Raw genomic sequence first — 498,258 nt, forward strand, 5'->3', positions numbered from 1 at the left:
TGCCAAAGAACCACAGGTGGAACTCTGAATTCAATCAAACTATAGCAGGCTCATTTTGAAGCTTGTCATTTTGATGTTGGAAATATTCACATGGTCCCTGGCAGGACAAAGGTTCTCACCCCCTGAAGGAAATACCCTCACCTCTGCTACCTGCTTGGTCAGGTAAGGCAGAGGCAGGAAGTAATTTACCTACAAAAGTAACTACATCAGAAGATCCCTAGCTTAAAAACAGGAAGTAAAACAGTGAACTCTTCTGCCAAGAGCTATGAAAAGACTGTTTCCCCAGATGGTGCTGATGGGGGTGGGTTCTGTGAGACCTGTACTTGTGAAAAGTTCTCAGACTTTCTGCATCTCTTGAACTTGGTTGGAGTCTGAAAGAGGGAGACCATCCTATGGTACCAGCTGTCCATGCTTCTATTTAACCAGGAAAACCACCTTCAGAACAAACCACACCCATGCTGGGATGGAATAGGACGTCCTAAGCGCAAGTTCTAACTTGGTGTGTCGGTCTTCAGTCCTCCAGTCCTGCTGAGTCAATAGGAAGGATCTATTTTCAGTTCTCAACTTGTCCTGAGATACTCCAAGTCTCTTTCCAAATTGAATCAGCTTAGCACCTGTGGCTACTGATGAAGCACTCTCCTGGGAAGACAGCCGCAGAGAGCGCCTGGATACAAGCATTCGGAAGTGAAGATCCTGGGCTCACCATCTCGTCCTGAACCAACCATTTGTTCCCAGGAGGAAAAGGACCTGCCTTGGTCGGCCCTACTCCCGAGAGTGCCAAGCTCGACGTGGCTTGGTCTGAGAACTGAGCTCTCCTTGTAGCTTCTTTACCTGGGTGCTTGACCTCTGGGGTCCAGACCTCTTTCGACCCGATCACCTCTTTGCTCACTGGGTGTCTGATCGCCTGCCGGGCTTTTCCCATGCATTCATTCCATCGGGATTTCTGGCGCCCTTGGCTGCTGCCCTTGGCTGCTCCCTGCAAGCCCCGTTTCTGGCACACTCCCAGTGGCTTGTCTTTGGCAACTGGATCAGGGATTGTTGCTATCCTTTGGTTCTTGTGTGCTTTTGACTCCTGTTTTCCCATTCTTGCTGGCCCGCTGTCTTACTGACACCCTACTTCCAGTTTCCTTCACCTATTTGTTTTTTTCTGAACCCATTTTTCAAAGCACCACCATTGTTCACAATCCCAGAGACAATATATATATTTAGAACTGGAGGTGGAGCAACAGAGAGGAAATGCCTTTTTGGAAAGAGGAAATGCAGGATTAGCGTGGAGGTGGAGATTAGCCTTTTTAAAACTGAATCCTAGGAAGGCAAAAATGCAGAACAGAGTGAACAACATCTGAATTTGAAGATGAGGTAGAAAAGCCTTTTACTGTTGGTAAATTGGTAATGATAGTAATTTTGTTTAAGGAGAATTTGAATTAAGAACCCTGGTAGATCACTGATTTTTTTTTTTTTTTTTTTTTTTTTTTTTTTTGCTGGAAAACAGGCAGAGTTAGACAGTGAAAGAGAGAGAGAGAGACAGAGAGAGAGAGACAGAGAGAGAGTTATAGACAGTGAGAGAGAGACAGAAAGGTTTTCCTTCCATTGGTTCACTCCCCTAATGGCCGCTATGGCCAGTGCTGCGCCGATCCGAAGCCAGGAGCTGGGCATTTCCTCCCGGTCTCCCATGCAGGTGCAGGGCCCAAGCGCTTGGGCCATCCTCCACTGCACTCCTGGGCCATAGCAGAGAGCTGGACTGGAAGAGGAGCAACGCGGACAGAATCTGGCACCCCAACCGGGACTAGAAACCAGGGTGCCGGCGCCACAGGCGGAGGATTAGCCAAGTGAGCCATGGCACCGGCAAGATCACTGGTTCTTAATAATATTATATTTTTCATATCATGAAAGTTTGGTTTCTTTGAACTTTTAGTTTATATCAAAATTTGAATCTATAGATTTTGATTTTTAAAGCGGTTAAAATAACATTCACAGATTCCGAAGAGAATTTATTTTTAGTGTCTCAAATATGAAACTCATGTTTTATTTTAAATCTAATTGAATTATACTATTTTTATAGGGATACAGTGGCTTCCATTAGAAAGTTTAAGTTTAGGCTGTAGGGGTTTAAGAGAGTTATTTCTTAAGGTAGACATATAACAAGAAGTTCCATACGAACAACATGTTTTCCTTATAAATAATTATGTAACTCTCTCTTGTTCGTCAAACATTTTGAATTATGTGACTCTAGAATTGTACAGCTGGAATTTCCCTTGGAATCAGAAAAACAGATCCAACTATTCCTATATTCGCCAGAAGAGCCTAACATTTGTTTTACTTTAAGTGAATGGAGCAAAGTAGCCGAAATATGTAGGGAGTCAGACAGCCTGTGACAGAATTCTGGCTGTGCGCTTGCACAACGTGACCTTGTGCGAATTACTCAGCCTCTTGCCCTCTGAGAAAGATTTTTAACCAACTCCAGTCCCACAGCCTGTGACCTAGGGTCAAGTCATTCTGCCACTGGTTTCACCTTAATGAGATACTAAACTTTAGTTCTCTTTATGACTCTCTTCCCTATTCTTTTTTTTTTTTTTTTTTTTGGACAGGCAGAGTGGACAGTGAGAGAGAGAGACAGAGAGAAAGGTCTTCCTTTTTCCGTTGGTTCACCCCACAATGGCCACTGTGGCCGGCGCGCTGCGGCTGGCGCGCTGCGGCTGGCGCACTGCGCTGATCTGAAGCCAGGAGCCAGGTGCTTCTCCTGGTCTCCCATGGGGTGCAGGGCCCAAGGACTTGGGCCATCCTCCACTGCACTCCCAGGCCACAGCAGAGAGCTGGACAGGAAGAGGAGCAACCGGGACAGAATCCGGCGCCCTGACCAGGACTAGAACCCGGTGTGCCGGCGTCGTAGGCGGAGGATTAGCCTAGTGAGCTGCGGTGCTGGCCATCTCTTCCCTGTTCTTATAACCATACTATTGTCTTGGTCCTAATTCCAAAACTGAACTTCAGTAGAGTCGATCTCTGCCCTTCACACAGGTGGTGGATATATACACCGGCAATCTTAGAACAGACCTCAAAGTTGCCATCTGCAACATGCTGGTCTGAATTCCAGGGCAGTATCTCCCTCTAAACTGATTCTATGTCAACTTGATTCTATCTAGCTGCTGCCTGTTCCACACACTGACAACTGCTTCCATGAACTATACAGCGTGACGCTCTGAAATATTTTAAATACTTGTTGGCATGTCCCATCTTAGGAGATGTGTTCAGAACTGGTTTTTTCCTCTCTGGTATTGGTAGGCCATACTCAGACTATTCCCGAGGTGCCAGATACATTTCTGCAGTGTATATTACGTTGTGTCCCTTACAATCTGTTTAATAAGACAGGGGCCAGGTGACACAGTTCAAAAAGATCTCTATTAATATAATTACAGTCAAAAGTTTTGCAAGAGTTGGTGCCTAAAGGGTCTAGGTTTTTTTGTTTATTTTTGTTTTTGCTATGGAAATTAATACTGGCATGGGCTTAGTGTTGCAGTGGATTAAACTGATGCTTTGGATGCTTACATCCTACGTTTGAGTGCCTGGTTCAAGTCCTGGCTACCCTGCTTCTAACCCAGCTTCCTGCTAATGTGCCAGGGAGGCAGCAGATGATGGTCAAGTACTTGAGTCCCGGCCACCCATGTGGGAGATGTGCGTGGAGTTCCTGGCTGCTGGCTTCCACCTGGCACAAGCCAGGCTATTGTAGGCATTTGGGGACTGACTCAGCCAAAGCAGGATTGATTCTCTCTCCCTCTCTCTCAAATAAATTAAAAAAAAAATTTTTTTAAGGAAAACTAATATTTTTTCACAATGAGTTTATTTCCAGAAGACAGATGTCATGAAAACCATGGCTAGATGAAGCCTAAAGTGGAAACAAGACTCCAATCAACATAATTGTCAGTGGACTCACACAGACAAGTCCACCACTACTGGCCACGTGGTGGGAGTGACAAAAGAGCCGCTGAAAAAGCTGAGAGGGGGACTGCAGACACGGGAAAGGGATCCATCAAGCATGCTTGGGTCTTGGATAAACTAAAAGCCAAACATGAGCGTGATAGCACTATTGACATCTCCCCATGGAAATGTGAGACTAGCAAGTATTATGGGACTATTATTAACACCCCAGGAGACTTTATCAAAATCATGATTATAGTCACATCTCAGCCTGACTGCTGTCCTGACTGTTGCTTTTGGTACTCGCAAATTTGAACCTGATATCTCCAAGAATGGGCAGACTCGTGAGCACAGTGATTATGAAGCAACTAATTGTCAGCGTTAACAAAATGGATTACAGCAAGCCACATTCAGCAACAAGTCGTTAGGGAAATCAGCACCTACGTTAAGGAAATTGGTCACAATCCCAACACAGTAGCATTTGTGCTAATTTCTGATTGGAATGGTGACACCATACCGAAGCCAAGTGCTAAGATGCCTTGGCTCAAGGGATGGAAAGACCATACAGATGCCAGTGCCAGTGGAATCACGCTATCTGGAGCTCTGGATTGGGTCATGCCACCATTTCATCCAAGCCACAAGCTTGTGTCTGCCCCTCCAGAGGGCTACAAGATGGGTGGTATTGGTACTGTTCCTGTGGGCTGAGTGGACACTGGGGTGTTCCCCCAACCCAGAACTGTGGTCATCTTTGTTCCAGTCAACATCAAAATCTGTTGAAATGCACCATGTAACTCTGAGTGAAGCTCTTCCTGGAGATGGTGTGAGAATGTGTCCATGTGAGAACGTGTCCATCAATGATGTTTATCATGGCAACATCAGAGATGATAGCAAAAATGACCTGCCCATGGGGCTGGCGCTGTGGTGCAGTGGGTAAAAGCTCTGGCCTGAAGCGCCGGCATCCCATTTGGGCGCCGGTTCTAGTCCCGTCTGCTCCTCTTCTGATCCAGCTCTCTGCTATGGCCTGGGAAAGCAGTAGAAGATGGCCCAAGTCTTTGGGCCCCTGCACCTGCGTGGGAGACCCGGAAGAAGCTCCTGGCTCCTGGCTTCGGATTGGTGCAGCTCCGGCCATTGCAGCCGTCTGGGGAGTGAACCAGTGGATGGAAGACCTCTCTCTTTCTGTCTCTACCTCTCGCTGTAACGCTGTCTTTCAAATAAATAAAATAAATCTTTACAAAAATGAAACAAATGCCCTGCCCACAGAGCAGGTGGCCTCACTGCTCCGGTGATTACCCTGGACTGTCCAGGCTGCGCAGTGCAGGCTGCACCCCTATTCTGGACTGTCACACAGCTCACATTGCTTGCAAGGTTGCTGAGCCAAAGGAGAATATCGATTGCTGTTCTGGTAAGAAGCTGGAAGATGGCCCTACATTTCTGAAATCTGGTGATGCTGCCGTTGTTGATATGGTTCCTGGCAAGTCCGTGTGTGTTGAGAGCTTCTCTGACTATCCTCCTCTGGCTCCTGTTGCTGTTCATGATAGGAGACACACAGATGCTGTGGATGTCATCAAAGTAGTGGCCTGCTGAGGCTGGCAAGATCACCACGTCTGTCCAGAAATCTCAGATCCTAATGAACACATTCCTTAACCTCAGTCACCTCGGTCTTAGTCAAATAATTTGTCTCAAATGGCCATTAAAGTTTAATAGTAAAGACGGGTTAATAGCAGCATAACATAAAGCCTTCAGGAAGAAAAAATGTTTTGAGGACCATTGTTTGTTGTTGTTGGTGGTGGTGGTGGTGTGTGTGAGTGGCATCTTTTAATTATTAGTTTATAAAATCAGTACTTTTCCAATGGAAACACCTTGACCAAAAATCTGTCACAGAATTTTGAAATAAATTTAATGAGGAAAAAAATAAAAATAATTAATCTCTGTGGAAAAGGTCATTTCCCTATAACTAAAAATTGTTTTCACCTCAAACTGCCATTTTTCTCTAAAGCTTTTTGGGGAGTTTTGTTGAAGAAACTGGTTTTCTGTGAATTTCTTCCATAACAATATTAATCATCCACAGTATGATATTTTATAATTTTATTGAAAGATTTATTTATTTATTTGAAAGTCAGAGTTACACAGAGAGAGGAGAGGCAGAGAGAGAGAGGTCTTCCATGCACTGATTCATTCCCCAGTTGACTGCAATGGTCGGAGCTGAGCTGATCCAAAGCCAGGAGCCAGGAGCCTCTGAGTCTCCCATGTGGGTGCAGGGGCCCAAGGACTTGGGCCACCTTCTACTGCCTTTCCAGACCATAGCAGAGAGCTGGATGGGAAGTGGAGCAGCAGGGACTCGAACCAACACCCACATGGATGCCAGCACTGCAGGCAGAGGCTTTACCCACCACACCACAGCGCTGGCCCCCGCAGTATGACATTTTAGATGCCTGTTTGCGTCAGGCCCTCTATGCGTGTGCAGTGCCTGCTCTATGCTAAGCAGATGTTAAGCACTTTATAACACATAACCTCATTTAATCTTCACACAGGTTAATCACCCATTGACCGAAGATGAAACTGAGACAATAGAGATTTTAAGTAACTTGCCTGTGGTCGCACAGCTAGAAGGTGGTAGAATTAGACTGAGCCAATCTGTCTCCAGTGGTTCATATAGAGTTCCTTAATCATTACATAGGAAACTCAGGAAAAGCTAAGGAATATGCTCCACAAGGACTGTGGATGCTGGGGGGTATTGTCTGAAGTGCTTGGCTCTCAGTGGATTTTATTGAGGGTCATCAGCAAGGAAACATCCGGGTCCTCGAGGCTCTGAGTGCCTTTGGAAGGGCCCAGGTGCTTCCTGGGTGTGGATGGTCATTCCTGTGCTCAAGAGAACTAGGAGTGTTAGGGCTGGTCATCAGAGGGAAGAGAACACCACAAGTCACCCAGCAAACAGTGCTGGGGCAGCACTCCCAGGCCACTTTGCATTGCATGATGCCTCTGTTTCCTCTTCTGCAGAGAACATGACATGTCCTTAGACACCAAATTAAGACAGCAGTGAAACCATATTGTGAAAGATATGAGTGGTGAAATCATATTATGCCATCGACAGTTAATGCACACAAAGTCCCTGAGACCATTGCTGGAAGCTTCACATAGTCTCAGTCTCAGGATCGCTTCACATCCTTCTGCAGATCATAGCCCACTGCGATAATGCAGTCCTGTTGCAGCAGGACCCCCCCAAACTAGTTGGAGGCATTGCTATAGACGCCCCCAAACTGGGTCTGCTTGCCCAATATACAGAAAGCCAGTCACTGACATAGGGTGAGGGAAGAAAGTAGGTGTTTACTGCAAAGCAGAGCAAGCAGCCGGGCAGCTATTACTGAATTCCCCGGGCTCCTCAAGGAGGTGGAGGTGAAGGTTCTTGCAGATTGAAATCAGGGCTGAGAGGTGCATGATCAGCTGGAGTCCAATTCCTGGTTGGTCGATGGTATTTGTGGCCTTCCTTTGATTGTTCATGATGCTGTGGTCTTCGGGGAATTTATGATGGCCAGGTGGGCTTCAGTTGGTCTGGGCAGGGGTAGGGGGGAGTGTGGATAGTTACCTTCTGCCCCAGACCTGGAATTTCCCTGTCTAGATCTGGAATTCCCCTAAACAAGCCCCTATAGACAATACTAGCCAACAGTGTTTTATGTATTATAGAAGCAAATTACTTCTTAAAAAAAGAGAGAGATCTATCTATCTATCTATCTATTTTTTTTTTAATTTTTAAATTTTTTTTAATTTTTTTTTTTTTTTTTTTTTTTGACAGGCAGAGTGGACAGTGAGAGAGACAGACAGAGAGAAAGGTCTTCCTTTGCCGTTGGTTCACCCTCCAATGGCCGCCGCGGCCGGCGCACCGCGCTGATCCGATGGCAGGAGCCAGGAGCCAGGTGCTTTTCCTGGTCTCCCATGGGGTGCAGGGCCCAAGCACCTGGGCCATCCTCCACTGCACTCCCTGGCCACAGCAGAGGGCTGGCCTGGAAGAAGGGCAACCGGGACAGAATCCGGCGCCCCGACCGGGACTAGAACCCGGTGTGCCGGCGCCGCTAGGCGGAGGATTAGCCTAGTGAGCCGCGGCGCCGGCCCTATCTATCTATTTAAAAGGCAGAGTTCCAGAGATAGAGGGAGAAACAGAGATAGAGAGAGCAAGGAAGCGGGGGGTGGGGAGAGAGCCTTCCATCTGCTGGTTCACTCCCTAGATGGCTGCAACGGCCAGTGCTGGGTCAGGCTGAAGCCAGGAGCCAGGAGCTTCTCAGGGTCTCCCATGTGGGTGCAGTGGCCCACACACTTGAGCTACCTTCCACTGCTTTCCCAGACACATTAGCAAGGAGCTGGATTGGATTGGAAGTGGAGCAGTCAGGACTCAAGCAACTCCCGTATGGAATGCTGGTACTACAGGCAGTGGCTTTACCCGCTATGCCACAATGCTGGCACCACAAATGACTTTTTGAGTCTGGTGATTAGAATCTTGTTGGGCCAGATGTATCACTCCCTCAATCAGTGAATTTCTTTTGATAAAGGACAGGCAAGGACACCTTGGGCTTAGGGAGACAGATGAGAGGCTGGGTCTTGCCTTTATATTATAGGGGTTTGGTCTCAATTTCTTTAACAACTTCCCTGTGATAGTTTTCATATGCTTATTTCTGACAATGTGTCTTTTTAAAAAATTATTCATTTATATGAAAGAGTTACAGAGAGAGAGAGAAAGAGAGGCAGAGAGAGAGAGAGAGAGAAGTCTTTATATGCTGGTTCTCTCTCTAATTGACCACAACAGCCGGAGCTGCGCCGATCCAAAGCCAGGAGCCAGGAGCTTCTTCCAGGTCTTCCACAGTGGGGACAGGGGCCCAAGGACTTGGGCCATCTTCTACTGCTTTCAGGCCATAGCAGAAAGCTGGATTGGAAGTGGAGCAGCTGGGACTCGAACTGGCACCCATATGGGAATGCTGGCACCGCAGGTGGTGGCTTTACCCGTTATGCCACAGCACTCCACAGCACTGGCCCCACAATGTGTCTTTTATTTATTTATTTATTTTTTTTGAAAGGTAGAGTTATAGACAATGAGAGAGAGAGAGAGACAGAGAAAAAGGTCTTCCTTCCGTTGGTTCACTCCCCAAATGGCTGCTATGGCTGGCGCTGCACCAATCCAAAGCCAGGAGCCAGGTGCTTCTTCCTGGTCTCCCATGCAGGTGCAGGCACCCAAGCACTTGGGCCATCCTCTACTGCCTTCCCGGGCCACAGCAGAGAGCTGGACTGGAAGAGGAGCAACTGGGACTAGAACCTGGTGCCCATATGAGATGCCAGTGCCGCAAGCAGAGGATTAACCAAGTGGGGTGTGCCGGCTCCCCCCCACAATGTGTCTTTTAGTTCAACATTTTTATTAGGGAGAATTTCAGTTTCTAGAATTATAGTGTTAAGCCTCAAGCCAGACAGAATCCTAGCACCAAATTATTATAGGCTGATCATTCTTTGTTTGCTTTTTTAATTGACACACAATAATTGCGCATATTTCAGCTGTTTATTTTCTTGAAGGATTATTCCAAACAACAGCATTTCTTCAGGGAATATACCAATAAGAATAACAAAATAAATTATCATTCATGACGATCATAATCACATTCATGATTCTGTTTCAGTTTTTGAATATCGCTTTCAAACTAAACACTTTTTTTTTGGCTTGCTGCCACAGACTTCATTGACAGCACTTGAAAGGTATAGCTCCCTAAACCCTCCCTTCTTCAGATGATCTGAGATGAGCACTGCAAGACGCAAGAGTCTCAGGGTTGGGGGCCTGAGTGGGGACAGGGACTCCCCAGTGGCTGAGCCCTCTCTCTGCTGATGATCTTGCTGGGGTTGGCAATCGAGGGGACTCTTACTCCTTGGAGGCCATGTGGAACACAAGGTCTACCACTCTGTTTGCTGTAGCCAAATTCATTTTTATGAAAGGCAACGAGGGTCTGGCATTGTGGCATAGCAGGTAAAGCCGCCGCCTGCAGCGCCAGCATCCCATATGGGCAGTTTCAAGTCTCGGCTGCTCCACTTCTGATCCAGCTCTCTGCTATAGCTTTGGAAAGCAGTAGAAGATGGCCCAAGTCCTTGGGCCCTTGCAACAGTGTGGGAGACTCGGAAAAAGCTCCTGGCTCCTGACTTCAGATCAGCTCAGCTCTGGCCGGTTGCAGCCAACTGGGGAGTGAACCAGTGGATGAAAGACCTCTCTTTCTCTGCCTCTCTGTAACTCTGCCTTTCAAATTAATAAATAAATCTAAAAAAAAAAAATAGAGGAAGGAAGGAAGGAAGGCAGGGAGGAAGGAAGGAAGGAAGGAGAGAGACAACCTGGTTTGCAGTGTAATCAAGATCCCTTTAGGGGACCTGCCAGTGTCTGGTTCACCACCTTCTTCTTCTTCTTTTTTTTTTTTTTTTTTTTTTTTTTTGACAGGCAGAGTGGACAGTGAGAGAGAGAGACAGAGAGAAAGGTCCTCCTTATGGCAGGAGCCAGGTACTTCTCCTGGTCTCCCATGGGGTGCAGGGCCCAAGGACTTGGGCCACCCTCCACTGCACTCCCTGGCCACAGCAGATAGCTGGCCTGGAAGAGGGGCAACCGGGACAGAATCCGGTGCCCCGACTGGGACTAGAACCCGGTGTGCCAGTGCCGCAAGGCAGAGGATTAGCCTAGTGAGCCGCGGTGCCGGCCCACCTTCTTTTTAAATATTTTAAAAATCAATTGATTTTATTTATTTGAAGGGTGGGGGAGGGGGGAGAGAGGGAGAGAGAGTGAGATCTACTGGTTCACTTCCTAAAATGCCTGTAACAGCCAGGGTTGGGCCAGACCAAAGCCAGGAACCAGGAACTCAATCCCAGTCTTCTAGGCAGATGGTATGGACCCAACTACTTGAGCCATTACCTGCAGCTTCCAAGGGTACACATTAGCAGGAAGCTGAATTGGGAGCAGAGCCAGGGCTTGAACCCAGGGACTCCAATATGAGATGAGGGTGTCCCAAATGGCATCTTAACCACTATGGCAAAAGCCTGCCACATCCTTGCTGTCATTATATTTGGCAGCTTTCCCCAGATTGTAGGTCAGATCCACAACTGGCTTGTTGAGGGTGGGCACACGGAAAGTCACTCCAGTGAGTTTCCCATTCTGCTCAGAGATGACATTGCCCACACCCTTGGCAGGGCCAATAAATTCAGGGGTGATGTTCTGGGCAGCCCCATGGCCACCAAGACACATTTGCAAAGATGAGCCACCTGGAGCACTCTGAGTGGCAGTGATGGCATGGGCTGATGTTACCAATGATGCCGAAGTTGTCACGGATGACTTGGTTAGGAGTCTAAGCAGTTTGTGATGCAGAAAGCACTGCTGAAGATCTTGTGGGAGTTGCCATACTTCTCAAGGTTTACACGCATCACAAACATGGGGGCATCAGTAAAGGGGGCAGAGATGATAAACCCTTTGGCTCCACCCTTCAAGTAAGCTCCAGGCTTCTCAATAACGGAGAAGATACCAGTGGACTCCACAACATGTCATCAGCAGCAACACCACATTTGGTGTTGGTGGAGAAATGGATGGCCTATTGACAGAAAGCTTCCTGTTCTTGGCTTTGACTGTGCTACTGAACATGCCATGGGGGGAATTTTACTGGGACATGTAGACCATGTACTTGAGGTCAGTAAAGGAGTCACTGATGGCAACAACATCTACTTTGCCAGAGTTAAAAAGCAGTCCTGGTGATCAGGTGTCCAATATGGTCAAATACGTTTACTTTGACCTCTACCATCTCAGTACTACATGTGAACATGCAGCTGTCTGTCAAATGGGGAGGAGCAGAGAGCCAAAACACCTTTGAGACCTATGCTAGGGGGCCGGCTCAGTGAGACCCAGATGAAGCTCCTGGCTTCAACCTGGCCTAGTCATTGCAGCCATTTAGGGCATCAACCAGCAGAAGGAAGATCCTTCTTTCTCTTCCCTCTTTGTAACTCTGCCTTTTAAATAAATTTTCTAAAAAAGTTTTTAGGGGCTGGTGCTGTGGCATAGCAGGTAAAGCAGCTGCCTATAGTGCTGGCATCCCATATGGGTACCAGTTTGAGTCCTGGCTGCTCCACTTCCCATCCAGCTCTCTGCTATGGCCTGAGAAAGCAGTAGAAGATGGCCCAAGTCCTTGGGCCCTGCACCTGCATGGGAGACCCAGAAGAAGCTCCTGGCTCCTGGCTTTGGATCAGCTCAGCTCCAGCCATTGCAGCTAATTGGGGAGTGAACCAGCGGATGGAAGACTCTGTCTCTCTGTCTCTCTCTCTCTCTCTCTCTCTCTCTCCCCCTCTGCTCTCTCTGTATAACTCTGACTTTCAAATAAATAAATGAATCTTAAAAAAAATAAAACCTATTCTGGGGTAAGTGTTTGACTTAGCAGTTAAGATGTCAGGTTAGTGGAGTGTCTGGGGAGCCCTAACTCCCTCCTTATTCCAGCTTCCTGCCGATGGACACCTTGGGCAATGGCAAGTGATGGCTCAAGTAGTTGGGGCACTGCCACCCATGTGGGAGACCCTGGTGGAGTTCCTAGCTCGCAATTTCAGTCTAGCCCAGCCTCAGCTGTTGCAGGCATTTGGAGGAGTGAATCAGCAGGAGGCACTGTGCTCTCTCTGACTATAGCTCTGTCTCTCTTCTTGCTTCTCAAATAAGTAAGTAAGTAAACAAATAAATAAATAACAATCTATAAAACACTATTCTATTCTTATACTTTGTATCATCCTGGCAGCCTCATTCATGCATTCATTCTTCCAACAAATATTTATGGATTACCTTCTGTAAGTCAAGTGCTGTGCTAGGTCTTGGGGACATACAATGAGTTAGGATCTCCCTCCAAGTTCTAATCATCTTTTTTTAAAGCATTGCATTCCAAATAAAAACCAAGTACACAAACACCTGCCCTACTTCATAAGAAGTTTCTTGTGTTCCATACTGAACAACATTTATTTTTTTGAAAGATTTTATTTATTTATTTGAGAGACAGAGTTACAGACAGTGAGAAGGACAGACAGAGGGACAGGTCTTCCATTTACTGGTTCACTGCCCAAAAAGGCCGCAACAGCCAGAGCTGTGCAGATCTGAAGCCAGGAGCCAGGAGCTTCCTCTAGTCTCTCACGCAGATGCAGGGGCCCAAGCTTCTGGGCCATCCTCCACTGCTTTCCCAGGCCACAGCAGAGAGCTGGATCGGAAGAGGAGCAACCGGGACTAGAACCAGAGCCCATATGGGATGCTGGCATCACAGGCAGAGGATTAACCTACTGAGCCACAGCTCCTTTATAACACTTTAGATACAATATGTTCTTTTTTTTAAAAGATTTATTTATTTATTTGAAGGTCAGAGTTATACAGAGAGAGAGAGAGGAGAGAGGGAGAGAGAAGTCTTCCATCTGCTGGTTCACTCTGCAATTGGCCACAGTTGGCTGCAATGGCTGGAGCTGTGCCAATCTGAAGCCAGGAGCCAGGAGCTTCTTCTGGGTCTCCCACGCAGGTGCAGGGGCCCAAGGACTTGGGCCATCTTCTACTGCTTTCCCAGGCCGTGGCAGAGAGCTAGATAGGAAGTGGAGCAGCCGGGACTTTAAACTGTGCCCATATGGGATGCCAGCACTGCAGGCAGCAGCTTTACAGGCTATGCCACAGTGTCAGCCCGTACAATATGTTCTTAATATTTGGTGGCGGTGAGTGAAAATTTGAGAATCATTTTTAATTCTAATATCCAATGTGCCTTTTTGTGGAAGATAAAAAAAAAAGAGCCCTGCCTCTCATTTCAGTCTGGATTGTCATAACATTTATTTTTCAAGGGGTACAAATTCAGTCACCATCTTACCTGTACCACCTAGAGCCCTACAAAGGTGAATGTAGGCTACATTATATGTAAGAAAACTCACTTGTCTGTTATCTGAGAAATTTCAGGTAAAGCATGGGTTGTTAGAATCACTAATTCAGAAATTAACCTCCTCCCTGTATCCTTTTCCTGGGCGCCTCTTGCTTCGCATTCCAAAGCTTCCCAGCGTCTTCTCTCCTGAGTCACTTGCTCTGACTTCACTTCAGAGTCACGAGGTCAGATGTCTCCAGGGGCCAGATGGAAAAGCTGGTAAATGCTGAGGGCTGGAGAAGGAAAACAAGAGAATGAGAGGGACTATGGCCGACTTCAGGGTACAGGCTCCACACAGAGGGGGCCACACCAGCCTAGCTGATGTGTGAATGAAAGGCGGGGTTGTCTGGTCTTCTAATTTTCAAAAGGGCCAGAAATCTGAATGTTTATATAAAAATGCCCCAATTTGTAAATGTTGGACTAGTCAAATGAAACATAGAAGGTATAGTTCCAAAGTTCATGGAAAATGGAATTAAAAGATAAGTCTGTTATGGTGCAAAAGATTTTTGGAAATCCATGCATAGTTTTTTCAAAATGTGCATTTTTTATGAATCTTTTGAAGACCTCTTGTATGCATAGATTTCAGTTTTCTTTTGCACCAAAGTAAACCTATTTTAAAATTCTATTTTCCATGATCTTTTTGAAGTACCCTTGTATCTGCCTAGGGCTGCCCATAGCAGCAACCTGTGCTTGCCTCAGTATTGAATTCAAAGCCCTTTAAGCGTCATAGATTTCTGACATGACTTTGAAGAATCTGAGTTGAGTTCTGTGATCTAACCCAACTATCAAGGCAAAAGGGAACAGAATTCTTATCGAGCCTGTGATTTGATATTGGTCTCTTAGGATTTTTTTCATTAGTCTGATAGATTTTCATTCTGCAGTTTTAAAAACATAAGTGATTTATAAAAATAATTTTCTCTTTATTTTTGTTTAAAAGGTAGGAAGACAGAGAGATCTTCTATTTGCTGGCTTACTCCTCAAATGCCTGCAATGGCAGGGGCTGGGTCAAGGGGAGCCAGGAAGTCAATCCAGGACTTCCACACTGGGTGGCAGGGACCTAAGTATTTGAGCCAACACCTGCTGTCTCCCAGGGAATATATTAGTGGGAAGCTGGAATTGGAAGCAGAGCCAGAAGTTGAACCCAGGCACTCCAATATGGGATGTGGGTGTCCCAACCAGTGTCTTAACACTGAGCCAAAAGCCCTCCCTAGTAATTCACTTTTTACTAAGAAAGAGAGAATGAAATACATATTCAACTTAATACTACATACTCAATTTTTTTTAATAGAGAGAAAGAATAGCACAGAAAGGGTACATTTAAAATTTAATGAGCATTCTTGGTGGGGAAGGGTAGAGTAAAGAGGAAAAGCACGGACTGTATGAATAGGACTTCTCAACATATACTTTCAATTTAGTTTTTTTTTTTTTTTAATTTATTTGATAGAGTTAGGCAGTGGCAGTGAGAGAGACAGAGAGAAAGGTCTTCCTTCTGTTGGTTTACCCCCAAATAGCCACTATGGCCAGAGCTACACTGATCTGAAGCCAGGAGCCAGGTGCTTCCTCCTGGTCTCTCATGTGTGTGCAGGGCCCAAGCATTTGGGCCATCCTCCACTGCCTTCCTGGGCCACAGTAGAGAGCTGGACTGGAAGAGGAGCCACCAGGACTAGAACCCAGCACCCATATGGGATGCCAACACTGCAGGTGGAGGATTAACCAAGTGAACCACGGTGCTGGCCCCTCAATTTAGTTTTAATTTTTGAAGCTGGTGAGAGTATTGTGTATTTAAAAATTAAAACAGGGCACAGGAATTTAGTCTAGCAGTCAAGAGATGTGCATCTTACATTGGAGAACCTGGGTTAGATACTTAGCTCTGGTTCCTGATTCCAGCTTCCTGCTAACACAAATCCAGGGAGGCAACCGTAATAGCTCAAGTACTTGAGTTGCTGCCACCCATGTGGGAGACCCTGATTGGTTCCTGGCTCCTGTCTTTGTCCTGGCCCAGCCCTGGACATCGTGGACATTTGGAGAGTGAACCAGTGGATGAAAGCTCACTCTGTCTCTGAGTTACTCTGTCGCTCTTCCTCTCAAATAAATAAATAAAAGTTTTAAAAATACTAAAATAAATAATGTTGGGCCTATGTTGTAGTCCAGTGGGTTAAGCCACTGTTTGTGAGACCAGCATCTCATATTGGAGTGCCAGCTGGAATCCCAGAGGCTCTGCTTTCAATCCAGCTCCCTGTTAATGAACCAGGGAAGGTAGCAGAAGATGGTCCAAGTACTTGAGTGCCTGCTACCCACATGGGAGGCCAGGTTAAAGTTCCTAGCACCTGGCTTCAGCCTAGCCCAGCCCTAGTTGATGTGGTCATTTGAAGAGTAAACCAGTGGATGGAAGATCTTGTGCTCTCTCTAACACTCTGCCTTTCAAATAAATAAATGTATCATTTAAAAAATTAAAAATTAACCAGTGCCGTGGTGCAGCGGGTTAACGCCCTGGCCTGAAGCACTGGCATCCCATATGGGCACCGGTTTGAGACCCAGCTGCTCCACTTCCAATCCAGCTCTCTGCTATGGCCTGGGAAAGCAGTAGAGGATGGCCCAAGCCCTTGGGCCCCTGTACCTGCGTGGGAGACTCAGAGGAAGCTCCTGGCTCCTGGCTTTGGATCAGCGCAGCTCCAGCCATTGCGGCCATTTAGAAAGTGAATCAACGGAAGGAAGACCTCTCTCTCTCTCTCTCTCTGCCTCTCCTCTCTCTGTAACTCTGACTTTCAAGTAAATGAATAAATCAAAAAAATTAAAAAATTAAAGAGTCGCTTATTTATTTGAAAGGCAGAATAGAGAGACAGAGAGACAGAGGGACACAGAGAGCCACTGAATGAGAGAGTGTTCCGTACACTGATTCACTCCCCAAAGGCCTGCAACAGCTAGGAGTCAAAGCCAGGAGTCAGGAATTCCATGTAGGTCTCCTACATGGGTGGCAGGAACCCCAGTATTTGGGCCATTATCTGTTGCCTCCTAGGTGCATTAACAGGAAGTTGAATCAGAAATGGAGGAGCCAGGATTTGAACCAGTCACTCTAATATGGAGCAGCAGCTTAACTGACGGCACCACAATGCCTGCCCTCACAGTTTTGTTTTTAAATGCCAATATTTACACATAAAACTGGAAATTACTTGCTTTACAACTGTTAAATTTATTATACAAATTTTGGATGTTGATATAAAACATTAGGAAAGGGATGCAAGCATTTTTCAAAGTTGTTTTGGGTATATGCAAATTAAAACGTTCAAAGACGGTGCTGGCATTGTTGTGCGCTGGGTTAAGTCACCGCACGCGTGCCTGCAATGCCAGCATCCCATATGAATGCTGGGTTGAGTCCCAGCAGCTCCACTTCTGATACAGCTCTAGCTCCCTGCTAATGCACCTAGGAAAAGCAGTAGAAGATGGTCCAATTGCTTAGGGCCCTGCCACTCACAAGGGAGACCAGGATGGAGTTCCTGGCTCCTGGCTTTGTACCTGGCCCAGTCCCAGTAGTTATGGTCATTTGGGAAGTGAACCAGTGGCTGGAAGATCTCTGTCTCTCTGTTTCTTTCTCTGTAATTCTGCCTTTCAAATAAATAATTTTTTAAGTTCAAAGGCCACTGATTTTTATTCTCCTATATATAAAACCACTGGAGTCGTTCTTTTGTCTCTGAAAAGCCAAAGTTACATTATACCTGATGACCAAGAGGACCCAAATTAGCACCTCCACATATAGATGTCTCTGAGTTAGCTGGCTGTTACTTAGAAGAACAGAAACTTTTGAGTTCTACAAGGATGAGCACTAGAACAGGTGGCTTTAGATGTCAGTAAAGTAAGTCCCTTAAATGACGTGAAGAATGGCAGGGCCTCTGTAGTCCCCAGTTTGCCACAGGCCAACCTGCTTGGACCCACCTTTGGACTACCAAGTGCATTTAAAGACAAAATGCAAGTCTAGTAGTACAAGGTTCCCAGCATAGACCCTGGGGTCTGCAGTAGCCCCAGGTGTCTCCCTCAGGGTCCTGAGGCATGTGATGATAAGGGAATAAATCGAAGTTTGAAATGGAAATTATCTAAACTACTTTTCCCCTTTCAAATAAAATATGAATGACATTCAGTCTGTGTTGACTGTAAACAGAAAGTGAATACTACTTCTTCCCACTTCCAGCAGTCTTTGTCCTTGTTATCCTTGCTTACATGAGTTACCAGAGAAACTCCAGAGTTCAGGTCACCCCTAGTCTCCTGTGTGCTAACCCACCCAAAGCTCTTCACAGCACTTATTCTGAACTCTTTTTTCCTACTCCCCAATTTCCAAGGCTTTCCCACTGTGAAGAAAAACCTCAGGCCACCACCAGCAAAAACCCTCTATGCCCTTGTTAGGTAGGAAGTCAGATATGAGCTTATGTGTGTGTGACAGGCCTAAAGACAAGACATCTATGTCCAGCATCTGCATCTGCAGCCCAGTGTCCTTCCTCTAAATTTAGGATGGCGACAGCTAGGCTTCCTCCTGTCTGATACCTTCAGGGGAAAACTCAGATAGGAGCTTCTTAATATTTACATCCATAAAATCCTTTGTTTCAGGAGGAGATGTATGAAGACAAAGACCCATCTCCTTAACCCCCCAGCCTCAACAGGACTGCACGCTCAGCCCTCCTCCTCTCTGGTGAGCCGCTCACCTGGCCTTCCCAGGTGTAATCTCTCCACTCAACCATGTAACCTCGCTCCTCCCCCAAGTCCGAGCTACTGGGCACTCTTTCTCAGGTCCTGTCTGGAGAGGTGCCCATCCGTTCTTATGGATGTCCCTTCCCTAATAAACTTTGTTACTTTACTTTCCACTACTCTGTCTCACGCCTGAATTCTTTCTTGCCCAAAGACAAGAACCCTGCCATTCTCCAGTAACACCCTCAATATCTTTTTTTTTTTTTTTTTTTTTTGACAGGCAGAGTGGACAGTGAGAGAGAGAGACAGAGAGAAAGGTCTTCCTTTGCCGTTGGTTCACCCTCCAATGGCCGCCGCGGCCGGCGCGCTGCAGCTGGCGCACCGCGCTGATCCGATGGCAGGAGCCAGGAGCCAGGTGCTTTTCCTGGTCTCCCATGGGGTGCAGGGCCCAAGCTCTTGGGCCATCCTCCACTGCACTCCCAGGCCACAGCAGATAGCTGGCCTGGAAGAGGGGCAACCGGGACAGAATCCGGCGCCCCGACCAGGACTAGAACCCGGTGTGCCGGCACCGCAAGGCGGAGGATTAGCCTAGTGAGCCGCAGCGCCAGCTCCCTTTACTCTTACAATCCCTCAACCCCACAATTCACCAACACTACCATCTTTTTGTAACCATAACAGATACCATCTTCCTTTCTTTTCACATTCAAACAAAAATTGACTACTACACTTGTAACTTACCTGTGGTCAGTCTTGGGTCTCACGCTGATTGTCTAAAAATTTAAGGGCCTACTGTCTTCCCTGAGCCTCCACAGGTACCCTTTCTCCTTGAAAAGTCACCCTACTAGTTTCAAAGTGGGGAAGAGCACATTTGGGACCCCAGAGTCTGCCTTGCTCTGGTGGCCACTCTGATAACCTTACTGGCTCCCTGCATCAATTTCTCATCTCTTGTGTAGTCACTGCCGAGCATCCAGGAGACCAGGTCTAACTCTGAAACAGTCCTGTTTTCCCTGTTTTTAATGTCTCCATATCTACTCTTCCCTTTTCACTTATTTCCAATCCATGGTGAATCCTATCACTCCCTTGCTTGTATTCTCAACTTCCTCGCTTTCCTCTCCTTGCTTATTCCCTTGGTAAAATCTGACTAAATAGAATTCTCAGCCTACTCTCTGAGGCTGCATCCCAGCAGTTGATTATCGCTGAGAAAAAAAGCACAGTCACACTGACTTGTCCCACTTGAATTCATGACCGTGAACTCAAGTGGCCTCTTAATGATAGTCGGCAGTGCACAATTTTTTTCTAGCCTACTCATCTTCCCATTCTCCAAGATGACTATTTCACACTTTCTCGTTGCTCATTAAACCTCCATTAATCTTTCCCACCTCCTCTCAGCTGGTAAGTACTTCCTACATTTCTAACAAAAGGAAAACAACCAGAAAAGAACTTCTGATCCCTGCCCACCTGCCTGCCTGTTGCATGGATGGACAGTCTGTGCTCTGGTCTACATAATGATTCTTCCTCTTCTCTGCTAGATTCCAAACATTTTCCCCTCGGAAGAACACCACTCCTGCAATTCAGCCTTCTTGCTCCTACATTAATTTCATTGATTTTTCCTTCCTTTCTGGATCATTCCCATCAGAAATGAACATTACTTCCTCATTTAAAAAAAAATTTACTTTTGACTCCACTTTCCCACCAGCTACTGTCCCATTGAGGACTGCTCACTGCAGGAGAGCATTAGCCATTTCTTAAACCCACTGCAGTTCCTCCACTGAAGTGTTAAGAATGGCCATGTCAAAAAAATGACCTAAATGAAAGATCTCTGTGAGTGAGACCCCAGCAGAAAGAACGGGCCATCAAAGAAGGAGGTCCCTTTCTCTGAAGGGAGGAGAGAACTTCCACTCTGACTATGGCCTTGTCTAAATAAGGTCAGTTTGTGAACTCAAGAGGCTTCCATAGCCTTGGCAGCTCATGACAAGAGCCTCGGGTGATTACTAACATCATAAATAAGCGTGTCAATTGTTAAATCAACAACGGGAGTCACTGTGCACCTACTCCCCCATAGGAGCTGTCCTTAATGTGTTGTACTATGCGAATTAATGGTAAAACTAGTATTCAAACAGTACGTTATACTTTGTATGTCTTTGTGGGTACAGTCTGTTGAAATCTTTACCTAGAATATGCTACATTGATCTTCTGTATATACAGATAATTGAAAATGAATCTTAATGAAGAATGGGATGGGAGAGGGAGGAGATGGGATGGTTTGCGGGTGGGAGGGTAGGTATTGGTGGGGGGGAACCGCTATAATCCAAAAGTTGTACTTTCGAAATTTATATTTATTAAATAAAAAACTGGCCACGTGTCACTAAATCCAGTGGTGAATTCTCAAGCCTCACTCACGCACAAGTACTTCACCTGCCTGTCAGGGCAGACTCACTGCTGCCGTTCAGACTCATTTGCTGACTCACTCACTTCACTCCCCTTACAGTCACATTTTAGGGCTTCATCCTAGGTTTTCTTCTACTTACATTCACTCACTTGGTGATCTTCTCCAGTCTCATGGCTTTAAATCCTATCTAAATGCTGACATCTTTCCTGTATCCCCCAACTTGGCCCACTCTGCTTAATCCCAGACTCTAGTACACAACCGCCTGCTCAAGCTCTGCACTTGGATTTTTAACGGATAATTCAAATGCAACACGTCCTGACCTTTCCCCTCAAACCTCCTCTACCTGTAGCCTTCTTGCCATTGCCATAACCCTTAGCAGCTCTCTTACTCTATTCGATTTCCTTATTGATTGCATTTATTATTTATTGCCTCCCTCTCTCCCACCCGAAAAACGTAATGTCACCAGGGCAGGGATTTTTGTTTTGTTCACAGATATAACTCAACTTGAAATGTGGGTACTCCACACATGCAAAGTCAATGACTGAATGAATGAACACAGTAGGATCCATCCTTAGCTTACCCAGAAATTACTGAAGTCTCTTAACCCAAACAAAAAATCAATGAAAACTGTTTATCTGCAAGCAATAAAACACCCTCAAAGTTAAAAACCTGTGCGTGTGCGTGGGTGGGAGGAAGGTAGCCCTTCAGAGAGGAACAGCACCAGCAGGCTTCTGTAAAACCCATGGTGTGAGTGGGTCAAGCTTTGCTTCTGGGGAACCCACCCCTCACAGCAGGCCTTCTAAACGGCCACCTCAGCTATGCAGAGGTGCCTCCGGCAGAGTGGGCACGCGGGGTGCGACGCAGCGACACCCGCACTGAAGCCGCCCGGATCAACAGCTGCTCTCCACTACGATGACTTTTTCTTTCCCTTATTTGGACCTCACAGTCAAGAGAGCCACCACACCCTGCCGCCTTCAGTGGCCCTGGTGCCACGTCCGAGGTCTCTCGCCTTCAGGACTGACTGAATTCAATCATTTTCTTCCCCTTTGAATCAAGGTTCCTGGGTGGGGCCAGGAAAACCCCGAAGCTCTCTTGAAACAACATAAACCCAAAAAAGCCGGAATTTTTTTTTTTTACGAAAGTACACACACACACACACACACACACACACACAGAAGTTAAAGGTCATTTAGAGGCGAACAGGACGGGGTGCGGGGCAAGGCGAGGTCAGCAAGAGCGGACGCCCTGGCCGCAGTGCCTGTCGCCAGCCGCTGCGCGCCGGGTAAGTCCCCGGTCTCCGGGGAAGCAGCCGGCGCTTCCCTTGAATTTCGACGCTGCCCGCCCAGACAGGTCCGGACCCAGGAGCGAGAGTCCGGCGGCGGGGCGGGGGCGGGGACGGGACGCGCGGCCGGGCGCGACGCGGGCAGCTCGAGCAGGCAGCTCGAGCAGGGGGCGAAGCCGGGACGCTCCGAGGGTGGGCGCCCCGGGCCGCCGCCGCCGCCCGCCCCTCAGCCTGCCCCTCGCGCGACACCGCTGCTTCCGCGGCGCCCCCTCCCTCCTCCGCGCTCCTCCCCTTTAAGCGCGAGGCGCCGCTGGATTTGTGTCGGCGGAAGCGAGGTGCGACTCCCCTTTATGGCGGAGTCGGCTGCGGCAGCTCTCTCAGCGGCGGCGGCCCGGCAGGCAAAGCCGGAGACCGCGCCTCGGGCCCCCAGCCGCCGCCGCCGCCGTCCCCGCAGCGAGGCCGGGCGGGAGCGCGCAGCTCGGCGCGGCGGGGGCGGGGGCGGAGGAGTGGGCGGGCCCGGCCGGGCAGGGGGCGGAGAGGCGGGAGGGGGCGGGGAGCGCGGCCGGCGGCGCTCGGGTCCGCCTCTGACTGCGGCGCGGCGGGGCGATGTGTGATTACCATGGCGAGGAGTCTCTGTCCGGGGGCCTGGCTAAGGAAACCCTATTACCTCCAGGTAGGCCGGCGGCGGCCCCGCCACCCGCCGCGCGCCCTCCCGCGCCGCGCCGGACTCTCCGCCCTGTCCTCTCCGCGGGCCGGCGCCCGCCCCGAAGCCCGCTGCCCCCTGCCGTCCGGCACCTGGCGGCGCCCTCTCCGCGCCCGCCCCGGCGCCGCAGCCCCCGGGCGGAGCTGCCCGCGCTCCCACCGCGGCCCCGGCCTCCCGCGCCTCGGCCGGCGGGGCCGGGCGCCCAGGTGGTTCCGCCCGGGCTCGCCCTCGCAGCCCGGGAGCCCGAGACGTGACCCGGGTGCGATCCCGCGCCCCGGCGCTGCCCCCGCCCGTGCCCCTGTCCGGTCGCAGCCTGGGACGTGCGGCCGTCGTCCTCGCCCGGCTCCCGCGGTGCTCCCCTCCCCCGAGGGCCCCGCAGCGCGGCTGTTCCGGACTCAGCGTCTCGGGTCTCCGGTCCCGGGGTGGGGAGGGTGGTGGGTCATCCATCCATGTTTTAGGAAACGTGACAGTTTGTCACATCGGCCGCCGCACGCCCCCGGGAAGCGGAGTGAGCGGAGCCCCTCGGTTTGGTCTTCCCATCGCATCGGTGATTTAAATGGGAGGTGGGGATGGGAAACCCGAGCCCGGAGGATGGGTGTTTGCTTTTGAGGAGGAGAGGGGGCAGTGGCTGGTGTTGAGGGTTGCACGTACCCCAGCCACACGAATGCAGGTCTCGGTCGTGTCGTGTGAACCGATCGCGTGTTGATGTTTCCCGAATCCCGTTCCATCTTCTGTTCCGCCGCCAGCCTGCGCCCTCGAACCCTGCTGCTGGCTTCAGGTACTGTTTGGTCACCAGGGGGACCTCGCAGACGGCGTGAGCAGCCGAGCGCCGCTCCCTCGCCGCGCTGCGAAAACAACTACAAATCCATGCGGGGTGTCTGCCTTGAGGGGCCCGGGGATCCTGCACCGCCTACACGGAGAGACTGCGTTAGTTTATTTGTGGGTCGCCTGGTGCTCTTATAAATGCTGAAAAAAGTGGTGAGGGGGCCTCCTGGGGCAGTGAATCTTGATGTCCTTTTGAAAAGCGCGTGTGTGATTCATTACCCTGCGGTGAGTGATGTGCTGCGAATTGGAAACACGGTTTGACAGCCCGTGGTCATCAGGGTGCGGAAAGGAAACTTCCCATCCACAGTCTTTGCAAGCAGCGCCACCACTAGTAATTGAGCCTGGAGTAACAGTATCATCGAGCTAGAATTCCTCTCAGGCCAGGGACCTCTTTCCTGACCCCCCCCCCCCAAATTAATTTCGTGGAATATATAATTTTTCCTAAAATTACCTGACTATGCTTGGTTTTGGAAAATTTGGTCATAGACCTTATTTTAGACTTTGATTTTTTGGGGGGCTATAAATAGTCTCCAGAAATGAGGCTGGAACTTTTTTTTTTTTTTTTTTTTGGATACTGTAGCACCAGAGCTTTCAGGTCGGATGAGTTAAGATTAATTTTACAAATAGTTGTACTTCCACCAACGGCAAACATTCGGCAGTTCTTTGTGATTTTGCACATTACTATTACCCAGTGAAGGTAAACTCGGATTTTTCAGCATTTCAAAAGCATTTGGGGCATAGTGATATTTTACTGGGTCATTTCTGTATAAAATAATTATCAAATAGAAACGCCATAGGTTATAGTGTATTTGAGAGGAAAAAAAAAAAGATCCCAAACCTGGGAACTAGAATCCTAGGGGACTGGTATTTTAAACATCATCTTGATATCAAGGTGAATTCTCTTTGTGAATTTTCTTTCTAGCTGTCCCTCACCATGCTGTTTCAAGTTAACCAATTTTTTTTTAAAGTGGCTTCAAGTTACTGTTGTCACACCTTCCATTCCCTATTGCCTAAATATCTCACCTGCTTTTTACATTTCCTCTACCACTAGAGGAACTTCAGACTTCAACTTCAAAAACAAAAATATTTCAACTGAGACTACTATTCAGCTAGTTTCTCAGCCACAGAGGTTTGAATTAATAAAGCACTCCTTTTCTTTTCTGATTTTTCTTGAGATAAAATCATGTTTCTTTGGAAATAGCATGAGGAGTGAGAGTAGTTCTGAATTCTGCTCACATTTGGGCATCTGATTCATTATGACCTTAAACAATTAATTACTTTTTGGTTTTAGATTTTCCATATCATTAAATGGTGATTTTAATTCTTAGCTAAGTGCACAGCATGAATGTACTCCTGGATAAGCTAGATGGAGTTAAATAAATCTATTTTGTGACAATTTTGGTACCTTTTATTTTTATTTTTTGCTATTTTATTCATTAATGTATTTTCATTTTACTTGAGAGAGAGAAAATCTTCTATCTGGTGTTTATTCCCCAAATGCCTGCAACAGCCAGGGCAGGACCAAGCTGAAGCCAGGTGCTTAGAACTCCTTTGAGTCTCCCATATGAGCTGCAGGGACCCAGATACTTGAGCCATCGTCTGCTGCCTCCCAGGATGTGTGTTAGCTGGAAGCTGGATCAGAAGGGGTGGAGTGGGACCTGGAACCAGGCACTCTGATATGGGATGTAGGTCTCTGACACAGAGATGGAAGCGTAGCACCAAGTAGCTGCCCCTTTCAGTGCATTTTTTTTTAATTTTTAAAATTTTTTTATTTTTTTGACAGGCAGAGTGGACAGTGAGAGAGAGAGAGAGAGAGAGAAAGGTCTTCCTTTGCCGTTGGTTCACCCTCCAATGGCCGCCACAGCCGGCGCGCTGCGGCCGGTGCACCGCGCTGATCCGATGGCAGGAGCCAGGAGCCAGGTGCTTTTCCTGGTCTCCCATGGGGTGCAGGGCCCAAGCACCTGGGCCATCCTCCACTGCACTCCCTGGCCACAGCAGAGAGCTGGCCTGGAAGAGGGGCAACCGGGACAGAATCCGGCGCCCCAACCGGGACTAGAACCCGGTGTGCCGGCGCCGCTAGGCAGAGGATTAGCCTAGTGAGCCGTGGCGCCGGCCTTTCAGTGCATTTTTAATAGAAAAGCATGTGATGTCAATGGTAAGTCAATGCAGGCAAATACATTGAATCCTTTCCATCCCACCTCTATTATTTCTTGAGCATTTATTGATTAGGTGCTTGTGATTACTTATTTTGTTGACTCATCCATTTACTTAGTATATATTTGTCAGATGGCTGTCACATGCTCTAGACTGTGTGAGGTGGGGATGGGGATTCTCTTCAAGTTAAGCAGACACCTTAGTGATCCTTAAGGAACTTAAGGGTCTAGTTGGAGAAAGAGACAGTAATCGGATAATCTCAGGAATGTGTAGTAACAACAGTAAGTGCTGTGAAGTAAAGAGAATGAGCAAAAGACTGCCTGAGAAGAGAGAAGAGTTGCTCTCTTTTAAAAATATTTTACTATGGAAATGTTTACACATGCATAAAATGAAGGAATAAAGAGCTCTCATGTACCCATCACATGTCCTTGGTAATTATCAGGGGTGGGTGTTTGGTATAGTGGCTAAGTTGCTACTCTGGATGCCTGTCTCATATGGAATGCCTGGGTTTGAGTCCCAGCTCTGCTGTCTGTTCCAGCTTCCTGCTAATGTGCACCCTGGGGGCAGCAGGTGATGACTCAGGCACTTGGATCCTTGCCACCCACATGGAGATCTGGATTGAGTTCCTGGCTCCTGGCTTCAGCCTGGCAGTCCTGGCTATTGTAGGCATTTGAAGAGGTCTCTGTCTTTCTTTCAAATAAAATAAATATTTTAAAACCTGTTAAAAGTATTTTGTTTGATTTCCCTTCTCTAACACCCACTTCCAACCAGAGTATTTTAAAGCAAACCTCAGACATTGTTTCATCCAAGGACCTCAGTGTGTGTTTCTAAAAGATGAGTACATTTTTAGATATGATCACAAGACCATATCACACCTAGCAAAATCAATAACAATTTCTTATGTTGTCCCCACTCTCCTGGACATGCATCACCCTGAAAGTGGTGGCTAAATCAGTTCGCCATGGAAAGGTTTTACTGTGATACAAAAAGTTCTCCTGGCAAAACAAAAAAACCTCCCCCTTCCCAGCTTGCTCAGTGCCCAGAAATTCTTCACAGGAGGTACACTTATTTTCTGTTTCAGGTTCATATCTTAGAACACACATGGCTGATTTAAGTAACATTTTCAAACAAGTGTGTTCTTTTAATTTAGGGGGAGGCTGTAATGATTCAACAGGTGTGAGAGAGATTGTTTTAGCGTAGATGAAGGAAGAGTTCAGGAAGCATTTGGCTTTGTTTCAAAGATCAGGGAAGAGATGAAGGGCCTTGCAGGAGGGGAGGGGGTTGCAGAGGCAGGTTTGTTGCTTGCAGTTTTTCTGTTTGTCCCCAGAGCGCAGTGAGTTTGTCCGCAGTCCTGAGGTGATCAGTCCCGAGGGTTTGCAAGTTCCTTTTTTCTTGCAACTTACAGGAAAAATTTTAAGCAGTTGACTTAACTATAAAAGAGGCATCTATCAGTAGCCATCCCTGTAATAGTTGATGATCCTTCTGCAACACTGTAGCATTGTGCAATTAATGATCTATTTTCAGCTGTAATAGGCATGTATGAGCACCTAATCACTGTGTTCAGCTTTGTTCATGTAGCAACTGAGATTCTCTTGCTTGTAAAGAAAAGAACTCATAAGATTTGCCAGTACAGTAGGATGTTATTCAGCAATAAAGCAAAATGGAGAACTGATCCATACCACTGTGTGGATGAACCGTGAAGGCATGAAACAAATGAAAGAAGCCGATCACAGAACATTACACACCATATGATTCCATTTACATGAAGGGTCCAGCATGGGCAAATCTGTAAATATAGAAAATAGACTGGTGCTTGCCATGGGCTGGGGAGATGGGGAGTGATGTTCACCAGTAGGAGGTTTTTGGGGGAGGAAGGGGATGGAGATGTTCTAAAATGGATAGTGGTTATGGTCGCACAGCTCAGAGGATTCTGAAAGCCACTGGATGGGCCACTTTGAGTGAGCAGATTGCATGGTAGGTGAATTTCATTCTAGCTGTGGAAGAGTTCTTTCCATGGCCGTGTCATCCTCCTGTCTGCCCTTTGCAGCAGTCCGCCCCGATGCCAGCTTTTTGGTACAGGGGAGTGGTGCATGGGCCTTGTCTGTGCAGCCTCTGTGTGGGCCAGGAGGGCTCAGGGCCTGTCTGAAACACAGAGCCAGCGTTTACCTGGCCAGCCAGCTTTTCAGAACAGGCCAATTTCCAATTGTTGTTTTGTTTTTTGAAAACTTAGCTGGCAAATAGCACTTCTGAGATGAGCCAACTATTGCAGTGCGTTGAACACAGTAGAATCCTGCCTCTGATCTCATTGGATATATATATATCCTGTGGATATATTAGCCTGATTCAATCATAATTAGTTATGATTTATTTATTTATTTGAAATGTGGAGTTACAGAGATGGAGAGGCAGAGGAAGACAGATGGAAGACTTCCATCTCTGGGTTCACTTCCCAAATGGCCGCATGGCCAGGGCTGGGCCAGACCAAAGCAAGGAGTGAGGAGCTTCTTCTAGGTCTCCCTCCGCTGCTTTCCTAGGCACATTAGCAGGGAACTGGATGGGAGGTGAAGCCCATGTGGGATGAGAGCGTCGCAGGCAGTGGCTTTCCCCAGTGTACCACTGTGCTGGCCCCTGAGGTGGTATTTTTATTCCATGCCCCTTATGATGTGTACTACTTATGACCTGGATATGGTCAAAATAACACCTGCATTTGTCTGTTTTTAGCAGTTTGTTTTCTACAAATTAAGATCTACTTTGTTTAGGATTTACTCGCGGTTTTGAATGAGGCTGATAACACAGCAGCCCTGTAATTTGTTGGTTTTAGTTTTGAATACCTTATTCTGTCTCACTATCATTAAGTCCTGGAAGAATGAAAGTTTAAGACAATTTAGGGTAATTCTCTAAACTTGGATTATACACATTTTCCATTCTAGTCATCCCGCCTACGTGCCCTGTTGCCTACGAGAAGTTGGTGCAGTTCTTACGGGTTTTGAAGTCTGAGATACTTAGAGCTTTTGAAGATTTTCAGGCCCTTTAGACTGCAAAAGTTTTAAATTTCTTGAGGTGTTCTCTAAAAAAATATTCAGTTATCTTTAATGAGTGATAGATGGTGTGTTCTAATTGGGGTGTTGGTGTTTGTTCAACTTTTTTTTAAGATTTAATTTTATTTATTGAAAGGCAAAGTGACAAAATCTCCCATCTACTGGTTTACTCCGTAAATGCTCCCAACAGCCAGGGCTGGGCAAGACTGCAATGTACAGCTAGGAACTCCATTTGGGTCTCCCATGTGAGTGACAAGAACCCAAGTACTTGGACCATCATCTGTTGCCTCCTGGATGTGTTAACAGTTAACTGGATCAGAAGTGTGGAGCAGCAGGGACTTGAACCAGGAACTTCAGTAGGGGATGCAGGCATCTCTAGCAAGAGTTTAACCTACTGTACCACAGTGCCTGCCTCTTGTTTAACATTTCTGATACCTTATTCTTTACATTCATGGGTTTCAAAATTTTTCTTACACCACAGTGCCCTTACTGGGGTGGATAATTTGGCCATGCAGTTAAGACACCAGTTAAGATGCCTGTGTTCCATATCATAGTACTCGGGGTCAACACTTAGCTCTGGCTGCTAACTCCAGTTTCCTGCTAATGCAGACCCCGGGAGGCAGTGGCGATGGCTCAAGAGTCTGAGTCCCTGCTACCCAAGTGGGAGACTTGGATTGTGTTCCCAGCTTCCAACTGCAGCCCAGTCCTGGCCGTTTCAAGTATTTGGGGAGTGAACCAGCCAATAGGAGCTGTCTGTCTCTCTAGAAAACAATGAAGCAAAAAAAACCCCACAAAGTTATGGGTTTAGAAAATCAGGATATTCTAACATGAATATATTTAAATAACTTAAAGTATTAGTAGATGAATTTTCTTTTGAAATAAATAGTTCCTTTTTTTTTTTTTTTGTCAACTGGGTATTTATTTAGATGTGATCATGGTATTATGTCTTTTTTTTCTGTGTATGTGTGGCCTAAAACACATAAAATCACCATCTTAACCATTTTTAAGTGTGCTGTACAGGAGCTTTTGCTATGAGCACCTTGTTGTGCAGCCAATCTCTGGAACTCTTTCCTATTGCAAAGTTGAAACCCTACCCATTGAATAACGGCTCCCCATTTCCTCTTCCGCCAGCCCTTGAGAACCACATTCTGCTTTCTGTTAGTTTTAGATCCGTCATAAAAGTGAAGTCATGCTGTGTTTGTCTTTTTTGTGACTGCCTTATTTCACTTAGCATGGTGTCTCAGTGTTCATTCATGATGTAGAGTATGACAGGATTGCCTTCTTTTTTTAAGGTTGAATAATATCCCATCGTATGCATATAGCACATTTTCTGAATCTGTTCATCAGTCAGTGGACTGATCCCATCTTTTGGCTATTGGGAATAATGCTGTAATGAACATGGGAGTGCAAATATTTCTTTGTAATCTTGCTTCGAATTCTTTTGTATACCCAGAATGGGATTCCTGGATCAACTGGTAATTCTATTTTTAAGTTTTTGATGAACCTTCATTCTATTTTCCATAGTGGTTGTATTTTTTTATTTTTATTTTTTATTTTTTTTACATTCCCAACAATGTTACAGGAGTTCCAGCGTTCCAGTTTTTTCACATCCTTGCCAGCGCGTGTTATCTTTCTGATTTGTTGAGAGTGGCCATTTTAACAGATGTGAGGTGATATTGTAGTTTTGATTTCATTTCCCTGATGATTAGTGATGTTGTACATATTTTCATGTACTCTTGGCTATTTGTATATCTTCTTTGGAGAAAGCTCCTTCTTATTGTTTCAGATTGTTATTTATTGAATAGGATTATGGGCTGTTGTAAGTGGAGTTCCCCTTTCTTTCCCAAGAACAGAGTAATCATATTTTAGGACTTTTTTTTAAAGATTTTAATTTTTTAAAAAATTTATTTGAGAGGTAGAGTTACAGACAATGAGAGGGAGAGACAGAAAGGTCTTCCTTCTGTTGGTTCACTTCCAAAATGGCTGCCATGGCCAGAGCTGCACTGATCCAAAGCCAGGAACCAGGTGCTTCTTCCTGGTCTCCCATATGGGTTCAGGGGCCCAAGCACCTGGGCCATTTTCCACTGCTTTCCCAGGCCATAGTAGAGAGCCAGATTGGAAGAGGAGCAGCTGGGACTAGAACCAGAGCCCATATGGGATGCCAGCGCTGCAGGCGGAGGATTAACCTACTGCGCCACAGCGCTGGCCCCTAGGATTTTTTTTTTTTTTTTTTTTTTTTTTTTTTGACAGGCAGAGTAGACAGTGAGAGAGACAGAGAGAAAGGTCTTCCTTTGCCGTTGGTTCACCCTCCAATGGCCGCCGCAGCCAGCGCGCTGCGGCCGGCGCACCGCGCTGATCCGATGGCAGGAGCCAGGTGCTTCTCCTGGTCTCCCATGGGGTGCAGGGCCCAAGCACTTGGACCATCCTCCACTGCACTCCCTGGCCACAGCAGAGAGCTGGCCTGGAAGAGGGGCAACCGGGACAGAATCCGGCACCCAGACCAGCACTAGAACCTGGTGTGCCGGCGCTGCAAGGCAGAGGATTAGCCTAGTGAGCCACGGCGCCGGCCAGGACTTTTTTTAAAACAAGATTTATTTACTTATTTGAAAGGCAGAGCAACAGAGAGAATGGGAGAGACAGAGAAAGAGAGACTTTCCAAATGGCTGCAACAGTCAGGTCAGGGTTGGGCTGAAGCCAGGAGCCAGAACTCCATTGTCGTCTCCCACATGGGTGGCTGAACCTGAACTTCCAGTATGGGATGCCCATGTCACAAGTGGTGGCCTAACCTGCTGTGCCCACAACACTGGCCTCCAGACTTCTTGCAAGAGATTTTTTAGTGTACTAATAACCTTCTGAACTAATAATTAGTACATCTATTTTAGATATAAGTAGTATCAGAATCTTGGACTGTTAGATTTTTAGAGCTGGCACCACAAGCTTTACTCCCTGTCCTCCATTGCTTGAATATTAGTACTTCATATCTACTTTAAATTTTTTAAAGATTTATTTATTTATTTGAGAGTCAGAGTTGCACAGAGAGAGGAGAGGCGGAGAAAGAGAGAGAGAGAGGTCTTCCACCCGCTGGTTCACTCCCCAATCGGCTGGAGCTGAGCTGATCCGAAGCCAGGAGCCAGGAGCTTCTTCTGGGTCTCCCACGTGGGTGCAGGGGCCCAAGGACTTGGGCTTTCTTCTACTGCTTTCCCAGGCCATAGCAGAGAGCTGGATTGGAAGTGGAGCAGCTAGGTCTCGAACCGGCGCCCATATGGGATACCGGCGCTTCAGGCCAGGGTGTTAACCCACTGCGCCACAGCGCTGGTCCCTATTTACTTTAATTTTAAAAGATTGATCAATATGCCAAGTTACATATCCTATATATGTATGTGTATATATTATTGGATCCTATATATTTGTATATATATATATTTATAATTTACTTGAGAGGTAGAGTTACAGAGAGAGGGAAAAACAGAAAGAAAGGTCTTCCATCTGCTGATTCACTTCCCAATTGGCCGCAATGGCTGGAGCTGAGCCCATCCGAAGCCAGGAGCCAGGAGCTTCTTCCGGGTCTCCCACATGGGTGCAGGGGCCCGAGCACTTGGACCATCTTTTACTGCTTTTCCAGACCATTAACGGAGAGCTGGATTGGAAGAGGAGCAGATGGGACAAGAGCCAGTGCTCAAATTGGGTACTGGCACCACAGGTGGAGACTCAGTGTACTTCACCACAGCGCCAGCCCTGGATCCTTTGTATTTTTAAACAGGCATAAATGATTTTTTTAAGATAATGGGGAAATTTGAAAATGAACTGTGTGTCATATAGTACTATTATATCATTGTAAAATTGTGCTATTTGATATAAAGTGCTTGTTTTTAGGAGATATAAACTGAACTTGAACTCTGTAGGAAGAGGCTTAGTCTACTATGCCACAGCACCAACCTCGCATTCTCCCTCTACTGCTACCTGCACCACCATCGTATTGTCTTAGTCACCATCACCTTGATTGAGGCCCTTGCCACCCTTATTTTTTCCTCTGTCAGCCCCTCCTGGCTTCCTTGCTTTCCCCATTCACATGGCTCCCAGGATACCTCATTTCAGCTCCTCCCTGTTGCTCACCTGCCACCTCCTTGCATTTCTCTCCTTCCTTCGTTGCTACTCAGATACCCCCCCCCCCACACACACACTTTCTTCCACCTGTCCCTCCTCCTCTATTCCTGCTTTTCCCAGGGCTCCAACCTTCTCCTACTTCTCGTCTTGTATAGTCTCGGGGTCGTTCTATCTCTTCGCTTGTCTTCTATTCCAATCCAAATAGAAGTGAGCTTCAACCCTGTGTTACCAGCCCGTGCCTCTCCATCTGCTCATTCACTCCCCAAATGGCTGCAGCAGTCAGGGCTGGGCCAGGCTAAAGCCAAGAGCCAGGAGATTCATCCTGGTCTCCAGGATGAACTTGGGCCATCTTCTGCTGCGTTCACAGGCGCATTAGCAGGGTGCTGGATTGGAAGTGGAGCAGCTAGGACTTGAACCAGCATCCATATTGAATGCTCGTGTCACTACCGCCAATGCTGGCCCCTCAAAATTATCAACATATTTTCATTTAGGTTCAAGTTTTGTGTAAATTACCTTGTATATACAACAGATTAGTATAGTCATACATTTTTTTTAAATTATTTTTTATTTTTTGACAGGCAGAGTGGACAGTGAGAGAGAGAGACAGAGAGAAAGGTCTTCCTTTGCCATTGGTTCACCCTCCAATGGCCGCCACGGCTGGCGCGCTGCGGCCGGCACACCGCGCTGATCCGATGGCAGGAGCCAGGAGCCAGGTGCTTTTCCTGGTCTCCCATGGGGTGCAGGGCCCAAGCACCTGGGCCATCCTCCACTGCACTCCCTGGCCACAGCAGAGAGCTGGCCTGGAAGAGGGGCAACCGGGACAGAATCCGGCGCCCCGACCGGGACTAGAACCCGGTGTGCCGGCACCGCAAGGCGGAGGATTAGCCTAGTGAGCCGCGGCGCCGGCCTTATAGTCATACATTTTTTAAAAATTTCATAGTGTATTTCTTTTTTTTTTTTTTTTTAAGATTTATTTATTTATTTGAAAGGCAGAGTTACACAGAGTGAGAAGGAGAGAGAGAGAGAGAGAGAGGTCTTCCATCTGCTGGTTCACTCCCCAATTGGCCGCAACAGCCAGAGCTGCGCCGATCTGAAGCCAGGAGCCAGGAGCTTCTTCTAGGTCTGCCATGTGGGTGCAGGGCCCCAAGGACTTGGGCCATCTTCTACTGCTTTCCCAGGCCATAGTAGAGAGCTGGATTGGAAGTGGAGCAGCTGGGTCTCGAACTGGCGCCCATATGGGATGCCGGTGCTTTAGGCCAGGGTGTTAACCCACTGCACCACAGCGCCAGCCCCTAGTCATACATTTATTTAGGATATAAATAAGCAAAATGCTTAAGTTAGGAATTTATGCTTGGAAATATTTTCCTGATAGAGTTGTGCCATCAAAACATTTGGGGAGTGAGCCTGTGGTACAGATGGTTGAGCTGCCTTTTGGGATGCCCACATCCCATATCAGAGTTGGCTGCTTCAGTCGCAATCCAGCTCCCTGCAAAGACACCTTTAAGGCAGCAATTGATGGTCCAGGTACTTGGACCCCTGCCCCTCCCCTCAGAGACCCAGCTGCAGTTCCTGGTTCCTGGCTTTGTCCTGGCGCAGCCCTGGCTATTGGGGTCATCTGGGGAATGAACCAATGGATGTTCTTGTCTCTCCCCCTCTCTCTGTTATTCTGCCTTTCAAATAAATATTTTTAAATGTTTAGAGACCATGCTCTAATGCTTTCCCAGTATTTCTCATTAAAAATGAGTATTTTCTCTCACTACAGTCATCTCATCTCTCTTCCAGAGTTTGATAGCTGTATTTTTGATTTTGCTTCCTCTGTTGCTGACCTTGGTAGCTTCAGAAAATAATGATTCTCTGTTACTTCACCAGCTTTGGTGGGTCTGTCTTGGCTCCCCCTGTGTAAGGAGGCACGTTGGAACACGTGCTCCTTTTCCACCTGCTTGTCGGGCTCTCTTACTTCCCACTTCCGTCAGCTATGCTTTTACATTGTCAAAGTTGATAACATCCACACTTTGTCCTGTTACCACATCCAAGTCTCCAAATAAGTTGAATCTAAAGGATGAAAACTATAAATAGGATCCTGTCATTACTGCTTGTTAGCTCTGCCGTAAAGAAAAATCTCCCTTATGAACCTGAGACCCCTGATGGCAGCTTGTAGCTTTTCCCCTCTGTCATAGGAAGCAAGTAGAATTAAGAGAGCTCAACAATTGCCTCTTGTTATTAAGCACATTACTGCAAGGATTTGTCCTTCCCAGAAGCTAAACTGTGTTTCTGCCAGTAGGGAAAAAAACACGTGATGTTTGCAAATTCCCTATAAAAAGTCCCTTTCTATTAAGAAATCATGCTGCTTTGCTTTCTGGTACTTCTGATAAAGTATAGTAATATCAAACCTAGCATTTGGGATCCTCATTGAAATATCTAACTTATGTTTTAAGGTCATGCTGGGCCACAACTTCTCCCTTGAGCTGTCATTACAGTTGGCCCTCCTTCCTATGGGTTCCACATTCACACATTCAACCAACCACAGACTGAAAATACTCAGAAAAAATATTTCACGTGTGCTGAACATGTACAGACTTTTTTCTTGTCATTATTTCCTAAACAAATAGTATAACAACCATTTACATAGCTTTTGCATTGTGTTGTGTATTTATTTATTTATTTATTTATTTGACAGGCAGAGTAGACAGTGAGAGAGAGACAGAGAGAAAAGTCTTCCTTTTCCATTGGTTCACCCCACAATGGCTGCTGCGACTGGCTCACGGCGCTGATCCGAAGCCAGGAGCCAGGTGCTTCTCCTGGTCTCCCATGCGGGTGCAGGGCTCAAAGACTTGGGCCATCCTCCACTGCACTCCCGGGCCACAGCAGAGAGCTGGCCTGGAAGAGGGGCAACTGGGACAGAATCCGTTGCCCCGACCGGGACTAGAACCCGGTGTGCCAGTGCCGCAGGCAGAGGATTAGCCTATTGAGCCACAGCGCCAGCTGTGTTGGGTATTATAAGTAATCTAGAGATGATTTGAAGTATATGGAAGGATGTGTGTAGCTTATGTGCAAATACTATGTTACTGTATGCTTGAATAAGGGACTTGAGTATTTGCAGATTACAGTGTCATTGGATCTGGAAACAAATCCCCTGTGTGTGCCAAGGGATGGCATACTTGGTATGGTTAAGCAGTTATACTCAACTGCAGGAAGCATCCATTCCTCTGTTATCCACCCCTAAATGCGAGTGAGCCTAGCTAGTTCTTGTGCCTGGGTCCGTTTGAATAATGAAAGGGACTCAAACGTTCAGAGAGAGCATTGCAGATAGGAACTAGGACTCATTGGTGCCATGTGTACAGAAAATGAAGAAAAAACACTTTGAGCCAATCTTTCTCTTAAGACTCTGAAATTTATGTCTTGAGACCAAACATATCAAAGTTGACTCTGGCCTAAGATGAAGGACATCTCTAATTTTAGTACCCTGTAAAATCTGATTCTATAAATATTATTTAGTTCAGAGCCAGTTTGTATGCTAGGATTACATTTTCTTCTCTCTAGGGCCAGGGTAATAACCCCTGGGCTCTCAGGATTCCGGCATTAATAGCAACTGGATCCTCTTTTCTCACACTCCATCAGTTCCTTATAATCGGGTACTTACAAGCTTGCTTCGTGTTTGGGATGTAGCTTTTTTGCTGCCTTCCTTCCTTCACTCCTTCTTTCCCTCTGTCTCTTTCCCTCTGTCTCTCTCTCTCATTTTCTCTTGAAAATATTTTCAGGGTTTCTAATTGCTTTTCATCTTTGTCTTGCATAATACGCCTTTATATAGTCTCATTTTTCTGTACTCTCAGTTATATTTTATATTCTTTGGAAACCCCCTCTGTCCTTTTTTTTCCCCCTTCCCTTTTTTTTTTTCCCCTAAACCTTGCTTTTCCATTCTGTAGTTTTCATATGACCAGATGCTTTTTCTAGGCCTACTACACATCTGCCTTCCTAAGCTTTCCCCCTTCTCTTCTCTCGGACTGGAGTCACTGTTCTTAGAATACTGTCTTTATCCTGCTGTATTTTCTCATTTTACTAGAGTATACCCTGAAATAGTTTCATTAGAAAGGATGCGTGGGTAGTAGATCTTGGGATTTCTTTGGTGTCTAAAAACATCTTAATTATACTCTAGTACTTATTTTTTTTTTTCTTTAAAGATTATTTATTTTAGATGCAGAGTGATGAAGAGGGGGAGATAGAAAAAAATCTTCCATCTGTTGGTTCACTCTACAGATGGCTACAACAGCCAGGTCTGGGCCAGGCTGAATCTAGGAGCCAGGAATTCTGTCCTGGTCTCCCACATGGGTAGCAGGGGCCCACGTACTTGTGCCATCGTCTGCTCCCTTCCTAGGTACATAGCAAGGAGTTGAATTCAAAGCAGAGCAGCTGGGACTCAGACTGGCACTCCCATAATAAGCTGTGGCTGAACTTGCTGTGCCACAATGCTGCCCCCCCCCCCCACTTTTGTTTGTTTTTGAAAGGCAAAGAAGTAGAGATAGACAGACGGAGGTCTCCCTTCCACTGGTTTACTCCTCAGATACCCCACTATAACCAGAGCTGGCCAGGCTAAAGGCAGAAGCCAGGAATTTAGTCTAGGTCTCCCACATGGATGGCAAGGGCTTTAGACTTGAGCCATCGCCTGCTGCTTCCCAGGGTGTTCATTGGCAGGGAGCTGGAATCAGAAGTGAAGCCAGGATCCAAACCTAGGCACTTCTATATGAGATGTGGACATCTCAAGCTACATCTTAAAAATAAATTTTTTAAATTTATTTGAAAGAGTTAGAGAGAAACAGAGAAAGAGAGAGAGAGAGAGACAGAGAGAGAGAGGCCTTCCATCTTCTGGTTCACTTCCCAAATGGCCACAATAGCTGGGGCTGGGCCAGGAGAAGACAGGAGCCAGGAGCTTCATCCGGATTTCCCACTTGGGTCCACACCACATCTGCACTAAATGCCTGCCGCACCTAGTACTTCTTTGTAGATAGACTGGGTGTAGAATTCTGAGTTGAAAGTAATTCTCTTTAGAAAATTTGAAAACGTGACTCCATTGTCTTCCAGCACCCCTGATGCAGACGAGAAGCTGGTTTAATTGTCAGTCCTCCGTGGGTGAACTGTTTTCCCATGCAGAATCATCTCTTTTTTATTCTTGTTTTGAAATTCCATGAGGAACTGTGTAGATGTGGATCTTTAGCCATACACATGGGCCCTTGCTGAACCTTTTGAATCTGACTTGGGTCTTCCGTACCTCAGTTCCAGGGTATTCTGCTGGTTGTTAAATAGATTTTCCTTTCTGTTTGTTCCTTCTTTCTGGGATTCTTTGTTAGTCAAATGGTGTAGCTGTTAGGTTGGCTCTTTATAATGGATAGATTTCTCTATTACTTTCATTTTTATCCATATGCTGTTCTCCTGAGTCTTTCAATTTTATTTTGCAGATCATTTGCTGATTTATTTATTATTTTTTTTTCTTTTTTTTTGACAGGCAGAGTGGACAGTGAGAGAGAGAGACAGAGAGAAAGGTCTTCCTTTGCCGTTGGTTCACCCTCCAATGGCCGCCGCGGCCGGCGCGCTGCGGCCAGCGCACCGCGCTGATCCGATGGCAGGAGCCAGGAGCCAGGTGCTTTTCCTGGTCTCCCATGGGGTGCAGGGCCCAAGCACCTGGGCCATCCTCCACTGCACTCCCTGGCCACAGCAGAGAGCTGGCCTGGAAGAGGGGCAACCGGGACAGAATCCGGCGCCCCAACCGGGACTAGAACCTGGTATGCCGGCGCCGCTAGGCGGAGGATTAGCCTAGTGAGCCGCGGCGCCGGCCTTTTTTTTATTATTATTATTTTTGACAGGCAGAGTGGACAGTGAGAGAGAGACAGAGAAAAAGGTCTTCCTTTGCCGTTGGTTCACCCTCCAATGGCTGCCGCGGCCGGCGCACTGCAGCCAGCGCACCGCGCTGATCCGATGGCAGGAGCCAGGAGCCAGGTGCTTCTCCTGGTCTCCCATGGGGTGCAGGGCCCAAGTTCTTGGGCCATCCTCCACTGCACCTCCGGGCCACAGCAAAGAGCTGGCCTGGAAGAGGGGCAACCGGGACAGAATCTGGCGCCCGGACCGTGACTAGAACCCGGTGTGCCGGCGCCGCAAGGTAGAGGATTAGCCTATTGAGCCGCGGCGCCGGCCCCATTTGCTGATTTCTAATCTCTTTAAACTCCAGTGATTTTGAATTTATTTTAAAAGTGTTCTTCCCAGTTCTTTGTTGCTTGTTCATGGTTCCTGTTCCTTTTTTACATATTTTGTTTTCTGTTCCTTCTCTTTAATATTTTGATTATGGTATTTTTTAAAAAAGATTTATTTATTTATTTGAAAGGCAGAGTTACAGAGAGGCAGAGGCAAGGAGAGTGAGAGAGAACTCCATCCGATGGTGCACTCTCCAGATGGCCGCAGCAGCCAGAGCTGGGCCGATCCGAAGCCAGGAGCTTCTTCCAGGTCTCCCACCTGGATGCAGGGGCCCAAGGACTTGGGCCATCTTCTACTGCTTTCCCAGGCCATAGCAGAGAGCTGGATCGGATGTGGAGCAGCCAGGACTCAAACTGGCACCCGCATGGGATGCCGGCACTGCAGGCAGCACTTTACCCCCTATGCCGCTTTACCCCCTACGCCGCAGCACCTGCCCCTGATTATGGTATTTTTTAAAAAAATTTTTTTGTGTCCTTTAATTACCTTCATTGTCATCAGGAATATTTTTTTTTTCTCCTGTGTATGTTTTTCCTGGCTCTTGTCTTTCATGCTGCTGGGTTTCCTCATGTGCCTGGTGTACCCTAGCTGTCTATGCATGCTTTAGAAGGAAGGACTGGGTAACTGAAAAGTTGGTCTGTTCTGCGTTAGGACTGACAGCTGAGTGGATGGCCAGCTGAGCCCTGCACTGGGGAGGGATGCACTGGTTGGCCTGTTTGCTCTAGCATGAGCCTGTGCTCATCCCCAGAAGCCTTTGTGCCATTGGAATACTTTGCTCGGGTCAGATCATACCCACACTGGAAGCTTTGGCCTTCCCCAAGTTGTTTGTTCCTTCAGCTATCTGGTTTTTTGACTGAGACTTGGTGCCAGGCTCCTGTGATCTGTGTGCAGTGGGGTAAGCAGATGGGGTTGCCAACTAGTGCATTTCCAAGTACAGATCTTCAATTATCCCTGCTGTCTTTAGCCTCAGTTCCTACTCCTGCCCTCCCTTGTACCTGTTGGCACAGAGCCTAGAGCCATCAGGTGTTCCAAGGGACAGATTGGCTCTCTGGATTCTTCATAGCATTCCAACAAACACTGTGGCTTCCAGCTTCTGTTAGGTTGCCTGATGAAGTATTCTGGGCCATGGCTGTCTCTGCCTGCCTCGTCCATCAACACAATTTGTTGGCTCTTTTATCCACTAGTGAATCCCCAACTTTTCTTTCTTTCCTGATGTTGGAGGTTTATTACCACTTTTGCCTCTCTCCTCCTCCTCCTCCTCCTCTTCTTCTTCTCCTTCTTCTTCTTCTTCTTCTTCTTCTTCTTCTTCTTCTTCTTTTTAAGATTTATTTATTTATTTGAAAGGCAGATTTAGAGAGAGAGAGACTGAGTCTTCCATCTGCTAGTTCACTCACTCCCCAAATGGCTGCAAGGGCTGGAGCTGTGCTGATCCAGGAGCCAGGAGCTTCTTCTGGGTCTCCCACGTGGGTGCAGAGGCTCAAGGACTTGGGCCATCTTCTACTGCTTTCCCAGGCCATAGCAGAGAGCTGGATTGGAAATGGAGCAGCTGGGACTCGAACCGGCAACCCATATGTGATGCCAGCACTGCAGGCGGCGGCTTTACCCACTACGCCACAGCGCCGGTCCCAATTGCATCTCTCTTCTGAGTGTGGTTTTGCAAGCCATAAATAGCAAACCTGTATCTTCAGTATACCACCTTGAACTGAAAATCCTGATGGGAATTTTGAACTATTTACCAACTCTGTCTTCATGGCTGCAGTCTGGTTAGCATTGCATACCTAATAAATTATTTCAATAAAATAAGGCAAGAGAACTAGAGTAAATAACTTCAGATGAATAAAGATATGATTGCATGGTTTTTCCTCCCCAGAAAGTCCTGTATAATGACAACAGTTTTTTTGAGTAAAGCCTGAAATAAACTTTTCAAAATTTAGGATCTTAAAATTAGCATCAAGTTGTGCCTGATTTCTACAGGATATATTCAGTCTCCTTTCCACTTTACTCATAGTGCTATCTACACTTTGGTTCTGATCATACGTTGGTCCTATAAAAGATCTTTATATTAATGTAATGAATTGCTTAAACATTTCATCAGCTTTTAAGTAGCACTTGGGTGAAATAGAAAGACTCATGGGATAATTTATTCCCCTAGGACAAAGAAGGGATAAACAAACCTTTTTAGTCTGTGATAGCAGAATGGTTTGCTGAATTTAAAAGCCTTAATTATTATGCTTTAAGCAACAACTTAGTTTGCTTCAGTCTGATTCCTAGCTTTCAAGTGGAGTTCTTCCTTTGATACATCGTGTTGCTATTTTGGTGCTTGTCATTTTGCTGTTGCACTTTCCCTCATCAAAAAACATTTACTGCTCCCTTTCGTATATTCTGTGTGCTGGTGTTGATATATGGGCTGCAGATACACCCAGGCTTTTGTCTTTTAACTCGGCTGCGCTTTTCCGAGTGTGGAGCATGGATAGTGTAAGGGAGTTGAGGTCTAGGTGTTTGATTTCTCCATGTACTTTTTTCCTGGCTTTGCTCTGCCTGAGCCTGAGCCTGAGCCTGTGGTGGAGGTACAGGCTCTACTTTCCCAGCTGCTCTTGCGCAGTTGCCCTTCTCCCACTTTTGTACAAGAACGGCATACTGCTTATCCAGCGCTGATCTTTCAGAGTCTGTGGCCCTGGATGTAAAAATGGCCAGGGCACCAAACAAAGGACAATCGAAAATACTGATGTTTGCGTTAAGATAGTGAATATCTAAGTAATACTATCTCAGTGAATGACTGGATAACAGTTGATTTTGCAGTTCAGGCTTCCAAGGGCAGGGCTTTGGTCTGCCTGGGACACTGTCATCCGTCAGGAGTGCCTAAGCTGGTTCAGCCATGGCTGCTGCAGGCATCTGGGGAGTGAACAGTGAATGGGAGCTCTGTCTCTCTGTCTCTCTGTTTCTCTCTCTCTCTCTCTGTTGCTGAAATAATACATACATAAATAAAAAGTCCTTGGGGCTGGCATGGTGGTGTGGCATGTAAAGCCTCTACCTGCAGTACCAGCATCCCATAGGGGTGCCAGTTCGAGTCCCGGCTGCTCCTCTGCAGATCCAGCTCTCTGGTCTGGCCTGGGAAAGCAGTAGAAGATGGCCCAAGTCCTTGGGCCCCTTTACCCTCATAGGAGACACAGAAGATGCTCCTGGCTCCTGGCTTCGGATTGGCACAGCTCTGGCCATTGTGGCCAATTGGAGAGTGAACCAGTGGATGGAAGACCTATCTCTCTCTACCTCTAATTTTCAAATAAAAAAATAAATCTTAAAAAAAAAATCCTGCAGTCCTGATACAGTAATCCCCAAGACCAAGCTGGCTAGCACCAAGCAACTGCTTTTTTAAAAAAATGGTTTCTGTTATTTTGATCTCCACAAAACTGAATGAAGACCTAATTGAATTGTCTAAGTAACTAATAGATCTTTAAGTATATTTTTGATGTCAGGTTACTATTTGCCATGTAACCCAAAATATTTCAGCAGATTGAGAGAAAGTTGTTATATCAAGACTTCCATTCTCATCTTTTCATTTCTGGAAAAAAGATTTTCACTACTTAGTTATAAAAACAAAAAAATAAGGATAGAATTAAATTTTAATCCTATTTAATTTTGGCCATAAATAATGGCCATGGCATGGAAATATGAACTAATGGAGGAAGAAACTTTTCACTCATTTCTTCTTAAAAATATTTATTTATTTATTTGAGAGGCAGAAACAGAATTCCCATCTGTTGGTTCACTCCCCAAATGCCTACAATGGCCAGGGTTAGGCTGACCAAAACTATGAGCCAGGGGGCTGGCGCCATGGCTCACTTGGCTGATCCTCCACCTGCGTCTCCGGCATCCCATATGGGCGCCGGGTTCTAGTCCCGGTTGCTCCTCTTCCAGTCCAGCTCTCTGCTGTGGCCCGGGAAGGCAGTGGAAGATGGCCCAAGTGCTTGGGCGCCTGCACCCGTGTGGGAGACCGGGAAGAAGCACCTGGCTCCTGGCTTCGGATCAGCGCAGCGCCGGCAGTAGCGGCCATTTGGGGAGTAAACCAATGGAACGAAGACCTTTCTCTCTGTCTCTCTCTCTCTCACTGTCTATAACTGTCAAAAAACAAAACTATGATCCAGGAACTCTATCCAGGTCTGACAGCAACTCACTCACTTGTGCCATCACTGCCACCCCCAGGGTCTGCATTAGCAAATGCCCATATCCCACATCAGTGTGCATAGGTTTGAGTGTTGGCTCTGGTTCCTGACTCCAGCTTCCTGCTAATGCAGACCCAGGTACTTCGATGTGGGACACACACATCTTAACTGTTAGGCTAACCTGCTGCCCCAGGATAGCCTTCTTAATAAATGGTACTGGGGGCTGGTGCTGTGGCGTAGTGGGTAAAGTCGCCGCCTGTGACACGGGTATCACGCGTGGGTGCTGGTTTGTGTCCTGGCTGCTCCACTTCCAGTCCGGCTCCCTGCTAATGTGCCTGGTTAAGCAGGGGAAGATGGCTCAAGTGCCTGGGCCCCTGCACTCACTTAGGAGACCCAAAGAAGCTCCCGGCTCCTGGCTTTGGCCTGGCCCAGCCCTGACCATTGTGACCATTTGAGTAGTGAATCAGCAGGTGAAAGATTTCTCTCTCTCTTTCTCTATAACTCTGCCTTTTAAAATAAATAAATATTAAAAAACAAAAACAAAAACAAAAAAACGTTGCTGGAGAAATTAGATATCCATGTTGGTGGCCGGGAAGGGGGTCGGGTTTGTGTGGGGAAGGAGCAGCCTGACATATCTTAAGTAAGTTAAGTAAGCCACAATGGTTCATAGCCATAAAGGAAAACTTGAAACTTCCAGACAAAAAAAAAAAAAAAAAAAAAGGAAAAAATATTTGGGGCCCAGGACTATGCAAAAAAAAAAAAAAAAAGTATTGGATTTGAATTAACTCAAAGTACATTTAAATGGAAAGATTGAAACTATTCTAGATCAAAAAAGGAAAACATGTTTGGGGTCTGTGACTAGGCAAAAAGTTCTTAGATCTGACACCAAAAGCTTGATCCATTAAAGGAAAAAGCAGTTTTTAAAAATATTTATTTATTTATTTGAAAAGCAAAGTTGGAGAGGGAGAAACAGGGAGAGAGATCCCATCTGCTGGTTCACCCCCCAGATGGCAGCAACAGGGTTGCAGGTTGGGCTGGGCTGAAGCCAGGCGCCTGGAACTTCCATTCTGGTCTCCCATGTGGGTGGCAAGGGCGCAAGCACTGTGCCATCTGCTGCTTTACTAGGTGGATTTAGCAGGGAGCTGAATTGGAAGTGGAACACCTGGGACTCAAACCTGCAGTCATATGGGATGCTGGCATCACAGGCGGTAGTTTAACCTGCTGGGCCACAGTGCCGGCTCCAAAGGAAAAAACTGATAAATTAGATAACATCAACATTAAAATCTTGTGCTCACAAAAGACCCTGTTAAAAATATGAAAAGATAGGCCAGCGCCGTGGCTCACTAGGCTAATCCTCCGCCTGCGGCGCCAGCACTTCAGGTTCTAGTCCCTGTCGGGGCGCTGGATTCTGTCCCGGTTGCCCCTCTTCCAGGCCAGCTCTCTGCTGTGGCCCGGGAGTACAGTGGAGGATGGCCCAAGTGCTTGGGCCCTGCACCCCATGGGAGACCAGGAGAAGTACCTGGCTCCTGGCTTTGGATCAGCGCGGTGCGCCAGCCGCAGTGCGCCGGCCGCGGCGGCCATTGGAGGGTGAACCAACGGCAAAAAAAGGAAGACCTTTCTCCCTTTCTCTCTGTCTCTCTCTCTCACTGTCCACTCTGCCTGTCAAAAAATAATAAAAAAAAATATGAAAAGATAGAAGCTATAGGCTTGCAAACATCCTATCTAGAATATATGAAAAACTCTCAAAACTCAAATTTTAAAAAACAATCCAATTAGAAAATGGGAAGAACATGCACAGACGTTTAACCAAAAGTGTTCTATAAATGACAGACAAATAAGCATGGATGAGAAGACATTCAGGGCCGGCGCCACGGCTCACTAGGCTAATCCTCCGCCTAGCGGCGCCGGCACACCGGGTTCTAGTCCCAGGTCGGGGCGCCGGATTCTGTCCCGGTTGCCCCTCTTCCAGGCCAGCCCTCTGCTGTGGCCAGGGAGTGCAGTGGAGGATGGCCCAGGTGCTTGGGCCCTGCACCCCATGGGAGACCAGGAAAAGCACCTGGCTCCTGGCTCCGGCCATCGGATTAGCGCGGTGTGCCGGCCGCAGCGCGCTGGCCGCGGCGGCCATTGGAGGGTGAACCAACGGCAAAGGAAGACCTTTCTCTCTGTCTCTCTCTCTCACTGTCCACTCTGCCTGTCAAAAAAAAAAAAAAAAAAAAAAAAAAAAAAAAAAGACATTCAGGCTCATTAGCTGTTAGGGAGTTGCAGATTAAAAACCAAGATGAGGGGCTGGCATTGTACAGTAGGTTAAGAACTGGGACACCAGCACCCAATACTGAAGTGCCTGGGATTGAGTTCTAGCTTCTCTGATTCTGATCCAGCTTCCTGCTAATGCCACTCAGTGGGCGATGGCTCAAGTATTTGTGTTGCCGCCACCTACTTGAAAGCGGGATGGAATTCCTGGCTCCTGACTTGGGCCTCGCCCAGCCCTGGCAATTGCAAGTATTCTGCTTTTCCCTCTGTCTGTCACTGTACCTGTCAGGTAGGTAAATGAATCTTAAAACAACAGCAGCGGCAAGATGAGAGGGCAGGAGTTTGCCTAGCGGTTACGACATCCGTGTCTCATGCTGGTGCACCTGCTCCAGCTCCTGACTCCAGCCAGTTTGCTGGTGCAGACTCTGGGAGGCAGCAGTGATGGCTCAAGTGATTGGGTCCCTGCAGCCATGTGGGAGACCTAGATTGAGTTCCCAGGTCCCAGCTTTGGCCTTCCTCGGCCCTGGCTGATGCAGGCTTTTGGAGAGTGAACCAGCACGTGGGAGCCTTCTCTGTTTCTTGAATAAATAAAAAATTTTTAAAAACATGATGAGATATCATCAGAGTAGCTGAAGTCAAGAATGCTGGCAAGGACTCAGAGAAACTGGATCATTCATACATTAATGTAAAATGATAATAGCTAGGGAAAACAGTTTGGCAGTTTCTTAAAAACTGAACAGTACAACCACCATATGACTCAGCAGTTAAACTCGTGGAAATTTATCCCAGAGAAATGAAAACTTAGTGCTATTGGCTGACTTACGTTCTCCCCAGTTCATATGATGAAGCCCAAATCCCAACATGATGATATTTGGATGTGAAGCCTTTGGAAGATAATTAGGTTTAGATGAGATCATGAAGGAGGGGCCGCGTGGTGGGATCAGTGCCGTTGTAAGAAGAGACACTAGAGAGCTTGCTCTCTCCTTCCTTCTCTTCCTCTCTGTGTTTCTTTCTCTTTGCCTACCATGGAAGGACACAGAAAGACAGCAGTATGCAAGCCAGGAAGATAACTCTCCACAGAGCCCTCTGGCACCCTGACCTCACGCTTCCAGCCTCCAGAAGTGTGAAATAATTCATGATTTCAGGCTTCCTATTTGTACCTCCCCAGAAGAAAATCTCTCTGTATGCTTGATGATGGCTCAGTCGTCTTATGTAGGAGATTAAGCCTTTCCTGTCACCATTAGTTGGCTTAATATACAAGTCCTTTTGGGGTTACTTATGTTGTTTATGTATAAATGAATTTTAGCTATTTGATGAATGTAAATTATGTCTGATGCAATTTTTTCTAGTTGATAGAGAAGAACGTAGAGGAAAGATATAGGTTAGAAGGGGGCATTTGGGAAGGTAAGGAAACGGAGAGTTAAGCTTTAAAGGCTACAAATAGAAGCAGAATATGAAGTATTTTGTTCGTGTCTATAAACACAATTTATGAATGTTTTGGTAAATTTTAAGAAGTACTACTGACTGCCTTACTGAGGAATTTGTTATGTCTGAAGGTTAGTTAACCTGAAATAGATCCCATTAATTCAGATCAATATATGGAACTGACATTTAGCCTATTGGTAAAAATGCCTGCATCCCCCATCAGAGCTCTGGGGTTTGATTCCCAGGTCCAGTTCCTGACTCCAGCTTCCTGCTGATACAGACCTTGGGAGGCAGCAGGTGATGGCTCAAGCAATGAGACTTGGTAGCTGTCTCCACAGCTGTTGTGGGGTTCTCTTGTCTCTTTCCATCACTTTTTTTTAATCTCAATTAAAAAAAAAAAGATTAATGGGAAAATGGCCCATAGCTTTGATCTACCAAGTGACTGTAAAAAGTCACTATATTATGTAGATTTCTCTCTCCAAAGATGAAAGAAATTGAGTATACAAAATGGTAGTATTGGGTTACAAATGTCTTATGGGGCAAATATTTTAATATGAATAATCTTTTTTAAAAAAGATTTATTATATTTACTTGAAAGTTACAGAGAGAGATAGAGAAGAGAGAGGTCTTCCAACTGCTAGTTAACTCCCCAAATGGCTGCAACGGCTGGAGCTGAGCCAATCCAAAGTCAGGAGCCAGGAGCTTCTTCTGGGTCTCCCACGTGGGTGCAGGGGCCCAAGGATTTGGGCCATCCTCTGCTGCTTTCCCAAATGCATTAGCAGGGAGCCGGATTGGAAGTGGTGCAGCTGGGACTCAAACCAGTGCCCATATGAGATGTTGTTGTTTCAGGCCAGGGCTTTAACCCGCTGTGCCACAGCGCTGGCCCCAAATAATTTTGAATTTAAAGAAAAGCAGAAACAATTCTGTGGGGAGCAACCCGGACTAGACTAAGTTACTGGAATTAAGACTTATTCTATGCATCTGCTCTCCCACAATATGGCGCTGAGAAGGGAGAAACAGCTTCTACTCAGCTGCCTCCAGTTCAACCAATAAACTGTAGGAGCTGCTCCTGATTGGAGGAGAGCAGCGTACTCGGCTTGTGGGTAGCAGAGTTGGGATTGGTGGAAGAGGACTATAAAGGAGGAGAGAGACAACATGCAGGAGGAACATCTAAGGGGAACATTTATCTGAAGGAACACCTGTGCAACCCCCGAGAGAGCCGGCCGGCGGTGTGCCGCTCCCCCGCGGAAGTGGGGAATGTGGCAGGGGGAACCGCCCTTCCACGGAGGTGGAAGGGACGGTAGCCAACCCGGGAAGAACCAGCAGCAAACCCGGGGAGGGCCGAGCAGACGAAAGAACAGCGCAGGGTCCTGTGTCGTTCCTCCACGAAGACGGGGAGCGACAAATTCTAATGTTGTGTGATTTTTAGATGAGTAATCAACTTGACCATGAGATTTCAAATATGTGATTTGACTTGTATCAAGCTCCCTTGCCTTTCTTGGCCTTATTTTTGCATTTACTTGTGAGACAATGACTGATGGGACATTGTTTTCTTACCTCCCTAATAACAATTCTGAGAGAACTAAATGACTATTGAAAGGAATCTTGGGGCTGGCATGGTGGCATAGCAGGTAAGGCTGCTGCCTGCAGCACTGACATCCCAAATGGGTGCCAGTTCAAGTCCCAGCTGCGCCACTTCCGATCCAGCTGCGCCACTTCCGATCCAGCTGCCTGCTAATGCTCCTGAGAAAACAGGGGAAGATGGCCCAAGTACTTGGGCCCCTGAACCCCACGTGGGAGACCTGGATGAAACTTCTGGCTCTTTGCTTTGGTCTGGCTCAGCCCTGGCTGTTGTGGCCATTTGGGGAGTAAACCGGCAGACGGAAGATTTCTGTCTCTCTGCCTCTGCCTCTCTGCAACTTTGCTTTTCAAATAAATAAATCTAAAAAAAAAAAAAAAAAAAAAAAAGAGGGATATTAGTTTCCTTATAAAATGGTATGATGTCCAAAAATTAAAAATTTTTGAATGTCTTTCAAAATACACATTATACTTTTCTATGTTGGACTCTTGCCTATTTTAAGAAGTTTTTGTGATCAGATTAGTGAAATGGCAAATTTCTCCTTTCAAATCAATTGTCTATTTATTATTGGCATATGCTTATGAGTTACCTTGGAGTAATCAATATACTTTTTTCTTAGTGAGAGCTGTTTATAAACCTATTACACAAAGATTTTAAAAATATACTAGCTCTATTTAAATTTTGTCATATTGAATTTAGAAAATTTCACTTTGTATATAATAAGCAGATACTGGACAAAGTATAAAGTTACCCATTCTTCTTCCCTTCAGTAAGAGGCATGCAGTAGAGTCATAGTCACATTATCCAATGTGAAAAAGGCTCCTCTGACATTTTCGTAGGCGTCTGCATAAGCAGTCCCTTCACTGTGCACCTGAAGGAGGGACCCCAGGAGAGCAGCACAGTGGAGCTGGGAGTGGCTGCTTGTGGATGTGCTCAAGAGGGCCACCTGTGACTTTCCCCACTGCGTCCTTAGCAACTGTGGGTCTACATGGGATGTCCTTCCTCTGAGCCTCACGGCAGGTGATGGCCAGCCTAGATTCAGCATCAGGCCTCTTCCACTAGGCAGCTAAGATTGGGACACCCCCTGTGGAAGCTGCCTCGTCTATAAGTGTCAGGAGGGGTGGAAGTGGGAAGGATCCCTAGTTCTTAATTTAAGATTCTGACTTTGTGTTAAAAAAAAAAGTTAACATACTCATTAAGTATTGCATTCTATAATAATGATAAATACATTTTTCTTGTTATAAAGAATGACATTTAAATTTTAAATGGCTTTGATGTTGAGTGGTTCAAAAATAAACTTTCAACTTCCTTACATGAAAGATGATAGAACTATACTGAGGCAAAGATCTAGTTTTTAACTCTAAAATTGAACTTTGGCACACATTTTTTGGTTTTGTTCTTTTTGAAAGTTTATTTATTCGAGAGAGAGGCAGACAAACAGGCATAGGCATGCACAGAATTCTCAGCCACAGTTTCTCCCCCCAAACGCCCACCGTTATCTGGGATCAGATTGGGGCCGAAGATGGGAGCCAGGCAGTCCAGGTCACCTGTAGGTGGCAGGAGCCCAGTTATTTGAGCCATGACCTTTTCCTTCCCAGGTTCTGTCTCAGTAGTCAAGAACTGGAGCTGGGAGTCAAACTCAAGCACTCCAGTGTGGGATATGAGCATCTTAACTGCTCGGCAAAATAATCGCTTCCAGTATCCCAAACTTTTTAAGTTTAAAAAAAAAAACTGTTTAAACTTTTTAAGTTTGGGATATTCCAAAGTGCTTATTTTCTCTCAGGCACCATATCTGCAACTTGGGAAAGTATCTAGTAGCCTAGTAAATGGAGAAGTATCCGATTAATCATCCAGTCAATCATATTTTTCTTCTAACAAACTAAACTGTATTAAAGCTTTAATAGCACCCATTTTAAATAATCAGTACTTGTCAGAATAACTTTTTGTTTTTTAAAGATTTATTGATTTATTTGAAAGGCAGAGTTACAGAGAAGCAGAGGCAGAGAGAGAGATTGATTGAGGTCTTCCTTCCGCTGGTTCACTCCCCAATTGGCTGCAATGGCTGGAGCTGCACCGATCAAAAGCCAGGAGCCTCCTTCAGATCTCCCACGTGGGTGCAGGGGCCCAAGGACTTGGGGCATCTTCTACTGCTTTCCCAAGCCACAGCAGAGAGCTGGATTGGAAGTGGGGCAGCTGGGACTCAAAACTGGCATCCATATGGGATGCCGGCACTGCAAGCCACTGTTCTACCTGCTACTCCACAGTGCTGGCCCCTCCGCATAACTTTTGAAAAAACTAATATGCTGTAAGAAAGCTTCAGAGACACACAGATGTCTGTGTGCACAATCAAGAACCTTCTCATTAATCTTCATTTTTGACAAAATTGCTTAGTGAGTCCTGGTTCCTCCATTTGGCCTAAGTAAAACACGCACTCTGAATTGTTGGCATTTTTGAGAATGATCTGCTTAGACCTCTATGGAATTTCCTACTCAGCCAGGTGTTAAAAGCTGTCAGAGATTTTTATTGCAGACCTGCCTGTGGCATGGGCTCTCTGTCCTGGCTTGTCAATATCTGCCTTTCACTCCTTAAAAGTCTAGGCCTTCCATAGGTTCTTACTTAAAAAGTGGGCGGACGGGGATGCTTTGGCCTTCTAAAGTGACTGGACAAAAGCCGAAGCGTATTATCACCCTGTGCTGCAAAGCCCTCAGTATGACAGTGAGACAGTGTAAGATATTGAGGAATATGAACTTGGGAGTCAGACAAACCAGGATTCAAACCCTGGCTTTACCTCATTTGTGCTATGTATTTTTAGACAAGGGACTCAACCTGTATCTCATAAAATTATCTCACGGATTTATGAAGATTAGATGAAATAATGTATATAATACACTTTGCTCTTTATGTAGCTTGTAATAAAAGCAATAATAATGGTGGGTAGGATCAAGTCTTTCTAGTGTGCTTTTGACTTTTTAAATATTTATTTATTTTTAATCAGAAAAGAGGAAGTTCCTTCTGCCAGACTGCTGCTAGGTTCCTCATTGTGTGAAGCTGTGTGAGCCTGGGTAAAAGTTAATCTGCAATTGGCTTAAAATCAGCTTCATTTCTTGCATTGGTAGTCGACTTTGGAGTTTCTCCAAGGGGAGGCTGGCTTCCTCTGTGAAAAGCCAGACCTGTAACATGAAGTAGCAAGAAAAAGCAGTCCTCTTCACCTTTTACGGAAGTGCAGCATGTGTGGAAAAGCACAAGTGTGCTTGAGAAACAACCTCGCCAGCGTTCCGGAGGCTCCCTCCTGTCACTCTCACTTGTCCTGCTCCTGTCACTACTACCCCTGACAGGCAGAGTTAGACAGTGAGAGAGACAGAGAGAAAGGTCTTCCTTTTTATGTTGGTTCACCCCCCAATTGGTCGCTACGGCCGGTGCGTTGCGCCGATCGAAGCCAGGAGCCAGGTGCTTCTCCTGGTCTCCCATGGGGTGCAGGGCCCAAGGACTTGGGCCATCCTCCACTGCCCTCCCGGGCCACAGCCCGGGACTGGAAGAGGAGCAACCGGGACAGAATCCGGCACCCCGACCGGGAATAGAACCTGGTGTGCCGGCGCCGCAGGCAGAGGATTAGCCAAGTGAGCCGTGGCACCTATCCTTTTTCTTTTTTAAAGATTTGTTTGTTTATTTGAAAGGCGGAGTTACAGAATTAGAGGCGGGTTTGGGGGGTGTCTTCCATCTGCTGGTTCACTCCCCCAGATGGCTGCAACCCCTGGAGCTGCACCAATCTGAAAACAGGGGCCAGGAGCTTATTCCAGGTCTCCCAACCAGGTGCAGGGCCCAAGGATTTGGGCCATCTTCTGCTTTCCAGAGAACTGGAAGAAAAGTGGAGTACCCGGGACTCCAACCAGCACCCATATGGGATGCCAGCACTGTAGACAGCGGCTTTACCTGCTATGCCACAGCATTGGCCCCACCACCCCTGACTTCTGATACAAGTCTGGTTTGGCCTATTTTCTGTTTTACATAAATAGACTCCTATCTTTCAAATCTGGCTTCATCTGCTCAGTGTTGGTTTCTGAGACTCATCCTGTTTTGTCACATGTACTTATACATCATTCATGCTCATTACTATGTAGTATTGCATTGAATGAACACACCCCAACTCATTCATTCTACTGTTCATGGGTATATTTTAGCCATTAAAGCTATGGATATTCTAGTACCTGTCTTTTGGTAAACATATGTAAGCATTTCTATTGGAACAGAATGACTGGGCCATAGATACTCTTATGTTCAGTTTTCTTGTATTTTTAAAAATTTATTTTTAATTGAAAAATAAAAATTGTATATATGTATGGTACACAACTGATGTTTTAAAATATGCATACATTGTGGAATGGCTAAATTCAGCTAATAAACATGTTTTGCCTCATATACTTATTTTTTTGTGATGAGAGCACTTAAAATTATTTTCTTAGCAGTTTTCAAGTTTAGAATAAACTGTTATTGTAGTCCTCATGTTATACAATAGATCTCCACACCTTATTCCTCCTAATTGAAGTTTTGTATCCTTTGACCAACATCTTCCCCATGTTCAATTGTAATAAATAATTGCAATCAGTTTTCCAAATGATTCTACCAGTTTGCTTATTTATGGCCAAACTCTTGGCAATTTTATTAGCAGTGTGAACAGGGTGATGAGAGGAGGCCCTTCCTCAAAATAGAGGCACAGGAGGCAGCCACAAAGGGTACCCCCTTAGTGGTCCCAGAGGGCCTGGGGCCGAGGCCATCCCGGAGAGCAGATGGGGGCTGAGGACTGATTTAGGAGGAGCCACACCGCATTCAGAGTCCAGCAGTTGCTGTGGTGAGGTTCCATGGGCCTTTCTACAAGGCCCACAAATGCCAGCAGTGTCTTAGTCCACTTGTACTGCTATAGCAGAATATCTGAGGCTGGGAAATTATAAACAGCAGAACTTACTTCTCGTAGTTTTGGACACCAGGAATTTCAAAAATCAATATTCCACAGGTTAGGTGCCTGGTGAGGTCCTGCTCTATTGATGCCCTATTCATTGTGACATTCTCATCTGGTGGTAGGCAGAATGGCGATAAAGGGTGGATCACTATGTGAAGCTTTTTTAATATAGGCGTTAAGAAGGTTTATTTATTTTGAAGGTTTATTTATTTATTTGAAATTCAGAGTTACACAGAGAAAGGAGAGAGAGAGAGAGAGAGAGAGGTCTTCCATCTGCTGGTTCACTCCCCAGTTGGCCGTAACGGCCCCAGCTGCGCTGATCTGAAGCCAGGAGCCAGGAGTTTCTTCCGGGTCCTCCACGTGGGTGCAGGGGCCCAAGGACTTGGGCCATCTTCTACTGCTTTCCCAGGCCATAGCAGAGAGTTGGATCAGAAGTGGAGTAGCCGGGATTAGAACTGGTGCCTGTATGGGATGCTGGTGCTGCCAGTTAACCCGCTTAGCTACAGTGCCAGCCCCTATTTATTTATTTGAAAGTCAAAGTTAGAGAGAGGCAGAGACAGAGACAGAGAGAGGTCTTCCGTTTGATGGTTCACTTCCCAAGTAGCAGCAATGACGAGGGTTGACCCAGGCTGAGACCAGTAGCCGTGAGCTTCATCTGGGTCTCCCATGTGGGTGGCGGTGTCCTGAGCACTTGAACCATTGCTCACTGCATTTTTCAGGCCATTACCAGGGAGCTGGATTGGAAGTGGAGCATCTGGAACACAAACCAGCACCCATATGGGATGCCAGCATCACAGGTGGTGGCTTTACCCACTACACCACAATACCAACCCCCGATATTTTTGTGGAGTGACAGACAGGGAGAAAGAGAGAGGGAGAGAGTGAGGGAGAATATCATTTCTGCTGGTTCATTCCCCCAGATGGTCACAACAGCTGGACTTGGGCCAGGCCAAAGCCAGGAACCAAGAACTCAGTCCAGATCTCCCACATGGGTGACATGAACCCAAGTGCCTGATGCCTCCCAGATGCATTAGCTGGAAACTGAATTGGAAATGCAAATGAGACTTCTCAATCCCAGGCACACTGATAGGGGATGCAGGCATCCCAAATGGAGACCCAGTCTGCTGTGCCACAATGCTTGCCCCAATACTTGGTATTTTCCATCATCATCATTTTAGAAGCTCTGATGACTGGCTGCCTGCATGTACTGCGCTTTCTCCACTCGATCTCCACACCTCCACCCTCCGCTGCTGCTGATCTTGGACTTGACTCCAAAACTGAGCACTGCTCTGTTGGATCACTTGTGGGTCTGGTTAAAATGAAGATGCTGATCTTCGAGCAGTGGGCTGAGCTGAGGATCTGGAGCCCAAACACCTGGACCCAGTGATGAGCAGCGGGTCTGAGGACCCAGCTCTCTGCTATGGCTCTGGGAAAGCAGTGGAAGATGCCCCAAGTCCTTGGGCCCCTGCACCCACGTGGGAGACCTGGAGGAGGCTCCTGGCTCCTGACTTCGGATCAGCGCAATTCCGGCTGTTGCGGCCATTTGTGGAGTGAACTAGCGGATGGAAGGCCTCTCTCTCTGTCTATAACTCTGTCTTTCAAATAAATCTTAAAAAAAAAAAAAAAGTTCTGATGATTGTAGAGAGATGTCACATTGTAGTTTCAATTTGTATTTCCTTGATGACTAATGAAGTTGGGCATCTTTTCAGATTTATTTGCCATTTAAGAAGTCATACAGGTTCACATCTTCTGTTCCTAATTCTCTTGGGTGATCTATGTATTTTTCTTATTGATTCATGGAAATTCTCTACATAATCTATGTGGTCCTTTGTCATATTTGTTATTGTCGTATCTTCTTCTGTTTTTATTGGTTATCTATTGGTAAATTCTAAATATAATCTAATTTATCATTTTTTCCCTTTTAAATTCAGAGTTATTGTGTCCTGTTTAAGAGAATATGAATACTTTAAATACTCTAAAGTCACTAAGCTATCCTATGGTTTTTCTCTCAGATTTTATTGTCTCATCTTTCACATTTAGATCTGCAGTCTAGGCATGAGCATTTGGTGCAGCAGTGAAAACACCCACGTCTCAGAGTGCCTGGGTTTGCATCCTGGCTCCACTCCCAATTCCAGTTTCCTTCCGATGTGCTCCAAGGGAAGCAGCAGGTGATGGCTCAAGTAGTTGGGTCCCTGCCACCCATTTGGGAGACTGGGGTTGAGTTCCAGGATCCTGGTTTTGGCCTGTCCTCCTACTGTTTTGGGCAGTTGAGAAGTGAACCAGTAGATGGGGGATTTCTCTCTCTCTCTCTCTCTCTCTCTCTCTCTGCATGTCAAATAAATAAAATATTTTTTAAAAAACTGCAGGGCCAGAGTTGTAGCATATTGGGTAAAGCTGCTGCCTTCCGTGCCAGCATTCCATATGGGTACCAGTTCAAGACCTGGCTGCTACACTTCCAATCCAGCTCCCTGCTGATGTACCTGGGAAAGCAGCAGAGGATGGCCCAAGTGCTTGGTGCCCTGCACCCATGTGAGACCTGGATAAAGCTTCTAGCTTCTGGCTTTGACCTGACCCAGCCCTGGCCATTGCAACCATTTGGGGAGTGAACTACTGGAAGGAAGATCTCTCTCTCTCTGACTCTGTCTCTGTCTTTGTCTCTGTCTCTCTCTCTGTCTCTATCTCTATCACTTCCTCTCTCTGTGTAACTCTTAAAAAAAAAATAAATGCAGCCCATCCAGAACTGATTTTTGTATATAGGTAATTAGAGTTTTAGATATATATCTCCCATTTGGGTATTCACGTGATCTGGTGCTAAGATATTTTGAAAAGCAGCATGAATACTTTGGCAGTAGTTGGGTCATTCACTACTAGAATGAGTTCCAATCTTTGCCCAAGAGGTGGTTGAAAGATTGTTTCAAGGCCTCTTTTCTTTCTTGATTCACCATCAAGACTCTACCAAATAAATCAGGTGTGGATTTCTGTTGAAGCCCCAACAAGCTGAAAGTCGTCTGCTCCAGGTAGATAGAAGTACTGGCATGCAGTTACCTTGAACACTTGCAAATTATTTATGATGGATCTGTCACCAATTAATGTGCCAGGTGGAGGCTGAAGTGATTGGAGAAAGGTACAAAACTGATGATATCCAGTTTTGGACTTTATGTGACAGTTTTTTAAAAAAACTGGTTAATACTAATCTTATATGTATAGAACTACTTACAATTATGGGGGGGGGGAAGCCATTGTAATCCATAAGCTGTACTTTGGAAATTTATATTCATTAAATAAAAGTTAAAAAAAAAGGAACTACTGACAAAGTAGCTTCACTTATACTATTTTATTGTAATCCTTGTACTAACTAGCATTGTAAGGTTTTTGAGACTGGTATTATTATCACAGTTTAGCAGGAGTTTTATAAATAATTTGGAAAAAAGGATAACTCAGTAGTCTTATTGCCCTGACCCAACCATCTTTATCAACTGGTTGTAGGCAAACTGATCTAGACAGAGAGCTTCATAATTTGATTTATCCTGTGGAAAATAAATAAAATTCAATGTTTCATTAAAGTAAAATATTTTAAGTTTGACCAATGAGCTGGAGGTTGGAAGGGTTTCAGCTCATAGAGCTCAATAATCTTATAGTCCCTTGTTGTCTTCCTTTTATGACTATCAGTTGGATTAACTCTTTCTGATACTTTAATCCTTTTTTCTAGTACCTTACAAATGAACTTTTCTGTTTTATGTCTATTAGCTAAGGGATAGAGGGCCTAAATGCAATTAAATTGGGACATAAAAACTAGTAACTCAGAGGTGTCACATTCACATGATCCTGGTCAGTGGTGAACAGCAGCAGGTGCGTACAGGGGCTGGGTTTCTCCTGCAGGTTGTCCCTAGAGAAGCTGACACTGCATTGCATGTAGTGGACATCTGGAGTCTCTGTGGACTAACAGTAATCTCAGGAAGTACAAAAGTGAATATGAAAGTTCTTAACTAGTGGTAGGTTTTCCCCTCCCCTCCTCAAAGATCTATCATTAAACAAGCTCAAACTTAAATCATCCTGGGCCCTGTATACTCAACAAAGCAATAGATAAAGGTTCCTGATATCTGGTATATGCTTGTTATGGTGGTTCTGGCAGAGCTGGACTAAAACAGGTCTCCTTCTCTACTCCTCCTTCAGGAAAACTGTTCTGAAGTTTTCAAAACCAGTCATCACCTGCTGCTTCCCTGGGTGTGCTGTTAAATGACTGTGGAAACGTGATCCACAGCTCCGTAACTTCAGTTGAGTGCTGTATTTTCCTGACAATATTGTTTTCTTGTTTGACTATGTGCAGAGCCAAATCTACAGCTTATTTTTTAAAAGATGGATTTACTTATTTCCAAGAGTTACAGAGAGGTAGAGACAGAGAGAGAGACCTTCCATCCACTGGTTCACTCCCCAGATGGCTGCAATGGCTGGAGCTGGGTCAGTCCAAAGCCAGGAGCTTTATCTGAGTCTCCCACGTGGGTGCAGGGGCCCAAGCACTTGGGCCATCCTCTGCTGCTTTCCCAGGTAATTTAGTAAGGACTTGGATTGGAAGTAGAGCAGCCAGGACTCAAACTGGTGCCCGTATGGGATGCCAGCATCACAACTGGCAGTTTTACCCACTATGCCACAATGCCAGCCCCATACAGCTTTTTTATAGTAGAGGTAATATTTCCTGTTTTAACTTCTTTTGCTAATCAGGTATGGAACAGTATGTTTGTTTTGCTCTATTATTTGAGTAGGTCATAAGATAGAAAGGGTAAGACAAAGCTCTTATCCTTGAGTTATCTGGAATCATATTTTATGTGATAGAATTAATTTTAGTGAGCCTGATCCAGTCTGCTCATCTTATAGAAAAGGAAGGAACAGGCTCTTGGCACACAGCAGGTCTGTAGCAGAGCTAGGTCTTAAAACCTGGTCTCCTGACCTTGATTTTGCTGCCCCCTCCTCTTAAACATATTGGGACTACGCTGTTAAAGGAATCTACCCACGTTTAAATATTTAGAATTTCTGAATTGTGTTTGAATCATTTTTCAGCCAGTTCTAGTCTCATTTTTATATTGGTGACTGTGGGACTTTGAATACAGAGTCCTTTTAAAAACTATAAAGTGTAGCATCTCATAAAATACAATAGCTGTTTCTGCCAAAACACTGTATGGGAAAGAGCCTTTGATGGCATAGATAAAAAGAGTTCGAGTCATACACGCATGTTCTCTTTAATTTAGCAGGTAGTATGGTTCAATAGGGAGGTTGAAAGGTTGTTGAATCGAGAGTCTCAAGACTTAGATTTTGTCCTGTCACCAGCTGCCTGTGTGATCTGGGGCAAACAGCCTACTTTCTCTGGGCTTCCGTCTGCTTGCCTGTACCGTAAAGGAATGGGGTGAGAATTAGGACCGTCTCCTCATTAAATAACTCTCGTCATTGCTGGATGTGTGCGCGCTTGTTGTCAAAAGCCTATGGACGTGAAATGATCTGTGCCCGCTGTTCTTCATCTTGACACTACGAAGTAACCACAGACCAGCCAGCCAGCAATCAGTCTCCATCTGCAGAGCAGTCACTGTGTCCATGTATAGCAGTTTGGAGAAGGGCCAGATTTTATTTTTGCCAGAAGCACTCTTGGCAAATCCTCATCCCTGGAGACGTCTGTTTAATTTTGTGGTGCCGTGCACAGTTTAGTGAAAAAAGAAGAGGAATGCTGAGCTATTTGATTCTGAATGCTCTCAGAGATAGCTAATGTTCATTTGTTTCCATACTATCTGTGTTTCCAAGATGTTTGAGGATGGAGATGAGCCAAAATGAAATGAAAAGAGGTGAAAAGTTCTGGAACATGTGTATAATATTAAATATCTTACCAGATCTGTCATTTTAGACTGTCTTGCCTAAATTTTTATATTTTCAACTAATCTCCTAGTTTTAAACTGTTAAAAATAATTTTTTATTTTATGAAAAATTGACATGTTGAACTAAATATTTCAAAACTATCCTGTTGTTTTACCTCCTGGAAATAAAAGTATTTGAGTTTGAATAAATTCCTCCCTGTTTTTTATTCATGTGCGGAGTAAAGATCCCAATTAACATCTGGATTTAAAATTCATTTGTTCAACAAAGTTTGCCTGGGCACTGAAAGTTATATGCTGAAAATTAAATACCCGGATTTCTTAAACTACAGAAATAAATCTAGTTGAGGTTACATTTGGTTAAAATGTCATTGTGTGAAGCTGGTGCTGTGGCTTAGTAGGCTAAGCCTTTGCCTGTGGCACTGGCATCCCATAAGGGTGCCAGTTTGTGTCCCAGCTGCTCCTCTTCTGATCCAGCTCCCTGGTACGGTTTGGGAAAGCAGTGGAGGATGGCCCAAGTGCTGGGGTCCCTGCACCCGTGCAGGAGACCCAAAAGAAGCTCTTGGCTCCTGGCTTTGGAGTGAATCGGCGAATGGAAGCCCTTTCTCTCTGTCTGTGACTCTACCTCTCAAATAAATAACTAAAATCTTAAACAACAAAAAAAAAGTCGTATGGGGCTTGCTTTGTGGCATAACTGGGTAAGCTGCTGCTTGCAGTGCTGGCATCCCATATGGGTGCCGGTTTGAGTCTCAGCGCTTCCACTTCTGATCCACCTCGCTGCTAATGCACCTGGGAAGGCAGCAGAAGATGGCTCAAGTTCTTGGGCCCCTGCACCCATGTGAGAGACTCAGAGGAAGCTCCTGGCACCTGGCTTTGGCCCCCTGGCTGTTGCAGCTATTTGGGGAGTAAACCAGTGGATGCAAGATCTCTCTCTCTCTCTCTCTCTCTCTCTGTAACTCTGCCTTACAAATAAAAAAAAAAGTTGTGTGCTTCCACTGATCTTCAATCTTAAGTATCAGTTTTTTTAGTCTTTCAAGTACCTTTAACATCATTTTCTTCTAACTTGCGTATCTATTTACTGACAAGTGCTAGCGATTTTACTTTCATGTCTCTCCCATTTCCCCCTGCGTCCTTGCTGCAGTTGGCCTCTCCGAATCACTCATGGCCTCCATTGCTGCCACAACTTCCTAACTGCTCTCCCTGCCCTCAGTATTCCCTTTCAAAACTACTGAGCTGACATCCAAACTGAATCTTTAAACATCAAATTTAACAGACTAAATATGTCTGTTTAGAAATCTTGGAACTTCTGCGTTCAAGTCTCAGTACTGTCAAGCATTGAATGCTTTCTGTATGTGGTCTCTTCATTTCTATCCAGCTGACTTAATTCAGCACACACTGTTGTGAGCATCCACGTGGGAGACATTGTGCAAAGGTAAAAAGAAATAAAACCTAGCTTCTTACAGATATATATCGGTGTTAATGTTAACTTCCAGGGTTCTTGTTTCCATTTAGAAACTTGTTCTGCTTCATTCCATTGCACTGAAGCCATTCTAGCTAAGGTTATCAGTGATCTTACTGCCGGTTTCTCCAGGCGACTTCCAAGCCTAATGGCACCTTACTTTGTTCTGGCATTGTTTTACTATTGACCTTGCCTGCCTCCTTGACACTTTCTCCTTCCCTTGTGAGTTTTTGTTTGTTTGTTTAAGATTTATTGATTTATTTTGAAAGTCAGTGTTACAGAGAGAGATTGATTTTCTATCTGCTGATTCACTTCCCAGATGGCTGCAACAGCCAGGGCTAGACCAAGACAAAGGCAGGAGCCAGGAACTTCAACCTGGACTCCCACATAGGTGCAGGGGCCCAAGCACTTGAGCCATTTTCTGCTGCTTTTCCCAGGCCATTAGTGTGCCGGCCTGCGGCACAATGAACTGGGTCTTCCTGAAACAGAGAGTGGGAATGCGGGGACAAGGACGCAAAGAATGGAGCCAAGACAAGTCCTGATCAAGGCTCGTTTATTGAATAAATGCAGTAGTATTTAAACATGACCAGTTGTTTACAAGGAGGAGCACAAAAGATTTACATATCAAAACGGCTCTTAAGGTTACAATAAAAACACTTAGGTGATAAATGAAGGTTACAGGTGTGACTGATTATTTGTATCATCTCTTGTGAAAGGTTTAGGTTCCTCCTGCCTCTTCCCGGAATCTCCCCTAGCCTAATTGTCTGTGCCGGGAAGTCTCCATTCATATGTTTAAGTGTAAACAAAGGGAGTGACTACCTGTGGCTGCCCACATTTCCCCCTTTTTTATTTTTTGAGGCACTGTTCCTGTCTTAGGTTGCCCATGTCTCTTCTTGTCCTTACCCGTCATTGGACACCCCAGACATTCTCTGAGGCTCCTGTCTTAGGTTGGTACAAGGAGACTGAGTCTTACCCGTCATTGGAATTCAATGCCATCCTTTTTGGCTCAGGGGTGAAGCTGTGAATGCAACTTTTAAAATCTCAGACCAAACGGTACCAAATGGCACAGAGAGGCCTTGGAATATACAGGGGAGGCACTGACAAAAAGGCAGGAGCAGCAATAAAGGACCCAGCAACATCAAAAGCCAGTGGGTCCTTTGAGATCCACCAAAAGAAAAGACATTAGTTAGAAACATATGCTGAAGTTCACCTTTTAGCTGCTGTACCAGATATTTTATGTAAGGAACATTATTTGAGATAATAATCAAGTCACAGCTTATAAGATCTTTCAGTAGTAAGTAGTTAATGGCAGCTAAATGTAGCCAGAAATTGCTACTTTCAACAGAGAAGGAGGAATTGACCATAAGAGTTACTTTAACAGTTTTGACCAATACATCAACCAGGCTTCTTTTCTAGAATTGACAAAGGTAAAAAGTCTGTCAATGTGACCAGTTTTGATATGCTAAAATCAGTATTTTCCCTTTTCGATTGATCAGTCACATTAAGCCATTGGTTTTCAACTATAACCCTCCCAGTACGGAACAAGGTTTGATTGTTCCTTACCCATTGTACAAATTCTGCTGTTTTAATTCCATTATCATAAGTGCATGAACAATTTTGAACTACTGGTGCGCACCAACAGAGTCCATGGCCTAGGCTTAGTTTGATGTGAGCCGGCAAGCTTCATTCATCTTCAGGGGGATCCCGATCAGCAATGTTATCATAATGAAGATCAAGGGGTTGCTTCGTGACATTGTCTGTTTGCCGCACAAGTTGCTCAGGTAACCATCGTACTCCATTGTCTTTTTGCGAGAGTATAGAAACATGTCCACATCACCATATTAAAACAGGGTCAGGTCCATACCATTGAGCAGTTAGAGGGTCTTTCCACTTCACGTAGACTTGTTGTCTTTCGGTTTCAGGATGCCAGTGACGATCAGCTGCAGATTTCCCTTGATTATCCAGTATTAAAAAAATTTAAAATGAAAAGAGTATGTGATAGCCATTTTTGTGGGGAATATGCCATGGTCCCGTATTCCCCCTTTTTTATTTTTTATAAATAATTTTTAATGTGGCATGTGCTCGTTCCACAATACCTTGTCCCTGGGGATTATAAGGAATCCCGGTGATGAGAGATGTGGAAGTTAGTACAGAAGTGCTTAAAAGAGTTGGAAGTATATGCTGGGCCATTATCAGTTTTTATCTGTATAGGGGTTCCTAGAACAGCAAAGGCCTGAAGGTAATGAGATGTTTGGCAGCCTCGCCGCATTGCGGGGTGGCAAAAACAAAACCTGAACATGTATCTAAAGAGACATGTATGTATTTTAGTTTACCAAATTCAGGGATATGGGTAACATTCATCTGCCAAAGCTGATTAGGCATAAAACCTCTAGGATTTACACCATAATGAGGGACTGGGAGAAATGTGACACAGGAAGGGCAGGATTTTACAATTTGCCTTGCCTGTTCCCGGGTGATTCCCTATCTTACTGGTAAGGTCTGGGCATTGAGGTGATGCAAATCATGACCACGGGACGCTTTTTAGACTTTGTCAGTCCCTCGTTATAGGATCTGGCTACTGAGCCAGAGACTGGAGCAGCTAGAAAGAAACACGTTTATAGCTGAAGTTTAGCATCATTTCACATCTTGGCACCACTTTTAATCTAAACACCCCAATTGGTTATTATCTCTGCAAGATGAGAGATATATCTTTTGACATCTCCAGGGGCCCTCTGGAGGTATCAAAAGTCCAGAAAATTTAAAACTTTGATTTTCAGAAAGTCTGTTAAAGGTGCCAAGAGAATTTAGAGTATCTGGTCAAAATAGAATTCCTTAACATTTAGTCAGGGCAATTTTAACACTTAGATTACATCTGATCATAATGTTATTTAACATAACTTTTTAAGACTTAATGCTTTTTATCAATCATAACTTAACAGACAATAGAGTACACAGATTACTTTGGCAGAATATGGATTCTATGTTTCTTGTTGAATAAACCGGAAATAAAAACCTTGGATGTAGGAATTAGCACACGAAATTATCACATAACTCAGAACTATTTAACAGAGTTAAAAAGAGCTTACACAACCTAACTTTAGAAATGGCAGAGTAACTGATTAAGCAGACACTGTTAAAAAGAGACGTTACAGTTTTTGCAACAACAGATTTTAAGATTTACAATTGAGACCATTTCCAGATAATTACTAACATTAGTACACATTTTAAAAAATCCCATTGTTATAACAGAAGATCATACTTCAACTTTAGGTTAGTGTAATTTTGGCATTAACATTTAACTTATAGAAAACTCTGTAAACAATGTTTTAAAATCGTAAACTTTTTACAACTTTTCATGACTTGCTCACACCTTCTGAAACTTTATACCTGTAGTTAGTTTTACAGTCTTGAATTGTCATGTGTGGACAACCTATGAGAATACATGCTGACAAACTTAAACAGTCTCTCTTATCAAATTTAAGATGTTAAAAGTACACATAATACATTTTTCATGTTTTACTTAGCACCGATGCCTAGATAACTTAAGACACTGAGTTATTAATGAATACCACACCAATATCTGAATTAAAAGTCAAAATTACATTTCCATGCTTTTAAGTAACAAAAGGATAACACCACTTGAGCAGCAAACACAGTCACTAGTGCATATTTACAACTTTGAAAAGATCTTCATCCTTAAGAGAAACAAGTTTAAAGCATATCAAAGACATGTAAAACTGAGTAAGCAAACCAAAGGGCGTTTGCATTAGCCCAATTTTCTGAACCAATCTGTATTGGCTTACTTTAGTTAACAACATAAAGGCTTATATACAAAGATTTTACTCTCATTTTTATAAGACTACTCTAGCTGAAAAGCAAAAACATGAATACAATATAGATATGACATCATTTACTATTTACTACATTTTAATACACTTTGTATAATTTGAATTGACTCAAACAGCTGTTACTTTAACAAAGAGTCTCATCCTTTGAGAGTTCCAGGGATCCGACTGGAAGCCCCAAAGTTGAAAGACTCAGTTTAGAATTTTAACTATCAGTGAGTCAAACCATTTTAGTCAAAAATTAGTACGTTTAACCAAGGCTGTGGGCTAGATCTGATCAGTGTTAGGTAATCACTCAAACATTAAAGACAGGCAAATAACGTAAACAGCTTCGTATTGTAGTTTTTCCAATCAAGACTCATACTGTCAACAGAAAAATGCGAAACCTTCAAGACACATGAAAACTCTCATTAGATAAGTTAGCTACAGCAGCACAGAAAAGAATTGATTACCAGCGTATGAGTCCATTGCTTAAGTTTTTATTAACTGTAAAGAGAAAAACCCATCAAGTTGGAAAGGGTTAATGGATTAAGGTTCTTGCTCCCTTAGGTAAGACCAACAGTAGCCAGAGGCACTTCCCCTGCCCCCCTCCTAGTGAGGAGGTTATTGAATTGGAAATGGAGACTAAAAAAGCCGCCCTGAGGAGCCCTTTCCCAAGAGATGTCTGGCTAAGCCTGCATGGGTGCGGTAGGCCACTTTGGCTGGAATAGAGTGTAGAGAAAGGCTGTGGTCCCTCATTTACAGGGAAGACTGCACATGCCGGGGCCTAGCAGGGCTGGCCATGGGGTTGGGTAGGTGCGCCGTTTCACCAAGAGTGCTGGGAACCTCCATAGCGCCTAGTCTAATTAAAACAGCCACCAAGTTGAGATCTTAAACCAGAGCCAGATCCAATCAGGGCTACTGCAACCACTCAATTAAAACAGATAAGTAATAGCGTACAAAAGCTTTTCAAAAAACCGGAACTACCAAAGATGGAAAAACATTTATCAGGTTGGAAAGGGTTATTGAATCAAGACTTTTCTCTAGGTCAAGATACCTGTGGAATTTTTCCTCTCTCTTTCTCCTGGCCATAGGTATAGGGAGCAGTGGGCTCATATGCATCACAAGCAGATTTTCAATCTTTTAACATTTTAAAAGGGACTGGATGGTGACTGGCATTTCTTGGCCATCTTCTGTATATACTTTCACTGGAAAAGCATCAAAAGATTTTGGCTTCCTCCTGGCCTTGCTGTGCTGCTTTTCTCAGGGTTTGAGTGACATTCTTTTTAAGATATTTGGCAAACATTCCCCTTCTTGACAAAGGGATAATTTTTTATCATTATTTTTTATAAGTAATTAAAAGGGAGGGGCGGAGGGAGTAACTTTTTCCATAGAACTAGAGGATCGGCAGGATCGATTATCCTCGCCATCACAGCTTCTGGCTTCCTCAATTTTCTCATGTCCTCCCGATGCATCTCATCTACAAGGCCTTCTTCAATAAACCAAGGACATGAAATTTCTATGGTTTCTATAAATTGCTCTATTACTTTCTTTTTTTTTAACCCTATTCCTTGCGTCTGCAATAATGCCTTCACTGCCTTTACTACTGGGGGATTTTTCCCGATGCTTGTCCCATAATGCCTGCTCAAAATAAATCTCCACAATTTTGGTGTCGGGTACTCACCACAAATTGTATACCTCTATAGTCGCGACTCCGTGAATCCAGGTTCCTCACTGCTTCTCTAATTCTCAGGTCCCACGTTCGGGCGCCATTTGTGCCGGCCTGCGGCACAATGAACTGGGTCTTCCTGAAACAGAGAGTGGGAATGCGGGGACAAGGACGCAAAGAATGGAGCCAAGACAAGTCCTGATCAAGGCTCGTTTATTGAATAAATGCAGTAGTATTTAAACATGACCAGTTGTTTACAAGGAGGAGCACAAAAGATTTACATATCAAAACGGCTCTTAAGGTTACAATAAAAACACTTAGGTGATAAATGAAGGTTACAGGTGTGACTGATTATTTGTATCATCTCTTGTGAAAGGTTTAGGTTCCTCCTGCCTCTTCCCAGAATCTCCCCTAGCCTAATTGTCTGTGCCGGGAAGTCTCCATTCATATGTTTAAGTGTAAACAAAGGGAGTGACTACCTGTGGCTGCCCACAATTAGCAGGGAGCTGCATCAGAAGTGGAGTAGCCTGGGTACAAACCAGCACCCATATGGGATGCCGGCACTGCAGGCAGCAGCTTTACCTGCTGTGCCACAGTGTCAGCCCTTGTTTTTAGGTATAGAAATTATTCTCGTCTATTTCCTCCAGGAATTTTTTTAAAGGAATGAAGTTTTGGTTTGGTTGATCTTTAGGTTATTTACTATTTCATTATTTTTTATTTTTTATTTTTTTATTTTTAATTTTTGACAGGCAGAGTGGACAGTGAGAGAGAGACAGAGAAAAAGGTCTTCCTTTGCCGTTGGTTCACCCTCCAATGGCCGCCGCGGCCGGCACGCTGCGGCCGGTGTACCATGCTGATCCGATGGCAGGAGCCAGGTACTTCTCCTGGTCTCCCATTGGGTACAGGGCCCAAGCACTTGGGCCATCCTCCACTGCACTCCCGGGCCACAGCAGAGAGCTGGCCTGGAAGAGGGGCAACTGGGACAGAATCCAGTGCCCCGACCGAGACTAGAACCCGTGTGCCGGCGCCACAAGGCAGAGGATTAGCCTACTGAGCCGCGGCGCCGGCCTTCATTAGTTTTTATCTCTATTATTCCCTCCTTTCTGCTTCTTTGGGTTTTTGTTCTGCTGTTCCTTTTTTTTTTTTTTTTAACTTCTTGAAATGTATATTTAGCTCTTTCATTTTTTCAAAAATAGACTTTACTTTTTATAGCTGTTTAAGATTGATGGTCCCTATTAGAATTTGCTCTTGGTGTTGCACATTCTGTGAGTTCTGACAAAGGTATAATGACAGGTAACCATCAGTATGGTATCCTACAGAACACTTTCACTGCTCCCAAAACCCTCCATGCTCTACCTGTTTGTCTCTCCCTCCCTCTAACCTCTGGCAACCACTGATATTTCTTACTGTCTCTATAGTTTTGCCATTTTTTGAATGTTACATAATTGGAATCTTACGGTATATAACCTTTTCAGATTAATTTCTTTAACTTAAAAATATGCATTTAAGATTCCTTCATGCCTTTTCATGGTTTGACAGTTTCTTCCTTTCTTTCCTTCCTTCCTTCCTTCCTTCCTTCCTTCCTTCTTTCTTTCTTTTTTTTTATTAAAGATTTATTTATTTTAAAGGCAGAGTTACAGCGAGATAGAGGCAGAGAGAGAGAGATCGAAATCTTCCATCTGCTGATTCACTCCCCAAATGTCCACAATGGCCAAGGCTGCGTCAGGTCGAAGCGTGGAGCCAGGAGCTTCTTCTGGGTCCTGAATGTGGGAGCAGGGGCCCAAGCACTTGGGTCATCCTCTACTGCTTTCCAAGATGCATTAGCAGGGAGCTAGATTGGAAGTGGAACAGCCTGGTTTCAAACTGGCACCCATATGGGATGCCGGTGCTGCAGGTGGCAGCTTTACCCACTATGCCACAGTGCCTGTCCCAGTTCATTTTTATTTTATTTTATTTATTTATTTATTTATTTATTTTGACAGGCAGAGTGGACAGTGAGAGAGAGAGAGACAGAGAGAAAGGTCTTCTTTTGCCGTTGGTTCCCCCTCCAATGGCCGCCGCTGCTGGCGTGCTGTGGCCGGCGCACCGCGCTGATCCGATGCCAGGAGCCAGGTGCTTTTCCTGGTCTCCCATGGGGTGCAGGGCCCAAGCACTTGGGCCATCCTCCACTGCACTCCGGGGCCACAGCAGAGAGCTGGCCTGGAAGAGGGGCAACCGGGACAGAATCCGGCGCCCCGACTGGGACTAGAACCCGGTGTGCCAGTGCCGCACCAGTTCATTTCTTTTAACACTTTCTGGATGTACTGAAGTTTATGGAAGGACATCTTAGTCGCTTCCAGGTTTTGGCAGCTGTATGAGGACTCTTGAACTTATGCTCAATTTTCCTGTAAACCTAAAATTGGTCTAAAAGTAAATTATTAATTTTTTTTTAAAAAAAAGTATGTTTTTTTGGCTGGTGCTGCTGCTCAATAGGCTAATCCTCCACCTGTGGCGCTGGCACACCGGGTTCTAGTCCCAGTTGGGGCACCAGATTCTGTCCCGGTTGCCCCTCTTCCAAGAGGCCCGGGAGTGCAGTGGAGGATGGCCCAAGAGCTTGGGCCCTGCACCCCATGGGAGACCAGGAGAAGCACCTGGCTCCTGGCTTTGGATTAGCGTGGTGCGCCGGCCGCAGTGGCCATTAGGGGGTGAACCAGTGGAAAAGGAAGACCTTTCTCTCTGTCTCTCTCTCTCACTGTCCACTCTGCCTGTCAAAAAACTCTGTCCTAACTGCCTGTCAAAAAAAAAAAAAAAAAAAAAAAGGTATGTTTTTCAATCTATCGATTCAGTAGACACTTGTGAAATATAAGCTGTGTGGCAAGGAAAGAATGAAGTGGGAGAAGCAATACATTGCAGTAGTCTCTCCTTATCCTCAGGGGATTTGTTCCAAGATGCCCAGTGGATGTCTGAAATTGTGGGTAGCTCTGGAATACCACGACAGCACCTCCGATAGCCAAGATGGCCACTCAGTGCCTAAATGGGTGGGTGGCACTTGTAGTATGGATGTATGGGACAAAGGGATGACTCACATTCTGAGCAGAATGGTGTGGGACAGAGCAAGATTTCATCACACTGCTCAGAAGAGTGTGCAATTTAAAACTTATGAATTCTTTATCTCTGGGATCTTCCATTTAATATTTTGAGACGGTAGTTGAATGAGAGTATTAGAAACCATGGAAAACATAACTATAGATAAACAGTTGTATAAGATTTATTTTTCTCCAAAAGTGTATAATTCAGTAGGGAAGGTAAATCCACAGTGGGAGTGATAGTGGCTAGGGCAGGAGTGGGTATAGCATGTTAGAGGGCTGTGGGAAGGAACTGCTTAGTTTGAGTTGAAATAGGGGAAGGAGCGACTGAAGAGGCATCTGCAGGTCATGCTTGGTTAGAGGTTTTTAGAGTGAGTGGCAGCTGCCTTCATGAACGTTTGAGTGTGAGGAAGTGGGTACCTGGAGGAGACGGCATTCCCTACTGACAGTATTTGAAAGCGCACAGAGGTGAGAGGGCAGGACGTGAACGAGGAATTACACAGTTTTCCGTTAGCAGAGGCAGCTGCTGCATTTGGGGATAGCTGTTCCTGAGACTAAGGAGGGCGACGACATCATAAAGGGCACCGTGTACGAAGTGAATTAGAGTCTGTGCCGTTTCAGGGTTCGAGTGTCTCCTGAAGGATTAGGAAAGCTACTGAGGTGGGTTCAGCTGACATGAGAAGATCCCTCTTACTTTCTTCTTCAAGTCCCTAGAAATGCTAATAAGATGTAAGCTCTCTTTCCCAGTTATTTCTTGCTCCCTGTGTAACTGAGCTGGAAAGCAAGAAAAGGAGACTAGAAATGAAGAGGAAACTAAAACCCAGATAGGAAAGGGAGCTAAATAAGGCTGGTGTGGACAGTGAGGAGTGGGCGCTGTGGTTCTCAGGCCTAAGGAAGTGAGGATAAAAGGCTTCAGACCTGTGGAGTCAGAATTGGAACTGATCTCTGTCTTCAAAGTTGCAAGCCACCAAAAGCTGTACCTTCCACAAGGAGGGGTATACGACCACCTCACTTCTTTGGCCTAAGAGAGCACCAAGGAGCTTGAAACTTGAGGCCTCTGGGGAAATAAGGAACGAGGCTAGAGGTGGGAGATGGCCAGGGATTCAAGCCTAAGCCATTCAGTTCATGGCATTGTAGTGGCCACTAGATGCCTGCCTTTGGATCTGCAGAGCTCCGGCTGTTGCAGCCATCTGGGAGAGAACTAGCAGATGGAAGACCTGTCTCTCTCTCTCTCTCTTTCTCTCTCTCTGTCTCTGTAATTCTGCCTTTCAAATAAATAAAATAAATCTTTAAAAAATAAATAAGTGAATAAAAATGTTAAAAAGGAAGAAAAAAGAGGCAGAGAGACAGAAAGCTTCTACCTGCTGGTTCACTCCCCAAATGCCCACAATGACTAAGGCTAGGCTGGGGCCGATGCCAGGAGCTGGAAATTCAGTCCAGATCTCCCCCTTGGGTGTCAGAAACCCAATTAGGTGAGCCATCATTGCTGCCTCCCAGGAAACGAGTCAGGAGCTGGAACCTGGTATTCAACCCAGGCACTCTTGTATATAGGATGTGGGCATCTTAACCAGTATCTTTACTGCTAGGCTAAATGCCTGCCCCTGGTAAAAATGTTTTGAACTTAATAATAATGAAAAACAAACATGTCAGCATTTGTGGGGTACAACAAAAGCATTGCTGAAAGAGAAATCTATAGCTTTAATTGTTTATTTAGAAAGGGAGAAGGGTTAAAATGTGACATTTAGGTTTCCAGAAGCTAGAAAAAGATTAAAACCAAGAGAAAGAAAATGGTAGATATCAGTTATATAGAAAATTAATAAAGCCAAAATGGGTTCTTCCAAAAGATAAATGACACTAAAAGATTCCTGGGAAAAACAAAAGTTACCAATATTAGGAATGGAAGAGGAGCATTGTTACAGATCTATATGTGTCCAAAGGTTAGTAAGAGAAAAAAATTCAATAAATTTGATAACTTAGATGATGTGAATCAAGTCCTAGAAAAATGCAACTTTTTAAAATTGATACAAAATGAAATTTAAAGTAGGAATAGTTGTATATGTAAAAACATTGAATTTGTAATAAAAAAAAAAAACTCATATAGAAAACTCCAGGCCCAGAGATGATCATTAGTGAATTCTATCAAATATTTAGGAAAGAAATTATAACAGTCTAACAAACTGTTTTAGAAAACAGAAGAAGAAGAACCACATCTCAATTTTGTAAGGTTGGTATGATCCTGGTACTAAAACCTAGTAAAGACATCATGAAAAATTAAAATAAAAAAATCCCTTATGGACATGTACATAGAGCCCTTTAACAGAATGTCAGCAAATTGAAGCCAGCTATAAATAAAAGGATTAAGACAGCATGACCAAGTGGATTTTATCCCAGGAATGTACAATTGGTTTTAAATTTGAAAATAAATCAAAGTAATCCACCATATTAACAGAATAAAGAGGAAAAATGTGGCTATTGCAATAGATGCAGAAAGGCATTTGACAAAATTAGCATTTATGTTTGGTTTAAATAAAATGCAGCCTACTGGAATTAGAAGGTAACTTACTCATTCTACAAAATGCCTTCATGTGACATCTTTCTTAGTAGTCAACCATTGAGCAGTTTCATTAAGATCAGGAACAAGACAGGATGCCTACTCACTATTTCTTTTATTATATTAAAAAAAGATTTATTTATTTCAAAGGCAAAGTGACAGAGTGGGAGACAGACACACACACGTATATATATATAGAGAGAGAGAATGAGAGACAGAGAGATTTTCCATCCACTGGTTCACTTCCCCAAATGCCCATAGGCCAGGGCGAAGCCAGGAGCCAGGAACTCCATCCAGATCTCCCACGTTGGTGGCAGGAGGCCAAGAACTTGAACCATCATTTGCTGCCTGCCACACACATTAGAAGGAAGCTTGATGGGAAGCAGGGGTGGACCCAATCCTAGGCACATTACACTACACATAAAAATTCATGCAAGATGAATCAGAGACCTAAGCATAAAAATTAAAACTATAGAGCTTTTAGAAGAAAATAAGAGACTATCCCTTGGGGCCTAACCACATCCAGCAATAGGTGTAGCCAGATGTTTAAATTACTCAGTTAAGATTTGTGCTTTTCAATTTACATATATGTTAACCAAAAACATCTGTTAAAAAAATTAGTCAAGAAGGAGGAAGGCGAGAGTGTAGGCATAGATGATACAGGGATGGCTGAATCTTAATGAGTGGTTAAAGCTGGGTGATGAGTGTGTAAGGGTTTATTGTACTGTTCTGTGTACTTTGTGCAGGTTTGAAGTTTTCCATAATGAAAAGTAAAAAAGCGGCAGCAGCCCCCTGAGTAGTACAGAACTTCCCAGGCATTTGAGCCCACGTGCCCCATCGCAGTTGAAGCCAGGTAGTTAGGATTTTTTGTTAACTCCTCATCGAGAGTGTCTTAGGTAGTAATACACAGAAGGCAGTAGGTTTTCTGCTTTGGTTGTGGTTTTTAATATTCCATTTCTGCGCCGCAGTAAGCCTGAGACTTGGATCTTCGTCCAGCAGATATGCGCCAGACGGGAGGCAGGCAGGCACCGGGAGCTGGATTAGAAGCTGCGCTCAGCGCGGGGCTGCCAGTGCCTGGCTTGACAGCATGGGGCCAGGGGCAGTCCGCGGGCCTTGTCAAGTCCCAGGGCTTGGATGTTCTTCTCATCCTCCAGTGAGTTATCACGTAACAAGATGGGACTTAGAGAACCTGCAGGGGCGGGCGCTGTGGCATAGCTGCCGCCTGCAGTGCCGGCATCCCATATGGCCTCTGGTTCAAGACCTGGCTGCTCCACTTCCCATCCAGCGCTCTGCTATGGCCTGGGAAAGCCGTGGAAGACGGCCCTGGTCCTTGGGCCCCTGCACCCACATGGGATGCCTGGAGGAGGCTTCTGGCTCCTGGCTCCGGATCATCGCAGCTCCAGATGGAGGATCTCTCTCTCTCTCTCTCTCTCTCTCTCTCTCTCTGCCTCTTCTTCTCTCTCTGTGTAACTCTGACTTTGAAATAAATAAATCTTTTTTTTTTTTTAAAGAAAAAAGATTTTGCAAAACAGGGAAAAGGGGAACATCGTTATGAACATTCAGAAGAAAGAACTGGTAGAAACTTTAAGAGCTTTTTGGGCATGCTCAGTGGATTCAGGGAGACACAGGCCCTGGGACTGAAGCACGCTAGAGGGGGGACACAGAGGCCAGATGCAAGGGGGCGGTGGCGTGTGTGGCAGGACGTGCGGTGGCACTGTTCCAGCACTCCTGCAAGGCCGTGGAAAGCAGGACTTGCTCCGAGCTGTCCTGAGCTCACCGAACTCAAACACACGTCGGAGACTTGCTTTCCTTGGGTTGCTGAGGAAAAGCGTACAAGAGATGCAGACCTGGGGAGAGACGGTAGCTGTGGGTGGCAGGCGTTTCTGAAACACCAGTGTCTGAGTGAGCCAGAGTTTTCCAGGGAAAGGATTGTGCCTGGGGAGGGTTGGCCCTTCCCGCTACGCCTCATTCCTGAAGGTAACTGACCGTTCACTTGCCAGCCGCGGAACCTGCTCAGAGGGAAAAGACCAGACCAGCTTTGGGTTGACTGAAAGGCAAATCAGAACGGCATCGAGAATGCAACGTGCCTTTCGGAAAGCCCTGTGGGCTTCTGAGGGCCTGCCCCCCAGCACCAGGCCATCCCTTGTCGCCAGCAGAGTCTGCTCCTCAGCCAGCCGCGTAGCCGGGCGCAGCCGTGAGTCCGCAAAAGGGTATCTATCGCCTTGGCATGGGGTGAAACTTAAAAGCAAACAGTTTCCTCATGAGTTGTTCCTCCCCCGGGACAAAATTGTGTAATTGGTCACAAACAATTCATCTGGAAAATCTTCTCCCTCCGGCATTGTTTACCACAAAAGTCAGAAGTTCAATTAAATAAGATTACAAAAATGGCATGAAAAATTTCTGGATGAAGTACTTAAGATGTTAAAGAAATTTAATTATTACTAAGATGTGATTTTTTAAAAAGATCTTCTGTACCTAGCATTTTTCAACTTTTGAAAAGAGCTTTTTTAAATGAAAAATTATAAATAAAAGGACATTGATGAAGATGGTATTGTTTACTTTAATGGAAAGAAGGCTACAAAAGAGTAGAAGAAGAGAAATCCAAAACAATTAAGATTTTACTAAACAGTTAAATTCGAAAACACAAATATTATTCAGAAGATTGTATTAGCTAAACCAACATAAAAGTAAACATTGGATACATTGACCTTTCTAGATTTAAAATTCTCAACTTCTCAAAACAAATGATAAAGCACACATGAACTCTCCATACCTTTGCGCTCTGACCGCCAAGCTGAGGCAATGATCAGACCACGTTCTGATGACCTGCAGGCCTGACAGCTCCCCAGGTCGCTGTTCCCGGGTAGAGAGTCAAGGGCTGCAGGACTGAAGTCCAGCTCTGGCGCCTGTACCTTTTCTACGTGACCTGTGTGTACTTCTTAGTGACCGCTCTGGTTTGTTTGATATCTGAAAATAGAGATGGCATCAAACGTTCACCCACATCAGCCCCTCCTCTAGCAATTAGTAGCCCACCCAGTCACCTAGTCTGCTTAGAGAGCTGAAGAGAAGCAGACACTGACATGTTTTGCAGGCCCTGAGTACTTGCACACATGCGCGTATGCTCACTGCCTGCCTGCCCGCCACCACTGGCGACACAGAGATGCTCCAGTTAAAGGGCCTGCTTCGGAGCTCCTGGCTAAGCCAGGGCCCTTCATCATTCACCTCAGGTTCAGAATTCCCTGGAGAGTTCTTTGTGCTACTTCTGACTCAAATCCTTCCAAATTCCCTCTCCCAAATTCACTTGTCCGTCAGAATCTTCTAGACACTTCTCTGTGGATGCAGTTCTTACCTCCCACCCAGCCCTGAGGAGTTTTGGTCTTTCTGTAGATGGGGTTTTCATTCTTTTTTAAAAAAATTTATTTGAAAGGCACAGCTACACAGAGAGATATCTTCTATCTGCTGTAACCGCCAGTGCTGAGCCAGGCTGAAGCCAGGAACCAGGAGCTTCTCCCAGGTCTCCCACATGGGTGCAGGGGTCCCTTGTGGGTGCACTTGGGCCATCTTCTGCTGCTTTTCTAGGCACATCAGTAGGGAGCATGATGGGAAATGGAGCAGCTGGGACTCTAACCAGCACCCATATGGGATACTAGCATCAAAGTTAGTGGCTCTACCCGCTACGCCACAGCATGGCCCTGGGTTTTCATGCCCCCACAGCCTCTCTGCACTGAGTCTCAGATCCTACTCTAAATGCTATATCCTCTGAGGGGCAGGGGGTATGCATTGTCTTCCTTTTTTTTGCACCCTACCACCAAAAACTCACCTCTCTAATTAGTAAACCTATGTCTGCCACCTGTTTCTACTTCAGTGTTGTGTATGTGTGTGTGTGTGTGTGTGTGTTTAAACTCATTGCATTTTCCAGGTATCTTTTGGATTTGGTCTGACATTCTCACCTACTCCCATTCTTTCTTGTTCTGGGAAGGCTCACAGTTTGTCCATCCTGAGTGTGTTTCTATAGCACTTAAAACCTAAAGCACACAGTGGCTTCCCCCACCCCAATCAATACAAAGTTATTTATTTTTAAATTAGCAATAAAGTAATCATTTACATTTTTATAAATTATAAACAAACAAAAAGCTTCCACATGCTATATCCCAATCTGAGCGTGAGGCCTCACTCTCAGTGGTCAGTAAAGGCCTGTGATTAAAGTTTTTTCCCCTGTTGCTGGAGTCAGTCCACTATTTGACATCATAACCATGGGCAAAGGGGCAATCCGTTGGTTCTGATTGCTGGGTGATGACTAGGAGTAATTAGCCTTTGTAAAGCAGCACCTGGATAAGGGTGCACACCTTACCCTGGAAAGGTTTAATGTCAAAGATGAAATATAGCTGGTACCCCAAATCAGGGAGACTGGCCAAGACCAGCAGAGAATCTGAGGCACTTGCCATTGAGTTAATACAGACACTTAGAAGATATCCTAACTGTTGCTTCCTGCATAATAAGAATTAGGGGACAGAAGCAGTCTAGTTCATTAACCCAACAGGAAGATCTACTCTGTAGTCGTTGGTCTCTCCCAACTGACTCAGCCCTGGAGACGCAATATCCCATAGGTCATGTGATAATATCAGATTGCTATGGGATGTTCTCAGGATGAGCCTATCACAAGCAGCAGGTAGGGAGAGATGTCAAAACACTACACTGGGCCGGCGCCACGGCTCAATAGGCTAATCCTCCGCCTTGCGGCGCTGGCACACCGGGTTCTAGTCCCGGTTGGGGCAACGGATTCTTTCCAGTTGCTCCTCTTCCAGGCCAGCTCTCTGCTGTGGCCCAGGAAGGCAGTGGAGGATGGCCCAAGTGCTTGGGCCCTGCACCGCATGGGAGACCAGGAGAAGCACCTGGCTCCTGCCTTCAGATCAGCACGGTGTGCCGGCCGCAGCGCACCAGCCGTGGCAGCCATTGGAGGGTGAACCAACGGCAAAAGGAAGACCTTTCTCTCTGTCTCTCTCTCTCACTGTCCACTCTGCCTGTCAAAAACAAACAAACAAACAAAAAAAACAAAAACAAAAAAACACTACACTGCTCTGCTGTCCAAACTGAGTAGGGGTTAACTAGATCTTCACTCCAAAAGTCTCATTTGATCATTTGATCCTGCCATTCCTCATCTAGAAAACAAGTTTCTTGATGACATGGGAAGATCATATACAATGGCTTTCTCTACACAATTGTAAACCCTGGATGCCTGGAAAAGTGTCTCATACTTTTCTTATGCAACCTAGTAGGACAAAGCAACTGGGGATTTAAAAAAATAATAAATGATGAAGTGTCAGCAACAGCAGCAAGTAACATTTCTCTGGCTGTGCATTAGCCTCCCAACTGGGGAAACCCTGGCTTCCTCCAAACGCTTCCCCCAACTAATTCAGGAAGTCCCCAGGGACAGCTCAAACGTGCTTTCGAAGATAGATCCCTGGACAGTTCTGCGGTGGCTGTTGCCTTCAGCCTGTGTTCCATGGCTGGTTTTCTCTTGGCTGCTGTGTCCCTTACCTCTTCCCTTCCTCTTCCACCCTGGCTCCTATGTAATGTGTTCTGCCACACCCATGCCTTGATAGACAATGTTCTTTGAGATGCAATTATTTAGCTGGTCTCAGGATTGTCTTGTCTCTCCAACACCAGCCCACTGTGTTTAGCCTGGTTTATGTGCTAGGATTCACTGTCCCTTTCAATACATTTTCTCCCAGGAGTGTAAGAAGTCTGCTTAATGGACTACCCCACTTACCATGTTAAAAATGCTTTGATCATAGAAGGTTCAGTTCAGGGACAGTCTCCTCCAGGAAGTCTTTCCTGAATTCCCCCAACTGCCTTGCCTCCAGCTACATTGTATGCATCTCTTTCTTTTACCATGGTATTCTGAACATGTCCTAGATTTGGTTTTCTTCATTTCGTATGGTAATCATCTTTTTGCAAATCTGATTCCTCACCTAAACTATCAGCTTTTTGAGAGGAAGAGAACCCTATCTTGTGCATCTTTGAATTCTGTGTCTGGATTTGTTCTTGGTAATTAGTGGTTATATAGTCTCAGCTGGGCCCATGATGAGCTCATGTGTACTGCAATAGATTTGGCTCTAATGATACATCATTTTGAATACTGGCAGTTTTCCCTTTGATAAGAATTTCATGTAGTGGTGTTTCATTTTTTTTTCCCGTTTAAGATTTAAGTCAGGGTGGGCATTTGGCACAGCTGTTGAGTTACCCCTTGGGACACGTGCAACCCAGATTAGAATACCTGGTTTGAGTCTAGCTGATTCCAATCTAGCTTCTAGCTCACAAGCATCCTGGGGGGTGGTGGCAGGTGATGGCTCAAGTACTCCAATCCCTGCCACCCTTGTGGGAGACCAGGATGGAGCCCCTGGCAAGAATCTGGGGAATGAACTAGCAGATGGAAGATGTCTCCCTCTCTCTCTCTCTCTCTCTCCCTCCCTCCCTCCTCCTCTCCCCCCTGTTTCTCTGCCTTTGAAATAAAAATAAAGAAAATCAATAAAAAGTAAATTAAATAAAGTTTAAAAGCATAAACCAAAAATGATTTATGCCAAATATATTTATCACATATGTGACGAGCAGCTGTGTGTCCTAAATACTGCCCTCCCGCCGGGTACATGAAGATGAATAAGGCATAGGTCCTGCCCCAGAGCAAGTGCCTGAAACTTCTTGGGGCTCCCTCCCTTCATTTCTACATCCTTTCCTCCCATTCTTCCTTGTCTGGATAAAGTGCTAATGAATCTTGTCTTAGTCCATTTTCTGTTGCTGTAACAATATATCCCAGGCCAGGTAATTTATAAAGAGTAGAAGTTTTTTGGCTCATGATTCTGGAGGACGGGAAGTCTTGAGAACTTGGTGCAGTACCTGCTCAGCATCTGGTGAGGGCTTTCTTGCTGCATTATCACATGGCAGAGGGCATCACATGGCAAGACAGAGCCCTGCCTGCTGGTTCAGGTCTTTCTTCTCGATAAGCCACTATTGCCCATCGTGGAGGCCTGACTCTTATGACCTCATCTACTTCTCATTATGTTCCAAAAGCCTCATCTCCAAATACTCTTAGCATATGGTTTTGTGGATTGAGTTTTCAACACATGAATTTTGGGGGGCCACATTAAAACTACAACTCACCTGGAATCAGACCTAATCGAATAAGGAAGAGTAAAGAAATCAGTTCCTCTCCAGGACATTCAGTGGACAGAAGTTTCTGCCAGGTACAGAGTTAGCAAAGAGGAAAGCATGATTGACTTCTTAGGGTAGGCGTTGGGAATCCTGGACAGGGCAACTTCTGAGTGAGTTTTAAAGGATGAAAAGACACTGCAGAAGCTTAAGGTACTCTGAGAGAAGAAACTACCTGTGCAACAGGCCTACAGGAGAAATAGGGCCGTGTGTTCCAGAAACAATAAATAGTTGGGTTATTTCTGCAGTACAAAGTTCAGTAGAATGAAGGTGGTGGTAGTGGTGAGAGATGGAGCTGGGTAATAGGCGATGTTTTCAGTGCTACGATCTCTTGTGTTCGGGCAGCTTTCCAACTAAGAGAATGGTAGAGTCTGTAATATTGTTGGTGAAGTTACTAACCCAGACTTGAAGCCATGTGTTGCAATTTTCCATCACCTTTTTTTCATAGAATTCTGCAAGGTTCCGTTGTCATCCGGCAACATTGTAGTGTTTCTTGTATGAGTAGTTGTAGGAATGAAAATGAAGGTGCTCCCTGAAGCCTGCAGTGTCGCTGGGGACACAGAATATACCCACATATGTAGATTAGAGCACTTGCCAAGCAATCTACAGGTTAGCGCCAACTACAATTGTGAAGACGGAATCTAAGTGCAATCTCGACACAGGGTTATGTGAATGATTCAGAATGTGTGGGGTTAACAAGAAACCACCAGATGTTTGTCTTAAGAAAAACAGCTTCCATCAGAGATAGCTGAGTATGGAAAATGCAAAATTGAGAGATACTTGTAAACTGAAGATTTGTTAGTGTTTTAGAGTCTGTTGTTAAGAAATGCCCTGGGGTGGGCACTGTGGCGCAGCAGGTTAACACCCTGGCCTGAAGCGCTGGCATCCCATATGGGTGCCGGTTCGAGACCTGGCTGCTCCACTTCCGATCCAGCTCAATGCTATGGCCTGGGAAAGCAGTTGAAGATGGCCCAAGTGATTCGGACCCTGCACCCACATGGGAGACCCAGAAGAAGCTCCTGGCTCCTGGCTCCTGGCTCCTGGCTCCTGGCTTCGGATTGGCTCAGCTCTGGCTGTTGCGGCCATATAGGGAGTGAACCAGCAGATGGAAGACCGCTCTCTCTCTGCCTTTACCTTTCTGTAATTCTGCCTTTCAAATAAATAAATCTTTTTTTTTTTTTTTTTGTGACAGGCAGAGTGGACAGTGAGAGAGAGAGACAGAGAGAAAGGTCTTCCTTTGCCGTTGGTTCACCCTCCAATGGCCGCCGCGGAGGCGCGCTGCGGCCGGCGCACCGCGCTGATCCGATGGCAGGAGCCAGGAGCCAGGTGCTTTTCCTGGTCTCCCATGGGGTGCAGGGCCCAAGCACCTGGGCCATCCTCCACTGCACTCCCTGGCCACAGCAGAGAGCTGGCCTGGAAGAGGGGCAACCGGGACAGAATCCGGCGCCCCGACCGGGACTAGAACCCGGTGTGCCGGCGCCGCTAGGCAGAGGATTAGCCTAGTGAGCCGCGGCGCCGGCCAATAAATCTTTTTTTTTAAAAAAAGAAAAATACCCTCCAGGGCTGGTGCAGTGCCAACATCCCATATGGGTCCCGGCTGCTCCACTTCTGATCCAGCTTTCTGCTATGGCCTGGGAAAGCAGTAGAAGTAGAAGATGGTGCAAGTCCTTGGGCCCCTGCACCCAAGGGTTAGTGCTGATCACTGAGCATGTTTCACACTTTGATGAACTCAAATGTATGTGATGCCTTTGAATCATGCTTCAAAGGAAGAGTGAGGAAACCTTTCACTTTCTGAGCATGTGCTTTGTACATTGTTTGCCCAGACGCATTTGCTAAAGTAGAGATGGCTCTGTTTTGAAAAATGAAGTTTGGTAAGAGGGGCTTTAGTACCATTTCAGTTCTATTAAGTTAATTTAGTAGATGTATGTCTATGTCTGTGTACACACACCCCTAACTACCACCAGCAGGACGAAATAGTGTTGAAAAACTCAAAATGGTTCGGAAAGCAGGGGCCATCAAAACATTCATATTGAATGACTTGGAAACTGTGCTTTCTCAATTATTTTGAAATAATTCAAAAGAAGGAAAAGTCTAAAAGTCCATTATTGGCTTGTCTACATACAGAAAAATTGGGGAAAGGAAACTTGAAAGTCAACATAGGGGAAAAGTTAGGTAAATAATGATGCATCATCCAAATGGAATATTATTGCAACACTGAAAATGACTGTTATTAAAACTATGTTCAACAGAATGTTTACAGTAGAAAGAAACAATGAATACAAAATTATATGTACACTGATTGCAGCTGTGTATAAGATGAATTGCATGTGGACAACTAGAAAGGAAAATGAATAATGAAAACAGCTGTTGTTCTGGTGTAGTGGAATTATGGGCAAATTTCTAAACTTTATTGAGAGTTTTTTTCTTCAATAAGTAAAATTAGGAAAATTTAAAGAGTTTCAGATTGCCAGCAAATTAAAACTATTATCCTAGAAGTTTTGCAGCAAAGAGAAGGAAAGACTGTGGAATCCGAGCTCTTCTCTGTGTTTTCTCATTGGCCAAAATAATTGCACCCAGGGAAAGAAGAAAACTTGTGCTTCCTTAGTAAGATAAAAAATGAACGTTCTGCGCACATGATACCGAATGGCCTCCTGGGGAAGTCAGCAATGGTTAAGAAAATCCACGTTCCCCTCCACCCTCCCCCTCCTCTGCCAACAACTGATCCACTTTCCGTCTCTGTGGATTTGCCTATTGTAAACATTTCATAGAAATCAAATCATAAAATATGTGGCCATTTTGACTGGCTTTTTTCCTTTTGCATAATGTTTTCAAGATTCATCCATGCTGTAGCATGAATCAGTAGTTTGTTCCTTCTTATGGTCAGATGACATTCCATTGTGTGGTATAACACATTGTAACTTTCTCTACTCATCAGTTGGTAGAGGTTTGGATCCGATTGTTTCCTTTTTTTTTTTTTTTTGGTTGTCGTAATTAGTGCTGCAGTGAGCATTTGGATCATGTCCAGATTTTTGTGTGGACATATGTTTTCAGTTCTTAGGGAGAATATACCTAGGAATGGAATTGCTGGGTCATCTGGTAAGTCTGTGTTTAACTTTTTGAAGAATTGCCAAACTCTATCCAGAGCGGCTGCACCATTGTGTATCCCCACTAGCAGAGGATGAGGGCTCCCTGGTGATGTTTTAACATCCCTTCCAGTTCTTAATGCAGTGTTTGTTATGCAGTAAACATTGACTAGGTGCTAACTGTTCTGACTGATATCTTCCTTATTATTGTTAGGGATTAAAAATGGTTATTTATAAAGCGCTAGGACAAACAGAGCTACTGTCAGCTGGAGGGGACTAACCTGGGGTTGAGACAATCAATATCTTAAAAAGAAAAAAGATTTATTTACTTGAAAGGGAGTGTGGCAGAGAGGCAGAGAGAGAGAGAGAGAGAGAGAGAGAGAGAGAGAATGAATGAACGCACGCGAGCTTCTGGTTTACTCCCCAAATGACCACAATAGCCAAGACTGGGCCAGGCCAAAGCCAAGAGCCAGGAACTCTGTCCAGGTCTCCCATGTGGGTGGTAGGGGCCCAAGTACTTAGGCCATATGCCACTGCTTCCCAGGTGCTTAAAAAGAAACTAGATTGGAAGTGGAACAGCTTGGACTGAAACTGGCAGTCCCATAGGAGTGCAAGCAGTGGCTTAAACCCCTGAGCCCTAGTGCAGCCCCTGCTCAGTGTCTTGACCCACTTTTAACCTTTTCTCACACACCAATTGGTGAACTCTGGAATAAATTGTGTAAATTTTAATTTTATTGTGAGTCGGTATTGAATTTTGTGCATAGTAAGAAAATCAACATGTTTTGGCATTAGCAAAGTGGCTAGAAATAATGGCCTAATTAACTCTGTGGCTTCCTCTACACATGTAAACATGATGTTGTGGCTGATAACGTAATGCATTGGGTATAGCTACATCAGAGGAAAAAATAGTGCATATTTTGGATTATTCAACTGGCCTCTGAATTCTAGCTTCTTGTGGTCACTTGGACTTTAGAGAGAATTTGAGTGATGGTGTTGGACTGTAAGCTCTAGATCTTTGGATTCATCAGACCTTGGAGAAGGGAGCCCGTGGGGATTGGAAGTCCACGTAAGTGAGGCTTTTGTGGAAGTATCTGATATTCTGCAGTATTTTGAAAGTTACATCTTTGGGCTGGCACTGTGGCATAGCGGGTAAAGTTGCCGCCTGCAGTGGCACTGCATATGGGCACTGGTTCGAGTCCCGGCTGCTCCACTTCTGATCCAGCTCTCTGCTATGGCCTGGGAAAGCAGTAGAAGATGGCCTAAGTGCTTGGGATTCTGCATCCATGTGGGAGACCTGGAGGAAGCTCCTAGCAGCTGGCTTCAGATTGGAGCAGCTCCAGCCTTTGCAGCCAATTGGGGAGTGAACCAGCAGATGGAAGACGTCTCTCTCTCTGCCTCTCCTCTCTGTGTGTAATTCTGATTTTCAATTAAATAAATACATCTTTAAAAAAAAACCCAACCTTTAAAAAAAAAAAGGTTATGTCTTTGTTTTCATGTAATGCATTTGTTCTCTGCCTTTTCCTTTTAGGTCTGAGGGACTTTAGAATTTTATGATGAGAGGTGTACTGTTTTCTTTTTAAAATTCCATTAATGGCACATAAATATATTTATATTATATCATAGTAAGTTAGAAATCATAATAATAATAAAAAACTAACACCAATGAACCTATCACAACTTAAGAATTTTAAGTTACAGTTTGTCTGTGTTAGCAAGTGCTGGAAATGGGGCAGAAACCTAAACATTCTCATCCTAAGCCCAGTGCTCTTCATCGTAAATACATGATTCCTCAATTGATAAATAATTAGAATGTGGATTGTTGTGCATCAAATTGAAGTCATTGGTGACAGCAGATGTTGGTGAGGGTGCGGAGAAACTGGATCAGTCCCGCATTGCTGGTGGGAATGTAAAATGGTATAACTGGGGCTGGCACTGTGGCGTAGCAGGAAAAACCTCTGCCTGTGATGCCAGCATCCCATGTATGCACTGGTTCGAGTTCCAGCTGCTCTGCGTCTGATCTAGCTCCCTACTAATGCTCCTGGGAAAGCCGCAGAAGATGGCCCAAGTCCTTGGGCCCCTGCACAGTTCTAGGCTCCTGGCTTCGAACTGGTCCAGCCCTGGCTGTTGCAGCCATTTGGGGAATGAGCCACGGGATAGAAGATCTATCTCCCTACCCCTGCCGCCCCCATAACTGTGCGTTTCAAATAAATAAATCCAATCTTTTAAAAAAAATGGTATAACCACTCTGCGAAACAGCCTGGCAGATTCTTTAAAAACTAAACATGTAATTATCATATGACCTAGCAATTGTACTTCTAGGTGTTTATTCCAGAGAAATGAAAACTTCTTTTTATGTAAAACCATGTACACAATAAATGTTTTCAGCAGCTTTGTTTGAATATCCCAAAACTAGAATCAATCCAGATGTCCTTTGTCCTTCAGCAGGTGAATGGTTAAACAAACTGTGGCACATGCATACTGTGTACTACTCAGCAATAAAATGGAAAGAACTACTGATCTGTACAACATCTTTGTCCTTTTGGGCTGCTATAATAAATGCCATCAAGCGAGTGGCTTATACACCACTGAAATTTATTTCTCAGTCTTGGGAGGCCAAGAAGTCCAAGATCAAGGTACTTAGATATTCAGTGTCTGGTAAAGGCTCACTTTCTGGTTCATAGAACAGTGCCTTCTAGCTATGTTCCCAGGAGGTGGGAAGGACAGGCATTAATGCATTAATCTCATTAATGATGGCTTTGCCCTAATGACCTAGGCACCTCCCCAGCCTCCACCTCCTGATGCCATCACATTGGGCACTAGGTTTCCAGGTGAGTTTTGGTAGGAACACAAATATTCAGACCACAGAATACAGTAACCTGGGTGGATCTCCAGGGAGTTATGCTGAGTGAAAAAAAAAAAAAAAAGCCAACTTCAAAAGTTTACATGCTGTATGAATCATTTAAATGCCTTTCTTGAAATTGTAGAGCTAGGGAACTGATTCATGGTTGCCAGGGAATAGGAAAGGAGGTAGAGGTGGATGTGGTTATTAAAGAAAAACATGAGGGATTCTTGTAGTGATGGAAATGGTTGTGTACACAACCCTACAGACAAGAGTTTAGAGAACTGAATGTATCCACCCACTCACAAAATGAGAACAAGTAAAACTGGAATTCTGAATAAAATCAATGGATTGTATCAGTGTCAGTGTCATAATTGAGATATTAGAATTTTTCAAAATGTTAACTTTGGAGAAAACTCAGCAAAAGGATTTCTAAAGATTTCTTTATTTGAAAGGCAGAGCACAGAGAGAGAGAGAAAGATAGAGAGAGATAGGGAGGGAGAGAGTAAGAGAGAGAGAAAGAAAATCTTCCATCTGCTGATTTAATTCCTAGATGGCCACAATAGCCAAGTCTGGGCCAGGCCAAATCCAGGAACCAAGAAATCTATATAGGTGTCCAATATGGGTAGCAGGGGCCCACATACATGGGTCATCTTCTGCTGCCTTCCCAGGAACATTAGTAGGGAGCTGCATCAGAAGCAAAATATCCAGGACTTGACCAGCATTCCCATTGGCATGTCAGCCTTACAAGTGGAAGCTTAACCCACCATCCCCCAGCAAAAGGATTTCTGTATTATATGATTCTAAAAATATCCTCAATTTTTTATTTAATATATTTTTTAAAATATTTATTTATTTGAAAGAGTTACACAGAGAGAGGGAGAGATCTTCCATCTGCTGGTTCACTCCCCAGATGGCTATAACAGCTAGCTCTGGGCTAGGCCAAAGTCAGCAGTCAGGAGTTTCATCCAGGTCTCCCACATGGGTGCAGGGCCCCAAGCACTTGGGCCATCTTTTACTGCTTTTCCCAGGCCAATAGCAGAAAGCCACATCTGAAGTGGAATAAGAACCAGCACCCATATGGGATGCTGGTGTTGTAGGCAGCTATGCTACAACATCGACCCTTAACCCAATTTTTTAAAAAGATTTATTTTATTTATTTGAAAGACAGAGTTAGAGAGGTAGAGACTGGGGGAGGGGGAGAAGTGGGGGTCTTCCAATTGCTGGTTCACTCTCCAGATGGCCTCAATGGCCAGAGCTGAGAATGATCTGAAGCCAGGAGCCAGGAGCATCTTCTGGTGTCCCACATGTGTGCAGGGGCCCAAGGACGTGGGCCATCCTCCACTGCTTTCCCAGGCACACTAGCAGGGAGCTAGATCAGGAGTGGAGTGGCTGGGACTCAAACCAGCACCCATATGGGATGCTGGTGCTGCTGGCCCCCAAAATTTTTTAAAAAACCAATTTTAAATAATATTTTGATTCAAATTTCAAGAAGTATTCTTTTTATTATCTGATGACTACTTAGGATTAATAAGTCATTTATTATTAAATGAACTATTGGAATGGAAGGGGCTTTGAATGATTTACTCTAGTCCTGGCACCCTTACCAGTAAAGTAGTTGTTCAATATAATCTCATTTTAGTTACAGCTAGACAGGGGATTCCTGAAAAGTTTTCACTATTAGCTTTTTATCTTTTCCCCTATATTTAATATGGATAACTTAGATAGTTTTTTTTAATGTTTATTAATTTTTATTTGTTCCAAAGGCAGAGTGACAGAGAGAGGCAGATAAGAGATGCTCCATCCTCTGGCTCACTCCCCGCATGCCTACAACAGTCACAGCTGGACCAGGCCAAAGTCAGGAGCCAGGAACTCAGTCTGGGTCTCTGATGTGGGTGGCAAGAACTCAAGTGCTTGAGCCATCATTCGCTGACTCCTGGGCACATCAGCAGGAAGCTGAGTTCAGAAACCAGGGCAGGGTTTGATCCCAGGCACATCAGTGGGAATCCCAAGTAGTAGCTCTAACCCAGTGTGCCACAATGTCTGCCCCTGGCCCTAGGCTTCTCTGGGTTCAGTCAACCTACAAATAATTGTATCAGGTGATTCTGATTCAAGAGGTCAACAATTATGAAGAATGAATCATATGATATGTAAGTAAGAGCCCTTTAAATTCCTTTGGATCTGTGATTAAGCGAGAATCTTGAGAGCAAAGTACTGATAAAATTTTTCAAACATCCACATGTTGAAAAAGAATGTTTGACCAAACTGAGAGTAAGTACTTGTTCTGACTCAGAAAGGAGCTTGCCTTTGGTTTTATTCATGTTGAAGGAGCCCCTGCCCTATCCCCTAACTTTGGTCGGCTTGACCACATGATTTATTTGGTGAAAAGAAGGTAAAGACTCTTGCACTGGTGACACAGGTAGGGGAAGCCTGCTAGGATGAGGAATGTCAAAGCATTAGATAAACTCTGAAAATATCGTATTCATTTAATCCATTTTTTTGTAAATGAAGTTCAACAAAGTAACTGGTCCATCTTTCCCCAACCTCAAACAGTATGAGTCAGGTCATTTAAATGATTGTTGATGTTGAAAAACAGATGCAAATAAATTGTATTCTACCTTTTGGGGTGCTTAGGTTGTAGCTTGAGCAATCTGGGTGACTCTCTCTCTGCTCTGCCACCTTGAGCAAATCACTGGAGACTTCCCTTAGGGTTCTTTGGACTTGAATTAGATTCTAATCCAACCTGTTCCCAGACTGCTGGACATGTGCCCAGAGCGAGTGAGCTGTCCTGTGGAAGCCCTCACTCTAGCCTGTCTTTTCAGGTCGTCATGGTCAAACATTGCACCTGCTTGCTCTTTTCGAACCCTGCACCTGACCCAAGTGTATTTACTGTGTATCAGGCACAGCTTTCATTGTATCTTTGTACCTCAGAGTACAAAACATATGGTACTGTGTGTTACCTAACTCAATACTTGATGTAGTAAAAGTACAGATTACTCATGGTAATGATACAGACGCATCAATTTCCAAACAATGATTTCCTCTGAGGACAAAAGGAGAGATGAGAAATGGAAGGTGAAAGGACTTAGGTCTGGCGCTAACATTTTATTTATTCTTAGAAAATTCAAATGGCAAACTTTGTGGTGTTTGTTTACAAACATGTGGGTACAGAGCTGCCTGTTGTAATACTTCCTCTCATTTTCTGAACAGACTTATTTTTTCCCTGTACTTTGAAACATTTCTCTCCCCTTTGATTCTCAAGCAGAGAGAAAATAGAAGTCTCCTGGTAGGGACTCTCCTGCCTCCCACCCCAGCCACACATACGTGCCCCCTTGGCCTTCCTCCAGCTACCCCTGAGCCCAAGCCCAGCCCCTTGGTCTCCTGTCTGCACCCCTTCCCTCTAACCACTCAGGAACCTTGTTCTGTCCTCTGTCAACATCTCCTTGTATCCAGCCTCTTCCTGTCAGCATTTAAATGTCTTTTACAAACCTCCGCCTCAAGCCCGCTAATGTCACACTCCCCACTTGCTAGTGCAGCTTATCATTACAGGCAGCTGCCTGGTGGTCTTCCTTTTCACACTTCCTACTCCTCAGACCATTCCCGTCTGGCTTTTCCACGACGTTGACCTTCAGCACTGACTTCTGGGTCACTAGTGCTAACGGATGCTTCTTTATTTTTTCGGTTCGTCATCCTGACCACTCTGCTTCTCGAAACCCTTCCCGTGATACCCATGTTGCACCATTCTGGTTTTCTCCCATCCTGTCTGCTTCTCCCTGCTCTCCTATCAGCTCTGCTTTTCCTACCGAACCAGTAAATGGTGACAGTTCTTGGGCTTCAGTCCTAAACTCTTTTCTCACTATAGATTTTTTTTTTTTTCTCAACAGTGATGGCAGTTATTCCCATGGTTTCTGTTACTTTCTCTGTAACCACCAAAGCTCTCCCTGCAGCCCTGACTCTGGTCTCAGTCATAGACCTGGACATCCAGTTGGCCCCCATTTGCCATTGAGTGACTGGGAGACACATCCATTTCAATATGAACAAAACTGAACTTAAGGGAGATTACCCCCCTCCCCCAGCATTTCTGTCCTCCAGCAGCCCCTGTTTTTAGACTGACACCACACAGGGAGGGAGGGCATTGAGGTGCAGAGAATTAAACCACCACTTGGGATCCCACATTTCATATTGGAGTGCCGGTTCAAGTCCCAGCTACTGCATTTCTGATCCAGCTCCCTGCAAAGGTGCCTGGGAGGCAGCAGAGGATGGCTCAAGTATGTGCGTCCATTTTGTCCATGTGAAGACCCAGATGGAGCCCCAGGCTCTTGACTTTGGCCTGGCCCAGCCCTGGCTGTTTCGGGCATTTAGAGAGTGAACCAGCAGATAAAAGATCTCTCTCTCTTCCTCCCCAACACCCCCATGTGTGTACATACCACTTTAGCTTGCAAATAAATAAAAATCTTTTTTTAAAAAATCCCAGAAGACTTCTGTTTTCTCTCTGGGAATAAAGGAAGAGAGCGACTCAGAGCCTCAGAAAAGTTGCTGTACTCCCATATGGAATGGAATGTGAGTGTCTTTTTTTTTTTTATTTTTTTTTTATTTTTTTATTTTTGACAGGCAGAGTGGACAGTGAGAGAGAGACAGAGAGAAAGGTCTTCCTTTGCCGTTGGTTCACCCTCCAATGGCCGCCGCTGCAGCCGGCGCACCGCGTTGATCCGATGGCAGGAGCCAGGAGCCAGGTGCTTTTCCTGGTCTCCCATGGGGTGCAGGGCCCAAGCACCTGGGCCATCCTCCACTGCACTCCCTGGCCATAGCAGAGAGCTGGCCTGGAAGAGGGGCAACCGGGACAGAATCCGGCGCCCCGACCGGGACTAGAACCCGGTGTGCCGGCGCCGCAAGGTGGAGGATTAGCCTATTGAGCCACGTCGCCGGCGGAATGTGAGTGTCTTAACCACATTAACTTAGAAAAAATGCTTACCCCCTATTATGTATTTTATGAAAAGCTGGGAGGGAGGAGTTTAGAATCTCTAAACACAAAGAAATGTTAAATGTATAAGGTGATAGAAATACTAATTACCCTACTTTGTTCATTATACATTGAATATATGTATAGGAGTAGCACACTGTACCCCATAAATATGTATAATTATTATATATCAATTAAAATTTAAAATAGGGGCCAGTGTTGTGGCATAGAAGCTAATGCTGCCACACCTCAGCGTCAGCATCCCATATGAATACCGGTTCAAGTCTCTCTCCTCTGCTCCACTTCTGATCCAGTTCCCCGCTAATGGCCTGGAAAACAGCATAAGATGGCTTGAGTGTTTGGGTCCCTGTACCCACTTGGGAGACCTGGAATAAGCTCCTGGCTCCTGGCTTCGGTGTGACCCAGCCCTGGCCATTGTGGCCATTTGAGGAGTGAACCAGCAGATGGAAGATCTCTCTCTCTCTCTTTTTTTTTTTTTTTAAGAAACGTTTATTGATTTGAAAGAAAGAGTTACAGTAAAGCAGAGGCAGAGAGAGAGAGAGAAAGAGACAGATCTTCCTTCCATCTGCTGGTTTTCTCCCCAAATGGCTTCAATGGCTGGGCTGGGCCAGGAAGAAGCCAGGAGCCAGGATCTTCATTCTGGATCCCACAGGGGTGCAGGGGCCCAAGCACTGGGCCATGGTCGGCTGCTGCTGATTTGCCAGGTGCATTAGCAGGGAGCCAAATCAGAATTTGAGTAGCTAGGACTTGAACCAGCACCCATATAGCATGCTGGCACTGCAGACGGCAGCTGAACCGCTATGCCGTAGCGCCAGCCCCCAAAATAACTTTCTCCATCTCTCTCTCTTTCTGTATCTTTCTCTGTGTAACTCTTTCAAATAAATAAAATATTTTTTAAAATAATGATTTTATTAATAAACAATATAATTTGGTAGCAAAAAAGTTTTTTATTTTCTATTTAAGTTTACCCATTAAATATATAGAAATTTTTGGATTAAACTCTTAACTCATAATTCAACACTATTCTAATTCTCCCTTATATTGCACACTCACACATTCTGTTACCCTTTAGGAATACTTAGAACAGTGGAGATGGGGGAAGTAAGTCCACAAAATAAATCAATTTATATACAAAACTATATATCTTTGTGTCTATAAAGCAATGTAAGTACAAATAATTGTTACTTTAGTTAAAAAAGAGCTCTCATTTTTATTTAGGTAATATATCTAAAAGAACAGCAAAATCTCTCTAAAACCTTAAAGAATTTTTAATCTTAGCATTTATGGACTGCTGTATGCCAATGTCTTTCCATTTCTCTATTTTCTCAGTTAATTTGTCCAAGTCACACCCTAAAGTTCCCATCAATTAAAAATATAAATCTTAAGTTATTCTGTTATTCCCATGAATAGCAAACATTTAAGGATTCTAACTGAGCTCAGACACTGACTTAGGATTATTCCCAGGATAGGATCGGTTGGGATGGTAAGCTCACACATACTGATCCAGATTGAATTGCATTCTAATTCAGAGACCCTCTTTAATGATCAGAGGTAACTTAGGCTCCTTTCTCCAAGGAGCTCAGCCCCTTTGCATTCATAGCCAGACGGTTGGGTCCCTAGATTTGATGGAGACCCCAGAGTGTCATGAGAAGAGCAGGATGCTGGATCTGTTGCTAACTGAGCAGAAACACTCCCTGCCAGGTCCCACGTGCCGGGCCTTATCCCGCTGCTCTCCACTTTTTTCATCATGCATCTCCATTGGGAGGTTTTTTTTGAGCATATGCCACTCAGTATCTGAGCCACTATATTAATGCGGTGTATATTATCTTACTACCATGAGTAGGAATTTTCAAATATATGTAATATTTTGCCCAAGACACTAAGTTAAAGCTCAGGGAAAATTAGTAACTCACTCAACATCATGTAACTTAGTAATTGAGAGGTATTTGACAAATCCCAAGACATTTGAGACCTCAGTTATAAATTAAAGACTCTGTGGAGTCCTTTTATATGCGATCATGTTCAAAGCCTCTTCTAGTTCTTTTTTTTTTTTTTTTTTTTTTGATAGGCAGTTTTAGAGAGAGAGACGGAGAGAAAGGTCTTCCTTCCGTTGGTTCACTCCCCAAATGGCCAGTGCGGCCAGCGCAATGCGCTGATCCGAAGCCAGGAGCCAGGTGATTCCTCCTGGTCTCCCATGTGGATGCAGGGCCCAAGCACTTGGGCCATCCTCCACTGCCCTCCCAGGTCACAGCAGAGAGCTGGAAGAGGAGCAACTGGGACAGAATCTGGCGCCCCGACCAGGACTAGAACCCAGGGTGCTGGCACCGTAGGTGGAGGATTAGCCAAGTGACCCGTTGTGCTGGCCAGATTCCTGCCACCTTCGAGGAGACCTTTGTTGACTTCCTGACTTCCAGCTTCAGCTTGGCCTAGCCCAAGCCATTGTGAGCATTTGGGGAGTGAAACAATGGTTGGGAGCTCTCTGCCTCTCTCTCTCTCTCACAATTAATTCACTAACACAGTGTTAAATTTTCATGATCTTGGGGCTGGCGCTGTGGCACAGTGGGTTAACGCCCTGTCCTGAAGTGCTGGCATCCCATATGGTTGCCGGTTCAAGACCTGGCAGCTCCATTTCCGATCCAGCTCTCTGCTGTGGCCTGGGAAAGCAGTACAAGATGGCCCAAGTACTTGGGCCCCTGCACCTACATGGGAGACCCAGAAGAAGCTCCTAGCTCCTGGCTCCTGGCTCCTGGCTTTGGATCGGTGCAGCTCCAGCCATTGCGGCCAATTGGGGAGTGAACCAGCGGATGGAAGACCTCCCTCCCTCCCTCTCTCTCTCTCTCTCTGTTTCTCTCTCTCTCTGCTTCTCCTCTCTCTCTGTGTAACTCTAACTGTCAAATAAATAAATCTTAAAAAAAAAGTTTTCCTGATCTTTGTTATCATTTAAAACTCCATCAGTATCTTGTATATTAGATATGTGCTGTGTATTCAAGAGATTCATAGCAGCAGTCTCTACAAACATCATTTACAAAGTACCTGCTACCTTAAGCACCATAAAGTCATGTCTATCTGTATATTTTCATGAGAACTTTTCAGTAATTATTTTTCATCATTTTCCCATATGGAAGGATGAATCCTATTATTTTTCTGAGTATTTGTGTTGTGGTAAATAACTGTGAGTGTAGAGGGCGCCTCAGCTCTCTGAGATGCCATGGCAAGAACGTTGTCGTTTAGAAATAGTCTCTGCATTTTCTTTGGGAATCAGCTCCTCTCCTTCTAAGTAAAAATTGCTACGATCAAAACAGCTGTCATTTGTCTGTGAAGCATTTTCTACAGGTTTTGTTTTTAGCTTTCTTTTGAATTTTGAGAGAAATGAGAGCACGAATTTGTATTAACACCTGTCTGAGAAGTGACAGAGTTAGGTGGCCATCTGGTTTGCATGGCTTGTCATATTTTCAAAATAGATTCTGCCATTCCGCACAGATTGTTGGGCTATTCTAAAGCTGCGGCGACCGTCAGCAGTTTACTATCAAACTGAAAGGTAAGTGCTGGTGGTGTTCACCCAGAAAGGAGCCTCTGTGTTCCCTGCAAGACTGCAGAGGGACAGGTTAAGGCCATAATTCTCATCCCCTGGGCCCATGTGACCTGAAGGCGCATCTTAGAGTCTTCTGTGTTTTCATTATTCTAGGTCAGGCCCCAGGAATTCACCCTCAGGAGCTTTTTTTTTTTTTTCTCCTGACAGGCAGAGTTAGACAGTGAGAGAGAGAGAGACAGAGAGAAAGGTCTTCCTTTTCCATTGGTTCACCCGCAAATGACCGCTACGGTCATTCTTTAAAATTTTAAAAAAATTTTTAAAAAAATTTTTAAAAAATTTTTAAAAATTCCTGTAGATGCGTTTTTATTTTTTCTTATTTATTTGAAAGGCAGAGTTACACTGAGAGAGGAGAGGCAGAGAGAGAGAGAGAGAGAGAGAGGTCTTCCATCCCATGGTTCACTCCCCAGATGGCCACAACGGTCAGAGCTGTGCTGATCTGAAGCCAGGAGCTTCTTCCCAATCTCCCATGTAGGTGCAGGGGCCCAAGGACTTGGGCCATCTTCTACTGCTTTCCCAGGCCATAGCAGAGAGCTGGCTCGGAAGTGGAGCAGCAGGGACTTGAACCAGTGCCCATATGGGATGCTGGCACTGCAGGCAGCAGCTTTAACCTGCTGTGCCACAGTGCCGGCCCCAACATTCAATGATTCTTACAAATGCACTTCTTCTACCTTGCCCAGTCCTATAGGTGATTTTTGTCTTGGCTTTTAAAAAATATGCCCTCTGACTCTTTAGCATTCCATATGGCAAAGGTCCAGGCAGGCTTAGGTCTGTGGGGCATTGAGTACAGCTGGTGAATGACCACCTCCAGAATGCCACAGTACGGAACTGCAGGAATGTACCTAGGAAAATTTATTTCAAAGTGATTCCAGGAAGCAAGAGAGCTAGTCAAATTTTAAAGCACCTGCAGGACAGAGATAACATAGTCAAATGCAAGTATCTTAAGAGCTCCTAAGGCTGGCCAGCACCGCGGCTCACTAGGCTAATCCTCCGCCTGTGGCGCCAGCATCCCGGGTTCTAGTCCCGGTCGGGGCGCCGGATTCTTTCCCGGTTGCCCCTCTTCCAGGCCAGCTCTCTGCTGTGGCCAGGGAGTGCAGTGGAGGATGGCCCAAGTGCTTGGGCCCTGCATCCGCATAGGAGACCAGGAGACGCACCTGGCTCCTGGCTTCAGATCAGCGCGGTGCGCCGGCCGCAGCGTGCCAGCCGTGGCGGCCATTGGAGGGTGAACCAACGGCAAAGGAAGACCTTTCTCTCTGTCTCTCTCTTTCACTGTCCATTCTGCCTGTCAAAAAAAACAAAAACAAAAACATTTATTTAATAAATAGAAATTGGATTATAGGGGTAGAAGCTTGCTTTGAAAGCAATGAAACTGCATGTATCAAAAATATTTTTCTAAAAGATTTATTACTTATTTGAAAGGCAGAGTGACAGAAAGAGAGAGGGAGAGACAAAAGATCTTCCATCCACTGGCTCACCCGCTCAAATGGCTACAACAGCCCAGGCTGGGCCAGTCTGAAGCCAGGAGCCTGGAATTTCATCTGGACCTCCCGCATGGGTGGCAGAGGCCTAAGCACTTGGACCATCTTCTACTGCTTCCCAGGGGCATTAGCAGGGAGCTTAGTCAGAAATGAAACAGCCAGGCCTCAGGGGATGCTGGAGTCACAGGCAGGAGCTTAACCCACTGCACCACAACGCCAGCCCCTCTTATAAATCCTGAAAACTGCATAATAACCTTTGACCTAGAAATTTTACTTTCTGAAATCTCTTCTGAAGAAATAACCAGGGAGCCGGTGCCGCTGCTCACTAGGCTAATCCTCCACCTAGCGGCGCTGGCACCCCAGATTCTAGTCCCGGTTGGGGCGCCGGATTCTGTCCCAGTTGCTCCTCTTCCAGTCCATCTCTCTGCTGTGGCCAGGGAGTGCAGTGGAGGATGGCCCAAGTCCTTGGGCCCTGCACCCCATGGGAGACCAGGAGAAGCACCTGGCTCCTGGCTTCAGATCAGCGCGATGCGCTGCCCGTGGCAGCCATTGGAGGGTGAACCAACGGCAAAAGGAAGACCTTTCTCTCTGTCTCTCTCTCTCACTGTCCACTCTGCCTGTCAAAAAAAAAAAAAAAAAAAAAAAAAAAAGAAAAAAGAAAAGAAAAGAAAAGAAAAGAAATAACCAGGGCCAGCGCTGTGGCGCAGTGGGTTAATGCCCTGGCCTGAAGTGCTGGCATCCATATGGGCGCTGGTTCAAGACCCAGCTGCTCCACTTCCAATCCAGCTCTCTGCTATAGCCTGGGAAAGCAGTAGAAGATGGCCCAAGTCCTTGGGCACCTGCACCCACGTGGGAGATCTGAAGGAGGCTCCTAGCTCCTGGCTTTTGATCGGTGCAGCTCCAGCCATTGCGGCCAATTGGGGAGTGAACTAGCAGATGGAAGACCTCTCTATCTATCTCTCTCTCTCTCTGCCTCTCCTTCTCTCTCTGTGTAACTCTGACTTTCAAAAAAAAAAATAAATCTTTAAAAAAAAAAAAGGAAATAACCAAACACTCAGGCAACTATGTCTATATTTAATACAAGAGCAGTAGAGTGAGCATAGGCTCTGAAGCCAGGTTGTCTCATTTCAAATCCTGGTCCTCCTATTTAGGACTAATACAGTCTTGGTTATCCACTGTGTGTTTCCCAGTTTCTCTGTCCATCAAATGAGGCACAGTCCCCACTCAGGAGTTATTGTTAGGGATAGTAGTCCTTCCAGTGTCACGGCATTGCCACAGCAGTGCTGTGTAACAAATTTCCCCCAAACTTGGTGGCAAACAGAAAGCACTTATGTCCCACTCGTACATCGGCATGGCAGCTGGAGTCCCACTGGGCTGTAGACAGTGGTGTGGTTCAGGGGGCTTACAGTGTCACTTATAACTTGGGCATCAGTAGACTACCAGGGACCTACCTGCAGTAGGTCTACCTGCAGTGTCTGAAGTGGAAGACGACTAGTGCAGTGCACACTCTGCTTTGTGTCCCCTCCACCAGCAGATATACTGACCAAAGCGAGTCACAAGGCTGGGCCCCATGTCAGTAAGGCAGAGAGGATGACACAGAGGGAGAGTGTGAGAATTTTCTAGGCAATTCGGGAGTCAGCAGATGATTTCAGTAAAGAGCCAGGTAGTAAATATTTTGGGTTTTGTGGACTGCGTCATTTCGGTTGCAGCCATTCCACTCTGATTATAGAAAGAGAGCAGCTCTTGATAGCATTATCACTGAATGAGGTGACTGTGTGCCAAAACAACTATTACAAAGCCAGGTGGAGCAGGCTGGATTGGGTTCATGGGCCACAGTTTTCCAACCCGACTAATTTACCATACTAGCTCCTAGAGTTCTTATAAAGATTAAATAAATTGAGAAAGTACATACAACAGTTCCAGGTGCAAAGTGATACTGATAAATACTGGTTCTCATTAATGGTGTCATCTTTTATGATTATGTGAGTGTTGTTATAGCACAATATTGGAAGTAACAAAAATGTTCAACAATAGAGATAGGGTGAAGGAAATTATTGCACACTGATACTGTGAAATGGTGTAGTGAATCTGTTTAATTATACTTTTTAAGAAAGATTTATTTATTTATTTGAAAGGCAGAGGCAGACAGAAGGAGAGGTCTTCTTCACGCTGGTGCACTCCCCAGATGGTCGCAACGGCTGTAGCTGGGCCAGTCTTATACCAGCAGCCAGAAGCTTCTTCCAGATCTCATAAATGGGTGCAGGGGCCCAAGGATTTGGGCCGTTCTCTACTGCTTTCCCAGGCCATAGCAAGGAGCTGGATCAGAAAGTGAAGCAGCTGGGACTCAAACCAGCGTCAATATGGGATGCCGGCACTGCAGGTGGTGGCTTTACCTGCTATGCTACAGTGCTGGCTCCTTAATTATACTTTTTTAAAAATATCAACTCTGATGGCAAAGGCACATGTTTATGTTAAGTGAAAAAAGATAAATTATATTTCTCATGTGACTCCAGTTTTTCTTTTTATTTATTTATTGTCAGGCAGAGTGGACAGAGAGAGAGAGACAGAGAGAAAGGTCTTCCTTTTGCCGTTGGTTCACCCTCCAATGGCCGCCGTGGCCAGTGCATTGCACTGATCCGAAGCCAGGAGCCAGGTGCTTCTCCTGGTCTCCCATGGGGTGCAGGGCCCAAGCACTTGGGCCATCCTCCACTGCACTCCCTGGCCACAGCAGAGAGCTGGACTGGAAGAGGAGCAACCAAGATAGAATCCGCTGCCCCGACCCGGACTAGAACCCGGCGTGGCAGTGCCACAGGCGGAGGATTAGCCTAGTGAGCCGCGGAGCCGGCTCCAATTTTATTTTTCTTAAAAGATAATGCATTCCATACATGCACATACATGGACAACAACCTGTCCATTTTTTCTTCCCTAGTCATTTACTGTTACCTGGTGTTGAAGTATTTTGATTCAAAGTTCACTGAGGATACTTGTAGCTCTGATGTAGTTACCATTTATATGCTACTTATGTTTTCATTGCTTAACAGATGAAAAGTTTTACCTTGGAGAAGGCTCATTAGAATGGACTAGATGGACACTTTCCAACTTGTTGCCTTTTTCTTTTTTTCTTTTTCCCCTTCAAAACAAAGTTGTTGCCTTCTCAGCCCGTGGCAGCCCATGACAGGGTAGCAACCTGTGGGAGTAGCATGGCCTCCAGGGCCCTCGGGCCAGATGCCTGCCAGCTCTTTTGGGCTCCCATTCCCCCGGCAGCCTGCATCCTTCAGTGATCCAGAGTCAGAGCGCTGATGCTCAGAGCTGCGCAGCCACCTCCACCCCTTCCTGGCCACCTTGTGTTTGGGCACACACTTGTGCTTTTCTTATGTAGCAAAAGCAAATCAGGGACCCGTCCAGTGGCATAGCAGGTAAAGCCACCGCCTGCAGTGCCGGCATCCTATATGGGCGCCAGTTCAAGTCCCGGCTGCTCCACTTCTGAACCAGCTCTCTGCTATCGCCTGGGATAGCAGTGGGGGATGGCCCAAGTCCTTGGGCACCTGCACCCATGTGGGAGACCCAGAAGAAGCTCCTGGCTCCTGGCTTCGGATGAGTGCAGCTCCAGCTGTTGCTGCCAATTGGAAAGTGAACCAGCAGATGGAAGACCGACCTCTCTTTCTCTGCCTCTCTCTCTCTCTGCCTCTCGTTCTCTTACTGTGTAACTCTGACTTTCAAATAAATCAATCAATCTTTTTTTTTAAAAGACATATCTCAAGGAGTTCTTGAACTTGGGACTTTATGTACATAAGCAAAAGATTTGTTCATAGTCATTGAGCCCATTATATGGAATGAGAACTATATTGTCAACTTGAGCATAAATATATACACCCACGAATATTCTTAATGGACTATAATAGCAGAAGGAAGAACCCGTAGTCAGTATGTAAGTCAGGTTTTTGTTACTGTTGTGGAATTCCTAAAGCAACTAACTTAATAAGGAGTAAGACTGCACTCACGCAGGTTTTGGAGGCTGCACGTGCTAGCGGCATGATGCAGGTGTCAGCGAGTGCCACAGGGCAGGTGCTGGAGTACGGGTAGAAGAAGGATGGTGGACCAGAAAGCAGAGAGAGGGAGAGAGAGAGACAGAGAGAGATAGGCTACAGTCAGCTCAAGCTTTTATAATAATCTCATGAGAACTACCTAACTATGGCACACCCCCAGCAACCTGAGGACCTTCCACCAGGCCTCACTTCGTAAACATAATTGGATTTAAGTTTCCACTCTCAGTACCATTAACTTATGACTTTGGGATTTTATTTGAGAGAGAGAGAGAGAGAGAGAGATCTTCCTGTTGGTTCACTCCCCAGTGCCCTCAACAGCTCCTGGCTCCTGGCTTCAGATCGGTGCAGCTCCGACCGTTGCGGCCATTTGGAGAGTGAATCAACGGAGGGAAGACCTCTCTCTCCATCTCTCCCTCTCACTGTCTGTAACTCTACCTCTCAAATAAGTAAAATAATTCTTTTTTTAAAAAAGAGAGAGACATTTGGATCCTAAGGATGTATTTTAAAATATGTATGTTAAATGCACCCATGCAAAATTATATTTTTTCTGATTACAAAATAATACATGTTATTATAGAAAAAAGTGTATGATAGAGAAGAAAAATAAAAATCATCCATAATTCCATGCTTCTGACATTTTGGAATAACCACCTTTGACATTTTGGTTTATTTCCTGGTAGTTTCTACAGTGTGTTAGAGGCTTTCTCTTTTTAAAAGCAAAGTTGGGAACATATCGTGCATGTTGTTTTGAAAGCTGATTTTTTCACTTCATATATCATGAGCATTTTCCCCATACTTTGACACTAATTTGGAATAGTATTTTACTGTCGCGCCTAGCCACAGAATTGAGAATTACCCCCATGCAGCTCATTCCCAGGTGCTTTTGCATTTTTTATGCTGTCAACCTCAAGCATAAGAAATATGAACCAGTATTCAGAGAAAATGTCAACATTATCTGCTCCTTGGCTCCTTGTTGAAGTCTTATTTCTAGAGTTCTTGTGCAATGGAGACAGAGAATATGCTCATGCAAATAAAATCTTTAGATGCTAGTTCAGAGGAGAACTAAAATTCTTTCCATAAACGTAAACATTTATCTTTTGGAAAGATTAAGAATGCTAAAACCCTGGCTGGTGGACTAGTGGCCTTTGACAAGGAATTCCTGTTCAAAGTTTTGTCATAAAACATTTTTCATGCTCAAAAGAACTGGAGAGCATGGGCATTTTAAATAGTCAAAAAATAACATTTTTCTTGTTTGAAATGACAAAAGTACTTTTTAAATTTTTCTTTGCATATCCTAGCTGACTTTTGATGTTTGTGAAAATTATCACTTGGGCAGTTTAAATTGGAAACATGTGGGTCTTCTGAATGATTTTTCCAGCAGCCCTCTGACTGGCAGTGAGGTGCCTTTTATAAGAGTACAAGATCCATTCCAAATAAAATTTGTTTGGATGTGTTGTGATATACAGAAAATATTTTCCCTATATCTTTCTTCATATCTTTGGTTTTACAATGAGCATGTTTTTCAAAAGTATTATTCTTACAAATTTCTAGAGTCTATAAGGAAATGATAAAAGTTTTATTTGGGGATATGGTTAAATAATCTTGTCTGATTTTTCTTCAGCAAGACTACCCCTAAAGATGCTGTGAAAGACAGCTAGCTACAGTGTTGTAAATATAACTAGAAGAAAAAAATTTTTTTCAAGATTGTTTCAGAATGATTGGTGATGACAAAACTAAAAAGAGCAAATGTATTTCCAAGCTTTTACTATGAAATGGTAAATGATGGGATGATTATATTTGAGCTTTTGCAAGTGATATATTTATTAATTTATTATATTTTCTGAGTGTTCAAATCCATTAAATATGTTAAGGAAAATATTTGTGGGCAAAAGTGAAGCTGTATATTTCTTCCCCAGTTCTCAAAATCAAGAACATTTGTGTAGGAAGCACTTAAGAGTAAAGTAAGTGGGACTTTGTGCTTTAGATGTTTAGGTAAGACATTAAATATAAACGATTGATGAGTGATAGTGATTATTTCATTTATTTTATAAGCCTAATTGTGTTCATTTTTAAAATATTTGTTTATGTTATTTATTTGAAAGGTAGGGAGACAGAGAGAGAGATTTCATTCCTGGTCCATTCCCCAAATGCCTGCAATAGCTGGGACAGGGCCAGGCAGAAACCAAGCGCCAGGAGCCCATCTGGCTCTTCCATATGGATGGCAGGGACCCAAATACCTGGGCCATCACCTGCTGCCTGCCTGGGTGCACATTAGCAGGAAGCTGAAATCAGAGCACTCTGGGTGGCCTTCAGCACTGAGCCAAACATCCACCCCTAGAGGTAGTTTTAATTGGCTAAATTTTTGTGTGTTGCCTCTTTCTGCCTATTTTTTTTATAACAATGTAAAAAGGTTTTCAGATTTGTTTTAAAAGAAGTTATCACAATGAGAACAAGTTTATATATATAAATGGGGGGGGTGGAGGAAGTCCTGAGTTGTGTATTGAGTTAAGCCTCTGCCTGTGGCACTGGCATCCCATATAGGCACTGGTTCAAGTCCTAGCTACTCCACTTCCAATTTAGCTCCTTGCTAATGTACCAGGGAAAGCAGCGGGACCCTGCACCCATGTGAGAGACCTAGAAGAAGCTCCTGGCTCCTGGGTTCCGGCTGGCCCAGCCCTGACTGTTGCCAATATCTGGGGGTGAACCAGCGGATGGAAGATCTCTCTCTCCCTCTCCCTCTGTTACTCTGTCTTTCAAAGAAATAAATCTTTTTTTAAAAAAAAGATTTATTTATTTTTTTGAAAGAGTTACAGAGAGAGAGCTCTTCCATCCACTGGTTCACTCCCCAGTTGGCCGCAATGGGGAGTGAACTACGCCGATCCGAAGCCAGGAGCCAGGAGCTTCTTCCGGGTCTCCCACATGGAAGTAGGGCACCCATATGGGATGCCAGCACTGTAGGCGGCGGCTTTACCTGTTAGGCCACAGCACCGGCCCCAGAAATAAATCTTTTTTTTTTTTTTTTTTTTGACAGGCAGAGTGGACAGTGAGAGAGAGAGACAGAGAGAAAGGTCTTCCTTTGCCGTTGGTTCACCCTCCAATGGCCGCCGCGGCCGGCACGCTGCGGCCGGTGCACCGCACTGATCCGATGGCAGGAGCCAGGAGCCAGGTGCTTTTCCTGGTCTCCCATGGGGTGCAGGGCCCAAGCACCTGGGCCATCCTCCACTGCACTCCCTGGCCACAGCAGAGGGCTGGCCTGGAAGAGGGGCAACCGGGACAGAATCCGGCGCCCCGACCGGGACTAGAACCTGGTGTGCCGGCGCCGCTAGGCGGAGGATTAGCCTAGTGAGCCGTGGCGCCGGCCCAGAAATAAATCTTTTTAAAAAGAGAATAAAGAAAAATTTTCACTGTTCTTTAGAGTGGAATCATAGAGAAAGTTTGTTTCATCATGTGCATGTTTTCTATATCCAGTGATTTTTCTTTAATTAGTAATAGTTTATACATGAAAGGCTAATTTACTAACAAAGACAGTACTATACAATTTTTTAAAATTTATTTTATTTGAAAGAGTTATGGTGGCGGGGGGAGGTCTTCCATCCACTGCTTCACTCCCTGAATGGCCGAAGCCAGGAGCTTCTTCTGGGTCTCCAGCATGGGTGCAGAGGCCCAAGAACTTGGACCGTTTCTTCTGCTTTCCCAGGAGTATTAGCAGAGAGTTGGATCAGAAATGGAGCAGCTGGGGCACAAACTAATGCCCAAATGGGGTGCCGGCACTGTAGACAGCTTAACCTGCTGTGCCACAACGCTGGCCCCACAAATTTTATTCTTAAAACTCCGTAATTTTTGCTTTCCTTTTTTTGCATAAACACAATACAGAGTTTCTCAAACACTGCACTATGGACATTTGGGACTGGATGCTGCTTTGTCGTGGAGGCTGCTCTGCACGGTGCAGGATGTTAACAGCATGTCTGGCCCCTCCCCACAAAATCCTGCTACTGATCCCCCGTCCTGAAACCAAAAATGTCTCCAGACATTGCAGTGTGTTCCTTGGGGAACAAAACTGACTCCAACTGAGAAGCCCTGCCTTGGTATATATACCAAAATTCTTACTCATGTTTTTCATGAGCATAATTTAGAATAAAGCAATGTACTATTCGTTAGGTAGGCACAAAATCAGCAGAGCGGAAAAGGTGCTAGACAGTAGTTTTGCACAGTTCAGCATAAACAAAAATGTCAGACTACATTCCTTAATCAAGGACTGGATGATCTAGGTAATTGGTACAGAAGAGCCCACTAGGAACACTTTAGTGAATGCCATACGGGGCAATAAAATTAGTTAATAGCTGCTGATGTAATTTATGGCCCATTCCTTCTTTAATCATTATTTTAAAATGTAAGGCCGGAAGGAAAAAAAAATGTAAAGCCACAGCATCTGCACATATTAAAGGACACATGAAGGCCTTTTTATTTTGTGGTACTCCCAAGCCACAGCAGTTTTTCACGACATACTGGAATAAAAACATGCTTCACTTTCTTGTCACTTTGTCCACAACAGGGGATGCCAGAGCCCTGCTGGGGACATCTGACTTCCTTTCCCAGGGCAAGCCAGTGCCCGTGTGTGCTTCACCTGACACATAAGCCAGGGGAGGCAGAGGAACGTAGCAGCTCCTTGAGAGACAAGGCAAATATTTCAATAGCACCACAAAAACACAATCACATCTAAAAATGAAAATCCTCCACATCACCTAATACTCCTGTCATTCTTCATATTTTCTCTTGTCTCATTTTATCATTTTTTATAATCTCCTTTGAATCAGGACTCAGGCAAGACGCATGTGCTTTAAGTATTTGATATGTTTCTTAGTGTTTTTAAATTTCCCCTGCTCTCTGTTCCGCCACATAATTTCTTTGTTGAAGAAGGTGGGTGGTTGTTTGCCTCGCAGCCTGGAGCTTGCTGGTTGTGTCCTCCCATAATGTCGCCTACTGAAGTGTCACTTCTGTCCCTCTGCCTCCTGTGTTTCCTGTAAACAGGGAGCTGCAGGTAAAGGCTTGATCAGATCCAGATTCAGTTTCCTTTTCGGCAAGTCCGAAAAGCAGGTGCTAGCCAATGGCAGCCTGGCTGCGTCTTGCAGATGAGTTGGTTACAGTGTGCCCAGCGCTGTGCTCACGCCCTAAAGGCACTGCACTGTTTCATCTCAGGTAAGCCTCACTGAACTGGTCCATCTCCTGAGTGATGACTAGGTCTTTCATTAGGGGAAGAGTGATCTCCAGCGTATTCCAGACACCTTGGTACCTACCCCACTGGCATTATGTGGTTTCATTTGGAGTTGTGTCTGAATTTCTTTTAGTGAATTCATTTAGAGCTATATAAAAATATTTTACATTAAAAGCATTTTTAATTAAAAGCTAACATTTAAAATATTTTAATTAAAAATTTCAATTAAAATTAATTTTAAAATATTGATAATAGAACTCAGAGACCTGTCATTTAGCTGTGAATTCATTGTACTCAAGCTTTTTGGTAGGGGATTTACCATCTGTTCACCTCACAAAGACGGATAGCTAAATGCAAACAGGGCCAACGGAATTCAGTGTTTCCTGAGCCTCTCTTTCCTGTGCACTCATTGTCTTCTGCAGGTGCATTTAAGTCTCTTTCATCTCTCTCGCTGCCTTCCTTGCATGCTCACAGGGCTCACAATATCCCACTGTTTCCCAGTGTGAGAAACTGGCTCGTGATTATACAAGCAAAACTAGCTTCTCATTGTCTGTTTACATATCTTTAATTTATTCTGCGCAATTCTCTCCCTGGTTCCCAGTTCTACCGTTTGCAAAGTCACATTGGAGCTCCAGACCCCAAAAATAAATGCCAAATTATGTCGACCGACTTCACTTTTGAAGTCCAAACTGTTTGATACGTGGTTGGTGGAGAAAAGGCACCAGCGGACCCAGGTTGCAGTCAGCTACCAGAGGCTCAGAGCAAAACAATGCAGAAAGGCTGCTATTGTGGGGTCTGACCAGTTGACATGCAAGGAGTCGTTTGTTCCGGATGCCTCTTAACCCTTCCTCTCCAGTCGTTTCTCCTTTAATACTTGCAACGTTCTCTTCAGTTTCTAGAACATCCATCAGGTCGAGCATTTGGTTGGTTGAATGGAAGGGACAGAAAGCCCTTTTGAACACCACGAGGAAATGGGAGTGACTGAAAAGTTTAATTTTTCATTCTGATCATCACTGTGAGACATTAGATAAATAATCAGATTCTTGGTTCTTATTTCTTTTGAAAATGAAATCATTCTTTATTAGCATGATTATCCATAAGACCTTTGAGATTCATATCCGCAACTGTCATTTGTAAGCTGGGAAACAGGATTGCATCTCTGTTCACCTGATCGCAGGCGCACAGGGTGGCAGGGGAGTACATGCTGGTGCTTATTAATAAGTAGCTCTTGCTGATGCTGGTATTTGCAAGCTTATGTATTTTAAATTGTATTTTGTTCCCTTCCTCTTTGGCAGAACCAAGGAGCTTCCTTTTCTAAGATCGGTGCTGTTTGGCCTCGGTGAAAGTGCACTTTGTTCTAGAATCGCCACGTGAAAGCCTAGAATATATACTGGGTTATTTCAGGAAAGGGGGCAGACTCGTGTTCTAGGACGGTGAATGCTGACTCGGGGCTGAGTGACTGATCCTTGTGTGCTCTCTCACTAACAGGCTCGCTTCTCGTACGTGCGGATGAAATATCTCTTCTTCTCCTGGTTGGCGGTTTTTGTTGGCAGCTGGATTCTGTATGTGCAGTATTCCGCCTACACAGAGCTATGCAGAGGGAAGGACTGTAAGAAAATCATAGTAAGTAGTGTTAATTTCCTGGCTCATTGAAAAGCTTAATAACACATTGTGTTTATTACTTATGTCCTTGCCCATAGTTATTTTCAAAATAAAAGTTAACTTGATCTTGGAGTTGTGATGAGCGTCTTAACTTTATGAATATAACAAGTTGGGAGTGTTCTCCACTTTGAAAACTCCAGTATTCAGAAATCTAAATATTAACATAAGTAAGTTAGTGTGGGGGCATCCTCATTACAAAGAGGGATTTTTGTTTTTTGAATATTTATACATCTGAGGTTTAGTTTATTCTAATAAGGAGGGTTTTTCAATGTGTAGAGTGTGAAAGTGTTATTTATGGGAAGTATTTCTGGAGCACATCTTTTGGTTAAGTAAAGTCATTCTCAATACCAAAATTTGCCTAAAAACCATATAAATATATCTATTTAATTCTATACTAATGATTAGATACATCTTAGGAAAATCACTATCAGTCTGTGATTGCTAGTAGTCACTGTTGGCTCTATAGCACTTATTTTTTAAATGTTTGAGGATTTTGGAGCTGGCTTTGTGGTATAGCAGGTAAAACCACTGCTTGTGCTGCCAGCATCTTGTATGGATGCTGGTTCGAGTCCTGACTGCTCCACTTCCTATCCAGCTCCCTGCTAATGGTCTAGAAAAAGCAGTGGAGGATGGCCCAAATGCTTGGGCCCCTGCCACCTACATGGGAGACCTCCAGGAGGCTCCTGGCTCCTGGCTTTGGCCGATCCCAGCCCTGATCATTGCAGCCTTTTAGGGAGTGAACCAGAGGATGGATGATCTCTCTCTCTCTCTCTCTATTCCTCTCTCTATATATAAACTCTGCCTTTCAAATAGTAAATCTTAAAAAATGAAAACAAAAAAACAAAAAACAAGATGCTGGTTAAGACAACCGCACCCCACATCAGAGCACCCGGGTTCATTTCCTGGTTCCTACCTCCGACTCTGGCATTGCTGCTAATGCAGATCTTGGAAGACAGCAGTGAAGCTCAAGTATTTGGGTTTCTGCTGCCCACATGGGAGACCCAGGTTGAGTTCCTTTGGCTACTGACTTTGGTCCCCTGGCCATTATAGGCATTTGAGAAGTAAACAAGTGGATGAGAATGAGTTCTAGCTCACTCTTTTTCTCTGCTTCTCAAATAAAACAAAAAAATTTTTAGGACTAAGGTCAGTATTATAAAGCTAAAATAGTAGTAATATTACATAGGAGCCATGGGGTTAGTACTAAAAAGGAAGCAGAAAAAAATTTTTAAGTATATATATGTAGGGGGCCGGGGTTGTGATACAGCAGGCTAAGCTGCCACTTAGGTTGCTGGTATCCCATATCTAAGTCCAGCTGCTCTGCTTCTGATTCAGCTCCCTGGTAGTATACCTGGGAAAGCAGTAGAAGATGACCCAAGTGCTTGGGACTCTGCCACCCACATGGGAGACCAAGATGGAATTCTGGGCTCCCGACTTAGGCCTGGACCAGCTATGGCTGCTGTGGCCATTGAGAAGTGAACCAGGATGGAAGACACCCATGTCTGTCTCTCCTTCTCTATTTCTCTGTCTCCCCCTCCCACTCCCTTCCTCCCTCTAACTCTCCCCCTCCCTCCCTCTCCCCTTCTTCCCCTTTCAAATAAATAGATAGATTTTTTAAAAAGTATATTTAAAAGCTTCCAAAAGGTAACAAGATAATGCAGGATTGCTTGATTGTGATCTGGGAAAGGATAGGATTTGAAAGAGGTGAGTCTGGTGTTTGTGTCTGCTTGTCCTGGAGACGTTTGCCCTGAAATCCAGTCTTACGGGGCTGGGAAACAAGACGGTGGTCCAAGTTCAACCAAGCGCAGGGACCTTGGTGTACCATGCTTTGGGCGGACACCAGAAGGGCTGAAGCCGGGAGTGAGGATCAGCTGACTTTCCTGGCCTCTGACCCCGGGGGCATTTTCTGGCATCTGTTACCATAGCGGAATTTGCTGGTTCTGGGCCTGACAGGGGCTTGAGAACAGAACTTTGTATATGCTGGCAGGGAGCCGCTGCTGGGGACAAGAAGCCAGCAGAGGCTGCCTCGAAAACTCGCCTCACCTCCCCCCGCCCATGTCCGCCAGTTGTCCCATTGGGATATTGGCCAGTTCCTGGGGCTCTGCAGAAACGAAGGCGAAAACCCTCCCTGCAAAGCCTTTGAGAAGCAGAACAGACGTTTTGGCAGCCTCACGCGATACAGATGAGAGTTACGAACCCGCCAGAGGGATAAGCCCCAGTGAATGCCACGCTGTCTGTTGAAAACATCAAAGGACTCTGCCCTTGGACTAGGGATGAGCTGAAGTTGGAGTGAGTTCTACCAGAGCTGCCACTCAGCCTCAGCACAGCAGAGCCACTGACTGGGTGAAGGTGGTCGGCGACTGTGACACCTGCCTGCTGGAGGAAAGGGAAACCCAGCCTTAAAGGCGCTATGTGAAAAAATCCCAGGGGTGCCAGAAGACCAGACAACATGACCAAAACCTAAGAGATCAGCACAGACACTAGAAGCAGATCCACAGATGATCTGGATTTTGGCATCCTCTAAAAAAGGTTTTAAAATAACGTATGTTTCTGTTCATGTTCAATTAAGTAGGGGAAATGGGAGAATAATTATATAAAACAATGGATAATTTCAATACAGAATTGCAACATATAAAAATTAATCTGGAGGCCGGCGCTGTGGCTCACTTGGCTAATCCTCCATCTGTGGTGCCAGCACCCCGGGTTCTAGTCCCATATAGGCACCAGGTACTAGTCCTGGTTGCTCCTCTTCCAGTCTAGCTCTCTGCTGTGACCTGGGAGGGCAGCGGAGGATGGCCCAAGTGCTTGGGTCCCTGCACCAGCATGGGAGACCGGGAGGAAGCTCCTGGCTTCAGATCAGCGCAGCGCAACGGCCGTAGCGGCCGTTAGGGGAGTGAACCAATGGAAGGAAGACCTTTCTCTCTGTCTCTCTCTCACTGTCTGTAACTCTCTCTCTGTCACTCTCTCTCACTGTCTAACTCTGCCTGGCAAAAAAAAAGAATCTGGAAGATAGTATGGAATCTCTCTAAAATTTAAACATTGAAATGCCATATGATCCAACAATTTCACTTTCAGATATATACCAAGAGTCGAAAGCAGGGGGCCAGCATTTTGGTGTAGCAGGTTAATCTGCCGCTGGCATCCCATACGGGTGCTGATTCTCTCTGCTGCTGATCCAGCTCCCTTCTAATGCACTTGGGAAGGCAGCAGAAGATGGCTTAAGTGGTTGGCCCCCTGCACCAATGTGGGAGACCTGGAAGAAGCTCTGGGCTCCTGACTTCAGCTTGGCCGAGCCCAGCCATTGCTGGCCATTTAGGGAGTGAACCAAAAGATGGAAGATCTCTCCACCCCCCCCCTCTCTGTAACTCTGATTTTCAAATAAATAGAAAACTATTTATTTATTTATTTATTTATTTTTGACAGGCAGAGTGGACAGTGAGAGAGAGAGACAGAGAGAAAGGTCTTCATTTGCCGTTGGTTCACCCTCCAGTGGCCCGGCGCACCGTGCTGATCCGAAGGCAGGAGCCAGGTGCTTCTCCTGGTCTCCCATGGGGTGCAGGGCCCAAGGACTTGGGCCATCCTCCACTGCACTCCCTGGCCACAGCAGAGAGCTGTCCTGGAAGAGGGGCAACCAGAACAGAATCCTGCACCCTGACGGGGACTAGAACCTGTTGTGCCAGCGCCGCAGGCAGAGGATTAGCCTATTGAGTTGCGGCGCCGGCCAGAAAATTCTTTAAAAAAAAAAAAAAGAATTAGGCCAGCGCTGTGGCTCACTAGGTTAATCCTCCGCCTTGTGGCGCCAGTACACCCGGTTCTAGTTCCGATCGGGGTGCAGGATTCTGTCCCGGTTGCCCCTCTTCCAGGCCAGCCCTCTGCTGTGGCCAGGGAGTGCAGTGGAGGATGGCCCAGGTGCTTGGGCCCTGCACCCCATGGGAGACCAGGAAAAGCACCTGGCTCCTGGCTCCTGCCATCGGATCAGCGCGGTGCGCCGACCGCAGCGCGCCGGCCGCGGCGGCCATTGGAGGGTGAACCAACGGCAAAGGAAGACCTTTCTCTCTGTCTCTCTCTCTCACTGTCCACTCTGCCTGTCAAAAAAAAAAAAAAGAAAAAAGAAAAAAAAGAAATGGTATTTTCTATGTATTTTCGAGTGTGTTTGTGTTAATATACTATATAGCCTTCTATTTTATTTATTTGGTAAAGAGAGAAAGACAGATGTGAACAAAGAAAAGACTCCCATCTACTAGTTCACTTCCCAAATGCCCGAAATTCCAGGGGAAGGCCAAGGCCAAAGCCTGGAGCCAGGAACTCAATCTGGGTCTCCCACGTGAGTGGCAAGAACTCAGTTACTTGAACCAGCACCTCTCTTCCCAGGATCTGCATTAGCAGGAAGCTGGAGTCAGAAGCTGGAGTACGAAATCAAACCCAGGCACGAGGGCATCTGAATGGTTTCTTAATCACCAGATTAAACACCTTCTGCACACCTCTTTTTTAAAATCGGAATCAGTCTTTACTTGGCTTGAGAAGTAATATATTTTAGATTTGTTTCTCTCTTGTTCCAATTTTGCAATATCTGCATAAGTAATTGCCTGGCCTTTTCATAAAGTATGATAATAAAGCCACACATAATTCTGGTCCTGGCCACTCTTGTTTTGAGATATGAAGTCTAAACCAGTGGTCTCTCTCCCTCTCTTTCAATTACTGCATAGATAATTCTTTTATTTAAATAGACTGGATGGAACCACAGCATATACGATTGGTCGTTTTAAAATTTGGGCATAAATATAAAACCGCAGTATGTCACAACCACATTTAGCAAAAGCATGCTTGGCACAGGATTACAGTGTCCTGTGCATAAGCTTAGGATGGATTTCCATCCAATCCTCAGTCCATTTCATCTTTGTGAATAAAGAAGATTATAAAGAGACACAGAAGATCCAAAAGAGGGTCTATAAATATTTGCTGAAGTTTAAAAGCATGGGTTCTTCTCTTCCCTTTGGTATTTGATGTTGCTGATTTCAAATTTCCTCTTGCTCTTTTTCTCCTATGTTTAATAATTTATATGCATTTTCATGGTAGCTACTATCTTCTAACAATCATATAAACAGAATAACCTGTTTTAAAAGCCGCATCAGTCAACAAGTGTTTGTGGAGCACCTGCTGCATCCTGTGATAAGCAGGATCCCCAGCTCCGTTTAGGAGCTGACGTGCTAACAGTGGAAGGTGTACAATAAAAACAAAAGCTATTAACTCAGGTGCTGCCGAGCACAGCGATAAATGGTATAATTGTAATAATTATTAGAGAATGAGTAAGCTAAGGGAGCGTGCAAATGCCAGAAGGGTGTGAGTTGAGGAAATGGCCATATGAGCATGAAGTGGAACTGAACCAGATAACCTGGCCGTGTGCTGCCGAGTGATGCACGGACGCCTCTGCGGAGCACGGAGAAGCTTCCCGAGCCCTTCCACCTGGGACAGGAACTAATAGTTGTTGTTGCCGAAACCATAACATTGTGATTCAGAAATTTCTTCTCACGTGTGGCTTATGGACTTTTTTTATTTTTTATTTTTTGGACAGGCAGAGTGGACAGTGAGAGAGAGAGACAGAGAGAAAGGTCTTCCTTTGCCGTTGGTTCACCCTCCAATGGCCACCACGGCCGGGGCGCTGCAGCCGGCGCACCGCGCTGATCCGATGGCAGGAGCCAGGTGCTTCTCCTGGTCTCCCATGGGGTGCAGGGCCCAAGGACTTGGGCCATCCTCTACTGCACTCCCTGGCCACAGCAGAGAGCTGGCCTGGAAGAGGGGCAACCGGGACAGAATCTGGCGCCCCGCCCGGGATTAGAACCTGGTGTGCCGGCGCCACTAAGTGGAGGATTAGCCTAGTGAGCCATGGCACTGGCCGGCTTATGAACATTTTTAAACGTTGCCTATGAAAGGTGCAACCCACCAAGTCTGAAGGACTTATTTACTACCTGTAATAACCTGATTGATCTGTTAGAAAAAATACCTGGTTGGACTCCAAGCAGCCGCCTTCCCCTCTCTTGCAGTGGAGTGTGTTACTTTCAGTGGCGTGTGTCACTTCATGGCTTGCGTGAGGAAAACATCTCTGTCACTCATGCAGCGGAAGGGAGCCAGCTGACCTGGATGTCTCGCTGGGTGATGCTCGGAGAGATGCCTGGAGCACAGAGGAGTTTCCTGAGGCCTTACCTGCCTGCCTTTAGTGCTCTGGTGGTTGTCATGCTGACCCTGTAACGTTACCACTCAGAACTGTCCCTAGGAGCTGGCTGTAGCCAACCCACTAAAGCACTGCCCCAAGCTGAGATGATCTTTGAGGAGGTGGGCGGGTTATAGCAGGGTTATCACCGAGGTCTCTCTGGCGTACACAGCTTTCTTCCCCTCTGTGTGTTCTGTCTTTCCATTTGTGTGGGAGGGCTCAATTCTGCTCAAGTGGCTTCAAGCATAAGCACCGGAATAAAAGAGCTCTGGTGAGTTCCAGCTTCGTCATCTCTGAGCCCTGTAAGCTTGGGCAGTTACTTAGCCTTTGTATGAAAACAAGGATTAATAATACTTGCACATCAGGTGGTTGTGAGGGCAGAACGAGTTCATGTATTGATGGCTTAACACCGTGCCTGATGCACAGGAGTTGCTCGATAAAGTAGTATTACCATCATTTTATATTGTCAGGTCCCGGCCCTTGAGTCTGTCTGGCAAGATAAGATACACATCCAGACACACACAATGTTGACACGATCAAGTGTATCAGAGTTCAACCAGAGAAGCAAAAGCAATATAGGGAGATTTATTACAAGGCATTGGCTTGCGTGGTTGTGGAGGCTGGCTGGGCAGATCCCCAGGGCAGGCCGTCGGGAGGGGCTGGCTGGAGCTCTCGGCATGGGCTGAAGCTGCTGTCTACACAGTATCTGCTCCCCGTCCTGACGAGTCTCCTTTTGATTGGGAAGCCTCTGCGGGGCCGTGCAGGTCCTTGAGCAGACCAGACCAGGCCCGCCCAAACTACCTTGCATCAGCTGCATGGATTGTCATCCCTAGAGTACAGCAGCACCTCCGCTGTGGACGTCCGTAAACGGGGGCCGTAGCCCGGCTAAGCTGACACAGCCAGCTAAGATGATTGTGGCATAAATAGTTGTAGTACAAAAATTGAAAGAAAGAAGCCTTCAATAAATAAAGAAGTCAATGCAATTAGAACAGTAGAGAAAGGCTTTGTAGAAGAAATAGGACTTCCACAGGACCTTAGAATTTGGAAAGGCACTAAGGAGGGTCCCCTCAGGAGCTACCGCTGCGACACCCATCTCCCATATCAGAGCGCCAGGTTGAGTCCCTTTTGCTCTACTTCCCATCCAGATTCTTGATAATGCACCTGGGAAGTCAGTGGAAGATGGCCCAAATAGTTGGACCCCTGCCACCTGTGTGGGAGACTTGGATGGAGTTCTTGGCTCATGGTTTCCGCCTGGCCCAGACCTGGCTTTTGCAGCCATCTGGGGAGTGAACCAGCAGATGGAAGATCTATTTCTGTCCCTCTTCCTCTCGCTCTGTCAGTCTGCCTTTCAAATAAGTAAATCTTTTTAAAAAAAGAGAATAAAGCAAAGAAAAAGGCGAGAGCCCTCCTAACTATAAGCCAACCCTGCCTTTCCACTTTTATCCCACAGAGCAAGATACTGATTAATGTTAGGCCAGAGAATTCCCAGAACTACCTTGGTTGGGGCTTCTGGCTGACTGTAAACTAATGTATTCTCTTTTTTTTTTTTAATAGCAAATTTTAAAACAAACTCAGAATGTCAAGCAAATTAGATATGTATTTCATATAAATTATGTACTGGGTGATAAGTCTAATTACATAATCCAAGTGTATTACCATTTCAGCATCAGCAGTCACTGGGATATTGGTATTATTTCCCTGAGATTTTTTCTGCAACCAATGGATAATTTTTATTAAAAAGAGGAGAATCATCTAAAGTTAATAGGATTCTTAAATTTTCTCAGCTTCTAGGAAGCCAGGAGCCAAAACTGAGTTTAATTTTGCACACTTGTACACTGATTTGCAACTAGAATTCAAGTTTCTTGTTTTTATATTTCTTATTTTAATTAATGCATGAAACTTCCCAGTGTCACATCCATTCCCTAGGGCTTGACTCTGGTGTAGCGGATAACAGGTCTGTAAAACTCAGAGGGAAATGCAGCAGAGGCTGCAGCACCCGAAAAAGCCAAGGGAACTCAGGGAAGTTGCGGGGAGAGGGCCTGTGTTTCGCTCTTCTTTGTGTAGGGACCTCTTTCTCCAAATGAAAGCAACCTTGAACCCTACTTTGATGTGCTTGGTAGGGTCCAGGGTTTTCCCCAGTTGTGCTTTTTCCACCAAGCTGATTACATAATATGATGTGTCATTCAATGTACATTTTCTCTGATTATAGAAATCACCAATTCATTCGTTGTTCCAGGGAAATCTGTTTGGTGCCTAATGATAAAGAAGTGTGGCACTGTCTGTGTAGGTGAGATTCCCTTGACACAGCATGTCTGAAGGCTTATTTACTTATGTTTCTTTATTTGAAAAGCAGAAAGAGAGAGAGGCTATCTTCCATTCACAGGTTCATTCCCCAAATGCTGTACCAGCCAAGGCTGAGCCAGGTGGAAGACAGGACCCAGGAACTCCATCCAGGTCTGCCAAATATCTGGGCCACCACCTGCTGCCTTCCAAGCGCATTACTGGGGAGCCGGATGGGAAGCAAAGGTGGGACTCAATCCTAGGCACCCCAGTGGCTGAATGTACTACAGCAACGCCCACCCCGACAGCATCTTATGTGTGCTCGATTCTGGAAGAAAAAAACAGAAGAAGCGGCAGGGAGGACTGTTTCCCCTCTGCACGTCTCTCGGGACAACACCACTTAATGCTGATGTCTCTGACATGCTGCCCTGTGACCGAGAGTCGCAAGGCTCCACCTGGATAATAATGAGGACTCGCTCACTGCACCCCAGCGGGCCTTTGTCGCGGTGACATGAGCACACCCTTTATAAAGGAACCATTAAAAGATGAAAGAGCCTCCAAATTTTATTACAGTCTCTTCTGTGATTCAATTTCTAGGGATAATGGTTTATTGGGTAAAACAACTAGCATAAGATATACTGAATCTGAGATGTTTAGAACCATGTGTTCAATTAGATAGTAATATATAATGATATTTCATGTAGCTCGGCCTTGGCCTAGCATCAACTCTGATTTGACTTGACAAGTTCATTTGGTGTCATTATTCTGTATTTTTAAATGTCCTGAACCAGTTCTACTTGGAGCACACTGTTGTGTTCTGGTTTTTGTGTTTTTTTTCAAAAAGGTTTATTTCTTTGAAAAGCAGAGTGACAGAGAAAAAGGAAGAAAGAGAAAGAGACCCCCCCATGTGCTGGCTCACTGGAAATACCTGCAATAGCCAGGGCCGAAGCCAGGAGCTGGGAAGGCTGCAGGACAACCCCCAAACCAGTTGGAGGTGTTGCTCCAGAACCCCCAACCTGGGTCCCCTCGCCACGTGCACAGAAAGCCAGTCACTCACATCGGGGAGGAAGAAAGTGGGTATTTAATGCAAAGCACAGAGCCAGGAGCCCGGCAGCCATTGCTTCATCCATGGAGTTAGGACCGAAGGTTCTTTCAGGCTGAGACGGGGACTGAGAGGTGCGCGTTCACTCGTCTCCAGGTTCCTGGTTCATCGATGGTGCTTGTGGCCTTCCTGTGATCGGCGATGCTCTGTAGGGAATGTTTATGGTGGCTAGGTGGCTTCAGCTGGCCTGGGGAGTTACATACCTTCTGCCCCAGACCTGGAAGTTCCCTGTCTGGATGGACCCGGCCTAAACCAACCGCTCTGGACAGTACTGGCCATCAAGGTGTTATCTACGGGAGATGACTCCTTAAGGCCAGTGATTAGCATCTCACAGGGCCAGCTGTACTGGCCACTCCCTCAATTCCCTAGCCCAGGGGAAAGGCAAGGAGATCTTGGGCTAAGGGCCGGAGGCCGGGCAGGTGTTACCTTGCCTGTGCTTTTAGGGACTGGTGTCAGGAACGCCATCCCAGTCTCCCACATGGGTGGCAGGGACCCAGAACGTGGACCATCATCTGTTGCCTTCCTAGGCACATTAGCAGGAAGCTAGATCAGAAGCAGAGGAGCTGAAACTCGAACCAAGCACTCTGACGTGAGATGCTGGAGTCCCAAGTGGTGACTTAACCTGCTGCACCACAGTGTTCACCCTGGAACATGGTACAGGCTGAATTTTTTTCCCTTCTAACAAAAATATAGCCCCTTTTCTCTTTATGCCAGCATGGGTTCATTTCCTGATCTCTTCTCTGTATGTGCTGCCAGCACCATGGCTAGAGCCTGCGGAGGAGACAGACACGCGTGTCCCTGCCCTGAGATGCCCACAGGCCTATAGGGGTGCAGACTGAGGGGCCCATAACTGAAGCGTGAGGGCGGAGTTTCCTGCAGGGCAGCCGGCAAGGACAGATGCCGCAGGAGGGCCTGCTCCAGCCGAGCCGAGCCCCTCAGCGCCCCTCGCTGGAAGTGGTCATGAGCATTTGCAGAGGGTGTGGGGCTGAGCTGCCGCAGGAGCAGTGAGTGCTCCCCTCCCCACCCCTGAACACGGGCTCCGTCTACCAACTGCTGGGAAATGGGTTTGTTCTTTTAAGACCCTGGTAAAATACGCCTGATGTGACACTCACCACCTCACCCAGCCACGCTGGAGCCGGCTCGTGCTGTGCATTTTCATTCTGGAAACTGAAAGCTCTGCACTCACTAGGCCACTTCCGGCTCCTCACCCCTCAGCCCCTGGCAGCTGCTCTGCCACTTTCTGTTTCTGTCGCTTGAACTACTCCAGAACCTTCGCGTAAATGGAATCGCGCAGTATTGGTGGTGTGCCTGGCTCGTCTCACTTAGCACAGCGTCCCCAAGCGTCTTCCTTGGTTGTAGCAGGTGTCAGAACCGCTCCCCTTCCAAGGTGGAATAATATCCCACAGTGTGTATCTGCCACGTTTTGTGTATCTGCTCATCCGCTGAGGAACATTTAGGTTGCTTTCATTTTTATTTTTTATTTGTTGGAAAGGCTGAGGATCAGAAACAGGGATAGAGAAATCTTCCATCCACTACTTCACACTCCAATGTCCACAACAGCCACAGGTGCACTAGGCCGGAGCCAGGAGCTCCCGTGAGAGACGGGGTGGTATGGACCCACGTAGCTGAGCCATCACCTTCTCCCTCAGGGTGTGTATTAACAGGAAGCTGGATCTGAAGGGAGGCAGGACTCAGTCCCAGGCATGGTGATGGAGGACACAGGTGTTCCAAGTAGTGGCTTAACTCCCTGTGCCACAACACCACACCTGCTCTGCTCTCTCCTGTTGTCTGGGAAACTATCTAACATTGACCCAATCTAGTTTACTCAATTGTACTCCTTAGATTCTGTTTGAAAAATAGTGGGTCATGGGGCTGGCGCTGTGGCATAGCGGGTAAAGCCACCACCTGCAGTGCCAACATCTCATATGGGAACCAGTTCAAGTCCCTGCTGCTCCACTTCCAATCCAGCTCTCTGTTATGGCCTGGGAAAGCATTAGAAGGTGTCCCAAGTCCTTGGGCCCCTGTACCCATGTGGGAGACCTGGAGAAAGCTCTTGGCTCCTGGCTTCAGATGGGCACAACTCTGGCTATTGCAGCCATTTGGGGAGTGAACCAGCGGATGGAACACCTCTCTCCCTCTGTCTCTGCATCTGCCTCTCTGTATCTCTGCCTTTCAAATAAATAAATAAATCTTGGGGGGGGGGGAAAGTGGGTCCTGACAAAGTGGGATTTATTCTTGCAATGCAAGACTGGTGGAACATTTGAAACTCTACCACCATCTTAAAGGAATAGAAGAGAAATACTATATTATATAAATACATGCATTTGGGGCCGGTGCCATGGCTCACTTGGTTAATCCTCCACTTGCAGCACTAGCATCCCATATGGGCACCGGGTTCTAGTCCCGGTTGCTCCTCTTCCAGTCCAGCTCTCTGCTGTGGCCCGGGAGGGCAGTGGAGGATGGCCCAGATGGTTGGGCCCCTGCACCTGCATGGGAGACCAGGAAGAGGCACCTGGCTTCTGGCTTTGGATCAGCGTAGTTCCAGCCATAGTGGCCATTTGGGGGGGTGAACCAATGGAAGGAAGACCTTTCTCTCTGTCTCTCTCTCTCACTGTCTAACTCTCTCAAATAAAAAATAAATAAATAAATAAATAAATAAAATACGTGCATTTGACAAAATTCAGTAAATTCTTAGCAAAGTAAGAGCAGAAGGGAGCTTTCTCAGTATGATAAAGGCATATACAAGAAACCACAGCCACCATTGTAAAAAATGATGAGAGCTGGAATGTATAACCTCTAAGGTTATAGACCGTACTTTTCAGGGATCCATTTCTATAGTTCTTTATAATCTCTGAGCCTAGGATCAAGGCAAGGATGTATGACTGCCTCACTTCTAGTCCACATCTCACCAAATATTCTAGCTGCTATAATTAAGCAAGAAAAAGAAATAAAAGACACAGAGAGAAGAAAGAAACGGAAGCCACTGAAAGTCCTTGATATAGATGAGGCTTAACTAATGCCACACAATCTCATTACCATTTTATAAAGAAAACAGTTTCTGCTACACGAAGGGGCATCTATTCAGTCATAAAACAGCTATTGGACGCTGTAACTCAGTCCTCTGGGGTGCTCTGTCATCTTGCACGAACGACTTAACGGGAGGCAGAAGCAGCGATACCCCAGAGACAGGCTTCTGCTCCCTTAAAATGAACATGAGGCGACCGTGAGTTCTGAACCAGGGACTCTCGAGTATTCTCTGAGACCAGCAGCCTCAGCATCACCTGGGGACCTGCTGTAATCGCAAAATGTCAGCCCCACCCAAGACTCCGAGAGTGGGGTCCAGAATCTTCCCAGCAAGGCCTGCAGGTGACCCGAAGCTCCCTAAAGTCCCAGGACCCCCACTGGAAACCTCTAAAGACAAAAGCACAGGGCCCCAGCTGGTCCTAATTCCTCCTTGTGGAAAGGGACGGAATATCTCACATTCTAGCCAGTCTACCTAGCAGAGGCACCTTGCATTTCACCAGTGAGAGTCCCTTTCTAACGGGCGCCACACTGTATAACGAATCACAGGTTTTACCGATTAAAATCCTCCGTTTCTAATCAAAAGCTCAGAAATGGATCGGTTGCGGTGAAGGTCAGGGATATATTGGTAGAAGCACTTCACCAGCTTCCGAGAACTGCCGCCGAGGGCTCCGGCCGAAGCCGCGGTCCCCGCCCGGGACCTGTCACTGAGAGCGCAGAGGACCGCCGAGCCAGGAGTGGGCGCGGTGTCAGCGGCCCACGGCATGAAGAATCCAATCCTGCTACTTTTTTTTTCTTAGTAAGGAGAAATCGATGCTTTTGTCTGAAACACATTCTTAAAACCCGGATCTTAGAAAATTATTTAAAATCTGGCGCTATCCGTCAGTTGATTGTTATTTCCCCCTCGTGCTACAGTTCCCCCAGTACCAAAATTACTCTTTCGCCGCCGGTGGGCTTTGGAAAATAAAGCTAAAGAGTGCCCTCTGCCGGTCCTGTGAGGTATGTGCAAGCAAGGAGGTAGTGAGGACTTGGGGAAAACCTTTTTCAATTTCAATGCCAGTTGAACATGCTTTATCATTTCTGTTTTGTATTCAGATGATCATATTACTGATACTGATGACTGTTTGTATAGCTGTGCCTGAGAAATGAAATGAAACCGTTAAGTGGCCAGCCATCCTTTCCACACAGGCATGTGGGAAATTGGCTTTTGGTGTGGGGTGGAAGCCACAGGCTGAAGAGCCTGTTCTTTGTGGCTCCCTCTTTGAGGCAGGGTTGGCTTGAGGCCTTTGTGCAACACCAGAATCTGATTCCTACAGCTGAATGCCAGACTTTCTTCCCTACTCGCTAGTCGGCTAATAAGCTGCCTGGTTCGTACTTTTATTAAAAAAAAAGTTTTAGAATTATGGGAAAATATTCACTTTATCCTCAGTGTAATTTGAAAACCAAAACCACAGGTTCTTTATGTTGGTTGTTTAATAGCTGCTGAAATACCTAACTGTGCTATGTGCTGGGGCGGGCCAGGGTTGAGCCTCTGCCTCCAAGCCATCTTGCTTTTCAGCAGGAAAGAAAACATGAACAAAAACGATGTTAGAATTTGGAATACAGAGGCTGGCATAGCAGGTAAAGCTGTTGCCTGCAGTCCCAGCATCCCATATGGACACCAGTTCCTGTCCCGGCTGCTCCACTTCCAATCCAACTTCCTACTAATGTGCCTGGGAAAGCAGCAGAAAATGGCCCAGCTACTTGGGCTTCTGCACCCACGTGGGAGACCTGGAAGAAGCTCCTGGCTCCTGACTTCAGCCTGGTTCAGCTCCAGCCTTTGCAGCTATTTGGGGAGTGAACCAGTGGATAGAAGATATCTCTCTCTCTCTCTCTCTCTCTCTCCCTGCCTGTCAAATAAATGAATAAATGTAAGAAAAAAAGAATTTGGAACACAAGGAAAAAAGAGAGCGAGAATATGGGAGAATATGGACTCACACGAGAGACACACAACCTGAGTTCTTCGTAGGAAGATTTGGTGGTGTAGGGAGGCCCACATTTCAATCTTGACCTTGATCAGAGAGTTGGGGACACAAGGCTGCAAGGTGCTCGGGATCAGGCTGTCCTTGTCGCGGTGCCCTCCTTCTGGAGAAAAGCTCAGCATGCACCTCGTCCATCCACTCACCGGCAAGTGCTTTTCATGTGCATTGGATTATGCGGCAGGTGCCCTGCACAGTCCCAAGGAAACACGGAGGAACGTCTCGGCGCTCTTTGCAAATGCTTGTGTGGAGGGGATGGGTGTGACCAGAGACCGTTAGCGGGATCTCTGGGGAGAGGCATTCGGCCCTGCCCCGTGAAAGCTGCCCGAGTGGTCATCTCTGACACGGGGCCCCCGCTTGAGTGAAAGCACAGGCTCCCCAGGCAAACTGCGCAGACTGCAATTCCAACTTTGCCTTTAATCAGCTCTGTGCCTTTCTTTCTTTTTTCCATCGTATTTGAAAGGCAGAGATATGGAGACAGAGAGAGAGAGAGAGAGAGAGAGCGTGCACTTCCATCTGCTGGTTTACTCCCCAAATCCCCCCAACAACTGGGGAAGTCAGTCTGGATCACCCTCCCGAGACCTGAGTACTTGAACCATCCTCTGCCTCCCGGGAAGCTGGATTGGAAATGGAGTGGGAACTCAAACCAGGCACCGCAGTGCGACCCGCAGGTGTTCAGAGCTGCAACTTCACCCCCCTGAGTGCCTGCCCCGCTGCAAGCACGGTGATATCTACTCTGCAGGGAGACTGTGAGGACTGGAGATTACGTGCCATCTAAGAGATGGGCATGTAAAAGCAGGAGGACAGACACCTGTGTACTTACTGCCATCTAACAAATCTTAACCTTTTGCCGTATTTGCTTCATTTTAATTTTACTTAATGTTTTATTTGAGAGGGAGAGAGAAAAACAGCTCCCGTTCACCTGCTCACTTCTCAAATCCCTGTGGTGGCTGAGCTGAAGCTGGGAGTTAGGATCCGAATCCAGGTCTCTCACACAGGTGGCCGTAACCCAGTTACCTGAGCCATCACCGCTGCCTCCCAGCTCTGCATTAACACGAAGCTGGAGTCAGGAATCCAAGCCAGGCACTCCGTGACGGGCCATGGGCATCTTAACCACGAGGCTAAATGCCCGCCCTGGCTTCACTTTTTAAAAACTAAGTAAAACATTACAGGAGCTGCAGAAGCTCCCTTTCTCTTTCCTCAAGTTCTACTTTCTCTGTCCTGAGTCACCACTATCCTACCACTATTGGTAGGAACTTTTGCCATCATGTTTTATGCTTTTGCCATGTGCTTATGGGTACATAAGTAATAGAGAGTATTGCTTTGCGTGTTTCTAAATTTTAGTAACTGGTGCTGATCTGCATAAATCATTCTGCGAGTTTCTCCACTTTAACATTAGGTTTTAGTATTTTCCCCTGTTGATATATGAGGGTCTAGTTCTTCCACTGCATTTCTGTACGGGCTCGTCCTCCGAGGCCCGCACTGTCGGGATGGTTGGGCGTCACGTTCTTTGACAAACTCTGGAGACAAGTTTTGGTGAACATGTTTGTTTATTAACAATCAAGCAGAAGCTTTGAAAGGGCAGGCAGAGGAGGCGTAGCTAGTTCAGGGCGACACTGATTCTGTAGGATAAAGCCAATATTGGTGCCGCTTTGTTTCTCCAATCAGCTTGAAGGTCACCTAGCCTACGTAGCCTTCCATGTGATCCAGACAGGCCTGGGCCACACCCGGGAGCCCTTTACCTGATTGGCAACTACAAGTCCCTTCAGCAGGAAGCCCGGGTGGGGGAAATGTGCCTTGGGCTCCTGCCACCTGCCAGCAGTCGGTCACAGGTATTGTTGGATGTTTTAAGTTGAGTGCTTGCTTCTTTATATTCAGTCTCTTGGTTTTTTTTTTTTTTTTTTTTTCCTTTCGTCATTGCGTCATTGCGTTCAAAGCTGAGATTTCCCTCTAAGCACTGTTCCAGCTGCTGCCTCCCACAAGGTTGGGATTCCAGTGCCCTTGTTACTGCTCGGTGCTGACTAGTCTTTATTTCCATAGCCATTTCTGCTGTAACCCACACGTCATTTAGGGGTGTGCTTTGTAGTTGCCATATATATCTGTGTCCCTTTTCACTTTATCTTTTTTTTTTTTTTTTTTTTGCCTTTAATGTTTTTCATTCATTTTACTTTCTGTTTTCCAGTGAGCCATGTTGGAGCTATGGGTAGAACTGAAACCTAACTTTTTTTCCTTCCAATAAAAAAAAAAAAATTGTGGTCTCTGTGGCTTAAATTCCTTGGGAGCTGTAGGAGCTTTCTCTCAGGCTCCCGAGTAAGACCTCAGGGCCCCAGGACCTTTGCAACCATGGAGAAATGTGCCAGTGAGATTGCTGGCCACCTGGTCCTGCGCAGAGGGGCCAAGCAGGTGATTCTGCCTTTCCTAAAATTCCCCTGTGGTCGACCAGATCGAGGGAAGGCACTGAGCATGTCTCCACATGGGCCCCACACTCGGGCCTGGGAACTGAACGTGGCTCCTGCTCTCTATGGAAACTCCTGTTCTTGCTTAGAGCCAGGATTAGACAGAGAATGCAGACCATGGTCCGGAACTCCTCCGGCTCAGCTCCTGCCTGCTGACACTTAGTGCTTCGCTTGGCCAGCGCCCCTGATCCCAGTCAGGGCTGTGTTTTTGGGAGGAGGACCCAGTGGGCATGTCTGAGGGGCCTGCGCTGTTCTGAGCAGTTCACAGTCATGGTTCAGCAGATGGGCTGTGGAGCCTGCCTGGAGTGGACACGTGGCTTTTTCCTTTTGTAGCAGCGAACAAGTCACTTAACAGATACTTCTGCTTCCTTGTCTTCACAATGGGTATAGCAATTGCTCTTCTTTCCCAGGGTTTTTGTCATATTAAAAGTAGGGCCTGATCCTTCACACATGAAGTGCATGAAGTGGCCACTTTAAATGCTGGCATCCCATGTCAGAGTGCTGTTGGCATCCTGGCTGCTCCACTTCTGATCCAGCTGCCTTCCGCTGCTCTTGGGAGGCAGTGGAAGATGGCCCAAGTGCTTGGGCCCCTGCACCCGCATGGGAAACCTGGCTAGAGGCTCCTGGCTGTTGTAGCCTTTGGAGAGTGAACCAGTGGATGGAAGATTCTCTCTCTCTCTCTCTCTGACTCTCAACTGCCTTTCAAATAAATAAGTAAATATTTTTTAAAAAATATAGAGCACTGACAGGGCTGGTATTGTGGCATAGGAGGAAAAGCTGCCCCCTGCAACACCAGCATCCTATTCGGGAACTGGTTCATGTCCCTGCTGCTCCACTTCCTATCCAGTTCCCTGCTCATGGCCTGGGAAAGCAGCAGAAGATGGTCCAAATAGTTGAATCCCTGCCACCCACATGGGAGACCCAGAAGAAGCTCCTGGCTTCAGGCTGGCCCAGCTCTAGTCATTGAGGCCATGTGGGGAGTGAACCAGCAGATGGAAGATCTCTCTGTGTGTAATTCTGATTTTCAAATAAATTTTTTAAAATGTAGAGCACTAGGAATAGTACCTGATGTGTGGTAAGCAAATAGTAACTGCCAGGCATTTCATTAACAATTCTCATTAATTCAACACCCAGGGCTGCATTTTATCTGGCTTCCATGTTCGGTTTCCCCATTCATCTCATGTCTTGGTTGGCTGAAATTCTCTTGTAATTTCTTCAAGAGATACTAATAATGCAAATTATATTTTCTGAACCTTGCACGTTCAAAAACATTTGATGTCTTTTACTAGAATGAACAGTTTGGCTATGTAAAATAATAATAGCTATTATTGAACACTTAGTGAAGTCACAAGTGAGCTATACTTATTATATCCTTTAATCATCGTAAGAGTGCCATACTATTTTTTTTTCAAGCTTTAGCTTTGTTTTTTAATTTTTACTTTATTTATTTGAGAGGAAGAGAGAGTGCACTCTCATCTACTAGTTCACTCCCCAAATGCCCACAAAGTGGAGAACCAAGCGAGGCAGAGAGCAGGTGCCCAGAACTCAACCCAGGTCTCCCACGTGATCTCCCCAGAAGCCGAGATCAGGAGTGGAGCTGGAACTGGAACCCAAGTAGTCCAGTGGGGGATGCCAGCGTTCCCAATGGCATCTTTTTTTTTTTTTTTTTTTTTTTTTTTGGACAGGCAGAGTGGACAGTGAGAGAGAGAGACAGAGAGAAAGGTCTTCCTTTTCCATTGGTTCACCCCTCAATGGCCGCTGCGGCCAGCACACTGCACTGATCCGAAGCCAGGAGCCAGGTGCGTCTCCTGGTCTCCCATGCGGGTACAGGGCCCAAGCACCTGGGCCATCCTCCACTGCACTCCCGGGCCACAGCCGAGAGCTGGCCTGCAAGAGGGGCAACCAGGACAGAATCCGGCGCCCCGACCGGGACTAGAACCCGGTGTGCCGGCGCCGCAGGCGGAGGATTAGCCTATTGAGCCGCGGCGCCGGCCCCAATGGCATCTTAACCACCAGGCCAACTGCCTGCCCCGCTGCCATACTGTGAACATCACCTTTTGCAGATGAGAAAGTTTAGATGCAGGAAGTCACACTGCCTTGCCCAGAGGCGTTGCGCTCTTCTCCAGCACTGAAATCTGATGGCAGTCTGGTTTGTTTCCCCTTAAGGATGCCTTGATCTTTCTACCCAGATGCTTAAAGGATGGTTTATTTCTGAAGTCCAGTAATCATCTCTGGGATGTGTTCCAGCGATTACTCATACCCGTTTTTATTGGGACACTATATGTCCTTTTGGTCTATAAATTAAAATGTTCCTTCATTTGTGTGAACTTTCCTTGAGTTGTGCTTGGATTTTTTTTTTTCCTTTTCTACTTTATTCCTGTTTCCTTCACATGGACATACTGGATGTCTTCTGACATCTGAGTTTGTCAGTTTGTCCAGGATCCCTTTTGATTCTTCGCATTCCCATGTCGCTTCGTGCCTGTTCCCCAGTGTTGTCCTGCTGAGTCTCTCTGGGTCTTTATCTTTCTTCATCTGTCTTCCCTCTCCCCATTTCTAATGTAGCTTTTATTTCTGGGACTTTTCTTTCTTTTTCTTCCTTTCTGAGTTCTGTTAGCTCGCTTTTTTCTGTTGAGCATCATTTCTTCTTTTTTAAAATATTATTTAAAAAATTTTATGTATTTGAAAGGCAGAGTGACAGAGAAAGAGAGGAGAGAGAGAACACTGCCACCCACTGGTTCACTTCCCAAATGCTGGAAGAGCCGGGGCTGGGCCAGGACAAAGCCAGGAGCCTGGAACTCCAGCTGGGTCTCCCACATGGGTGGCAGGGGCCCAGGCACTTGGGCCATCTTCTGTCTTCCCAGGGAGCTGGATTGGAAGTGGAGCAGCTGAGACTCCAACCAGCGCTCTGATAAAGGGATGCGGGTGTTGCAGGTAGCAGCTGAGCCCACTGTGCCACATCGGCCCCTGAGTTCTTACTTTAAACCATTTCATGAAGTCTCTTTAAATCATGGCAATACATTTGGTCTGCCTTGTGGCAGCATTTTTCGGGGGACAATTTCTGATGTTTCCTTTTCCTATTCCTTTTTTCCTAATTCTTGTGGATTTGCTGTATAGATTGTTTGTTTTCTTTTGATTATTACTCAGTTTGAGGGAAGTGAGTTCTTCCTCAGCTAGCCATTTGCAGGAAGCAGCTGGCAATGAACTGAGCTAAAAGAGAAGCTGCGTGGGGCGGGCGCTGTTGCATGGCGGGGAAAGCTGTCTCCTGCAATGCCAGCGTCCTGTGCGGGTGCCAGTTTGAGTCTCGACTGCTCTGCTTCTGGTCCAGCTCGGGAAAGCTGCAGAAGGTAGGCCTAGAGCCCTTGGGCGCCTGCACCCACATAGGAGACCTACACAGAAGCTCCTGGCTCCTGGCTGCTTCTGATCAGCCCAGCTCCAGCCATTGCAGCCTTCGAGGAGTGAATCAGCAGATGGAAGATCTCTCTCCATCTCCCACTCTCTCTCTCTCTCTCTCTCTCTCTAACTCTGCCTTTCAAATAAATAGATCTTTTAAAGAGAGAGAGAAGTTGCTTGTGGCTGCAGGTGCAGGTGCGTGTGCAGGTGGTGTGGTGTGGTGTGAGAAAGAAAAGAAAAGAAAGGTGAGACTGGAAGACCCACACAGTTGCACTTACCCTACGCCCTCCCCGGAAGCTGCAGGGCTGCTCCCAGCTGGGGCTGCCCCAGCCCTAGCTCATGCTAGCAACCATTGTCAAGGGCTCTGTCATTCAGCCCTGCCTTGCCCCACTACTTGCACAAGCCTGATAAAGTCCGAGGAAGCCCCCGCAGCTTGCGCCCCTTAAGCTTTCATTGCAGAGCAGGGGGTGCCCCTGCCCAGTCCGCCGGGTCCGAGGGCCGGGCCGCCTCAGGCTCCTGCTCTTGTGCACTCCTGGCTCCGCTTTCCTCTTCCCGGGCCTCAGCAGCCCCGCCCAGGCCTTCTTTTGGCACAGGCTGAGTTCCTGCTTCCTTTTCCTTTCCTTCTTTGGTGTGGTCTCGGGATGACGAAATCGAAGAAGTAAATTAATGTTATTTTCATATTTTAAACTTCTGAAGTTTATTTTAAAGCTAATGCCCCTTTTTTAAGATTTTATTTATTTGAGAGGCAGAGTTACAGAGAGAGAGAGAGAGAAAGAGAGATCTTCCAGCCTCTGGTTCACTCCCCAAATGGCCGCAACGGCCAGTGCTGTGCCAATCCGAAGCCAGGAAACCAGGAGCTTCCTCCGGGTCTCCCACGCGGGTGCGGGGCCCAAGGACTTGGGCCACCTTCCACTGCATTCTCGGGCCAGAAGCAGGGAGCTGGATGGAGGAGAAGCAGCTGGAATGAGAATCGGCTCCCATATGGGATGCCGGTGCCTCAGACTGAGGCTTATTCTACTAGGCTCCAGCAAACCAGCCCCAAAACCACAGCCATTTTTAAAGAGAGAGTGCTCTGTTCCTGGAGGAGCAGGTGCCGCACTGCCTCAGGGCACAAGAGGGGAAACTAGTTTGGAACTCAGTGTTCGGGGCAGGAGCAGCAAGCTCCCTCGTGGTCGTGGAGGCGGTAACAGAGGCTGGGCTCAAATCCAGCTCTGACTGATCTGAGGCTGAGATCCTCCCATCACAGGACTTTGTCTTAAGGATGTAGATATCTCTTTGTGGGATCTTTCCGAGGTTCCTTCTTGTGAGCATTTTTCTTTCTGTTAACTGCTGTTTTATTTCCTGGTTTTCAGTGTGACAAGTACAAGACTGGAGTCATTGATGGGCCTGCTTGTAACAGCCTTTGTGTAACAGAAACGCTTTACTTTGGAAAATGCTTATCCACCAAGCCCAACAATCAGGTATGCACAGAATGATCGTATACTCTGATTTTAATGGTAGCTAAAGGCATTATTAAAAGAATTTTTTAAAACATTTATTTGTTTATTTGAGAGGCAGAGTTACAGAGAAAGGGAGAGACAGAGAAATCTTCCATCTGCTGATTCACTCTCCAAATGGCCACAGTGCCTGGAGCTGGGCCAGGCTTCTGGAACTAGGAGCTTCCTCTGGGTCTCCCATGTAGGTGCAGGGGCCCAAGCACTTGGGCCATCTTCCATGGCCTTCCCAGGCACATTAGCAGGAGCTGGATTGGATGTGGAGCAGCCAGGACTCGAACTGGCACCCATATGGGATGCCGGTGTTGCAGGCGGTAGCTTAACCCCCTGCACCACAATGCCATGCCCTAAAATGATTTTTAAATTAACAAGCATATTTAAGAGGATTTCTGAAACAAAGGCCAACATTTGAATGTCAGCTGCCCGCCAGGCACTGTGTGAGGCACTGGGAGAGACCACGGAGAGCAAGACAGACAAGCCTCTGGCCTCGTGTGCTTACGCTCTAGCATGGAAGAAGACGCTATGAAATGAGTCAACAAATAAGGAAGACCATTTCAGACAGTGCCGTGGCTAGCAGGGGTGGGTTAGAGGCCATCTGGGATAGAAGAGGAACCTACTGGAGGAAGGGGCGGGGGAGACCCGTCCAAGGAGCCGCACGTCTGAGCCGACACTTGAATGGTGTGCAGGAACCAGCCACGTGGAGATCTGGGAGCGTGCATCCCAGGCAGAAGCAGTGCAGGTGACGCACGTTGTGAAGCAGGAACGAGCAGGTGCAAAGAACAGAAGGGCCAGTGTAGCTGGGGCGGGGAGAATCAGGGAGGAAGGGGGACAAGATCAGGCCGGGGAAGTAGGTCAAGCCAGCTCAGATGGAGCCAGCAGACAGTGGGAAGGACTTCGGACATTATGCTAATTGATTTAGGAATTTAATGGAGGATTTGAAGCAGGGAGATGATATAATCTGCTTTGTTTGGATTAGTATTATTATTATTATTAATTCATATGATCCTATTTGTTTCTTTATATAGAGTAAGACAGCGTACCCTGGTAGATAAGACCCTAAGCTCAGGGCAGGCATTTAGCCTAGTCATTAAGATGCTGGTTAAAGACACCTGTGTCCCACGCCGCAGTGCCTGGGTTCGTTCAATACCTGGCTGTGGCTACTGATTCCAGCTTCCTGCTAACGCAGACCCTGGAAGGCAGCAGGTGACGGCTCATGGAGTTGGGTTCCTGTCACTCACATGGGAGGTCCAGTCAGTTCCTGCCCAATCCTGGCTGTTGCAATCATCTGGAGAGTGAACCAGTGAATGGGAGCTCTCTCTTTATGTATCCATCTGTCTCTCTCTGTCGCTCAAATAAAAGTTCTTAAAGGAAAAAGAAAGAAAAATGGACCATGAGCTCTTAGTCTTGACCTCTGGGTCCAAGTGCCAGTTTTGCACTTCTGTGTTAACCTCGGCGAGCCACTTCCCCTGACTGCTTGATTTTCTTCTCAGTGAAGGGAAGGTAACAATAGTACCTACCTCACTGGGTTGGGATAGAAGCATTCAGACAACAATAAAATAAGTTAGGACATGTTGAACACACTGTAATGTTAATTTGGTATATACTTTGACATTATTTATAATAGCAAAAAAGTCCATATATGAGGGAATCTCATTAACTTGTTGGACTTCTGTATGGTTTGACATTAAAACTGATACCAAAAAAAGGTAAGACAAAATTAGTGTACTCTGGGGCCAGCACCATGGCTCACTTGGCTAATCCTCCACCTGCGGAGCCGGCATCCCATATGGGCGCCGGGTTCTGGTCCCGGTTGCTCCTCTTCCAGTCCAGCTCTCTGCTGTGGCCCAGGAGTGCAGTGGAGGATGGCCCAAGTGCTTGGGCCCCTGCACCCACATGGAAGACCAGAAGGAAGCACCTGGCTCCTGGCTTTGGATCGGTGTAGCACGCCGGCCGTAGTGGCCATTTGGGGCGTAAACCAACAGAGGGAAGACCTTTCTCTCTGTCTCTCTCTCTCGCTGTCTAACTCTGTCTGTCAAATAAAAATAAAATAAAATAAATTAATGTACTCTGAAAATTTTATTTTTAATTTAAAGAAATACTCATATAATGTAGAAATATATAAAAATGAAAATGATTACAGTGTTAACTATTTTTCTCTTTTTTATTCCTCTTTTCACTCAACATCTTTCATTTGGCCATGTAACATGCATTTCAGACTAATTTATCTCAGAGAACCTTAACATGGAAAACTTTTTTAACCTCCATTATTGGAACACTATAGATAGATAGAACATAAAAATTCTGTTTAAAGAAAAAAATGTGATTAGTTCTGGGGAGAGGAATTAGGGAAATGGAATGTGGAGGAACTTTGCTTTATGTCTTACATCCTACTAATTTGATCATTAAAATATGTTTAGGTATACATTACTTTATAATTAAAAATATTAGCTTAAGCAAAAAATTCTTTGAACTGTTTCAAATATGGATTTCGAAAATATTTGCACCGTGACTTAAGCTGGTGTATGTAGCACAGTGAGTTAAACTGCTACTTGTGTTGCCAGCATTCCATATCAGAGTGAGGTCAAGTCCAGGCTACTCTGCTTTCAATTTAGCTCCCTGCTAATGCACTGGGAGGTAGCAGAAGATGGCCCAAGGACTTGGGTCCCCACTATCCCTGAGGGAGACCCAGAGGAGTTCCTGCTCCTGGTTTCTGCCCAGCCAGCCCTGGCTGTTGTGGGCATTTGGGAAGGAAACCAGTGGATGGAAGATATTTTTCTCTCTTATTCTGCCTTTCAAATAAATAAATATGGGCCAGCATTGTGGTGTATTGGGTAAAGCTGCCACCTGCAATGCTGGCATCTCATATGGGCACTGGTTCATGTCCTGGCTGCTGCACTTCTGATCCAGCTCCCTGCTGTTAACCTGGGAAAGCCTCAGAAAATGGCCCAAGTACTTGGGCCCCTGCCAGCCACATAGGAGACCAAGATGAAGCTCCTGGCTTCCGCCTGGCTCAGTGCTACCATTGCAGCCATCTGGGGAATGAACCAGCAAATGGACAATCTTTATCTTTGTCTCTCTCTCCCTCTCTATAACTCTTTCAAAATAAATGAATAAATCTTTAAAGAAATAACTAAAAGTAGATAAATAAACAAGCAGACAGTCATAGCTCAATCTCAGAATTGTGATGCTGGCTTGTGTAATTTTTTTTTTTAAAGAGGAGCTGAACCGTAAAAATACTGTGCTATATTTTTGTAGTTTTCTACTCAGCGTAATGCATAATGTCATTCTTCTTCATGTAGATGTATTTAGGGGTTTGGGATAATCTACCAGGTGTTGTGAAATGTCAAATGGAACAAGCGCTTCATGTTGATTTTGGAACTGAACTGGAACCTAGAAAAGAAATAGTGCTATTTGACAAGCCAACAAGGGGAACCACGGTGCAGAAATTCAAAGAAATGGTCTACAGTCTCTTTAAGGTAAGGATATCTCTTCACATGTTGCTAGTGGGACGCACACTCTTCCTAAGGCACTGGCGGGACCTCATGCTAAAACACTGAAAAGCTGATATGCTTTGACCTCTATCAGGGTCTCCATCATTGGGGCAATAATTTAAAAAAATACACATATTGGAAGATGTTTACTTTAACATTAATAGCAAAAAAAAATGTCCAGGTATAAGAGGGTTTCCTTAAATACCCAGACTGTAGAGTTTGACGTTACAACTGATACAAAAAAGGGTGAGATACAGGGGTTGGCCTTTGCGGCGCAGCCTGTATCAGAATGCCAGCTCGTGTCTGGCTGCTCTGTTTCCTATCCAACTTCCTGCTAATGTGCCTGGGAAAGCCGCCCATGATGGCTCAAGTGCCGTCAACAGAGCCATGGCCATGGGCCCAGGGAAACTGCATTCAGGTCTCCCATGTGGGTGGCAGGTACTTAAGTACTTGAGCCAATACCTCTGTATCCCAAGGTGCATATTAGCCAGAAGCTGCATTGGAAGTGGAGTCAGGACTCAGTCCCAGGTACTCCGATATAGAATGCAGGCATCCCAAGCGGCATCTTAACTGCTGTGCCAAATGCCCTTCCCTACAACATGGTTCTAATTTGCTTATGAAACATCGTAAGTATTTGGAGATATAACCTGTTAAATTTAACAAGATTATTGCCAGGATGGGACAGGTGTGTGGTATAGTGGTTATTAACTTGCCACTTGGGATGCCCAAACCCCATATTGGAGTGCTTTGAATCCAGCTTTCTACTAATGTGCACCCTGGGAGACAGCAGATTCACTCAACTACTTAGGTCCCTGCCACCCATGTGGAAGACCTAGCTGGAGTTCTGGGCCCCTGGCTTTGGCCTGACCCAACCCTGGCCGTTGGCACACATCTAGGGAGTGAACCAGCAGGTGGAGCACCCCTGTCCTTCACAGGAAAGGTTACTAGCATGACCATAATGCTCACATAGGAAGTTCAGTGATGGGGAATTAGTTTTTTATTCCTTCTGTATAATTCTTGACAGGCAAAGTTGGGTGACCAAGGAAACCTCTCCGAACTGGTTAACCTCATCCTGACAGTGGCTGATGGAGACAAAGATGGCCAGGTTTCCCTGGGAGAAGCAAAGTCAGCGTGGGCTCTTCTTCAGCTCAATGAATTTCTTCTCATGGTGATCCTGCAAGACAAAGAACACACCCCCAAGCTAATGGGGTTCTGTGGTGACCTCTATGTGATGGAAAGTGTTGAATACACCTCTCTTTATGGAATAAGTCTTCCCTGGGTCGTTGAGCTTTTTATTCCATCTGGGTTCAGGAGAAGTATGGACCAGTTGTTCACACCATCATGGCCTAGAAAGGCTAAAATAGCCATAGGACTTCTAGAATTTGTGGAAGATGTTTTCCATGGCCCCTATGGAAACTTCCTCATGTGCGATACTAGTGCCAAAAACCTAGGATATAATGAGAAGTATGATTTGAAAATGGTAGATATGAGAAAAATCGTGCCAGAGACAAACCTGAAGGAACTGATTAAGGATCGTCACTGTGAGTCTGATTTGGACTGTGTCTACGGCACAGATTGCAGAACTAGCTGTGATCAGAGTACAATGAAGTGTACTTCCGAAGTAATACAGCCAAACCTAGCAAAAGCCTGTCAGTTGCTCAAAGACTACCTACTGCGTGGTGCTCCCAGCGAAATCCGAGAAGAATTAGAAAAACAGCTTTATTCTTGTATTGCTCTCAAAGTCACAGCAAATCAGATGGAAATGGAACATTCTTTGATACTAAATAACCTAAAAACATTATTATGGAAGAAAATTTCCTACACAAATGACTCTTAGTTCATTTGGACACTGTTGCCATTGTAGGAACACCACTTCTGAACAATTTTGAGCGTTTAAAAAATAATGGCTTCTAATTCAGAGATCACTTCCCCCAGGCTTAAGTGTCATCTTAAATACATGCAATTACTGAAGGGCAGGTGTAGGACCAACAGGTCCAGATTGCATTCCTACCCCATTTAGAAGCCCTGTTACATTTCCCAAATACATTCACTGTGTTAACTATTGACTAATGACTGAAATAATGCTGTGAAAAGCCTCATTCCATAAACATCAAGTGTTTTGTAGACTATTAGCCAAATTACCATTGCTGGAAATATTTGCATTGAAGCTGCTGTTTTAAAAAGATTTATACATAAATGTACTAATGTCTTAGCATGGTAAAATTTGCACATTAACTGAAGTTTAAAACTGCGAAGCAGGTAAATTAAAATTACTCCTTTACAAACAGATGTTGGGTTAATAGCATGGTTTATTGTAGAATTACATTTTTAACCTCAGACATCCAATGTTTTGTGTAAGCTTCAGATTGTTTCCATGACTTTTAGCTCAAGATTTCTGTGGCTGAAATGCATACTTCTAATTATCCTGTTTGAAGGCTCTGTCCTATTATCAACCAGCTGACTGAGCCCTTAAAAACTAACCTCATATGATCAGCCCAGTTCAGATCCACATGTTCTGAATCTGAGCTAGGGTATTTGTAACTCTAGGGACAAGACTGAAATCCCAGGAGATTCTATCTCCCAACAGCATTTCCTGTGGGCCAAAGGGCTATTTCTTAAATTGGCATATAAATTTACTTATCAAACATTACCACCAGTGATAAGTTTAATACTTGTTCCTCTCATGTCATTTTCCCATGTAAATTCAGGCCCTGGCATGTACCTTTCAACATCTTCACAAAATACAACCCCTCCTTTTGGAGAGGTCTCACCGGGTTCAATATAATGTGTTAAATCTATGTGACCTTCATCAATTTTCTCAAAATATAAAGCCATGGATTACCACCAGTTTTGTATGCTTTAGGTTTGTATACTTTGAGGGTACTTTTTCTTCCCACTAACCATCTGGTTGTAATAAATGGATGGAAGTAACATTTCCAAATGATCGATCGCTGGTCTGTTGCTTGCCAGATTCTAGCAAGAGCTGCACTTCAAAAAACCTGAGGCGGTAACTCCTGTCAGGGAGAATAGAAGCCCAAGAAACGGGTGTCAACTTTACTGGAGCCAACATGCCAATTTTTTTTTCTAGAAAAACCTGTACTTGTTTCCTGGAGCAAACTGTCAACTCCTCTGCTTTTAAATGCACTTCAGGGTGTCTCCTACAGTTTCATAACAAGAGCTCAACACAAAATAGCTGCTTTCAATAAGTTTATTGTCTTTATCAGAAAAATCTTCATAGAAAGTTGTTTGGTTTAGCTCTCAGCAGCCCGCTCCTGAGCTCTGAGGAAGCTTGCTTTCTTTTGAGCTACCCGATCTTTCTTCTGGGCAAGGGACATTTTGGGACGGTTCCACCTAAAAAACAAAGAATTAAGAAAAAGTTAAGTATATATATTTTAAATCTATGGCTAAAAAGGACACAATATTTAATTTCAACTGAAAATGAAAAATTTCATTATCAGATGAAAGCTGAATAATCCAAGTTCTAATATTTATCTTTGTTTATGATCTTTAACTTTCTGAAACCCCAGCCTATTAACACATGGCCAAATAAGACTTGTTAGTATAGTGCTCAGATGTTCGTTAAGTATCATATTTTATTCCATCCAAAAACCAAAACAGGAAAGATCAACAAAAGGTAACTATTTTCTTTAGGTAGCCCCTAAAAAATGCAGTAGCACTGTACTGGGATAGAATGGGCCACCTCAGCAGCTTCTGAGGCTAAAACATTTCTATCACCACAGTTACTTTTGCAAACCTGGTTCCCTTTGCTACTGCCACATCATGCAGAGCCAGTGATCGAGTTTGCACAATACTGAGAATTTGACCCACAAGATGAAGTAAGGCAGGAACCACTCTCAAACTCACTCTCTTGAAAACATGACAATAAGACACATACCTCTTCTTTTTAACTTCTCTCTTGGGCTTCTTCTCGTACACTGGATTCTCTCGTATAGCCGCGTGGGCTTTCTTGTACATCTCCTCCATCTGAAACAAAGGAAAGCAAACAGTACTTGGTTTCTTCATATGCCCTACATTAATGTACAGTATTCTATTACATGTTCTATTTTGTCCTTCCCTAAGCCGGATTCCCAATTTTTACCTTATGCAATGTAAATTATCTTATTCAAGAAAAATCTATATGCATATTTTTGAGGAACTCAACTATTCAAGTCACTCTAAAGGAAACTTATTTCTGCAAAAACACATACTGAGCTCCTAATACAGAATAACAAAAACTTTTTAAATTCTTTTACTTGGTGCCGGTGCTGTGGCGCAGCGGGTTAACGCCCTAGCCTGAAGCGCTGGCATCCCCTATGGGCATCCCATATGGGAAGTGGAGCAGTCCTAGCACTGTAGTATAGCAGGTAAAGCCACTGCCTGCAGCACCAGCATCCCATACGAACGCTGGTTTGAGTCCCGGCTGATAATTGAGTTGAGTCCCACTTATAATCCAGCTCCCTGCTAATGGGCTTGCGAAAGCAACAGAGGATGGCCTAAGATCTTGGGCCCCTATATCCAAGTGGGAGACCCAGAAACCAAGCCTGACTGTTAAGGCCATTTAGGGAATAAGCCAGCAGATGGAAGATATCTCCCTGCAACTCTTTCAAATAAAATAATCTTAAAAAAAGCTTAGCAAAGGTAAACAATGTAAAAATGTCACTGCATTTATGACTTTACATACATTTCCTTTAAAAGTTAACCTCTCTCTTTTAGCACTCTATCATAACTACCCACTGCATTTAATAAACCATGACTTCAAGTAGTCATTTACATATCTAAGTAATCGGGTTCTTCCCTCCAAGGGGTAAGTAGGAAACACAACTATGTATGCAGGTGATCCAGTCAATCTAGGTAAAGACAACTTCAGATGACTGCAGAGGATGTTAACAGGTACACAGGAAGAAACAGGCCATGGCAGATAGTATCCAGTGAGAAACTACAGTAGCCAAAGAGCATTCTACCTTTCCTATAGCCTAAGGGAGGCATTGAGAAATAAACTAAGGGGCTGGAAAGCGGGCAAAGCCTCTGCCTGTAATGCTGGCATCCCATATGGGTGCCAGTTCAAATCTCAGCTGCTCCACTTCTGATCCAACTCTGTTATGGCCTGGGAAAGCAATAGAAGATGGCTCAAGTGCTGGGCCCCTGCACCTGTGTGGAAGACCTGGAAGAAGCTCCTAGCTTTGGATTGGCCCAGCTCTAGCAGTTGTGGCCATTTGGGGGTGAACCAGTGGATGAAAGACCTCTCTCCCTCTCCCCCTCTGTAACTTTGCCTTTCAAATAAATAAATAAATCTTAAAAAAAAAATCTAAAAGCACAAATTGGGAGTCTGAAACATTACTGATGGCATAGCAGGTAAAGCCGCCTGCAGTGCCAGCACCCTATACAGGTGCTAGTTTTGTATCCCAGCTGCTCCACTTCCCATCCAGTTCTCTGCTATGCTATGGCCTGGGAAAGCAGCAGCAGATGGCCCAGGTACTTGGGCCCCTGCACCTGCGTGGGAGACCTGGATGAAGCTCCTGTCTTTGGTTCAGCCCAGCTCCAGCCTTTACAGCCATTATCTGGGGAGTGAACCAGCAGATAGAAGACCTCTCTCCCTCTGTAACCCAACCTTGCAAATAAAATAAAATACTAAAACCAAAGTCAAACTATGTGTTTATTCAGACTGCATTCAACAAATACAAATAAAGTGATCTCTTCCCATTTATGACTCTTTAAACCTCTGGTTAGCCAAAGCTATGCCAAACAGAAACCACTATATACCAACAGAAAAGAACCTAGCAAAACAATTACTTAACACATCATCTACTTATATTTATGAAAGATTTATAATAATGTGATTTGTGTTCTACATTCTCACTGTAATTTCAAAACAATACCATCACCTTCAGTTACTCTGTTCTCAACAGAGGTGGCCCTGAGGGTTAGATTTAGTCCTGGTAAACATCCAGTGTAAACATTCAAGAAACCATGGCGCCCTCCGTGCATGTGAGATCAGAGTGCTGGAATCTGTAGCTCCCTTTCCGTGTGCATGTCAGAGCTATTTAGAAAGCCACAACATAGTACCTGTTTGCTATAAAGAACTTTCCGGCCGGTGCCGCGGCTCACTAGGCTAATCCTCCACCTTGCGGCGCCGGCACACCAGGTTCTAGTCCCGGTCGGGGCGCCGGATTCTGTCCCGGTTGCCCCTCTTCCAGGCCAGCTCTCTGCTGTGGCCAGGGAGTGCAGTGGAGGATGGCCCAGGTGCTTGGGCCCTGCACCCGCATGGGAGACCAGGAGAAGCACCTGGCTCCTGCCTTCGGATCAGTGTGATGCACCGGCCGCTGCGGCCATTGGAGGGTGAACCAATGGAAAAGGAAGACCTTTCTCTGTCTCTCTGTCCACTCTGCCTGTCAAAAAACAAACAAACAAACAAACAAAAACAAAACAAAAACAACTTTCCTCCCCTTTAGCCTCAAAACTAGTGCAATTTAGTTCTAATCTAGCATTTGAAATCAAGCAAAGCAGAACACATCTGACGCCAGGAATGACTTCTATAGAGAGAACAGCCAAAGTATCAAAGGTGGCACCGGGAGCTGGAAACAAGCTTCCTGAAACAAGTCACTTCCAGCACATTACCTACACTGTCTTATCCGACTTGTTAATCCACTCTAACTACATTTTAAACCAAGGGCAGCTCACATGACTACCTATGAGCCCACCTAACAATGTAAGCAGTAAACCTGTTCCTATAAATAAACCAAAAAAGCCATTTTTAGGTAAATTTTTTACCATGTCTGGAGTCACATTGTTCTTTATGTACTGAGAGAATTGCTTCTTGTAAGCATCTTCATCTTCTTCCATTAGGTAACGCATGTAATCTGCAACATTCTGCCCCATAATGTGCTTCCGATGTACTTCTGCATTAAATTCCTTGCTTTCAGAATCGTAACCAGGGAATCGTTTGGTACTAAAATAAAGTTTTTCACATTTTAGTATACATTGATTAGAGCTAGTTCATTGCAGGAATTCATATCAGCAGCTGCCATCAGTCCCGTCTTGAAACAACTGTTGCATCATATGCAACCAAAGGACCAACTACTGACTGCTCAGTGAGTGGGATATCATCATTCAGCAGCTCATCTCCGAATTCCAGTTAGAAAAGAAATTCACAGCACAAACATCTTTAAAATCCGCTGCAATGGCTTTCTATCACTGCGAGGCAAGGTCTCCTGAACAGCATCATAAAGCGTCCCTAAACTCAGCCCATTTCTCAGTGGTACCTCAAGGTATGTGGCCTAAGTGATTTGTCTGTCCAAGACCACAGGTAACAAACTGGTAACAAAATGGTCAAGTGAGTGTTCTTAGGACATTTAAGACCTGCCTACCTTATTTCTAACAGCAGGAATTTACAGTGTAGGCTGATTTTGACCATTATAGAAAGTAAATGAGAAAACACGCAAAAACATTTACTGAGTACCCTGCAAGAGATTTAACAAGGTCTCAAAAAGAACCCCCATTTCGGCCGGCGCCGCGGCTCACTAGGCTAATCCTCCGCCTAGCGGCGCCGGCACACCGGGTTCTAGTCCCGGTCGGGGCGCCGGGTTCTGTCCCGGTTGCCCCTCTTCCAGGCCAGCCCTCTGCTGTGGCCCGGGAGTGCAGTGGAGGATGGCCCAGGTGCTTGGGCCCTGCACCCCATGGGAGACCAGGAAAAGCACCTGGCTCCTGGCTCCTGCCATCGGATCAGCGCGGTGCGCCGGCCGCAGCGGCCATTGGAGGGTGAACCAACGGCAAAGGAAGACCTTTCTCTCTGTCTCTCTCTCTCACTGTCCACTCTGCCTGTCAAAAAAAAATTAAAAAAAAAAAAAAAAAAAAAAAAAAAAAAGAACCCCCATTTCATACATTGTAAAACTAAAATTCTAACTAGGTTACATTTCAGGCTTACTACAAATAAATATTGTTTAAAACCATTTTTGATTGTTACATAATCACCTATAAAAGCATCCTAAAGAAGTGAATAATCCAGCTTCCTGCTAATATGCACCCTGGGAGGAAACAGAGGATGGCTCAAGTGCTTCAGCACTTGCCACCCTTGTGGGAGACCTGGATGGAGTTCCAGGCTCCTGGCTTCAGCCTAGGCCAGCTCAGCTGCTGCAGGCATTTGGAGAGTAAACCAGTGGATGGAGGATCTCACTCTGCCTTTCAAACAAACAAATAAATCTTTTTAAAAAAAGTTAATAATTTAAGATACATCTAATCAACAAAAAAATCATTAATTCAAACCAGACGAACTACAAATTAAATAACCTCAACTTCCAAGAATGGCCTGCAATCTTATTTCAGTCCTAAGCTTAGAAATTTTTCATAAGCTTTCTTAAAATTTTTTATTCTAGGACCCACACTCTTCTGTAGTAAATTATTCTGAATGAGAAAATGTACAAAGCTCCAGGAGGATGGAGCTGCTCATTTTTAATAAAAATTAAGTCAAATGCAAAAAGTAGTGGTCTTGGGACTGGCACTGTGGCATAGTGGGCTAAGCCTCTGCCTTTGGTACTGGCATCCCACATGGGTGCCAGTTCGAGTCCTGACTGCTCCTCTTCTGATCCAGCTCTCTGCTATGGCCTGGAAAAGCAACAGAAGATGGCCCAAGTGCTTAGGTCCTTGTGCCCGCGTGGGAGACCCAGAAGAAGCTCCCAGCCCTTGGGTTTGGATCAGCCCAGCTCTAGCCATTTCGGCTATTTGGGGAGTGAAATAGCAGCTGGAAGATCTTTCTGTCTCTCGTTCTCTCAGTCTGTAACTCTACCTCTCAAGTAAATAACATCTTAAAAAAAAAAAAAAGTAGGTCTCTACTCTGCCCTAGCTCCTCTTATTAGCTCCAAAACGTGGGACAAATCACTCTTTCTTGCGAGTCTCAGTCTATTTATAAAATGAGTTACAATTCTGTCCTCCTGCCAGGCTCCTTTTGCAGAGTCCCTAGCCTCAAGCAGACATTCAGTGACAGCTACAGATAGGGAACTGCTGGAGTCGGGGCAGTGAGGTCTTGAATTCTAACGTTACCTGTGAGGGATGGACAAGCCTCCATCCACAGCTCCCTTCAGGGCTCCAAAAACTTTATTGCCAGTAGTAGTTCTGGCAAGGCCTGCATCTAAATAGCAGGTGAAGGCACCAGGTTGACCATCAATGCTTTCCACATTGTATTCATCTCCAGTCACCTCCACTTGGCCTTCATAGATCTTGTCCATGCCAAACCTATTGAGAAGCTATTAACAAAGAAGCCAATGTAAATACCTATTTGAATACATTCAAATCACTCTAAAATATTGAATTTGAATACATTCAAACCACTCTAAAATATTTCATGTTGTCACTATTTCAATGCCCAATCTGATCTTTCATACTTCATTTACTCAGGTAACCTCACATTTCTTCAGTCATACTTGACTCTAATAATTCAACTACTAACTACCAAAGATCACATGAAGATTTATTTAACTTAATCTGAAAGAAGTTTTTTGGGTGGGAGAGGATCCTGGGCTGAAGGGGACATCTACTGTGGTTCTGCTCTTTGAATGCACTGTTACTCAGGGACACTCCTTTGCTGGTACAGTCACCTCGTGATGGTTGATCGTTTTACCAGATAGTGCCTTTGCACCAAGCTGCTCTCACACACAATGACAACATCCCCTCCCCCCTATCTATCATCAATGAAGATATAGGTCCTCAACACTGATACATATTCTTTACAACTGCAAAAACAAAGCAAAATCACATTTTTATGCCACACCTGCAATATGAAATGTTGCCAACTCAATGGAAAAGGATTAAAACAAAAGATCCTCCCATCAATGCCACAACACCCCCCACCCCATCCAAAGACACTGCTTCTCAACCATCACTATGCATATAATCACTGTGACAGCCTATCAAAATAGATCCTGAGGGTGTGGAGTACATCCCCCTAAGTCTGCTTAAATTCATGCACGCTGAACCAGCACTGTGATGTGGTGGGTAAAGCTGCAACCTGCAGAGCCGGAATCCCATATGGACCCTGAGTCCTGGCTGCTCCACTTCCAATTCAGCTCCCAACTAATGCGCCTGGGAAAGCAGTGGAGGATGGCCCGGCTCCAGATGTTGCGGCCAGTTGGGGGTTGCGAACCAGCAGATGGAAGATCTCTCTGGCACTCTGTAACTCTGCCTTTCAAATAAATAAATCTTTAAAATCCAAACAAACAAAAAGTTCATGTACGCTGACAGCCAGAGGAAATACACCTCTAATTAAGTAGCCATCAATGTCTTTACAAATTCGTTAAAAAATTCCTTGTTAGCTCAAGCCACATTTCAAGAATTCAGCAGTGGCTAGTGGGTATCCCAGCTAGACGGCAAATTACAGATTCCATCAAGGCAGAAAATTCTATTGGACAGAGTTGATCTAGAAAACACCCACCAAAAGGAAGAAAATAGGAAGAGACAGCTGCTCCCCCAGATTATTGGAAAACACTGTATCAGCTGACTATGTATTTATAAAATCATGCCTGCTGATGTCCTTGGAAGCCACAACTGAAGGTATCTTATCACACATGTGCAAACATCTTAACATCAAACCACCCCACACAATGAGCTAACCCAAGACCTGTATCATCTTGTACATACCCTGCGAGCCAGCAGCAGGCCAGTACAATATGCTGCAGCATAATTGGTCAGGCCAACTTTCACACCGTATTTTGGCAGTTCGTGTGCATAAGCTGCACAGACTATCATATCCCCTTCTATACGGGCATACGCAATCTACAGGAAGAGAAAAATCGATTCAGTCATCTGTTGCTTTCACTGTTTCATTACTTAAGTGCCTTCTTTTCCCAAGGATTAACAAAAGAAACAATTGGATGAACACAGCTCTGTATCACTTAATATTTGTCTCTGTGCAACCTACTGTAACTCATGACCTGGTCACTTAGACAGCAGTTAAATGTGAGGCAGTTTGCAAGGCTAAAGCTACCAACCAGATTTTGCATACCAGAATGTATTTGGAACTCATTATGTGGTTCCTAACTTCTAACTGTAGAAGACTCTTAGCTGAATTAGCTAACGAATATAAAAGGCACTTTAAAAAGTCAGAGGAATACCCAACCATTTCAAACACCTTTTGAAAAGCTTAAAGTTCCAGGTGCCTCCTGTTTAGTTAACTGAATCTGAGTATGAAGGTAGACATCGCGATCAACAAATTAATCTGCTCAGAGAATGGGTGTGCCTGCAAAGCTTCAGCCAACCTCAGGTAGAATTTTCCCCACAAAAGTCCAGAACTCTAGATAACTGCCACTGTCTGAGTCTTTCACATGGGAGACACCTCTGCACATTTTAGTAAGAACTTCAAACAAGCCTAAGTAAGAGCAATCCCATTTAACCCTCGTTACTACCTACCTCTTCAATAGTAAGTGGTATGTAACGCCATATAGCAAGCATTAGGACTTAATCCATGACATGCAATTATTCTACTGGAATTGGGATGGGCAGGAACCTTCTACCTGTCTCAAATTCTTCCCACCCACACACACATATAGAGGTTTCCTTCTCTTTCCTCCAAATTAGGAAATGAATAGAATTCAGTTGGCTCAGCATTTCCCAGCACGATCTTTAAAATACCCATTTTCCAAGCTCCAACTCCAGAGCTACCACTACTAACTCAAAGGAGGCACGCACAGTTCTTCTAATCCTTACAGCACACGCTCTGCTCTCCCAACACAACTTCATGAGTAAAGGGGGAGGGTTTGCCATCCACTTGTCTAGAATACAATTTACCTGACAAATGATATCTCTATTAGTTACACGAACTATCATCCTGTACTTGGGTGTGTTGTACTTATTTTTATCCTGGATCACCAAGCGTTTCCGAGCATAGTAATCAGTTTTACCCTCTGAAAAGAGAAAAAATATAGTTTAGGAAAAATTTCTCACTGCAGATCATTCTAATACTGTACATATGACAGTATTCTTACCTCGCCGTCTTCGAAACTTCACTTGGTATCTCTTAAAGTAGGCCTTGTTCTTGACAACTTTAACAAACCCCTTAAAGGAAAAAAAGGTAAATGTTTTAGCTGGTGATACTTTTGATTTAAGTAAACAGCGCAACAAAGTATCACTTGAGCTTCCAGAGCCAGTCCAGACCCTCTGTCAACTTTAGTAGGCTCCCACCTTCAAACGAGCTTTTTCTTCAACTGTTCATCTGTCACGGAGTTGATAGTTTTAACACATATAAGGTGCAGGTGCCAATTTGTCAGACTCATTATATAAGAGCACTCCCTCGTTGCTTTTCAGGGTTTTTAAATGTCTACTCAAAATTTCTGCACTGGTGTCCTTGCTAAAAAGCACTTTTCTAGGCAGTAGTCAATGGCACCAAACCTCAAGCTGAATTCTCCAAGTCCCACTTCGAACACCTAACTCTAGAAAACTGCCTATTTCTCTCCCTTCCCACGGTTTTTCAAGAATTTAATTCACCTCCCGTAACGCTCATTTAGACAACAGCACATTCAGCAATTTTCCCCCTTAAATGCAGCATTCCATCCCATCTTAAAACTCCACCCCAACATTCATTAACAGCTGGAGCCAGAGACGGACCAAGCAGACAGCAGAACCTACGGCAAACCAGGTTCCCTTCCGGAACCCAGGAACGCCAGAGTATCCAAGCTCCACTGACAGTTTCGGCTTAAAAGCCACTTCCTCGGCCCACGGGGACAGGTCTTCCGAAAAACTAGCCGGCAAGGACCCTTCCTCGGAAAACTCCCGAAGCAGGGGGTCGAGCCCGACCAGAGGATCCGGCAGCCCGCGCTTACTCCGCATCCCCCGGGTAGTCTACGGCCAATTCCACGCAACCCTCCCCGCCCAGCTTGCTGCCGGCACCCCCTCGGACGAGCCAGCCCTACCCCCGCATGCTTACCCCTTTCCGGGATTCAGTACCCCAGCTCCCGGCTCCCCATCTTCGCCAACCCCTCCCCCCAAGCTCAGCTCAGCACTGGGCGGCAGCCATTAAGGCCACGCTGGGAGCCACAGGCAGGACCGGAGCAGAGCGGGTAATCTACCGCCATCCGACCCCTACGCCGCGCAGAATGGTCTCTAAACTAGGGTTCGGGGAAAGAGAAGAAGCCCCCGTGCATCCGGAGCCTCAAGATCAAGATGCCCACTTACCATCCTGCGGAACAGAGACCCGCAACCGCGGCTCGACACAGACCTGCAGGCCCAGCAGCGCTACAGGGGGGGAAAAGGCCGTAGCTCGTGCGCAGGCGCAGTATGTAGCACTGACGATTACGCGAGCGACGTACGGAAGAGGGAGGCTGCTGGCTGCTACGCGTGCGTCGTTTCTCCCCCTGCTGGCTGGAGGCTGAATACAGGCCTTAGTCTGGTCGCGACGACGCCTCTACGGCGCTGGGTCCCGTCGCACCTAGTAGAGGAGCCACCGAGGGTGGACCGTGAGCAGGAACACGGCGGATTTCAAGAGTCTTTCACTTTGTTGGTTAGAACCTTTTTTTTCATAGCATGTTAATTTTGTAAACAGGACCAAAAAAAGTTAAACAAAATGAATTTGCTCTGAAGCACTATTTAGGACTATATAAAATCCTGGACCACCTATCCCAGTCCAGAGGATACAGGTGCCACTGGGTCCGGGAAGCTCTGCTGAGAGTCCCAAGTCTGGGATCGGGGCCAGCGCCCTCCTTTCCCACGCACCTTCGCACGTGCTTCAGCCCACTACAGACTGTAAACTCGGCGGCTGGGCCCCGCCGTCTGGTGCACCTGTGGCTCTCCAGCACCTGGCGCAGTGTGGACCCTGAGCAAGCGCTCGGTACTTGCTACACAGTAAGAGAACGACTGCTCTCTCCCGGGTCTCCCTTTCCCTCCATCGGCTGCCCTGATTCCTATCACCTGCATTCCTCTTCTCTTCTTCCACCATTCTGAACTGGTATGCTTGAAGTTTTAAGTCCTTATTATGTTAAAACTAGTTGTAACTGGGAGAATGAGTCGTTTCCTTTCCCCATTCTCCACGTGGAGACTGAAGAGAACGATCCAAGTAAACAAACAGAAAAGGACCTCAAGCGAGAATGTGTCTCACCTAACAGAGTTGCACAGGTGCTCTTGGGTATTAATGAAAATTGGGGGTCGGCGCCGCGGCTCACTTGGTTAATTCTCTGCCTGCGGCGCCGGCATCCCATATGGGCGCCGGGTTCTAGTCCCGGCTCCAGTCCAGCTCTCTGCTGTGGCCCAGGAGGGCAGTGGAGGATGGCCCAAGTGCTTGGGCCCTGCACCCCATGGGAGACCAGGAGAAGTACTTGCCATCGGATCAGCGCGGTGTGCCGGCCGCAGCCTGCCGGCCGCGGCAGCCATTGAAGGATGAACCAACGGCAAAAGAAGACCTTTCTCTCTGTCTCACTGTCCACTCTGCCTGTCAAAAAAAAAAAAAAAAAAAAAGTGATGAGATTGTGAAAGATAAAGTAAAGAAGTATTCCGAGTTGAAGGAGCAAAGTGACGGGACAACCGTATGCAATGTATGATGTCAGATTGCGTACTGGACAAGAAAGAAGAAAGGAGGAGAGAAGGCTTTTTAGTTATTTCGTTCAAAGGACATTGTCAGAGCAATCAGTGAAATTTGAATGGAGTTTGTGGATTAAATGCCACTAATGAATCAGTGTTGATTTCAGATGTGATAGACACATCATAATTATGAGTGTGAGTTCTTGTTTTTAAGGAAACACATGCTGAAATATTTTGGAGAAATGACCATTATTTCTGCAACTTTCAACAAATGGCTTAGGAAACAATCGAGACAGGTTAAGGGGCAGTTTGGCACAGTGGTGAAGACACTGCTTGGGAGACCAGCATCCCATATCATTGTGCCACTTCATATCAGAGTCCCAGCTACCTTGCCTCTGGTACAGCTTCCTGCTAATGCACCTGGGAAGGCAGCAGCTGATGGCCCAAGTGCTTGGGCTCCTGCCACCCATGTGGGAGATGACGATGGAGCTCTTGGTTCCTGGCTTCAGCCTGTCCCTGCAACCATTTGGGGAGAGAACCAGCAGATGGAAGATAGCACGCGCCAGCTCACGTATTCTCTCTCTCTTTCATTCTGCCTTTCAAATAAATAAATAAATCTTAACAAAAAAGACACTGCTTGGTACATCATATCCCATATCATAGTAGCCTGGTTCAAGTGCTTGCTCCACTTCCAATCCTAGCTTTCTGCCTACGTGCACCTGGGAGGTAGCAGTGATGCCTGCAGTACTTGGGTCCCTGAATCCATGTGGAAAACTGGGATTGAGTCCCAGGCCCCTGGCTTCCTTGTAGGCATTTGAGAAGTAAACCAGCAATGGAAGATCTTTCTCTCCCTCCATCCCTCGCTCTCTATCTTTCAAATAATTAAAAATTAGAGAGAGAGATTTGGGGGAGCATAGCTTTTATTATTTAAAATGAAAGTGAATTCAGTGCCATCAAACCTATCAAACATCTGTTACAAGTGGAAAATACATCAGCAGCTCTCTCTGCTCGCCACCATTTGAGGGTACAGCGGAAGTCGGCAGCCTGCAACCCGGCAGAGAGCCCGTGGCAACACCCGCCTTGCTGGCACCGCGTTCTCACACTGCCTGCTCCCGGAACCACTGTGAGAAGGCAGTTTCTGCTGTCTGTGACTCAGAGAGAGAGAGAAGGAAGTCGGCAGTCAGCAATGTTTACCTCTGGTGGTGATGGTTTGATGATGTAACACCAATATGTGGAACAATTTTGAAGATGTTACCCATGTATTGTGATTTGAGGTGCATGCTGCCCTAATCAGCTGGTTCTGGACTGAAACCACCAACACTCATAATCATGATATAAAAAGTCACAATACGAAATTTCAGTCAGACCGAGGAATGGGGCGGAGCGATCTATTGCACAACATGGTGTCTGAAGTTATAACAATGGTTTATATTCTCGAAAATTGCTGAGAGTAGATTTTAAGCATTGTTACTGCAAGAAAATGACAAATAGGTGAAATGGTGCATATGTGAATTAACTCAATTTAATCATCCTATAATTTGTATGTATTTCCAAATATGCTGTATATAATATATATAATACTTATCAACATTTATAAAGTATCATGTTACTTTCAAATGTTTTTCTTTGTGATCAGTTTTTGCTTTGCGTGAGTTTGTAGTTTTACACTAAAGGGCAGCAAATAGAGTGAACTGCTTTACAGTTGGATCTACTTTATAGATGTATCCACTGGAGAAAATTCTTTCATACTTCAAGCCTGTATTTTTAATCTAGGGAAAAAATACCCAAAGAAAGAATAAACTTTGTTTATTTCTAAAAATACATCTAAAGCAAAAAAAATACATCTAAAGCTATGATTTTTTTTTTTTTATTTGAGAGGTAGAGAAAAGAGGAGTGGAGCAGAGAGCAGGCTCCCATCCATCCACTGGTTCGCTCCCCAAATGCCCAAAATGCCCAGAACAAAGGGGAGCTGAAACTGGGAAGCAGGCCGGCACCGCGGCTCACTAGGCTAATCCTCCGCCTAGCGGCGCCGGCACACCGGGTTCTAGTCCCGGTCGGGGCGCCGGATTCTGTCCCGGTTGCCCCTCTTCCAGGCCAGCTCTCTGCTGTGGCCAGGGAGTGCAGTGGAGGATGGCCCAGGTGCTTGGGCCCTGCACCCCATGGGAGACCAGGAAAAGCACCTGGCTCCTGGCTCCTGCCATCGGATCAGCGCGGTGCGCCGGCCGCAGCGCGCCGGCCGCGGCGGCCATTGGAGGGTGAACCAACGGCAAAGGAAGACCTTTCTCTCTGTCTCTCTCTCTCACTGTCCACTCTGCCTGTCAAAAAAAAAAAAAAAAAAAGAAAAGAAAAAAAGAAACTGGGAAGCAGAAATTCAATCCAGCCTTCCCATTAGGGTTACAGAACTCAATCACTTGGCCCATCAGGCTGCCTCCCCGGGTCTACCTTAGCTGAAAGCTAGAGTCAGGGGCCAGAGCTGGGAATCAAACCCAAATACTCTAAAGTGGTACACGGATATTGTAACCATTGTCTTGATCACTAAGCTAACTCCTTCCCGTAAAACTACAGCTTTTAGTGGGACTGAAAGTCACCAAAAATATAAAAGGCAATTATAATTGAGCATGCCAGGTTGTTCTGTTGATAGGTTAGTGATGTTTGTGTGATTGACAAGATAAAGACAGGGGCCGTAGCTGTGGTGTAGCTGGTGATGCTGCTGCCTGTGTTTTTCCTCTAACAGAAAGAAAAATTCCATTACTCAGATCCTTGTGTGCGCCAAAGCGGTGTCCATTTCAAATGTCAACAGCAGCACAAACCCTAAAACTCTTCATGGCATTCAGACACAATTGCCTTTTGTCTTGAGGACCCAGCACAAGAAAGGCAGAGTGGCCTTTGCCTGGGGCCTGGAGGGTTTTGATTACCAGGGCTGGTGCTTAGAGTTTCTAGTGAGAGCTGAGGGCCAAGTCCTCAGTGAAAGGAGCGTCTGTGGTCATAACACTGTTTCTGTTTTGAATGCATTCTTTAATGCAGTGACTTTTCTGTGTGTTTGTGATATGCAGGGTTTCATAAAAGTCCAAGGCCAGAGCAAGCTTCCCTTTTGCCTGGCTTAAAGGGAGTACTTCTGGCAACTCCACATTCCCCAGAGACAACAGTCCCCGAAATGCCTGCCCTGCTTCCAGCTCCACTGCTGTGCTGGACTTGCCCCTGCTTCCGCTGATCTGTGGTTGATCCCAATGACTTGGGCTCGACTGCGGGGAGAAGTTGTGTGCAGAAAACAAAGGGAGCTTTGGGCTTCTATATATTAAAAATAACAAGCATTTACTGAGAACTTGGTATGTGCCAGGGTCGATGCTAAGCATTTATTACATTATCTCATTTAATCCTTTAAACTAGTCTAGAAGATAATATCATTTTCCTCGTTGTACAGTTGAAGAAATGCACGCCACAGCCTATCACAGTGGGACACAGGCAGTATTCAGCATAGTTTCCAGTTCTGAGACTGCCTTAAAACTGTGCTAAAAGAAGGAACTGGTACTCTGAAAATTTTCAAATGTGTGTATTTGACTTTGAACATGTTTTTGTTTGACTGAATTGTGAACATTCTTTGGCTTGACCAGTTACAACTAGCTTTGTTTAAAAATGAAGAAAGGGTGAGCATTTAGCTTGTGTTTAAGATGCCCAGGTGCCACCTTGGAGTACCTGGGCTTGATCCCCAGCTCTGGCTCCTGACTCCAGCTTCCTGCTAGTGTGGACCCTGGGGAACAACAACGATGGCTCAAGTAGCTGGGTTCCCACCACGTGGCCCAGCACAGCCCTTGTCCTAACCTGGTCCAGCCCTACCCATTGCTGGTATTTGGAGATATTCATTCTTTGTCTCTTTCTCTTTTACATTAATTACTTCATTTTAAAAATGAAGAAGAAACTACAACTAGTAAACGGTTATTTTCTAGATCATCATGTGTCGCTGCCCCTCTTCGTGGGGGGACGACACTAAACCCTGCCTAGGTTTTATATCCGAGTCACGGCACCATTATGTCGCTCCCCGTCTTCGTGGAGGAACGACACAGGACCCTGCGCTGTTCTTTCGTCTGCTCGGCCCTTCCCGGGTTTGCTGCTGGTTCTTCCCGGGTTGGCTACTGTCCCTTCCACCTCCGTGGAAGGGCAGTTCCCCCTGGCCGCATTCCCCACTTCCGCAGGGGAGCGGCACACCGCCGGCCGGCTCTCTCGGGGGCTGCATAGGTGTTCCCCTTAGATGTTCCTCTTAGATGTTCCTCGTGCATGTTCTCTCTCTCCTCCTTTATAGTCCTCCTCCGCCAATCCCAACTCTGCTACCCACACGCCGAGTACGCTGCTCTCCTCCAATCAGGAGCAGGTCCCACAGTTTATTGGTTGAACTGGAGGCAGCTGTGTAGAAGCTGTTTTCTCCTCTCCCAGCGCCATATTGTGGGAGAGCAGATGCATAGAATAAGTCTTAATTCCAGTAACTTAGTCTAGTCCGAGTTGCTCCCCACAATCATGCTGAGCCTGAAGCATTATAATCCTTCAGAAAATGAAGATGTACAAAACTCTGTTCACTCAAAGCCCATATTACTAGAAATAGGAGGAGTTCACAAGGCAGTTCTTAGGACAAATCTGGACAGTTAAACACCAATCTATCATATGGTTACTTAAAACTGTATGTGAAAGCTAAAACATTTAAATGATTTTGTAATACTTAGATGGTTCCCTAGAGGCCAGGTTTAGCAAGTCATTAAGAAAAGTCTGAGGTTTGCTATACTTTAGAGGCTAATGTTGCTTTAAGGATGGTTGTCATCACACTACTTGCCTGAAAAACCTCTTATCGCCACTAGATTGAGAAAGGGCAGAAATAAGGAGAAAGAAGCAGCTGGGCAGGAATGTGTTCCATGATGGGAATCCTACTGGGAAGTAAATTTCTGTGTCTACATTTTTCCTGTAATTATCCAAAGTAGCTACAGCCTTTTTTTTTATTATTATTTGATTAGTTTTTAACAAATTCAATGCACTTTGCAGGTACAATTCTAGAAATATAATGATATTCCCTTCTTCCCTTCCTCCCCGCCCCTCCCTTCCTGCTCTATTTTTGCCAATTCTTTCAGGCTTAAAACATGGCTGGGGTGGGCATTGTGGCACAGTGAATTAAGCCTCCTCTTGGGACACCTGCATTCCATAACAGTGAGCCAGTTCTAGTCCCACATTCTACTCTGTGCTTAGAATCTGGATTCCTGCTAATGTACTTGGAAGGCAGTGGATGATGGCTCACCTTGGAGTCCTACCACCCACATGGGAGATGCAGATGGAGTTCCTAGCTCCAGTCTGCTGTTGTGGGCATTTGACAAATGAATCAGCAGATGGAAGATCTCTCTCTCTCTCTCTCTCACTCTCTCTCTCTCTCTCTTTTTCTCTAGCTCTGACTTTCAAATAAATAAATAAATATTTAAAAATAATCCATCACTATTATATTCCCAGCATGCAGAACAGAGTTTGGTGTGAAATGACTATTACGGCAAGCACACTATCTCTGATCATTTATTCTGCATATTCCATTTATCAATTTGTAACAATCTACCCCCAAATACAGAGGCTTTTAGAATGAAAATGTATTCATTTATTTTGCACAGGAATCAGCAACTTGGCAGGACTCGCTTTGCAAGTGTACCTCTCCCCCATTCAGTGTCAGCTGAAGCAGCTCAGCTGGGTCAACAGGCCCCACATTCAAGATGGCTCATTCCCATGGCTGGCAAGTGGGAGCTTGCTCTTGGTTAGGAGCATGGTTCCTTCTGCATAGGCCTGCCTATGATTTCCAGGCTTCCTAAAAGAATGAATGGCTAGGTTCCAAGATGGAGTTTCTCAGAGAACAATGTAGAAGTGCCTGGCATACAATGACTTCCACAGTACTGTGTTGGTTCAGGTCATCAAAAAGACCCACTCAAGAGAGGACAGACAAGGATTTTACTTCCCAATGGGAGCAGTTGGATGGTTCTAGAAGGGCAGGCAGAATGGGTTTATTGTAGCCCTCTTTGAGAAATATAATCTGCTGAGCTAATTAATTATTGACAAACTGTAAAATAATGTTAATAAAATACATCAGTATGTATGCAACTATGTTACCTAATAAATTAGGCTCATGTTAGAAGGTTGTGCTTAAAGAGCAGGTGGCTAGCCTAGTGGCTAACATGCTTGCCCCACATCACAGTGTTTGATTTTGATTCCCAGCTCTAGCCCCTGATTTCAGCGTCCTGCCGGTGAAGACCCCTGGAGGCAGCAGGTGATGAGTCAGATAGTCGGGTTTCTGTCACCCACATGACGGACCTGGGTTGAGTTACTGGCCATAGCCCTCACCCAGCCCCAGCCATTGTGGGCATTTTAGGAGTGAACCAGCAGGTGGCAGCGCTCTCTCTCTCTCTCTCTCTCTCGCTCTCACTCTTTGTCTCTCTCTCTCCTTCAAATAGATTAAAAAAATTTTTTTTAAGTTATGCCTACGGGATCTCAGGGGAAAAAATCCAGTTTCTCTCTGTACTTTACTTCTGTTACTGGTTCCTTTGGTTCTTCTCCAGCATCTGTAAAAACTGCTTCAAAAGAGATGTCAGGCATTTGGTAAAGCACATAGGACACCTGTATCCCATACAGGAGTGTTCACTTCCTGACCGTACATAACATTTCAGCTTCCTGCTAATGTGCATCCCGTGAGGCAGCAGGTGATGGCTCAAGCACTTGGATCCCTGCCACCCACGTGAGAGGCCTGGACTGAGTTTCAGGCTCTTGGCTTGAGCCTGGCTCAACCCTGGCTCTAGTGGGTACTTAGGGAGTGAACCAGCAGATCGAAGATCTTTCTTTGTCTCTCCATTTATCTCTCTCCCTTTTAAGTAAGTAAAAATAAATTTTTGTAAGAAAGAACTTCAACCAGGACAGAATTTTTTTCTTTCCTTTACTGTTCAACAACTATAGGGGCCAGTGCTGTGGCATAGCAGGTAAAGCCGCTGCCTGTAGTGCTGGCATCCCATATAGGCGCTGGTTCAAGTCCCAGCTGCTGCTCTTCTGATCCAGCTCTCTGCTATGGCCTGGGAAAGCAGTAGAAGATGGCCCAAGTCCTTGGGCCCCAGCTCCTGTGTGGGAGACCTGGAAGAAGCTCCTGGCTCCTGGCTCCAGTTCGGCCCAGATCCAGCGGTTGCAGCCATTTGGGGAGTGAACAAGCAAACGAAGACCTCTCTCTCTCTCTGCCTCTGCCTCTCTGTAACTTTGCCTTTCAAACCAATATGTAAATCTTAAAACAATTATGTTAAATAAAATTGAAAATATCAATAAAAGTATTCTGGTCACATATCCCAAATATTCTAATTCTTTTGCAAATATTTCTCTTTCTCTAAAGTTAGATAAACATAGGTTAAACTCCTGACCTTGGCAAATACTACTTGACTAACTTTTGTAAATTACTGTTTATACTTATCAGTTTTTATTGGCTTGTTGGTCTTTTCCTCGATTGATTTGTAAGTGTTCTTTATGTATCGGGAGCACTAATATTTCTCCTGAGCTGTTGCTGCTCACCTTCTCACTGATTTTTTTTAAATATATTTCTTTCTTTCTTTCTTTCTTTCTTTCTTTCTTTCTTTCTTTCTTTCTTTCTTTCTTTCTTTTTTTGACAGGCAGAGTGGACAGTGAGAGAGAGAGAGAGACAGAGAGAGAAAGGTCTTCCTTTTCCGTTGATTCACCCTCCAATGGCCGCTGCGGCCGGCACACTGCGCTGATCCGATGGCAGGAGCCAGGTGCTTCCTCCTGGTCTCCCATGGGGTACAGGGCCCAAGCACTTGGGCCATCCTCCACTGCACTCCCTGGCCACAGCAGAGAGCTGGCCTGGAAGAGGGGCAACCGGGACAGAATCCGGCGCCCCGACCAGCACTAGAACCTTGGGTGCTGGCGCCGCAGGCGGAGGATTGGCCTATTGAGCTGCGGCGCCAGCCTAAATATATTTTAATATAAATATTTTTAATTTATTTGAAAGAGTTACACAAAGAGAGGAGAGGCCTCTCACTCCCCAGTTGGCGGCAATGGCCGGAGCTGCGCTGATCCAAAGCCAGGAGCCAGGAGCTTCTTCCGGGTCTCCCACGTGGGTGCAGGGCCCAAGCACTTGGGCCATTCTCCACTGCTTTCCTAGGCCATAGCAGAGAGCTGGATCGGAAGTGGAGCAGCCAAATCTAAAACCGGTGCCCATATTGGATGCTGGCGCTTCAGGGCAGGGCGTTAACCCGCTGCGCCACAGCACCAGCCCCCTCACTTGTATTTGAAGTATTCCCACAAATACAAGTTTACAGTTGATGCTGGGTAGTTCGGCTTTATTTGCAGTACCACTACACACCAGAAGGAGGCGTGCTGCCAGAAAGCTGTCCTAAGATGACACTGTATTTCTTTTCAAGATTTATTTATTTATTTGTTTGAAAGGCAGAGTTACAGAGAGGCAGAGGCAGAGAGAGGTCTTCCATCCGCTGGTTCACTCCCCAAATGGCCGCAACAGCCAGAGCTGGGCCAATCCTAAGCCAAGAGCCTGGACCTTCTTCCAGGTCTCCCATGCAGGTGCAGGGGCCCAAGCAGTTGGGCCATCTTCTACTGCTTTTCCCAGGCCAGAGTAGAGAGCTGGATCGGAAGTGGAGCAGCTGGGACTCGAGTTGGCACCCATATGGGATGCCAGCACTGCAGGTGGTGGCTTTACCTGCTATGCCACAGTGCCAGCCCCAATGGCACCGTATTTCTAGAGACCAAAGGAAAACAGAGAAATGAACAGATGACCTACTCCTCTCCAACTACATACTCCTGAAGAAGGTGCAACTACTGGCTACTGGCTCGGAAATTGGGAAGGGGAGGAAGATACAGGTGAAAATCTGAGAGAAGCTTGCTGAGCTTCCTCTGTTTATTTCCAAATAAGTAAAAATGTGTGTGTGTGCACAGGTGTGTCTTTTAAGTGCTTTGGCGGGCACAGGGCATGCTCAGGAAGTGAAGGTGGTTGGTGACAGAGTCAGCAGATGTCAGTAAGTGATTTCACATGTCAAAGTATTGTCCTAAAGCCAGGGAGTAAACACAGGACTTTATGGATTTTGCATAAATCATATTCATGTATGCTTCTGAGTTTGGCCCAAAAATATAGAACACTTGATGTGGGTATCACAGTAGTTTCTGCCATTTTATCTTCTATAAAGGATAGCACAAGGGCAGGCGCTGTGGTCATTGTGGTGAAATGGGGAGTGAACCAGTGGATAGAAGACCTCTCTTTCTCTTTCTCTCTCTCTCTCTCTCTCTCTCTCTCTCTCTCTCTCTGCCTCTTTGCCTCTCTCTGTGTAACTCTGACTTTCAACTAAATAAATAAATCTTAAAAAAAAAGCACAAAGGGATGCTCTCCCTTCAGCTATGAATTGATTGCACCTATTAGCCCTACTGCCTCCTCATTTTCGTCCCTCTGTTTGACCTCATAAAACCTGCTGCCAGTCCTTGAATTGAGGCAAAGGTCAGCTCAGAGTGAGAACTGGTTTTCAAGATGTCTAAGGTTATTTATTGCAGTGAATTTGTATATTCCGATGACCGCATAAACCAGCAAGCCAGAAAGACTCCAGGCCATTTCAGAGCCCAGGGCCAGGAGCCCAAGGGGAGGATGGGCTTTGGTCTCCACATGATCTGCAGCATATCCCCCAGTCACTGCTACAGACGACTGGTAGCTTTTCAGTTTCTGGAAAGTGCTATGCACATGCACTACAAGACCTGTCCCCTCATCCACCTCCCCACCTAGAAGGCTGCCCTATGCCCCTGCTCTGTAGAAATCCTAAAGTCATCACCGTTGGTTATCTGCAGTGACCTACATTTGGCTTCCTGGGTTGATGGTGACAGCCTTATCTTTAGTTTTTGAGGAGGTGCATTTAAAATCCTTTGACCTTTGCCCAACAAGTCTCACATAACCAGTATAGCTGCAATATTGACACTGGAATAACAGATTATGATCAGTATTAGTGTGGGTGTAAGTGGTATAGCTTTAACTTCTCTACTAAACCGGAATGTTTGCCTTTACCATGTGTACTTTCTTTGGTCATTTATCATGGAAATAATTATTAAAATATTGGGTCATTCTTATCACAGATGAAGTAAAGGCACAGGCAAGAAAATTTCTAGAATGGCAGATTGCTTTAAAAATACCCAATTTAGAATAGATTTTTCAACCACCAGAAGTATAAAATTAACATGACTTCCAAGATAAGATTTTAGTGATGGTGACACATTTATCAAAGAATCATAAAACAAGCCCTTTTCGCAAGAACAAAGTGAATTTTTTCCTCTGTAGTAGTTAGATTTTAAAAAATTATTTTATGTAGTTGAAAGGCAGAGTTACAGAGAGAAAGAGAGATCTTCTATGTACTGGTTCACTCCCCAAATGGCCACAATGGCCAGGGCTATGCCAGGCCAAAGCCAGGAGCTTGGAACTCCATCCAGATCTCCCAAGTGAGAGGCAGGGGTCAAAGCAATTGGGCCATCTTCTGCAGCTTTCTCAGGCACATTAGCAAGGAGCTGGATCAGAAGTGGAGCAGCTGGGACTGGAATTGGTGCTCATGTGGGAATGCTGGCACCTCAGGCAACAGCTTAATCTGCTGTGCCACAAGGCCAGCCCCACATTTTTCCCCACACAGGAGAGCACAGGACAGTGTGTGTGGAGGAAAAACTGGGAGAAAGGGATACTGTGGAGGATGAGACCTTGAGAACAAGCATACAAATTGGTGACTGCACAGAACAAGCCAGGTGAAGACCTCACTTTGATGAAGAAAAGCAGTAGAATGGGTGGAACAGAGGGAAAAGAAGAGAAACGAGGGTAAAGCCACTGTGGGGGCTTTTTTGTGAGCTAACCCCTCTCCATGACCCCACATATCTTTAATGAAGTCTTCTAAAATTCTCAAAATGTTGCTGGAAGTGAATTTCTTGTGAAAGTTCATCAAGGACTTAATTCTGGCCAGTGTTAATGAATGAGGAACAAAGCAGCAAGCTCCAACATATGAACCAAAGAGAGACATGGAGACATGTCCTCCATCCACTGACTCACTCTGCAAATGCCCATAACAACTGGGGCTGAACCAGGCTGAAGTCGGGAGCTGGAAACAACATCACGGTCTTTCCTGGTGGCTTAGACTCAGTACTTGGGCCATTATCTGCTGCTTCCCAGCTGCATTAGTGGGAAGTTGAATCAGAAGTGGAGATGGACTTAGGTTTGAATCTTGGCTCAATGGCTCACTCATTGTGTGGTTCTAAGCTTAACTGCTCCAAGCCTTGTTTTTCCCACCTGCACAATGGTATTAAATGATACTATTTGGGTCCAGTGTTGTGATGTAGCAGGTAAAGCCACTGGCAGTGACACTGGCATCCCATATGACACCAGTTCAAATCCCAGCTGCTCCACTTCTGATCCAGCTCGCTGCTAATGTCCTGGGGAAGGCAGCAGAAGATATCCCAAATGCTTTGGCCCCTCCCCACGTGGGAAATCCAAAAGAAGCTCTAGGCCGGTTCCACGGCTCACTAGGCTAATCCTCCACCTGCGGCGCCGGCACTCCGAGTTCTAGTCCCGATTAGGGGACTGCATTCTGTCCCGGTTGCTCCTCTTCCAGCTCTCAGCTATGGCCTGGGAGTGCAATGGAGGATGGCCCAAGTGCTTGGGCCCTGCACCCGCAAGGGATACCAGGAGAAACACCTGGCTCCTGGCTTCGGATCAGCGTGGTACACCGGCCGCAGCGCACCAGCCGCAGTGGCCATTGGGGGTGAACCAATGGAAAAAGGAAGACCTTTCTCTCTCTCTCTCTCTCACTGTCCTCTCTGCCTGTCAAAAAAATAAAAAAAGATTAAAAAAAAAAAAAGAAAGAAAGAAAGAAGCTCTGACTCTTGGCTTCAGTCTGGCCCAGCCCCAGCTGTTGTGGCCATTTGGGGAGTGAACCAGATGGAAACTCTCTTTTCTCTCTCCCACTGTCTTTCTGTGTAACTGTGCCTTTCAAATAAATAAAAAAAAAACTTTAATAAATAAATAAGTAAATAAAAAAGATACTACTTACTCCTTGAAATTGTCATATTAAATAATGTAGTTCATATGAAGTATTTAGCCTTATTGTTGGCATATAGTAAATGTTGAATAAAATGTAGTTTTTTTAAAAAAAGACTTGTTTATTTGTTTGAAAGGCAGAGATACATGGGGCCAGTGCTGTGGGACCCTGTACCTGCATGGGAGACCTGGAAGAAGCTCTTGGCTCCTGACTTCATATAGGCAGAGCTCTAGCCGTTGCGGGCATTTGGGGAGTGAACCAGTGGATGGAAGACCTCTCTCTGCCTCTGCTTCCCTTTCAAACTTTCAAATAAATAAATAAATCTTAAAAAAAAAAAAAGAAAGGCAAAGATACAGACAGAGGTGAGAAAGAGAGAGAGAGAGATTGATCTTCCATCTGCTGATTCACTCTCCAAATGGCTGAAACAGCTGGGGTTGGACCAGATGGAATCCAGGACCCAGGAGCTTCTTCCTGGTCTCCCATAAGGGTCAGGGGCCCAAGCACTTGGGCCATCTTCTGTTGCTTTTCCTAGGCACATTAGCAGGGAGCTGGATCAGAAGTAGAGCAGCCAGAACTGAAACCGGCCTCTATATGGGATGCTGGCAATGCAGGCAGAGGCTTAACACTCTATCCACAGTGCTAGCCCCAATATAGCTATTTTTGTAGTTTTGTTTTTATGTGGTAGTGTCTTGGTTAATCTTATGAGTTAACTGGGTTAGCCTATAGTACAAAGTTATTTAATTAAATATTAATGTAGGTGGTTCTGTGAAGGTATTTTGTTGATGTGGTTAACATCTATCATCAGTTGACTTTAAGTGAAGGAGATTACCCTTGATAATGTGAGTGGGCCCCATCTAATCAGTTGAAAACCTAAAGAGCAAACAAGGAGATTTCCTGGAGAAGAAACAATATAAAGCCCAAGTCTCTAGCCAACCAGCCTGCCCTGCAAATTTCAGACTCAAGACTGGAACATCCACTCCCACCTGAGTTTCCAGTCTGTCTGTCTGGCTACATATTTCAGATGGGCCAACCTCCATAGCCACATGAGCCAATTTCTTAAAAGAAATTGTGTAATTGAGTTTGTGCGTGTGTGTGTCCTCTACTGGTTCTGTTTCTCTGATATATATGGAATTTATTTTGGGCATCCAGTAGAGACCATAGAAAGAAGGAGAGATTTGAGAGAGGTTCTAAGAAAAATAGGATCTTGGGGCTGGCATTGTGGCATAGCAAGTAAAGCTTCCCTCTGCATTATCAGAATCCCATATGGGCGCTGATTTCGTGTCTCAGCTGTTCCACTTCTGATCCAACTCCCTGCTAATGATCTAGGAAAAGCAGTGGAAGATGGCCCAAGTGTTTGGGCCTCTGCCCCAACATGAGAGATCTGGAGGAAGTTCCTGGCTCCTGGCTTTGCCTTGGCCCAGTCCCAGCCATTGGGGCCATCTGGGGAGTGAACCAGCAGATGGAAGATTCTCTCTGTTGTCTCTCCCTCTCACTCTGTATCTCTGAATTTCAAATAAATAAATAAATAAGTCTTTAAGCAAAAAGAAGAAGAAAAAGAAGGAGAAGCAGCAGCAGCAGCAGCTCCTGGCTCCTGGCTTCAGACTGGCTCAGCTGTGGTCATTGAGGCCATTCGGGGAGTGAACTGGCGGATGGAAGATCTCTGTCTCTGACCCTCTTTCTTTAGTTCTGCCTTTCAAATAAATAAATACATTTTTTATTTTATTTTTCCCAAAGAAACCTTTTAAATAAATACATCTTAAAAAAAAAAACTCAGTAGATGTGCACTGAGATTTCATTATGCTTTACAAAAAAAAAAAAAAAAGAAAAAGAAAAGAAAAGAAAGAAAGAAAAAAGAAAAATAGGATCTTCTAAGTAGTTCCCTAGACCAAATTAGAACTTCCACAGGAAGTAGTTCTTCAACCAGTGCCCAACAGCAAGTGACACACACAACTAGGCCTGGTCCCTCCCAGGAACTCTCTCTTCTACCAGGGGCTGCTTTCTCTCCCACGTTCCTCGTTGGCCCTGGCATTCACAGGGAGGAGCTGTCAGAGGCACCTCTTTCCTCGTGGTTCAGAGACTGCAGTGTCAGACTGAGGACGCGCTGCACGGAATCACCACAGGGAGACTGGCCCTCCCAGCCTCCTATTCGCCAATGACTCTGAACAAGAGGTAAATGGCAACAAAATACGTGGGAAAGGAAAACGTCCTCCAACCCCTAAGGATCCCGAGCCGGGGACTGTCTTCTGATTTGTCGCATATTGCTATCATGCTTCCAGATCACTGCAGATAGAGGACTCATGAGGTCATAGTTGGATGTCAGAAATTGCTATTTTTGAGTCCCAAAGAGCCCCCAGCCATTGATGAAAACTCAGATAAACTAATTGCCGCGTCTGGGCAAGAAGCAAGATTTGTTTAGACAATGCTTGCATTAAGGATTCAGATTTTTAGAGAAGTCTGCTCATCAGAAACTATTCACTTCATACTCTGTTGACAATTACTTGAAAAACAGGGCATTGCTAGGAAGACCACCGAGCACAGGGAACCCTACTAGACACAGCTCCAGTGTGGATTGTCTCAGTGAGAAGCGGTTGTTTGCATTATAATTATTAAGTGTCTATCTGATAATTTTGTATTATAATCATTAAGTGTCTATCTGATAAACTTGGTAAATTGGACACACTCTTTTTTTGGCACAAATTACTCGCAGTATGGTTGACTTCCCAACCTATCATCATGCTTGCCTCCATCTATTCTTCATACTTCCATAAGTTTTGCACTCCTGAAATTCTACTTTAATCATATCATGATTAATAATAACCTTCCTCCAACATAAATCCAATCACATAAAACAGTAATTAATTATTTATATATATTCTAGGGGCTGGCTCTGTGGCATGGTAGGTTAAGCCTCTACTTGCAGCACCAGCATCCCTTATGGGCACCGATTTGAGTCCCTGCTGTTCCACTTCCAATCCAGCTCCCTGCTAATGCACCTGGGAAGGCAGTAGAAGATGGCCCAAATCCTTGGGTCCCTGCACCCACGTGGGAGACTCACAGGAAGCTCTTGGCTCCTGGCTTCAGATAGGCCCAGCTCGTCGTTGTGTCCATTTGAGTAGTGAACTAGCAGAGGGAAGACCTCTCTCTCTTTCTCTCTCTCTGTTACTATTTATATATCCTAAAAAAAACTTGATTGAATTTTCATCCTGTAGGAAAAGCATTTCCAAAGATGGAGCATGAAGACGGTTGGACAAAGTAGTTCTGAAATCTGAATGACAAATGTCCCATCAGATGCCCTACTCGGGGAGGGAAAGAGGAGTTTTGGACAAGATTAAGTGGGGAAAGATGTGACCTTTAGTGTAATCAGGCGTTTATCGAGCCAACAAACCCAAAAGGAGGTGGGGACGGGCATTTGGCATTGGAGTCTACTTGGGATGCCCACATCCCACATCAGAGTGCCTGGGTTGGAGTCTTGGCTTTGCTTCTGAGTTCTGGACTCCTGGCTTTGGCCTGCTGCTGCAGCTCTCTGTCTCTTTCTGTCTCACATAATTTTTTTAAAAAATTTAAAAATAAAAGAGAGGAGAAATGCAGCTGTGCATGAAAAGTATTGCTAAAGCTTGCAGGACTAGCAGACATCATTCTGAGAGGGCAGGAAGGAATTAGGCAGACAGGTTGAAGCCACGGGACAGAGACTACAATGACAAGGGGAAGAATGCATAGATATGGGTGACATTTTTTGTTTTGGTTGAAATGTTTCATTCTATTTTCTACTAAACAAATAATTTGGGGAATAATGTAAAGTCACAGAAAAATATTATTCATTTGATCAAAATCTGAATTTTGATCTCATTTGTATCTCTGCCTCCTCTGTGTCTGTACCCAGGAGGCCCAGTGTGAAGGAAGTAAAACAGCAATGCTGGCTGCTCCTATGTTGAGATCACGTCACCATGGCTGGTGACAGCTGGTAATCTCAGGTGTCCTAGTCCACTCAGACTTTTGTAACAAAATACTGTAAATTGGATAACTTATAAATAGTACAAATTTAGCTCTGAAAGCTGGGAGGTCTGAGCTTCAGCTGCCAACAGATTTGGTGTCTGGTGAGACTCAGTTTCTTGACCATAGATGGTAATGTCTAGCTGTGTCCTCATGGTGGAAAGGACAAGCTAGCTCTCTGTGATCTCTTTTGGTTATTTGGTTTAATTTTTTAAAATTATTTATTTATTTATTTTAAAGGCAGAGTTACCGAGAGAGGGAGAGAGATCTTCCATCTGCTAGTTCATTCTCCAAATGGCTACAACTGCAAGGTTTGGACCAGGCCAAAGCCAGGAGTCAGAAACTCCATCTAGGTCTCCCACGTAAGTGCAGGGGCCCAACCACTTGGGCCATCTTCTGCTGCTTTCTCAGGTGCATTAGCAGGGAGCTGGATCAGAAGTGGAGGAGCCAGAACTTGAACTGGCACTCTGATGGGGTTCCAGCATTGCAGATGTCAGCTTAAGCTTTTGTGCCAAAGACAGTGTGACCTCTCTTATAAGGGCACTAATCCCACCCATGAGGACTCCATCTTCATGATCTAATCACCCTTCAAAGGTGCCCACCTCCTAATATCATCATATTTGTGAGTAGGTTTTCAATGTATGACTTTTTGGGTGACACAAACATTGGAATTATAGGACCTAGGCAAAAAGTTCATACTTATTCTTTGATCCTCAAACTGTCAATCTTTTTCCTACCCTCACTCCCTGATGATAACCTTTCTTCAAATTTCACTGAGAAATTATAAACACAATCAGAAAAGTCTACAGATTTCCAGGCTACCCACCTATCTGCATGCTGTTGTGGACATACACCTTTCCCTCTTGTATTTGAGAGTCAGAGTTGCAGACAGAGACGGAGAAACACACACACACACACACACACACACACAGAGCCCCCATCTGCTGGTTTACTCCCCAAATGACTGAACAGCCAGGTCTGGGCCAGGCTGAAACTGGGAGCCTGAATCTTCTTCCAGGTTTCCCATGTGTGCGACAGGGGTGATCTTGGGGCTGACCACCTGCCTCTCACGGAGGCGTCTTCTGTGAACTTGCCTACCCTTGCTTTGTGTAACACAGACTCTCCTCTGCACCATGGCACATTGCCATCCCATGAAGCAGCAAGGGAGCCCACTCAGTGGTCTCGTGTGGTGGGTGCTGGCCTGGGAGGTTCTAGGCATGCGTAATACCATCTCCCCAACACCCATGGGAGGTCATGCCCAGTCGCTGCTTATACAGAGATCCCAAAGAGACTGAGTAAGAAGAGCAGGCCGCTGCGAGAGCAAGGGGGAATTTCAGGCTGAAGGGAGGGCCCCAGCTCCTGAGTTGGCTGCTGCTCACCCTGAGGCTGAGGACTGGCCTGCAGGTGACCTCTGTGCCTACTCACCAGTTCCCCCTGAGGCCTGGAGCGCTCAGCCCGACCCTGAAGACTGGGCTGCAGCTCCCACTGCTCGGGCCACTGCATGGGTGGGAACAACCTCTGGGTGGTCTCAAGCTGCTCTGCACAGTCTCTGAAGCAAAAACGGAAATGAGGTTGACGGAAAATAAACACCACTTTCTAAGTATATATATGTAAATATATATATATATCTATCTGAGTGCAGCAGAGCAGTCGGATAGAATGAGCAGAGTCAGATTTATTTCACATGCTGCAAGGGAACAGTGGGCAGGCAGGACAGCCAGAGGCTGACTGCTGCAGATTCAGGATTCTTTTCTCTTTTCGTTTCTTTTTAAGGATTTATTTATGTATTTGAAAGGGAGAGAGAGCTAGAGAGAGAGAGAGAGATCTTCCATCCACTGGTTCACTCTCCAAATGGCCACAGTAACCAGGTCTGGGTTAGGCCGGAGCCAGGAGTCTCCATCCAGGTCTCCACATATGTGGCAGGGATCCGGGCACTTGGACTGTTTTCCACTGCCTTCCCAGGTGTGTTAGCCAGAAGCTGGATCAGAAGTGGGACAGCCAAGACTCAAATCAGCACTGCACTATGGAATGCCAGCATCACAAGTGGAGTCTTAACCCACCATGCCACAATTTCAGCCCCAATTTCATGACCTTAAATACATTAAGAAATATGATCCCATCTTTTGTTTTCACAAACAAATGAACTATGTATTCATATACTTAGAAATGAGACAGAAAGGAAATAGACTGCATATCTGTGGTGATTATCGTTTGATGATGAGATTACAAGTGATTTTAATCTTTGTGTTTTTCTGTAATGACATTTTATGCAATTAATATGTAATGCTTCTGTAATCAAATTAAAGAGAAAAAGAAAGGATGCATGGCAGGAAGGGTGCAGAGAAATTTCCCAATAAACTTGAAAACATTCCCTTCCCACCCTGGGAACCAGAACACTGTGGAAATGAATGAGAAACATGCAGAGCTGGACCAGTTCCTTAGGGGTGGGAGAGAAAAAGCCTTGGTTAACAAAAACTATGCCAACTTGCCTGCATTGTCCAGGATGGGCTCTATTTATATTTCCCAGGCTCTAAGTAACTGAGGGTCAGGGGCATTCCCTTCAGACAAAACAGTGCGAAGGGGCTCAGTGAACCCAGCTCTTAAATCTCTGGGATTTTCTTTGAAGTGGAATGAAAATTTCACTGGATGTTTTTGTTACCTAAACTTGGGATGTTAACAGTGTTGCTGCTAGTTCACTGTATCAGAGCTTTCCTTTTGATTTATTTTTTTAGTAGGTAGTATTTGCCCAAAGAAGAATATCTGTGTATAATCAAACTTAATGCATAAAACAAATGGCTTTGAGTCCAGAACTCCACCTGATCACTAAATATTACCAATAACATTACACCTATTTGGGCCACTCTCTTTTCATTTTATGTTTTGTCTCTCTCTGCAGAGGGAAAGCACTAATCTGAACATTATCATCATTCTCTTATCTCTTTTGAATATTTTTTGGGAGATACTTATGTTTCTAATAAAATGCACTATTTAATATCATGTTTTTTTTTTCCTCCACTTGTATTTACCTACTTGAGAGGTAAACACACACACAGAGACAATTGACAGAAAACCCCTGCCTGTGTTGTCACTCCTGAAATGCCTCAATGGCCAGGGCCAGGGCAGCCCAGAGGGGGATCCAGGAATGCAATCCAGGTCTCTCACATGGGTGGCAGGAACTCATTTACTTGAGCCATCACCACTGCCTCCCAGGGTTTGCATTACCTGAAGTCAGCAGCCAGAGGTGCCCTCAAATCCAGGTGTTCTGAGCTGGTACTGTGGCATAGTAGGCTAAACCTCTGCCTGCAGTGCTGGCATCCATAGGGGATGTCCATATGGATGGAGTCCCGCTGCTCCACTCCTGGTCCAGCTCTCTGCTATGGCCCGGGAAAGCAGTGGAAGATGGCCCAAGTGCTTGGGCCCCTGCATCCATGTGGGAGACCCAGAAGAAGCTCCTGGCTCCTGGCTCCTGGCTTTGGATCAGCCCAGCTCTGGCCATTGCAACCATTTAGGGAGTGAACCAGTGGATGGAAGACCTTTCTGTCCGTCTGTGTGTCTGTCTGTGTAACTCTGCCACTCAAATAAATAAATCTTAAGGGAAAAAAAAATCCAGGTGCTCCAGTGTGAGATGCAGGCAGCTTACCCACCAGTTCAAACTGCCCATAGTCTCATATCTTCAGATGTTTTCTGCTTGTTGCTTCTGCAACTCAGTACTACTTTTCTAAGATTCATCTATATTGTTGATTGGAGCAGTAGTCCATTGATTTTCACTGATATATAATATCCTGTTGTGTAAATATACTGCATTCATTCTTTGGGTTGTTTGTAGGTTTTTAAAACATTACTAACGAGGCTAATGTGAACCCAGTTGGACCTGTCTCCTAATACATGTGTGTAAGAATTTTTTAGAGCAATAGAGACTGCCTATCTGTTGTTTCACTTTGCCAGTGTTTTTAACATTTGGGGCTGGGCCAGGAGTCAGGAACTCTATCTGGGTATCCTATGTGGGTGGCAGGGACTGAAGTATTTGAGCCATTACCTACAGCCTCCCAGGATGTGTTTTAACAGGAAGCTGGATAAGGAGCAGAGCCAGGACCTGACTCAGGGATTCTGAAATGGGATGCGGGCATCTCATGTGGTGGTTTAACTGCTATGAAAATTACCTGTTCCTCATACTAAGTTTTAAAAACAAAAACTTATTTTGTTTCTGGGTGAATTGATAAGTTTTCACTATGCAGTGACTGTATCCCTGATAATATAATGTGTCTAGTATTAATAGCTACTGTAGCTATCTTTTGTCTAGTTCACCTTTCATTAGTTGAATTTTTATTGAGATAATTATACATTCACATGTAGTTGTAAGAAATACTACAGATGGGGTTGACATTGTGGTATAGTGGGTAAAGCCACCACCTTCAACACAGGAATCCCATATGGGTGCTGGTTGGAGTCCTGGCTGCTTTACTTTTGATCCAGCTCCCTGCTAACACGCCTGGGAAAAGCAGTGGAAGATGGCCCAAGTGCTTGAGCCCCTGCTACCCACGTGGGAGACCTGGAAAAAACTCCTGGCTCTCTCTGCCTGACCCAGCCCTGACCATTGCAGCCATCTGGGGAGTGAACCAGCAGATGGAGGATCTCTTTCTCTTTCTCTTTCTCTTTCTCTTTCTCTTTCTCTTTCTCTTTCTCTTTCTCTTTCTCTTTCTCTTTCTCTTTCTCTTTCTCTTTCTCTTTCTCTTTCTCTTTCTCTCTCCCCCTCCCTCTGTAACTCTGACTTTAAAATAAATAAATAAATACATAAATAAATAAATCTTTAAAAAAGAGAAATACTATAGAGAAATCTCTTGTATGTTTTGGTTTCTCCCAATGGCAGCATTTTTGCAAAACCATGGTGTACAGTTTACATCTTGACTTAGACATACATATACATACACATAGAATATTTTAATGTATAAGAAACAAGCAAAAATTGCATTAGATTATATATCCTACTTTGGTATTTTCTGCTATCTCTCTTTCTTTTTTAAATATTTATTTATTTTTTTTAAAGATTTATTTATTTGAAAGTCAGAGTTACAGGCTGGCGCCGCGGCTCACTAGGCTAATCCTCCGCCTTGCGGTGCTGGCACACTGGGTTCTCGTCTCGGTCGGGGCACCGGATTCTGTCCCAGTTGCCCCTCTTCCAGGCCAGCTCTCTGCTGTGGCCAGGGAGTGCAGTGGAGGATGGCCCAAGCAGTTGGGCCCTGTACCCCATGGGAGACCAGGAGAAGCACCTGGCTCCTGCCATCGGATCAGCGTGGTGCGCCGGCCCCAGCGTGCCAGCCGCGGCGGCCATTGGAGGGTGAACCAGCGGCAAAGGAAGACCTTTCTCTCTGTCTCTCTCTCTCACTGTCCACTCTGCCTGTCAAAAAAAAAAAAAAAAAAAGTCAGAGTCAGAGTTACACAGAGAGGAGAGGCAGAGAGATAGGTCTTCCATCCAATGGTTCACTCCCCAATTGGCTGCAACAGCTGGAGCTGCGGGAGCCAGGAGCTTCTTCCGGGTCTCCCATGCGGGTGCAGGGGCTCAAGGACTTGGGCCATCTTCTTACTGCTTTCCTAGGCCATAACAGAGAGCTGGATTGGAAGTGGAGCAGCTGGGTCTCGAACCAGCACCCATATGAGATGCCAGTGCTGCAGGCCGGGGCATTAACCCGCTGTGCCACAGTGCCAACCACATTAAATATTTATTTTATTTATTTGAAAGACAGAGTTACAGAGAGAGATAGAGACAGAGTGAATGAGAGAGGTCTTCTATCAGCTGTTCACTCTGCAAATAGCCACAGTGGCCAGAGCTGGGCCGGACTGAAACCAGGAGCCCGGAGCTTCTTCCAGGTCTGCCACATAGCCCAAGTGCCTGGGTCCTTGAGCTATCCTCCGCTGCTTTCCCAGGGACATTAGTAAGGAGTTGGATGGGAAGTGGAGCAGCTGGGATTGTACCAGCGCCCATATGGGATGCTGGCATTCATTGCAGGCTGCGGCTTTAGTCCACTGTGCCACAGCACTGGCCCCTGTCTCACTGTTTTTTTTTTTTTTTGTTTGTTTGTTTGTTTGTTTTTAAAGGTGATTTCTACTTTGTCTTTCCAAGGGGTGGTTTCCTTCAGTCCTTAAGGACTCAGGTCTTTACATAGCCTGGCTGGAGGTCGTGGGCAGCAGCAGCCTGTCTAAACTGGGGTGCAGATGCTCCGTGCTTCCGGGATCATGATGTTGATTCCTGATGGCCTTGCAGTGAATGGCACAACTCACACAGAAATGCAGCTTCACATACTCCTACAGCCTGGGAAGCCCAAAGATGTCCGAGACACTTGCTTCAGAAATATCCCTGAAGATGTTTTTTTTTTAAATAAAAATTTACTTTATTTATTTGAAAAGTAGAGATTTATATATATATATATAGATTTATATATATAAATCTCCACCTTTAAATATATTTATATAATGTATATTTATATTTTATCTTATATATTATATATATTTATATAATATATATTTATATTTCTATATATACAGAGAGAGAGAGAGAAGGGAAAAATAGAGATAGAGAGATTTTCCATCTGCTGGTTCACTCCTCAAATGGACACAAAGCCAGGGCTGGGCTAGACCAAAGCAAAGAGCCAGGAGCTTCATCTGTATCTCCCATGTAGGTTCAGGAATCTAAGCACTTGGGCCGTCCTCCACTGCTTTTTCAGGTGATTAGCAGGGAGCGGGATTGGAAAAGGAGCAGCTGGGATTCAAGTTGGTACCCATATGGGATGCTGGCGTTATAGGCAGTGGTTTTTAACCTATTATACCACAATGCCAGCTCCGGAATGAAACTTTTTTTTTTTTTTTTTTTTTTGACAGGCAGAGTGGACAGTGAGAGAGAGAGACAGAGAGAAAGGTCTTCCTTTTGCCGTTGGTTCACCCTCCAATGGCCGCCGCGGCCGGCGCGCTGCAGCGGGCGCACCGCGCTGATCTGAAGGCAGGAGCCAGGTGCTTCTCCTGGTCTCCCATGGGGCGCAGGGCCCAAGCACCTGGGCCATCCTCCACTGCACTCCCTGGCCACAGCAGAGGGCTGGCCTGGAAGAGGGGCAACCGGGACAGAATCCGGTGCCCCGACCGGGACTAGAACCCGGTGTGCCGGCGCCGCTAGGTGGAGGATTAGCCTAGTGAGCCGCGGCGCCCGCCCGGAATGAAACTTCTTAATGGCTTTGTCCTTGGTCATGTATTGAGTGCAGTTTTTTAAGTCTTTGGTCCATTTTGAGTTAATTTTTATATATGGTATAAGATAAAGATCCAACTTCATTTGTATAAGGATATCCCATTTTCTTACCATATTTTTAAATGTACAATGTATATTTGTTTATTGCCTCTTTCCTCCCACTAGGATTTTTTAATTAATTTATTTATTTGAAGAGTCACAGGAGAGGGATAGACACACAGAGCGAGAGATTTCTTTTCTTTTCTTTTTTTTTTTAATAATTTTATTTATTTGAAAGACAAAGTTACAGAAATAGGTAGGGAGAAAGAGAGAGAGCGAGAGAGTGAGAGAGAAAGAGAGAGGTCTTCCATACACTGGTTCACTCCCCAAATGGCCGGAATGGCCAAGGCTAAGCCTGGCTGAAGGCAGGAGCCAGGAGCTTCTTCCTGGTCTCCCATGTGGGTGGCAGGGACAAAAGTACCTGGGCCATCATCTGTTGCTTTTCCAGGCCATTATCGGAACTGGATTGGAAGTGGAGCAGCCAGGATTCAAACTGGCACCCATGTGGGATATGGCATGCTGGCACTGATGACTGGGGCTTTAACCCACTGCGCTAGAGTGCCAGCTCTAGAGATTTTCCATCTGCTCGTTCATTCCCCAGATTGCCAGGACTGAGCCAGACCAAAACCAGGAGCCAGGAGCTACTTCTGGGTCTCCCACATGGGTACAGGGGCCCAAGCACTTGGGTCATCCTCTATTGCTTTCCCAGGCACATCAACAGGGAGCTAGATAGGAGTGGAACAGCTGGGACTCGAACCCATGCCCATATGGGATGCAGTTGTCACAGGCAGCACCTTTACCCAGTACGCCACCACGCAGAGCCTTCACACCAGGATTTTATGCTTAGTCAAGACAGAGGTTATATTTTTTTTTTTGTCATTGATACGTTATATGGGTTATCTATAGCTATTCATTAGTATTTGGGGCAGCAGATCACTCTGAGATTTAGTGCCTTGAAGCAAAAATAAACATTGATTATATTTTATGGTTTTTGTGTATCAGGAACTTGTTAGCAGCATTCTGGCTGGTTCTGGCTTGGAATGCTTGTCAGATTCAGTGAGATGTGGGCCAGGATCAAAGCCATCTGATAGCTTGACTGGGGCTGAAAGAATTGCTTTCAAGGTGGCTCTGCACATTGATGGGTTTTACCCTTCCCAGAGCTTCCCTGACACAGATGATCTAAGAGAACAGAGTAAAAGGTACAAAGGCCTGTCTGTTCTCAGAGGTATACCCTATCACTTCTGCTGTGCTTTACTGGTCACACAGAGAAGTCCTTATTCTAGGTGGGAGGTCCCATGCTTGGGAATGAGTAACAGGCAGCCAGGATCCTTTGGGGCCATGTTAGAGTATGACTTCTGCAGGTATCTACCTCCAGTGCCTACAACAGTGCCCAGTGTAACTTGTTAAAAATAGGGATGAGTTAATGAGTCACTAGAAGATTATTGGGGAGATCATTGCATTAAAGAAAGATCTGGGGCCTGACATGGTGGCACAGCAGGTTAAGCTGCTGCTTGCAGGGCTGGCATCCTCTGTCAGAGCACTGGCTCTTGTCCTGGCTGCTCCACTTTCAATCCAGCTTCCTGCTAATGTGCCTAGGAAGGCAGTGGAAGAAGGCCTAGGTAGTTGGGTTCCTGACACCCATGTGGGAGACCAGGTTGGAGTTCCAGGCTCCTGGCTTCTAATTGGCAGGTTTAGCTCTGGCTGTTGCAGGTGTTTGGGGAGTGAACCAGTGAATGAAAGATCTCTCTCTCTCTTTTTTTTTTTTTTACAGGTGGAGTTAGTGAGAGAGAGACACAGAGGAAAGTTCTTCTTTCTGTTGGTTCACCCCCCAAATGGCTGCTACGGCTGGAGCTGTGCCGATCTGAAGCCAGGAGCCAGGCACTTCCTCCTGGTCTCCCACGCGGGAGCACTTGGGCCATCCTCCACTGCCCTCCCAGGCCACAGCAGAGAGCTGGACTTGAAGAGGAGCAACAGGGACTAGAACCTGGCACCCATATGGGATGTTGGGGCCGCAGGCAGAGGATTAACCAAGTGAGCCACGGCGCCAGCCCCATGAATGGAAGACCTTTGTCTCTCCCTCTCTCTCTCTGTCCCTCTGCTTTTCAAATAAATAAATCTTTCTTTTTAAAAAATCAGAACAATAAAGTCTTAGGAAAGTGAGAATTGACCAGAACCAGGAATTCGAATACCCTTAGACTGCTTTCCATTTCATTTTGCTGCCTTGAGTACAGCCAGGATTGCTGAGTTCACATCCTCAGAGCTTCATCATCTGGCTTGAAAAATTCCAGGATAGACTCTTGCAAGCCTACCCCCTTGAACCAATTAGCACAGCCAGGCAGTTAAGTTAATGTGACTGGTTTAGCTTGAAAAAAGTGATTATACATGTTTATAGGGAAAGATGGAAGGGGGAATAGGCAGATAACACTAGCACAGCTCTCTCTGCCAGGAGAGTTATTCCCACCACATTCTATCTTTTTTTTTTTTTTTTTTTTTGACAGGCAGAGTGGACAGTGAGAGAGAGAGACAGAGAGAAAGGTCTTCCTTTGCCGTTGGTTCACCCTCCAATGGCCGCCGCGGCCGGCGCGCTGGGGCCGGCGCACCGCGCTGATCCGATGGTAGGAGCCAGGTACTTCTCCTGGTCTCCCATGTGGGTGCAGGGCCCAAGCATTTGGACCATCCTCCACTGCACTCCCTGGCCACAGCAGAGAGCTGGCCTGGAAGAAGGGCAAAGGGACAGAATCCGGCGCCCCGACCGGGACTAGAACCCGGTGTACCGGCGCCGCAAGGCAGAGGATTAGCCTATTGAGCCGCAGCGCCAGCCAACATTCTATCTTCATATCACAGAACACACCATGCTCTTGTCCATTTATTTGTTCATATATATGTCTTCTACATCAGACTACACATTCTTACACTAGAGTGTGAGCACAACTGCTGCGATATTTTGACTCCAAATGACACAAGAAAGACATGCAACGTTCTTGCTTTTCCTTTTATTAACAATGTGACTGACTCTGGACTAGCTATAGCTTCCTCATCTTTTATTTATTTATTTTGACAGGCAGAGTTAGACAGTGAGAGACAGAGAGAAATGTCTTCCTTCTGTTGGTTCATTCCCCAAATGGCCGCCACGGCCAGCGCTGCACCAATCTGAAGCCAGGAGCCAGGTGCTTCCTCCTGGTTTCCCATGCGGGTGCAGGGCCCAAGCACTTGGGTCATCTTCCACTGTACTCCCGGACCACAGCAGAGAGCTGGCCTGGAAGAGGAGCAACTGGGACAGAACTGGCACCCCAACCGGGCCTAGATCCCGGAGTGCCGGCGCCGCAAGACGGAGGATTAGCCTAGTGAGCCGTGGAGCCAGCCGCTTCCTCATCTTTTAAATGAGCCTAATAATGGCCATCTTATGTGGCCTATGACATTATTGCTGATCGGTTGTAGTTATTGTTCTTCTCAGGAAAGTGTCTGACACACTTGAATGTTTGTGAGTACATGAGCGAGTAAATAAATGAAGCATTCTTCATGACTTCCTTGGGGTTTACTTGTAAACAAGGTTGACAATAGGATTATGGTGCAGATTAAAGTGAGATAATAGACTGGGAGTACTTCCACAGGACCCAGATCTTAGAGATACTTTAAAAACATAAGCCATTATTAGAGAGGCAATCCTTTGAAACCAATATAGTACACCAGACCTTTTTTAGGAGAGTGGAAGAAGTGGCTTACTCTCTTTTAGAGACCTCTTAAAGGCATATGCCTTGCTTCTGCATTGCACAATAAACTCCCAATTGTTCCTGATTAATGCGACTATAATATCCAGTAATAGAACACAATAGCTGGCAAATCTCAGCTACAGAGAAAAAATAGCCAAAAAGGAAAATTCTACCAAATTAATAATTTTATCTAGGGTCAAGTTCCACGAACTGAAACCATCTAATTATATAAGCCTGTAGCCAATGCCTCAGACTGGGCACCTAAAACACAGTAAGAGAAGGTCATGCTAAGACAAACTAAGTCACAGAAGGAGGAAACGACGGACGGAAGGAAGCAAGGAAGAAAAGAAGGAAGGAAGGGAGAGAAGAAATAAGGAAGAAAATAAAAATTTGTTAGAGCTCATAAAATTTCCAAAAGCTTTGCTTTCAGTATTCCTAGTCCTCTACATTTCTAGCTTTCCTTACAGGTACTACCTAACAAGTGTGCAGTATGGAACTGAAAGGGTGTGAGATGGGCAGATCCCAGTGCCAGTGTTGCTGTAAACACTCCCTATGAGTCAGCTATAAATTCAATTCAAATCCCTAGTCTCTCTGTCTTTGCTTATCATGGTTACCACCAAAATGACTGCTGCCTTTAGAAACCCCAAAGGGAAACGGGTAAATGTCTACAACGACATTTAATTGCATATAAAAACTTACAATAGCGCAACTGCTACAGCAGGAAATTTTTTTTATTGAGTTAGCATTTGTATACTTAGCTTAATCTTCAAAACGCAGAAACAGCTTGTTAACATTTCTTCAGTTTTATTTTAAGAATGTTACCTCATTGCATTGTGGCTATTCAAGTGATGAACAAGAATTTATGAAGCCTTAGGCTGAATTCCACACCTGCAGGAAAGAAAGGTAACTTAATAATTGACTTTTCGTAATTCAACACTGTTTCTTTCCTTGTGTAACTGGCCTCTGGTTGTCTTTTTTGTTAATGTCCCTACACAGAGGAGGCCTGGTGTGTCTCTATGGGCTTCAGATTAGCCAAGGAAAATGACTTCATTACCATAGTATTCGTTTACAAATTCTATTTAGTGGTACTGGTGGTGGCAGCATGGCCTGTCAGGCATGCTGCTTCCCAGTCACATTTAGAAGCACAGTTCATAACAAAAGCTAAATTAACGTTACTAAAAAGCAACACTTCCGTGTGTTTCCTGATCCTTTTTCCCCACAAGGGGAGATGAGGGTGCAGTGCTAATTAGCCTTATCTAAAGTTTGTACACGGCTTGTTTTTTTCCCCCCTTTTGGTTGTTCAACCATTTCCATGAAATAAAAACATATCTCACAGTATTTCTTTCATTGGGGACTCTTATCTTTATTTGCCTGGTAAAGAAACCGAAGGGGGGGGCAGTGTTGTGGTGCAGCAGGTTAAGCCTTCTGCAATGCTGGCATTCCTTATTGGTGCCAGTTTGAGTTCCCACTGCTCTACTTCCAATCCAGCTCCCTGCTAAATGCACCTGGGAAAGCAGTGGAAGATGGTCTGAGTCCTTGGGTCCCTGTACCCATGTGGGAGACCTGGCTGAAGCTCCTCATTCCTGGCTTCAGCCTTGCCCAGCCTCTGCTATTGGGAGCACCTGGGAATGCTGGACTGGAAATGGAGTGGCTGGGACTTGAACTAGAAACCATATGGGATGTTAGCATTGCAGGCAGCGGCTTTATCCGCTACACCACAACACTGAACCCTCCATGGACTTTTTGAAGTACCCTCATATACTTTAAATTTTAGGTCACAGTGTAATCATTTTCATTAGTTTACAAGTTGCTAGTTCCCAGCTATTTTTTTAAAAAAGATTTAATTTATTTATTTGAGAGGTAGAGTTACAGACAGTGAGAGGGAGAGACAGAAAGGTCTTCCTTCCATTGGTTCACTTCCCAAATGGCCATAACGGCCAGAGCTGCACTGATCCGAAGCCAGGCACTTCTTCTGGGTCTCCCATGTGGGTGCAGGGGCCTAAGGACTTGGGCCATCTTCTACTGTTTTCCAAGGCCACAGCAGAGAGCTGGATTGGAAGAGCAGCAGCCGGGACTAGTACCGGCACCCATATGGGTTGCCAGTGCTGCAGGTGGAAGATTAATCTAACTGTGCTATGGCGTTGGTCCCATTCTCAGCTATTTTGATAGTTTAAGTGCTCTTTTTGCATTAAATTTTATATTGCTTTTATTTATTTATTTATTTATTGACAGGCAGAGTGGACAGTGAGAGAGAGAGACAGAGAGAAAGGTCTTCCTTTTGCCGTTGGTTCACCCTCCAATGGCCGCCGCGGCCAGCGCGCTGTGGCAGGTGCACCGCGCTGATCCGATGGCAGGAGCCAGGTACTTCTCCTGGTCTCCCATGGGGTACAGGGCCCAACTGCTTGGGCCATCCTCCACTGCACTCCCTGGCCACAGCAGAGGGCTGGCCTGGAAGAGGGGCAACCGGGACAGAATCTGGCGCCCTGACCGGGACTAGAACCCGGTGTGCCAGTGCTGCAAGGCAGAGGATTAGCCTAGTGAGCCGCGATGCCGGCCGGCACAATTTCAAAAGCTGTTGTTTGGGTTGCTGTTTCATATGTGTGTTAGCACATATGAAAATGACATCTACACTCTAGAACCGGAGAGCTTGTTCTTTATCACAACGATGACAGATACAGAATCTACCTGTGCACAAGTGGCAAGAGATGGGAACAGAATTACATGCTTCTTAACAATGTTCTTTCCTAAGATGCAGCCAGTGTCATGCAAACAATGGATTTATTTTATTTTTATTTACTTGAAAGCAGGGCAGTTACAGAGATAGATAGACAAAGAGAGACCGATAGAGATCTTCTATCTACTGCTTTACCGTCCAGATGGCCACATGGCATGAGGCTGGACCAGGCTGATTCCAGGAGCCCAGAACTCCATCCCGGTCCTCCCATGCAGGTGCCTGGGACCTACGTGATTGGGTCATCATGTGTTGTTTTCCCAGGCACATTAGCAGGGAGCTGGATCAGCAGTAGAGCAGCTGGGACATGATCTTGCCCCTGTGTGGGATGCTGGCATTGCAGTGTGCAGCGTAACACACAGTGCTACAACGCATGCTGCCAATAGAGCTTTCTGATGGATAAAGATGTCCTATATCTGTACTGTGCAGACAACATCCACTAGCCACATGTGCTATCATTGAGCACCTGAAATATGGGAATGTGATTGAGAAAATTTTTTTTAATTTGTGAGAGAGGAGACAGACAGAGAGCTCCCATCTGCTGATTCACTCCCCAAATGCCTGCAAAGGCTTGAGACCAGGCTGGCCTGAAGACAGAAACTGGCAATTCAATCCAGGTCTCCATGTGGGCGGCAGGGACTCAACTACCTGAGCCATCACTCGCTGCCTCCAAGGGTCTACATTGGCAGGAAGCTGGAATCTGGTGCCAGAGGTGGGAATTGAATCCAGGTTTTCCCATGTGGATTGTGGGTGTCTTAACTGCTAGGCCAAATGCCTGCCCCTAAAATTTTAAGTTTGAATGTCAGTAGTTCTATGTGGCTAGTGGTTCTGCAAGCCCCAAATGCCAGCTGCCCAGGAAAAGCATGGTGTGTTGTTCATTGATGGGTTTGACCTCACTGGTGAGTTCTGCCTTTGCACTTCAGTTGTTTTTGACTCTCAGGGGAGGCCTCTCCCTTGCTTTGCTTTTCTGTGAGCAAGGGGTCTCACATGACTTAAACATGTTTTGCAGTTAAACGTGTTTGGCAGATAAGAATCCTGCTATTCTGGGATTTAACCCTTGCCAGATTTGGAGGGATTTTCCTTCCAAATGAATGCTAAGAGTGTGCAGTATCACAACACAGGAAACTTGAAGTGCTAGCTGAATCTACTGCTATCTCTGAGGGGGTGCTCGGTGCTTCCCCCATCATCTATCCACGGGTGAGGCTCTGGAGTGTGAGGACAGAATGGCAGGAGCTGGAGCCAGGTGGTGTTGGTGTGGAATTCACACAATGGAATTTCACTTACGCAAGTGCTCAAGCACTCATGAGAGGTTGGAATTAGCTCTTTCTCTGGTTAGAATGAGCTATTTCAGTGAGCTGTTAAAGTGTAAGCTCTTCCAACCCAATAAATTGATGTGCTCAGGCTGAGTGAAAGAAAAGGGTAAATAGGCATAGTGCTGGGGGCTCAGCACTCATGATGCAAGCTTCTGTTCTCAGGTGAGAAAACAGCCCACCATGTAGCAGAGCTGTGCCAAGTTGGTATAAATTATACATACACATATATAAGTATAGCTAAATGTTAATGTTATTTAGAAAATACAACACACACACATATAAATACAACTAAAGGTGTATTATGTAGAAAATACCAGAATATATAATTTGTCCTAATAAAATCAATACCAGGCTTTTTTAATCATTCATTCAAAATATATTTAAGAGCTACTATGTAAAGTGCTGGGGCTACTAAGAAGCTTAAGACCAAATATGGTTTCAGTTGTTGTTGAAGCTCTTGATCTAGTAGCCCAGATGAGTGAAAACATAAACCAAAAAATACATAAACCACCACTAGGCTGGCTGCATTCAAAGCTCTACCACCATTTTCCGGTGACATAAATCAAGGCAAATTACTTGGTATATGCTAAATAATAATTTCCTCATATGCAATGGGGTTATGATAATAATACCTATTCTCATGGAGATAGTATGAGGATGAGAATAAACAGTGGTATATTATAGCCCTGTGCACAGTGAGTGCCCAACTATGTGTCAGCTAGTATTGTTTTTAAAAATTTCATTAATTTTTTATATTTTAAGGTAAAGTTTGTATTCACTCAAATGTTGATAACATTACAACATTTATTTGAAAGTCAGAGAAACTGGGGTGGGAGGTAGGGGGTGTCCCATTTGGTGGTTCACTACCAAAATGCCTGCAGCAGCAGGTGGCAGAGCAGAGGGTGGGGAGGTGCTGGCCAGGTAGGCGGCAGGAACTCAGTTATCTGAGCCACCACCGGACTGGTGCCTCCCAGGGTCTGCATTAGCAGGAAGCTGGAATCAAGAGCTGAAGCTGGGAGTTGAACCTAGGCACTCAGTTGTGGAATGTGGGCATCCTAATTGGTGTCTTTACTGCTAGGTCAAATATCCACCCCTGTACATTTTTGTTTTTTTTTTTTTGATAGGCAGAATGGACAGTGTGAGAGAGAGAGAGAGAGACAGAGAGAAAGGTCTTCCTTTGCCGTTGGTTCACCCTCCAATGGCCGCCGCGGCCGGCGCGCTGCAGCTGGTGCACCATGCTGATCCGAAGCCAGGAGCCAGGTGCTTATCCTGGTCTCCCATGTGGGTTCAGGGCCCAAGCACTTGGGCCATCCTCCACTGCACTCCTGGGCCACAGCAGAGAGCTGGACTGGAAGAGGAGCAACTGGGACAGAATCCGGCACCCCGACCGGGACTAGAACCCGGTGTGCCGGTGCCGCAAGGCGGAGGATTAGCCTATTGAGCCGCGGTGCCGGCCCCCTGTACATTTTTTGGTAAGTGAGTAGACTGGTATAACTCAGACCTCTATCAAGAGACATCCATTTTTACTACCCATAAAGTTCTCCACATACCTCCCCATTCAGCCGTCTGTCAGAGGCAACTACTGTTAATGAATTTTTCCATCACAGATTAGCTTTGCCTTTTCTGGAATTTCAAATAACTGAAATCATACAATAGGCACTCTGTGTCACTTATTTATTTTCAAATAGGTAATATATTCATGTGCTTTAAAATAGACAAGGTAGATTTTTAAACTTTTTGAGCAAGCAGTAAAATGTTTTCCCTTTATCCTTGACCTCTGGTCACCCAGTCTTCATCTCCAATGTTATTGGTTTCATGTGGGCCTATCCCATAGCTATATTACTAATTGAGGGGTTTATACAAGGCGCTTTGAGAACTCAGTTTTAAAGGTTACCCAGAAAATCTTGTGACAGCCTAGCTAAAACACTATATCATCAGTTTTAAAATATTTTTTTTAGACTCTAATTCCAAATGTCAAATTGTGACATTTTCACCTTTTTGTGATTTAGGTAACCTTTAAGACACATCTAGCTCAAGTTCTAGCATCTGTGAGTCTCATTTATTGAAGAAATACAAAAATATAACTGTGAACCAGACAAAACCAAGCTTCTGGCTTGATGGTGTTAATAGTTTGGTGGAGGAAACAAGAAGTGAGAACCGGGGCAGGGAGGTGAGAGGGTGCTTCTCAGCGTGGCGACTACACTGACGTTGGAAGGATGAGGGTTGGAGGGACATCCCAGGCCCAGAACAAAGCTCCCAAAAAGTGTGTGCGGAGAGGGAGCTGCCAAATAGGAGGGAACGCAGCCACAAGGGCAGGATGGAGTGCGGGTTGAGCCCTGAGATGTGGAGAGGTAGGCAAGGTGCCTGACCATGTAGGCCTTAGGAGATTTTGTCTGAGACAACAGAGCGCTATTGAAGGGGTTTATGCTAGGAAGTGACAAGGTCACATTATATTTTCACAAAGTCACTTGTTCTGTTAAAAGAATACAGTAAACCAATTAAAAGTCAGTTGTCCCTCCACTCCCATCCAGCAGGCGAAGATGGTGATGGAGAAGACAGGAAAGGTCAGATTCGGGGAAAACCTGGCAGATAAAAACCGGCAAGATTTGCTGATAGATTGAATATGGGACAGACAGGTAGATTATCAAGAATGCCTTAGTTTTCTTAGACAAGATGGATTTGGTTGCAAAGAAATTGTTCATTGAAACTTACTTTGAATAATGGCACGACCTGAAGTTATACAGAAATTTGCCTCAGATAAATTTCAAGTTTTCAAAGTTCTCAGCTGGATGCCTTAAGGATATGGCTTTACTTCCTATTTTTTTTGTATTTCCTAATTTTGTTGAAAAAATTGGGGAGTTTCTCTGAAATGCTTATTACAGCGGAACTCCTTCTGGATGCCATGTCTTACACATTTAAATTGGAAAATGACGGGAGACCTCTAGTTTCTAGTCAACAGTTTTGGAGTGTTTCGTGCTGATCATTTATCATCAATTTCTGGGTCGCTTCTGAATGTATAACGAGAGTAACTTTTCTCGCCTACTTTCTTGGGATACGACTGGAATTAATAGGCTGTTACTGCCCTACACTGAGTATTTTCCTTCTAAGAATTTCTTCGTTGATGTTGGCTGGCTGCCCGGCTGGACTTCACGTATTTGAGCCCAGGTTCCGCCCCCTGCCGGACTCCGCACTAGCCCCGTGCGTCCAGACAAGGCGCTTGCAGGGAGAGTGCTTTACCAACGCAAGTGCCATTTACACGTTGATTAATGTTTCCGAGGGTGACCTCAGGATACCTCCCAGGGGAGCTCGGGGACGCTTTCGAAGCCTGCGCGTCTGCACCGCGTGCCCGCAGCCCAGAAGCCAGGCGCGTGGGCGGCGCGGCCGCGCGAGGCCCGCAGCCCCGGGCGCCGCGGGGTCGCTTCTGGCTCCCGAGGGGGTGTGTCTTCTGCAGCTCTAACAGGGAAAGGGGCGGTCCAAGCGACTGGGGAAGTCAGCAATCTGCAGGGCCGAGGGCTGCTGCTTTGAAAGAGAGGCGGAGGAGCGCGCGATTTCCCCGCCCCCGCTCCAGTCGGCCCAATCCCTTCGGCTTCTGCTTTCCTCGGCCAGCCCGCCCGGCCCCTAACCTGCTCGAACCCATTATGCGGTAGAGGCGGCTGGGTCCCTTTAAGGCCCTGCCGCGCCTGCGCCTTGGGCTTTCCTGACGCGGCCGGGCCGGACCCTGGAAGAACCGGCGGGCGGCGGGCGAGGGGCTCGGCGGTGGCTGAGACGGCAACGGTGCCCGGAGGACTGGGTGAAGATCGGGAGGCGGCCCTGAGCCCCCGAGCCAGCGCGGTGCGCCTGAGGACGCGGGAGAGGACGGCCCGCGGAGCCGAGAGCGGGGCCGAGGCTCTGGGACGCGGCGGCGCGGCTGCCGGCTGCATGGGAAGTTAATGTTTACAGCGAAGTCCACCCAGCGTTTCCAAGGTGAGGGGGCGCTGCGCCAGGCCGGGGCGGGCGGCGAGCCCGGGGTTCTGAGGGGCGCGCAGCTGGGCCGAGGCGCGGCGGGCGGGGGCCGCCGCCAAAGTTGCGGAGCGGGCGCTCGCGGCCCCGCCGGGGCCTAAGTTCCCTGCGGTCGCCGGCTCGTCTGCAGCCGTCGCCCGCGACCCCGCTCCTGGGGGCGCCAGGGAGGAAACCCGCCGGCGGGTCTTCCTGCGAAGTTGCGGGGAGGCGGGGAGGCGGAGCGGCTTCGGGGGGCACTTCCTCGGGAGTCCCGGGGAAGCTGACCCCCCACCCCCCACCCTCGAGGCCACAGGTCCGTTCCCTCCGGGTGACCTGAGGTGGGGTGAGACCGCCTGCGTGCGCCCTTTACTTGCGAAGTTGGCGTCTGTGTGTGGCCTCGGGGATGCCGGCGCGGCCGCGTCTCCGGGCAGGTGATGGACAAGCCAGGTGTGCCAGGCGACTCCCAGGGATGCGCTTGAGGAGCGTTTGTAGCCATCACTGAATCACCTTATGACTAGCGGGGCAAGCCTCAAATTAACCACAGGATTTCCGGTAGGTTGGATTGTGGTGCCGGTGTTGGTGTTACGGTTGCTGTGATTTTTCGCTCTTTTTTCATTCTGTCTGTCTTTGGGCGTCTTAGATCATCTCAGTCGGTACTGTTTCAGTGACGAGTTAACCCGAACTTTTGGAATGGCTCCCTCGCTTTTCTCCTGTCTAGGCTGTCAGGGTCGTTTCAAAAAAGCACCAGCATTTCTTGCAAAGATATCTTTTCTTTGGGTCGCAGTGTGGGATAATAAACTCCTTTCTTTGCTGAGAGAATGAAGCCCAGTGCTTCATGAACTTGGAGAAAAATGATCTCTTGGTAGTCGTTATCTTTGTTTCTCGGCTGGTATGTGTTAGCAGCTTTCTTTTTGCTTTGGAATTTCACTAGTAAAATTTTGTCTTTGTCCCAGAAACTCTCTTTCTGTTCTGAAAGGCTAACCTTGAGCTCTCTGAGAACTTTGTGTCAAAGAAATATTAGAAAACTTGTGACAGTACAATATACACACAAAGTTCCCAATGCTGAGTGTGCAGGTAATGAATTTTTACTAAGTGAACCACCAGAGATTAGAAAATAGAACATGACTAGGAGGGGTGTATCTGGGAGAATAGTTAGCTTTTGAGGTGAGTGGATGTTAAACTTTAGTATTGGATATTGTTGAACAATCTTGAGGAATGCTATTCCAGTTGCCCCACGTTTGTGCTGATGCTTGTGGCTTCAGAAAATTGTTGCCATTCTGGTAGAGGTGCAGTTTTATAGCAGTGTGGTTTTATTTTGCATTTTCCTGGTGATTGAGGTTGAGTATCTTTTATTGGCCATTCCGGTGTCATCTTGTGAAATGCCTAGTCTTTTAGCTTAGTTTTCATCGGTATGATTAATATCAATTGATTTATAATTCCTTATTCTAGATATGAGTCTCTTCTGGTTTATATAATGCATTTGTATCTTGTCTCTCTCTCTTTTTTTTTTAAAGATTTATTTATTTATTTGAAAGTCAGAGTTACACAGAGAAGAGGCAGAGAGAGAGAGAGAGAGAAAGGTCTTCCATCTGTTGGTTTACTCCCCAATTGGCTGCAATGGCTGAAGGTGTGCGGATCCAAAGCCAGGAGCCAGGAGCTTCTTCCAGGTCTCCCATGTGGGTGCAGGGGTCCAAGGGCATGGGCCATCTTCTACTGCTTTCCTAGGCCATAGCAGAGAGCTGGATCAGAAGTGGGGCAACTGGGTCTCAAACCGCTGCCCATATGGGATGCCGGCACTGCAGGTGGCGGCTTTACCCACTATGCCACAGCGCCGGTCCCTTGCCTCTTCATTCTTCTAATGATTTTTTTTTTAATGTTGAAATTCCTAGTTTTTTTTTTTTTTTTTTTTTTAAGATTATTTATTTATTTATTTATTTGACAGAGTTCCAGACAGTGAGAGGGAGAGACAGAGAGAAAGGTCTTCCTTCAGTTGGTTCACCCCCTATATGGCCAGGAGCCAGGTGCTTCTTCCTGGTCTCCCACGTGGGTGCAGGCGCCCAAGCACTTGAGCCATCCTCCACTGCCTTCCTGGGCCACAGCAGAGAGCTGGACCAGAAGAGGAACAACTGGGACTAGAACCTGGCACCCATATGGGATTCCGGCGCCGCATGCGGAGGATCAGCCAAGTGAGCCACGGTGCTGATCTGAAATTCCTAGTTTTAATGAAATAATATTTTACAAGTCTGCCTTTCTTTCTTTCTTTCTTTCTTTCTTTCTTTCTTTCTTTCTTTCTTTCTTTCTTTCTTGTTCGTTCATTCGTTTGTTCGTTCGTTCGTTCGACAGGTAGAGTTAAAGACAGTGAGAGAGACAGACAGACAGAAAGGTCTTCTTCCATTGGTTCACTCCCCAAATGGCTGCTACGGCTGTTGCTGCGCCGATCTGAAGCCAGGAGCCAAGTGTTTCTTCCTGGCCTCCCATGCGGGTGCAGGGCCCAAGCACTTGGACCATCCTCTACTGCTCTCCCAGGCCACAGCAGAGAGCTGGACTGGAAGAGGAGCAGCCAGGACTAGAACCCGGCGCCCATATGGGATGCCAGCGCTGCAGGTGGAGGATTAACCAAGTGAGCCACGGTGCTGGCCCCATTACCAGACTTTTTCTTTATGGCTGCTGCTTTTTGTGTGCTAGCCTAAGGATATGAAGATATTTTTCTGTGTTCCCTTGTAGAAATTTTACTTTTTGCATTTAAGGCATACAGTTTACATTTAATTCTAGATGGATTGTAAGAATTGTCTTTGCCCACTTGAAAGGATAAACTGCATGATTCACTCTTTATGATGTGGATATCTGTTTGACCCAGTGCCACTGATTATTATTACAACAATTTTGTTTACTTCCATGTTATTTGAAAGAGAGAAATCTTTCTGCTCCTTTATTCCCCAGATGCCCCCAAATAGCCAGGGCTGGGTGGGGGTGAAAACCAGGAATCTGGGACTCCATCCGGGCTTCCACATGTGTGGCTAGGACCCAGAGTACTTGAGCCATCATCTGATGCCTCCCCGGTGGGCATTAGCAGGAAGCTGGATTGGAAGCAGAGTACCTTGGACTCGAACCAGGCATTCTAATACCAGTTGCTGGCCAAATCCCTGCCCCCTAGAACCATTTATTGAAAATACCATCCTTACCTTCTGTACAGTGATACTTTTTTCATGATCAGATGAATCTGTATGAGTAAGTATGAGTCTGTCTCTGAACACTCTGATTTGTCACTTTATTATCCTTGTACTGATACCGCTGTATTAAAGTAACTTTATAATAAGCCTTGATATGTGACTTTGATCCTTATAACTGGGCTATTCTTGGCTTTCTACACATCCATATAAGTTTCAGAATCTGCTTGTCAATTTCTACAAATTTTGGAATTGGAATTGAATCTGTACATTACTTTGGGGAGAATTGACTTTTTTTTTTAAGGTTTATTTATTTATTTGAAAGGCACAGTTAAAGAGAGGCAGAGAGAGAGAGGTCTTCCTTCTGTTGGTTCACTCCCCAGATGGCCACAATGGTTGGAGCTGTGCAAATCCAAAACCAGAAGCATGTGCTTCCTCCTGGTCTCCCACATGGGAGGGACTCAAGGACTTGGGCCATCCTCTACTGCTTTCCCAGGCCGTAGCAGAGAGCGGGATCGGAGGTGGAGCAGCCAGGACTCAAACTGGGGCCCACATGGGATGCTGGCACTGCAGGCAGCAGCTTTACCTGCTATGCCATAGTGCTGGCTCCATTTTTTGTTTTTAAGATTATTTTATTTACTTGAAAGGCAGAGTTACAGAGACAGAAGAGATCGAGAGATCTTCCATCAGCTGGTTTACTCCCCAAATGGCTGCAATGGCCAGGACTAGGCCAGTCCGAAGCCAGGAACTTTTTCTGGGTTTTCCATGTGGGTGCTATGGCCCAGGTGCTTTAGCAGGGAGCTGGATCAGAAGCAGAGCAGCCAGGACTCAAACTAGTAGCTGTATGGGATGCTGGCATTGTAGGTGGTAGCTTACTTAACCTGTTAAGCCACAATGCTGGCCCCGAGAATTGACATCTTAACAATGTTAAGTCTTTGAATTTATGAATGTGGTATAGCTGTCTACTTTTTTATTAATCTCTTAAAATTTCTCAAGGTAGTGTTTCATAGTGTTCTGTGTAGAAGTTTTGCACATCTTTTGTTATTTATTCTTAAGTATTTGATGTTTTTCATGTTATTACAAATGATAATTTTAAAACATTTGTGACCATCATATAGATCTAAAATTGAAACTTTTCAGTGTCTCTGGGATGATTTTAAATTAATTCTAGATGCGATTCTTTATCAAATTCTAAATCTTTGTTTTTTATTCATGACTCAGTCCAAATTATACTTAGTGTGCTGTGATATTGCAGGTAGTTTTGCATGGTATTTGTTTTTGTACAGTGTCTCCTGTGGCAAGTCGTTGTGTTAGGCTCTGGGGATACAAAGCTGCATCAGATGCTGCTCTTGTCCTTAAGGAGCTTATAGTCTAGAGGGTGCAGTAGAAGTGAAAGACATTGTTCTTCAGTAGGACGCATACCAGGATGGAAATTGGTTTGACAGCATGCAAAACAGGGCACCTAAATCAAGTAGGGGCATGGAGAGGAATGGGGTAAAGTGGTTCCTTCTTATCTGCAGTTTCACTTTCACAGTTTCAGTTGCATATGCTCAAGCAAGATCTGAAAATATTACCTGGAAAATTCCAGAAATAAACAGTTCAAAAAAATTTTGAGTTGTATGCCGTTATGCATGTTGAAACCTCACTGCCCTGTCTGGGAAGTGAATCCTCCCTTTGTCCAGCATATCCACACTGTATACACCACTGTAACCTAGTAGCCACTTTTAGTAGCCATCTTGGTCATCAGATGGACTGTCTTTGGTATTGCAGTGCTTGTGTTCAAGTAACCCTTATTTTGCTGAACAGTGGCCCCAAAGGACAAGAGTAGTGTTGCTGATAATTTGGATATTCCAGTGAGTAGCTGTAAAGCACTTCCTTTAAGTGAAAAGGTGAAAGTTCTTGACTTACTAAGGAAAGAAAAAAAAAATGTGTGCAGAGCTACCTAAGATCTGTGTTAGGGACAAATTTTCTGTCTATAAAATTATGAAGGAAAGAGAAATTTGTGCTGGTTTTGCTGTTGCAAGGCAGACTGCCAAAGTTATGGTCACAACGTGTGGTAGGTCCTTAGTTCACACGGAAGAGGCACTGTATGAGATTTCAGACTTCCACACCACTCGGGGTCTTGGAATGTGTTCCCCAGAATAAGGAGGGGAGCTGCTGTGTATGCTTGGTCCTGAGATCTGGGCAAAGGAAGTAGACTGTGGGTCAGGGCTGCCGTTTGCTAAACGTGCTTTTGCTTAATCTCTTGGCTTTTGGTCTTGATCCTCACTCTATTATTTTTTTGAGTCTAGAATCTTTACTTTCCAGGGTTTCTGGAGGAAAAATTTTTGAGAAGCTCGGGATAGTGGTATAAAAAGGAACCTATACCTTATACTGATTTAAAGCCACTATGCTTCTCGTGAGCCCATGCCCTTCCACCACTGAACTGGACAGTGCTGGACCTGAGTGAACCAGATTGTCTTGCTTCATGACCCTGCTGCAGGCTGGCAGATTCTGCTTCCTCTTCTCTCTTCAATCACTTATTCCTCTGTCTCTTTTCTTGTTTCATAAATGCCATATCTTTTTTTAAAAAAATTTATTTACTTGAAAGTCAGAGTTACACAGCGAGAGAAGGAGGGGCAGAGAGAGAGAGAGAGAGAGAGAGAATGTCTTCCATCCACTGGTTTACTTCCCAATTGGCCACAACGGCCGGAGCTGCACCTATCTGAAGCCAGGAGCCAGGAGATTCCTCCAGGTCTCCCACGTGGATGCAGGGGCCCAAGGACTTTTGCCATCTTCTACTGCTTTCCCAGACCATAGCAGAGAGCTGGATGGGAAGTGGAGCAGCCGGGACTTGAACCGGCGCCCATTTGGGATGCTGATGCTGCAGACCGGGGCTTTGACCCACTGCGCCACAGCGCCGGCCCCAGATGCCATATCTTTTCTTACCTGGGGATGTCAAAGATAGTTCTTTTACGTTTTCTTTTTCTCACACAGTTTGCTTCCTCCCAATTACTTTTTGTTTGTTTGTTTGTTTGGTATAGTCTCAACAGTAGAAACTCCCCTTATAGGTCTGGTAATCCTCGGTTGCCTGTTCATGATTAAGATTTGGTAGCTAGAAGCTGATCAGAAGCCCTGAGCTTGTAAGTATGGCTTTTTTTTTTTTTTTTTTAACTTCTGGTTTTACCCTATAATCTAGAATCTGAAGCAGTGATTCTTAACTTTGGCTGCACATTAAACACATTAAAATCACATGGAAAGCTTTAAAAAAGCTAGACTCAATACATCAGAATCTCCAGGGGTAGGGTTCAGGTAGCAGTATTTTTGAAAAATTCAGATGCGGCTACATATAATAAAATGCATGCAATTTAAGTTTACATTTTGATGATTTTTGCTGTGTAGCCAGTATAAGATTCAAGAGCAAGGTGAAAATCTGAGAAAATTCCTTCATGTACCATTCTTTTATGTCCCCATTTCTTGCTCAAAGCTGACCACTGTTCTGATTTCTATCTCCATAGATTAGCATCCTTATTTTTTTTAAGCTGCCCAAATGATTCCAGTGTGTGGCCAAGACTGAAAGCCATTGTTCTGGAGGACTAGCGAGCCTGTCTCCAGTGTGTGTCTTTCCTTTGGGCCTGATTTTCCAGAGTATTTTCCAGTTTTCTGCTTGGAAGATTGAGGTCTGGTTGCCAGTGTTCTGGCATTGCAGTCAGTGAGGACTGGGTAATGCGCAATAGAGCGTTTCGTAGGGAGGGTCATATAATTTATCTCTTTTGGTTAGTATACCTACTAACGGTTAGTGTGTCTTCCACCATGTGGGATTTACCCTGCTGAGTTGATAAATCTCCAGTCATCTACCGTGATGAGGGTAGGACTGTTCAGCAGCTCAGAGGAGATCTAGTTTTCCACCTGTTCAGCGTTTCCCTAGTTCATTCTTATTTTAGTCTCCTTTCCCCTCTCTGTTCTGGCAGTTCTTGAGCCTTTTGAGGATTTTGTGATGTAAACTGGGTTTGTTTTTGGTCTTCAGAACTGGTAGTTTATAATTTAACTGATCTGGGGCCTGTGCTATGGTGTAGTGGGTTAGGCCACCATCTGTGGTGCCAGCATCCTAAGTGAGTCTTGGCTGTTCCACTTCCAGTCCAGTTCCCTACTGGTACTCCTGGGAAGGCAGAGGAGGATGGCTTGAGTGCTTGGACCCCTTCACTCACGTGAGAGACCTAGAAGAAGTTCCTGGCACCTGGTTTTGGATCAGCTCAGCTGCAGCCATTTGGGGAGTGAACCAGGGGATGGAAGACATCTGTCCTTCTGTCTCTCCCTCTCTCTGTAACTCTCCCTCTCAAAATAATAATAAAAAAATTAACATCTTTGGGCTAAGTAATTATCCAACTTCTTTCTAGCTTCTAAAATTTTGTTACTCTTGTCTCTTTTTCCATTCTTCATGTGCTTATGGTTTATGTCCTAAAAATAGCATAAAATAGCAATAACGAAATCTTTATTCTTGTTTAGTAGAGTTTTGGGAGAAAGCAAAATTAGATGTTTGTGTTCAGTCTGCTGTCTTACCCTGGAAGTGTACTTTCCGTTTTATAAAAGTGTTGCTGTTTGTCCTCCATTGTTGTCTCCTCTTGATGGGGTTGCACTTTGAAATACTTGTGTAAGTGTCTACATAGTGTCAGGAGAAAGACACTATTGGGTCAAGTGGCTGTTTCTTTAGAAGTCCCAAAAATTTTTTAGAAGTACTCATTATCTCAGAATCTTATTATCTCAAGATTGGAAATGATTTTAAAGAAATCCAGCCTTGTGAGCTATTTGATACTTTCTGTAAAGTCATGTCAAGCCTAAAATGAGGGAAACTCATGTTGGGAGGAAATGAGTGACTGGAAAAATGGATTGGACTGTGGATCTCTGTGATCCCTCAAGGCAACTTTTTGGGATAGACTTTGACTCTGAAGTTCATGATTAAGTGAAATTATCCTCAATATAATAGGTTTTCTTTTGGGCTAAGTTTTGTAATTTAAAGTATTCACCTTTAAGTTTTATCCATCCTTTCCTGTATTAAAATGTTCTCATGATGCAAGGGGATGTGTTTTTTTCTTTTAAAATTTATTTATTTATTGGGGTCAGCGCTGTGGCGCAGTGGGTTAATGCACTGAGCTGAAGCGCCCGCATCCCATATGGGCGCTGGTTCTAATCCCAGCTGCTGCTCTTCTGATCCAGCTCTCTGCTATGGCCTGGGAAAACAGTAGAAGATGGCCCAAGTCCTTGGGTCCCTGTGCCTGCGTGGGAGACCCGGAAGAGGCTCCTGGCTCCTGGCTTCGGATCAGCGCAGCTCCAGCCGTTGCGGCCATCTGGGGAGTGAACCAGCGGATGGAAGACCTTTCTCTCTATCTCCACCTCTCTCTGTAACTCTTTTGAATAAATAAAATAAATCTTTTAAAAAAATTATTTATTTATTTATTTATTCAAAGGCAGAGGGACAGGGAGAGAGAGAGAGAACACGATCATGATCTTCCATTTGCAGGCTCATTCCTCAAATGACCACAACAGCCAGGTCTGGGCCAGGCCAGAGCCAGCAGCCAGGAACTCCATTCTGGTCTCCCTCATGTCTGTCAGGGTCCTGAATACTTGGCCATCTTCTGTTGTCTTCCCAGGAGCATTAGCAGGGAGCTGGATCAGAAGCTGAGCAGATGGGACTTGAACCAGTACTCTGGTTTGGGATGCAAGCCTTGTAAGCTGTGGCTTAACCTGCAGTGTCATAAAGCCCATTCCAAGTATGGATGGGTTTTTGTTTATTTTTTGGTAAAGTTGTAGCAGAATAAAAAGCTGTCAACACCAAATTGCTCTTCAAATTGATTTTAACAAGTTTTATACAAAAATCTGCTTCTGTACAAAATGCTCACTGCTCCTTTTACTTTACCACAAATGAATTGTTTTACATTTGTGTTTGCATATAAAATTCAAGATATCAACGAGGGATGACTCTGGCAGTTACTACTATGTTGTAGTATGCTAGTCCTTCTTCATTGGAAATATGTAAGTTAGCTAATTTGCATTTTGTAGATAGATAGAACCTGTTGACTGTGCCTTCATAAGCTTGCATTTCTCATTATTGCAACTTGCCTTGTGTGGTTTTTTAAAATTTATTTATTTATTATTTTTTTGACAGAGTTAGAGACAGAGAGAAAAGTCTTCCTTTTTCTGTTGGTTCACCCCCCAAATGGCTGCTAAGGCCGGCATGCTACGCTGATCCGAAGCCAGGAGCCAGGTGCTTCCTCCTGGTCTCCCACATGGGTGCGGGGCCCAAGCACTTGGGCCATCCTCCATTGCACTCCCGGGCCACTCCCGGGCCACAACAGAGAGCTGGCCTGGAAGAGGGGCAACCAACTGGGCGCCCCGACCGGGACTAGAACCCATAGTGCTGGCGCCGCAGGTGGAGGATTACCCAAGTGAGCCGCGGCGCCAGCCTTGCCTTGTGTGTTTATTTCTTGAATTTCTGTTTATTACTTACTGTATCTGTACCTCAAGAGAGCTTTCCTTGCCTGTGCTGTTTGCAGTAAACTTTTTTTTTTTTTTTTTTTTTTTTAAACAGGCAGAGTGGACAGTGAGAGAGAGAGACAGAGAGAAAGGTCTTCCTTTGCCACTGGTTCACCCTCCAATGGCCGCCGCAGCCGGTGCACTGCGCTGATCCAATGGCAGGAGCCAGGTACTTATCCTGGTCTCCCAAGGACTTGGGCCATCCTCCACTGCACTCCCTGGCCACATTAGAGAGCTGGCCTGGAAGAGGGGCAACCGGGACAGAATCCGGTGCCCCGACCGGGACTAGAACCCGGGGTGACGGCGCCGCTAGGTAGAGGATTAGCCTATTGAGCCACGGCACCGGCCGGCAGTAAACTTTTAAGTGAACAAAGACAATGTGGGCTTAGTAGTTGTTAATTGTTCTTTGTACTCATCCAGTCCTTACAGCTGTACTCTGAAAAATGTTCCCTAAAGCTGGTCAAACTGGCTCTTGTCTGAGTTTCATTGTTGGTTTTGCTATTCAGTGTCCTGTAAGTTCATTACTAGGACTCTCTCCATAGGAAACTGCTAGCCCTTATGTTCTTGGAACGGACTTTGCTGAGAGATAGGAACAGAACTGGCTTTGTGATGGATCATTGTGTTTTTGTTTGTTTGTTTGTTTTGTTTTCAGTTTGTTCATAGGAAGGTGTGAGGATGAGAATTTTGTCTTTCAGTTGGTACGCAGATGATTAGTTATTGTCTTGTTTGGCCTTGTATGGATCTTTAGCTATTCCAAAAATGAATCCATTGTTTTCATAAATGATGCTTGTAAGTTTACTGAAACATTGTTAACAGATATTAGATAAAATTGTAGCTTTAAGAAAGAAATAATTATGTAACATGATATTTGAATAGAATACATGATAAAGAAGAAAAAGTATTATGTTCAGGTATACCAGATACCAGGGTTGAGAAGACTGCTGAGAAGACTGATGATAAGATAGACATTGATGTATGTTGAGAATGAACTTCAATAAGTTCAGGGAATAAACCCCTGAAAAAGATAGTTCTTTGAATGCTTATTTGGAATGCATGTAGAAACTTTTTGAGAATATGGAAAAGCATCTGTTCTGTTGAAGGAGCGAGGTTATATTTGAGGAGGCCATCAAACATGGTACATTTATGTTTAACATTCAAGATCAGAAAAATTAGCAAATGACCTAGAAGTTTATATAAACATCAGAGGTCACACATTTAGAATCCCCTGTATGTCAAGCAGAATGATAGATATAGAAGAGATAATGCAGACTTATATTCTGTGTAGACAAAAGCCCTTGCTCAGAATTTGCAAATCAAAAGAAGACCCAGTTAATATATTCTTGTTTCTGAGGTGATAATTTTTTTAAAAGATAACGTAGCAATAGCTTAATTTTTCTTAAATTTTGAGACTTTAAAAATTACTTAATTTATTTGAAAGGTAGAGACGAAGAGGGATAGAGAGAGAGAAACAGACTAACAGAGACAGAGGTCTCACTTCTACTGGTTCACTCCCTAAATGCCTGCAACTGCAAAGGCTGTGCTATACTGAAAGTAGCAGCTTGGAACTCAGTCTGAGTCTCTCTTGTGAGTGGCAGGAACCCAACTATATCAACTACTGCCCCATTAGCAGGAAGCTGGAATTGGGAACAGGAATGGAGCTGGGACTTGAACACAGAAACTCTCATATGGGATGCAGGCTGCATCAAATGCCCACCCTTTGAGGCTTTTTATAATTAGTTAAGGAAAAATGCAAATATGTTTTAAATCTTAATGTTTTCTTAAAAATTTTGTGAGATAAAATATAGGTAGTAAAATACACAGTTCTTGAGTATACAGATTAATGAGTTTTTTTTTCAAAGATTTTATTTATTTGAAAGTCAGAGTTACACAGAGAGGCAGAGGCAGAGAGAGAGAGAAAGGCCTTCCTTCCGCTGGTTCACTCCCCATTTAGCTGCAAAGGCTGGAGCTGCACCTTTCTGAAGCCAGGAGCTTCTTCCGCGTCTCCCATGCAGGTGCAGGGACCCAAGGACTTGGGCCATCTTCTGCTGCTTTCCCAGGCCATAGCAGAGAGCTGGATCAGAAGTGGAGCAGCCAGGACTTGAAGCAGCACCCATAGAGGATGCCTGCACTGCAGGTGGCAACTTTACCTGCTATGCCACAGTGTCGGCCCCTAATGAGTTTTGATAAATGTGTACAGCTGTGTGACAGCTCCTCCATCTCGTGGTTCCTTTAGTTAATTCCCAGTTGTGATTTCTTTTACCACAGATTAGTTTTTCTTATGGATGAACATCACATAAATAGAATTGTACCATCTGTATTTCTGTCTGGCTTCTTTTGGTCAACAGGTTTTTGAAATTCATCCATGTTGTTACATATTTGGTAGCTCCCTTTTTTTTTTTTTTTTTAAAGCTTCATTTATTTACTTGAAAGAGTTACAAAGGCAGAAGCAGAATTACCAGTCTTCCACCCACTGGTTCACTCCCCAAATGGCTGCAGCTGCTGGAGCTGGGATGATCTGAAGCCAGTAGCCAGAAGCTCCTTCCAGGTCTCCCGTGTGGGTGTAGGGGCCCAAAAACTTGGAGCCATCTTCACTGCTTTCCCAGGCCACAGCAGAGAGCTGGATTGGACATGGAGCAGCTGGGACCTGAACTGGTGCCCATATGGTATCCACTATGCCACAGCATCAGTCCCAGTAGTTCCTTTTTAAAAAATGTTTATTTATTAGAGATATATATATATGTATACACACACATATCTTTATGTATATATGTATATACTCACATATATATATATATATCTTCCATCTGCTGGTTTATTTCCCAGATGGCTGCAATAGTTAGACTGGTGGGCAAGTCTAAAGCCAGGAACCTGGAACTCCATCTGTATCTCCCATATGGGTGGCAGGGGCCCAGGCACTTGAGCCGTCATCCACTGCCTTCCCAGGTGCACTAGCAGGAAGCTGGATTGGAAGCAGTGAGCTGAGACTCCAGCTGGCATTCCCTTATGGAACGCCATTGTCACAAGTGGCACCTTAACCTGCTGTGTCACCACACTGGCAGTTTGTTTATTCTCTCATTTGGCTATTGTGAATAAAATTGGTATAAACATTTGGCTCTGAGTCATTTTGTAAACATACAGTTTTAATTTTTGGATAAACAGGGTGGAATTACTGGGTCGTAGACCAGAGGTATGTTTAACCTGAGAAGATGCTGATAAGCAAATTTTTCCAAATGGTTATACCGTTTTACATTCCAACCAGTAATGTATGAGAGGGCTAGTTAAGTGACAAATTAGAGTTGAGTTTCACAAAGGTTATTCTGGTGTGCTAGAGGTGTAAGACTTGAGATAGGAAAACCATATAGTAAACTGATACAGTTGAAAACTGATGTATTCATGGGGCTGGCACTGTGGTGCAGCTGGTTAACGCCTGGCCTGATGGCGCTGGCATCCATATGGGCGCTGGTTCTAGTCCTGGCTTCTCCACTTCCCATCTAGCTCTCTGCTATGGCCTGGGAAAGCAGTAGAAGATGGCCCAAGTCCTTGGGCCCCTGCCCCTGCGTGGGAGACTCGGAATAAGCTCCTGGCATCGGATCGGTGCAGCTGTGGCTGTTGTGGCCAATTGGGGAGTGAACCATCAGATGGAAGACCTCTCGCTCTGCCTCTCCTTCTCTCTCTGTAACTCTGACTTTCAAATAAATAAATAAATCTTTAAAAAGAAAAGAAAACTGATTTATTCCTGTCCCAAGAAATTGGTTGGGAGGGGGAGAAGATTATGGATTCTAGAGCAATAAGAACATGGAATTCTTAGATTTGGTATGTGAGATAAGAGTAAGAGCGGGACCAAGTGACCCTGGATATTGGTATGCCAATCAGTGATAGAGTGAACACAACAGAGGATTGGATTTGGAGAGAAGAGGGCCACAGATTTTGTTTTGTTTGTGAGTAATATTTGGGATAAAAGGAAGTGGATTTGATAGCATTGGGAATTTGTGTGGTGAAGAAACCATCCAGGATAGAATTAAAGCTTGGGAACCACTTATATTCAGGAAGTGAACTGAGGCAGGTGTTTGACTTTGTAATTAAGATGCTGTTTGGGATGCCTGCATTCCATATGAGAGTGCCTGGGTTTGAGTCCTGGCCCCACTCTTGATTCTAATTTCCTGCTAATGCACAACCTGGAAGACAGCAGGTAACAGCTCAATTAGTTGGGCCCTTACCACTATTATGGGAGACCTGGATTGAGTTTCAGGCTCTTGGCTTCAGACTGGCGCAGCCCTGGTTATTATGGATATTACAAGAGTGAACCAATGGATGAGAGAGCTCTGTCTTTGTCTCTCTCTTTCTGCCTTTCAAATAAATACATTAATTTTTTTTAAATGAGCTGATGGTGAAATGTCTGCAAAGGAATGGAAGAGCAGCCACTACACTGAAAGAAACCCAGGAAAATAATTTAACAGAAGTTAAAAGAATAGAACTTTGAGGAGCAGGTTTTGTAGTGTGATGTGTTAAGCCACTGCTTTTTGCCTGCATCACAGATTGGAATGTTGGTTTGAATCCAGGCTACACTGCTTTCAATCCAGCCTGGAAAGGCAACAGATGATAGCCCATGAAGTTGAGTTCCTGCCTTTCACATGGGAGACCCAAATGCAGTTCTTGGCTCCCAGCTACCACCTGTTGCAACCCTGGCTGTTTTGGGCAGTGGACAGAAGATTTTCTCTCTCTCTCTCCTCTCTCTCTCTCTCTCTCTCTCTCTCTCTCTCTCTCTCTCTCTGCCATTCTTTCATAAATAAGTAAACCTTTTAAAAATATACCTTTGAAGCTGACAAGAGGGAGGTCCTTGAGTGTTGTTAATGTGAATAAAATTAGTACAGCCTTTTTGGAGATTTTAAAAATATTACAGCATATCATTTGATCCGGTAGTTGTACTTCATGGCTTGAATCCTAGTGAAACATTTGGGGATATTTTGTAAAGTGTGTGTAACAATGCAGTTAAATAATTAGTTTAATTTGGTGCAAAAATTTTTTGAATTCTGGGCATAGTTTTTTGGTAATGCACATTTCTGTGAATGTTTTTAAGTACCCGTGTGCAAATGTGGAAAGATATATTTAGAGACATTCATGGCTTCTAGTATGTGACCATAAAAAATTGACAGCAACCAAATTAACCATCAATAGAGGATTGGTTGAATAGAACATGGTGCATTCTTGTGATACAAAGTGCTTTACAGTTGATAGAATATGGTGTACATACACTGTATTAGTTTCCCATGCTGCTGTAACACATTAGCACACACTTAATGGACAAAACAGCACAACCTTAGTCTTATAGTTCTGAAGACCAGAGTCAGGATTGTTTCACTGGGCTGGGGTCAAGGTGTTAGCAAGAATTAGTTTCTTCTGGAGGCTGGAGGGCAGAATCTGCTTCCTGGCCTTTTCTAGCTTCTAGAGCAGCAGTCCTTGTATTCATCCTTGCATTGCATTCCTTGATCCCTTCCTCCACTGTCAAAGCCAGCACTGTAGTATCTTCAAATCGCCCTCTGTTTATACCTTTATATCACCTTTACTCTCTCTCACCTGTGACTGGGATAATTTAGGATGACCCTCTCTTCACGAGATCCTAACTTAATCAAATCTACAAAGCCACCTTTGCCATAAAAGGCAACATACTTGTAGATTCCTGGCATTAGGATGTGGCTCTCCTTTGGGGTTGGGTGGGGGGGTGGTTTTTATTAATCAGCATATCACAAATACCATCAAGGACAGAAGACCAGGGTACATTAAGTAAAACAAGTATTCAAGATGTATGTATAGGACAATCTAATTTTTGTAAAATTAAAAAAGTACATATATACTCAAGTATCAGAATGTATATGAGTATTATACAATAAATCTTGAATATGTACCATACTGCTAACAGTGACTGTCTTTCAGAGTGGTATTACAGATTATTTAGACTTCCATTTTTGTCTGTGATGTTTGGATTCCTGAACATGTATTTTCTAATCAGGAAAATTGAAATACATAAAAAAGCATATTGTACTGGGTCAGATGTTGCAGAGATGGGAGTAAGATAGGACTGTAATAGGTTTACTGGAGTTAGCAACAAAGAGGCTCTTGATGAGCAACCTTGATGAGTGTGGTTTTAGTAAAATGATAGAGTAGAAACCAGTTTGAAATGAAAAAGTGGGAGATGAGGAAGGAAAGAGTGAAAAAGCTCAACATGATTTCAGTTGCTTAGCTATGGTGGCAGGGCAGATGGTGAGGGATCTGTGGGACAGGGTAGTGAGGGACTTGTAAGATTCAGGGAGGTTTTTTTTATTTTAAATATTTTATTTTATTTATTTGAAAGAGTTAAGGAGAGAGGTAGAGCCAGAGAGAGAGAAAAAGAGAGAGGTTTTCTGCCAGTTCACTCCCCAAATGACCACAGCGGCCAGAGCTGAGCTGATTCGAATCCAGGAGCCAGGTGCTTCTCCTGGTCTCCCAAGCGGTTACAGGGGCCCAAGCACTTGGGCCATTTTCCATTGCTTTCCCAGGCCATAGCAGAGAGCTGGATTGGAAGTGGAGAGCTGGGACTCACACTGTCGTCCATATGGGAGGCTGGTGCTGCAGGCTGGGGCTTTAACCTGCTGCCCCACAGCACTGGCCCCCTCAGGAAGATTTTTAAAACATGGCAGAGCAGTACATTTAATGGTTGAGAGCAGAATCTGGAAAGAAGGGGGAGTTTGAACCCCAGGAAGGTTTAAAGAGCATCACGGCTGAGCTCTGCTTCCTTCCTTCCTCCCTTCCTCCCTTATTCCTTTCCTTTCATTTTATTTGAAAGGCAGAGAGATCGAGTCTTTTTCTGGTTCAGTCCCCAGAAACCTGCAACAGCTGGGGCTGGGCTATGCTGAAGCCAGATGCTGGAACTTGGTGTGGATCTCTGACATGGGTGTCAGGACCCAAGTAGTCAAGCATTACCTGATGCCTCCCGGAATGCACATAGCAGAAAACTGGAATCTGGAGTGGATTCAGGACTTTATCCAGGCCTTCCAGTATGGTCCCTGTAGCAAACACTGTCCCCTCTTGTGACTTTAGGTAGAAATCCCACTTGGTCATGACAGGTGAAAACTAGAGAGGAATGAATATCAGCAGTATTGAAGTTCGTAATGTTTTAGTTGTTAGAAGTGATGTGATGGAGTTCTCCAATCCTGGCTTCTGCTGGGGTGGGTCAGGGCTTTGTGACCATTTGGAGAGTGAACCAACAGGTGGAAGATGTTTCCTTCTTTGTCTCTCTCTCTTTCTCTGTCACTCTACTTTGCAAATAAACAAAAAGTAAATCTTAAAAAAGAGATTTATTTATTTACTTGAAGGGCAGAACAGCACTTTGATAGGGGATACTGGTGTCAACAAGTAGCAGATTATACTGCACCCCACAGCAGTGGCTCCAGACCTTGGTTTTATAATGTAACGTTTTCCCCTGTCTTTGAAACTAACCACCTCATTAGAGATATGCTTATTTAAGTTTGTATCAATTTTCTTCTGACTCTAGAATGTTACCACAGGAAAACATTAGAGATCTAATCATTCATTTCAAGGAAACCGGGGTTCAAAAGAATTTAATTTGTCAAGGCCATGCATCTTATTAATAGAACATGGTACTTAACCTTGCTGAAATAAATGCTGAGGACCTTTTAAAAAGTTAATATTTCATTGATAGTTACTATATCTTTGCTTAGATTTCCTGATTTTCATTTGTATATTTCTGTCTAGTTTTTATTGATAAAACATGTTTTGTTTCCCTCATAATTTATTTTTTATTTTTTAAAGATTTTTTTTTTTTAATTTGTCAGGTAGAGATATAGACAGTGAGAGAGACAGAGAGAAAGGTCTTCCTTCCACTGGTTCACTCCTCAAATGGCTGCTACGGCCAGTGCTGTGCCGATCCGAAGCCAGGAGCCAAGTGCTTCTTCCTGGTCTCCCATGCGGGTGCAGGAGCCCAAGCACTTGGGCCATCCTTCACTGCCCTCCTGGGCCACAGCAGAGAGCTGGACTGGAAGAGGAGCAACTGGGACTAGAACCTGGCGCCCATATGGGATGCCGGCGCTGCAGGTGGAGGATTAACCAAGTGAGCCATGGCGCCGGTCCTGAAGACTTGTTTATTGACTTGAAAGGCAGAGTTACACACACACACAGAGGCAGAGACCGAGAGAGAGAGAGAGAGAGAGAGAGAGAGAGAGAGAGAGAGAGATCTTCCATCTACTGATTTACTCCACAGATGGCTGCAACCACAGGAGCTGGGCCAATCCAAAGTCAGGAGGTAGGAGCTGCTTCTGGGTCTCCCACATGGTTGCAGAGGCCCAACCAGTTGGGCCATCTTCTGCTGCTTTCCCAGGTGTATTAGCAGGGACCTGGATGGGAAGTGGAGCAGCTGGGGCTTGAACCGGCACCCATATGGGATGCCAGAACTGCAGGAGGGGGTTTTACCAGATATACCACAGTGCCGGCTCCTCCCCCTCATAATTTATTTTTCTTCCTTTTACCAGTAGCAATGCAATCAAAATGAATTTTAATAGAATTTCTAGTACTTTGTCATAATCTATACAGTTTACTGATTGGGAGAATTATATTGAAGATCCTTATTGTTGCCATCTTAGGATTTTTCTTTTTTAAAGACTTATTTGTTTGAAAGGCAGAGTGACAGAGATAGAGGAAGAGAGGAGGGAGATAGAGATAGAGATAAAGGTAGATATATCTTACATCCAGTGGTTTACTTACCAGATGCCTGCAATAGCCATGGCTGCATAATACCAATGGCAGGGATCAGGATCTTTATCTGTTTTTCCCATTTGGCTGGAAGGGGTCCAACTGCTTGGGCCATCATCTGCTGCCATCCTGGATATATTAGCAGACAGCTGGATCTGAAGTGAGCAGCTGGGACTTGAACAGGTGTTCCAATAAGGGGTTGCTGGCATTCCAAGTAGTGGCTTAACCCGCTGCAGCTTAACCTGATGTGCCACCATGCCAGTCCTCTTTAGGATTTTTCAGAACAATGATAATTCATTCTTACTTCACATTGGGTATGAAGTGGTAGTTCTTTAGCACACTTGACTCAGTGCTTGATAGATTGTGTATACTGTTTAAAAATTCACACAGTGTATAAACTATTTTAAGAGACACTTGTGAATTTATATGTTTTAAGCCTAGCTTGAGACATAAGGAAACAGATATTTTAATATTCTTGCTACTGCCAGGAGAAAATTGTGTATGTGGATATGCCTCTTTTTTTAAAAATATAATTTTGGGTTTGCAATATTGGAAGGATGAGGTTAGGAGAGTTTTCATTGTTAAATTGCTTCTAAGTCATGAGCTTGGACACCTCAGCTATAGCAACTTAAATGATTAAATTTTAGTTTTTCATTGCTTTTATTTAACATATTTTAGATGGCATTCTCTCCTGCCAGTTTTAATATAAAAGTGCTCGAGGGGAAATTACGTCACTCATTTGTTAATACAATACGGTATTTCATGTAATGATAATTCCTACTTTATGAATGAAAATAATGCTAGATTTTGTTGGGGAATTCACTAAAACTGTGTTGCAAAGAATTTGGTTATAAGAAGAATTGACAGCTTAGTAAAAAGGTGGCATAGTATAGTAGAAAGAGCAAAAACTTATTTTTTGTCCTTGTTTAACTTTTCAAAATCTGTTTCTTTATCAGAAAAATGTGCTTCAATATTTATTGTGTTATGGGGAGTAGAAATAATACATAAAAAGTACCTAGACTAGTACTTAGCTTGTATTTGATAGTATAAATAGCAACAATTATGATTTGGTGATCATTAAAGGAAGAATAAAAATGCAGAAAATTCAAATGGAATTGAAGATAAATGTATCTATAGATAGGTATCTATCTATGTATAAGGAGGATCTGAGAGCAGGATTGGTTTCAGTTTTATTGAATTACCAATTACCAGAATGATTAAGTAAATTACCAAACTGGCTATAAGATAGTTTTCTCATATATTAATATGAGGAATTATACTGTCTACCTCATAAAGTTGTCTGAGGCATTGTATGTAAATAAAAATGCTAATGATCGTATTCTTTGTGTAATTTAGATTAGCCTAGTGGCATGGGAGCTTTTGGGTTTGTATGATTCCTTTATAGCTTGAGTATACAGAAGTGTATAGCGTTAAATAAGATATTTTTTATTAAGAATAAAACTTAGATCAATTGTTCATGGAAACTTTTTATTTGATGAAGATGGTTTAGAGGATCACTGCTTCTTCCAAAGAAATAAGTGTAATCTAGCAATAGATATACTGATACTACTGTATATACTACAGTTTTAGGTATCTTAGAATATATCTGGTAATCATTAGCACCAAGTAGTAACTTAGGTTTTATTGAACTTAAGAGTATGGCTGGGGACTGGTGCTGTGGTGTATTAGGTTAAGCCTCTGCCTGTGGCGCCAGCATCCCAAATGGAACCCTGTTTGAGCCCTGGCTGCTTCATTTCCGATTCAGCTCTTTGCTAATGGTCTGGGAAAGCAGTGGAAGATGGCCTAATTGCTTGGGCTCCTGCATCTCTGTGGGAGACCTGGAAGAAGCCCGTGGCTTCTAGATTTGCATTGGCCCAGCTCCTGCCCTTGTGGCCACTGGGGGAGAGAACCAGTGGTTGGAGGACCTCTCTCTTTCTCTCTCTGTCTTTCCCTAACTCTGCCTCTCAAATAAATCAATAAGTCTTAAAAAATAAGAGTATGACTGGTATTATTCCTTATGTTAGTTGTTCTAGGGAGAAGTTTGTTTTTCTGAGTACACACAAAACTTGGAAGACTTCTTGCCACATCTCTGCTCCATTATAAATTTTTTAACTTCTTTTTTTTTTTTTTTTTTTTTAAGATTTATTTATTTGAAGGAGAGGCAGAGAGAGAGAGAGAGATCTTCCACCTGCTGGTTTACTCCCTAGTCAGCTGCAATGGCTGGAGCTGTGCTGATCTGAAGCTGGGAGCCAGGAGCCAGGAGCCAGGAGCCAGGAGCCAGGAGCCAGGAGCCTCGAGCCTCCCATGCTTACAGGGGCCCAAGGACTTGGGCCATCTTCCACTGCTTTCCCAGGCCATAGCAGAGAGCTGGATCAGAAGTGGAGCAGCTGGGACTCCAACCACCGCCCGAATGGGATGCCGGCACTGCAGGTGGCGCTTATTGTCACAGCGCCAGCTCTGCTCCATTATAATTTTAAAGATTCTAGGATTAACAGACATTTAAAATGCTAAAACTGAGTGGTACATCATTTATTCAAATGAAATGTTTCAATCAGATAACATAAATATCAGCAATGCTCGGATGTTTTAATCAGTTGGAAAAATGTGTGCCTGTGACAACATTGTACATAGCCTAAGGTGTTTCTGAACTGTGGCAGTCCTGTGGACTTAAGGGGATTTTGTTATCTGGAGAGCAGTGCATGTGGTACTGTTTAGTAAAGTTTTTTAACGTGAATATAAATACAGATTTACATCCATAAAACCATAAACTCACACCACTTGAAGTACTAAATATAGAAAAGTTACAACAAAACTGATAATTTATATTTAGAATATTTTTATTTTTATTTAAAATTTTAATTTATTTTCATTTTATTTGAAGGGCAGAGAGAGAGAGAGAGAGCCTTCATCTACTGGTTCACTGCCCAAATGCCTATAATAGCAAGAGGTCAGGCTGAACCAGGAGCCTGGGACTCCATCTAGGTCTTTGACATGGATGCCAAGGACCTCTGTACTTGAGTGGTCATTTGTTGCCTCCCAGGGTGCTTGCCAGGAGGAAGCTGGATGGGAGCAGAGGAGCTGGGACTTGAACCAGCCATTCCAGTGTGGAATGAGGGCTGTGCAAAACACCTTTCCCTAGAAGATTTTTAAAAATTTAAGTGTTGTAACCAAGTTAGATTAGTTGGAATTGAATGTTTCTGTTAGCTTTGGGTAAAAACTCCATTTACCTTCATAGAGGCATGCAGTAGTGATGCAGTGGCCATTGGTGGTTTTTCTCTATTAACTTCTTTTTCCCCTTCTCTTTTCTTTTTTTTCCCTCTCTTTTTATTTAGAAGCTATTGTGGTTTATAAAGTGGAAAGATTCCCTTTATTGTAGTGTGTTGATTTTGAAGTCAGGAAAATGTCAAATGTTTATCTAGATCTGTTCTAGGTTTTAAATTTAGCGTAAAACATTTAAAAGAGGTTTTTTGATATTCTTGAGACTTTTAAAATATGCTATTATTATTACATTGATCTGGAAGAAAAAGATTAAGTACAGTCTATAGTTGGCTATTTTCAGAGAAGCCAGGAATTTTCATGTGCTGTTGAAAGTTTTGCTTTCTTCTTTTTTTAAAAAATATTCATTTTATTTTGTTTATTTCAAAGCAGAGTTACAGAGAGAGAGGGAGGGGGAGAGAAGAGGGAGAGGGAGAGGGAGAGAGAGATGATAGAGAGATCTTCCATGCACTGGTTCACTCCCCAAGTGACCAAAATGGCCAGGGCGGGGCCAGGCCAAAGCCAGGAGCCAGGAGCTTCATCCTGGTCTTCTGCATTGGGTGCAAATATCCAAGTACTTGGACCATCTGCTGCTTTCCTAGGCACATTAACAAAGATTTGGTTTGTAAGTGAGCAGCTGGGACTTGAACTGGCAACCTGTTATGCCATAATGCTGGCCCCAACAATTTCATTTTCAAATATAATTTCCATCTCAGTATTTTACTTTATTGAATTTCTTAAGTAATCAAGTTAGTTTTAAGCAAGCCTTGTTTGTGAATAAAATCCTCAGGGCTATGATATAGTCTGATGTGCTGTGTTTTTGCTTTATTTTCTGCTTTATAGTTAGCTCTAGCTAACCTTATTAATGATTTACAGTTTTCAAGGTTTTTTTTTGGGAGGAAGAGGGCGGCATTGTGGCATAACAAGTGGAGCCTTCACCTGCCATGCTGGCATCCCATATGAGTGCTGGTTCGTTTCAATCCAGTTTCCTGCTAATACACCTGGGAAAGCAGCGACCCAAGTCTTTGAGCCCTCACACCCATGTGGGAGACCCAGTTGAAGCTCCTGGCTCCTGGTTTCAGCCAGGCTCAGCCCTGGCTGTTACAGTCCTTTTGGAAGGGAATCAGTGGATGAAAAGTCTTTCTCTGTGACTCTACCTTTTAAATAAATAAAATCTTTAAAAAAAAAAAAAAACAGACTTTTTTTTAAGGGCTGAATGTTTAGTATCCTGGCCCCATCATTTATTGCTAAGGGACCCTGGCCAAGTAGTTTAACTTCCAAGAGCTTTTCAGTAAAAATTCCATATCAGAGTTATTGTGAGGATTAAATAAGATAATGAATGTAGAATCTTATCACAGTGCCTACTGTATATACATAGCCAATCTTGTAGTAGATGATGGTAGCAGCAGCAATGGTATATTTTTGTGTACAGCTTTTGCTTTTCTGAAACCTAGCTTTCAAGTTAGGAACGGTCAGAGAGGAAAATAACTTTGCATGCCTGTAGAAAACACATTAACTTGGAGAAACTTGTCATTAGACATCAAAGGAAAGAGAATTAGCAGCAGCCTTGTCATTATTTCCTGTTTTCCCCTGTTTCTGTAATTCTTGCTCCTTTGTTTGTCAAGATGCGAGTTAATCTGCAGTGCCACAACACCCACCCCTCTTCTGGTTATTGACTTTGTTAATCCATTACTTCTTTTATCTTTGCATCTTCTGTCTCTGACAACCATTAGCTTAAATAAATGAAAGCCATTCATAGATTGAAGTTCCTCTTTGTGGATATTTTATACTATGTTTTAAACGTGCATTCTGTATTTATTAATAATACTTAATATGCAAGACATTGCTGTTTATTTGTATATATTTATATAATGATACTTATTCTCATTTGCAGAGTTGGAATAATAATTCTTCTAACATGGCAAAAGACTAAAGATATTATAATTGTATCAACCTTAAATCCTATTGAAACAGATTAAATATAGATAATTTTTAAAACTTTCCCCATGTTTATTCAGTTGTATATCCAGGTTTTTATGGGCTCAGAGTTTCCAACACCTTGAAGACCTGTACCTATATGTACAGGTACATTTATTAATGACTTTTATATTTATATTGACTTAGACCATTTTGAAATTTGACCAAACATTCTAGAATATATATTTTTTAAAAAATATTATAATTTATTTATTTGAGAGGTAGAGTTACAGACAGTGAGGGGGGAGACAGAGAGAAAGGTCTTCCATCTGCTGGTTCACTCCCCAAATGGCCGCAACTGCTGGAGCTAGGCCAATCCTACGCCAGGATCTAGGAGCTTCTTCCAGGTCTCCCACATAGGTGCAGGGGCCCAAGTGCTTGAGCCATCTTCTAATTTCCCAAGCCATACCAGAGAGCTGGATCAGAAGAGGAACATCCAGGACTAGAACTGGTGCCCATATGGGGTGACAGCAACACAGGCAAAGGGTTAACCTACTGTACCACAGCGCCAGCTGCTTGTATATTTCTGACTTTTATATATTGTGGTTTATTTTGGAAGCAAATAAGAAGATACCTTTCTGGACCCACTTGGTGTTACAAATACTTAGATACCCACTAAAAAATATTGTGCTATGTCAGTGAGCTTTGTTATTTGCAATTTTTATTTTAAATATTTATTTATTTGAAGGAGTGATAGACAAGGAGAGACAGAGAAACAGATCTTCCATTTGCTGTTTCACTACCTAGGTGACTGCAGTGGTGGCAGGGGTTGGGCCAGGCTGAAGCCAGGAGCCAAGAACTCCATCCCTATTTTCCATGTGGGTAGCAGGGACCCAAGCACTTGGGCCATATTCTGCTGCTTTCCCAGAAGCATAAGCTTGGAGCCGGATCCAAAGCAGAGCAGCTGGGAGTGGAACCAGAGCTCTCATATGGGATTCTTGTGTTGCAGGAAGTGGCTTAATGCACTCAGCTACAAAGCTGGCCCCTGTGATTTATAATCTTGTTTAAATGGTCAAAGTTACAATTTAAATAATGATGCCTAAAATATAATTTCTAGTCTCTGAGGTACCTGCCAATTTCCTCCTAAGTTTATGGGTCCTATTAAACTTACTATGAAACTTTGAGATGCTTATAATAGTCAATTTTAGACTATAAGTATAAATAATTTAAAAAGTATGAAGAAGTGGTAGAGATTAGAGGTGTATAGAGTTATCTTTGCATTTTTTTTTTTTTTTGACAGGCAGAGAGTTAGACAGTGAGAGAGAGTGAGAGACAGAGAGAAAGGTCTTCCTTCTGTTGGTTCACTCCCCAAATGGCGGCTGCCAGGAGCCAGGTGCTTTCTCTTGGTCTCCCATATGGGTGCAGGGCCCAAGCACTTGGGCCATCCTCTACTGCCTTCCCAGGTCACAGCAGAGAGCTGGACTGGAAGAGGAACAACTGGGACAGAATCTAGCGCCCCAACCGGGACTAGAACCCAGGGTGCCAGCACCGCAGGCGGAGGATTAGCCTAGTGAGCCACGGCGCCGGCCCATCCATTCTTTCTTTCATCCAGCTTTTATTGTTGAGTGTATTATGTATTCCAGGTACTGTGCAGGGACTCATGGAGGGCAAAGTAGCACCTTCTTCTTCCTCAGGGCAGAAAAAACAAGATGCTTTCGGGGGTTGCAGCTCTGCTCCCTTCTCAGTAGTGCTGCTGACCTGCAGTCCTGACCATAACGTCTTACCTTCAACACTGTCTGGCTCTCCTCTTATTTCCTTACTGTATATTTTTTTCAGATTAGCACGTTTATCCTTAAATGATGGAGGATTCTACAAAAATAATGATTTCTGTTCATGCAAATAAGACATAATTGTCTAAGAAAACTTGGGAAAATCAAAACTATAAATAATATGAAAACCATGAAGGTGATACCTTACATTTTATTGAATTCCGTTGTGGTAATTGCTTTTGGCAGTAAAGGTGAGACTTGATTCCATGAACTCTGGCATAGGGTCCTGTGCCACAAACGCCTGTCTTACTATTTTCTTTAAAAATAGTTTTCTGGCCGGCGCCGCAGCTCACTAGGCTAATCCTCCGCCTAGCGGTGCCGGCACACCGGGTTCTAGTCCCGGTCGGGGCGCCGGATTCTGTCCCGGTTGCCCCTCTTCCAGGCCAGCCCTCTGCTGTGGCCAGGGAGTGCAGTGGAGGATGGTCCAGGTGCTTGGGCCCTGCACCCTATGGGAGACCAGGAAAAGCACCTGGCTTCTGGCTCCTGCCATCGGATCAGTGCGGTGGGCCGGCCGCAGTGCACTGGCCGCGGCGGCCATTGGAGGGTGAACCAACAGCAAAGGAAGACCTTTGTCTCTGTCTGTCTCTCTCACTGTCCACTCTGCCTGTCAAAAAAAAAAAAAAGTTTTCTTTTAAAAGTTAGTTTGGAACTTTTTTTTTTTTTTAAGATTTATTTATTTATTTGAGAAGCAGAGTTAGAAACAGAGAGAGAGAGAAACAGAGAGAAAGGTCTTCCATCTGCTGGTTTACTCCCCAAGTGGCACAATGGCTGGAGCTGGGCTGATCTGAAGCCAGGAGCCAGTATTTTCTATGGATCTCCCACGCGAGTGCAGGGGCTCAAGCAGTTGGGCCATCTTCCACTGCTTTCCCAGGCCATAGCAGGGAGCTGCATCAGAAGTGGGGCTTCCAGATCTTGAACTTGCACCCATATGGGATGCCGGCATTGCTGGTGGTGGCTTTACCTGCACGCTGGCCCCCTAATGACTTTTTGAAAAGATTTATTTATGTATTTGAAAGAGAGAGAGAGAGAGAGAGACAGACAGACAGACACAGACAAACACACACGAGAGAGAGAGAGACAGACAGACACAGACAAACACACACATACATATAGAGAGACAGAGAGATAGATCTTCCATCTACTGGTTTACTTCCCACATGACCTCAACAGCCAAGGCTGAAGCCAGGAGCCAGGAACTTCATCCAGATATCCTGACTGGGACCCAAGGACTTGGGCCATCTTTTACTGCTTTTTTCCAGACCATTAGTGGGGAACTGGATCAGACATGGAGCAGCCGGGACTTGAACCGGCACCTATGTTGATGTTGGCATCACATATTGGCTATACCTGCTACACCACAATGCCAGCTCCAAGAATTACCTTTAAAAATTTATTAGATTTTAGTTTTAAGAAAATTTTCTTTCTTTAAAAAAAAAAAAGATTTATTTATTTATTTATTTGAAAAAGAGACAGAGATCTTCCATCTACTTGTTCACTCCTTGGATTGCCACAATGACCTAGGCTGGGCCAGGCTGAAGCCAAGAGCCTTATCCTGGTCTGCCACATGGGTAGCAGGAGTCTAAACACTGGGCCGTTTTCCACTACTTTTCCCAGGTTGTTAGCAGGAAGCTGGATTGGAAGTGGAGCTTTTTATGCCACAGTGCCAGCCCCTGTTTATATCTTTGAAAGGCAGAGTGACAGGGAGAAAAGGGGAGAGAGAGGAAGGAGTGGGAGGGAGAGAGAGAAGTATCTTCCATCTCCTGGTTTACTCTCCAGATGTCCACAATAGTTGGTGCTGGGCCAGGCCAAAGCCAAACACCAGGAGTTTCATCTGGGTCTCCCATGAGGGTGGCAGGAACCCAAGTGCTTGAGTACTTGAACACCTGGCTGCCAGGTGCATTAGCAGGAGGCCAGATCTGAAGTGGAGACAAGTCTCCATCCCAGGCATTGTGATATCAGATGCAGGTACTCCAAGTGGTGGCATCACTTGCTGTGCCACAGTACCTGATCCAGGAATTAGTTACTTTAAAACAAAATCATGGCACTGTGGCATAGCGGGTTGAAGCCCTGGCCTGAAGCACCAGCATCCCATATGGGCACCAGTTCAAGTCCCAGTTTCTCCACTTCTGATCCAGCTCTCTGCTATGCCCTGGGATAGCAGTAGAAGATAGCCCAAGTCCTTGGGTCCCTGCACCCACGTGGAAGACCCAGAGGAAGCTCCTGGCCCCTGGCTTCTGATCAGCGCAGCTGCAGCCAATGTGGCCATCTGGGAAGTGAACCAGCGGATGGAAGACCTCTCTTTCTCTCTGTTTCTACCTCTCTATGTAACTCTTTTCAAATAAATGAAATAAATCTTAAAAAAAATCATATTTTCTTTATCTTGTGTTTTTCTTTCTCTATTCTCTCTTCTTGACAATCTCTCACCTACATTGTTTTGATGTGCTGTCTGATCCCTTAATTATACAGTTTTTATGTAACCACATTGAAAATAATTGGAAAAAGAAAGAAAAAGACTATCTGCTCTTCAATTCACTGCTCTAACCTGGCTTTTTTCTTAATTTTGGTGTATTTTCTTACATCTTCTTCTTCTTTGCCTCTATATCTTTGTTCTAATCAGTGTGTGTGAGAGTATAATTTGAGTTGTTGCTTTCTTTTGTTGCATTAATATTTTGTGTGTGGTCTGCCATGTCTTCTAAACCATCTTTTGAAAGCAAAATTAGAAAAGTTCTATTTGATACTAGAAAATTTTAAATATAGAAGTCTCCAAAGTAGAAGAGGAAAGTTTTTTCTTGCTACATTTATTTCCTTTGCCAAATTCTCCGTCTGTTGAAGAAGCTTTTAATAGTTGCATATATGCCCTGTCAAAAAAACATTATAATGTATATCCTGTACTTTACCAATTACGTGATTGGTTCCATCATATTGGGAATTACATTAAAAAAAAAAGGCTCCATTGCATTCTCTTGTATTAGAGGTGTTGTAATTTTTTTGATCATTCTGTTTTTTTTTTTTTTTTAATTTTATATATTTGAGAGGTAGAGTTACAGACAGTGAGAGGAAGAGACAGAAAGGTCTTCCTTCCGTTGGTTCACTCCCCAAATGGCCACAATGGTCAGAACTGGGCTGATCCGAAGCCAGGAACCAGGAGCCAGGAGCTAGGAGCTTCCTCTGCTTTACCAGGCCACAGCAGAGAGTTGGATTGGAAGAATAGCAGCCAGGACTAGAACTGGTGCCCATATGGGATGCCGACACCACAGGCAGGGGATTAACCTACTGCACCTCGGCCCCGGCCCTTCTCTAATTATTTTTTTTTTTTTTTTTTTTTTTTTTGACAGGCAGAGTGGACAGTGAGAGAGAGAGACAGAGGGAAAGGTCTTCCTTTGCCGTTGGTTCACCCTCCAGTGGCTGCCGTGGCCGGCGCGCTGTGGCTGGTGCTCCGCGCTGATCTGATGGCAGGAGCCAGGTACCTATCCTGGTCTCCCATGGGGTGCAGGGCCCAAGTACTTGGGCCATCCTCCACTGCACTTCCCTGGCCACAGCAGAGAGCTGGCCTGGAAGAGGGGTAACCGGCACAGAATCTGGCGCCCTGACCGGGACTAGAACCTGGTGTGCTGGCGCCGCAAGGCGGAGGATTAGCCTAGTGAGCCGCAGCGCCGGCCGAGTTTAAGCTTTTTTATTAAAGATTTATTTATTTACTTGAAAGGTGGAAAGAGTGAGAGAGAGGGAGAGAGGTATCACTCCCCAAATGGCTGCAGTAGTGAAGTTTGGATCAGGCCAAAGTCCATCTGGGTCTCCCACATGGCTGGCAAGGGCCTGAGTACTTAGACCAACTTCTACTGCCTTCCCAGGTCCATTAGCAGAGAGCTGGATTGGAAACAGCAGAGCTAGGACTTGAACCAGTGTTCTAATATGGGACGCTGGTGTTATAGGCGGTGGCTTAACCCACCATGCCACAATGCTGGCGTCTGTTTAAAATTTGAAGGAGCTTAGGAAATAAAGAGGGAAGCAGAGTCAGTAATAATGGCAAACTTTTAAAAAATATTTATTTATTATCATTTACTTGAAAGGCAGTGGGAAAGAGAGAGACCAACCTTCCATATGCTGATTCACTTCCTAAATGCCCACAATAGCCAGGTCTGGGCTTTCCTGAAGCTGGGAGCCCAGGACACCATCTGGGTCCCCCATGTGGGTGGTGGGGACTCAAGCACTTGAGCTTTCCACAGCGCCAGCTCCCATTTCTTTCTCTTTTTTTTTTTTTATAGGCCTCATATAATTGGCAAAAATTATAACAGAGAAAGGAGGAAATGAAGTAGACATTATAGTCAGGTGGAAGTAAAAAATTCTATTGTTGGATCTGTGGATGATGTGAACTTTTAGAAATTGCAGTTCTGGGGCCAGTGCTGTGGCTAAGCCTCCGCCTCCAGCGCCAGCATCCCATATGGGTACTGGTTTGAGTCCCAGCTGCTCCTCTTCCGATCCAGCTCTCTTGCTATGGCCCGGGAAAGCAGCAGAAGATGGCCCACGTGCTTGGACCGCTGGACCCATGTGGGAGATCCAGAAGAAGCTCCTGGCCCCTGGCTTTGGATTGGCAAAACTCCAGTTGTTGCAGTCATTTTAGGAGTGAACCAGTAGAGGGAAGACCTCTCTCTGTAACTCTACCTTTCAAGTAAATAAATAAATATTAAAAAAAAAGAAATTGCAGATCCAAAAATATGTGCATATAGTCATTTGTCCTAATATATGATAATATTTTATTTGAAAAGAAAATTTTCAAATTAATCATCTTCTGCATTACTTAAGAAAACAAGAATGTATCTTCAAAAATATAGCCTACTCATTACACAAATTGTTTACTTGAAGAGGCTGGCATTTTAGAGTAGCAGGTTAACCCGCCACTTGTGATGCCAGTATCCAGAGTGCCAGTTTGAGTACTGGCTACTCTACTTCTGATCCAGATTCCTACTGACATGCCTGGAAGGCGGCAAAAGAGGACTCAAGTACTTGGTCCTGGCCATCTACATGGGAAACCCAGATGGAGTTCCTGGCCCCTAGATTCGGCTTAGCCCAGCTTTGGTTTTATGGCCATTTGGGGAGTGAACCAGCAGATGGCAACTCTCTCTGTCTGTCCCTCTATCTTTGTCACTCTGCCTTTCAAATAAATACATTAAAAAAAAGTTTACTTGAAGATCTTAATTAATGGGAGTACTTTAATGTGTACCTTAGAGTGCCATTTTAATATCAGTGAAAGATAATGATGTGGTTTAGCTTTGTATTTGGAGATTATATACAACTTGACTCTGAGTCACTAATCAGCATTTTCCTTACTTAATCAAATGCTGTTCTCAGAAGCAAGCATTACAGCACAGCATGTTAAGCCACTGCTTGGGATGCCCACATCCTTTATGGGAGTTGCAGTTCATGTCCTGGTTATTCTGCTTTCTATTTAGCTCCGTTCTAATGCATCTGGGAAGTAGTGAATAAATGATGGTTTAAGTATTTGTGTTCCTGCCATCCACATGGGAGGCCCAGATGGCGTTCCTGGCTCCTAACTTTGGCCTCACCCAGCCCCAGCTGTTAGGATCTTTTGGGGAATGTACCAGTAGATGGAAGATCTTGAGTGCTCGCTCACTCTCTCTTTCCCTCCCTTTCAAATAAACAAACAAACAATTTTTAAAATGTTATTTTCATATCTCCAGAGCATTCATGTAATTTTCACATTCTACCATTTTCTCAGTGTTGTTGTCCTTGTACCTGCTCGTAACATACCACAAATAAAAAGGTGTTTTTTCTCATCTGTGTATTTGAATTCTCTACTCCCTCAAAAACAAAGCCAAGTTCATTATGGTGTCTTCACTAACACCCTAACTTTTGATTTCTTGGTTTTGTTTTAAATATTGTTAAGTATTTAATTTTATTTTGTGAGATAGTATGATTTTCCTGCAGTACTATAGTTGTGTAACAAACCTCCATAAAATTTAGTGGCTTCAAATCATCATTTTAGTGTGTGTATGGATTTGGTGTTTCTGGAATTTATACTGGCTGCCACAAGAAAGGCTTATGTTTGTCTCATGATATCTGTGGTCTCAGCTGAGAAGAGAGAGACCAGAGCCTGGAATCATTTGAAAGTTCATTCACATTCTTTTTGTTTGTTTGTTTGTTTTTTGTTTTTTGACAGGCAGAGTGGACAGTGAGAGAGAGAGACAGAGAAAGGTCTTCCTTTGCCGTTGGTTCACCCTCCAATGGCTGCCGCGGCCGGCGCGCTGTGGCTGGCGCACCGCGCTGATCCGATGGCAGGAGCCAGGTGCTTCTCCTGGTCTCCCATGGGGTGCAGGGCCCAAGTACTTGGGCCATCCTCCATTGCGCTCCTGGGCCATAGCAGAGAGCTGGCCTGGAAGAGGGGCAACTGGGACAGAATCTGGCGCCCCAACTGGGACTAGAACCCGGTGTGCCGGCGCCGCAAGGCGGAGGATTAGCCTAGTGGGCTGTGCTGGCCCAATCATTCTTTTAAATGTAAATTACATTTCCATGAATATAAGGGAATTGCCGTGTGCCAAAAATAGAGCCAAAAGCTGGTAGCTTCAAACCTGTGTGTGTGTGTGTGTTTTATTTTTAATTTGGCTTTTGGAATAATCAATAGCAGTTTCAAATAGCTACATTAATTTCAGGCAAAGCAGACTTTAGAAGGAAAATTACCAGGGATAAAGACAGACATTACATAATGACTAAGGGGTCATTTCTTCAAGAAGAAATCAGTTTGTGAATCCTGAACTACAAGAAGAAATAGACAAATTTAGTATTATAGTTGGAGACTTCAGTACCTTTCAGTGATTTATAGATGCAGCAAACAGAAAATCGGTAAGGCTGTCTCTGAATAGCAGCATCTATCAACTGGATTTAGTTAATGTTTATAGAATACTTCCAACAACAGCAAAATACACATTCTTCTCAAGCTCACACGGATCATTCACCAAGACAGAAGACTACAATCTGGGGAATAAACGTAACTGTGCTCTCAGACTATAGTGGAGTTAAGTTGGAAATCAATAACTTAATGATTTATGCAACTTGTATGGTATAGTTAGAGAGATGGAAAATTTAAAGATGCTTGGAGATTAGATGCTTATAATTATAACGTGGGTTAAGAAAATCTTGAGAAAATAAAAATACTTTGAAAAAAAAGGAAATGAAAATCAGTGAAAGCAAATCTTAGAGGTTAATTAATTGCACTTGAATGCATGTGATAAAAGAAATTTGAAAAATCAGCAATCTAAGCTTCTGCTTTAGGAAACTAGAGAAAGAAGCACAATGTAAGCCTAAAGCAAGAAGAAAAGAAATAAAACTTAGGGAAAAGGGACCAGGCCGGTGGCCTAGTGGCTTGGGTTTGATACCTGGCCCAGCTCCCGATTCCAGCCTCCTGCTAATGTGGACTTTGGAAGGTGGTAGTGATGTAGGAAGCAGTTAGGTTCTTGGCACTGAGGTGGGAGACAGGGATTAAGTCCTGGGCTCCTGCTTTCAGTCCTGGCTCAACCCAGCCTTTGTGGGCATTTGGGAACTGATATAGAGGCTGGGAGTTCTCTCTTAATAAAAATAAAATAAAAAATTAGAGTGAAATTGAAAACACGACAAAAAAAGGAAACTAAAAACTGATGCTTAACAAATAAATTTAACAAAACAGGCAGAACTCTAGTTAGAATAACCAAGAACATAGGTAAGATGATATGTTATTAATAATTTCAGGAATGAAGGAGTTAAGATTTCTTGTTTGTTTTGGTTTTCAGATTTTATTCTGGTAAAATGTGTATAACATAAAATTTAACTGTTTTAACTTTTTAAGTGTACAATTCAGCGACACATATTAAGTACATTTGCATTTTTGTGCAACTGTAATTAGCATCCATCTTCAGAATTTTTTTCATTTTCCAAACTGAACTCTGTACTCATTAAACAATAGCTTCCAATTCCTCCCCCAGCAACCACCATTTTTATTTGAATTTCTTAAATGAAATTTTCTTTATTTTGTTTGAAGATTTATTTTATTTATTTGAAAGAGAGAGGTAGAGACAGAGAGGTGTTCTATCCGTTGGTTCACTCCCCAGATGGTTGCAATGGCCAGAGCTGTGCTATCTGAATCCAGGAGCCAGGAGCTTCTTATGGGGCTCTCACATGGATCCAGGAGCCCAAGGACTTAGGCCATCCTCCACTGCTTTCCCAGGCCATAGCAGAGAGCTGGATTGGAAGAGGAGCAGTGAGGACTCGGATTGGTGCCCATATGGGATGCTGGCACAGCAGGCCAGGCCTTTTAACCCACTGCACCACAGTGTCGACCTATGTATTTGAATTTAACTATTATAGAAATCTCACGTAAGTACAGTCACATTATTTGTCTTTTGTGTCTTTCTTACTTCACTAATCATAATATCCTCAAGGTGCATTATGTAGCATAAGTCAGAGGTTCTTCCTTTTTGAGGTTGAATTATTCTTTTTTTGGGTTCCATGTAATTTACTTAATCAGATTTGTAGAGGGTTCCAAAAACTTGCATTTTTAACAAGGACTCCATGGAATTCTAGGCTTTGATTAGAAGTATGGTTTGAGAAAGCATTGTATGTCGAACTATATCTACAATAAAATGAAATTTTAAGTGATGTAATTGAACTAAATATTTCTTTATATTAATAGGTACCTAAATACAATACAGTTTAAAAAATGAGGGCCGGGGCTGTGGCACAGTGGGTTAATGCCCTGGTCTGAAGTGCTGGCATCCCATATGGGTGCCAATTCGAGACCCGGCTGCTCAACTTCTGATCCAGCTCTCTGCTATGGCCTGGGAAAGCAGTAGAAGATGGCCCATGTCCTTGAGCCCCTGCACCCACATGGGAGCCCTAGAAGAAGCTCCTGGCTCCTGGCTCCTGGCTTCGGATTGGCACAGCTCTGGCCATTGCAGACAATTGGGGAGTGAACCATCGGATGGAAGACCTCTCTCTCTCTGCCTCTCCCCTCTTTGTATAACTCTGACTTTCAAATAAATAAATCTTAAAAAAAAAAAGAAAATGAAACTATATGTCTACAATTGTGTTCATAAAGATAAGTATGCCAAACCAAAAGCTATGCAACAATGAGAAACATTAACAGCAAACCCAAGTACAAATGAAGATACTCTGGTGAATTTTAATGTTTCATCGAGTATTGAAAAATACCAATTTTTCAGCCTCTTTGTTTCTTTCATTCTTTTTTTTTTTAATTAATTTATTTTTTTGAAAGAGTTACTGGGGCAGAGTTGGGCAAGGAAGGGAGGGACAGAGAGGTATATTCCATCTGCTGGTTCAGATGGCTGGCTGCAACAGCCAGGGCTGAGCCAGGCGAAACCCAGGAGCTTCATCCAGGTCTCCCACATGGGTACAGGGGCCCATCTTTTGATGCTTTTCCCAGGTGCGTTAGCAAGGAGCTGGATTGGAAGAAAAGCAGCAGGGACACAAACCGGCGCCTATATGGGATGCCAGTGTTGCAGGTGGTGGCTTTCCACAACGCTGGCCCCTCAGCCCTTTTCTTGTACGTTATTCTGTATCTACGTTCTCTGCATCTGATTGCGTCCCTGGATTCTGTATCATTTTCTGTGTGATATTCTCCACAAATGTGTATCACTGGCTGCTGCTTTGGGGGCTGAACATCATTCTGGGTGTCTGTTAGACTACTTGGGTATCACCTGCTGCCTCCCAGCATGTGCATTAGCAGAAAGCTAGAATTGGAAGCAGAGCCAGGACTCAAACTCGGACCCCCCAGTGTGGGATGTTGGCATCCTAAGTGGTATCTTAACTGCTGGGGCAGAAGCCCACCTCTGAGTGATGTTATCTTAAACTTCTTACCTCTCAGATGGAGAGATTACCTGTTTTACAGTGTCATGAATGAACCCTAAATGAGTTGTGCTGTGAAGAATTCTAAAGTAAAATGCTGAGTTGTTGAATTAGCCTTGATATAAAACAAGTTGACAAAAAGTTGTCACAAAACAGTGACAAAGAAATAACCTAGTAGCTAGTTATCTAAATTGTATCAGTTTTGTTTTCTTTTTAAAAGAAAATCAAATGGGGATGGGCATTTGGCACAACAGTTAAGATACTGCTTGAGGTGTCCATATCCTGTATTGGAGTGCCTGGTTCAAGTTGTGGCTCTGCTTCCAATCCATCTTCCTGCTAATGCCCACCTTCAGCAGCAGGCATAATGGCTGAGGTACTTGAGCCCCTGCCACCCACATGGGAGACTTGGACTGAGTTCTGACTCCTGGCTTCAGCTTAGCTCAGCCCTGGCTGTTCAGGGCATTTAGGGAGTGAATCCCCCGTTGGAAGAACTCTCTCTCTGTCTCTCTGTAAATAAAATATAAACAAACAAACAAATAACCCATTGGCTTAAAGTCATTTTTGGAAACTAAGATTTATTGTGTAGTAAAATTATGACCAACATTCTGCAATCTGTAGCCTTCAGCAATCAGTCTGAATCAAGACTTGAAAATAAAGATCATTGTGGTGAGAAGGAGAATATTTTGTGGCTACTGATTTTTCATCTTTTAGAAACTCCTTAACCTTCTGTAATTTGTTTTCTGCCTTCTCATGGCAAAATGGACCACTTCCATTGCCAACTTTTTGTTTTGTCCACTCATGATAGTGGTCAGAAGCAAAGAGTTATAACCAGTTTGACTACATCTGGCTTTTCTTTTTTTTCTTTATTCAAGAAAAAAGGCCTGAAAACATTCAAACTAACCAAAGTGGTACCACTGTGATTTTTTATAAAACATAAATGATTCATATAAAATTTTAAAATATCACAGACCCAATTAGCTAACCCGTTAGCAAATGCAATGGCTATGTGACAGAATGTAAGGTGACAATAAAATATCAAAGAACTTGTACACTTAGTGAAAACATCAGTAGCAGCAGACAGAACACAAATCTGTTTTTATACTTTTCATATTTTTAACTTTGTAAATAAAGCCACTAGTAATTGAGGCTTCTTTCAAGTATTAGACTTTTGACATTAAAATTACATTTTATAAGTGTTTTTATAAAGAAATAAAAAAGCCACAAACTGCATTGTTTGGCATAAATCTATATACCCAAAAGTAAAACATAATTCAACTGAATTTATCCAACTTTCCTTCTTCACCAACAACTTGAGGTATGTTTTCATGTACTTTATAAATTTAAAAATTTTTTTATTTGTTTGAGAGGCAGAGTGAAAGAGAGTGTGTATGTGAGAACTCCAATCCAGTGGTTCACTCCCCAGTTTCCCACAACAGCCAGGGGCTGAAGCTGGGGCCTGGGAACTCAATCATGTTGGTCTACATGGGAGGCAGAAACCCAATTATTTGAGCCATCACTGCTACCTCCTAGGGCTTACATTAGTGGGAAGCTAGAGTCAGGAGCTGGAGCTGGGAATTGAGCCCAGGTGCTCTGATATTGGACATGGGCATCTTAACTAGATTACATGCCTGCCCTGGCCTTCTCTGTTGAGTATAATATGCTATACAGATACATATGTGGATATTTCAAAGAGTTCATGAAAATAGAATTAAAATAAATTTATTTTGGTCCAAAAATTTGATATCTATGCAGTTTTTTTTCTTTTTTTTTTTTTTAACTTTTATTTAATATAAACTTCCAAAGTACAGCTTTTGGATTACAGTGGCTTCCCCCCAGCCATAACTTCCCTCCCACCCGCAACCCTCCCATCTCCCGCTCTCTCTCCCATTCCATTCACATCAAGATTCATTTTCAATTATCTTTATATACAGAAGATCAATTTAGTATATATTAAGTAAAGATTTCCACAGTTTGCACCCACACAGAAACACAAAATGTAAAGTACTGTTTGAGTACTAGTTATAGCATTAATTCACATTGTACAATACATTAAGGACAGAGATCCTACATGAGGAGTAAGTGCACGGTGGTTCCTGTCATTGACTTAACAAATTGACACTCTTGTTTATGGCGTCAGTAATCACCCTAGGCTCTTGTCATGAGTTGCCAAGGCTATGGAAGCCTTTTGAGTTTGCCAACTCCAATCTTATTTAGACAAGGCCATAGTCAAAGTGGAAGTTCTCTCCTCCCTTCAGAGAAAGGTACCTCCTTCTTTGATGGCCCTGTTCTTTCCATTGGGATCTCACTCGCAGAGATCTTTCATTTAGGTTTTTTTTTTTTTTTTGCCAGAGTGTCTTGGCTTTCCATGCCTAAAATACTCTCATGGGCTTTTCAGTCAGATCCGAATGCCTTAAGGGCTGATTCTGAGGCCAGAGTGCTGTTTAGGACATCTGCCATTCTATGAGTCTGCTCTGTGTATCTCACTTCCCATGTTGTATTCTATCAGTTAGTATTAGCAGAGACTAGTCTTGTTTATGTGATCCTTTTGACTCTTAATCCTATCATTATGATCAATTGTGAACTGAAATTGATCGCTTGGACTAGTGAGATGGCATTGGTACATACCACCTTGATGGGATTGAATTGGAATCCCCTGGCACGTTTCTAACGCCACCATTTGGGGCAAGTCTGATTGAGTATGTCCCAAATTGTACATCTCCTCCCTCTCTTATTCCCACTCTTATATTTAACAGGGATCACTTTTCAGTTAAATTTAAACACTTAAGAATAATTGTGTGTTAATTACAGAGTTCAACCAATAATATTAAGTAGAACAAAAAAAATACTAAAAGGGATAAAGTATTAAGTTGTTCATCGACAGGACAGGGGCTGATCAAGTCACTGTTTTTCATAGTGTCCATTTCATTTCAACAGGTTTCCTTTTTGGTGCTCAGTTAGTTGTCACCGATCAGGGAGAACATATGCTATTTGTCCCTTTGGGGCTGGCTTATTTCACTCAGCATGATGTTTTCCAGATTCCTCCATTTTGTTGCAAATGGCTGGATTTCATTGTTTTTTACTGCTGTATAGTATTCTATAGAGCATATGTCCCATAATTTCTTTATCCAGTCTACTGTTGATGGGCATTTAGGTTGATTCCAGGTCTTAGCTATTGTGAATTGAGCTGCAATAAACATTAAGGTGCAGACAGCTCTTTTATTTGCCAGTTTCATTTCCTTTGGGTAAATTCCAAGGAATGGGATGGCTGGGTTGTATGGTAGGGTTATATTCAGGTTTCTGAGGAATCTCCAGACTGACTTCCATAGTGGCTTAACCAGTTTGCATTCCCACCAACAGTGGGTTAGTGTCCCTTTTTCCCCACATCCTCGCCAGCATCTGTTGTTGGTAGATTTCTGTATGTAAGCCATTCTAATCGGGGTGAGGTAGAACCTCATTGTGGTTTTGATTTGCATTTGCCTGATTGCTAGTGATCTTGAACATTTTTTCATGTGTCTGTTGGCCTTTTGGATTTCCTCTTTTGAAAAATGTTTGTTGAGGTCCTTGGCCCATCTCTTAAGTGAATTGTTTGTTTTGATGTTGTGGAGTTTCTTGATCTCTTTGTAGATTCTGGTTATTAACCCTTTATCTATTACATAGTTTGCAAATATTTTTTCCCATTCTATCGGTTGCCTCTTCACTCTCCTGACTGTTTCTTTTGCAGTACAGAAACTTCTCAATTTGATGCAATCCCAATAGTTGATTTTGGCTTTGACTGCCTGTGCCTCCAGAGTCTTTTCCAAGAAGTCTTTGCCGGTGCCTATATCTCGCAGGGTTTCTCCAATGTTCTCTAATAATTTGATGGTGTCGGGTCATAGATTTAGATCTTTAATCCATGTTGAGTGGATTTTTGTGTAAGGTGTAAGGTAGGGGTCTTGCTTCATGCTTCTGCATGTGGAAATCCAGTTTTCCCAGCACTATTTATTGAATAGACATCTCCACTTGCAACAATGGCCCTATTGTAATAACTGCCAGTGGTTACATCAGCTGGAAAATTATTGCTTGTTCAGGGAAGTTGACTGAGGGGATGCTCTGGTGCTTGGGCTGTGGTGGAAGCCCCACACCAGTTGGCCTTCGCAGTTGTAATGCAGGCGCCTCATGAACTATTAGCTTTTGACTTCAGGTTACAGTCAGGTCTGAGAATCCCACGCAGTCATGATGGAGGTAGTGCCTGGACCCCTGGGCCAGCTGAGGGACATGAGTGGGTACTCAGCCAGCAGGGTGGGTGTACCTCAGGCCTGGTGGCACAGATGACTCACCGTGGCGGGTCTGTCACGCCATTGACCCAACAAAAACTGCCCAGGCTCTACCTTCCTATGTTTGACTTGTTAGCTTTGTGATTTTATATAAGTTGTATATGATCTTGTGTCATCATTTCCATGTGAAATGGGAAAAGTGGTAACACCTACTCTATAGGGTTTTGACAGTTAAATGATCTAATACATTCAGTGTGCTTAGAACAGTACCTGGCACAACTTAAATGTCAGGTTGTTTGCTGAAGCCTTTCTGTCTCTTCTATGAAATTTTATTTCCTGAACCTCTGCCACCATACAGTTGGAGTTGCATGGAATTCGGAGATAAGGTAGCACAGGAGGTTGATCTTAAGTTTCTAAAAGCCATACATGTGGAAATTGTTATTCTAGTTGTAAATACCATGTCCAAGACTGCCATACAATTAAATATACTAAAGGGACTGAGAGGGAAGCTATTTTTAGATACTTTTCCATAAGACTGTATGAAATACAGGAAAAATGACAGGGTGAGGACTGCCTTTAATTATGATAATCTGTGCTTTACGGAGTGACTTACACAGAGCAAACAGTAAGTATTATTTAATTTTATATAATTGTATGCACATACATAGACACCTGATACATAAATGAGCTTGCATAAATACAAAGGGTCTTTAATGATTCATAGAAAATACAATTTTAAAATTTGGTTTGAAAATTAAAATACATACATATTAAGAGTCTTCAGAAGGTTCATGGATGGTTAAGTGTTTAGCCTAGTGGTTAAGATGCTTACATCCCACATTGAGGTTTGATTCCTGATTCTAGCTTCCTTCTATTGAAGACCATGGGAGACAGTGGTGATAGATCAAGTAACTGGGTCCTGTCACCCACTTGTGTTCTGGACTCCTGGCCTTGGCCCCAGCCAGAGGCTGTTGGGACATTTGTGTAGTAAAGCAGTGCACGGGAGCTCTTAGCCTCTTGAATCAATGAATAAATCATATCCATGACAGCCAGGTGGTGCTCATAAAAAAAGAGTTCATGGAAAATTTGTATATGAAAAAAATACTTGGGGCCAGTGCTGTGGAATAGTGGGTAAAGTCACTGCCTGCAGTGTTGGCAATGCCCTATGGGCACCAGCTGCTCCATTTCTTTCTTTCTTTCTTTCTTTCTTTCCTTCCTTCCTTCCTTCCTTCCTTCCTTCCTTCCTTCCTTCCTTCCTTCCATCCATTTATTTATTTATTTATTTATTTGAAAGAGTTACACAGAGAAGGAGAGGCAGAGAGAGAGAAGGAGGTCTTCCATCCGCTGGTTCACTCCCCAATTGACCGCAATGGCTGGAGCTGCACAGATCTGAAACCAGGAGCCAGGAGCTTCTTCTGGGTCTCCCACGTGGGTTCAGGGGCCCAAGGATTTGGGCCATCTTCCACTGCTTTCCCAGGCCACAGCAGAGAGCTGGATCGGAAGTAGAGCAGCTGGGTCTCGAACCGGTGTCCGTATGGGATGCATGTGCTTTAGGCCAGGGTGTTAACTTGCTGTGCCACAGTGCTGGCCCCTGCTCCACTTCTAATCCAGCTCCCTGCTGATGTACCCGGGTAGATGGCAGAGGATGACCCAAGTCCTCTCTGTTCCCACTTGGGAGACCTGGATGAAACTCCTGGCTTCTGACTTCGGCCTGGCCCAGCCTTGGCCATTGTGGCCATCTGGGGAGTAAAACAGAGGATAGAAGATCGGTAGATCTGTCTGTCTCTCTGTAACTCTCTCAGATAAATAAATAAATAAATAAATGTCTTTTTTTTTTTTTTTTTTTTTTTTTGACAGGCAGAGTGGACAGTGAGAAAGAGAGAGACAGAGAGAAAGGTCTTCCTTTGCCGTTGGTTCACCCTGCAATGGCCACTGCGGCCGGCGCGCTGCGGCCAGCACACCACGCTGATCCAAAGCCAGAAGCCAGGTGCTTCTCCTGGTCTCCCATGCGGGTGCAGGGTCCAAGGACTTGGGCCATCCTCCACTGCCTTCCTGGGCCACAGCAGAGAACTGGCCTGAAAGAGGAGCAACTGGGACAGAATCTGGCGCCCCAATCGGGACTAGAACTCGGAGTGTCGGCGCTGCAGGCAGAGGATTAGCCTAGTGAGCCGCGGCGCCGACCAAGTCTTTTTTTTTTAAATAAATAATTAGGGATAGTTAAGAATAGCCTTATAATGTCCTAATATAAAGAGATATAAGAAGAGTGACTCTTTCTTATGGGAGAAACATAAACCTTTAAGAACTTGCTATAATTCACATACCACTCCTTTAAACTGTACAGTTCACTGGTATTTACTGTATTTACAGGTTTTGTGGCCATCGCCAGTAACCAGTCCCAGAATATTTTCATTATTCTTGAAAGAAACCCCTGTGACCATCAACAGTCATTCCTCCCTCCTGCCCCTGGGTACTACTAATCCATGTTCTTTCTCTGGATTTGGGTGTTCTAGACATTTTATATAAATGGGATCATATAACATGCAACCTTTTTTGTGTGATTACTAAGCCTTTTGAATGATGGTTTTGGTGTTTTTGAAATATGTTCACTTTTAAATATTAATATAAATACATAACACCTCTGTGAGGTAGACAGGAAGGTTGTGACATATCACATTGTCAAATTTATTTTGTGTTTGTGACCTGAAGTTACCATAGGGAGAGGGAAAGAGATTCAGAGACAGCTGGGTGGAAGTTTGGAGAAGTAGAGTTAAAGGCAAAATAGGACATGATGATATATGAGAAATGATTCAGTTCTGTGGGATTTCTAGAACCATGAGTATTAAACTCTACTAAACTATAACTGCCATTAAATACTCCAGCTATATTTCAAAAATTGAAATCTGAAGATGAGTTGTTGAGTCTTCAGGAGTTACAAGGCGAATCTCATTTCATGAAGACTGAAAGGATGTCAGAAATGTGCTCTTGTTTATTCCATACTCTTTAGATGGATGCCTGTCGCTGCAGAGTGCAGAAGGGGTATGATTAATTTATTTGCTTTAATCAGTTAGGGCAGATAATCACTTGAATAAGGGCCTTCTGTGTAATAGAAATATAAAACATTAATTCTTGGAGGTTGTAAGTATATTTGACATTAATGGTTGGTCTTGGTAAAGTGTGCCAATCTCATATTTATGTAGTAGGTTTTCTGGTTTAAAAAATACTGTCCTTTGGGGATGCAAATTATTGCCATTTTATAAATGAATTTTAATTATAGCTGTAGGTAAGACCACAAGGATAATAAATACCCTATTATTATTCCTTACACTGTACACTCATTATGAATGTTTTGTTTTGCCTTGGTATTTGAACACAGTATTCACATTGGTGTTCATTACTAAAGTGATCACTTCTGTTTGAGTATTGTTTATTACCATTTTATCTTTTGGTTGAATTTGTTGTTTTTATATCTACTTAAGAGATTGGCATGGTTTATGATGAATATGTGGACATATGTATAATTCATGAACTCCTAGAGAGGAATCTTAAAGATTAATCTAGTCTTGGTTGCCCACCTAAAATTCAAACTCCTCTTTAATCAATTCTTTGTGACATTTGGCTCCTGTAAGTAATTGCTGCTGTAATGTAGCTATTGCTAGGGACTGTACTATGCTTTCTGGGCATCCCATCTTATTTTTGAATAGTTCCATGTATTTGAAAATTCTATCTTGAAGCTCTTTCATCTGTTAATAATTTATTGTAATTTTGTTCCTATGGAGGTAGCCCCCCTTCTACAAAAAATACTCTTTAATAGTTTGAAGACAGATTGGTCACAGGTTTCATTATATCTTATTTATGCTAAGCGTTTCCTTTTTGTTGAATTGTTTGAAATATTACAGGATTTCCCTATCCTGTCACTTGATGATTTCTGTTAATTCCTTGGCATGCAATGTTTTTTTTTTTTGTTTGTTTGTTTGTTTTTAAAGATTTACTTATTTATTTGAAAAGGAAGACACATAGAGGTGGAGAAAGATAGAGATCTTTAATCTGAGTGCACTCCTCAAATGGCTACAATAGCCAAGTGTGGGACAGACCAATGCTGGGAGCCAGGAATTCCATCCTGGTCTCCTACATGGGTGTCAGGACCTAAGTTCTTGGGCCATCTCCCACTGCCTTCTCAGGCACATTAGACAGAAGGTAGATCTGAAATAGGAGGCTGGCTGGCACTGTAGCATAGTAGGTTACATGCTTCTGCTTGCAGTGCTGGCATCCCTTACAGTTAACCAGTTCAAGTTCTGCTGCTCCTTTTCCAATCCAGCTCCCTACTAATGTGCCTAGTAACGCAGTAGAGGATGGCCTAAGTGGTTGAGCTCCTGTACCCACGTGATAGACCTGGAAGAAGCTCCTGGCTCTTGGATTTGGATCAGCCCGGCTCCAGCCGTTGCATCCATTTGGGGAGTGAACCGGTAATTGGAAGATATCCTCCCTCCCTTTCTGTAACTCTGCCTCTTAAATAAATCAAATAAGTCTTTTTTTAAAAAAATCTAAAGCAGAGGATTTGAACATGCACTCCAGTATGGAATGTTGGCATCTCAAGTGGTGACTTAACCATTCACTGCAGCATTTGCCCCTCAAATGTTTTTGACTAAGACTTCAATAAAGAATATATTTCACATCCTGACTCAGTCCACCCACACATACACGTATGCATAGAACATTTTAATATATATGTTACTGGGGCCAGCATTGTGGCATAGCCTGCAGTGCCAGCATTCCATATGGATACTGGTTTGAGTCCTGGCTGCTGCTCCACTTCCGATCCAGCTCTCTGCTATGGCCTGGGAAAGCAGTAGAGGATGGCCCAGTCCTTGGGCCCCTGCACCTGTGTGGGAGACCCGGAAGAAGCTCCAGGCTCCTGGCTTTGGATTGGTGCAGCTCCAGCCATGTGGCCAACTGGGGAGTGAACCAGCAGATGGAAGACCTCTCTCTCTCTCTCTCTCGCTCTCGCTCTCGCTCTCTGCCTCTCCTTCTCTCTGTGTGTAACTCTGACTTTGAAATAAATAAATAAATCTTTAAAAAATATATATATGTTATCAAAGCAAAAATTTCATTATATGGTATATCCTTTAATATTTTCTGCCTTTTTTCCTCTTAAAGTATAATTTCTACTGTATTTTTCTGGAGAGCAGTGTTCTTCAGTCTTAAAGACTCAGTTCCTTACCTGGGCTTTGGTGGAAGTCATGGGGCAGCACCCACAGGTCTAAATCAGATTGGAGGTGTTCTATCCTTCCGGACTTCACAAATCGATTTTTGATTCCCTTGTTGTGAATGGCACAACTCACGCATAATGTATCTTCACACACAGCTTGGAAAGCACGTTGGTGCCAGAGATACTCTTGTTGGAAATGTTCCTGGTGGCTGTGGCCTCCATTATGTTTCAGTTGATGTCCTTCTTAATGGCCTTGTCCTTGGGCGTAGGTAGAGCTCAGTTCATGCAGCAAACAGGCTGCATGTGGCCACTGCTCTTTTTGTTGCAACTGTTGTTTCTTTTCTTTGCCATCATGGAAGGGAGGACTTGACCTGATCCGCTGTTTCTTTTTTCATTTTTAAAGTGTTCTGGTCTTACCTATCAGAATTATTAGTGGATTTCAGTTTGTAGTTTGGGAAGTATAGTTCTGGTCTGTTTACATTGCAGGACTGAAGTAAATAGTTTTCAAAAGCTGGGTGTTAGAGTAATGGCTACTAAAACAGTGTTTACTTTTGTCAACTCAAAGAATATTCTGACTTAAAACTTAACAGGATTATCAAGTTCTTGGTAATGAATGCCATGAGATCCATATATACAGCTTTCATTTTTGTTCTTAGGTGGCGACAGACAAGGTTGCAGAAAAGCTGAGTTCTACTCTCTCATGGGTGAAGAACACAGTGTCGCATACAGTCAGTCAGATGGCCAGTCAGGTGGCAAGTCCATCGGCTTCATTACACACTACATCCTCGTCTACCACACTGTCAACACCAGCCCTTTCACCATCGTCGCCATCACAACTGAGTCCAGACGATTTGGAACTCCTGGCTAAGCTGGAGGAACAAAACAGGTGAGTGAAGTTGTTTGACTCTTTTCCTCTCTAATTATCATACAATTCCAACCATATATATATATATATATATATATATATATCTCACAAATAGATGCATGCATATACATATATATGTGTATATGCCACAGTCTGAATTTTAAATATTTAACAATGAAATGTATTACTTTTTAGTTTTTGGCTCTTTATTAAAATTACTATTTAAAGATTTATTTATTTAATTTTAAAGGCAAAGTGACAGAGAGAGACCAGAAAGAAATTTTGTATTTGCTGGTTCATTCCTCAAATGACTGCAACACCTAACACTGGGCCAGGCTGAATCTAGGAACTAGGAACTCCATCCTGGTCCTTTTTTTTTTTTTTTTAACTTAATTAAAGATTTTTTTTATTTGAAAGTCAAGAGTTACAGATGAGAGGCAGAGAAGAGAGAAGAGAGAGATCGGTCTTGTGTCCGTTGGTTCACTCTCCAAATGGCTGCAATGGTCAGGGCGGGCCAGGCCAAAGCCAGGAGCCAGTAGCTTCATCTGGCTTTCCCACATGGGTGCAGGGGCCCGAGGAAAAAAGGAAAAAAGCATCTTCCATTGCTTTTCCTGGTGCATTAGTGGGGAGCTGGATTAGAAGTAGAGTGCCCAGGACTTGGACCAGTGCCCATATGGGATGTCGGCGCTGCAGATGGCGGCTTTACCCACGCTGACCCCCATCTTGGTCTTTTACATGGATGTCAGGGACCGAAGCACTTGGGCCATCTTCTGATGCCTTTCCAGGTGCATTAGCAGGAAGTGGTATCAGAAACAGAGTAACCAGGACTCAAACTGACAGCACGAGCAGCGTCTTAACTTGCTGCACCACAGTGCCAACTACTCAGGTCTTACATTGGGGAAGTTGATCTTAAAACAGACTAAAATTTTCTTTTGGATTAAATAGCTTTAGATTTATTTTGACAAGTTAGAAAATTGCCTAAATCCTTCTTGAATTTTACCAATTTTTGCCTTTTTTTTTTAAAGTTTATTTATTTATTCGCAAGACAAAGTTACTGAGAGAGAGGAGTGCTCAGAGAGAGATCTTCCGTCTGCTGGTTCATTCCTCTAATGGTTGCAATAACCAGGGCTTGTCTGGGCCAAAGCCAAGAGCCAAGAGCTTCATCTGGGTCTCCAATATGGGTGCAGAGTTCCAGAGCCATCATCTGGTACTTTCCCAGGCACATTAGTAGGGAGCTAGATATGAAGAGGAGAAGCCAGAACTCAAACTGGTGTCCATTTGGGATGCTGGTGCTGCAGGTCTCAGCTTAACCCGATGCGCTACAGCACCTACCCTGCATTTTATCAATATTTGAAGGCAAACAAAACTACCATTTTTATTTTAAATTCTCTAACTAGTTCCCTTTAATTAAATCATAAAATAATTTAATATGGATTTCTGATTTGTGGTTTAAAGTAGAAAATCTTCATATGTTTATCCATACAAGATAAAATGCTGTTTTTTCATGGTGGGCAGGGAATACAGTGGTCGTGTACCATGCTGGGAACGGGTACTCTGGACCTTGTGTGCTTCTTCACTGTTTTCTTGTGAGAGCTTTTTAAGGCGTCATCCACACAGGACTATAAGGAAGAGTAATCTTTTGTGTTTAGACTTTAAGAAAAATAGCAAACATAACTTTTTAAAAGTTTTTCTGATATATGTAGTTGACATAATTAACTACACATACTTAAAATGTACAGTTTCAATATGTGAGATTGTCACCAAAATCAAGAAAATGAAGACCTCCATTTCCCTCTTCCCTACCCCAGGTAGCCATTATAGGCGAATTTGCATTTTCTGTTTTTTTATTTTTTTTTTAAATATAGAAATTGAATCACTCAGTATATGCTCTTTTTGTATGGAGTACTTCATTTGGCATAATGATTTTGGCAGTCATCATGTTGTAGCACATTTTAGTAACATATACCAATGTCCATTCCTTTTCATTTGCTAATAATATTCCATTGTATGGGTGTATCACAGGTGGTGTGGAATCAATAAATATTTGTATGGCTGTGTGCTTTCAGTTCACTTGAGCAAATATGTAGGAATAGAATGGCTGAATCCTTCTCCTATGGTACATGTAGGTTTAACTACCATGCTGTTTTCCAAAGGGCCTGTACTTTTTCACATTCCCACCAGCAGTGTATGGAATTTTTAGTTTGTTTGTTTGTTTCTTTTTTTTTTTTTTTTGATTTATTTATTGATTTGAAAGGCAGAGTCACAGAGAGGCAGAAAGAGAGAAAGAAGTCTTCCATCTGATGGTTCACTCCCCAAATGGCTGCAATGGCTGGAGCTACACCGATCCAAAGCCAGGATCCAGGAGCTTCTTTTGGATTTCCCACGTAGGTGCGGGGGTCCAAGGACTCGGACCATCTTCCACTGCTTTATCAAGCTATAGCAGAGAGCTGGATTGGAAGAGGAGCAGCTGATTCTTGAACTGGCACCCATAAGGAATACCTGCATTGGAGGTTGTCGCTTTACCCACTGTGCCACAGCGGTGGCCCCTTTTAGTTTCTTTATATGCTTGCCAACACTTGGAATGATCAGTGTTTTTAAAAAATTTATTTGAGGGGCTGGTGCTGTGGCGTGGTGGGTGATGCTGGCATCCTGTATGTATGCTGATTTGGGTCTTGGCTGCTGTATTTCTGATCTAGCTCCCCAATGGTGCACCTGAGAAAGCAGCAAAGGATGGACCACATGCTTGGGCTCCTGCACCTACGTGGGAGACTCAGAGGAGGCTCCTGGCTCCTGCCTTGCATCAGCCCAGCTCTTGACTGTTGCAGCCATTTGGGGAGTGAACCAGCAGATGGAAGAGCTCTTTGTCTCTCTCAGCAATTCTGCCTTTCAAATAAATAAATCCTTAAAATTTTTTTTGAGAGGCAGGGAGACTGAGAGTGAAGGAGAGAAAGACAGGGAGAACTTACATCATCTGGTTCATTTCTCAAATGCCCACAAGAGCTGGGACTGGGGTGAGCCAAAGATGGGAGCCAGGAAATCAATCCAGGTTTCCCATGTGGGTGGCAGGAACTCAGTTACTTGAGCCATCATTGCTGCTTCCTGGACTGCACAATAGCAGGAAGGAGTCAGAAGCCAGAACTGAGTAGCTAATCCAGGTACTCCAATGTGGGATGTGGGTATCTTAAAAGGCATCTTAGTTGGCACCGCGGCTCAGCAGGCTAATCCTCTGCCTAGCGGCACCGGCACACTGGGTTCTAGTCCCAGTCGGGGCACCGGATTCTGTCCCGGTTGCTTCTCTTCCAGGCCAGCTCTCTGCTGTGGCCCGGGAGTGCAGTGGAGGATGGCCCAAGTCCTTGGGCCCTGCACCCCATGGGAGACCAGGATAAGCACCTGGCTCCTGGCTTTGGATCAGCACGGTGCGCCGGCCGCAGCGCGTCGGCCGTGGCGGCTATTGGAGGGTGAACCGGTGAACCAACGGCAAAAGGAAGACCTTTCTCTCTCTCTCTCTCTCTCTCTCTCTCTCTCTCTCTCACTGTCCACTCTGTCTGTCCAAAAAAAAAAAAAGGCATCTTAACCTTTCGGCTAAATGCCCACCTGTAATCAGTCTTTTTATTGTCAGTTTTTGTTTTTTTTTTTCATTTTCGATTTTCTTTATATGCAGAAGATCAGTTTAGCATACATTAAGTAAAGATTTCAACAGTTTGCTCAAACACAGAAACATAAAGTGAAAAATACTGTTTGAGTACTAGTTATAGCATTAAATCTCAATGTACAGCACACTAAGAACAAAGATCCTACATGAGGAGTAAGTGCACAGTGACTCCTGTTGTTGACTTAACAAATTGGCACTCTTGTTTATGGCATCAGTAATCACCCTAGGCTCTTGTCATGAGCTGCCAAGGTTATGGAAGCCCCCTGAGTTCACCGACTCTGATCATATTTAGACAAGGCCATGGTCAAAGTGGAAGTTCTCTCCTCACTTCAGAGTATTGTTAGCTATTTTAATAGGTATTGGTTATTGTTGTCTTTTTAACTATTTTTTTGAGAGGCAAAGTCAGAGAGTGAGTGTGTGAGACCAGAGCATGCTCCCCCATCCTCTCATATGCCTGCAGTGACCAGAACTGAAGTCAGGAGCTGGGAAACTAAATCCACAACCACTTGGATGGCAGGAACTCAGTTATTTGAACCATTACTGCCGCCTCATGAGATTTATATTAGTAGGAAGCTGGTATAAAACTCAAATACTCCCATATGGATGGTGGGTGACCTAACTGGCATCTGAATCACTTGGCTCAGTGCCCTTCTTGTGTGTGTGTGTGTGTGTGTGTGTGGGTGTGTGCATGTGTGTGTGTGTTTTTTCCATCCAGGAGCCAGGAATTCCATCCAGGTCTCCCATATAGGTGTGAGGGGCCCAAGCTCTTGGGCCTTCTTCTCCTGGTTCCCCAGGCATATTGGCAGGGAGCTGGATCAGAAGTAGAGCAGCCAGGACTTGAACTGGAGCTTATATGGGGTGTGGAGGCTTAACCTGCTATACCACAATGCCAGCTCCCCTCATGTGTTTTTATTTTGCATTTCTTTGATGGTGTTGAACATCTTTTTTATTTGTTGCCATCTATATATCTTCTGTGATTTTAAAAAGTTAAATTATTTGCTTTCTTTTTGAGAATTCTTTTTATTTTTTTTTTTTTATTTTTTATTTTTTTTTTTTTGACAGGCAGAGTGGACAGTGAGAGAGAGAGACAGAGAGAAAGGTCTTCCTTTGCCTTTGGTTCACCCTCCAATGGCCACCGTGGCCGGCGCACTGCACTGATCCGATGGCAGGAGCCAGGTGCTTATCCTGGTCTCCCATGGGGTGCAGGGCCCAAGTACTTTGGCCATCCTATACTGCACTCCCTGGCCACAGCAGAGAATTGGCCTGGAAGAGGGGCAACCGGGACAGAATCCGGTGCCCCGACCGGGACTAGAACCCGGTGTGTTGGCGCCGCAAGGCGGAGGATTAGCCTAGTGAGCCGTGGCGCCGGCCTTGAGAATTCTTTACATAGTTGATATATAGGTCCTTTATTTAGTACATAATTTCTAAGTATTTTTTCCTCTCTGTGACTTATTCTTTTAAAAATTTCTCCCAAAGAACAGATTTTTTTTTTTAAGAGTTTTTATTTATTTATTTGAGAGGTAGAGCCTACGCGGATGCAGAGGCCCAAGGACTTGGGCCATCTTCTACTGCTTTCCTAGTCCATATCAGAGAGTTGGATTGGAAGTGGAGTAGCCGGGTCTTGAACCAGTATCCATATGGGATGCTGGCGCTTCAGGCCAGGGCATTAACCCACTGCGCCATAGTGCCGGTCCCACAGGGTCCTAAGTTTAATTTTCAATTTTTCATTGCCAGCTTATAGAAATACAGTTGTTTTTTCTTGTTTTGATCATGTCTCCTATGACCTTGCCAAATTCACTTAGTGTTCTGACAGATTGAAAAGAAATCCATTAGATTTTCTGTATAGATGTGAGCATATTGTCTGTGAATAGGAGCACTTTTACTTTTATCTCTTGTCTTCTGGTTATTGCAGTGGATTAGAATGTTCTACTTCAGTATAAATTTGAATAGAGGTGGTAAACAGACATCCTTGTTGTTTTCCTCATCTTAAGAGGAAATCATGAAGTATATGATATGAATAATAGGTTTTAGCAGGTGCTTCTTATCATAAGGTTCAGGAGGTTCCTTTCTATTCTATTTTACCAAGTGTTTATATGAAACATATTTTGTATTTTGTCAGATGCTTTTTATGATGCGTGTATTGAAATGATCATATGATTGTCCTCTTTTTAGTCTGAAATATGGAAACAACTTTGGTTTTTGAATGTTAAGCCAACTTTGCATTTCTGATGGAATATACCCCATTTGGTCATGATATATTGTCTTTATAAAATATTATTGGATTTGGTTTACAAAAATTTTATTTGGAATTTTTGTATTTGTGTTTATGAGAGAAATTAGTCTATAGTTGTCTTAAAATGGTTTTGATCTTCAGCTATAATGTCTTGTGACCTGGTAATGTCTCTGTAATCTTCCTTTTCTAATAATGTTTTTTGCTAGCAACATCCTTCTAAATTTATGGTGACTCGTTTTATGGCCCTGAATATGGTCTGTTTTGGTGAACGTTGTATGTGTGTTTGAGAAGAATGTGTGTTCAGCTGTTGTTTGGTGAAGTATTCTGTAAATGTCAGTTTGTTCAAGGTGGTTGACAGTGTTTTTCAAGTCTACTATATCTTTGCTGGTTATCTTCTTACTTGTTATGTCAGGTACTGAGAGAGGAATATTGGATCTTTCAGTTACTTACATAATTGTGAATTTGTCTCTTTAAATTCTGTCATTGTTTTTTGTAATTGAGGTTCTGTTATCAGTTATATAAACATTTAGGATTGTTAGGTCTTCTTGTGAAATGACCTTTATCTCTGGTGATACCGTTTGCTTTGAAATGTCCTCTGTATTTTATTGGTATAGTCATGCAGCTGTCTTTGGAATAGTGTTAATATTTTATTTATCTTTCCACCCTTTTACTTTTATTCTGTTTTTTTTTCTTTTTCTTTTAAGTTTGTTAGGCAGCCTATAGATGGATCTCATTTTTTAAAAATACATCTATTAATCTACAATAATAATCTTTGCCTTTTAATTGGGGGTATATAGACCATTTGCTTTTTTTTAGTTAAGAAAGTTTCATTTCTTGCTCATATTCATATTCCTATTAATCTGTGAGTTAGATACATCTTTGTTCTCCACTTCTTCACTTCAGGACTTGTACCTAGCCTGTATTCAGGATAAACTGTACTTATGGCAGATGGAAAAGAGATACAGTTGAGATACATTAAAATATTTGCTAGAGTGGTTCATATTATTTCTATTTAACATTTTATTGGCCAAAGTAAATTAGATGGCTAAACATTTTATGAGTGAGGAAGGAAGTATAATCTTGCAGGGGTAGATTAAAGAAAACTTTTTTTATTATTTCGGTTTCTTTATTGGTATTTTCATTTTGAATTTAGTCATATGCCATAAAATTCATTCCTTTAAAGGGTACAACTTAATATGTTTTAGCATATTCATAGAATTGTGCAATTTCAGAATATTTTAATAACCCAAAAAGAAACTTGGTGCCCATTACTTTCCCATTTCACCCTTCTTGCATACACTTGTAACCACTAATCTACTTTCTGTCTCTATGTATTTGCTTGTTGTATGTTTTATTAAGGCTTTACAATGGGGCGGGGGCATTATAGCATGCTGGTTCCAGACTCAGCTGCTCCACTTCTTATCTAGCTCCCTGTTAATGTGCCTGGGAAAGCAGTGAAGATGGCCCAGTTGTTTGGGCCCCTGCACCCACGTGGGAGATCTGGAAGAAACTCCTGGCTCCTGGCTTTCTTTGGCTTGACCCATCCCTAGCCATTAGGGCCATTTGGGGAGTGCATCAGTGAATGGAAGATCTCTCTGTTCTCTGTCTCTTCCTTTTTCTCTGTAACTTTGACTTTCAAATAAATAAATGTCTTAAAAAAAAATAAAGCTCATGCTGGTTCACTGTCAGAAACCCACAACAGCCAGGACTGGATTGGGCCAACGCCAGGAACTGGCAACTCAATCTGTGAGAACAGAGGCTGAATTTCTTGAGCCACCATCCATTGCCTCCTGGCGTATACATTGGTAGAAAGCTGAAATTGGGAGCTGGGACTGGGATTTGAACCCAGGCCCTCCAGTATGGGATGTTGATGTCCTAACTGTTATCTTAACTAGGCCAAAAATCCACCCCAATGCTGTCATTTAGTGATTACATTAAAGTTCATGATATTTGTGTTGAACTTGTCACAGAGTGCTTTTGGGGGATGTCATACCATTACACATGTAGTATCAGCACCTTAAAACAGTACACTTGTATTTCTTCCCTTCAGTCTTTCGAGCAGATTTTGTCATACATTTTACTTTTGTTTATGTTGTTGGTGCTCTTCTTTCCTTTATTTAGATCTGGGGTTCCATTTGATCATTTTCTTTCTTCTGAAAGGCTTCCTTATTTAGCTTTTGTATGTTTGAGAAAGTCTTCATTTTGCCTTTGATTTATTTTTATTTTTTATTTATTTATTTATTTATTTATTTATTTTTTTGACAGGCAGAGTGGACAGTGAGAGAGAGAGACAGAGAGAAAGGTCTTCCTTTGCCGTTGGTTCACCCTCCAATGGCCGCCGCGGCCAGCGCGATGTGGCCGGCGCACCGCGCTGATCCGATGGCAGGAGCCAGGAGCCAGGTGCTTTTCCTGGTCTCCCATGGGGTGCAGGGCCCAAGCACCTGGGCCATCCTCCACTGCACTCCCGGGCCACAGCAGAGGGCTGGCCTGGAAGAGGGGCAACCGGGACAGAATCCGGCGCCCCAACCGGGACTAGAACCCGGTGTGCCGGCGCCGCAAGGCGGAGGATTAGCCTAGTGAGCCGCGGCGCCGGCCTATTTATTTATTATTTTTTTGACAGGCAGAGTGGACAGTGAGAGAGAGAGAGAGAGAGAGGTCTTCCTTTGTCGTTGGTTCACCCTCCAATGGCTGCCCCGGCCAGCACGCTGCAGCAGGCGCACTGTGCTGATCCAAAGCCAGGAGCCAGGTGCTTCTCCTGGTCTCCCATGGGGTGCAGGGCCCAAGCACTTGGGCCATCCTCCACTGCACACCCGGGCCACAGCAGAGAGCTGGCCTGGAAGAGAGGCAACTGGGACAGAATCCGGCGCCCCGACCAGGACTAGAACCCTGTGTTGTGCCGGCGCCGCAAGGCGGAGGATTAGCCTATTGAGCCACGGCGCCGGCTTTTTGCCTTTGATTTTTAAAGATCCTTCTTTTCTGACTATAGAACTCTAAGTTGTCAGTGTTCTCCTCATGAATGATGTTATTTCATTGATGGCTTCTCTTGCACGGTTTTCACTGAGAAATCCAGTGCGTTTCTTGTTTCTCTTTTCAATGCCTTTTTTTTTCCTCTGCTTTGTCAATGATTTTAGGCAACTTGCTTCTGAGGTGTCTTGCTATAACTTTGTTTCTTATATTTGATGTTTGTTGGACTTCTTGTAGATTTGCAGTTTTCTTCAAATTTGGACACTTTTGGGCCATTTTCCTTCAAATTTTTTTCTATTTCTCTCCTCTTCATAGATTGTAATTACACACAAATCAGGCCAGTTAAGTCATTCCACAGTTTACCAGTGCTGTGTTCATTTTTTTTAAAAGTTCTTGTGTATTTAAATTGACTAATACTGTCTTTTGCCAGATCTATTTTGCTGTTAATCCCATCCAGTATATTTTTCATCTCTCACATTGTAGTTTTTATCTCTAGAAGTAAAGTTGAGTGTTTTTTTTTTTTTATCTCTCTACTAAATGTTTTAACATATGGAATACAGTAACATTAACTTTTAGTGGCCTTGTCTTATAATTCTACCATTTGAGTCAATATTGGTTGGTTGGTTTGTTTAATTCAGTTTCTGCTTGTTTCTGGGTATGCCTTCCTCCTTCTATGCATGCCTGATAATATTTTTTTTAAGGGAATGACCCATCTTTTATTTTTTTATTTTTATTTTATTTTCCCAGATACCTTTTATTTAAGGAATATAAATTTCATGCATTTCATAAGTAGAAGTTTAGGAATAGTGATTCTTCCCACTGTACCTGCCCTCCCACCCACACTCTTAGCCCTCCTCCTCTTCCCTCTCCTATTTCCACTCTTATTTTTTACTAAGATCTATTTTCAGTTAACTTTATACACATGTGACTAACTCTGTACTAAAGAGTTCAACAAATAGTATGCAGAAGAAGAAAAAAAACTATTCCTTAACAGTTGAGACAAGGACTGTTCAAAGTCATTGCATCTCCTAGTGTCAATTTCACTTCTATAGATTACTTTTTAGGTGCTGTATTAGTTATCACAGATCAGGTAGAATGTATGATATTTGTCCTTTGGGGACTGGCTTATATTACTAAGTATGATGTTTTCTAGTTTCATCCATTTTGTTGCAAATAATAGGATTTTTTTTTCTTTTTTTCTTTTTTACCACTGTATAGTTTTAACTAGTTGATGCTATCAGGTAATAGATTTAGGTCTTTAATGCATTTTGAGTGATTTTTTGTGTAAGGTGTAAGGTAGGGGTCTTGCTTCATGCTTCTGCATGTGGAAATCCTGTTTTCCCAGCACCATTTGTTGGAGACTGTCCTTGCTCCAGGGATTTATTTTAGCTCCTTTGTCACAGGTAAGTTGGTTGTAGATGCGTGTGTTGATTTCTGGCATTTCTGTTCAGTTCCATTGGTCAATCCATCTGTTTTTGTGCCAGTACCATGCTGTTTTGATTATAACTGCCCTGTAGGATGTCTTGAAATCTGGTATTGTGATGCCTCCAACTTTGTTTTTGTTGTATAAGATTACTTTAGCTATTTGGTGTCTCCTGTATTTCCATATGAATTTCATCATCATTTTTTCTGTATCTGAGAAGAATGTCCTTGGTATTTTGATTGGCATTGCATTGAATCTGTAAATTGCTTTCGGTAGAATGGACATTTTGATGATATTCTAACAATTCATAAACATGGAAGATTTTTCCTTTTTTTAGTTGTCTTCTGTTTCTTTGTTTATGTTTTGTAATTATCATCATAGAGGTCTTTGGCATCCTTGGTTAAATTTATTCTAAGGCATTTAATTTTTTTTGTAGCTGTTGTGAATGGATTGGTCTTAGAAGTTCTTTCTCAGCGTGGCATTGTCTGTGTATACAAAGGCTATTGATTTTTGTGTGTTGATTTTATATCCTGCCACTTTACCAAACTCTTCTTTGAGTTCCAATAGTCTCTTGCTGAAGTCTTTTGGATCCACTATATATAGAATCATGTAATCTGTAAATTGGGATAGCTTGACTTCCTCCTTCCCAATTTGTATCCCTTTGTTATTTTTTTTTTCTTGCCTAATGGCTCTGGCTAAAGATTCCCAGACTATATTTAATAGCAGTGGTGAAAGTAGGCATCTTTGGTTCTGGATCTCAGTGGAAATGCTTCCAGCTTTTCCCCACTCAATAGGATGCTGGCCATGGGTTTGTCATAGTTTGCCTTGATTCTGTTGGAGAATGTTTCTTCTATACCCAATTTGCTTAAGAGTTTTTATCATGAAAGGGTGTTGTATTTTATCAAAAGATTTCTTGGAGCCGGCGCCGCGGCTCACTAGGCTAATCCTCCGCCTTGCGGCGCCGGCACACTGGGTTCTAGCCCCAGTCAGGGCGCCGGATTCTGTCCCGGTTGCCCCTCTTCCAGGCCAGCTCTCTGCTGTGGCCAGGGAGTGCAGTGGAGGATGGCCCAAGTGCTTAGTCCCTGCACCCCATGGGAGACCAGGAAAAGCACCTGGCTCCTGCCATCGGATCAGCGCAGTGCGCCGGCCGCAGCGCACCAGCCGCGGTGGCCATTGGAGGGTGAACCAACGGCAAAAAGGAAGACCTTTCTCTCTGTCTCTCTCTCTCACTGTCCACTCTGCCTGTCCAAAAAAAAAAAAAAAAAAAAAAAAAGATTTCTCTGCATCTATTGAGATAATCATATGGTTTCTGTTCTTCAGTTTGTTAATGTGATGTATCATATTGATTGATTTGCAAATGTTGAACCATCCTTGCATACCAGGAATAAATCCCTTTTGGTCTGAGTGAATGATCTTTCTGATGTGTTGTTGAATTCAATTGGCTAGTATTTTGTTGAGGATTTTTATGTCTATGTTCATCAGGGAAATTGGTCTGTAGTTCTCTTTCTCTGTTGTATCTTTTTCAAGTTTAGAAATTAAGGAGATGCTGGCTTCATAAAAGAAGTTTGGGAGGATTCCCTCCCTTTCAATTGTTTTAAATAGTTTGAGAAGAATTAGAGTTAGTTCTTCTTTAAGTGTCTGGAAGAATTCAGCTGTGGAGCCATCTGGTCCTGAACTTTTCTTTGTTGGAGAGTCTTTATAGTGAGTGATTCACTTTCTGCCTTTTTTATGGGTCTGTTTAGGTTTTCTATTACTTTATGCCTCAATTTAGGTAGGTAGTATATGTCCAGGAATCTATCCATTTCTTCTAGGTTTCCTGGTTTGTTGGTGTACAGCTCTTTGTAGTAATTTCTGATGATTCTTTTTATTTCTGTGGTGTCTCTTGTTACATTTCCTTTTTCATCTCTAACTTTATTGATTTGGGTCTTCTCCCTCTTTTTTTGGTTAGTGGGGCCAGTGGTGTATCAATTTTGTTTATTTTTTCAGAAAATCAGCTCTTGGTTTCACTGATCTTTTCACTGAACTCTGCTTTTGCTGTATCACATAGGTTTTGACATGTTATATTGTCATCTTCATTTGTTTCCAGAAATTTTGCTCAATAGTTGTGTACAGTCCAGGTCTATTACTCTCTCTCTCTGCTAAGGCTAGACCGTTTGGTGTACTCTACCCAATGTGCCTTTAATTGTGTGATTTTTCCTGTCTCTCTGGTGGGGACAGGTGCTATTCCCAGCCCTGTGTGAATGTTGACCGTGGTGTAGGTAACTTGAGGTGGTTTTTTTCTCTGGTATTGAGTAATTTTCTTTGTGATTGAGCTGGTGGGTTCCCAGCTGGATATTTGATGGGGATTCTTTACCAGTCTCTGCAGGTCTCTGCTTCTGTAGTTTCCTCTCTGGTGCTCTGTCCTGTGCACTCTTGCCATCTTAATCTAACTGTAGCTGACTAAAGACGTAGCTTGTCTGACTTGCCTTAGCTCCATCTCCTCAGTTCAGGCAGGATCCTTCTCTGTTGAATTTTCCCTTCCGTGTCAGGCTCTGGAAACTCTCACGATGAGTAAGGTGAAAATCATATGGTTTATGTAACTTATCTCAAGAATTATTATCTACTGTCCAGACCGTTGAAAACCATTGTTTTTCACATATAATTTCATATATTTTTTCCGTTTTTTTTTTTGGTTGTTTTAAGGAAGAGGGTAAATATAGTCTCTGTTACTCTATTACGGCAAGAATGACAATTTTTAGTTAAATTTTACATTTCCCTTTGGCATGATGAAAAAGTATGAATTAGATTAGAAAAATTGATTTGTTATTTGATAATCCAGTTTAGAAGTTACATATATTATAAGTGTTACATCTTCTCAGCTTTAGAAATAATTTACTGCTGAGTTTTATTACTGAAAATTTTGCTTTTTATGCTGAGGCATGGTTCCTTTGAAATGGAAAATGGAGGCAAGAAATAAATTCCTGAGGAACAGAATTTAGGCTTTATGGATTTTGAGCCTGATTTAATTAAGCCACATGAAAGAGGTCCTGCTGTCTGCCCATTCAGAAGAAAGCCAGGAGCTTCTTCCAGATCTCCTACTCAGGTGCAGGGGCGCAAGGTCTTGGACCATCTTCCACTGCTTTCCCAGGCCACAGAAGAGAGCTGGATCGGAAGTGGAGCAGCCCGGACTAGAACACGCACCCATATGGGATGCCGACACTTCAGGCCAGGGCATTAACCCACTACACCACGACGCTGGCCCCATATCTTTTTTAAAAAAATATTGCTAAAACAAGAATCCAGGAGAAGGATATCTGTGTGGAGGATCAGGTGCATGTAGCAACATCTTGTTTTGCCTTAGGAGAACAATTCTAGTTGAAAATTACTTCTCTCTAACTTTAATAAAAAATAAAATGGCAAATACCAAGATCTAGCTCTCTTCCCTCTCTTCTGCCCTGCCACTCTAAGAACATAATGAGTCTGGGGGAAAATTTAAGATGTATGGTTTCTTTCCCCAATTATACATGAATTACCGATTGTATTATTTTACTCTCCTTGATTCAAAAGATATAAAAATGACAGTATTTTAGAAAATTAAGATTTAAAAAACACAAATACCAAATTCTATAAGAAAACCCTTTCCTTCGTGTAGTTTTACTGTAGCTATTCCTTTTTAAAAATAAGTACATGTGGCAACTTTAGAAAGACATGAAGGATTTAGTGCAGTGTCAAAGATCTGTTTGATAATAGTTAATCATTAATTGTCTTAAAGTTAAAACAGGACTGCATTTTACCCCATGTGTTAAACGTGCAGTTTCTTTTTCATTTTAAACATACAAAAGCTTTGGAAGAGATGAATTTAAAGAGGTGAGTTTCAAGTGTAATAGCAGTACATTGTAATTAAGAAGGAATGTTATTAATTTAGATGTTAAACAGCCATTATTTATAGGCATTTAAAATTTGGTTTATTTGCTTTATTGTTAGTTGGGATCAGATATTTCTAGCATATTTTTGGGGTGACATGAGAATAAAGAAATGGGAAGTGCTTTTAATATATATATGTGTGTGTGTGTGTATATATATATATTTAAAAATATGGTAAGCAGGAATCTTTGAGACCTTAATGTATACTTGATTGTATCTTACTAATATCTGAACCTGCACTGTTCAGTATGGTAATCACTGTGGCATTTGTAACACTGATATGCAATGATATACCATAAGAGTAAAATGTATACTAGATTTTAAAACTTGACTAGAAAAAAAGATCTCATTAGTTAAAAAATTTTTTATTACATGTTGAAGTGACACTTTGAATATATTTGATAAAATTATTGAAATTAACTTCACCTAGTCTTCTAGAGCATTTAAAATTACATTAAATGGCTTGCATTATGTTTCTGTTGGACAGGCTGAACAAGCTGTTCTAGCATCTGTCTAATGTTTGTTGTTTTACTGCCACAGCATTATCTCAGTTTTGCTGGAGATAGCCTCCAAAATCATCCAAGCAAAAAAGAAATTCCTAAGTCTCCGTTAAAACTTCATGCATTTTTTAATTATAAAAAACTGTCTAAATATGTATCCAAACTCTGTCTTTCTTTTCATTGAGGGTTGTTTGAAATTTCTTTTTAGCTATTCTCTCATTTCCTAAAGAATTTAATGACATGGGATTTTCTAGAAGTTCATTGAAAATGTGTATTATTAAAAACCTATAGACTTCAAGAAGTTTTGTGTCAGAATAAATTTCTAGTTTAACTTTTCCAGTTTTTGAAGTACCCTTGTAATTAATTTAAGTAATTGTACAATTTGTTCCATTGTAATTATCTTAGCTTCAGACAGTCTGTTTTGAAATTAAGATGTTTAAGAAGTGAAACTTTTTTTCCTTTTTTTTTTTTTTTTTTTTAAGATTTATTTGAAAGCGTTACAGAGAGAGAGAGAGAAGGAGAGGCAGAGACAGAGAGAAAGAGGTCTTCCATCCACTGGTTCATTCCCCAGATGGCAGACAGCCAGAGCTGTGCCGATCCGAAGTCAGGAGCCAGGAACTTCTTCCAGGTCTTCCATGTGGGTACAGGGCCCCAAGGACTTCGGCCATCTTCTGCTGCTATTCCAGGCTATAGCAGAGAGCTGGATCGGAAGAGGAGCAGCTGGGAATAGAAACAGCGCCCATATGGGATGCCGGCGCTTCAGGCCAGGGCTTTAACCTGCTATGGCACAGCATGGGCATCAGAAGTGAAATCATTATCTTTTTTTTTTTTTTTTTTTTTTTTGACAGGCTGAGTTAGACAGTGAGTCAGAGAGAGACAGAAAGGTCTTCCTTTTCTGTTGGTTAACCCACCAAATGGCCTCTGCAGCCGTTGCGCTGTGCCGATCCGAAGCCAGGAGCCAGGTGCTTCCTCCTGGTCTCCCATGTGGGTGCAGGGCCCAAGTACTTGGGCCATCCTCCACTGCCCTCTCGGGCCACAGCAGAGAGCTGGACTGGAAGAGGAGCAACCGGGACAGAATCCGGCGCCCCAACCGGGTCTAGAACCTTGGGTGCTGACGCCGCAAGTGGCAGATTAGCCAAGTGAGTTGCGGCGCCAGCCAGAAGTGAAATGTTAACAGGCTGTCTGGAATATTCTTATGAAGCCAAATCATCATTTTCTGATCCAGATTTTACAAGGAAGCTCTGACTCTTGTATTTACCTTCTCTGGGCTTTTATCTTAAATAAAACAAAAGAAAAATCTGTCATTATAGGTACCTCCTTTTTACACGGGCAACAACTAAGTTGTTTCTTGTGCTAATTCCTTGTGTTTTCTCTTAATTCTCCTTCATCTCTCTGAGATAGAGATTTGTGCTTGATGTTGTTCATATGAAAGGGTGTGACCCTGCTCTGAGTTATGTGTGTCATTTTGTTACTGTCTAAATCTTGATAGCCTTCCCAAATCTGTGTATTGAAGTCTAATCCTAATGTGAGAGAGTAAGAAGTGGGGCCTTTGAGAAGTTCCATCCTGATGAATGGGATCGGTGTGTTCATAAAAGGCTTGAGAGAGGTACCACCTGGGAGAAACGGGCCCCTACCAGACACTCAGTCTGCTGTGCCTTTCCTTGGACTTCCTGGCCTTCAGAACTGTGAGCAGTAGTAGGTTTTTGTGGTTTATAGATTACCCAGTCTAAGGTGTTTTGTTAAAGCAGCCCAAATGGACTCAAGCAAGTTTGGTGTTACTCATTTGCTTGCTGATCTTTTAGTTGGCAGGTTGCCCTTCCTTTCCCAGCATGTTCACATCCTACTTTTTAAAATTTTTTTTTATTTTTTATTTTTTAAGGTTTATTTATTTATTTGAAAGGCAGAGTTAGAGAGGCAGAGGCAGAGAGGGAGAAGTCTTCCATCTGCTGGTTCACTCCCTAATTGGCTGCAATAGCCAGAGCCAGGCTGATCTGAAGCCAGGAGCTAGGAGCTTCTTCTAGGTCTCCCATGTGGGTGCAGGGGCCCAAGGCTTAGGCCATCTTCTGCCGCTTTCCCAGGACACAACAGAGAGCTGGATTGGAAGTAGGGCAGCCAGGACTTGAACTGTTGCCCACATGGGATGCCGGCACTGCAGGCTGTGGCTTTATCCGCTATTCCACAGCACAGGCCACAATATCCTGTTTCTTTGGCATGAACATTATAAGAGATGATTGAAAAGTTAGAAAAGGAGCTTTCCACATCTAAGTGTAATGTATTTAGCTTTCCAAATGTTTTTCTCATTGAATTTTTCTTTTTTAACTTCATTAGATCCTTATAAAATATGTTATAGGCTTGCAGATTACCAACTGGCATGTTGACCAATTGCTGTTGTATCTTTCCAGCTTAGTTCTGGTATCCACACGAAAACATTTTGCTTAGTACAGTAGGATTCTCAAAAAGTTTAATATGAACTTTTTGCTTATGGTTGCCAAATTTCTGTTTATAGTCTTCCCCTCTCTTGTGAGATTCAGACTTGTCTTTTCAGCTGCTGTAATTTTAACGTGGATGTCCCCAAGTGCTGTACACTCCAAATACTCCAAAGATACCCTGTTCTTTTTCCTCTTCTCCTTTTTATTTTTCAGTCTATACTGTACTATATAAAGAAGTGAACTAAATACACTATACATAGTAAACAGACTATGTATGCTAAACATGCTATACTATATAAATAAATATCTATAATACATGTACTGTAGATGGGGTTTTTTTGGGGGGTCACATGCATGCTGCCAACACATGAGCTGCTACTCTTTTTTTCTGATCTGCCCATCATCAAGGACACATACTGCCAGTTTCCTTTGATATGTGGCACCTTGGTGAGTTCTGAGAAGGTTCAATTCTCAGAACTAAAGATTTGGGGATGGTTATCTAAGATAATGGAGTGTTCTCTTGTTCTCAGCTTGTTTCCTAATCCTACCCATTAGGAAAATCAAAAAATGTTTTCTCTATATCAAGTCTCCTGTGCTTCTGGAAGCCATGAGTCCTGGACTTTTTCACCTTTGATACTATTTGAAAAGTCCAGCTTGGCCTCTGCACCCCCAACTCAGCTAATATGTACTATAGCCATTTTGAATGATTGCCCTTAGATTTGGAGCTACTCTAAGAGAAACTTGGAGTTTCCCAGTTAGGAGACTGAGAATTGAATGTCCTCCGGGTAGCAGAATCCAACTTCTGGGATGGGCATTTGGTATGGTGGTTAAGGTACTACTTGGAATGCTAGCAGGGTTCTGGCTCTGCTTCCCATTCTAGCCTCCTGCTAAAACATACTCTGGGAGGCATTGGGTGATGACTCCAGTGGGTGAATCCCTGCCAACTGTATGGGAGACTTGAGACTTGGCCTGAGTTATAGTTCCTGGCTTCAGCCTGGCCCAGCCCTGGCCATTGCCAGCATATGGGGAGTGAACTAGCAGATGGAAGATCTCTGTGTGTCTATCTCTGTCTTTTTGCTTTTTGAATAAAATGAAAATAATAAGTAGAATGTAAAAAATAAATTAGAAATCCAACCTCTAATGCTCAGTCTGGAAGTATTCTTGAAGGATGAGCAGACCTGGGACTGTGTGTAATTGTATGGTAGTGGTAGGTAAGCAATGATCTGGAGGCCACACAAACCTGTGGGGAGTGTCTTTGAATACAGTGTACAGTACTTCTACTTGTGTATTATTCTTTTCCTTTCATCTGATGAATTTCTTCTTGTATTAGTCAGAGGGAAATTATGGATAGCTTTTTTCCTCCCCTAATAAATCCATGCAGTGTGGGAGGAGGAAAATCACCAAGTTGTGGATAGACTTCTCATTAGCCCACAAACCCATGAGTAATGCTTCATTACCATTTCCCCAGTTGCCAGGCTCCAGTCTGTGATTGTTGACTTTCAGGTAATTTGCCCGTCCACCACCATGTCCGAATATTTTAACTATAATGAAACCAGGTGGCAGCCTGCTTAGGAATCTCCCTGAGTTATTTTATGACCTCTTTTAGCAATAAAGAATAAAATTAGTTAATTCTAACTGCATATCCTTAAAGCATGTGTAAATTCTTTCTGTATGCCATGGCTAAATATAGCCATGTGTCACTTGATGACAGAGATGTTCTAAAAATGTTTCATTAGATGATTTAGTCACTGCGCTAACATGAGAAAGTGTATGTACTCAAACTTAGATGTATAGCCTACTACACACCTGGGCTGTGTGGTGTAGCCTATTTATTGCTCCTAGACTGACACTTGTACAGCATCTCACTGGGCTGTAGACAGTTACAGCATAATAGAAAGTGTCTGTGTATCTAAACATAGAAAAAGCACAATGATATATGTTGTAAAATATAAAAAATTATCTGGCTGTATAGCGTATTAGCCATGACAAGGCCTGAAGTCCTGGAAGTTGCTCTGGATGAGTCAGCGAGTGGTGGTCATGAATGTGAAGATCTTAGGACATTACCATACACTGCTGTGGGCCTTATGACACCAAACACTTAGGCTACACCAAATATTTAGAAAATTTTTTTTTCTGAGGCCTTCGTTGTAGCACCATGGGTTGCTTAAACTGCGGGCTATAATACCAGCATCCAATATGAGCATGCTAGTTCAATTCTTGACTGTTCTATTTCTGATCCAGTTCCCTGCTAAAGTGCCTGGGAAAGTAGCAGGAGATGGTCTAGGTCCTTGGTTCCCTGCCACCCACGTGGAAGCCCAGATCAAGCTCTAGGCTCCTGGGCTCATCCTGTTGTGGCCATTTTGGGAGTTATCCAGCAGATGGAACTGCTTTTCAGATAAATAAGTAAATAAATATTTTAAAAATATATTTTTTTATAATAAATTAACCTTAGTTTACTATAGAGTTTTTACTCAATGTTTTATTTTATTTTATTGTGAGAAAAGAAAAATAAAAGGGACCAAAAAAGAAATTGAAAGACAGTAACTAAAAGAGAAAGAAAATGTAAAAGGCAGGAAAAAGAAGAAATGGAAATTTAGAAAGAAAAAATGTGAAAAGACATGAGAAAAAGAGGAAAGACATGAGGGAAGGTGGGAGACAGGCAAAGAAAATGAAACCAAAATGAGGAAGAGAGAAGAACACATGAAGATTTAAAAATAGAAGAGTAGGAAAGGGAAAGAAAAGGTGATGAAAAAAAGCAAAAGGGAGAAAAAATAAGAAAAGACAAAGAATATTATTAAGTCAAGGTGGGGGAAGAGAAACAAAATTGTAAAATAGAGAAAGAAACTAGAAGGAAAGCAAGAAGAAAGACAAGCAGAAAACAGCAAAACAGAAAGAACACAAGAGCAAGACACTAAAAAAGAAAGAGAAGGAAGAGACAAGAGATGGTAGAAAAATAAACGAGAAAGAGAACATAAAAGGAGAGGAGAGACAAAAGGAGTCAATAAACTTTTTTTGAGATTTTATTTATTTACTTAAAAGAGTTACAGAGAGGCAGAGGCAGAGAGAGAGAAAGAGAGAGAGAGAGAGAGAGAGAGAGAGAGAGAGAGAGAGAAGTCTTCTGTCTGCTGGTTCACTCCCCAGATGGCCTCAACGGCTGGAGCTGTGCCTATCCGAAACCAGGAGTCAGGAGCTTCTTCTGGGTCTCCCACATTGGTGCAGGGGCCCAAGGACTTGGGTCATCTCCTACTGTTTTCCCAGGCCACAGCAGAGAGCTGGATCAAAAGTGGAGCAGCTGGTACTCGAACCGACACCTATATAGGATGTTGGCACTGCAGGCAACGGTTTTACCTGCTACACCACAGAACCGACCCTAAGTAATAAGCTTTTTTATTTTATTTTTTTTATTTTTCATTTTATTTTTTTGACAGGCAGAGTGGACAGTGAGAGAGAGAGACAGAGAGAAAGGTCTTCCTTTTGCCGTTGGTTCACCCTCCAATGGCTGCTGCGGCCGGCGCACCGTGCTGATCCGATGGCAGGAACCAGGTACTTATCCTGGTCTCCCATGGGGTGCAGGGCCCAAGTGCTTGGGCCATCCTCCACTGCACTCCCTGGCCACAGCAGACAGCTGGCCTGGAATAGGGGCAACTGGGACAGAATCTGGCGCCCTGACCGGGACTAGAACCTGGTATGCCGGCGCCGCAAGGCGGATGATTAGCCTAGTGAGCCGTGACACCGGCATGAGTAACAAGCTTTAAAAAAATATTTTAAACTTTCTGATTGTTTTATAGTTACACCTAGCATATTGTGGATCTGTACAAAAATGTTTTATTTCTTTATATGCTTATTCTGTGACCTTTTTTCTATTTAAAATTAAATGTTTTAAAAACTTTTTTGTATGCAAGTTGAGAGATGAGACACAAATACACACATAGCACTACACAGGGCATAGTCAATGTCTTATTTATTTTCATTTACTTGAAAGGCAGAGAGACAGAAAAGGAGAGAGAGAAGAAGAGGGAAAAGGGGAGAGGGAGATAATCAATAATCAATGTCACTGTCTTCACCTCCCTGACCCAAAGGGCAGCAACATGCAGGAAGTTGGTCTCTCCATACCTTTTTCTGGACAACTCCTGAAGAGCCTGCTTGAGATGTTTTTACAATTAACTTTTTAAAATATAAATAGGAGTACACTTATAAGTTTAGTAAATATGTAAACTAGTAACATTGTGTATTATCATTAGCAAGTATTAATGCAGTGTGTATATAGTTGTGTGTGCTATATATTTTTTTAAAGATTTTTTATTTATTTGAAAGAGTTACACAGAGAGAGGAGAGGCAGAGAGAGAGGTCTTCCATCTGCTGGTTCGTTCCCCAACTAACTGCAATAGTCTGTGCTGCTCTGATTTGAAGCCAGGAGCCAGGAGCCTCCTCCAGGTCTCCAAAGTGGATGCAGGGGCCCACGCTCTTGGGCCATCTCCTACTGCTTTCCCAGGCCATAGCAGAGAGCTGGATCAGAAGTGGAGCAACCAGGTCTCAAACCAGCACCCATATGGGATGCCATCACTGCAGGTGGCGGCTTTACCTGCTGTGCCACAGCGCCGACCCTGTGTGCTGCATTTTTATACCACTGGCACCGTAGGTTTGTTTACATCAGCATCACCTCACACACGTGAGTCATGCATTGCACTACAGAATCATGACAGCCAAGTTTTTGGTTGGGTGATAAGTTTTTCAATTCCATTATAATATATATTTTTAAGATTTATTTATGTATTTGGAAGAGTTATATACATTGGGAGGGGGACTGAGAAGAAGAGAGAGAGGGAGAGGGAGAGAGAGAGAGAGAGAGAGAGAAAGAGATATCTTTCATCTATGGCTTGGTCCCTAGAGATGGCTGCAATGGCCAGGGCTGGGGCCAAGCTGAAGCCAGGAGCCAGTAGCTTCATCCTGATCTCCCTTGTGGTGACAGGGGCCCAAGCATTTGGGACATCTTCCACTGCTTTCCCAGGCCATTAACAGAGAGCTGGATCAGAAGTGGAGCAATTAGGACACTAATCGGCACCCATATAGGATGCTCGCGTCACAGGCAATGGCTTTATCCACTATGTCACAGTGCTGGCCCCCTCATTTTAATCTTACAGGGCCACCATCATATATGCAGTCCATCATGCAGCTTGTGGCTTGTAGTTCAAGTTCACTGGGGAAGAACTTGATCTTATCAATTCAAGTATTTCTTCTAACCTTCTAAAATGTTTTAACTTTCTTGGGAATTTTTTTTTTTATTATAGAAATTCTTAAGTTTTTCTTCATTCTAAAATTGACTGGGGGAGCAGGTGTCCTGGTATAGGTGTCCTGATTAAACCCCCACTTGGGACACCCAAATCCCATATTGGAGTGCCTGGGATTAAGTACTGCCTCTGCTTCTGATCCAGCTTCCTGCTAATGTGCAACCTGGGAGGCACCAGATGGTAGCTGAGGTTATTTGGGTCCCTGTCACACAAGTGAGACATCAGAATGGAGTTCCTGGGATTTGCCTTTGGCCTGGCTCAGCCTTGGCTGTTGCAAGCATTTGGGGAGTAAACCAGATGGAAGATTTTCTCCCTCTTTCCCTTCTTCCCTCTTTTTTTCCCCTCTCGCTCTCTGTTGCTCTGCCTTTCAAGTAAATGAAAATAAATAAGTGAAACATAAAATTTGCTGGAATGACCAAGAAATTTGAAAAGGTAGAAATGAAGTATTTTTTATTAAGATTTTATTTATTTATTTGAGAGGTAGAGTTACAGACAGAGGGAGAGGTTTTTCTTCCACTAGTTCATTCCCCAAATGGCCGCAACGGCCGAAGTGTTGCCATTCTGAAGCCAGGAGCCAGGTGCTTCTTCCTGGTCTCCCATGTGGGTGCAGGGGCCCAAGGACCTGGGCCATCTACTGCTTCCCCAGGCCACAGCAGAGAGCTGGATGGGAAGAGGAGCAGCCGGGACTAGAACCGGCACCCACATGGATGCTGGCGCTGAATGTGGAGGATTAACCTGCTGTGCCACACTGCAGGCCTGAAGTGAAATATTTATAGTTTCGTTTTGTTACAAAAATATACCAAAAGTAATCTTTTAAAAGTATTAGTAATGGTTTCTATAAAGTTCTAAGGACTTACAATGATAAAAGGCGGTAGTTTTTCACTTAATTTTCACTCCCCCTAGTGCCATTAAACAGAATATTTTAAACAAATACTTTTTTTGTTTTTTTAAGATCTATTTATTTATTTGAAAGTCAGAGTTACACAGAGAGAGGAGAGGCAGAAAGAGAGAGGTCTTCCATCCTCTGGTTCACTCCTCAGATGGCTGCAATGGCCAGAGCTGCACCGACCCGAAGCCAGGAGCCAGGAGCCTCTTCTGGGTCTCCCCTGCAGGTGCAGGGTCCCAAGGACTTGGGCCGTCTTCTGCTGCTTTCCCAGACTATAGGAGAGAGCTGGGTTGGAAGAGGAGCAGCCGGAACTCAAACTGGCGCCCATATGGGATGCCGGAGCTTCAGGCCAGGGTGTTAATCCGCTGCGCCACAGCGCTGGTCCCCAAACAAATACTTTTTAAAAAATATTTATTTACTTATTTTTAAAGAATTACAAAGGCAGAGAGAGAGAGAGAGCGAGAGCGAGCGAGCGCGCACACATGCAATGGCCAGAGCTGGGCCAATTTGAAGCCAGGAGCCTGGAGCTTCTTTCAGGTTTCCCATGTAGGTACAGGGACCCAAGCACTTGAGCCATCTTATTATTTTTTTTAAGGATTTATTTATTTATTCATTTGAAAGAGTTACACACAGAGAGAAGGCGAGTCAGAGAAAGAGAGAGAGAGAAAGAGAGGGAGAGGTCTTCCATCCTCTGGTTCACTCCCCAGTTGGCTGCAATGGCCAGAGCTGCGCCAGTCTGAAGCTAGGAGCCAGGAGCTTCTTCTGGGTCTTCCCACATGGGTGCAGGGGCCCAAGGATTTGAGCCATCTTCTTCTGCTTTCCCAGCCCATAGCAGAGAGCTGGATTGGAAGTGGAGCAGCTGGAATTCAAACCAGTGTCCATATGGGATGCTGGCACTGCAGGCAGCAAGTTTACCCGCCAGGCCACAGCACTGGCCCCAAAATAAGTCTTTTTTAAAAATTGATGAGCAGTTTGCATAGACATATATAGTTTATAAATGTACAGTTTGTTTTGACAAATGTCTCTACTTGTGTATACTTTACATTCCTGTTTAGACTTAGAAACTTATCATCTTAAAAAATGTGCACCATCCCAGAATATTGCTTTGTATCCTTTATAGCAAACCCAACACTTCGAAACTTTTTTCTGATTTTTATTGCTAGTCATATGTTTTACCTTTTTATTCCTATTTAACAACTTTATGGAGATATTCATATACCATACAACTAATCCACTTTAAATGTTTAGCGCAGTTGTTAGTATTGTAGTCACAGAATTGTACAACTGTCAATGCAGTCAATTTTTGAACTTTTTCATCACCCCAGAGAGAAGCCAAACACCATTAGTAAGCACTGCCCATCCCAGCACACCTCCTCACCTCCTAGTCCTCACTGTAACTAATCTATTTCTGTCTTCTAGACATTTCATGTATATGTAATCATACAGTATTTGTCTTTTTGTGATTAGTTTCTTCACTTGATCTTAGCCAAAAGGCCGAGAAGCGATGTGATTAGTTTCTTTAACTTAGCAAGATGTTGCAAAGTTTATCTGTGTTGTAGCATGTAGCTGAACTTCGTTCCTTCTCATGGCTGCACAATATTACACGTTTCATTTCTTTTGGATATGTATCTAGGAGTAGCGGGTGGTGGTAATTCTCTGTTTAACCATTTGAGGAACTTGTTTTCCAAAGTTTTACACCATATTATATTTCTACCACCAGTATATGACAAAGTTCCATTGGCTCCTTGTTCTCACAAACACTTATTATTTATCTTTCTGATATAACCATCCTAGTGGTTGTGAAGTTGCATCTCATTGTACTTTTGATTTGTACTTTCCTGGTGATTCGTGCTGTCAAATATATTTTCATGTTTCTGTTGACCATTTGCATATCTTCTCTGGAGAAATGTCTACTTAGATCTTTTTTTTTAAAATGATTTATTTATTTATTTGAAAGGCAGAGTTACAGAGAGGGATGGAGGGATAGAGAGAGATCTTCTGTCTTCTGATTCACTCTCTAAATGGCTGCAGTGGTTGGAGCTGGGCTGGTTGGAAGCCAAGAGCCTGTAGCTTCTTCCGAGTCTCGGGGTGCAGAGGCCCATGTACTGGGACTGTCCTCCTCTGCTCTCCCAGGTCATTAGTAGGGAGCTGCTACTAGTACTTGAACCAGCGCCCATATGGGATGCAGGTAGTGGCTTTATCCGCTATACCACAAAGTTGGTGCCTTTTGTACATTTTTAAATGTGATTATCTTTTTTTATTCATTTCCAAGAGTTATTTATACACACATATATGTGTATATAAATAAATGTAGATGTGGGATGCTGGTGCTGTGGCGCAGTGGGTTAACACCCTGGCCTGAAGTGCCGGCATCCCATATGGGCACTGGTTCTATTCCCGGCTGCTCCTCTTCCAACCCAGCTCTCTGCTATGGCCTGGGAAAGCAGTAGAAGATGGCCCAAGTCGTTGGGCCTCTGCACCCACGTGGGGGACCCAGAAGAAGCTTCTCGCTCCTGGCTTTGGATTGGCGCAGCGCTGGCCGTTGCAGCCATCTGGAGAGTGAACCATCGGACGGAAGACCTCTCTCTCTCTGCCTCTCCTCTGTGTAACTCTGACTTTCAAATAAATAAGTAAATCTTTTAAAAAAATGTAGATGTGAGTTTCTTGTGATTCACAATATTTTTCCCATTCTGTGGGTGGTCTTTTCACTTCCTTGATGGTAACTAGTGAAATACAAAATGTTGTTAATTTGATGAATTCTGATTTTTTTTGATCACATGTGCTTTTGGTTTTTCCTATATTTTCTTCTGCTATGTTTATATTTCATATAAATTGAGTCATATAGTATATACTCTTGATTTTGGCCTTTTTCATTGAACTTAACTTCTATCGGACTCAATCTAAGTTGATACTTTCATCAGCAGTTTGGTTTTTTAATGCTGAGTAGTATTGTGATGAATGAATAATACCACAATGTTAACATTTAAGTTTCTGGATATTTGGGTGGTTTTGTTTTCTGGGTTTTGGGTGTTATGGATGAAACCTCTCTGAACTTTGAACTGTAAGCATTTTATGGATACGTGTTTTCTTTCATTTCCTTTTAACTTTGTAAGGGATTGCCTAATAGTTCTTGAGAGGGGTCGTACCATTTTCACTTTCTGGCATTGATTTATGAGAGCTGCAGTTGTTCCCGTCCCGGCAGACATCTGGTGTGGTCAGTCTTTAGAATTTCCGCTGTTCTAATGTGTACATAGTATGGTTTTAACTGGCACTTCCCTGGTGACTAACGATGACGAACATTTTTTAGGTGCTTATTGCCATTTGTCTTGTTTTGGAAAGATCATTTTAAGTTAGTTATTCATTTAAAAAATGTAGTGCTTGGCTTCTTAATGATTGGTTTTAAGAGTTCATGTATTTTGGATACCAGCCTTTTGTCAGATACATGCATTGGAAATATTTTTTTCTCAGTCTAAAAGTCTAAAACTTTTCTAGTGTTTATTGAATTCTGTTTGTTTGCATTTGTTGAATGTTATTCAGTATGATCTATCTGGAATTTGGTAGTTTTTTCTTAAATATGGAATTAAGATTTTATTTCAATTCAGTAAATATTTAATATACTTTACACTGAGCTGAATGTCCTAAGGGAGATAAAGATGAGTAAATTATAAATTTGACTCCCCAAAAGGGTAGTTCTATAATTTGCTAAATTGTATTTGGTTCATATATTTCTCTTCTTTCTCAGATTTTCAATCTAATAAAATATTATTGGGAGTATTTATTGTACTCTAAGCAGGTGACTGTTTCTGAAGAAGTTACTGGAAATGAGTAGTAGGCATGTTAAATACACATATAGACACTTTGGGACACTTATTATTTGAATGACACATAATCTGTATCTTTATAGTGATAGAGCCACATTTTCCAACTTTCCTTTGTAGCCTGTGCATATAGAAGAAAGGACTTAAATGCTGTTATGAGTCATGGCATGAATCTTCGCAGTTATCTTTGCAGATAAAGGAAGAGGCCTGAAACAGGATTGCAAGCTCAAGTCTTGGGAGTGAAGAGGTCCCAGGATAACAAAACAAGCCCAGTCATAAACAGCAGCTGTAGATGGGCGAGCTGTGGGAATGCAGCAGAGACTGTAGAGACTGGGAGGGTTAAAGTCCACCCTCATCTAAAAGAAGACACTTCTACTCAGCCATCCTTTGTTTTTCTGTGCAGCAACATGAGCCTTATTTTTGCCCTTTTTATTTTTCAACAGAATCTGGAGTGATAAATAAAATGTAGATGTATGTAAACAAATGCATGAAATCTTCCAGTTTTATTATCAGTAACAGTGCTTTGTTTGTTTGTTTGTTTGTTTTTGATAGGCAGAGTTAGACAGTGAGAGAGAGACAGAAAGGTCTTCCTTTTACCATTGGTTCACCCCGTAAATGGCTGCTACAGCCGGCGCACTGCACCGATCCAAAGCCAGGAGCCAGGTGCTTCCTCTAGGTCTCCCATGTACGTGCAGGGCCCAAGGACCTGAGCCATCCTCCATTGCCTTCCCGGGCCACAGTAGAGAGCTGGACTGGAAGAGGAGCAACCGGGACAGAATCTGGCGCCCCAACTGGGGTGCTGGTGCCATAGGCGGAGGATTAGCCAAGTGAGCCGTGGCACCGGCCAATGTTGTTGTTTTTTTTTAACCCAAAAACTACATAGGCCAAACAAAACACTTTATTTGTGAAGATTAGTTATGTTATGCATGTGTGAAAGAAGTGGGAAAAGAAAAGAGATTTGGTTAACTTCTGTGTCTGCATTACTTTTTAAGCCCCTTTGTAAATATGACAGAATTAATAGTTCCACAGAATTTATTGTTCCTTTTCAAGTGATATGTTATCTTTTTTCTCAAGCCTGCCCAAACACTTTTTTTTTTAACCCAGTATTTCCTATTTTGACTTTTTAATGGAGACTAAGGGAAATTTTACTAGAGCTAAGATAGTCCTCATAATTTTCTGATTGAAATATGGGAACTGCTATATTATAGGTGCAAAATACAGCAGTTATTTTATTGATGCCAGCCAGAAATGATCAAAATTGTGCATGTTATAAAAGCCATAACTGAAAGCAAGGGCTAAATTGTGTTACTACTTTTCTCTGAAGGGAGGAGAGAACTTCTGCTTTGCTTATGGCCGTGTTCAAGTGGTCACAAAAGGTTTCCATAGCCTTGGAAGCCCATGGCAAGTGCCTCGGGTGATCACTGACATCATAAATAAGAATGTTAATTGTTAAAGGAACAAAACAAGTCACTGTGCACTTACTCCCCACATAGGACCTCTGTCCTGAACGAGTTGTACTATGAGAATTAACTGCAAAACTTGTTCTTACACTGTACTTTATATGTTTGTGTGTGTATGTGTGTGTGTGGAAATTGTTGAACTCTGTACTTTACATAGAGTTGGTCCTCTGTAAAATTAAACTAAAAATGAACCATCATGAAGAAGGGGATGGGAGAGGGAGTAGGAGGTGGAATGGGATTTGGGTTGGGAGGGTGAGTATGGGAGAAAGAATCACTATATTCCTGAAGTCATACCTATGAAAAATGTATTCATTAAACAAAAGCTTTAAAAATAAATAAAAAATTGTGATACTAAAGCTCTAGATGTCATCGCTACTTCTAGCATAACTGTGAGGTGAGACCTTGAACTTTTTAATTATATTTTAGATTGTTAGAGACGGACAGTAAGTCTTTAAGATCTGTAAATGGGTCAAGAAGAAACAGTGGCTCCTCTCTTGTGTCAAGTTCATCAGCCTCTAGCAACCTCAGCCACCTTGAGGAAGACTCCTGGATTCTTTGGGGAAGAATTGTTAATGAATGGGAAGATGTGCGCAAAAAGAAGGAAAAGCAAGTTAAGGTATGCATGTTCTCTGTTGAAGTTTTTCCCCTTTTCTCAAAGTACATCAGGCATAGATTAATAGAGCATTAAGGGAAAAAGGCCAACAGATTCTAGTAATTTCCATAATATATAGTAAGGATATCTGCTTTATATATTTTATTTGTGCTCAGGGATTTTGATTTCTACTTATCATTTGTTATAGAGCTTCTGAAAATATAGAAATATTTAGCTGAAAATTAATAAATTGTCTACATCTTATATCAATATTTTTCTTTTTTGCCTTTAGTAAGCCCTTTTGAAGTGTCCTGTGCCATTAACCACAGCTCCACAGGTTTTCAAGTCCCTGATACCTTCAGAGGCATACTCTGAAATGACCAGAATTTACCCATGGCATTGCACTCCCCACCCCACCCCTGCGACACACGTACATGGAATACACCCAACATACACCCAGATCTTAGTCTGGCTTAAAAGACTGCCTAGTCTTAGCTATAAATAGTATTAAACTAGTTTTGTGAGTCATAAATTTGATAATTCTCACTCTCCACTCCAACCCCCCAGGAAGTAGTCTTTGGCTTGCAAGGTAAGAAACTTAAATAATTCATTTTTAAAATTTTATTTTATTTTATTTTTTACTTTTAGGAACTTGTTCGTAAAGGAATACCCCACCACTTTAGAGCAATAGTTTGGCAACTTTTATGCAGTGCACAAAGTATGCCGATTAAGGATCAGTATTCAGAACTCCTGAAAATGACCTCACCTTGTGAAAAATTGATCCGAAGGGATATTGCTAGAACATATCCTGAACACAATTTTTTTAAGGAAAAAGATAGCCTTGGGCAGGAGGTTTTATTTAATGTAATGAAGGTAAGTTCTGTTCATTCATTTTTAAAAAATGAAATGAATTCTTATAAGACTGAAATTACACACTTCCCATGGTGATACATGAAGTCCCACCACAGTAATTAGTTACTTTGGCAATAAAATTGATTTTAGCATAATTTCTGTGTTAATTCTGATGCTGTGTTACTGTCCAGTTTGGAGAACTTATTAGAAAATTTATCACCTTATTCAGCATTAGCTGTTGGAAATGAAAGAATGTATGGGTCATGTGCATAGGGAGATCCTTGATGGAGATGGATGATTCAGCTTCTGAGAGGCTCCCTTCTGGGCTGTGGGTTTCTCCTGTCATGGCTGCATGCATTTGGCCAGCAGTTTTCCTGCTTGCATTAAGAGTCCCAGCCTTTAAAAGGTATAATGTAATTTTTTTCTTTAGTATTGCCTTGTCCCTTTTCATAATTTCTTTCTCTTCTAGCTAACTTTATGAAATACCAATTTCTTTTTAAACCATTTCAGTTTTTCCAGTGGTTTACCTTAACCTAATTTTATCTTTATCAGTTACACAGATGACTTGATTTTAAAGCTCCATTACCTTTGTGAATATAGATCCCTTGATGTTTTTTCCCTCTTTTTTGTCCTCAGGAGCTGCTAATTCCTTCCTTCCTTCCTCCCTCCCTCCCTCCATCCCTCCCTCCCTCCCTCCCTCCCTCTCTCCCTCTCTCCCTCCCTCCCTCCCTTCCTTCCTTCCTTTTTTTTTTTAAGATTTATTTATTATTTGAAAGTCAGAGTTACACAGAGAGAGAAAGAGAGGCAGAGAGAGAGAGGTCTTCCATCTGCTGATTCACTCCCCAGTGGGCACAAAGGCCAGAGCTGCACCGATCCAAAGCCAGGAGCCTGGAGCTTCTTCCGGGTCTCCCACGCAGGTGCAGGGGCCCAAGGGCTTGGGCCATCTTCCACTGCTTTCCCAGGCCACAGCAGAGAGCTGGATCGGGAGTGGAGCAACTGGGTCTCGAATTGGCGCCCACAGGGATGCTTGGATCTGCAGGCAGCAGCTTTTACCTGCTACACCACAGTGCTGGCCCCAAGGAGCTGCTTATTTCTAATTCGGAAATTATCAAAAGAAGATTTTATGTAATAAAAAAAACTGTTGCTTTTAGGGTATTTATAGGAAAATACCTAAATAAGCAAAGAAGAGCTTTTCTAAAAGACAAATGATCTTTTAATTTACCTGTCTCAACAATTTTAGGTTTTTTGAAGAAGGAAGTCTAATATATCATGCTGAAGTATTATGAACAGTATTTTTTCACATTTTAGGCATATTCTTTAGTGGATCGTGAAGTTGGTTACTGTCAAGGAAGTGCTTTTATAGTTGGATTGTTGCTTATGCAGGTAAGTCAAGTTAAATGTCCAATTAAGTTCTTTTTCAAAGCTGCATTGGAGAATTTAAAAGTTATCTTTGTTTTGTTAAGTATAAATGTTTACTTATATTTGAGCATTTTTCTATAGACATAGTTTGAATCCTGATATTTAGTTTGCACTTTAAGAGATTAAAGTGTTAAAATAATATAAAATAATATTATTTTGCTGTTGTACCTGAGGGAGTGCAAACAAAGGCACTCCACACATTGATAAAATTTGATGGTCCTTTATTGCCAGCGGTGGAGAGTGGGCTCATGCCCTAAAGAACTCTCGACCCTGCAGCCCAAAGCAACAGGGTTTATAAAGGCAAAAACCGCAAAATCGGGAGGGGAATTCATGGTTGCTAGGAACAGGGGGAATACATGGTTACCGGGGTCAAGCTGACCTAAAACCTATGTGAAACTAGTATCAATTATAATCTTGACAATACCAGTTACAATCTTAACAATTCCAATTATAATCGACGTTAATCCAGGTGTGGCCTATCCACTTCCAAGCTTGAGCGATCATGCTAGGGGGTTTCTGTGCTCTGCCAAGTGTGATGTTCAACTGTTTTAGATCATAGTTTCAGACCAGAGTCTCACGGTGTGGGGGGGCACCTTCCCAGAATGGAGTCTCAAGTGCTCCAAAATGGAGTCCCTACTGTCAAGGTGTTACTTCATTGCCACCAAATGAAATTTGAACTTCTTGGTATATACATTTGTACCATAATATTCTGCTAAAGGCTATATCTACTTTTAAAACTTAACTTACTAGTCAGCATTTAATTAGAACTAATCTTTTCTCAGCCCAGCAGGCCATGGTGAAAGTATTAGTATGTAAATCTTATTTTTGTTCTGTAACATTTAAAAAAGTACAGGAATTTGATTTGCCATTTTATTTGTTACACATATCTTGCTGTATGCTTTTAAATAGTGTCTCTCAAGCTACTTTTCTGCCCAGGGAGATAACATTTGCAGTGATTTATTTTTGAGTAGGTTTCAGAATTCAGGGGGAAGAGAGTTACAGCTTTGAAGGGAAATAATATGCAATATTATCTCTTTAGTCTCATTCAAACTTTTTTAAAAGTCCACTTTACTCTTAATCCAGTGTCAGAATTTGTGTCCTGAAAGGAACCGTGGGGACAAGTTGATTTGAGTCATACAGACTGGGTTTTATATCTCAGTTGTGCACTAGCTCTGTGAACTTAGGCTAGATTGTTTACCTCTCTTTGAGGTCTCCTAAGATGGTATGATTTACTTTCAGACTCATTTCGAGAGTCACATGAGCTTTGTAGGAGTCTGGCATGGTGTTTAGCACCCAGGAGATACCCAATAGAAATTCAGTGACTTGCTCAAGATCACATATTTTGGTGGATAAAAGCAGAGTAGGGGCCGGCGCCGCGGCTCACTAGGCTAATCCTCCGCCTAGCGGCGCCGGCACACCGGGTTCTAGTCCCGGTTGGGGCGCCGGATTCTGTCCCGGTTGCCCCTCTTCCAGGCCAGCTCTCTGCTGTGGCCAGGGAGTGCAGTGGAAGATGGCCCAGGTGCTTGGGCCCTGCACCCCATGGGAGACCAGGAAAAGCACCTGGCTCCTGGCTCCTGCCATCGGATCAGCGTGGTGCGCCGGCCGCGGCCATTGGAGGGTGAACCAACGGCAAAGGAAGACCTTTCTCTCTGTCTCTCTCTCTCACTGTCCACTCTGCCTGTCAAAGAAAAAAAAAAAAAAAAGGCAGAGTAGGCATCAGAAACTCGTGTTTCCTGATGCTTTACTTTAATTTCCCTGCTGTTCCGCCTGAATTTCAAAACTCTGTAGCTGTCAAGAATATTTACATTGCATTTGTGAGTAGCATAAACCTGATGTCAGAGATGGCTTGTTTATGATAAAAATGACCAATTTTTACTCTGTGCTATAAAAGCTATTTTCAGTGGTTGTTGCAGGATATTTTTCCATTTGTAAATGAACTTAGGTTATAAATAATACAATATAAAACTAATTGCGAATGTTAATACTATAAGGTAGAAAATGTGAGGGAACCAGATTCACTAAGCTCCTCACTTTGTTTCTAAACTTTATTCTTTTATACCCCATGCCGTGATGTCTCCCACAACTTTGGCTTAGAAATGTTAACTCAGAGTCTAATAAAATTTTGAGTTAGTAAATGTTTTGTTAACATGGTTAAAAGTGCTATGAGTGTGTGTGTGTTTTGTGTATTTTAACTTCCCTATAAAATTAGGTATATTGTTCCCATTAAACATTTGAGTCATGCAGACTGCATTTTCTATCTCGGTTCTGCACTGGCTCTGTGAACTTAGGCTAGATTGTTTAACCTATCTTTGAGCTCTCCTTAGATAAATACAATTTACTTTCAGATTCATTTCAAGGGTGACATGAGGTATGTAGAAGCTTGGCATGGATTCTTATCAGCTCAGTGTCACAGAGAACATGTTTAGCAGCATGCTGCTCTCTGACACAAGTGTCTTGAATTTTTTTATAATAGAAATGATTATTAGCCGGCGCCGTGGCTCAATAGGCTAATCCTCCACCTTGCGGCGCCGGCACACCGGGTTCTAGTCCCGGTCGGGGCGCCGGATTCTGTCCCGGTTGCCCCTCTTCCAGGCCAGCTCTCTGCTATGGCCAGGGAGTGCAGTGGAGGATGGCCCAGGTGCTTGGGCCCTGCACCCCATGGGAGACCAGGAAAAAGCACCTGGATCCTGGCTCCTGCCATCGGATCAGCGCGCTGCGCCGGCTGCAGCGGCGGCCATTGGAGGGTGAACCAACGGCAAGGGAAGACCTGTCTCTCTCTCTCACTGTCCACTCTGCCTATCAAAAAAAAAAAAAAAAAAAAAAAAGAAATGATTATTAAACAACTGTGATCTTCATATTTATATGTATCAATGTTTTTTTTTTTAAAGATTTATTTATTTGAGAGGTAGAGTTACAGACAGTGAGAGAGGTCTTCTTTCTGTTAGTTCACTCCCCAAATGGCCACAACAGCTGGAGTGGTGCCAATCTGAAGCCAGGAGCCAGGTGCTTCTTCCTGATCTCCCATGCGGGTGCAGGGGCCCAAGGACTTGGGCCATCTTCTACTGCTTTCCCAGGCCATAGCAGAGAGCTGGATTGGAAGAGGAGCATCCAGGACTAGAACTGGCTTCCTTATGGGATGCTGGCACTGCACTTCCTTATGGGATGCTGGTGGAGGATTAACCTACTGCACCATGGAGCTGGCCCCCTATGTGTATCACTCTTGATATGACACTTTTTCATTTTGTCACCGTTATTTCTGTCTTTTTGAGAAGGACCTAGTGATAATATTTTTTTTCTATTTCCTTTTGTCCTTTTATCCAATCCCTCAACTTATTTTTAAAAATATTACCATTTAGAAAAAAAAAATCTCCTCCAGTTCTCATATCAATGCTATTGCAAAGGGAAAAGGGACATGAATCTTTTATACACCTAGAAAAGATAACTTAAAAAAAAGATTTTGCTTATTTATTTGAGAGGCAAAGTTAGAGAGAGAGAGAGAGAGAGACAAGAGAGAGACAAAAGAGAAAGGTCTTCCATCCATTGGTTCACTCCTCAAATGGTGCAATGGCTGAGGCTGGACTGATCTGAAGCCAGGAGCCAGGAGCTTTCTCTGGGTCTCCCACATGGATGCAAGGGCCCAAGCACCTGGTCCATTTTCCACTGCTTTCCCAGGCCAGAAACAGGGAGCTGGATCAGAAGAGGAGCAGCCCAGATAAGAACTTGCACCCCTGTGGGATACCAGCTCCCACAGGCTGAGGCTTAGGCTACTAAGCCACAGCACCAGTCCTCTGCAGGCTCATTTTTAAGTTGATAATTTTATATGGCCCAGGAATAATGTTAAAAGTATCCAAATGGCCCTTGGTAGAGACAATGATGGATCATTTCACTCCACTGCTCAAAGTACTCTATTGCCTTCCCCTATCTCCAATAAAAGCCAAAATTATTTTTAAAAGCTTTTATGTAATAAATATAAATTTCATAGATAGAACTTTTGGAATATAGCAGTTATTCCCCCATACCCGCCCTCCTACACCCAAACTGTCCCACCTCCTACTCATTCTCCCATCTCATTCTTCATTAAGATTCATTTTTAATTATCTTTTTTTAGACTTTTATTTTTTTAGAAAACTTTTATTTAATAAATATAAATTTTGAAAGTACAATTTTTTGGATTATAGTGGTTTTTCCCCCTATAACCTCCCTCCTACCTGCAAAACATCCCATCTCCTACTCCCTACTCCCTCTTCCAGATGAGTAGCCCTGAATTCAGAATGAGACCAGCCAGCATGGTTAGTGTTTTATTTTTATTTTTCTCCAGCTGCCTAAATATAGATGTAGGCTTGGATTTATCCAAGGGTGGAGTTTTGCCAGTTAGAATTGGAGAGAAAAACCAAAGTAATTGTGGATTTAAGCTAGTGAATAAATAAAACAGGACAAGCAGCAAAGTGAGCATGGAAGTGTTGAAACAGAAAACATTGTGTTGGCCTGGCAAGGTATAAGTGAATTTCAGGCCTGACAAGTTTAGATAATTGTGACTACTTCATTGCTGCCCTGTGGAATAGATACTGTTGTTTTACCCACTGGGGATAGGTGATGAAGGTGAGCAACAGAGATGTTAAATAATTTGTCCAAGGTCACAGATTTATTAAGTGGAGAAACGGGGATTTCAGCTTTTGATGTGGCTCTAGAGCCTGAGCTAGTAACTGCCTACCAGGCACTTGGAGGAAAGGAAATGAGAGATATTTGCCAGGCCAGAGAGTGACTTGAGTGTTTATGGAAGCTACAAAAATGAGGAGTAAATGGGTAGTATCTGCTGGCATGTGTTTCAGACAGAAGGGGAAGTTAAGCTGTGGAAGTGGCTAAGAGGTTCAAGGAGGGACATATACCTCGCTAAGCCCTGGCCCTTTCAGCGCTATGGGAGAGAAAACAGCCACCTTAGGGGGAGAGCCAGATTTCAGCTAAAGAAAGACCAGAACATCTGGAAAAGACATTAAAATACAGGTGAAGACTGTAAATAGGGCCAGATTAGGGAAACAATGGAACATTATAGGGCTCAGAGTTCTGGGGTATTAGGCTTCTTGTGGTGATTGAAATAACTAAATGGGGCTGTAGGGCTTGATAGGATGAAAAGGGATGGTCTGCAAGGCAGAATGTCGCTGTGTGTATTGGGAAGAGGGAAGTGCAGGTTTCTCCCAGAGTGTCAAGGTCATGTTACCTGCAACAGTCTTTAGTAAGAGGAAGGCCTAGACATCCTTTGGGATGTTCTCTTTTTAAACACACTGGGTTATTGTTAATGAATGAGAACTACCAAATTTTATTATTTTGAGAAAACTGACTTACCAGTTTGGTTAATGTTATTTGCCTAAATAATCTGAATGTCTTTGTAGCTCTTTATAAAGATTTCACACTCATTCTCTTATTTGATATATCTTCCTAGTGATTTATACATAAAATATATCACTGGTACATTGAAACTCCAATTACAAATAATTTGAAAACTCAGAAATTCTTTTAATGTTTACCCATATCATGGACATCTCTTCTGCTCAGAATTCTCAAAAAAGTTTCCCATCACTGAGGTAAAATCAGCCCAAGGCATCCTGCTTCCCTGTCGTTTGTCCTCTGTAACCTCCCCTCCCCTCGTAACGTCACTTCTGATTAGTAATCCCCTATTTACTGTTCCTTGCGTGTGCCAGGTGTGATTCCATCTTAGGAGCCTGTGACTGTTCTGTCCTCTGGGAATATTCTTTCCTCACAGAGAAAATCCTGTCCTTCAAGATTTTGCTGAATTGTTACCTAATCTAAGGACCATCCCTGACCTACATAAATGTCAGTGTATCGCCTCAGCATTTCCTGTTACCCAACTTTTTTTTCCATAACACTCATCACTATCTGACTTATCAGTTATCTGATTTGTTCCACTTATTGTCTGTGTCCCCCTACTAGAAAGTTCAAGCTCCTTTAGAATGAAGGTCATGTTTATTTTATTCACTAGTGTATACCGAGAGAGAGAGAGAAAAAAATCTAGCCCAACATGAGTGTGTGTTGGTTGGGTAACTGAGTTAGGTAAGTTGAGGCAGTCACAGAGAGGTGTAGGGTTGGTCTAACTTCTCATCTTTGCTCATAGAATGGGAGACTGGAATCTTCTGATTGTTAGTCCATTGCTCTTAACATTGCATCACATGGCCACTCCAAGTGGTACATGTGGTTGGATGAGTACTTGATTTAAATATAATTTGGCTTATTTGTATATCACAGAACATTAACCTGTGTTACTTTTATTCTCCTAATGTAGATGCCAGAAGAAGAAGCTTTCTGTGTATTTGTTAAATTAATGCAAGACTATAGACTTCGTGAACTTTTTAAACCAAGTATGGCAGAATTGGGCCTTTGTATGTACCAGTTTGAATGCATGATACAGGTAAAAGTAAAGTTTAACAAACAGGCATATTGCATGTCTATATTTTGTCCTCTTAGTCTGAGTGAAAACTAAACAAATGTGGTGTTAAAACCTTACAACAGTTGAAAAAAAAAGTCAGTGTTTTAATTATATGATCATTTGTGGATTAGTTAACATAAAAGTAGACCTGCTTCCAAATTTGCTCTATCTACAGGTAGATCAGTCTGCAGCTTGACTGCAGCTTTTACATTCAGACCTTAAGCATTTGTTCCAAAGGTACTATAAACCTGTAACCTAAATATGTGTTTCTTTGTTTTGTAGCATTATGTAGTATTATTAGAAATATAGTCTGAGTTCTCTTACAGGATACTCAACGATACCGTGACACTGATGTCACTTCATTGTTTCTTCCCAGATAGTAGTTACTACATCTTAGCTTTTCTGTTTAGCTTTTCCATATGGTGCTTGATTTTGTCCATGTGTTTGGAATGGCCTAGCCTAGTGCAAATACAGTGATTTGATTTAAAGTACTCAGTTTTATTGTGTTTTAACTCATCGTCTCTTCCTTTCTAGGAGCATCTTCCCGAGCTCTTCGTACATTTTCAGTCTCAGAGTTTTCATACCTCAATGTATGCATCATCCTGGTTTCTGACTATCTTTCTTACCACTTTTCCACTACCAATTGCAACAAGGATATTTGATATCTTTATGTCTGAGGTAAGCTAATGAACAGACTTGGAATAGGAACTGAGCAAAGGGATCGTTGAATTAATTAGAGCAGGACGGTGAGGCAAGCAGTAAAGGAGGCCCACATGTGGCATGCTATCTCATTTAAACCTTGTAACACCCCTGTCAGGTAGATGCTGTCATTTACTCGATGACAGATAAGGAAGCTGAGACTTAAAGGAAGGACAAGTAGTTTGTCTATGGACACAGAGTATGTAAGTAAATAGGATTCAGACGAAGACAGTTAAAATATGGAGCCCACGCTATTTGTGGTTTTTTAAAGATTTATTTATTTTACTTAGTTGAAAGGCACACTTACAGAGAAAGAGGGAAAGACAAGAGACCTTCCAACCACTGGTTCACTCCTCAAATGGCTACAAGCAGCTGGGGCTTGAACAGGCTGAAGCCAGGGGCCAAGAACTCCTTTCTGGGTCTCCCCCATGTGTGGCAGGGACCCAAGCACTTGAACACTTCCAGTGTTTTCTCAGGTGCATTAGCAGGGATTAGAAGTGGAACGGCTGGGGCCGGCACTGTGGCGTAGCTGGTAAAGCCGCCACCTGTGGTGCTGGCATCCCATATGGGTGCTGGTTCGAGTCCTGGCTGCTCTACTTTCAATCCAGCTCTCTGCTATGGCCTGGAAAAGCAGTAGAAGATGGTCCAAGCATATGGGCCCCTGCACCCACGTGGGAGACTCAGAGGAAACTCCTGGCTTCGGATCAGTGCAGCTCCGGCGTTGCAGCCAACTGGGGAGTGAACCAGCAGATGGAAGACCTCTCTTTCTCTCTCTGCCTCTCCTCCTCTTTCTGTGTAACTTTCAAATAAATAAATAAATCTTAAAAAAAAAAAAAAAGGGAAAGTGGAATAGTTGGGACTTGAAACTGCTTATATATGATGCTTGTGTGGCAGGCAGTGGCTTAACCTGCTATGCCACAACACTGGCCCCTGGTACCCAGCTCTTAAGCCTCTTTATCACCTGATGCAATGAGAGTAGAGGTAGAATTTGTTACAATGTGTCCGTTGTCCAAACAGTAAGAAAAACTTGCAATTAGTATAATTAAACTTTTTCTATTCTGTGAACACATTGCAGGTTGTCGTTTTGTCAGTGACATGTAGTAGTGATCCTTTATCTTCTATTCTCTGAACCCAGTGTTCATTGTTATTAATTACTTTGAATTACCTAAATAATACATTTAAGTTGGAATTGGCAAACTGTAATTCATTTACTGATCTCTCCTGGTGTTCATGCCAAATCTATCCTTCCATCTGTGTTTGTGAATGAAGTTGTCTTGGAACACAGCCTTTCCCGTTTGTTTCTGTGTTGTCTGTGTCTGCTCTTGGGCTATCTTGGGCGAATTGACTACTGGTGACAGAACCACCACGCCTAAAATATTTGATGCCTGGCTCTTTACTGAAAATGTTTGCCATATTTTGGTTTAGAGCCTTAAATGTTTACGTTAGTAGTATTTTGAATGATTATTTTTTGGTTATGAGAGAGTAAGATGAATTTGACTTTGTTTCCTCAGGGTTTAGAAATAGTCTTCCGAGTAGGATTAGCGCTTCTTCAAATGAATCAGGCAGAACTAATGCAACTTGACATGGAAGGTATGTTACAGGTAAGTCAGTTCATGATTTCTTAAATGTCTTTAGATTTTGCTACTGGTTAGTTAATAACAAATGGCACTGAGTAGTTCTTGTGTTTCTCTTAGCACTTTCAGAAGGTCATTCCACATCAGTTTGATGGTGGTCCAGACAAACTCATCCAAGCAGCTTACCAAGTCAAATACAACTCAAAAAAAATGAAAAAGTAAGGACTTTTTGTTTTCATTTTTAGCAATGGAGATTTGTTAAAGTATAAGGGAAATTCATGGAAGTAGAAAAAATATTCTGGTGATAAGTGGTTTTTTCTTCCTTCAACTTTAGAACTATATTATTTTGTGATATGGTTTCAGGATAACATGAAGTTGATGTTAGAGTGTCATACTAGTTTTCATTTTTTTTTTTTAAGATTTATTTTTATTTTTTACTTGAGAGTCAGAGTTACACAGAGAGAGGAGAGGCACAGAAAGAGAGAGAGAGGTCTTCCATCCGCTGGGTCACTCCCCAGTTGGCCACAACAGCTGGAGCTGCGCCGATCTGAAGCCAGGAGCCAGGAGCCAGGAGCTTCCTCTGGGTCTCCCATGTGGGTGCACGGGCCCAAGCACTTGGGCCATCCTCCACTGCTTTCCCAGGCCATAGCTGAGAGCTGCATCGGAAGTAGAGCAGCCGGGACTAGAACCGGCACCCATATGGGATGCTGGTGCCTTAGGCCAGGGCGTTAACCCACTGCGCCACAGCGCCGGCCCCATCATACTAGTTGTAGTAGTGGTACATAGGACTACTGTGTACTCCCTTTCTTTTTCTTTCTTTCTTTTTTTTTAAGTTTATTTATTTTTTATTTTATTTATTTATTTATTTATTTATTTTGACAGGCAGAGTGGACAGTGAGAGAGAGAAACAGAGAGAAAGGTCTTCCCTTGCCGTTGGTTCATCCTCCAATGTCCGCCGTGGCTGGCGCGCTGCGGCCGGCACACCACGCTGATCCGAAGGCAGGAGCCAGGTGCTTCTCCTGGTCTCCCATGGGGTGCAGGGCCCAAGCATTTGGGCCATCCTCCACCGCACCCCCGGGCCACAGCAGAGAGCTGTCCTGGAAGAGGGGCAACCGGGACAGAATCCGGCGCCCCGACCGGGACTAGAACCCGGTGTGCCGGCGCCGCAAGGCGGAGGATTAGCCTAGTGAGCTGCAGCGCCGGTCCCTTTATTTTTTTTTTCAACTTTTATTTAATAAATATAAATTTCCAAAGTACAACTTTTGGATTATAGCGGCTTTCCCCACCATAACCTCCCTCCCACCTGCAACCATCCCATCTCACTCCCTCTCCCATCCCATTCTTCAGCAAGACTCATTTTTTTTTTAATTTATTTATTTGAGAGGTTGAGTTACAGTCAGTGAGGGTAAGAGACAGAAAGAAAGGTCTTCCTTTTTTTTTTTTTTTTTGGTCAGGCAGAGTGGACAGTGAGAGAGAGAGAGACAGAGAGAAAGGTCTTCCTTTTTTCTGTTGGTTCACGCTCCAATGGCTGCCGCGGCCGGTGCACCACGCTGATCCAATGGCAGGAGTCAGGTACTTCTCCTGGTCTCCCATGGAGTGCAGGGACTAAGCACTTGGGCCATCCTCCACTGCACTCCCTGGCCACAGCAGAGAGCTGGCCTGGAAGAGGGGCAACCGGGACAGAATCCGGCACCCCGACCGGGACTAGAACCCGGTGTGCCGGCGCCGCAAGGCGGAGGATTAGCCTAGTGAGCCGCGGCACCGGCCAAGACTCATTTTTAATTATTTTTATATACAGAAGATCAACTTAGTATATACTAAGTAAAGATTTCAACAGACTGCACCCACACAGACACACAAAGTATAGAGTACTGTTTGAGTAGTAGTTTTACCGTTAATTCACATAGTACAACACATTAAAGACAGAGATCCTACATGGTGAGTAAGTACACAGTGACTCCCGTTATTGATTTAACAATTGACACTAAATGACGTCAGTAATCACCTGAGGTTCTTGTCATGAGCTGCCAAGGCTATGGAAGCCTCTTGAGTTCATAAACTCCAATCTTACTTAGACAAGGCTATAGTCAAAGTGGAAGTTCTCTCCTCCCTTCAGAGAAAGGTAATGTGTACTCCCTTTAAAATTCCCCTTTTAGTTTCCACACTGACTGGAGTTAGGAGCCTGGTATAGGTATAGGTGCTATTATTTTAAGAGCCACTTTTATGATGTAGTCCTGTTCATTGCATTCATTACCTCCTGAGTATCGTTTAACTTCAAGATGAGATTTGCATAACCAATAAGATAATGAGGTATGGATTGAGAACTTAAAGCTTTTGTTTATTGTGTGTTACTGTCCACTGAAGCTTTTCTCAGTTTGTATTTTATAACGTTCAAGATAAACTGTTGTGGCTCATTAGTTTTACTTTTAAATAGGATAAGTATATTTATGAAGTATGATAGCTATTCTTTTTTTTTTAAGATTTATTTTATTTGAAAGAGTTACAGAGAGAGGTAGAGACAGAAAGAGAGAGGTCTCCTATCTGCTGGTTCACTCCCCAAATGGTTGCAATGGCAGAGCTGAGCTGATCTGAAGCCAAGAGCCAGAAGCTTTTTCCTGGTTTTCCATGTAGGCCCAGGAAGCCCAAGCACTCCCATTCCCATATTGCACCCAACACCATGACACAAGATTTCCAAAAAAACTGGGTGCAGTCTGTTGAAATCTTTACTTAGTATATACTAAGTTGATCTTCTGTATATAAAGATAATTGAAAATGAATCTTAATCAAGAATGGAGTGGGAGAGGGAGTGGGGGATGTGATGGTTGCGGATGACTGTTTTCCCAAGCCACTAACAGGGAGTTGGATCGGAAGTGGAGCAACCGGGACTCGAACTGCTGCCCATATGGAATGCTGGTACTGCAAGTCAGGGCTTTAACCCACTGTGCCGTAGTACCGGCCCCATCTATTATTCTTTAGCATTCAGTACTTAGTAGTTCTGAAACTTGTGGGTTGGTCCCTGTCTAGGCTTGTTGCTCCTAGTTCTTGTCTCTACATGAGAAGGAATTCAAGAAATAAACATAGATAAAGCTGAGCAGAAAAGCAAGATTTAATTACATGCAAAGCAAAAGTACACATTCAGGAAGGAGTGAGGGCAAACTCCGGAGAGAGAAGTGTAATCAATAAGGTTCAGGGGCATCCTTTTATGCCAACTGGAGGCATAGGGGATGGTTCTGTTGCAGCTGGAGTAATGCATTGGTTCTTGTCCCATGCTGAAAAGGAATTTTCCATGCAGACACAAGAGTGAGCAGAAGTGAAGGCCTCCAAGGCAGGAGCTACTCCTGCTGCTTTCAAGTGCGGGCTTGTCACACAGAAAGTCACCCAGGGAAGAAAGGGTTATGGGAATACACACTTTTGATTGGTCTTTGTAGGTAGGGGTTAATAGCCACTCAAGGAGATACTCAGGGAGCCCAGGGTAGAAATTATTGTCCAATCAGGCAGCACTGGTCTCATTGCTTGTTATCAGGGTCAGGGAGGCATCAGCAAATACCCAGGTTTTATGATGAAGCTGTGTGTGGCTAAAGGCCGTTCCCAGGAGGGAAGCAGCGTTTTTTTGTTTGTTTGTTTTCATTTTGAAGGGACCTTGTCCACCTTTTCCATTCTAACAGGGCCCTTACCTAACTGCCTCTCAGCCCGTCTAACTCCTCATAGTTCTGGGGCAGGACCTAATCAGATATTCAAAAGGAATGGAATTGTAGGGCAAGGCTTGAGGACTACTCATTTCCTTGGTCGTTTTTTAGGAGATTTTGTGACATGGTGTTGGGTGCATGATGGGAATGGGAGTGTTGGCTATGGTAAGTTTATTATAACAACCTAAAAGTCATTGTAGGGACACAGCCTGCAGCCATATTGAATATTTCTAGCTGGCACTGGCTCTAAGTTGCAACATTATAGATAGAACCTGTTTCACTATACAAACAGGCGGGGAAGACTGGGTGCTACACAGAAGAGGGGTTTGGGCAGTACATGGGAAAAAAAAAAAACCTGCTCTGTTCTGTAATAGATAAAAACCTCAAGGAATCATGCCAATTTTTGCATCTTTGTAAAACTACATTTAAATCATACTAGCCAAAAAGAGAATTTATTGCACTTTAAAAATGTGATAGAGAATTAGTTTCCTTAACCTTGATAACTGATTTTGTTTTATACCTTATCAGTACAATCTAGTTCTGAATTTTCACTTATTTCTTTATCAAACTCCTGACCCTCTAGTTATTTCACTCCCTTACTCATACTGTCCCTGTTCTGCTTTATCAAAATCGCTGGTCTGATGTCTAATGGCCTTCCTATGGTCTAAGTAAGTAAGCCTCCCCTGCCCTTTTGTGTCCTGCACTCATATGGCCAAGTGTTTCTGCATAGTAAGATTGATAACAGTAAGTTACTTTTCCAGTGTCCTTCCATGTGTATTTATGCTGGGTTTGATTAATTCTCTTGTACTCTACAATGATTATTTCGAACTATAGCATTCTTCCCAAGCTCCTTGTCCTCTCTCTGCCACACCTAACTCTTAGATGATTACCTTATTCTTAACTCATCATCCATCATTTTCAAACTTCCTGAACTTTCTATTTTCTAGCATATGAGCTTAGTCATATTTCTTTTCTTCCCTTTTCAGAGTATAGTATTTTATTCCATTATAAGTAGCCAATTCAGAATACAGGATGTTATTCATTCCCATCTCTTCTAGATCCTTGCTCCATCAATTTCCCTTCTGTTCTTTATTTCCAACCCCTCTCTTTGCCTTATTTTACTTTTTCTTTTTCCTTTTTAAAAAAGACTTTATTTATTTGAAAGAGTTATAAAGAGAGAGGGAACAGCAGAGAGAGAGAGAGAGAGATCTTCCACCTGCTAGTTCACTCCCAAAATGGCTGCAAAGGCCAGTACTTGGCCAGGCCGAAGGCAGGAGTTTCCTCTAGGTTTCACATGTGGGTGTAGAGGCCCAACCACTTGGGCCATCTTCCACTGCTTTCCCAGGCATGTTAGCAGAGAGCTGGATCGGAAGTGGAACAGTTGGGGCTCAAACTGGCCAGTACCCAAATGGGGTGCCAGCGCTGCAGGTGATGGCTTAACCCGTTGTACTGCCATGCATGCTCCTGTTTTATTTTTTTTCAATCTAAGAAAGTAGTTTTGAGTTCTGACTTACAAGCAACAAAACGAAGCCTTCCTTGTTGTACCCTTCCATTTTCTTTTTATGCTGCTTAACCATGAAGGAAAGAATAGTTTATATTCCTTAGCTTCACATCATATTTTTTTAAATATTTATTTATTTATTTGAAAGAGTTACAGAGAGAGAGGGAGAGACAGAGAAAGATAAATCTTCCATCTGGTGGTTCACTCCCCAAATGGCTGCAATGGCTGGAGCTGGACCAATAGGAAGTCAGGAGCCAGGAGCTTCCTCTGAGCACTTGGCACTTGGGCCTCTTCCACCACCCTCCCAGGCCATCAGCAGAGAGCTGGATCGGAAGTGGAGCAACCAGGACTCAGAACCAGTATTCATTTGGGATGCCGGTGCTGTAGAAAGTGGCTTAACATGCTATCCATGGCATCTTATTTCTTTGCCTTTTTTTCTTCCTTTTTAAAAAGTATTTATTTGTTTGTTTATTTATTTGAAAGAGAGAGAGGGAGAAACAGAGAGAGAGAGATCTGTTTGCTGGTTCACTTCCCAATTGCCCACAACTGGGGCTGGGCCAGGCCAAAACCAGAGGCTGGAAACCCAGACCAGATCTCCCACGTGGGTGGCAGGAACTCAGTGATTTAAGTCATCACTGCTGCCTCCCAGGGTGCTCATCAGCAGGAAGCTGGAATTGGGAGCAGAGTTGAGACTCAAACCCATGCACTTGGAAGAGGGTGTGGGCGTCCCAAGCAGAATCTCTGCCACTGTGCCAAACATCCACTCCTTGCCTTTCTTTTTATATTAGGAAACTTTTCTAACATACAGGAAAACATAATAGAGTAATAAATATCCATATGCTTATCATCTAGATTTAAGTTAATAGTTTGCCATGTTTTATTTAGGTATTTCCAAATAATGTATAGAAGTCATATTTTGTTTCTTAATATGTTAGTGTTCCTCTTTAAAATAAAGGCATTTGGCCGGCGCTGCGGCTCACTAGGCTAATCCTCCGCCTTGCGGTGCCGGCACACCGGGTTCTAGTCCCAGTCGGGGTGCCGGATTCTGTCCCGGTTGCCCCTCTTCCAGGCCAGCTCTCTGCTGTGGCCAGGGAATGCAGTGGAAGATGGCCCAAGTGCTTGGGCCCTGCACCCCATGGGAGACCAGGATAAGTACCTGGCTCCTGCCATTGGATCAGCGCGTTGCGCAGTGCGCCGGCCGCGGCGGCCATTGGAGGGTGAACCAACGGCAAAAGGAAGACCTTTCTCTCTGTCTGTCTCTCTCTCTCTCACTGTCCACTCTGCCTGTAAAAAAATAAAAATAAAAATAAAGGCATGTGTCTCTCCTGTCATATTGTTTTAACCACTTAAAAGTAATTCTGTAATATTACCTGCCAGCTAGTTTATGTTTAGATTTCCTGAATTGCAACAAAAATGTCTTTTGCCATTGGTTTACATTGTGTTCTCTTATTCTGTCACTTAAATTTCTGTTAATGTATATCATCATTGCCCACTCCACATCCTCTTTTAAATATGTGGGTACTTCAAAAATTCATGGAGAGTGAAATTGACAGATAAGTTTATTTTGGTGTAGAAAATTTTTGAAATCCCTACATATGAGGAATATTCATAAACTTTATGAAAAATACATGTTATGATAAAATTACACATGGATTTGAAAATTTTTTATGCCTGAATAAACTTATAATTCTATTTTGCCATGGACCTTTTGAAGTACCCTCATGTGTTGACCTGTTGAAGAGGACAAGTTGCCTGTATAGAATCTATACAGTCTCTGAAGGATTTATCATCTGTTTGTCTTTGTGATCTCATTTAACTTTTCTTCTCTTGTGGGATTTTTTTTCTTGGTAAACTGAAAGCTAATTGTAAAGGCTTAGTTATATTAAGAGTGAACAGTTTTAACAAAACATACTGAATAGGAGATATCGTGTACTATATTCACTTATTTAAAAAGATTTATGTATTTATTTGAGAGGTAGAGTAACAGAGGGAGGGAGAGACAGAAAGTTCTTCCATCAGCTGGTTCACTCCCCCAAAGGACTACAAAGGCTGGAGCTGGACCAGTTTGGAGCCAGGAGCTTCTTCCGGGTCTCCCATGCAGGTGCAGGGGCCCAAGGCCTTGGGCCATCTTCTACTGCTTTCCCAAGCTATAGCAGAGAGCTGGGTCAGAAGTGCAGCAGCAAGAACCCGAACCAGTGCCCACATGGGATGCCAGCACTGCAGGTGGCAGCTTTACCCACTCAGCCAGAGCACTGGCACCCTTATATTCATGTTAAGAGATACATAACCTCTGTCTCACTGTTATTAGTGATGCCAGATGATTGATGACTAAATTAAGGTAATGACAGGTTTTTTTAAGTCTTTCAATATAGAGTTGAGGGGCCAGCACTATGGTACAGCGAGTTAAAGCCCTGGCCTGAGGTGCCACATCTCATATGGGCACCGGTTCTAGTTCCAGCTGCTCCTCTTCCAAACCAGCTCTCTGCTATGGACTAAGATAGCAATAGAAGATGGCCTAAGTGCTTGGGCCCCTGCACCCATGTGTGAGACCCAGAAGAAGCTCCTGGCTCCTGGCATCGGATCCACACAGCTCCGGCTGTTGTGGCCATCTGGGGAGTGAACCAGCAGATGGAAGACCTCTCTCTCTGTCTTTCAAATTAAAAAAAAAAAATCTTTAAAAAAATATAAAGTGAAAAATAAGATCATACTTCATATGCTAATTATTTTAATCTACGTGTTGAATATTTGATACAGATTTGTGGCTTATTAGAAGTAGTTTAGACATGACTTATTGAAAAATAAAATTTTTAACTTATTTTTACCATTGGGATAATCTTTTTCAGGTCAATATCTTATAAACTAATTTATGCTAATAGTGTGAAGAAAATAATAAGCTAAGAACATTTCTTTTTAAAAAATTATTTATTTATTTGAAAGTCAGAGTTACACAGAGAGAGAGAGAGGCCTTCCATCCACAGGTTTACTCCACAGCTGGCTGCAACGGCCTTAGCTGTGCCGATCTGAAACCAGAAGTCAGGAGCTTCTTACAGGTTTCCCACGTGGGTGCAGGGGCTCAAGGATTTGGGCCATCTTTTACTGCTTTCCCAGGCCATAGCAGAGAGCTGGACCAGATGTGGAGCAGCCAGGACTTGAACTGCCATCCATATGGAATGCCGGCACTGCAGACAGTCGCTTTACCCACTATGCTACAGCGCTGGCCTTGATAAATTTCCTTATAATAAAATTGTTTTCTGTCATGCAACAAGTGAGTACTCTGTAAAATAATATTTTAGCACCATGGGAATATATAGTTCACCAAGACTTTTTGACCAATATTGCTCATCGATATGTCATCGATGATACTTTTAATTCTGATATTGTTTCATTTATGACAACAAAATTAAGACTTTTTAAAAAAGATTTATTTATCACTTTTTTTTTTTGACAGAGTTAGACAGTGAGAGAGAGACAGAGAGAAAGGTCTTCCTTTCCGTTGGTTTACCCCCTCCCAATGGCCGCTATGCTGATCCAAAGCCAGGAGCCAGGTGCTTCTTCCTGGTTTCCCCTGCGGGTGCAGGGCCCAAGCACTTGGGCCATCCTCCACTGCCTTCCCGGGCCACAGCATAGAGCTGGACTGGAAGAGGAGCAACCGGGACAGAATCCAGCGCCCTGACCGGGAGCAGAACCCGGTAGCCTACTGAGCTGTGGCGCCAGCCTGTTTATTAATTTGAAAGGCATAGATACAAGGAGAGAAGGTGAGAGAGAGAGAGAGAGAGAGAGAGAGAGAGAGAGAAAGAAAGAAAGAAATCTTCCATCCACTGGTTCACTCCCCAAATGGCCCAACAGCCAGATCTGTGCCGATCCGAAGCCAGGAAACTGAAACTCCATCCTGGTCTTCTTAAGTGGCAGGGACCCAAGTACTTGAACTATCATTTATTGTCTCCCGGGATAACAGGGTGCCAAACTGGGAAGTGGAGTACCTGAGACTCGAACTGGCACTTGGATATGGATGTGGGCTTAACCTGCTTTGCCACACCACCTACCCCAATCAGGATTTTCTCGATCTGTCATTCTTCTTACTTTTATTAATTAGCCTTTTAATGAGTCTTTTCCTAATTAACTAGTACTAATGTCACCTTACTCCAGAGAAAGGAATTAGTGGGAATGATGTTCTATTCAATCATTCTTTTTTTAGTGTGGGATGTTATTAAGGATTTATAATCAGTATGCTTTAGTGTAGTATAATTCTTTTTAAATTTTTTTCTTAATTTGTTTAAAAATTATTTAACATGAAATGCTGTACTTTTTTTATGGGGCGTGGTATAATATTTCAACATATATACAGAGCAAAAACCAATCATACCGCATAACTAGCCTGTATATTTTCTTTTTATTTTTTTTTTAAAGATTTATTTGTTTATGTGAAAGAGTTACAGAGAGGCAGAGAGAGAGAGAAAGGCCTTCCATCCTCTGGTTCACTCCCTAGATTGCTGCAAAGGCTGGAGCTGTGCTGATCCAAAGCCAGGAGCCAGGACCTTCTTCCAGGTCTCCCACGGGGGTACAAGGGCCCAAGGACTTGGGCCATCTTCTACTGCCTTCCCAGGCCATAGCAGAGAGCTGGATTTGAAGTGGAGCACCTGGGACTCGAACTGGCACCTATATGGCACTGCAGACTGGGACTTTAATTTGCTGCACCTCCATGCTGGCCCTTGTATATTTTCTTATCTCTTCTTTTTATTTGGATCCTGCTGTGTTTTCCATTTTTTTTTACACAGTGCTTAAATCATTACTCTAATCTCTGGTTTCCCCTCTGTGCTATAGAGCAGTAGAAATTGTTACTTCTATCTGATGGTTTTTAAACTCATTATTCACTCTCCCTCTGTCTCGTCTTCCTCTTTCTGTCTTTCCTGGTATCTAGCAATCACTAGATTAAGTTATTAATATCTAATTTCAGATCAACTTTGTTTTGTTAACTCCTTTATGAAAGAGAATGTAACAGTATCTGCCTTTCTGTGCCTGGCTTACTTCATTTTACATATTGTTCTTCCTTTCCATCCATTCTGCTGCAAATGTAAGGGTTTCTTTAATTTTTAAAATTTATTTGAAAGGTAGAGTTAAGAGAGAGGGAAGGGGAAAGGGAGGGAAGAGTGAGAGTGAGAGAGAGAGAGAGAGAGAGAGAGAGAGATATGGATGGAGAAGGAGAGGGAGAGGGAGATATCTTCCATCTACTTGTTCACTCCCCAAATAGCTTCAAAGGCTGGGCCAGGCTGAAGCCAGGAGCCTGTATGGGTCTTCCACGTGAGTGCATTGTCCCAAGGACTTGTACCATCTTCCACTGTTTTCCCAGGCACATTAGTAGGCAGCTGGATCAAAAGTGGAGCAGCCAGAACAGGAACCAGCACCCATGTGGGATGCTGGCATCATAGGCAATGGTTTAACTACAACACTGGTCCCTGCAAGTATAAAGGTTTCATTCTTTGCTATGGCTGAATAATATTCTAATTATTTTGTTTTTATTTACTTATTTTCATTTTATGTGAAAGGCAGAAAGACAAGAGATCTTTCATGCTCTTGTTGACTTCCCAAATGCCTGCAGCAGCCAGGGCTGGGCCAGGTTGAAGCCAGGAGCCCAGAACACTGTCTTATGTGGGTGTCAGGGACCCAAGTACTGAGCCAGCATGTGCTTCCTCCCATGGTGTGCATTATCAGGAACCCAAACTGGAAGCGGAGGCAGGACTCAAACCCAGGCACTGGGATATGAAATGGAGGCACTCCCAGCAGCATCTTAACCACTATGCCAAACACCTGCCCTATCTAATCATTATTTTAATACTCAGGTACTCTCAATTTTGGCTGGCTGGAGCCCTGTTAAGATGGCATCTCTGTCCTTTCAAACTTCCTTTTAATCTCTAAATACTCACTTGTTTTCAGATAGAAGAGATGTTCTAGCCTCATGTACATTATAGTTTCTAATATATATATTAGAAACTAAAGGCTGAGTGTAAAGGACCATTCTTATGTAGGATATCATAGTTTTTAGGAACTTTCAATGGATAAATTGGAAAATAAGCATGACATCATAGAGTGTCTCAGCCATTTTCTCAATCTCATGTAGTTTGGAATCTGCCCTTACTCTGTATTATGACATTTTGCATTAGTATGATGAAGTGACTAAGGCTGGATAGCTTTATGAAGAAAACAGATTAATTTAGCTTATAGTTGTGGAGTTCCAGGTTCTGCATGTGGCGATCTCTTGCTGGCACAGTCCCAAACCAGTACAGTGCCTCACATGGCAATAGATGGGGAGAGTATATGTTTGTCCCTTCTGGTCTCTCTTGCTCCTCCTATGAAGCCACCAGTATTCAATGATGCGGGCACCACTCTGATGACCTATCCCATTCTTATTACCTCCTAGAGGCCATACATCTAAACACCATATTTAGATTAGCTTTTCTCTCTCTTTTTAAAGATTTAACTTACTCATTTTTACATTATTGGAAAGGGAAAGAGACAGACAGGGATCTTCCATCTGCTGATTGACTCCCCAAAATGTACATAATTGCCAGCACTGGGCCAGGCCTAAGACAGGAGCCTGGAACTCCATCTGGTTTCCCCTGTGTGGTAGGCACCCAAGTACTTGAACCACCATCTGCCACCACCCAGGATGCTTAACCAGGATGCTTGGTCAGAAGTGCAGGAGCTGGGACTTAATCCGTTCCACTAGATACAGATACGATTGTCCCACGCAGCATCTTAACCTCTGCAGTTGCTGGTCCATTTCCAACCTCTTAATACCTCACGGTGGGGATTAAGTTTCAACCCACGAACTCTTAGAGGCACAAATAAGCTGTCTCCAAACTGAAATACTCTTCCACTAAATCTACTTGAAATCTTTCTTCATATTTATTTATTCAAGATACAGTTCTTGAGTACCCAGTATGCTTACATTATTTTAGGTGCTAGCAATAAAATATTGGTATGCTTTCATTCTCTCTGTGTGGTGAGGCAGGAATTAAACAAAATCACTTGTCAGGTGGTGATAAGTGCAGCGAAGTAAGAGAATCTCAATACATAGACTAGAGAGTAACAGGTTTTTTTTTTTTTTTTTTTTTTTTAGATTTATTTATTTATTTTGAAAGAGTTACAGAGAGAGAGGGTGAGATAGAAAGAGATTGGGCCGGCGCCGCAGCTCAATAGGCTAATCCTCCGCCTAGCGCGCCGGCACACCAGGTTCTAGTCCCGGTCGGGGCGCCGGATTCTGTCCCGGTTGCCCCTCTTCCAGGCCAGCTCTATGCTGTGGCCCGGGAGTGCAGTGGAGGATGGCCCAAGTCCTTGGGCCCCGCACCCCATGGGAGACCAGGAGAAGCACCTGGCTCCTGGCTTTGGATCAGCGCGGTGCGCCGGCTGCAGCGCGCCGGCCGTGGCGGCCATTGGAGGGTGAACCAATGGAAAAGGAAGACCTTTCTCTCTGTCTTGCTCTCTCTCTCACTGTCCACTTTGCCTGTAAAAAAAAAAAAAAAAAAAAGAGAGAGAGATTGTCCATCCACTGGTTCACTCCCCAGATGACCTCAGTGGTCAGGGCTGGGCCAGGCCAAAGCCAGCAGCCAGCAGCCAGTAGCTTCATTTGGGTCTCCCATGTGGGTAGCTGGGGCCCAAGCACTTGGACCATCTTCCGCTGCCATTCCCAGGAACATTAGCAGAGAGCTGGATGGGAAGTAGATCAGCTAGAACTGGAACCCAGTGTCCATATGGATGCTGCTGTTGCAGGTGGTAGTTTTAACCTACCACCCCACAATGCTGGCCCCTTGTTCCTTTTTAAATAGTGTAGTGGGCAAAGGCTTTTGTCAGAGTGGCTTTTAAAATGACCTGGTAGAAGAGGCAGCACATAATTTGAAGAGCTCTTTAGACATAAACAGTGAACATTTCAAAGGTCCAGAGGCAGGAGTGTGTTCCGTTTATTTGACAAATGTCATTGTGGTCAGGAGCACATTGGGCCAAAAGAAAAGAGGTAGGAGATAAGTTAGAGGGGAAAAAAGTGGTCTTGTTGCTCATAGCATGGCTTTTGAGTGAGTGCACATGATCTTTTAGCAAAATCACATTGGCTGCTTTTTTAAGAATAAACAGTGGAGGGGCTGGCGCTGTTATATAGTGGGTAAAGCCGCTGCCTGCCATGCCATCATCCCATATGGGCACCAGTTTGAGACCTGGCTGCTCCACTTCCATTTCAGCTCTCTGTTATGGCCTGGGAAAGCAGTAGAAAACAGCCTAATTCCTTGGGCCCCTGCACCCACGGGGGAGACCCTGAAGAAGTTCCTGGCTCTTGGCTTCAGATCACCCCAGTTCTGGCCATTGCAGCCATTTGGGGAGTGAACCAGCGGGTGGAAGATCTCTCTGTCTGTCTCTGTCTCTCTCTCTGCCTCTGCCTCTCTGTAACACTGCCTTTCAAATACATAAGAATTTTTTTTTTTTTTGACAGGCAGAGTGGACAGTGAGAGAGAGACAGAGAGAAAGGTCTTCCTTTGCCATTGGTTCACCTTCCAATGGCCGCTGTGGCCGGTGTGCTGCGGCCGGCGCACTGTACTGATCCGATGACAGGAGCCAGGTACTTATCCTGGTCTCCCATGGGGTGCAGGGCCCAAGTACTTGGGTCATCCTCCACTGCACTCCCAGGCCACAGCAGAGAGCTGTCCTGGAAGAGGGGCAACCGGGACAGAATCTGGCACCCCAACTGGAACTAGAATCTGGTGTGCCGGTGCCGCAAGGTGTAGGATTAGCCTAGTGAGCCGCGGCGCCGGCTAGTAATTTTTTTTTAAATAAACAGTGGAGGGGCTGAGATCAGTGTAGATTTAGGGAGAGAAATTAGTGAGCTATTGTGCTATTCCAGGCAAGAGAAGTGTAAAAACCTGGCCTAAGGAGGGGAGCAATTGAGATATAAAGAAATTGTTTCCCAGTTAGCAGCAATTGGTTTTTATTCCTGATCATATTTGATATGTTAACTTTGAATATGGATAGTCACCTCCTCTTTATGTGTTATTGAGAGCTGTGAGAGGGAGGGAGCGTGTACTTGCATCTGCTGATTTCTCCACATGTCCATAATGGCCAGGACTGGGACAACTGAAGCCAGGAACTCAATCTAAGTCACCCACATGGATGGCAGGAACCTCAGCTGTTTGAGTCATCATTTGATTGGATGGAACCCAGGCACTCTGTTAGGGGATGAGCACATCCTAAGTGGTGGTTTAACTGCTGAGCCAAATGCCTTATCCTAAAAAACCTTTTAGAAGTCTTTAAAATGTCTTTGAGGAAACATTTGTTTAGCAGGTATATGACCAGGAAAATATAAAGATCACTGACATGGTGGGGTAGGAGGATGGTAGAGGGGGAAGTTTTAGGTTGCTCTCTGAAGAAGTTGACACTGGAGTACACTTTTGAAGACCCTTGTTTCTAATTGCTAGTGTTAGATGATGACCATGACAGAAGGCTCCTGTTGATGTGGGGCTGCAGAAATGAGGAGACACCAAATACACAGAATGAGGTCCAGCAGTGAGTGTGCCGTGAAGGAAACAGCAGTACGAGAGACATAGAACAGTGGGTCTCTGTTTCAGAGAGGACTCTTAGAGATAGGACTACCATTTGAGCCAACGCCTGGGAGAAGTGGGAGTAGGTACCAAGATTGGGGAAAATGTATTCCACAATGATCTACAAGGGTGGAGACGGAGAGAAGAATAAGATTGAAATGTTAAAGGAACAGTAAGAAAGCTAGTGTGAAATAGCTTAGGCAAATAGAACTGTGGTGGGCAATGAAGTCAGGAACACTGTAGGGTGTTTACATCTGTGCTGTCTGCCACCTACGTATGGTTATGTAGATGAGATGTAATGAAGTATAACTGAAGATTGTTTCTGTCAGTTACACTAGCCACATTTCAAGAGCTCATTAGTCATTCAGATTTCAAGTGCTTATTAGTAGCCAGTGACTACTGGATCAGACAGCATAGATATAGCATGTTTTCTTTTTTAAAAAATATTTATTTACTTTTTTTGAAAAACAGAGTTACAAAGAGGGAGAGACAGAGAGAGGGTCAGAGAGAAAGGTTTCCCATTCCTTCGTTCTCTTCCCAAATGGCTGCAATGGCCTGGCTTGGGCCAGGCTGAAGCCAGGAGCTCAGAGCTTCATCCGGGTCTCCCACATGGGTGGCAGGGACCCAAACACTTGGGCCACCTTCTGCTGCTTTCCCAGGAAGCTAGAGTGGAAGTGGAACAGCCAGAACTTGAACTGGTTCTCATATGGGAAGCTGGTGTCACAGGCCACGGCTTATCCCGCTGTGCCTAAACACTGGCTCCAAGCATCTTTTCATCATTGTTAAAAGGTCTGTTGGGTATTCTTAGCCTCCTCATGGCCCAGAATTTATTCTGAGGAGAAACCATTAGAGAATTTTGAGAAAAGTGACATGATCTGGTTTTTAAAGTTTCACTCTTTACTGTCTAGTACTAGAGGTTGGCCTAGCACAGCGAATAGGGGTACTTTAAGTAGAGGGTGGTGTGTACAAAAGCCCACAGGTTTCTTTCCAGTATGCAGGATACAAGAGATGAGTCTTAGCCTTTGTTTTGTTGTAATTTTAATTCTTTTGTCCTTTTAGACTTATAAAAAAGTTACAAATATAGTAAAAGAAATTTACACTTTTTACCCAGATTCACCAATTGTTTACATTTTGCCCCCACTTACTTTATTATTCTCTGACCCATATATGAATAATAATGATGAAAATGTATATAGGTAATTATAAATAAAATCCATGTTTATTTTGGGAGGATCTGTAGAAGAGTAAGTTGAGATATTTGTACCCTTTTTTTCTAAAATGCTCAAATACTTCCTAACAACAACGTTTTATATCTATCTATATATAGATATGACAGTGTTATTTAACCCTTAGCACATATTAAGAGTTTATCATCCGTCACAATAACATCCTTTAAAGCTCTCTCTCCTGCTCCTACTCACCGCCCTCTGAGCCCCTGGTCCAGGTCTTCTCCAGGATCATGTATTTGATTGAGTTTGGTCTCCTTAAATCTGAATGGTCTGAAGCCTTTCTTTTTGCTTCTTGACCTTGATATAGTTGAAGAGTGTGTAGAGGAGTTGTTTTGTAGAAAACCTGAAGTCTGAGTTTCTCTGAAGTTTCCTCCTGATAATTAAGGTTGAAAATTTTTGGCAGCTGTATTGATGATGGTTTATCTTCTCAGTTCACCATAGGATAGAGAATTTCCTTGTTTTGCCAAAGTGGGGAACCTTTTTTCTGCCAAGGTCCATTTGGATATTTATAACATGATTTGCAGGCCATGCAAAATTGCCAGCTTGAAAATTAGCCTGCTACAGATTTATTGAATTTTGAGTCCCCACTGTGGTTGCTTTAGCAGGGCCAGACCAAGTGATTTCACAGGCCACATATGGCCTGTGGGCCAGATGTTTCCCACCTCTGTTTTAGGGCAATAAAATGTCACAGGCTTATCTTCTACCTTCTCTTTTTCTACTTAGGAATAAGTCATTTCTCCAATGAGCTTTGAATATTTTTGTAAGCCCTTAGAATTCAGTCTGAAGGTCATTGGTAGCCACTGAAATACTATAATTCTACAGTGCCATGATCCAATTCATATTTTTAAAAGACCACTCTGTGAGTTGAGCATTTGGTGTAGTGGTTAAGATGCCACTTGGGATGCCTACATCCTATAATTGAGTACCTGGGTTTGGGTTCTGGCTCCACTTCCAATTCCAGCTTCCTGGTAATGCATACCCTGGGAGGCAGCAGTGATGGCTCAGTTGGTTGCATCTCTGCCAATCATAAAGGATACCTGGATTGAGTTCTAGGCTCCTGACTTCAGCCTGGCCCGGCCCTGGCTATTGCAAGCATTTGGAGGAGTGAACTAACTTTGTCTCTTTCCAAAAAAAGACCACTTGTTAGTATTGTGCAGAAAAAGTTCTGGTGTTGGTGTGAAACTAGCAGTAGAGAGAACAATTATAGTGATTTAGACAAGCTATAATTAAGGCTCAGAAACACTGTCAGTGAAGTGACTTCACAGCAGAGAAGCCTGACAAACACTAACCTCAGCAGTGATGTCCTACTGGTAGTTTGTACTTTACATATGACTAATGAGAATGGCACTTGCTGCTGTGGTCTTTTTCCTCCCAAAGATCTGTAATCCTGGTATAATGTTGAGGAAAACATGAGGCCAAAAAAAAAAAAAAAAAGGGCCTTTATTAGAGGGGCAGTCCATAAAATACCTAACCAGTACTCCTTAAAATTGTCAGGGTCATTATAAAGTCTGAGAAACTGTCACAGCAGAAAGGAACCTAAGGAGACATGACTACTAAAGTTATTTATGTTATCCTGGAGTAGTAGAAGGACAGTAGGAAGAAAACATATATTAACATGTCTCATTAATTGTAATAATGTACCATACTATTGTAACATGTTAGTAATAGGGGAAACTGGGACAGAGTAGATGGAAACTTTGTACTGCCTTCACAATCTTTTTGTAAATCTGAAACTATTCCCCTAAAAAAGTTTGTTAAAAAGCAGGGTCAGTGAACGTGAAGTAGTAATAATGGATTTCAGAGCCCTATGTTTCGGAGGTTGAATTGAACACAGAGGCAAGCATTAAGTGATGACTCCTAACATTTTTAGGTGTATGCATGAGTAATGATGACATTTTCACATAATACATAATGGTAACTACTTCAAAGTAGTCATTTTTGAAGGCCATAAGCTTATTTAGCAGTACAGTGATTGTTCAAAATGTTTTTTGGCTCTTTAGATATCTTTTATAAATTCTTGTGGATGTCTTCTACTCTTTTTTTTTTTTTTTTTTTTTGACAGGCAGAGTGGACAGTGAGAGAGAGAGACAGAGAGAAAGGTCTTCCTTTGCCGTTGGTTCACCCTCCAATGGCCGCCGCGGCCGGTGCGCTGCGGCCGGTGCACCGCGCTGATCCGATGGCAGGAGCCAGGAGCCAGGTGCTTTTCCTGGTCTCCCATGGGGTGCAGGGCCCAAGCACCTGGGCCATCCTCCACTGCACTCCCTGGCCACAGCAGAGAGCTGGCCTGGAAGAGGGGCAACCGGGACAGAATCCGGCGCCCCGACCGGGACTAGAACCTGGTGTGCCGGCGCCGCGAGGCGGAGGATTAGCCTAGTGAGCCGTGGCGCCGGCCGTCTTCTACTCTTTTTAAGATATATATTACAGGGGCTGATGTTGTGGCCTAGTGGACTGCCATCTGTATCATTGGCATCCCATTATAGGAGCCTGTTCAAGTCCCAGCTGCTCCACTTGGATGCAGCTCTCCGACAATGTGCCTGAGAAAGTAGCAGAAGATGGCTCAAGTGTTTGGGTCTCTGAATCCATGTGGGAGACCTGGAAGAAGCTCCTGGCTTCAGCCTGGCTCTGCCCTGGCTGTTGCGACCATGTGGGGAGTGAATCAAAATGTAGAAGATGTGTTTCTCTCTGTTGGGGGGTGTGTGTGTGTGTGTGTGTGTGTGTGTGTGTTCTCTTCTGTTTCTGCAACTCTGCCTTTCAAATAAATAAATCTTTAAAAATTATTTTTTAAAGTTATACATTAGTGAGAGAGGGATAGTAGTATAGTAGTCAGTGGTGTATTAGGCTGAGTTTCTCAACATTTTCTGAACCCCAAAATGGGTATAACAACCTCTATTAAGAAGTTGTGAGTTATGCATATAGTAAATAGGTTTTTGTCCTTTGAGGAAGAATTTAAGTTTTAAATGCTGCTGAAAGTTACTTGGGACTTCACCTGGTTAATATTTGAAATAAACCTGGCTGAAAGCAAGATTTAAAAGACAATTGGTGGGGATAATTTTTATGTGTCCTATATATTTTTAAAGATTTATTTATTTATTTGAAAGTCAGAGTTAACACACAGAGAAGGAAAGGCAGAGATAGAGAGAGAGAGAGATAGGGAGAGAGAGAGAGAGTGAGAGAGAGGGAGGGAGGGAGAGAGGGAGATATCTTCCATCTGCTGGTTGACTCCCCAATTGGCCACAATGGCTGGAGCTGCGCCTATCTGAAGCCAGGAGCAAGAGCTTCTTCTAGGTCACCTACACAGGTTCAGGGGCCCAAGCATTTGGGCCATCTTCTACTGCTTTCCCAAGCCATAGCAGAAAGCTGGATCAGAAGTAGAGCAGCCGGGACTCAGAACAGGCACCCATATAGGATACTGGCACTGCAGGTGGTGACTTCACCCACTATGCCATAGCTCCGGCCCCATCCAATACATTTTCTTTTCTAAATATTTATTTCTTTATTTGAAAGTCAGAGTTACACAGAGAGAAAGAGAGGCAGAGATAGAGATAGAGAGAGAGAGAGAGAGAGAGAGAGAGAGGTCTTCCATCCGCTGGTTCACTCCCCAGATGGCTGCAACGGCCGGAGCTGTGCTGATCTGAAGCTAGGAGCTTCTTCTGGGTCTCCCGTGCCGGTGCAGGGGCCCAAAGACTTGGGCCATCTTCTACTGCTTTCCCAGGCTATAGCAGAGAGCAGGATCAGATGTGGAGCAGCTAGGTCTCGAACCAGCACCCACATAGGATGCCGGCACTTCAGGCCAGGGCCTTAACCTGCTGTGCCACAGCCCCGGCCCTGTCCAGTGCATTTTTTGAAGACAATTTTAAACTTAACTGTAGAGTTGCAGCAATAATATATTGCGTTTTTGTTATGTGTTACTCCCTTCTAATCAGTAACATTTCTTCCATCTTTCCTATCTTTCATAACATTGATAATTCTAAAAGGAGTTTGTCAGTTATTTTGTAGAGTTATTTTGTAGGACGTCCTTCAACTTGGGTTCATTTGATGCTTTCTTGTAATTAGATTGAGGGTGTGCATTGTTGCCCAGAGTCCTCAGAGGTGATGCGTCCTTCTTGGTACATTGTAATGGGAGTGTATGATGTCACTGTGTGTTACTGATAATGGTCACTTTGATCAGTTAGCTTAAGTGCTCTCTGCCAGGATTCTATGCTTTAAATTTACTATTTTTCCTTAGTACTCACTAAATATTTTTGGAATGATAATTTGAGACTATTTTTAAAACTTTGATGCATTAATTCTTAGCATCGTCTGCTGATTCTTGTCTTTCTAATAGTTTTTATATTTGCTTTACTCTTTCTACATTTCTTAAGTGGGATTCTTCTGTAAGGAATAACTGTCTCTTTTCTTTCATCAAAAAAATTTTAAAAGATTTTTACTTATTTGAGAGGTGGAGTTACAGACAATGAGAGGGAGAGACAGAAGAAAGGTCTTCCATCTGCTGGTTCACTCCCCAAATGGCCACAGCGGCCAGAGCCGGGCCAATCTGAAGCCAGGAGCCAGGAGCTTCTTCTGGGTCTCCTATGAGGTTGCAGGGGCCCAATGGCTTGGGCCATCTTCTACTGCTTTCCCAGGCCATAGCAGAGAGCTGGATTTGAAGAGGAGCAACCGGAACTACAACTGGCGCCCATATGGGATGCCAGCACTGCAGGCAGAGGATTAACCTACTGTGCCACAGTGCCAGCCCCCATGAAAATTTTTTAAAATCAATGTTAGTACCAGGATTTATTGGTTAAGAGTTAGTTGAAGTATACAGGTATTTTAATTTTGAGGGAAAGGATAACTATTTTTTGCAGTTCTAAGATGAATAGATTCTATAAACTTAGTTCTGTATGTGGTGCTTTATATATTTCACTTTCTAAAGTATACTTTATAAAAAAAATAGAGAGGCATTTGTTTATTTATTTGTTTGTTTTTTAATGAACATAAATTTCCAAATTACAGCTTATGGATTACAATAGCTCCTCCCACCCATATATTTATTTATTTGAAAGGCATGGTGGGGGAAAGAGGGAGAGACTGACAGAGATCTTCCATCTGGTAGTCCACTCTCCGAATGGCAACAACAATTAGATCTGGGCCAGGCCAAAGCCAGGAGCCAGAAACTCTGTCTGGGTTTCCCATGTGGATGGCAGGGACCCAAGTGCTTGGGCTATCAATCACTCCTTTACCGGAAACTGGATTGGGAGGGAGCAGCTGGGACTTAAACTGGCACTCCTAGAACAGGGTGCTGGCATTGCCCGCAGCAACTTAACTCACTACTCTATGATTGCTGGCCCCTATACTTTGCTTTTATAGGGCTCTTATTTTTTGTAATTTATGAAGTGTTATTTTGTAAGAATCTGTGTAACTATTCAGATAAATATCTCAAGTTATAAGCTGGGAAGAATTGAAATTATGTTATTGATATATGTATGTATTATAATTTAATAACAGTTTATGAGTGGAAGCATACCTTTACTTCTTTTTTCTTTTTCTTAGGCTTGAAAAGGAATACACTACAATAAAAACTAAAGAAATGGAAGAACAAGTTGAAATTAAAGTAAGCACTTCAGGACTTTTTAAAGTTCCAGAGATAAATTAATTAAAGTCAGTAATTTGGCAATAAATGTTAGGTTATATGGATATATTGTTACCATCTGTAGTGAATTTAGCAATGAAGATTATATTTATTATATGCATTGATAAATTTATTTATCATTCTACTAGATTGTAGTTAAAAATAGATATTTCAAAAGACACAATGATGTAACCGAAGTGACTTTCCTCTCATGTGAAAGAGAGCAACTCTTCTTTGTTCTTGGATTTGTTGGTGAGTCAGCAGTAGAAAATAGTCCATGGGGAAGATAATTATTCCATTTAGGCATTTTTTTAAAAAGTGGCAGAGACTATCATCTGTAGCATAGTCTGTGCTGAAATGAACAGTGGAATGCATAGTCAGAGACAGACTAAATAGAGAAAACCATAACACTGGAACTGATTATGGCTGCCTTGGAGCTGCAGGAAGCTTTGACTAATTTAATGTTTTCTCCTTAAACAAATATTATACTTTCGAACTGCTTGTCTCCATAGAAACAGGTAGTTTTTCAATTTGAAGGATATATAAATACATTATATGTACTTTAAAACTTTTTGTATTCCCCGTAAGCCACGGGATTCTTAAATTGGAGGGCCTGTGGCACTGCTGGAGCAGGGACTCAGGAAGAATTGTGTTGACTGCTCTTGTGCTGCTCATGATGAATGGGATTGTGAGCCAAGGAGCTCAGTGACATGCTGATCCAGTTTCCTGTCTCTCTAGTTCTACCTTCCCTCAAAGGAAAAGGTCAATGTAAAACAATTTTTGTTGTGTGACTTCCTCCCCCATTTTTAAGCTTTTTGTTTGTGTGTGTCTGAATTTTGGCTTGGACCTTGTAAGACATCAGGCGATCACTTTATTTACAGTTAGCTGTGTATTAATGGAGTTTTACACTACATAGGTTCCTTTTACAAAACAATGGTTTCTGTTACACTAGTACTCCTTGCTTTGGTTCTCCTTAGAAGCCTCCTGGGAGACAGTCTCTCCCATTTTCCTTTGTGAATTGCGTCTTGTTAACTCTGTCCCTTTTCTGGATGTTTTACTCACATTTTTATCATCTGTTCCATTCCCTGTCAGTTGGAAATATGACAGTGCTTCAGAATAGTTAATGCAAAATTGAATTAAAAGATAAATTTGTTTTGGTATAAAGTTTTGAAATCATGTATATTTTTTTCATAGTAGGCATTTATCTGGTGAACTTCTTTTTTTTTTTTTTAAGATTTATTTATTTAAAACAGAGAATGGGAGAGATAGAAAGAGATAGTTCAGCTGCTGATTCACTCCCCAAATAGTGGCGGTGGCTGGGACTGGGCCAGACCAAAGCCAGGAGCCTAGATCTCCATCAAGGTCTCCCACATGGGTGGCAGGGGCCCAAGCATTTGGGTCTTCCCAGGTGCTGTAGCAGGGAGCTTCATTGGAAGTGGAGCAGCTGGGACTTGATTTAGTGCCCCAATATGGTATGCTGGCAGATTAACTACTGTGCCACAACACTGGCCCCATCCATGAACCTTGAAGACCACTCATACATATTTCTACATTTTTCAAAGAGAAGAACCCCGTGGATGTTTTTCCCTCCCGTTTTAAAATTCTGTCACCCACCTGCTGCTCTACCATTTGCTTTTCTTTTAGGTACCATGAGTAATGTTAATATTAAATCATATCCTGCACTTCAGCCTACTGAAAGTAAAAAGTACGTCATCCTGATGAGTGGGGAGAGAGTATGCGCTATCGCATACCACGGATATTCGGAACTGGAAACCAAGAATCTGAGGATAGGGAAGCCATCCTGTTCACTTCACCCTGCTATGTTATTGGAAAAGAAAGTCACAGTTCTGTGAACAATCCTTACTGTTGAAGAAGTTTCTTTTAAAATTAACTCACATGAATATAGAAACACCTAAAGATCTTGAGCAGACCTTAGCTTATATCTGTGTTTTTTTCATACTTTGTTTTTTGGGGAAAGTTATAGCTCATATGTCTCACAGAATAGATTTGAATACTAGCTCCATGTGTTCCAGGCAGGTGACATGAGACTCTTTATAGAGAAGAAGCTGGGGGAAAAAATGGGAGGGGAGAGGTGGTTAAAAATGTGTAGTCGGACCTATCAGGTAAATAAAGTATGCTGATCTCAAAGGTATATGCTCCTTTCTTACAGTCTTGTTTCCACGTAGTTCCCTCTCAGTCTTTAGCCAGTTTCTTCTCTTTCTTCTCTTCCCCAGCACCCTGAGGGACAAAACCAAAACTTTAAGTTTTGACTTACTGTGCTCTCTTTTACTTTATGTTTGGGTGTGTCTGATTTTGACTGGGACTAGTCATGATAAGTAATCAGCTCGCTCACAGTCTATTCATTGGTCACTTGTTAACTGATCCTTGCAGTAACCTGAGAAATCTACTTGTCAATCATGCTCCCTCCCTCCCCTGCAGGCTCCTTGTACAAGGGAATGGGTTCTGTTAAACTAGTATTTTCTTATCTTGCCCTCCTAAAGCCTCCAGGGAAATACTTTTTGTACCATTCTTTTTTGGACAGGCAGAATGGACAGAGAGAGAGACAGAGAGAAAGGTCTTCCTTTGCCGTTGATTCACCCTCCAATGGCCGCCACGGCCATTGCGCTGTGGCCGGTGCACGGCGCTGATCCGATGGCAGGAGCCAGGTACTTCTCCTGGTCTCCCATGGGGTGCAGGGCCCAAGCACTTGGGCCATCCTCCACTGCACTCCCTGGCCACAGCAGAGAGCTGTCCTGGAAGAGGGGCAACCAGGACAGAATCCGGCGCCCCGACCGGGACTAGAACCCTGTGTGCCGGCGCTGCAAGGCAGAGGATTAGCCTAGTGAGCCACGATGCCGGCCCCATTCTTTTTTTTTTTTTTTAATTAATTTATTTATTTGAAAGGCAGAGCTACAGAGAGGCAGAGAGAGAGAGAGAGGTCTTCCATCCACTGGTTCACTCCCAGATGGCCTCAATGGCTGGAGCTGAGCTTATTCAGAGCGAGGAGCTAGGAGCTTCTTCTGGGTCTCCCATGTAGTATAGGGGCCCAAGCACTTGAGCCATCCACCACTGTTTTCCTAGGCCATAGCAGAGAGCTGGTTCAGAAGTGGAGCAGTCGGGACTCAAACTGGTACTTATATGTGATGCCAGCACTGCAGGTGGCAGCTTTACCTGCTGTGCCACAGTGCAGGCCCCTTGTACCATTATTTATACAAGCAAATGATATGGCCCTCAAATTACTTGATATTTTGATGTGGAAGTATAAAATCAGCCCTTAGCTTAGTTAATTTTTAATTAAATTTCTAACCCCTTTGAGATGATGACCTTTTATTCTAAGAATTATTATCTGTCACTGAGCACTTTGGTTAAGATGTCACTATTTTTTTTAAAGATTTATTTATTTTACTTGAAAGTCAGAGTTACACAGAGAGAGGAGGAGGAAGGAGAGGCAGAGAGAGAGAGTCTTCCATCTGCTGGTTCATTCCCCAATTGACCTCAATGGCCAGAGCTGAGCCGATCCGAACCAAGGAGCCAGGAGCTTCTTCTGGGTCTCCCACGTGGGTGCAGGGGCCCAATGGCTTGGGCCATCTTCTACTGCTTTCCCAGGCCATAGCAGAGAGCTGGATCGGAAGTGGAGCAGCCGGGTCTCGAACCAGTGCCTATATGGGATGCAGGCACTGCAGGCGGCGGCTTTAACCACTACGCCACAGCGCCGGCCCCAAGATGTGACTTTTAAGTATGGTTTTCTATCCCTTCTCTGAAAGTGTTATAGGAAAGTTTTGATAATAATGACTTCATATAGAGAATCTTATGTTTTACTGTGTGAAATTTTTATTAGTAGGAACATCTTTATCATTATCTATTAGTGTTCTACGTGAGGGGAAGGAGGTAGGAAATACTAAAATTATTGCTTTTATTAGGATAACATACATATTTATTTATTTATTTATTTATTTATTTTTGGACAGGCAGAGTGGATAGTGAGAGAGAGAGAGACAGAGAGAAAGGTCTTCCTTTGCCGTTGGTTCACCCTCCAATGGCCGCCGCAGCCGGTGCACTGCGGCTGACGCACCACGTTGATCCGATGGCAGGAGCCAGGTACTTATCCTGGTCTCCCATGGGGTGCAGGGCCCAAGTGCTTGGGCCATCCTCCACTGCACTCCCTGGCCACATTAGAGAGCTGGCCTGGAAGAGGGGCAACCGGGACAGAATCCGGTGCCCCGACTGGAACTAGAACCTGGTGTGCCGGCGCCGCAAGGCAGAGGATTAGCCTAGTGAGCCGCGGCGCCGGCCCATTTTTATTTTTTTAAAGATTTATTGATTTTATTTGAAAGGAAGAGTTAGAGGGAGAGACAGAGACAGAGAGAGAGAGAGAGAATCTTCCATCCACTGGTTCATTCCCCAGATGGCCACAACAGACAGGGATGGACCATGCCAAAGCTAGGAGCTTCATCTGGGTCTCCTCCCACATTGGTGCAGGGGCCTAAGCAATTGGGATATCTTCTGCTGCTTTCCCAGGCTCATTAGCAGGGAGCTGGATTGGAAATGGAGCAGCCAGGACTCGAACTGGCACTCATATGGGATGCCGACATTATAGGTGGGCAGCTTAACCCACTGCACCCACTATGCTGACCCCAACACACACATTTTTTAAAAAGAAAATTCTTTGTTTTCCTACCCTTTTCATTAAGATGTACCAATCAATAATCCATTTTTCATATTTAAATTTGTACTGGGAGACATTGAGATCTAAAACTGTAAATGGGAGGATTTAGAAATTGTAATTGGTTTCTAGTCAAAAGTTAAATATGTTTTATTTCAAAATGTATTGAAGAATTTTAAACATGGTAGGGGCTGGCTCCATGGCTCACTGGGTTAATCCTCCGCCTGTGGAGCTGGCATCCCATATGGGCGCCGGGTTCTAGTCCCGGCTGCTCCTCTTCCAGTCCAGCTCTCTGCTGTGGCCCGGGAAGGCAATGGAGGATGGCCCAAGTGCTTGGGCACCTGCACCCGCATGGGAGACCAGGAGGAGGCACCTGGCTCCTGGCTTTGGATCGGTGCAGCACTGGCTGTGGTGGCCATCTGGTAGTGAACCAATGGAAAAAAAAAAATAGGAAGACCTTTCTCTCTCTCTCTCTCTCTCTCTCTCTCTCACTGTCTGTCTCTCTCTCTCTCTCTCACTGTTTATTTGACAGGTAGAGTTAAATAAATAAATAAATAAAATCTTTAAAAACAATTTCAAACATGATGAAAACCAGATAATAATATAAAAATATTTATCTACTGCCTGGCATAAAAAAGAAAACATGGTAAATATTATTTTAAGTTCTCCAGGAATTCTATCTAACGATCAATGTGAGATCTTAGTAGAATTAAAGCTCACATTTGTTTCATTTTTAATATATGATGAGTCATTTGCATGCATTATCTAACCTTATTCTGACAACAGCTTCATGAAAGGATTCTTATCCTTTTTCATTTTCTGAAGAAATTAAGCTTCAGAACCCTCAGGTCATGTTGCTAGGCAACAATGAAAGTCAAGGATTTGAACTCTGACTTGTGTTACTCTAAGGCTTGTATGTGTTCTTCAGTATATATAATGTGCTGCTTTCCGAGAGAGACTGATATTTTTCTGATGTAAGCAGGATTTGTGTGCCTATTTTTCTGTGGCATTAAAACTTTTCCTGCAAAACTGTTGGCTGCCTTATATCCATATTGGGGACAACAATAGTATAATTTATCCAATAAATCATTCATTTAACAGATAACTTATTGCGCCTCCTACATGCCCAAGCACTGTTACAGGCACTTAAGATGTGGTTATGAGGCTGGTGCTGTGGCATAGTGGGTTAAAGCCCCGGCTCGCAGCGCCTGCATCCCATATGGGCACCAGTTCGGTCCCAGCAGCTCCACTTCTGATCCAGCTCTCTGCTGTGGCCTGGGAAAGCAGTAGAAGATGGCCCAAGTCCTTGGGCCCCTGCACACATGTGGGAGACCTGGAAGAAGCTCCTGGCTCCTGGCTTCAGATCAGCTTAGCTCTGGTCATTGCAGCCATTTGGGGAGTGAACAAGCAGTTGGAAAACCTCTCTCTCTCTCTCTCTGTAACTTTTTTTTTTTTTAAGATTTATTTATTTATTTGAAAGTAAGAGTTACACAGAGAAGGAGAGGCAGAGAGAGAGAGAGAGTGAGAGAGAGAGAGACAGGTCTTCCATCCACTGTTTCACTCCCCAGTTGGCCGCAATGGCCGGAGTTGTGCTGGCCTGGAACCAGGAGTTTCCTCCCAGTCTTGCCATGTGGGTACAGGGGCCCAAGGGCTTGGGCCATCTTCCACTGTTTTCCCAGGCCATAGTAGAGAGCTGGATGGGAAGTGGAACAGCCGGGTCTGAAACTGGCACCAATATGGGATGCCGACTCTGCAGGCAGCAGCTTTACCTGCTACTCCGCAGTGCCCGCCCCAAAATAAATCTTTTTTTAAAAAGAGAGAGATGGTTATGAATTAGACCAATTCCTGTGCTCATGGAGCTCACATTCTAGTATGAATGCCGGCAATAAACAGAAAAGTGAAATGTTTAGTAGTTTAGATGATGATAAATGTTAAGGAGGGAAAAGTACTTCAGGGAAGGGGAATATTTGGGTAGAAAATTTGAAGAAATTGACCCATTAGGTTTTGAATAATGACCTGGAAGAAGTGACAGCACCAGATATTTGGCTGGCTGTGAGGAAGGTGCAACCTGCTTAGGAGTGTGCCTGGTGAGAAAGTGTAAGGAAGCCTTGTGGACAGTGCAGCGTGTGTGGAGAAAAGTGGTAGGAGGTCAGAGAGTGAGTTGCAGGTGCTACAGGGTGTGGTTGACTATGACAGTGATGAGATCGAAGCCAGGAGAGGATTTAGGTTTTCAATGATCTTCTTCTTTTTTTTGACAGGCAGAGTAGACAGTGAGAGAGAGAGAGACAGAGAGAAAGGTCTTCCGTTTACTGTTGGTTCACCCTCCATTGGCCACCGCGGCCGGCGCACTGCGGCGGGCACACTGCGTTGATCCAAAGCCAGGAGCCAGGTGCCTCTCCTGGTCTCCCATGCAGGTGCAGGGCCCAAGCACTTGGGCCATCCTCCACTGCACTCCCTGGCCACAGCAGAGAGCTGGCCTGGAAGGGGGGCAACCGGGACAGAATCCGGCGCCCCGACCGGGACTAGAACCTGGTGTGCCGGCGCCGCAGGCAGATGATTAGCCTATTGAGCCGCAGTGCCGGCCTTCAGTGATCTTCTTGGCTGCTGTGTTGAGAGTAAATTGTAGGAGGATAGAGCAGAAGCAGGGAGATTAACCAGGAGGCTGATGAAGTAATGTGGGCAAACAGTGGTTGGGGATAGGTGTTGTACATTAGGATAAGCTGCACCTTGGGACACCTGCATCCCATATCAGAATGCCTGGTGTGTATCCTGGCTTTTCTGCTTTCAACCCAGCTTCCTGCTAATGTGTCCTGGGAGGCAGCAAGATGATGACTCAGGAACTCAAGTCCCTGCTGCCCATGTGAGAGACTCAGTTGAGTTCTGTGCTCCTGATTTCAGTCTGGCCCAGCCCTAGGTGTTGAGGCATTCAGGGAATAAGCCAGCAGATGGAAGAAATTCTCGCTTGCTCGCTTTCTTGCTCTGCCTTTCAAGTAGATGAAACTCTTTAAGAAATGATAGTGGCTTGGATTGAGGGAATAAGAAGCAGTTGAATTCTGAATGGATTTTTAAAGACAAAACTGAAAGATTGAATGTAGAGATGAGAGAGGGAGAGGAGTCAAAACTTTCTGGCCTGAGCAGTTAGAAAAGTGGAATTCTCATTACCTGAGATAGAGAAGATGATGGGAAGAACTGGTTTAGGGGTAATATCAGGAGTCCAGTTTGGGTCATTTTAGGAATGAAATGCCTACTAGATGCCCATTGCCTCTTGAATATTTATATCTACAGTAAAGAGAAAACAGGCTCAAAGTAGAAATTTTAACAATTATTGCCAGGATGATGGTATTGAAAGCCATAATAGATACAATTACCTCGGGAATGAGTATAGATAAAGGGTAGAGGGAATTTGAGAATTGAGCCCAAGAGGAAGCCAAAGTTTAAAGGTTAGAAAGATGAGGAGAAAGCAGTAAAGTAGGAGAAAACCAGTGAAGGCAGGGTCCTTGGAACCAAGAGAACATGTTTCAGAAAAAGGGAAGTGGTCAGTGTGTCCAGTGCTGCAGGTAGTTTTTAACAGATGAAGGTAGAGAAATGGCCATTGGGTTTAGCAGCATGGCAACAAATTGTACACGAACAGAGGTGTGGAATTAGAAAAATTGGAGATATTTTTCAAGGAATTTGCTATAAAGAGGAGAGAAATAGGACAGTAGTTAGGGTAGAGATGTTACAGTGTTTCTGTGGTTGTTTGTTTCTTAGGTGGGAGAATTAACTGCATTCTATTTTGATGTTAGTGAAGTGGGAAAAGTAGATGATAGCGGGTGAGTAGGGATAATTGCTGGAGTTCAGAGGGTACGGGATTTAGAGCATATGTAGGAGACCTAACTTGGTATAGTAGAATGGATAACTCTACTATAACTTACAGTAACAGGAGATAAAGTAAAATATGTTGGAAAAAATATAGGTGATAGACAGGGTGGTTGTGGGACCTTGTGAAGTTCTCTTTTGATTTCTTCTTTTTTTTTTTTTTTCAGTGAAATTGAACATAAGATTATTAGCTGAGTAATGGTACTTGGTAGATTGTTGGTTTGGGGAAAGAGGGACAAGTATGGTGAGCTAGAAGAGTGGGCGAGGAATGGATTAAGGAAATACATGTGTATTATTTTTGCTAGAAAGCATTAAGAATCCAGCTGACTTTAGTGATCATTAATTTAAGTAAAGATGCTTTTTTACTGGGCCTTATTTCCTAGCACAGGTACTGAGTTCCCAGAGAGTTGATCTGGAATAGTTATTTCACCAGGCAAGTGCACTGCTAAAGAGGGGTAAAGGGCAATAAAGATTAAAGACAAGGGAAGGAAGGTAATTATTGGGAAGAGAGGACTTCAGGGATTGAGAGACAATGAAAAGTTGTTGATCACTGAGTTGTCCCAGTGAAAAAGAGCATTGTTGGGGCTGGGTTACTTTATAAAGTGAGTAAGCTGGAAAGAATAGGAGATGATGATTCAGGAGTAAGTTGTTTGAAACAGATTCCCCTATTTTGGTGGTTTTTCAATTTCATTATTAAAAATAATGCCAATAGCATTATAAAGATGCTATTTTCTATATAAAATATGTTTTATTTATATATATATAATATATTTTTTGCATTGTTGTTTCCACAGCCAGTATAAATTGTAAACTTATTGAATTATAGGAATACCAACATTTTTAAGACTTTTGATTAAGTAAATTTCCTGAAGAGTGTTTCCAGGGTATCTTCTTAACAGCAAGTGTGCATTTCACTGTTCCTTTGCCAAGACTAAGTATTTCATTCTTTCTGCCAGTTTCATTTTTCTTTTTGTAGTTTGGTAGGTCAAAGAAGTCTTTACTTTTTATTTTATGTGCAGGGTATACCTGTTTATGTAGCCATATCTAGTGATCCTTCTGTGTGTGTGTGTGTGTGTGTGTGTGTGTGTGTGTGTTTAACTGTAAGGTTTAGAAAAACTCTTCAAGAAAAATATGAGGGAGATATTGATAAATTAATGATAACTCAGTCAAGAGGTAGATTTTACTTGTTTTCTACTAGTAATAAACAATTCAAAAATATGGAATTTGGAAAAAGTTCCATTTAAAAATGAAAACATATCTAGAAGTACCCTATATGAAAAATGTGATAGAACCTAACAAAAATTGAAAAACTGGACACAGAAATGTCTTTTTTTTTTTTTTAAAGATTTATTTATTTATCTGAAAGACAGAGTTACAGAGAGGCAGAGGCAGAGAGAGGGAGAAAGGTCTTCTATCTGCTGGTTCACTCCCCAAATGACCACAATGGCCAGCTGGAGCTGGGTCCATCTGTAAGCCAGGAGCTTCTAGGTCTCCTACATGGGTGCAGGAGCGCAAGGACTTGGGCCATCTTCTGCTGCTTTCCCAGGCCATAGCAGGGAGCTGGGTTGGAAGTGAAGCACCCGAACCTGAACTGGCGGCACCCATATGGGATGTCAGCACCGCAGGCTGTGGCTTTACCCTCTGTGCCACAGCGCAGGTCCATAGAAATGCTTTTAAAAATTGAGTAAAGGTAGAGACAAAATAATTTTATGTTACATATTGATAAGAATTTTCCAACAAAATACATTTTAACAAATCCAATCAAATTTAATTCCTTGTAAAATTTCAGATTAAAAAAACTTAATAGTTCTAAAACATAAAAGTAATACTTATATTAATTGAGTCTTTGGTATATATTAGGAGCTGTGCTAACTCATTTGATGTTCTCAATATGCTTGTAAGGTTTATTCTAATTTTCTAGACGAGGAAGTGGAGATTCTGGGACATTGAATAACATGCACAGTTATTAGTTGTAGGATAAAAATTTGATCCTAAATCTGCCTGACTTCACAACCTAGCACCTTAGCTATTTTGGCATATAAGTAGCTGAAGTTTGGGGAGGATAAACAAAATAATATAAAATGGGGTAAATCACCTCTACTCTACCTGATATCAAGAAGGATTTCAAAGCTGTAAGTATCAAAATACTGTGAACTTTAGTACAGAAGAGATAATACACTTGAAATTTGTAGGTAACTGAAATGATCATTATCATGATGAAGGTGTCACACAAATGAGGAAGCAATGGTTTTTTTACAAAGTGGTATTAAGATGTTTGCTTTGGGGCAAAATCAATTTCTATCTTTCTTTATAGCAAAATGGGTTTCAGAAGATTTGAAGGGGTTGAGGGTAGGAAATTCTGGTCACTGTTTTTAATTCTAAATTTACTATTTTTGTTGTAACCAATTTTGTTCACTCAGTTGTCTGGTTGGGACTTAATTTTCCAAATGTTTTAGGATGTATAAAATGTTACCTTTTGTTGATGAAAAATAGCAGGACATTTTGAGAATCTTGTTTGTTTCTTTGAATTTCTAAACTTTAACAGCATTAGATAATTGTATCTTATGTTTACTGCTATGCTGCACTGTGTAATAGGAGTAGCCAAGAGATGAGGAGCCAAGCTGTTATTTTGTAGTCTGACTTCATATGATGTCTAGTTCAAATCATCTAAATATGTTTTGGTGAATAAAACACGAAAATCTAGTTTACAAAATACTTTGTAATAACTCTAAGATTTGTTCTAATTTGTGATCTACCCAGTAAGATACAGTAATTCATAGAGTCTCTTATTTTCCTGAACCTGAGACTTTATATATATATATATGTATGTATTTTGCTAGTAAAGTCTTACATATATAACAATGTAAGACTTTACTAGCAAAATAGTAGATTGAATTGATAGATTTTCTGAGGAAGACATTTCTAACAAATTTAGAGGAAGATAGGGTTGAGAGAAGACTGGATTGAGATCTGGGACAAATTGCTTTAAAAGGTAAGAGGGAGTTTGAAATTTAGGTGATGGCAAAATGAAGGCACAACATATAGGATATGTAAAAATCAAAAGATAACTTGTACACGGGATTAATAAGAACTTATATTGATGGAATATGATTTTTTAAAAGGTGATTTTTTTCAAAGCATAAAGTGATTTGGCTTTAATACTTGTTAACGATAATTTGACAAGTTTTTGGGAGCCAGGCACTGAACAGTTTGGTACAGTTTCTTTTTCTTTTTTTTTTTTTTTTTATTTTCAGAATGTAAGAAATGTTGCTGCCTGGTATCCATAACATAAATGGAAAGTGGTCTATTCTAAACTGTTAGTTTGATATTTATTCTTTGTGCATTTTTTCAAGTTTCTTGTTTCTTTAACTAGCATTTGAATACTCATTATATAGATAGGCTCTGTGGAGATAGGCAAGTATAAAATATCTCCTATCTTATGAGGAGGTTAAAAATGTGAAAAAAGTTATGAGTCATTATGATAAGTATAGAAAAGAGAGGAGTTCAAAAGTGTGCTTAAAAGACTCAGCTGCTCGTGGTTCCTTACATCTGCCTCTCTGGAGCCCAGCTCCTGGCTGCTGCAGCAGGAGGTTTCGGACTTAAATAAATCTTGCTTTTCTCTCAAAAAGAAAAGACAGGAGTTATTTCTGTATTTACTCTAGCTTATAGTTAAAATTCACCCACATCTAGAGTGAAAAAGGCTCATTTTCTTCACTGTGTGTTTTTTACTCTGAGCTTTCACCATTGGGCATATGATACTGTGGCCATACCTTGGACTCTTGTTATTTATAAAAGGTGGTATATTTTCAGGACCACAATTTAGGAATCATTTTTCCTTTCAAGAATAGTTGCAAACAAAACTGTTTTTGTTTTTTTCTTTGGCAGAGATTACGCACAGAAAATAGACTTCTAAAACAGCGTATTGAAACATTAGAAAAAGTAAGTAAATAACTATTTTTGCAGCTATTTATGTTGAATGCATAATATTTTTTCTGTATCTCTTAAGTAAAGCCTAAAAACTTTGGCTTATATGTTTCCTAAGTTGTGGTATGAACCTATCTAACTTGCCTAGCTTACTGTTTTAACAGAATAATTTGATATGAATAAAATTGACCAGTACTACTCTTTGTATTTTCTTATTAAAGTTTTAACTTAAGTTGTTGGAGTAATATATTGATGCCATTTGTTTTTCTTTATATGAAATCTCTAAAAAGTATATATATTTTTTAGAATCTAGTTGAGAAATTTTCTGATGTAGCAGTTTAAAGATGGGTTTTTTTAAAATGTTGCCCTGTCTTCCTAGACACATTTTGGAGGTGGCAATGATTCCTTTAAGGCCTAGGATTGCTTAAGTTTAGTGAGAGTGACCAGTTTCTAATAATGAAAATTTGCTGTCATTTTGATTTTCAACACAAAGGAATTGTGCATAAACTTTCGATTCTTAGAATTATTTTTATATCTACTTTTTCCTCCTCTTTGCTGTTTCCTATAAATTAACTGGGAAAATGTGGAAATTTTGCAGTATTTGTCTTCTTGTGCTTTTGGTGTAAGGTCTTTTGTAGTTGTGTTTCTGGTGCTGTAAGAAGGAATCGAGTGATAGAAGCATAGTTCAGGAACTTTGCTTTATTAAAAGAAATACATCTAAATTCACAAACTCTCTTGGTACTTTTTTTTTGACCAAAGATGTGAATAAGATTTAAAAGTTCCCCTCATCATATTACCAAGAATCTTAAAATCTTCCTGAAAATCATTGAACCTCCAGAATGATGAAGATGCTATAGAAAAGTGTCATTTGGATTTTGCTAGGAAATGAAGTACCTGCTTTATACTGATTTAGATAGTATAGGTTCTATAAATACTTATATACCAATTGAATTCTATAACCAAGAAATTTACTCAGTTAATCCAAGAGTTCATTAGGTGGAGTGCTTAATTTCGTTTTTCATATTTTCCTCATTTGTTTCTCTGGAATTTGCTATTGCACAAATTTCTGTCATACTTTGTAAGTGGAATTACTTACTCAAATTCCTTCTCTCTTTCTTAAAAGTTGTTTGATGACACAGTTAAGTCTAAAAATAAAGATTTTCATGTGTATGCTTTCTAAAGAAGATATTTGTTTGTGCCAAATAATGAAAAACCACTTGGGTTTGTGTTGTTCTCCTCTAGAAACACATGATTTTCTGCAGTCTGTCCTAGTTTTGATATACTTAAGACTTAAGGATTGAAACACATTGAATAAAAAATAGTTTGAAATTTAAATGTCCATTTTAATTAGTAATGAGAAGTAGGTGGAATTTGAGTATGGTTGTTTCTTCTTATTCCTGATTTTACCACTTTTATTTCTTTCTCTTATATTTCCATCTGACTTTTTCCTTTTGTAGGAAAGTGCTTCCTTGGCAGATAGATTGATACAGGTATAGTTTTTCAATCTTTTTTTTTTTTTTTTTTAGCATTTTCTCTAACTTCTAAGGAAAGTTCTAAACCTAGAAATTCATATTTTAATGCATGCAACTTTACATGCATTTCCCTAGAAATAATACTTTTGGGTGGTATTTGTGGATGTAAACTTAATTTTTGATAACAGTTTTATTTTGGTTCATTAAAATAGGTACTGTTTGCACGTTTCAAAGCTAACCTTATTTTTTAAAACATTTATTTCAAAATAGCAGTCAATGGATTTTGCAAAATTAACCACTATTCATTGAAAATTTTAGCCTTGCATGTATAATTTGGTAATATTGCATGAACTGAATTTTTATTGACTGAAAATTATTCTTGAAATTGTCCGATGAAATTTTTATTTAGTTTCCCCAAATTTTCTGGAACAGTAACAAGCTGCTAGCTAATAATGACCTAGGCTGTTTTGTTCTCTGAGGTAATTTTTTTTTAACATGTCAAAGTAAATAACTAAACCTCACAAGACAGTCTTTCTTGAATCTATCCTAAATTGCTTTACACACACAAAAAATTATGTCCTGACAAAAGGGACAAGTGACAAGAGCCCAGGAGGCTGAGGAAAACTACCTCATAAAACGGGAGCTGGCCACCATCAAACAGCAGAGTGATGAGGCCAGTGCTAAACTGGAGCACGCTGAGAGTATCATCAGGAAGCTCCAGCATCAGCAGCAATGGGTAAGGAGTCTGCTAGTGTTTCTTCTCATCTTTCTCATCCCCTTCCCTTTAAACCAAATTAAAAAAAAAAAAGCACAGCTTCTGTGCCCTTGTTTTAAGTAACTTTGTGGTCAACTTCAATTGAACTCTTAAATTATACCATTTTGTGGCCTACAGAGCTTTAGGGATCTTATTGTGACCTATAGATTCCTTATCTTATTCTAAGTTTTTTTTTTTTTTTTTTTTTTTACTGTCTGTGTAGTTTTGTTAGAAATAGATAATATTTTCTTTCCCGACATTATGTTCTAAGTCATAGAAAATGAGCAGTGTATATGGTATGTCAGGCTTACCTTTTAGGTTTGAGATCTGTTTCATTATAGATATTATTTTGCCAATGGTAATTTTAGAATCCTAACTTCAGCTAGTTTTTGTTCATTGTGCAGTTGAAATATTACCCAACATGCAGAAAATATGTAGTTGTCTCATTTAAAGCTTTGATAGTGTGGCAGTTTATATTTTGTAACTTAAACTTAACTGTATTAAGACATTGAATTATGGATTAAGATGTATGACTGCATTTTTTCAAGAGAAGATATCCAGATGAAAAAATATAACTCTTTAAAAATTTTGGTGACTAGCATAGGGTACTGAGCAGTTACTGGTTGTATAGCTTGCCTTAGTTATGTTTTGCAACTTAGAAATCATTTTCCATTGGCAAAACTAGATTAACTTGGTGATCTTAATCAGGAATATGAAGGCTAAAAAGAAAAACTAAACTGTTTATCTTTGAAAAATTATTTCTTCTTTCAGTTTTCTGTTCTAGATAGAAGCTAAATTGTAATAGGAGTGGGCAGAAAAAGTTGTGTTAAACCTAGTACTCTATAGAGATACAGAAGATGAATAGTATGGACACAAATTTGGATATTGATTTATTTAGTAAAATTAAGAAACCACATTGTCATCTAGGTATGAAAATCAGAAAACTAAAAGCAAAAGAAAAAATGGTAATTGAAAGAGCCATAAATATGTTTCGTACTATTAGATGGTTAAGAAAATTGAATAGGGGAACTAAAAAGATAGGAACTCAAATATTTTCACCTTTGAAATATTGGTGTCAAAGCATGAAAACAAAACAACTGAATCAGTTGAGAATTGTATTGAAATGAACTATCAGTTCAACATGCTTGTTTTAGAAAGGAAGATAAGTATTATGTTTGAATTTAGCTTAAGCTTCAGCATTCTTCAGAATAATGAATTTAGTTTTTTGCATTGTTTTTCAATTATTGATACCTAAAATTAGATGTTTATTGAAAGGATAGAACATTGGTTTATAATGAATGAAAAGATTAACAGGAAAAGCAAAACTGGCCAGAATAAACTGTGACTTTTTAAAATTAAAAGTGTAACAAAGTCTGCTCTTTTTGAAGGACATAATAGGAGCTAAAATATAGCAAAGATAAGAAGATCTCTAATTTTGTTTCCATTTTTATCCCACTATGGAGATGAGTTCCGAAAATGAAATTAACTGTGATAGACATATAAAACAGTGATGCTCAGAATAGGTAAAAGAATAGGTAACAGAGCATTGGTTAAATTTCCAATTTCAAGCTGCATATTACTAGATATAAAACTTGATTTATAATATGATCATGGAAACATAATATTTAAATTATTTTAGAAAAATTAAAGATACAAAGAGCTTTAATGGTAAACAAATGCATTTCTTATGGAAAGTAGTAAATAAAGGGTACATTTCTGAAAAGTCTCTGGTGACCTTGGTGATGCTTAATTAAAAATTTCTAGGCCGGCGCCACGGCTCAATAGGCTAGGCTAATCCTCCGCCTTGCAGCGCCGGCACACCGGGTTCTAGTCCCGGTCAGGGCACCGGATTCTGTCCCAGTTGCCCCTCTTCCAGGCCAGCTCTCTGCTGTGGCCAGGGAGTGCAGTGGAGGATGGCCCAAGTCCTTGGGCCCTGCACCCCTTGGGAGACCAGGAGAAGCACCTGGCTCCTGCCTTCGGATCAGCGCAGCGTGCCGGCCGCGGTGGCCATTGGAGGGTGAACCAACGGCAAAGGAAGACCTTTCTCTCTGTCTCTCTCTCTCTCACTGTCCACTCTGCCTGTCAAAAAAAAAAAAAAAAAAAAAAAAATTTCTAGAACGTCTGTTTTGTGAACAGTTGGGAAAATAACTTTGAAAAAAAAAGGGAAAGAATCTTGACTCAGTAAAAGTGAATTCACTCTTATGTCATAATAAAGTAATTTTGTTTCTATAATAAATAAAAACTGTGCCTAAGTGTGGTGTTTCAGGTTATTTGATAGGCTCTCCCGTGGTGGTTCTAGTCCAGGTAGAGGAATATAGATGCAAGTAGTAAAATTAGGTGGATTTATAAGGGATTCACTATATCAAGAGACTTTTTTTTTTTTTTTTTTTTTGGACAGGCAGAGTTAGTGGGAGAGAGAGAGTTATAGACAGTGAGAGACAGAGAGAAAGATCTTCCTTCCATTGGTTCACTCCCCAAATGGCCGTTATGGCTGATCCAAAGCCAGGAGCCAGGTGCTTCTTCCTGGTCTCCCATGCGGGTGCGGGGCCCAAGCACTTGGGCCATCCTCCACTGCACTCCCAGGCCACAGCAGAGAGCTGGATTGGAAGAGGAGCAACTGGGACTAGTACCCAGTGCCCCAACCAGGACTAGAACCCCGGGTGCCAGCACCGCAGATGGAGGATTAGCCTAGTGAGCCACGGCGCCGGCTGAGAGACTGTTCATTCTGAAGGGAGGAAACATCACAGCTATTTGTCTCTGAGCCCTAGATGTGAAATATTTTGTGTTTAAATCTCCTGTAGAAATTTATAGTCAAATATGAAATATTTCAAAAATGTAGCTAATATGTTGATGTGGATCAAGAGTCCAAAAATATTTAGTCTATTCAGAACAAGAAACTAAAATATTATTTTACAGAAACAAATCTAAAGGTCTGCCCTTAGATTTAAAATTTAAAGATATGTCTTAGCTGTACCTTATGTAATGAAAACCTAGAGTTTTTTTTTTTTTTAAGATTTATTTGTTTATTTATTTGAAAGAGTTACACACAGAGAGAAGGAGAGGCAGAGAGAGAGAGAGAGAGAGAGAGAGAGAGATCTTCCATCTGATGGTTTGCTCCCCAATTGGCTGCAATGGCCAGAGCTGTGCCGATCCAAAGCCAGGAGCCAGGAGCTTCTTCTGGGTCTCCCACACGGGTGCAGGGGCCCAAGGACTTGGGCCATCTTCTACTGCTTTCCCAGGCCATAGCAGAGCGCTGGGTTGGAAGAGGAGCAGCCGGGACTAGAACCGTCACCCATATGGGATGCTGGCGCTTCAGGCCAGGGTGTTAACCCGCTGCAGCATAGCGCTAGCCCCAACCTAGAGGTTTTAATTGCCAGGAAATCAGAAATTAGCCAGTAACTTGTAATATGGCTGCCCCTCCCCCAGTCCCAAGCATAATCTCCCTAGCAGTGTAATGATCATGTTGAAGTCTAAGGAGCTTGCATGAAATTCATCATGTTGTATATAGTTTGAATACCAAAACTCACATGAAACAAGTACAGAGTATATTGTGGCTAGTATAGGAGAGACTGTGTGAGCCCACGATTTTTTCAGGCTGCAACAAAAAAAATATTTCAGAAGACTTCAGTCATTTTGAAATTGCTGAGAAACAGTCTTATGGAAAAATGATCAGCCTTTTTTGGGTACAGCTTCAGAAGCAGAATATATTTAAGATCCAGGCATAGAAGATATTTCCGTTGGAATTTTGAACATGGAGTAATTGCTTTACAAAGTAGCATGCATACGTCTGAGTACTACCTGTAGAAAGCAAACATATATTGCTAGATGTTTTGATTACAGCCTTCCAATATAAGTGTATTCTTTAAACCTCAGAAAAAAGATTACAAGTCTGGATTGTAGGAGATAATGAATCACCAATATAAACACATACCACCATCACCCCCTACTGCCAAATAGTATCATTTTACATGGTACAAAGAGCTTTGGATTGCAGATATGGAACTAGATTCTAGTCCTGTTTTGCTAACTCTGTGATCTTGGATATTTGAGAACACAGTTTTTGTTGTTGTTTTCTAAAATAATTAATTGAATAGGGCTAGCCCATTTTAGATCTATCTTTAAATGACTATTGAAGTATAATTTAAATGTAATAAAATTTATCAGATTTAAGGATGCAGTTTGGTGTGGTTGAAATGTATATAGTTGTATCACTGTCACCACAATCAAAATAAAAAATATTTCTATCACTCTCAAAATTTCTCGTGTCCCTCTGCAGCTCACCCCCCACCCCATCCCATGAACCTATCTGCTTTCTGTCACCATAGTTTTGCCTTTTATAGAATTTCATATAAATGGAATTGTATGATACGATACCTTAGTACCTGAGTTCTTTCACCTAACATACTCACTCACTTATTTGGGGGGAGGGTTTTTTTTATTGTGGTAAAATATTCATAACATAAAATTTACCATTTAAACCTACAGCTTGTCTGACTCTCTTGAGTGTGGTGGGGCACAAACATATGTAGGATGACTTTTCTGGTGAGACCGACTGTCTCTCAGAATTGCTTGATCTAATTTTAAAGCTTTATGCCCTATGAATGGCTGCTTATCACTTCAGGTACCCCGATTAAGCAATTTGTCCAGCTGTTCTTGGCTTGGATCAGTATAAACTGAGAAGAATTTAATAGTTGTAACTGCTGAGTGCTGAAATCCATTTTGAAGTTCTTGGAGCCTTTATACTAGGACGTACTTAAGAGGATGCTAGACAGGATTTCTTCATACCTTCACTGTTTTCTGTAATTTGAGAGAGACTATGAAACAATTGCACAGTACTTTTTTTTTTTTTTTTTTGACAGGCAGAGTTAGACAGTGAGAGAGAAAGAGATAGAAAGGTCTTCCTTCCGTTGGTTCACCCCCCCAAATAGCTGCCACGGCCGGCGTGCTGTGCCAATCTGAAGCCAGGAGCCAGGTGCTTCCTCCTGGTCTCTGATGCGGGTGCAGGGCCCAAGCACTTGGGCCATCCTCCACTGCCCTCCCAGTCCACAGCAGAGAGCTGGACTGGAAGAGGAACAACCGGGACAGAACCGGTGCCCCAACCAGGTCTAGAACCCGGAGTGCCGGCACCGCAGGTGGAGGATTAGCCTAGTGTGCCATGGCACCGGCCTGCACAATACTTTTAAGAAACAATGATATATTATGAAGAATATAAACCAATCTTACATACATCAAACACATGAACACATGTTAATAAAATAAAAATTACCTGTCAGTGGAGGTTGTGAATCCTAAAATGACACAAGAAAGAAAGATGACTAAGGACTACAGACTTATCTTTTCCTTTGTAACTTCTGCAATACCAGAAAAGCATGCAGAATTGAAAAGCAGACTCTGCTTACTGTCAGTTTCATTGGAATGGACTTGCTGGTATCCCAGAAACATTAAGTGATTCATTGACAGAAATGATCTTGATATCAAGGGGAGGAAAGTCATTCATTATTGGTAGGCTTTCAAATAAGTGACCCATTGCTGATTATTAGGTGCCTAGTTATGAAAGTTATCTCTTGGTAAAACAAACTGTGTGTCCAAGTTACTAATTTGAATAAAAAAGGCACCCTTCTAGGAATTCCTTATTTCAGGAACATAATGTGAAACCTAGATGCTTTTTAAATTTTAAAAAAAGATTTATTTATTTATTTGAAAGAGGTGGAGATCTTCTGTCACTGGTTTACTCCTCAAGTGGCTGCAACCCAGGCCAAAGCGAGGAGCCAGGAGCTTCATCTGCGTCTTGCACGTGGGTGGCAGTGACCCAAATACTTGGGCCATTTTCTAGTTCTTTTTTCAGGCCATCAGCAGGGAGCTGGGTCATAAGTGGAGCAACAGGGACGTGAGCCAGTGCCCATATGGGATTCTGGCATTGCAGATGGTGGCTTTACCCACTATGCCATAGCACAGGCCCTAGCAGCTTAGTTTTTTTTTTTTTTTTTTTTTTAAGATTTATTTATTTATTTGAAAGATTACACAGAGAGAGGAGAGGCAGAGAGAGAGAGAGAGATCTCCCATCTGATGGTTCACTCCCCAATTGCCTGCAGTGGCTAGAGCTGCGCTGATCCAAAGCCAGGAGCCAGGAGCTTCTTCTGGGTCTCCCACGCGGGTTCAGGGGCCCAAGGACTTGGGCCATCTACCGCTGCTTTCCCAGGCAATAGCAGAGAGCTGGATCAGAAGTGGAGCAGGCCGGCACCGCGGCTCAATAGGCTAATCCTCCACCTAGCGGCGCCGGCACACTGGGTTCTGGTCCCGGTCGGGGCACCGGATTCTGTCCCGGTTGCCCCCCTTCCAGGCCAGCTCTCTGCTGTGGCCCAGGAAGGCAGTGGAGGATGGCCCAAGTGCTTGGGCCCTGCACCCCATGGGAGACCAGGAGCAGCACCTGGCTCCTGCCTTCAGATCAGTGCAGCGCGCCGGCCATGGCAACCATTGGAGGGTGAACCAATGGCAAAAGGAAGACCTTTCTCTCTCTCTCTCTCTCTCACTGTCCACTCTGCCTGTCAAAAAAAAAAAAAAAAAAAAAAAAAAAAGAAAAAGAAAAAGAAAAAAAAAGAAAAAAGAAGTAGAGCAGCCAGGTCTTGAACCGTTGCCCTTATGGCGCTTCAGGTCAGGGTGTTAACCCACTGCACCACAGCGCCGGCCCCAGTTTTTTGTTTTTGTTTTTTAATTAAACCATTAATTCTTAGGAAGGTATATATATATATATATATATTTTTTTTTTTTGATCCGATGGCAGGAGCCAGGTGCTGCTCCTGGTCTCCCATGGGGTGCAGGGCTCAAGCACTTGGGCCATCCTCCACTGCACTCCCTGGCCACATTAGAGAGCTGGCCTGGAAGAGGGGCAACTGGGACAGAATCTGGCGCCCCGACCGGGACTAGAACCCGGTGTGCCGGCGCCACAAGGTGGAGGATTAGCCTAGTATGCCTGGCGCCGGCAGGAAGGTATATATTTAAAAAAACAATATATTAAATTCTTTCAACATTTACTATGGTATTAAAGTTAGCATGGTCTCTGTAATCCCTACCCTCAATTAACAGCACTATCAATTGTGGTTTACCCCTGCTAGGCCTTATTAGTTTCCTTATTAGTAAAGGAGTAGTTGTGGTGAAGATTACATGAGAATATAAAGTGCTTAGCATATGTCTGGCACATAGTAGATGGTAGCTGCTGTCATCACTGTCATTATTGTCATAAACATTAAAAAGTGTCTTAGGAAACTTTCTACAGAGAATTGTTTAAAATTGAAAATTGTAGGAGCTAGCTTCAGGTAATTCAGTAGCATCTTTCCCCCTTGCCATTGGCTATGAATTTTTCCACTTTTTGATTTTGTACTCTTTGATAAGTTATTTAACCTCTATGCTGCAGTTTGTCCTGTATATAAAGAACTAATTATAATAGAGGGTTGTTGAGACTTAAGTAAGTTGATTAGAACAATGCCTGGTGCTCAGTAAATGATAGCTATTAGTATTTTTATTTATTTATTTGAAAGTCAGAGTTACACAGAGGGAGGAGAAGGGAGGAAGAGAGGGAGAAGAGAGTAGAAATAATGTCCAAAAATGAAAATTCTGTTGTAAATATAGTAATGGATCAAATGGAAATGTAACAAACAACAGCAGCACTAACAATTATAATCAACAAATTTAAATTTACTTGGAAAATAAACCCATTAAGAATTGATCTTTTTCTTTTTTTTTTTTTTTTTTTTTTTTTTTTTTTTTTTTTTTGACAGGCAGAGTGGACAGTGAAAGAGAGAGACAGAGAGAAAGGTCTTCCTTTTGCCATTGGTTCACCCTCCAATGGCCGCCACGGCTGGTGTGCTGCGGCCAGCGCACCGCGCTGATCCGATGGCAGGAGCCAGGTGCTTCTCCTGGTCTCCCATGGGGTGCAGGGCCCAAGCACTTGGGCCATCCTCCACTGCACTCCCTGGCCACAGCAGAGAGCTGGCCTGGAAGAGGGGCAACCGGGACAGAATCCGGCGCTCCGACCGGGACTAGAACCCGGTGCGCCAGTGCTGCAAGGTGGAGGATTAGCCTATTGAGCCACGGCGCCGGCCAAGAATTGGTCTTAATGAAAATGCTTTTTGCCCAGTAAAAATGTATATGGATATAATTGGACAGGACTAGCTTCTATATAGAAAAATGGATAACAGAATGAAATTGACTTGAATTACAGTCATTCTTAATATTATATCAAAGAAAGGATAATCAATGATTTTGTGCTTTTCATTAACATGTTCGTATTAACAGGCATGGAGTCAACTGTTCCTAAGGCTTAAAACAGTCAGTCAGGGTAGCCCCTACCTGGTTCAGATGGTAGAATTGTAAAAGTGTTTTCTGTTTGTTACAATTTAGTCTGAGAGGTAACATAAAATATAAAAAATATCAATAGTAAATTCCACAGCAGTAGAACAAAGAAGGTGACAAGAGTATGAATAAAGCTGGTGCCAATGAAGATGGAGAGGAACAAACTCATGAGATATCTGGAAGAAAAGTTACTAAGATTTTGTGATTGAATGGGACGTGTTAAAGACATGGGGGGTTTTGACTAGTCAGTTATTAGCTGATTGTGTCATTTGCATGATAAGAAATATGTGAGGAAGAAGTGAGGAATTCATTTGACATGTTGAATGTATGGTGAATAGGAGTTGGAGTTGACCTAAAGGGAGTTGTAAATATGGACCTGTAGCTTAGTAGGAAGATTTGGGCTGGAAGTCCGGATTTGAGAGTCATTGCTTACTTGTCTCTCTCTTTTTGTCTGTGTGTATCTTTGTCTCCAGAGTTCCAGCATTGTATTCATATCCTTTATCACTTCCTCTCTGTTTCTCTCCCTGTCTCCCATTCCCTCCACCTTCCCCATTTTTCTCTTTGATAGATTATTGCTTGGCTGCGTCCTCTATAATATATGATAGGTACAGACAGTATCTAAAGTTTCCTGTACATACAGACTGTATAAACACTGTGTGAAATAATATAGGATAAATTAATAAAATAAGAGGAAAAATGAAAGATGGAGAGAACACAGTGATGAAACCTAGAGGAGTACTGATTCATTCCTATATGAAGTAATAGAATATGCACAGGTGACAGAGAAAATAGGCAGGGTAACCCCAAAAGAGTAGTGTTTCAAAGTGTTAAGGAGGAGAAAGTTTTAAGTAAGAGTGGCCAATTGAGTTAAATTGAAGTTAAAACTGAATAAAAGAGTTTTCTTTTGGGTTTCTGTATTGTTGTTGGGTATCAAAATTGTGATTAGAACAGTTTATTATGGGATTAAGACTAAGCTATTACAGTGGGTTGAGGAACAAATGAGGAATACAAAAATAGAAATATCACATGTGGACTACAGACTTTAAAACTTATCCCTTGAACAGTGGAGGATAATTACAGCTTTGTGATTTAAGGAATTATATGATTGAAAGGAGTATTCTTGGGAACTTTGATACTAGCATACACAATCAGTTACCATGGGGTCAAAATGGCAATGCAGAGACCAGTTACTAGGGTAATGAAAAGATAAGGCTGACAAAGATTCTACAGCAAAAAATCCTGCTGTTCCCTGAAAGGCAGCAGCACTGAGGGTTCTTGGGAGGGATCTGAAATCAGTGGCAAGTTCGGAAATCAAAGAAAGGAATTGGTTGGGAAAAATGATGATCAACCTTTGAATTAAGTTTGATTTAAATGCAGAACATGAAAGATCTAGCAGTCAGAAACTATAGCTTCTGAAAATGGTAATGACTTAGTATTAGAGATCTAGTGTGGTATCTTAGAAAAAGTTTCTGGTCATAAAAGTAGGGACTAACGGAAGTATCTTATGAAAGCAGAGATTAATTTTTTAAGATTTATTTATTTATTTATTTGAAAGAATACACAGAGAGAGGAGAGTCAGAGAGAGAGAGATCCTCTATCTGGTGGTTCTTTCCGCAATTGGCTGCAATGGCTGGAGCTGGGTTGATCCAAAGCCAGGAACCAGGAACTTCTTCCAGGTCTCCCACGTGGGTGCAGGGGCCCAAGGACTTGGGCTATCTTGTACTGCTTTACCAGGCCACAGCAGAGAGCTGGATAGGAAGTGGAGCAACCGAGTCTCAAACCGATGCCCATATGGGATGCTGGTGCTTCAGGCCAGGACGTTTACTCACTGCGCCACAGCGCTGGGCCCAGGAGAGATTCTTAACTTGGGTTGTGTGTAAGCTTCAGGGAGGTCTGCGCTTGATCTTAGCCAAAAGGCCGAGAAGCGATCAGGGAGGTCTGAAATGATATAGAAAACTTGGTAAGTGTATGTTTTGGGGAAAGCAAGTTTTGTAGCCTTCGTGTGATTCCCATAGGATCTGTGACTCAAAGGTATCGTTGCTGGAGAATGAAGCAGGTGACTGATCATAGAAACAAGACTAAACACCAGGACCAGAGAACCAAGATAAAACTAGAATCAGAAGGTGCAGAAAATGACAACTGAGGGAAAGATGGAACTATGAAACTTGACATACTTGTAAAAAAAAAAAACTTAAAAAGGTACAGATTGACGTTTTATTTATTTATTTATTTAGTAGAATTTTTATTTATTTGACAGAGAGAGACAGTGAGAGAGAGAGAGACAGAGAGAAAGGTCTTCCTTCCGTTGGTTCACTTCCCAAATGGCCGCTATGGCTGGCGTGCTGCGCCGATCTGAAGCCAGGAGCCACGTGCTTCTTCCTGGTCTCCCACGCGGGAGCACTTGGGCCATCCTCCACTGCCCTCCCAGGCCACAGCACAGAGCTGGACTGGAAGAGGAGCAACCAGGACTAGAACGAATGCTTATATGGGATGCCGGCTGCCGCAGGCAGAGGATTAACCTAGAGCACCATGGCGCCGGCCCCTGATGTTTTATTTATACCACCAGAAAATACTCTGTATTATTTAGACCATGCAGTCTGCAGTGTATCAATTGATCACAATCATGATGATCTAAAAATTAAGAATTATGATGTGTAGACTCCGTCACTGTCAAAGAAAATTTTTCATAGTACATGTAGAATGATTTTAATCCAGAAGGCTAACATATTTTAGTATATAAAAGACATGTAATGTACATTATCCAGAATGACATGTTATCAAGCATTTCAGCTCTTTGTGAAATTTGACAAAAAATTTCTCATTATTACTGCAGGTTTTTGTGCTTAGTTGAAATAGTAGGTTTATACCGCATAAAGGATTCTATTTCTCATGTAGGCCATTTGAGTTTGGCATTTTTCTTAAAGATCTCCTAATAGAGGATTTTGGCAGATATTGTCAAGGCTTTAGATTAAAGACAAAATTATAGTAGTGCCCATAAAATAATTGGGATCTCTTTAGACAAATTATGACATCTCTGTTTTGGATGTGGTCATTTCCGAGAGTGCTTTTTCCCCATTTGATAAGGTAAGTGTTTGCTAAGGTGATAGACACCTTGCATATACCCTTCTTGTGATCAAGTATCGTTTTAGTAGTGTCAAAATTCCTAGAAGAACTAATAATGCATAATGAATTAAAAAGACACACTTATACATGTTTTTACAACTAAGGTAGGAAACCACCATGTGTTTTAGTTATTTAATCATTTTTAATTGTTTTAATTTGGTTTCTATTTTTTCCTAATGCATAAAAAGTAAAATGAACTATTTTTTACTAATGCTAGTACAAAAATTTCTGTTACATCTTTACTACATGAATTAAATTAGAAGTGATAGATAATTTATTTTAGCCAGTCTTTTATGATGATGGATTAGATAGTCTTGTGTGTGTGTGTAGGGGAGAACAACTTAAAAAGGATTGGTGTTCACATTATAAAGGAGGAAAGGAAATGAGAGGGCTTCATGCTTCTGTGGCTAATTTCTTTCTGCAGCATGTGCTTTTTCTCTGCTTCCAGCCGTCATTTCCTTGCATAACTTTTAATGGAATCTGAATTTCTAAGAACAAATAAAATTTTGTTCCGTTGGGATTTAAGATGGTTCATGTTATTATGGCTGCCCTCTTTTTATTTCCATTAGGTTAAAATAGGATTTTCAGTAAATGTGTACTTCTATAATCTGTAACAGTGCTGTCTAATAAGGATATAATGTAAACCACATATACAATTTAAAGTTTTCTGGCAGCCACATTAAAAGAAGTGAAAACAGGTAAAATTAATATTTTGTTACCTCAATAAGTTCAAAATATTATTTTAACATATAATTAACACAAAACATCAAGGTGTTATGCCTTTTTATTTGATATTAAGTCTTTGAATTCAATTTCTAATTTATACTTAAAACCTGTCTCAATTCAAAGTTGCCCCGTTTCAGGTGCATGGTAGCCCCATTTAGCTAAATGGCTACCCTATTGAATAGTGCAGATCTGTACACTCAGAATGAATTCTTAGTATCTAGACGAATGGAGAGATAAAAGGAGATATCTATGTAATGAATTTGATTTGATGAGGCTTATAAGTAGTTATCCAAACCCAGTTCAGCAATCATCTTTATATAAAGCAATACTGGGCTTTTTTACTTGTTGGAAAGTTAATTGGAGGAGATATGCAGGCTAAATGAAACTTTGACAGTTTAGTTGCCCGCAATAACTGTGTTGTGTGATTGCATTATTTTTATAATATATACATGTTCGTGCCTCCATGAAATTTCAATATGTATCTGTAACCTTTAGCATAAATGCAGTTCCAACTACAACGAAGATTTTGTGCTACAGCTAGAGAAGGAATTGGTCCAAGCTCGACTGAGTGAAGCCGAGTCTCAGTGTGCACTGAAGGAGATGCAGGATAAAGTCCTGGATATAGAGAAGGTAAGAAAGAAGCTACACACATGAGTCACTCCCAGATTAGAGGAGACATGTGATAGGTATTTTTAAAGTATTTATTCAACAGTTGAATTGGACTTGGTTTTTTTTTTTTTTACCCATTAGAAAATATACATATCAGTGCTGAAGGAAGAAAAAATATTTTTAAGATTGCCAGTTATTCTTTGTTGCTTCCATACTAATCAGGGCATCATATTTAAGGATAAAGGTGGAGGCCAGCGCTGCGGCTCACTAGGCTAATCCTCAACCTTGTGGCGCCGGCACACCGGGTTCTAGTCCCGGTCGGGGCACCGGATTCTGTCCCGGTTGCCCCTCTTCCAGGCCAGCTCTCTGCTGTGGCCAGGGAGTGCAGTGGAGGATGGCCCAAGTCCTTGGGCCCTGCACCCCATGGGAGACCAGGATAAGTACCTGGCTCCTGCCATTGGATCAGCGCGGTGCGCCGGCCATGGCGGCCATTGGAGGGTGAACCAACGGAAGGAAGACCTTTTTCTCTGTCTCTCTCTCTCACTCTCCACTCTGCCTGTCAAAAAAATAAAAATAAAATAAAAATTAAAAAAAAAAAAGGATAAAGATGGAAATTAGAGCTCCTTTAGAGGGAAACAATTAGAATAATTTGAATAGAAGATTTAGATATTTGAGAGGAGAAACTTATCTGTCATGAAATTTTATAATATCTTCATGTAGAAGAGGCAGAATAAGATTAGTGCATAGATATTTCTTTTTAAGATTTATTTATTTATTTGAAAGAGTTACACAGAGAGAGAAGGAGAGGCAGAGAGAGAGAGGGAGGGAGGGAAGAAGGGAGGTCGGTCTTTTTTTTTTTTTTTTTTTTTGACAGGTAGAGTGGACAGTGAGAGAGAGACAGAGAGAAAGGTCTTCCTTTACCATTGGTTCACCCTCCAATGGCAGCCGCGGCCAGCGCGCTGCGGCTGGCGCACTGTGCTGATCCGATGGCAAGAGCCAGGTACTTATCCTGGTCTCCCGTGGGGTGTGGGGCCCAAGGAGTTGGGCCATCCTCCACTGCACTCCCTGGCCACAGCAGAGAGCTGGCCTGGAAGAGGGGCAACCGGGACAGAATCCGGTGCCCGACTGGGACTAGAACCCCGTGTGCCGGTGCCGCAAGGCAGGGGATTAGCCTAGTGAGCCGCGGCCTCCGCTGGTTCACTCCCCAGTTGGCTGCAACAGCCAGAGCGCAGCCAATCTGAAGCAAGGAGCCAGGAGCTTCTTCCTGTTCTCCCATGCAGGTACAGGGACCCAAGGACTTGAGCCATTTGCCAGTGCTTTCCCAGGCCCAGCAGAGAGCTGGATTGTAAGGAGCAGCCGGGACTCGAACCAGCACCCATATGAGATGCCAGCACTGCAAGCAGTGGCTTTTACCCACTAAACCAAAGTGGTGGCCCCAGTGCACAGATATTTCAGGGAATATTTCATCGGAATGTAATTGTTAAAACTGTCCAAGCTACAGGGTAGTGGGTAAAGCCACCCACCTGCAGTGCTGGCATCCCATTTGGGTGCCAGTTTGAGTCCCAGCTGCTCCTCTTCCGATCCAGCTTTCCACTACAGCCTAGGAAAAAAAATGGAAGTTGGCCCAAGTGCTTGGGCCTTTGTACCCACATGGGAGACCAGGAGGAAGCTGTTGGCTCCTGGCTTCAGATCAGCCTGGCTCCGACCACTGTGGCTACAGTGGCCAGAGCTGCACAGATCGGAGCCAGGAGCTAGGAGCTTCTTCTGGGTCTCCCACACAGGTGCAGGTGTCCAAGCACTTGGGCCATGTTCTACTGCTTTTCTAGGCCATAGCAGAGAACTGGATCAGAAGTGGAGTAGCTGTGACTTGAACCAGCACCCATATGGGATTTTGGCACTGCAGGTGGAGGCTTTACCCACTATGCCACAGTGCCAGCCCCTAAATAAATCTTAAATTAAAAAAAACTGCCCAAATAAAATAAATAGCCTCAGAATGAGTACCCCTTTTCCTGAGATAGACTTAATTTGTAGAAGCTAACTTAACCTCTTTTTAAGGATATTAAAGAATGTGAAGAATAAGTAGTAGAAATAGAAAAACTTTTGGTTTCTCTTTTAGATTTGAGAGTCTGTGTTCTAGATCATAAATTATGACCCCCTTTTTCCTTATTTGTAAAATCATTGAAAGCCTGGGCATATGTTCTTTATACCTTTCTACCCCTAGGTATTTTTTTTTAAGATTTATTTTATTCATTTATTTTTAAGATAGAGAGTTACAGAGAAAGAGGAGGAGAGACAGAGATCTTCAGTCCACTGGTTCACTCCCCAAATGGCCACATCAGCCAGGGCTGGGCCAGGCCAAAACCAGGAGCCAAAAGCCAAGAGCCAGGAGCTTCTTCCAGATTTCCCACATTGGTGCGACAGCCCATGTATTTGGGCTGTCTTCTGCTGATTTCTCAGGCACTTTAGCAGGAAACTGGGTTGGAAATGGAGCATTGGGACATGAATTGGCACCTATATGGGATGCCACAACACCAGCTCCTTCTTAACTACTGTCTTAATGAAATAGAACAAATGTAACTTCAATAAGTAGTAGAATATTTTGTTTAAAATTTCTTGTTATTATTTCATTTATTCTTTCATTTATTGAGGGGAAAAAGAAAATAGTAAGAATGCTGAGCCGGTGCCGTGGCTCAATAGGCTAATCCTCCGCCTTGCGGTGCCAGCGCACCGGGTTCTAGTCCCGGTCGGGGCACCGGATTCTGTCCCAGCTGCCCCTCTTCCAGGCCAACTCTTTGCTGTGGCCAGGGAGTGCAGTAGAGGATGGCCCAGGTGCTTGAGCCCTGCACCCCATGGAAGACCAGGATAAGTACCTGGCTCCTGCCTTCGGATCAGCGCGTTGCGCCAGCCGCAGCGCGCCGGCCACGGTGGCCATTGAGGGTGAACCAACGGCAAAAGGAAGATCTTTCTCTCTGTCTCTCTCTCTCACTGTCCACTCTGCCTGTCCAAAAAAAAAAAAGACTGCTGAAAGAAATCCCTAATCAAATATTTGATCTTTCACTTATGTGTATTCTGGGTTCCATGATTTAGATAAGAATCTGTGTCTTATATTGAGAAACATTTTGAATATTTGGATGAAAGAAATGCACTTGAATCTGGTTTTAACATGGATTTCTCAGCATATGAAGGAGATACCTGCTCTGCAGTGTATATTCTAGCATTAGTCACAATAGTCAAGACATGGAATTAACCCAGGTGTCCATGGATGGATGAATGGATAAAAAATGTGTATGTATGTGTGAGAAAGAGATGGAATATTATTTAGCCATGAGAATAATGAAATCCTGTCATTTACATCAAAATAGATGGAACTGAAATTATTATGTTGCTTGAAATAAACAAGATACAGAAATACAAATACTGCATAGTCTCTCTTATATATGGTAGTTTTGAAAAATAGTCAATCTGAACTTAAAGTAGTGATAACTAAAGAATGGGAAGTGTGGAAGGGATAGAGAAAGATTGGATAATGGGTAACAGAATACTGTGAGGTAGAAGTAATAGGTTCTAGTGTTCCACAGCACAGTGGGGAGACTGCAGATCACAGAAAAGTATTATATACTCTCTGAAGAATTGGAGGAGAGGGCTGGTAGACTCTAATCCTAGAAGAAGTGTGCTCCAGGAGGTGAGGATGTTGTTTGCCTGATTTGATCAGTGTATGCTATATGCACGTGTTGAAATATTTGCTCTGTGACCCATAAAGGTGTTCAAGTAATACATGTTAATGAATTTGGGGCCAGCGTTGTGGTGTAGCAGGTAAAGCTAAAGCCTGAGATGCCAGCATCCCATATGGGCACTGGTTCATGTCCTGGTTGTCCACTTCCCATCCAGCTCCCTACTAATGGCCTGGGAAAAAAACCGGAAGATGGCCCAAGTGTTTGGGCCCCTGCACCCATGTGGGAGACCCAGATAGGGCTCCTGGCTCCTGGCTTCTGCCTGGCCCAAGGCTGGCTGTTGTAATATCTGGGGAGTGAACCAGTGGATGGAAGATTTCTTATTCTCTGACTCTCTCTCTCTCTCTCTCTCACTCTCTCTCTCTCTCTCTCTCTTTGCTCTTTCAAAATAAACAAAAAATTCCTTAAAAAAAAGAGAAATGTTTTTAAATTAAAATTGATTTATTAAGGGATGTATTGTTACTCACATTGCAGAGTAGAAAGGAAATTGAAAGATTGTATTATCTCACTAGGCTAATCCTCCGCCTAGCGGCGCCGGCACACCGGATTCTAGTCCCGGTTGGGGCGCCGGATTCTGTCCTGGTTGCCCCTCTTCCAGGCCAGCCCTCTGCTGTGGCCAGGGAGTGCAGTGGAGGATGGCCCAGGTACTTGGGCCCTGCACCCCATGGGAGACCAGGAAAAGCACCTGGCTCCTGGCTCCTGCCATCGGATCAGCGCGGTGCACCGGCCGCAGCGCGCCGGCCGCGGCGGCCATTGGAGGGTGAACCAACGGCAAAGGAAGACCTTTCTCTCTGTCTCTCTCTCTCACTGTCCACTCTGCCTGTCAAAAAAAAAAAAAAAAAAAAAAAAGAAAGATTGTATTATGGTTAATTTCATGCAGCATCTTTTTTCTTTCCTTCTAGCCATCTTCTTAATGCATATGCAACAATTTTCTAATTATTCAGTTGAGACATCACAGAATGTGTACATTGGTGAGAATAACTTTATTCCACAGTCCTCAGAGGCTGAAATCTTGTCCACCATGATATGTTTTAGAGAGAGGAACTTCCATAGAATTAAGTCTTAAAATCTGTACTCAAGGAACATTCCCTAGTAACTAATTTTGGATCTCTTGGTTATTCTTCAAGCAGTTTGATTCTAGGCTACCCAGGCGGGTCTTTCAGTGTGATAGGACACTAATCTAAATCTTGTATCTATGAAGCATGTATTTAGATCACCTTAGTATTAATTTTCTTGACTATTGAAGTAAGTAGTAACTAATACATCAAGAGTTGACTCTCGTTTCCCAAGATGACATGCTGAGAAATCACAACAATAAAAAGATTAAAAAAAAAATTTTTTTAAATGTAAATAATGGGGGCCGGCGCTGTGGTGCAGTAGGTTAATCCTCCGCCTGTGGCACCAGCATCCCACATGGGCACCGGTTCTAGCCCCAGCTGCTCCACTTCCAGTCCAGCTCTCTGCTGTGGCCTGGGGAAGTAGTACAAGATGGCCCAAGTCTTTGGGCCCCTGAACCCACGTGGGAGATCAGGAAGAAGCACCTGGCTCCTGGCTTTGGATCAGCACATTTCTGGCCATTGCAGCCATTTGGGGAGTGAACCAACGAAGGGAAGACCTTTCTCTCTGTCTCTCTCTCTCACTGTCTGTGACTCTACCTCTCAAATAAAATAAATGAAATCTTTTAAAAATTAAAAATAAAATGTAAATAATGTTCATGCTTTTCTTTGAGTCCTAATCAGAAGTTAGTAAGCTTGTTGCCATGTTAAAAACATTTATTTCTTATAAAAATGGGGAACAGTGTTTATTCTTTATGTCCTACAAATCAGAGGCATATGGCAACATATCATTGCCCATAACTTTGTACAGTCCCTTTTTAGTAAGATGGTACAATAGAAATCTGTAATCTGCTGACTCTAACAAACATGTAAGAAAATGTTTGTGGACTGTCAAGTTAAGTTACTAATTAAGGTAATATCCAATAGAAAAATCTAAAAAAAAATCACTTCAAAGGAGCAGGGAAAAAATTGGATATTTTCCTTTTCTCTTACCTGAGATGTTGCTTCTAAAAGTGGATATATATCATGAACCCAGGTAATTACAGTTTCTTTACAAGTAATAAACACTTCTTTGTTCTGGGGAAAAAAAATGGGGAATAAAAAAAAAAACCAAAAAATGTGTTTCAATAAATTTTTCTTTTTTTAAAAGATTTATTTATTTATTTGAAAGACAGTTATAGAAGGCAGAGAGAGAGAGAAGTCTTCCATCTGTTGGTTCACTCCCCAAGTGGCCACAACAGCTGGAGCTGGGCCAATCCGAAGCCAGGAGCCAGGCACTTCTTCTGGGTCTCCAGTGAGGGGCCCAAGGACTTGCGCCATCTTATACTGTTATCCTAGGCCATAGCAGAGAATTGGATTGGAAGTGGAGCAGTTGGGACTCAAACTGGCACCCATATGGGATGCCAGCATTGCAGGCGGCAGCTTTACTCAGTGCACCACAGTGCCGGCCCCTAAATTTTCATTTTAATTGTATTTGAAAGGCACATAGAGATCTTCTATCTACTGGTTCATTCCTCAAATACCCGTAATGGCCAGAGTTGGGTCAGGAGCCCAGAACTCAGTCCCAGTCTCCCACAAGATGGCAGGGACCCAACTGCTTGAGCCATCACTGCTACTTCCCAGGGGGCACATTAGCAGGAAGCTACAACTTGGACTCAAACTCTGGCACTCTGATATGGGATGTGGTTTTCCTAAGTGGTGTCTTAAGCACTGTGCCAAATGCTTGCCCATAAAAAACATTTTTAATCTTGTTGATCTGTAACTCTAATTAGTATTTTATTAACAAAGCAGAATTGGACATTATGCTCCCAAAATTAAGTATAATTACTTTCACACATTGCTAATGAAACTGTAAACTGATACAGCTGCTTTGGGAAACTCTGGAAGTTTCTTAAAAGTTAAATGTAAAATATTTAGTATCTGAGCCAGAAGTTCTCTCAATTATATACTTAACTGAATTGAAAACCCGTCTGTATAAACATGTTTACACAGGGGCCTGCATGTGGCACAGTTGGTTAAGTCGCTGCCTGCATCCCATATGAGTGTCGGTTCAGGCCCTATCTGCTCTGCTTCCGATCCAGGTCCCTGATAATGCACCTGGGTGAGCATTGAAAGATGGCTCAAATCCTTGGGCTCCTGCCACTCATGAGGGAGACTCTGGTGGAGTTCCAGCCTGCTGGCTTTGGTCTGGCCCAGTCCTGGTTGTTGTGGTCATTTAGGGAGTTCACCACTGGGTGGAAAATCTCTGTGTCCCTCCCTCTTTCTCTTCCTTTTAAATAAATAAGTAATCTTAAAAAAAGAAAGTTTGGGGCTGGCACTGTGGCATGGTGAGTAAAGCCGTCACTTGCAGTGCCAGCATCCCATATGGGTGCCAGTTCGTGTCCTGGCTGTTCCACTTCCAATACAGCTCTCTGCTATTGCCTGGGAAAGCAGTGGAGGATGGCCCAAGTGCTTGGGCTCCTGCACCCACATGGGAGACCCAGAAGAAGCTCCTGGCTCCTGGCTTCAGATTGGCACAGCTCTGGCCATTGTGGCCAATTGTGGAGTGAACCAGCAGATGGAAGACCTCTCTTTTTCTCCTTCTCTCTCTGTGTAACTCTGACTTTCAAATAAATAAATAAATTTATTATTCATAATAGCCAAAAAGTGTAAACAACTCAAATTTCTGTTAACTGATGAATGGATAAATAAAACATGTTATATGCATAGAATGAATGTTATTTAGCATTTAAAGGGAATGAATTTTTTTGAGGTTTATTTTTTATTTTACTTGAAAGGCAAAGTTACAGAAAGGGGAGGAGAGACAGAAAAAGAGATCTTCTATCCACTGGTTCACTCCCAAAATGGCTGCAACTGCTGGGGCTGGACCAGGCTGAAGCCATGAGTCAGGAGCTTCTTCTGGGTCTCCCACATGGGTGCAGGGGCTGAGCACTTGGGCCAGCTTCCATTTATACAAAATGGCCAGAGTAAGCAAATCCATGGAGATAAGAATTAGATTAGTAGCAGCCAGAGGCTCAGGGAATGTGGAATGTAGAATGACTACCAATGAATATAGGGTTTATTTGAGGATTAATAAAAGTATTCTGAAATTAAATCATGATGATGACTAGACAACCCTGTGAATACTTTAAAAACCACTTGTGTACTTTAAGGTTTATTTCAATACAGCTATATAAAATAAAGTATAATGTATGGGACAAAATAGCTGTTATTTATTCTATTTCATGAATTCAAAAATCCTAAATCAAATTTTTTCTTGCTTTAGAGGAACAACTCTCTTCCTGATGAAAACAACATTGCAAGACTTCAGGAAGAGCTCATTGCTGTGAAACTGAGAGAAGCAGAGGCCATTATGGGTTTGAAAGAACTCAGACAGCAGGTCAAGGATTTAGAGGAACACTGGCAGGTATGTCAATATAAGTTGTGTGCTTTGTAAAAACAGTAAAACCCAACAATTCCATTTGTGAGAGTGTGAAATAGCTGATGTCCAGGAGTAGAAAAGAGCTGTATTGAGAGCATTTATAAATTGAAAATACATATAAGCTATTTCTACCTTTTTAATTCTTATAATGAAATAGAAGATACAATGGAAATCAAGTTATATTTTTGTTATTGTTCGTATTCTTGTGCATTGCAAAACTTTTTGTAAAGAACTCTAAGAAAAATATTCCTTTTGGCCGGCGCCGTGGCTCACTTGGGTTAATCCTCCGCCTGAGACGCCGGCACCCCAGGTTCTAGTCCCGGTTGGGGCACCGGATTCTGTCCTGGTTGCTCCTCTTCCAGTCCAGCTCTCTGCTGTGGCCCAGGAAGGCAGTGGAGGACGGCCCAAGTGCTTGGGCCCTGCACCCGCATGGGAGACCAGGAAGAAGCAACTGGCTCCTGGCTTCAGATCGACACAGTGCGCCAGCTGCAACGCACCGGCCATAGTGGCCACTTGGGGGATGAACCAACGGCAAAAGGAAGACCTTTCTCTCTGTCTCTCTCTCTCTCTCACTGTCTAACTCTGCCTGTCAAAAAAAGAAAAGAAAAGAAAAATACTCCTTTTAAGTTTGAGTTTTTATCCCAGGTCTGGTATTTCCTGGCTTTGTGACCTTCCTGAAGTTACTTAATCACAAAATGAAGACAATGGTTTCTAACTTAAGATTTTCTGGGGATTAAATAAAATAACAAAAATTTTTTAATACAGTGCCAGCCTTGAAATAAGTGCTCAATACAATTAGCCCCTATTTTGATACTGAGAGTATTTGTTGCAAAATACTTTTTTTTTTAATGCTTCAGCGGCACTTAGCTCGTACTACTGGGAGATGGAAAGAGCCACCTAAGAAAAATGCTGTGAATGAGTTACAAGATGAACTGATGACCATTCGACTTCGAGAAGCTGAGACACAAGCAGAAATAAGAGAAATAAAACAAAGGATGATGGAAATGGAAACACAGGTAAGATGAGAAAGTCTGACAGTTTTTTTAAATTTTTATTTAATAAATATAAATTTTGAAAGTACAACTTTAGAATTATAGCGGCTTTCCCTCCCATAACCTCTCTCCCACCTGCAACTATCCCATCTCCCACTCCCTCTGATAGTTTTAAAATAAGTATCTCATTAGCAGATCAAAGATTTCTGCACAGATTGTGTTATCCATAGAATAAAGATAAAAGGCAAAAATATGAAACTGTCTAGACTGCAATTTTCTAGCCTAAATGAAGAAGCATAAAAATTGTTTTCATTGATTTCAGAAACTTAATTTTTGCTTTCAGCCATTCAACAAAGTTTAAGGAAGTTAAATTCTATTTGATTTTATCAGGTAACACTCCTGGGGTTGCCTTGTTGCACAATTTGAGAGGGAACATGTTGAGCAAAATTTCTCAACCTCTACACTTAACGTTTTGGGCTAGTAAAGTCTTTGTCTTATGGAGCCAGCCTGTGGATTGTAGGATGTGTAGCAACATCCCCGGCCTCTATCTATTAGAATCTCCTGCCTCACACTGTGATGACAAGAATGCTTCCAGCCGTTGCCAGATGTCCTCTGGGGGGCACAGTTGCACCTAGTGAGAACCACAGGTGTAGAATATAATGTGAATGATGCTTCCTGTAGTCAAACTCTAAGGTAACCCTTTCTTCAGAAGCCACACTTTTCTCTAATAAACCCTATCTTAAACACACATGAAGTCTGCAAAGACATTTTTATAAAATCCATTTGCATTGCAGAAGCACGTTTGTTTTCTAGACAAGAGTGTGGGGCTGTGTTCCGTATGTAGTTGTCCTTGGTATCCTACAGGATTGGTTTCAGGAACCCCAAGGAGTAGCAAAATCTGCTGATGGTCAAGTACCTTATATAAAGTGGCAGAGTATTTTAGATGACCAACATGTATTTGCCCAGAAACTTTAAACAATATCTAAATTACTTGTAATGCCTCATAAAATATAAACCCTGTGTAAAGAGTTTTTTTACTGTATTGTTTAGGGAATAATGACAGAAAAAAAAACTGTACATGTTCAGTACAGATGTAATTTTTTTCTCCAGATACTTTTGATTTACAGGGTTTTTGAATTTGTCCTCTGAATGTTACTCCATCCTCAGAATATTTATGAAGTCAGTAGAGGGCAGAGTTAACTCGGTGCCATTCTATATGTATTGCAGTGTACAAAATACTCATCCCACCTTGAACGTGATGAGTACATCATTTCTTTAAAATAAATATATCTTGTTTTACATTTTCAGGTTTATTTTCTTATATTTGTGGTGTAATTAAAAATAATATTGAAGAGATCTGGAAGAGTAGAAATCTAGATCTTATAATGGGAAGTTTTATTTTTATGATCAGAATTAATCTTAGTAAAGAAAAATGCAAACACAGATTTTAGGCCTTTGTTGAGGATTTATCTCACAGTTGAGTGGAGGTAAACTAATCAAATTCAATGAGCATGATTTTGAGAACTTGTGACAGAGCATTATCATAGCCACTAAAGAACTTAGATTTGAGAAATCAGATACGCCAGAGTCTGGCAAGCAGAGAGTTAGATTGTAATTACTGTGGAGAATACAAAGAGATTAATTCCAATTAGATGGTTTTGGGAAAGATTTCTAAGGAATTTTCATTTTAACCATGCCAGACAATTGAGTATGATATTGCTGGAAGTAATGATTTAAAGCACTGATCTCTAAGTGCCAGTCCTTGGAATGGTAATGATCCAGGGAGTTTTCTCATTGAAAAATGAGAAAAATAAATAATGATGTGGTAGAATGGTGATTGTGTAGAGCGTATGGTTATCTGGAGACTATTTTATCAGACAAGATCGGGCGCGTTCAGGGTGGTATGGCCGTAGACAAGACTATTATATCAAACACCCTTGTATTCACCATCCAGTTTTAGAGATTTGTTCATGTGGATATGGGTAACTCCAATTTTTTTTTAAGGACTTGTAGAACAGTTTGTTTAGTGAGTGGGCTTCCTTGAATTAAGTAAGCCACCCTCCTCTTGGTATTTGCGAATTTTTGCTCTTGAAAACAGCACTACTGTGAGCTTTCTTGCCTGTTTCCTTGAGTGTATTTCCAAGAATTTCTTAAGTACATTGATTCTTCTATTTCTTTGTGCCTTATTTGTTGACAGTCTGTACCTTATAGACTGCTTCTCAAAATAATATTTTTAATGTGTAAGAGAAAATGTATAGGATTTTAAAGAAAAATGGTTATATTAAGGTGGTTCTGAAAATACTAAGAACAAATTTGTGGGGCCAGTGCTGTGGCGCAGCAGATTAATGCCCTGGCCTGAAGTGCCAGCATCCCATACGGGCACTGGTTCAAGTCTCAACTGCTGTGTGGACTGCTTCCCATGTTGCAACATTCTCTCCTTTTTAATTCTAGCTATTATTATTACCAGACACTTGATCTTATTTATATGATTCCTTTAACATTTAATCCTACCTATTTGATCACTTTAACATTTTTTTTATTATTATTTTTTGACAGGCAGAGTTAGAGAGAAAGAGACAGAGAGAAAGGTCTTCCCTCCGCTGGTTCACCCCCCAAAATGGCTGCTACGGCTGGCGCGCTGCGCCGATCTGAAGCCAGGAGCCATGTGCTTCTTCCTGGTCTCCCATGCGGGTGCAAGGGCCACAGCAGAGAGCTGGACTGGAAGAGGAGCAACCGGGACAGAATCTGGCGCCCCGACCAGGACTAGAACCCGGGGTTATTTCATATATTTCATAAGTACAATTCCAAGAGATTTTCTCTGTCTTGTTTGAGATAGAGCTCTCATCTACCAGTTTATTCCCCAAATGCCTGCAACAGCCTGGGCTGGGATAGATCAGGCCAGGAGCCAGAAACTCAGTCCAGGTCTCCTATGTAAGTTGCAGGGACCAAACAATTCATGTCACCACCTAGTGCCCTCCAGGTATAGGCCAGCAGAAAGCCGAAATCAAGACCAAAGCTCGGACTCCAACATGGGATGTGGGTGTCCCAACCAGGATGGTAAACACTAGGCCAAATGCCTACCCTTCTCATTTTTTAGCAGTTTGAATGTGATATGTCTGTATGTGTTTTTTGCTTTGCCTTTTCTCTGACTTTCCCCTCTGTGGATTTCTATCTGCCAAGAATTTTGGAAAATTTTGGTCATTATTTTATGAAATATCTCTTTTGCTCATTCTCTCTTCTTTTGGGGTTCTAGTTACACATATCTTAGGTTACTCAATGCTTTCTAACAGTTCTGGGGTGCTTTTTTATCCTCTGACCTTTATTATTTTTTCTTCTTTGTTTTCTTCCACTTTCTATTGACTGCAATGTTTGTCCTGACATCATTAAGTTCACTGATTTTTTTTTTTCCCATCCACTTGTTCAAATGTTTTAGTGAACCATTGAAAGCATTACCGTGTTTTTCATTTGTAGATTTTCACTTTTCTGCTAATATTACCGGTCTGATCTTGCTTATTTTTCACCTTTCCCTTGAGCCATTAGCGTACTCGTCAGAGTTACGTTTAAATACCTGTCAGATAATTTCAATATCTGTGTCACATAGAAGACTCGTTTTGTTGTTTTTTTTCATCTCTTGGTCATGTTTTGTTTTTTCTTGGCTTTTCATATGCTTTGTGATTTTTTTTTTTGTTGAATCTTCTATAGGACAATAGAGTGGGGGAAATGATATTTATATCTTGAAATGGACGCACTTTTCCTTCTGCTAAGCCTTTAATGTGGGAGACTTGAGTTCACATGCTCAGGAGATGGGCAAAGTTTGAGGTTTGTTTCTGTGGTTCTCCGCGATGTACCACAGGTTTCAAAGTACTTTAGCAGTGGAGGTTCGTTTGCCAGAATGTTTTTGTCATTGTCTTTAGGCTGTCCCTGTGCACAACACCTTGGACAAGGATCTGTCTCCAGCAGCATTCCCATCATATGGTACAGGGAGCTAAAGGGCCAGGGATGTTCCCTATTGTTCTGATAAAGCATTGGTCTTAGACAAGAATGTGTCCTTGGACTGTGGTGTTTGGCATTTTAGTGTATCTGCCCACCTTCATCTGTGGTCCTGGGCCCAAAACACAGTCCTCTCAGGGGTAGGCATGTGGCACAGTTGTTAAGATGGCCACTTAACAAGGCTGGCACTGTGGTGTAGGGGGTAAAGCCATATCCTGCTATGCCAGCATCCCATGTGGGTGCCAGTTTGAGTCCGTGCTGTTCCACTTCTGATCCAGCTCCCTGCTGATAAGCCTGCCTGGGAAAGCAGCAGAGAATGGCCCAAACACTTGGGCCCTTCCACCCACGTGGGAGACCCAGAAGAAACACCTGGCCCTTGGCTTTGGTCTGGCCCAGCCCTGACCATTGTGGCCATCTGGGGAGTGAGCCAGTGGTTGGAAGACCTCTCTCTCTCTTTCTCTCTCTGCCTCTGCCTTTCCCTCTCTGTAACTCTACCTTTCAAATAAATAAAGAAATCGGGGATGGGGTGGGGTGGAGATGGCCACCTAGGATGTCAACTTCCCATATCAGAGTACCCGGATTCCAGTCCCACTTCTGCTCTCCATTTCATCTTCCTACCAGTGCACACCTTGTGGGGCAGCAGGTGATGGCTCAAGTACTTGGGTGCCCATTTGTGGGACCTGGGTTGAATTCCTGGCTTCTGGCTTCAGCCTGGCCCAGCCCTAGCCATTAAGGCTATTTGGGGAGTAAACTACTGGATGGAAGATCTCTTGCTCTCTCTACTTTTCAAATAAAATAAATTTTATTTCCCTAACTGTGAAATATAAAACAGAGCTTCAAGGAGTTAACATTGAAGAATACACTTATTGTCATGGGATAGGAAGATGTCTTTTTTTTTTTTTTTTTTTTTTTTGACAGGCAGAGTTAGAGAGACAGAGAGAAAGGTCTTCCTTTCCCTTGGTTCACCCCCCAAATGGCTGCTATGGCCGGTGCGCTGTGCCGACCCAAAGCCAGGAGCCAGGTGCTTCCTCCTGGTCTCCCTCGTGGGTGCAGGGCCCAAGCACTAGGGCCATCCTCCACTGCTTTCCCGGGCCACAGCAGAGAGCTGGCCTGGAAGAGGGGCAACCGGGACAGAATCCGGCGCCCAGACTGGGACTAGAACTCAGGGTGCCGGCGCCACAGGCGGAAGATTAGCCAAGTGAGCCACTGAGCCACGGCGCCGGCCTAAAATAAATTTTTAAAAGGGGGGTACAGAATGGGTGTTGTGGGGTAGCAGGTAAGCTGCCACTTGGGATGCTCACATCCCATTTTATAATGCATGAGATCAAGTCCTGCCTCCTCTGACCCAGCTTCCTGCTAATGTGCCTGGGAGGCAGCAGATGATGGCTTAGGTACTTGAGTTCCCGCCACCCAGTTTGGATACTTGAATGGAGTTCTTGGTTCCTGGCTTTGGCCTGGCCCAGTCCTGCTGTTTTGGGCATTTGGGGAGTGAACAAGCAGAGATAGGATCTTTTTCCCTCTTATTTCTTTCTGTCACTCTGCCTTCCCAAATAAATAAAAGTGAATAAATAAACATTTATTTAAAAGGTGTTGAATGTTTGGCATAGCAGTTAAATTATTGCTTGGGACATCCAAATCCCATTTCAGAATGCCTGGTTTGTTTCCTGAGCCCTCTGCTTCCAATCCAACTTCCTACTAATGTGCACCCTGGGAGGTAGCAGATGATGGCTTAAGTACATGAGTCCCTGCCATCCACATGGGAGACTTGGGTTGAGTTCTGAACTCCTGGCTTCAACCTGGCCCAGTCCTGGCTGTGGGCATTTGGGAAGTGAATCAGGTAGATCTTTCTGTGTCAAGCTCTATCTCACTCTCTCCATCTTTCTGCCTTTGAAATAAATGGAGGGGGAAAAAAAGACCTCTTTCTCTCCCCTAACTCGGTGACTTTCACCAGTGCCCCAAGGCAGCAGTGTTGTCTCACTCCACACAGATGAGAACTTTGGTTTTCTAGAGAAGGCAGACAAGATTAGTGCTCCCCCAATAGTCTCATGAAGGCCTCTTTCTCGGGACCCTTACCAGTCTTTTTTGTATGTACCTGTTGGAGTACACAAAGAAAAAACGTGAGGGGGTTTATGAACTTTCCTAGGTCCGCTGTCTTGTGAGGTTCTACACTGTAACAAACCCAACACTGGGCCTCTAACAGTTTTAATATTTATTCTCGCTGTGTTATTCTTAATGGCTTGTGCCTGCATTTATCTGCCCCAGTGAGAATGTACTTAAATCCCATCCCTTCCGGCTGGCGCCGCGGCTCACTAGGCTAATCCTCCGCCTAGCGGCGCCAGCACACCAGGTTCTAGTCCCGGTCGGGGCGCCGGATTCTGTCCCGGTTGCCCCTCTTCCAGGCCAGCTCTCTGTTGTGGCCCGGGAAAGCAGTGGAGGATGGCCCAGGTGCTTGGGCCCTGCACCCCATGGGAGACCAGGAAAAGCACCTGGATCCTGGCTCCTGCCATCGGATCAGCGCGGTGCGCCGGCCGCAGCGCGCCAGCTGCAGCGGCCATTGGAGGGTGAACCAACGGCAAAGGAAGACCTTTCTCTCTGTCTCTCTCACTGTCCACTCTGCCTGTCAAAAAAAATAAAAAATAAAAAAATCCCATCCCTTCCCTCCTAAGGGGCTCCTGGGGTTGAATTTAAACTTTAGCTATCATATTTTTTTCCTTTTTAAACCAAAAGAGTGGTAGCCTTGCTCTAAGTCTGTATACCGTGATCAGAAATCCAAAGTCTTGATTATGATATGTTTGGAATTCTTGTATTTTGTACTTTCCATTTCTTCTCCATTATTTTTTCTTCCTTTCTTGCTTTTTATTGGATTTATTTTTTTCTTTCACTTTCTCTATACTGCCTTTTTTTTTTTTTTTTTTTTTCCCCGACAAGCACAGTTACAGACAGTGAGAGAGAGAGACAGAGAGAAAGGTCTTCCCTTTGGTTCACTCCCCAAATGGCCGCTATGGATGGCGCCACGCCAATCCGAAGCCAGGAGCCAAGTGCTTCCTCCTGGTCTCCCATGCAGGTTCAGGGGCCCAAGGACTTGGGCCATCTTCCACTGCCCCCCCAGGCCACAGCAGAGAGCTGGACTGGAAGAGGAGTAGCCAGAACTAGAACCGGCGCCCATATGGGATGCCAGCACCACAGGTGGAGGATTAACCAAGTGAGCCATGGCGCCAACCCCTATACTGCTGTTTTTAAAAATAATTCTTTTTATTTCCTATTAATGTTTATTACCTGAAAAAAATTTAAAGTGCTTATCTGACTGAACAAAATCTGAAATTATTATCTAACAGCCTGAAAGGAACTTCATTTATTCTCCTTCCATCTTACATGTTATTACTGTACGTCTTTTCTATCATTACAGATCGCTGGATGTTGTTACTGTTGTCCAAGGGAATGAGTGCTCATTTGAATTTGTCTGCCTGGTTACCAATTTTTCACTCTGTATTTTTTTCATTTGATAGTTTCCATCTGCTTTCAGTCCTGACTTAAAATAAATTTACTCTCTTCTCTCACTCTTTTTTTTTTTTTTTTGACAGGCAGAGTGGACAGTGAGAGAGAGAGAGACAGAGAGAAAGATCTTCCTTTTGCCGTTGGTTCACCCTCCAATGGCCGCCGCAGTGGGCGTATTGCGCTGATCCGATGGCAGGAGCCAGGTGCTTTTCCTGGTCTCCCATGCGGGTGCAGGGCCCAAGCACTTGGGCCATCCTCCACTGCACTCCCAGGCCACAGCAGAGAGCTGGCCTGGAAGAGGGGCAACCGGGACTAGAACCCAGTGTGGGGCGCCGCAGGGGAGGATTAGCCTATTGAGCCACGGCGCCGGCCAGTCTTCTCTCTCTTGTATGACAGTTTAACTGAGTATACTATTATTAGCTTAAGTTAATTTTTTAAACATTACAAGTTTTTGCTGTTGAGATGTCTGTTGGCCATTTTCACTGATCTTCCTTCACAGATACCCTGTTTTTACCTTGATTTGCCACCTCTTTTCTTTAGCATTCCTTGTTTAGTTACCATGTGTATTGGTGAGGATTTGTTTGTGTTTATCCTCTGTGGGACTAGTAGTGCCTCCTGAACTGTGGATTCATGTCTTTTTGTTTTGTTTTGTTTTTTCAATTCTGAAAATTCTCAATTTATCGTCATCCCTTAGACTATCACAACCTTTTTTATTTTTTTTTATTTTTTATTTTATTTGTTACTATTTTGTCTTTTAATCCCGTTTGGTTTATTTTGAAGCTTCTTATTCTTTTATCTATGTATAATGATCTTTTCTGGGACATCAATTATTTTTTCAGTGTATTTAACTCACTATTTAACTTTTCTTTAATTTTTAATAATAGTGGTTATGTTAATTTATAGACATTTTATTTGATTATTTTTCAAATTCACTGAATGTCTTTAGATAGTGGCTCATTCTTTGCTTATGTTTTTTCTTTTATGTCTAATAATTTCTAATAATTTAAAGATATACTATTTTATATATAGTTCTTATATACTCATTTTATTATCTAAATTTCTTAAAATATATTCTTGGTATGCTTTTTCTCACTCATGGTCAGTTATTGCATTTTATATATGAGTGTTTTGTAATTCTGAGTCACAATCTTGTGTTCAGGGGTATGGATAGAGGTTTTATGTATGGGAATTCTTTGCAGCTATGTTGAAAGTGTATTCCTCTGAAGTATAGTTATTTGTTGTCATGGTAGCAGCTAACATAGTAAAGAGAGGCTGTGGAACATTTTGAATACAGTACTAAGACGTTCACTTAATGTTGTAGATCGATAATATTTCTTGCTTTAAAAGGAATAGAGATTATTATGTTTAGAGGATGATTTAGGAAGAAGGTATATCTTCTGTGTGGCAGTAAGATGATGAAAAGTAAAGATGAAGACACTTGGAAAAGTTTGGAGCTTAAATCTGTTTGATGATCCAGATTTTATTGCATGAGGCAGCCTGTGTGTAATAATAGAACACCTGAGCATTTATTAAGTATCTGTAAAATTCCAGGCATTGTATAAGACTCTCTTCATAAACTTTTCTCATGTAATCTTCACCACTCACCATAAAAGGTGAATATTAGTTTCTGTACTAAATTTAATAGTGTAAATTCTGAAATTTGGTGGGATTAAATAACTAAGCCAAACTTGAAGAACTGGTAAATGAGGAGCTAGCTTTTACCTGTCTTTGATTATGAAGTCCCTACTGTTTAAACCACTGATAGAATCATTTAGGATTGAGAGAATTCAGGCTAGGTCAAGCTAACTGGGAAAACTACCTCATTACTAGTCAACTTAAGGTCTATATTTTTAACATGTCCTATAATTATAAGTAGCTAGCATTTATTAAGTTCTTCCTACATAAGTAGGCCCTACAACACATATTATATCTTAATTTTTTAAAAGATGCATTTATTTATTTGAAAATGAGAGTTACACAGAGAGAAGGAGAGGCAGAGAGGCCAGTGCCACGGCTCACTTGGCTAATCCTCTGCCTGCAGCGCCGGCACCTCGGGTTCTAGTCCCGGTTGGGAGCCCCAGATTCTGTCCCGGTTGCTCCTCTTCTAGTCCAGCTCTCTGCTGTGGCCTGGGAAGGCAGTGGAGGATGGCCCGAGTGCTTGTACCCTGCACCCGCGTGGGAGACCAGGAGGAAGCACCTGGCTCCTGGCTTCAGATCGGCGCGCAGCACTGACCACAGTGCACTGGTCATAGCAGCCATTGGGGGGGGGGGGGTGAACCAACGGAAGGAAGACCTTCTCTCTCTGTCTCTCTCTCTCTCACTAACTCTGCCTGTCAAAAATAAATAAAGAAAAGAAGAAGGAGAAGCAGAGAGAGAGAGGTCTTCCCTCTGCTGGTTCACTCCCCAGTTGGCCACAATGGCCGGACCTGCACCGATCTGGAGCCAGGAGCCAGGAGCTTCTTCTGGGTCTCCCACACAGGTGCAGGGGCCCAAGGATTTGGGCCATCTTCTACTGCTTTCCCTGGCCATAACAGAGAGCTGAATCAGAAGTGGAACAGCCGGGAGTCAAACTAGCCAACAGTGTAGGCAGCAGTTTTACCCACTATGCCACAGCACCGGCCTATACACATATTATCTCATTTAGTTCTGAAGGCAACCAAATGAGAAATAGGAAATTTTGTTAATCTAAATTTTCAAGTGAGGAAGTGGAAACTCAGAGATATTAACTGATTTATTTAACCACTAAATTGTTGGGGTCTTAAGTCTGAGGCTGGCCCCTGACCAGCAGGGGACAGTACAAGCACTCCCCGACAAGGTGAACGGGAGAGGTAAGGTCGATGGGTCAAGCACACCGCAGCAAGCACCTGTGAGTTCTGTCGAAGCAGGAACTACTTTATTAAGGAAGTATACAGGCTTATAAGGCTTACAGAAGACATGCACAGTAAGGGAGCCAATCAGCGAAAAGGTCATGCAGGCGTGGGTGGACCATGCACAGGGGCATCTTAAGCAAAGTATAGGGATCATGCACTGTCCACGTGTCCGGAACTAAAGCGGACCTATCCCTGCCAGTGGTCTGATCTTACATAGATTAACCACAGCAGCCACAAACATGCCAGGCACCATATTGTAATGGAGGTTTTAGGCAATGCCCGATATTAGATGGCAAAGCCAGAATTTAAAATCAATCTGTGCTCTACTCAAAGTCTATTGGATACTGAGAGATTGTCGAAATACGCATGGCACATTTTGTGACATCAAGGAGTGTACAAAGGGCCGGCGCTGTGGCACAGCTGGTTAAAGCCCTGGCCTGAAGCGTTGGCATCCCATATGGGTATATGCTAGTTCGAGTCCCAGCTGCTCCTCTTCCGATCCGTCTCTCTGCTGTGGCCTGGGAAAGTAGGCCCACATGGGAGACCCAGAAGAAGCTCCTGGCTCCTGGCTTCGGAACGGCGCAGCTCATACCGTTGCAGCCATCTGGGGAGTAAACCAGCGGATGGAAGACCTCTCTCTCTGTCTGTACCTCTCTCCGTAACTCTGTCTTTCAAATAAATAAAATAAGTCTTTTTAGTTCACAAAGTAGTGGTGATAACCTTCCAATCAGTTTGTGCTGTCTTTGGGAACTGGAAAAGAGGAGTTAAATTCATTATTCCTTTGTCCACTTGGTACCCTCATTGTTTGTTTCAGAAATGAATACCTTTTCTTTATATTGTGTGTAAACATTCTTATAGTCCAGATATTTTTGTATAAATGGTATATTGTGTTACCATGAGGGCTTCTAATGTCCCCATTAGGTTTTTTTTTTTTTTATTTTTTTTTTTATTTTTTTTTATTTTTTTGACAGGCAGAGTGGACAGTGAGAGAGAGAGACAGAGAGAAAGGTCTTCCTTTGCCGTTGGTTCACCCTCCAATGGCCGCCGCGGCCAGCGCGCTGCGGCCAGCGCACCGCGCTGATCCGATGGCAGGAGCCAGGAGCCAGGTGCTTTTCCTGGTCTCCCATGGGGTGCAGGGCCCAAGCACCTGGGCCATCCTCCACTGCACTCCCTGGCCACAGCAGAGGGCTGGCCTGGAAGAGGGGCAACCGGGACAGAATCCGGCGCCCCGACCGGGACTAGAACCCGGTGTGCCGGCGCCGCTAGGCGGAGGATTAGCCTAGTGAGCCGCGGCGCCGGCCCCCCCATTAGGTTTTTAAAGCAGTTTTATATTTTGTTTGATCAGTTTATTGATTGAATAAAGTTAAGTTGCACTAGTAACATTTTTATACTGTTGTTGAGGTATAAAATGGATAAATTTATAAAAATTCCAGGCCTTTTATCTGTAGTCTGAGTAGTTTTATTTCTGATTATTAGAACCAGATCAATAGTAACCATCTTCGAAGAGCAGAACAAGAGGTGACCAGTCTACAGGAGAAGGTGCAGTATCTTTCTGCACAGAACAAAGGACTGCTTACTCAATTAAGTGAAGCAAAGCGCAAACAAGCGGAGATTGAATGCAAGGTAAATGTCTTTCAGCCAGTTGTTTTTGTTAATGTTAATAATACCTTTTGGGGATTTATTTCATCAGGATTTAAAAAAAAAAATAGAATCAGAAAAACCCCCCTTTTACTTCTCACTTTCCCTGAACTTGTTTTGATGTTTGCTTTCTGACCAGGTTAGCTCATCTTGGTTCTGGGCTAGATTTTGGACAAGAAACCTTTTCAAACATTTCCTTGGTTAGTTTTAATTTTCTGCATTGGCATTCACTAGTATCTCTTTACAATGTTTCTTTTGACTGGTAGCTCTGTAAAACTGAAGCTTTTAATAGCTCCACCAAAAATACAGCTAATTTAGAGGGTTTATAACTCCCTTCTTTGACTGGTATTAGTAGACAGTCTTATATTATGTTTTCTGGATAGAGTAGAAAACAAAAGAAATTTGTAGGTACCAGTGTAATGGTAAAAATAAGTACATTTCCTTTTATTATTTTTTGAAAGATCTGTTTATTTGAAAGGCAGAGTGACAGAGAGAGGTAGAGACAGACAGAACTTCCATCTTCTGGTTCACTTCCCAAATCATCACAAACAGCCAAGTCTGGTCTGGGCTGAAGCCAAGAGCCAGGAATTCCATCCTGATACCACAAGTAGTTGGTAGGGGCCCAAGTACTTGAGCCATCATGTGCTACTTTCCCAGGTACATTATCAGGGAGATGGATTGGAAGTGGAGCAGGGACTTGAACTGGCATTCTGACATGGGAAGTTGGCATCATTGGTGGCCCTTAAACCTCTATCATAATGCCAACCCCTCCCTTATTCTTTTAATCAATCAGTCTCTCTCTGTCTCCCTCACCCCCAGTGTTTTGAATCAAAAAACATCGAAATTATTTGAGGTACATTTCTTCCTGAAATAAATGTACAGTCTAGCAGTGATGAGATAGACAGGGGTTGGGGGATAAGGTGAAAGGAGAGAGAGGGAGACTGTGTGTAAAATAGCTACAGAGATGAGTGTGGTCTGAGTTTTGGAGTAGATTACTAAAGGCAAGTTAGGGATTTTAAAAATAAACTGGACATCCACATTTTCATGGGGAGATAATAGGAATAATGCCCTTTAAAGATTCCAGACTTACTATTCTACAAGAAATAAGACTTTCAATGGCACATATAAAGCTGTAATTCCATCAACTTGTTCTGGTGTCATTAAAAACCAAGAGTGAAGCTTGAGTGGTTTATCAGTGTCACTGAAATCCAGAGGTGGAATTACATCCTAATAAATATGCATGGCTGTTACAGTTTACCCTGACAGAAATCTGTAGGCAGTACTGAAATGTGTGCTAGTTTAAGCATGGTTCTTTTTGAAGGATTTGACTACGCTAATTCAAAATTAAAATTATGTGAATTGAGATTATATCAGTCTTATTTTTTTCATGCCAGTACTTGAGGATTTTACTGCTAAATTGTCCATGTTGACTTGTCTTTAATATGAAGTAAATTTAATCTCTGTTCATTTTTGGTGTTAAGTTTCCCTTAGAATATTTGGTAATAGTGTTAATATTGCTTCTTAAGTGCCTTAGCACCTGTAAAACAGAGTAAAGTGTCCTTTAGAAATACATATTTTGGGAATTTGCTGATGAAAACAATTGTGTTTTCCTTGAATTAGTAATGGGCTCAGATTCAGAATAGTAGCGGGTTTTAAGAGTTGTTGTGGTATTTTAATTTTTGATGTTTGTTCAGATCTTTATGAAATCTGTTGTATATGCTACCACTGATTTCTCCCCCATGTTTGAGATATATATATTGATTATTAAATCTTTGCTATGTCTTTTGTAGATTTTGAGAATGACCAGTGTGTTGTCACCTCAACACTTAGTACATTCTGATTAAATGTGTGTATTTTACCTTGTTATAGTGGAATGATTCGGGAACAAACCTAATTTCTTCCAAGAAAAGCAGCCCTTGAGTTATATAAATTGGATCCATCTTAAATTTTATGATTATAGCTTATGACTTGTTGTTAATTAATCATTAAAGCTTATTTTATTTTTCATTTCTGTAAAATGTCAGGATATTGTTTATAATATTAACATTTTCCCTTCTCAACTGAATTTGAATGTTCTCACTTAACGGTGGAATAGTGCGAGTCTAATGATACCCAATTTAAAAATCCAAATCCTGAAATTTTTTCATGAATTTCACACAGATCCATTTGGAGGAAAAACCTGATTTGAATTGATGTATGGCCATTTATAATTTGTATTTATACTGGGTACACTGAGCATACTGTTTTATTATGGGTGTTGCCTCAGACCCTGCCAGGTTATACAGATGTACAATTTATGCACCTTATTACTTTCCTAAAATCTGAAAAATTTATAAACTCCAGTTCACATGATTTACTGTTTTGTTTGCTACCCTAGAATAAGGAAGAAGTGATGGCTGTGAGGCTCCGGGAAGCAGATAGCATAGCTGCTGTGGCTGAGCTGCGGCAGCACATTGCTGAGCTGGAAATCCAGGTACTGTACAAAAGTTAGAAAGTCCGTGGAAAAATTATGTCGTATTTTCTCCTTCCCGCTGTGGCTGAAAAATGATCTGCTTACATCTTCACCTTCAAAACTGATTCTGTATTCATGCTTACTTCCAAGTTCATTTTGTTTTATCATGGTAAAATGCAGATAACAAAATTTAACATTTTAAAGGATACTGTTCTGCAACATTACATACATTCACATTGTTGTGCAATCATTACAACATCCATCTCTAGAACTTTCTCATCTTCCCTAACTGAAACTCTGTACCCATTAAACACTAACTTCCCATTCTCTCTGATCCCCAGCCCCTGGCACCACCATTCTGCTCCTATCTCTTTCATCTTGACCAGTCTAGATACTTCCCATAAATGGAATTATACAGTGTTTTTCCTTTCATTACTGACTGGCCTGTTTCTATTAGCATAGAGTTCATTCTTATTGTAGCATGTGTCCAAATTTCCTATTTAAGGTGGAATAATATTCCGTTACAAGTATAGACTGCATTTTGTTTATTCATTTGTTTGCTGCTTCCACCTTTTGGCTATTGTGAATGATGCTGCTCTGAACATGGATGTACAAATATCTGTGCAAATATCTGTTAGAGTCATTTCTTTTTTAAAAGATTTGTTTATGTATTTGAAAGACAGAGAAATTTCTTCCATCTGCTGGCTAACTCCCCAAATGGCCTCAGCAACCAAGTCTGGGCCAGGCCAAAGCTAGGAGCCAGGAACTCCATCCTGGTCTCCCACGTGGGTTTCAGGGGCCCAATTTCTTGGACTGTCTTCCGCTGCTTTCCCAGATGCTTAACAGGAAGCTGAATCAGAAGCAGAATAGGCCAGGACTTGAACTGGCGCTCTGATACAGGATGCCAGCATCACAAGCTGCAGCGTAACCTGCTGTATTACAGTACCAGCCCCCCTGCTTTCATTTCTTTTGCATTTATACCTAGAAGTGGGATTGCAGGATCATGTAATAATTCTACTTAATTTTTTAAGGAGTTGTCGTATCATTTTCTACAACAGCTCTACCATTTTACACTCCTACTAGCAGTGCACAGGGTGTTCCATTTTCTCCACATTCTCATCCACACTTATTAATTTTGTTTTGTTTTTATACTCATCATCCTAATGGGTATGAAGTGGTATCTCATTGTGGCTTTGATTTGCATTTCCCTAATGATTAGCAATGTTGAGCATTTTTTCATGTGCTTAGTTGGTGTTTGTATATATCTTTGGATAAATGTCTACTTAAGCCCTTTTCTCTATTTTGAATCAGTCTGCTGTTGTTGCTGAATTGTAAAGTTATTTAAATGTTCTCAGTGTCAGTCCCTTTTTGGAGACTTGTTCATGGTTTGCAAGTATTTTCTTCCATCTGAGTTGCTTTTTCTGCTGATATTGTCCTTTGATGCACAAAAGCTTTAGTTTTGCTAAAGTCCAACTTACCTGTTTGTTCTTTTGTTGACTGTGCTCCAAGTCCATTGATGGTTTATCATATTCCTGTATTGTCAAGGCTGTTTTCAAAAGGAAACTCACAGCTGTAAAAATAAGCATATTTTGTCACTTTTTAGGGCTTACTTTAAAAAAAAAAGATATTTTGAAATGCAGAGTGACATAGATAAAGGGATCTTTCGCCCACTGATTTACACCCTAGATGCCCACCTCACCCTGGGGGTAAGTCAGAGTGAAACCAGGAGCCAGGAACTGCATCTGGGTCTTTCACGTGGGCAGCAGGAACCCCCAAGCATCTGGGCCATTATCTTATATCTCCCAGGTACACTAGCAGGAAGCTGGATTGGAAGTGAAGAATAACCAGGACTCCAGCCAGGTGCTCTAATATGATACACAGACATCCCAAATGGCTGCCCAACCTGCTGCTCTACAGTGCCTCCCTCCCCCATGTCCTACTTCTTATTGTACAATATGGCAAGGTAGAAAGTACCCTAAATAGGCAAAATATTATATTTAAATTTTTATGTCTTTGAAAGTATTTTCTGATATTTTACTCCCAAATCATAATAAGCTTGTTACTATAATATCTAGAATTTTCTTCCCACCTGAAATTTCCTTTTTCCTTAAATTTCAATTTAAAATTCAGTTTATTTCTAGACTTAACGTGCTATATTATAGCTTCATCTTTTGATTTGTATCAAAAGTAACAGCAGCATATTTTGATTTGTAGAAGTTTTTTAAAAAGTATCCTTTGGGGCCAGCATTGTGGCCTAGTGAGTTAAGCCACCACCTGTTACACCGGCATCCCATATGGTCACTGGTTCAAGTCCTGCCTGCTCTACTCCCTGCTAGTGTGCCAGTGAAAGCAGCAGAAGATGGCCTAAGCGCTTGGGGCCCTGCAGCCACATGGGAGACCCCAAAGAAACTCCTGGCTCTTGGCTTCAGCCCAACCCAACAGGGCCATTGCAGCCATCTGAGGAGTGAACCAATGGATGGAAGATTCTCTCTGTCTCTCCTTCTCTCTCTGTAATTCTGCCTTTCAAATAAATAAATAAATCTTTAAAGAAAAGGAAAGTATCCTTTCTGTTCTATTGATAATATTTCCCATAAAGTACAAATAGCCAGAAAAAAGTCAAATGCGAACCAACTATATACTATATTTGTAATTAGTTATTTAAATCTTATTATCACATGCAGTTCTACTTTTAGCCTATAGTTTTCTAATATCAACAAAATTAGAAAATTTGCTATATTTCTATACATCTTAATCACAAAGCAAGATTTAAATTATTCTTTACTCATTCTGAAATATTTATTAGAATGAAAAGTGTAGCATTGTTCCATGTGTTATTATAAAAAATATGTAACATGGTTCCATCCTTTTTGAAAATTAAGGACTGGCATTTGACATAGCAGTTAAGACACCACTTGGAATGTCTGCATCCAATATCAGAATGCTGGGTTTGAGTCCTAGCTTTACCTCCAATTCTAGCTCTCTCTCTGCCTCCTCTCTCTGTGTAACTCTGACTTTCAAATAATAAATAAATCTTTAAAAAAAAAAAAAGGACTAAGAGTCAAAGGGAGCACATAAACAAGTCTAGTACCTGCTAACACTAACCGATAGAATAAATAAAGGGGAGAGTGATCCAACATGGGAAGTGAGATACTCAGCAGACTCATAGAATGGCAGATGTCCTAAATAGCACTCTGGCCTCAGAATCAGCCCTAAAGGCATTCGGATCTGGCTGAAAAGCCCATGAGAGTATTTCAGGCATGGAAAGCCAAGACATTCTGGCAAAAGATCTCTGTGAGTGAGATCTCAGTGGAAAGAACAGGTCTTCAAAGAAGGAGGTACCTTTCTCTGAAGGGAGGAGAGAACCTCCACTTTGACTATGACCTTGTCTAAACAAGATAAGAATCGGAGAACTCAGAGGGCTTCCATAGCCTTGGAAACTCATGACTGGAGCATAGGGAGATTACTGATGCCATAGACAGGAGTGTCAATTGGTAAAGTCAACAACAGGAGTCACTGTGCACTTACTCCTCATGTAGGATCTCTGTCCTTAATGTGCTGTGCATTGAGATTTAATGCTATAACGAGTACTCAAACAATATATTTCACTTTGTGTTTCTATGGGGGTGCAAACTGTTGAAATCTTTACTTAATGCATACTAAACTGATCCTCTGTAAAAAAAAAAAAAAAGAAATTATCAACTCCCAACTTGACTCTCACTGGGATTAAACATGACAATAGGTCTGATCTGATTTCATCATCATTAAAAAAAATCATCTATTATTTTTCACTTTATGTTTCTGTGTGGGAGCAAACTGTTGAAATCCTTACTTAATGTATACTAAGCTGATCTTCTGTATATTAAGATAATCGAAAATGAATCTTGATGTGAATGGAAGGGGAGAGGGAGTGGGAAAGGGGAGGGTTGTGGGTGGGAGGGACGGTATGAGGGGGAAGCCATTGTAATCCATAATTCGTACTTTGGAAATTTATATTCATTAAATAAAAGTTAAAAAAAAAAAAAGTAGTATGCGGGGCCGGCGCTGTGGTGTACTGGGTTAATCCTCCGCCTGCAGCGCCTGCATCCCGTATGGGCGCTGGGTTCTCGTCTCAGTTGCTCCTCTTCCAGTCCAGCTCTCTGCTATGGCCTGGGATAGCAGTACAAGATGGCCCAAGTCCTTGGGCCCTTGCACCCGCCTGGGAGACCAGGAAGAAGCACCTGGCTCCTGGCTTCATATTGGCACAGCTCCGGCCGTTGTGTCCATTTGGGGAGTTAACCAATGAAAGAAGACCTTTCCCTCTCTTTGTCTTTCTCTCACTGTCTGTAACTCTACCTGTCAAATAAAAAAAATTAGCAGTTATTGCTACCTAAGATCGTGATAGAAACTAATGCCTGTACTCAAGAAGTCTATCCAGTCACTTCCTGTTCTCTTAGCTTCACTTTATTTTAATCATGCCATAATTGTGTCATTTTTAAGTGCATTTAATTTTCCCACTTTTAAAATTTTTTTAAAAATTTTTATAGGCAAATTTAGTGTTTCATTTTGTGTCTCCTAATAGATTTCTAAGTCATCACTTTAATTGTATGTGTTTCATTTTAAAACTATATCACGGTATATTTATTATATTACTAATGGACGTTTGGGCATTTCTGGGGTGGAACTGTTTTGAACAGTGCATGATTGTGAGCGATCTTGTGCATTATGCTGATCTCCTGTGCACAGGTTTCTATAGCATGTGTGCCGAAGTGTGAAAGTAATAGGTTGTAGGGTATGCAAATCTTTAGCTTTATTTTCCGAAGTGCTTGTTGTGGTTTAAACTCCTAGTGACAACATGTAAAAGTTCTTGTTATTCCTTCCACATCTTCTCTGATCCGTGGTCATGTCACATGTTTTGATTTTTGCCAGTCTGGTGGGTATGCCGTGATAGTTCATCATGACATTAATTTATACTTTCTGGAAGCTGGCCATTGGGATTCCTTTTTTGTTTGTTTGTTTTAAGTGCTTGTTAGAGGCTTTTGTCTGTTTTTTCTAGTAGATTATCTTTTTCTTATGAACGTTTGGTTCTTTATTGATACTAAGTTTTGCAAATATCTAATCCCACTCTCTCAGTTTTGTTATTTTTTTTCTCTTATTGTCTTTTCATTAATGGACCGAAAGTTTTAGTTGGCACTAAACAGTTCCACCCGAAAGTTATACAGGCACTTCCAATTCAACATGTTTAATATCAGACATATTCCTGTTCTATACAAAATGTCTCCTTCTTTTGTTCATCAAGTCTTGATTAGTGGATCATCGCTTAACAAGTTAGGACTTACTGTTTTCTTACCTCTAGAATATATACCTATGAATGTCTTCAACTTTAATAGATAACAAGTTATTTTACAAAGTACTTGTAATTAGTTCACTTCCCCACTGATGGTTATCTTTGGAGATCAGCCTTCAGATGATTCTTAATAGTTCATGCATGTTAAAGTGTTTTAGCCAGTTCTGTAGTCTTTCAAAAGAGTTAAATCTCGGCCAGTGCTGCGGCTCACTTGGCTAATCCTCCACCTGCGGCGCCAGTACCCTGGTTCTAGTCCCTGATGGGGCGCCAGATTCTGTCCCGGTTGCTCCTCTTCCAATCCAGCTCTCTGCTGTGGCCCAGGAAGGCAGTGGAGGATGGCCCAAGTGCTTGAGCCCTGCACCCGCATGGAAGACCAGGAAGAAACACCTGGCTCCTGGCTTCAGATCGGCACAGCGCCAGCCGTAGCAGCCATTTGGGGAGTGAACCAATGGAAGGAAGATCTTTCTCTCTGTCTCTCTCTCTCTCACTAACTCTGCCTGCTTAAAAAAAAAAAAAAAGAAAGAAAGAAAGAAAGAAAGAAAGAAAAAGTTGTCTCGAGTAAGTCTCTAACTAAATCAAAGTGAATATGAAAAATTGAAAACATGTTTTAAAAAATCAAAAAAGGCAAATGAATCATTTTAAAACTGTTTTTGACACTTTCATGGCATTTCTATTCCCCTTATCACCTCTTTGGTTCATCTGTTTACCCCTTATCTGAACTGTTGTAATAACTTCCCATTCAGATTCTTTTTCTGTGTTCTCAATTCTTTTTAAACTATTACCAGAGCTACCTGCCTGCCTGCCTTCCTTCCTTCCTTCCTTCCTTCCTTCCTTCTCTCCCTCCCTCCTTCCCTCCCTCCCTCCTTCCCTGCTTCCCTCCCTCCTTCCCTCCCTCCTTCCCTCCTTCCTTCCCTCCCTCCTTCCCTCCCTCCTTTCCTCCTTCCTTCCCACCCTCCCTCCTTCCCTCCTTACCTCATTCCCTCCTTCCCTCCCTCCTTCCCTTCTTCCCTCCTTCCCACCTTCCCTCCCTCCCTCTTTCCCTCCCTCCTTTCCACCCTCCCTCCTTCCCTCCTTCCCTCATTCCCTCCTTCCCTCCCTCCTTCCCTCCTTCCCTCCTTCCCACCCTCCCTCTTTCCCTCCTTTCAAGATTTATTTATTTATTTGAAAGGCAGAGTTACAGAGGGGCAGAGGCACAGGGAGAGGTCTTCCATCTGCTGGTTCACTCTCCAGATGGCTACAGTTGCTGGAGCTGTGCTGATCTGAAGCCAGGAGCCAGGAGCTTCTTCCAGGTCTCCCTCAGAGAACTGGATTGGAAGTGGAGCAGCCGGGAATTGAACTGGCGCTCATATGGGATGCCAGCATTGCAGCCGGCAGCTTTCCTGCTATGCCACAGTGCCGACCCCCAGAGCTGTCTTTCTAAAACATGGAAACTTCTGTTACCTACCAAACCTAATCAACATTCCTTAGCATAAAATCCTTATCTTTTCGTTGTGCCCAAATCTGCTTTCCCAGCATCTAGTCTCACTGACTTTCCCAGCCACCCCCTGTATACACTATGAACTCTTCCTGCAACTTTCACATTCTTTCACACTTCTGTACCAGTCTGTACTCTATCTTCCTTGATTGCTGTCTTTTTCTGTACTCCTGTTCCTCTACTTTTGAGTTATTTCTGCTTCTCTTTCATGACTTACGATTGAGTGTCCCTTGGCTAACTGGTAGTAAATGCATTTAATAACTGTGTTTTCATTAAATGTCTCAGTGATTCAACATTTATTTATCTAATGCAGATTAAGATCCATAAGTAGGTCTTTTGTTGAAACTTGGAGCTCCTTTTCTAATTTTAACACATTTTAGGTTATTCTTAGTCATGGAAGTATGTTAACATCATTTTCAGATTCCACTAGGGGGAGAACTCAGTCAAAGACCTTTTTATTCCAAATCTCTTCAGGTTAACTCTTCCAATTACTGTCAATCTTTTGTGAATAAATTTTTTTCTCCTAAATCAAATTTTCTCAAACTGTTCATTTAATAAGTTATATTTGCTTTTTAATATAATTATAAAGAGTATACTGTTATAACCATCATATTTAGGTAAATAATTTAGATGAAGACATACTTGTTTTTGTGAATACTATAACATTCTGTAGTATATATATTTATGATGCTTATGTTTGTTAAATTTGTTTTCAAAGATCCTGTAGTCAACTTGAAACTTTCATATCTAATTTAAAGTTCATGATCTACCCCATCTGAGTTCTTCTGACATAACTGCACCTGTAATCTTCATGTTCTCCAGAATGCCACATTCTTTGTTACAGTGAACTGAGCCATTTTTAAGTATAGCTGCTTTCAAGTTTTAGACATTTTTCTAGGACTGTTTTTAATATTATATTGTATTTATTCAAAAGGCAGAAAGAGAGAGAGAGAGAGAGAGAGAGAGAGAGTGAGAAAGAGTGAGCTCGGAATACCTACAATAATTAGGGCTGGGCCAGGCTAAAGTCAGGCAACAGGAACTCACTCCTGGTCTCCTGTGTGGGTGGCAGGGACCCAGCTAGTACAGGATGCAAGCATTCTAAGTAGCATCTCAACCACTATGCCGAATGTCTGCCCCAGAACTGTTTTTAAAAGTTACCTTAGATTCTTGGTTCTCAAGCAGGATGACAGTTACTTATTGGTGAATTTTAATCATCATTCTGCTTTAATAGTTATTTGGGACAAGTTATGTACCTATAAAACTAAGGGATTTAACTCAAAACTTTCATCAAATGTAAAAAATTATACCATGTATGTCATGTTAATATTTTTGAGAATTCTTTTATCATAATGAATTTGAATTATATAATCTCACTTCATTTAGATCTGTAATACTTTCTCAGATAGAGCTCTTTTGCCCAGATTTCTCTCTTGCAAAAAGATTCTCATCCTGATCACTATACTTGTAGCCTGCTTTATTTATTTATTTATTTATTTATTTATTTTGACAGGCAGAGTTAGACAGAGAGAGAGAGAGAGACCTAGAGAAAGGTCTTTCTTCCATTGGTTCACTCCCCAGATGGCCACTACAGCCGGCCCTGTGCCGACCCGCCGAAGCCAGGAGCCAGGTGCTTCTCGTCGTCTCCCATGCGGGTGCAGGGCCCAAGCACTTGGGCCATCCTCCACTGCCTTCCCGGGCCATAGCAGAGAGCTGGACAGGAAGAGGGGCAACCGGGACAGAATTCGGCGCCCCGAATGGGACTAGAGCTCGGGGTTCCCGGCGCTGCAGGTGGAGGATTAGCCAAGTGAGCCGCGGCACCAGCCCCCTGCTTTATTCTTAAAAAACAGTTTTTTTAGGCCGGTGCTGTGGCTCAGTAGGCTAATCCTCTGCCTGTGGCACCAGCACACCGGGTTCTAGTCCAGGTCGGGGCGCCGGATTCTGTCCCGGTTGCCCCTCTTGCAGTCCAGCTCTCTGCTGTGGCCTGGGAGTGCAGTGGAGGATGGCCTAAGTGCTTAGGCTCTGCACCCGCATGGGAGACCTGGCTTTGGATCAGTGCGGTGCGCCAGCCACAGGGCACCGGCCGCAGCTGCCATTCGAAGGTGAACCAATGGAAAAGGAAGACCTTGCTCTCTGTCTCTCTCTCTCACTGTCCACTCTGCCTGTCAAAAAAAATTTTTAAAACAGTTTTTTTTATCATAAATTACACATTTTTATTTTTTCTGTCTACATCTTTCTCCATGATGTAAACTCCTTGAGATAGGACTTTTTGTTTGTTTAATTAGTTGCTGTTTTTCAAGCAATGTAGTATATAATGTCTGGAACATAACAGTTGCTCAGTAAATACTTGTATTTGAACAAATTTATACAGTAATGCAATCATCTGATGTTATTTCTATGGGAATTGATTTTTATGTATGTAATTTGAATATTTAGATTTTTTAAATTCAGAGACTATATTTACACATGCATCAGTTTATAGACATTCATGCGTTTGCTCCTCTATGAGAAGGAGAAAATGAGTTCAGCCTCTGCCAATAACTATTTACGATTATATAAGAGAACCTGAGCCTGGCCCCTTCTTTGAAATTTAAACTACTGAAAATTCATGTCCATTTATTGTTAATGTGTGATGGTGCCAATTGTTGTGTTCAAAAAGAGGGATTCTGTTTCTTGCTATCTTCACAAATATTTTACAAGCTAGTTTTCTGATTGAATATCTTTTTTTTTTAACATTTATTTATGGGGCCAGTGCTGTGGCATAGGGGGTAAGGCTGCCACCTGCAGTGCCAGCATCTCATATGGGCGTTGATTTGAATCCTGGCTGCTTGACTTTCAATCCAGCTCTTTGCTATGGCCTGGGAAAGCTGTAGAAGATGACTCAAGTTCTTGGGCCCCTGCACCCTTGTGGGAGACCTGGAAGAATCTCTTGGCTCCTGGCTCCTAGCTTCGGATCAGCGCAGCTCCAGCTGTTGTGGCTATTTGGGGAGTGAACCAGCAGATGGAAGACCGCTCTCTCGCTCCCTCTGAGGAAGGAGAGATTTTCCATCCTTCCTCAGAGGGAGGGAGGGAGAGGGAGAGAGTGAGGAAGAGAGGAAGGGAGGAAGGGAGGAGAGAGAGAGAGAGAGAGAGAGAGAGAGTCTTCCATCTGCCATGGCCAGAGCTGCACCAATCCGAAGCCAGGAGCCAGGAACTTCTTCCAGGTCTCCCATGCAGGTACAGGGCCCAAGGACTTGGGCCATCCTCTACTGCTTTCCCAGGCCATAGCAGAGAGCTGGATCAGAAGTGGAGCAGGCAGGACTTGAATCGTTGCCCAGATAGGACACTGGTACTGCAGGTGGCAGCTTTACTCGCTATACTACAGTGCCGCCGGCCCCCTGATTGAGTATCTTAAACTAATGAAATTTCTTTAGGTAACCTGCAACAATAAGTATGATGGGTAGTATGTTGTGGTAAAGTGCGTTGTGCATCTGTGATGCCCACAACCCATATCTGAGTGTGGATTCAAGTCTCAGCTGTTCTACTTAGAATCCAACTTCCTGCTGATGTATCCTGGGAGGTAGTAGATGATGGCTCAAATGCTGGGGTCCCTGCTACCCACATGCAAGACCTGAATGGAGTTATGGGCTCCTGGCTTTGGCCTGGTCCAGCCCAGGCATATGGGGTGAACCAGCAAATGGAAGATATCTCTCAGTGTCTCTCATTCTGCTGTTCTGGCTTTCAAGTAAATAAAATAAATAAAACATTTAAAAATGCAGTCTAATCAAAATAAAGAGCTTCAAGGAATTTAATTATTAGGAACAAGAGGCCTCAATGACTCTGTGGTCACAACTTTTTATCTTTCTGTTTTCTTGTAATTGCTAGGATGGTGGTGTTGGGGTGGGAGAGGTTCTTTAGAAGAAGACATGTAAACAACTATTTGAAGCAGGTGAGATATGGGTAGTTGAGGGAAGAGTAGAAGAATAAGTACTGAGGGCCTGCAGCAGATCTAAGTAGAGTCTTAAACTGAAACGAGATAGGGGAGCAGAAGACTGAGAGCTAAGTAGCATCAGTTACGTGGAGCCTAAGCACTTCGATTTTTTTTTATGATTGCTTTTGAACATTGAATTGATCACTTAGATGACATTTAACCTATTAAAAAGATAGTATTTTCATTGGAAGGAAATGGTGATTAAAAAGTAAGTTTTCTTTTGATGTTAGTGTAATTTTCCTTCTTTGGTCTCTTGATCCAAATGTTCTATGTCAGAATTTGTTTGTTATTTGAAGACTATTTTTGCACTAATACGAAACAGAGCTGTCTCTACTTCCCAGATAGGGGAACAAAACACAGAAAAATTCATTTTTGCTCAGTTAGTTGAGGAAAATAGGTGGGAAATGAACCCTTTACATATTTAACCTAAGAATGAGTTTTTATTTTGGTGATTATAAGGCTATACATATATAAATAAGATATATTTATTTGTCATAATCACATTCCAGCCTTCTATATGCTAAGCTAAGCATATCTATAAAATCAGTGCCACCTTGTTATAAATGATGGAAAGTTTTTCATTTGAAACATTGTGGGTCTACTCAAATCCAACTTTTGGTTCTCTTCCTGGTACCCAGTAACATTTGCCCACTTTTGTTAGTTTGCCCAACAGATAACCTCTAGGGATGCCTCAGATGGGCAATACCCTAGCCACTCTTGGCTTAAAAAACACCCACTCACAATTCTGTTCTGACGTACAATGAGGGAGCTGGGTTTAAATCAGTGTGCTCAGATCAGCAGGCAGTTTTAACAGAGATGGAAAGGAAGTGATAAAATTTTTACCATTACCTCTAAAATACTATATTTTTAATCGTGAAATTACAATGACATTACTAAATGATGGGGTTTATCATTGAAATCAGTTTGGACTTTCCAATTTCCTGAGCTAATTTGCTAATAGTTTCACAATGGGTAATAGTTTATATGCCAGCTCTTAGGTAGCAAACTTCTTTTTGAAAGATTCTTTTTACCCCTTGAAGTATAGTTGTACAGTAGTTTAGAGTTTTCATTTTAAGCAACTAAAATGTTCAATTATTTTTTACTTGTCTTTAAGGACTTTCTCAATTTTAAGCATGTTTTTTAATTTGAGAAAATAGCTATTCTGTAATAATATCTAGTCTTCTTTTTTAAAAGATTTATATTTTATTTATTTGAAAGACAGAGTTACAGAGAGAGGTGGAGACAGAGAGAGGGGTCTTCCTTCCGCTGTTTCATTCCCCAGATGGCTGCAACAGCCAGAGCTGCACCAGTCCGAAGCCAGGAGCCAGGAGCTTCTTCCTGGTCTCCCACATGGGTGCAGGGGCCCAAGGACTTGTGCCATCTTCTACTGCTTTTCCAGGCCATAGCAGAGAGCTGGATTGAAAGAGGAGCAGCTGGGACTAGAACCAGCTCCCATATGGGATGCCGGTGCTTCAGGCCAGGGCATTAATACCTGCTGCGCCACAGCACTGGCCCCAATAATATCTAGTCTTAACAGTAGTTTTCACCAAAGGAAGTTAGGTATATAGACTGTTTTACTCAGCTTGCTGTTTAGTCATTAGGAATTAAGAAATTGTTTAAGAATTTTTTTCCTGAAGTGCCCAGAGATGGTTCTTTCCTATTCAACTTCAACATGCAGTAAAAGGAATTAAGTATCTAGAGGTTTTTAGACTATTGCTCTGCCTAGAAGGACATCATTCAGTTCTCCTAAGCCCAGCTCATAGAAAGGTCTCAATTAAGAACTAATGAAGGAAGAGTAGAACTATTGGTCATCTTGATGTCATTTAAAAGTAATTTATGTACACTTAGTGCCCAGATTTTTATTTCTAATACCATTCTCCAGGAAATGGAACCAACACTACTTAAAGACATGGCTGATTCTTGAACTGGGACAAGAAATATCCAAGTTAAGCCTGGAACAACTTGTAATGCCAGAAAGTAAGGAACTGCTCAAGACCAAAACATACCCCAGCATTAGTAGGGGTATGTTAAATGGACCAAGCAGCTAGCTCAGAGAGCTCCCATCAGCCAAAGGTAGAACAATTTGTGGGGATAAAAAAAAAAAAAGCACTTAAAGTGGTAGTGGATTATAACCCAAAGTATAAAATATCTATGAGCCCTTCCTAACATAATGATTAAATAAGTAAATAATAGCAGAGAAGTTACACATTTGTGGTAGAGTTTTGTAGACTGCCTTCAAGGAGGGAAGACGTGAATCCCCACTCCTTAATTGTGGACTACATGTAATGAGTTTCCCTCACAGGATGCATATAGAATGCAAAGTGCAATGGAGGGACCTGATGGACACTACCTAAGCCAGGTGATCGAAGTCAGTATCAACAGTTATAAATCATGTTACACTTGAACTGAGCCAAAAAGTTGAGAAGCCATCACAAATCATATTGATAGTAGGTGCTATTGGTATGAGTAATGAAAATGACACTCTGCCTCTATGGCCTTCCTCCCAGTAACCTGTAATCTTAGTCTTACCGTGATAAAAATATCAGACAGATTAATCATGGACATACTAAAAGTACCTGAACAGTATAGCTCAAGCTGCCAACGTCATCAAAAACAAGCAAATTTTGAGAAATTGCCACAGTCAAAAGAAACCTAAGCAAATAACCAAATGTAAAGTAGTCTCCTAGATAGAATCTTGGAACAGAAAAAAAGACACTGGTTAAAAAACAAAAAACTGAATAAATATGAATAAACTGTGGACTTTAGTTAGTAATAATATATCTTTATTGGTTTGTTAATTGTAACAAATACCATACTAATGTAAAGTGTAAATTATAGGAGAAGCTGAGTGCTGGGATATGTAGGTCTTCTCAGTTTTTCTGTAAATGTAAAGCTGTTCTTAAAAAATGTCTAATATAAATGGTTTATGTGAGTCTGTGGCTTTTAGGAACCCATTGAATTATAAGTACTGGCCACAACATTGATTCATTTCCCATTAAACTACAGTTTATGAAAAACATTTCCCCATGTTTGAACCTGGAATAAATCCATATCTTTTCATATGTGCATGTAATTAATTATTCTTAAAAGAAGCATCGCTTTAAATGTGTGTGTGTGTGTTTGTCTCTCTCTCTCTTTTTTTTTTTTTTTTTTTGACAGGCAGAGTGGACAGTGAGAGAGACAGAGAGAAAGGTCTTCCTTTGCCATTGGTTCACCCTCCAATGGCTGCCGTGGCCGGCGCACCACGCTGATCCGAAGGCATGAGCCAGGTGCTTCTCCTGGTCTCCCATGGGGTGCAGGGCTCAAGCACTTGGGCCATCCTCCACTGCACTCCCGGACCATAGCAGAGAGCTGGCCTGGAAGAGGGGCAACCGGGACAGAATCCGGCGCCCCGACTGGGACTAGAACCCGGTGTGCCAGCGCTGCAGGTGGAGGATTAGCCTATTGAGCCGTGACGCCGGCCATGTGTTTCTCTTCTAAAATGGAATTAAATCAGTCTTGGCATTGAAAAATGCTAGGAAAAAAATCTGATTTCTTTTTTCCCTTTATACTTTTCTGATTATATTTGTAATTGTATTAATGATTTTCATATGTGCTTTTTAATTTTTTTGTAGTTACTAAAAAGAAAATTAAAACCTGGGTCCATGACTTTTAAGTTACAGGAAACTGTTTAAAAACTTATCAGTAGGACATGGTATGAATATGATTTGTTTTTAGATGTTTCAAATGAGTCACCTTGAAGTCATGGAGAGGCTACCACTTACCACATTTACTGTTCTGATTAATTTTTCTTGGGGCGAAGTACAAATCAGTAATAACTTACTAAAACTTAGTGGTTGCTATTGATGTTTCAATAGTGTGAGTATGTTGATTAATCAGAGTGATTACTTATCTACTGTCATGGATTTACTCAGATCATTGAGTTTTCTTTTATAGGAATTTCATATGCAGTTGTAATTTTCTTTTGTATATGAATTGAAAATATAAAATTAAAACTTAAACTTTGTGCCCTTGCTGCAAGTTAACATGGTTGCTCCTGTGACCGTTGAACACAGTTTCATAACAGAGCCTTGAAAAGAAGTGTTATTTAACCTTTAGAACAGTCAAGAGCTCACCATTTAAATTATCTCCAAAAGGGTATGACTTTTACCCAAAAAGACTTTATTATCTCTTTATGTAGCATAACCTCTATTTTTGTGTGGATTTTTTCACTTGTGGGTGTAATATAAAATATTTTTTAAATGCAGGCTTTGTACTTGTATTTGAGACTAAGCAACCTGCATTGTGTCATGACCCTTCTAATACCACAACCTTCTGTAATGCTACTCCCAGAGAAAAACCCACATCCTATGTATAACCTTAGATTTATTTTGAAATCTCTATGAACAGAGCTTAGAGAGATTACTAATTGTTTCTGTTATTTCCTTTAAGGGTGTGATGTCTGTTTGTAAACCATGTTTTTAATTTCAATTACCAGGATTAAAATGTTAAACTATATTGAGTAGAAACTTCCTATTCTAAAGTTAATTTGTAAAAATGTGATAGCTGATTATATACTTCAGATTTGGGTGCTATGTTAAACATCTGGGGAAGTTTCAAAAAGAAGAAAGCAGTAGTACTTCCAGCAGCCAATACATACTTTTTAAAAGAGATTTATTGATTTATTTATTTAAAAAACAGAGTGTCAGGGTCTTGGAGAAGGAGAGACCTTCTGTCCACTGTTTCAATTCCAAAATACCCACAACAGTCAGGGCTTGGCCAGGATGAAGCCAGAGCCTAGGAACTCTATCCTAGTCTCCTCATGTGGGTGCCTGGACCCCCTGGAGCCGTCATCCAGTGCCTCCCAGGAAGATTAACAGGAAGCTGGATCAGAAGCATGGAATAGCCAGAACTTGAACCGGGCACTCCAGTATGGGATGAGGGCATTACAAGTGGTGGCTTAACCCACTGTGCCTCAATGCTTGCCCCCCAATATGTCCTTCTATTCTAAAACCACTGGCTGGTAGATATTAGTGAACAACTGTAAATTTACATGAAAAGATACCTTTGTTTTCTATTTTATTTCTGTCCTTATTTTTATTTCCTTCTTTTTTTTTAATTACTATCGTAAACCTAATTCCTTTTTTTTTTTTTTTAGATTTTATTTATTTGAGAGGTAGAGTTACAGACAGTGAGAGGGAGAGACAGAGAGAAAGGTCTTCCTTCCATTGGTTCACCCCCCAAATGATTGCAGTGGTGGGAGCTGCGCTGATCTGAAGCCAGGAGCCAGGAGCCAGGAGCTTCTTCCTGGTCTCCCATGCAGGTGCGGGGCCCCAAGGACCTGTGCCATCTTCTGCTTTCCCAGACCATAGCAGAGAGCTGGATTGGAAGTAGAGCTGCTGGGTCTCAACCCAATGCCCACATGGGATGTTGGCACTGCAGGCAGCAGCTTTACCTGCCACACCTCAGCAGCAGCCCCCATGTAACTCCTTAAAATAGATCCAACATTAGTTTTAGTACAGTTTTTTTGGAAAATTAATCATTACTAGTCAATAGGAGAGTGGTTAAACCATGTTATATCCACACTCTGGGATATTCTGCATCTTTAAGATATAATGTAGAAACATCTTTAGGATACATTAAGTGAAAAAAGCAAATTATAGACAGTATATATCACATTTCCTCTTGTGTCTATTAAAAAGGAAGTGTGGGGGCTGGCACTGTGGCATAGCAGGTAAAGCTGCCACCTGCAATGCTAGCATCCCATATGGGCACCCGTTCTAGTCCCAGATGCTTCACTTCCAATCTAGCTCTCTGCTGTGGCCTGGCAAAGCAATAAAAGATGGCCCAAGTCATTGGGCCTCTGCACCCACGTGGGAGACCTGGAAGAAGCTCCGTGCTTCTGGCATCGGATTGGCTTAGTTGCAGCCAGTTGGGGAGTGAACCAGCAGATGGATGACCTCTTCCTCTCTATCTGCCTCTGCCTCTGAAAGTCTGCCTTTCAAAAAAAAAAAAAAGCAAGTGTGTGTATGAGTGATATGTGTGTATAAATATATACTCTTAATACATATGAGATGTGCTCCTGCATATGAATTGTATTTAATATAATACATTTTGTACATTAATATTCATGTATACTAAATACATATGCACATAGCATGGCTACATGCACTGGAAATGTGTACAGTGATTGCATCAGAAATTTTGAAATATTCCCTCTGGGGAGAGTAAACTTGGCACAAAAAGAGTAGAGAGTAGGAGTTCACTTTTTAATTCTGTATGAATCCTTAGGATTATGATTATAATTTTAAAAATGTACATACATTGACATCACTTTTAAGGTAACTTTGCTAGAAGGGATATAAGAATTAGAAACTTTCAGATAATGATAGAGAAAAGGCAACAAAAGAAACTTGCTCAACCTAGCAGGTGTCACACCACTTCCCTGGCCTTAAAGTTCCTGAGTTGTCTGGCCACTGCATGTTTCTCTGACTGCATCTTAAGCTACATTCTTTGACTAATTAGTTATTAGCAACACAGATTTTTTTTTTTTTTTTTTTTGGCTTCTTGAATCAAGCTCTTTGTTCCCATTAAGGCTTTTGCTCTTAATTCTTTCCTACATTTGTAATTGTGTGCTCCGTCATCTTCCCTTGGTTGGTTCCTTCTCATCATTTGAATCTCAGCTGAGAAGTCAGTGACTCATAGAGATTTTTCCTGACCACCTTTGTAAAGTAGAACCCTGGGCCAGTGCTGTGACACAGTGGGTAAAGCTGCTGCCTGCTGCGCTGCATCCCATATGGGCGCTGGTTCAAATCCCGGCTGCTTCACTTCCAATCTAGCTCTCTGCTATGGCTGGGGAAATCAGGGGAAGATGGCCCAAGTCCTTGGGCCCCTGTACCCATGTGGGAAACCTGGAAGAAGTTCCTGGATCCTAGCTTTGGATCAGTCCAGCTCTGGCTGTTGCATCTGTTTGGGAGTGAACTAGCAGATGGAAGACTTTCTCTCTCTCTCTCTCTCTCTCTCTCTCTCTCTCTCTCTCTCTAGCAGGTGGAAGACTTCCCCCCCCCCCTCTCTACCTCTGCCTCTCTGTAACTCTGCCTTTCAAATACATAAATAAATCTTTTTTAAAAAAGTAAAGTAGAACCCTTATGCTGTCACTTTCTGTTAATCAACATGTTTTATATTCTTTCTGGCTCTTAACAATTTATAAAATTATCTTCACTTTAAAGATTAACTCTTACATCCACATGTGCATATATTAAAGCTTTGACTGATTTACTGCTATATTCGTAGTGCTTGGCATATAACAGGCGCTCAACAAATAATGGCTCAATGATTTTTAGGAAGAAGATAAGAATTTTGTAAGAGTCTTATATTCTGTGCTCATAAAAGCAAGTAGAAGGTTCTGTGTATAGACAAGTCCCCCGACTTAAGGGTTGTTCAGTTTTGTGATAGTGTAAAAGCACAATGCATTCAACAGAAACCATATTTTGAATTTTGATCTTTTCTCTGGAAAACAGTGGTATGATACTCTCTTAAATGCATTTTTTACTTAAGATATTTTCAGTTGACAGTGGGTTTATTGGGACATAACCCCATTAAAAGTTGAGGAACACCTGTACTTTATTCAGAATATTCATTTAGAGCTACCCACTCCAATCATCAACAAAATAACAAAAACAAACAAACAAACAAACAAAACTTCAGATAATCACAGTGAGGCCAGAGAGTAAGAATGGAAATCAACTATTAGCTAAGACATGATAACAGATAATATATCTCTAAGGGGAACTGGTATCCCACAACACATGGAAGGGAGATGTGTTCAAAGATATAAACAAGATGAGTTCCTTGAAATTAAGGTTAAGATTCAGATAACATCCTGGGTTCTAGGAAAATGTAACACAGAATACCCCTTAAATACTTTCGGTGATCTGCAAGGTGGGAAGATTAAGACTTGTCCTCCAGATTTCTACACTGCGTACCCTGTGTGCTGAGCCAGCAGGATAATGTCTATGCCGCACTCTCCAATACAATAGGCACTAGCCACATGTGCTAATTTAGTTTAAATTGATCTAAATTAAACAACATTGAAATCAGTTCCTTCAGTGACACTAATACCTCATGTTATATGGTAGCTTTTACCTACAATATTTGTGCAGATACAGAGCATTTCTGTGATCACAGAAAGTTCTCTTAATTTACAGATTCTGGGCTGATGTAGTGACATAGCAGGTTAAGCCACTACCTGCAACAAAGGCATCTCATATGGGTACTGGTTCAAATCCTGGTGCTCCACTTCTGATCCAGTTCCTTGCTAATGCACTTGGGAAAGCAGTGGGAGATGGCCCAAGTGCTTGGCCCCCTACACCCTAGTGGGAGACCTGGAAGAATCTCCTGGCTTCTGGCTTCTGGCTTCTGGCTTCGGCCTGGCCCAGCCTCAGCTGTTTGCAGCCATTTGGGAAGTGAACCAGCAGATGGAAGATCTCTCTGTCTTTCCCTCTCTCTGTAACTGTGCCTTTCAAATAAGCAAGTCAATCTTTTAAAAATAAGTAATAATTTACAAAGTCTGAGTTTGAGTGACCCAAAAATATCACAGTCAAAAAATTGTCATTCAAGTATGTTAAACACATTTGTGTGAAAAAAATGTACTCTTGGGTCATGATGGGTATTTGATAATTAAGATGTAACTTGAAGCCGGCGCCGCGGCTCACTAGACTAATCCTCCGCCTTGCGGCGCCAGCACACCGGGTTCTAGTCCTGGTCGGGGCGCTGGATTCTGTCCCGGTTGCCCCTCTTCCAGGCCAGCCCTCTGCTGTGGCCAGGGAGTGCAGTGGAGGATGGCCCAAGTGCTTGGGCCCTGCACCCCATGGGAGACCAGGATAAGTGCCTGGCTCCTGCCATCGGATCAGCGCGGTGCGCTGGCCACAGTGCGCCGGCTGCGGTAGCCATTGGAGGGTGAACCAACGGCAAAGGAAGACCTTTCTCTCTGTCTCTCTCTCACTGTCCACTCTGCCTGTAAAAAAAAAAAAAAAAAAAAAGATGCAACTTTAGGCTGGCGCTGCGCTCACTAGACTAATCCTCCACCTGTGGCGCCGGCACTCCAGGTTCTAGTCCCGGTCGGGGCACCGGATTCTGTCCCGGATGCTCCTCTTCCAGTCCAGCTCTCTGCTGTGGCACAGGAGGGCAATGGAGAATGGCCAAGTGCTTGGGCCCTGCACCTGCATGGAAGACCAGGAGGAAGCACCTGGCTCCTGGCTTCAGATCCGCGCAGCGCGCCGGCCATAGCAGCCATTTTGGGGGTGAACGAACAGAAGGAAGACCTTTCTCTCTGTCTCTCTCTCACTGTCTAACTCTGCCTGTCAAAAAAAAAAAAAAAAAAAGAAAAAGAAAAAGAAGAAGAAGAAGAACGAAAGAACCCATTCCAACTTCTTATTAATGTGCACCCTTGGAAACAGCAAACAAGGCTGAAGTAGTTGGGTCCCTGCCACCCATGTGGTAGACCCCAGTTAAGTTCTAGACTCCTGGCTTTGGCCTGACCCAAACATGGCCCCAGCTGTTGTAGTCATTTAGGGTGTGAATAAGCAGATGGAAAATCTCTCTCTGTCTGTCTCTGTTTCTCTTCCTTTGAAATAAACTGAAGAAAAGAAAATTGCAGGAGTACTGTTCTCCTGAGATTTCTTGAAAAAGCTACTAGTTAATTAAATGCAGCTTAAAATAAATTAAAATAAAGAATTAAGAAATGCAGGCACTGTTAGAAAAAAATGGGTGTTGAATAATTAGCTTAAATACTGATACCAAATAAATATGGAAATAATGTTTAAAGATGAGACTTTTTCTTATAAATGTTGATGTAATATATGAATTACAGGAAATTTGTTTACCTTAAATAAAAGCATTAAAGGATAAAATACATTTTAAAAGAGAACTATAGAGTATCTGAAGATAAAAAGAAATGATAGAGGGACAAAATAACAGACATAAAGAAGACAATTTGAAACATATGTAGTTGGTTTCTCTCCTTTGGTTAAGCATCCATGTCCTTCTATTTAAGGAAATCTTTAAAAATATTTCTGTAGGCAGCTCACACAAGAGCTTAACATCAAGATCTCTTTAAAAATGAATAAAATTATGGTGTAGAATTTAAAAAAAGATAACAGAAATTTAGAAGTACATATGGAAGAAGGTAAATAAATACACTCATCTACCATCTTATAGCAAAATAACCCCTCAATGCAGCATTTAAAACATGTAATTTTAGAAGAGGTCTCTGATAGCTTAAATATTTTATTTATTTTAAGGTTATAAAGTTTTTAAAAAGGGAAATTAAATTTCTGTTATTGAAGAATTGTGTTCATTTTACTTTTTATATTAGTTTTAGCTAAACTTTAATTTTCTTTATATTTTATGCATTGCTTACTTTTTTTTTCATTTGACAGATGGAGTTAGTGAGAGAGAGAGAGACAGAGAGAAAGGTCTTCCTTCCGTTGGTTCAGCCCCCAAAATGGCCACCACGGCTGGCGCTGCGCGGATCCGAAGCCAGGAGCTGGGTGCTTCCTCCTGGTCTCCCATGTGGGTGCAGGGGCCCAAGCACTTGGGCCATCTCCACTGCCCTCCTGGGCCACAGCATTGCTTACATTTTTAAGATAATGGCATAATTTTACAGAAATCATTTTTAGTTAAAGAAACAAAAAAAAACTGGCTAAAGGTATTCCAAGATATTAATCTTGATTCTGAGAGGTGGAAATAGAAATAATTGCTATTCTCTTTACATCTTTTTGTTTCAGTTAAAAGCATTCTTCCTAGTTTTTTCTCCTCGGACATTTAAATTTTCTGTTCAAAAGATGAATTCCATTCATAAGCTAAAAGTAATGCATGTTTATTGGAAAGATATGTACAGAGCATAATGACATTATAGTAATAACTGTTAGTCACAACCAAGTCAAACCATTTCATTGAAATTCCTAATAAATTAATTTGATGGTCTGACTTATTTATCTGAAATGTGTAAAGTTGCATTGATATCTTTTGTATAGGCTGTCTTTTGTTGATCTGCTTTATTCTTTGTACCTTAACTTCATATTAAAAGGGAATACTGAATTCATAATCAATTATAATTTGGTTTTCCAAACAGAACTTCTTCCGTACTTAGATAATAATATTCAAATACTCTTATAATAGTCTAACTAATTGATAAAAATGTTGGCTGGCAAAGTCAGTTGCACATGGATCCTTCAAGCACGGGAAGAAAGAGTAATTTGTTTATCAATAAGATGAATATCAGTTTGTAGAAGCCATCTGGTTATCTGATGTTAAAGAGAGTACATGAGAAGCTTTGGCAGCTATCAGCTGTACTTGCCAGCTTTGGCTTGCTGTCATTCTTTACAGAGGGCCCAGGAGAAAATACATGAATAACAAATAAGTAAAAGCATTATTTTTTAAAAAAAGCAGATTTAGTACATATCCTGCTGCAGTCTATCGCATATCAGAGGCATAGTTTATATTGGAGGAGTATGTAATGATACAGGGAGTATGGCTTCTACCCCTTGCTTTTGCCAGACTAGCCACATGGTTGTTGATCCTCTAGTACTGTTGAGGCTAGGCTATACATAATTCGAGCCACTTAGGAGAACAGTCCTAGGTAAAGGAATCATGCCAAAAAATAAATTATTATTACTTTGTAACAAGAAGGTTTTTACTTTTTCAGTGTGGAGGGCATCTTGCTAAAAGAAAAGAAGTGAGGTTAAGAATACAAAGTATGGGAGCCAGTGCCGTGGCTCAGTTGGCTAATCCTCCACCTGCGGCACCAGCACCCCGGGTTCTAGTCCCGGTTGCTCCTCTTCCAGGCCAGCTCTCTGCTGTGGCCCTGGAGGGCAGTGGAGGATGGCTCAAGTGCTTAGGTCCCTGCACCCCCATGGGAGACCAGGAGGAAGTACCTGGCTCCTGGCTTTGGATTGGCACAGCGTTGGCTGTGGCAGCCACTGGGGAGTGAACCTACAGAAGGAAGACCTTTCTCTCTGTCTCTCACTGTCTATAACTCTCTTTCTCTGTCTCTCTCTGTCTAACTCTGCCTGGCAAAAAAAAAAAAAAAAAAAAGAAAAGAAAAGAAAAAAGACAAAGTATGAAAGTCCTAAGTCTAGTTTATGCCAAATCTTCTCTTTCTTAGAGGTGTTTCTGGTGAGTAACCATGTAAATATAATAGTCATTGTGTTGAGAGAAGAAGATCTAGAGAAATAACCGTGGTGGGTAGTAGAATGACAAAAAGATGAAATGATGTTTACATGGATCTAGAAAGACCTTTTGGAACTAATTTTTCAAATGTTTTGATATCCAGTGCACACACTGCCCAAAGGGCCCATCAGGATCTTACCCTGGCCTAATGTAATAGAGTTTATCATCAGTAAATAGAATATATCACCATATTGTTTTGCTTTATAGAGAAAAGATAAAAAGATCTTTTACACTATGAAAGCACTTATTTGGAGTTTAACCCTATAGTACCCAAAAATAAACAAACAGAAATAAGCTTTCACGATAAACTCCCTTGGCATGGAATAAGAAGATAATAAAGTATTAACAATACCACCCTCCAGAAATGAATCACATTTTCTTCAGTTATAGAATTCTCCAGCTGTGTGAACACTGTCTCAGTGAGAAAGATGGAGTTCACTCAGTGACTATTTGATGCTTACCTTTTATGGCAAGTCTTCCTTTTCTTAGAGGCTTTTTATTTTTTTAGTATCTAACCCAGTGCCTTTCCCAGAATTTAAACTTCTTCTTTTTTTTTTTTTTTTTAACAGGCAGAGTGGACAGTGAGAGAGAGAGACAGAGAGAAAGGTCTTCCTTTTGCCGTTGGTTCACCCTCCAATGGCTGCCGTGGCTGGGGCACCGCGCTGATCCGATGGCAGGAGCCAGGTGCTTCTCCTGGTCTCCCATGGGGTGCAGGGCCCAAGCACTTGGGCCATCCTCCACTACACTCCCTGGCCACAGCAGAGAGCTGGCCTGGAAGAGGGGCAACCGGGACTAGAACCCGGTATGCCGGCGCCGCAAGGCGGAGGATTAGCCTAGTGAGCCGCGGCGCCAGCTAAACTTCTTAACCTAATCAATATAGTATGTTTTTACGAAGAGACAAATGACAAAAAATAACAGACAGAGAGACATTGGTGTTTAAGGTGATATCAGATAGGGAGAGTTCTTTGGAACTACTCAGGTTTGAAAAGTTAAACCTATGGGTGTGTCTCCTGATAGGAGGCAAAAAAAAATCATAATCATCAATATTTGTTGCCTTTTATCAAATGTATGTAATAAAATACATATTTACCCATGTTATATATGAAATATTATCTTCTAGGCTATTGTAGGTTTTTGGAGTCTTTGGCTTTAGATATTTAAGTTTCTGTGCCCATGTCGTCTATACTTACTCCCTTGATCAAATTAACCATTGAACATTGTATTAGTTTATACTGTTGTCTACTTGGTCTGAAAAAGGGAATAAAAACTATACTTTATTTGGAATTTTTTAGGAATGGGAAATTTCTTTGTTTCAGTTTGCATATTACAGAGACTATAGCTCAGGACTCTTCATAGAAAGTAATAGTGTCATGAAAATAAAAATTACAGAGGAACCAGTGTAGGTTAAAGAGATACTCATGGGCAAATGTAACCATGAGCTTTGACTTGATTCTAGACAGTAATAAAACACTATGGGTCCTTGTAGGGAAACTTGAATATGTTCAAATTTGAATATATGTTCAAGCGATATTATAGAGTAACTGTTAATTGTGGTGTTATAATGGCATTGGATCATGTAAAGACAGTTCCTTGTTCTTCAAAGATGTGAGCTGAAGTATATAGTAGTGCAATGTCACAATACCTGTAACTTACACTTAAATGGTTCAGAAAAAATCTGTACATGCACGTATATACATATACAGAAAGAATGAAAGCCAGTATGGCAGAAATGGTAATTGATGGGTATAGCTGAAAGGCATATGGTGTCATTGTACTGTTATTTCAGCTCTTCTTTAGATTGAAGTCTAAAAGTCAGTCTGCTATCTTTCTAAGGAAGTGTCCTTCCTGTGGCAAGATAGAGTAGGTTATAACCAACATTGAAAACACAGATAAAGAAGCAAACAGGAATGGACTGTTAGGCATATCCATTACGACTTCTCTTTAAAATGAGCCTGAACAAATTTGTACATTTAAACGAGCCTGGGATCCTTGTCTTTTCTTTCTCACCGCCCAATATTTTTTAAAGTTATTTACTACTAAACCACATCCTTCTCCCAAACACTTGTTCAAAGCAGCTTAAAATGGTACTCATTTCAGGTTTGCTGCACTTTAACATACAAGAGATGTTGACATGTTTTTTAGAACCATACAGAAAACTTTTCCCGTTGTCTCTTTAATCTTCTAGCTTGATGCAAGACTACATTTAGTTGTTCAACTTTTATTTATTTGAGAATTAGAAACAAGGAGACAGAGAACTTCCATCTGCTGGTTTATTCCCCAAATGCCTACCATGGCCAAAGCCAGGAGCTAGGAACTCACTACAGGAATCCCACTTACATGTCAGGAGTCCTGTTAGTGGAGCCGTCGCTGCTGCCTCCCAAGGTCTGTGTTAGCAGGAAGCTGCAGTCAGGACCAGATCCAGATAATTGGACCCAGGTACTCAGATACTGGATTCGAGAATCTTAACCACTATGTTAAATGCCTGTTCCTGTTCAACTTTTTAAATAGTATGTTCAAGTGCAGTGGATGTGCACAAAGGACCTCTGAATAAAATGTCTACTTTCTACCGTGACCATATACACACTGCACAAATACATACTCACTTTTTATTTCCTATGGACCATAGCATTTGTTGACTTTTTAATAAAACTATAACAGAGTATGTGACACATCCTGAGAACATTCCCTCTCTTCCCCATCTTTCCGCTAATTATAGTTGTCTGGGCGCAGGAATAACAACAGGGGAATGTGTATGCCTCAGGTTAACAGGTCATCCCAGTAGTTGAACCTCAAAATCACAGCTCTTACTCCAGTGTTCCTCTATATACATTTATGTGTTAAAGTACTAAACAGCTTTTTAAAATGTCAGCTTGTTACATAATAGTTTGATGAGAGATTTGGAGTCATTATTTCCCCTAATGCTATTTCTCCTTCAGAAATATTGATGCTTTTTAAATATTAAAAAATTATTTTGCTTATCTCCAATTTTTTTTCTTTATTCTTTAGAGCAGTTATCTTAATTTTTAGTCATAGTCATCATATGTGTGGAATTCTTTTATATCCTAAACATCGTATTTAGTTACTCTTCATCCATTACTAAAATTTAAGGTAATATTTTCTGTTTGAGAGCTGGGTTAACCAAGAAAGAAATTTGAGTTCAAAATTGAACCAGTGTCAGCAGACAAGGAACTGACCAGCTGAAACTAACATGGAAATAATGTGAAGTGAAACTGATAGCAGAATTGAAAGAAATATTAATTTAAGGGCCCTTGACAGTTTCCCTCTATTTTTGTTCTTAAATATATCCACTCAGCAGATGTAGGACCTGTTAATAAATTTATGAGTCTTGGTCATTTACCATGGTGGTAGTAACTTGAAGAAATATTTATCTCTTTGTTACATATAATATACTAAAATCTATAATAAGAATAAATGTGGAATGTATTATTTCAGGTCCTTAGAAGATAGGATGAGATATTTTATTATTGACATCTATACATAGTTTTTAATTTGTGTTAGAAATAGTTCTTTCCCAAAGGTGGTTTATACCAGTGCTTTTCAGACACAAGTCTGCACACTGATTGTGTGAAGACCACCCCATCTGTAGTTTTCAAGCCACATTCCAACTGCTTAGAATTTATATAAGTGTTCCTTTAATCCACATGTTTATAAAATTCTCAGTCATATTTTTTATAATCATCTTTGGGAATCATTGGTTTAAATATCTCCTAGAGAATGTTGTTATTTATGTTACCATATTCATTTACTTAGCCATGTCTTTAAAAAAATTTTTTTTTTATCCAGTGGTACGGTTTTACTGCAGGTAACAGAAAATCCATTTCAAACTGACTTAAGTGGCCAGAGCCGTGGCTCACTAGGCTAATCCTCTGCCTGCAGCGCCGGCACTCCAGGTTCTTGTCCCAGTTGGGGCGCTGGTTCTGTCCCGGTTGCTCCTCTTCCAGTCCAGCTTTGTGCTGTGGCCCGGGAGTGCAGTGGAGGATGGCCCAAGTCCTTGGGCCCTGCACCCGCATGGGAGACCAGGAGGAAGCACCTGGCTCCTGGCTTCGGATCAGTGCAGTGCGCCGGCCGTAGTGGCCATTTGGGGAGTGAACCAACAGAAGGAAGACCTTTCTCTTTGTCTCTCTCTCTCTCTCTCTCTCTCTCTCTCTCTGTCTAACTCTGCCTGTCAAAAAAAAAACTGACATAAGTAATAAAAGCAATTTATTGGGTCATGTAACTAAAAAGTCTAGAAGTGGACTATACACAGGAGAAGTTGGATTTGGCTCCAGCTTGCAGTTAACTGTGATTCTGAAGGCTCTGCCTTGTTTTTCTTCTCTGTTCTCAGGAGGTTGTCCTCATTGTGTTAAAATGGCTAATGGGTGAGCTTTATGTTCATATACAAGTTGAGCATCTCTTACCTGGAGTGCTGAGACCAGAAATGTTTTAGATTCAGATTTTAGAATATTTTCATGTACGTAATGATATATCTGGAGGATGGTATCAAAATCAAAATATGAAATTCCTTTATGTTTCATGTGTACCTTACAGAGTCTGAAGGTACTTATTTATATCCAATAATTTCAGCATACCTCTGTTTGACTACTACCCATCACATGAGTTAGGTGTAGATTTTGGAGCAATTTGGATTTCGAGTTTTCATAGGAACACCTAACCTGTATCATGATGTCTAGAATAAGATTCTATGGTCCAGGGCCGGCGCCGCGGCTCACTAGGCTAATCCTCCGCCTAGCGGCGCCGGCACACCGGGTTCTAGTCCCGGTCGGGGCGCCGGATTCTATCCCGGTTGCCCCTCTTCCAGGCCAGCCCTCTGCTGTGGCCAGGGAGTGCAGTGGAGGATGGCCCAGGTGCTTGGGCCCTGCACCCCATGGGAGACCAGGAAAAGCACCTGGCTCCTGGCTCCTGCCATCGAATCAGCGCGGTGCGCGCCGGCCGCGGCGGCCATTGGAGGGTGAACCAACGGCAAAAGGAAGACCTTTCTCTCTGTCTCTCTCTCTCACTGTCCACTCTGCCTGTCAAAAAAAAAAAAAAAAAAAAAAGATTCTATGGTCCATAATTTCCAGCAGAAGTTTTGAAAGCCACACTACTTGAGCAATCACTGAACCAATTACTGTGCAAAAGTATGATTATCCTGTCTGTTTTAGACCTTGCCTATCAGGTCCTAACTATGGGGTTAGATAGGCATAATTCCAGTGCTATTGCGAGTACATAATAAGAGAAAGGATTTTGAGGTAATAACCACAGAATCTACCACAAAATTTTATAGATATAACCTATAACTCAGCTGACTCTTTTAAAAATTCTATTTTACTGAAGGTCTATATGATTTAGTCGTACAGGTTGAGCATCTCTAATCTGAAAATCTACAATCTGAAATGCTTCAAAATTTTAAAGATAGTCATGACTCTGCAAGTGGAAGATTCCACACTTGACCTCACCTCTGACCCTAAGCATTTCGGATAAGGGGTACTCAAGCTGTATTACTTTCCAGTTTAAGTTGCCAGTAATATGTGTAGAGAGTAGTATCCATTACCAGAACAAAAGGTAGATTTTAAGTGAAAAATCATTAATGTTTGGGAGATACATTTCTTTCCATATATGCAAAATGAAGTACAGTGTGAACCCATGCTTGCTTCCCAGCAAATGGTGGGGATAATGAGGTTATTAAGTTATTTTTATTGTGTTTCCTCCTGGTATTTTACTATTAAAAATTTCGAACATACAGAAGTTGAAAAAATTGTTCAGTGACCACTCATAAGTCTGCAGCCTACATTCTATTAATATTTTGATGTGCTTGCTTCTCCATTTCTTTATCCACTCTTTCTTCTTTGATACATTTCAAAGTAACTTACTTTGCTGTACTTCACTCCTAAACATTTAAACATGCATATTATTAACTGAGTTACTGATGACCTTTTGGTTAAGAATCTCATGTACAAAGCTCTCTGGCTTAGGACTCTAATGTGAATCAGATTATTGCAGAAAACAGTACTGATTGCTAAAATAATTATTCAAAGATGTGATTTTGTACCTTTCACGAATGTCACTTTACACTCTCAATATAGTTTTTATTTGTGGTGTGATAAAAGGTATAAATTTAAACTCTTTACAATGAAAGTGCAGTAGAATACCAATATTTTTTTATATATTGGGCCTCTTTAAGTTTGTTACTTACCTAATTAGTTTTACTTAGGAAACCAGTTAACTGGCAATCTGTTGTTATCAGCTAGACCAAAAGAAAACCTCAAGAAAATGCAGGATCTTAGTAAATTTATTAGTGTAGCTGACATTTTCCCACCTGCTTATCAGAAACAAACATATGGACACTGTTTGAAAATAGAAAGCTATAAAAATACTTCTAGAAAAATCTTAACCATTGGATAGCTAAAAGAACTATCTCAGACAACCACTTCTTAGAGTATAGTAGTACGTTGTAATGTGTTTTGGTGTTGTAAAAATATGGTTACTCAGTTTTTACATTTAAAGAGCATCCTAAAAGGCTTTGAACTAACATTTAAATAAGAACCTATTAGCAGAACATAAAGAAATCAAAGATTTTTAGATAAAAAGTCATTCATACTTAATTAAATAGCAGTTAGGACCTCTCTCACTTTTCACTTTTATTTTTGAAATACCAGCTGTATTCCCTAGGGCAGTTGTTAAACCAGGACATCCAGAGCAGAGCTTCCTAACTTGTGTGTCTGTCACACTGGCATGCCACTAATGGGTACGCTGTGATAGTAGCTGTCTCATCCTGGGGTCTTTGTCAAAGCCTGGCTGGTTGACCCAGTAGGCGTTGAAAACTGTTACCCATTTTTTGTGTATGTTTGTGTTGTCTTCACAGAAACAGTTGGTTCTTAGGATCTCAGAGCCCAACTTCTTGAATATCAAAGTTTTCCAGAAGAAAACCCAACATTAAGCTTTGTGGTTACCATGAAGTCTGAAAGGGACAAATATATACAATAGGACTCGATATGTGAAGTTTTTTTATGTTTTGTCTCATTTTCTATAATGAAAAGTAGATCAAGGAACACATTTTTTTTAAGTTATAAAATCCAGGAAGGCTTCTTAGATTTTCACAAGCGTCTTTCCAGAGTGGTTTTTGTTGTTTAAAACATTCCACCCTCTTATTGTAAAGTTTTTTAGCTACCCTGTTTTGCTTTGTTTACTGTCTTTCCACCAAAGAAATCAAGTGCTATAACAAAATTTTCAGCTAAGTACTATAAGTACTATAAGACCCACCTTTGGAGCAAACAGATCTTTGGAGTCCCTTGGTTGCTTTTTGTAAAGCAAGATTTAATGATTCCTGTTTTGCTGGAATTTTGTTTGAAGATTTGTTTATTTATTTGAAAGGCAAAGTTACAGAGAGGCAGAGGCAGAGAGAGAGAAGTGGTGGAGGGGGAGGACCTTCTATCCACTGTTTCACTCTCCAAATGGCTGCAACGGCCAGAGCTGGGCCAATTCTAAGCCAGGAGCTTCTTCCGAGTTTCCCACATGGGTGCAGGGCCCAAGCACTTGGGCCATCTTCTACTGCTTTCCCAGGCTATAGGAGAGAGCTGGATTGGAAATGGAACAGCCAGGTCTTGCAGAGAGTTGGTATGAATTACTGTTCCTGCCCATTCTATAGCCTTTCTTTTTTTTTTTTTTTTAAGATTTTGTTTATTTATTTGAGAGAGAGAATTACAGACAGTGAGGGGGAGACAGAGAGAAAGGTCTTCCGTCCGTTGGTTCACTCCCCAAATGGCTGCAACAGCCAGAGCTGCGCCAGTCCAAAACCAGGAGCCAGGAGCTTCTTCTGGTCTCCCACATGGGTGCAGGGGCCCAAGGACTTGTGCTATCTTCTACTGCTTTTCCAGGCCATAGCAGAGAGCTGGATTGGAAGAGGAGCAGCTGGGACTAGAACTGGTGCCCACATGGGAGGCCGGCGCCGCAGGCAGAGGATTAACCTACTGCACCACTGCACTGCCCCCTCTATAGTCTTTCAAACCTAAAGTCTTTTCTGCATTCTTGAACTTTTCTCACAATGTTAATGGTTGCCTTGGGCTTTGTCATCTTGCTTGCCTTAGATTTTTCTGCTGTCCCACATGATATTATTGTTGTGGGATGTCCAAAGTCCACAAGAACTTTGCCTTCATTTAAAACTACTTGTCTCCAAGTCTGACTCCAAATTGCAAACATTTAGTCTTTCCGTCTCATCTAGAAGGATTTCTTCCTAGTGGTGGACTTTGCTTTTCATTTAATCAAACAAGCAAGTGAACATGATTCCAAAACTAGCCACACACACACACACACACCTCCAAAAAGAACAGCTAATCCTATGTATCCAAAGGGGTGATTCTTATCAAATAGTGCTCTTTGGAAGCTTATTTGCTGCCACCACTTCCCATGTCATGTATGGGATGAGAATAATGGTTTTGTTTATTTTATATCAGTGAACATTCTCCCTCCTTCTGTTTTGTCTCCTTCCTGCAGTCTTTCTTCCTGTTATACTCACCCACTCCCCTCTGCTTGACATCATTGTTTTCCACTTTATGGAGATGCAGCACTGAGGTGCAGTAAGTCTAGAGTCAATCAAAATCTTGGGATGAAGCAGTCATGAATATGACTGGATTGGAGCCGTGAGCTCCTTCATCTTCTTGTATAATGCTTTTGATCTGTGACTTTAAAATGTTTCCATTAAAATGATCTCACTCTCAAAAAAAAAAAAAGTGTCATGATTAAAAATAAGATCCAGGGGCTGGTGCTGTGGTGTAGCAGGTAAAGCCGTTGCCTGCTGTGCTGGCGTCCCATATGGGTGCCAGTTCAAGTCCCGGCTTCTCCACTTCTGATCCAGCTCTCTGCTGTGGCCTGTGAAAGCAGTAGAAGATGGCCCAAGTCTTTAGGCCCTTGCATCCACGTGGGAGACCTGGAAGAAGCTCCTGGCTCCTGGCTTCAGATCAGCTCAGCTCTGGCCATTGGCCATTGTGGTCATTTGGGGAATGAACTAGTGGAAGAAAGACTTCTCTCTCCCTCTGCCTCTCTGTAACTCTGCCTTTCAAATAAATAAATAAATATTAAAAAATAAGATCCAGACATAAGACATACGTACGAGTGTGTTAGCTCTAATTGTAAGGCCATAAATGCTATGTAGGGCTGTAACTTTCATCTTTAGTTATTTATTGCAGTTTACATTTAAAACAGCAGATACCAAAATAAATATTTAAATAAAGAAAGACTTTTGTACCAAATCCAGGCTAATTTACTCAGTCCTTCCCATGAATCTCCATATATACTTGTCTGCTTCATTGTTTCTCCTGATCAGAATGCTGTAAATTAGGGTAAAAGTTTCTTTGTGACTCTTAGGCAGCCAGTTCATTCAGTCTTTTTTAAAAAAAAATTTTTTTTTAATTTATTTGAAAGGCAAAGTTAGAGGGAGAGAGAGTCAGAGAAATCTTCCATCCACTGGTTCACTCCCCAAATGGTGACAGTGGTTGGGGCTGGGCCAGTCCAAAGCCAGGAGTCAGGTGCTTCCTCTGGGTCTCCCACATAAATACAGGGGCCTGACTTGGGCCATCATCCACTGCTTTCTGAGGCACATTATCATGGAGCTGGATTGGAAGAAGAGCAGCCTGGACTTGAACCGGTCCAGGGCTGAGAATGCTGGCATTGCAGGAGGCAGCTTTACCTGCTGTGCTACAACACCGACCCCTTCATTCGGTCTTTAAGTTTCCTCATCTGTGAAATAGGAGCATCGATAGTATCTTGCACAGGGTTATTGCCATGATTGCATGTGAAGAGCTTAGAACAATTCCTGGCACATTCTAAGTGCCAATCTCTCTCCACCAGAGCCCTATAGAAAATTAAACGCTACAGAAAAAACATTTTGAATGAGTTCTTGCAAGGATGGTCCATAGTACCACTCTAGTTGCATAGGAATAAAATTAAATCACATGCAGTGACATGGTAGTCTTCAGGACTGAATCCCTTTGGGGAACCTGAAATGAGAAAGTCTGCTATGTGTTCAATAAATAGTAACCATTATTGTTTTATTTCCAAGTGACAGAAATCCATGTTCAAACTGGATTTAATAATAAAGGTATTTGATTGTTTTGTGTAAATGAAAAAGCAGAGAAGATTTCACAGATGGTTTGATTAGTTTTCTGGACTTGGTATCTTTGCTGTTTTGTTGGTTCTGACTTTTCTCTGGCCATTGGATCAAACTAACATTTCAACCAAATTTTTAAAGGAAGGATTTTTTTTCTTAAATTTGGCTTATGGCTACAAATCATAAGGTATCTTGTGTATCTAAGTTTTGGATTATAGTAATTATTAAGTAAGACAGTTGTTTGCTTATGTTGTATCTGATATTCTTGTGTTTAAATATATAAGAAAACATTTTAAAGCCTGTAGAAGGTATAATTTTGCTTTCGCAGTTGTACAAATATTAGTTAGAAGTAAGGCCATTTTCCAATTAGAGGCTTTTAAGACAGATTGCCAAGAGAAAAATAAACAAAACAAAAGGGAGAGGAGTTAGAGGAATAACTTGATGAAAATGTTTGGAGAACAGATTACAAGTAGTTGGGGATGCAGTTGAAGTAGCAAGGGCCACGAGTGTAGAACAGTACTCTGAAGTGTAGCTACCCGTTCAGTTGCTGAAGCAGTCCTATCTCGTCTTACTTCCTGCCGAAGATGTTGGGGGAAAGTATGTAGAGAAAGAGCAGGGTGGAGTTGGCTGAAGGATGCCCAAGGGCCTTGCATACTGTGATTTGAAAACCAGCAATAGGAATCTCCACATTGGAAAATGCTATAACCCATTTTTTAAAAAAGATTTATTGGGGCCAGCACTATATTCTGGTATCAGGCGCTATTCAGTATTTTCCATAGATGTCTCTGGACCAGAGCTTCTTAAAATGCTAAGCATCAACAGATGGCTCCCTAATTTTAAGTTACCAAAGACAGTTCTGGTTTTACTCTTTCATAAGCCCTTTATCCAAAAAGTTCATGTTTGTTTTCAGGTGATGTAAAACAAAAAGGAGGCCGGCACCCTGGCTCACTTGGCTAATCCTCCACCTGCGGCGCTGGCACCCCAGGTTCTAGTCCTGGTTGGGGCGCCGGGTACTAGTCCCGGTTGCTCCTCTTCCAGTCCAGCTCTCTGCTGTGGCCTGGGAGGGCAGAGGAAAATGGCCCAAGTGCTTGGGTCCCTGCATCCGCATGAGAGACCAGGAGGAAGTACACGGCTCCTGGCTTTGGATCAGCGCAGCGCCGGCCGTAGTAGCCATTAGGGGAGTGAACCAATGGAAGGAAGACCTTTCTCTCTGTCTCTCTCTCATTGTCTGTAACTCTCTGTCTCTCTCTCTCACTGTCTAACTCTGCCTGGCAAAAAAATTTTTAAAAAAAGGCAAAAAAAAAAAAAAAAAAAAAACACAAAAAAACAAAAACAAAAAGGAAGTTCCTGCAAATCCCAATCCCAGTCTGTATTCCTGGAAAATCATCCCAACAGTCTTTTTGGAACTCTTAGGGTTGGGGAGATCTTTTTGCTGGCCATCTCTAGGACTCCATATATATAATTTTTAGGTTGATTTATTTTTTTGAAAGGCAGAGAGAGAGAATATGAGACTGTATCTCTTCTGTCTGCCAGTTCATTCCCCAAACGCCTGTAGAGAAGCCAAAGCCAAGAGCCAGGAACTGATCTCAGTCTCCCGCATGGGTGGCAGAGACCCAATCACTTGAGCCATCATCTGCTGCCTCCAAAGTGCACATCAGAAGGAAACTAGATCAGAAGTGGAGATGGTGCTCTGATATGAGATGCAGTCATCTTAAGCATAATCTGCTATGCCACAGTGCCATCTCCCAGTATATTCCTGAGATAATCAAACAGAAGGGACACAGAGCTGTCCCTTTCCTTTTGAGAGTGATTTGGAGAACTTATTCTTTGTTTTTTTTTTTCTTTTTTAATTTTTCCAATGTATTTATTTAAAGGGCAGAGTTACAGAGAAAGAGGGAGAGACATACACACAGAATTCTTCCATGGCTGCTATGGCCATGGCTGGGCCAGGCTGAAACCAGGAACCTGGAATTCCATCTGGATCTACCACGAGTGGCAAGTGCCCCAGTACTCTGGCCATCTTCCACTGCTTTTCCAGGTGCATTAGCAGGGAGCTGGATTGCTTAGCCAGCTGCTCCACAACACTCACCCCTGAAGAACTTTTTTCTTTTTGCCCTTTCCTTTCTGTTCCCCAGGCAAAAACAGATGCCCAGTGTAGTTGTAGGAGGCTTCCTGCCATCTTGACTAAGCCATGGGTTTCATGGATAGTCATCTACCTTCAAGATAACTAGATAAGTGGCTTTAGAATCTAGGGTAATATTTTTCACTAGAAGATCCATTAGTTTTCTAAGACTCTCTCAAAAGGTGCGTTTTGTAAATTATTAACAACTTTCATTAAGCGTCATTTGGAGCCATTCAGTTTGAGTTACTTTTCAAAGACAGTTTAAGAATGGATTTGATCAGCATTCGGCTAATTGAAGGATATGCACTTATGCTGCCCTGTTTCTTGAAATATTTTAGTACCTGCTGTGAAAATTATCTCTTGTTTTTGCTTTGTTGTCACAAAACAGAAAGAAGAAGGAAAGCTTCAAGGACAGCTAAACAAGTCTGATTCTAACCAGTATATTAGGGAACTGAAAGATCAGATAGCAGAGCTGAATCATGAGGTAAGTGATAAATTTTGATCTTCACATATTTCTTCCTTCCGTCCCTTGTATCGTAACAACCCTTGACTACTGGTTATAAGGCTGACTTTTTCATGCTAAACATTTTCTGTGAGTCCTTGATTATAATTAATAATATTTTAGAAGATTATCTTTTTAATAAGGATTTTTCTATTCTAATATTGAAGACTTTTTTTCTTAAGACCTTAATCATGCTCTAAAAAATTGATGAATATTTTATGGCAGTTTTTTTGTGTGTATGTTTTTAAAAAGTGTTGATGGTTTGCCTAGGTGTCAAAGTTACTTCAAGTAAACTAAAATTTTCCTTTTACTTGTGGTATTTGCTATTGTGAATAGGAGGGAAGTCTTGTTACTCGTGAATTCTTTTCCCCCTCATGGTGCTATTACTGAGATTGCAAAAAAAGGATACTTGCCTAATATCAGTTAACAGATTTCTTAGAATTTGAACACTTTTCAAAACTGGTTCTGGGTCTGTACTGTTCAAGTCTTGAAATTTTAAGAGTTTTACTAGGAACTATACTGAAAGTATTGAAACTAATGTGTTTTACTTAGAAAGATAGTTTTTGTTGATGTTGCTCTAGATCAGTAGCTGTGTCTTTTATTATTTTGTTATGATAAGCATCTGGCTAACATGAATGGAAAGGCATGTTTATTATTTTGAATTATTTGTAAAATAATGTTTATTCACAGTAATGAGATTTGAAAGGATACTATAAGCCTTGTTTGTTTAAGAAAAAAAAAAAAAAAGAGAGAGAGAGAGAGAAGAGAGGAAACTTGGTTTGGCCACTAAATAAATTCAAACCTCAAAGGAAAAAGTTTAGACATTACCCTTTCCTGGTATTACAGCCTTCAGTTAAAGTCTCAGTGGCTTGGGTAATACCTCCTAGAGGGAGGCAGTCAGAGTAGATTCTGAATGAAGAAGAAACAAAATAGAAACAAAAATGATAAATCTTAGACTTAGTTCACTTGTTCTGAAATGTTGGGGCTCATTCATGTAAATAAATTTTTTAGCCATGATAACGTTTGAGGGATTCAAGATCTTATACATATTATGTTTACCTGTTTGTGCACATTTTTTAATAATCTATTTTTATCTGTAGCCCTGTATGAAGGAACAAGTTACAAATAGGCATGTTCTAGAAATCCTTATTCTTTTGAGAACTCTGGGAATTACTCCTTGAGTTCAGAGGGTGTTCTCAGAGGAAATTTTGGCTAAAATAAAGCATTTTAGTCCCATCTAAAATGTAGAAGTATAGTGGTAAGGAAGCTTTGATATTACTGAATTAAGGAATTTATATATGGAATGACTGTTTTTAAAGCTAGTCTAAAAAGTAGTCAATAAATGTTAATTTTGTCTGTTATGTGCTAGATTATCTGGTTTGTCTAGAGAAACAGAATTTTGGTAGGATGCATATTAGGTATTTGAAAGTAGACTTATTAGGATAGTTGGTTCATGCAGTTATGGCAACTGAGAGATTTCCCAAACAGATTACCTGCAGGGTAGAGATCTGGGATGCCAGGGCACGGTTCAGTCTACGTCTGAAGGCATCAGAACCAGGAAAATCAAGAATGTCACTCTCAGTTCAAAACCAGAAGCCTGGGCCACTGGTCTAAGTCCTGGAACCCCAAAGCCAGTAGTTGACACCCAAGACAAAGTCTAGAGAGCCAAGTGTGTCCAGCTCTCAGTGAGGGACCAGTGTACTTTCCGTGTTCATTCTGTCCACACTCCCACCAGGTGATGCTACCGCACACATCAAGGCCAGCTCTTGCCACCACGCCCACTCAGACTCACATGCCACACTCCAAAGGAAACACCCTCATAGACACTCAAAATAATGCTTTTCCAGTTCTCTGGGTATTCTGAATCCAGTCAAATGGGCACCATAAAATTAACCATCAAATTTCCCTTGTCTAAAAGTAATATTTTCCTAATCAGAACTGATAGAAAATAATTCACATGAAGTTTACTTTTAATGTTTGTGTGGGTAGAGGGCTTGTGAAGGAATGAAAAGAAAACTAATCAACAGAGAAGAATTTTAGATATATTGTGTGAATTAAAGGCCAGAGCAGTGTATAATGAGGTGTTGATCATACAGTTCAAAGCAGTCAAGGTCCTGGGCTTAAGCAGGTGCAGGTCAGAAGCTGTGGGGGAGAGCAGAGGAGGAGTACAGTGCAGCTGATGGTCCTGTGTAAGGCACCGGAGGTGAGAGTGAGTGTGGGTTGGGAGTTGAGAGGAGGCCAGATTAATGGAAGGGTTAATGTTTGTAGCAAGGTAAGGGTAGACTGAATAGAACCAAGTTATGGTGAATCCGCAGAGCTAGAAGGGATTAAATTTGCCACATAATTTAAGCATGTATGAGTATTTGGTTGGAGATTACTTTTCATGTTGCATTCTGAGCAGAGTTTAATTCATTCACCAATTTCAGAGTTTTATCAATAGGAGAGAATCAGTAAAAATAAGTGAAAGTTTAAACCAAGATATCGGTTCTAGTAGACTTACTAGAAAAGTAACATTTGTCAGACCAATAAGGTATTAAATAGAGACAGCTTTTTATTCCAGTATTTTCATTCTTTTGTATAGCACTTCATAATGAGAAAAGGGAAAAAAGATAACTAAAGTCAGTCCAATCTCTCTCTCTCTCTCTCTTTTTTTTTTTTTTTTTTTGATAGGCAGAGTAGGCAGTGAGAGAGAGAGAAAGGTCTTCCTTTTTGCCGTTGGTTCACCCTCCAGTGGCGCACTGCGCTGATCCGATGGCAGGAGCCAGGTGTTTCTCCTGGTCTCCCATGTGGGTGCAGGGCCCAAGCACCTGGGCCATCCTCCACTGCACTCCCAGGCCATAGCAGAGAGCTGACCTGGAAGAGGGGCAACTGGGACAGAATCCGGCGCCCCGACCAGGACTAGAACCCGGTGTGCTAGCGCCGCAAGGCGGAGGATTAGCCTATTGAGCCACGGCGCCAGCCAGTCCAATCTCTTTAAGTTGACATTTACTCATATGGTAGAATTTGCCAGACCCATTGGGTTTTACATGAAAATTAACTTTGAAATATTAGTGTTGTGTTTGAGCATGTGACTGTTAATAGTGACTTTGTTAACTGATTTTTATGTTTCTCAGTGTTGAAGGAAATGTTGAGAGAAAAGTTGCAGATTTGTCTTCCTGAAGTTGGAAAAATGTCGTATAGATTATAATAACTATGATCCCTTAGCATAGACAACTGTATGAAATAATAAGATTAAGCAGGTTATGTTTTATGAATGGCTGAATACATTGCAGGTCTGTAAGATAATAGCAATATTTACCATTTATCAAGTACCAGTACCTACCATGGGCCCAGCATTGTGTCAGACACTCCATCCGTATTGGTTACCACCCCTCCTAACAGTCCATATGAAGGTGGTAGTGTTCTCAGTTCCATGAATTTGGAACTGAGATTCACAATGATTAAGAGTCTTGCCAGGCAGGCATACAAGTAGGAAGGAATTAAACCACTTGAGAATCCAATTTGCTCTGTTCTTTTCTGTGTTGCTTACACAGACATCAGAAAACATGTCATCAATATCCGAAATCTTAAGAATAGCAATTAATGACAGTTTTCACGCTTTTGTTCTGCCCTGACACATGAGTTTTGCATACCTCCAGTAGGTGTGTTCTGCCACTGACTAACCACAAGAACTCCTTGTTGATATTACAAATGGGGATTTATCTGCAGTTCCTGCTAATGCTGCTGTGATCCCTCCTGGTGTCTTCTCTGACTCCCAGCTCCTGCCATTCCTGCTCTAACTACATGACCAGTTTTGCTCCTAATTTTACCTATTTCCCATGGAAACTTTTAAATTTGGAGCCTCTTACGCCTTGCCAAGAACTTCACAGAATCCATTGTGGAAACCCTGGCTTCCCCAGACCTAGGATAAGAGCATGATGAAATCCTCCCCTACTCCCTGCCTCCTGTTCTCTTAAGAGCAAACCTGTAACTCCAATTCAAGTGCTTTCCTTATCCTACCTTCCACTACTCCTCCCTTCTCCCCCCATCATCAGAGCACCTACTAAATACTAGGAACTAGGTTTAGAAATGAAGATAAAAGAAGGTTGAAACACAGTCAACAGTGGAGATGGGCATACAAATAAACAAATTGCAGTACATTATGAAAAGTGAAGTAGCTGCTAGTTACCATTTATTTAGTAGTTGCTCTGAGCCAGACACTGTACTAAGTGTTTATATTTCCATTATTTAATCTTTACAGCAGTCCTATGAAGTAAGTAATATTGTTATTGTTCATATTTTACATGTGATAAAATGGAAGTTCCCAAGGATTCAGTGCCTCCTCATGATCATACACTAGTCAGTAATATAAGTTGGTTTTTTTTAGTTCAGGCTGTATGACTCCAGTCTAGCTACTATAAGCTACAAGCTCAGCCACTAATTGCTATATAGCCTGTTTGAAATATACAGGAATAAGATAGTAACAAAATCTGGGCTGAGTTTTAAAAAAATGAAAGTCAAGTAAATTGAGCATCTAGAGCATTTAAGTCAGACATGAAAGAAAATTGTTGGTTACAGGAATTAATAAGCCAGCTGCATTTCAACTGTCTTCTTACAACTGCTAATCACTAAAGATAAACAATATTTTATAAATGCCAGAAAAGGGAGAGAAAAAGAGGTAGAAAGGCATTCTGGTTTAGAAGCCAAAAGAAATGCACTTAGGACTTATTTGAATGTAGACATATTTGGAGCTATAATTGAATGGCTCAGCTACATTACCAGTTAAGTAGATTTCTCTGGGTCCATTAGAACCTTGCTACCATTTACAGTATTATTTATGGGAAAATGCATACTAAACAAATGGTTTGAACATTTTTTAGAGTATAGATGCGTTTTCACTCCTTTTTGATGGTGATGTAATAGCTGTTCTGGTGGATGTTATGGAAATAAATAAACTTACTTCAGACTAAGAATAACATTTAGTGGGGCCGCTGTTGTGGTGCAGTAGATTAGGCCTCCACCTGGGACACTGGCATCCCACATGGGCCTTGGTTCAAAACCTGGCTGCTCCACTTCCAGTCTAGCTCCCTGCTGATGCTCCTGGGAAAGCAACAGAGGATGGCCTGGGTGCTTGGGCTCCTGTATCCACGTGGGAGACCCAGAAGAAGCTCCTGCCTCTTTGCTTGGGACTGGACCAGCTCTAGCTGTTGCAGCCATTTCGGGAGTGAATCAGAGGATGTAAGACCTCTCTCTGTCTCTCCTCCTCTATCTCACCGTCTCCTATCTCTAACTCTGCCTTTCAAATAAATAAGAAGTAAATCTTAAAAACAAACAAACAAAATAACATACTAAAAATTACTTTTCCCAGTAAACAGCTTTGTTGAATTTTATGGTGTCAGTAAAACAATTTTAATGTGTTTTATGACTTAAAATTTCATAGCAGTTGGGGCCCACACTGTGGTTGATGGACTGTCTTTGCCTGCGGTACCAGCATCCCATATGGGTACAGGTTCTAGTCCCAAACTGCTCCCCTTCTGATCCAGCTCCCTACTAATGACCTGGGAAAGCAGTAGAAGATGGCCCAAGTGCTTGGCCCCCTGCACCCGTGTGGGAGACATGAAGGAAGCTTCTGGCTCCTGGCTTCAGATCGGCCCAGCTCCGACCATGGCAGCCATTTGGGGAATGAATCAGCAGATGGAAGACCTTTCTCTCTGTCTTTAACTCTACCTCTCAAATAAATAAAATATTTTAATAATTTTCATAACAGTAAATCTGGTTCTGTTTGCTTAATGACTTTTCTATATAGATCAAATTTCCCTGTTTTATTAAGCATTATGTGTGGCAGCTGCTAAGCCAGATGTAGATCCTTAGATGATTGTTTAAATATTCATGATTATCCTGTCAAATTATTCCCTCTTTGTAGATTCAGAAAGACTAAATAACCTATCCAAAGTCACAGAACTAGTAAGTGGCAGAGGCTAAATTCTGGACTAGGACTTTTGGTCAAATTGCAATGCATTAAACTGGTATAAATGAAATAAATGAATGAAATAAATAAATGGAATGAAATAAATATGGAATGAAATAAAACCAAACTAACTGTATTTTTAAAAAGAAAGAAAAGCCTTTAAAGCATTTGTATTCATACCCTTCCATGTTCTAAATTAAATTAAAGAAATATGCAAATGCTACAAAATAGCAAATTATAATTTTTTGAGGAAAAAGAAAGAAAAAATAATTGTAGGAATATAATATAGAACCATGAGTAAGACCAACACAGAAATGCATAAAAGGGGGATTTCTGTCATAAACACTAAAGGGAAAACTGGTCACTTAAATATTTGAGTGTCTGAAGAACAGACCAGTTAGTTAGGAGAGCCACAACTCTTCCTGACACTGAGACTTAACAGCTGTTTCTCCAGTGCATCTTCATAAAGGAGACCTACTATGCATTCCCTTAGAACGAATTCATAATCATAAAATTTGAACAATTTAAAGAACAAAAAATTTTTAATTCTTTTGTTTAGAGGCAAGGCATAGAGAAAAGTGCCCAGGTCACAAGTTAACAGCTCAGTAAATTACCATAAAGTGCTCACACTCATGTGCTACCCCCCAAGTCCGAGAAACAGACCCCAGAGACCTGTCCGTACTGTCTCCCTAACATTACTCATGCTGTCCTCCTCAAAGGTGACCATGAGCTCAACTTCTGATAAAACAGTTTAACTTTTGGAACTTTAAATTAATAGCTTCTTGCAGTATGTATTCTTTCATGTCTTGCTTCTTTTGTTCAACATTATTTGTGGGATTTTACTGTTTCATTTTAACATGTAGTAATAGGCTGTTCACTTTTTATTGCTGCATAGTTTTCCTTTGCATAAAGGAAAATTGCAGTTTATTCTGTTGCTAAACTTTTGGGTTATTTCTAGTTTGATCTATTAGGAACATTATTGTTACTTCATGAGCAGGGAAGAAAGTTTTTACTGTCCTACAGCCTCATCAACATGTGGAATTGTCTGTAATTCTAATTTCAGCCATGTTGTGGCTATGCCAAGGTTTTAATGTGCATTCCTCTGACTACTACTGGGATTGGATAGCTTTTCCCCAGCTTTCAGAACAGTGTCAACATGTGGTAGGTACTCCATGTAGAGATTTTTGATGCATAAATGAAGTTTGTGAAAATATTTACAGAGAAGATGACATATAAGCTGCAAAGGGAATGCTAAGAATTTTCCTGATGTGCAGATGTCAGTAGAAAGAGCATTCCAGACAGAAGTAGCAACTAGCACAAAGACCGCAGAAGAAAATGAGTGGTTTTTTGAGAAACCACACTGAGAAATTGTAGTGTAGTGGAGAGTGTGGGGAAAAAATGGCATAAGATTAGAGAGGTAGGTGGGATCAGATCATATACAATGCCTTATAAGCTAGCATACATAGTGTGTTTTATTTTTAGTATAATGGGAAGCCTCTGGATGGTTTTAAACAGGGGGAGATGTGATATCATTTTCCCTGCCTGATAAATGGTGTATTAATTGCAGAAAGGGAAGAATGGAAACAAAAAAATATTAGGAGTCTGTTAAAATAATGCAGGCAGGGGCAAAGGTGGCTTGGAAGGATGAAGGAAGTGGGAATGTTTTAGATGTGAATGTATTAGAGGTATGCTTCTCTCATAAGAGAAAGCAACCAATGACTCCGGAGATTTGGGACTTGAGCAATTGAGTGAATGCTGGGTTGTTGCCACTGACTAGGATTAAGGAAACGTTGCAGACCAAGAACTCTGTTTTGTTTACATGGAGGTTGAGATTCCCATAAACATTCAAAGGAAAGTGACAGATAGGCAGTGGATATGGGAATCTCAAGTTCTAAAGGGACATCAGGACTAAGAGTAGGAACTGGCATATAAATGGCATTGATTTATAAAGAGTAGGGAGTCTGTGCACAGGTTCTGAGGCACTCCTCAACTTCGAGGACAGACAGGAGGGAAAGTGGAGAGTATGGTAACACAGGAGTCCCAAGGAAGACTTTAAGAAGGAAACATTTCAGCACAGGGCTTAGGTTTTAAATTTCCTTTATCTTTCTTAGAAATGAACTTGCTAAGAACAATTTCATGGACCAAGCAGTGTTTAAGACACTGATTAGGATACCGGCATCCCCTATCAGAGTGCCTGGGTTCAAGTTCCTGCCCCACTTCCAATCCAGCTTCCTGCTAATGTGCACTCTGGGAGGCAGCAGATGATGGCTCCAATATTTGGGTCCCTGCCACCCATGTAAGAGACCCAGGTGGAGTTCCTGGCTCTTGGCTTTGGCCTGGCCCAGCCCCAGCAGTTGCAGGCATTTGGGGAGTGAACCAGTGGATAGGTGATTGTGTGTGTCTGCCTTTACAGTAAATGAAATAAAATTTTAAAATTAATAATAAAAATACCAAAGATAGAAAAGAACTTAGTCATTTGGTTCTGTAGTTACTGATGGCTGTTTTTTTCTCTTTCATAAGGAAAACTACTAGTTTTTACTTTCTTCACTATATGCTTGCAAAGCTCCACATTTGTTACCTAGTTTAAAGAGTGGTATACAAGAACAGTATTGGCAAACTACATTGACAGCAACAAGCTGCTTCTGGAGGCAGAAATAAGAATCAAAAATAAAGTTTTTTATTTATAGTGATGACTACTGATGACTTAATTTTAAGAAAATGTTAATGTTTGCAAGAAACTTTAAGGTATGGAACTATAAAATTTTGTATATGTTTTTGTAGTAGAAAATGCTAGTTTCCCTAAGAGTGTGGCAGCTTCTTTAAAAAAAAAAAAAAAAAAAAAAACAAAACAAAAAAAAACTATTACTGGTTTCATAGATTTGTGTTCTCTCTTCTTTTTATTATTTATTTGAAAGACAAAGCAACAGAAAGATCTTTATTCTCTGGTTCATTTCTCTTCTCAAATTCCAAGAACAGCCAGGGCTGAACCAGGCTAAAGCCAGGAACCAAGAATTCCATTTGAGTCTCCCATGTGGGTGGCAGGGACTCATCATCTGCTGCCTCCCAGAGTCTGCATTAACAGGAAGCTTGACTGGAAGCAGAGGTGGGACTCAATCCCAGGCATTCTAGTATGTAATGTGGTTGTCTCAAGCAGTGACTTAACCTGCTGTACCACAACACCCACTGTAGCTTCTTAGTATAAAAAACTATGCTCTTAAATTTGTTCTTTCTTTCTTTCTTTTTTTTTTTTTTTTTTTTTTGAAAGATTTATTGTATTTATTTGAAAGGCTAGTGACAGGGAGAAACAGAGAAAGAGATCTTCCATCTACTGGTTCATTCCCCAAAATGGTAACATGGCCAGGCTGAACCAGGCCAAATCCAGGAGCTCCTACATGGGTGGCAGAGGTCCAGGTACTTGGACCATCTTCCATGCCTTCCCAGGTGCTTTAGCAGGGAGCCGGATGGGAAGCAGAGCAGCTGGGACTTGAATTGGTGCTCCAGTATGGGATACCAGCATTACAAGTAGCAGTTAAACCCCTGTGCGATAACCCCAGCCCCTAAATTTGTTCTTTCTAAAGTACCACGCAGGAGCTCATTCATGCCTCAGGCAAGTAGTTTTTCTTCCCTGCCCAAAAGGTTTCATGGAGATAATGAGTTACCTTATTTTTCTTCCTGTAAACCCAGGCACTCCAGTGTAGGATACGTGCATGCCAACCAACATCTTAACCACTAGACCAAATGCCCATGCACATAAGTCTTAAGAAACCACTTCAAAGGAAACTGGAAGTCAAGATGCTCCTTGAATTACGGGAAATAAAGACAGATGAAGGAAATGACACTAACTATGTAACCCAGAGTGATAGTTTTCATGGTTATTTATAGCAGTTTTAAGCAGATTTTATTCAATGAAGAGGAAGAAACTTCTTTTTGCAACCCGTGAGGAGACCATACTAGTAGTATATTCCGAGCTTAGACATGAGGAAAATGGACATTAAGGTCTCTTCCAGGGGCCAGCATCATGGTATAGCAGGTAAAGCTGCTGCCTGCAGTGCCAGCATCTCATATGGGCACTGTGTTTGTTTCCCGGCTGCTCCACTTCCAATTCAGCTCTCTGCTAATGGCCTGGAAAAAGCAGTGGAAGATGACCTATGTGGGTACCTGCTAGGCACAGGGAAGACCCAGAAGAAGCTCCTGGCTTCAGCCTGGCCCAGCCCTTGGCATTGCGACCATCTCGGGAGTGAACCAGCTGTTGAATGATATCTGTCTCTATGTCTCCACCACCCCTCTTCTAACTCTGACTTTCAAATAAATAAATATTAAAAAAAATAATAAGTCCTTTCCATCCCAGTTCTGTGCTAAGTGTATGAAAGTCCCAGTTGTTAAGGAGTTCAAACTGGGAGGGAATGGCAGTTTAGTCTGGGCAGTGCTGTGGTGCCCCATGGCATCATGGCCTAGAAGCATGTCAGAAAGTCATAGAGCTGCCTGAACTGTGTCTTAAAGGAGGAGTAGAAAATAACCAGGAGAAGGATAGCAAGAGGGTATGTCCAGCAGAGGCATATATGCAAAGACTTGGAGGCAAATAAAGAAGACCAAGAAAGAGCACCATACAAGGATGAGGAAAGGAGTGTGCATTTGCCTTAGCAGTTAAGACACCGCTTGAGATGTCCATATCCCGTATCAGAGTATCTACATTTAAGTCCTGGCTCCACTCCCAATTCCAGCTTCCTTTAATAATGTACACCATGGGAGGCAGCTGGGAGACCTGGATTGAGCTCCCAGGTCCCAGCCTCAGTCTAGGACCAGCCCTGGCTGTTGGGCATTTGAGATTGAAGCGATAGAGATAGAAGTTCTGTCTCTGTCTCCCTCTCCCCTTCCTTCCCTCTCAAATAAATAAGTTTTTTGTTTTTTAAGTAGGAGGGAAAGCTTTAGCGAGGGGCAACTCTGAAACCAAAGAGAAACTTCCTCTGTTCGGTTTGTTTTTAGTGTGTGGTACTGAAAATAGCATTCATAGAGATTGATCTGAAGGCTGAAGAAAAAGCTGTCTTAAACAAAAGGAAATCTGTAAAATACAACCTGTTTCCTTGATTATGTTTTGGAGTGGCTTTGAATTATGTTCTTTTGAGGTCTTGGCCCATAAGATGTGGTTCAGAGCTGATTTGAATCTTTTTAGTCTAATTTGGATATTCTTTTTCTATTATCCACTAAGCTATCCAATTCTTTACCACACTTGTTTTTAATCTTGTATTTTTTAATTGTTAAGAATAATTTTTCACAACATGATTTAATTCTATTTGCATTCATTTTATAACCAAGTAATATATTCATTCTATTGAATCTCAGGTATGAAGTCCCCAAAGAGCTTCAGTCATTTTCTTTTGGTCATTGTAATACCCAGTATTAATTGGATCAGTGGGGCCTTTATGCACTTTCATTAAAGTATGCTCTATATTTTTAATGTAAAAAATTCAGTTTCTTCAACTATGTCAGTTTTTTAAAATACAGTAAGGTTATTTTAAAAACCTTACTTTCCTTCAGATAGAATAATTCAAATTTTTTAGAAGTTTATTTTGGGTCCGGCGCCGCGGCTCAATAGGCTAATCCTCCACCTAGCGGCACTGGCACACCGGGTTCTAGCCCCGGTCGGGGCGCCGGATTCTGTCCCGGTTGCCCCTCTTCCAGGCCAGCTCTCTGCTGTGGCCAGGGAGTGCAGTGGAGGATGGCCCAAGTGCTTGGGCCCTGCACCCCATGGGAGACCAGGAGAAGCACCTGGCTCCTGCCTTCGGATCAGCACGGTGCACCGGCCGCAGCGTGCCAGCCGTGGCGGCCATTGGAGGGTGAACCAACGGCAAAAGGAAGACCTTTCTCTCTCTCTCTCTCTCTCACTATCCACTCTGCTTGTCAAAAAAAAAAAAAAAAAAGTTTATTTTTGGGGACTGGCATTGTGGCATAGTGGATAAAGGGGCCACCTGCAGAGCCAGCTCCCAATATGGGCACTGGTTCAAGTCTTGGATGCTCTACTTCTGACCCAGCTCCTTGCTAATGCGCCTGAGAAAGCAGTGAAGGAGGGCCTCACTTAGGTCCCTGCACCCAAGTGGGAGACCCAGAAGAAGCTCCTGGCTCCTAGTTTCAACCCGGACAAGCCCCAGCTGCTGTGGCCATTTGGGGAGTGAACCAGTGGATGGAAGATTCTCTCTGATTCTCTCTCTGGCTCTCCTGCTTTCCCCCTCTGTGACTCTGCCTTTCAAATAAATAAATAAGTCATTTTTTATAAAACTGATTTATTTAAAAGACAGAGAAAGATAGTCAAGGACCCCTTATACTCTAATGCCCACAACAGCTAGGATTAAGCCGGACCTGAGCCAGGTTCCAGGAACTCAGTCCTGGTCTCCTACATGGGTGGCAGGAACCCAACCATTTGAACCATACCTGGTGCTTCCCATGGTACACATGAACAGGAATTGGAAGAGGAGCAAGGATTCAAACACAGGCACTCTGATGGAGAATCTAGGCATCCCACATGGTATCCCAACCACTTCATGCCAAAACACCCACCCCTAATAACTCAATTTTAAAATGCTACTTGTTTTAAAGAAACAATAACATGGCATTGACAGTTTTCCAAAGTGGGAACGTTTGAAAATGTGCTCTACTAATTTATAAGTGTCAATTAAAGGGAAATTGATAAAAGTTGATAGCTAGCTCTCTGAGATTTACAAAAACTAAAAATGTTAAATTGTGGTTGGAAGTCTTTAGTTCAATCACATGCTTTTCTTGAACCATATCTCACAGATGCAGCTGGACATGAGACAATCAGATTTTCACTCCCCACAAGCTGGACAGCTGAAAATGTCATGCCAGTAGTGCTTGTCACAGCCTCAGCGCTTCTCTGCTGCCTGCCTGATTTAAGTTGTTGTGGTCAGTCTGAGGAACCTGTGATGTGATAAGATAGCATTCATGAGGTCATGTGGTTTGCAAGTGCCCAATCTTAACTGAGCAGCCTGTGAGCACCTCAGGATGAGGAAGAGAGGAATACTAACCTTGTCTGTTAGAAAGCTTATTTTTGTGTTCTGTGGCAAAGTAGGGTGGGTGTGTGGCTATACGCATATAGTATATGTTTTAAAAGTTACTTTCTGTCAGGAGTTTATATTATTCTCCTGAAAAAGGTGAATAAAATAAATTCATTTTACTATACTTATTAGTACTTAAGTCTGAAGTATTAAACTTTTTATTGCAAGTATTTTCTGCCTACTTAAAATGAAGCTCTAGGAGGTAACCACGGTTTCTTTTCTGTTGAGGAAAAATCTGGATATAGATTTACATTGTTTATGAATATTATTTTAATCCATTAAAGTACATCTCTGCATTTCCTAGATAGGAAATTACTTATTAGGCAGGCATTTGGCTCAGAGGTTAAGCTGTTGCTTGGGACGCCTGCATCCCATATTGGAGTGCCTGGATTTGGCTGCACTCCAAATCTAACTTTTTGGGAGATGCAGGTACTCCTGAAGTACTTGAGTCCCTGCCACCCATGTGTGAGACGCAGATTGAGTTCTTGGCTCCTGACTTACGCCTGGCCCAGCCCTGGCTATTGAAGAATTTGGGGAGTAAATCTGCAGATGAAAGAGCTCTGTCTCTCTACCTTTCAAATAAATAAAAAATTAAATATATAGGCTGGCTCCACGGCTCAATAGGCTAATCCTCTGCCTGCGGCGCCGGCACCCCGGGTTCTAGTCCCGGTCGGGGCGCCGGATTCTGTCCCAGTTGCCCCTCTTCCAGGCCAGCTCTCTGCTGTGGCCCGGGAGTACAGTGGAGGATGGCCCAAGTCCTTGGGCCCTGTACCCGCATAGGAGACCAGGAGGAACCATCTGGCTCCTGGCTTCGGATCAGCGCGATGCGCCGGCCATGGCGGCCATTAGAGGGTGAACCAACAGCAAAAGGAAGACCTTTCTCTCTGTCTCTCTCTCTCTCACTGTCCACTCTGCCTGTCAAAAAAAATTAAATATATATGTATGTATATATATATTTGAAAACAGGAAAGAAAAAATTACTTATTTGTAGTCTGGAAACATCTCTATGGTAACATACCCACAAATGGCTGTCTGTTTTACCCATAACTATGTGCATATGTATGTATATGTAATAGCTTTTCTGAAATATTCAAAGATTTTACAGTTCACCCATTTAAAACACTAAGTCAGTGATTTTTAGTATATTCAGAGCCGTGCAGCCATCATCACAATCAATTTTAGGATATTTTTATTTCAAAAAGAAATCCTGTAGCTATTTGCTGTCACACCCCATTTTCCCCTAAGCTTCCCTTCTAGCACCAACAACCACTGGTATACTTTCTATCCCTGTAGATTTCCTTATTCTGGACATTTCATATAAATGAAATTGTGCGATATATGGTCTTCTGTGGCTGGCTTCTTTCACTTAACAAGATTCAGCAATGTTGTAGCATGTTGTCATTCCTTTTTATTGTCTAATATTTCATTCCTTTTTGTCTAATATTCCATCATGTGGACATACCATACTACATCTTATTTATTCATTAATTTGCTGATTATCACTTGGGTTATTCTCACTTTTTTACTATAAAATAATACTGTGAGCATTTATGTATAAATTTCCCATGTGAACATAGGAGAACACCTCAAAAAGTTTGTGAAAAAATTAAATTAAAAGATAGTGTGGGAGCCAGCATTGTGGCACAGCTGCTAAGCTGCCGCCTGCAATGCCTACATCCCATATGAGCACTGGTTCATGTCCAGGCTACTCCAAGTACCTGGGTTCCTGCACCCATGTGAGAAACCAGGATAGAGTTCCTGGCTCCTGGCTTCAGCCCTAACCGTCATGGCCATTTGGGGAGTGAACCAGCAAATAGAAGATCTCTGTTTCTCCCTCTGTCACTCTGCCTTTCAAATAAAATCAGTCTTTAAGGAGAAAAAAAAAAAGATAATGTGAACTTTCCATGAGCATTTTGAAGCCCCCTGATTCACTTTGATTTGTCTAGGTGTACACTTTGTGAAACTACTAGGTAATAACTGTGTTTCACCTTTTGATGAACAGCCATACTGTTTTCCGGAGGGGCTGTACATTTTGCATTCCTACCAGATGTGTATGAAGCTTCTTTCTGATGTCTCTGCATTCTTATTAACACTTTTTATAATTTGTCTTTTTGATGATAGCCATCCTACTAAGTATAAAGTGTCTCATTGTGGGTTTCTTGTGCGTTCCTCTGATGGCTCATAATGTTGGACATCTTTCCATGTGCTTAGTGACCATTTTACTCCTTTTGAGGGAAATGTCTATCCAGATCCTTTGCCCATTTTTATTTTCACTGTATTTGAAAAGCAGAGAGAGACTGCTGGAGAGCATGAGGCAGAGATACAGAAAGAGATCCTGGGGCCAGCGCTGTGGCTTACCAGGTAAAGCCTCCACTTAAGGTGCTGGTTTCCCATACGGGCTCTGGTTCGAGTTCCAGCTGTTCCACTCCAACCCAGCTCTCTGCTATGACCTGAAAAAGCAGTAGAGGATGGCTCAAGTCCTTGGGCTCCTGCACCCACATGAGAGACCTGGAAGAGGCTCCTGGCTTCGGATCTGCCCAGCTCCAGCCATTGCAGCCATCTAGGGAGTGAACCAGCAGATGGAAGATCTCTCTTTCTCTCTCTCTGCCCTGCCTAACTCTACCTTTCAAATAAATAAATAAATCTTTAAAAGGGGGGGGGGGGGCAAATGTCTATAGCAGCCAGGGTGAACCAGGCAAAAGTCAGGAGCTAGGAACACAATTTGGGTCTTCCACGTGGACCACAGGGACCTAAGCATGTGAGCCATCACCTGCTGTCTCTTTGGGTACATACCAGCAGGAAGTTGCATCAAAAATGAAGGACTGAGGGTCAAACTAGGCACTTCATTATGGATTATGGGCATCCCAAGTGGCTTCTTAACTATGCCAGACACCTGCCACTTTTGCCCATTATAAAATTGGTTATCTTTTTTTAAGATGTATTTCTTTATTTGAATGGCAGAATTACTGAGTGGCAGAGGCATGGAGAGAGAGAGAGAGAGAAAGTGAGAAAGTCTTTGATCCACTGATTTACTCCCCAGATGGCTGCAATGGCCATGAGCCAGGAGCTTCTTCTGGGTCTCGCATGTGGGTACAGGGGCTCAAGGACTTGGGCCATCTTCCACTGCTTTCCCAGGCCATAGCAGAGAGCTGGATTGGAAGAAGAACAGCTGGGACTCGAACTCGTGTCCATATGGGATGCCGGCACTGCAGGCAGTGGCTTTACCTGCTACGCCACAGCACTGGCCCCAACAGATGAATTCTAACTGCCACTTTCTAGATGTTTCTAGTAATACTTTCTAGTGTTATTCTAGACAAGTTAATTCACTTCTCTGTCCCTTAGTCATCTCGTGAAAGTTATTTTGGGGATTAATAGTAAAAAGGCACTTAGCACAGTGTATGGGACTTAGAGCTACATAAACGTTCTTATTACACCACCTATAGCACAAAACATTTATACATCATACAGTCACAAGGTAGTATTGTAGATCTAATGGCCCTACTCCCCTGCTTCCCTGGTTCCTTCATGATAACGTTCTGAGTCTTTACACCACTTCATGGCTTAGCACCTGTTTTCCTTCACGTTGCTCCTCTCAGTCTCAACTTGAGACCTGTATCCAGCCATGCCAAATCAACTGCAGTTTCCCAGCATGCAACACAGTCTCTGGCTTCTGGGCTTTACCCTATGCCATCTGTGCCTGGGTTTTCCCACCCTGCACCTTCTGCTTATCCTTTGAGACCCAATTCCTGCATCAGCATCTTACTCCTTCCCTAAGAGTTCTCCATTCTAGCCAGTGTATTGCTTCTCCTGTAGGCTTACATAATTGTTAATGTGCCATCTTGAAATTAGCTGTATCAGAATTTTTTATTGTTATTATTTATTTGAGAGTCATAGACAGAGCTGCATCCACTGCATGTAGCAAGCCAGAAGCCTAGAACCCAATCCATGTCTCCTATGTGGGTAGCAGGAACACAGCTCATCACCTGCTACCTCCCAGGGTGCATATTAGCAGAAAGCTGAAATCAGGAGCTGGAGCTGAGAGTCAAACACAGGCACTCCAATATGGGATGTGGGTGGCCCAACCAGCTTCTTAACCTCTAGCCAAATGACCACCTCTGTTTAGGTTTTGTTTGTTTTGATTTGTTTTTGTCTTTGTCTTTCCCTCTAAACTTTTAACTCACTGAAGGCCAGAAGCCTTGCCATTATTTGTCCTTGCCTTTCCCACATGTAGTACAATACTTGTCACCCAGGTGCTCAGTACACATTCTAGTTAAAGTATTGGAGACTAATAAAACCCAGGATACAGCTTTAGAGGACAGTATTTCCTCCTCTCAGAATTCAATCCAGATAGAAAAGAAGTACTTCATTTTCATGAGGGTATTTCACTAACGGTTTGACTTTTTAAAATGCTTTAGCTAAAGGTTAAATCAAATGAAATCTACGTGACACTTTGATGTAGCTTTAAAAAAAAGTTCAGAGTGAAACAAGTGTGAAGTGATTTATTTCCTGTAATTGGTCATAAATTTACATAGAACCTCATATATTCCTAGCCTTAGTACCACTGACATTAGACTGCCTTCTAAATAATGTTAATGGTTTCAATTTTGTCAAGATGTGTCAGCTGCCAGGAAGAAGACTTTCAGGGGCAGTTTCATTTTGTTTGCCCAGAACACTGAATAGAGCTAAGTATGCCCTGTTGAAAGACTAAGAAAGAATTCTCTGTAGGCTTCTCACCCCTCCTTCTCTGCTAACAAGTGTATAGTGTAGGTTTCCTCCAGTCCAAACTTTCCACCTTTTTCACTTACCAATGTTGGTACATATTTTCATTGCTTCTAAAAATGTGAGTTTTAGTGAATTCATCCATTTTATATAGAATATATAACTTTAAAAATTTTTAAATGTGCTTCATAATTGTATTATTATACAATACTGAAAAAAAAGTTCTTTAAGCTTTTCAGTATTATTTCAGTACAGTTCTTGAGAACTTTTTTTTCTTTTTGAACTTACTCTGATTTGAAGTACTGTGAGTAGGGTTTTGGTCTTGTCTGTGTAGTGCAGTGATGAAGAAGTCGTGACCTCCCGTGATCACTTTTATTGGTTTCCTGTTCTCATTCTCTGGAAGTCTGTCAGTTTGTATGCTTGTTACCAGTTTTAATCTTTGTCTTGTTTACAATTCAGTTTTTAAAGAAACTGATAATTGAGAATAAACTTTGATCATTTTCTGTATTTCTGCATTCTGTAGGGAATCCAACAAAATTACTGATCAAACTCTGAAAGAGGGGGAAAAAGTAAAGCCTCCAGAACCTAAATACAAACCTGTGTGATGGTGGACTTCACAGCCATCTTCTCACATAAAGTATAATGTACAGTTAATGTGCACTGCACATCACTTACAGAAATGTTACCTTTAGTTTAAAAAACTTTAGCTTTCTGTTTTACAAAGATTGATTATACAAACCCAAGCGTACAAATAGGAGCTTTTATAATCTGATATGACTCAGTCCTGGAAACTTACTGCAACTGTTTTGCAGTTCACTTGGTATCACATGACTCACTTCAATGGTTTAAACCCTGTCTAGTAGTGATCAAAGTTCATTTGGTTAGGGGTTTTTTTTGGTGTGTGGATGACTTTTTTCCACTTTGTTGTGGATTGATTGTCTTTCAAAATACCCAATGCAGTCCTTCCTCTTATTCTTTTGAATCTCAGAAAGTTGTAGTTGTCTGCACGGTGCAACCTCCAATCACACATGGGGGAAAATTTTTTTAACTTCAAATAATACACATGGAAGTACTTTTAACTAAAGTCTCATATGAATATAAGAGCTTATTATTAAGTCTATTATGGTGCCCCCAAATACTAAAATTGAAGAAGACTTAACTTAAGTTACCCATATCCTATGATATGCTAAAAGAAAGCATACATATAGAGAGCATTTTGGATACTTACCCAAGTGATTTAATTTTCTTAGCACAGATTTCTCTGTTATTTATTAAGAATCTATATTTGTTGTGGCACCGTCACTTGGGACAACCACATCCCCATTGGAGTACACAGGAGTACATAGTCCTGCCTCTGCTTCCAATCCAGATTCCTGCTAACATGCAGCACGGGAAGCAACAAGTGATGGCTCAAGCACTTGGATCTCCCACGTGGGAGACTGGAATGGAGTTCCTGACTCCTAGCTTTAGCCTGGCCAGCCCTGACTGTTGCAGGCATTTGGAGAATAAAACAACAGGTGGAAGATACCCCTCTTTCTCTCTGTCTTTCTCTCTCTCTATCACTGTCACTCTGCCTTTCAAATAAATGAAAGCAAATAAACAAAAAAACTTATAGTTAGAGACTACCAAACTCTAATACTGACATTTTTCATGTGTTTAACATTTACTGATTTAGATAATAAAGCAGACTAGTGAAAAACTTTACAAAAATATGTATTCTTAATGAGTATGAAGTCCTGTAGAACTTCAGGATGTTTATCCCTGCAGGTTTTCCAGCCTGGAAATTTCAGTGATAGTTTTTATGTGAAATAGCAGTAATGGCTTTTAATAGTCTTTTTCAGTGCTTGGATTTTTACTGTCATACAGTTAGAAACTCTGCTGTTTCCTGTCAAAACCTACATTCATCAGACTATGAACATGACAGCTTCCTGTTTTCTTATTAACTATACTGCATTTTGTGCCTATATTCTGTGTAAGTTGTTTAATATCCTATCACTTTCCTTTTCTATTTACCAAATGCTCTTGGGGTTATCTTTGTATAATGTACACAGAAAAATTTAAAAAACTAATCTCGGTTGGTAGGGCAAGGCTAAGATTCTGTTAGCTTTTTAAGTTAATGATGAGTTTATCAAATTCTTAAATATTATTTAAATATATTCTACACATTTTTACTTTTTTTTACTCTGTCTCCTAATGCATAACATGATGAAGCAGTCCACATCAGGTAAGAACCAATGCATTATTTGGGTCTTGATATTAGCACTCCCATCTGACTACTTATTAATATTCTCATTCAGCATTTAAAAGAATGGGATGATAATCAGTGCCTAGGGACCTTTTTCTTTTTTTCTTTCTTTATTTATTTATAATTTTTTTTGACAGCAGAGTGGACAGTGAGAGAGACAGAAAGGTCTTCCTTTGCCGTTGGTTCACCCTCCAATGGCCACCGTGGCCGGCACGCTGCAGCCGGTGCACCGCGCCAATCCCATGGCAGGAGCCAGGTACTTATCCTGGTCTCCCATGGGGTACAGGGCCCAAGCACTTGGGCCATCCTCCACTGCACTCCCTGGCCACAGCAGAGAGCTGGCCTGGAAGAGGGGCAACCGGGACAGAATCCAGCGCCCCGACCGGAACTAGAACCCGGTGTGCCGGCGCCGCAAGGCGGAGGATTAGCCTAGTGAGCTGCGGCGCCGGCCAGGGACCTTTTTATAAATGTAGTTCATCAGCCAGCAGTTATGTAACTCTTAGCAAGCCAGAATGCCAAATTCTAGAATGCATAAGTGATTAAGAAAGAACACCTACTGTTGTGAGGCTAACAGGAGAAATAGAATATATATAACAACCATATTTTTCCAAACAGTGCTTGTTTTAAACATTTGGTTCCAGTGCCAACTCATATGATTTGGGAAGTCAGTCATATGTGTGTTTTAGTAAGTACAATATTAATGAACAATATTTATGAAAATATGTTCATTGATTTTTAAAATACAATAAAATTGTAAAAAATATTTATTAAAATAGTTATTTTAAACTAACAATATAATACTAGAAAATAATACTCTTAAAATAATGTAAAAAGTGTTTTTATTTTCTTATTGAATCATTTATAGTTTTGTTCTGATTAGTTTAGCTACTACTACCAAAATGGTCAAGCTACAAATAAATTTGGAAGTATACTTTAGTGTTTTATTTATGATCTTACTCTTGGAATGCAACTTATTAAAACCATGAAGCTCATTGTACACCATGGCAAATGTTTGTTTTCAGATTTATATTCTACCTCTTTCCCAAAAATTTTGAGAGTTTACATAAATACTTCTAATACAAAAAAGCCTGAATGTTAGGGTAAGCCAAACTAAACTGCTGATACTTGTCTTTCACTTACAAAAATTACAGTATCATGTAGTTCAACCTAATTGTTAAAAAGAATCATTGTAAGGTCAAAATCTAGTGAAATCAGAGTAAATATTAGGACACAGAAATGCATACGGTATCCATATTTCAGAGCCCAAACAAGACATTTCTGTTACGGGTGGCCTTGAAGAGGATAGGAAACCTCACAGGACAGGAAGGCCCTAGGCTCATGGCCTGGCATCTAAGTAAAAGCACTTGTGTAGTGGACTGAAAGAGTGGAATCTAAATACATGGCTCACTGTCTTCTGGTTGGATACAAAGGTAAAATTTAAAACTGTTAATGGGGAAATGAATGACAGTAATGTATCTTTCCAGCAGCTTTCTGTAAGTGTTATTTCTTGGGATTTTATTTAGCAAACACTTTTATTGAACTATGAATACAGCAAAACACACAAGTTGTAAGTGCCCAGCTTGATGAATATGTTTATTTAACTACCACCCAGATAAAGAACTAGAACATCACCAGCGCTTCTCAAGCCCATTCTTCACTCTTCCCACGCACTACTCTCTTCTCACCTCCTCATTGTCCTTACTTCTAACGTCACAAATCAGATCTGCCTGGTTTTTAACCTTATACAAATGAAAGCCTATAGCATGAATTATTTTGGATTGGGCTTCTTTTTCTCAACACTGTGAAATTTATTTGGTTTTTTTATATATTCATTTTTGTTACTGTAAAATAGCATCTCATTGTATGAATATACCATAGTTTATTCATTCTGCTCTTTTATTAAGATTTATTTTATTTATCTGAAAGGAAAAGTTACAGAGAGAGAGGGAGAAACAGAAAGCAAGATCTTCCATCCACTGGTTCACTCCCCAAATGGCCTCAACAGCCAGGGCTGGGCATATTTGAAGCCAGGAGCCAGGAGCTTCATCCAGGTCTCCAACACGGTTGTAGGGGCCCAAGGAATTGGTCCATCTGCTGCTGCTTTCCCAGGCACAATAGCAGGGAGCTGGGTCAGAAGTGGAGCAGCTGGGACATAAGCTATGCTCATTCTGCTCTTTATAAACATTTGGGTTATTTCCATTTGGGGTTTTTATGAATGAAACTATTACAGCCCCCGTTATAATTTTATGTGCATTTTACTTATTTCTATTGTGCACATTCCTTGGAATGGAATTGCTTGGTGACTGGTACAATTTATTGTTTAAACCAGGATACTTTTGTGAATGAATATTAATAATTATCAATTATTCCCTGACATAATTATGCTGGACTATCTCAAGCAAATATGGTTGTTCTAGGAATAGGGTATGCAAATATTCAACTTTATGATGCTACCAAACCATTTTTCAAAGTGCTTGCACCCATTTATGCTCCCTCTAACAATATACAAGAGTTCCTCTTCCATGTCTTTACTCATATGGTTGGAGAGCAATGTTAAATTTTCTATTAAAAACAAAGAACAAAGGTATTAGTGAAGAGATCATTAATTTTCTTTGACAGCCAGTTGGACTGAAGGTTAAGGCAAAAGTTATCTTAGAAAAATTAAGGTGGCTACTGTTAAAAACATTTTGTAATGGTTTGACAGCATCTGCCAAAGCCTAACAAATTATTTTTAAATTAGATTTTTATTTTTATTAACACACAATAATTGTACATATTTATTGGGTACAATGTAATATTTCAATATGTGCATTAATTTTAATGATAAAATTAGGATAATTGGCATCTATCACTTCATTTATTCAAGATTTCTTTGTAGTGTGAACATTCAAAAATCTTCTAGCTATTTAGAAAAATGTAATACTAACATATTCTTTATGACCCAGCAATTACACTTCTGAGTGTAAACTCAAGAGAAAAAAGAGCTTAGATTCATATGTATAAGAATGCTTATAGAAGCATTGCATGTAACAGGCTAGAAATAACCCAAGTGACCATTAATGGCAGAATGCATAAATTATGATGTATTCACATATAGAATATTATGCCACACTGAAAAAGATCAAACTATTGCTCTACTTGCCATCCTTGGTGAATCTCACAGATACAATGTTAAGAACAGGAGCAGGTAAAGCCACTGCTTGCAGTGCCAGCATCCCATATGGGCACCGGTTTGAGTCCCGGCTGCTCCTCTTCCGATTCAAATCTCTGCTATGGCCTGGGAAAGCAGTGGAAGATGGCCCAAGTTCTTGAGCCCCTGTACCCACATGGGAGACCCAGAAGAAGCTCCTGGCTCTTGGCTTTGGATTGGCGCAGCTCTGGCCATTGCAACCAATTGGGGAGTGAACCAGCAGATGGAAGATCTCTCTCTCTCTCTCTGTCTCTGTCTCTGTCTCTGTAACTCTTTCAAAAAAATAAATAAATCTTAAAAAAAAAAAAAAAAAAAAAGAACAGGAGCCAGAACAAGCCAAGTACATTCCACATGATCCTTTATATTAAGTACAAGATCAGGCAAAGCTGGTTCTACGGTGAGAGATGCCGAACTGGTGATTTACTGTGGTGGGGTATAGGGTAATCCCTGAGTGAGGAGAAGACAGATGAGAGCTTGCTGGGGTGCTAGAAAGGTTCCATATCTTGACCTGAGTAACAGTTCAGGGGTTATATGTGTCAGTAAAAGTGTATCAATTTGTTCACTTAAAATCTGTGCATGTACATATTTTATCTCTTTTAAAAAAAAAACATAGTCACAGAATTTTCTCAAGCAGTTTTGCTTTGAGGATGTTGTAACCATAGAGAAATACCAGAGAAAATAACATTATATCTTGGAGGACAGTATTGGGTTTACAGAAAAATTGAATGGAAAGTCCAGAATTCCCATACACCCCCTCAACACCTTCCCCCAGGGTTCCCTATTATTGACGTCTCCTGTGATACATAGGTTACAACTGATGAGCCAGTATTGATAAGTAATTAATTATAGCCCATAATTTACATTATGGTTCACTCTGTTTTGTACTTTCTGTGTGTTTTGACAAATGTGTAATGACATGTATCCACCATTACAGTAGTATAAAGTTACTGACACTACTTCAGAGTCCCCTGTGTTCTACCTAGTCATCCTTCTTTCTCCCCCTGAACCTCTGGCAACTACCAGTCTACTTACTGTATCCACAGGTTTGCCTTTTCCAGAATGTCATATAGTTGTAATCCTATAATATCCTTTCAGGTAAGCTGCTTTCACTTAGCAATATGCATGTTTTTAGAGATTTATTTATTTATTTCAAAGTCAGAGTTACACAAAGAGAGGAGAAGCAGAGAGAGAGAGAGAGAGAGAGAGGGAGGGAGGTCTTCCATCCACTGGTTAACCCCCCAGTTGGCTGCAACAGCTGGAGCTGTGCCAATCCAAAGCCAGGATCCAGGAGCTTCTTCTAGGTCTTCCACACAGGTGCAAGGGCCCCAGGACTTGGGCTAACTTCCACTGCTTTCCCAGGCCATAGAAGAGAGAAGGATCGACAGAGGAGCAGCTGGATCTCAAACTAGTGTCTATACGGGATGCCGGCACTGCAGGTGGCAGCTATACCCACTACACCACAGCACTGATCCCCAGCAATTTGGATTTAAGATTCCTCCAAGTTACTACCCAATCCCAACACCTTAGCAACATAGTATTAAACTACTTAACAATTCCTCAGACTTACTGTACTTTTCCACCTCTATATATTTTTTTCTTTTGTTTAAGAGACACAGAACTAGCTCCCTACCACTGGTTTATTCCCCCGGATACCCACAACTGATGCTGAGCCAGGGCAGAGCCAGGAGTCAAAAACACAATCCAGTCTCCCACATGGCTGGCAGGAATGCAGTTTCTTAAATGAATCATCACCACTGTCTCCCAGGGTCTATACTAGCAGAAAGCCAGAGTCAGGAGCCAGAGCCTGGGATTGCACCCTTGCACTCCAAGCACCTGCTCCCACTTCCGTACTTTACACACAAGCTTCATCTACCTAATGAGGCCTTTCAGATGTGTGACACTATGTGATACTTTCTAATCAGAAAGAGAATCATTCAGAAAGAAACCAGGACCTTACTAAAAATCTTAAATAGCTCTGCCCTTAAGAAAAGTATATTTCATGTATATTTCTTTTTTTTTTTTTTTTTTTTTTTTTTTTTTTTTTTTTGACAGGCAGAGTTAGACAGTGAGAGAGAGACAGAGAGAAAGGTCTTCCTTCCATTGGTTCACCCTCCAAATGGCCGCTATGGCTGGCACTGCGCCGATCCGGAGCCAGGAGCCAGGTGCTTCCTCCTGGTCTCCCATGCGGGTGCAGGGCCCAAGCACTTGGGCCATCCTCCACTGCCCTCACATATGCTATACTTACACATCCATCTACCCCTTCTAGCTTCCCAATCCTCTAGAACTCTGATAAGGGATATGGGCATCTCAACTGGAAATTTTTTTTAAATTTATGTAAAAGGCGCAGACAGAAATTGTCCATCAACTGGTTCACCCCCAAATGCCTTCAACAGCCAGAGCTAGGCCGTACTGAAGCCAGGAGCTGGAAAATCAATCTGGGTCTCCCACCTGGGTGGCAGGGAGCCAAGTACTTGCTGATTCCCAGAATGCACATTAGCAGAAAACTGGAATCAGGGCCAGAGCTGGAACTCAAACCCAGGTGCTCCGATAGGGGGTGTGAGCATTATCACAGGCAACATCTTAACTGCCAGGCCAAATGCCCACCCTAGGAGCTGTCATTCTGTGAGAAGCCAGGGATCCAGAGGGGAACAGCTGGGAGGTAGATCCTCACTGTGAGCTGCTGTTGTGACTCTTTCAGCTGAAATTGTTAAGAAATTCTAATTAATACCCAAAATAAGTTAGTATTAAGTATTAATAGAAAATAGGGGCCGACACTGTGGCTCAGCAGGTTAATGCCCTGGCCTGAAGCGCCTGCGTCCCATATGGGCAACGATTCTAGTTCCAGCTGCTACTCTTCCAGTCCAGCTCTCTGCTGTGGCCTGGGATAGCAGTGGAGAATGGCCCAGGTCCTTGGGCCCCTACACCGGCATGGGAGACCCGGAAGAAGCTCCTGGCTCCTGGCTTTGGATTGGCGCCGTTCCGGCCATTTGCAGCCAATTGGAGAGTGAAACATCAGATGGAAGACCTCTCACTCTCTCTCTCTCCCTCCCTCCCTCCCTCCCTCCCTCTCTCTCTCTCTGTGACTCTGACTTTCAAATAAATAAACAAATCTAAAAAAAAAAAAGTATTACAGAAAATAGAAGGCATTCATTAAAAGGAAACAAATGTTCTAACACAATAAGCTTCTTTTTACTTATTTACCAATGAGGATAAAATAATCTGAAGGGCAAAATTAGATTATGTAATATGTTTTTCTTACAGTTTTTCCAACTCAGCAGGGCAAAGTTACCATTTTAAAATCCTTTTGGGGCTGGTGCTGTGGCGTAGCAGGTAAGCCGCTGCGTGCAGTGCCAGCATCCCAGATGGGTGCCAGTTCATATCCTGGCTGCTCAACTTCTGATCCAGCTCTCTGCTGTGGCCTGGAAAAGCAGTGAAGGATGGCCCGAGTCCTTGGGCCCCTGCACCCACATGGGAGACCCGGAGGAGGCTCCTGGCTCCTGGTTTCGGATTGGCACGGCTCCGTCTGTTGTGGCCAACTGGGGAGTGAACCAATGGATGGAAGACCTCTCTCTCTGCCTCTCCTTCTCTCTGTGTAACTCTTTCAAATAGATAAATAAATCTTAAAAAAAAATCCTTTTACAGTTGCTTCCAGGCAGCCCAAGTTTGAGGGCAGGGGTAATGTATATGTTGAAAAGGAAGTACCCATACTTTGATAATTGCTACAGCTGAGTGGTGTGTCAGCATGTGGGTTTGTCGACTTAATCTGCATTGCTTAAAAAATATTCCATAATAAAAGTTTAAAACTTTGTACTTATGTGATTGGTGTACCAGTAAGAAAAAGTGGTGCAAAGTTGTTGGGAAACCACAACTTTTCAGGCAGTATCTTCACCCCTTTCTGGAGGGCAGTTTACACATAGAAATCAGTATTCTTAAGAATGGTGAAACCCTTGTGCTATAGTTTCTACTTCTGACTGGAATTCTTCAGAACATAAAAAGGCAGTTCTATAGAGCTGTATGTTCAAAAGTGGTAAAGGCAGTGCTGTTTATAACAGTGATGAGTTGGAAACCAAATTTCCTGCCAAGAGGTTTGGTCAAGCTGGTGATGATAACATTCTTGAATGGGGCACCCAGCCACCATGAAAGCCGGGGCACTAGAGAAGTATTTATGATAGTTATTAAATGGAAAGCAGGTTACTAAACAATATGTGTAGTGACTGGTCTGTTTTTGCAAAGTAAATGATGTTAGAGATATTATATTAAAAGGTATATTGAAATGGATTATCTCAAGATTGTGGATTGTGGAATTGCTTTATTTTCTAAGTAGCCTTTAGTTGACACATTGTGTTTATGTGGTAAATACATATGGAAACTGAATTCCAAGTCAGACCATTCTTGACAGTTATCTATAAACTTCTTTTTTAAAAAAAAAAAAAGATTTATTTATTTATTTATTTATTTGAAAGAGTTACACAGAGAAAGGAGAGGCAGAGAGAGTTCTTCCATCTAATGGTTCACTCCCTAATTGGCTGCAATGGCCAGAGCTGCACGGATCTGAAGCCAGGAGCCAGGAGCTTCTTCTGGGTCTCCCATGCGGGTGCAGGGGCCCAAGGACTTGGGCCATCTTCTGCTGCTTTCCCAGCCATAGCAGAGAGCTGGATCGGAAGTGGAGCAGCCGGGTCTCGAACTGGCACCCATATGGGATGCTGGCACTTCAGGCCAGGGCGTTAACCCACTGCACCACAGCGCTGGCCCCTATAAGCTTCTTTTTACATAGATACTATCTTCACAAGTAATTAATAATTTTATTTTAAAGTTCCCCCGCCCCCTAGATAATTTGTGTCTTCCCAGTTTCCCCTCCCAACCTCTCACCCTGATTCCCTTAGATGCTGTCTTTGAATCTTTGGTAGTGCTTGACTGTGCTCACACTTGAAGTCTGGGCCACCAAGAAGCTGACAGGAAATCAGAATCTAAGTACTACTCACTGGCTGCGACCTTTGCTGTGGGGAGGTCTAGCCGAGACCTACCTTTGAGGAATTCCAGGATTCCCTTAAAAAGAGTCCCTTTACTTAGAATTCCCGAGCCTGGTGCCTGTGTTTCATTGGTGAGTCTCAATAGTACTTGCAGGCATGTTCAGTGACTGTACAACCTGTGTCTGATTTCACCTGAACGCATAATGCTTTTTCTTCCTCTTCAGTGCAAAAATGCATTGTGGGAATTTCACAGTGAAAGACCTTTGTCGTTGCTCAGTGTCATGAAGATATTTCTGTAGGATTTATATGAAAAGTAGGAAAGACAGTGGGCTTCAAAAATAAATGTGTTTGGACTTTTTAAGACAGGGAGAAAGCCAGCACCGCTGTTTACTAGGCTAATCCTCCGCCTGCGGCGCCAGCACCCTAGGGTCTAGTCCCAGTCGGGGCGCTGGATTCTGTCCTGGTTGCCCCTCTTCCAGTCCAGCTCTCTGCTGTGGCCAGGGAGTGCAGTGGAGGATGGCCCAAGTGTTTGGGCCCTGCACCCCATGGGAGACCAGGAGAAGCACCTGGCTCCCGGCTTCGGATCAGTGCGGTGCACCGGCCATGGCGGCCATTGGAGGGTGAACCAACGGTAAAGGAAGACCTTTCTCTCTGTCTCTCTTTCTCACTGTCCACTCTGCCTGTTGAAAAAAAAAAAAAAAGTCAATTACCTGGATTTTTTTAAAAAATTATTTTTATTTTTTGGAAAGGCAGAGTGATGCATAGAAGGGAAGAGACAGCGATGCTCCATCCGCTAGTTACATGAATGAGGCTGTTTTTAAATTTCATCACTGACAACCCCATTTTAACCATTGAACAAATTATACTTAAATTAATAGTAGTAAAAATGTAATAATTCAGATTAAAACATAAAAATATGAAACAACAACAACAACGAAAGAACAGGAAGTAACTTCATTACCAGATTAATAAATTCGCAGACGCTCAGATACTTACTGAGGCATATCAAAACACCTACATCAAAGGTTGCATTCATTTGAGAAATACACATGTCCAGTGCTGAGACTATCTGTAGCAGTTACAGTATACAAAAGCAGCATTAGAAGACTATGGTTCACATTTGAGAAACAGATTTAAGCTTTATGCTACAACTTGCCAATTTAATATTACAGCTAACGCAGTGACAGTTACTCATCCCATATTTTTTTCTTCTGAAACTCAATAAGCAAGTTATCATTTAAGCACATGGAATAATGTTATGTCTTCTCCCTTACAATAGTAAATTTTAAAATCCAAATACTTTGTATCATGGGAGCTTTACCTAGCTGTACAAAGGCTCCCAAATACAGTACAGTCATAAAGCTTCTTCTTTGTAGATTCTATTAATTTATAGTTACTTTAGTACAGATAAATGCAGGACAGTACTCCAGATTATTGGACAACAAAAATGTCAGTGTGGGCCAGCGCTGTGGCTCACTTGGCTAGTCCTCTGCCTGTGGTGCCCACATCCCATATGGGCACCGGGTACTAGTCCCGGTTGTTCCTCTTCCAGTCCAGCTCTCTGCTGTGGCCCAGGAGGGCAATGGAGGATGGTCTCCCACATGGGAGACCAGGAGGAAGCGCCTGGCTCCTGGCTTTGGATTGGTGCAGCGCCAGCGATGGTGGCCATTTTGGGGGTGAACCAACCGAAGGAACACCTTTCTCTCTGTCTCTCTCTCTGTCTCTCTGTAATTCCACCTGTCAAATAAATAAATAAAAAAATCTTTAAAAAAAAGGTCAGTGTGTCACTACCTGTATTTACGTAGGAGCATACTACAACCATAACCATGGTAAGTAAATGCCCTCACAGGTCCTCCACTGCTTCTGGGGTTCTTTCCATGTCGTAGGAGCTAGTTTAATGGATACCATTGGGTCTCAACCTATCTCTGAAAGTTCGTTAATTAAAAATTTTTAAATTGAACTAATGGAACATCTGCAGTTTCAATAAGCTAGTTTTTTTTTTCTTACTCTTCACTAACTAGTTCAAATACAATATGTAAGGTTTTAAATTTTTATAAACATCTTAGTAAAATGATTAAAGGTACCTGAAATATCATTATGGGTAAAATATTAATCAAAAAAAGACACTAAGAGTGTTTTTGAGACTGTTTTTTCCTAACTAGAAAAGCTATGGGATGCGTAATGAACACAGATATAATGACACTTTAACCCTGCTGTTTTATAACATCAGTAATGAGAGTAAATGCATGAAGAAAAGAAGAGCAGGATTTCAGGAGAAACATCTAGTAAACACTTGCATTCTGGATGCCTCAAACACAAAAGTGTTCACAGTGCTTATAAGCACTATCGTTATTTTCATCCTGTAAGTAGTTTAAATCTATTTCATTTCTAATTTTATCCAGAAATAAAAACCTAATTCATTACATAATATATATTACCAATTTCATTTTTCAAGTATTCAAGTAATGCAAACCCAAGTATTTCCTTTTATGGCAACAACACAGTTATGAACTGAGCTTCAAAGACAGGGAAAATTTCATTTAAATTAACTGATACACTCTTCTTCCCAAAGACATAAGAACTAAGACTTAATGACACAAATGGTATGTAATAGGAGAAGCGGGAAAAAAAAGATAATTGAATATAATAAATGTCTTCTTTTTAAAAAGATTCAAAAACAGATTGCCTTAATATATGGCTAAATTCCACATATTGTGGAATAATATGTGACAGTATATTCTGAAATCTAAGGAACTACAGAAGAAAAAGAGTAAGTTCAGTTTCCCAGCTATTTCTCCATAAATGCTCCCATTGTTAACTTTGGATCTCCTTTGTATTTCTACTGGGAGATTTTCTGCCTTCACCTTCTTTCATAGTGACCCTGTTTCTGTGTGTAACACATCCATAAGCATCTTTTTTAAGGCTGGAGGAGTTTTCTGTTTGTTATGGAAGGTCTTTATTTCACCTTTATTCATAAATGAGAACTTTGCAGGGTATAGTATTCTGGGTTGACATTTTTTTTTCTCTTAGGACTTGGAATATATCTCACCATTCTCTCCTAGCCTATTGGGTTTCTGATGGGAAGTCAGCCGGCAGTCTGATTGGAGATCCTCTAAAAGTTTGGCATTTCTCTGGTGCACATTTTAGAATATTTTCTTTATGTTTCACTGTGGAGAGTTTGATTACAATGTGTCATGGTGAGGATCTTTTCTGTTCATGTCTATTAGGAGTTCTGTGTGCTTCCTGTACTTGGATCTCACTTTCTTTCCCCAAATTAGGGAAGTTTTCTGTAATTATTTCACTAAAAAGACCTAATCCATTCTCTCTCTCCACGCCTTCAGGAACTCCTAAGATCCATATGTTGGGTTGTTTGATAGTATCCCATAGATCTCCAACACTGTTTTTTAGTTTTCTAATTTCTTCTCTTCTCTCTTTTTTTTTTTTTTTTTTATTGGTCTGACTGTAAACTTTTGAGGTTTGTCTTCTAACTTGAATATTCTTTCTTCCACCTCACCAAGTCTGTTGTTAAGGCTTTCCACCACGTTTTTTATTTGATCTATTGAGTTCTTCCAATATTTCATTAGATTTCTCTTGAAATCCTCAATTTCCTGGGGAAAGTGTTCATTCATGTCATTTATGGATTTCTTTAATTCTTGGATTTGCTTTTGTTTACTTCTGAGTAATCCTGTGATCAATTTTTTGAATTCCATTTAAACGGCATTGCTTTCATCTCTTCACATTCTAGCATTGAAGTGTTGTTGTGTTCCTTTGGAGGCATCATGTTGTCTTCCTTATTCTTGTTTCTTGAGTTAATTCATTTATTTTTGGGGCATTTGCAGAGATACTTGTTGGGTCTTTTTTTTCCCCTGTGATGAGTCGACTCTTTGGACTGTGCCTCTGTGGATTAGTGGAGTGTCTGCTCTTTCAGTGAGTATCCTGAGGCGTGTGCTGGGTGTGGCCAAGGAGCTCTGTTCAGTGCTCCAGGGTGAGGGGAGTGTCCAAGGTAATGCTCAAATTGGGCATGGTAAATATCTTCTTTTTTTTTTTAATTAGAGAGGAAGATTAATCTTCTCTGTTGGCAATATTCTCATGCTCACCTCCTGTCCTCCAAGAAGGCCAATGCCTAGTCGCTAGGCCCAGTGGGTATAGTATTCATCCACAGTGCTACCAAGAACCACAGGAAGGATCCGTGCAGTCCTCAGTGTGAGCATGGGTGCTGCAGCAATGACCCTCACCGGGCAGTCAGGGAGCCCTGAGCATGTGGAGCCATCCACAGTGACTGCCCAGAGTCCCAGCCACACCCTGTACCCTCCCTCACAGCCACAGCGTTTTCAGTCCCAGTACACTAGGCTCCCACAGTCACAAGCACCCAGCTCCCTGTCAGTTATCCCAGCTAGACTCAGGCATCTTTGCTCGGTTGGTCCGCCAGGCCCATGGACACAAGCTGGCACAGCTGTTACGTACTTCCAAAACGACACCTTCTCTGGGCTAGTTACAGGACACCAGTGCTGGGTGGTCAGTGAGAGAGAAACATGCCCTCTTTTTTTCCTCTTGGTTGGCAGGTACACTGACTCCACAGAGCTCCAAGCTGTACGCATGCCAGGCTCTTCCTGCGGCTTTATCACCAGTGGCTTGGGTTGCTGCAGTCTGGTCTCACCTCATTCTCCAAAGCTGGTGCTGAGTCTCTTGGCTTCAGGGTCCTGAGTTGTGTGCGTCTACATCCTCCATGTAGATCCACAGTGTCCCTCTCATTTGCATGGAGTTTCCTCTGCCATTTTCTCCCTAATTCTTCCCTGATATTGCACTCTCTCCACGTTTTTGTTTTTTTACAGGCAGAGTGGACAGTGAGAGAGAGAGACAGAGAAAAAGGTCTTCCTTTTGCCGTTGGTTCACCCTCCAATGGCCGCCGCGCTGCAGCCGGCGCACCGCGCTGATCCAAAGGCGGGAGCCAGGTGCTTCTCCTGGTCTCCCATGGGGTGCAGGGCCCAAACACTTGGGCCATCCTCCACTGCACTCCCGGGCCATAGCAGAGAGCTGGCCTGGAAGAGGGGCAACCGGGACAGAATCCAGTGCCCCGACCGGGACTAGAACCCGGTGTGCCGGTGCCGCTAGGTGGAGGATTAGCCTAGTGAGCCGCGGCACCGGCCTCTCCACATTTTTTTTTAAACTATCTTCCCCTAGACTAGAGCATTAAGCTCCCTCCCTATTCTGTCATCTTAGTGTCTCCTGTTGTTATTTAAATGTAATTAGCAGGGCTTGTGCTGTGGCACAGCCAGTTAAAGCCCTGGCCTGTAGCGCTGACATCCCATATGGGCACCAGTTCAAGTCCTGGCTGCTCCACTTCCAATCCAGCTCCCTGCTAATATTCCTAGGAAAAGCAGCAGAAGATGGTCCAAGTCCTGGACCCTTGTACACATGTGGGAGACTAGGAAGAAACTCCTGGCTCCTGGCTTTGGACCGGCCCAGCTCCAGACATTGCAGCCATTTGGGGAGTGAACCAATGGATAGAAGAGTCATATTCATTCATTCTCTCTCTTCTCTCTCTCTCTCTTTCTCCCTTTCTCTCTCCATCTGTAACTTTGCCTTTCAAGTAAATAAATCTTTTTTTCAAAGAATTATTTTATTTATTTTAAAAACAGAGTTACAAAGAGAGGTAGAGCCAGAGAGAGAGAGGTCCATTCCTCTGGTTCACTCCCCCAGATGACTGCAATGGCCAGAGCTGAGCTGATCCGAAGCCATGAGCCAGGAGCTTCTTCCCGGTCTCCCACAGGGTTACAGGAACCCAAAGACTTGGGCCATTTTGTATTGCTTTCGCAGGCCATAGCAATGAGCTGAATCAAAAGTGGAGCAGCCAGGACCTTACTTGAACATCCCATGTGGGATGCCAGTGCTGCAGGCTGGGGCTTTAGCCTGCTGCACCACAGAGCTGGCCCCTCAAATAAATTAATCTTAAGTGTATGAATGAATATAGTTAGCTCCTGAAAGTCTGGGATTAAGAATAAGAAGTACAGGCCGGCGCCACGGCTCACTAGGCTAATCCTCCACCTTGCGGCGCCGGCACACCGGGTTCTAGTCCCGGTCGGGGCGCTGGATTCTGTCCCGGTTGCCCCTCTTCCAGGCCAGCTCTCTGCTGTGGCCCGGGAGTGCAGTGGAGGATGGCCCAAGTACTTGGGCCCTGCACCCCATGGGAGACCAGGATAAGTACCTGGCTCCTGCCATCGGATCAGTGCGGTGCGCCGGCCGCAGCGCGCCGGCCGTGGCGGCCATTGGAGGGTGAACCAACGGCAAAGGAAGACCTTTCTCTCTGTCTCTCTCTCACTGTCCACTCTGCCTGTCAAAAAAGAAAAAAAAAAAAAGAATAAGAAGTACAGCATTTACATCCAGGTAACCAGGACTTCAGAACTCCTACCAGCCACACTGCTGCACAGGATGAGGGCTCCTGGAGTTCATGCCCATCTGAAGCCCATGCAGCCCCTTCTAGACCACACTGTGGATTCTGAAGTCTCTGGAGCTCCCTGTCCAGATGCCCACTTTCAGGGCTTCCTAGACCATCTCTCATCAGAACCGATATGCACACCTAAATCCAACAGACTGCCTAAGTGTTACCAGGTTTGTCCTTTAACCTTCATCTTCCCTGCACCAACAATTTCCTCTGTAGTTGCTAGTTGTGCTCGCCATTCTCGAAGAGGTGTTTAGACATTTCTTTTGATGCTGAGGAAGTGGCCCCTCAATCTATAGTTAATTTTCTGTAATTGCATCTGATATGACGCTGCAGTGTTTTAATTGCAGTGAATTTTGTTGGGGCAAAGACTAAGCCGCAGCTTTCCAAACTGAGAAGTTGTGGTTCTTCTGCAATGCTCCTCAACAGCCAGGAAGAAGGAAGACACGTGTTCCATATTATTTCTTCAAAAGGGTCTCGGGGGGGGAAAAAGAGAAAGGAAGAGATTAACTGACTTAATTTAACACTTGGAGCTATAAATCATGTGTTGCAATGTGGTGATGGGATGTTGCATCAGAGCATGGCAGTTGTAATAGTGCCATGGGCAGCCTAACCTGAGGACATCTCTCTGGTGCTCCATGCCCTCGTCCTAAAGATTCCACTCCTTTTGTTCAGCCAAGGACAAGGCACTGTGTAAATTGCATTGTGCCTCACTAATATTCTGCTCTCTTGGTCTAAGGCAGGAGAATTCCTTTAGAGTTGAAGGTCTGACTGGGCCAGACATCATTATACTTCATCCCAGCACCCTTCTTTTTCCCTTTGTCACAGACAAGTAGGGAAGTGATTAGGTGTCTTCACTTTCTTCCTGAAGTCTGTCAGGCAAGCTGAGAGGTAGTATGGCGGGGTTGTAACGTCTTTGCCCTCAGAACCATTCATTTTGAAAGTGTATGTAATATTTCCTGATTATTTCTCATTGCCTGTATCTCTAGCTTTGAAACAGAGTATGCGACTAGGAATTTGTCCCTGAGAAACGAGGATGAGGCTTGATAGGTATAAGTAGAGGAGACTTGCAGAACACTGCAGCAAGACTCTTACCAATTAGCTAATTGGTAATTAATTATTTTAATTATTTTGTAGCTAATCATTGTGATAATTTTTGTCTTCTTTTATTGTAGGAGAAAATTCATAGTGTGTGGCTTCAATTTAAAACATAAACTCTTGAAGACAGGACTGGTGTCTTAATTGTATGTTAATGGTAGTGGTGGTGTCTGTGATATGGGCTTGGGAGTTTGAGGAAATAGGCAAAGAAGTAACAGATTATGAAAAGAAAACAGCTTTAAACCTGATTTTGTAGAATGTGATGTAGCTTCAGATGTTGACACCAGTGTTTCAGATCTGAAACTGCAGAATTAGTCAGACTTACCCACCCAGTAGCAGGGAGCATTTGACCTTGTTAGCCCTCCCCTCATGAGGGTCTGGCCCTGGAACACTCTAGGGTTATGAGAACAGAACCTCATTCCCACAGACGGAGAGAAGGAGAGGGAAAAGAGCTGAGCAACGTGTGTGCTTCCTCTCACTACACCCGGGCGAGACGAGGGCTCCTCCCCACAAGGAGCCAGGGAGAGAAGGCAGAAACGTTACTCAACCCGCTTCTCCCCCAGCGCAGGGGATATCAGGAGTGGGAAGAAGCATCTCTGCCTGTGAGTGAGAGTGACGTGGTGGTCTTTATAAAAGCATGGAGACGCCCAGCAGATTTTAATGATTCGTAGATCATTTTGAAAATTTACAGAAATGGGGAAACATGCTCACAAGATAGTATGTGTGATATTTAAGATATAATCTTGAAAGTCATATCTTCTAGAAATCCAACTGAAATGTTTATAAATCCATAGGATATCTGGGATTTACCTCAAAATAATCTAGAGAGGAGACAGGTATAATGTAACAAGGTTGTCCTTGATATGTTGGTTGTTGGAACTGAATGATGTATACATGGGGTTCATTACATTATCTCTATTATAATGAAGAGTCAGTTTGAATCTAACTGCTATTATTAGCTATCCAAATGTCCTTAACAAATTACCTGAGTCTCTATTTTCTAATCTATAGATGACGATAATAAAATTACCACATGGGACTGTTAGGACATTCAAGATAAATTATATACCTATTTCATAACCCATAAAAGCATTCAAGGATTGATAATTATTATAGCTATAAGTAGAAAAATATTAAGGTATTGTCTTCCTTCAATAGGAACATTTACCTTCTTGTTATATGTATGTTTCCCCAATTTGCATATATTAACTAGGATTTTGTTTTAACAGCTCAGGTGCCTAAAAGGCCAGAGGGGCTTCTCAGGCCAACCTCCTTTTGATGGAATCCACATTGTCAACCATTTGATGGGAGATGACGAGTCATTCCATTCCTCTGATGAAGATTTTATAGATAATTCCTTCCGGGGAAGTGGCATTGGTTTTCCTTTTCACAGAAAGTCTGGCCCGATGTCTTTGGACCCTGCTGGGGCAGATGGTAGTGAGAGTGAAACGGAAGACAGTGTGCTGGAGACCAGAGAGAGTGACCGAGTGATTCAGAAGGAGCGGCCCCCCACAAGAAGAGAGCCGTATTCAACCACTGTCTGACCATCACTGTGACCTAGACTGGGTTTCTAAGGGATCAATTGTCATGACAAGGGGTCTTTGAGACTTACCTGTTTCCTATGTACATATATTTATATACATATATACATATACATATACATATATATATATATATTTTACAATCTTACCTGCCTTTTTATCTTTGCCAAATCTTTACCACTGACTGACCATTGCCATAAAGTAGAGTGGAATATGGTTAATGGGTATAATAAGGCTCTAACAGTATTACTGAATATTAAAGTTTCATGTTTAAAAATTACAATTATGTATGTGAGAACCATTTTGAAGTTCAAAACCATGGAAAAATGAACTTTGTTCACAGAAAACTCTTGTGCAATATCTTATGCTTAGTGAACAAATTGTGTATTTGTGTTTATCAGCTTGCTTTCAAGCTGGTTATCTACAGACATTTGACCAAGACGTACATCTGATTTGCCTTGTGTTTTGTGTTTGGGGATTTTTTTTCCCATTAAAATTACTATTTTAGGGGCAAGAATTTGGCATGCTCAGTAAAATGCCATTTGGGATGCCCACATCCCATATTGGAAGACCTGGCTTCAAGTCTCAACTCCCCATCTCATTCCAGCTTCCTGCTAATGTATAACCTGTCAACCACTCGGATCTCTGCCACTTACATGGGAAACCTGGATTGAGTTCCCAACTCCTAGCTTTGACCGGACCCAGCCCTGGCTGTTGTGGGCATTTGGGGAATGAACCAGCAAACGGGAACTCTGTTTTTCTCTTTCTCTGTCTCTCTGTCTCTCACTCTCTCTCTCTCTCTCTCTGTATGTGTGTTTGTGTGTGTGCATGTGTCCCCCTTTGCCTCTTGAATAAATTAAGTAAATAAAATTTTAAATTACTGTTATTTTAGTGGGCCACTGAAAGTTCCCAAACACAAAGCCTTTTTTCTGTATGATTTTTTAAACACAATTTAATTGTTATATATTTTGAGAGTTTTAAGTTTTGTTTTAATTTCTAATTTCTATGTGCAAATGATGCTTCCATGTGTTGGTTTCTGTCAGAGTAGTAGGTTAACTGCAGATGACGTTGTTTATTTGTACATATTTGTAAATCTGCACCACCCAACACTGAACAGCATTTTATATGAGGAGCCTACATGCTGCAAAATGACTGCTATCAGCATTCTAACAGAATTTATGTAAATAATAGGTTAAAAGAAAATTGAAAAATAAAACCAAACACTAATATTCTCATAGCTTTAGTATTGTGCCTAGCATTCAACACTAGCAGATTTATAACTTAACTGATGCCTGTTCAAAAACACTTGATGAAATATTTCATTTTGTGTGGCTTATAACTATTAAATTTGTCATGGTTAAAGAGGTTATAACACATGTTACTTAGTGCTAATATTCTACTTAATATAATTTAAGCAATGGGCTAAGGTCCAATATACACAGCAGTTAATATCTCCAAATAATCTATGAGTGTTATTTTCAGATTCTCTAGTTCCTCATTAATAGATAAAGCCATAAAACTTTTTTCCTGCCAGTTCTTTATTTTTCATCATTTAGACATTTTTACAAGAAAACTGAATGCCCATCACTAATAAATTGGGAGAAACACCCAAATAACCCTTACCCAAATCTCAGCACAGGTTGATAAGTATAGATACTAGTCCTGTGATTCCCTAGAAACTGTAGCCCATGGGTTAATCCCAGCCTTACCTTTTTAAGGAGGGGGAAATCTAAAAGCGTAGTTTGTGTAATGGGAAAATTATGTGAAATTCAAATACCTGTCCCTAAGGAAGGTTTTATTGGAGCACACCCATGCTTACCCATTTATTTACATCTTGTCTGTAGCTGCTTTTGTGTTATCATGACAGAGTTGAAACGGAGACTATATGGCTCATATAGTCTAAAATATTTTCTGTTGGTTATTTTACAGAAAAGAAAAATCTGCTAACCCTTGATCTAGAAACTCTAAAATGCTAAAATGTAGGTTTACTTCTTTGTATTGGCTCAGTGGAAGATCAGACCATGTGTTTTTGCTGTTGAGCTAATGATTTGGAAACAGAATTTCTTTATGGATGTTATACTCAGAGCTATTCCAAATGGAAAATGTGCCAGCCGTTTTTATGAAGTCTTTGATTCCATAGGCAACTTTGGAAGGATGTCCATACCTTTGGAGAAGGAGAAAGGAAGGAAAGAATTCCAGAGTCCTAGCACTCACTGTTCCTTAAAGAATGCAGCATTGACCTTAGGGTACATTTCAATGAATAAATATTATAAGTTGACGTTAAACTTAGAACATCTTTTCTAAAATTATGTTTGAATTCTCAACTTTGAAACATACTCTTAGAGAATTTCTTAAGTACTGTTTCTGGGTAGGAATTAGATGTTTAAAGAATCCTGGTAAACAAGCCTTAATGTATTGACATTGTTATAATTTGGACAATGAAAATGTGGAAGCAACACTCCTCTCATTCAAGATCTTTGATTGAAATAGCCATAAAGGGTTTAAAATTGTCCTCGCCTTTAGGATGCTGTGCCCTGATTTGACGTCATTCTGTAATTTGAAATGAATATAGGATTATTATTCAAGACTTTGAGGCATTGAACAATGTTCTCTTGGTTGATTTTATTTCATCTGTAATGTTTTCGTGTCATTCAGATGTTACTCAATTAAATACTTAGAGTTGAGGAATATTCAGGGAAGAAAAGTAAGTGAAGTGACTCAGAATAGAACGACTTGCTGCTTTGGTATAGGTAGCTTCCTGATGTGCTGCTACCCTGGGTTGAGATGCTGCGTGTACAGGCTGTGACCTGAATAAAGTGGAAACTGCATTGCGATCATGAAACAGAGACCTTTTAGATCAAGAAAACACATCAACAGCCTTTTAAAAAATAAGGGGAAATTTTTTCTTCTTGGAAAAACAAGTCAAAGATGTAACTTTGCACAGTCTCCACTCTTTTATTTCTTTACTAGATAGCAGGCACTCAGATGTTTGCTGGCTAATTGAGAGACATCAGGTTCCAACTCACTGGCCAGTTATTTTGAAGGAAAGAAAAGCCTTTTTCTCAGCTCTGAACGTGGTGCAGCTTGTTACTCTACAGATAGTGCCTTTGAATGAAATAAGTTCTAGCCCTTTTCAAGGATATTGTTTCTGGCTTCATACACCAGTCATTCCTCATGATAAACTGTAATATTTTACATGATAAACGATAATATTCAGATTTACAATTTAAGTATATAGATATGTTTTTTTGATAAAGTTCTTTTGTGACCACCTTGGCTATTGACAGCTAACATTTCATAAAATCAGTGAGTTACTTAATAAAGCAGTGAGTTTAGCTTGAAAGTTATTGCTGCTCTATCATTAACACAACAGTAAGTTTTAAAAATTAATTTTAATTCTACTGAAATTAAAGTTTCTGATTCAAAGTAGTACGAATACTGTTTATAATCAGAGCTTTTACATCACATCCATTGATCCCTTCTTTTTACTTCAAAGAAGTGATGGTAGAAAAATACGTTCAATATATTACAGAGATGCAAAGTGATAATGTATTTCATTTTACTGTTGGGATTTTTTATTGTAACATTGTATGATAACCTGAAATGTTTACTTGTGCCTTTGCTTTAAACAATTAAAAAGTTTTCCATTTTATAACAATTTCCATTTCCTTTAATTGTTGGACTTTAAAAGGGAAGGGGCATCACAACACTGTTTAAAAATGCTTGACCTAGTATGAGGTTTTCCATAATGAAGTCTGTGCTCCATGGGGGGCAGGGACTACCTCCACCAGGCCCCCCAACATGTATTTAATTCCAGAGAGTCTGGGACGTGATTGGCATTCAGCAAGCAGTTTTCAGTTTAACAGAAGGCCAGGTGTCTAAATTTGTTTCCCTCAGGAACATGGTAATTAAAACAAAACAAACAAACAAACAAAAAAAAAATGATAGTATTTTCATACTTAAGATTAATGAATCTTAAACGAATGTAATAAAGGCATTTAAATACACATGATTTAAATACACATATAGAGCATATTGTTAAAGGAAAATGATGCCCTCTGTATCTTTGTCATGATGTTAATATCTCTGTTGAGTGAACATTTGGCATAGTGGTTAAGACACTGCTTGGAATGCCTGCATTCCATATCAGAGTGCTTAGGTTCAAGTCTGGCTCCACTCCCAATTGTAGCTTCCTGTTAATGCACACCTTGGGAGGCAGCACGTGATGGCTCAAGAGAGGCGCCCTGCCACCCACAAGGGAGACAGATGAAATTCTCAGCTCCTGATTTGGCCTGGCCCAGCCCTGGCTGTTGCAGGTTCTGGGGAAATGAACTAGTTAATGGGAAAAAGTTTTTGTCTTTATTTTTCACTTTCTATTTGAAAGTCAGACACAGAAAAAAAAAATGGAGATATTCTGTCTGCTGGCTCACTTCCCAAGTGCCCACAGTGGCCAGGGGATGAACCAGGCCGAAGCCATAGCCTGGAACTCAGCCCAGGTCTCCCATGTGGGTAGCAGGGACCCAGGCACTTGAACCCTCAGCGCCCAAGAGCACAGTGGCTGGATGCTGGAATCAGAAGAGGATCCAAGACTCAAACCCAGGCACTCTTATGTGGGGTGCAGGTGTCCCAGGCAGCATCTCAACCACTGCACTGGGTCACTATATATTCTGCTTTATTCCCACAGGGATCCATCATACTTTATAAAGAGCCATGATATATGACAGAACAGCTATAATGTAGGGGTTTTGCACCTGAGCACCATTGACATTTGTAGCAAATGGTTCTTTGTTGTACATTTCAAGATGTTTTGTAGCATTCTTGGCCTCTACCCACTAGATGCCAGTAGCACTCCTACTTCTGTTGTGACAACCAGAAGATATCCTGACATTCTCAAGTGTCACCACCAGAGAGTACAGAAAATGAAAATCATCCCTGATTGAGAACTGATAGGAATTTAGAAGTGAGACAAAAACCAAAGAGTCACTGACCATAAAATACATACATCTATTGAAGATTCACTGCAAGTTTGACTATTTCTAGTAGCGAAAAAAGTACAACCTGAGCCACGTGACCTTCACACCTGTAATGATGGCTATTAAAAGGGGGAAACAAGGCAGGTGTTACAACGCAGCTGGTTAAGCCGCTGCTTGGGATACCTGCATCCCGCATTGGAGTGCCAGTTGGAATGCCAGCTGTTCTGCTTCTGATCTGCCTTACTGCTAATGCTCCTGGGAAAGCAGTGTTTCAAGTAGTTGGGTCCCTGCCGCTCACGTGGGAGACCCTTAAAGAGCTCTTGCCTCCTGACTTTGACCTAACCGCACCCCAGCTGTTGTGGAAATTTGGGGAGTGAACCAGCAGATGGAAGATTAATATTCTCGTTCTCTGTTCACCACCACCACCACCACCGCCGCCCCTACTTTTCAGGTAAGTAAAAATGAATAAATACACTTCTTTCTTTTTAAATTAAAAAATGAAAACTCGGCATTTAGCCTACTGGTCAAGATATCCACATCTCTTGTCAGAGAACCTGGTTCAAGTCCTGGCTCTGGCTCTAACTCCAGCTTCCTGGTGGTGCAGACCCCAAGAGGCAGCAGTCACGGCTCATATAATTGAGTGCCTGCCACTTGTGTGGGAGACCTGGATTGAGTTCCTCATTTCCAGGTTTGTCCAGCCATTGCAGACATTTGGAGAGTTGACCAGTGGATGGTTTGTCTGTCTATCTTCTATCTGTCCCACTCTGTCTTTCTCTGCCTCTCAAATAAAAAATATTTAAGGGAAAACAAGTTGACAAGATTGTGGCGAAATTGGAACTCTGTGAATTACTGCTGAAAATGTAAGAGGGGACAGCCACTATAGAAAACAGCTTAATGGTTCCTCAAAAAACAAAAAAGGGCCTCATTGTGGTGCAGTGCATTAAGCTGCTGCCTGCCATGCCAGACATCCCATGGGAGCACTGGTTCCAGTCTTGGATGCTCTTCTTCCCATCCAGCTCCCAGATAATGCACCTGGGAAGGCAGCAGAAGACAGCCCAAGTGCTTGGGCCCTTGCCACTCACATGGGAGACCAGGATGAAGTTCCAGCTCCTGGCTTTGGCATGACCCACCCCTGGCCTCTGTGGCCATTTGGGGAATGAACCAGTAGGTAGAAGATTTCTCACTGTTTCTGTCTCTCCATCTCTGTAACTCTGCCTTTCAAATAAATTAGGGCAAGCATTTTGGCATCGTGTGTAAAGCCATCACTTTGGGAGGCTGGCATCCCATATGGGCACCAGTTCATGTCCCAGCTGCTCCACTTCCAATCTAATTCCCTGCTAATGGCCTGGGAAAAACAGCAGAAGATGGCCTAAGTAGTTGGGCCCCTGCCACCCACATGGGAGATCCAGATGAAGCTCCCGGCTCCTAGCTCAGCCCTGGCTGTTGTGGCTACCTGGGGAGTGAGCCAGTGGTTGGAAGACCTCTTTCTCTCTCTCTCTGTCTCTCCCTATGTCTCTGAAACTTTCAAATTAATAAATAAATCTTTTTTTAAAATTTAAGTATCTTTTAGAAGTGCAATTATCATATGATCCAGCAACTCTACTTCTAGACAAACACTCAAAGCAGACACTCAAATACTTTTACACTAATGTTCACTTACCAATAGCCAAAAGGAATATTACTCAGCCATTAAGAGAAATGGAGAGGCCAGCGCTGTGGTGTAGCAGGTAAAGCTGCCGCCTGTAATGCCGGCATCCCATATGGGTGCCAGTTCGAGTCCTGGTGGCTGCACTCTGATCCAGCTCTCTGCTGTGGCCTGGGAAAGCAGTAGAAGATGGCCCAAGTCATTGGCCCCTGCACCCACGACCTGGAAAACCCACAACCTGGAAGAAGCTCCTGGTTCCTGGCTTTGGATTGGTGCAGCTCTGGCTGTTACAGCCATCTGGGGAGTAAACCAGTGGATAGAAGATCTCTCTCGCTTGCTCTCTCTGCCTCTGCTTCTCTGTAACTCTGCCTTCCAAATAAATAAATCTTAAAAGAAAAAAAAATTGGCGCAGTGGCGTAGTAGGTTCAGCCTCCGCCTGTGGCATGGCATTCCATATGGGTGCTGGTTCAAATTCTGGCTGCTCCACTTCTGATCCAGCTCTCTCCTATGGCCTGGGAAAGCAGTGGAAGATGGGCCAAGTCCTAGGGCCCCTGCACCCGTGTGGGAAACCCAGAGGAAGCTCCTGGCTCCTGGCTTTATCAGCACAACTCTGACTTTTGTGGCCATTTGGGAAGTGAACCAGCAGATAGAAGATTCTCTCTCTCTTTCTCTCTCCCTCTTCCTCTCCCTCTCTCCCTCTCTCCCTCTTTCTTTCCCTCTCCCTCTCTCTGTTACTCTGCCTCTCAAATAAATAAATAAACCTTTTTTTAGGCATAAATTCTGGTACTAGGCCAGCACTCAAGTTTAGTGTCGATTAAACCTGGACAAGTCACAGCAGAGCTTGCTGGCCTCCAGGCTCTTCTTGGAAACACCAGACTCCCAACCAGGCCTTGCCCTAACTGGAATGGTCTTCTGGCAGGTTCCACAGACTGGCTCCCTGTCACTCACCCTCTGCTCAAGTGTCATCTACACTAGACGCCTTCTCTGACCCACCCCTTTACCAAAAAATGAGTGAGTTGAAAGGCAGAATGACAGAGAGAAGGAGAGACAGAGACGGAGATCTTTCATCTGCTGCTTCCCTCCCCAAATGCCCACAACAGCCGGGGCTGGGCCAGACCCACGCCAGCAGATGGGATCAGGGTCTCAATCAGGGTCTCCCACATGGGTGGCAGGGACTTGAGCCCAGGAGCCACTATCTGCTGCCTCCCAGGCACAGTAGCAGGAAGCTGGGTCAGAAGAGGAGTAGCAAGTACTCAAAGCAGGCCCTCTGATGTGGGATGCGGGCATCCCAAGTGGCAGCCTAGCCCACGGTGCCACACCCAACTCCTGCCCTGACCCTTCCCTTTAGAAAGCCTCTTTCCAGCCTCCCTTTCCCCGTAGCACCGATTAACGACATCCTATGCATCTTCCATCTTCGTTTGTTGTTGTCTCTTCACACTAGGGTGAAGCTGTGTGAGTGCACAGATGGTTACCCCTACACTACTGCCAACAGCCCCTTGGCTCTCGGCACTTCTCTGTTGAATGAATCACCTTACCTCAGTTTCCTCATTATTAAAGTGAGATAAGCAAATCTGTGAAATATGAGTATTCAAAAAGTTCGTGGGGGTGGGGCCTGCGCTATGGCACAGTGGGTTAAAGCCCTGGCCTAAAGCGCTGGCACCCCTTATGGGCGCCGGTTTGAGTCCTGGCTGCTCCACTTCCGATCCAGCTCTCTGCTATGGCCTGGGAAAGCGGTAGTAGATGGCTCAAGTCCTTGGGCCCCTGCACCCACGTGGGAGACCTGGAAGAAACTCCTGGCTCCTGGCTTCAGATAGGTGCAGCTTTGGCCATTGCGACCATCTAGGGAGTGAACCAGTGGATGGAAGACCTCCACCTCTCTCTGTAACTCTATCTTTCAAATAAATAAAATAAATCTTAAAAAAAAAAATCGTGGGAAAAGTGCATTACCTTTGAATTCCATTTTCCCCCAGTCCTTTTGAAGTACCTGGTACAAAAGTCGGTGGAAAACTCAGACTCCCAGGGCAGCGAGCCTGGCTCCAGCGCCCTCTATTGAATGCTGCTTTAGCACAGAGCGCGCACAGGCAAGAATGAGTGAGACCCACTTCCGCCCTCACCCGTGGGATGTGTGTGAGCTGGCTTTTCATCACTATAATGAAATACTCGACGGAGCTAAGGTCAGAAAAATAAAGAGGTTTATTTAGCTCACAGTCTTGGAGGTGCGAAAACCGAATGACGCAGCGCCGTCCGCGAGAAGCCTCCTGAGTCAGTTGTGCCTCCGCATGGCAGATGGCGGGCGGGTGGTCGCGGGTGGTCGCGGGTGGTCGCGCCTCAGGCCACGCTTGCTCCCGTGTCACGGCTCTGCTGTGAAGGGGCTGAATGAGAATCAGTCCCGCTCAAGGACATGCCCTCCCACCCCTACCCCCACCCATGCCGTTCCCTCAGGACCTCCCGCAGGCCCCACCCTTGAGAGGCGCCACCCTGGGGACCAAGCCTCCGACACGCGGGCCCTTGGGGAACACCTAAACCATGGCAGCGTGAGAGACACAGGGGCCCAGAGGCGAGGCCATGGGACTTCAGAGATTACGTGCGACTTGCGGGAGGCCTTTGTCCTGCCTCACTTCCTGCCCACCTAAAAGCCCCTACTGTGCACCAGGCCAGGCCCCGAGCCCCGGCCCCGGCCCCGGCTCCCGTCCCCTTCTCCCCGTGGGCTGCTCCGCCGCTGCGTCTGGAAGGTCTGGAAATGAAGCTTCGGCCCCAGCGAACCTTCCCTCGGAAGGCAGCCGCCCCCGTGTCCTCGCTCCCTGGCCGCCCCGGGCGGCCGGCTGCTCTGCCGGCGCCCGCGCGGGCCGCCTCCGCGACGGCAGCGCGCTCCAGGGCCAGGTGGGAAGGAGCCGGCTGACTTTAAAGCTGTTGTTTCTCTGACTTCTGCGAAAAGGAAACGCTCGCTGTACACATGACAGGCTCCAAGGCCGAGAGATGCTCGGCAGTTGACGTGCACCTGGGAGCTCCTAACTGTTCCTGGCCTTCGCGGCAGGGGGCGGGGCGGCAGGCAGTGCCCCCGCCCCGCACAGCCGCTGGTGCACCGACCGCTTCCCCTGTCCCCGCCGACAGAGCCGCGCTGTTCTGGCCCTGCGCAGTCCCTGGTGTCACCTCCGCCCGTTCACCCGAGGCCTGGAGCGGCCGCCCCTCCCCGACACGGCTGTGTGAGCGAGGCTGAGCAGAGACAACTCCTTATTCCCCCACTAGCCTGCACTGTCGCTTCTGCTAGGTTTGCCTCGGAGTCGCACCTCCAGCTCGCCGCCACCGGAGTGCAGGGCTGGCCCACCCACGCTCCATGCACAGACAAGGAGGTTGCTTTAAGGCATACGTGGTACTTTCTGCAACTCCTTTACCACCAGATAAGCCGCGGTCAGGCTGGGGCTGCCCGGTTCAGGGAGTCTCTCTCCCTCGCCGCAGCCCCGGCTGAGCCATTGCTGCAGCGGCCAAAGGGAACTGCCAGAGGAGACGGTGAGAGACAAAAGGAGTCAGAAAGTTAAGCATCGATCCGCACATGTAAAGAAAAATCGCAGGCACTTCCCCCAGTGGAGTCTCGGTGGATTCCCAGGCTAACCCTTGGTCCAGCTCTGCCCTATTCCTGCAAACGGCCTTCCAGTTGTGCCTTTTGGAGGGATGTTGCTACAGGCCAGGGCTGGGATTGGAGTAATCACAGGCCCAAGTAGGGTGTGTGGGAAGGTGTGTTGTTTGGTCTGGCTCACAGCTCCTGACGCTCTGTGGCTATTTTAAACGCATCCCACAACCTTTCATTTGCTTCACTAATTTCTCTAAAATAGAATTGTTTATTTTGTGGGTCAAAATTGGAGAAGCTTCTTGTTCATCACCAAACTGCTCTAAGGCGGCACTGGAGACGCCGCTAGACCCCAAGAGGGCTTGTTGGCGTGTCCCAAGTGCTCACCGGATGTTAGCTGCTGTTACTAGCTGAGTTCCTTCAAAAAGAGAAACTGTGCATCCTATCTCTAAATTCCCCAGGACCAGAGCAGGCCACCGAGCAAACAGCTCCTGATTTGAATATTCCTTCTGACCTGACTCCCCATTTGCATTCCCCACACTACACTTCCATCTGCACAGGAGACCTCCCCGCAAACGTATCATTTGTAGTGAGGCATAACAATGATCATTTCCTGATTACCGCTGCTGGTGGTTAATAGCAGTAGTTACTCTGGTTACATAATTATAATATCCGGAACCAGTCAGGATAGGCTGGGTTGTGCCGAGGCAACAAGCACCTGGGAATCTCAGTGGCTTGCAGCAGCCACTCGCACTGCGGGCCCATCACACCCACACCCACCGCTCTTCCACTCTGTGCTGCTGTTACTCTAGGACCCAGGCTCACGAAGCCACTTCTGTTTTGGACGTTGCTGATTGCATGGCGGAGGGAAGGGAGATGTGGTAAACTGTGTGCTGGCTCCCTGACCTTCTGCCAGGAAGAAAACAGGAGTTCAGGAATGGTCCCCTACTCAGCAACCAATTAAAAGCTGCAGGTTCAAGATCTTGGCTTGAATGTATGTGGATTTCTGTGTTACCATTGACCAAGTTGTCCTCTCAACACTGGCGTACTTTTACTGTATGTGTGTAAAGTGTTCCTGGGTAACACTTACATCCAGGGCTGTTTCAGAATTGCTCTGACCTAGTGGGTTAGGCGCCCGCCTGCGGTGCTGGCATTCCCTATGAGCGCTGGTTCAAGTCCTGGCTGCTTCTCTTCCAATCCAGCATCCCTGCTGCTGGCCTGGGAAAGCTCCCAGTTCCTGGTTTCAGATCAGCACAGCTCTGGCCATTGCAGCCATTTGGGGAGTGAACCAGCAGATGGAAGACCTCTCTCTCTGTCTCTCTGCCTCCCTCTAACTCTGCCTGTCAGATAAATAAATAAATCTTTAAAAAGAAAAAAGAAAAAACAAGCATGATGGGATTTCTTTCTTAAAAACAAACAAAAGCACAGTGATTGAAAAGGTTTCCTAGTTGAGCTGGACAACAGCTTTCTGTTGTAGAAAAAGAAAGGTCAACACTACCGCAGATGCAGATGGAGTCACTCTGATTATCTCAAAGGCTCTAAACCCCTTTCAGCTAATTACTGTCAGAAAGATTTGACATTTGCAAGATAATTTATACTTGTAAGTATTTCTCATTTTAAAAATGTACTTATTCATTCGACAGGCAGAGTGGACAGTGAGAGAGAGAGACAGAGAGAAAGGTCTTCCTTTGCCGTTGGTTCACCCTCCAATGGCCGCCGCGGCCGGCGCGCTGCGGCCGGCGCACCGCGCCGATCCAATGGCAGGAGCCAGGAGCCAGGTGCTTTTCCTGGTCTCCCATGGGGTGCAGGGCCCAAGCACCTGGGCCATCCTCCACTGCACTCCCGGGCCACAGCAGAGAGCTGGCCTGGAAGAGGGGCAACCGGGACAGAGTCCGGCGCCCCAACCGGGACTAGAACCCGGTGTGCCGGCGCTGCAGGCGGAGGATTAACCTACTGAGCCGCAGCACAGGCCCCTCAGCTTTCATACCAGGTTGAACTCCACCCTTAAACTGTCTGGTGCAGCATACGGGTCACATTTAGACACGCCATAGCTGCATTCCAGGATTTAGCTGGATGTATAATCTCATCTTGCCATCCAATATTTATTAAAAACTCAGAAGAGAAAAGTATTTTTCAGGGAGGATTATTTAAAGCATACATTAGCTTATGCACTTTTCACATGCAGCTAGTCTAAACCCATGTGTGGATTAAGCCAGATCGGTAGACAGCTGGTACCTTGCTTCGCAGTGCCAGAGCTTCTCAAAGAGTTTTTTTTTTTTTTTTTTAACCAAATTGTACTTGTGTTTGATGTCAACAGTGTATTTTGGTTGTTACAAGAGGTAGCAAGTTTTGTTCACTGCCATCACAGTTACCCCTTCTACGTTCCCAAGGAGCAATATATCTGATCTGGGTAACAGGCATAGTTAATACTCACTGTTGATCCTAACTTGTGATTGAAAAGAAAGCAGAAGGGGATGGAGAGAAAAGAAGGAAGGAAGGGAAAGGGAAGCATTTCCACGGACCCCGACTTCCTCCTCCGCAAATGCAAGCAAAACCGTTGCGCTTTGGTTGAGAAGCACCACGGAGTTTGCCACAGTGAAATGTCTCTCCACGGGCCAAACTGCTCAGTGCTCCGAAACCAGAGGCAAAAATGTCTCTTTGCCACAAGTAGGTCACGTTCACCGGCAGCGGTAGACTATGGCTGTGCTCCAGAATCCTGGCTCCAGCCATGTCTTTCGTGGAGCTCGGTCTGTAGAAAAACTGAGCAACGTGCTGAGTGCTCAAAGTCAAGTCCTTCCCCTGCCACCCACATGGGAGACCTGGATGAAGCTCCTGGCTGTGTCCTTGCACAGACCTGGAAGACACAGGGCTGTCCCTCGGGGTGGCCTCTGGCAAACACAAGATGCACAACGCCACTGCTGGTGAACCACAGCTGACTGCGCTACAGTAACCCAGTAACCGTTGTCCTTGTAAGGAGTACACTCTACAGTAACAGCGAAGTGTGCAGTGCAGCAAATACAGCCAGCAATGCGGTTGCTTATTATCAAGTAGTAGGTACCGCACAGACTTGTTTGTATTCTACTTTGTATTTCATTTTATGTGAAAAGTAGAGGGAGGGTCTCCTATTCACTGATTCACTCCAAAACAGCCAGGGCTAGGCCAGGCCAAAGCCAAGAGCCAGGGACCCCTGTGAGTGGCAGAGACCAAAGCACATAAGTCATTATCTGCTGCCTCCCAGGGTGCACATCGGCAGGAAGCTTGAAACAGAAGCAGATCCAGGACCCTGTGTGGGCACCATAGGCCCACCCTGTGCTCTATGATATATTTTTTAAACATTTATTTATTGGTTTAAAGAGCAGAGTTAGAGAGAGGCAGAGAGAGAGAGAGAGAGAGAGAGAGAGAGAGAGTCTTCCATCCGCTGGTTCACTCCCTAGATGACTGCAGCGGCCAGAGCTGGGCCAATCTGAAGCCAGGAGCCGGGAGCTGGGAGCTTCCTCTGGGTTGCCCACGTGGGTGCAGGGGCCCAAAGACTTGGGCCATCTTCTACTGCTTTCCCAGGCCACAGCAGAGAGCTGTGGAGCAGTGGGACTCGAACCAGCACCCGTACAGGATGCCAGCACTGTAGCCAGCGGCTATACCCACTACGCAAAAAAAAAAAAAAAAAAAAAAAGTAAAGTCCTCGTGTCCGGGTCCAGATCAGATGGCCATCCCCAAGGCCTGGGATAAGAAAGAAAGGTTTTTTAAAGAGAAAGATTCTTCATTCACGCTCTCCCTCCTTGCTACTCTCACTCCTTGGTGTGTCGAAGGACAGCAGAGACCCCATATCTGTCTGTATCCCACATCGGGTACATGCATGGCTTTCCGGCCAATGTCCAGTAAGTATTCGTTGAAGTGGAATGAATTGTGCAGTGCACAAACCCTGTCCCTCTGTGGGACATGGGCAGCTTTGGGCCTTTCCATCCTGCAGGCATCAATGGCTGCTTGCACACTCAGCCTCCACACTGGTGGCCCTGGAGTTAGTGCCCTGGACAGAGTTCATGTTGGTGCCATCTCTGGTGTTTCCTTGTTGCCTCTTCCACTTCACAACAAAGGGACCACGATGTACGCGGCAGAAACCCTGTTCATTGTCACCCGGTGGTGGTGGTGGGGGGTCCTTGTCCGTGTGTGTGGTATGTTGTGTTGTGTGTGCACGCTTGTGTTTCATTAAAGCTCAGACGGAAACTCACGGTGGCTCCTACTGACAGACAGGTCCTGGCCTCATCGCAGGAACAGTTAAGACTACATTGGGGCCAGCGCCGCGGCTCACTAGGCTAATCCTCCGCCTTGCAGCGCCGGCATACCCGGTTCTAGTCCCGGTCGGGGCACCAGATTCTGTCCCGGTTGCCCCTCTTCCAGGCCAGCTCTCTGCTGTGGCCAGGGAGTGCAGTGCAGGATGGCCCAAGTGCTTGGGCCCTGCACCCCATGGGAGACCAGGATAAGTACCTGGCTCCTGCCATCGGATCAGCCCGGTGCGCTGGCCGCAGCACACCAGCTGCGGCGGCCATTGGAGGGTGAACCAACAGCAAAAGGAAGACCTTTCTCTCTGTTTCTCTCTCTCACTGTCCACTCTGCCTGTCAGAAAACAAATAAATAAATAAATAAATAAAATTAAAAAAAAAAAAAAGACTACATTGGAAAGAGTCAGCGACCCCCTGGCTCTGTTCCGTGGAGATACAGCCCATGACAACTGGAAGTGACCTTGGAAAGCCCGGAACCGAGGCCTCCTTCCTCCCCGCATCCGTGGAGGTGACTCCTGCAGGTCTGATGGGAGATGTCAGAATCCTTTTTGGCTGTGTGTGACCTGAGGAAGGCTGTGCAGCAGGGTGCTTGGAGATGAGGTGTGAAAGAGCCCCTGACAGTGGCCGGCGTGGTGGTGCTAATGCTGACTTAGAGTTGATGCCCACTCTGTGCCTTCTGCTTGCTAACTCACTGAATGCACGCAAGGGCTTGTGAGTACTGGCGCTGGAGCCACGCTCACAGATGAACAAACTGAGGTACAGAGAGGGTGAGGAGCTCACGGAAGGACAGGAAACCAGAGCGCCAGCACTTCCAGTCTATAGAAATCTGGCTCGCTCCAGGCCTGGGGTTGCTACATTCCGCTGCTTCTCGGTGCTGTGATATTTGTGATTCTTTTATTTGACTTTTTGGCTATAACTATTACACTCATCTGGGGAAATGATTTGCCAGTATGTGTTCATTGGCCTTAAAACATTCTTGAGTTCTTACCCTTTGATCCAGTCATGGAATAATGAATTAATGGTGATCAATCCTAAAGAACTGTACATTCAGAGGCCTGCACTGTGGCATAGTGGGTAAAGTCGCCGCCTGCAGTGTCGGCATCCCATGTAGGCACTGGTTCAAGCCCCAGCTGCTCCATTTTCAATCTCTGCCTGGGAAAGCAGTAGAAGATGGCCCAAGTCCTTGGGCCTCTGCACCCACATGGGAGACCCGGAAGAAGCTCCTGGCTCCTGGCTTCGGATTGGCGCAGCTCCGGCCGTTGTGGCCATCTGGGGAGCGAACCAGAAGATGGAAGACCTCTCTCTCTCTCTCTCTCTCTCTCTCTGCCTCTGCCTCTCTGTAACTCTGCCTTTCAAATAAAATAAATAAATCTTCTATACAATGTGAGCATAGTACATAAAATATACATTTAGAATCGTTTTTTCGTCAAGACTGGAAGAAAATAGCCCAAGATGTAGCTAATGGTTGGGCTAAGATAGTGGGAGGGCTTGGACTTCTTGTTTCATCTGCTTTACAAATGCGCCCTCCCATAGCTGCGCTGCTCTTGGCAGCTTTGGTCCTGTGCTTTCCTCTCCCTCCTGAGCAGGACGCCAGAGAAGCCCATGCTGCTGAGGTGGGGGGATTGGGACCTTGCCGCAGGGCGCTAGGGACAGTGTCCCCTCTCCTCCACTCCATCCTCATGGCCTCCCAAGCTCGTGACAGGTACATGGCTTTTGTCTCAAGGCTTTTCCACCCTGTGCTGGAGTGGAACAGGCAGTGTGGTTTGGTGGGAAGACACAGGATTTGTAATCAACAGACTTGGTTGGAGCCAGGCTTCTCAACGCCCACTCTGCTTGGAGGTGAGGCGTCAGACACTCCTCCAGGGGAGGTGCTTTGTGAGTAATTGTTCAGTGACAATATATAGGATTTGCTGTTGTAAAGTGAAGTGTTCCGTCTGAGGTAGGGGTGCAATGCTCACTAAACATCCTGGAGGAAATGATGAAAAACTCGAAAGAAAAATCATTTTGTGTTTTCTCTCTCATTACATTTTCCATTCACCAAGTAAAATCGACTCTTTTTTTTTTTTTCCCATGAAAGTTCACGCTGGGTGTGTTCCTATGAAGAGTCACCTCACGCAACCCACACAGATGATGCCACGTTATTCAGTCAATATGTTCTTAGGAGCTATGTAAAAACACGTATGTGGTGAGGTGAACAATTTTCTTACTTGAACTAGGAACACCAAACAGGCAGCCCCTCCATTTTTAGCTGTTTGAAATGCTTTGCAGAAAAGCTTAATTTAAATTTTTATAATACCACATTGTATTTTACAATACGATGAGATTTAAATATACCAGTCTCAAAATGTTTACTAAAAGGAAATCATGTTTTTCTTCATGTTTGGAAGATTCAGAATATTAACACAAGATTGGTTCTTACTCATAGTGGAAGTCTTGTATTCATTTGTCTCCAAATTTATCTTTTACCTCTTTTCCCAGTTTTTATATGTGTTAGTAAAAAAGCATTATCCACTTTCCACAAATGATGGTACAATTAAATCATACTGTGACTTATGGTGTGTCATATTAATTTTATTTTGATGACCTGATACTTGTAAGAGGAGAAGGCAGGCAATTCTATTGCCTCACAAGAGTTAGGGCATCACACAATTACTACTTTGCTTTTATTTTCCTTGAATCCATACAAGAAACAAATGTATATAACTCTTAATGCTATGTGATTAATAACTCACCAAGACAGCTAATCCAAAAATAAAAACAAAGTTCTTTTTAATGCCATGAGCATAAATTCGTGGCAGTGTGAGCGGTGGCCCACTGTCTAACACATCCTTCTTGTATACACAGTAAAAGCCAGTTCTATATCTGGTCCTTATCAAAGCCTAACTTTTCCATAGGTGATTTTTATAGTCTTTTAACTGGCAATAAGAGTTCTTTGGCTTATGTATTACATAATAACCCAAAACACTTACATTGGTGTGTACTGTATCAAGGACCATGAAAATATTCATGGTTAGATCCAGAGATTCCATCCCTTAAAATTACATTCCAAAGAAGTAATTATAAACATGGGCAAACTCTATCAAGAAAACTTTTCATTGCATTAAGCAAAATCGTAAAAAAAAAAAAAAAATTACACCAGAGGTAGGTGTTTGGCCTGGTGTTTGGGATGCTGCTTGGGATGCTTACATCCCATGACGGAGTGCCTGAGTTTGAATCCCGTCCAGTCCAAATTCCAGCTTCGTGCTAAGACACTGTGGTAGGAACTACTGATGCCTCAAATAGTTGGGTCCCTGACGTCCACGTGGTAGAACTGGGCTGAGTTCCCCAATCTGGCTTCTGCCTGGCCCAGCTCCAGCACTTGCAGCGCCTGGGGAATGAACTAGTGGAGAGGAGCTCTCTTTTCCTGTTTCTCTGCCTCTCAAGTAAATATGAATACATTTTTTAAATGAAAACAAGTTAAACACTAGAATGAGAGCTATTTGAGTAAATTAGAGTCATCTAATTGATGGAATCTTTTTTTACAGCAATTGAAAATAATGGAAATTATATTAAAAGCCAAGGAAGATGAACATTGTGATTTTTACCTAAATAATTTTTACTACAGTAGTGTATTTTCCATTAGAGAAAATATGAAAAATAAAGAGAGTAGAAAGAACACAATTATAATATTCAGCAAGAAAAGCAGAATGCAAGTTGTATCTCTGATAAGATTATAGTTGTTGTTTTTAAATAACAGAGCAAGAATATTGAGAGTAGTTTTGCTGGGTTGTATTCCTTAATAGATTATAGGTAACATAATCTATAACTTTAAATAATTGATATTTTTTAAACTAGGATACTCTCCCTCGGAGCATTCTCTCATTCTTGCTGCCCAATGAATTTGCAAAGCATGGGACCCAAAGGACTGTTCCACGGTCTTGCAAGGTGGGGACTGGACTCTGACTTCACAAGTATGAAACTGAGGCCAGGAGGGGTGAGCCAACCTCCCAGGACTGCAAAAGCCAGCACTGGCAGACAGAGATGGACAGCTAGCTCTGACTGTCCTCAGAAGGCCTGCCCGTGTTTTCCCCTCATGGTAGCAGCACTGTGAGGATCCAATGAGGCCAACATTACCACAATGTCTGCTAGACATGGTGGTGCCACCTCTCCCAGAGGTTTCAGGATCACCTACTCTTTCTAGGCGCTCCCCCCTCCCCCCCATAGAATGGAGATTGCCACTGAAAAACAAACGAGAGGCATACTATTCTGTTACAATTCTCTTTCTCAACCCGGCTCAAACCTTCTTGTAAGGAACTTCTGATCCGTAAGCCGCTGCTTGAAATAAATGAGCCCCTGACCCGAACTTGGGAACGTTTGCCATCTGAGAAGATCATTTGCTTTTGGTGCCTACAGATAAATGACTGTTTAGAAACAATTAGGAAATTGCTGAAAAATCAGTAAACTTAAAATTCTTGTTTTGGAAAGTCCCTATAAGGGCTTCGCTTTGTTTATAGAAAATAATGCCCCAAGTTTACATTGTGCTTACCGTTAGATCCATTTCAGCTCCACACCAGTGTATGTGGGTGGAGGAGGAGTCTTTTTAAACAATGTGCGTGGGCCTGTTCTTCACCCTCAGTTCAGCAGTGAGCAAGAGGCGGCTGGGAGCACTGGGACGACAGAGGTGGATCATGGTATCTTGCCTTCCAGCGCTGGAACCCTGCAAGCTTCCTAACTGTGCTCTCCAAAGTGTGGAGCGCACCCCTCGGCACTCACCGCCTGGGAGCTGAGCTGACCGTGCCAGTTATATATTTCTCACGTGCATTTGTTTGATTAACAATACATCCACACGGTTCAAAATGACAAAGACCTGTAGGGGGATTCAGTGCCATCTCCTTTCCACCCACTCTGCTTTGGGCGTCCCTGGCCCAGTTCCCAGTTCTAGTGAGTAAACTCAGAAATCCTGAGAGGCCGTGAAAGGCAACCAGAAAGACGACTAAATTTAATCTGGATGAAAGGGATGTCTTCCGAGACAATTCAGCTCACTGTGCTTATTAGCGGCTTCATACCCTCCTCTGAGTTTCTTCCTCCTCTTCCTCCCTCACCCCTCCCCCTCCTCCTTTTTCAATTTTAGGGTTTTCAAAATTTTAATTTTAAACTGTTATATAACATTCATACTTCTCATACTATTTATGAGGTACCGTATTAAAATGTGATCCATGCGCACAATGCATAATGCATCTCCAGCCCCTCAACTGTTAACATTTCTACATATTGGGAACCTTTCAGCTCTTCTCCTCTGGTCATTTTGAAGTGGATAATAAATTGTCGTAGACTGTCAATTCCCTGCCCCAAGTTTTCTCAGACTTCACACAGCAACACTCAGCTAGACTACTAAATAGTCACAGCACCTTTTCAAGAAATTCTGGCTTTGAACTTTTTTAAGCTGCAAAGGAAATGGTTCACCCATTTCTCTCGAACTTTGTTGATAAGAAATTCTATTTTGTCCAATTTATCATTTTCTTTTTTAAAAAATGTGCTCCCCACCCTGCTCTTGAGCAGAGAATAAGGGAAAGATTCGTTTTTGGACTACTTTGAGATTTTTTACACCTTAGGCTAAAACAAAGCACACAGGATTGAAGCTATCAACAAAATGTCCTTAATTTCCCTTTGGCTAATTCAGTATTTGTAATCCGAGATTGCTGAACCCCTCATTTATCAAGAGAGGGTGTGGGGCGCAAATGGACAGCAGCAGCAGGAGGCTAAGGAGCCAGCCCATCAGAGCTGCCCTGGCCCGGTGCCGGGCATCCAGTGGTAGTACAATGGTTAACTGATCAACCCATGCCTGAAGCACTGCTACGCTCAACAAATATTTTCCACAAAAAAATTCATTTTAGAAAGCATTTTCTAGGGAGAGGATTTAAGGGCTTTTTGCTTGTTTTAAATAACAATTTTGGATTGACCTACAAATAGGGTTATTTTGCAAGGGGAGGAAACACTCCCCCACCCCCCTCAGCGTCTGACACTGGAGATTTACTGCTCACGAAGAACTGATCAAAATCCAGTTCATTTCATTCAAAAAATAGCGTGGGCACAGTGATTGATTGCCATTTTAGCAGGCAGAGCTTTGCAGCAGGCCACACACTGTCCGTCGTGGCACACTGTTTAGGAGTGCAGTTCTAAGGTGTTCTTCCCTGTTCTATTAATAAAATCACTTCATCCATTACACTCGCTCATTTACTCGGTCTACACACGTTTGTGGAGAGCCCACCCACCGGGGACATAATGCCGAGGCCCGGTGCTTGCCCTCACGAACGTGCAGTCGGCTTTCCGTGAGCAGTCACCAGGGTCGTGCTGTTGGGGTGCATTGCGGATCCCCGCCAGGACCCGGTGCCTGAGTGCGTGGCCCCGCTTCCCCAGGCTAGCCTTTGCCGGGCGGGCTCATCCGACCAGCCGCAGCCGCTGCCCCCCTGAATCCCGCAGCCCCGAACCCCGCAGCTCCGACCAACGGAAATGAGCCGAAGGCTGAGTGGCCCGGGCCGACGCGGGCGAGCCGCGCGCGGGGTGGGCGCGGCCACCGGCCCCGCCGGGCGCCCGCGGGACGCGCCGCCTGGGCCCTGTCCGCCGGGGGCTCGGCACTCGCCCACCTCTTCCAAATTTAACCATTACCTAAATCCGAAGGGAAATGAGCAAACCTCTCAGATTGGGTGTCAAGGTATTTTCAGCCTCGTTGGGCGTATTTATCCCGAAGTGTTTCCACAACAAGCTATTTCGGGTCCGCGGGGCAGGTTTCGCTCTGCGGACGCCGCGGCCACTCGCCGGGCTCCAGCCCGGCGGCGCCGCGGGCCGGTGATTCACGGCCCGGACCCGGGGGCGGCGCAGCCCGAGCAGGCGGCGGGTCTGGGGGTGCCCACGGTCGGAGCGGCAGGGAGGCCTCCTCGGAGCCGCGCGCACCCCCACCCCGCGCCGCTCCAGTCAATCTGTGTCCCGAATCTGTGACTTCTTCTCGCTGCGGAAGCCTCCCGGGAGCCAAGAATAGTTCTTTTTCTTTCGAGCCATTTCTAGTGCCTGGGTGTTCCGACCTCCGGGTTCCCCCAGCCCCTGCTCCCCACCCCCCACCCCGCACACATACAGGGCCGCGAAGGGGCTCCCGGAACCGGGGCTGGAGAGGCCGGTCCGGTGTCCGCCCCCAACCCCTTGCGCAAAGAGGGAGCGCGCCGGGGCCTGGGGGCAGGTCTGCGAGGGCTCGCGGGCCGCTCTGTAACGCTCAGGAAGTGAAGCTTGTGGTTTTGGGGGCTGAGCTCCGAAGGAGATTAAAAAAAAAAAAAGTCAGAGAGCGGGCTCTCCCGAAAGCCAGATCCCATTTGAAAGCTCTCGGAGCGCGGTGCCCGCGCCCTGACCTCGCAGGTAGGTCCGCTGTCGGGGGCGGCTGCGGGGACTGTCCGGGCACTGGCACTGCGGGGGGCGACCCGAGGGCGCAGGCGGCTCCCCACCTGCTGCCGGCTGCTGTGCGAGAGCGGGAGAGGGCTGGCCGCTGGGTTCCGGCGGGACCCGCGCGCCCAGACTGGAACTGTGGGGCTGGGGGGCGCGCACAAGAGGTGGTTTTGGTGATTCGGCAGGGGAGTGGGATCCACCAGGGAAGGAAACATCTGGTGGCGAGGCGGTGGCCGCTGAGCTCGGGAGGCCGCCCCCTCAGCGCCTTTAGCGCCCGCCTGCCCGGGCCCTGAGCTAGAGGAGAGGCCCCGCGCGCCCGCGTGCGCCTAGGGCACCGCCCCGCCCCCGGCTGCCAGCTGCAGCGCCAGGTCTCCTTCCCACGCGCTCAGCCCCAGGCCCTGCCGCCCCCCATCCCCCGCCCCCCTGCAGGAACTGGCAAAGCTGGCCGGGAGGGAGGCGTGGGTTTGCCTCCCTGCCTGGGAGGCGGTGTCCACGTCCGCGCGCCGACCCTGCTAGTCCAGACCCATCGCGGGAGCGGACGGCCCTGCAGCCCTCCCCCGTTCGTGCTGCTCCCGGCTAGCGTGCTTGGATCCCTAGGCTTCGCTTCACCCCAGTTTCTTCTTCCGAGTTCCATGGTTATTTAAATAATTGGTTCGGGCTTTTGTGCTGATTTGTACGGCCAAGAGTGCAAGGTGGGTGGGTGGGGGACCGAAACAGCACAGTCCCAGCCAGGCCTTGGAGCCAGTCCGGACGCAGGCGAGCAGCACCCTCACCCCTAGGGGCAAGCTGGCTCTGCAGTCGCAGGAAATGTCGCCGGGGGCCCCACGACATGGCCCAGCCGTCTTTTCTCCCAGGCCTTATCCCCAACTCCTCCAGGGAAGGGACGCCGTGGGGCTGAGGCCCTGCAGCAGAGACTGCGCTCCCTACAGGGGTCGAGGCCTCCCCAGGACTCGTTTTGAGCCATTGTACCAACGGACAGACTCAAGCTGTGTCCCGCATCTCGTCCTGGGAGCTGAGTGGCTCCTAGTCCGGCCGTGCGAACCGCGCGAAGCCGGAAGACAAGGGGTCCTGCCCCTGGCCTGGATTCCCCAGGACCCTTGTTTCGGACCCAGCCGAGGCCACCAAGAGCCTGCCAAGGCCGCAGGTCTCCTGGGAGCGCGGTCCCCATCTCCTCCGTCCCGGGAGGCCGGCAGATTCGTTCACCACGGACCTCAGCGGCGGGGTCCCGCCTCCAGAGCTGGCCGGGAGCTGAGCGGGAGTTGCAGCCCCGCCTCCCGCCGGGCTCAGGTTTCGACCCGGGATTAAGTGAACTGATTGGGGGTTAATGAGAGCGACACAGCGGGCGGCTCGCTCCCTGCTGGGCTTGCGGCCGACCCCGGCAGTCTGGCCACCGCCGGAGCAGCCTGCGCGCTCGGGCGTCTGTCTTGCCTTGTTCCCTAAACCGTCGGTGCTCCAGGGATTCCGGACACCGTGCGCTTCCCGGTCAGCGCGCCTGAATCGGGTTCGACTTCCCTAGGACAAGATTTGGGGTGAGCAGATTGGAAAATGCTTCCTCCCCCCCCCGGGGGGGGGGGCTTGGTTTCCGAAATTATTTCTACAACGTCTGGAGTAGCTCTCCAGGGCCCCAGCCTGTGCGGGCCGCTCCACCCCCCACCCCCCGCCCCGCGGCTTCAGAGACAACCGTTCTCTGCGTGGGACAAGAGTGAGGGGCGAGCGGGATCTCCCGGATGCGAGTTTCTCTCCGGACTGGGGTTGGTCGTCTGCCATCCCCTTCACTTTTCTGCCCTCTGCCCTGCTGACTGTTCTCCGGCTCTGCTGGCCCCAGCTCCTCTGCTACAGTCCTTCCCGACCCCGCCCCTTAGTCCAGCCTAGCGCGCCCCGCCCCTGCCCCCCTCAGGTTTGCAGCGGGTTCTTGGAGGTCTTCTGGGTCCTCGACCACTGACGTATCACCAGCCCCTGAACTGATCCGCCGGTCCCCGTGCTCCCTCCCCAGGCCTGAAGCTGAGCCAGGCAGGCAGTGGGGTAACCGAGCCGTCGGGTACTAGGGCTCTTAGGAGAGCTGGATTGCGGGAGAGAGGTTTGCTAGGCCAGGAGCGGGGCGTGGGGGCGTGAGCAGGGCAGGGGAAGCGGGGCCTGAGCTAGGGCCCTCCGGGGACGGGTTTTACCGCTGAGCCGTGGCAGTGGTGGCGGCGGACGGGGCTTGCGCCACCTGTCCGAGTGCCACCTGGTGAGCGCGGCGCGGCGGGGCCAAGCCCCTCCTTCCGCAGGCCTTCGCTCCTCCCTGGCCCGCGCGCTCTCTGCGCCTGAGTGCCCAGTCCCAGGCCCCGGAGGGTGCTGACCCGCATTGCCATCGGGTTCTCCTCGATCCCTCCGTCTCAGATCTCCGGGCCGGGGCTAAGGAAGCGCTGGGCTTGACCGTGGGCTGACAGCGGCTCCAGGGACCCTCGGAGCGGAGTAGGGAGAGTGCCGGGCCACCATGCCGCGCTCATTCCTCGTCAAGAGCAAGAAGGCTCACAGCTACCACCAGCCGCGCTCCCCGGGACCAGATTATTCCCTGCGTTTGGAGAATGTACCTGCGCCAGGCCGACCAGGTGCGAGGCGCGCGGGCCGGTTGGGGCTGCTCCTGGGGAGGCGACACACCGCTCACCTGGAACCGGGAGAAGCAACCCCTACGTCCCATTTGCGGCCGAGTTTTTGTTTTTGTTTTTTCCTCCTACTGTCCTGGTTCCTCCGGGGCTTGTCGCCTCGATGCCACGGCCTCAACGGGGCTGGAGCTCGGATCCCGGCGGGTTCCAGTGAGGGTCTGGGAGGAGAGGGAGGACGCCTGGGTGCTACGGACTGGCGCCCCTTCAGAGTCCTTCGGGCAAATTGGACCAGCCTGAGCCCCTCTCCTACCTCCTCTCCGCAGACAGCACTTCCAGTGCAGGCGGGGCGAAGGCGGAGCCCGGGGACCATTTGTCCCCCGAGTCGCAGCAAACCGAGGCCCCCGACAGAGTCTCCACGTCCCCGGACAGCTGCGAAGGCAGCGTCTGCGATCGGAGCTCGGAGTTTGAGGATTTCTGGAGGCCTCCGTCGCCTTCCGTGTCTCCAGGTAGGGCCCGGTTGGGAGCGCCTAGGGCTGCGGGGACCCGCGGTGCGTGGGCGCAGAAATGCTAAGTGGGTGGCTGAAAGAGTCTTTCCTGCAGGAGAGAGCTTGTCCGAGGGGTAAGAGGCGAGTGGGCTAGCATCCTGCCCGCCGAGTCCGCTGTGCCCACCCAGAGCGGCGGGAGCCCAGCTGCTGGTCCCCAGCACTGGTTTGCGCAGGGAGCCCGTGGGTGATAGAAATACAAATCAGTCGTCTCCACCGGCAACAACGTCGGTGTTTCGTTTTCTGACCCGTGTCCCTAGAAAGTGCTAGGATCCCAGAATCCAGACCTCTGAGCCTACAACGAACGGAGCCCTGGGCAGCTTGGGCCTGGCAGAGCCAGCGCCGGGAAGGAGGAAGGGGTTTGGGATAAAAATCTCAGCCAGCGGCTCGGTCGTGGCAGGCGCAGGCGGGGGACCTGTTTCATTTTTCGTTCGGTCAGGTTGGCCTAGCCTCGGGACCAGCCCACTGGGGTTTCATTTCCAGCGAGCAATCGAGTTTCCCGCAAACCAAGTGACTGCACTTTGGGTGGGGGCGAGGCTCGGTCCGGCTGGGGAAAGAAGGAAGGTGCAGACGGCGGCATTCTGTCAAGGGGCCGGTTGCTTCCAGTTTAGCTCTTACTGGTGTTCAGAGATTCCACCACCACCCACCAACCCCAAACCCAGTGAGTGGACTTGGCCAGAGCAGAGCTCTGCGGAGTCTCTAGGAGCCAGTGGCGGGAGGGTCCTTCCTCGCTGTGCGCTACGCGGCCGGCAGAGACCGACCTCTCGGGAACCCCTGGCTTGGAAACTCCGGGTACAGTCTCCCACTGCAGCAGGCGGCCGGGTCAGGAGACTGCAGGCGGTGTGTGTGGGTGTGGGTGTGGGTACGCGCGCGCGCGCGCGCGCGCGAGCAGATTTGAAAGTGCGCGTGCACTCGGATACATTGGGTATCTAATTTTAGCAAAATGCTCGCAGTAAGGGGCGAGGTTTCAGAAAGCTATTCTCCTGGCAGGTGGTGGCTAAACATTACTAATTGTAAAATTACTCTCCGAGAAATTCGGGCTTCCCCATGAAGCTATGTAACAGGAATGGAAACGGGGAGTACTTGCGGGTGACTCAAGCCTAAAGCCCTTTTCCAGATGTCCTTTGGCTACCTGCTCTGGGCTCTTAATTTTAAGGACTCTTAACACCTGGTGTGTGTGTGTGTGTGTGTGTGTGTGTGTTTTCCAGCTGCCATCTTGGGTAGCCTGGGGCCACTGTTTTTTTTTAATTGATCTTCTCCGTCATGGATCACAGGAAGAAAAAGGATTGAATGGAAACACGTAGGGGCTGGGAAAGGGCGGGTGCTAGCCACCGTCCACAAGCGCTGTCCAGGGCGGGAGCGGCTGCCGCCTTGGCCTCCCGCACAGCCCAACTCAGAGCTTACTAAGGCACCTTTCCCTAGAGGACCGCGGGGAGCGCGGGTCCAGCCAGAAAAGATCCCAGTCCCGCCGAGCGCTTGCACTGCCCTCGCCCAGAATTAACCCAGGTCCCCACCCCTTGTCGATTTAACCGTTTGCTACCCTGTCGCCTCCAGTGGCCTGCCAGGCCCCTGGCCGCCTTCTGCTTGGGGAGCATCCCTAGCACCTGGCGCAGGGAGGGTTCTGACGGGGAAGGGCTGGCAGCGAGCAAGCTGAAGCCTGACCAGACGCCCCTCTTGTGCCTCCACAGCCTCGGAGAAGTCAGTGTGCCAGTCGCTGGACGAAGCCCAGCCCTTCCCCCTGTCTTTCAAGCCGTACTCGTGGAGCGGCTTGGCTGGCTCCGACCTGAGGCACCTGGTGCAGAGCTACCGGCCGTGCGCGGCCCTGGAGCGTGGCGCCGAGCTAGGCCTCTTCTGCGAGCGCGCTCGAGAGCCGGGCCACCCTGCAGCGCTGTACGGCCCGGAGCGGGCTACCGGCGGCGCGGGGAGCGGGGCGCCAGGGGGCTGCGGCGCAGGAGGCGGCGGCGGCAGCAGCGGCGCGGGCCTGGGGCTCTATGGCGACTTCGGGCCCACGGCGGCGGGACTGTTGGAGCGGCCCCATGCAGCGGCAGCCGGGCTGTACCCAGAGCGAGGCCACGAGCTGCTGGCGGACAAGGGCGCTGGCGTCAAGGTGGAGTCAGAGCTGCTGTGCACCCGCCTGCTGCTGGGCGGCGGCTCCTACAAGTGCATCAAGTGCAGCAAGGTGAGGCTCCCGCTCCCGCGCCCTCAGCCCGCACCCTGGCAGCGCCCGCTCCCCGCAGCCCCTCTCAGCGGCCTTTTCCCCGGCCCCACCCGTCTCAGGTGTTCTCCACGCCGCACGGGCTCGAGGTGCACGTGCGCAGGTCCCACAGCGGCACGAGACCCTTTGCCTGCGAGATGTGCGGCAAGACCTTCGGGCACGCGGTGAGCCTGGAGCAGCACAAAGCCGTGCACTCGCAGGTAAGCGCGCGGCCCCGCTCAGGTTTCCGCCCTCGGGGTCTTGCGCTTCTCCTGGGCGCGGCCTCAGCCGCCTGTGCCCGGCAAATTCCTCCTACCTGCCTCCAGTGCGCTCTTGCCAGCCGCCGTGCGGTGCGCCCTGGCCCCGGTGTAGGTGTGCAGGGAAAGGTGGGCCGCGGCCGGCTCTGGCTTTGAGGCAGCCCTAGGTTTTGGTGTCACGTCATTGTGAGCCTTGAGAGTGATATGGATCATCAGTGTGGGTTTCGGAAGGTTTGTGTGCACCGACTCTTTGCTGCTGATACAACAGATTTATTAGCTGATTCTTTGCCTCTGTTCTTTGCTCCAAATGGCTGTCACTTAATCTGCATTGGCCCCTCCCGACTGAAAGGGCAGGACCTCGGCTGGTTAAGAGCGTCCAGTAACACATTTGTCGTGCCGTGTTTTCGTTGGTTCAGTCATAAGGGTGCATCGTTGCCTAACCTGGCAGGTGCTGAGAGACACAGTGTACACCGATAGCTATACCGGGAGAAAGCTCCTTTACCAAGGTTGACTCACTGAAAAGAGTCGGCTCATCTTCCCCAACACCCGTGCTGGCCCAGGGTGGGGTGAGGGGGCGTCTCAAGTGACTGAGGTTGAAGCCTGTTGTGGCGGGAGGTGGAGAAGTGCGTGCAGATGAGTGTCAAGAGTGCAGGGTGGGGACCCGATGTCACCAGAGGGTGAGGGCTGTGGGTGAAAAGCGTCGTGATAGAAAAGTTGTGAAGGGGAAGGTGTGAAAGGAGGCGACTGGAGAGTGGAGCCGGGACGCTGCTGCGCCCGCTCGGGAGGCAGAACCGCGCTGCGGGGCTGCAGGCGCAGAGCGTGGCGGCCCGCGCGGATGCAGCAGGAGTGCCACGTCTGTCTCTCCGCAGGAACGGAGCTTTGACTGTAAGATCTGCGGCAAGAGCTTTAAGAGGTCGTCCACCTTGTCCACACACCTGCTCATCCACTCAGACACCCGGCCCTACCCCTGCCAGTACTGCGGCAAGCGCTTCCACCAGAAGTCAGACATGAAAAAGCACACCTTCATCCACACAGGTGAGCCAGCCCCTCGCCTGCCGTCTCGGCGCTGTTCCGGTCCCAGTGCGTGCTGGAGGAAGCCTTCTAGCTGGAGTTCATCGCTGTTGTGCTAAGGAAAGCAAAGGGACCTGTTCTCCTAGGCTCACTGGGAGACGCGGTTCTCCCCAGAGGAGCCCGGATGTCAGGGTGTGTCTGAAGGACCACGTACCAGGTCAGCGTCTGCGCTAGGAAGATCTGCTTTCCTGCAGGTTTGCAGCTGCTCCACGTGCTGTCCGCTCCAGGCGCCTCCCAGAGCCTTGCTCTGAATGTTTAGAGATTGAGGACTTCCCCTCGACCCTACCCAGCCTCTGGCAGAGAGGCTCCTGTGTGGTCCCACTGGCTGCGTTTTTAGGAGTCTGAATGCCTATTCTAAATGAGAAAAAAAAAAAAGGCAAATATTACTAAGCTCTCTGCTGAGAATTTTTAATGCTCACAACACCCCTAAGAGGTCGGGATTGTTCCTTAGCCCCCTTTTAGAGGTGAGGAAAGTGAGGCCACAGAAAGGTTAAATAACCTGCCCAGCTAGCAAGCTGGCAGGGCTGGGGTTCAACCTCAGGGCTGTCTGACTTCTCAAATGTCTGTGACCTTGACCACTGTTTATCATATTCTGCTTTCAGAGTCATAGAAGTTGGTAGAGGCAGAAAGCTAGTCACCTATTGCCCTTCTCAAAATGCCAGCAAGCTCCTGCCACAGTAGTGACAGTTCCTTATCACAGGCGCTGTAAGTTATGAGTGCTTTCAAAGTCTCGTTTGATCCCGACTGCTGCTTCACAGAGCAGAAGGAGCTGCTCTTCGGTCTGTGCCTCAGAAATCAGGCTGAGTACCTACCTCATGGAGCCACAGAACACTCTGGCTCCAACCCTGGACTGCCCCGTGACACTTTATGTGCAGGTGGGGCTTTAATGCCAGGAACACTCTTTTATAGTGGACAAGACATTTACCTGAGACAGAGACTGGCAGTTTTATTGCAGAACATGAATACTGATACCAAATAAATTGTAGCTTGTTCAGAAGTACCCACCGTTAATGTGTACAGGCACACTGGTTGCTGCAGATATTCTCACCGGAACACCTGAGAAACACCCTACTTTAATCCCGCCCCCAAGCCTGAAATTTCCATGTATTCACTCCTCGTAAGTGAGGGTATTGAACACATTTAGCCAATTTCAGGTAGGATCTCGGCTGAATGAAACTTTAAGCCCTTATCCATCGTTTCCTTTTTAGCTAGAGTTCACTTCCCAGATTTGGTGGACTGCAAAGTGGTGAGCTTAGTTTTGCTGGGTGGTTTCTGATCAAGGAATTTGAAGCGAGAGGACAGAAGGGAACGTGGCAGGAGGGACAGCAGTGTCCTGGAAAACAAACTTCATGTTGTGTGTGTGTGTATTTTTTTCTCCCTTGCTGTAACGGCCAAGCTGGGGCTGTTTGGAAATCCACGTTGTTTCCCCGACTGTTACACACAGCACGTGATGTGGAGGGAGGAGCCCTTTTCGCGTTCTATTGTTGATTAATCTGCCAGTGAAGGGTTAATCCTGTGATTAACCTCAGGAGAAGAAAGTAAAATCAAACCAAACCAAAAGGAGCAGCTACCCTGAGAAACACACCGTGGCGCCCCACCCCACCCCACCCCCACCCCCACCTCCAAGATGTGGGTTTTCAAGTGAGAAGTGTTCTTGCTTCTGACCTCTTCTGCTGTCCTTTGAGGGCGAGAAGGCAGGCGGGCTCACTGGCACACACAGACCAACGCCCACTTGGAAACTCAGATTTGAAAACTTCCTCTGAATTAGAACAGTCACACGGTTTGTGGGACGGCTCCCCGCCCCCTCTCCGTCCTGTCGAACATCTGCTGGGCGGGCTCTCAGCCTCTCCAGGCAGGGGGAGTCCTCCCGGGCTGGCTCCAGCTGGGGTGGAGGGCACGTGGCCTTGCCCCTGTTTCCGCTCAGCAGGAGACGGTTTGAGGCCTTGGGCTGGGAAACCCCACTCAGAAAGTCTCCCTTTTCACCTGGTGTGCCCCTGGCTTCCTGAGCCCCGTGTTGCAGGCTGGGAGTCAGTTCACATTTCAACATGTCACCCTCCAGCTTGCTCGAAGGCCTCAGACTGCAGGGCAGCCAGCTGCTGGTGTCATCACACACTCATCCTTCCTTCCCTCTCCCTCCCCTCCCCGCAGGTGAGAAGCCCCACAAGTGCCAGGTGTGTGGCAAGGCCTTCAGCCAGAGCTCCAACCTCATCACCCACAGCCGCAAGCACACGGGCTTCAAGCCCTTTGGCTGTGACCTGTGCGGGAAGGGCTTCCAGAGGAAGGTGGACCTCCGGCGGCACCGGGAGACGCAGCACGGGCTCAAATGAGCAGGCTGGCAGGCAGCGGCTCGGCTCGCACAACACTACAAGGGCAGCCCCCCCCAGCCCCCCGCTCCCACCCCGACTTCTCAGGCCTTCCAGGTCAGCTGGTGGCTCCTGCAAGGATGTCCTGGAGCTGTCGGGGGTGGAGGGGGGCCGAGGAGCATTTCCGGAGGACAGCCAGAGTGGAGACCCCCAGGAACCTGCTGGGCCTTGAACACCAGAGGGTGCAAAATCAAGTGGGGGCGGGATGAAACCTTCCCAGCCCTGCTCCAGAGACAGGGAGATCCTCGGGATTCTCCCCTCTTCCTCCAGATCCCAAGTGGGAGGAGGGGACTCACCTGTTACAAGGTGAACAGGTGGCCCCGTGCTAATGTGGTTTTCCAGAAAGATGAATGAGTGTTACTTTTTTTTTTCTTCTGGGGGTCGATTGACCCCTTTCTGTTGGGTGCTTGTCTGTAGATCTTGGGGGGAATCACTTCTTCTCAAAAACTGGTTCAGGAACTAATTTGGAGAAGGAGTTTAGTACTTGGGGGATCAGGAGATACACTGTGGAGTGTCCCTCAGGAAGGAACGGACTTGGTGATGAGAGGGGCTTGGAGGCCTCTGGAGACTTCCTTGGAGGAGGGAAAGGCATGGAGCAAAGCCTGCAGACCAGGTGTCATTCATTCATTCATTCATTCAGCGAATGTGTGTGGACCACCAGCTACCAAGGTACCAAGCACCATGCTAGGTTCCAGCCTCTGAAAGCTAACAGCTGCACCTGCTAGCGACTGGTCTGCTCTTTCCCCTGGAGAGAACTCTGAGAAGACAACAACCCAGGATCTTGAACCTTCCCTTTGGACCCTGCTGGATTTTACCACATGTAAACAAACAGCGGCTAAGGAGTTATTTCAAAGCCTCTTGTGTATATTCAGTGTTTTCTTGTGAAGCTGATACTTTTAAGATGTCTAGCCGACAGGCAGGTGGGAGAGAAGCCTCTGTCTCCAAGGTTCTGCCTCTCCATGTGGACCACGTGAGGGGAATGTGGCATTTTCACTTTGGTGACATTTGTACGCATTTTTAGATCTTCTGGAGTGCATTATGTGTGTTTAATACGTATTTATTAGAGTGATGTTTTAAGTTAATAAAGTATTAAGACTGGTATACGTGGCCTTTCATTTAGGCAGGGAATCCGGGGGAGGTGTACGTCTTAGGGTGGGGGTGGGGATGCTGGTGCTGAAGGAAACTGGAGAGGAGAGTGAAAGCGAAGCAGGCAAGACCACATGCAGTAAAGAGTAAAATCTAGTTGCTCTGGTTCCCACGGACTTTTCCTTCTATGCTCCAGGGTAATTGTTTCTCCGCAGAAACACTAGAAGGCGTGTGAAGCTAAGCTCCCGCACTGCCGAGTCCTTGATGAGCCCACAGCTACCTGGCTCTTTCCTCTGAGCCTCTCAGGGACTTTCAGGCCAGGAGGCTCCCAGACAGTAAAGAAACCAAATTTCTGGCCTTAGGAAATCCTTTAATTTCCTCAATAGCCATTTCCTTGGCCATTAAATGTAGACATGGTTCTGTCATCTCCGTCCATCAATATTTACTTCGATTCTGTAGCCTCGGAATGAGAAGAAGTATCACACCGAGTAGCTGCCCCGCCCCAGGCAACAGAGCAACCAGAAGACGCATGGAGTAGTAGAACTGGGATCTGGATAAAGGCCTGGCCTAAATCCCTGCCATGTGCGCTGACACCTCCCAGCAGGCATTCGGGATCTGCAGGGCCCACGTGACTCCAGTAGGCTGCTCGTTTTCATTCATATCAGGCTCATGTATACTGGGTCGAGCGGCTAGTATGGCCCCAGCACTGTCCTGTGTGTTAGGGGTACAGCAGTGAGGACAGTGTCCTGTGACGCTTTATTAATTTGGTCATTGCTGAGTCATCAGCTCCCAGAATAGTGCCTGGCACACAGGGGGCGATCAGTAAGTGTTTGCTGAGACGGTGAGAGAGGGACAGGGAAAATTGCCTCCTGCTTCATTTTGTGAGCTGGCTCTGCTCTTCACAGCACAAAAGGAAGGGAAATGCCTCGACTGCGTCAGAAACCAGTGGACAGGACCTTCTTTCTGAGCTGGTGGGCTGGGGGCTTCGAGGCTGCTCTTCTCCTGTCCCTCCAAATCTCAGACCTGGGATACCTTCACTGGCTTTCCAATGTGGCGTCTTTCTACTCTACGTTGGTTTTTCCTCTGATTCAAAAGTTGGCTGTTTACTTTGTAATGCAGTTTAAGGTGGTTCTCCAGAACTGATGGGGGATGGACAGCAGGAACTGTCTCCTGCCATCTTTAGAGGCAAAGCTCCCAGTGAATAAAGGTAACAAGATGTTCTTCCCACAGAAGTCACTGTGCCTACTGCTTGCTTGTTTCCAACCTGACTTCAAAAGCAAAGACGTTGCACCAAGGGGTGAGTAGAACTGATTGAAACCCGTCCTGCTCTCCCCTTTGGACACCTGGAACACATGGCCCATTTCATTATCCCTGCTTATGCCATAAATGAGAAGTTGTCATTTCCACGTTAACCGAGTGCCTGTTTTTGGAAAGAATTGTATCTTGAGATCCCCAATTTGGAATCAAAACAAATTACTGTGCCTATGACCGTGTGAAATTTGAAGATTGCAAATATCTCTCTTAATGTTATTACTTGGCTCGATTAAAAATAGATTGAATATTCCATGTCACATAATTCATGAGGCAGGCTCGCTATGGCTTTTGTCTGCTGAGGTAACAGGAGAAAGGGTAACGAGAGACACCGGAGCACACCTTTGTGTCTCTCACTGAATTTTTAATAGCCCCGCCAGCCAGCCAGTTGGTGAAGCTCAGCTCGTGCATAAAAGTGGAAAAGCACAGCTAGCTCTGAGAAGAGCAACCCTTTCAGTAGCTGCTTTGAGTTTGCCTTCATCTGCACCAGGCGGGATTGAATTACCTATCGAGTGTGCTGGGCTATCGGGATTCAGGCCACGTAAAAGGCCAATTTCATCTGATTGATTTGAGACACGGATGGAACAATTGAGTTTTCGAAGCCCCGCCTTCATTAAAGGGCTAGCAAAGTATCACTCCCTGGCGACTTCTTGACTGCCAGTTGCCCTTGAAAACCGGGTGGCAAGAGTGATTTGACCCAAGTTACTTTGCTGGGTGCCCGTTTGTTCAACCCGATCATTTAGTAGAAAGGCTTGAGCCGGAGGAAGATCTGAAACCTTTTACTACATGTTGCCTTGCATTGCTAGAGCGCTTTTGTTTAAATCTCTGCTCATAGTGTTTCTGTGGTGGAAACTTTTCAGGAAGTATGTGATGTACTCACTTTTTTTGCTTTCATTAAGTCAGATAAAAAATTTAACAAAATTTCACCCAAAATCCTCTTGCTTTAAAGTGCATGATGATTTTTTGGTGTCCCTTCCCAATCTTTATCTACATGTGTGTATTTTTGTATTTTTTTAACCCTGTGTTCAGAGTATTTATATCTGGGTAGATATTTCATTTACTTATTCATACACAATATGGACACATTCTTAAAACTGAAACATTTCACAGTAAGAATTTGGACAACTTTTTGATTAAATTTTATTTCATTCTGAGTATTTAGGGATTTTATCAATCATTAAGAAAAAGTGTCTTCTGAAGTTCAGTGTTACTCACTTTGTAAATAAAATATTTTAAGCACACCAGAAATTACAGAGAATAAAACAATAAACAACAGTATACCCACTATTCTACTGCATTTACTTCAGATTTTGTTTTAGAAATAAAATGTTCCAGATATAATTTAATGTTTTTTGGAATATATTCCTCCCTAATCCTGTTCTCTTTCACTTTTCCTCAGAGGCATCTACTATGTCAAAATTAGTACATATCATGCCACATTTTATGCCTTTAATTTATGCATATTCCCGTAAGCAATATGTAATTTACTATTTAGCATATTTTAACTTTATATGATACTATACATAACCTTCTCTACCTTCCTTTTTTTTGCTCAACATTTGTTTTTGGAGGTTTATCCAGATGGATACATGTAGTGTGGTTCATTTATTCTAGCTGCTTCCTTTAGAGTTCTGTTGCATGAATGAGTATTTTGCAGTTTGTCCACTCTCCCATGGGGAGAATTTTGGTCATTTCCAATTTTCCCTACTACAAACACTTCTGAAGCAAGTAACCTTTTACATCTCCTTATGAAAAAGATCCTTTTGGGTATACTCCTGGGAATGGAAATGCTGCGTTTAATTAAACTGCTCTCCAAAGCGCTTGTACCAACTTATACTCTCACCAAGAAGAGGGAGAATTGCTGTTGATCCACAACACCTTCCCAACACTTGCTATTGTCAAACTTTAAAAACACTTGCCAGTCAGACGTGAAATGTCATTGTAGTTTTTTTGGTCCTGAATCCTTACTGAATATATTTTCATAAGTTTATTGGTTGACAGGTTTCTTTTCCTGTGAAATGCCTATCACGTGCTTTGTCCATTTTGGTTGCTTGAGTTGCTTGCTTTTTATTAATTTGTTCTTTAAGTATATTCTGAATACTCACCTCTTAGTACATATTTAACTAACAGTTGTTAACTAAATGTGCACTTTTTCACTTTGAAGAGAAGATTTGTTTTGTTTTTATTTTTGTATTAATGTAGTCAGTTGTATTTCTCTTTTTCTTTATGGTTTCTATTTTTTTATTGTGGTTAAGAATCTCTTCCCTAATTGATGGTAATAAGATCATCCTCTATATTTTCTTCTAAAATATTTAAATTTTTGCTCATAACATTAGCTTTTTAGTCTGGCTGTATGTATATAATGTGAAATAGGATCTAATTGAAATTTTTCCAATTATACCAACATTATTTATTATAAATTCCACCTTTCCCCTCTGTAATGCCATCTGTGTCACATGCCAAGTTTCAGTTTCTGTACGCTCTCATTCTGGGCTTGCTGATCTGTTCTGCTGGTTACTTTGTCTATCTCAATGCCAAAGCCATAGTGTTCTAATGAATTTAAGTTATTTTTCCTGACCTGTTTCGTCCTCTTCAGGAATATGTCAGCTACTCTTGGCCCTTTGTTCTTGCTTGTAAAAAACTCTGTTGGAGGGGCTGGCGCTGTGGCTTAGCAGGTAAAGCCGCCACCTGTGGTGCCGGCATCCCATGTGAGTGCGGGTGCCTGTCCTGACTGCTCCACTTCTGATCCAGCTCTCTGCTGTGGCCTGGGAAAGCAGTGGAGGATGGCCCAAGTCCTTGGTCCCCTGTACCTGCATGGGGGACCTGGAAGAAGCTCCTGGCTCCTGGCTTTGGATCAGCCCAACTCCAGACATTGTGGCTACTTGGGGAGAGAACCAGTGGATGGAAGACCTTTCTCTCTGTCTCTCCCTCTCTGTCTGTAACTCTGCCTGGCACATAAATAAATAAATAAATAAATCTTTTAAAAATTATTTACTTAAGAGGCAGAAAGATAGGGATAGAGATGAAGATAGAGAGAGACCACCTATCTTCTGTTTTACTCCCCAAATACCCACTACAGCTGTGCATGGGCTGAGGCTAAAGTTGAAAGCCAGAAACTCAACCCATGTCTCACACGTGGGTGGTAGGTCAGTTACTTGAGCCATCACTTGCTGCCTCCCAGGGTCTGCATTGTCAGGAAGCTGGAGTTGAGTACCATATCACACCCAGGTGTTCCCACAGGGATGGGATACAGGCGTCCTGAATGGAGTGTTAGCTGCTAGGCTGAATGCCCTCCCCCACAGTTTTTTTTTTTTTTTTAACTTCATTTTCTATTCGTCTGCTTCTGATATATGGAAACTAAATTAATATTTTTCAAGGTTTTTTTTTTTTTTTTTTTTTTTGACAGGCAGAGTGGACAGTGAGAGAGAGAGACAGAGAGAGAAAGGTCTTCCTTTGCCGTTGGTTCACCCTCCAATGGCCGCCGCTGCAGCCGGCGCACCGCGCTGATCCGATGGCAGGAGCCAGGATCCAGGTGCTTTTCCCGGTCTCCCATGGGGTGCAGGGCCCAAGCACCTGGGCCATCCTCCACTGCACTCCCTGGCCATAGCAGAGAGCTGGCCTGGAAGAGGGGCAACCGGGACAGAATCCGGCGCCCCAACCGGGACTAGAAGCCGGTGTGCCGGCGCCGCAAGGTGGAGGATTAGCCTATTGAGCCACGGCGCCGGCTTCATTTGTAGGTTTTCTAATGTTACGTCATCTTGCATTATGGGGGTGGGTAGGGGATGAACCACAACTTAGTCATTTAAAAAAAAACTACATTGTTGATTTGGTTTGTTGATCTTTACTTAAGATATTTGCATTTATGCTTATTAGAGAAACTGGCTTACAATCTTCCTTACACTGTCCAAGTTTTGACTTGTCTCAAATGATTAGGGCAACTGTTCTTTTTCTGTTTTCTGTAATAATTTGTAAAAGACCAGGGTAACATATTCTTTGAATGTTTGATAGAACTCATCTGAGGTTTTTTTGGATGACAAAGGAGAGGGTATATTTAAGCTTTAGTGACTCCAGGTCTATTAAGGTTATGAACTTTTTTCTAAATAGATTTATAATATATTCCGGAAAAATTATTGTTTCTTTCAGCTTTTCAAATTAATTGACACAAACATTTCATTGGGTTGTCAGATTTTAAAAAAAATCTATATAATTATGTTAAGCTTTTCATTCTAATACTGTTTATTTGTGCCTTTAACTTTTTTCTTGCTCGATTGATAAAGATCTCTATTTTATTAGCTTTTGGAACATTATCATCCATTTTTTTAAAAGATTTATCTTATTTATTTGAAAGACAGAGTTACAGAGAGAGGTAGACAGAGAGAGAGGTCTTCCATCTGCTGGTTCACTCCCCATTTGGCCACAATGGCCAGAGCTGCGCTGATCTGAAGCCAGGAGCCAGGAGCTTCTTCTGGGTCTCCCATGTGGGTGCAGGGGCCCAAGGACTTAGGCCATCTTATACTGCTTTCCCAGGCCACAGCAGAGAGCTGGATCGGAAGAGGAGCATCCGGGACTAGAACCAGCGCCCATTTGGGATGCTGGCGCTTCAGGCCAGGGTGTTAACCCGCTGCGCCACAGCGCCGGCCCCATATCATTCATTTTTATATCTTATCGAACCAGATTTCTTATTTGGCAGCTGTATTATTAACAAGCTAATTAAAAATGTATAAGCATGTTTGTTCAGTAATTTTTAACGTGATTTATAATTATATTTTGATCAGAGAATATAATCAGCATGATATTAATTTTCTTATAGTTGTTGAAATTTATTTTGTGGCTTTCTCCATGGTCAATTTTTACAGATGGTGTGTGCTTGAAAAGAATGTGTTAATTTCCAATGGCTGGGTCCAAGTTCTTCACATTAAGTTTAAAAAGGTCTTGTTTTGGGGTCAGTGTTGTGACAAAGTGGTAAAGCAGCTGCCTGGGACCCCAGCATCCCATACGGGCCCTGGTTTGTGTCCTAGCTGCTCCACTTCCAATCAAGCTCTCTGCTAATGTGCCTGGGAAAAAAGCAGAAAATGGCCCAAATATTTGGGCCTCGGCATCCACGTGGGAGACCTGGAAGAAGTTTCTGGCTCCTGGTTTTATCCTGGTCCAGCCCTAGCCGTTGTAGCCATTTGGGGAGTGAACCAGCAGATGGAAGATCTCTCTCTTTCTGTGTCTCTCCTCCTCTCTGTAACTCTGGCTTTCAAATAAATAAATAAGTCTTTATAAAAAAAGATGTTGTTCAAATCTTCCTTACTGTAAATAATTTGTCTGCTCAATCAGTGTTACTGAGAGATATATGTTAACATCTCTCACGGTGATTATTGAGTTATACATGTCTTCTTTGAGTGCTGTCAACTCTTTTACTTTTGCCTATTTTTAGACTTCTTATAAGGTGCATAACATTTTGAATTATTATATTTTCCTAGCAAATTATTTCTGTCATTATTCATTTCTATTCAGTTTTTAATAATTCTTTTTTTCACTTTGAAGTTTATTTTGTGTGATGATAATATAGTTATAACACTTGTTTTTGGTTGGTTTTTGCATAGTATTATTTATTTATTTTTAAAAAGTCTGGGGCCAGCTCTATGGCATAGTGGATAAAGCCACTGACTGAGGTGCTGGCATCCCATATGGTTGCCGGTTCAAGTCCCGCTGCTTCACTTCCTATCCAGCTCTCTGCTATGGCCTGGGAAAACAGTAGAAGATGGCCAAGTGCTTGGGTTCCTGTACTGGTGTGGGAGACCAGAAGAAGCGCCAGGCTCTTGGCTTCAGATCAGTGCAGCTCTGGCTGTTGTGGCCTTCTAGGGAGTGAACCAGTGGATGAAAGACCTCTCTCTCTCTCTCTCTTTCTCTCTCTCTCTCTGCTTCTGCTCTACTGTTACTCTGCCTTTCAAATAAATAAATAAATCTTTAAAAAAAGTTACACTTATTTATTTGAAAGACAGAATGACAGGGAGAGACAGGTAGAGAGAGAGAGAGACATCTTCTATCTGCTGGTTCATTTCCCAAATGTCCACAATAGCTGGTCTGGGCCAGACTGAAGCCAGGAATCAGGAACTCCACCTGAGTCTCCCATGAGGGTGGCAGGAATCCAAGTACCTGGGCCCCCATCTGGTGCCCCACAGCACCCACATTAGCAGTAAACGCGAATGGAGAGTAGAGTCAGGACTTGAACTCAGGCATTCCAATATGGGATGTATGTGTCCCAGTTGGTAGCTTAACTTCTATGCCAATTGCCAGCTCCACATAATATTTTTATATCCTTTTGTTTTAAATCTTTTAATGTGTTTATGCTATAGGTATGTATCTTTGTAAACAATGTCAACTGAATATTATTTGCCTTTTAAAGTCTTTCAAACATGAGTAAAACACAATATCCTAATGAAACTTCATTTTTCTTTTTAAAAAGTCTGTTTATTTATATGAAAGGCAGAGTTGGAGAAAGAGACGGAGAGAGGGAAGAGAAAGAAGAGAGAGACACAGAGAGAGATATAGAGAGACAGAGATCTTCCATCTGCTGTTTCACTCCCTAAATGGCGACAACAGTGCAGAGCAGGGCCAGGCTGAAGCCAGGAGCCTGGAACTCCATCTGGGTCTCCTGCGTGGATGGCAGGGGACCAAGCACTTGGGCCATCTTCCATTGCCTTCCCAGGTGCATTAGCAGGGAGCTGGATGGGAAGTGGAGCAGCTGGGACTAGAACCCTTGCTTATATGGGATGCTGGCATTGTAGGTGGCAGCTGAACGTGCTGTGCCACAATGCTGGCCCCTGAAATTTTCATTTCCAGTACTGTTTGTGTGTGTACATGTGCACCTGACCTTTTGATCTCTAAACTACTTAATCTAATAAAAATCTGTGCGCTGTTCTCTTGTTTCCTCTGTAAGCTTTTACCAGTTAACACACACACACACACACACACAGTAAAGTTCTCAATTATACTGTTAGAAGACCAGTTCATTTTCTGGTATTCGAGGAACGATCCTAATTTGCAAGGTTTTTAAAGCCTGAATTTGTTGTGACTATAGAGGAGAAGCAAAAGTAGGAAGTTAGATTTGCTTCTTGATGCTAGTTTTACAAACTTCATTGAGAATTTTTTAATTTTTGGTACATTTGGAAGCCTAGTTTCAATTCTGTCTTTTAACATGAATTAGACAATTTCCTATGTTGCCCTTTCTGAGAAGTGAAACAGATGGATGTGCCCTTCTGAGACTGGCTGTGAGGGCGATTCCTTTGTTGTTCCTGTGGCCAGGAAGCTCGTAGTGGATGCCTCTTGGGACTTTGTAGGAGCGCCAGGGAGCAGCCTTTTAAGCTTCAGTAGCTTTGCCTGTATCTCACCTCTTGGACATAACTTTCCAGTGAATTCTCACAAACTTCACTTCCTCTTTGAAACCACTCACGGTCCATGGGGATCCAGTAAACAAGAGTAACAAGTTCTTAACCTGGCCAAGGGGGTCCCGACACAGTACAGTGTCTATGCATGCATCTCTGGCACTTATCTTTGTGTGGTTATTGGTAACATCGTGTGTTTAGGCATTATATAACAGAACATGTGAAAAATTAAAAATAGAGGCCAGCGTGGTGGCACAGCAGGTTAAGCTGCTGCCTGCGATGCTGGCATCCATATCAGAGTGCCGGTTTGAGTCCCCACTGCTCCACTTCCAACCCAGCTCCCTGCTAATGCACCTGGGAAAACAGCAGATGATTGCTTAAGTCCTGGGCCCCTGCCACCCACACAGGAGACCTGGATGGAGTTCCAGGTTCCTGCTTTTGATCTGACCCAGCCCTGGCCATTGTGGCTACTTGGGAAGTGAACTAGTGAATGGAAGATCTCTCTCTCTCTGTCTCTATCTCTACCTTTCTGTGTAACTCTGCCTTTCAAATAAATAAATACATTTTAAACTAAAAAAAAAAAAAAAGACAGCACTGAATTTGAGAGACCGGGGATCTGGTTTATAATCTCTGTATAGTCCAGGTTTCTCCATGGAAACATAGCCAGTAGATTATATGCATTTGACAAATGTGATTATGCAGGCTGACACATCTGTAGTTTGAAAACTGGGAAGCCAGGCAAAACCAATGTTCTAGTTCCTGTCCAAGAACAGTTGGAAGCCTGATGTTCCAGTCTTCCAGGCCAGCTGCTTCTCAGCCTTCTGTTCTATCAGTCCTCCCTGATTGGGTCAGGCCCACCCATCCCATCTACTGACCCAAATGTTAATCTCATCTGGGAACACCTTCACAGACAGGTCCAGAATACTGGGCACCCCGTGACCCATCAAGCTGACACACGAAACTGATCATCACAGTCTCCAAACTGTATTTGGCAGAGTGAAGAGCCGGGTGGCTGGAATAACTCCACTGTGAAACTGCTCTCTCATGCGTGGCACGGTCGGCTTGGGTGTGCCCAGGTTGCTGCCTTCACAGGGGATTGAGGGGTCTCAGCTCCTTCTATTTGGTGGCACCACCCGCTCCTAGATTCATTTCTTGGAGTCCTCTGCCGGCTTCTCTGAATTTAGCCTGCTGATGAATGAAGACTGAGAATGTGTGCAGATCACCTCTGTTCACATTCCTTTGGTCAGAGCCCAACACAAGATCCCAACCTAACTGCAAAGGAGTCTGGGAAATGTAATCTTCCTTCATGGGACTGGTGCTCATCTTGTAGGTGGTCTTAGCCAGAGCCCTAACAGGCTTTTAGACTTGCTCTTACCTCCTTTCTGAGCCTGTTTCATTGTTTGTAAAGTGAGGAAGATGGACCAGACACTTTCTAGGGGACTTTCCAGCTCTGACCATCTAAGTTCCATGGTTCTAGCAAAACCCTGGCTGGGCCCTGGAAACACCCTGCTGGAGATGGTCTCTCCCAGCCTGAAAGGGAAGAATGCAGGTCAGAGTTCCCCCGAAGATACTTAGCCTACACCTGCAACCTCTAGGAAGTTCACCCACTTCCTGAAGTTCCCAAGAATCAAGATAACCTTGTCTCCTTCACCCCACCCTCCCCCTGCCCAGGGTGCAGCCTTACCCTAGGTCACAGTGCCAGCACTCCCTCCCATGCGTGGGTGGGTGTGTGCAAACACTAATGTGGCCACGATGCTTCCCCCTTATGTCTTCTTCCTATTTTCATGTTATGAAAAGTGATGACCTTGCTTGGGCTCCTCCCCTAAGACAATTAAGTCACAAGAGGAAGGGCCCAAGGTATATCCATGGTGGCCCCAGCTAAGGCTGGAAGAGGACATCACAAAATGGTGGCTGGCTGTGTCAGAGCACTGTGCCCACACAGTATCTTCTATTCTGCATGTTCTGATCATTTAAATTAATTTACTGTTTTCTCATTATCTGACTTCTCAAGAGTCATGTACCAAGTCTATCTTGTTTGGTCTATAACAGTGCATGGTAGAAAGTGAATGTCTTTTGAATGAATAAATATTACTCCAAAAAATTTCAATTTAGTCTAAGTTCAGAGTAACGGTGTTTCTTAGGGAAGTGTGTTAGGAATACATGCATTTGTGTCCTTGGTAATGCTTTTATCTTACCTAAGACTACCTGGCTGATACTTAGAAGTTCAGAATAATGAACAAGCAGCCAATAACAGATTATTCTGGGGCCAGTGCTGTGGCGTAGTAGGTAAAGCCGCTGCCTGCAGTGCTGGCATTCCATATGGGCATCGGTTCAACTCCTGGCTGCTCCACTTGCAATCCAGCTCTCTGCTATGTCCTGGGAAAACAGCAGAAGATGGCCCAGGTCCTTGGGCCCCTGCACTCACGTGGGAGACCTGGAAGAAGCTCCTGGCTCCTGGCTTCGGATCAGCTCAGCTCCGACCATTGCAGCCAGCTGGGGAGTGAACCAACAGATGGAAGACCTCTCTCTCTCTTTCTCTCTCTCTCTCTGCCTCTCCTTCTCTCTCTGTGTAACCCCGACTTTCAAATAAAAATAAATGAATCTTAAAAATAAAAGACTTTACTGTTGTGAAGAAGAAATGTGCGAAACGTTCTGCGTACATGTTCTCATTTGATTCCTATGAAGGAATGTGCTAAATGTTTGCAGGCACGTTCTCATATTCCTATGAAGTGTCTATCATTATCATCACCATTTTCTAGGTGAATAAACTAAGGCACAGAAAGGTTGAATATCTTTCCAAGGTCACAGAGTCAAAATGAGACACAGCTGGGGTTTAAGCCCAGGCAGCCTGGGTCTCAGGACTGATCTTAGACTGTTTGCATCCTTCTTTGGGGTCAGCCCATGTCACTGATTTTATTTCTCTACTAGATCATGAATAATCTTATTCTGAGAACCCTGATACTCCTATCATTCCATCACATATTCACTTAAGAGCAATGATTCCAGTATATTTTTTTAAACTGACAATGCACAAGGACTTTTTTTTTTAAATGATTGATTTGTTTATTTGAAGGCAGAGATAGAGAGATCATCCATCTGCTGATTCACTCCCCAAATGGCTGCAATAGCCAGGGCTCAGCCAGACCAAAACCAGGAGCCAGGAGCTTCTTCTGGGTCTCCCACATGGGTGCAGGGGCCCAGGGACTTGGGCCATCCTCTGCGGCTTTCCCAGATGCATTAGCAGGGAGCTGGATTGGAAGTGAAGCAGTTGAGACTCAAGTAAGTGCCAATATGGGATGCTTACACTGCAGGCAGGGGCTTCACCTGCCACAGTGGCAGCCCCACAAGGGCACTTAAGAAGTGCAATTTACAACTTACCTCTCCCGAGCCCAGGACAATTTCATTGCCTGGTATCCTTTGATGCCATCACCCAAGTTATTTCCCTCTGCCTGGAGACCAGGCTTCCTTGTGTCCCTGAATACATACGTTTGTGTGAGATGCTTGATGCAGTAGTTTGCTAATACCCATTGGCAACACTGTAGCCACTTTATTCACTAACTTACTGACTACAAAATGAGCAACGCAGATATGTTTTCTGGCAACATTGGGGAAGTGGGATTCCAGCTTCCTGCTAATGCAGAGCCTGGGAAGCAGTGGTGATGGCTCAGGCAGTTGGGTTCCTGCCACCCACATGGGAGACCTTGACTGAGTTCCCCATCCCTGGCACTGGTCCAGCCCTGGCCATTTGGAGCATTTGAGAAGCGAATCAGCAGTTCGGAGCACGCATGCTTACTCTCTTATCTTTCTCTTGCTCAAAAGAAAAAAAAATCAGTTCTAGTTCTCTCTACAAGCTTTGAAATAGCATGATTTTCATGGCAGGTACCCCCCTTCCAAAACCCTTGCTTCCCGTACACTTATATATAGGCTACAATTATTACTTCTCTATTTAGAGATTATTGTGGTTTCAGTTTTCATTGTGTCCTTGTGGGTTTTTCTGTTTTGGTTGCCATTATAAATATCTCCTTTATTCCCCGATGTGGTCACTTTCTTAAACACCTTCTTTAGCACGTCTTCAATAGAGTGTGGTTTGGCTGCAGCATCTGCCAGACGCTAGGGTATTGGCCTCTGTTTTGCTGCAAGGTTGAGAATTTAGGTTCTGTGAACTGGGGATGGGAATGGGGGAACGGGGAGAACATACGTCTCTTAAATAATCATTATACATCAAGTGTTTTGCCACTATTTTCCCAATTCAACATTCCTGTTGGGGTGTGGTCATGAAGGCTGCTTTTAGGTAAGCAAATGGAAACTCAGAGAGATACTAAGTGTTGGAGGCAAGATTTGAACCTAGGGCTTCTGGAGGTGACCTGGGTGGGAAGACAGTTGAGCTGCAGGAGAGCCAGGCAACCTCGTTCCTGGATATTTGGTTCTCTTTCTCCCCTGTCTGCTCCCAACCTTGCTTCTAGGTGGAGACAGCGAGGCAGCCCTGTTCCTGGCCCGGGGCCATGTGGGGCTTCACGCAGAAATGATTCCCATTGCAGAGGACAGGCAGCATGGCCCTCCGGGACATCGCCGGTGCTCCTTTCCGATGGTCAGGCAGTGAGGAGACATTGAGTTGCTTGTTGCAGAACACCTCCAATTCAGACATGATCCCAAACTCAGGCCACCCCTGTAGCCACCCATTTCCATTTACCAAACCTCCTCACATAGACTCTTGGTGTTGTGTATTTGTCCCACCTTCTCCTGCCCCTCTGGGTCCTCTCACCAAAATGATAGAGCGATAGGCGGCACTCCTGATGCACAAGTTCAATAACAACTCAGACAACGTCTAATGCTATCTAAAGACATCATGACATTTTATATCAATAAAGATTGTTTGAAAGATGTATTTATTTGTTTGAAAGGCAGAGTCAGAGAGAGAGAGAGAGAGAAAGAGAGAGATCTTCCACCCTCTGGTTCACTCCCCAAATGGCTGCAATGGCCAGAGCTGGGCCAGACCAAAGCTGGGAGCCAGGAGTTTCTTTCAGGTCTCTCACATGGGTACAGGGCCCAAGGACTTGGGCCACCTTCTTCTGCTTTCCCAGGCCATAGCAGAGAGCTGGATCGGAAGTGGAGCTGCAAGGACACAATCAATGAAGATTAAAATCAGTCAGTTCATCAGAGTTCCAAGGGGTTGCCAGCAAGGAAGTAATTTTCAAACCCAGAGTTCGGTCATGGGATTGGGAGCATCTCACAGATGAAAAAGTGTGTGTGCAATAAACAGTGACCATTCCTGATGGTTTCTTTGGTCAAATACTCTGAATGCCCCGAAAGGAATGACTCTTCTTCCTTCGCTTCTGCTGTCAGGTTGCTTCCTTCAGCATGGCAATGAGAAGCAACCTGTGCGTGTTAGCATTCAGGGGGTGGTTGGGAGATTTACTCCCGCCAAGTTGATAAACTTCCTCCTTCTTAACGGCTTTCTAGACGCCAATCCTGATCATTGCCTTCTTTCCAAATTCTCTAAGTGTGTTGCTCAGGAAGCATGGGTAGCTGTAAACCACAGAGGTTGGCTCTTACCAACTGTTGCATTCAACCTGTAGAACACTGGACAGAGCATGGCCAGCCCTTCCAGGAGCCAGAGCCAGTCCAAAGTGAAGAAAGTGAACTCAGCTTGTGTTGTGTAAATTGTACCCAGAACAGTCTCAGGAAGTATCACAGCTTCCTGATTACAAACTCAGATAAAATCTAGGGCCACAGCTGTTAAGGACAAAAGCCACCAACCCCCAGAAAGAAGAAAACGACATCTAAAGTTTGCAGTTGTGAGAAAGTCTCAGCAGATACATCAGAGTCCAAACGACAATTCAGAGCAAGGAATCGGTTTTGTGTCTCAAGAAAACTAAGGTCACCCAAAGCTTAGGGAATATCTGGGAGGCAGATCAGGGAGCTCCGAATGCTAAGGCTGCATGGCCGGGCTTTGCAGGTTTTCACCACAGAGCACGTCGAATGTGGCGAAGCAGCACATCGTGTGTGGGGAGAGCGGCTGGGAGACTGTCATTTGGACTCGAAAGTGGAAAGACTGAACTCACAAACTCCTCTCTGTTTAATGTGCCGTCAGTGGCTCCTCCGATGTGTGAAACCCACTGTGCACAGTTGATACACATGCAGAAGTCTCTAGAGCTTGAAAAGGAGATCAGAGCAGGATTCAAGTTGCTTTGCTGACTAGCTGCTTGATTTCAGACAATTGAATCTGAGTTGCTTCAACTGTTAAGTGGAAAGAATGACGCCTACAAGTGCGGTTACTGGGAGGATTTGCAGACAGTACATGAAAAATGCCAGGATCAGCGCAGGGAGCTGATCAGAAGTAGAGCGGTTCATTCTTGGGCTCTGGGGCCAGCGCTGCGACGTAGCAGGTTAAGCCTTCACCTGCAGTGCAGGCATCCCATATGGGTGTGGCACCTGAGCCATCTTCCACTGCTTTCCCAGGCACATTAGCAGGGAACTGGATTGGAAGTGGAGCAGCCAGGACTCGACCCAGCGCGCGTATGAGATGCTGGTGCCACAGGCGGCAGCTTTACTCACTATGCCACAGCATTGGCCCCAGTTTTTATTTTTTGTTTTAAGATTTATTTATTTGAAAGTCAGAGTTACGGAGAGGGAGGAACAGAAGGGAGTGGGGGAGAATCTTCCCTTCGCTGGTTCACTCCCCAGAAGACTGAAATGGCCCAGGCTGAGCCATGACGAAGTCAGGAGCCAGGAGCTTCATCAGGGTCTCCCATGTGAGTGGCAGGGACCCACGCACTTGGCCCATTTTCTGTTGCTTTTCTCAGGCCAGTAGCAGGGAGCTGGATGGGAGACAGAGCACAGAACTCGAACCTGTGCCCACATGGGATGCTGTTGTTGCAGATGGCAGCTTTACCTGCTGCGCCACAGCACCGCTCCTATCCTTGCTGTTTTATTGGCTTTTGTTCCATGTATCTTGAAGTTCTCTACAGTGCTAACAAACAGTGTTCCAGAAGAATATAAGACTATAATAATGAGAGTGGGACAGAACAGCATTTCTGAGATCCAGGAAACCCAATGAAACCAAGCAAGAAGAATAGAAAATAATTCTCACCTAGAGACATCAAAATGAAACTGCAAACTGCTTATAAATTAAGAGGGAAAGCCAGAGAGACAGGAAAACCTACTTAAAAGAGGGGAATTAGCCTGAGAGTTCACTTATGAAAAACTGATGAAGTGAATACAATATAAGAATTTCTTGGGGCTGGCACTGTGGCGTAGCAGATAAGGTTGCAGCCTGCAGTGCCGGCATCCAATATGGGCGCCTGTTTGAGTCCCGGCTGCTCCACTTCCCATCCAGCTCTCTGCTATGGCCTGGGAAAGCAGTAGAAGATGGTCTGAGTCCTTGGGCCCCTGCACCCGTGTAGGAGACCCAGAAGAAGCTCCTGGCTCCTGGCTTCGGATCCGCTCAGTGCCAGCCATCGTGACCAACTGGTGAGTGAACCAGCATATAGAAGATCTCTCTCTCTCTCTGCCTCTTCTCTCTCTGTGTAACTCTGATTTTCAAATAAATAAATAAATCTTTTTAAAAAATAATTTCATTAATGTGCTGAGAGAAAATAACTATCAACCAAGAATTTCACATGCAGGGAAACTATATTTTAAGAAAGGGATTAGATAAAGACTATTTGCGGCCAGAGGCTTCTCAGCTGCTCCCCTGCCAGCTGGAGGTCTTTCTGAAGGCTGCCTCCCTGTAACACATCCTTTCAATCCCAGATGCTGCAGCAGCTGCCTTCTTCGCATTTTCCATACCTCGTGACGTGATAATGCCCTCCAGATCTAGGTGCTTCTGAGGAAGCCTGGGTAAGGAAGATAACTGACTCAGTTTCCAAAGATAAACCTGGCCTGTGTGATGGCTGCTGAGGGTGCAGGGCAGGCAGCAGGGCTTACCCACGCCTCCCAGGAAGTTCCTTTGAATTTGGGCGTGGCGCAATTCCTCGTACTGATCCCAAGTGTGGCTTATCTAATCAGCCTTCAAACTAGCCTGCTGACTGCGTTATCACCAGCATTCAGGGTGCTCCTTCTTCACAGCTTTTGAAGATGGAATCTACCCTGTCGGAAAGCAATGCTAAGAGCAAAAAGACCTCCGAGGATGTTCAACAAAGTATTATTTAAAACAATGAAGCATCGGTAAGGACCAATCAGCAGAGGAATGGGTGCATCCCTATATGGTAAGGCTAAGGATTTGACAAAAGCGAGTTGTTAAGTGGTATATAAATCATGATCCCACTGCAGTAAAAACCAATCAGTGCTATTATACCTAAGAAAAAAATTTGGAAGAACATATATATTAAGTACACCACAATGTTAACAAGGATTACTTGGGGATGGGTGAAGTAGGATGGAATTTGGGGAGATATCATTTTATGTGTTACATGTCCCTGCAATATTTGAATTTCATGTAATTCTGCATTACCTTTGAATTAGAAGGAAGACGTGACAAGGGGAAGGAACAGAAGATAGACAGGGTTAGAAGCTTTTCTCATTCCTGGTCTCCTGGTCCCGAGGCTGTAGCCAAAGTGAGGAGGATTAGCCAAGTGAGCCACAGCGCCGCCAAGAATGGAGAATTTCAAAGTGCTAAGATTAAACTCTGAGGTAGCCCACCCCTTCAAAACTTGAAAGCTCAAAAAAATGTTAAGCATAACTACACAGGCAGAATGGGAAATCTTGGCACCTGATGCTGGCTCGGGTTTTTAGGTGTTTCCAGGGAGTGGATGTCCTTTTATGTCTAGAGACACAGCCTAACAACAGGGGGCATATTTTCACAGGCTTGTTTTGCAATTTCATTCATTCATCCTCTCACTCAAAAAAAAATTTATTGTGATCATTATTATTTAATATAATAGCTCATCATTTAATAAGTATATACTACTGGTTGGTTAACATTTAATAGCTGTGTATCACTTACTGTTCTTTAATTCAGTGCCTTCTTTTCACTTGGCATTGGGGAAGATACAGAGACGACTGGGACTCTGAAGATATATAAATCATCCAAATATGTCTGTGCTCAAAATAGGGTTAGCACTAGGCTATCAGCCTCTTACCTGAATGAATGATTTCCTACCAAGGAAGCTGAGGACGCTTCGCAGGGTTGGCATCATATTTGAGTTTTTAATTCAGGGGTGGGGAACCTTTTTCTGCCAAGGGCCATTTGGATATTTAGAGCATCATTTGCAGGCCATACCAAATTAGCAACTTCAAAACTAGCCTGCTATAGATGTATTGGACTTCAAGTCCCACCTGCAGTTGCCTAGGCAAGGCCAGACTTTCTCTACCCTTGCTTTAAGGGAAGGATTTCATCACCCGGAGGAGATGGATTCCAAACAAAGGCAGGAAGGCGGAGGTGGGAGTGTGCAGGGTCTTGGGTGTATATTGGAGTTGGAGCACATGGTACATGAAGGGAAGGCACAGGAAAGATGGCTAACGGGACAGAAGCTGGGAATGTGGCCATCGCTAAGGCCAGGGAATCATTTATCACTCAACTCTAATTTTACAGACAAAGGCACCACAGCCATAGTGAAGAGAGGTCTTTTTGCTTCATCAGTGGTGGAGATGCAGTTAAGACTTCAAGTTCTTCCAGCTCCCACACTTGAGTTTCCAGTTGGGCTGGGATAGATCAAAGAGTGGCTACAGTGCCAGGCTAGCACGAGGCTGCTGTTTCGGTGCAGAGGGAAGCCACTGGACATTCTCAGCAGAAGATGAGTAGCAAAGGTGAAGCAGGGGCTAGGATCACTTCAAGCTTTCTAGGATAAGTGACTGGAAGGCTGGGAGTTATATTTTGGTGACTCCGACTTCCTATCGCATGGCTTTTGTTAACACAGAGTTGGGTCTAGAAAAAACAATGATTTGTCCAATTAAAAATGAGTTATTTTCAAAGTAACTATTTGAATGTGACCTTTTAAACAAAAGACATGTCCTTAATACAGACTATAGTTCCAAAGAGGAAATTATCTGGGCTGGAGAAAGCAGAGACATTCTGTAATGGGTACCAGGTACACAACTGGCTTCCTGGGAATCTTTGCTTCTGCTCTTGGGAGAGGAGAACTATCTCTTGACCACACCCTTGACTAAGAAATCAAACACTGACTCCCTTTTTTGTGTTCTTTACTAAAGGTTTATTGCAGTTGTGTTTGCTTTATTTTTGGTTTTACTTTTCTCATAAGTAGCACCTCTAGGTAACTTATACAACAACAGAGATGGGCGAAAGAGGTCACTTTTGGCTACCGACACATAAGTCTGATTGCTGGCATCTATAGACCCGTCACATGATCACCAGGGCTCTCAAGGGAAGCACAGAGCCCAGAGTGAGTCAAACTGTCTGGGTTCCCATCCCAGCCCTGTCCCTCATCCTTGTGCCATCCTGGCCATTCAGTGTGTCTGAAATCGATTGTCATCTGTAAAACAGAGCTAACAATAAATACATCCTAGGTTTGTGCTGGGTGTGAGAACTGCTAGCCAATATGCCAACAAAACTGACCACAACACCAGGTGCACAGTGAGCATCTTGGTCACGTGCTATATGAACGAATGAAAGCCATCAAGCTCTAGGCATTGGTTCGCTCACATCTCAGGAGCAGACAAGCTGCTCAGTGAAGGCAGCAGCACTTCTGGATGGAGTTGTCGGTTCCAAAATGTCGAGCGTCCTTATTTCAGATGAGCTCTAACAATGAAAGCAGATGTCACAAAACTCCGACTTGGCGATTTGGAGCCTTTAAGGAAGATGTGTATTTCCACATCTCTGATTTATGTAACACTATCCACCCCAAACCAAAACAGACCCTTTCTCTCCCCAGGTCTGGCCTGCTTCCCAGCTGTTCACATTCCCTCTGGGATTGTTAGAAGCTGCACTGACTCCGCAGGAGCTGGAGGAGAGTAAACAGCGCGGCCAGGCGAGCGCCCCACCCACCATTTTATTTTGTTAAATCACTCCTTTAGCTAATATTTCAGGGACAGACACGCGACGCATCTGGCTCCAACCAAATATTTTCAGTCACTCGGAACCCAAGGTAAATATTTGCCAGTTCGATTGCAGAAACATTGGTAGCGTGAAACTCCGAGTCATTTATCAACTTTCAATCAGGGCCTTTGCAGCTGCTCCAGCGTCGCGGCCCCGCCCCCTTCCCGTGGGCCCCTGCGCGGGCCCCGCCCCCGAGCTTCCGGTCTCCGGCTTGGGGGCCCGAGCTTTTTTGAAGCTGGTTATGAGTTACCCGTTTTGCTGAGCGAGTAGCTTTTGGAGCAGGTGTTGGCAGGGCTGTTGCCAACGACTTGTGGAAAGGGTGGTGTCTGAGGTCACCTGGAGGGTCGCGACTGCGCAAGGAAGGGTTAGGGAGCCTCCAGGGACACGTGGTGGAAAGCATGATTTGAAGCGGGAAAGGCTGAAGCTTATGCCCGTTTCTTGAGTTGCTGCTTAGGAGACGTCCGGTTGACACAAGGCCTTTTAGCTACGGTGCTGTGGGCTTTGCATCTTGTAAGGCTTCAGTGGGCGTGGATGAATTATGCCTTTCTTTAGGCACGTTTTAGGCAGGGAGATTAATAAAGGGACACGGGGACCCAGGGAAGTGGGGGGTTAGGTTGAGATTTCATGTAAGTAAACTCCTACGATTCTCTGGCCGTTTTTTTTTTTTTTGTTTGTTTGTTTGTTTGTTTTTTTACCTTAGTGGAGTCCTTTTGAAGCTGATAAAAACTAAGGGCCATTTCCCCAGGAAAAGGTTTGTGAACACAGTATTTTGATTATAGTCTGAGAAAACCTGATTTCCAGACTCCAGTGGGTCTTGGGTGGGGCATGAACTCCATGTTAGGAAACTTTGGTGGTTCTGGCCTGAGAACCCAGAATGCCGTGTCTTCCCCATGTGGTAGGACAAGGACAGAGAGGCTGAGGCACTTGCCTAGGACACATGATTTAAGGGGGCATCCAGCAGTACAGTTAAGATACATAATATTGAAAAAAAATTTTTTTGAGACACATTCTACTCACTGGCTAACCCCGCAAATGCACTGGATTGGACTTGGGAGCTTTCCTAGCTCAATCCAGGCTCCCATGTGGGTGGCAGGAACCCAATCCCCAGGGCCGTCACTACTCCCTCCCAGGGTGTGCATTGGTGGAATGGGAAGGGGGTCAGGAATTGAACCCATGCACTCTGATGTGGGATGTGGTGTCTTATCTAATAGGCTGATGATCTGCTCACAAGAAATATTTTAGTGCAGTGTTTTAAACAACTGTGCGAACTATGGGTTGTGGTCTGTTGTCCTTTTTTGAAAACAGCATTTTACTGGAATCAGGGCTAGGACTAGGGTGAGATGGGCGAGGCAAGGTTGTAGGGACAGATTATTTAACATTTTCATGTTTTGTAGTTTCTTTGTATGATTTTTTAAAGTTTTTTTTAAGTGCTTAAAATGTGACTCGTTTTGAATATTGATTTCTTTGCTACTTCCCCTTAAATTCTGCATTTTTCACAAGTACCTCCTTTGCCTCCCAGCCCTGCTGTGTCCAAGATGCTGTTCGGCTGAAAATTCAGGGTAACTGATTGTAGTGTGCTATGCTCTGAGCCTGGGCCTCGTGCTTCCAGATAGCAAGGACAGAGGGGAAAACTGTTCATTCCTTCATCTGTTGATGGACATTTGGGTTTTTCCTGTCCTATGACTATGGTAAATAATGCTGCTGTGAACACTGGTGTATGAATAGCTGTTTGAGTCTGTAATTTCAGGTCTTTTGGATGTGTACTCTGAAGTGGAATTGCTGGATCATATGTAATTCTGTGTTCCGTATTTTGCGGAACCACCAAGGCCACCAGGGTTTTGCACAGCAGCTTCACCACTGCATCTTCCCCCAGCAGTGAAGAGCTCCAAGTTTCTTCACGTCCTCAGCAACATTTCTTTCCTTTTTGAGAATTACCATGCTGATGGGTGTGAAGCAGTGTCTCACTGTGGTGTTGATGTGCATTTTCCTAGTGATTAGTGATGCTGAACATCATTCCCTGTGCTGGTTAACTTCTTGTGTATCTTGCAGAACTATTTCAAGGCATTTGTTTATTTTTAAAACTGAGCTTAGATGTTTTGATTGTTGAGTTTTTTAAAATATGTCCTAATTACTAGTCCTTTATCATATATATGATTTTCAAATATTGTCTTCCATTTGGTGGGAAATATTTTGTCCTGATAGTGTCCTTTAATAAATGAAAGCTTTTAATTTTTAAAAAGTTTTAATTTTGGGACGAACACCAGTTTTTAATTTTGGGTAAAGCTGGTGGTGCTGGAATCCCATATGGATACCAGTTCAAGTCCCAGCTGCTCCACTTCTGATCCAGCTCCCTGATAATGCACCTGGAAAAGCAGCAGAGGATGGCCCAAGTCTTGGGCCCCTGAATCCAAGTGGGAGACCCAGATGAAGCTCCTGGCTCCTGGCTTGGGATTGAACCAGCTCCAGCCACTGTGGCTATTTGGGGAGTAAACCAGTGGATGAAAGCTCTCTCTCCCTCTCTTTCTTTAACTCCACCTTTCAAAAAATAGATAAATTTTTTTTTAAAATAAGATTTTTAATTTTGATATAGACCAGTTTACCTATTTTTTCCATTTTGTCTGTGTTTTGGTGTCATGTCTAAGTATTCATTATCAAAACCAATGTTGTGTCACTTTCTCCATGTCTACTTCTATGAGCTTAGTAGTTTTAGGTCTCACATTTGGATCTTTGATTCTGTTGGAGTTAATTTTTTCCCATGGTATATACAGGGCCAACATCACTCTTTCGTATGTGGGAACCCAGGACTATTTGTTGAAGACTCCTTTCCCCATGTACGACGTACTTTAGATGCCAGACTGACTTTGCCTAGACCCTGGGCTGCTTCTCTGGGCTGTCCTCACCCTCTGATGTGTGCTCCAGAGATTGTAAAATTGTTTGACTGGCAACATATGGAAGACATAAACTCAAATCTAATGTCGGATGGCCCAGCAGAGCCTAGTGAAAGTGATTGCTGAAATCAGGACTAGAGAGTGCTGCTGAAATCTTGGCTAAACCAGGTTCATTTGTCATGAAATGGAGATAATGGCCATGAGGAGAAGACCTACTTTGTTTTGTCTAACAGTAGCATAGATGCTGGTATATTGTGCTAATGGCCGTGATTGTGGTTAATGCTTATGAGGAGTGTGCTATGTCTTGAGTGCCGTGTGTTAAACACTTCACATTTACCACCTCAGCACACAGACCAGCTTTGCAAGGGAAGTACTGTCATTTTCACATTTTATCACCACTGAGGAGGTATAAAATGAGAAACGTACCTGCCCTGCAGAACTGTTGTGAGGATTAGATCACATAGCAAGCACAAAGGATTTCCTTAAGAACATGCACATAGTAGGTGCTTACAGATGGGAGCTCCGCTTCCTCAGTCCGGGAATGATTCCCCGGAGCACAAGCTACACTACAGGCAGATTCTACCTGATCACTAACAGTCTTAACTTTCCTGTTACTTTGTTTTCAAGATGAATTCTATTGGTTATACTGGTCAGATAGAAAAAGGCTGATGCCGCTTATTTATGGGACTAGACTGCATTATAATCACCTACCTGCAAGGACAAAGCAAGGCAATGGTTTGTTATTTTTAAGATTTATTTATTTATTTGGGCCGGCGCCGCGGCTCACTAGGCTAATCCTCCACCTTGCGGCGCAGGCACACCGGGGTTCTAGTCCCGGTCGGGGCGCCGGATTCTGTCCCAGTTGCCCCTCTTCCAGGCCAGCTCTCTGCTGTGGCCCGGGAGTGCAGTGGAGGATGGCCCAAGTCCTTAGGCCCTGCACCCTATGGGAGACCAGGAGAAGTACGTGGCTCCTGCCATCGGATCAGCGCGGTGCCATTGGAGGGTGAACCAATGGCAAAGGAAGACCTTTCTCTCTGTCTCTCTCTCTCACTGTCCACTCTGCCTGTCAAAAAAAAAAAAAAAAAGATTTATTTATTTATTTGGAAGTCAGAGTTACAGAGAGAGGGAGAGACAGAGAGATCTTCCGTCCACTGGTTCAGTCCCCAAATGGCTGCAACAGCCAGGGGTAGGCCAGGCCCAAGCCAGAAGCCACGAGTTTCTTCTGGGTCTCCCATATGAGTGCAGGTGCCCAAGTACTTGCACCATGTTCTGCTGCTTTTCCTAGGTGCATTAGCGGAGAGCTGGATGGGAAATGGAGCAGCCAGGACACGAACCAGTGCTCATGTGGGATGCCAGCGTTGCAGTCAGCAGCTTTACCTGCTATGTCACAGCACCAGCCCCAAGGCAACTGTTTACTATTACAAACTAGGAAGGCTTGTACGGTCTCATCTAGAAGTGAGCAAGACCCGCAGCCCTGGAAACAGCTGTGTGTTTCGGTTCAGTGTGTTTGTGATGCCTTAACACTTCATCATTTTGGATGATAAAGTACTATTTCCTTAAACCCTTTTTCATTTTCTACTTTTACTCCTTTTTAAATATATTTTTGATCATTAAAAATTAAAAAAAAATTGCAATAAAGATGACTGATTGCCTGAGACGAAACTAGAATAGGCAAACAGCACTTAAAATTGGTTACTGCATTAGTGTAAGCCTCAGTGGTTGTTTTTCTGGGCCACGCTTTCTGGATATCATTTGGGCCCCCTTTGGGTGCATCCAGGCCACACAGAGCCTCTTTGGGTGCAGCTAACAAATTAATTGGCAGTGGGATCAAGTCCTTGTCCTTAGTGGCAGCTGGGCCCTCCTTGGAGCCCTTCTGCAGTCCCTTCTCTTATTGCTAATTGACTTCCTAATTCCCCCAAGCAGCTGTTGTAAACCTGCCCCACTCTCCCCCATCCCCTTGATCATTTCCCTGCTCTGACACAGCAGGTGGCAGGTGATGGTGCACTGGTGATCTGTTCTCTTGCCCACTGCCTTCGAGTCCTCTGCTGTACTCACCTCCTCCCTGGAGGTCCTGCCTCATCTTCGGGGACTCCCTTCCCTGTTCAGGCCAGGTTTCCATACTCACTTCCTCTCTTATATAGCTAAGTCTCTCTTCATTTCTATTCCCATATAAACCAGCGCAGATCTTCCTCACTTTCTGCAAGCCCCAACTGTACATTTCCATTAAAGCTAATCCCTTTCTCTTTTCATTACTGTTAAGCTACTATTATTTTTCATTACAAAAGTAATATATACATTTGTAGCAGAAAAACTGGAAAATAACAATAATCAAACATACTTGAACCCTAAACATGATATCTCTAGAGATAAACACTAAAGTTAGTTAACATTTTGGTTTACTTTCAACATTGAGAGTATACTGGATGTTGTATTTTATAACCTGACACTTTTCCTGTGTCAATATTCTTTTTTTTAAAAAAGATTTATTTATTTATTTGAAAGGCAGAGATAGAAAGAGGCAGAGGCAGAGAGAGAGAAATCTTCCATCTGTTGGTCCACTCCCCAAAAGGCCACAATGGCCAGATGGAGGCCAAATAGGAACCAGGAGCTTCTTCCGGGTCTCCCACGTGGGTGCAGGGACACAAGCACTTGGGCCATCTTCCACTGCTTTCCCAGGCCATAGCAGAGAGCTGGATCACAAGTGGAGCAGCAGGTCTCAAAGCAGCACCCATATGTGATGCTGGCACTGCAGTCAATGGCTTTACCTGCTAAGCCACAGCACCGGCCCCTTCAATATGCTTTTACAACATTATTTTTCTGTCATTGTTTTAACTTTTCATAGTATGGATGCATTATAATTTATCTAATCATTGTAGACCATCACAAGTGTTTTTCTAGTTATTCGCTATATTTAATAACATTATAGTACAATCTTCCTGATTGTTCCTTTAATTTATGAAACTACTGAGTGCATATGTTAAAAAGTTTATTTATTTATTTGGAAGACAAAGAGACAGAACAAGAGAAGGAGAGAGCAAGTAAACGTTCATCTCCTGGTTTGCTCCCCAAATGCCTGCAACAACTAAGACTGGACCAAGTTAAGCTGGGGAACTCAATCTGGCTTCCCAAGTGAGTTACAGGGAAGCAATTACTTGAGACATCGCCTGCTGCTTTCTAGGATGTGCATTAGCAGGAAGCTGGAAGCAGAATAGAGCTAGAACTTGAACCCAGGCACTCTGATAGGGGATGTGGACATCCAAGTGGCATCTTAACTGCTAAGCCAAATGCCCTCCTTGAGTGCATATTTTTTAGTATGTGGATTTTTTTTTCAAAGATTTACTCATTTATTTGAAAAGCAGAGTTACAATGACAGAAGGAGAGAGAGAGAGAGCTTTTCATCTGCTGGCTCACTGCCCAAATGGCTGCAGCAGTCAGAGCTGGGCCAGGTTGAAGCAAGGAGCCTGGAACTCCTTGTGGGTCTCCCATGTGAGTGCAGGGGGCCAAGGACAAGGGCCATCTGCTACTGCTTTCTCAGGTGCGTTAGTAGGGAGATGGATCAGAAGTGGAGCGGCTAGGACTTCAACTGGTGCCCATATGGGATGATGGCATTGAAGGCAGCAGCTTAACTCACTGCACCACAACGCCAACCCCTGGATATGTATTTAAAACATATTGACATTTTGAAAGAATAGCCTACTATCACTTCAGCTTTTAAATCCATTCAGTAAATTCCAAGTAGTCATGGCCTTTCTACTCTCACTGATGCCACTCTGCACAGAGTTAATACCAATTACTAATTACAAGTCTTTTTTTTATGATGGAACTTCTCTTTCCTAGTCTCTTTGCAGTAACTTCTACTTTCTATCTTTGCCTTTAAAAATGTTTTTTTCTGGAGCCAGTGCTGTGGCATAGCAGGTTAAGGTGCTGTCTGCAGGGCTGGCATCCTACATGGACACCGGTTTGAGTCCCAGCTACTCCACTTCTGATCCAGCTCCTTGCTGATGCGCCTGGGAAAGCAGTGGGAGATGGCCCACGTGCTCGAGCCCCTGCTCCCATGTGGGAGATTTAGATGAAGCTCCTGGCTCCTGGCTTCAGCCTGGCCCAGCCCTGACTGTGGCTGTTTGGGGAGTGAACCAGCAAATGGAAGATCGATCTTTCTCTATAACTGTGTTTTTCAAATAAATAAAATATATCTTAAACAAAATGTATTCTTTCTGTTTTGCTTGGGTCATTCCATCTCTGGTAAATGCCTTTTTGGGTTCTTTGCTTGTTCCTTTTCTCCTGCTTGATCTTTTCCTTATTCTCTGTGCTTACCCAGGTCTCCAACTATTGAGTTCATGTCAGTGTCACACAAACCTCTCCAGCCTCATGTCTCACCTCTCTTTCCTCACTGTCTCCTCCTCCCCCCGTCCTCACGTACTGTGTACTCCAGCCATTCTGAACCACTTCTGTTTTCTTGAGTTTTTCAAGTTTTTGTGCATGTGGTGCTCTGTACTTGGAAATCCCTTCTTCCTTTCTGTGCTTAATAAAGCTCCCTTATCCCTCAAGATTCCTCTGTTTTGGGATGCTCCATGACAACCACTCACCCCTACTCATTTATGCCTCTTAATCCCTTGGGCTCACTGAGCAGGGTCACGCTCCTCTGTGCTCTCCTGTTCATGCTTTTCTCCTTTGTGCTGTGTTATCATTATCTACCTCCTTGTGAAGGCGCTCCTGCGTGGCAGGAGTTGTGTCTTTGAGCATTATGTCCCGAGTGTAACAGAGCACTTGGCACTTGGAAGAGGCTTAGGGTGAGCATCTTCCATCCTTTGGTCGAATCATACCCTACTCTTCCTCTGGAGTTCTGTTCACTGCCTTACTGTTGAGCCATAGGGTTGGGTGGGATTGACGTAGTCCCACAGCCAGGAATAGGTCCTCACTCGCCACATTACCCAGTTACAACAAATGAGAAGAAAGAAGTTTTTGGAAAGAAAAGCTTCCTTTGTGTTCTGTGACAGCAGTTAGAAAGATGTGCTTCTCTGAGATAAATATTTGACATCTAGAATTGTTTATCCTTTCTGCTAGTGTTAGGGGTTACCTGGAACCTCCTGACAGCTATGTGTGGAAGATAAAGCTGGGAGCCCAGAATTCAGAGAAGAGATCCAGAGTGAGCCAGCACATGCATGGGTGTGTTATTATTTCATTTTATCATCGCATGTGTTTTGTTTCATATGTGCCAGGCACTGTTCCAGGTGCTTTATAAATATTAACTCATTTAATCATCATATACATCTCATGAATTAAGTCTGTTTTCATCCCTATCTTACACAGAAGAAAAGCAGTACACAGAAAGGCCTGGTAACTTGCCCAAGGCCATGTAACTTGCAATTGGGGACTTGAAGCTGTTTGGTGCCATCGCTTACTGTACAAGAGCACCAAAGAAGGGGTTAAAGGGCAGAGGTTGTTCTGAAGTCAAATATCCACGTGCTATGTCCTTTCCACGTGTCTGAAATCCAGGAGACTCTGAGTCCTGCACATGGAGATCTGGAGGTAGCTTTAGGGAGACCCTCAGGCAGGCCTTGTGAGTTCTTGCCCATGGCTAATTAACAGCCTTCGCTGTCTGAGTGAGCTTTTGCATCAGAATGCCAGGGATTTAAATGCTCCCTGCTGGGAGAAAGCTAGAGTCTGTCTCTTTGTGTAGTTCATTGGGTCTTGGAATATCAAGGTTGGAAGGGGCCCTTAAAGCTGATCCCCTCTGACCCTCTTGGTTACCAATGGGAAACCTGAAGGCAGTAGAGGAACTGTGGCTTGCTTAGGTCAAAGAGAGTGAGAGACGCATCAGGACAGTGCCTTCCCTGGGATACCCGTGTGTGCGTGTGTGTGTGTGTGTGTGTTATGGCTGCTGTCCGGGTGGTTTATAGCCCTTTTCATTTGAGGACATTTTTCAGAGCTCCGAATGTGCCGGGGCAGGCTGAGCGTATAATGAGGTTTGGGACCTATAGCATTGGGACTGTAAAGGAAAGGGCAGAGGTCAGCTGAGACTCCACCTCCAGCTGCATCCACGTCTGCCTTTCCCCAGGGGAGGTAGGCTCCTCCCCTTCCTACTTAGGGTTTTTCTGAGTGACATCTCCTACGAAATTCAGAAGTCCTGATGGACATAGCCAGGTCACTTGACCTTTCAGAAGTATTTGACAATGGTGTCCCTTTCCTCCTCCAAGGCACCACAGCCTGTTTTCTTCCTACTCCTCTGGCTGTTCCCGTGCTGTCACCTTCATGGACTGTTCTTCCACCTGATTTTAGAGGCTGGTGTCCCTCCCACATCCTTTTTCTCCCTTGCCATAGTCTTCCTCTGAGATGTCATCTATCCCCATGGCTTTAGTGATTTACATGTTGGTGCTCCTCAGACTTGTATCTCTTATCTCTTGTTCTCCAAACATCAGACCCATCCATGTTCAAGTTAGCTGCTAGGTAGCTCTGTCCAGATATCCCATGAGCACTTCAGCTCCCAGCTGGGCAAAACTGCTCTCATTGTTTCTCTGCTCTCCTCACTGCTAACCAGGTCTGATTTCTCTCGTGCTCTCTGTCTCCATAAAAATATCAGCATCCACACAGTTGCACACTCTTGAAACTCTTGACTTTTCCTTTCCCTATCCTCACAGGGTTAAGACTTCATTAACAGGCACAGTGACCTCAACTGGCTTCCCTGACTTGTGTTTCTGCACATTGCAGTCAAAATTTAGTTGTTTTTCATTTTTAAAAAGTGTGCTTTTGGGGCTGGCACTATGGTGCAGTAGACTAAGCCTCTGCCTGTGATGCCGGCATCCCATATGGGTATCAGTTTAGGCCTGGTTGCTCCTCTTCCAATCCAGCTCTCTGCTTATGGCCTGGGAAAGCAGAGGAAGATGGCCCAAGTACTTGGACCCCTGCACCCATGTGGGAGACCTGGAAGAAGTTCTTGGCTCCTGTGAACAGGACGTGAACAGGTCTCAGAGAAAGCAAGATGAGGAGAGGACCTTCTGTGAGAAGGTAGTGGGTGAGGGGACTGATTTGCGGTGGTGTGGTTAGGATCCAGTAGGTACAGAGGAATGCTTCGTAGGGAAGGGGAGCAGCTGCATTTGGGAGAAGATGGAACAGTGTGAAGTTGAGAATGTGAGAATAAACAGATGAGAAGACAACAGCTAAAGACTACAAAATCTAACATCTGGGTGTAGGGGGTCAGCACAGATCAGGCCAGGTTGTTTTGGGGAAGACCCAAGTTGTGGCCTCAGAATAACCGTGGGCTGCTGCCTTATAGACCTGCTCAGGGATGGGTCCTCGGTGGTCAGGCCACACCAGAAACTTCTGGATGTCTAGATATGGAGCATTGCAGGCCACAAAGAGCACCTTGCCCTCCTTAGAACCCTGTCGCGTGCCTCCTAAGGCAGTCAAGATGACACATGGACCTCCGAACAGGCATCTCAGTCGGCTGCTAGAGACGGTGCTACTCAGCAATACCAAGGATCCTGCTCTTCTGGGGCTGCTGCTGTGGCGCAGCAGCATCCCAGTGGGCGCCGGTTCTAGTCCCCGCTGCTCCTCTTCCCATCCAGCTCTCTGCTGTGGCCTGGGATAGCAGTAGCAGATGGCCCAAGTCTTTGGGCCCTTGCATCCACATGAGAGACTCGGAAGAAGCTCCTAGCTCCTGGCTTCAGATTGGCGCAGCTCCGGCCGTTGTGGCCATCTGGGGAGTGACCCATTGGATGGACGACCTCTCTCTCTCTCTCTCTCTCTCTCACTCTCACTCTCTCTGCCTCTCCTCTCTCAGTGTAACTCTGACTTTCAAATAAATAAATAAATCTTTTTTAAAACGAATCATGCTCTTCTAACATCCATTTTGATTTAAAATCTTTTATGTTTGTGATGGACTTTCCTCTGTTGACAATGGGTTGGGTTTGGCCTGCTCATTAGGTGTGGAACCCCTGGCTTGTGGTAAATCCTGATTGGAAAACAATATAAACATGTTTCCGGGTAAATGTATAAATATATATAGATGTTGGTTGTCCCCTCCCTGCCACCAACACACACCAAAGCAGCAGCAATTTGAAGCAATTCAGACATGCTCAGCATCTGGCCCTCATAAAAGGTCTCAGGTGAGTCACATTCTGCACTAACAGAAAGTGCTTATGGAGAGAACAGTGTTTACCTCCCATTCTGCCTGCTACCCTCTACGCTTTATGATCAGTCTGATTTGTGTGCAGAGACTGTAGGAGAAGCAAGGGCCCAGGAGGCTGCATATTCAAGGTAAAAATCAGCCATTTACCTTTGAAAAGCCAGCAAAAGTGAAACACCCTTCTGTGGTACCTTAGTTTGTCCATCTGATAAATGGGACCAGTGATGGTTTCCCTTTCCTACTGAGAGGAAAGAAGAACTCTTGCTTGACAGCCTTGCTGGGTGCCAGCTGTAAAGTGAGCTCGTTAAATACACCATCTCCGTTCATGCCCAAGACAGTCCCCCAAAGGAAGTGGCATTAAGCATTCTTCTGATGAAGGAACAGACTTGAGGGGCTACATGGCTTTTGAAATGCAGTACTCAAACCCATGTCTGCCTGGCTCCAAGTGTTCTCTCCATCCCTTCATGCTGACATTAATGTCAAAGAATATGTTATAGCCTCCTCTTGGAAGGGGAGAAGCCACATGGCTTCTGGGCTCCAAGGCCCTGGCATCCCTGTATCACTGCCCCCAAGGAAGGCCCACAAAAGCCCAGGTCCACTTCCCCAGAGCCCTGCCCTCTGCTGTGACAGCAGGCGGGTTGTTAATCTGATCAACGGCTTCCTGCCAAGGTGGGGGTGGGGTGAGCTAAGGGGTTGCTGTGTTGCCCTCCCCAGTGGCAGGTGGAAGACTCCAGTGACTTTGCTCACAGAAGCTATGACCTAAAAGGATGAGGGTTTGGGAGTCAGTCAGCCAGGGGTGGGAGTCCTGGCTCAGCTTTTTGCTAGTTGTATGATCCTAATTTGTCCAACTTCAGTTTCCCCATGGGTACAACGTTGACCACAAGGCTCACTGTAAAGGGTAGATGTTGTTGGGAATAGTAAATAAGGTCCTGTGGGAAACGACCCTAGCTCCATCAGACTCAGCCCAGTAAACGGCAGCCATTGTTTCCATGCGGGCGTGGGCAGACTTCTAGGAGAGCTCTTTAGGTGCTGAGTAGTTTTTGTGTCCAACTCCTCAAACCCACATCATGGCCAGCCATTTAGTACTCACTTACTCAGTAAATGCCTTGCAAACAGTCTCCGGGTTAGCGTCCCTTCCCTTGTGGAGCTCACTGCTGGGCTGGAACCGTCCAACGTGGAAGTTATCTGTTACCATGGCAACAGGATATGAGGCTATAAACCCAGCCATCTCACAGGGGTCTGTTGAAATCCGCATTTTTGAAGCCAGGCCTCTTCTCGGGGTGTAACAGGGGCCCTTGTGGAGGTGTGGGACACAGCCCTTCCTTGGTGGAGCTAAGAGACTGGGCTGCCAGACTATTGGGAGGGCAGGGTCGGGGGAGCAGCCAGCAGAGCTCCGGCGGGGTGGTGGTCAGCCACGGGACCCTGGAGGTGCTTCCCATCTGGTGTTGGCAAAAACCTTCCACCTTTGGCAGACACAGCCTGAGGCCTCCAGCTTAGAGTTTATGGGATCATATATCTGTTATCTGAAGCATTTATAGAGTGTTAGGTATTGCCATATCTTCCAGGGACAGTAAATGTGGCAAGGACCTGTTCCAGCTCCCAGCCCACTGACTCACCACTTACATTGACATTGGGCAGGTCAGTGAGCACTTTGGGCCTCTCCTGGGAGTCAGCAAGGTGAACTTGAAGGGGCCCAATGCCCGTCAGCTTGGTAGGAAGGGCAAGGTACCGCAGTCTTGGGGATTTGGTAGTAGGGTATAGGTTTCACCCCTCTGGGCTTTGCAAAAGTTTTGTGATCCAGCCCCTCCCCACCTCACCCCCCGCGCCCACTATCCTGTTTGTTCCTCAACAACCAACACCCACACAAAGCTAGCAGGTATGTTTCTCATGAATCACAAAGAAGTCATTCATATTTCTTTGATTTTCAGGTTGTATCCTTACTGTTTCATGTGTATTTAGACAACACGAACTCTTCTCTCAAGTCCAGCTCTCATTCTTCCTCCCCCAGAAGGCCTTTGTTAACTTCTGTAGCATATGTTGACCTCTCTTCTCTTACATCTCCCGCTATGTGACTGTTTACTATCATATTCACTAATTTGTTCAGCGCACCAGCAAGCCTTCCCTGTTCTATATGAAAAACACGTCCCAAATCCGACAGCTTCTCTTCGTCTCCCATTTGCTGTCTCTCCACGTGTGCATCAGCAGGAAGCTGAATCGGAAGCAAGGCGCTTGGACTTGAGCCAGGCACTCTGATACGGGATGCATCTCCTGCAGCATCCTAACCACTGCACGCTCACTCACCCCGGTCATCACCATGTCCTCAGCCTACCTGTCTCCTTTGTTTTTTCTGCTCCTCCTCACTAGAGAAGAAGCACCTTCAGGAGAGAAACCATGTCTGTCTTACATACTGCTATATTCTCAGACTTCTGAATATCCATAGTTTATTAAATGAGTATTAAATGCCCCCTGCATATGAGGGACTGAAAATCAGTAATTGTTATCACTGATTAGTGATACAAATGCCTGTCTGGAGCAGTTTCTTAAAGGTAGTCCATGAAACCCTGGGAGTCTATAAAGGAATTTGCAAGTTGGTTGATGACTTTCAGAGGAAAAACACATAAAGTGGTTTTATTTACATACATGTAATTTGTCGCTCCCTGTCTTTGTGGAGGAACGACACAGGACCCTGCGTTGTTCTTTCGTCTGCTCGGCCCTCCCCGGGTTTGCTGCTGGTTCTTCCCGGGTTGGCTACCGACCCTTCCACCTCCGTGGAAGGGCGGTTCCCCCTACCCACTTTCCCCACTTCCGCGGGGGAGCGGCACACCGCCGGCCGGCTCTCTCGGGGGCTGCACAGGTGTTCCTTCAGATAGATGTTCCTCTTAGATGTTCCTGGTGCATGTTGTCTCTCTCCTCCTTTATAGTCCTTTTCCACCAATCCCAACTCTGCTACCCACACGCCGAGTACGCTGCTCTCCTCCAATCAGGAGCAGGTCCTACAGTTTATTGGTTGAACTGGAGGCAGCTGCGTAGAAGCTGTTTCTCCCTTCTCAGTGCCATATTGTGGGAGAGCAGATGCATAGAATAAGTTTTAATTCCAGTAACTTAGTCTAGTCCGAGTTGCTCCCCACAGTAATTAATTTAAAATTTAAAATTAATTTGTTTTCCATAGTAATTCAATTACTTTATTAATTGTTTCATGAAATTTATTGTCAAGACTATTGGTCAGTCATCTAATTCTGGTGATAAATTATAGATTACTTTGGACATATTTCACTTTATGATAATGTTAAAAATCTTAGATGTAAAAATCTACTTTTTTGTTGATTGTTTTGCAATAATTCTTTCATGACTCAAAAGTAGCTCATTGAAGAATAAAATTAACAATGAACATATTATCAATAGGGCAATAGAGAATAATGCTGTGACTGTAAATATTTAGTAAGATCACAGTATAAATATGCACCATCAATCTGTACGAGCAAGGACAAGGTAATCTTTAAGAGTGTTGATTTATCACAGTAGCTGAACAAAGGCTCAAATAGAAGATACAGTGCTTAATGAAAATTGGACTTCATTGAGTTGTGAATGGTCCCAAGGGAGTTGGTTCTTTTGCTACTTTCAAAGCTATCAAAGTTTGACATGATTTCTATTTTACATATTTATTTTTATTTTTTGAATGCCAAAAGGCAGGCGCATGCACACACACACACACACAGAGAGAGAGAGAGAGAGAGAGAGAGAGAGAGAGAAAGAGGAATAGTCCATCTGCTCATTCATCCCCCAAATGCCTGCAATAGCTGGGGCTGTACCAGATCAACCAGAAGCCAGAAACTCAATCCAGGTCCCCCATAGATCCAAGTACTTGACCCAGCATGTTCGCAAGATGCATTAGCAGGAAACTGGAATCAGAAGTGGAGCCAGGACTCAAACTCAGACTCTCCAGTATGGGAAGTGGGCATCCCAAGCAGCATTGTAACTGCTGTACCAAACGCCTTCCTCTGATCAATTTTCAAACCCCATACGCTTGCTCCTCTAGTAAATCAGCTCATGTTGTGTAGCGTTTGTGTGGGAAGCTGATGGATTTTGTTAATAAAGGTAGAGACCAACATTATAGAGATATCATTCAAAGTTGTATTTCTTAGAGCAAAAAATATATGCAAGTCCTATTACTATGAAGACACTTGAATAATCAGCTTTGGCAAGTTAATGATAAGATAAGCATTGGGCTGAGAAAGAAAGCAGAACAAACTTTGACACAATTCTTTTATCAAAATATTCTGTTGAAAGTAACAAACAACTGAAAGTGGAACCTGACTTATGGTTAAAGCAAAAACAATTTCATCCCTCTCATTGTTTGGGAATGATTATTTAGAAACCATTATGTTTTATGTATACAGTTTTAAATGTTAAAATAGGTCTCTTATTAAATATGATGGGTTGGACACATGTCTTTATTTCCTATTACATCCTAACATTCTCAATAAATGGATTTTAGAAAAAAAATGGTGGAATTTTGCTATAATTCATGATGGAGTAGCAGGGGTTACATTTACCTGCTGCTGTAAACAACTAGAAACTGAACAACATGTATGGAACAACTGTTTTCTGATACTGAATGAGAGGTAGCAGGATCCTAGTCTTAAAAGAAAGAAATGAGGTGAGCTCTACCATTATCTAGTTTTCTACCTGGAGGCACATTCCAGGCCATGGAGAAAGGAGGGAGATCCAAAGGAGAGCACAGTGATATCACGAATTAAAAGGGAGATTGGAGTTTGAGGGAAGTTGAGGCGTCTAAAAGGAACAAGGAAAAATCACAGACAAGGAGGAGTTATGCGGAGAATGAGCTCTAGAAACCTGTGTTGGAGTCTCCTTAACTCTTTTTTGAATGGTAAGAAACAGTACTAAGAATCTGAAAATTTTTCTAAGTTTGATGAAAATGCTAAGACAAAAATCCAAGATCAATGAACCCCAAGCAGGATAAATACATAAAATTCACACAAAGATAAGAATTACTGCAGACTTGTCATCCAAAGAAATGCAAGCCAGGAGACAATAAGATGGCATCTTTAAAGGGCTAAAAAAGGGGCAAGCATTTGGAATAGTGATTAAAATACTGCTTGGAATGCCTTCATCCCGTATTGGAGTATCTAGATTTGAGTCCCAGCTCCTTTTCTGATCTAGCTTCTTGTTAATATGCACCCTCAGAGGCAGCAAGTGATGGCTCAAGTACAATAATGCATTATTATTTCACATACAGTATAAAACTCCTATCCTCTGTACTACAATTATCATACATTTCGCTTTTATGTTTGGTCTAAACATCACCACACATAGTTTTAATTTTTGCTTCAAATAGTTAATTGCATTTTAAGTAAGTTTAAAAATGAGAGGAAAAAAGTTCTTCTATATTTGCCCACATATATGACATTTTAGGTACTCTTCATTCTTTTGTGTACAATCACATTTCCATCTATTTTCTTTTTACTTGAATAACTTTTTTTAACCCTTTCTTACAGTGCAGTACATTGACAACATATTCTTCCAACATTTTTGGTATGAAAATCCTTTATTTCGGTGCTCAGTTAGTTGTTGCCGATCAGGGAGAACATATGATATTTGTCCCTTTGGGACTGGCTTAATTCACTCAGCATAATGTTTTCCAGATTCCCCCATCTTGTTGCAAATGACTGGGTTTCATTGTTTTTGACTGCTGTATAGTATTCTATAGAGTACATGTCCCATAAAACCTGTTGAAGTGAAATGGACACTATGAGAAACAGTGACTTGATCAGCCCTTGTCCTGACTGTTGATGTACAATGTAATACTTTATCACTTTTAGTATTTTTTTTTTGTTCTAATACTATTGGTTGAACTCTGTAATTAACACACAATTATTCTTAGGTGTTTAAATTTTAACTGAAAAGTGATCCCTGTTAAATATAAGAGTGGGAATAAGAGAGGGAAGATATGTACAATTTGGGACATGCTCAATCGGACTTGCCTCAAATGGTGGAGTTAAAAATGTGCCAGGGGATTCCAATTCAATCCCATCAGGGTGGCATGTACCAATGCCATCTCACTAGTCCAAGTGATCAATTTCAGTTCACAATTGATCACACTGATAGGTCTAAGAGTCAAAGGGATCACACAAATAAGACTAGTGTCTGCTAATACTAACTGATAGAATCAAAAAGGGAGAGAACGATCCAACATGGGAAGCGGGATACACAGCAGATTCATAGAATGGCAGATGTCCTAAACAGCACTCTGGCCTCAGAATCAGCCCTTAAGGCATTCGGATCTGGCTGAAGAGCCCATGAGAGTATTTTAGGAATGGAAAGCCAAGACACTCTGGAAAAAAAAAAAAAAGAAGAAGACCTAAATGAAAGATCTCTGAGAGTGAGATCCCAATGGAAAGAACAGGGCCATCAAAGAAGGAGGTACCTTTCTCTGAAGGGAGGAGAGAACTTCCACGTTGACTATGACCTAGTCTGAATAAGATCGAAGTCGGCAAACTCAAAAGGCTTCCATAGCCTTGGCAACTTATGACTAGAGCCTAGGGAGATTACTGACACCATAAACAAGAGTGTCAAATTGTTAAATCAATAACAGGAGTGGCCGGCGCTGCGGCTCACTAGGCTAATCCTCCGCCTTGCGGCGCTGGCACACTGGGTTCTAGTCCCGGTCGGGGCGTCGGATTCTGTCCTGGTTGCCCCCCTTCCAGGCCAGCTCTCTGCTGTGGCCAGGGAATGCAGTGGAGGATGGCCGAAGTGCTTGGGCCCTGCACCCCATGGGAGACCAGGATAAGTACCTGGCTCCTGCCATCGGATCGCCGGCCGCGGCGGCCATTGGAGGGTGAACCAACGGCAAAGGAAGACCTTTCTCTCTGTCTCTCTCTCTCACTGTCCACTCTGCCTGTCAAAAAAATAAAAAATAAATAAATAAATAAAAGAACAACAGGAGTCACTATGTACTTACTTCTCATGTGGGATCTGTCCTTAATGTGTTGTCCAATGTGAAGTAATGCTATAACTAGTACTGAAACAGTATTTTACACTTTGTGTTTCTGTGTGGGTGCAAACTGATGAAATCTTTACTTAATATATACTAAATCGATCTTCTGTATATAAAGATAATTGAAAATGAATCTTGATGTGAATGGAATGGGAGAGGGAGCGGGAGATGGGAGGGGTGCGAGTGGGAGGGAAGTTATGAAGGGGGGGAAGCCATTGTAATCCATAAACTGTACTTTGGAAATTTATATTTACTAAATAAAAGTTAAAAAAAAAGAAAATCCTTTGTTTTGCTTTCATTTTTGAAGACTTTTTTCACTTGTTTTCAAATTGTCACTTTTTTTTTCCCCTTTGGCACTTAGAAAAAATTTTTAATTTAATTTATTTGAAAGCAACAGATAGATCTTCTATCTACTGGTTCACTCTCCAAATTCCTGGGACAATTGAGGCAGGGTCAGGCCAAATCTAGGCAATAAAACAAAAATTATTTTTAAAAACCAAGAAACTTGATAACATCTAGATAGATTAATCAAAAGAAAAGACTCAAATCAATAACAGCTGAGAAAAGACACATTGTTAAGATCCTATACAGGGCCGACGCCGTGGTTCAGTATGCTAATCCTCCGCCTGCGGCTCCGGCACCCTGGGTTCTAGTCCCGGTCGGGGCACCAGATTCTGTCCTGGTTGCCCCTCTTCCAGGCCAGCTCTCTGCTGTGGCCCGGGAGTGCAGTGGAGGATGGCCCAAGTGCTTGGGCCCTGCACCCCATGGGAGACCAGGAGAAGCACCTGGCTCCTGGACTCGGATCACAGTGTGCGGGCCCAGCGCGCTGGCTGCGGCGGCCATTAGAGGGTGAACCAACAGCAAAGGAAGACCTTTCTCTCTCTCTCTCTCTGTCTCTCTCTCTCACAGTCCACTCTGCCTGTCAAAAAAAAAAAAAAAAGATCCTATACAGATAGGAAAATATTATGAATAACTATGCAAATGCATTCTAAAACTTAGATGAAATAGAAACGTCTTTTCTAAAAGACACAGATTTCCAACATTGATTCAGCAAGAAATAGTCCTAAATACTCATATTTCAATAAAAGTAATTTATAGAAATGTTCCCACAGAAAATTTCCAGGTCAGGATGGTATCACGGGTGAATCCTATCGGATATTTAAGGAAGAAGTAATGTCAATCCTTTATCCATGCAGAACTTTCAGAACATAGAATCTGACAGCTCAAACACTGATAGGGTGGTGCTGTGGGTTGGGCTGATACTTGCAACACCCACATCTTATATCAAAGCACCTGCTTTAAGTCCCAGCTGCTCTACTTCCTATCGATCGTCCTGGTAAGGCAGCGGGGAAGTGGATGACGGCTCATGTACTGAAGCCTCTGTCAATGAAGTGGGGACCAGAATGGATTTCCAGGCCCTGGCTTTGACTTGGCCCAGATATGGCTTTTGTGGTCATTCAGGGAGTGAGCCAGTGGATGGAAGATCCCTGTCTTCCTCTCTCTTGGTGTCTCTCTGTTGCTCTGCCTTCCAAATAAATAAATAAATCTTTAAAAAAGAATAGGACAGTTCACTTTCTAACTCAAGTTTTTCAGGCCATTAAGAGAGTATTTAAGCCGGCGCCGTGGCTCAATAGGCTAATCCTCCACCTTGCGGCGCCGGCACACCGGGTTCTAGTCCCGGTTGGGGCGCCGGATTCTGTCCCGGTTGCCCCTCTTCCAGGCCAGCTCTCTGCTATGGCCAGGGAGTGCAGTGGAGGATGGCCCAGGTGCTTGGGCCCTGCACCCCATGGGAGACCAGGAAAAGCACCTGGATCCTGGATCCTGCCATCGGATCAGCGCGGTGCGCCGGCTGCAGCGGCGGCCATTGGAGGGTGATCCAACGGCAAAGGAAGACCTTTCTCTCTCTGTCTCTCTCTCTCACTGTCCACTCTGCCTGTCAAAAAAAAAAAAAAAAAAAAAAAAAGAGAGTATTTAAAAATGTTCATGGAAAATGGAATTAAATGCTAAGTTTTGGGGTGGGCGTTTGACCTGGTGGTTCAGCTGCAGGTTAGGAGACCCACTTCTCACATTATAGTGCCTGGACTGGAGTCCTAGCCCCAGCTCTCAATCCCAGCATCCTTCTACTGCAGACCCTGGGAGGCAGCAAATGTTTGTTGAAGTAGGTGGGTCAGTGCCACCCATGTGGAAGACTGGATTGAGTTCTCAACTCCTGGCTTTGACTCAGCCTAGCCCTAGCTGTTGTGGGCATTTGGGGGAGTGAACCAGTAGATGGGAGCTCTCTTTTTCTCTATCTGTCTGCCTCTTAAAACATTATTGTGGGGGGCTGGCGCTATGGCTCACTTGGTTAATCCTTCACCTGCGATGCCAGCATCCCATATGGGCGCCGGGTTCTGATCCCGGTTGCTCCTCTTCCAGTCCAGCTCTCTGCTGTGGCCTGGGAGGGCAGTGGAGGATGGCCCATAAGGGAGCCTGCACCTGCATGGGAGACCAGGAGAAGCACCTGGCTCCTGGGTTCAGATCGGCATAGCTCCGGCCGTAGCGGCCATTTGGAGGGTGAACCAACGGAAAAAAGACCTTTCTCTCTGTCTCTTTCACTTTCTAACTCTATCTGTCAAATAAAAAAAAATTTTTAAAATATTATTGTGGTACAAAAAATGTTTGAAATCCTTGCATACAAAGGGTCTTCAGTAAATTCATGGAAAATTTGCATCATGAATAAATAATGCATGGGTTTCAGATATTTTGGGCATCAAAATAAACTTATATTTTGATTCCACTTTTCCAACAACTTTTTGAAATATCCTTATATTACTTTGGTTTCAAAAACTGGAAAAAGACATTACAAAGAAAAATTGCAAACCAGTATCCATCATACACATAAGCAAAATTCTTAATGAGCTATGAAAGAAATTAATACAGCAATATACAAAAAGGAAAACACATTATGGTCCAGTGGGGCTTATCCCAGGATGCAAGGCTAATACGGCATTTAATATAGAAAAAATGTAACTGGGGCCAGTGCTGTGGCCTGTAGCACTAGTTCCCATATGAGCGCCTGTTTTAGTCCCAGCTGCCCCTCTTCCGATCCAGCTCTCTGCTATGACCCCCAGGAGGGCAGTGGAGGATGGCCCAAGTGCTTGGGCCCCTGCACCACATGGGAGACCTGGAGGAAGCTCCTGGCTTCTGGCTTTGGTTTTGGCTTGGCTCCAGCCATTGCAGCCATATGGGGAGTGAACCAGTGGATGGAAGACCTTTCTTTCAGTCTCTCCTTCCCTCTCTCTGTAACTCTACCTCTCAAATAAATAAACAAAATCTTAAAAAAATATAATTTACATTATTAGCAGGTATGAGGAAAAATACAATCATTTCTATAGGTGCAATAAATGCCTTGGTAAAATTCAACTTTTGTTTATGATTTAGAGTCCTCTTAGCAAACTATGTCAGGGAACTCCTTTGACTTGGTAACAGGTCTCTATGAAACTTAGAGCTGATATTACAATTAATGGTGAGAGGCTGAACCCTTCTCCTCTGAAGACTGGGAACAGATAAGAATGTGCTCACCACTCACATTCAGTGTCATTCTGAAGGCCCGAGCCAGGGCAGTAAGGCAAGACATACAGATTGGCAAAGAAGGAGTATAATCATATGTATTTGCTGATGACATAATGGCATAGTAGAAAATCTTAAGGATTCTACAAAAACTTACTAGAACTCATAAGTAGTAGGAAAAGTATTCAGTCTTTCTAAAAATGGCCTAGAACCCTTATTCTGTAGACATCTTCTATCACCAACAAGAGTAGCTGGTTTTCTTGGTGTGTGTTGCTTTCCACAAAGAACTTAAGAATTTAATCACAGAGGACAAAGCTGTGACAGGTGTGTGCTGGCAAACGGATCCTTACAGAAATGGGTTAGAAAAGTCTTCAGCAGCTTCCTGTCCCACTCGGTAAACATTCCTTCTCTGCGCTGGAGGCTTGAGAAACTCCTGAAAGTGACTGGTTTTCCCAAATTTGGAAAAGCCAAGGGATGCTTGATGTTTCTATGGTGTCTCAACTTATAAACCAAGCATGGAGGCTTCGAACAAAACTCTGGGCCTTAAAAACCAAATGGTGCTATAACGCCAACTGGGGCACCCTTGACAAGCTCAGCTCTCCCTCTGGGGACAACCCTTGTTTTGCGATGGAAGTGGGGGATCTCGGTTTAGCTCATCCGGACAGGGTGGCTGCCCCCATCCCAGGAGAGTTTTGATTCAGAGTCCCGTTTTGAGTTCCCTCTCTCTCTCTTCAATGCTTTTTTGTTATTGCTGTTGATGCTTGGTAGGATGAGCCATCAACATGGAGTTTGAGAACTGTGTGCTAGCAATTACACTGCTAAAAATGGCTGACCTTGTGTTGGGTAAATCTCTCTGGGTCTTAGCTGGCACATTTTTAAAGTGAGGGATTTAGACTACCTGAGGGAGTTTCAAACTCTGTTTCCTACTAGTAAGACTCTTTGAACAAAGAAATCTCATCTGGATGCCCAACATGGAAAACAGTAGTGACAGGGATCTGGTTGACTTTGAACTGGACTCTCCTCCGTGGGGCCATCCTGAGTGTGACAGTCCACAGTTGTTTCTCTTTTTCCTCAGTGATGGATAGTGTGTTAGTGGGACAATCTGAGGAAGACAAAGAGAGAAGGATGTGGGAACAAGTAAGTTAATAGTTACGATCTTCTTGTATCAAAAATGAAAATAAGATATTGCAGAAGGTATTAGTAAACTGTTTCTCTGAAAAGTCTTACAAATGAAATTATATTAACTTATAGGTATGCCAGCTTCAGCACATTACAGTACTGATAGTGGCCACTGCCTTGGCTGTATGACCCTAGTAGGTAGAGGTCAAATGAACTTCTAGCGGGCCTTGCTTTTCTTGCTCATCGAAATAAAAAAATTTCGTTGCTGCAACACTTCCCTTTGTTGCTGTCTTATTTCTGTCAGAGGGGCCCTGTAAGCTTTCTTGGGCCAAGGGTCATCCAGAAAATAACGAGCTTCCACTTTATGCAAACTAGAGCTAGGTGACTGAGACCTTGCTTTTGGTCTGCAAGACACAGGGAGTTTTGCAAGCCCTAAGGGAGTGCAGTTTCCTGAAGATGTTGCAAAGTGGTTGCCCTTCTTCTGAAGTCGCACAGTATTCTCCTTTGCTTTGGTTATGACTGCAGAAGCACTGGAAAGCAAAATGAAAACTAGCACCTTGGAGTGGGCTTTTCTCCTTGGGCCCCAGTGGTGAGGCCAGCTCACTTACATGGATGGGTTTGTGCCGCAGCTTTCTTGTAAAGGTATTTTGATCCAATTCCACCTCTCAGTTCCTTCACTGGCAGGCAGTTTTCCAAAAGCATTTTCACTAAGGGTAGGACAGAGGCATTGACATTCAGGGAAGGCTGGATGGTTGAGGACGTTTTATAAAAGTTTGTATTTTTTAAAAAATTAATTTTATTTATTTGAAAGGCAGAGTTAGAGAGAGAGAGAACGAGAGAGAGAGAGAGAGAGCGAGAGAGAGAGCTCTTCTATCCACTAGTTCACTCCCCAAATGGCTGGGTGTAGGTGGAAGGAAACAAGCATTTGAACCATTCTCCAATGGGTTCCTCGTGTTGGCAGGGAGCTGGATCAAAAGTAGAGCAGCCAGGATGTCAGTGTTGCAGGCAATAGCTTAACCTCTTAGGCCACAACACCAGTCCCAAAAGTTTATATTTTGATAGTTTAATTGGTAAAGGACACATGAATTCCCAAAGCAAATGAGCATTATGGGAGAAGACAAATTCCATCAGGGCATTTCTTCAGGAATCACAGAGACCAGCCCTAGGCTGTCACTGTCTCATACTCTGGAGCTTCCAGGCTGTGTTGCATATGCAAGGAGGGGTTAGGATTCCCAACTAGGGCTTTGATGTCAACCAGCCTGGTTGCAAAAGCGCCAGGAGTCAGTCCCAAGCTCAGAGTTAGGACGCTGTAGGCACAGCTCAGATGGAGGTCACCCCTGCTCCTCACTGGCTGCCAGCCCAGCACGGGTGGGCTCCTGGACAGCCTTACTCTTCTCTTCCTACAGCGCTTTTCATGTGAGGCTGTTAAAGGTTTTCAAATTTCAGAATGATACCATGATATCCTGTTCCCTAATGAGTAGGAAGCTCAAGCAACTTTCAGACATGAATATAGAGGCACAAGATGCTAAATTATACCAATTATGCCTTAAGGAGTCTCCACTAAGGTGAAGCCCAGTGGGGTTTCAAGAGAGAATTTCAAGGGATGGGAAACATTCAAAGGGCAAGACTGGAAAAAAAAAAAAAAAGCCATAATTCTTTGCACCAGTTCCTAAAGTATTTAATGAAAAGTGAAACTGAATCACACTGTTTACTTTTCAGAGTAAAACCTACTTAGAATTCAATTCTTCTCTGAAAGAGGAACAGGTATATTATGAAAACACTTTTCCCATTCTTTGAAATTCTGTTTACAAGAAAACTGGGGGTCGTGCTTCCCTGAGGGAACCCTTTCCATCAGTAATGAAGAACACCACAAGGGGACCGCGGAGTGGTGTTCTGGAGAGCAGACAGTGCGGAGCACAGGTGCGGACCACAGACTGGGTTACACATGCCAGGCCTTGGGACCACGTGCGCCAATATTGCCAAGCTTGAGAGCTAGCCTTTTCACCAGCGGCCTACTCTCCCTTTTCAGTCTGTTTAGGACCTTGTAGGAGCGGAGAGCAGGCATGACTTTCCATGGGTGCTCGCTGGAGACTGTACAGAACTTCCCGGGCCAGCACCAAACATGAAACCCACAGAGTGAGCTCTCCTGTTGCTCCATTGGTAGCAACATACATGTTGCACAGAGGAAAATGTTACACAGAGCAGTGGAGAGCATGTTGATAGGAAGATGCTTCTGAGAGGCTGGTGATAGGTAACCTACGGAAGATGCAGCTTAGAGAAGGCTGCCTGATTCTGCTTAGCAATGGTTCCAGGAGTGATGTACCCAGCAGGGGGAGGAGCTGACTGGCCAGGGTTCTTGGAGGATATGACACTGGCAATAGCGGTATGAGCCATTAGCACAGGTTTCTAGGTTCTCTTCATATATATATATTACATACATATTTAATATACATATTTAATATATATAGTGATAGTGTGTGTGTATATATTCATATATATATATATATATATACTTTTCCTTTTGTAGACATATAGTTCCATTTGAAAGTAATGTTGGTGCTACTTAAGTGGGTTCCTGCTGCTAGGAATTTGAAGCCACTCTCCTTGTTCATCTGTAGACCATCAAGAGCTCTGAATATGGTCCACATTTCCCCTTAATTTATGAAAGTAACTAAGAACAATGGCATACAGACCCCCTTCTGTGTAAAGCACAAGGACTCTAAAATGATTTGGAATTTTTTTTATAAGAAGAATTTGGGGGCTTGGGCCCCTGCACCCATGTGGGAGGCCTAGAAGAAGTTCCAGGCTCCTGGTTTCAGCCTGGCCCAACTCTGGCTGTTGTGGCCATTTGGGGAGTGAACCAGAGGATGGAAGATCTTTCTCTCTCTCTCTCTCTCTGTAACTCTGCCTTTCAAATAAAATAAATCTGAAAAAAAGGATTTGTCTCCTCTCCCATCTGTTTCATTTGATCATTTATATCTGCACAAATTCATGTGTATTTTGTACTTTGGGTTATAATTCACCCTCATGTTATTTTGTTGCTGGAACTGTTTCACCATTGGCCACTGGTAGCTCTTTCATGTTGGCTCCTTGTCCCTTTGGCATGCCCCACCCCTTTTACTTTGGAGCACTTGCTTAGTTTCTGGTACAGGATGCTCCAGGCTTATTTTGTATTTTCCCATTGCCACCATGGAACTAGCTATTTTCTCAAGGAGTTTGGTTCCTTTTATTGGAAAATGATATTTAGAGATCAAGACCCAGCACAATTCTTTGAACTGAACTGAATTCTGTTTCAGTCCTTCCAGGCTACCATAAACTTGGCAGGAGTGTGTGGGAGCCATATGCAGCATCATTAAAGCAGCTGGCCCGTCAGTGACCTGATAGTTATGGTAACTTGGGCACTGATCCATTTGTATTCCTTTTTTTTTTTTTAAAGATTTATTTATGTGAAAGGCAGAGTTACAGAGAGGCAGAGAGAGAGAGAGAGAGAGATCTTTCATCTGCTGGTTCACTCCCCAAATGGCTGCAACTCCTGGAGCTGTGCCGATCTGAAGCCAGGAGCTTCTTTCAGGTCTCCCACAAAGGTGCAAGGGCTCAAGGGCTCAAGGACTCAAGCCATCTTCTGCTGCTTTCCCAGGCCTTAGCAGAGAGATGGATTGGAAGTGGACCAGCCAGGATTTGAACCAGCACCCACATGGGATGCTGGCACTGCAGGCAGTGGCTTTACCCCTTATGTCACAGTGCTGGCCCCTCATTTGTATTCCTAATGTTCTGCTAATGAGCTGCTGCCTCCTCACTGAGGCCACAAATCTCCCTACAGGATTTGGGAGATAACTGAGGAGCTAACTCTGGGTACAAGGAAAGAAGATGTAGGGACACAGCAGCTTCTTCCTCTCTTTACCCAAAGAAGGGTCACTAGTAGGCCAGAGAGAGGCACCCTGTTATCACCTGCAGTTCTTAACAGTTCTATTAAGGTATTTTCTATACACATAAAAGTCATGTAAGTGCATAAATAATTATTTTTAAAGTTTAGAAAGTTGGCTGGCGCCGTGGCTCACTTGGCTAATCCTCCGCCTTGCGGCGCCGGCACACCGGGTTCTAGTCCCGGTTGGGGCGCCAGATTCTGTCCCGGTTGCCCCTCTTCCAGGCCAGCTCTCTGCTGTGGCCCGGGAGTGCAGTGGAGGATGGCCCAAGTGCTTGGGCCCTGCACCCCATGGGAGACCAGGAGAAGCACCTGGCTCCTGGCTCCTGCCATCGGATCAGCGCAGTGCGCCGGCCGCAGCGCGCCGGCCGCGGCGGCCACTGGAGGGTGAACCAACGGCAAAGGAAGACCTTTCTCTCTGTCTCTCTCTCTCTCACTGTCCACTCTGCCTGTCAAAAAAAAAAAATTAAATAAATAAATAAATAAAAATAAATAAATAAAGTTTATAAAGTTGTTCAAAAAAAATCACAGTTAGTTGGAGAACATTTTCCTCACCCCAGAGACATCCTCTGTGTCTATCTGCAAACAACCCTGCTTTATTCCAGGCTCATGCAACCACTATTCATTTTATTTTATTTATTTTTTTAAGGATTTATGTATTTATTTATTTGAAACTCAGAGTTACAGAGAGAAGGAGAGGCAGAGAGAGAGAGAGAGATCTTCCATTTGCTGGTTTACTCCCCAATTGGCCACAGTGACCAGAGCTGTGCCGATCTGAAACCAGGAGCCAGGAGCTTCTTTCTGGTCTCTCACATGGGTGCAGGAGCCCAAGGACTTGGCCATGTTCCACTGCTTTCCCAGGCCACAGCAGAGAGCTGAATTGGAAGTGGAACAGCCGAGACTCAAACCGGTGCCCATTTGGGATGCTGGCACTGCAGGCACAGCTTTACCCATCATGCCACAGCACTGACCCCAACCACTACTAATTTGATATCTGCTTTAGAGAGAAGCTTTTTCTGGACATTTCATCTAAATAGAACTGTACTAGATGTGGTATGTTGATCAGAGAGCTTTCACTTAGTCTGTGTTTGAGGTTCTTTCATATTGTGGCATGTATGAATACTCCACGCATATAGTATTTAAAAAATCCACTTACCAGTTAGTTGGTCATCCTTTGGATGGTTCATAATTTTTTGAGTAATACTGCTATGAACATTTGCCTACGAATCATTTCTCTTCTGATGGAATACGGAGTAAAACTGCTGGATTATATAGCAAACTTATGTTCAACTTTTCTTTCTGGAATTAAAAGTTAATTTTGGGGTACAATGCAGCATTTCAACATATATGCATAATTTAAACCAACCATGCCAGGCAAGCAGCCCTTCCATTCCCCCCCCCCTTTTTTTTAAGATTTATTTTATTTATTTGATGGAGTTACTGAGAAAGAGCCAGAGAGAGAGGTTTTCCATCCGCTGGTTCACTCCCCAAATGACTGTGAAGTCCAGAGCTGAGCTGATCCGAAGCCAGGAGCCAGGAGCTTCTTCCAGGTCTCTCACACAGGTGCAGAGACCCAAGGATCTGGGCCATCTTCTACTGCTTTCCCAGGCCATAGCAGAGGGCTGGATCAGAAGAGGAGCAACTGGGACTCGAACCAGCACTCATATAGGATGCCAGAGCTGCAGGCAGGGCCTTAACCCTCTGCACCCCTCCCTGTCTTTTATGTTCATTGTTGCCTACCAGCTCTTCTGTTCCAGTTTTTAAAGTTTATTTATTTATTTGAAAGGCAGAATGAGACAAAGGGAGGGAAGGAGGGAGTGGGGGAGAGAGAGGGAGACAGAGAGATATTCATTTTCCATCTGCTGGTCCACGCCTCAAAACAGACACCAACAGCTAGGACTGGGCCAGGCTGAATCCAGGAGAAAAGAATTCCACCTGGGTCTCCCACATGGGTGACAGGAGCCCAAGTTCTTGGACCATCATCCACTGCCTTCTCAGGTGCATTTGCAGGAAGCTGGATGGGAAGTGCAGTAGCCGCGACTCAGAACCGGCGCTGCAATAAGGAATACAGCGGTGACGCACCGCACTGCACCCACTGGCCCCCATTCCAGTTGTTAACACAGAACTTAGTAGTCATCATGAGCCAGCTACCCAACTGTGCTGCAAAACACAGAACCTGTTACGTTCACACTACTGTGTTTGGTACCCGTTATCTAATCTCTCCCCGTTTCCTCCTCCATACTGCCAAGCCTCTAGCTAGTCACTATTTAAAAATCGGATTGAAGATATTCTTTTTAATTTCTACATAAAGACAAAACATGCAAGTATTTGTCTTTCTGTGTCTGGCTTATTTCACTTAAACATAATGATCACCAGGTCTATCCTTTTTGCTGCAAATGTCAGGATTTCATTCTTTTTTTAATGACAGTAATATTGTATTCTGTATTTTTAATCCATTAATGGACATCTGGTCTTATATTGTGAATTGTGCCGCAATAAACATGAGAGTGCAGGGATTTCTTTTATATGCTTACTTCATTTTCTTTGGGCCTATTCCCAGAAGTGGGATAGCTGGGGCGTATGGTAGATCTACTGTTAGTTTTCTGAGGACTCTGCATACTCTTTGCCATGGCTGTACTAATTAACATTCCCACCAATAGTTATTCAGGTTCCCTGTTCTCCACAACCTCAGCAGCATTTGTCATTCTGACTTCCCTCATGGGTACTGACACTGAGCATTTTTCTTCATATAGTTGTTGGCCATTTATATTTCTTCTGAGAAATGTCTTTTCAGGCACTTTGCCTATTTTCTTAAAAAAAAAAAAGATTTATTTATTGGAAAGGCAGAGTTAGAGGGGAGAGAGAGAGAGAGAGAGAGAGAGGAAGGATCCATCTTCTATCTGTTGGTTCACTCCTCAAATGGCCGCAATGGCCAAAGCTGGGCCAATCCAAAGCCAGGTGCCAGGAGCTTCTTTTGGGTCTCCGACATAGGTGCAGTGGCTTAAGCACTTGTAACATCTTCTACTGCTTTCCAATGCTATTAGCAGGGAGCTGGATTGGAAGCAAAGCAGCTGAGACTCGAACTGGCACCCATATGGGATGCCTTGTTGTAGGTAGTGGTTTAACCCACTATGCCACAGTGCCAGCCCCTGTTTGCCCATTTCTTTTTTTTTTTTTTTTTTTTTGACAGGCAGAGTGGACAGTAAGAGAGAGAGACAGAGAGAAAGGTCTTCCTTTGCCGTTGGTTCACCCTCCAATGGCCGCCGCGGCCGGCGCGCTGCGGCCGGCGCACTGCACCGATCCGATGGCAGGAGCCAGGAGCCAGGTGCTTTTCCTGGTCTCCCATGGGGTGCAGGGCCCAAGCACCTGGGCCATCCTCCACTGCACTCCCGGGCCACAGCAGAGGGCTGGCCTGGAAGAGGGGCAACCGGGACAGAATCCAGCGCCCCGACCGGGACTAGAACCCGGTGTGCCGGCGCCGCTAGGCGGAGGATTAGCCTAGTGAGCCGCGGCGCCGGCCTGTTTGCCCATTTCTTAAGATTAATTTATTTATCTGAAAGAGTTACACAGAGAAGGAGAGGCAGAGAGAGAGAGAGAGAGAGAGTGAGTCTTCCATCTGCTGGTTCACTCCCCAGTTGACTGCAATGGCCGGAGCTGTGCTGATCCAAAGCCAGGAGCTAGGAGATTCCTCTAGGTCTCCCACACAGGTACAGGGGCCCAAGGACTTGGGCCATATTCTACTGCTTTCCCAGGCCATAGCAGAGAGCTGGATTGGAAGCGGAGCAGCCGGGATTTGAACCGGTGCCCATATGGGGTGCTGTACTGCAATTTATGACACTGGCACTGCAGGCGGTGGCTTTACCCACTATGCCACAGCGCCAGCCCCCTTTGCCCATTTCTTAACTGGACAGATTGTTGTTTTGTTGTAGAGTTTCTTAAGTTCCTTATATAGTCTAGATATGAATCCTTTATCAGATAAATGGTTTGCAAAGTCTTCACCCATTCTGCAGGTTGTCTCTCTCTCTCTCTCTCTTTTTTTTTTTTTGACAGGCAGAGTTGACAGTGAGAGAGAGAGACAGAGAGAAAGGTCTTCCTTTGCCGTTGGTTCACCCTCCAATGGCCGCCGCGGCTGGCGCGCTGTGGCTGGCGCACCACGCTGATCCGATGGCAGGAGCCAGGTGCTTCTCCTGGTCTCCCATGGGGTGCAGGGCCCAAGCACTTGGGCCATCCTCCACTGCACTCCCGGGCCACAGCAGAGAGCTGGCCTGGAAGAGGGGCAACCGGGACAGAATCCGGCGCCCCAACCGGGACTAGAACCCAGTGTGCCGGCACTGCAAGGCGGAGGATTAGCCTAGTGAGCCGCAGCGCTGGCCCACAGGTTGTCTCTTTACTCTGTTGTTTGCTGTGTAGAAGCTTCTTAGTTAGGTATAATCCCATTTGTTGGGTTTTGTTTATGTTGCCTATGTCAAAGTCCTGGAAGTGCTCCCCTTGTTTTTTTTCCCTAATCATTCCATGTCATACATTTAGATCTTTGATGCATTTTGAGATTTTGTACAGGGTGAGATGGGAGTGTATGTGTCTTGATGTTTTGTATATGTATATCTAGTTTTCCCATTTAATTTGGTGAAGTCTCTCTCTTCTGTAGGGTGTGCTTTAGCTTCTTTGTCAAATATCAGTCAGCTGTAGATGTATGGATTCATTTCTGGGGTTTCTCTTCTGTTTTATTGGCTGATTGTCTATTTTTATGCCAGCATCACGCCGTTTTGGTTCCAGTAGCCCTACGGTATATTTTGAAATCTGTTACTGAGATGTGTCCAACTTTTCTTCTAATATTTCTTTGGTCATCCTGGTTAAGTTTCAAGAAACTGCCGAACTGTTTTCCAAAGTGGCAGGGCAATCTTTTGCTGCCTTCCAGGTGTGTTAGCAGGAAGCTGGATTGGAAGTGGAGCAGCCAGTATTGAACTAGTACTCCAATATCGGTTGCTGGATGCAATTAATGCACTGAGTCACAACACTGGCACCAAAGTTTTATAGTTTTAACTCTTACATTTAGGTCTCTGATTCATTTTCAGTCTATTTTTTGCACGTGGGTAGAATAAAGGACCTAAATTATTCATTTTGCATTTGATACTCCATTGTTCTAGTATCATTTGTTGAAAAGATCATCTTTTCCCCACTGAATTGCCTTGGCACTTTTGATGAGAATTAGTTAACCATAAATGTTAGAGTTGATTCTTGGGCTTTCACTTCTGTTCCATTGATCTATAGTGCCTCTCTTTTACTTTACTTTACTTTTTTAAGATTTATTTATTTGAAAGGCAGAATTACAGAGAGGCAGAGGCAGAGGCAGAGGCAGAGAGAGCTCTTCCATTTGCTGGTTCACTCCTCAAATGGCCACAGTGGCTGGAGCTGGGCCATCTAAAGCCAGGATCCCGGAGCTTTTTCCTGGTCTCCCACATGGGTGTAGGGGCCTAATTTTTTTTTTTTAAAGATTTATTTATTTATTTGAAAGTCAGAGTTACATAGAGAGAGGAGAGGCAGAGAGAGAGCTCTTCCGTCCGATGGTTCATTCCCCAGTTGGCTGTAACGGCCAGAGCTGCACCATTCCGAAGCCAGGAGCCAGGAGCTTCTTCTGGGTCTCCCACGAGGGTGCAGGGGCCCAAGGACTTAGGCCATCTTCTACTGCTTTCCCAGGCCATAGCAGAGAGCTGGATTGGAAGTGGAGCAGCTGGGACTCGAACCAGCACCCATATGGGATGCCGGCACTGCCACAATAGTACCTTTCCTTATATTAATACTATACTCTTAGTTACTGTAGCTTTGAAATACATTTGTTAAATATTTATTTATTTTGATTTGCTTGAAAGCAGAGCAATAGAGAGACACAGAAATTTTCCATCTTCTTGTTCACTCTCCAACTGCCGACAACAGCTAGGGCTTGGGTAGCCTGAAGCCAGGAGCCTGGAACTCCATCTGGAGTGGCAGAGACCCAAATACTTGAACCATCATTGGCTGCCTTGTAGGATTTATTAGCAGGAAGCTGGATTGGAAGTAATGTATCAGGGACTCCAACTGGAGCTCTGATATGGGATGCTTGTATCCCAAGTGGCAGCTTAACCTGCTGTGCCACAACACCTACCCCGGTAAGTAAGTTTTCAAATCAGGAAGTTTCATTTTCAGAACTTTTTGGTTATTTTGAATCACTTGAATTTCTATATAATTTTTTTAATTTTTTTAAAAGATTTATTTATTTACTTGAAACTCAGAGTTACACAGAGAGAGAAGGAGAGGCAGAGAAAGAAGTCTTCCATCTGCTGGGTCACTCCCCAGATAGCCGCAATGGCCGGAGCTGTACTGATCCGAAGCCAGGAGCCAGGAGCTTCCTCCGGGTCTCCCATGTGGGTGCAGGGGCCCAAGCACTTGGGCCATCTTCTACTGCTTTTCCAAGCCACAGCAGAGAGCTGGATCAGAAGTTGAGCGGCTGGGACTTGAACTGGCACCCATATGGGATGCCGGCACTTCAGGCCAGGGCTTTACCAGCTATGCCACAGCACCGGCCCCTGAATTTCCATATAAATTTTAGGATCTGCTTGTCAATATTCAAAAGTGCTTGCTATGATTTTCATAGGAGTGGTACTGAATTTGTATATCAATTTGGGAAGAACTGTTTATTTACATTTTAGAGTTGGAGAGCTTGAGTGGGGGTGGTGGTGGGGAGAGCGTGAGAGAATGCTCTCATCTGCTTGTTCACTCCCTAAATGCCTGCACTGGCTGGGGCAGGGCCAGGGTGAAGCCAGGATCTGAATCAGATTTCTAAAGTGGGTGGCAGAGACCTAGTTACTTAAATCATCACCACTGCCTTCTCAGGTCTGCATTGCTATGAAGCTGGAATCGGGAACAAGAGGCAGGCATTGAACCCAAGCAATCAGATATGGGACACAGGTGTCTTAACTCACCAGGTCAAGTGACTGTCCCAGAATTGTTACCTTAACAGTCATGTATGTCCCAATGCATGAACATGGAATGCACCTACATTTATTTATATCTTCTTTAATTTCTCTGAATGCTTTATACTTTCCATTTTAAAAGTGTTGTACTTCTTTTATTAAATTTATTCCTAAGTATTTAATTCATTTTGGTGCTACTGTGAATGCAACTGTCTTCTTAATTTCGTTTTTGGATTTTCTCATTGCTAGTATACAAAAATTGATTGTTGTATATTAATACTTAGCTGTGATCTTGCTCAACTGCATTAATTCTAGTCCACCATTCTTCTGTTGTTGTTAGATCTTCAGCCAGTCAGATGGCATAAAATGTCAAATGGACCCCATACCAACAAAATAGCAGCAGCCTTTGTGTGTGTTTTTTTTTTTTTTAATTTTTAAAAGTTTACTCATTTCTTTGAAGGCTGAGCAACAGACAGAGACAGATATCTTCATCCACTCATTCATTCTTCCAATGGCAGCCAGGGTTGGACCAGGTTGAAGGCAGGAGCCAGAAACTCCA

The 498,258-nt window shown here is 43.8% G+C and overlaps 5 protein-coding genes, 2 long non-coding RNA genes, 2 other non-coding genes and 2 pseudogenes across 27 annotated transcripts; 4 read left to right on the forward strand and 7 right to left on the reverse strand.

The window, feature by feature from the left end:
- Positions 1–10,371: 10,371 nt before the first annotated feature.
- On the reverse strand, positions 10,372–12,018 carry LOC138850602 (glyceraldehyde-3-phosphate dehydrogenase pseudogene; annotated as a pseudogene).
- Positions 12,019–13,255: 1,237 nt separating this feature from the next.
- Positions 13,256–23,662, reverse strand: LOC127493586 (uncharacterized). Its single transcript, XR_011390571.2, has 3 exons — positions 23,526–23,662; positions 13,906–14,059; positions 13,256–13,501 (listed from the first exon to the last, which is right to left on the reverse strand). It is a non-coding gene; the product is annotated as an uncharacterized LOC127493586 (long non-coding RNA).
- On the forward strand, positions 22,060–134,516 carry DIPK1A (divergent protein kinase domain 1A). 5 transcript variants are annotated; one of them, XM_089300348.1, is made up of 6 exons: positions 22,758–22,844; positions 105,946–106,080; positions 122,414–122,577; positions 127,944–128,051; positions 131,384–131,560; positions 132,600–134,516. In XM_089300348.1, the coding sequence occupies exons 3-6, from the start codon at positions 122,536–122,538 to the stop codon at positions 133,410–133,412; spliced, it is 1,140 nt and encodes a 379-aa protein (XP_089156474.1). In that variant the 5' UTR covers positions 22,758–22,844; positions 105,946–106,080; positions 122,414–122,535; the 3' UTR covers positions 133,413–134,516. The 5 variants fall into 5 exon arrangements, with proteins under 5 accessions (XP_069934134.1, XP_089156474.1, XP_051713461.1 ...); XM_070078033.2 differs by lacking the exons at positions 22,758–22,844; positions 122,414–122,577 and adding an exon at positions 22,060–22,171; XM_051857501.3 differs by lacking the exon at positions 122,414–122,577.
- Positions 23,527–26,580, forward strand: LOC127493588 (uncharacterized). Its single transcript, XR_007923984.3, has 2 exons — positions 23,527–23,652; positions 26,392–26,580. It is a non-coding gene; the product is annotated as an uncharacterized LOC127493588 (long non-coding RNA).
- Positions 134,517–134,769: 253 nt separating the features above from the next.
- RPL5 (ribosomal protein L5) lies at positions 134,770–144,851 on the reverse strand. Its single transcript, NM_001195679.2, has 8 exons — positions 144,731–144,851; positions 143,545–143,614; positions 143,348–143,463; positions 142,202–142,336; positions 140,609–140,811; positions 138,344–138,521; positions 135,471–135,559; positions 134,770–134,926 (listed from the first exon to the last, which is right to left on the reverse strand). The coding sequence occupies exons 1-8, from the start codon at positions 144,731–144,733 to the stop codon at positions 134,827–134,829; spliced, it is 894 nt and encodes a 297-aa protein (NP_001182608.1). The 5' UTR covers positions 144,734–144,851; the 3' UTR covers positions 134,770–134,826.
- On the reverse strand, positions 135,250–135,382 carry LOC127493819 (small nucleolar RNA SNORA66). The gene has a single exon (XR_007924358.1). It is a non-coding gene; the product is annotated as a small nucleolar RNA SNORA66 (small nucleolar RNA).
- Positions 138,593–138,687, reverse strand: LOC127493814 (small nucleolar RNA SNORD21). Its single transcript, XR_007924352.1, has one exon. It is a non-coding gene; the product is annotated as a small nucleolar RNA SNORD21 (small nucleolar RNA).
- Positions 144,852–180,622: 35,771 nt separating the features above from the next.
- On the forward strand, positions 180,623–416,147 carry EVI5 (ecotropic viral integration site 5). 12 transcript variants are annotated; one of them, XM_089300350.1, is made up of 21 exons: positions 181,177–181,677; positions 226,510–226,739; positions 255,701–255,890; positions 256,515–256,739; positions 258,027–258,101; positions 264,433–264,558; positions 265,111–265,254; positions 266,787–266,876; positions 266,970–267,067; positions 288,373–288,433; positions 300,858–300,911; positions 302,354–302,386; positions 302,958–303,104; positions 315,816–315,950; positions 323,981–324,121; positions 324,994–325,152; positions 336,960–337,106; positions 339,499–339,594; positions 375,160–375,255; positions 380,332–380,490; positions 380,796–394,614. In XM_089300350.1, the coding sequence occupies exons 1-21, from the start codon at positions 181,636–181,638 to the stop codon at positions 380,823–380,825; spliced, it is 2,478 nt and encodes an 825-aa protein (XP_089156476.1). In that variant the 5' UTR covers positions 181,177–181,635; the 3' UTR covers positions 380,826–394,614. The 12 variants fall into 12 exon arrangements, with proteins under 12 accessions (XP_008263102.1, XP_069934135.1, XP_069934136.1 ...); XM_008264880.5 differs by lacking the exons at positions 181,177–181,677; positions 380,332–380,490; positions 380,796–394,614 and adding exons at positions 180,623–181,110; positions 412,178–416,147; XM_017346082.4 differs by lacking the exons at positions 380,332–380,490; positions 380,796–394,614 and adding an exon at positions 412,178–416,147.
- On the reverse strand, positions 225,862–226,207 carry LOC149125616 (small ribosomal subunit protein eS26 pseudogene; annotated as a pseudogene).
- Positions 416,148–419,285: 3,138 nt separating the features above from the next.
- LOC149125617 (uncharacterized) lies at positions 419,286–433,293 on the reverse strand. The gene is made up of 3 exons (XM_089299393.1): positions 433,238–433,293; positions 421,737–422,006; positions 419,286–421,465 (listed from the first exon to the last, which is right to left on the reverse strand). Exons 1-3 carry the CDS (start codon positions 433,291–433,293, stop codon positions 421,051–421,053), a joined length of 741 nt encoding a protein of 246 aa, XP_089155519.1. The 3' UTR covers positions 419,286–421,050.
- An 898-nt stretch (positions 433,294–434,191) lies between these two features.
- Positions 434,192–447,074, forward strand: GFI1 (growth factor independent 1 transcriptional repressor). 4 transcript variants are annotated; one of them, XM_017346086.4, is made up of 7 exons: positions 434,192–434,332; positions 436,739–436,950; positions 437,268–437,450; positions 439,175–439,665; positions 439,764–439,901; positions 440,807–440,972; positions 443,157–447,052. In XM_017346086.4, exons 2-7 carry the CDS (start codon positions 436,836–436,838, stop codon positions 443,333–443,335), a joined length of 1,272 nt encoding a protein of 423 aa, XP_017201575.1. In that variant the 5' UTR covers positions 434,192–434,332; positions 436,739–436,835; the 3' UTR covers positions 443,336–447,052. The 4 variants fall into 4 exon arrangements, with proteins under 4 accessions (XP_017201575.1, XP_089193189.1, XP_089193188.1 ...); XM_089337063.1 differs by lacking the exon at positions 439,764–439,901 and having other exon boundaries at positions 443,157–447,063; XM_089337062.1 differs by having other exon boundaries at positions 440,807–443,294.
- The last annotated feature ends 51,184 nt before the right edge of the window (positions 447,075–498,258 follow it).

This window comes from Oryctolagus cuniculus, chromosome 7 (assembly GCF_051225735.1).
Source record: "Oryctolagus cuniculus isolate XC-2025 breed Fujian yellow rabbit chromosome 7, ASM5122573v1, whole genome shotgun sequence".
NCBI classification, from domain to species: Eukaryota; Metazoa; Chordata; class Mammalia; order Lagomorpha; family Leporidae; genus Oryctolagus; species Oryctolagus cuniculus.

What these genes read in the sequence shown, in the direction of transcription:
- DIPK1A (XM_051857501.3), top strand. Translation starts at nt 22,791, where the DNA reads ATGGCGAGGAGTCTCTGTCCGGGGGCCTGGCTAAGGAAACCCTATTAC. An exon ending in CCACCAAGCCCAACAATCAG is followed by an intron (nt 128,052 to 131,383) that starts GTATGCACAGAA and finishes TTCTTCATGTAG; the next exon opens with ATGTATTTAGGGGTTTGGGA. An exon ending in TGGTCTACAGTCTCTTTAAG is followed by an intron (nt 131,561 to 132,599) that starts GTAAGGATATCT and finishes AATTCTTGACAG; the next exon opens with GCAAAGTTGGGTGACCAAGG.
- GFI1 (XM_017346086.4), top strand. Translation starts at nt 436,836, where the DNA reads ATGCCGCGCTCATTCCTCGTCAAGAGCAAGAAGGCTCACAGCTACCAC. An exon ending in ACCTGCGCCAGGCCGACCAG is followed by an intron (nt 436,951 to 437,267) that starts GTGCGAGGCGCG and finishes TCCTCTCCGCAG; the next exon opens with ACAGCACTTCCAGTGCAGGC. An exon ending in AGTGCATCAAGTGCAGCAAG is followed by an intron (nt 439,666 to 439,763) that starts GTGAGGCTCCCG and finishes CACCCGTCTCAG; the next exon opens with GTGTTCTCCACGCCGCACGG.
- RPL5 (NM_001195679.2), bottom strand. An exon ending in GGCTTGTCCATCCCTCACAG is followed by an intron (nt 138,522 to 140,608) that starts GTAACGTTAGAA and finishes ACTTTATTTTAG; the next exon opens with TACCAAACGATTCCCTGGTT. An exon ending in AGAGAAGTTAAAAAGAAGAG is followed by an intron (nt 134,927 to 135,470) that starts GTATGTGTCTTA and finishes TTTGTTTTTTAG; the next exon opens with GTGGAACCGTCCCAAAATGT.
- LOC149125617 (XM_089299393.1), bottom strand. Translation starts at nt 433,293, where the DNA reads ATGCACCCCAACAGCACGACCCTGGTGACTGCTCACGGAAAGCCGACT. An exon ending in GGAAAGCCGACTGCACGTTC is followed by an intron (nt 422,007 to 433,237) that starts GTGAGGGCAAGC and finishes ACAGCTTTAAAG; the next exon opens with TCAGCCGGCTCCTTCCCACC. An exon ending in TGCACAGTAGGGGCTTTTAG is followed by an intron (nt 421,466 to 421,736) that starts GTGGGCAGGAAG and finishes CCTTCACAGCAG; the next exon opens with AGCCGTGACACGGGAGCAAG.
- EVI5 (XM_017346082.4), top strand. Translation starts at nt 181,636, where the DNA reads ATGACTAGCGGGGCAAGCCTCAAATTAACCACAGGATTTCCG. An exon ending in GTATTGAAACATTAGAAAAA is followed by an intron (nt 300,912 to 302,353) that starts GTAAGTAAATAA and finishes TTCCTTTTGTAG; the next exon opens with GAAAGTGCTTCCTTGGCAGA. An exon ending in TTGCTGAGCTGGAAATCCAG is followed by an intron (nt 339,595 to 375,159) that starts GTACTGTACAAA and finishes GTCACAAAACAG; the next exon opens with AAAGAAGAAGGAAAGCTTCA.